This window comes from Pongo pygmaeus, chromosome 3 (assembly GCF_028885625.2).
Source record: "Pongo pygmaeus isolate AG05252 chromosome 3, NHGRI_mPonPyg2-v2.0_pri, whole genome shotgun sequence".
NCBI lineage: Eukaryota > Metazoa > Chordata > Mammalia > Primates > Hominidae > Pongo > Pongo pygmaeus.
In genome coordinates this window covers 141447101-142023816 of record NC_072376.2, presented here as the reverse complement: position 1 = coordinate 142023816, position 576716 = coordinate 141447101, and the positions used below count along the sequence as shown (strand labels likewise).

The 576716-nt window shown below is 37.6% G+C and overlaps 3 protein-coding genes and 2 pseudogenes across 29 annotated transcripts; 2 read left to right on the top strand and 3 right to left on the bottom strand.

The window, feature by feature from the left end:
* Nucleotides 1-235220: 235220 nt before the first annotated feature.
* LOC129034594 (zinc finger SWIM domain-containing protein 5-like) lies at nucleotides 235221-239022 on the top strand (annotated as a pseudogene).
* A 1855-nt stretch (nucleotides 239023-240877) lies between these two features.
* Nucleotides 240878-241814, bottom strand: LOC129034593 (uncharacterized protein C2orf27A-like; annotated as a pseudogene).
* A 964-nt stretch (nucleotides 241815-242778) lies between these two features.
* Nucleotides 242779-289051, bottom strand: C3H4orf33 (chromosome 3 C4orf33 homolog). 13 transcript variants are annotated; one of them, XR_008502352.2, is made up of 7 exons: nucleotides 288251-288698; nucleotides 279541-279730; nucleotides 275679-275739; nucleotides 266905-266956; nucleotides 266591-266790; nucleotides 248390-248747; nucleotides 242779-244031 (listed from the first exon to the last, which is right to left on the bottom strand). XR_008502352.2 is itself a non-coding variant. In XM_054486828.2 (7 exons), the coding sequence occupies exons 2-7, from the start codon at nucleotides 279719-279721 to the stop codon at nucleotides 264473-264475; spliced, it is 735 nt and encodes a 244-aa protein (XP_054342803.1). In that variant the 5' UTR covers nucleotides 279722-279730; nucleotides 288251-289051; the 3' UTR covers nucleotides 263586-264472. The 13 variants fall into 13 exon arrangements, 11 of the variants coding, with proteins under 11 accessions (XP_054342811.1, XP_054342803.1, XP_063520195.1 ...); XR_008502353.2 differs by lacking the exon at nucleotides 288251-288698 and adding an exon at nucleotides 286088-286323; XM_054486828.2 differs by lacking the exons at nucleotides 242779-244031; nucleotides 248390-248747 and adding exons at nucleotides 263586-264578; nucleotides 265738-265872 and having other exon boundaries at nucleotides 288251-289051.
* SCLT1 (sodium channel and clathrin linker 1) lies at nucleotides 288662-503641 on the top strand. Of its 7 annotated transcripts, none has more exons than XM_054486821.2 (21): nucleotides 288662-289217; nucleotides 305861-305928; nucleotides 342556-342614; nucleotides 343353-343425; nucleotides 347622-347677; nucleotides 375287-375422; nucleotides 379383-379505; nucleotides 381221-381286; nucleotides 386920-386990; nucleotides 408658-408748; nucleotides 413801-413892; nucleotides 418994-419171; nucleotides 421657-421755; nucleotides 425941-426012; nucleotides 429608-429682; nucleotides 432000-432145; nucleotides 434963-435155; nucleotides 441265-441461; nucleotides 487063-487141; nucleotides 489412-489507; nucleotides 493641-494179. In XM_054486821.2, exons 1-21 carry the CDS (start codon nucleotides 289184-289186, stop codon nucleotides 493701-493703), a joined length of 2067 nt encoding a protein of 688 aa, XP_054342796.1. In that variant the 5' UTR covers nucleotides 288662-289183; the 3' UTR covers nucleotides 493704-494179. The 7 variants fall into 7 exon arrangements, with proteins under 7 accessions (XP_054342796.1, XP_063520192.1, XP_063520193.1 ...); XM_063664122.1 differs by lacking the exon at nucleotides 493641-494179 and adding an exon at nucleotides 501535-503641 and having other exon boundaries at nucleotides 288666-289217; XM_063664123.1 differs by having other exon boundaries at nucleotides 288666-289217; nucleotides 493836-494179.
* On the bottom strand, nucleotides 502955-568384 carry JADE1 (jade family PHD finger 1). Of its 9 annotated transcripts, none has more exons than XM_054486815.2 (11): nucleotides 568199-568384; nucleotides 546207-546284; nucleotides 535051-535136; nucleotides 531570-531727; nucleotides 528936-529123; nucleotides 525848-526059; nucleotides 522346-522513; nucleotides 520685-520801; nucleotides 515948-516469; nucleotides 510210-510327; nucleotides 502955-506814 (listed from the first exon to the last, which is right to left on the bottom strand). In XM_054486815.2, the coding sequence occupies exons 2-11, from the start codon at nucleotides 546256-546258 to the stop codon at nucleotides 505907-505909; spliced, it is 2529 nt and encodes an 842-aa protein (XP_054342790.1). In that variant the 5' UTR covers nucleotides 546259-546284; nucleotides 568199-568384; the 3' UTR covers nucleotides 502955-505906. The 9 variants fall into 9 exon arrangements, with proteins under 9 accessions (XP_054342790.1, XP_054342794.1, XP_054342793.1 ...); XM_054486819.1 differs by lacking the exon at nucleotides 568199-568384 and adding an exon at nucleotides 567961-568020; XM_054486818.2 differs by lacking the exon at nucleotides 568199-568384 and adding an exon at nucleotides 567780-567873.
* Between the last annotated feature and the right edge of the window lie 8332 nt (nucleotides 568385-576716).

Here is a 576716-nt window from a genome sequence, read left to right as displayed (position 1 = left end):
TGAACTCATCATTTTTTATGGCTGCATAGTATTCCATGGTGTATATGTGCCACATTTTCTTAATCCAGTCTATCATTGTTGGACATTTGGGTTGGTTCCAAGTCTTTGCTATTGTGAATAATGCGGCAATAAACATACGTGTGCATGTGTCTTTATAGCAGCATGATTTATAGTCCTTTGAGTATATACCCAGTAATGGGATGGCTGGGTCGAATGGAATTTGTAGTTCTAGATCCCTGAGGAATCGCCACACTGACTTCCACAAGGGTTGAACTAGTTTACAGTCCCACCAACAGTGTAAAAGTGTTCCTATTTCTCCACATCCTCTCCAGCACCTGTTGTTTCCTGACTTTTTAATGATTGCCATTCTAACTGGTGTGAGATGGTATCTCATTGTGGTTTTGATTTGCATTTCTCTGATGGCCAGTGATGGTGAGCATTTTTTCATGTGTTTTTTGGCTGCATAAATGTCTTCTTTTGAGAAGTGTCTGTTCATGTCCTTCGCCCACTTTTTGATGGGGTTGTTTGTTTTTTTCTTGTAAATTTGTTGGAGTTCATTGTAGATTCTGGATATTAGCCCTTTGTCAGATGAGTAGGTTGCAAAAATTTTCTCCCATTTTGTAGGTTGCCTGTTCACTCTGATGGTAGTTTCTTTTGCTGTGCAGAAGCTCTTGAGTTTAATTAGATCCCATTTGTCAATTTTGGCTTTTGTTGCCATTGCTTTTGGTGGCCTCTGAGAAGTTCTTAACTCCTTGACAGAACGCCCGTGATCTAATGATGAGGGAGATTTTCAGTTGTTTTTATCCAGAGGTCTGTCAAATAATCTAGATTTCCTTCCTGTTAAAAACAGAAGTTCATTTCTGTTGAATCTGAATCTAAATCTAAACATGTGTGTTCCCTAAGACTTGAGGTACTGAATACTCGGCTTGTCATCTGTTGTTTAATGATTTGACTGATCTTCCTAAAGTAAATTTAATAATTCCATTTTCACCCTTTCAATACCAGCTTCTGGCACCAGGTTAAAATCCAGTCACCTTAACCCACTTTACAATATACTTAGGCGTGTAGATCTCTCTACACGCGTCTCTATTATCAGCACCATTGCTTTTACCACTGTCATTCAGTCCTACTGTGTTGCATTCAGTATCTTTGCTTCCTGTGCTCTCTTGAATCTTTTTACATGTTCTTTGCTAGAGCACACTTCTAGCCATTGGTCAAATTTCAGCTAATCTGTCACCTCCTGCAGAAAGCCTTCTGTGAGCTCCAGATCCAGGTTCAGCAGCGCTGAGAGGTGCCCTTCCTTAGTATCCCATGGAGCCTTACATCTAATTCCTCTATCACAGCTTTTATCACTCTGTTTTATCACTGCCTATTAAGATTTCAGTATCCCCAGTACAATAAATATAGACTTTATAAAAACAGGCATATTTGTTCTGTTCAATTATATACTTGGCACTGACCACAATCCCTCACACATAATAAACACTCAATAAATATTTTCATACCAAAAATGAAGTATCTTTCATCCTTTTCTTAATTGTAAACAAAAGTTTCATTGTGCCTGTGTATTTCTATAGAATTGTGTCTTAAATTATTGAGTAATACAGAGATATAGGGATTTGTATTCATTTGAAAGATATTGTTATTTCAGAGCCTTATTTTTATCCTCAAAAAGCAATCTCTCAAAATGTTAACTCAAATCTGAAACGCAGTTAATGCTGTTGCCAAGAGGACAGCAAGTCATAAAAGCTTTGGGGACCCTATTCCTATTGTCTATGAAGAATGATTTAATTTCTTCATTACAATTCCTGCCGCGCTGAAAGAAAACAAGGTAAAAGACTCATCAGAAGCTCTTCCTGACTGAAATCTGGGGAGATTGTGGCAATTTGACATTCATTAAAGCAACAGCTAAAATGATTAGAGACAGCTAGACCCTAACCTGGCACATGTCTGCCTAAAGAGAGGAAAGGTAGTGTGATATGTCTATGAGGTGCATAAATATTACCTTGCTTCCTTCTTTGCTCTCCTCTGATTCTGTAGTTACTTCTTTCACTTTTGTGTTTCTAATTCATCACCTTCAGGATTCATGTGAGGCCCTTTTTTCCATCAAAATTAACCTGAGAATTTGACTTAGCCAATAGTGTACCCACGCTACAAAACTATCTACCAGTTAAATTATTTCAGGCTGAAATTGCCACCATGGTTTTCCTAAATACCAAAGTAATTAGTCATCCAACCATTTGCCTTGATGAAAACAGAGCAAAGTGGCAGGTTATAAACATGATGTAACTCAGCACAGTGGACATAGCTTTTTGTGGCTAATCAAGTATGCCAGATTGTGTATATTATAAACCACACTCACAACAAACTTGACTGAATAAAACTTCACAACAAACTTGACTGAATTTAAAAATAGTGAAATCTAGAGCACAAGAGTATATGTCTGATGTTGAAAGGCTCCAATATTATCAGTGACGTGTGGAGTTCCTGCAAACTCTTGAATCTTTTACTCTTTAACTCTTTAGAAACATTTACAGAGGTAGAAAAAGTAACATAAGTAACTTCTTTGAAGTTTCTGTTCATTAATTAATTATGACCTACAAGAGAATTGATTGAGCACTTGATTCAGATTCAGAATTGTTCTTAGAATATGTCTGTGTCTAAATTAGAGGGCCAGACTTTTTCCAGGATATTAGATCTGGTAGTATTTTATGACAAATGTCTATAAAATCCCTTTTCTAAGGGAGAAATGCAGCTCTTCTTTCTCAGTCTGATGGTAAGCATTAAATCTCTTTCTTCATGGATGATGTTCTCAACACACTATTATGGCATTGATATCCTACAGCAACCTAATGCATTCACTAGTAGTAATGAGGATTTTCGTGTAAAGAGAAAATCAAACAAATAAACATGTAAGTGTCTTCCCTAGGATCACACAGTGGCAAAGACAAATCAGGGAGCTGTCCAGTGTCTAAGTAATCTGTCTCCCATTCCTGATTTTGTTCAATAGTAATACACCCTCCCATTAAAACACAATTTAGGTTTATTTTTTCCCTGGAAGTAATGTGCTATCCTACAACCACAGCTTCCTCAAAGCTCCTTATATCTGCTTTAAAAAGGATCTCTGATTCTAGACACGAGCCTCTTTAATAGGAAGCCTGCTCTCCTTTGAGAGAAGTACCCTGTGAGAAGACACACTGTGAACCATAAGAAACAAGTCGCTGAAGTGGATAATAACCTGGATAGGATATTGAAGCCAAAGGTATCTATTTGTTGAGTGGCAGCATCACCAAATTGAGGGAAGTGACTTGTGGCATGTCATAAGGATCAGCATTAGTATTGATTTTGGTTACTTTGCTGACCTAAAAGAAAGAAAATACAGTAAGGTGATGAAATGTGCTGGTGACACAAAGTGGAAAAATTCAGTCGATACAAGGTAGGAAAATGATAAAACTAACAATGACTTGGACAGGTTTGAATTACGGACTAATAAGTGCCTTGTGCCATTCAGTTTTGGAAAAGTGTAAATAAATTAAAGTTAAATACATGAGAAAAATAAATCGAACTTTCTATGGGACATAGTTACCAAGTCCCTTCCCCCAGAAGTTCAACATGGAGCCATCTTTTACTTTTCCAAATATTTAAGAATAAAACACTTGTAATATATTTTCATGCAAAAGGCCAATGAAAGAAGATATTGTGGTATTGGGGGGTACTATGCACTCATCCTTGAGAGAAATAAAATAAACTCTAAAGAAGTTTGGGTATTGAGTCAAGCAAGCAAGATTAACTCTTCAGAATGACAAAATGGCTCCCCCGGACCCAGTTGATATGCAGTGCCTTGGAAAGTATTCCCAGTGTTGGAAAGTGTAACGGACAAGATGATTCAACCTTTATCACATTTATATTTATAAACAAAAACTAAAAGGTACAAGAGATCTCAAATGAGAAGTAAATGGAAACCTCAAATGTTCTTATATTCACAGAGTGGGATTCAGATAGTTAAAGAATAAAGATGACGAAAGAAATATAAAATTAACAGGAGCAAGTGGGAAAAAAAAAAAAGGATGACTTTATGCCACACGGCCTCTGGTATTGATGTCTAGAAATGGATCGATAGGCAGATCAGCCCCGAACATGCCTCTTGAAGTCACCCCTGTGTTTGAAGAGCTGTTTCTTTAGAACTGCCCCATCGCCAGAGTTATCTTTCAGTCATTCCTCAGGTACTCGGGTATCTAAATCCACACATATTCTTTAGCTACAATAAGAAAGTAAAAATCTCCATTCAAAAATTGTTATTTACATTTTTGTTCAAAATATTTTATTCCGTTTAATAGATAATGGCCCTTTAAGAGAAGTATGATTGAAGCAATTTCAATAGAAGCTATTTTCTAGCGCTTCTTTTAAAGTGTGTGTCGGGGTCTGGCTAAGGGGAACCAAGTGTGAAGTGTCTAATGAGTGAACAATCTACTGCATAAAAAATAATCCACATCAGAAGGAGAAAGAGGAGGGGCAGTTTCACTCCTCCTTTCCAGTGTCAGGAGAAACATTTTATTCTAATTAGAGAAAAAGCAGACATAGGGTCTTCACCTCTTCAAGAGTCCTGTATCATTACTTAGACATCTCTTATCTTCCTGTTTTTGCAGGAAGGAAAAAAGGAAAGAGGGAAGGGGGGGAGGGAAGGAGACAAATTCCAGAGAAATACAGAAGTTTGACCTTGGTTGGATAACAGAAACTTTTAAAATTTCATGACTGCTACTCTGATAATGCATGTGAATACAAAAAATTTGCAAACAATTTCAAGAGTTGACAGACCTCACTCCGAATCTCATTCATAGATTGAACTCTTGCATTGGAATTTATTGTAAAACCATGTCTCTGAATGGAAAATATAACCAAAAGATGACTTTCAAACATGTTTTGACTATAGCCTTTGGCATATAGCAGCTTGATACACAGAGACCGGGATATACAATACACAGGGGGGAAAAAAATATAGACAGAAAGCACAAAAAGGGCAGATTATACAATAGGCCACCAAAAATGCCTGAAGGACACTCTAGGAGTCTGACCCTGAATGGCACCACGTTGGTATATATCGGTTTCTCATGATAGCATTGAGCTCTTCCTTAAAGAGCTGGCCCCAGTCTATTTTCCCTCCACTGCGGGTGGCTTGAGTCATCACTTTGCTGTAAAGAATGTAATCTGCTCTCCAACTGAGAGCAAAGGTGAATTTAGTCGTGCTCTTTCTTCTCTCGTGAATAACATCTCCCTGACTGCTTGCTGTAATGCCAACACTTCTAGCCTCTACCTCTTCATCCTGTCAGCATCCCGTCAATTTGTTGGGGGTTGGTTCAGCCAGCTGGATTTCATCCAAAGCACTACATTCATCTAGAAATGTGACGTCTGGGACAATGCCACTTCTCAAGGAATCAATTGAGAATTGGCACATCTGAAATGTTTCATGCAAAGCTATGTCCAAGTACCTTTTCCTGATGTAATAGTGCATCAGGTTAATGCTAGACCTAATCTGGAAAGGAGCAACTGTGGATAATGATCACTGAATATAAACTACTCAGTCCACTGAGTCTAATAACATAAGCAGAAAAGCAGAGAACTACATCAGCCCACCGAAAGGCTTTCACCATCCTACGGATGAGCGGTTCTCTCTTGGGAAACACCGTCAATGGTTCTCATTATGTACTAAATGAAGGGCAGACTCCTCCGCTGAGCCTTCCAGACCTTGCACAGTCTGTTTCCATTTCTGGTCTCATGACTTGCTGTGGGTCCACGCTCAGCCTGGACTTCAACCAGCTTGCTCATAGGCAAACCCTGCATTTTTCCCTTCTGCTTTCTTTTACTTTGGGTGTTTTATTCCCATTCATTGTCTCAGGATCCCACATCAAAATCCCCCCCCCCCATCCTTTGAAACTCAATTCCACCCTGCCTCTATCAAGAAATCTTCCTCTAAGTGTCCCACCTTTGTCTCAGGGGAAAATGACTCTTACAGTCCTTTGAGTGGGCAGAGCACAGGCTATGGATTCAGACAAATATGAGTTTGAATTAAGTCTGTGTGCCATTAGAAAATTTACTTACCCTTTCTGGGTCTCAGTTTTTTCATCTAGGACAGATGGCGCCTTCCAGGAATATTGTAAGTGTTGTCCAGCCTGTGAGCAGTTGTCAATAAATGGCCACTTCTTTCTTTAAATGATTTTCCCCCCCAGGATTCATCACATACTATCTCATTCTGTGACTGCTTAGATACACGTCTGAGCTCCTCTATTAGATAATACTGCTCAAATATTGACATATTATAGAGGCCACCCATTACTTCATATGTCAGCCACACCATTGTTCTTTTCCTCTTACTTTGCTTTTCTGCTTCATAGCGATGGTCACTGTCTGGCACTGCTCATTTGTTTGTTTGGCATCTAATTTCTCACTATATGAGAGCTCCATATGAGCAGGGGCTTTTACTATGTTGCTTACTAATGTATCACCAGTACCTAGAATAGTGCCCAGCAAATAGTAGGTGTCAATAATATTTGGCAGATTAATGAAGAATAAGCCCCTTGAGATAAGTGATAATTTCTTAACAATTATAAAACTTCAAGCCTGGAAGGGACATTTAAATCCCCTTATTAACTACAGTGCTTCTAGGACAACCATACACACAATAGCGATCCTACCTTCTAACAGAAGGAGTAGCTCATAATTCCCTTGATGTTCCATCTCTTGAGCATCTCCCTCACATTTACGCATCATTCCCAATGCCTAGAATTTCCCTTTCCTGCTGCTTATCTGCCTGATGAATTCCTCTTCTCTCCTGGAGACTCTGTGTGACGTAATGGCAGGAGCAGGAGCTGTGCAGGCATACAGAACTGGGTTTGATGGGCACATTCGCTGGGTAAACTTGCACACTTCATTTGGCTTCTGGGGGCCTCAATTGTCTTATTTATGAAGTGGGGATAGCAGAGGTGTGAGGGTAAAAGATGTCGTCCATGGATTGCCCATTAGGCATCCGCATGGCAGGTTGCCTACAAATGGGATATTTGAAAATGAAACAAAAACAAAACAAAAAGCTTTGCCGTTCCTTTCTCTGTGAAATCTTTCTCTAACTCTGACAAGAAAAATTGATCACATCCTTTCTACATATTTTGATGAATCTTAGAAATTTCTACTCTATCAATAACCATATTACGTTGGTACCACTTGGTTTCAAGTCTGTTTTTCCCACGTGAATTGAGCTTAAGTACAGAAGTTACGACTCGGCTGACCTTGGTAGCCCCAATCTCTAGCGCCGTGCCTGGCACAGAATAGACAGTCAATACATACTTGTTTATTAAATAAATGAATCTATGAGAGTTGTATCTGGACTGTGAGGCTCAATGCCTTTGCTGTTTCCCTAAATTATATTTCCTCATTGAAAACTTACTCTTACACATCACCTCTAAATTTGTGGCCTTTCCCACCTACCTTTCCTTAGGTCAATTAATATAGTCTTGGTGACTCTCCCTATTGAGCTACAAAGTATTGCATGAATTGCCCTCTAATGTCCAGTTTCCTTCTATTAGCTTTCTTTGTCTAATTCAGTTTATGTACTCGTTCACTCATTCATTTATTCATTCATTTATCCACTCAGCATGCATGTATTGAACAAGGTGCAGAACAAGGTCCAAAACTCTTTGCTAGCTGGGTCATCAAACACACCACATAGCTCTGGCTAAGCTGTGATTATCCTTTGTTTTTAAAAAATCAACATTGACAAAAATTCCATAGCACAATGTCCAGCAAGAACGAGTCTGTAATGCCAATTACCTGTACCTTTGCACATGCAGAATGAAGAGTCATTCTTAGTTTCCCTGGACATAGTTAAAAAAAAAACTGTAGTGAATATATTTTCTGATTTCCAATTAATTTTCTAAGATTGGTAAATCTATATTTATATATTGATGAGCAGCACTAGGAAATAAAAGTAAGTTGCATATGGTATTATACTTTTAAACGACACTATCATAGGTATTATAGCCAGTCCTTTTAAATCTAAATCTAAGCTTTTAGTGTATGATAAACTAAGCAGAGTTAAAGCAAAGAAAATGATTCATTTTTGTGCAGATCTTCGTATCTATTAGATTATCATTCCCTCCCAAAAAAAAGAGACAGATGTCACCCTGACCAGGCTTTCTAAAGAACAAAAGAATTTACAGGTTTGATGGTGCAAATGAAACTCGAAACTATCATAAAAGATGAAAATGCCCTCTCCATATAAGAAAGCAAATTGAAAATAACATCGAGCAAAAGGGCACAAGAAGAACATGCTCTCATTATTAGATACTGCAAGTCAGAAAGCCTAAGAGCTTCCCTAGGCACAGCCCGTCACTCAGTCTGTACATCTGTAGAATGGAGATAAACAACGGCTCCTTTTCTTGTCATAGATGTGGTAGGACTAATAAAAACCAAGCTAGGAATGCATTTCAAAATGCACAGATGAAGTATGATAGAAATCGAGGGTAAAGACTGCTATTCAGAAATGCTCTTTCAAATATTCCTCATACTTGGGCAGATTTCTCTAGATTCTCAAGGCTTTGTCCACACGTGTAAGATTTTCAAAGACCTCTGTGGCAAAAAAAAAAAAAAAAAAAAAATTCATTGTTTAAACTGTAAAACAGAATAAGACCTCAAACCTTTGCTGACTGTCCAGAGTGCTGTTTCAGATGCCATACAATAAACAAAACAAAAAGGTAAGAGTCTCTTCAGACTAACATCACAGAAGGAACAAGAGTGCTGGATTAAAATATAGCAATCATAAATTCTATTTTGATTTCCTATTTCTTATTGCTGTCCTTGGAAAATCATTTAGCTCTCCTCTCCCTCTGCAGTGGGTAGAGAACTAGGCTAGGTTTAGGATGCCTGGGTTAACACCTAGATTCAGCCATACAAAGGCTCTGCACCCTCATTTTTAAAATATGCACTGTGATTCCTATACTAGAGACTGTTAAAGAGATGACAAAAATTATCATAAAAATACTGTCAACGGCAAGCATTCAATGTAAGAGACTATTAGCAGAAAGTTGCTCTATCTACTGACTTCTAACTTCATAAAAACTACACAGAAATCATTCTGTTACCATTTAAAGACAAAAGCCCTGGTCTCACAAAATAAATAAGGTAGTCAACTTCCCCACAGAAATCCACAATATGAATTCTTGAGAAATAGTATTACAGGCACAGTTTGTTAGGCAGATGCAATACATGATCCTGGAAGTCTGTAGTTAGAAGAAAGGGATGAAATGGTCATCTTGTCCACTCCATTATGTGGCAAAAGAAAGATATGCAAACAGATGCTGGCCCCATAAATGAGCAGACAAATGACATAGTTAAGGAGTGTAGCAAGGACAGTAGGTCACACAGTCACACATTCACACAGATGGAAACACTGGCAGCTGCAGCAGCAGCAGCAGCAGCCACCTCAGATCTAAAGAACAATGATAAATATAACTAAAGGAATAAATGAAGTTGGAATACTGAGGTGCCACTGGATGATCCTGATATTGTCTGTGAGTACATAACACACTAATCAAATCATCGAGAACGACTGCTCTCTAAACCATAAATATTTTTCTGAAGCTGCAGAAACATAATGCAGCTGTGTGCTTCTGTGATAAGCCCTCTGTATAGAAAGCAGGCCAATAAGCCCACAGAGATAGGATGAAGGGGCTGATGGTGGAGAAGGGAAGAAAGTGGTTCTGCCTTCACTCCACTGTTGGCTCAGCAACAGCCCAATATGATATAATAATCTTTACATGCATAGCACCTTTCTTACAGGGAAGAAAAAGCAATTTCCAGGCATTACCTCATTGCTCTTCATCACACCCCTGGGGAATAGGTGGCAAGTATTATCCAATTTTGCAGGCAGTGAAAGTGAGGTCGTGATTGGCTGAGTGTCTTGGTAAAGGTTAGCGAGCAAGTCTGTGCTGTTGCCAAGATTAGAACCAGTTCTTCTGCTTTCCTTTGCAATACTTATTACTTAAACACACTTTAAAACTCATTAAAATGGCAAGGAAATGTGCTCACAGAATAATGTCAGTTAAAAAAAATTAAAAAGGAAGGAAAATTTCACATTCAATACTATTTTTACTTGTGTAAAATACATATGTTTATAAAATTGAATGTACAGGCAGCCAATATTAGCAGCAGTAACATCTGGATTGTGGGATTAATGGTGACTGGGGTTTTTTTCTTCATGACATTCTGTATTTTCCAAATTCTATGTTATAAGCAATCACATTTTTGATGAGAAAAACAATTCAACGTGTAAAATTCATTAACAGTGCTTTATAGATCACAAAAGTGTGAAAGTATCTATAGGTCAGAAATAAATTTAAGTGTTTCTGTACTAGATATGATAGTTGTTAATAAAATAAAAGAAAACATCTCTACTGTATTCTCTTTTGCTTCCAAACTTGCTCACACTATATACACCCTCCCTACTAACCAAAAATAACATGGTCTCTACTAAATTAAGACCAAACTTCTGAGCCCGACATGTAGCCTAGGATATGACCACAATGAACTTGTCAGCTTGCTCTTTGACTAGATTCTTAACTACTCTATGCACGTTCTTTTCTTCAAAAATTATCTCATTTGTTGCGGAAAAGACAATCTTTCACACAAATGGTGCTGGGAAACCTGCAAAAAAAAAATCAAGTTGTACCCTTACCTTACACGCTGTATAAAGGTTAACTCAAAATGGATCAAAGATCTAAATGTAAGAGCCAAAACTATAAGACTCTTAGAAGAAAACATAGAAGAAAAGCATAATGACATTGGATTTGGCAATGATTTTTAAAATATGACACCCAAAACACAGGGAACAAAAGAAAAAATAAGTCAGATTACAGAAAATTAATTTTTTTTTGCACAAAGGACACTATTAACGAAGTAAAATGGCATCCCACAGAGTGGGAGAAAATATTTGCAAATCTATGTACAATAAATGTTTAATGCGAGAAATATATAAAGAAATCTTACAACTTGACAACAGCAACAAAAAAAAATTTTTTAATGGGCAAAAGACTTGAATGGATGTTTTTCCAAATAAGATATATAATGCCCAATAGGCACAAGAAAAGATGCTCAGGAATTTCATTAGGGAATTTCAAGCCAAAACCACAATGAGATATCACTTCACACCCATTAGGATAAGTGTCATTTAAAAAATAAAACTAAAAACAAATGTTGGTGAGGATGTAAGGATAACTGGAACCCTCATACACTGCTAGTGGGAATGTAAAATAGTGCAGCTGCTATGCAAAAACAACATGGCAGTTCCTCAAAAGTTTATAAATAGAATTACTATATGATCAAGCAATTCCACTTCTGAGTATATATCCCAAAGAATTGGAAGCAGAGACTTGAACAGATATTTGCACATTCATGTTCATAGCAGCATTATTTGCAATAACCAAAAGTTGAAAGCAACCCAAGTGTGCATTGACAGATAAATGAATAAACTGTGAGATACATCTATCCATCTACATATTAATATATAATACTCCACTATATATCACATATATATGGAATAGTGGTGTATATATATATGTGTATATATATATACACACATATATATGAGCATTATTCATTCTTTACAAGGAAGGAAATTCTGACACATAGATGTGTCACTTCTACACAAAAAGCAAGTATTGTATGATTTAACTTAAACGAGGTATCTATTATGGAAGAATCAAATTAATAGAGAAAGAAAGAAAAAATGGTGGATGTCAGTGGCTGGGAGGAAAGAAAATGAGGAGTTGTTATTTAATAGTTATAGAGTTTCAGTTTCAGATTTTAAAAGCTCTGGAGATGTATGGTGACCATGGTTGTACAACAATGTGAATGCCCTAATGCCATTGAACAGTCCACTAAAAAATAGTCAAAATGATAAATGATAAATTTTATGTTACGTATATTTTACCAAAATTTAAAAAGAAATCTAATTCGTTTCTACTTTGTGTATCTTTGCTCCTTTAGGTGAAAATGTCCCCAGCTTTGAAAATTGAACTTTGTATTCAAGACTTCCGATTAAATATTACCCCTTTCTTAATGAAGTCTCTCAATCAGATGCAACGTCATCCTCATCTGAATCCTAATTACAGTCCTATAATTTAACCAAGTGCACTACAATGCCCTTTTTCATATATCATTTGATACTCACAAAAAAATACTAATCTATTTAAATATAAGAAATTTGGCTGGGAAAAGTTAAGCAACCTGCCAAGGTCAAACCACTAGTATGTGGCTAAGCTTCCAGTCTGTGATTTCCAGCTTTAAATGAAACCACCCAAAAACTACTAGATCTAACTTTCTGCACTAAATATACACCACTTTGAATTCATTGTTACTTATAAGCTCCTTTTGTATAATTCTACTGGGCTATAAATTCTTTGAGAACAAGGACCAAGTCCTAAACATTTTTGTAACACCAGCAATTCCAAGCATATGTTCAATCAATCATCATGGAATTGATGAAATAATAATTTGTGGGTGATTTACATAATGACAGAATGTACTCTACTAACCAAACACACATCAATCATCTAGAATTGAAAGACATAAACGCTATAAAAGATACTGTATTCCTGATATCAAACTATAATATTTATCCAGATTGATAAGATATCCAACCACTTAATTCTTGTGAAACAATGTTGTTCAGAAAAACCAAAACTGGCTTTAGCTGAGTAATACCCAATTTCCGCATTTGCTTTAACTCCTCTGCTGTTTACGAACTGTGTTATTTTAAGCAGTCATCCTCAATGTTTTGATAAAGGTTATTACCACATCTTAGTTATTGGTTTCTGTAAAATATTTTATACTGTTTCCATTTAAGCTAAACAAACCAATACTTTGATTTACTTTTTTTTTTTTTTGAGATGGAGTTTCACTCTTGTTGCCCAGGCTGGAGTGCAATGGTGTGATCTCTGCTCACTACAACCTCCATCTTTTGGGTTCAAGCAATTCTCCTGCCTCAGCCTCCTGAGTAGCTGGAATTACAGGCATGCGCCACCACAGCAGGCTAAATATTTGCACCTCAATGATTTGCCCAGATGCTTGTCTAGGTCATGGCTCTAACTCAATACATTGTATAGCAGCTGATCCCTATACTGGACTTAACTTTTTAACATTTATTTGAAGATTAACTGCAAATGTGTAATATTAGCAGCATGCTCTGCTCACTGATGTTATGCCAGAAGCCTATTAGACATATAGACTTTATGTTCAATTATTTTACTAGTCTCCATATATTGCCAGTCCTTATCATTAACTAGGTTCCCCTTTATTCTCTACTTTTGATAATTATACTCTAACTGACCTTATAGTTTTCTGAGAAGAACAGAGTAACGATTGCAGAATATACTACCAAATATATGTTGTTTCAATGACAAGCCATGGTCATGTGCTGCGGTCACGGAACATGGCATTTCCACACACTCTCACGACGTCATGGCCACACCTGCAGCCTAAAAGAGGCAACCTTCCCCTTAGGAACAGGAGCTCTTTGAAGCCTGCCATGTTGATGAGGCACTGAGTATTTTCAGAACACCTGTGGGGTTCATAGCTCGCTGTCAGGGGATGTGTCTGTATGTAAGACTTTCACTGTCTTCTACATGATATAGTAATGCAGTGTGCATCAGAAATAGTGAGCAGGGTTTTAGAACAGGCAGGTTTTCCTCTGGCACTTCTCCTAAAGGTTTTTTTTTTTCTCTTAATTTGACACTCAACTCATCTAACTTTTCCATATTTTCTATGAAATAAGAGAAGGCAACCTCAGCACCTTGGCTGATGCCTCAAGGCACCGTAGAAAACAAGAATGTGAGACGCCACTCTAATGAGCTTGTTCTCAAGCCACAGCCTCAGATGTATGTCTACCAGCAGGTGCACACTCTGCTTTTTGCAAGTGTTTTGTAATCATTCTAAGGTAATTGCTCTCTGGGTCAGATTTAAGCTCATTCCTTCACACGAAGCCAAAGCAGGCACTGCACAATAAGGGAGGCTAATCTTGGCTTGGGAAATAACAAAGGCCTTTTCTGTTTTATAGCCAAAGAAACTGAAACTCAAGAAAGATGGGAGGAATGTACTTTAGGCAATTTGTAGCTATTTTGCTTGATTTTCTCTTGAAGCAATAAATAACTGTGCTCCCTGCTGCTGGTATTTTATCAAGCTGTGTTTGTTATAACAGTGTATTATGTTCCATACAAGACAGCATCATTGAGCTTTCTTTTCATGTTTCTCTACTACAATTTAACTCTGTGAGGAGCAATACCCGTGTACCACCAGGATGAAGAAATAGCAGAACCTGCTGCTGAATGCCACCGCCTGAAGGCAGAGTTCCCCTATTAGGAACGAATGAATGCCAAGTTGGCTTCTTTCATGTAAATTAATGTGATGAAAAAAAAAAATAAGCAGGTGCCTCTGGATTAACAACCCCTGTGGATAATGACCTTTGCCACTAACAATACCAAAACAAGAGAAAGTTGTCTCCAACACAGTCTACCTGACCCCTGACCACAAGCCACGCACTATCTTCTAAACACAGGACAGCAGTAGTAGAAGTGGATCTGTGAAAACGGTCCTATTGATTTGGTTTTTATTGAGGTGTGGTCTAGTTTGTTTCTCTGTAAAAGGCAGAGGAGTCACAGAATATTGCCCAATTGGTGTCATAATGATGTGAGTTGCAACTGACCAGAATCACTGTTCTTCAAATCATGAGACTTATGATATGGAATTTGCCTACACACTCCCTAAGCCTGTACTCACCATCGATAATAATGACAACTATAATTGTTACACATATTCAAAAGCATTTTTTATTTTCTTTTGTTTTATTTGGTCCTTAGAAAACAAACATAGATAAGTAGGTAATTATCATCCTTATTTGTTATCTCGACCACAAGGAGATCACTGATATATAAAACTCCTTTAGTACCTCAGCTTTCCTCTCTTTAATAGAGGGTTTTACAAAGCTTTAACTGTTCACTGGGCCTGTGTGAATCCAAATCACTGAGAATAAATTGCACAACACTTTCAAATGCAGAAGAGCTGTGTCTGTGCTTCATATTCAGCTGCCTTCTCCTTTCCTCTTATGAATTACATTTAAATGAATTATGGCACAACAAGACCTGCCAAGCCTAAACCTAGGAGAGTGTGAATGAGAGCACCCCCCAAGTAATAAGCGATCGGAGCCGCCAGCAGGGCACATGGCACCCAGGGCCCTGCACTCCACACTGTCTTCCCAGTGCTGACGGGAAAATCTTGTGCCAGGAAGAATCCATCTCTTCTGAAGACAAGAAGATCCTAGAACTAGTAGTAGCAAGAGTCTATTGCAATGAGGAATGGGGAAGGCAGAGCACAGACATTTCTCTTTGCTGTGTGCAGCCAGTAAATCTAGTTGTAAAGACAAGTAAACTTGAGTTGTGGGAGAAATGTTCTCCATCTGTAAGTCCTGGGGGCTCAGTAAACGTTTCCTTATTAATAATAGTTTAGAGACGAAGCCTTTTAACTTAGAAATTTTTAGGAGTCATTTAGGGCATAATATATTAAAGAATGCTACGACATTAAAAGTAATATAAATAAAGGAAATGTAGTCTGCGTAAGGATCATTTGGATATTTATTTCATCTCTTTGCAGCCATAATTTTGAAATAAAATATAGTCTTTCCTCACTTCATCTGCAATAAATCATTTACAAAAAGTAAGTGGTTTCACAAATAAATGACTGTATCTATGACTACTCTCCCAAAATCAATAATACATTTATTGATAATTCTGCATTTAAAGGTTCATTTCACCTTAGTATTGACATTCTGTCTCCCCTGCCATTTCATTAGATTTAAAATTTTTCATTCTTGGTAATGAACTGTAAGAAAGTTATATGTTAGAAAGTAGCCCCATTTCAGAGTTGGGCAATGCAACTCAATATATCATTTTCTATTAATTACCACAGTCAGTAAAGTTTCTTGTTTGTGTGCTCAGCAAAATTAAAGTTAGGAGTTTTTGGCTTCATTTTGTAAGCCAAGATTCCCTGACTTGTCCTTAAATACACCACTTCGCTGCTCTGTAAAATGGAGCAATATATTAAAAACATACTTCCTCTGAGCCTTCAGATGAGACTTGAGTTAGTTCAACACATTCTTTTGAGTACCTACAAAGTGACATTTGGGTGAAGGAGTACCAGCGATTCAGACCCAAAATGTAACACTTGCCTTTGAGAAGCTTACAATCGAGTGAGACAGCAGATAAATAAACAGAAAATCTCAAGGTGAAGCAGGAAGCTCTAGTCTCTAGGTTTGTAAATGGGTAAATGCGGCATAGAAGACGGGTGTTAGCTCAGTGGGGTAATTTGCAGAATGCTGCATAGATGAGATGACATTTAAACAAAGTGTTAACTTTTTTAACATTAAGATTTCATGACGGAATGTAAAACATAAATGAACATGTCTAACTGCATCAACTCACTAAGCAATTTAATAAAATCATTCCTACAATAATGTAGCACGTGACCTTTTGTGAAAATCTATTTGGGAGCATAATTATGTGGATGAGCCAAAGTCCAATCGCAACACAAAGTCAATGCACAGCCTCAGAGGAAATGACACAACCAGGGGGAATACATAAGTTTTCATCTCCACCTTATATTAATGCTGTGATCCCACAAAAAAAAAGTTACAATAATTTTAGATGCTAGAGTAGGCTGGATTAGAAAAGCAGAGTTTTACTGCCATCTCCTGGCAGTACTCGATGATGGCTGTCAGTAAAATGACACTGGATTCTACCCGCAGGCTCAGGCAAAACAGTACAGACAGAAGCGGAAATGCTTATCGTTAGCTGTTTTATTAGAAAGTATACATTTAAAACTCATTTCCGATGAAATAAATTTTCTGAAACTTTATTTCATCTTATTCTGATCAGATAAAAAAGTTAGTGGTTTTTTTTTTTTTAGTGAGTTTTAAACTGGTAACCCCAGAACTAAACAAATTATTTACTCACATCTCTTGAATTTGTTATGTATACCTTGTTATTTCCAACACAATTGAATAAGATACACTTTAGGGAAAAGACTGTATTTTCCATCAGATTTTCAATTAGCTGAAACAAGGTATTGTTTGCACTTGAATGAAGTAGGCTACAATATATTTCATATGTTGTCAAACGAAATATTTAAATGTCTTCTCTTTGTCTTGGTTTGAGAGCAGATTTTATGGCACCAAGTCCATGCACTATTTGTGCTTCTCCAACTCTCCCTGAGGCCTTTCCTTAACTACAAAACCATTTATGCAAAAAAAAAAATAAAATTAAGGAAACCAATGGTTCCATTACTTGCTAGCTTTCATTATATACTGAAACATCTATTCAGCATTTGTATCTGCTAATGCAACAGAAACTTATCTGCTCAATGAGATTTATCACTTTTTTTTACATGTTCACAAGATATTGCTGTACATTTTGCAATGGGTCTTTATTATCTAGTAATGATGGCTTGCAAATTAAATTAGTTTTTAATGGCATAGTTAAATTCTAATTTATGTTTTGGAGCTTTGTTTAATTCATTTAGTTATAATGTAATCGTTTTCTTGCTATTTTCTTACATTGCATAGAAAGAACAAAAGAATAGGGGTTCATCTCATCGCATTCAATTGTCTTGGCTTTATTAAATCTTGTCACTAATTGCATTTCCCCCAAGAAAGTTTCAAAACAATTGCAGTCCGATTCTTTGGGGAGAAAAAAACAAAAAAAGAAAGAAAAGAAAAAACCTCTCTGGTTGCTCAGCATTCTGTATAAGGAAGTTGAATCAAACTATTACTGTAACTCCAAGGGTTGGTTAGATATTGCCCTTCCTCATGCTCATTATAACCCTACTGCGCCGTGTAATGTACTGGGCAATTATTCTTTTGCAATAAATTCCTTTCCTGTGAGCTCTTTCTTTCTGAACATTCAGGAAAACTGAAACCAAAAGTGATCATTAGCAGCACAGAAAGTAATCTTTTATAATGTCTACTTGCATTTTCTTCCCTCTCAATCGACAGGTCTTTCACAGACCTGACTGCAATAACCTTTTATAATGCCTTTTCACTAGGGTCCACACTGCAGGAGCAAAAAAGACCTTAGCAAGTTTCACAGTTTTAAGCCACAAACTGCGTTATGGAGTTGCATGGGAATAATTAATATCATTTAAAATTTATTGAGCAGGTTTGACTCTTCATTGGTGTTGGTAGTTTTTTCAGAAGAACTAAAGCACACAGGTGGCATTTTAATGAGGACTATTTGCAACACGGGCTGTTTAAGTTTCCGTCCAAACAAGGACAGTTTTCAGGCCCATTCTTCCTTTTCTTCTAATGAGAAGAGAAATTTCATACTCTGCAGAATTCTCCCATTCCAATTTTAATGTGTCCATATCTTCCTGAATGTCATTTCTCCCGACTTCTGGGTACAACATGCAGATGACCCGGGTAAGAAAGTCACAGTTCGTGGGTTTCTCCTGGTTGCATGGATTCCACTCCTCACCCTGACCACCATCTTTTAAACTCCTGATCTTGATGACCAAAAAGATTAGTAAATCATTTTCTTCTTTTGGGAAAGCAATTTGCCACACCAGTCCTACCAGCTAGGAAGCAGGAGTGACAACTTCAAAATGAAAGCAACACTGAAAGGAATAAATTTTCATATTTCTTACAAGGATAAAACAAGAATATGTGATGTTTGGGTGAGAAGGAGATTGACTGTTCAGCACATACCTTTATTACTCTTTTAAGTTTTTCTCTGTGCATGCTCGACTTTTTCAAAAGCTTGCTAAAATATAACAAGGTGATATAAGCATATGATACTACTCCCGATTTTAATTCTGTTTAATATTGTACCTGTTAAACGATGAGAAAAAGACAAACTAGGACACCAAGATTCCTTTTACATGAAATAATATGTCTCTAAGAAACTAATGAAGAATAAAAGCCACCTTAATATTAATCCCCTATTTCTCTGAGCTTTCTTGTCTAAAATTTACTGTTGACAAAGACTAGCACAATATCCATAGAGTGGATCCAAGATTATAAATTGATCCTTAAGATTCACTTATGAAGGAGACACATCTGCACTGAAGTGAGCTTAGAAATAAAAGAGCATTTGTAGAAAAAGCAATTTGCTTCGAAGCTCAGCCCTGCTCTCAGCCACTCATACACTCCTGTCCATTTCCTAGGAGCAGTGTGCTGAGAGTTGAATTTGGCTCACAGTCAACAGCCTCATTCTTTAGCCTCCCAGGTGTTACATAACACACCTTGCTTTCTGCCTAATTCTCCCCTGAAGTTATCCTCTTCTTTTCCTAATATTGTAGTTCACACTGATGGAGATATTGTTAGAATCTCAGAGGAGGAATGAAAGCTTTTAGGACATGGTTCAAATAAAAACGTTATTGATTGTGAAGGCAATTTTCTTTAAATATAGAATTTTCTTATTTGTTTATTTCCACTCAAAGTAATGGTGACCTGTAAAATAGAAGCATTCATGAATTAGTTGACTTATGAGTAATCCTTATCCCCACATCCAAACAACGGGGGTTCTCTAAGGTCTTGCCAGTAACACAGCAGCCATTGGAGAACCCAGAACTCTATAGATTTCTACCCTCCTGCAGCTTCCCAGTTGCTCATTGTTATGGGTTGAATTGTGTTTCCCAAAAAGATATGTCGAAGTCCTAACCCTCAGTACCCGAGAATGTGACCATATTTGGAAATAAGGTCATTGCAGATATAATTTGTTAAGATTAGATGATACTGTAGTAAGAGAGGTCCTTAACCCAGTATGGCTAGCATCCTTCTAAGATGCAGCACATGGGGGAAAAGGTCAAGTGATGACAGAGGTAGAAGGTGAGTGATGAAGTTGCCAGCCAAAGAATGCCAAGGATTGACAGCCACCACCAGAAGGCAGGAAGAGACAAAGTAGGATTCTACCCAGAGCCTCAGAGGGAGACCACATGGCCCTGCTGACACTTTGATTTTGAACATCTAGTTTCCAGAACCATGAGAAAATACATTTCTGTTGTGTTAAGCCCTCACAGTTTGTGCTATTTGGTATGGCGGCCCTAGGAAACTAATAAACCTACCCACCTACTAGCCTCGCCCTGTCCCCAAATCAACCCTAGTAACAACCACTTCCACTTCCCCAGGGGTCTATGGGGCTCAGAAGTAATTATGAGGGTTATGGATCCAGGCAATGTATTTTATTCATATTTCAGGTACACTGGATTCCAAAGACTTTCATGACAAGCCCACCATCAAATTATAACACTCTTAATGAGGACATGGTTTTAGATTCCAAAGACTTTTCATAAAATGAATTTTTGGAACATAATCTGTGTAAGTAAGATTTACCTATTCAGAGAAGTTGTATTGTTTTTAATACATCTTAAGTTTTGCCATGAAATATTATGAAGCCATAAAAAAGAATGAGATCATGTTCTTTGCAGGGACATGAATGGAGCTAGAGGCTATTATCCTTATCAAACGAAGACAAGAATAGAAAACCAGATACCACATGTTCTCTCTTATACATGGGAGCTGAATGATGAGAACACACGGACACATGGACACGTAGAGGGGAGCAACACACATTGGGGCCTTTCAGAGAGTGGAAGGTGGGAGGAGGGAGAAGACTGAGAAAAACAACTAATGGGAATTAGGCTTAATACCTGGATGATGAAATAATCTGTACAACAATCCCCCATGATGCAAGTTGACCTATGTAACAAACCTTTACTTGTATCCCTGCACTTAAAATAAAAGTTTTAAAAAAAGTTTTGCTATGAAATTGAGGTGTCTAGGAATACTTTATTTTTAACCTAAGAAAAATCATATATTTTCTAAATAATATTACCTTGTCCATGAAAATAAAAGTGCAATTGGGAAAGTTTTGGTTCGCCCTGAAGGAAATCTTATAAGACCAAATACATATTTCTCCACTGGATATAAAAGGATCAATAAACAATTATAGCTTTTATTAATTTTCAAAGGATAGAGAATAGCTTTAAAGGTATTTAGTCTAGTTTTGAAGGAAACATGCAAGTCTAGCACACAGTCTTTTATAAGTGTATGATTGTTTGGTTTGGAGACGCTGGGGTATCAATTTCACTCCACACAGGATGTTGGCTCAGGAACTGGCTGGTTCTTTGCTAGACTGTTCGGAGCACACAGACACCTCCAATAACCTTATCCTCGGCTATGCTTTGTCATGAACCAACCCTACAGTGTTTTGCAAACTTTTTGACCTTGTTCTAAATTAAGAAATATACTTTACACTACGACCCAATGCAAATAGACCTCTACATGAACATAATTTATATAAACATATATAATTGAAACAAACATTTCAAAAAGCAATGCTTGTCCTTATTACTTATAATATATTCTCATATTTTTCATTCTTTCCTATATCATTTAATAATGCTGACCTTGATCTATTAAATCGACTTCACAGCAGTTGAAACGGGTATAGCCCACCATCAGACAATAGACATAAACTCTATCATTGCAATGAACTCCAACTCTTCTGTGGTTTTGATTGAAGAACCCGGAAGCTCCCCAGGACATATAATCTACTGATCCTACCACTTTTCTGTGAACCCATCCCTTTATATGCTCATTACCCTCCATACTAGGTAAACTCCATGATTCCTTATTGTAATCACTTCCTTGCACACCCTCTACTCACTTTACCCCTTTTGCTTTGTCGTACTGTTCTGGAAAAACCCAACCCTGATTATATCCAACTCTGTACCCTGGGCACATACACCAGCAGGTGAACAGGGCTGGAGGAAATCTCCCAGACACGCTATTGGTCTCACTTAAATTCATCAATACCAACTCCCGATGGGCTTTCATGCTGCCTTGTGAATATTATCCAGCCTCACGACTGTAAACACCATTTTCACCAATGACTCCCATTTGTGTCTCTAACCCAGGTCTCTTCCTAAACTCCAGATTTGTTTATCTAACTGCCTATTTGGCACCTATACTTGGAGGTCTAACAGGTATCTCAAACAACATGGCCAAATCCAGGCTCCTAGTCACCACCCTCTACCCCAAATCTGCTTCTCCTGCAGTCTTCCCTATCTCAGGAAATGCACCTCCTTTCTTCCAGTTGCTTTCCATCTGAGTCACAGTAGAAGCTGACGTCCTACAGGAAGCCCTCCACCACTTTGCCCCATAGTCAGCTCACTTCTCCCCACTGACCTCACACTTACACATCACACACCAGCTGCACTGGTCTCTTCTATGTGCCAGGCACTCTCTTCCCTCGGAGCCTTCACCCTGGCTGTTCTGCTGTGCCTTTGACTGGGTTCTTCTTCTCCCCGATAGTTCTATGGCTCACCTTCTTCAGATCTTTGCTCAGGTGCTGCCTGCTCAGTGTAGCCCTCTCTAATCACCCATTTAAAATTGCAGCTCGCCTCCACCATAGCACTATACTCCATCCCTGTTTTTTCTCCTTAGCACTTGTCATTATGTAACATGCTGTATAATTTATTTACTTATCCTGCTCTTTGTCTGTCTCCTTTAAATAAACTATATGCTCCATGAGGACAGGGATTTTTGTCTATTTTGCTCTTGATTGTACTCACAAGTTCTTTGTATACAGTACAATAAATGTCTTCGATTAATAAATGAATGAATAACTAAACAGAGTCAGTGCCATGCAAGGCCACATACTGTACCTGGGCTTCAAATGTGAAACCAAATATTCCCAAAGTGTGGATTTGGATTGTTAGTCTATTTTATATAACCTGAGTAAACGGTATGTATAACTTTTCTCTGCAGTACTGCTATAAATACAGAATCATAGCACTTTCCCTAGTGATTAGGGAAAGTGATTGTTCCTGACTTACCTGGGAATAATACACACAGAGACACACATAGGGAGAGCAAGAAAGGTAAAAATACTTGGATCTTCCTATATCTCAAGACTAAGGTTTAATTCCTAGGCTCTGTGTTTGAGAGATGCAACTTCCTTCTGCAAAGCACCTGTTCTGGACTTGAGATATACCAGTTTACCGTGGCTCAAAACTGGAAACCCACGATGAGGTAGAATTGGACAAACCCCTTCTGTGATGTGAAAAGGGTTACTGGAGTCCTCAAAAACAAAACCCTACAAGCGAAAGATGATGAGCCTACAGACTCCCTAGTATCATCAGCACGCACTTTGAGTTATAACAGATAATTCTAGCACCAAAAAAGAAAAAAAAAATACGAGAACCCGTGGTGCAATGATTCTAAGCAACTTGGGTTAACTTGCAGCAAATCAAGTCACAGCAAATTCTGTATAACTTACTAACAGCATATTACAAAAGAGTATTTCCACTTTGCAATTCAGCATTCATTTCTTTTCCTTTTAAAAATAAAAAATTTAAGCAATTTTTTTGTTTTAATTTTGCCACCTGGAGTCTTAAATTTTGCCCTCAACTTTGTAATTCATGATGCTGCTCTCAGATGGGCACTATTAACAATGCTGAGTCATCTGGTAGCCTCCTGTTTTAACCAAACATTCTTGCTAAGTAGGTATTAAGATCAGTTGTTCCTGCAAGCTGATGGCATGCATATGCTGTAAACATGTAAATGTAGCAATATTTTTTAAACATTATTTTAAATTTGGGTATTCTCTAAATGTTGGTGCCCTCTGTCCTGATTATACCCCTGCCCTTGAAATTTTATTGGCATTTAAATTAAGTATTTATGAAAGGGATTGAGAAGGAGGAATACTTATGAAGCCTTGAGGAAGATAAAGAAAGGATAAATCCAAGTGATGCTAAAGAGATATTTCTGAGATCATCAGCTGTCATCAGTTCACCAATATCCACTAAGGTTCAGCTTTGCCATCAGCTCTTCTACGCACATATAAAGCCATCTGTTGTGAAGAGATCAATATCACACTGCAACATACTGGCCAGAAAGCAATAGCTAGCTAAGTTAGAACACTGTTAAGTTGCTGAACAACTTTCCCAAAAATTTGCTTTTAAAAAAAACAGTATTTCAAAACACAGTGCAAAAATTCTCTCTCATATTTGCATTGGCTATGCAGTGTAGAGATGCAACTCATGTTTGTTGCTGATTATTCCATTAAGATCTCTCCAGCAACTTTCTCTTTTTTTCTATACCCAGCTGGCATTCAACAACGACAACAACAACAAAAGACTTCACAGATTGACCTCCAATAACTTTTAAAACACACAAAGAACGCCTAGACAATGTCAGTGCCTGACTACCACAACAGCAAGACCCAGGAGAGAGTGAGGGGGCAGAAGGGAAGAAAAGAGAAGACACACAACAGCAGGGAGTGGCTTAACTGGAAAGCAGGTAACTGCGGTCTTCAGTCAATGGTAAGAAAAGGACAGAATGCAGAAGAGAGAACTATTGATGGGCCCTGGAGAGAGGAGACGGACCAACTACCTCCTGAATCTCTAAAGGCCTGGCTCTTGTCCAGTAATTTCATCATTTTATTTTACAGAAACAGGAAATCCTCCATGCCCGTCTCATACTATCATTCTCTCTCCCTCTCTCTCTCCCTTTCTCTTTTTAGCAGAGGGAACACATCAAGTGGAATCATCTACCTTCAGCTGGGAGGAGAAAGGCAATAGCTTCCCATTTATTTCAGCTTATATTACAGGGAATACAAGAGAAGGGACATTTTCTACCTGCTGGGCTTCGAATAAAGCTCAGTTTATGTTCCCTTGGAGTTCATGTTCAGAAAAAAAAAAATCATGTAGTGACCCTCAAAACAACCCAAAAAGGGCAATAGGGAGACTTGATAATGGATCAGTTCACTGGGAAAGAGGAAAAGGGCTTAAGTTTCCTACTTACAAAGCAGCCTAAAGAGAAAGCATTATTCCATGCCTAAGCCATGCCATGTGCCCCAGATCATTGCTTTCTTTTCCACACTGAATTGTGTTTTCACATCTATTGTTGCAAATGTTTCAGGGCCACTAGAAGCTGGAGAGTCCTGTTTTTGACACAGCTGGAGAGTAGATTGTTGGGGAATCGGGGGGCACCTTCCCTGAGGAGTGAGCCCTTTTACCCAACACTCCAGTTGTCTCACAATCATTGGAAGCAAAGAATGCAAAGCCCCCGTCATGCTGCCATAATGGACTGTGATTAAACCTTGGCTGAACTTTCCCCCACAAAACAAGGTATCACATAAAGTACCCAAAATCAGGAGTATTTTGGGAAAAACAATCATTCACTTGTTCAACCAAAAAACGGTTTCTAGATCTAATTGTTACCTGCAGTGCATGCCATAAAAAGGTTGCTGGCTACAAGACAGAGTTGTATAAATAGCATGACAAACAGCTGCAGATTTCAATTACTCCATGATCATCAGTGTATAGAATAAAGAGGCAATTTTGCAGAGGAGAAACCACGGGGAATACATCGGACTGACAACTGCCTGGAATTCAATTTGCCCAAGTGATTTTGAAATATGGGGGAGAAGTCGCAGCGCGCTGATTAAGTTTCAAGCTGCTGCATTACTAATACTGTCTCATGAACCTGTATGCTCTGTTATCACCATAGCAACATGATCATCAGAGCAATCCTGAAAACAGGCTACACCACAGACTGTTCATTTACATTTGTGATAAATGCTGGAAAAGTCAGGTACATTAATAAGCCAGGACTCTCAGCGAACCTGACACCCTAGAAAAATTGCAAAGAGTAAAAAATATTGTTTTTCCATACCTTTAGTTATTTGACACCTATAAACAAACAAACAAGAAAGATTTATGAAGAGTAGAGCCAAATGTTCATCCAAGAAGAAATAAATACAGAAAATCTGTTTTACTCTAATCCTGGAGATATTTACATTTATCCAGAGTACCTAATAGGGGGAAAACAAAAAACAAAAAAACAAAAACAAAAAAAAAAAACACGCTTTGAGGTATTTGAGGGAAAGAAAGGTCACACACACACACAAGCTTTAAAAGATCACTTAGTATTAAACTATTGGTTCTCTTTTCACAGATATGCAGAAAAACCTTTACATGGCTAAAGTTTTACCCTACTGATTGTATTTCCTGTCCTTCATGAATGAATGAAAGATGAGGATACAATAAGCATTTCTGACAAACTGAACTCACTAATGTGACTCATTGCACACATTTCTCATTCTCAAAATGTTTATTTATATTTTCTCAACCTTATGACTGCTTGTTACAAAGAAAGGTAAAATATTTTAAAAATGGCTTTTTTTATTTTTATTGAGTAAATTTACATTCCTGATACAGAGTATGGCACAGAAATATTAGACTCTAACTTGGAAAATATTCTATTTTTCCAGAAACTTAATCAGATGGCAAAAAACTTGAAAGAAAAATTTTAAAATGTTTTGCTTTTTCAGAAATGGCAAAAGAATATTTTCTCTGTAGAATTATGAGACGTTTCATACTTTTCACGTATGTATGTCAAGCCAGTGTCCTCTGTTTCCATGGAAAGATACCATCCTCTTTTGGCCCCTGCCTTTCTGAAGGCTACATATCATCCACAGCAACAAGAAAATCTCTCCTCAGGTTTATGTGATACTACAAGTTGGCAGTGAGAAGAGTTTATTCTTGTGTGCTATATCCAAAAAGAAAAAAAAATATATGTTTCCCAAATAGTTTACTCATTGCAGTTGAAACAAAGTTCACTCTTAGCAGGATACCACAATAAAAATCTCCAGAAGCAAAGATGTTTGCAATGTATTGTTATTTTATTAGCATCCTATTTAGAGGGCTGTTATATTGTGTTACTATAATACAGGAATATAGTCATTTTCATTCCAAAAGAAACCCATATCTCATGTAGAGGAGGGGAGTAGTGAAAGTCAATAGCAGATACTTAAGAGGAAAAGTAAAACCCTCAGTGTCTCTCTCTGCCTCATTCTTGGACTGTATTGATGAGGAACATATACCCATGTATACCCCTTTGCATCTCCTACTGCTTTGTCCTATGTCCTAGCACTCCAAATGCCTCCTTATTCTTTGGAAAGCATCATGAAACTGAGAAAAATATAAGGGGCTTGGAATAAGTTAAGCTTGACTTGAAATTCCAATTTCTACATGGTAACACTAGCAAGTCAGCCATTTGATTTTATGAGTTTAATTTTCCTCATGTTGTAATATGGGCATCACAACCATCTCACACAGCTGCTAAAGATTCAATGAGATAATATGTTTTCTACCAATGTTCAGCACATGGTAGGTACCCAGTCAGGGTTAGGTCCTTTCTCCTTCTTTCTTGCAATGTTCCTGATCTATCCATCATGCTCACCTGTTCACTGAAGTGCTCCTCCACCATTTTTCACAAAAACTTTGCTGAGCAAATCTCTCAACCATGCCACTACCTCCTAAACCTAATACTTACCTACACCTCTTCAGCTAGATTCTCTGGTTGTGTCCTACTGAATTCCTTTTACATGCAATCCAATGTCCCCAATCAGCCTTACCCTCATTCTCTCTCTTTCTAGAATTTCCTTGCTTCCTATCACTCAATCCCTCTCCATAGAGTATCCAGGCCCCTTCTCCTTAATAGGGACAGAGAAGATTGGGAAGCTTCCCATGGAGGCAGTGTCCAAGGTGGGAAAGTTGTGATCTTAAAGCATTCCTGGAAAAGCTCTGCAGACTTCTGAAAGCATAATACAATATAAAGATTATGTCAGAATCCAACAGAGATTGGTCCTGACCCAACCCCTGGTGAGAATGAGCAGATAAGTTGGGATTTGATAATGAAATAAAAAGCTCATCAAATATTGGGTACAACTTTCTAAGATAGAAGCTGTTCACAAAACACTCTTACCACACTAGACTGAAAGATTTACTTTCTCAACATGTGTGTGAGAGAGTTTGAGAAGGAGAAGACATTAACAGGGATCCCAACCACCCAACTCAAACCATTCACATCCCACTTGCCCTTGTTACTCGTCCATTTCTACAAGCAGAACTTCTCACTCTCTCCACATCAAATGCACCCTCCTGGTAGCGGTGAGAGACTCTCTCAATCAGAACTTGGAAAATATGGGTCTGGCTTCAGTGCTGACACTAATTAGCCATCCACAAGCTTGGGTCCCACAAGCTCTGTAAGCCTCTCTTTCTAGGGGTAATCACTTGGGGCACAGACCCCTTTGGCAGTCTGGTGAAGCCTGTGAAACCCTTCTCAGAAGAATGATTTTAAATGTATAAAATAAAATAAAAGGATTATAGAAAAAAATAATTACTTTTACGCAGTTTGCACAGTTGTCAAATATTTAAAAAACAAAATTGTAGCATATAGTAATATCTATGCTTCTTTGTTAACACAATCAATAAACTGATCTACTGGCAGTTGTAATAAACACTGTAATTTTGAATTGGAGACTATTATAAATGATACCTCGAGATAACTGCTACAATCATAAATATCTGAAAATATCTGTCATTTCTATAGGTGACCAAATTGCAGGTACTGTTATAATACTGTGATTTGTGGGCTACATTGTTAATTGAAGAAAATGCAAAATTTCAGTTAGAGGTAAAGTGTTTTTGTAAGGTAAGGGAATTCTGCTAAAGAATCTTGTTTTAGACTGTTTGGGCAGCTATAACGAAATACCATAGGCCAGGTGGCTTATAAGCTACAGAAAGTTATTTCTCACAGTTCTGTAGGTTGGGAAGTTCAAGATCAAGACACCGCAGGTATTATGTCTAGTAAGGGCCCACTTCCTGGTACCTCCTCTTCTTCCTGTAACCTCACATGGCAGAAGGGGTGAGGGAGCTCTCTCAGGGCCTCTTTTATAAGGGCGATAATTCCATTCTCTGCCCTCATGAAATTACTCAACTCCCAAAGGCTTCACCTCGTAACACCATCGTATTGAAGATTAGGTTTCAACATGTATATTTGGAGGGGATACAAAGATGTAGTCTATAGCAGATCCCTAAGATCCCTTTGGACTCCGACGTTCTGATTTCATCACTCGCACCAAGTCATTTCATTACTCCCTCTCACTCACTTCTGAATGCTCATCTCCTTATCACACTGGGCTCCTTACCCTGTTGAATTTTAGAGAAAGCTATTTTAATGTCGTCTTCAACCCATATTTGAAATTCTCACCTCTAATATGTCACAATGGCTGTAATTTCCAATCCTGATTCATTTCAACCATCCTTTTTAGCTAAACCTCTCTGTGCTTCAGTTTCTTCCTTGTAAAATGAGAATGATAATGGTGCTCATCATGTAGCTATTATGAGAATTAAATAAGTTAAAACAGAGAAAGCACTTAGAACAGCATGTGGAACACAATGGAGTCATAAAAGACACTGTTTTCCTCTGATCAATAATATTAATCCATTAATTGGCTGCTAAGTATTCCTAGAGAATACTTAGAAGATACAAAATGTGCTACTTTGACCCACTGCAAAGATATACCATCCAGTTTCAGCTGGATCTCACTACTACTTCTTATTCTTTTTTGATCTCATATTCACAATTAATTTCTAAAACAACGAATGTGAGTGCTCAAGTACCCTCTATATACTAAGCACTATTGCAGAAACTGGGAGTTGATTCATTAGTTCATTCATTTACTCAACAAATATTCATTGAGCACTCACAGTGTGATGGGCACTGTTTTGAGCATTGGCGATCTAGCAAAGAACAACTGAGACAAGGTTTAGTGGAGCTTATATTCCAGCAAACGTATTCCTCTTTGAACACGGCAGGCAAGACCCCATTCTTCTGAACCTTGTATTCCAGTTGGAGATGACAGACAATAAACGCTCAATCAACAAGCAAATAAATGAGAAAATATCAGATAGTGGTAAGTATTACTGCAACTCATTATCAGGCCAGCATTTTACTTTTCCCTACTTGTCTTCCATATAAATAATAACAATCTGTAGCCTTGCCTACCTCTTGCCACTATCTTACTTTTTTTCCGCAAGCGTGATATATGTATTCTAGAACTGTTCTTTCTATTTTTCATCATTTCCCCCAGACAGACTCCTATAATTTGAATTTCCATTCTTTCCATTCTACTGAAACTGCTTCTCAAAGGTCATTATTAATTCCCTTCTGATTAAAATTCCCTTTAGAGTCTACATCCTTCTGGGCCTCTCTAAATGGTTTTTGTACAATTCAAGTCTGCTTCTTGAACTCCTCTTCTTTTTGGAGTTACTTCTCTGTCCCCACCCGCTTCTACTGCTATTTTTCCTGTATTCCCTTGGCTGGAGTATCTTCCTACTAATGACCCCTTTAAGGTGAATTCTCTGAAGATTTCATTTATTTGTGCTCTGCTCTTTCCTAGCATCTCTATGCAAATTACTTAAAAATCTGCACCTCAAGCCCTGTCTCTTACCCGTTGTAGATCCACTCACCTACATGGCATCTGCAGTCTGATGACCCGGCAGCCCTTCCAACTCTGTATCTTCAAAAACCAAAGACTCTCCTAGCTCTAATGTTGTCTTCAAGCACACTTCCCCCCCATCATGAGATGCCTGGTTGCTTCTCTTCCTCTTTATTATCATATGAGTAACAATAAGGGCATAATAAGAAATTTCGTGTCACAGATAAGACTGACAAATAAAAAATTAGAAAGTTATAAATGGTCGTAAACCTAACATTCTATGAATTTTTGCTTCTTTGTGTTAAATGGTACAGAAAACCCTAAAAGTGTAATTGTAAGTGAGGAAAGGGAGAGATCTTAGGACATAGGCCTAAAAGCTATGATGAGTATTTATTGAATGTTTACTATTTTACAGGAACAGTGCCAAATTCTTTAGGTGGATTATCTTTTAGATTTCTCTAAAAATCTCCCCATATTTTACAGATGGGGCTCAGAGAAGTTAAGTAACTTGACTAAATTCACACAGGTATTACTCACTGCAGCACTATTCACAATAGCAACGACAGGGAATCAACCCAAATGCCCTTCAATGATAGACTGGAAAAAGAAAATGTGGTACATATACCCCATGGAGTACTATGCAGCCATAAAAAGAGACAAGAAGGGTCTCTATGCCCCTTCTCTCTCTTGCATATTAATATGAGTGGAATCCAATTCCATGATGATAATTGCACCACAATCAATATTTGTGTTGACAAAGCATTACTGGTTCTTATATGTGTGTGTGGCATCTCTCTCTGGCACTTGTCGATACACTGTGCCTCCAAAGCATTAAGCTAAGCCAGGGCCTATACCCTTGGATAAACCTACCCATCTTTTCTTCTCTTCTTGCCACAAGTATTGTTAGGAAATCTGATATTCTTTGTGTCCTGGTGTGGTTTTTTATTTGGAAACAGATGGTAAAACATCCCCATCTGTGGTGGGTCACATGCAAAGCCCTACATTGTTGGTAGATTGGTGCCTCTGTACAGTTTGCCATTATTTCTTGTGCACATCTCTTTCTTGGGACCTCATGAGAAAAGGAGTAGTTGTGGGCCTGAGGAAGAAGCAGGTGTTACTGGATTTCTGGGTCAAATGTCAAGTAATATAATAAAATCCTGACTCAAACTGTTAACAGTATTCATACTACAATGTTCAATTTAAATACTTATTTTAGGGCTGGGCGCAGTAGCTCATGCCTGTAATCCCAGCACTTTGGGAGGCCGAGGCAGGTGGATCACAAGTTTGGGAGATTGAGACCATCCTGACTAACACAGTGAAACCCTGTCTCTACTAAAAATACAAAAAAAAAAAAAAAATTAACTGGCCGTGGTGGTGGGCACCTGTAGTCCCAGCTACTCGGGAGGCTGAGGCAGAAGAATCGTGTGAACCCGGGAGGCGGAGCCTGCAGTGAGCCGAGATGGATGGCGCCACTGCACTCCAGCCTGGGCGACAGAGCGAGACTCCATCTCAAAATAAATAAATAAATAAATAAAATTAAAGAAGAAGAAAGAAAATACTTATTTTGTAGCAATTAATAGCATAAGCTCTACATTAAAAATGCCCTGAGTATGAATCTTAACTCCACTATTTAATGTCTCTGTTAATTTAGTCTAGTTACTTAACTTCTCTGAGCCCCATCTGTAAAAAATTGGAGATTTCTAGAGAAGACCAAAAGATAATCCACCTAAAGTATTTGGCACTCTTCCTGCAAAATAGTAAACATTCAATAAATGCTCATCATAGCTTTTAGGCCTGTGTCCCAAGATCTCTTCCTTTCCTCACTTACAATTACACTTTTAGGCTTTTCTCTACCACTTAACACAAAGAAGCAGAAATATATAGAATGTTAGGTTCACTAACATTTATAACTTTCTAATTTTTATGTGTTGCTCTTATCTCTAACAAGAAATCTTCATCTCCTTGTAGGTAGGTTAAACTTAAAACTTACCCTTCCTATGTGACTTCAAGACTGACCAGCACCACGCCAGTGTACCTCAATATCCTATGATTGGCCAAAATGCTACAGAGTAACATAACCCAGCCATACTTTGATCAGATTGTCAAAAAATCTAAGCTGGCACATGGACAGCCACTTCACCATCAGTCATACTTCCTGGGTTGTAGCAATTCTTCCTGCAGCATAACTCTGCAGAGGATGGATGTGTCAATGCAGTATTTGCCTACCTGATACACAGTAAGCTAAGATAAAGCCGGAAGAAAGCACAGTATTTCTCCTGACCATTATTTCAAATGAAGCCACGTCACTGCAAATGATGAAGGAACAGAAGCAATCTAGGATACAATCCCCAAGTAAGCTGACTCATATTGAGCAAACAGCCATCTGTATTTCAAGACCAAAAAAAAAAAAAATTGAATCACAAATAGCAACAAATAACAAATAGCTTTTGCCTCATTATGTTATGATTTCTGGAGGAAGTATTTTAGATAACTAACATACCTACACAATATCCATCACATGATGTTGTAAAAAGTATTATTTTATGAACATATATTGGCATTCCATTAAATATAATTTAAGTTCAGCAAAATATTTTAGAGAATCTTTTAAGCTGAAATCTGGCCCTTATACATATGCATGAACTCATCTTTGAAGAGCAAAAGGAAGAAGTTTAATAATTTCTCACTTCTGTTTTTTCTCATTTGCCAGCCCCTTCAAACTGAGAAATTGCAACATTTTTTTTTAAAAAAAGGATCTCTTTATCAACATCATGTGCTTCATTCCTTTCATGAAGGGGAATTAGTAAAGTTTAAGCTTACCACTTTACCGTCATTGCACTGCAATTATAGGGTAAAAAAAAAATGAATACTCTGGTCCAAAGAACAAGGTATTATTATTTTTAATGTTGTTATTTGGGCAATTTGGTTTTTTTCTTCAGTCCTTAATCAAACTTTAATCAAGCCAAGAGCCTAAAGCAGAGTCTTTCGAAAAGAAAAATGGCCAAATGCACATGTACAATCACCAGCTCCAGGTGAGTAACTCTTCTCTCTTGTTCAGCAGATTGTGAGCCCTGATAGTACATCGGACCTCAACTTTCTCAGTGTGCTTTGGCAGCAAAGAGAGGCAAGGCAATTTTAGGCTGTGTACACAAATGCATCTGTCACAGAGTAGGGGAAGAACGCCCTGATGTTGCCCTTAGGAAACATCATCTAGCATGAAATATGATGTGCTCTTCCAGCCCTTACAAATCAGGAAAGTTTTGATCAAAGAGGGAAGAGCTCAGAGGGGAATCACAAATGTGGATGGAGGAAGAGCAAAAGTTTTTAAAGACCGTGCCAAACATTCCGTGGCCAGATGATGACTAAGAGGTATGGGAAAGCGTTTATGAGCAGAAGGAAATGGTAAACATGCAGGAGAAAGAGGGATCGTTTGGGGTGCACAAAAGCAGAATAACAGCAGTAATGAGATGAAATTGAGCAAAGGAAAACTTAGGCAGCACATCAAGGAAGAGTTTGCTAACAGCAAAGCCTATTAGACTGCCAAATGGCCTCTCAAGGGAAAAGGCTTGAGCTCCATTGCCTGGGTCATTTAAAACAGGACTGGACAAAAGCACTCAAGGAAGCAGTGTGGTGAACAAGCCTGCCCTGGCAGGGGAGAGTCAAGATGACCTACCAGTTATTGTTCTGTCCCTGTAATTTTTGTGATATATAACATCACATCATTACATTGCCTCCAAATGGGCTGCTCCTTGGGCTGCGGTTATAATGAGAGTGGATTACTTAGCAGGCAATGTACTCCAGAGGAAGCATGCAGTGGCCCAACCTGTAAACCACAGCTCATTAACCAGCAGCTACGCAAATTATTCTGTGCATCTCTGGCCTAATTCGAATTAGAATTGGAGGGTTTTTCCTGACAGGCTAGATGAAAGCTTCAAGTTCTCAGCATATTACAGTCTGCTTTTACTATGAGCTATGAATTCTGCATGTTTTTTAAACTTTGATTTTGTCTCAACAGATACAGAGGGAAAAAAAAGTGCTAGGAAATAATTGGAAAATGTCAACTGACAAAAGCAGATTGCCTTCAGCATGGGATATGATGCAGCAATAGCTGATCACATAAAGCCAGTCACTTAGCAGAACAAGCCCTTTTCATTGGAATAAAGCATCATCTATCAGTATACTTGGAGGACTGCAATATACATGTAAATGGGTAGGGGCCTCCAATAACCCCTCCTAATACTAGTGCATCGTGGCTAAGTGAACACCTCTTGGCTTCTTCATTGCTGGTCTTTATTTTCAGAGTACCTCCTGATCTTCAGATATAGATGTCAGGTATCCAGTGCACCCCAGTTATGCAGACATTATTGAAATCAAGTTTACCTGGGGTCAGCACAACAGCCTACACTGAATGTGGAAAAATTGCACTTTTAAAAATATTTAGAGCAGACTATCTTTTAACTGTTCCTAAAATATCATCATTATGTATACACATATCTTTTTACATTCCATACAATATTTTTATATAAATAAAATCTGCTGACTTCCAGTCATTTCAACAAACATATTTAGTGCACCTGCTAAGTTCCAGACACTACGTTAAGGGGACCAAAGGGGAGGAGAGACAAGTAATTACAAAGATGAATAAAACATGGCCCCTGCCTTCTAAGAACTCATGGTTATGAACTGACCCAGCAACTCCTTTCATTACAGCCAGCCAGAGAGACAATGCCGCAGGTGACCAGAACCCCTAAGCATAGCTCTGGACCTCACAATTCAGTTCCTGGTCAGGGAGTTGTACCCATTCACATTATTTCCACCCTAACACTCACTGTTTCCAGAACTGTTCTAACTGCTGATTCCTTTTCAGCTTTTTTTCCTGTATTAAGACCTTCATTCACCCCTGAGAATAATAGTACCTCTTGCCCTTCCATCTATATTCCTACTCAGACACGACCTGTCCTCACCCATGAATCCTATCCATCTCTGGCCCCTCCTGGTATATCTCAATCCAGTAAAATTCGACCCATGTGAATGGGAATTCTTTCTAATCAGACCCAGAGCCACAAAGCAAGGGATGCACAGTTCATATTCTAACAACAGGCATGTTCAGATGTCCAAAATTAGTAAGAGAGAATGTGTTATAATGTCTCAGGAAAAATAACAAAAATGTCATAGCAGTATATTGGCAGGAAAGATTATTTCTGACTAGGTTGATAGAAGGCAGCTTCATGAAAATGTGATGTATTGAGACCAACCTTAAAGAGGAAGGAAGAATTTATCAGGAGTTAGTTAAGAGCAAACTAAATGAGGGGAAGAGAGTGAATGAAGGAACGGGGTGAGGGGAAAGCCTGGGACACTGTCAGCTTAAGGAAATAGATTGGGGTAGAAGGGAGGTGGTTGGCAAAGGCTCACAAGTTAATTGGAAAGGAGATTTGTGTGGCCTTGAATTCCATGATAAAGATTTTGAACTTTATGCTCTGTGGAATGAGCCATTAAAAGTCTTTCAGTAAGGATATGATACAATCAGCTATGCTCTAAGAATAATACTTTGGCTGCAGTTTAAAAGATAAATGGGAATTGGGGGAGGTAACTATGGAACAAAACATTAGGATGAGATATTTACTCTCCTCAGAAGGTGCGCTGAATATCTTCTGCACGCCCTCAGAGCCGCTTTCCTGTCTCCCATACCTGCTGTCTCTCCTGAAAGACTGACTGCCTCACCAACTCTCCTCCTATAGTTTCCTCTCATGTTCAGCCAAAGGCAAGGACCCACAGGAGATCTGGGAGAAGGAGGAAAGTAAGATCAGGTACATATTTCCTCAGTTCCCTCCCTGCAAGGTTACCTTGGGTAGCTGTGTCCTGTCCCAATAGAAGGTCATGGCTTCTGTCAGCAGGCCCCCTCCAAGCCCGCCCCCTATCTCTCTCTAAAGTCCAGAAGCTGTTCTCTCCCCTCACCCCTTCAGGCCTAAGGGAAGCAGTAGTGTCCACCTCTAATAATACCACATTATCCCTGATGGTTTCTCAATACCCTGCCCATACCTTGGCAAATAAGCTCTTTATCTAAATTTTCTTGACTTCCTCAGTGTCATGTGTCAGGTGCAGGAGGCACTAAAGGCCCTTGAACCACAGTGATGTCCAAGAGCATGGAGAGGCAAGGGTAGTGCTCCTGAGGGCACGAAGCTAAAAGGCTCTTCTTTGCTGAGGAGATAATAGCTATGGTAAGGCAGCCATCATAGCTTAGTTAATTTATCCGTTTCAGATTGATGATACAATCAGAAAACATTTCTGACACTCAATCCATGTCTGCTGGAAAAGGGATTTTAGTTGTGAGGTGGATTCATGATCACACAATTTGCTTTAGAGGTAAGAGAGTACACAGGGTTTTGAAGTCAGGCGAACACAGCTCTCAGGTACAGCAGCCCAAGGCTAGGTAGGTGTGATCACAAAAATGAGGCTTCCTTTAGCACAGGAGACTAGATGTGTGACTGTTTATATAATGTATGCAAAGGCTGGAGCTGGAGAGGAAGGCATTGAGAAAACGGAGTGCGAGATGCTGAAGCTGCAGTTCTTTGAGCAGAATTGTAGAAGAAAATGTTTGGAGTCTTCTATGTGGGTCTATATAGTAGTCTATTCAAACAGATCAGATAATACCTAAAGGGCAGGTGGCTTATTTGTTCTAAATGCAGCAAGAGGTAATGGCATGCTTAAGTCATTTCTGCAGCAGCCTGTAATTTCACAAGTGCTCAGACATTTCCTTTGACAGCTGTGCAGTGCGTTCATTATGTTGTCAATGTGAGCTCTATAAAAGAGAGAGAGTGCCTGGTAGGAGAAGAGCTGGGGAGAGCAAGTGTTCAATGTTTTTTATCTCTCCAATTGGTTTAAAGCAATCAAGTAAGGCAAGAATCCTCTATCCTGAAAATATTCAAATTGCCCATTTCACACACTATTCCATCTTTTATAGAAAGATAAAGTTAATCTTCCACGATTTACTTGAAGTTAGTGATTACAAGTTATCTACTTTTTGACCAGCCTTATCACATTCTCTGGAAATATATTTAAATAGAGTGCAAGAGAAAATTGAACAGCCATAGGGAGGGGGATGCAGAATTTTTTAAAAACTACAACTCAAGTTAGTCATGCAAATAGAGTTAAGAAAATTTGAAAAATAAAAATAAGTAACTTTTCAGAATTGAATTACGAAAGAAAAGGGAAAAGGGGTTGATTTTTCCCCTAATTTCAGAAAGACAACGTGGTAAATACCACATAAGGAAAAATAAAGGCTGGGGAGTTGTTCTCAGATCTTATGAGCTCTTGGCACTGATTAAAGCAGCTGCTATTCTGACAAATGCCACTGTCCTTTTCTTTCTCAATCAGCATTGCTCCCCATGGAGAAATGAAGGTGGGAAGACCACAGAAAACAAGCAAAGCCTCTAGCATTCCTCTTTCCGGCCTCTGATGTGAGTGCTTCCAGCTGGGAATAAGAGTGAGCAGCAGCAAGAAAACTAAAGTAGGTACTGTCTGGATGACATCAACCAATTAGAGAAATGGAAAATTTCCTTCAAATATGGATCAGCTTACTGACCAACCCCCAAGAAAGCACACTTGACTTCAGCTGACTGTCCTACAGATGTCAGCACACCAAGTTAAGGATTTTTGGTTTTGGTGTTCTTTTGCACCCTGGCACCTGTTAAAATAGTTCAATCAATTGACCTAATTTTCATTCACCTCTATCAACTGTATGCTGCGCTATTAGTTCCTAACTCCAACTGATTGAAAGGTATCTACAGCAGCTGGTGACCCTGTGTGATGCTGACGACTCCTTTTTCTATGTTTTGTTTTGTTTGGCCTTGCTTTGAGGGCAAAGCAGTCTCATGGTCCTTGATATTTTAAACGTTTTAATAAGTGGATTTTCAGCAAGTCCCAGCAACCACAGACTTTAAAAAGCCCATAGGTCCAAAGTTGGCTTATTCTGTGTTTGCCTTGCTTACTAATGGTAACTAATTGCCTCAATTAGTGCTAATTAAAAAGGTATGATCTCTGACATTAGCCTGCTCTAGTAGAAACGATGGGGGTTTCTGATGGGACACAACAAACACACTGATTTAAACTAATTGAGGGAAAGACAGCTTGAGTGGAAAGTCAGAATTAGATAATACCTTTAAAGAAAGCCCATTCACAAACACTTACTGAATACTTTTTATGTGATAGGGCATGGTTCCTACTTTCTGGAAATGGATAATTTAATTGAGGAATTAAGATATGAATTCCCATCCCCCAAGATTTCTGGTTCTGTACAATTAAGTAACAATTAGGTCTATAATTTGGGAGGAAAAATGAGAGGTATGGCAAGAAAAACTAAGTTGACATCCAGATATCAGATATAAGCTAACAATTATTAAGTATTTAATCAGTGCCAAACATTCTAAGTTCTTCATATTCTATGTAGTAGGTACTATCATTTACATCATCTTATAAGTGAGAAAACTATAGAAAAGTTTGGGGACTTCTAAGGGTCACATAGCTAGTAAGTGGGATATGCTGGTGTCAGAGCCTGTACGTTTTACCTATTTTGTAGCTAATACCATATATTAAGCCTTAAAGAGAGAAATTTCCATATTGAACACAATGAAAATTGCATTGTGTCTAAACAGAACAAAACATTAAGGAAAATTGTTAATAAATACATGGAAGACGTTTCCACATAATGGAAATTCTTTCCACTATTCCAATAGCTTCCTACCCAACCCCAACTAATAGTCCTAAAATACCGAAAAGAGATGAGAAAAAGGTGAGGAGCTGAGTTAAGGATAGAGAGAACGGTCTGCAGTCAAGTGGCAGTTTAGAGGAGGGAACTCTGAAAGAATTCACCCTGTGTTAGTTCTATAACCTTTGAACTGGCCTGATTGTGTGATCCTATGATTCTCTAATCCTACTGGACAAAGGGTGAATCAGAAATAACACATAGATGCAATAAGACCAGTAAGTACAAAATTGTATTCTTTTGCATTCATTTATTCATTAAGCAAATTTTACTGGGAGGCTAATTTGTGCTTGATATTCCCTTAGATATTGCTGATACATTGGTGAGCAAAACAGACACAGGACCTTGGGTATGGAGCCTACAGCTATGTAGGGAACTTCTTAAACAAATAAATACATGATAAATGCACTAGAAGCTGTAAAGAGATACAGTGTACTCAAATGCATATAATAGGGTTGTTTCAGGGAGTTAAGGAAGATTCATATTTGAGAAACTGAAAGAAGACCCTTTGCCTTGTGCCAGGGTGAAGCAGAGGGTGGCATGATGTGACCCTGGAGTAGTCAGGAAAGACCAGATCATGGAAAGTCCTATAGGCCATGTGGAGTGGTTCACTTTTCATCCTAAAAGCACAAGAAAAATATAGAAATGTTTTCAGGAAAGGTGATAACAAGATGTATCTCTTTAAAAGATGACCCAACAAGACTGTAGAAAAAAATAAGGAGGTAGCCAGGCACAGTGGCTCACATCTGTTAATTCCAGCACTTTGGGAAGCTGAGGTGGGCACACTGCCTGAGCCCAGGGGTTCCAGACCAGCCTGGGCAACACGGCAAAACCCCGTCTCTACAAAAAATACAAAAATTAGCTGGGCGTGGTGGTGCATGCTTGTAGTCCCGGCTACGTGGGAGGCTGAGGTGGGAGGATCCCTTGAGCCCCGGGAGGTAGAGGCTGCAGTGAGCCATGATTGCTCCACTGCACTCCAGCCTGGATAACAAAGTGAGACCCTGTCTCAAAAATAAATAAATAAGCTTTTAAGTACTTCAAGTTGATAGTTTAGATTCATATGATGACAGTGGCAATGAACATGTGTGGTCATATTCCAGAGATAGGAGAGGAAATTAGCAGTACTTGACGACTGGTTATTTACGGAGGTATAGGGAGAGGAATGGATGGATATACCCAGGACATACCAGGAAAATTGGTGGATGATGACATTATTAGTAAGATAAAAAATCCTGCAGGAAGAGCAGGTTAGAGAGAAAAGACTGCATTCTATTTGGGACTTGTTTTTGAGTTGCCAATAAGAGAGATAAATAAAGATAAAGAATAATTTGATAAATATAAGTGCCTGGAGCTCAAAGAAAAAGTCTAGGCTGGAGATACAAATTTTAGAAGTAGTATACAGTGGCAATTAAAGCTGTATGAATAAATGAGATCACCTAAGAGGAATGTATGATATAAGAAGACAAAAAAACACCTATGCCTTTTAAAAGGTGGCTTATCCTAAATGCTAAAACATTCTAATATTTAAGGGAAACTTAAAGAAAGAATAGCCAGAAAATTTACAAGATATTCTGTCATGACAGCCCAGAAAATAGAATGTTTCTAAGGGAAGGAATAGAAATCTACTTGTGGTAATGGTGGCATAAGAAGATTGGGTTTTTCTATTCCACGTGAATCAAGTTCTAAAGTGGGCAACATTATTAAAAATAACAATGTATGGGCACTGGAAAACAACCAAAGGCAAGGAACAACCTCAGAACTGTTTACTCATTACAAAGTGCTACTCAGCTGTGAGTGGGTAGCCTTCTTGCCAGAGGCCATTTCAATCCAATGCAGCTCACACTAAAAAATACCTTTACCTTATTTATCAGGGTGGTAGACCAAGTTCAGGGCAGGCAAGGGAACAACTAAAAATTTAACTGTGAGATGTGGGAAGTGAAAGAGTCACAGAAGTACTGATATAAAAAATTCCCCAAACATCCCTAGATAACTTCTGTACTAAGCATGAATGCAGGACACCTTCAGGGAGCCTGGCAAATATGAAAAGCCTGAGGAGATGTGTAAATATGTTGTGCCTTTGAATGCACGCCTCAGCCCACATGCAGCTTGAATATATAAAGAATGTAAAAGAATTGAAAACCCCTACCAAACAATTTGACATCTATAGAACACTGTACCCAACAACAGAAGACACATTCCTTTCAAGAGCAAATACGATATTCACCAGGATAAATCATGCTGGCAATAAATAAGTTTCAATAATTTTAAGGCATTGAAATCATACAGAGTAAGTTTTCTGACCAAAATAGCATTAGAAATCAGTCACAGAAAGAAATACTGGAAAACCCCAAATGAGTATAAATTAACACACCTCTAAATCACCTATGAGTCAAAGAAAAAAAATAACAGAGAAATTTAGAAAATGTTTTAAACTGAACCAATATAAAAACACAACACACCAAGATTTGTAGGCTATATCTAAAGCAGTGCTTAAAGGAAACTTTATAGTACTAAACACTTATACTAAAAAAGAGGAAAGGCCTCAAGTCAATTATCAAAGCTTCTACCTTAAGTAGAGAAGAAGAAGGAGGAGGAGGAGGAGGAGAAGGACCAGGAGGAGGAGGAGAAGACAACATTAAACATAAATTATGTAGAAGGAGGTTTATAATAAAGATCCAAATGGAAATTAGTGAAATAGAGAGAAGACGAGCAATAGAAAAAAATCAATGAAACTAAAAGTTGAGTCTTTTAAAATATCAATAAAGGGAATAAACATTTACATAGCCTGACAAAGAACAGAAAAAGGAGATTTAAATTAGCAATATCTGGAATGATAAAGGCAACATTACTACTGACATTATGAAAATCAAAATGATTATGAGAATGTTATGGACAATGTTGCATGAATCTATCTGACAATGTAAATAAAATAGACAAACTCTTTGAAAGTCTGATGTTACTGTTAGTAACTAATGTCACATGCTGCTAATGCTCACTTTTTAAAAGTTTTTAAACTCTAAATGGATTTATATAAAGTGAAATAAATTGAATTCATAACTCTTTAAAAATCCTCCTTTAAAGAAAGCATCAGGCCCAAATGACTATATTGATATAATTCTACCAAATATTTAAGAAAGAAATTGTAAGAATCCTACCAAAAAATGCAGGAAATAGACAAGAACAGATAAATTCCAATTCATTTTATTAGGCCAGCATTACTCCAACAAAGACATCATAATGGAAAACTACAACCCATATTCTTGATGAAATCTTCATAAAAATTGATGCAAATATCCTTAGCAACATTTCAGCAAATTGAATCCAGCAACATATTATACATATTCACAATAAAAAGTCTTAGTAAACTAAAAATGAAAGGGAATGTCCTCAACCTAATAAAGAGCATTTATGAAAAACGTGCAGCTAGCATCGTATTTAGCAGCATAGTGGAGTGCTTTTAGCCTAATATGAGAAAAAGAAGATAAGGATACCTCACTTTTTTTAACCTTGTACTAAATATCGAAGCCAATGTAATAAGTCAAGGAAAAGAAATAAAAGACATGCAAATTAGAAAAGAAAAATGTTCTTTTTTTGCCAACATGGTCTTGTATGCAGATAATTCTAAGAAATCTACAACATAGGTGGGGTGCGGTGGCTCACACCTGTAATCCTAGCACTTTGGGAGGCCAAGTGGGGGGGGGGTGGGGCAGATCACAAGGTCAGGAGTTCGAGACCAGCCTGGCCAACATGGTGAAACCCCGTCTCTACTAAAAAAGTACAAAAACTAGCCAGGCATGGTGTCATGTGCCTGTAACCCCAGCTACTTGGGAGGCTGAGGCAGGAGAATTGCTTGAACCCGGGAAGCAGAGGTTGCAGTGAGCTGAGATGCACCACTGCACTCTAGCCTGGGTGACAGAGCAAGGCTCCATCTCACAAGGTCATAATAGATCAATATATAGAAATCAGTTGTATATTTATATATACTAGCAGCAAACAATCTGAATTTGAAATTTTTAAAAATTCCATCTCTAATAGCCTCAATAAAACATTTAGCAAAACAATTTAAAGAAAAAATAAAATGCCTCACAAATGATATGCAAGACCTGTACAATGAAAACTAGAAAGATTGCCAAGAAAAAAATTTAAAACATCTTTAAAAATGGAGATATTCAATGTTCATTAATTAAAAGATTCAATACCGTTAAGATGGCCATTCTCCCCAAGTTGATCAATAGCTCAATTTGCAATTCAATTGCAATCAAAATTCTCATAGGCTTTCAGGAGAAATTGGCAAGTCAATTCTAAAAATATATGACAATGCAAATACCTGGAATAACCAAGACAATTTTATAAAAAAAATAAAGTAGAAAACATATATAAGCTGATTTTAAGACTTAAACCTACATTAATCAAGACAGTATAGTAATGACATAAAAATAGACATTAGAGTACACAAATAGACTCACACTTATATGGTCAATTGATTTTTTACAGCTACCAAATTAATTCTACAGGGAAAAGAGAGTCTTTTAATTCTTACTTTTTATAGTTATGAAATTACTATATATCCATATATTTTTTAAAACCCTTGACTGATTTCTTACACCATATACAAATATTAATTCAAAATGGATTATAGACCTAAGCATAAGAGATAAAACTATAAAATTCTAGGACACCTAAGGGGAAACCATGGAGAAAGTTTTCTGACCTTGGATTAGGCAAATATTTTTATGCAGCACATAACAAACACTAGCCATAAAAAAAAAAAAAAGAAAAATTCGACTTCACCAAAATTAAGCACTTTAGCTCATGGGTTTCTTTTTTTTTTTTTTTTTTTTTTTTTTTTTTTTGAGATAGAGTCTCACTCTGTTGGCCAGGCTAGAGTACAGTGGCATGATCTTGGCTCACTGCAACCTCCGCCTCCTGGGCTCAAGCAATTCTCCTGCCTCAGCCTCCAGAGTAGCTGGGATTACAGGTGTGTGCCAGCACGCCTGGCTAATTTTTGTATTTTTAGTAGAAATGGGGTTTCACCATGTTGGCCAGACTGGTCTTGAACTCCTGACCTCAGGTAATGCATCTGCCTGGGCCTCCCAAAATGCTGGGATTACAGGCGTGAGCCACTGCTCCCAGCCCATGGGTTTCTATTAATAGAATTAAAAGACAAGCCACAGATTAGAAAACTTTATTAGTAAAACACATATATATACTCATATATATATAGAAAGAGTTATATACATATGAGAAGAACTTTCATTCAGAATATTTATACTTCTAAAAAAACCTTTTATAACTCATAAGAATATAACTCAATTCTTTAAATTTGTAAAAGATTTAAACATACATTTTACAAAAGAAAATATATGAATGGCCCCCAAGCACATGACAGGCTAAACATCATTGATCACTAGGAAAAACAAATTTAATCCACAATGAGGTGCTACTACACATCCACTAGAATAATTAAAATGAAAAATGTCACTGATGCTGCCAAGAAACTGAAATCCTCATGCCTTGTTGATAGAAAGGCAAAGTGGCACAGACACTTTTTTTTGTAAACAATACTTTTTCTTCCAAAAAGGGGGGGGGGGGGGAATACATGAATACATGTGCAGAACGTGCAGGTTTGTTATATAGGTAGGTATACCTGTGCCATGGTGGTTTGCTGCACCTATTGACCTGTCCTCTAAGTTTCCTCCCCACAAGAGGCCCTGGTGTGTGATGTTCCCCTCCCTATGTCCTGGTGTTCTCATTGTTAAACTCCTGCTTATGAATGAGAACATGCCGTGTTTGGTTTTCTGTTCCTGCATTAGTTTACTGAGGATGATGGCTTCCAACTTCATCCATGCCCCTGCAAAGGACATGATCTCGTTCCTTTTTATGGCTGCATAGTGTTCCATGGTGTATATGTACCACATTTTCTTTATCCAGTCTATCATTGATGGCCATTTTGGCTAGTTCCATGTCTTTGCTATTGTAAATAGTGTTGCAATAAACATATGTGTGCATGTGTCTTTGTAGTGAAATGATTTATATTCCTTTGGGTATATAACCAGTAATGGGATTGCTGGGTCAAATGGTATTTCTGGTTCTAGATCCTTGAGGAATCACCATACTGTCTTGGACAATGGTTGGACTAATTTACATTCCCACCAACAGTGTAAAAGTGTTCCTATTTCTCCACATCCTCTCCAGCACCTGTTGTTTCCTGACTTTTTAATGATCGCCATTCTAACTGGTGTGAGATGGTATCTCCTTGTGGTTTTGATTTGCATTTCTCTGACGATCAGTGATGTTGAGCTTTTGTTTATATGTTTGTTGGCCACATAAATGTCTTCTTTTGAGAAGTGTCTGTTCATATCCTTTGCTCACTTTTTGATGGGGTTGGGTTTTTTTTTTTTGTAAATTTGTTTAAGTTCCTTGCAAATTCTGGATATTAGACGTTTTTCAGATGGGTAGATTGCAAAAATTTTCTCCCATTCTAAAGGTTGCCTGTTCACTCTGATGATAGTTTCCTTTGCAGTAAAGACACTTTTTAAACCAGTTTGGCAGTTGCTTACAAAATTGAACAAGAATCACATGATTCTTCTAAATATCTACTCAAGAGAAATGAAAACGTATGTTCACACAACTTTTATGTGAATGTTTATAGCAGAGTTATTCAGTATAACCAAAGACTGAAAATAATACAAATGTTCAACAAGTAGATAAACAAAATATGATGTATCCAAACAATGGACCGTTACTCAGCAATAAAAAACAATGAACAGCTGATACATGCAACCATATGAGTGAATTTCAAACTATCATGCTAAGTGAAAGGGACCAGACAAATTTGTACATACTATATGATTCATTATTTATATGAAATTTCTTAATGTCAAAAGTCATGACAGAAAGCAGTACTGATTTTCTGGGGACAGCTGGGTACATAAGGAGCATAAGGGAATATTTGGGGATGATACAGTCAGTCTTAAACTGAATTGCAGTAATGCCTTGGTGGCTGCATACATTTACCAAAACCCAACAATATATACATTTAAAGCACCAAGTGGACCTAACAGACATCTACAGAACTCTCCACCCCAAATCAACAGAATATACATTTTTTTCAGCACCACACCACACCTATTCAAAAATTGACCACATAGTTGGAAGTAAAGCACTCCTCAGCAAATGTAAAAGAACAGAAATTATAACAAACTGCCTCTCAGACCACAGTGCTATCAAACTAGAACTCAGGATTAAGAAACTCACTCAAAACCACTCAACTACATGGAAACTGAACAACCTGCTCTTAAATGACTACTGGGTACACAACGAAATGAAGGCAGAAATAAAGATGTTCTTTGAAACCAACGAGAATAAAGACACAACATACCAGAATCTCTGGGACACATTCAAAGCAGTGTGTAGAGGGAAATGTATAGCACTAAATGCCCACAAGAGAAAGCAGGAAAGATCCAAAACTGACACCCTAACATCACAAGTAAAAGAACTAGAAAAGCAAGAGAAAACACATTCAAAAGCTAGCAGAAGGCAAGAAATAACTAAAATCAGAGCAGAACTGAAGAAAATAGAGACACAAAAAAACCCTTCAAAAAATTAATGAATCCAGGAGCTGATTTTTTGAAAAGATCAACAAAATTGATAGACTGCTAGCAAGACTAATAAAGAAGAAAAGAGAGAAGAATCAAATAGACACAATAAAAAAATGATAAAGGGGATATCACCACCAATCCCACAGAAATACAAACTAACATCAGAGAATACTATAAACACCTCTACGCAAATAAACTAGAAAATCTAGAAGAAATGGATAAATTCCTTGACATATACAACCTCCCAAGACTAAACCAGGAAGAAGTTGAATCTCTGAATAGACCAATAACAGGCTCTGAAATTGTGGCAATAATCAATAGCTTACCAGCCAAAAAAAGTCCAGGACCAGATGGATTCACAGCCGAATTCTACCAGAGGTACAAGGAGGAGCTGGTACCATTCCTTCTGAAACTATTCCAATCAATAGAAAAAGAGGGAATCCTCCCTAACTCATTTTATGAGGCCAGCGTCATCCTGATACCAAAGCCAGGCAGAGACACAACCAAAAAAGAGAATTGTAGACCAATATCCTTGATGAACATTGATGCAAAAATCCTCAATAAAATACTGGCAAACCAAATCCAGCAGCACATCAAAAAGCTTATCCACCATAATCAAGTAGGCTTCATCCCTGGTATGCAAGGCTGGTTCAATATATGCAAATCAATAAATGTAATCCAGCATATAAACAGAACCAAAGACAAAAACCACATGATTATCTCAATAGATGCAGAAAAGGCCTTTGACAAAATTCAACAACACTTCATGCTAAAAACTCTCAATAAATTAGGTATTGATGGGATGTATCTCAAAATAATAAGAGCTATCTATGACAAACCCACAGCCTATATCATACTGAATGGGCAAAAAACTGGAAGCATTCCCTTTGAAAACTGGCACAAGACAGGGATGCCCTCTCTCACCACTCCTATTCAACATAGTGTTGGAAGTTCTGGCCAGGGCAATAAGGCAGGAGAAGGAAATAAAGGGTATTCAATTAGGAAAAGAGGAAGGCAAATTGTCCCTGTTTGCAGATGACATGATTGTATATCTAAAAAACCCCATCATCTCAGCCCAAAATCTCCTTAAGCTGATAGACAACTTCAGCAAAGTCTCAGGATATAAAATCAATGTGCAAAAATCACAAGCATTCTTATACACCAATAACAGACAAACAGAGGGCCAAATCATGAGTGAACTCCCATTCACAATTGCTTCAAAGAGAATAAAATACCTAGGAATCCAACTTACAAGGCATGTGAAGGACCTCTTCAAGGAGAACTACAAACCACTGCTCAATGAAATAAAAGAGGATACAAACAAATGGAAGAACATTCCATGCTCATGGGTAGGAAGAATCAATATTGTGAAAATGGCCATACTGCCCAAGGTAATTTATAGATTCAATGCCATCCCCATCAAGCTACCAATGACTTTCTTCACAGAATTGGAAAAAACTACTTTCAAGTTCATATGGAACTAAAAAAGAGCCCGCATCGCCAAGTCAATCCTAAGCCAAAAGAACAAAGCCGGAGGCATCAAGTCAATCCTAAGCCAAAAGAACAAAGCCAGAGGCATCACGCTACCTGACTTCAAACTATACTACAAGTCTACAGTAACCAAAACAGCATGGTACTGGTACCAAAACAGAGATATAGATCAATGCAACAGAACAGAGCCCTCAGAAATAATGCCACATATCTACAAGTATCTGATCTTTGACAAACCTGACAAAAACAAGAAATGGGGAAAGGATTCCCTATTTAATAAATGGTGCTGGGAAAACTGGCTAGCCATATGTAGAAAGCTGAAACTGGATCCCTTCCTTACACCTTATACAAAAATTAATTCAAGATGGATTAAAGACTTACACATTAGACCTAAAACCATAAAATCCCTAGAAGAAAACCTAGGGAATACCATTCAGGACATAGGCATGGGCAAGGACTTCATGTCTAAAACACCAAAAGCAATGGCAACAAAAGCCAAAATTGACAAATGGGATCTAATTAAACTAAAGAGCTTCTGCACAGCAAGAGAAACTACCATCAGAGTGAACAGGCAACCTACAAAATGGAAGAAAATTTTCGCAACCTACTCATCTGACAAAGGGCTAATATCCAGAATCTACAATGAACTCAAACAAATTTACAAGAAAAAAACAAACAACCTCATCAAAAAGTGGGCGAAGGACATGAACAGACACTTCTCAAAAGAAGACATTTATGCAGCCAAAAAACATATGAAAAAATGCTCATCATCACTGGCCATCAGAGAAATGCAAATCAAAACCACAATGAGATACCATCTCACACCAGTTAGAATGGCAATCATTCAAAAGTCAGGAAACAACAGGTGCTGGAGAGGATGTGGAGAAATAGGAACACTTTGACACTGTTGGTGGGACTGTAAATTAGTTCAACCATTGTGGAAGTCAGTGTGGCAATTCCTCAGGGATCTAGAACTAGAAATACCATTTGACCCAGCCATCCCATTACTGGGTATATACCCAAAGGATTATAAATCATGCTGCTATAAAGACACATGCACACGTATGTTTATTGCGGCACTATTCACAATAGCAAAGACTTGGAACCAACCCAAATGTCCAACAATGATAGACTGGATTAAGAAAATGTGGTACATATACACCATGGAATACTATGCAGCCATAAAAAATGATGAGTTCATGTCTTTGTAAGGACACAGATGAACTGGAAACCATCATTCTTAGCAAACTATCACAAGGACAAAAAACCAAACACCACATGTTCTCACTCATAGGTGGGAATTGAACAATGAGAACACATGGACACAGGAAGGGGAACATCACACTCTGGGGACTGTTGTGGGGTGGGGGGAGGGGGAAGGGATAGCATTTGGAGATATACCTAATGCTAAATGACGAGTTAATGGGTGCAGCACACCAACATGGCACATGTATATATATGTAACAAACCTGCACATTGTGCACATGTACCCTAAAACTTAAAGTATAATAATAATAAAATAAAATAAAAAAATAAAAATAAAATAAAATAGGTGAATTTGCTTTATGAGGCTGTTAAAAATTTAAAAAGCAAAAACAGAAGGGAGAGAGTAACTATACCAATAATTGCTACAAGGTTTAAAACAAAGAGGACAAATAATTTTCCATTGGAAATAATGTTACGAACATCACTTGTGACCTTAATGAAAATAGTATTAATGGTTTTATTGGAAGTAGACACTGCAATGGAGTCAGTTAAAGAGTTTATGAAAAAATGAGGAAATGGAGACATCCCACTATATATGCTAGATCCATCCTTATTAGCTGAAGAGATGAGAAGAATGGCAGTAGCTATACCCAGGGCCTATGCTAGCAGACTGTTCATGAGTAGGTATTTTGATCCAAATGACCTCACCTATCTTCCATCTTAGTAGGAGTGATGCCAAGTCCATCCCACTTGCCTTCACATCATCTCCTAAGGCCTCCTCCCCACAAATATTTACCCCTATGTGGAGAGGACAGCACCAGAGAGGGGTCCCAGAATATAAATTTAGTGTTGGATAAAAGCATGTACACTTAAATGTTACATTAAGAACAATAGAATAGCTGAACTGGGTCACTGAGAAGTGATACTTCTATTGAAATGAATCTTAATAAATCCATCCTTTTCAATGATGACTTCTTGGCCACTGGATCTGACAGTGAAACTGGTATTCATATAACACTCATTGTTCCTAACACCAATCCTCCAATTAAGCCTTGTGATGCCCCTTAGAATTCTAGAATGAAGAAGGGTAGAGAAGGAAAAAATGAAGCAAAGAACAAGACTCGGGGACACAGTCAACATGATGGCCTGCAGAAAAATTTAGCAACTGGAAAATCCCTTTTGGCAAGAAAAGGAACTCTTTTAGAAAGGAACAGGAAGTCTAACATCTAATTTTAACTTAATTCCATGTAATTCTTTTCACCAATTCAAATTCATAAAATTTCTACACACACACACAGACACACGCAATGCATTCCAAGAAAAGTATTTGAGGAAATCAAGGAAAAGGGACTAGGTTCCATGGATGGATTAGCTTAGGATCAATAGAACCACTGCAGAAGATGGCACAAATGAATTTGAGAGTCCTCAGGAACATATGACCATAAGAACATAAGCCTCATTGAATTCACAGATATATTGGTAGAGGCTTCAATTGACCTTTCCACATTATAAGAGTTACAGTATTTATGCTAATTTTATTTAAATCCCAAAGGATGAAGTGATCTTACCAAGAACCTGAGTTATACCTAAACAAAGAAGAAGGAAAAACATCTAAGAGAGAGAAGCCCAATTAGGAGGGCTGATGAAGAACAGGATTCTGGGCAGGAACAGGGTACTATCATGGAAGTCAGCAAATAGGCACGTGGAATAAGCCAGGCCAATATCAAAGCCAAGAAGTCCACAGATAAGAAGCAAATTCAAGTTCCAAGTACAGAGACAGTTGCAGTGCAGTAATTCAAAATATAGCATCTGGACCAGGCAAGATAGCTCATGCCTGTAATCCCAGCATCTTGGGAGGCCAAGGTGGGAAGATCACCTGAAACCAGAAGCTCAAGACCAGCCTGGGTAACATGGTAAGACTCTTTCTACAAAAAAAAAATTATTAAAAAATTAGCCAGGTATGGTGGTGCACACCTGTAATCCCAGCTACTCAGGAGGCTGAGGTAGGAGGATCACTTGAGCCCAGGAGGTCAAGGATACAGTGAACTGTAATGGTGCCAATGCACCCCAGCCTGGGGCACGAAGCAAGACCCTATCTCAAAAAAAAAAAAAAAAAAAAAAAAAGCATCTGACATTAAACCAGAAACTGAATCCCAGTTTTTATATTTACTGGTAGTATTGCTGCAGTTTACTAAGCTGAAAAAATGGTAATCATAATACATACTTACCTCATACATTTGTTTTAAAAATGAAATAATGAATGTAAAGGCATTTAGAATAGTTCTTGGCATATAGTGAGCCATTGATGTGTGTTGTTGATGACTGTTATCATTGCTGTTAATGTTATAGAGGGCAAGCAATAAGGATCTCGATAAGAGAACTGGTAGGAAAACTCTTCGGTGTGCCCAAGCATCTCCAAAATGTTTTTTCAAAAGACAGGTGGACTTTAGCCCCTCAGAAGAATCTGATGCAGTCAGTCCAGGTAGGACACAGAGGTCTGCACTTTTGTTAGTCCCCAGGTGATTCTGGTACAGGTGGTCCATTTAAGAAATACAGTTCTAGAGGGAAGCCCTTGGAGAGAGTGATTTTCCTCAGTAGGCTAACAAAGAAGTTAACATCATTAAAAGGCACCCAAAAATCATCGCCTAGGAGACAGGACCTAGGATCCAGTTGGGAGGATATTACAACAGCTGGGGCCTGAAAAAAATAAGTAACAAACTTTGGCAAGGCCAGAGATAAATAAGGGCATAAAAAGACTTATATGAATTGTCGAATGACCTTTGCAGAGTAAGAAACTACAGGCCATCCAGTAAGCGTGGGGTCAGAGGAGAATCAGTCAGATCAAAGAGAACAACTAGGGCCTGGGATGCAGCAGAGAGGCAGGTCTATGGCGGCAGGGCCAAATGAAGGGAAAAATGGCATCAAGGTGGACAGGAAAGTACATTAATTAGACAGATAAAATAGTAACAGTATTTTTAAATTAGAGATGGAGTCTCACTATGTTCCCCAGGCTGGCTTCAAACTCCTGGGCACAAGTGATCCTTCCACCTCAGCCTCCTGAGTAGCTGGGACTATGGGGTCACACCACCTTCCCTGGTATTTTAAAGTATTATGTGTATAGGACATTATATATTCATTATTTTATACTGTCTTCACATTAGTCCCAATTTCTGGTTTTTTTTTTTTTTTGGTTTTTTTTGTTTTGTTTTTTTCATAATCCTAGTAATTCCCTTTTTCACAAAAGGAAGCAAGGCACATCACTTAGCTTGTCAGGAAAGGAGCCCAGAAGCAAAGCCAGGCCATCAGAGTAGAAATCCAGGCACTGTCAACTCCACCACTTGTTTGCAGAGGAATGGAACTCGTAGGCAGAGAAGTGGAAAGAGGACTAGAGAAGTCCCACCCTCAAGATCAGGGAACACACCTCTCTGGCCAGGAATTTTTTTTTTTTTTTTTTTTTTTTTTTTTTGAGATGGAGTTTTGCTCTTTCGCGTAGGCTGAAGTGAAGTGGCACGATCTCGGCTCACTGCAACCTCTATGCCACCCCCCAACCACCCAGGTTCAAGTGACTTTCCTGCCTCAGCCTCCTGGGTAGCTGGGCCTCCACCTCCTGGGTAGCTGGGACTACAGGCACGTGCCCGCACGCCCAGCTGATTTTTGTATTTTTAGTAGAGGTGGGGTTTCGCCATGTTGGCCAGGCTGGTCTCGAACTCCTGACCTCAGGTGATCTGCCCCCCAACCCCTCGGCCTCCCAAAGTGCTAGGATTACAGGCATGAGCCACCAGGCCCAGCCCAGGATCTCTTTTATCATCGAAAGAAACCATAAGGGCTAGTATGTGCAAATGTCAAAGATCCATTAGATATTTTGGGTGAAAATGGAAGCTCTTGGTGCTTTTTAGGACTTGGCTTAAAGAGGCCGCTCATTCACAGCATTGTTTTGCCTCCCATTAATGCAACATTCTGTACTCACTAAAGTGCTTGATCTGACTATCTTTTAAGATTATAAAAGCTAAGACCATACAGTCTTTCTACAGGCCAGCAGTGTGTTTTCTCTTAACCCTACAGTAACAACCCTACAGTGTCAGCTGCTAAATTTAAGCCACTTGAGATGTCTCACTTAGCAGGCAAGAACAAATTGAGTAAGTATGATTTAGAGCTAGAGTCTTAATTATAGTATTGTATACCTGAGGTAATTATTCACATGATGTAGTGATGCTTGAGACTATTACCTGTGATCAACTCAATTAATGCAATTTGCCCTAGCCCACAAGTGAAGTAAATTACCTGGCAATCACAAAAGTCTCCTGATAGCTTCATGCTGATTATTCCAATAACAGCTTCATAAGATTGTATATTAAGATACACACACTACACACACACACACACACACACACACATATTGCATTTACCCACCCTTTTTAGAAGCAAACATCTCTGTCCAAGTTCCAGAGATATCAAAACACTGTTCTATCCCTTTTCCTGTCAGAAGATTTTTCTTAAATGTTTCTTTCAAACTTGACAAAGTCTGAGATGAACACAAATGCCTCAGCTAAACCTGTTACTTCATGCCAGCCACTGAGTGGTATTGGAAAATGAAGAGGCCACACTCACATTGCACTGGTAATAGGACTTCAACATATCAGCACAGTATAATGAGATGTATGGTAATTTTTCACTTAAATAACAAGATGAGGAACATGATTAAAGTGGAGTTGGTTATCTCGGTTGTTTAAAACCAGCATTTGCCTATATACATATAAGGAAACAATGCTAACCAAATGTCTACATTTTCCTTCTGAATTATGATAACTTGATTAGCTAAAGTGTAATGGTGAAAAATGCCCACTAGAATTAAACTACAGAAATTACCTCTCAATAGGGTGGTTGCAATATGACATCAGTAATGAAATATTCACATTTCAGCTATTCCTGAAAAACTTATGAAGTATTGGCCGGGCACGGTGGCTCATGCCTGTAATCCTAGCACTTTGGGAGGCCGAGACGGGCAGATCATGAGGTCAAGAGATCGAAACCATCCTGGCTAACACAGTGAAACCCCGTCTCTACTAAAAAAAAAGAAAATACAAAAAATTAGCCAGGCGTGGTGGCAGGTGCCTGTAGTCCCAGCTACTCGGGAGGCTGAGGCAGGAGAATGGCGTGAACCCAGGAGGCGGAGCTTGCAGTGAGCTGAGATTATGCCACTGCACTCCAGCCCGGGCAACAGAGTGAGACTCCGTCACAAAAAAAAAAAAAAAAACTTCTGAAGTATCTTTTCTCATTCAGTTTTAAGGTCAATAACACTACATCAAAAGAGATAAAGATCCATGCATATAACTTACTTGGCATAAATTCCCTCAACCAGGCAAAGAACAACAAAAATATTAACTATATATATTCAGCATCTGCTATGTATCAACCACTCTGTTAGCACTTTTCATGCAATATTTCCCTCCAGTGCTTAAACAACCTAATAAAGTAAGTACAGTTATTATCTCAATTTTCTTACGTCAAAGCTAAGGCTAGCTATGCTAAGTAATCCAAGTTCACTTAATTAGTAGTGGCAGAACTTTTATTCCAGCCCAGGCCTGTCTCTGGCTATGAACACTACTTCACGACATCTGTGAAACAGGAGGCACATAGCCTCCCCCGCTGGTGGTCCAATGCCTCTTTATATAGGAAAGAACAATGTGGCCAAGAAGCCTATGTTGTTATTAGATGGAACTAAACCTCAGGCCAATTGATTCTGCTTTTGGCCTTTAAATGATAAAAGACCATTTTAATTTTCTTCTTCCTGTTATTCTCTAACAAAGTTTATATCTTTCAACAAAAATGCTTTGGTTTCTTAATTAAATCAACTGTTTCTCCTTCCTATTATCACTGAAGTAGAACATTTAATAATTAGAGTATTTGTTCACCATAGGTTTAGTGTGAAATTGTAACTCTGTTCCAACTTGCAAAGCTTCACGTTTCATTTTTCTTGGCTTCAGAGCATATACCACATGCAGAAGCCTTTCTTGTATGCAGAGTCCTTTAAAAAAGCAAATCAGCATTCTGTGAGCATGGTCAGCTCACCTGCTTAGCAGGGGCTTAATCACAATCATGGAAGAAAATCACTAAGCACTTGGCAGTACTATTTTGATCAGAACCAATGAAGGAGTCCAAATAAAATTTTTTCTACTATTTAAGGTCAAACCAGTCATCTTGGCAATTACTTATTACTAAGCCTATTGTCTACATTTTTCATCTACTAATCATCCTGAAACAAAAATTCTGCTTTAAAGATTGTAAGCTATATTTTTCTAGTCAAATGCAACATGAAAATAAATGTCATTAAAGAAACTAAGTATCACTCTTCCAAATATACCATAGGCTACATATTTTGGAATCTTTTCCTACTACAATAAAATTAAATCCTGTGTAAATAACATATCTTTATGGCATTGATGGTTTATGATAAAACAAGGAGAATCTAAAACAAAGAACAAAAAGCTGAATAAGAATGATGATGAGATATTAAAATCTGAAAACCAAGTTGCCCAAGAATGTAGATTCCTACTGACATCAGAAAACAGCTTTGGGGTCCTTGCATGAGAGGACAACTGAACTTGATACTCCTACATTAAGCCAGGAAACCTAGAAGGGGATTAAAGAAGTCCCAGGAGACTGAGCCTCAGGACCATTGGCATTACAGGCAAGATGAACCTGAACCCCATAGTAAATTAAGAACTTCGAAATGAAATAAAGTAGTCTCTGACAGGGCCAGAACTAGGGTGAGGCAAGAGAGGTAGTAAGGTGCAAATTTAAGAAGGCATACTTGCATGACCTTGGGAGTGAGTGCCTCCTTAAATTCTGCACCTAGACCACCTCTCCTGCTTAACTGTTGTCCCAGCCCTGGTCTCAGGTTGAGTTGACAGGCTGGTTCTGCTAAAAGCAAATACAAATCTTCTAAGGTAAAAGAATTCCCAAATAGACCTTCAGGATTCCCACAGATGAAGTTCAACCAAATATGAGCTCAAAAATATCACCAAACAGACAAGCAAACAAGCACCAAGATTAAGAATCAGCAGAAACAACAAACGTTTTTCTTGGACACATAAGGACTTCAGATATTGTAATAGCAGATAACTAATATAAACTATTTAAAGATATAAAAGGTATAATATTTAAATATATAAGACAGAATAAAAAGTTATCAAGACAGTGTAGTATTGGCATCGGTATAAACACACAGATCAGTAGAACAGAAGAGAGAGTCCAGAAAAAAGTCTCATATGTATGCTGAATTAATTTTCAACAAAGATGTCAAGTGGTTAAAAGGATAATCTCTTCAACAAATGGCACTGGAACAATTTGATATTTATATGCAAAAAATAAATAAATAAGTTTAGACTCTAACCTCATACACACAAATTAACTCAAAATGGATTACATATCTACATGTAAGAGCTAAAATATGAAACTTCTAGAAGTTTCTAGAAGAATTTTTTCCCTTGTAAGGCAAAGATTTCTCAGATATGATACCAAAAGCATATGTAGACAAGAAAAAAAATGATAAATTGAGCTTCATCAGACCTAAAAGTTTTAGTGATCAAAAGAAACTATTAAGAAAAAGAAAAAACTTGCCACAGACTGTGAGAAAACATGTGCAAAGTATATAATAAAAACATATCTATAATATGAAAAGAACACTTATTACTCAATAATAAAAAGCAAAGAACTCAACTTTTAAGGTGAAAAAGATTTAAACAGACACTTCATAAAAGACGATATAAGAATGATGAATAAAAATGTGAAAATATGTTTATAATTATTTATTAGGGAAATTCTAATTTAAACCACAATAGGAAACCACTGCACAACCACTAGAATAGCTAAAATTAAAAGACTGACAATGCCAAGTGTTGACAAAAAGGTAAAAGAATGAAACCCTTACATACTACTATTATATATTGCCAATAGGAAGTTAAAATAATACCACTTTGGAAAATTGTTTGGCAGTTTCTTTAAAAAGTTCAACATAAACTCACCATATAATCCAGCAATATCACACCTAGCTGTGATATTGCCAAAGAGAAATAAAAACATATACCGACACAAAGGCTTGTACGTGAATGTTCACAGGAACATTATTAATAATAATCAAAAACTAGGAACCGAAATGTCCATCAACTGGTGAATGGATAAGCGAAGTGTAGTGTATCCAAACAGTGGACTATTATTCAGCTATGAAAGGTAACAGAAAGTAGAGCAAGTTGGTAGAATAAAAGCCTACACCCTTCATCCCCCCACAACAGGAACACTATCGACACACAGAAAAGCACTGTCACAAGAATAAAAACTCATATGACCAATCACAATACCTGGTTTTAACTTTGTGTTGCCTCCAAAAGAGGCATTGAGGAGGGCAAGAGGGACAGCCCTGAATCACTGACACCACCCCTTTCCTATCCCCCCGGCAGCGGCCTTGTGGTGCGAAGAGAGAATCTGTGCACTTTGGGGAGGGAGAGCACAGTGACTGAGGACTTTACATTGAACTCAGCACTGCGCTGTCTCAGCAGAGAATAAAGCCGTGGTGGGCTCAGCCAGTGCCCCTGCATGGCGGGAGCATTTGGATCAGCTAGAGGGGAATCCTGATCCCATCTCCTGATCCCATCTCAGGGATCAGAACTTGAGTTTCTCCGCAAGCCTTGCCAACACGGGCTAAAGTGCTCTGGAGTCCTAGGGAAGAGAGTCTAGGACACAAGGACTGTAATTCCTAGGCAATGCCTAGTGCTAGGCTGGGCTTAGAGCCAGTGAACTAGGGTGGCAAATGACCTAGGGAAATGCCAGCTGGTGCATCTAAGGGAGTGCTTGCACCACCCCTCCCCTAACCCCAGGCAGTACAGCTTAACAATGAAAATGAAGAGTAAAGATTTTGATTTTTGAAAGTGAAGAGTAAAGATTTTGTCTTGCATCCTGAATAACAGAGCAGCCACAACAGAATAGGGCACCAGGCAGAGTCACGAGGCCCCCATTCCAGGTCCTAATTCCTGGATGACATTTCTAGACACACTCTGGGCCACAATGGAACCTGCTGCCTTAAAGGGAAGGACCCAGTCCTGGTAGTATTCATCACCTGCTAACTAAAGAGATCTTGGTGCCTTGAATAATCAGCAGTGATACCCTGACAGCATGCTATAGGCTTTGGGTTCTGAGACGTGCTGGCTTCACAGGTGACCCAGCACATTTCCAGCTGTGGTGGATACAGTGAAAGACTCCTGTTTGAGAAAAGCAGAGAGAAAGGTAAAAGGGACTTTGTCTTGCACCCTAGGTACCAGCTTGGCCACAGTGGGGTAGAGCAACAAGCAGGCTCGTGAGGTCCCTGAGTCCAGACCTGGGCTTTTGGACAGCATTTCTGGACCTGCCCTGGGCCAGAGGGGCACTCACTGCCTTGAAAGGTGAATCCTAGTCCTTACCACAAGCTGACAGAAGAGACCTTGGGCACTAAGTGAGCATCAGCAGTGGCCTGGCAGAACCCCTGTAGGCCAGTGGTGATGGTGGCCATAAGGAGAAGCTCCTCTGCCTGTGGAAAGGGGAGAGAAAAGTGGGAAAGATTTTGTATTGTGGTTTGATTGCCCACTTAGCTGCAGCAGAATAGTGTATCAGATAAATTGTTAAGGTTTTTGACTACAATCCCTGGCTCCCAGATAACATCTCTGGACACACCCAGAAACTGAGGGCACTGAAGGGAAGAGCCTTGGGTAAGGCCCAGTGCTGTGCTGGCTTCAGGTCTGACCCAGTGCAGTCCCAATGGTGGTGGCCACAGTGATGCTTGCATCACCACACCTCCAATTCCAGGTGGTACAGCACAGAGATAAAGAAGGTTTGGGAGAAAATATGGGAAAAGAACAAGAGTCTCTGCCCGGTGATACAGAGAATTCTTCCAGATCCTATTCCAGACCACTGAAGTGGTATCACTGTGAGTCCAAAAACCATAGCATTATTGGGTTTGGGGCCCAAGTCCCTTTGAATACCTGGAAAGCCTTCCAGGAAGGACAGACACAAACAAGCCCAGACTGTGAAGACTACAATACCTAACTCTTCCATGCCCAGACACCAATGAACATCTATAAGCATCAACACCATCCAAGGAAACATGACTTCACTAAATGAACTGAGTAAGTCACCAGGGACCAATCCTGGAGAAAGAGAGATATATGACATTTCAGACAGAGAATTCAAAGTAGGTGTTTTGAGGAAACTCAAAGAAATTCAAGATAATACAGAGAAGGAATTCAGAATTCTATTAGATAAATGTAATAAGGACATTGAAATAGTTAAAAGGAATCAAGCAGAAATTCTAGAATTTAAAAATGCAACTGACATGCTGAGGAATGCATCAGAGTATCTTAATAGTAGAATTGATCAAGCAGAAAAAAAGAATTAGCAAGCTTAAAGATGGGTTATTTGAAAATACACAGTCAGAGGTGACAAAAGAAAAAAGAATAAAAAACAATAACACATACATACAAGATCTGGAAAATAGTCTCAAAAGGGAAAATCTAAGAATTATTGGCCTTAAAGAACAGGTATAGAAAGAGATAGGGGTAGAAAGTTTATTCAAAGGAACAATATCAGAGAACTTTCCACACCTAGAGAAAGATATCAACATTCAATTTCAAGAAGGTTATAGAACACTAAGAAGATTTAACCCAAAAAAGACTACCCCCAGGAACTTAATAATCAAACTCCCAAAGGTCAAGGGTAAAGAAAAGTCCTAAAAGCACCAAGGGAAAAGAAATTAATAATAATATACAATGGAGCTTCAATATGTCTGGCAGCAGACTTTTCAGTGGAATCCTACAGGCTGGGAGAGAATGGCATGACATATTTAAAGTGCTGAAGAAGAAAAAACTTTTACCCTGGAATGTTATATCCCATGAAAATACCTATTAAGCATGAAGGAGAAATACAGACTGTCCCAGACAAACAAAACCTGGGGGATTTCATCAACACCAGATCAGATTTCTGTCCTATAAAAAATGCTAAAGAAGAGTTCTTCAATCTGAAAGAAAATAATGCCAATGGACAACAAGAAATTATCTGAAGGTACAAAAATCAGTAGTAATAGCACACAGAAAAACACGGAATACTGTAACACTATAATGGTGGTGTGTAAACCACTCTTTACTTAAGTAGAAAAAATAAATTATAACTACAATAACTTTTCAAGACATAGTATGATAAGACATAAAGAGAAACAATAAAAAGTTAAAATGTTGGGGGACAAAGTTAAAGTGTACAGTTCTTATTAATTTTCTTTTTGCATGTTTGTTTATGCATTCAGTGTTAAGCTTTCATCAGTTTAAAATGATGCATTATAAAATAGTACCTGCAAGCTTCATGGTAATCTCAAATCAAAAAACATACAATAAATATACAAAAAATAAAAAGCAAGAAATTAAAGCATACTACCAGAGAAAATCAACTTTACTAAAAGGAAGACAGGAGGGAAGAGAAGAGCACAAAATAACCAGAAAACAAATAACAAAACAGCAGGAGTAAGTCCCCACCTATCAATAATAACATTGAATGTAAATGGACTAAGATCTCCAATCAAAAGATATAGAGTGGCTGAATGAATCAAAAAACAAGACTCAGGCTCAGTGATCTGTTGCCTGCAAGAAACACAGTTCACCTATAAAGATACACATAGACTGAAAATAAAGGGATAGAAAAAGATATTCCATGTCAATGGAAACCACAAAAAAGCAGGATTAACTATACTTATATTAGACAAAATATACTTCAAGACAAGAACTGTAAGAAGAGAAAAAGAAGGTCGTTATATAATGATAAAGGGGTCAATTCAGCAAGAGGTTATAATGATTATAAATATATATGCATCCAACGCTGGAGCACCTAAATATATAAAGCAAATATTATGAGAGCTAAAGACAGAGATAGACCCCAATACAATAATAGCTGGAGACTTTAAGACCTCTCTTTCAGCATTGGACAGATCTCCCAGATAGAAAATAAACAAAGAAACATCAGATTTAATCTGCACTGTAGAACAAATAAACCTAATAGATATTTACAGAACATTTTATCCAGTGGCCATAGAATACATACTTTTCTCCTCAGCACATGGATGATTCTTACGGACAGACCATATGTAAGGCCACAAAACAAGTCTTAACCCTTTAACTATTTAGAAAAAAAAGTGCAGCTCTCTGCCAGTGCTCATTTAATTTTATATAAGCATGCTCTTTGATGCTGAAGCAAATTTCAATGTGAAAATAAAATATAAAAAAAAGTTCTTGGAGTCATTTCTGAACAGAACTAACATCAGAATTGTCTGGATCATCAGAATAATCTATTTTGGAAAAAAATGGATTCATCAAATGAATCTTTGGCCAACAATTGTCGAAGAATGATGTTAACATCACACATAGGAATGCTAAGTTTTCTAGAATCTGACATTTTCAGTGATTAGTAATTACTATATTTTTAAATGGAAATACCACTACTAAATACCACTGTTATAAATAGAATAACGTCTTTTATCTCCTGAGTCATTATACTATAGCGATGCAAAAATAATGATAAAAGCGGGATTTTTTTGGCTAAGTTATCTCGGGGTAAACACTGAGGCTGCAAGTGCCAGTAACATATATTCTTGGGACAAATAGGAAAAGGGCTAAAACATTCAAAAAAAATTGAAACAATATCAAGCATATTCTCTGATCACAATGGAAAAAACTTGAAATCAGTAACAAGAGGAATTTTGGAAACTATACAGACACATGGAAATTAAACAGTATGCTGCTGAATGACTAGTAGGTCAATGAAGAAATTAACGAGGAAATTCAAACATTTTTTGAAACAAATAAAAATTGAAACATAATATACCAAAACCTATGGGATATAGTAAAAGCAAGTACTATGAGAGAAATTTATAACTATAAGTGCCAACATCAGAAAAGAAGAAAAATTTCAAATAAATAACCTAATGATGTATCTTAACTAGAAAAGCAAGAGCAAAATGAACCCAAAATTAGTAGAAGAAAAGATAATAAAGATCAGAGCAGAAATAAATTAATTTGAAATGAAGAAAATAATACTAAAGGTCAATGAAACAAAAAGTTGTATTTTTTGAAAAGATAACCAAAATTGACAAACATTTAGTCAGACTAAGAAAAAAAGAGACAAGACACAAATAAATAAAATCAGAGATAAAAAAGGACACATTACAAGGGACACTGCAGAAATTCAAAGGATTATTAGTGGCTACTATGAGCAATTATATGCCAATAAATTACAAAATCTGGAAGAAAAGGATAAATTCCTAGACACAACCTACCAAGATTGAACCATGAAGATATCCAAAACCTGAATAGATCAATAATAAGTAATGAGATTGAAACCATAATAAAAAGTCTTCCAGTAAAGAAAAGCCTAGGAACCAACGGCTTCACTGTTGAATTCTACCAAACATTTAAAGAACTAATACCAATCCTACTCAAACTGGTCAAAAGTTTATTGAGTGATACCCTACAAGCATAAGAATGAAACTTGACTGCTACCTCTTCTTTATAAAAAAAATCAAATCAACATAGATTAAAGACTGAAATCCAAGACCTCAAACTATCAGATTACTACAAGAAAATATTGAGGAAATTCTCCAATATATTGGTCTGGGCAAAAATTTCTTGAGTAATACCCCACAAACACAGGCAACCAAAGCAAAACTGGACAAATGGGATCACATCAAGTTGAAAAGCTTCTGCACAGCAAAGGAAACAATCAACAAAGTGAATAGAACACCCACAAAATGGGAGAAAATATATGCAAACTACCCCTCTGACAAGGGATTAATAACTAGAATACAAAAGGAGCTCAAACAACTCTACAGGAAAAAATCTAATCATCCCATTTTTCAAATGGGCAAAATATTTGAATAGACATTTCTCAAGGGAGTCATACATATGGCAGACAGGCATATGAAAAGATGCTCAACATAATTGATCATTAGAGAATTGCAAATCAAAACCACAGTGAAGATATCATCTCACCCCAGTTAAAATGGCTAAAATGGCTTGTATCCATAGACACACAATACCAAATGCTGGTAAAGATGTGGAGAAAAGGGAAAACTGTTAGTGAGAATGTCAATTAGTAAAACCACTATGGGGACAGTTTGGAAGTTCCTCAAAAAACTAAGAATAGAGCTACCATAAAATCCAGAAATCCTACTGCTGAGTAGACACACAAAAGAAAGGAAATCAGTATGTCAAAGAGATATCTGCACTCCAGTGTTTGTTGCAGCACTGTTCACAATAGCCAAGATTTGGAATCAACCTAAGTGTCTAGCAACAGATGATTGGATAAAGAAAATGTGGTATTATACACAATGGAGTACTATTCAGCCATAAAAAAGAATGAGATTCTGTCATTTGCAACAACATGAATGGAACTGGAGGTCATTATGTTAAGTGAAATAAGCCAGGCACAGAAAGACAAACATCACGTGTTCTCACTTGTTTGTGGGACTCTTAAAACCAAAACAATTAAACTCATGGATATAGAGAATAGAAGAATGGTTACCAGAGGCTGGGAAGGGTAATGGGGGGGGGGGGAACTTAATGGGTACTATATATATATATATATATACACACACACAGTTAGAAAGAATTGAACAAAACCTAGTATTTTATAGCACAACAGGGGGACTATAAGTCAATAATAATTTAATTGTACATTTTAAAATAACTAAAAGATATAATTGGATTTTTGTAACACAAAGGATAAATGCTTGAGGGAATAGATAGCCAATTTTCCATGACGTGATTATTATGCACTGCATCCCTGTACCAAAATATCTTATGTACTCCATAAATATATATACCTATTATGTATACCCAAAAATTAAAAATAAAAATTGTTTTAAAGGAACAAACTCCTGATGCATGCAACAACATAGATGAACCTCACAAACATTACACTACAATAAAGAAGCCAGATACGAAAGATTGCACATTATATGATTCTGTGATATGGTTTGGCTGTGTCCCCACCCAAATCTCACCTTGAATTGTAATGATCCCCAAGTGTCAAGGGCAGGGCCAGGTAGAGATAATTGAATCATGGGAGCATTTGCCCCAAACTATTCTTATGGTAGTAAATAAGTCTCACAAGATCTGATGGTTTTATAAATGGAGTTCCCCTACACAAGCTCTCTTGCCCGATACCATGTAAGTCATGACTTTGCTCCTCATTCACCTTCCTCCATGATTGTGAGGCCTCCCCACCCATGTGGAACTGTGAGTCAATTAAACCTCTTTTTTTTATAAATTACCCTGTCTCAGGTATGTCCTTATTAGCAGCATGAGAACAGACTAATACATTCTGCTTTTAAGAAATTTCTAGAAAAGAAAAAACTATAGTGACAAGTTAGAATAGTGGTTGTCACTGTGGGAGCTAGGGGTGAAAGTGGAGATTGACTCCAGATGAGCATGAGGGAACTTTGAGCTGATGGAAATATTCCAAAACTGGATTGTGGTGACTGTTGCATAACAGTATCCATTTCCCCAAAATCATCAAACTTCACACTATCAATGGGTTAATTTTATAATATATAAATTATACCTCTATAAAGCTGTTTTAAAAAGTGAATACTCAACAATCACCAGTTTTGAAAAAGTACAGAATAACAAATAAAAATATAATAGTCAAATATAAAAGTTCTACAGACAGAATGTGACTACAGATGTAAATCAAAGTATTATATTTGATCTCTTGAATTGAATAACTGTAACCGCACTGTGGTCATATAAGAATGCTCTTGTTCCTAGGAAAGCACACTGATATGTTAAGAATTAAGAGGGTATGATACACGCCACCTTTCTTCACATGGTTCAGAAAAAATGAATCATGTGTGTCTATGTAGTGCACGGTGGGGGAGGGAGCAAAAATAACAAAGCAAATATTCCCTGTGTTATTATTGCAACATTTTTGAAAGTCTTTGTTTATTTCAACATACAAAGTTTTTCAAAAATGGATCATTTGAAAAGACTATTAAAATAGACAGATTTCAATGAGATGATTGATAAAAATAGAAAAACAGCATTAGAAATGAAAAGGGGGATTTACCACAGACACAGTAGAAATTTAAAAGGTAACAAGAATATGATAAAAATTGTGTGTCTCAATAAATTTGAAATTAAGATAAAATGACTAAACTCCAAGAATTGACTATGCAGAGTTAACAATGCAATTTTGGGGCAATGCAATTCTAATAAAAATTCCAACACTGTTGTTTAATGAACTTAACAAAATGATTCTAAAATTCATATGAAAATACAGAGACACAAGAATAGTCAAGAAGAATATAGGAAAATTTCACCTGCCATCTATTATAAAGAGTGATAATTAAGACCGTGTGCTTATGGCACAATAACAGATAAATGGACCAAAAGAACAGAAGATCAGAAAGAGATCCACAGGTAAATGAACAACAGAGGCGGCAGTATAGTTTATTGTGGAAAAGATACACTATTTCATTACATTTTCCCAAGAAAATTGGCTATTTATTAGAAGAAAATAATATTGGATCTCAATCTGACACCATACACACAAAAAATCAATTTCAGATAGCTTGAAGACTCAAATGTCAACAATAAAACTTTAAAATTTTTGAGAGAAATTACAAGAGACTATATTCATGACGAAGTCTTGCTCCTTCTAAATGCCTGTCTGCAAACTTCTCTTCATGCAGACATGTTCCTTTCCCTGATAGAAAATTGCCCATCATCAAGAGTCCTGTGACAAAGCTTCTTGTCAGCTTTCAGGGCCGGTTATTCAGAGGATTCTGCAGGACCCTAAAAGGGCCACTGGCATGAGAGAATTCTTTTTCATTACTTCAAAGTTATAAATTACTTCTTAAACAAGACATAGAAAGTAATAATCATAACATAAAAGGGGGTAAAATTGATTACATTACAATTAAGAATGTCTGTTTGGCAAAAGATATTTCACAGTGGAAGATGAGCAAAAACTAGGAACAATCCAAATACCCATCAATCAGAGAAGGATAAATAAGTTATGTTATATTCACACACTCTAATATTATGCGGCAGTGAAAATAAATGAACATTCAACCACTTGGACAAGTCGAAGAAAGAGAATGTAGAAAAAAACACAAGATGTGCAAGACCAGGTACTATATAATATCATCTCTGAAATATTTAAAGGCAAAAATAATGAACAATGTTGGCTAAGGTTGCGTTATCTTTAAAGTAAGGAAATGATAAACACCAATTCAGGATACTGTTTACCTCTGTGTGGAAGGCAGGAGATTAAGCTTAGGAGGAGCCCTCAGTAAGCTTCAGCAGTGTCCAGTTCAGGGGCTGGCGAAGCAGTTAGGAATTGTTTTGTTTTGTTAACTTGCTTCATAGTTTATATGTATATTGCATGTGTTCTTTTGCATATATCAAATATGAAAATGTCAGTTTAAAAAATCAAGGATGACTTAAGAAAAAATCATGCCAAAGATCCAAAGGGGTTTATATGCTGTGTTTTTTTTTATTTCAAATACCTTTTTATCATGTTTTCACAGTAGTTTGTTTTTCTAGGAAAAACATGAGATTTTACTGGACAAGAGTTTATGCTCCTTTAACCTGCTCATATGTAAGACAGCAAGAAGGACATGTGGATTCCAAGGATCAGTGAGAGGTAATTCTAATTAACATAGATTTCAAGCACATTTTGTAGGCTGAAATGAACTCTGGCATTGTGGGGAGATTTGAGGAGTACTAATAAGACTAAACTAAATCATTATCCATGTAAATGAGGTAATTTATCTGAAAACACTGTACAAACGTGAGCGCATGCCCAATTGTAAGGGACTGAACCAAGACAAAGTGAGGTTCAAATCTTGACTTTAACTTGTTTAACTTCTTTGAATAACAGACTCTTCATCTATAAAGTGAAGAAAATAATACCTCCTTAAAGAATGTGCCAACCTGTGGTGATAAACTAACTACAGTGTTATAGATTAAGACACAAGGACCATAAACCTTGTTCTTACATAATTCCCCATGTAAATCACCATCGTCCTCAACAAATGTTAATTATAGCTACTATATTTCATTTCTTTATTAGAACCAGTGAAATTTTAATAACCTTCATAAATAATTGAATTAATGCAGTAATAGTGCTTCTCCTATAGCCCATTGGGAAGGTCCTCGAGAAGACAAAAGATCACTTTTACAATCAGTATAAATGCTTTAAAATTATAATAAAGTTATATAAAAACATGAGTGTAGCTGTTCATGAGGGATTTTCATAAATACATAGAATCCTTTCTTAGCATTCACACCAGTCATCTCTGTCCGCAGAAATCACAAGAAAGCCTCTGAGACCCATCTGATCATACCAGGTATGCACCTTACCCTCCATCAAAACTCTAAGGAAAAGTCTCAGAACTCTACAGGGGCCTGGAAAGAAGCTTCCATCTTCCTCATTCTCCAACAGAGCCTCAAAAATTGCCTCGCCTCCCTCATCTTGAAATCATCGGAACTGACCATTTAATGTCCTTTGTGCACCTTAGGTATCTCTGCACGCCAATCCCTATATGGTCCATTACAGACCTTTTTCTGACCCCATCTTCCTGAGTCCTTAACTCTCACATTGTGTCCTTGAGAATTCAGTCAGCCATTGTCACATTCCTCTATGTGCTTTTCTTTCAAAATTCCCCTGACTTTCTTGATCTAAAGGAAACATGAATCTCCCTTGACAATACTACTTCTTCTGCAGCCCTCTCAAGGGGTGGCTGTATATTTCTCCTTCATAGTGCTGGACATGGGGTAAATGTCTTTCATGCTCCTCATTCTGCTCTCAGACCATTCATCTTCCTTCACTTTAGAAATTGCCAGCTATGGATTCCATAAGCAGAATATACCTGAATCTCCAATCACATTCCTCCTTCCCTTGATATATTTGTTCCTGGCTTGCTGTCACAAGCAACTACATTATGCCTGTAATTCTCATGATGTTAACATCTGTTTAAATGATGCTTCCAATGCCTCAGCCTCTCACTTCCTTAATCTTGTCCTCTGCCTGATCCAAATACTCACTTACATGGTCACATCCTATACCTGTGGTCATTAGCAATAATTACAATCCCTCCCAGATCTCAACTGCAAGCCTCCCACTCTCCAACCACTACCTCTTCCCTTTCTAGCTCACTGTGATCCTTATAGAACAGTCCTTATACAATGCCCGCACCTACAATCAATTCCATTACTTTTCCACAATTCCTTACTTCTGTTGTGTCCTTTCTTCCCTCTTTAACCAGTTTAAATTTTCTTGGTCCATCATTATAACTCCTTTGTATCACCCTCAACTTTCTTGTTTCTCTTTCATTTCAATGTATTCACACTGGTAAACCATAACCCTGGTTAATACTAAATCTCTGCCTTGGCCACTCAGCACCATTGCAGCAGAACTGGCTGCAGAAACACAAAATGTGCTTGCTGGTCTCACTTTGTATGTTCTACCTTTGACCTAAAATGAGCTCTAATGCTTCCCAGCAATCATGCTGCCTTTTCCTGTTATATTCACACCCCCTTTCCACTAAATAGCTATTCACCCCTCCTGCACACACTCACTGATGACCTTACTTTCTGTTTCATGAAAAACATAAAATTAAAAATAAAACAGGCCGGGTGCAGTAGCTCACGCCTGTAATCCCAGCACTTTGGGAGGCCAAGGCAGGTGGATCACTAGGTCAGGAGTTCGAGACCAGCCTGGCCAAGATGGTGAAACCTCGTCTCTACTAAAAATACAAAAATTAGCCAGGCATGGTGGCAGGAACCTATAGTTCCAGCTACTTGGAGGCTGAGGCAAGAGAATCGCTTGAACTCGGGAGGCGGAGGTTCCAGTGAGCCGAGATAGGGCCACTGAACTCTAGCCTGGGCAACACAGCAAGACTCCTTCTAAAAAAAACAAAAAAGAATAAAACAACCTCAGAAAGGACTTTTCTCAAGTTGTGACCACCAAAATAACCACCCTCAAACTGTCCACCTCCAGAATATGGCCGCCTTTGTTGCTTCATTAGTACACCAGGCACACTGTAGCCTCAAGGACTTCAAACACTGCTGTTTTACTGACTACAATGCTCTTTCTCTGCTAGCCACATGCCTACTAATTACCTCCTTCAAACATTGCTTAAACAGTACCTTCTTAATGAGAAATGGCCACCCTATTTAAAATTGAAATCTAGCACTTCATATCCTTCCACACTCCATATATTCTTTCTTGCATTATTGTTCCTTCTAGGACTTGTCACCATTTATCTTAACACACTTTTATTTATTTAATTTGTTTATTGTTTCTCTCTCTCTCACTACAGTGTAAGCTCTATGAAGGCAGAAATTTTTTTTTTTTTTTTTTTTTGAGACAGGTGTTTCACACTGTTGCCCAGGCTGGAGTGTAGTGTTATGATCTCAGCTCACTGCAGCCTCTGTCTCTCATGCTCAAGTGGTCCTCCCACCTAAGCACCCTGAATAGCTGGGATTATAGGCATGTACCACGACACCTGGCTAATTTTTGTATTTTTTTTTGTAGAGACTGGGCCTCAACACGTTTCCCAGGCTGGTCTTGCTCCAGTGATCCTTGATCCTTGCTCAAGTGAGGCCTTCCTCGGCCTCCCACAGTGCTGGGATTACAGGCATGAGCCACAGTGCCCAGCCAGAAATTCTTATTTGTTTTGTTCATTGCTATTAATATATCCTCATAACCTGAATAGTACCTAATATACAGAAGAGATCAGTAAAGATTTATTGGGAAAATGAATGAATGGACATATCTCAAATTGTTTAATAAATACAAGAAATTATAGTAAGATTGTAGACACTTATGACATTATTTTGAAGATAAAATTCTTAATTATATTTAATTATATGTACATAAATATCACAACTGCAGAAGGGAAAAGTGTTTACTTCAAACCTCAGTGAGAAATGTATTCTGCTGAGTAGAGTATAATATGAATCGGAATCCCTTTGTGAGAAAAGAACTATAGTCCTGAGATATATGCACTATAGTTCACCACCAGCATCCTTCTTGTCCAGCCTTAGCAAGTCCCACAACAGTGGGTATTTAGTTTTCTTAAAACCACACACATGTGTGCAGGAAAAAATTAGCATAATTATTTATTTAACAGTAAACACAAAGTGATTTTGAAAATGCTAAACATGTGAAATTGCAACAAGCTTCTAAGTTTCCATTAACTTAACTTCTCTTCTAATGATTTAGGCAAAAGTTATTAGGAATAGGTAACTTAGTTAATGGCTCTGATTTTTTTAAAATAAAGTTTTAAGTTGAGGGTAAAGCATACATATTCACTGCAGAAATTTTAGAGAAATATAGAAAACATGGGAAAAGTCACCCATAATCTTATTAGCATCTTTGGCCTTTTTTAAACATATCTTGGTTTTATTTTTAATAAATATCAAAATTTAGATGACAATGAATGATTTTTCTTCTAAGTAGTTGTCTTGGAGTACAATGTACAATTGCATCACTCCTGATGCAATTTCAGAAAAATGCAAAAAATGGAACTCTCTTTTTCAGAATCATTTTCTAAGTATACATTACATTTTTAAAATAATTTCACTCTTTGTGCAGGACATCTCTGAAAGAAAGGCAGCAGCCCCAGTCAGGGGCTCATAGATAAAACTCCCAACTGCCTGAGACAGAGCACCTGGGGGAAGGGGAAGCTGTGGGAGCAGCTTCAGCAGACTTAAACATTCCTGACTGCCAGCTCTAAAAAGCAGCAGATCTCCCAGCACAGCGCTCAAGCTCTGCTAAGGGACAGATGGCCTCCTCAAGTGAGTCCCTGACCCCTGTGCCTTCTGACTGGGAGACATCTCCCAGCAGCGGTCAACAGAAACCTCATACAGGAGAGATCTTGCTGGCATCTGGCGGGTGCCCCTCTGGGATGAAGCTTCTAGAGGAAGGAACAGGCAGCAATCTTTGTTGTTCTGCAGCCTCAGCTGTTGACACGCAGGCAAACAGGGTCTGGAGTGGACCTCCAGCAAACTCCAGCAGACCTGCAGCAGGGGGGCCTGACCGTAAGAAGGAAAACTAACAAACAGAAAGGGATAGTATCAACATCAGCAAAAAGGACATCCACACCAAAACCCCATCCAAAGGTCACCAACATCAAAGACCAAAGGTAGATAAACCCATGAAGATGGGGAGAAGAAACCAGTGCAAAAAGGCTGAAAATTCCAAAAACCAGAATGCCTCTTCACCTCCAAAGGATCATGACTCCTTGCCAGCAATGGAACAAAATTGGATGGAGATTGAGTTTGACAAATTGACAGAAGTAGGCGTCAGAAGGTGGGTAATAACAAACTCCTCTGAGCTAAAGGAGCATGTTCTAACCCAATGCAAGGAAGCTAAGAACCTTGAAAAAAAGGCTACACAAATTGCTAACTAGAATAACCAGTTTAGAGAACAAAAATAACCTGATGGAGCTGAAAAACACAGCATGAGAACTTTGTAAAGCATATACAAGTATCAATAGGCGAATTGATCAAGCAGAAGAAAGGATATCAGAGATTGAAGATCAACTTAATGAAATAAAGTGTGAAGACAAGATTAGAGAAAAAAGAATGAAAAGAAATGAACAAAGCCCCTAAGAAATATGGGACTATGTGAAAAGGCCAAACCTACGTTTGATTGTTGTACCTGAGAGTGACAGGTAGAATGGAACCAAGTAGGAAAACATTCCAGGATATTATCCAGGAGAACTTCCCCAATCTAGCAAGACAGGCCAACATTCAAATTCAGGAAATACAGAGAACACCACAAAGACACTCCTTGAGAAGAGCAACCCCAAGACACACAATCATCAGATTCACCAAGGTTGAAATGAAGGAAAAAATGTTAAGGGCAACCAGAGAGAAAGGTCGGGTTACCCACAAAGGGAAGCCCATCAGACTAACAGCTGATCTCTCGGCAGAAACTCTACAAGCCAGAAGAGAGTGGGGGCCATTATTCAACATCTTTAAAGAGAAGAATTTTCAACCCAGAATTTCATATTTAGCCAAACTAAGCTTTGTAAGTGAAGGAGAAATAAAATCCTTTACAGATAAGCAAATGCTGAGAGATTTTGTCACCACCACACCTGCCTTACAAGAGTTCCTGAAGGAAGCACTAAACATGGAAAGGAACAACTGGTACTAGCAACTGCAAAAACATACCAAATTGTAAAGATCATTGACACTATGAAGAAACTGCATCAACTAACGGGCAAAATAACCAGCTAGCATCATTATGACAGGATCAAATGCACACAAAACAATATTAACCTTAAATATAAAGGGGCTAAATGGCCCAATTAAAAGACACAGGCTGGCAAATTGGATAAAGTGTGAAGACCTATCAGTGTGCTGTATTCAGGAGACCCATTTCACATCCAAAGACACACATAGGCTAAAAATAAAGGGATGAAGGAATAGTTACCAAGCAAATGGAAAGCAAAAGAAAAGCAGGGGTTGCAATCCTAGTCTCTGATAAAACAGACTTTAAACCAACAAAGATCAAAAGAAACAAGAAGGGCATTACATAATGGTAAAGGGATCAATGCAATAAGAAGAGCTAACTATCCTAAATATATATGCACCCAATACAGGAGCATCCAGATTCATAAAGCAAGTTCTTAAACACCTACAAGAGATTCAGACTCCCACACAATAATAGTGAGAGACTTTAACACCCACTGCCAATATTAGACAGATCAGTGAGACAGAAAATTAACAAGGATTTTCAGGACTTAAACTCAACTCTGAACCAAGTGGACTTAATAGACATCTACAGAACTCTCCACCTCAAATCAACAGAATATACATTTTTCTTAGCACCACATTGCACTTATTCTAAAATTGACCACATAATTGGAAGTAAAACACTCCTCAGCAAATGCAGAAGAACAGAAATCATAACAAACAGTCTCTCAGACCACAGTGCAATCAAATTAGAACTCAGGATTAGGAAACTCACTCAAAACCACACAACTACATGGAAACTGAACAACTTGCTCCTGAATGACTACTGGGTAAATAATGAAATGAAAGCAGAAATAAAGACGTTCTTTGAAACCGATGAGAATGAAGGCACAACATACCAGGATCTCTGGGACACATTTAAAGCAGTGTTTAGAGAGAAATTTACAGCACTAAATGCCCACAAGAGAAAGAAGAAAAATCTAAAATCGACACCCTAACATCACAATTAAAAAAACTAGAGCAAAAAAATTCAAAGGCTAGCAGAAGACAAGAAATAACTAAGATCAGAGAAGAACTGAAGGAGATAGAGACACAAAAAAACCTTTCAAAAAATCAATAAATCCAGGAGTTGGTTTTTTGAAAAGATCAAAATAGATAGACAGCTAGTCAGACTAATAAAGAAGAAAAGAGAGAAGAATCAAATAGACGAAATAACAAATGATAAAGGGATATCACCACTGATCCAACAGAAATAAAACCAGCATCAGAGAATACTATAAACACCTCTATACAAATAAACTAGTAAATCTAGAAAAAATGGATAAATTCCTGGACACATACACCCTCCCAAGGCTAAACCAGGAAGAAGTCGAATCCTTGAATAGACCAAAACAAGTTCTGAAATTGAGGCAGTGATTAATAGCCTACCAACCAAAAAAGTCCAGTACCAGACGGATTCACAGCCAAATTCTACCAGAGGTACAAAGAGAAGCTGGTACCATTCCTCCTGAAAGTACTGCAAACAATAGAAAAAGAGGGAATTCTCCCTAATTCATTTTATGAGGCCAACATCATCCTGACACCAAAACTTGGCAGAGACATAACAAAAAAAAAAAATTTCAGGCCGATATCCCTGATTAACATCGATGCGAAAATCCTCGATGAAATACTGGCAAACCGAATCCAGCAGCACATCAAAAAACTCATCCACCATGATCAAGTCAGCTTCATCCCTGGGATGCAAGGCTGGTTCAACATATACAAATCAATAAATGTAATCCATCACATAAACAGAACCAATGACAAAAACTACACGATTATCTCAATAGACGCAGGAAAAGCCTGACAAAATTCAACAGCCCTTCATGCTAAAAACTCTCAATAAATTAGGTATTGATTGAATATATCTCAAAATATTAAGAGCTATTTATGACAAACCCACAGCCACTATCATACTGAATGGGCAAAAACTGGAAGCATTCCCTTTGAAAACCGGCACAAGACAAGGATGCCCTCTCTCACTACTCCTATTCAACATAATATTAGAAGTTCTGGCCAGGGCAATCATGCAAGAGAAAGAAATAAAGTGTATTCAAATAGGAAGAGAGGAAGTCAAATTGTCTCTGTTTGCAGATGACATGATTGTATATTTAGAAAACCCCATCATCTCACCCCAAAATCTCCTTAAGCTAATAAGCAATTTCAGCAAAGTCTCAGGATACAAAATCAATGTGCAAAAATCACAAGCATTCCTACACACCAATGATAGACAGACAAATCATGAGTGAACTCCCATTCACAATTGCTACAGAGAGAATAAAATACTTAGGCATACAACTACAAGGGATGTGAAGGACGTCTTCAAGGAGAACTACAAATGACTGATCAAGGAAATAAGAGAGGACACAAACAAATGGAAAAACATTCCATGCTCAAAGATAGAATCAATATCGTGAAAATGGCCATACTGCCCAAAGTAATTTATAGATTCAATGCTATCCCCATCAAGCTACCTTTGACTTTCTTCACAGGATTTTTAAAAAACTACTTTAAATTTCATATGGAATCAAAAATAAGCCCGCATAGCCAAGACAATCCTAAGCAAAAAAGAACAAAGCTGGAGGCATCACGCTACCTGACTTCAGACTATAATTAAAGGCTACAGTAACCAAAACAGCATGGTACTGGTACCAAAACAGAGATATAGATCAATGGAACAGAACAGAGGCCTCAGAAATAATGCCACACATCTACAACCATCTGATCTTTGACAAACCTGACAAAAACAAGCAATGGGGAAAGGATTCCCTACTTAATAAATGGTGTTGGGAAAATGGTTAGCCATATGCAGAAAACTGAAACTGGACCCCTTCCTTATAACTTATACAAAAATTACCTCAAGATGGATTAAAGACTTACCATAAGACCTAAAACCATAAAAACCCTAGAAGAAAACCTAGGCAATACCATTCAGGACATAGGCATGGGCAAAGACTTCATGACTAAAACACCAAAAGCAATGGCAACAAAAGCCAGAATTGACAAATGGGATCTAATTAAACTAAAGAGCTTCTGCACAGCAAAAGAAACTATCATTAGACTGAACAGGCAACCTACAGAATGGGAGAACATTTTTGCAATCTATCTCTCTGACAAAGGGCTAATATACAGAATCTACAAAGAACTTAAACAAATTTACAAGAAAAAAAAACAAACAAACCCATCAAAAGGTAGGCGAAGGATATGAACAGACACTTCTCAAAAGAAGACATTTATGCAGCCAACAAACATATGAAACAATGCTCATCATCACTGGTCATTAGAGAAATGCAAATCAAAACCACAATGAGATACCATCTCACACCAGTTAGAATGGTAATCATTAAAAAGTCAGGAAACAACAGATGCTGGAGAGGATATGGAGAAATAGGAACTCTTTTACACTGTTGGTGGGAGTGTAAATTAGTTCAACCATTGAACTAATGGTTGATTCCTCAGGGATTTAGAACCAGAAATACCATTTGACCCAGCAATGCCATTACTTGGTATATACCAAAAAGATTATACAGCATTCTACTGTAAAGACACATACACATGTGTGTTTATTGCAGCACTGTTCACAATAGCAAAGACTTGGAACCAACCCAATTGCCCATCAATGATAGACTGGCTAAAGAAAATGTGGCACATATATACCACAGAATACTATGCAACCATAAAAAAAGGATGAGTTCATGTCCTTTGCGGGGACATGGATGAAGCTGGAAACCATCATTCTCAGCAAACTAACACAAGAGCAGAAAACCAAACACCGAATGTTCTCACTCATAAGTGAGAGTTGAGCAATGAGAACACATGGACACAGGGAAGGGAACATCACACACCAGGGCCTGTTGGAGGGTGGTGTGCTGGGGGAGGGATAGCATTAGAAGAAATACCTAATGTAGGTGACGGATTGATGGGTGCAGCAAACCACCATAGCACATGTATACCTATTTAACAAAACTGCACATTCTGCACATGTATCCCAGAACTTAAAGTATAATAAAAAAAATTTTAATAAAATAATTTCATTGTTTCAAACTTCTTTTTATGAGGAAGAATTTGATATTTAGAAAGGCCAAATACCATTTGTAGGTATGATGAAGATATCCAAGTTAAGTCAGGCTTGAAGCTTTTCCTCAATTAGCTTAAAATCTAGCATAAAAATATGGCATGTATATTATATAAATATAAGCATAGCTAACAACAGTATTGTTTTTATCTGTTAATTTTAACCTGTATTATCTCAGTTTTGCTTATGACAATTCTAAGAATAAAATAAAATTATAAGATCCATGTTTATATACAAAGGAATAAAGATCTGAGATGCTAAAGATTTATTTGCATGATTTCAAACAGTAAAATGGACAAGATTAATCCCATTCTCTCTGTATCTTGTCCTAGTTCTACCATATGATGGGACCCATGCCCCCAACAATCTCAAGGAATAAATCTCATCAGAGAAACTAAGAATAATCATAGATTAGAAAAACAGGAATTACAATCAGGTGAAAGGAGCAGTGGACTCATGGAACAGATTACTTTAAGCTTGGTCTTGAAGATAGGGTAAGATTATGTTTAAATCTTAAACATAATAGAGGATGGAGGATCCTAGGTATAGTGGATTGTATTAAAGAAAAAAGGTATTGAGATTTTAAAGAAGGATATGGTAAATTTAAACCTGTATTTTATCAAAATTGATATGGCAGCACTATGTAAGACACTTTAATGAGAGAAGGCATTTGAGGTCAATAGACAAGTTAGGAGACAATTACATTAACTAGGCAAGGAATTAAAAAAAGTATGAATTCAGTTGATGGCAATGAAGATGAAGATAGGAAATACTAGAGGCATTTTAGAGCTAGAATTGCTCAGATTTGGGGATTTATGGTAGGTGCAGTGGAAACAAAGGAAAGGCTAAAGTTTCAAGGTTGTATGAGTAGAGGATTAGGCACATAACAAAAATAGGGGTACAACAGGTGAGTAGGCTTGAGTGGGGAAATTGTTTTTCCAGCCTATCACTTCCCAGTTCCCCACAGCTAAACCTACAGTTTAGTCAGTCCCAACCCAATCTCCAACCACATTTTTCTTAAAGCAAGATGAAATTACCAAGCTTCATCCCCCAACACTTCACCCCTAATCTCATAGGGTTCAGATTATGTCATTATCCCCTTTTAGGATTATATTTCCAGCTACCACCTGCCTATCTGTCTCCTTGGACTTTTGAGTGTGGCTACTTTACCTATGACTCCATTCTGCCTTCTTTTTGGAGGACTCAATGTTTCCCATTTAGTTTACCTGAATATTTCCTTACTCTTTGTACAGATAACCTAACCACCCTACCGAACCCAGTTTTGTCCTTCTGCCTCCAGAGCCAATGCAGGATGTTTCTACCCTGCCAATTTTTATCCACCAATTTGTCACCAAGATGTGTTATGAATACTAACATTTTTATCAAAATTGTACAGTAAGTTTCAAATAGAAAACATTATCTGGGACAAATTTCACTTTACCACATCTGGTTCTATAACCGGTTTTCTGTATAGCATGCCATAGCATTTCAAATTCTTAGTTTTTAGATGTAACTGAAATATTAAAATTAAATTAAATTATTCAAAATTTTTATCAATAGGATCAGCTTTTATTTAAATTCTATAATAAAAATGGACTTTATTGATCATCATTTTTTTGCACTTCTAATTTGACCAATTATGGCATAACCATCATAATTTTCTTGTATTTTTTTTGTAGTCATGACTTCTTCTAAGTCCAATTTTTCTCAGTCAAAACTGATAGGCCTACATTGTATCAAGTATACTTGATTCACTCATTATTTGTCACAAACAAATGTTAATGTGTGCATTTTCAGCAATAGTTCATTGAAGTTTTATACATTCACGTATTAAGTCAAACATGTTTATTGATTAGCTTTTATGTACCAGGCATTATTTTAGATGCTGATAATTTAAAGGTGTGATTTGTTAATTATTACAGTTCTCTCAGAAAATTCCAAGTTTGTTCCATTTTCCATTTTTGGCCTATTGAGGTCCTGATCTAATTTTTATCATTTTAATCATTTAATTCACTGGGTACTAACTGGCATTGAAGAGATAAAGAAAAGATAAGTTTACTGGGTCAAAACATTGAGGTCAAAATAACAATGTCAAAATGTCCTGGCTCATATATCCCTTGTCCTTACTGGGCAGGTCCAGTTCCAGGTTCACGCAGTGATTATTTCCCCCATGTTGTGTTACAAGCATACTACCATTCTTTATCAGACAACAACAAAGACAATGAACTCAGTCCTCATATCTTGAATTAAAGGTGCCAGAATGGCCCTCAGGTAAAGGCCACTGGAACTTAGGAGACTACACAAAACTACAGATGAAAATTCACAAGACATATGAATAGAAGAGAAAGTTGAAATGATAAGTCTAGATGAGATTTCCAAAGGAGAGCTCACAATCAAAGAAAATTAGAGGAAGATCAAGAACCAGTTTTGCGGTCAGAAGAGGAAAGAAACAAGGAAGGACTTTTTAAAAGTGGAGGTTTTTGAATAATTAGAGAAGATATCATTTTAAAAACAGAGGGAGATAAGACTTCAAGAACTTAAAAAGTTAACATTAAAATTATTTTGTTTATAATAAAATAATTGGGGGGGACATAGTATGTAAAAAAAGATTTTGTAAATAAGTGATAGCACAGGCATAGACTAGAGCACACCAAGGAGCAATTTGCAACAATTAAAATTATGCCAAACAAACCACACACGTATTTCTTCGTTGTTATCAACTGAAACTAGAATGACAGATTCTCTTTATATTTCTGCTAATTCATACCCACTGTGGACAGCTGAGAAGGCTAACTTCAAAGGAAGTTTATATCAGTGCCCAACTTTGTCCCTTGCTCTGGTACTGCAAAGAAATGAAATTGGCTCATGATTATTTTTAGAGACAAAGTATAAAAAGGGAGAGGGGAGAATGATAGAGAAAAAAAAAGGAAGATCTGCATTTGGTAGTCATGCGGTGAAGCACATTATTCTGTCTTATTCTAGCCCTATCCCCTAGTATTTCCTCATGAAGCTGGAGAACCTAGAACCTAATCCCACGAGATGGTAGAGATGTGCAACAAGGTAAAAAGGTGTGGATTTTTGTGGAGCCAGAGTCATCTACTGGAGTTGGATGGAAGCATCAACCAACTGGCCAGCCTCCACCCCAAAACACTATCCAGGAGCTGGAGACTTCAAACAGCACGTGTCTTGGAGCAAACAATTTCCTGTGGTGAGAGGAGGGAAAGTAACCATTGTGATGCTTCTGAAGCCTCATAGGGGTGCAGACAGGTGCCCTTAGATACTGTCATGTGCTCCAGGATTTCAGCAGCTCATCAGTGAAGAAAGAGTCACAGCAGCTGCACAGAGTCAACAAAAGGACAGGATCCATTCCATTTGGAGATCAGTGGAGATCTCCACTTCCCTATGACCTTGGGCTGTGGTTGCACCCCTCATCCACAGTGCCAGGAACCAAACCAGGCAAAGACTGTAGCAACAAGTATCAGCAAAAAGGGAACCTGTGGATGAGATACACATCCTACCCACCATCCATTTCATACTTAACTTCCACAGATCACTTACACTTTCCTGACAGGTAAGCACAAACCCATGAACTACAGGAGAAAGAAGAAAGGATGGAAAAAATCTTCGGAGGGAAAAAAATATGGAGAGCAAACTGAGCAGTATCTAAGACTATAGCATGTGAATTTGACTGCAAAAAAAAGAGTCTGAGTTTCAAACTGGAAGAGACCATAGTAACTTCAAGACTCCTTACTAAGTTTTTCACTGCTGATCCAAAAAAAATCAAAAATCAAGGAGCACTTACATGGCTATTTTTATTTGTGAAACATATTTTCATTTTTTGCACAGATCTGATTTGTAACTGTTCAAGTTATATCCATTACAAATATGTGATATCATGGAAAATGGTATATAACATTGCTAAATGAGAAAAGTAGTTTTAAAACAGTCTGTATAGCATGTTACTTTTTTTTAATGATACATAAGCTTTGAAAGAAAATATTGAGCTAAATACTATGCTATTAAGAATGGCTCTCTCTCTTTGAATGGCAACATTATGGGAGACTTCCTGTCTTATTTTTCTCAGCTGTATTTCCTATTGTTTTTATTAAGTAGCAGGGTATTTTTTCTTTTAACTAAGAGAAATATTTGTTTTAAAAAGGAAAAATGGGCAAGAGTATTGAGAGCATCAAAGAGAATGATTTCAATGAGGATAAGAACTGTAAAAAATAAAAGGCAATTAGATTTGGGTGGTGGAATACTCATCACTGACCCATAGAAGAAGAATTGTACAAAACTGACAGCGGTGGACAGTCATTTGTAAAATTCTAATATCATTCATTTTAAAAATAGTCTTGGTACTATATAGTTACATCTCATATATACACAGAATAGATGATATGATTCATTTCCTCATTGTACGCTTACTGAGAAAGGAGCAGAATCTTAGACATTTGTCTTTGTTCTGATGGAAGCTGCTAACCTGACTAGAAGCAATTTGTTCACAACACCATACTTTGTATGTCAACACAAAGATAAATGTAAGAAAAATTACCCCCTCACTTTTCCATGAAGTTGCCCTGCCTCCAGGCAGTCCTTCCAGGTCAGATGCAGAATTAGGGGCTAATTTAAGACTTCTAGATCACAGTTCACTTAGTTTGCTTTCATTTTTTAAATTTCTGTAAGACTGTCAGTATATATGACAGGTTAATGATGATATATTTACTCCTGGATATTTTTAGATATATTCCAGATTGTAGAATAAAGTTTTACAGAGATGTGCATGACACAGTAGGTGGTTGATATCCAAATTAGTTACAGCTGCCACATTTAAATAACAGGAGAAGAAATATAGAATAAGATAATCATACCTATATTAATAAATACAGTATATCAAATGATGATTAAAAATAATATAAACCTCATCGTGACCCCTCATGTCATTGGATGTTACTATTATTCCAGTTCCAGTTTCTATTTCTAACCTTAAAAGAACTGGATGTTACTGTTATTACACAGTTTGTGTTTCTATTTCTAACCATAAAGGATAATTGCAGAGTCCTTGAGGAAAAACAATGGCCTTAATATGAAGAGTTCCTAATGCATAACACAATATCAGGAAAACAGTGGGTTCTCAATAAATGTTAGTTGATGCTGACAGTAGAGTAAAATTTAGATTATGAAATTTTATGAATTTCAATACATGTATATTTCTTTAAAAATACTAAGGATGCAACTGGTCCAGGAAAAAAAAAGAGACGAAACCTTGTGAGTTTCACATTAAATATTTAGAGTCTTCTGACCCAAGGACACCTGCTAAGCCATAATAAGAATAATGCACTCCAGGCTGTTCAAAATTGTTTGACCCTATGAAACATTAAAGCTGTTTTACTCTCAAAGCATTCTCTTATAAAAGAGTAAAAGTGACCTCATTCTTCTTGCAGAGTAACTGAAAGGAAATTCTCTTAGATCAGCTTTCTAAACTTAAAAGTCTAGTTAGTCTGAAGTAGCAAAATACAATGGCACCTACAGGACACCCACTATCTTTCTTGAGTGTAAGATGAACAGCTCCTATCTCTATAAGAGTAAGAGGTCACTTGGACAGCGTGAATTAAGAGTTTCCTAAAGGTCCTCCTGTCCAGAAACCTCTTTTACTAGCCTACTATATAGTACCAGTTCATGGGGCCCTAGGGTTAGAAGAAACCTCAAAAAGCATTCTGCCCAATGACCTCATTTAATAATTGAGAAGAGATAAAATGACTCACCTTAAGTCACTTTAACAAAAATGAAGTGACAGCACAGGGACTAAAACCCAGACCTTTAATTGCCAGGGAACTGCTCTTCACATCATTTTGGCTATCCTTCTTTCCCTCTGGCATGATGTTCCCACCTTTAAGATTACTATGGGGTAAAAAATAAATTCAACAACACAATATCTGCCCCCAAATCATTTCAGAAGCACATTTACGTGAACAAAATTATATTATTAGCTGTAGCCATTGTGCATCCAAGAGGAAAGCACTCCCGGCTTATTAGCTCTGCTTATGTGTCCTCCCCCATCTCTGCAAAGCCACTCCCCTTCCTCCCTTCTGATAGAAATCTTGCCCAAGTTTTAGCCCCCAACTCAATGCTTACATTTTCTAATTGCTCCATGACAGAACACATTCTCCTACCTCTGGATTCCTATAACATCCACATATAAATATTCACATATTCACTATCCTACTCAACAATATAGAACTTTACTTTGTTATTTGACTGTTTCATGTCTCTATATCTTGTCTCCAGTTAATTTGTGTATTCCCTGATAGCCGGTCCATGTATCTTATTTCTTTTTTTTTTTTTTTTTGAGACGGAGTCTCGCTCTGTCTCCCAGGCTGGAGTGCAGTGGTGTGATCTTGGCTAACTGCAAGCTTCACCTCCCAGGTTCATGCCATTCTCCTGCCTCAGCCTCCGGAGTAGTTGGGACTACAGGCGCCCGCCACCAGGCCTGGCTAAATTTTATGTATTTTTAGTAGAGACGAGGTTTCACTGTGTTAACCAGGATGATCTCGGTCTCCTGACCTTGTGATCCGCCTGCCTCGGCCTCCCAAAGTGCTGGGATTACAGGTGTGAGCCACCTCATCCGGCCGTGTATCTTATTTCATTAGTGTCCTCCATAGAATCTCATGTCTACTTTTATTTTTTTAATTATTTCTTCAGTCATTACCTATTTTTAATAAATTTTATTTTGTATATTTAGAGCATACAATATGATGTTATGAAACACATAGATACATAAGTAAAATGTTTACTTATGTCTACTCTTAAAATAAATTGATACATTTAACATTGTCTCTTTCCAAACAGAATTTAAAGCATTAATAATATCTGTTGAGTTCAGCCAAATGTGAATTCAGGAGACTGCATTTCCGAAGAGGAAGAAAAATATCAAGAGCAGCAGATAAGGCAGACCTACATGACAAGGTGCCCCACATCGGCCCCAGGCCTTCAGCTACTGCACAGCCAAGCTAAGCCTGCTGTCACATCCCACAACAGGCAAGTTTTCCCTGAAACCCTTTCATGTTTTATTTCACATTAAACGACAACATACAATCTCCCGTCATGACATTTCAGAAACCAGTTATTCCAAGGTACTAAAAGCCAACTCATCACAACTCATTTGAACTGTTTGGATACACGAGGTGATGGAGGTTCCGAGGGCAAGCGCTCTATATTTGCATCTTAGAAAAAGCAAGTCACCCTGATCTGTGATTTGATACTTGAAACTCTAATCATGCCTTGGGCTTATTTGCATCACATTGTTTCAGATACATATAGTGTCACTGAGGCATAGTAAACAGGATATATTCAAGAAATTCCAAAATTCCCATTTTTATTAATAGCTATGAAATTATGATACACCTGTATTATTTACTTAATAAACCTGTGTTCCTATTTAAAAGGAAAGTCTTATTCCCATGAAGGCAAACTAAACAGGCATTTATAAAGATACTTATTTTCTTACAAAATAATTACAATTAATTGAAATCACTAAAATATTAAACTATTTGGTTGTCTGCTTATTTACTGTAACTTTTTTCCTTATACACATTAAATTTTTCTTCAAACTTTGAATTCTACCTGGTTAAGTAGCTGATAATTCTGAATGACATTTGCTGACTTTTAATTAGAACCTGTTATGAAATTAGTGTTATTTTTCTCAGAATTTATAAATATACCATATATATTCAGCAAAATGCACAAAATGTTGAATTTTAAAAATAGTATGGCTTGTGATGCAATGTTAATTAAAATCACAGACTATTCTGTGATAAAAGAGACTCTTTTATCCATATTATAGCTCTTTTAGCAGCTTGTAAATTTCAGAAATTATAATACTATTTCCCTATATCATGTCAACATGAAGATATAATTAAGTCCCAATGACAATAACCGAATGGCCACTACTTGAATTTCTGCCCCGCTCAAATTCGTGAAGGTTTGCCAGGATAAATATTCCTTGTCATAATGGTATCCCACATTAATCCAGTCCAAAGTACACTCTGCCTGGAAGCAAGCCACACCATGGAATCTTACCCGAATAAATAAGAGTCTGGCAACTAAAAAACAACTAAAGCAATTTAGATCTTCATTGCAGCCTCTCAGAAATATTCATGAGATACAGAAAACAAAATATGCTTTCTGCATCTCTGCCTCAATTTTCCCAAACATGGCAACTGCCCTATTGTATCTCTCATGGCTCTTTCCACACCAGCTTGCCTCTCCTTTCTCCCCAGCTCTTCCCAGCAAGGCCCTTTATGGTTAGATCAAGTTAGACTCCCTGGCACTCATCTCATCAATATGTTCTCCAGTTCTGTTCAACAAAAGAAGGCCAGAGATCTGACCTAGTTCTGTAATCTTCCTGACAGGCAATAGATAGCAATCACTCTCTCCTCCCCTGCCCATGTACATGTGGCTCCCTGGATCCAAATACTAATTTGAAACTGGATTGGTAATGCTCCTAATTCAATTCATGCACCCACATCTGCTTCGCAGCTCCATGCTTCAACAGTTACTTCACATCACCAATGCAATGAGGCTATAAAGCAGAATCATTTTTGCTCCCGGGATTCTACAAAAATATTTGAAATGCTGGTGTTCATCATCTCACTGCCTTCTTTCCAAAGAGCGCCACCACAAGAGTAAAAAGAATTGGGGGAAACAGTTAAAAAAAAATCTAGGTCAGAAGATGATATTGATCAGCCCACAACCTTCTGTTCTCATATTGACCCTTCAATCCTGGACCAATTCTTTTCTACAAAGCTTCTAAACAAATAGCCAGAAGCATGTATTACAGGACTTTAAGTGTATTTAATTTTTGACCTACTAATTAAACATACTGACTGTGGTTTGTACACAAAGATTTTCATAACATCTTTTTTTTAATAGTAAAATGTTGAAACAGCCAAAATATCATACAATAGGAAAATGTTTAATTATGGCATATACATTCAATGAAATATTATATAGCAATATTCAAAGAGATTGATCAAATAATTAGGGAAATGCTCTTCTCTCAATCAAGTTGGATACACATGATATAAAACAGAAATCCTCTTCTTCAAGTGAATCCATATTTGATTAGTAAATAAAAATAATTGTTAGGGGAAGATTAATAAAAATTAGTGTACATACGTATAATATACAATAATACACATAACATAATCATAATCTAAAATATAAATTATGTTCTTTCACCAAACTTTGAATGTAGAACAAGTCCATTGACAAGAGTTCTGCATTTCTGCAAAAATCATAGCCACAATGCTGAAGAATGTTAAGCAGGGTCCTGTTAACATTTTTAAAACATCCCTCTTATTGCTTTATGGAGAGTTCATGTCAGCAAGGCAAGAGTGAAAGCAGAGAAACAAGATAGGAGAAGATTCTGATAAGTCAAGAAAGACAAGAAGGAGGCTTGGACAGGGGTTTTAGCAGTGTGGGTAGAGACAAATAGCTGAATTGAAACAGATTTTTACAGTAAGTAGATGTCAACAAGATTTTTAAGTTCAGTAAATATGGGGGAGGAGAAGTGACTCCTAGGCCTCAGAAACTGGGGAAGTATAGAAACACTAACTGAAAAGAAACAAACTAGGGAACAAGCAGGAAGGCTAGCAAAGAGTCAAGCTGTTTTGGACATACCACACTAGAGGTATTAAAGTAAAATCATTAAAGACATTAAAGTAAAATCAAATGGACAGTTGACTATACAACTCTGAAACTCAAGGGAGAAACTGAAGCTGGTGTTATAAATTTATGAGTCATCAGCCTATACATTTAATTTAATGACTAGAGATGGAATGAAATTATCCAGAGGGAATGTGTAGACAAAACAAAAAGACAAATAAATTAGAAAATGGAGAAGTCAGTAAAGATGGTAACCAATGAGACAAAGAAACCTGGCTTTTCCAGGGTTCCAGAAGCAGATGAGGAATCACGCTGAGAGGCTGAATCAGATGAAGACAAATAGCTGACACTAATTTTGACAAGCTGAAGGATAGGAGTGGGCATGATTAGAGCAGTTTCAGTGGAGTGTTGGGGAGAAAATACTAATTAAAATACATTTTTTAAAGAAACAATGTGAGGAGAAGAAATGGACACAGCAAATATAGCAACATTTTCAAGGAATTTTACCATGAAGGGTAGCAGAACAATGGAGTGGTAGGAAGCGGGCAAAATAAAGTCAAGGAAGGGTTTTTCCTTAAAGGATGAAAATCCATTACACCGAGGGAGTGATCGGTAGAGAAGAATTTTTCCTTCTCTACCGATCACTCCCTCGGTGTAATGGATTTTCATCATTTTCATTATTCATCTACCAATCGGTAGAGAAGGATGAAGCCGATGAGTGATGGGATATTGCAATGTCAGAGAATCCCAGTGAATAAGTGGGAATGGAAGACCCAGTGCACAGTGAAGTGTTGGCCATGGGGAAAAGCTAGGACAGCTCATCTTCAGAAACCAGAGGGAAAGCAGAGTACAGGAATAAAGATGCAGACAGATTTGGTGATGGGAAGTGGAAGCAGTTCCTATCTGAGTACTCTGACATCAGCTGGAAATAAGGCTGAGATACAAAGTATTGGAAGTTTTTAAAAGAGAAATCATAAAATGGTTGCCTCAGAGAGAAAGAAAATAAATGTACTAGAGAAATATATTTGGACTGCTTAGCAGAGCTAAATGCTCACTTGAGATTTTTGCTAATAAATTTAATCAGACCCATAAATATAGTTGGGTATTTCTTTTCAGCCACATTCAGCTATTTGATTTTAGCCATAAGACAAAGCAGAGTTATATTTAACTAGAATAGAGTTTTGTCAGGTAAGAGAAAAGCTGGGGAGTTAAGGATGTATCCTAGACAGTGACAAAAGGCTATTGACTCTAAGCTAGAAAAGGAGAGAAGTGAGGACACAGGTGGGTGACGGTGGGAAGAAATGAATAGTGAAAATGTGGGGAAGGGAGGGGCAATGGATTGAAAGTCCTGGTAGCATCAAGAACAGTTGAAGTGGGAATACTAGGGAAAGTGAGCTAGAAAGACAGGAAGTGATGGTTTCACATGAATGCTTGAAACTGATATTTTGATGATGAGATCACTGTTACCAAAGACAAGGTTTTTAGGGTTCTTCAGAGAAGCATAATCATTAGAGAGATGATGATGATGATGATTAAGAAGATGGATGGATGGATAGACAGATAGATAGACAGACAGACAGATAGATAGATATAGACAGAGAGATAGATAGAGATGTATCCTGGGAATTAGCTCATGTGATTATGGAGGCTGAGAAGTTTCATTGTCTGGAGAATGAGGAAAACTGGTGGTGTAATTCAGTCCAAGAACCGGGGGAAAGGCCACTGGTGTAAGTCCCAGGATCCAAAAGCTGGAGAACCAGGAACTCCAATGTCTAGGACAGGAGAAAAATGAATGACCTAGCTCAAGAAAGAGAGAGAATTTGTCCTTATTCTGCCTTTTGTTCTAATTGAGCCCTCTAAGGGCTCAATTGCCCTGGTAAGGGCAATTTTCTTTACTCTGTCCACCAAATCAAATACCAATCTCTTCCTGAAACACCCTCCCAGACACACTCACACATATGTTCACCAGCTATCTGGGCATCCCTAGGCCCATCAAGTACAACCCTGCAAGTGGGTGATAAGGAAGACAAGATCATTGGAAATGAGAGAGTCAAGGCACTGACTGGCTAGGATATGGGTGGATTGTCCAAATGGTTATCATTAAATTGATGCAGAAATTACAGTATAGATGAGTATAGCCAAGTACTAACCCCTCAGTAAATGAGACACTTGTCATATTGTATTGAAGTAACTAGTTTACATGATAAACTCTACAACTGAACTATGAGCTTGTCACGAATAGGATCCATACGATTTTATATTTCCCAGGAGAATGTCCAGTACATAATAAGCATTTAATAAATGTTTGCTAAAGCACCCTTGTCCCAAGATCAATTCATGGAGGACTGACATGAAAAAGGGGAAAGTAAACCACAACTTGGAGATAAAAAACCAAGACACATGGATGCCTCAGAAAGGCTCAAAAGTTTGATGTTGTTTTCAACAAAAAGTATTTAAATACTTAACCACATTTTAAGGAGAGGATATTGCAGCCACCATGATTCTCCTTTGCTTTCTTTTGAGAACATGGTCAGCTTCTCCTACTGTTTCTAGTAATTCAACATTGGTTCCAAATTTCCTTATCCCACACAAAAAAATTAAGTCCTTATGTTAAACAAACCCTATTTCTTATAGGATAATTTAGCTTGATTATTCTAATATGCCTTTTACAATCTCACTTCCTACTCTAAACAGCTTTTAAACATATTCCTTCCAACCCAAGAGAGTGCATGTCCTTATATGTACAGTGATGTTTCAGAATCTCTCATAGATCCTGATTCAACTCTGTCCCCTTGTTTGAGACTGGGAGGATTAAGGGGAAAGTTATGTTAATAGCTGCATGAGGAGCCAGTCTATAAAAGTGCCAACACATAACTTGAATAAATGTTTTTAAATTCATCCTCTATTGCAGACATGCAGCACCCTCAGGTAAACAATCCTCTCTGCCGCAGACCTAGCTCTATTGAGTATTCTTAATGAACATTTGCAATGAAGGCAGATGAAAGTCAGTTGCAATCAGTTGAATTTCCAAAACTTGAGTGATGCAGGATTATTGGAGTGCAATTTATTTTACTGCCTAAATTTTGAGTTCATTGCCTCCTAACAAGTTGTCTGGCTTGGCATACACAGAAGAAAGCTAAAGAAAAAACAGCAGTTTATTAATAATATCTAACTTGAAGTTAAATGACTTGCTCTAGGTCACACAGTTAGTAAGTGACAGAGCTGGTATTTAAACCTAGGCAATCTGGCTCAGAGCCTGCATTCTTACTCATTACACTATTTTTGTCTCTTTTAAAAAAAAAATTGACACTGGTTTGGCATGCAAAAGTAAAACACTGAGTAACTCTTTCTTTGCACAATTTGTTCCAATAGATGTTCAATTTCTCTCCACCTCCACTAAATAAATGCGAAACAAGTATTTAAAGAACGTTGGGGTTTTTTTTGTTTGTTTTTTGTTTTTTTGAGATGGAGTCTCACTCTGTTGCCCAGGCTGGAGTACTGTGGCACAATCTCAGCTCATTGCAACCTCCACCTCCCAGGTTCAAGCAATTCTCCTGCCTCAGCCTCCAGAGTAGCTGGGATTACAGGCACACACCACCATACCCAGTGAATTTTTGTATTTTTAGTAGAGACAGGTTTCACCATGTTGGTCAGGCTGGTCTCGAACTCCTGACCTTATGATCCGCCCACCTCAGCCTTCCAAAGTGCTGGGATTACAGGCGTGAGACATCGCGCCTGGCCAAGAACATTGGTTTTAAAAGGTGGCAAATCATTAGCCTCCCTCAATCAGACACACGTTCTCGATCTAGTCCTAGGTGGTAGACTGCATTGTTGTTTTCTATGCTACACTTTTCCTGGAATCTACCCTTTGCTGTATGACTTTGCAGTTTCTCCTGCGAGGCAAAAGGTTTACTTCTCAATCTTTCACTTACAGCTAGGTCTTGTGGCTTGCTTTTAAGCCAATGGGATATTACCAAGCAAAGCTTGAGATGCGGTTATGCAACTGGGTTTGTTCTCTTACGCTCTGCCATGAACGTGCAAAGAACATGCCCTGAGTAACTCACTATTCCCCAGAATGAGAGACACCTGGAGCAAACCTAAACCTCACCTCCAGCCATTTGCTAAGCTCAGCCTCGATCAGCTTGGCTCCAATCAAATCTCAGATACAGGAGAAAAATGGAATTGTTTATTGTTGCGTGTCATTGAGTTTCACAGTAGTTTCTAATCAGCATCAATTCCACCAAAGTTAGCTGTTTTCTGCTTAGGACCCATGCAGTCTTGGTCCCATTCTTCTACTCTGAGACTCCAGCTCAAGCCTGATAAAGTGTCTAGGAAAGATTAACCACAAACATTCTAAAGAGAAAAATCTTTTCATTGTCCTTTGAGAGTAAAAAGAATTCTCTCTTTTACAATTTATACAAAACTCTGCTTTCTTCTTGTGAACAACCAGAAAAGAAAATACAAAGAGGAAAATATAAGAAGGAAGTTGAGGGGGCTTTTATGCATTGTTTTCTCCTGTTTTAAGTATTTGGTATACTTTCTTGTTGGTAGCACAAAGAAGGAAGAAAAAATGAAAGGGAAAAACTCTTGAGAAATAAAATTGTTCCCTTTATTTCAGGAGTGGTAGTTTAAAAATATGTGAAACTACATAGAGGGCCAGAGAAGCAGGAAACCAATTCATAGAACCAGTAGAAGACAAGAAAGGGAGCCATGCATCACTTAAACGAGCTTCCAGGCAGACACACCTACTTGAACCAGAGAAGTTTCTATTCACAAGTGAGGAAAATTGTTAAAGAGCTCTTACTCTAGTGTACTAGTGTGTCTAAGTTTATAGCTGGTATCATTCCGAAGTGGAGCTCTGAAAGCATTTTCTTGTAGGAATAATTGTCTCACATTGTGATTAATTTTACAGTGTGTTACATTTAGTCATTCATTCCACAATTGTTTCTTAGTACTTACTCTGTAACCAGGCATTTTGTTGTGGTAAGTGATAGAGGTAATGACGTGAAGACTGCTAAAGGAACCTCAGCAACAAGTATAGCATTATTTAAGGGAAATTTCAAACAACTGGCTTACAAATCACCTTTCAGAACACAATCTCTCTATAAATTAGTAATGTGTTGTTCTGTACTTTTGTCCACTAAGCACTCAGAGAGGCTCAAGAAACTTGAGGATTAAAAACAGATGTGCTGGCTAATTCTTAAAAGGAAACTGCAATGAGATTACTACATGGAATTAGTAGGTCAAAATTGTAGTCTATATGATTAAGTCGGTCAGGAATGGCTTCATTTCAACTGGCTGGTATTACAACAAATACAGCCAGTAGCTTTAATAGGTGCTTAGCTGAAAAGACGATAATTTACTGCCTGCTGTTTTAGACAACTGATGACAATTCAGGAAAATGCACTTAAACTACAGCTCCGTCTTCAATTAAACACTATCTATATTAAAAACAATTTTCAGAAATACCTCAAGTACATTTTAGATTTTTTTTAAAAGGGCAATTTATACCACAGAAGTGTGGAAAGATAGGCTGAAAAGCCATATAGAGAAAAAGATTTCCAAATGCCTAACAGCTTATTGAACTGGAAGGATTCTACTGGGATAGAGTGAGAGACTTTACTGTCATGCCCATAAATCCCGTCCAAGGATGGAGCCTATCTTATTAGATCAAAGTGTGAATTAATTGACTCTTTCCACATAACAGGATCTATTTCAGAGCTTGAACACCAGTTTATGTGAAAATGAGAGAGAATAGCAGAGGAAGGTATAAAGGACCTAAAAGCAGTAATAGTATTCATACCAACTGAGTTACAGCAAATTAAACACAAGATGGTGCATCTCAGTTTTGAAATTGACAATGCTGAAGAGGTCATAAAGAAGGGGTCTGAAAGACAATAAGTGCAGTTTTGAGAGAGAAGGGAATTATGGCATTTTTGAAATTTAAAAGCAAAGAGCAATAGAAGTGGATTATTTAATGAACAATCGTGACACCTAGCACCAAGATTTTAAGGATCAGGCATGACTGGGAAGGGTAGGGAGAAGGAAAGAACAGAGAGAGGTTGGTCAGTGAACACAAAATTATAGCTAGATAGGAGGAATGAAATCTAATGTTCTATAGCACTGTAGGATGACTACAGTAAACAATAATTTATTGCATATTTTCAAATAGCTAGAAGATTTTTAATGTTCCCAGCACAAAGAAATGATGAATGTTTGAGGTGATGGATATGCTACTTACCTTGATTTGATCATTATACATTGTATAGATGTATCAAAATATCATACTGTAACCCCATAAATAGTTACAATTATGTCAATTAAAATAATTTATAAAAAGAATTAGGCATAATACAAAGTTTGAAAAACATTATGTTCCATTAAAATATTATTGACATCAATACACCTTTAACTATCCATCTCTATTACTGCATGTATAAATGTCCTCATAAAGACACAAACACAAAGATGGATGATTCCACCCTGTTACTTGTATCTGTTCAGCTAGGTTTTATTTAAATAACAAATGATGTATCTATGATGGATATATAGGATTCCCATGCAAATAGACCACTAAAATAAATCTTTCCATTCTTTATAACAAATGTTTGTTAATGACAAAAGGGGCCTATCTAAATCCCAAATGTCATTGGTCTCCTACTGGTGACTTTGCCATATCAGTGTTAGACTATAATTACTTAACAGAAAAAAAAATGCCTTTATAAATTTTTTGAACAAACAAATTTCTGATTACAAATTGGCTTTTTTATATTCTTTATTTGAGAGGCATGTAAAAAGGATGATGCAAAACTACACAAAATTTTAGGTATCAAAAAACTAGCTGGGATTTGGATAACTTTTCACTTTTCCATTTGCAAATAGACACCCCCAAATGTGTAAAAGATATTATTGCCAACTCAAACAGGACTGGTTTCTGTACTTATAAATGGATATGTGTAGCCAAATGGACATTTGAGAAATTATTTACTTGAACCATGGAGAAGACTATGATTGACTCCTTTGTCTCCATGCAGAAGAGGTGAAATTTATAAATTTCATGCAGACAAAAGTAAGTACAATTTATGCAGAAAAATAAATAGGTAGAGATTTATAATACTAAATAAAACAAGTGCACATAAATCATAATTTAATTCAGCATTATTTATTCATTCAATTCTACAAATATTGGATAAAACCTCACCATGTGCCCAACACTGTACTGCAGGTTTAGAATCAGTAAATTTTGAAATTGTTTCTGGGGTTAAAAATAGTCATTCCAACAGTTTGTGATCACATATGATTTTAGGTTGTCTGAATTCTAATTGCCACTCTTTCCATTACCTATCATGTGACCTGAAACAAATAAATAACTTTACCACAGTGGAGAAAAATGGGAGTTTAAAGCACATGATCTCAAAGGTCTTTTTCAGAACAATATCATGTGCATCAATGAATCGAGGACAAATACATTAAAAATCAACTTACAAGAATAATTACAGTGCTAAAGTTCATTTTTGTACATAAAATATAAAAATAAATTTAATAATATGGTAACAAATTTCATAAGTGGTAGAAAATCACGTCCAACACATACCACATCTGAAGACTACATCCCTTTGTATATGAAGTAAAATATCCTTTATATACAAAAGAAAACACATTTGAGAAGATGGTAAGAAACAGCCACCATTGAGCCAGAGACTCCCAAAAGTAGACCCTCTGGAGAAACAGTCCAGAGGCAGCTCTTCTCTCCACAACAGAAGCCACAACAGGATGTTCTTCAAAACCCTAGAAAAATAAGACCGATGGTGCATGTATGTGTGTGTGTGTGTGTGTGTGTGTGTGTGTGTGTGTGTGTGTGTTCTTTTCTCCATGAAGCTGCTTCAATTTCAGAATTTCCTTAGAATTCAGGTGAGATTCTGAACTTAACTCCTTTTCAAGGGCACCAAGCTGTGCCTGAAACAATTCTAGAATTCTGAAGGCAAAAGTTGTCTTCCATGTCAAGTGCAAAGAACCACTTCGCTTCCAATTAGAGCTCTGTTCCATAGTGCTGTGCCAATCATTTGAATGCTTTGCTCTCATTTTTATAATAAATAAAAATTTAATAAAGTATTCTCCCAAAGAGTCTACTGTATCTCCTTTTGTGGAGGTCACACAAATTCCCCAGAAAAATTTAAAAAGTATCTCCACTTTATGTCACTATAAGACTCATAACAATATTCCCATCAAGGCCAAAATACGCTATGAAATAAAGCATTTCAAATGAAATCTCTTTAAAGTCTTGAGTTGCCTGTATTTGTTATTCTAAGAGTAGCTGTAGGAATAGTGACATTAATTATTGAACTGAAAGTAGATGAATACATTCTGCATGGTGTTCAAAAGCACTCTGGGAGCAGAGTCACAATCCGGAATCCCTTCTGAGCACCTGCACCTGCTTTCCAAGGCGCTTTTACTGTCCTTGAAGCACCACCTGACACCAACAAAGTCCCTCTTTTTAAACCAGAGACTTGACTTAAAAGAGAATTGAAAAATCCACATGGTGCCTAACTTTATTTACCAGGGCAGTTATTAAGTCAATAACTTATCCTCACATAACTACTTTTGTGTTTCCAGGTGCCATATGCAGAGAAATCCCAGTTCTTTCTCAAATTCGTTACTGAAAAGTCTCTTTTGTTCTCTTTCCAGCAAATAGGCACTTCTGTATAGTTTTCTCTTGTTTTGTGTGGGAGTCTCTGAAAACACTGCAGTCAGAAATGAAGACAATAATGCTGCCATTTTCTCTGTGGCAGAAGTCGAACTTAAAAACACGTTTTAAGTCTCTCTAAGAAAGAGCAGGGCTTAAAGAAATTAGATGAAGGATGACAGAATTTCAGTAAGTGAAAATAGACTGGTATAAACAGGCTTAAATTTTAATTGAAGTGATTTGGATTGGGGATTAGAATTTCCTGACATAATAGTTATGAAAACTGGGAAAACTTATCAACAAAGTAATTTAATTGTTTTATTTTGGAGAGCTTCTGAGTTGGAATAAAGATGGAACAGAATATTTCAAGGCCTCTCCCAGTGTTATGATTTTGTGCTTTTTCTTCATTGTTTGAATCTCCAGTTAGATTTAATTTGTGTTACAAAATAAACTATCCTAACCCTCTTTGCAGATGAATTTCATTTCTGAATCACTATAAATGACAAAGAGATTCTTAGTATTTACATATGGTGCTTATCGGTTATAAGTAGCAGATTACTACTTGTAATGCTAAAATCAAGTAGCAGATTACCACTTGATCAATTACGAAGTTGGGCTTCCACACCCTCATAGCTTCCTGTTCTGTTTATTTTTCCTCCTTTAGGGATACTCCTTCCAACTTTTTAAATATCCCAAATCTTCATGTTTTCTTTTGCTTCATCTTGATTACAGAATCAATGTAAATTATTGATAGCACCTTAAGACAGCATTGCCCAAAATATGCTGAAGAGAACATTAGGTCCTTGGTATATTAAGGGGACTTATTTGAAAAAAGTCAAATATATTTCAGGAAGTGTGGTAAATGTTATTTTCGGCACTTACAGCTTTAATATGCTAATGTGTATTATGATTCACCAGGAGAGAGCTATAGTAGATCATATTTCCAAAATTATTTGGACATAGAATCTTTTTGGTTTTTTTCTCCATGGAACAACTCAGGTGGACTTCAAATTCTATGAAAGATATTCTGAGAAACCCCAGGGAAAAGAAGGATGTTAGGTTTCTGAGGAGTCTTCCACCCAGGGGTTTTGCCAACTCCTGTGACTATTAAACTAGCACTGTGGCCATGCATCCAGAAGTCCTTAACTCTGGCTCCTAAACTCATTCTGCATACGTGGGTTATACTGACCTATAAGGCTGAAGGAATAGAAAAAATAGATATTTGCATTCAAAACACAACTGTTCTGAATAAGATACGGTCTAGAATAAACAGACTAGCTGGAGCTTAATTTTATATGCATTGCTTGCATTGAGCTCTAAACACACTTTACTGCTTTCTATATTAAAAATTAATTTTATTCAATATAATTTAATGAATTCAAGACTTATTTGTTTAATGCTTACTATATGCCAAGAATTATTCAAGAAACTCAATAAATATTTGATAATATTATTAAGTATAATATTCAATGATATAAACTATTTTACAGGCACAATACAAACATTTTATTAAAATCTAACCAAAGAAGACCTTGTTAAATCAACATTTAAAACAAATCAACTATGGACTATCTTCTTTAAAGAATTGAAATGAGATTTTTATTTTGCTTTTGGCTTAATTCCATGAAAGATGACAACTTTTTGTTAGGTACTAACTTTTTTATGTATATTTGCATTCTTTAATGTTTATTCATATATATTTTTTCTTATCAAATGACCAACATGTTCATCAATACAGTACTTATACAGCCGGACTCTCCTAGACACAGTATCTCCAAAAATATTTCACACTTTAAAAAGTACTCAAGTTCTTTCAGACCAAAACAATCTACTGCATCCTGAAAGCAATATATAGAACATGAACAAAATGGTTCTAGAATATTTTACACTAAGCCTATTCAACAGTGGACAAAGCCCAGCATCATTAGCAAATTACAGCTTCACTATATTAATTAGCCTAAGGAAATTGATATAGCCTCCAGCTGTGCCTAATTTATAGTCAGAAAGATGCTAATAACTTCCCTGTTTGCATACATGATGCTTTGCTAAACATTAAAAAAAAGCCTTAATTTTCAGAGTCTAAAGAAATGCAATCTTCTGTGGTACTTGTGATATAAAGTGTTGAATCAATGCAGAAAACCCAGCAGTTATAAATTAAAAGAGCACAGGTAAGGCACAGAAAGGGTATGTCAAGTTGAAGACTTCGGGCGGTTATTATCATATAGATTGGTCTTAAAGTCAAGTAAAAAAATTGCCAAGGAAGGATGCAATTTCCACCAGGAGGACAGAGTGATATGAGAGGACTAAATTATCCAGAAGATTCAGTTATATTACTATAGTTCTGTTGCTAAATCTACCAAACAGAATTTGAGGTCTTTTATGCCAGGACTGTGATGCAGTACTTGGTAAATTAAATGTTATTAAATTTCAAGTGTATCATTTTCATCCAACTGCATTTGTAAGATTTTAATAAGTTATGTCTATGTTCGATACATAAAAATGTGTGGGTAGCATTCACACTGGAAGCACTGTTCTGGTAAACATATTTGATTCTATTTTTATAACTGAAAAGACTCCACTGGATCACTAATGTTTTGAACCAAAGAAGCATATTTCATCTACAGAACTCTGTATTTTTTAAACATTATCATTAATCCTCAGAACAAACCTGTCACTGCAGGGAGGTCTGGGACTAGGCGTTCTTCTCCCAACGAGGAGGAAATCTTTAGACACAGCGTCTAGAATCAGAGACTTAAATCTCAGAAAATCCTAAAATACCAGCAGCAGCTCTAAAGTTTTAACACACTCAAGACTTTTAAGTCAAAGAAATCCCAGAGTATACCTGAACTTCGAGTGGAAAGAAACTGTGCACCTGAGAGGGGTGTAATATAAATTCTCACACATGAGATTTTGCCCTTCTATTATGTCAAGCCAAGAAATATGGGTTACAATAGTCCCAAGAGATGTCAGAAAGCACGAATTGCGAAGGGACTTCAGATCTGTACACTTGTGTGTTCTTTTAAGTTGGACTTTTTCTTTCACACTAGTGATTCATTTTTACAATAACCTAATCCCCATTAAGTGTGGGAATATATGTAGCAAGTCAAGTGTTCCAGCTGAGAGCTCTTTGATTAACTCTCCTTTTCAGTTTATCCAGTCTGTGAAAGGACCACAATATTTGAATGACAGTCACAGGTGAGAAGGAAGAAAATACACTGCTCAGAAATGTGGGTCAATGTATTTCCTTATTGCTCAGAAGCTACTGGTGTGAAGGCGTTTTTGGAGAAAATATTTCTAAGGCTGTGCTGTGATAATAGTCATATTTCTTCTTTACTTACAGCTAAAGGAGAAAATTCTAGATATGATTGTGTGTCAGGAGCTGGAAGATGGTGGTGGAAAGAGCAAAAGCTTTCTCTGTCCATGAAAATCTCATAGTTAGGGCATGCTGATTTCAAATTTTATATCTTTGACTCAGTGATTTAAGTATTTCTTGCTTTGATTTTATTTTCCAATATGTTAACATATTCATTTTGTGATAAAAAACGTAGTCTTGACTATTGGAGATGTTAAGATTGGAGAATCACTTTTGATTAGTTGATTCATTTATTTATTCATGCATTTGTTCATTCAGCAGATGTGTTTTGAGTAGTTCTATGTGCTGGTCAATGTGTTAGATGTTAGCAATACAGTTAACAAAACAGAGTCCTCATCCTCAGAGATTCCAAGAGGTGGCAACAGTCATTTATATACTCAAGAAAGTAGTTATTAAGGTCCTAATATGTGCCAGGCATTATGCCTAATTTGGGGATACAGTGGTGAGCATGACAAATGAAATCCCTGCTATGATCTGAATGTTTATGCACCCCCAAAATTCATATGTTAAAATCCTAACCTCCAAGGTAATGGTATTAAGTGGTGGGGCCTTTAGATGACAGTGTTGTCATGCATGCTATTAGCACCCTTATAAAATGGGCTCGAAGAAGATATTTTTGCCCCTTCTACCATGTGAAGATACAGTGAAAAGCCACCGTTCTATAAACCAGGAAGTGGAACCTCAGCAGACACTGAATCTGCTGGTGCCTTGATCATAAACTTCTCAGCCTCCAAAGCTGTGAAAATTTCTGTTGTTTATAAGCCACTCAGTCGGTGGCATTTTGTTATAGAAGCCCCAGTGGACTAAGACAATTCCAGACCTGATGAAGTTCACATTAGAGTGCAGAGATAAGTAAATGAGTAATTGAGATGACAAGGTAGAGAGTAACTCAGGATGTGGAGTGGCCAGAGATGTTTTCTGAGCTAAGACTGAATGATTAAAATGAGTTGAATCTGCCACACAAAAAGGAAAGAAAAACTATATTCCAGACATAGAGCAGGGCAAGATCAAAGGCCCTCGTGCAACGTCCAAAAGGCAGTGTGGCTAGAGTCCTGAGCAAGAAGGAATGGGGCATAAAGCATGGGTAAGAGTTGGTCAGGGACTACATAATGCAAAGCCTGCTGGACCACAGGAAAGAGTTTAGGTGTTATTCAAAGTGAAAATGAAAGCCAGTGATAATTTTAAACAGAGGACTGAAGTGATTCAATGTGTTTTAAGAAGGCTACTATAAGAAGAAAAGAAAGAAGTACACAGTGATGTGGGCAACCTGTTATTGCTGAAGTCCAGACAAAAGATGTCAGGACTGAGAAGAGGACAACAATAGAGTGATTCTCTGGGAATAGAAGAGAAACTTGAGCAGCCACAATATTCTAAAGGTAACAACAGTAACAATGACAATAACCACAATAATAAACTATTTTTTGTACCATCAATGTGGTTTGTAGATATTAGACACTAGCTCCTCAGATGAGGTATCAGTATATCTATTTTACATACAATGAAACTGAGTTTTAAAGAGGTTAACCAACTTGCAAAATCACATAGATACTAAGTGGCAAAGGTGGAATTTGAACTAAAGTTTCTGACTCCAGATCAGGGCTTTTAACTCTTAAAAAGCTCTTAACTATTAAAGGAACAATTACACTGGCAAGAATATTTAACACATGTAGTATGTTAGTCTGAATCAACAGTATTGCTGATTATATAGTTATATAATTATATGGTAGTTGTATAATTATATGTAATAATAGATTATAAAATTTTGATAATTAAGTATAATATGCTATATACTTATAATTTGCTAATATAAGTTGTATAATATAACTGGAGTTATCATTTTTTTAATTTTTTTAATTAATTAATTTATTTATTATTATTACACATTAGGTTTTAGGGTACATGTGCGCAACTTGCAGGTTAGTTACATATGTATACATGTGCCATGCTGGTGCGCTGCACCCACTAACTCGTCATCTAGCATTAGGTATATCTCCCAATGCTATCCCTCCCCCCTCCCCCCACCCCACAACAGTCCCCAAAGAGTGATGTTCCCCTTCCTGTGTCCATCTGTTCTCATTGTTCGATTCCCACCTATGAGTGAGAATATGCCGTGTTTGGTTTTTTGTTCTTGAGATAGTATACTGAGAATGATGATTTCCAGTTTCATCCATGTCCCTACAAAGGACATGAACTCATCATTTTTTATGGCTGCATAGTATTCCATGGTGTATATGTGCCACATTTTCTTAATCCAGTCTATCATTGTTGGACATTTGGGTTGGTTCCAAGTCTTTCCTATTGTCAATAATGCCGCAATAAACATACGTGTGCATGTGTCTTTATAGCAGCATGATTTATAGTCCTTTGGGTATATACCCAGTAATGGGATGGCTGGGTCAAATGGTATTTCTAGTTCTAGATCCCTGAGGAATGGCCACACTGACTTCCACAATGGTTGAACTAGTTTACAGTCCCACCAACAGTGTCAAAGTGTTCCTATTTCTCCACATCCTCGCCAGCACCTGTTGTTTCCTGACTTTTTAATGATTGCCATTCTAACTGGTGTGAGATGGTATCTCATTGTGGTTTTGATTTGCATTTCTCTGATGGCCAGTGATGATGAGCATTTTTTCATGTGTTATTTGGCTGCATAAATGTCTTCTTTTGAGAAGTGTCTGTTCATGTCCTTTGCCCACTTTTTGATGGGGTTGTTTTTTTCTTGTAAATTTGTTTGAGTTCATTGTAGATTCTGGATATTAGCCCTTTGTCAGATGAGTAGGTTGTGAAAATTTTCTCCCATTTTGTAGGTTGCCTGTTCACTCTGATGGTAGTTTCTTTTGCTGTGCAGAAGCTCTTGAGTTTAATGAGATCCCATTTGTCAATTTTGGCTTTTGTTGCCATTGCTTTTGGTGTTTTAGACATGAAGTCCTTGCCCATGCCTATGTCCTGAATGGTAATGCCTAGGTTTTCTTCTAGGGATTTTATGGTTTTAGGTCTAACGTTTAAGTCTTTAATCCATCTTGAATTGATTTTTGTATAAGGTGTAAGGAAGGGATCCAGTTTCAGCTTTCTACATATGGCTAGCCAGTTTTCCCAGCACCATTTATTAAATAGGGAATCCTTTCCCCATTTCTTGTTTTTCTCAGGTTTGTCAAAGATCAGATAGTTGTAGATATGCAGCATTATTTCTGAGGCCTCTGTTCTGTTCCATTGATCTATATCTCTGTTTTGGTACCAGTACCATGCTGTTTTGGTTACTGTAGCCTTGCAGTATAGTTTAAAGTCAGGTAGTGTGATGCCTCCAGCTTTGTTCTTTTGGCTTAGGATTGACTTGGCGATGCGGGCTCTTTTTTGGTTTCATATGAACTTTAAAGTAGTTTTTTCCAATTCTGTGAAGAAAGTCATTGGTAGCTTGATGGGGATGGCATTGAATCTGTAAATTACGTTGGGCAGTATGGCCATTTTCATGATATTGATTCTTCCTACCCATGAGCATGGAATGTTCTTCCATTTGTTTGTGTTCTCTTTTATTTCCTTGAGCAGTGGTTTGTAGTTCCCCTTGAAGAGGTCCTTCACGTCCCTTGTAAGTTGGATTCCTAGGTATTTTATTCTCTTTGAAGCAATTGTGAATGGGAGTTCACTCATGATTTGGCTCTCTGTTTGTCTGTTGTTGGTGTATAAGAATGCTTGTGATTTTTGCACATTGATTTTGTATCCTGAGACTTTGCTGAAGTTGCTTATCAGCTTAAGGAGATTTTGGGCTGAGACAATGGGGTTTTCTAGATATACAATCATGCTGTCTGCAAACAGGGACAATTTGACTTCCTCTTTTCCTAATTGAATACCCTTTATTTCCTTCTCCTGCCTAATTGCCCTGGCCAGAATTTCCAACACTATGTTGAATAGGAGTGGTGAGAGAGGGCATCCCTGTCTTGTGCCAGTTTTCAAAGGGAATGCTTCCAGTTTTTGCCCATTCAGTATGATATTGGCTGTGGGTTTGTCATAGATAGCTCTTATTATTTTGAGATACATCCCATCAATACCTAATTTATTGAGAGTTTTTAGCATGAAGGTTTGTTGAATTTTGTCAAAGGCCTTTGCTGCATCTATTGAGATAATCATGTGGTTTTTGTCTTTGGTTCTGTTTATATGCTGGATTACATTTATTGATTTGCGTATATTGAACCAGCCTTGCATCCCAGGGATGAAGCCCACTTGATTATGGTGGATAAGCTTTTTGATGTGCTGCTGGATTTGGTTTGCCAGTATTTTATTGAGGATTTTTGCATCAATGTTCATCAAGGATATTGGTCTAAAATTCTTTTTTTGTTGTGTCTCTGCCCGGCTTTGGTATCAGGATGATGCTGGCCTCATAAAATGAGTTAGGGAGGATTCCCTCTTTTTCTATTGATTGGAATAGTTTCAGAAGGAATGGTACCAGTTCCGCCTTGTACCTCTGGTAGAATTCGGCTGTGAATCCATCTAGTCCTGGACTCTTTTTGGTTGGTAGGCTATTGATTATTGCCACAATTTCAGATCCTGTTATTGGTCTATTCAGAGATTCAACTTCTTCCTGGTTTAGTCTTGGGAGAGTGTATGTGTCGAGGAATTTATCCATTTCTTCTAGATTTTCTAGTTTATTTGCATAGAGGTGTTTGTAGTATTCTCTGATGGTAGTTTGTATTTCTGTGGGATTGGTGGTGATATCCCCTTTATCATTTTTTATTGCATCTATTTGATTCTTCTCTCTTTTTTTCTTTATTAATTTTGCTAGCGGTCTATCAATTTTGTTGATCCTTTCAAAAAACCAGCTCCTGGATTCATTAATTTTTTGAAGGGTTTTTTGTGTCTCTATTTCCTTCAGTTCTGCTCTGATTTTAGTTATTTCTTGCCTTCTGCTAGCTTTTGAATGTGTTTGCTTTTGCTTCTCTAGTTCTTTTAATTGTGATGTTAGGATGTCAGTTTTGGATCTTTCCTGCTTTCTCTTGTGGGCATTTAGTGCTATACATTTCCCTCTACACATGCTTTGAATGCATCCCAGAGATTCTGGTATGTTGTGTCTTGGTTCTCATTGGTTTCAAAGAACATCTTTATTTCTGCCTTCATTTCGTTACGTACCCAGTAGTCATTCAAGAGCAGGTTGTTCAGTTTCCATGTAGTTGAGTGGTTTTGAGTGAGATTCTTAATCCTGAGTTCTAGCTTGATTGCACTGTGATCTGAGAGATAGTTTGTTATAATTTCTGTTTTTGTTAGGAGAGCTTTACTTCCAACTATGTGGTCAATTTTGGAATAGGTGTGGTGTGGTGCTGAAAAGAATGTATATTCTGTTGATTTGGGGTGGAGAATCCTGCAGATGTCTATTAGGTCCGCTTGGTGCAGAGCTGAGTTCAATTCCTGGGTATCCTTGTTGACTTTCTGTCTCATTGATCTGTCTAATGTTGACAGTGGGGTGTTAAAGTCTCCCATTATTAACGTGTGGGAGTCTAAGTCTCTTTGTAGGTCACTCAGGACTTGCTTTATGAATCTGGGTGCTCCTGTATTGGGTGCATATATACTTAGGATAGTTAGCTCTTCTTGTTGAATTGATCCCTTTACCATTATGTAATGGCCTTCTTTGTCTCTTTTGATCTTTGTTGGTTTAAAGTCTGTTTTATCAGAGACTAGGATTGCAACCCCTGCCTTTTTTTGTTTTCCATTTGCTTGGTAGATCTTCCTCCATCCTTTTATTTTGAGCCTATGTGTGTCTCTGCACATGAGATGGATTTCCTGAATACAGCACACTGATGGGTCTTGAGTCTTTATGCAATTTGCCAGTCTGTGTCTTTTAATTGGAACATTTAGTCCATTTACATTTAAAGTTAATATTGTTATGTGTGAATTTGATCCTGTCATTATGATGTTAGCTGGTTGTGTTGCTCGTTAGTTGATGCAGTCTCTTCCTAGTCTCGATGGTCTTTACATTTTGGCATGATTTTGCAGTGGCTGGTACCGGTTGTGCCTTTCCATGTTTAGCACTTCCTTCAGGAGCTCTTTTAGGGCAGGCCTGGTGGTGACAAAATCTCTCAGCATTTGCTTGTCTGTAAAGTATTTTATTTCTCCTTCACTTATGAAGCTTAGTTTGGCTGGATATGAAACACTGGGTTGAAAATTCTTTTCTTTAAGAATGTTGAATATTGGCCCCCACTCTCTTCTGGCTTGTAGAGTTTCTGCTGAGAGATCCGCTGTTATTCTGATGGGCTTCCCTTTGAGTGTAACCCGATCTTTCTCTCTGGCTGCCCTTAACATTTTTTCCTTCATTTCAACTTTGGTGAATCTGACAATTATGTGTCTTGGAGTTGCTCTTCTCGAGGAGTATCTTTGTGGCGTTCTCTGTATTTCCTGAATCTGAATGTTGGCCTGCCTTGCTAGATTGGGGAAGTTCTCCTGGATAATATCCTGCAGAGTGTTTTCCAACTTGGTTCCATTCTCCCTGTCACTTTCAGGTACACCAATCAGACGTAGATTTGGTCTTTTCACATAGTCCCATATTTCTTGGCGGCTTTGCTCGTTTCTTTTTATTCTTTTTTTCTCTAAACTTCCCTTCTCGCTTCATTTCATTCATTTCATCCTCCATGGCTGATACCCTTTCTTCCATTTGATCGCATCGGCTCCTGAGGCTTCTGCGTTCTTCACATAGTTCTCAAGCCTTGGTTTTCAGCTCCATCAGCTCCTTTAAGCACTTCTCTGTATTGGTTATTCTAGTTATACATTCTTCTAAATTTTTTTCAAAGTTTTCAACCTCTTTGCCTTTGGTTTGAATATTCTCCCGTAGCTCGGAGTAATTTGATCGTCTGAAGCCTTCTTCTCTCAGCTCGTCAAAGTCATTCTCCGTCCAGCTTTGATCCGTTGCTGGTGAGGAACTGCGTTCCTTTGGAGGAGGAGAGGCGCTCTGCTTTTTAGAGTTTCCACTTTTTCTGCTCTGTTTTTTCCCCATCTTTGTGGTTTTATCTACTTTTGGTCTTTGATGATGGTGATGTACAGATGGGTTTTTGGTGTGGATGTCCTTTCTGTTAGTTTTCCTTCTAACAGACAGGACCCTCAGCTGCAGGTCTGTTGGAGTACCTGGCCGGCTGTGTGAGGTGTCAGTCTACCCTTGCTGGGGGGTGCCTCCCAGTTAGGCTGCTCGGGGGTCAGGGGTCAGGGACCCACTTGAGGAGGCAGTCTGCCCGTTCTCAGATCTCCAGCTGCGTGCTGGGAGAACCACTGCTCTCTTCAAAGCTGTCAGACAGGGACATTTAAGTCTGCAGAGGTTACTGCTGTCTTTTTGTTTGTCTGTGCCCTGCCCCCAGAGGTGGAGCCTACAGAGGCAGGCAGGCCTCCTTGAGCTGTGGTGGGCTCCACCCAGTTCAAGCTTCCAGGCTGCTTTGTTTACCTAAGCGAGCCTGGGCAATGGCGGGCGCCCCTCCCCCAGCCTCGCTGCCGCCTTACAGTTTGATCTCAGACTGCTGTGCTAGCAATCAGCGAGACTCCGTGGGTGTAGGACCCTCTGAGCCAGGTGCAGGATACAATGTCCTGGTGCGCCGTTTTTTAAGCCCCTCGGAAAAGCACAGTATTCGGGTGGGAGTGACCCGATTTTCCAGGTGCCATCTGTCACCCCTTTCTTTGACTAGGAAAGGGAACTCCCTGACCCCTTGCACTTCCCAAGTGAGGCAATGCCGCGCCCTTCTTCGTCTCATGCACGGTGCGCGCACCCACTGACCTGCACCCACTGTCTGGCACTCCCTAGTGAGATGAACCCGGTACCTCAGATGGAAATGCAGAAATCACCCGTCTTCTGCGTCGCTCATGCTGGGAGCTGTAGACCGGAGCTGTTCCTATTCGGCCATCTTGGCTCCTCCCCCATAACTGGAGTTATTATTCAATTGGCAAAACTGTTCACTCCAATTGTCTTTGATGGCTTCTTTTCCTCACAGCTTTGGAGTTCTACAATGTTCTGTTCTAGGTCCACTTAGCTTCTTTTCCAGTTTGGTCTCCCTAGCTGACCTCTTTCATTCTCAGGGATTCAAAATTCATTTTTGCCAGTGACCTTAAATCAGTAAAGCAGACTAGAATCCATAGAGCCAAATGTCTACTACATATCTCTACTTGATATCTCACCAAGTATGTCAAAAACAACCTGCACAAAAGTTAACCCAATTTTTCCCATAAAACTACTTGGCTTCCTGTCACCACATCTCAGTAAATGATCCTTCTGTTTATCCAGTTTTTCATGCCATAAGTTTGGGAGCTGTCCTTAACTACTCCCTCTTCCTCATCCTCAGCATCTAATTCATCACCAAATCTTGTTAATTCTATCTAAAAATATGTTTCAGATCCATCCACTTGTCCTCTTTCTCCATATTCTCTGTTATTACCTTAGTTGAAGGCACCATTATCTCTTAGTTGGATTATTGCAATATTCTCATAATTAATCTCCTTTTTTCTATTCTTTCCACCTCTAATCCAATCTCCATTTTCAGCAGCAAATATCTTTATAAAACGTAAATTGCATTTTGTCATCCCTTTACCTTAAACCCTTCAATGTCTTCCAGCAGATAATAAAACAGGTTCAAACTCCCTACCACCACATGTAAGGCTCTGCGTGACCTGGCCTTTGCCTGCTTCCCAGCTCCCTCTACTACCACTGTTGCTCTAGCACACACATTACAGCTACATCAGTCCACACAATCCCACAACCAAGAGAAACTTGCCTTTCGTTCTCCCTGGAATGCCCTGTCCTCTATTCTTCCTCTCTATATGCTAGTTCATATATATCATTAAGATCTCATCTTAGATTGTGTTTTTTCAGAGTCCTTTCCTGATCCCTTGATCTAAATTTGGTCTCCCTATTATGTTCCTCTTACAATATTTAACATATTTTATAATTATTTTTTATGCTGTACTTATATAATTTTTAATCTTCCCTAATAGAACAGCCAGTGGTAAAGCTTACTGAAAGATTAAAGCAGCTCAATGTAGGTAGGACCACTAATGGCTCATAGTTTAAAGAGTACACGTTTGAGTCACCCTATGAGCTTAAGCCCCCCAAACAGCTAAAGTGCTTAGTCAAGAAGTTCTGACATATTAATACTACTCTTTAATCATGATCAGCCATCCATTCAATACAATGACAACCTTATTTGCTTGTTAGCTGATTGGCATGAGCATTCCAAGGTGGCTAGAGCAATCTCACATTCCAGGTCAATGGAATCCAATGTTGGGTTCCCTTTTGGAAACATTTCTCCTTTGAGAACTAAGACCACTCAAGTACCAGAGCCCAAATATGTGGAGATAGGAAGACAAATTTTGCATGTGAGTTACAAGGAGTAATAGTAAAATGGAGCCAGTCTCACTTCCACACCTTGATTCTCACATGTATGTGTTCTGGCTATGGAGAAAATGGCACCATATCTTAATCACTGGATCAACATACATGCTCCACCTCCATGCATGATAATATCAAAAATGCTGTAGACAAAAAAGATAATGTTTCAGTTAGAATAAATCACTGATTCTTCAATGACGAAAGAAGTCCAATATAAACAACCTGCCAGTGTAGCTAGCTGATTCCCATGGGGAATAGTAGCACACCTGGGGCTTAACCCTGGTTTCTGCTGTTGGCATGTTGTGCATTTAGCAGTGCAAGTAACCAGATTAGCCTCAGTGGGAAAAAAATATCCTTCTGAGCATGCATAGTCTCCTTCTATGTCATTATATCCACCTTGTTCATGATCCTATAGAGCAAGCACAAGAACTGGTAGGAAAAGAAGCTTACTGTTCCACAAAACAGATCATCGTGCCCTCGTGATTACTGAACCCGCTGCAGTGAGTGTGCTTTGGAGCATTCACATGAGGCACAAATATTCTCACACTCTGGGTCTACAACCACATATTTCTTCTCCACAACTCCTTGTGATTGATTTTCCAGTTCCGTGGTTTCCAGGTCTTTAACCATTTGTCTAAACTGTTAACTGCTTCTCTTTAATCCACGTAGATCTTTTTTACTGTCTGTGGCTTTTGCCAGACAACTAGGATAACTAGATATACTGCTTGATGTTCTACCACTGGCAGGATTTTTCTTCCCCACTGTCCTTCCAAGCCGCTCTTAAGTTAAACGATAATGTTGCAGCATTGAATTCTGGCAGGTGCCTGGATATCATGCAGAATCATTGGTAAACCAGACCTGAATGTTCTTCTTCCTAAATTAGATCATCATAGGGTACTCCCTATGAAGCACAGGTGTAGGTTGGGAAAGAGATGTCAAGGCAGCGGGAGTAAGTGCCATGAGTAGTGTAAGTACCTATTCATGCAACTCATATGTTTTTAGGGCCTTCTTGAGACTGATGTCATATAAATAAATTCTTACTTGATTATAAAATGTTGCTGCATATCTCAGTGTTATTGCTTGGTGGTTCAGGTAACACCCAGTTCATGACAGCAGCTTTGGTCACAGGTCACTTGTTCTATGGTCAGGGTCCAATATCCAACCGAGATTTTTCTCAAAAAGAGAATAATTATTTGTGAAAAGGGCATAGCTTTGTTTCAGACCCTTAAGGATTTGAAATGCAATTATGTTGGGATTGCAGATGATGCCATAGAACATACATAACTGCTGCAGATATTTTAACTGATTGAATCCCACAGGCCACCAGGCTAACATGGCAGAACAGCTTACATAATATCCTGGAGAATCTCTAAAAACTTCTTTTACTATTGGCAGCACTCAAAACTGATATCCTTATCAGTAATTCCAAAATTGGCTACTCAGATATGGTATATATCTCCTCCCTAATCCAAATGAGAGTCTGTTTTTTCTTAGTAGTGAGGGATACAGGACAAAGCAACTTACCTTTCACTTTGAACAGGACATTACAACATTCTCAGACTACTAAAACTCTAGAATTTTGAACCATATGCAGGTCCCTTGAAATTTTATCAGGGGGTCTAAGGCATTTAAGTTTTCCTGCTTCCTGTTTCCCAGGTCTAATAAGCATGATGTCATCAATGTAGCATACCAGCAGAATGTTCTGTGGGATGAGAGGACCAAGGCATCTTTGGATCAGATTACTAAGGAAATCTATTTGGGTTGCCCTGCAATTCCATACAAATTTTAGAATCAGCCTTTCCATTTCTGAAAAAAAAAAGGCCATTGAAATTTTAATAAGGACTGAACTGAATCTGTAGATCACTTTGGGGAGTATTGCAATTTTAACCATAGTAAGTCTTCCGACCCATGAGCAAAGGATGCCCTTCCATTTATTAAAGCTTTATTTATTTCAGTAATTACTTTTTTAGTTTTTGGTGTATAAATCTTGCATCTCCTTGTTTAAATGTATTCTAAAGTGTTCTATTCTTCTCGATGTTATTGAAAATGGAATTTTTCTAAGTTCCTTTTTGTATTGTTTATTGCTAGCCTATAGAAATGCAACTTATTTTTTGTGTTGTGCCCTGCAACTTTGCTGACATTACTTATTAGCTCTAGTGACTAGTTTTTAATGAGATATTTATTTCTTCACATATAATCATGCTATCCATTAACAGAAATATGTTTGCATATTTTCTTTACAGTTTGGTTGCCTTTTCTTTCTCCTACTAATTGCTCTGCAGTTAATGCTCACTACCCAGTACGACAGGCAATGTCTAGTACAATATTGAATAGTCTAGTACAATATTGAAGAGTGGTAAACTGGGCATCCCTGTCCTATAGTTCTCAGTGTACAAGTCTTGCACATATTTTGTTAAAGTTATCCCTAGATATTTCATATTTTGATGTCATTACAGATATTTTTAATCCCCATTTCCAATTTTTTGTTACTTATAAAAGTACAACTGATTTGTATATTGGCTTTATATTCTCAGACCTTATTCATTCTAGCAGCTTTCCAACAGATATCTTTAAAATTTCTAATTCACTATTATGTCATCTGTGAATACAGAAAAAAAAAAATCACTTCTTTCCAATCCGCATGGTTGTGATTACTTTTCCTAACCTTAGTGCTAAGCAATGTCTAGTACAATATTGAATAGCAGTGGTAAACTGGGTATCCTTGTCCTATAGTTCTCACTGTACAAGTCTTGCACATATTTTGTTAAAGTTATCCCTAGATATTTCATATTTTGATGTCATTATAGATGATATTTTTAATCCCCATTTCCAATTTTTGTTACTTATAAAAGTACAACTGATTTGTATATTGGCTTTATATTCTCAGACCTTATTCATTCTAGCAGTTTTCCAACAGATATCTTTAAAATTTCTAATTCACTATTATGTCATCTGTGAATACAGAAAAAAAAAAATCACTTCTTTCCAATCCACATGGTTGTGATTACTTTTCCTAACCTTAGTGCTAAGTTCTAGATCCTCTATTACAATGTTAAAGTGATAGTAAGAGCGAACACCCTTAACATGTTCCTGGTTTTTGGTGGTAATGCATTCAGTCTTTTACTATTAAACATGGTGTTAGCTGTAGATTTTCATAGTTTTCTTTCAATCAATTGAGAAAGTCTCCTTTAGTTCCTGTGTTACTGGGAGCTTGATTAGGTAGGGTGGTTGAAGTGTTTTTCTGCATCTATCAAGATGATCATATGTGTTTTCTCCTATTAATATGATAAATTGCATTGATTTTTAAAAATTGTGAATCCATCTTGCACTACTGGGATAAGCTCCACTTCATCATAATTTATTATCACTTCTCTAAATTTCTGGGTTTGATTTGCATTATTTTGTTGGAAATTTTTTATCTATGTTCACAGGGATAATTAATTTTTATTCAACTTTCCTATAATGTATTTTCTAGTTTTTGTATCACAATAAAACTAGCGTTATCATAAAATGAGCTAGGAGGTGTTTCCTCTTCTAATTTCTAGAAAAGTTAATGTAAGATTGATTTTATTTCCTTGCCAAATATTTAACAGAACTTCCCTTAAAGCAATCTCTCTTGAGTTTTCTTTGGGGAAAAACATTTTCACTATGAATTCCATTTGTTTTGTTGTTGTTACATTGTAATTCTTTTTAAATTTCAGCTTGTATTTTATATTCAGGAGGTTCATATGCAAGTTTGTTACCTGGGTATATTGTATGATGCTGAGGTTTGGGGTACAATTGATCTTGTCACCCCAGTAGTGAGCATAGTACCCAACAGGTAGTTTATCAATCCTTTCACCCCTTTTTTCCCCTCTAGTAGTCCTCACTGTCTATTATTCCCATTTGTATTTCCACATGTATTCAATGTTTAGCTCCCACATATAAGGGAGAACATGCACTATCAGGTTTTCTGTTTCTATGTTAATGAATACAATTTTTAACAGGTATAGGGCAATTTGGATTTTCCACTTCTTCTACTTCTGAGACAGTTTAGTACTTGTATTTTGTTCACAGAATTTGTTAGGTTATTTAATTTATTGGCATAAAGATGTTCATAACATTCTTTATTGGGCTTTATATTCTGTGGGATCTGTAGTAGTATCCACTCATGCAATTTCATTTCTGTTATCAATAATTTGTATTTTCTTTTTTCTTGGTCACTCTAACTAAAGGTTTATTGATTTTATTAATCTTTTCAAAAAAAAAACAATGTCTGGTTTCATTGATTTTGTCTATTTTTTTGTCTCCTTTTATTTTTGCTGTATTATTACTGTATTATTTTCTTCCTTCTACATATTAATACTTGGGGTAAAAATGCTAGATGATTGATTTTAACATTTCTTCTTGTCTAATATAAGCATTTTAAGCTATAAATTTCCACCTCTGATTCAACGCAGTGATTTAGCTGTATCTCTCTAATTTTAACATGTTTTCATTTCATTCAGTTCAAAATATATTCTAATTTTTCTCATGATTTCTATTTTGACCCATGGCTTATTCACAAATGTGTTGTTTAATTTCCAGATATTTTGGAACATTAAAGGTATCTTTCTGTTGTTGGCCACTAATCTGTTCTATTTTGACCAAGTATTATTCTCTATATAGTTCTGAGCCTTTTATATTTATTGACACTTATTTTACTTCCCATCATATTACTATATTACTACACATACTATATTACTACATATACTATATACTACTATATTACTACATATACTATATTACTGAATGTTCCACTTGTGTCTGAAAAGAATGTGTAGTCTGCCATTGTGGGTAATAATTTTCAAAAAATATCAGTTAGGTAAAATTAGTTGGCATTGTTTTTTAACTTTTCTATATTCAAAGTAATTTACTCGTCTATCCATTACTGAGAAGAAATACTAAAATCACCAATTATAATTTGTATGTATCAATTTTTCTTTTCAGTTCTGTCAGTTTTTGCTTCATGTGTTTTGAAGCTCTGTAACTGATAAAAACACATAAAGAATTATGCATCTTGTTTATGCATATGTTATCATTATGAAATATTTTACTTCATCTCTCTATATATTCCTAGCCCTAAAGTCTATTTTTCCTGATATTAATATGTGCACTTCTGCTTTCTAATATTAGTGTTTGCATCATATATCTCTTTCCGTTCATTTACTTTTAAGCTACTTGTGTCTTGCTTTTTCCCCCTACTCTGGAAATCTCTGCTTTTTCACTGCATGTTTAAACTAATTTATGTGAGATATATCTTATTATATTTGGGTATGAATCTACCACCTTGCTATGTGCTTTCTATGTATCCCGTATGATTTTTGAGTTTTTATCTTGCTACTCTTTTTCTTCATTATTTTAGATTGATTAGTTTTTTAATTTTTCAGTTTATCTCCTCGATTGCCAAATAGTTATATCTCTTTTTTTCAGTAGTTACTGTAGATTTTATAATATTGATCTTTAATACATTACAGTCTACCTTCCAATAAGATTACACCATTTCATACATAATATAAGATCCATTCCCTCCTTACCTCATTATTTTTTGGCTATTTTGGTTTTTTCTAAATACCTTATAAATGCTTTATTATTACTACATATTGTCCTTGGGAGTCATTATCTTTTAGAATAAAAATGGAAAATAATAAAAATTTTCCATATACTTTACAAAAAAATTTCATTAACTTTTCCTGTTATTGCTGATCTATTAGAACAAAATTTTTCAACTTGCCTCACTGAAAATGATTTGAAGAACAATTTATCATAGAAAATCCTACATTTACACACTTGTTTTCTTTTACTTTCAACAATTTAAAAATGTCATTTCATAGTTTTCCAGCAAATGTTGCTTCCAATGAGAAATGGCAGGTCTTTTCTATCTTTGTTTTCCTGCAAGTAATAAGTTCTTTATTCTCTAGGTACTTAAGGATTTTCTTGTTTTTTGTTTTTGTTTTGTGTGTGTGTGTGTTTTCTGGTTTTTTTAGACAGAGTCTTGCTCTGTCACCTAGGCTGGAGTACAGTGGTGCAATCTTGGCTCCACAGCCTCCACATCCTGGGCTCAAGTGATTCTCATGCCTCAGCCTCCCAAGTAGCTAGGATTACAGGCACCTGCCACCATGCCAACTAATGTTTGTATTTTTAGTAGAGACAGGGCTTCACCATGTTGGCCAGGCTGGTCTCGAACTCCTGACCTTAAGTGATCTGCCCGCCTTGGCCTCCCAAAGTGCTGGGATTACAGGCATCAGCCACGTGAGCTGCCTAAGATTTTCTTTTATCACTAGTCTCCAGAAATTTAATTATAATGTACTTTAGGATAGTGTTTGTTTTCTTTCTTTCTGGCCCTGCCTTATGTTCATTGAGTTTCTTGGCTATGTGAATGTATAGTTTCACCAAATATAAAACATTTTTTGCTATAATTTCTTTAAATATGCTTTCTGATCCCTTTCTGATATCTGATTCAATATTTCATACTGCTTTATGTTGTCTCAAAGGCCATTAGGGTTTTATTCACTTTTTTCAACTCTATTTCCTATGCCTCTGCCTGGATTGTAATCTCTTCAAATTTACTTCTCTGTTCTTCAGCAGTGTCTACTCTCCTTTTAGGCCCACCAGGAATTATTTTATTTTACTTTTATATTGTATTTTAGCCCTAGAAATTTTACTTGCTTTTTTTATAGCTTCCATTTATTTTTGAATAAAGTTTATGTTTTCCTTTAAATCTTTTCACATATTTATAATAGTTGTTTTAAAATTCCTGTTTGCTCAACAGATACGGGCAAGGCTGTGGAGAAATAGGAACACTTTTACAATGTTGGTGGGAGTGTAAATTAGTTCAACCATTGTGGAAAACAGTGTGGTGATTCCTCAAGGATCTAGAACCAAAAATACCATTTGACCCAGCAATCCCATTACTGGGTATATACCCAAAGGACTATAAATCATTTTACTATAAAGACACATGCACATGTATGTTTATTGCAGCACTATTTACAATAGCAAGGACTTGGAACCAACCCAAATGCCCATCAGTGATAGACTGGATAAAGATAATATGGCACATATAAACCATGGAATACTATGCAGCCATAAAAAATGAGTTAATGTCCTTTGCAGGGACATGGATGAAGCTGGATGAAGCCATCATTCTCAGCAAACCAACACAGGAACAGAAAACCAAACACCACATGTTCTCACTCCTAAGTGGGAGATGAACAATGAGAACACATGGACACAGGCAGGGGAACATCACACACCAGGGCCTGTTGTGGAGTGGGGGGCAAGGGGAAGGAGAGTATTAGGACAAATACCTAATGCATGTGAGGCTTAAAAACTAAATGATGGGTTCATAGGTGCAGCCAACCACCATGGCACATGTATACCTATGCAACAAAACTGCACATTCTGTACATGTATCCCAGAACTTAAAGTAAAATAAATAAATATATAACTAACTAACTAAATCAATAAATAAATAAAATAAAAATTCCTGTTTGGTAATGTCATCATCTCTATTATTTCAGGGTCTGTTTCTAATGACTTGTTTTTCTCTAGTTCCTTGATTCTTCACATATCTAGTGGTTTATACTGGATACCAATATCATGATAAGTATATAGTTCAGAGTCTAGATTGTATAGACTCTCTTTAAAGAATAGGGAGTTTTATTTTGACAGGAGACTAAATTATTATCATATCAGCTTGATCCTTCAAACCACATTTTTAAACAAAACCCTCTGTGTATTCAACAAAGTCCTTTCACTCTCATTTGTCAAAACATAAACTCTTCCAGGCTGTATATGAATTCTGGGAATTATTTAGCTTAGAGCTGCCTACTAGTTTTTCATTGTCCAGCATCACAGAGTCTCACTTTATGAACAAAAAACTTAATATTCCGGCAAAGACTGCAGGAAATCACCACACAAAATTCTGGAGCTTTTTCTGTATATATTTTCCTTCTCTCCAGAACACTGCCTCACATGTTTCAGCTCCCTCTGCCTACTGAACTCCAATCTCTGTCTCCTCAACTCAGTGAAACTGTTATACTCTATTGGAGTTTCCCTTCCCTGCAATGTGGCCAACAATTTTTCTCCAAGCAGAAAATCAGAGAAATCAAAGATCATATTGTTTGTTTTTCTTCTCTCAATGATCTCAGAGATTACAATTCTAGCTTCTGGTTTGTTCCCTGGAGCCTCTTCTTGTACCAAATATTTTCTGTCTCAATCAGTGTTCAGTCAGGAACACAGATACAATCTAGGTATTTCAAATTGGAATATATTTTACACAGGGAAATAGATAACTACTAAACCACTAGAAATGCTGAAAGAATAAACATCAGGAATGGCCACCCACTCATAGATCTAGGCTTTGCTCTTAGCTCTGAGAAAGTTAGAAAGTAGTAGAAACTGTAGGGAAATACAAACAGTAAGGTGATGCACCACCAGCAAAAAGATAGGTGACCTGTAGGAAAAAGCCTGAAAGTCACTGCAAAATTTCATGTCTGCTAAGGCCCAAGCATCTTCCTGCCATTCCAGAGGAACAAATATAATATGGTATCTTTTTCTCATCTACCTTCTATGTATTATAGAAATGCTCCTCACTGAAGATAGAAGAGAGAGCATAGAAAGGGGTGATATTGAGTTTCTAACAGATAACTGAGGAAAAAGAAAAAAAAATTGATTCAGAGCCAAAAGTATCTGTTCAAATCCTGGATCTGCCACAATTATCTGCATGATCAGAGCAAATCACATAACCTCTGGTGTCAAGGATCCCCAAGACCATCCTCAGTTTCAGTAATTTACTGTTAATAGAAGGATTTGCAACAAGGATTTGCTAATATAACAGAAAAACTGTTATACTCACAATATGACTGCATTAGTCTGTTCTTACACTGCTATAAAGAACTACCTGAGACTAGGTAATTTAAAATTAAATAAAAGAGGTTTGACTCACAGTTCCATAGGCTGTACAGAAAGCATAGCTGGGAGTTCTTGGAAAACTTACAATCATGATGGAAGGCAAAGGGGAAGCCAGCACATCTTACCACATTGGTGCAGGAGAGAAAAAGAGTGAAGGGGGAAGTGTCGCACACTTTTGAACCACCAGATCTTCTGAGAACTCACTCACTATCATGAGAACAGCAAGGGGGAAATCTGCCTCCATGATCCAATCACCTCTCACAAAGTGCCTCCCCCAACATTGGGAGTTAAAATTCAACATGAGATTTTGGTGGGGACACAGAGCCAAACCACATCATTTTGGCCCTGGCCCCTCTCAAATCTCATTTTCCTTCTCACATTTCGAAACCAACCATGCATCCCCAACAATCCCCCAAAGTTTTAATTCATTCCAGTATTAACTCCAAGTCCAAGTCCAAAGTCTGATCTGAGACAAGGCAATTCCCTTCCACCTATGAGCCTGTCAAACTAAAAATGAGTTAGTTACTTCCAAGATACAGTGGAAGTACAGGCATTGGGTAAATGCTGCCATTCCAAATGAAAGAAATTGGCCAAAACAAAGAAGCTACATGGCCCACACAAGTCTGAAACCCAGCAGGGCAGTCATTAAATCTTAAAGCTCCTAAATAATTGCCTTTGACTTCATGTCTCACATAAAGGGCATGCTGATGCAAGAAGTGGGCTCCCAAGGCCTTGGGCAGCTGCACCCCTGTGGCTCTGCAGGGTACAGCTCTTGTGGCTGGTTTCATGGCTGGCATGGAGTTCCTGCAGCTTTTCCAGGTGCACAGTGTGAGCTGTCAGTGAATTTACCACTCTGGGGTCTGAAGGATGGTGGCCCTCTTCTCACAGCTCCACTAGGCAGTACCCCAGTGGGGAGTTACTCTGTGTGGAGACTCCAACCCCACATATTCCCCCTACACTGCCCTAGTGGAGGTCCTCCATGAGGGCTCTGCCCCGCAGCAGACTTCTGCCTGGACATCCAGGTGTTTCCATATATCCTCTGAAATCTAGGTATCTACCCAAACCTCAACTCTTGCCTTATGTGTACCTGCAGGCCCAACACCACATGGAAGCTGCCAAGGCTTGGGGTTTGCAACCTCTGAAGCCACAGCCTAAGCTATACCCTTGCCCCTTTTAGCCATTGGAGCAGCTGGGATGCAGGGTGCCATGTCCCAAGGCTGCACAAAGCATCAGAGCCCTAGGCCGGGCACACAAAACCATTTTTCCCTCCTAGACCTAGCCTGTAATGGGAGGGGCTGCTGTGAAGATCTCTGAAATGCCCTGGAGGCATTTTCCCCATTGTCTTGTCTATTAATGTTGAGCTCTTCTTTATTTATGCAAATGTCTGCAACTGGCTTGAGTTCCTCCTGAGAAAATGGGTTTTTCTTTTCTACCACATGGTCAGCCTGCAAATTTTTCAAACTTTCATGCTCTGCTTTCCTTTTAAATATGTCTCTATTTCAGATCATCTCTTTGTTTATGCAGATGAGTATAGGCTTTTAGAAGCAGCCAATCTGCATCTTGAATTCTTTGCTGCTTAGAGATTTCTTCTGCTGGATACCTTAAATTACCTCTCTTAAGTTCAAAGTTCCACAGATCTATAGAGCAGGGGCACAATGCCACCAGTCTCTTCACTAAAGCATAGCAAGAATGACCTTTACTCCAGTTCCCAATAAGTTCCTCATCCCCATCTGAAACCTCCTCAACCTAGACTTCACTGTCCATATCACTATCAGCATCAGAATGGTCACAACCATTCAACAAGTCTCTAAGAAGTTCCAAACTTTTCCTCATCTTCCTGTCTTCTTCTGAGCCCTCCAAACTATTCCAACCTATGCCCATTACCGATTTCCAAAGTCATTTCCACATTTTCAGGTATCTTTATAGCAATGCCCCACCTCTCTGATACCAATTTTCTGTATTATTCCATTTTCACACTGCTATAAAGAACTAACTGAGACTGGGTAATTTATGAAGAAAAGAGGTTTAATTGACTCACAGTTCTGCAGGCTGTACAGGAAGCCCATGGCTAGGAGGCCTCAGGACACTTAGAATTATGGTGAAAGTGAAGGGGAACCAGGCACATTTTATCATGGTGGAGCAGGAGAGAGAGCCAAGGAGGAAGTGTCACACAGTGTTAAATCATCAGATCTCATAAATCACTCACTATCATGAGAACAGCAGGGGAGAAATCCACACCCATGATCAAATCACCTCCCACCAGGTCCTTCCACCAACACTGGGAATTACAATTCAATATGAGATTTGGGTGGGAACACAGAGCCAAACCATATCAATGACATATTACAGTGAAAGACTACAAATTAAAATCAGCAAAGGGAAAAATGCATAGGGAGGAACCTAAAAGAAACCAGGCACAAGCTTCCCTTTGCCCTCTCCCCAGTGGAGTTATAAGAACAGTGCTTAATTCTCTCAGCAGTGATCTGTGACAACATATGTGAACTGTTATAAGAAGGGAAACTCACTCAAGCCTTGGCATCTAGGGATTTTATTGGGAGTCAGTTACATAGGGATGTAATACAGCCTCCCAGGGGTAAATTTGGATACAGAGTGTCCCAAATCTTCAGGCATGCACAAAGAGCTATTCACCAGAAATCACACTGTTGGCATTAACTATCTGGTGACCCAAGGCAGTCATTCAAAGACTGTCTTATCAGGGAGGATAGTCCAAGGACTGAGAGGTCATCTCCCTAGAGGCATGGAAAAGCTAGTCTTTGGTAGCCCTTCCCTTCTTATAACAGTTGAATAGAAGGATTTGAGGAGCCCAGGCCTGCTAGTTAGCCCGGCACACCTCGCTCAACTCAGGCTCCATCATCTATTTACAACAACTTAAGTTTGTTGTAAACAATAAATGGAATTGTATATATGGAAAGTGTCTGTATAACTGATAAAGAGTTAATATTTATTCATTTATTTGGTATAGTTCAAAAAAAAAAGGAAAAAAAACCTGTATACCTTTTCCAAAATCAAAATATCTATATGGTTCTTACATAGCAAATAAACAGATAATTAATTGATCAACATCACATAATATTGTCTGTTCAATGTGGTTATCCAGATGTGTCACCCACTAGAAACTCTTCTAAAGGTATGCCATTTGTTCTTTTTAAGTAGAATCTTATCATTGAGGGCAGATTCCTGTTTGTGTGTGGTTTGTGCCTTGCACAAGGGTATCTCACTGAGGGGGAAAGTCAGGAACTCAAAGGCACTGCAAGTTTTGCTTGCCACCCTGAGTGACACCAGCTCTATCTAACTGGGGGCATTTTATTATTATTATTATTATTATTTCATACATAGGTCTGTAAGAGCTGGTGGTAGCCCCATCACTATTGTTATCTCCATGTTATAGTGACAAAACTAGCAATTTAGTTAATAGTAGCTTAAAATATTATGTGTCAAGATTACAGTCATGGATTTATTTGAGGAGCTATGGGCATTCTAAATGTTTACCATACTAACCCTAATTGCCATGTTACTGAATACAAGACGAAACTTGCCTAATAAAATAATGTGTTTTATGATATATTGAAACACTGGTTTGGAATAAGAATCAGCTGTTGATATTCTTTTAAAAAAACACACACACAAATATTCTGCACACACAAGACCATTTCCAAAAGCTACAGAGCAGAGGTGTTGCTCAGATCCTCTGCTGTTTATTTTAGCATTAAAGCCATTAGCTCTGGTTATTAGATCCTCACAGGAGATGAGAAGGATTACTGTTAATCAGAGGGAGTATAAATTACCATGTATGCTGATGACATTTTAATGTTCATGACAAATCCAGACAAATCTTGGTAGGCATTGTTGGATTCACCGGATTAATTTATGTAACTGTCAGAATATAAAATTAACTGTGAAAATCTAGTCTGACGTCAATGAATGATTTTCATCTAAAGCAACAGATCATTTACCTGCCTTTCCCTTAGAAACTACTTGGGGATATACTACCTTAATATTAAGGACTCTGTAATCTTAGCAAAATCATAAACATTGAAAATAAAGCCAGGCAAAGGTTTACTAACATGAGTTCCTTGGCAGATCATATTTGCCAGCACTTCATGTTGGTTCTCTGTATATTCTCCTTTCTTTTTCTCTGTCATACAGGAGATGTTAGTCTAGGCTTTTCTTACCTGAACACTATCAATCTTCTCAAAATATTTGTCTTCATAGGGCAGGTCATGAGCAATGGAGTAGCAATTTTTATAAGATTCCCCATATCAAGGATAAGGCTAGACTGCATAAAAGCAAAAGACTGATGAAAATAAGCAAGGAGTCATATTTCAGTCACCAGAGGACTTTACTCTCTGCTTCCTTGACTTTTAAGCTAACTGACCTGAGAACTAAAAATATCAATCTGTTCCAGTTTTCCAGCTCTCTCCAACTCTCCCCAGCCCAGCCCCACTCTCCAGGAATATTCAGCCCAGCAAAGTCAATTCTACAACATAGAAATGCAACTGTCAACAAGCATTCAACCATCTCATTTTAAAATAATATTTAAACAGTATGACTTTAATCGACTCTAAATCTCATTATCCATTCTTCATCTGATGCAGAATCAACCTCTGACTTGGTGCAGTATTTCCCCAGATTCCACTGCAGCTAGGAGTATCTAAGTGGTTAACAAGGTATGAAATGAGAATCCTGGAAAGAGATGATTTCTTCATGCAGACACTGATCTTTGCTTCTCCCTTCCTCTTTTCCTGCCTGGGACGCAGACAGGATCCTGGAGGTGCAGCAACCAACTTCCAACCAAAGTTTCTGTAACTCTCTATACTAAGAATGACAAAGTATGTTCAAACACGGTATTAGTGTTGTCTGTTGTTTGCAGCCAAAACCCTTCTTAACTGATGGAAGCAGAATCTGTTTATAAGTCTTGCACCAAAAAGATATTCCACTCAGAGTCTTTAATATGGCAGTGAGACGGTCCATTTCCATGACAGCACTATGTCTCCATAATTGTCAGACAAATTAAAATGTGGTTAATTGTTACATAATGTTCCCAATATAATGCCATTTGATGTTTATGGTAAAAACAAAGCCATCAAGATGATTGAGTGTGAGCACAAAAAAAAACACCCCTAGAAGAGATAAAATCGTTCTCATTAAGCCATCCCTCATCAGAGAAAGGATGTTGCTGGTTTAATCGTCGTTTATAGTTAACATTGCAACGGCAGGGCAAGAGGAGAAGGATGGCAGATTAATAACCGGACTAATTGGTTTAAATCCACTTCAATAAGTCTCCAAATATTGCTTTTATCAATACCCAGTGCAAGCTCAGTGCTGTCACGAAGCAGGCACTGCTGTGGTGTACCAGTGTAGAATCACAGAGCACACGAGAAATTTTGACAAGCAGCAGAAAACATTCTGTGGTAGAAAAGAAAATATTTGTCTAGCTTCTCGCACAGTGGAGCAACATTTCCATACCTTATTTACTTCTTCTCAAAAGGGTAGACAATTTTTACACTGAGTGAGAAAAGGAAATACTAAAAATGGGAATTATGACACTCATCTGCTTCTCACAAATCAATATTTGTTCAAAACCTCCCCACAATCGCACTGCATGTGAATTAGGCAATGCCAAAATTGCTGCAATCTGGCAAAATGTTAGTGTACGGCGATTATGATCCAAGCTCCGATGTTTTTGTTGGTCCCCTCCACAAGGGAACAGCCATTGCACACAGGCCAAGGTGGAGCTGGTGTCTGCAAACTCTATCGGCATAAATGGTTGTGTCGCGAACACTTACTTGCTGCGCACCCATCTGTCTTATGCAAGACAAAATGTTTCAATTACGACAACATTATAAAAGGAAGCGTTGATATACTGAAAGAGACTGCTTACCGAGGGTATCCATCCGCACCAAAATAAACATCATATTGTTAATTGTGGCTGACATGCAATTTGCAAAAACACTTTCAGTTATTTGTATTACTAACAGCCATCTGAGGTCTTATTTTATCTCCTTAAATCTGCTGCAGTTTTCTGAATGAATTTTTATGGTCACATTTAAGGAAACAATTAGAAGTGCAAATAAAGAATTCCCGGTAGTCCCACTTATCTTGTTTGATCTGAACACTCATAAACAAGCCCTTTGAAAAGCTGAGGCGCTTTTCCCCATCTCCTCCTCACCATGACAATAAACCAATCTAGTAAAGAAAACGTGCAACTGACATCTGAATTATCCCCTTCGAGAGACATCCTGTAACATTAAAAATTAATCTTTTCACCTTTTGATGTTCCCCAAACTTTCTTTCTGTGTTTTGTCAGTGAGTTTTCCCCTTTAAGCTAGAAATCACGATTTTCCTTTTTTTTTTTTTTTTTTCAGGAAGACACTATGATCCTTTTTCTCTACAAACCAAACTGCTTTTTTGTATTACATTCTTCATGGCTTGGGTCCTCCTTACAACATTATTATAGATACTTGCATACATTATATGTACACATGACATTTATGTATTTTTAAAAAACTATTGTTGGAGTTGTCAGAAAGCTGGGCCCTGTTTACAAATATGCTCGATAAAAAATGGAAAAATAAGAGCTGAATATACAAGCGCTAGTCCCAACCCTGACAGAGAATCAGTTGCTCACTCTGCCCTCAAGGGAGAAGAGACAGGTCTATAAATAACAATAATATAAACAGAAATTGATATGTCATAAAAGAACTAAAAATGAAGCAATAGAGGAGTGCAGAGGGAGACTCCTCCCGGCTGGGGGATCAGAAAAGGCTTCCTAGGGAGGGTCTACTTGACAGGTCCACCCACAGGGCTTTAAACAACCAGAGAGACAGAGCTTGGCAGAGATCACAGACGGAATGACAAGAAAAAGGTGGAGAAACAAGGGGAGTGAACAAAGCACACTAAAGACCGCAGCTTGTCCTGAAAACCGGGGGCATGAAGTGGTATAGTAAAAGTTAAGTTCCAACTAAATCGATGAATCACATGAAAGCCCCTTCCCTGGAACTGGGGATTCTATACACCTTAGGCAAAATGAAAATCCAACTATAAAAGGGGTTACATTGAAATAAGGCTGGTCTCAGAGGTACTTGAAAGCCAGTCTAAGAAATTGAAGCCTTATTTGGTAGACAATCATGACAAAATCTATGACACCATAATAGTACCATACAAAGGCTATCTGGAAGTGGTTTCTAATGTTAACGTGTAGTGAGTGATTCCCACAGGTTGTCAGATGTCTCCCGTGCACAGCGCTATGCACAGACTGCTCATCTATCTGAAGTTGTGTTCTCAACCAATCCTGCAAGAGCCCTAATATTTACCCTCCTCCAGAAAAGAAATATGCAAATGTATTAAGCAATATAACTCCAAGTCAAGGGGCTCACTGGGTCTACCTCCAATTCACAGCAATTTAGAGATTAGAATTAAGACTTTTCCATACTCTGTGAATCATCAGAGTTCCTGACTTCTTTAAACATCTATACCTACATATAACAACTTTCCCAAACTTCCTCGTGGTGTTCCAGCCAATAGCAAAAATAATGAATAACAGATTTTCACACAAAAAAAGGACACTCACATATATCATTACAATCAGAATACACAGAGTTTTAAAGAATATACATATGTATATGCATATATGTATGTGTGTGTGTATATATATATATTCATTAAACACAATGCCAATTCAATTGCCTCGAACACTTGTCAAGACCTATTTTCTGCGAGATTTCTTGCTAACAGGCCCTCAGTCACACTAAGTGTTCACAAAGTGCATAGAAGTTGTATTTTATTGCACAGCCCTAATTGAGCTGTCGAGGTTAAAGAACCCGAGTGTTACAGAAATGTTTATTATACAAGCACACTTAATCTGAAGCTAGAAAGGAACATTTCTGTAGCTTCGGGTGTAATTTATCCCTGCAAAAGGCAAGAAAAAGGACCTTTTTATCACCCTCTCATTTCAGTGAATTATGTTTATAGAGTCCTTCTACTGCTATGAATCTGGTTTCACTCCAACATGAAGAGGAGTTAAGTCCCAAATCTCCCTCAGTTGAATCTCATTATGTTCCTTGTCCCTTGTTTCCCATCAAGACACATGTCTTCACCATACATACAGTCAGTCACAGTCATTTACACCTGCTCTAACTTACAGCAACCATTTATTTATAGCAAGGAAAACAGAATGTAAATCCAGGTATCCAGAGACATTTATTATTTCATATATTTTTGTTTCGGTCAACTTGCCAGTGGGAACTGGGGTGGGGGGCACATTCTTTTTATTTTCTCTCTTTTTTTTCTTTTTTGGTTCTCTATTTTTTTTCAATTGGTAGAACAAGTAAAGGAGAATCTCCGTTTTGCTAAATTGATAGTTTTCTCATCTTTGAGTCCTTCGAATCTTAGCATCAGGGTGGCAACAGCAGCCAATAAGATTATCCAGATTAAACATGGAAAGCAGAATTTAAAATTGTTTTCTACTTTTTATTTTGTTCTACACTAAAACATCAAAAAATAAGCTCATCAAAATGGACAGTATTGCTTAAACCAAGATATTCATTTGCCTCTTCTTAACAAAGAAGATATTCTGTATGTATAGATTATAACAAAGAAGATATTCTGTATGTATAGATTATAACAAAGAAGATATTCTGTATGTATAGATTATAGTATTGCTTTCACATTCTAAATTTATTTTAAAATTTAATAAACAAAAGGCTATGAAATTTAATTTGAAATACTTAGACTTCATATAACTGTTTTACCATCTAGAAAATAAATTTCCAGTGAACGTTTAAATCCAATGAACAAAAATAATAAAATATGGTGAATAAATCATTCTTCCCAACATGAAAAAAATATAGTTCTCAAATAGCTATGTAATAGTGCTGAGTAATTCATTCATTCATACAACAAGCATTTATTGAGAGCCAACTATGCTCCAAGCTTTCTTCATTGAACTTATATTCCAACCAGCTGAAAACCATTTCATAAAACAAGAAATAAGAAATAAGGAAGAATTACATAACCACTTGAACATGATTAATTTTTTAAAATTTGTGTAAATTTCGATAGGGTATAATCAAACATTCCAAATGAAATTTGTCCATGGCACCAAAGTAATAACTGTTCAACCAGTAGCATCATAGACTTTTCTCAGAGTCATCCCTCCCTGACAATCCTGGAAGAGAGATCATTGTTTCAGTAGAGACCTAGAATAATAGGTCAAGACTCTGCGGAACACAGTAACATTAGAACATGAGCAAAAGTTCATTTCATTTAACAAAAAAAAAATTGTTGAGGTATAATAAAAGAAATTGATATTCAAAAGTTGATGAAAAGTCAGAATGCAAAGCCATAAGTAACTCTCTCCAAAGCTCTTCCCACAGCATCTCGCTGTAGCAAAAAGTAGTAGACTAAGAAAATTGCAATGGAAGTTCAAATACAGCTACTGATACACCAGTTTCTCAAAACACATCAAAATTAAGTAACCATTAATGAAAGTGATCCAACAACAAATAACTGATTTTTCCTATCATGTTCAAATTTGATAAGCAATAATAAAAATACTATGAAAGTGAGAATAACTAGGAAGGGTGCGGTGTCTCACGCCTGTAATTCCAGCACTTTGGGAGGCTGAGGCGGGTGGATCACCTGAGGTCAGGAGTTCGAGACCAGCCTGACCAACACGGAGAAACTGTCTCTACTAAAAATACAAAATTAGCCAGGTGTGATGGCACATGCCTGTAATCCCAGCTACTCGGGAGACTGAGGCAGACGAATTGCTTGAACCCGGGAGGCAGAGGTTGCGGTGAGCCGCAATCATGTCATTGTACTCCAGCCTGGGCAACAAGAACAAAACTCCGTCTCAAAAAAATACACCATTAGAAAATGAGAATAACTAAAAACTTCAAAATGACACAAAAATGTTTATTGTACACTAGTTTTAGATGCTATATAGCCAGCACCAATGGGGGTGGAGAGGATTATTGTTGGAGAATAGATTCCTGGGAAGATTGATTTTCCTCGTGGTTGCAGGAGCATTTTCAGTAGCAATTAAGGCTAAATGCTTCTTTGTTCCCATCCAATAGGAGAAAGAGAGTTGCTTCTTCCTCCCAGAAGCCCCAAGCCACTTTACCCATCTTATCTGTCCAAATTATCATGGGCTTATCCATCTAGGAACCAATCCCTGACAAAGGACATGAAATCACCACGATCGGACAAATCATCTGAGGGAGATACTGGGGAACTAGGCACGGTGTCCCCCACACCATCTCCCAAAGTCCAATTCAGTTAACACTTTTTGCAAAGCTTTCTTCCTCCTTTATCCTTCCTGTCTCCATCCCTAAGCTGGAAGTAAGCTTTCACTACTCAGATCTCTGATAATGTTTACTCTGTACTACTTTTATAATATTTACCAATTCCACACTTTACTATGAATATTGAATAATATTATGAACTATGTTGCATTATAATCCAAATGTGTCCCAGCATCCTTGGGAAGCCTCGACTTGCATTCCACGTTCACCTGAGGCTGGACTCAGTGAATCTAGACTTCTCATATCTACCCTTCCAGCTTCCCCACAAACACCCAACTCCATAAACACTGGTAATGAGTGTCAGTTTCATTTAAAGATTCACAAACAGAAAAAGACGAGTTCACCTCATGCATTTGACACCACAGAGCAGGCCCTTCCAGATCTCTCCAAAGGCCTGCTGGCCTCCATGGCTCTCTGCCAGCCAGCTAGTTAGCACTGTCTCCACAATCGCACGCTCGTGATGCTATGTGACGATATTCTATCCAGTCTTCTCAAGCAGGAGACAGACTCAGCAAGGAGTCTGCTTGGACAAGATTACCCTCAGCGTCACTGCTGGTTGCTTTCCCCCTGTATGTTATCCACCAAAGAAATTGCATGGACTATTTCTTCACTTTGAGTGTCATAACTATATCACTTTCTTGCTTGTCTCTGCCTGGCCCTCCTGTTTCAGTCCTAAATAAACATAAATATAACCAAAAGAGTAATTATAATACTGGCCCCAACATCCTTTGTCTATAGCCTAACAAAATACACCATTAGATTTCTGTATTCCTGGCAAAAGTCTTCTCTTCATGTCCACCATTTGAACTCTAGCCATACTGATGGGTGGAGGGCAGAGGTAATTTTTTTTTATACAGTTGTACGCATCTTCTCTTCCTACAAGGGTATAAGATCCTTGAGGGCAGACTCAATTTCTCACAGACCTGGCATATCACATCCCATTCTCTCAATTAATGCTGAATAAAAGAGAAGGAAATTATAGAAGTGTAGCAGATACTAAAGGAATCTTAAGGTTAATTGTACTTTCTCCTCATTTGCTCTGCAATGCTCAAACCTCATATCTGCCAGGTAGAAATCCTATCTAGGTCCAGAATCAAATGAGCTCAAATATAACAGCTTTTTATCAACTTGAAAAGCCAGAAGCCCCTTATATAATATTCCTACCTTATATGCTCTTTGCTAACATCATTGAGGTTGTAGGCACTAGATGTAATGTAAAAACTTAGAAAGGTTCTCTGAGAAATATTGATAAGGGCACTGTTTACCTCATCTCAGAAAAGTTTTACTTCTAAAGGCCAAAATGCCACCATAAATAATTTTCAATAGAGTGTGAGTGACAAAACCTCATTCCTAAAAGTCATTGTGTGTGGTTTCTTACTTGCCTCTGCATGGCCCTCCAGCTTCAATCATAAATGACAATTAAAATAACGACGACAATAATAATATCTACCATTTATTGAGTATATACATCAATCACTGTCCTAAGTATTTCGCATGCATTACCAAATTTAATCACAATGCTATCAAATTTAACTTCATATGAGATAGGGATGGTTATACCCATTACCATGTGTGAAAATTAAAACACAGAGAAAATACTCGTCCAAGACACTAAATAGAGCAAGACTGAAAACGAGCTCTGAAGAGCTTTGTTCTTGCTGTTCTACCTGCAAACTTCATTCTGCACAGACTTGTAACCAGTCAGCCCTAGTCGAGGATCTTCAGCTCCACCAGGTGAATGTCTGGATAAAGGCTGCTGCCCCATTCCTGGTGAGAAGTCAGCCTGGAAGGAATCTAACCCCCATGCCCCTAGCTGCAGTACTCTATTTCAGGCTCATTATGTGTGGAGTTTAAACAGCTCTGCCTGACTTGACTTCCGCCTTGGCTTCCAGCCAGTTCTCCTCTGGGATCAATAACAGAATGAGTAACTCAGCAACTATAACCCTCTTCCCCCTACCAGGCCTGGCTTCCCAGCTCCCCAAGACTAGACTCTGTTTCCCATATCACCTCAGTCACAGGGTAGCCTCTGGGATTAACTGAATGGCTCTGAAAACCCCTGTGGTTGGAAAATTCATGTATGAGGCAGGGGTGGGAGGGGCCAGGATCCTAAAACAGTAAGTGCAAGAGACAGTGGAAAAGGCCTCCATGAGCTGTGAAAGAAGTCTGAAAACTTCAGCCTTAAAGGAAATCGGGATGAGGGAACTAAACTTATGAGGAAACCCATTAAAATAAAACAACCTTACATTCACTAAAAACAACCCAATACACAAATAGGATGGCAATTGTATTTTACACACCTAAAACAAACAGTAACAGGCAGTATACAATTACTATCCATTTACAACACCTTATTCAAGAGCAGTGATTTTTAAGTTTTCCTTCCTCTGCAGTTTTTATGTCATGTGTATGATTCATTTTGGATGAACTATTTTACTAGAAGGAAATAGTTCTTCTAGTATTATGCAAGTTATACAAAAACAAATTAGCTCAGTCAAGATTTGGCTCATCTCTTTAAAAAAGTAATAATCATGGAGACAGCAAACATAATAATAAAAGCTATTGTTTATGGAGTGCTCAGTACACACTGTCACTATTATTGTTGTTGCCATTGTTATCACTTTATAGATGAAGAAAATAAGGTTCAGAGACGTTAAGTAACATCACAACAAAGAGTATGTGGCATATGAGAAGCAAAAGAAGGTTTTTTGGTTAGCTAGAATGCCTGGATATCTGGAAACTCCATCATATTAAGAAGTTTATAATGTTATGACCAAAATTATCCAGAAACCCAGAGCCCTTAAGGACTTGTGACTTTTAGAAAGGATGAAATGAAAATTGAGGGCAAAGGGCTGGTAAAACCATGATGTATAACTAAAATTTGGGGTTGTACCTCAGGCTACTGAAAAGTGCAGAGGGAATCCAGATTTTTCAGAGATGTTTCTGTGGACACAATGCTCACACACCAGACGCATGAGGCAAATGGATTCAAAAAGAAATGTTTTGACCTGGTACCAAGAGGACATCTCTGGGAGGTTGAAATGCTATCTTAAAAAAATAAGTCATTCTGAAATTTCAGGAAAAACTAGGATAAAAAAAAATTTTAAAGGACAATGCTTTCAAGAATTAAGAAAAAAAAATAATCAAAAGAAACAGAGAAGAGTCATACTAACGCATCTAAAGTCTATGCCTAACTAAAGGAACGACTTGAAGGTACTCCTGTGAACTCGCTCCCTTGTGTGTGATTTGTCCCCACTCCCTTAAAAAGTTCTCATGCCTTAGTAAGGTTGGTAAAGTTGAACTCATATACTCTCCTCTGCAATCAATAAAAGCAAAAGAAGTGGTCTTGCATCCTAGACATTAGTGCTAGAATTATAGACTAAGATAGAAATGCAAACGGTAGGGATGCTGATAATCTGAAACTGGGAGATCCAGGAATTCACCGAAGCTGAAATGTTCGAAGCTCAACAGTGAGTTAGCAATAAAGCAGGCAGGCAGGCAAGAGTCCAAAAGGACTGCACAGTGTGTCAAAGGGCAGGCAGAAGCAGTGAGTTAGGAATCAGGCAGACACATGGAAGGCAGAGCCTCACAGCTCCCAGAGATTCAGGCAAACAGGGTCAGAAATCAAGCAGGAAAGGCAAAGCCAAGAAGGCATAACTATCACAGAGCAAAGGAAAGCAGATGGCCAAAGCCCTGGACAAGCAGCACAGGATGGGGAGTTTCACAGAGAGTGAAAGGAAAGGGCAAAATAGGTGAGCAAGCAGATTTAGAGACATGTACAGATTTATAATATATTTGTGCCTGTATATGCACAAAACTAGCAAAAATGGAATATTGATTCTAACAAAATAACCCATTTAACACTGAATTCTGAAGCTTTCTGTTACTTTGCAATTGAATGTACAATTTAGTGAATGCAAACATTGTACTTTAGTGTCCATTTTCTCCTTCCTCAAATGAGGAAGCGACATAGATGCATAGCTCAAATGACCAATGATTTAAAATATTCGTTTGAACAAGTTTTTTGCTGCTTCCTAAAGGATCACTGATATTTTCCAAAACTGAATGAATTCTTATACACATTGGGGCCTTGGAGCTTATATAATTTTAAACTTATTTTGCCATACATCAGTTATTCATTCTGTGATCATTTATTTTAAGCACTCTTAGAGCAAAAATGAATGTCTAAAATCGTTTTTTGCTGTACCTGCTTTGACTGATACTGAGATTCTTAAGCCTTCCTGCAATTTTCTAAGCAATTTCTTGCTCTCTCTATCTCTCAAAACTTGGTCTTTTTAAGAGATTTTTATATATGTAAAAATAATAATTTTTATATTTAATTATTAACTACATTTATGAGTAACTATTATTATAGGTAATCAATGAACATTGAATTTTCAGACCAAGATAAACAGTTGTGAATCAAGATCTGTAACACGATATACAGATAAAAATTTGAGACTTTTAAAGCTTATAAATCGTATTGATGAAGAGCTTTAAGCACAAACTTTAGGGTAAAAATTGCGATTGGATAGTTGTCTAAAGATGTAAAATACTTGTGGTTTTTCAAACTGGATTTTCAAAGTAAAATCTGTCCCTAAGAGTGGCTCTGATAAAGGGCAAAACTGCATCTATGTAGCGAAATGTCTCCTGTCTTTTCAGGTTTGTCATCAGATGGAAATATTTTCATAATAAATTGAAATTGTGAACTCAAAAAAAAAAAAACCTGAATGATTACAGTCAGATGTGACTAAAAGTTGTCATGATCACACCGTTCTGAAATTCTAAATTTCTACCCCCCCCCACGCTCTTGTTCCTCACACTTATACACAGTTCTCAAATGTATATCTGTACCCATTCATTTAATGTGAAGAAAAAAATGGCTAAATAGAAATTAATATCATGATAGTTTTTATGGACATGCAAAAAATAAAGTATATATAAAGATATAAAACACCGAAGATATAAAACAAGAAGGACGCACTTGTGCTTTGGCCTGAAGAATTTATTTAAATATTTTAAATGTTAGCATAACATAAGAGAAAGCTTCCTAAGCCCAGAATCAGAGACTGGGGGCCTATTTTCTGCTGTGCCAGCAAGTCGCTGTGCCTATTAACCTCTCAAGGTCACTGTTTCCTTATTTTTACTATAACTAAGATTATTTCTTTAGCTTTAACTTCTATGTTTCTAAGAAAGATTCCTCTAAGCATTCTAAAGGCTAAAGATTGAACTGCGTTCACCACAAAGGCCATACATTGTCTTTCTCCTGGAAGTCTTTAGCTATAAATTGAAAAACTCCAGATGGAACAAAGATTTAAATGTAAAATCCTGAAAACATAGAAGGACTAGAAAAAATACATAGTCATATTTTATTATAATCTTGGAGTGAGGAAAACTAAATACTAAGAAACACCATCTTCACTGTATTTGACAAGGAAAATTGACTAGGAAACTTGAAAAGCTATTTAAACAATTTTCTTCTAATGGAGCACTGTACACTGTACAGAATAGGTATTCAAAAATACTTGTTGAATAAATAAATGAATGAATGTAGTGGAATTATACTTAAATTATATAATCAGAGAATTCTATCTAATTATGTAATTTATAATCTGTCTTCATCACCATCTACCTTGTTATTCATAGCAGTTTTAAATTAATACAAACAAGTTATGAAAAGTATAAACAATATAGAAATGGCCTTCTTTTTCTTCACTGCATAGTTTCCCATCGAACTGAAAAAATGTGATTTACACAGTCTGCTTCTTACTGGTGGATATTTGAATTATTTCTTATTTTTAGTCTTCTTAACAAAAATATAATGTTCATTTTTTCATTTTTTTAAACTTGAACAAGTATTTCTATAAGATAAATTCTAGGAGGGGAATTTATAGAAATACTTGAGGTGAGAAAGTGTACACACACTTAAAACTGTAGTTCATATTACCAAGTTACTCTCCAAAATGTTGTACCAATTTATACTCAAACCAGAAGTTTATGAGTATATTTGTTTCTCCACATCCTCACAAAATACTGGTGACACAAGCTTCAAGAATGGTCATTCTGAGAGGTGAAGAATTGTATCTCTTTATTGTTTAGTCTAAATATTTCTAACTATTAGTGAAATTGAAAACCTTTTCACTTTTAGTGACATTATAGTGATGTTATGTTTCTTCCAAGAATTTCTAGCTTATGTCTCTTGCCATTTTTCAGTTGTGGTGCTTGTACCATATTTATTATTGATTTATAAGACTCCTTTGTAGATGAGGTAAACCAGTCTTTTGTCTGTAATCTGTGTTGCAGTTTTGCTAGCTCATGTTCAACTTCATTTATGGCATATTACGTCACATTTTGTTGTATAGAAATTTATAATATTCATGTTGCTGTATTTATTATCTTGTCATGGTTTTTTGTTATGTTTAGAAAAGCTTTCCTCACTCTATGATTATACTAAAATATAACTATAGATTTTTTCTAGTCCTTCTATGTTTTCATGATTTTACATTTAAATCTTTCTTCCATCTGGAGTTTTCTAATTTATGTTTAAAGACTTCCAGCGAAAGACAATCTATGGCCTTTGTGGTGAACACACTTCAATCTTTAGCCCCTAGTATGCTTGGAAGAATCTTTCTCAGAAACAGAATTTAAGAAAGGTTGAGCATATCAAGTGTGTCAATTTACCTTCCCAAATACAATGAATTTCCATTCCCAAACCCAGTGAAGATGATATTTCTTAGCATTTAAGAAAACTGAAGCAGGTAACATATCTAACATAACAGCAGAATTAATATTCAGTCTAAAAACCCAACCAAAAGGAACAACACAGGTAGAACTTCACCAGTTGGTTGTGAAAGATTAGTTACACAGTTGGTTAGGAATGACAGTACTGTTGTTGCAGTACTCATGTTGCATTTTTACTAGGAATGTAGAGTTGGAAGAGAAAAAATATAGCCTCCCCAATGTTTACTGCTCTTAAAATTCTCAATTCTTTCTCCCATTACCTAACTTAAGAAGAAAAGATAAAAGAGAAATTTTCTGCAGCTCTGTATTAGTCTGTTCTCATGCTGCTAATAAAGACATACCAGAGACTGGGTAATTTATTAAGAAAAAGAGGTTTAATGGACTCACAGTTCCACATAGCTGGAGAGGCCTCACAATCATGGAGGAAGGCAAAGGACAAAGGCACGTCTTACATGGTGGCAGGAAAGAGAGCTTGCGCAGAGGAATTGCCCTTTATAAAACCATCAGATTTCATGAGACTTATTTCACTACCACAAGAACAGTATGGGGGAAACCACTCTCATGATTCAATTTTCTCCACCTGGCCCCACCCTTGACATGTGGGGATTAGTAAAATTAAAGGTGAGATTTGGGTGGGGATACAGTGAAACCACAGCAAGCATTATGAATTAACATCAAGAAAAGAGAAATTTGGCAGGACTGACAATCAGCCTGTATGTACTGGTTCATCTGAAGAGGTTGTTAACATACTGAAACTTTCCTCATAGTTGACAGGAAGCCACTGAAACCCTCATGCTTCTCACAGCCCTGACTGCCCTGCCTTCCCCCAGCATGCCCAGACCTCTCCATGCTACAGACACAAAGGGCCTAATTCTGGTCCCAGCAGAGGCATCCAGGACATTGCTGCAGGACTATGGCTAGTGTCCTTCTGAAGGGTCAGCACCTTGCCCTAATCTCTTCCTTTTGAGTAGCCATTGACTTTGAGGACATTCAGAAGTCTCGTAAGTAGTCACCATCTCCACGATATTTGTCACCAGCTACCTCACTTTGGTGTTGGCAAATCTAAGTATCTGCAGCCATGACCGTTCCCACATCTCCCAACTCCCACTGCTCTGTCCTGCCCCTTCACACTTGCCATCCTACAGCTACATGTGCAAGATAAAGATCGCTGATTCCCCCATGGCTTTGGCCAAAGCTTTGGATCTCCATATGTTACCCAATAGAGGGTAAAATGTAGATGAATTGTGTGGGATGAAAAGGATTTGAAAATGAATGAAGATGTTTGTCTTGTCTGTGACATATGCACCGATTACAAGAGAAAATCAAAGTTCTAGTTTCTTGATCTGTTGTATAGAATTAACATTAATTTTTGTTATATTACTTAATCATTTATGTTATTGACTTTTCTGTTCTAGTCCTGCTTTTCTCAGTTTTCAGTATGATTTTGGACGTTTTTCTCTACATATTCACTTTCCTACCTAAGACTCCCTTTAAAACTCTGCTCTGTCCTCTCATTAAAATTCAGAGTCCACACCAAGTTTCTGCTTTGATTGACTGAGTGATTTTTTTCCTGTGCCCGTGTTTGGCAGGCATTTAATAGTAATTAAAGATTTCTCTAATATGTTCATAGGGCTCTCTGATAATCAAGAAGAAGTCACTTTGATTGATAGTCTCTGTCATGAAAATAGGAAGGCAGGACCTCTTAACAAATTTCCATGAAGAAAAATTCAGTAGATGAAATGTTCCAAATGAATGTCCAGACATCTTTAACCTCAAAGCAGAATTATTTGAAAGGCCAATGTGAGCTTTTATGGTCTGGCAGCGATATCAAAGTGAAGCCTGGAATATGGATTCTGAGCATCCTAAGGCCTGAAAAAGCCCCTGGGGTTCCCTTTCTCCTACTCATTAGCTGGAACTCTTTGGTGATGTGAAGGATCAACTGGAAATCTATAGCAATAAAGCTGGTGCTGAGGCTGTCCTGGCAGGTGAGAAATTAAGACAGGAAGTGAATCCTGTGGGCTTTAAAATAATGAGGAGAAATGGCAAAACCAACAGCAGTGGGTAAAGGGCATGAACAACTGAAGAGTCTCCATGGGTCATCATTGGAAAACATATTATTTCAGTATATATTCTCTTGATTTAGTGCCTGCTGCCTGAGGTCTGTGGTACCACTAAAGCTAATAAATCATTGCTCTGGATGACAGCCTGAGCACCTGTGTTTTATCATACAGCAGGAAACCTTGTAAATTACCAGGAGATGCAACTAGTGACCATGCAGCAGAGCTATGAGAATCAGTCAAAGCCTCAGTCCATTAAGCCCATTTCATTTTATTTGCAGGTGCATTAAAAGAAATAGGGAGCACTGCAAAAAGATGAGCCCCAGCCTTTTGATTTGTGTATAATGAGAATGACACAGGGCTGCTAGAGCAGAATCCTAATGGCCTACAGATGGAATATGTCCACAATGGGACCCCACCTGCCTCTGTCTACCCATTGGCTATGTTGCAGTTTAGCCTATAAAAGCAATAGGACAACTTCAAGGGAGTAAGTTTGTAACAGGCACAGAAATCTTGCTTTGTGCTTTTGTGCTTTTGAGCTTTGTTTTGTAGAGAAAGTTGGCTTATGAATTCGCTGGATGTGTCACACTTTTCAAAACTTTTGATTCTGTAACTTCCTCTCAAACAAATTGGCCAGGAAAAAAAAATGTGCTAAAGTGAGATATCTTTTTCTTAGCAAGCTTTTCTAAGTGAATAAGCTCACTCTTTTTTCACCCCTCAATTTTTATTCAAACTTCTTCTATCTGGTTATGATAACCTGTATTCTTGAGTATTCATTAGAGCTGGAAGTAAAAGAAAGCCTAAGACTAAAGGATATGTTTTTACAACTCACTTTAATGGAGTCATCAGCCATAATATACACATCCACAAGGGACAACCTCTAACGGTGCTTTTCTCCAAGAACTTCTTGATTTACGGTCTCCTGTCTGTCATTTCAAGCAAATCCAGTGCTCCTAACTTAGGTCAAGATGACATTTAACTGTGTAGGGCTAAGTTTCAGATTACCTAGAAATCATTTATCTGAATTGAATATATGCAGTGCTATTCTGAGGTCACACTTATTTACATGGAAGAATTCTGAATACACCTGCCAGGCTTCCAAATACAAGACCACAGCCCAAATTTCAGCTTGCCAACTTGTAGAAGAGAGAAGAAAGGGAATTGTGATTATCTCTAATTGTCTGTACTTGTAATAGCCAGATGGCCATAATTCAGCAAAACCAACAGCTCTCTCTTCCCTGTCATTCCTTTGAAAGCTATGAGCTGGACAGGGAGGGAAGATAAACATACATCTTCCCCTCAAACATTCCCTGTCCACTGACTATGGGGAGTAATTCCTGCAAGCACAACTCATAGGAAGATTCCCTCTTTGTGCCTCTCTGTAAGTGACTGTTCAGCCAGTTCTCAATTATTCAGGGAGAAGGCCTGCCATATTCTGGATAATTTTCATTCTGTGTATCCTTCATACTCTATCATCGTCTCTTCACATGCTGTCTGCTATTTCTAGTTGTGCCATTGCTGGGGTGACAGAAAGAAGCATTACCCATCAGCAACCCCCTCCCCACCAGCCGTGCCAGCAGCACATCAAGCAGGGTTGCTAGAGTAAGTACTCCATCAAACTTCCACTTCTCAAGGCTGTCAGCCCAAGATGATGTATCTACAAAGGGATTTCAGAGCTTTATAAGCAAATAATGCCTCCTCCAAAGCACATATTAACTGAGCAAAAAATACGCCTTAATTCAGCATGTGCATTTGCATATTTACACAGAAGCCCCTGCTGCTTATTTGCCTAAGATAATGAAAGAGCATCCAAGGAACCTTCTCCACTGGAGCCTAAGCACATGCAGAAAACATGATGGGTTGATTTAAAGTTTTAATTTCCTTTTTCTGGGGTGAGGAAGAGTCATCATTTGATTAATTTAGATGACTCACAGTATCTGGAAAAAGAGGGAGTAGCCCAGGATAGAAACTCTTATAAATGTTTTTTTTCTTTTGTAGTGCTGCTGATTTATTTCAGTATGTTCTACCAAATTTTCCTCAGTATTAAATGAGGTTAATACCTGTAGAAAGACAGTAAAGCCTAAATGATATGAAAAGCTGTGAAGTTCAACAAAGCTTTGTAGCAACATGAAACCCTAACACTGCAAATCAGATTCATAGGATATCTACTCCCAACTTTCACAGAACAAATCATGTGGTTTCTCATAATCACCCTAGGTTACTACCCCAGAGCAGCATCAAGAAAACTCACCTTTCTAGATTTTTCCATCATTAAGAATTTTTCTTTCAGCAAAATATTCTTGAAGGTGATTTTTGTGGTACATCCTAATCAGGTGTGTCCCCTTAAATCCTTTTTAGATTGATAAGCAATAGAAATAATCAGCTGTTCAACACTTTCTTTTCTCAGGTAAATTAAGCTTAGCTTTTTATAAACATTAGCCACTGAAATTTTAAAACTATGTATTTGTTTAATTGACACAGTATAATTTCACATATTTATAGGATACAATTTGGTGTTTCAATACATATCTCTGTTGTATAGTGATCCAATCAGGGTAGTGTATCCATTACCTCACACATTTATCCTTTCTTTGTGGTAAGAATATTCAAAAGCTTCTCTTCTAGCCATTTTGTAATATACAATATTTTACTGTTGATTATAGTCAACCTCATTAAAACATCAGAATTTTCCTTCTAACTAAAATTTGTACCTTGTACAAAATTTGTACTTTGTACCTAATGGCCAACTTTTCCCATCGTACCTTCCCTGTTTGCCTCCTAAGTCTCTGGTAGCAACTGTTCTACTCTGCTTCTAAGATATCAACTTTGTTGTTTCTTTTAAGAGTCCATACGAATAAGATAACATGGTATCTGTCTTGCAGTGTCTGGTTTATTTCACTGATATGATTGGGCTGTGTCCCCATCCAAAATCTCATCTTGAATTGTAATCTCCATAATCCCCATAATCCTCATGTGTCGAGGTTGGGACCAGGTAGAGATAAGTGGATCATGGGGTCGGTTTTCCCCATGCTGTTCTCATGATAGTGAGTCACATGAGATCTGATGGTTTTATAAGTGTCTGGCATTTCCCCTGCTTGCACTCACTCCATCCTGCTGCCCTGTGAAGAGGGTGCCTGCTTCTCCTTTGCCTTCCACGATAATTGTAAGTTTCCTGAGGCCTCCCCAGCAATGCAGAACTGTGAGTCAATTAAACCTCTTTCCTTTATAAATTACCCAGTCTTGGGTATTTCTTCACAGCAGTTTGAGAATGGGCTAATTCATTCACTCAACATGATGTCCTCCAAGTTCATCCATGTTGTCAAAAATTACAGGATTTTATTCTTTTTATGCCTGAATAGTATGTCATTGTGTATATATACCACATTTTCTTTATCCATTCATCCACTGATGGACACTTAGATTCATTCTATATCTTGGCTATTGTAAATAGTGTTGCAATAAACATTTCTTTTGAATATATACTGAATAGGATTGCTGGATCCTATTTCTGTTTTTAATATTTTGAGGAATCTCCAGACTGTTTTTCCATGATGGCTGTACTAGTTTACAATCCCACCAGCAATTTATAAATATTCCCTTTTCTCCACATCCCTTCCAACACTTGTTTTATTTTGTTTTTTTGATAAAAGCTATTTTAACTGGAGTGAGGTGGTATCTCATTGTAGTTTTGATTTGCATTTCTCTGATGATTAACAATGTTAAGCATTTCTTATATGTCTATTGGCCATTTGGATGTCTTCTTTTGAGAAATATCTGTTAAGGTATTTTGCCATTTTTAAATTGGGTTGTTTATTGCTTTTTACCATTGTGTTGTTTAAGTTCCTTATACATTCTAGATCTTGACACCTTGTCAAAAGTGTAGTTTACAAACATTGTCTTCCATTCTGTAGGTTGCCTCTTACTGTATTAATAGTTTTCTTTGTTGTGCAAAAGCTCTTTTAGTTTGATGTAATCCCATTTGTCTATTTTTGCTTTTATTGCCTGTGCTTTTGAAGGCTCATTTTTAAAAATTCTCGCCCAGCCCAATGACGTGAAGCATTTCCCCTACGTTTTCTTCCAATAGTTTTATGGGTTTGGGTTTTATATTTAAGTCTTTAATTGATTTTGAGGTAATTTTGGTATATGGTGAGAAGTAGAGGGTCTAGTCTCATTTTTCTGTATGTGGCTATCCAACTTTCCCAGTACCATATATTGAAGAGACTGTCTCTTCCCCAATGTGTGTTCTTGGTCCCTTTGTCAAAAATTAGTTGGGTGTCAGTGCTTGGATTTATTTCTGGGCTCTCTATTCTGTTTCATTGGTCTATGTATCTGTTTCTATGCCAGTACCATACTATTTGTATTACTATAGCTTTGTAGTATATTTCGAAATCGGCTAGTGTAATGCCTCCAGTTTTGTTCTTTTTGCTCAGGATTGCTTTGACTATTTGGGGTCTTTGGGGTTCCATATAAATTTTAGGACTGTTTTTTCTATTTCTTTAAAGAATGCCAGGCCAGGCACAGTGGCTCACACCTGTAATCCCAGCACTTCGGGAGGCTGAGGCGGGAGGATCACAAGGTCAGGAGATTGAGACTCTCCTGGCTAACACAGTGAAACCCCGTCTCTACTAAAAAATACAAAAAATCAGCTGGGCATGGTGGCGGGCGCCTGTAGTCCCAGCTACTCAGGAGGCTGAGGCAGGAGAATGGCGTTAACCCGGGAGATGGAGCTTACAGTGAGCCGAGATAGCACCACTGCACTCCAGCCTGGGCGACAGAGTGAGACTCTGTCTCAAAAAAAAAAAAGAATGACGTTACTGTTTTGATAGAGATTGCATTAAATCTATACATTGCTTTGGGTAGCATGGAATATTTTTTCCTTTATGTGTATCCTTTTAAATTTCTTTCACAGTTTTCCTTGCAGCAATTTTTTTACCTCCTTTATTCCTAGTTTTCTTCTTTTTCTTTTGTAATCACTGTAAATGGAATTTTTTTCTTAATGTTTTTCAGATACTTCACTATTAACATGTTGAAATGCTACTGATTTTTGTATGTTGATTTTGTATCCTGCAACTTTACTGAACTTACTAGTTCTAACAGTTTTTTGGTGGAGTCTAGGGTTTTCTATATATAAGTTCCTGTCATCTGCAAACAAGGACAATCTGACTTCCAATCTGGAAGCTTTTTGTTTCTTTATTTTGCCTAATTGCTCTAGCTAGAACTTCAAGTACTATGTTGAATAAAGTGGTGAAAGTGAGGTGATCTTACAGGACAAATTTTCAGCTTTTCCTCACTCAGTATGATGTTAGCTGTAGGTCTGTCATATATAGCCTTTATTGTGTTGAGGTACATACCTACAACACGTTTGTTGAGAGTTTTTATCATGAAGAGATGTTGAATTTTGTCAAATGCTTTTTCCGCATCTATTAAAATTATCACATAGTTTTGTCTTTCTGTTAATGTGGTATATCACATTTACTGATTTGCATTTTAGACTATCCTTGCACCCACAGGATGAATATTACCTGATTAGAGTGAATGATCTTTTTAATGTGCTGTTGAATTCAGTTTGCTAATATCTTGTTGGGAATTTTTGCATCTATGTTCATCAGGGATAGCAAAGAGAAAGGCATCAAGATTAGAAAGAGAGAAATAAAACTGATATTTATTTGCAAAGTAAATAATTATCAGTGTAAAAAATCAAAAAGAATATAAGGAAAACTTCTAGAACTAATAAATAAATTTAGCAAGGTAAGGATATGAGGTCAAAATACAAAAAGTCAACTGTTTTTCTGTATACTAGCACCAGACAATTGAAAAGAGCAATTTAAAAATCAATGCCATTTACAAGAGTTCAAAAATCAAGACATTGTAGTATTAAAATAATGATGAACAAATAGGTGAATGAAACAGAATGGAAGTATTCAGAAATAGACCCACATACATAGCATCAATATATTTTAGACAAAAACCTAAGACAAAACAATTGAGAAAGGAAAGTCCTTTCAATAAGCAGCACTGGAATAGCTGTATAAATGTATTTTAAAAAGAAAAAGAATCCTGACTCCTTCATCGCACCATGCACAAAATTATTTTGAAATAAATTATATAGACCTGAACTTAAAACTAAGTCTAAATATTTTAGGATAAAAAATGGAATATTTATATTAGTTGAGGTAAGGAAAGATTTCTTAGGTGACGAAAAAAGTACTAACCATAAAGGAATAACTTCATCAAAATTTAAAAGTCATCAAGAGACACCCCTGGGAAAATGAAAAAACAAGCCACAGACTGGGCAACAATTTTGCAATGATCTTATCTGACAAAGGACTTATATCCCAAATATGTAAAGAGCTCAATAATAAGAAGACAACCCATTTTTAAAATGGGAAAGTTTTCAATACGCACTTTGCCAGGAAGATAGAGTGGCCAACAAGCACAAAAAAAAAGGATCTTCAACATCATTAGTCATAAGAGAACTGCAAAAATCAGAATAAAGTACCACTTCACACTCACTACAATGTTAACATTTTAAAAGGTTTTCATGAACTGATAGCAGAAATGTAGAATGGTACAACCACATTGGAAAACTGTTTGGCAGTGTCTTAAATTAAACATATACTTAACCTATGGCCTAACAATTCCATTACTAGGTATTTACCACAAAGAAATGAAAACATCTGTGTCCACACAAAGACTTATACAAACATGTTCACAGCAGCTATATTAATGACAGCCAAAAGTGAAAACCATCACATAAGCTACCAACAGGAAAAAATGGATAAGCAAAATGTTGTATATCATACAATGGAATACAAATCAGTAATCTTTTAAAACAAAATACTGACATGTGCAACAACACAAATGAACATCAAAAACATTATGCTTGGACATAGATACAAAAATATATAATTATTACATCATACAAATAAAGTTAAAGAACATTCCAGATGTTCTAATCTACAGTACTAGAAACCAGAGGAGTGGTTGCCTATCAAGGGGTAGAGATTAATTGGAAAGGGCGTCTATAGAGCTTTCTGAGCTGGTGGAGATGTTCTATATCTTATTTGGGTAGTTGGTCATATGAACAAATGTTGGTCACATTTGTGTAAACTCATTCACCTGCAGCTTTAGGATTTGTAATTCTTATCCCAAGAAAAAAGAGAAAAATGAAAGAAAAATAATCACATGGAAAATACTGAATATTAATTCTATATTGTCCATACCTCAAAACATAAAAGTATCATCTAATTGCAAACTAATAATCTACTTAAGTACTCACTGAACAGTTGCTATGTGCTAGGAAACTTGTTGGTGGTATGTGTGTGTGTTTTAAGAGACAGGGTCTTGCTCTGTCACCCAGGCTAGAGTGCAGTAGCATGATCATGGCTCACTGCAATCTCAAACTCCTGGTCTCAAGAAATCTTCCCACCTCAGCATCCCGAGTAGCTAGGACTAAAGGATCATGCCACTGTAGCCAGTTAATCTATTTTTTAAAATTTTTTTGTAAAGACAGGGTCTCAGTATGTTGCTTAGGCTGGTCTTGAACTCCTAGCCTCAAGCAATCCTCCCACCTCAGCCTCCCAAAGTGCTAGGATTACAGGCATGAGCCACCACACCTGGCCACTAGCAACCTTTTTGAATGAGCACAGTTAATGAATTTTTCTCATTTTATCATCGGGATAACCTATGAGCGTACATTTTATTATCATCACCCCACTTTACATATGAGGAAACTGAGGCCTGGAGAGAGTAAATAATTCACTCAAGATCACAGAACTAATAGGTAAAAACCTATACCTGACCGTCTAACAATAGAAGCCAGGCTCTTAAACAATATGGATCATCTGAAAAGTACTTGTTTGGGCTTTGGAAGGCTTCAATACCTATGCTTGAATTGATGAGAAATGTTGGTGGGAAAAAGATATATTGTATCTAAGAGGTGAAGGATTTAAGAGAAATAGAATGTCTTAGGTTAGTGAATTCAAGGTAACATTAGTCGTGATGATAATGATAGCTAAAATTTTTTGAGCACTAACTGTATAACAGACATTTTCCAAGCACTTAATGAATTTTAATCATTAACACCTCACAATGGGCCTATGAAGCAGGTCTGATTATTCTCATTTTTATAGATGAGGAAACGAAGGCAGAGAGTTTTAGTCATTTGATAGAGATACACAGCAAGTAAGTGGTAGAAATCAGAAAGACGTTGGGGAACAGACAAAATACGAAATGGAATCGGCAGGATATTTATATTCCTGCAAACTCAAAGATGATATAATACTTCCCAAGAACACAGTTGAAAGTTAGCTGTAAGAATGTCATAACGAGAAATGCCACAGACAAAGTGGGTAGAGAGTAATCAGAGACAGAGCTACCCACGTTTCAGCTATAGCTACCTTAAGGCCTAAGAAGGTGCCTGAAAGGGGTTTGTGCATTGGATAAAGAAGGCTTCCACAACAGACAGTCTCAAGTTGTACGCTGTGATGTAATTCTCTCTGACAGAACTTCTTGGGTACCATGGACACATCGTAGGTCAGACTGACATGGTCTTAGGCTTTAAAGGAAATAAACTAGACATTTGTGAATTTATATAACTTCACTTGTTCTATGGATGGCTACTGCATAAAGTGAAACCCCAGATTAAGGGAAGAGTGAAAAGCACATTCTCCCCATGTTTCGGCTTGCGGTTTTGGCATACTGCTGCCACGACTCTCTCCCTGGCCTTGCAGCCATCAAAGCAACCTGAGGCCACTCAACGCGGTGAAGATAGGTAGATGGGAACAAATAAGAACATGAGGTTGTCTTTTATTATGAAACTATCAAATAATCCCAATCAAATACAACATTTTGAATCAAAAAAGCAAATGCTATGAAAATCTGCCTTAGGTGGGGATGCAAAACAGGTCATCTTCCCCCATCCAGCTCAGCTCTACCTCCTTCCTTGCTGGAATGAACTGTATTACATCTCTGAGGGCTGATATTCACCAGGAAGCTTGGCAGCAAATGAGCCAAGTCCCAAATGACTCCTAATAGCTGAGCAGGAAGGCAGATGAACTTCAAGCCTTTTCCTTACCCTCTATGTTAGGCTGCAGGCTGAGGAAGAGAGATCAGCTCAGCAGGCAGATGGAAGCAATGCAGCCTTTCTCAGCTTTCCCACTTCAAGAATACTGGGTGAACATAATAATTTTCATGTATACATATATACTAACAGATAAATGAGAAGGTAGAAAATCATATCTAGAGGTAAATATTTAAATTTTAATAGGCTAACTATAAGCATATGCTATAGGAACAGAATTGAAGGAAGATCTGGGGCAGGCATTTTTTATCTTTATTGGGAAATTTGACAGACTGTTTTTTACCAAGTTGGGAAAAAAACCAGTATGAAATGATGGTTTTTAGTATACTAGTTTTTATTTCTGTGTTTCTAAAATGCATAGAAATTCATGTCTTGACAAAGTACTCAATAACAACAGTGATTAAGAAAACACACTGTATTTTGCTTTGATCATTGCAAGGATGAAAAAACACTATCGCAATTATCTTTTAACCACTAGAGATCCCTGATATAACCAGGTACATCTTTAATATAAAACATATGACTGTTTTCTCTGTAAAATGCCAGTACATATATATAATGTGACACTGGAGGTGGCATGGCAATTAAGGGCATAATTGCTGTAATTACTGATGGAATTACTCATATTCCTGTATGCTACTTTTTCTAATTATCTTGGTTTAATGAAAATGTGTATTTTTGCATTGAACAGGATGTGGCCATCATTTGGCTGCCTGCCTGGGATGATGTACAGTGTCTGTCCCTTGAATGAACATAGAGCAGAGAGGTCACCACTTGTTTGCAGGAAGAGGAGGTTTCTGGAACACAACAGGCAATTTAAATGCATGTCATGAACATCCTGCAAAAGCTTACAGATGGGTTTCATTGGAAGAAATATAACAGTAGGGGGGACATTATCCTAGAAGGAGCCCAATAGCTTTACAGTCTTCAGGCTTTAATAAGAATGACTTGTAAAAATAGTACAAAGGTTTCATACTGTTTGTCCATTCTTCTTCTAGTCTCTAACTCAAAAACAGATTCAAACAGTATCATTTTTCCTGCTTTTGTTACACTCCTTATCACAAGAATGAGGCTTAAAAAACTGGTGTTTTAAACTTACTGAAAATTGCAAGACTTCTGGAATCTCTCTCTCTCTTTCTCCCTTTCTATCTCTTTTACTTCGTACATTTTAAATGTCTTGTAACTTAATTGGCTGGCTATACTATTTATTATTTATTTATCAGCCTGCTGGACAGAAGTTAAATAGATAACCATTCAACAAAGACTATAAAATCATTCAAAACATATATCTGATATATGCAAAAAGTACTTTGTAAAGTCAGATAATTATTGGTATCACGGCCACTTGGCATCACTAATTAGAAGGAGTGTAGTATTTACATTGTTATTGTGAAAATCATATGGAAGGAAAAGATAAAGTTGAGGAAATTATCTTGACTCAATCACAGCAAATCTTAAGATCTACTTTCAGGGCCTGTATTAATTTCCTATTGTTGTTTTTAACAAATAACCATAAATTTACTGGCTTAAAACATTAAAAGTTTAATAGCTTACAGTTCCAGGAGTCAGAAGTCTAAAGTAGGTCAGTAGGGCCACGTTCCTTCTAGAGGCATTCTTTCTAGAGTACTTTTCATTGTTTACAATCTCCCAGGAAAGGTTTGAGTCAATCTTAAACTTTCCCTTTTTCTCATTTAATGCAGAGTTAATAATAAGCTAAGCAAAGTTAAGCCAGAAATACAGGCTGCTTGGGGGCATCCGCTGTTATCTTATATATTTTTGTGTCTTAGTGTACCCTTTTATACCCTAAAAGGCATTCGTATATATGTCAGGTATGAAATAAGGAGACAGAGTTCCACAACAGGAAAAGGGTTCCGGAGCAGGAGCATAATGTTTCTTGACAGATCCACACCAACCTGCAGCCCCTTAGCCATTGGTCCAATCTACACAATAACCACGTGGAATTAAATACATCATCCTGGATGACAAAGTAACTGACAAATAATGAGGAATCAAAGGGGTCATCAACTAAGTGGATACTAGTCCAGATAAATTTTAATTAATTAAAAGGAAGGGGAAAATAATAATACACAGAGAGTGCCCCGTGTGCCTTCTCTGTTTTAAGCCAATCTGACAAGATCAAGTGATAAATCATCTTTATTTTTACGTCATGTATTTTAAACACCTTGGAAATTTAATTGTCAAGCTATATTGCTGATTCATTCATTTATCAGCCTGCTGGTAAAGTTAGATAAAAATTTAACTAAGAACTATTATAATCTAAACAGTCTTGCAGTGAGTATGAATTTTGTACACATCCCTAAGATGCAAATTATATCGCATTCTTTTATTTCTCTAAATTTATTCAGAAAGCATTTATTGAGCACCTGCTGTGTGCCAGGCACTGTGCTAAAGATAAAGCATGATTAAAAAGAAAATCCTTGCTCTCATGAAGGGCTAACATTCTGGTGAGAAATATAGACAACACACACACAAGTAAATAAAATGTGTATATACACATATATATAGATAGATCATATATATGATATATATAGATAGATAGATCATATATATGATATATAAGATAGATAGATCATATATATGATATATAAGATAGATAGATCATATATATGATATATATAGATAGATAGATCATATATATGATATATATAGATAGATAGATCATATATATATGATATATATAGATAGATAGATCATATATATATGATATATATAGATAGATAGATCATATATATATGATATATATAGATAGATAGATAGATCATATATATGATTGGGTTGTGCTCCAAGAAGAAACACAAAGCAGGAAAGGGGATGTAAATTATTGGAGGTGTGAGACTAAATTCTGGACAGGGTGGCCAGGGAAGGTCTCAGCTGCAAAGGTGACTTTTAGTTAAGATGGGAAGGAAGTAAGATTAATTAGCCATGCAAATAACTGGAAGAGGAGCATTCCATACTGAAGGGACAGCAAGTTCCAAAGCCCTGGGATTGCAAGCAGAAATAAAAGTACTGGTGTAGTGGGAACTGAAACAAAAAATGGATGATATTAGTAATAATAAAATCAGGGAAAATGAAGAGCCAGTTGCCATAGGGTTTGTAGGTCATGGTTAAGACATTGGCTTTTCCTCTGAATGAAATGGGAAGGCACTGAAGTATTCTGAACAGAAGGGTGACATAATCTACCTGTGCTTAACAGAGCAGTATGGCTGCTACGCTGAGAATAGACTAAAGGAAGGTAAGTGTAGAAGGGGGGCCAGTCCAAAGGATATTGGAATAATTCGGAAATGACGTGACTTGGACCAGGTTGGTGTCCATGGGGATTAGGAGGAATGGTCAAATTCTGACAGAGGAGAGTCAGGAGAATTTGCTGAAAATTCAGATATGGAGTGTGAGAGAAAGAGAGGAGTTGAGGTTCTGGGCTGAACAAGGGGGAAAATGGAGTTGCCATAACTGAAGTGGAAAAGACTATAACAGGAACTGATTTGAGGGAAAAGTCAAGTCCAATTTGGGACATGGTTAGCTTGAAATGCCTATAAGGCAACCAACTAAAGATGTCAAGAAGATAGTTGGATATATGGTTGGGACATATTCGGCTCAGGCTCCCCCCTGGCTGGCTGACCAGTAATCCTATCTCAGTCATTGAATACTAGAATCACAGGTTTACATTATTCCAGAAAACCATGAAGGGACCAAGTCCCTTAGTCCATGATGATTCTAAACATTGAAGTTTGTTTCTTCTCCTTCATGCTGCCATCAAGAACTGGTCCTCCAGCCATCAGAGGCCTCAAACTTGTCCACAGAGAGATACATGTGGTCTTTAGGCCACAATGTTTCCAGTTATTAAGGTGGAATAGGTAAGCTGAGCACAGGCCCAGACCACCATATTGAGGCTCACTCATTTTTTTTACATAAGTTATTTAACTAGTCTGTGGCCTCTTCTGTGTAAAATTATTATGCTATAGCAGTACCAGAATCTACCACAGAGGACTGTTGTGAGCATTAAATGTGTTAATACTCATAAAACACCCAAAATGCAGACTTGGCACCTGTGCAATAAAGAATCACTCTTACCCTCACCGTTATCGTTGCAAGAATCTGTAGCAGGGCCTGAAACACAAGTAGAGTCACAAATCCTCAGCCATGTTCTTAATCTCAGGGACTTTCAACATTTTCCACCCCTGTTACCCCAAAACTTGGCCACTTTTGCCTCCCCATTATAAACTCTCTTCTACCTGCCTCCCTGTCAAAGATTCTGAAGCAAAAAAAAAAAATTCTAGCATGGGAGAAGGCAAATTGGAGCCCTTCAAAATGCTTTGAGACTTTTTTCCATAGGATAAGAATGAGGAAAGAAGATAGTAGTATTAGTTAATGTTTTTTAGTAGCCTATGCTTTATACTATTACTATGTATATCCTTCAATATGCCTTCCATTAGGACTATTCAAGGTCTGTTCAAGTCTGTCAGTTTACTTGATTGTATCACGATCAAGAAACAAAGATCCAGAAAGTTCAGATGGCATGTAGACAAGCCCTTACCCAATGACAAAGTGTCTTTGGGTTAGATGATTGCACAGAAAACACGGCACACAGATTTGAAGCCAAGCCTCCAGGCCTTCCTTTTTGGCCTGCTTTACCCTATCCCAAGCTCTCTCCCTCAAGTAGCTAGATGAAAATTATTTGTATTTAGCTATCACATGTTTGAATGCAAATGAGTGCTTCAGAACTTTACATAGCATATAAATACAGAATAATGCTTTTGGTATATTTCCAGTTAAAAAGCAAGTTCTCATTTGCAACAAAATATATTTTACTAACCAAACAATCTGACCAAAAACCAACAATTTGATCAATGCAGCGTATTTATCTGTTGTCTGAAAAAGCAAATATCCTTCTTTTTCTTTAACTTTATGTTCAAGACCTAGTGTTAGAAATATTTACTCATCATCAAGAATGTTCTTTTTCTCTCATCTTAAAAGTAAAGTTTACTTCAATAATAGCCTTAAAAGATAGTCGTACATTTTAGCTGAAAAACACTGGATCTTTAAATTTAAAAAACCTTTCATTTAGCTTCTTCCCAAACAACATTTCTTGTAGTACTCAACCAACTTGTGAAATATTTCAGTCGTATATAAGCTTTCACTGATTCCAGGCAACAGCATTTTGACAAACAAGTTTAGCATTGAAACCAACAGTTGCAATTCAGTAGAAAGAAGTTCCTCTTTTTCATTTTAATAACATTTCTGCACGAATTCCAAAGCGATAGGGTTCCTGTTATTCTGGATACCATGCTCATTACTCATGTCTGCTGGGGCATTATTGGATGTATACTTTGGAATAAAGAGAGCTTTTACAATGTCTAATATGATGTCCTTTGCAATCTGTTATTAGCCTGTGCATTGCCTTGCCAGTTAATCATCCCATTATAGATTCAGAAAATCTGACAACCCAGAGGGATTGAAATGCAGTGTGCTACAAGATTAGAAATAGCTGTATGAAAATGAAGTAAGGATAACAAATGTTGTAGATTGGTCCATAAAATAAAGGTTTCAAAAGATTTTTGTTCTGGAGATCTCTCAATACTTTTACCAGAAAAGAAACAAGAGCAATGGATAAACAGAAAGACAGGAAAGCCTTGGACTTGACCACAGGTGAGGAATAAAATAAAAGCAGTTTGTTCAAGGTTTGTTGAAACCTACCCAACATAATTAAAAATAAAACTAATACATACATCAGCTCTCTATGTACCTGCCCTGTCATTTGAGAGCAGAAGAGGCTGATGCATTTCGTCAGTCATCCCCAGAACTGCACAGCGCCATTAATCTCATCACTTGTTTATGTGTTACGGTTGGTGCCCTTGCTTCTGCGTACTTTGCTGCCATCTCCAGGAAACTGTGATGACAAGAATAGCCAAACCTGGAGGGTTATTATAGCCCTAGAAAGTCTTGTAGGTGACTTTCTGTATTAGAAAACCCGGTATTAGGGAAGATATTTTGTAAAATCAAAATATTTGCAACTATCAATGGTTATTAGAGCACATATAGAATGTCTATTGGTTATTTATTGAGAAATAAAAGTCACACTAAAATGAGAATTTCATTAGCAAAATGGCAAATTCAGAAGAAAGCCTATGAAAATTGCACTTCTACTTTCCACATTGTTAAAGAGAGTAGAAAAATAGTTTGTCATGAACGTCATTATTGCTATAACAATCCAAAGAATTAATGGTGAATTGGTCTGTAAAGAGTATATTGAATTACTATAAATTCAAATCCTTTTTTAGTGAACAAGTTGTGTAAAGGAGACAGTACACAGTGAAATTCCACCTGCTAGAGACCATAAAAGAGGATAATTAAAACCATAAAGACAGGCAGGAATTAGTTTTCTCTAGAAAACATCCTAAATCGGTGGGAGCTCTGAGACTTTTTAAAATTTACTCAATATGTCTGTATAGTGGTTACTGCTGGAAGAGGTCCCCTTTGACTCTTGTGTAAAGAAAAGGAAAACTGTTCTTATAGCCCTCAGGGAAAACTGAAGGTATTTCTCAGCTGTGAACATGCAGCAAGTGAGCGGAGGTTCAGTGCTATGCATAATAATGTGTAGACTGTTCACAATGTCAGAGTATAGTGAACGCTAAACACATGACTAAATAACAGTGAAGAAAGAATGACAACTTTGGCCTTGATTATTTATGTTTGATCAAAAAATATATGATGTAATAACGGCACAACTCTGTACTCTACAGATAACATTCAATATATGAATAATATGTATCTATACACTTCAGATAAATTAATGGATAGGTGACTAGGAATTTCAACATTTAATAAAAGGCCACAAACCAATCCTTATATACTCTAGTAAAAGGTATATTCTAAATACTCAATAGAAAAGAATAGCTTTTTAAATATATTTTCAAATAATTATTTTAATTTTTAATTTTTATTTTTATCATTTCTTTTTATTTATTTTTTATTTATTTTTGTATTATACTTTAATTTCTAGGGTACACGTACACAACTTGCAGGTTTGTTACATATTTACACATGTGCCATGTTGGTGTGCTGCACCCATTAACTTGTCATTTGCATTAGATATATCTCCTAATGCTATCCCTCCCCGCTCCCCCCACCCCACAACAGGCCCCGGTATAGTCCACACTCAAAATCAGAATTTATATCATCTTTTCCGCCTATTGGACTGCAATGTCTTTACACCAGGGAAATAGTATCTTACTTATTTATAACCCTAGCTCCTAGCAAAATGCACAGCACAATAGACAAACATTAAATGTTTATTGAACTGAACCGCATATAGTAAACATATTCAGTAAATACAGTAAATATCACAAAGGGTTATGTATTGAGGATGGAACATCTTCTAAAGTAATACTTTCTAATCCTTAGGACAATTGCCATCAAATTAAAGCTAAGTGCTACACCTTAGTGGGAGAAAAAGGATAGTTTACAAGTAGGTTTCACTATGGAAATTAAGCCACCGTCAATATGAAAATAAATATTCTTTAGTCATCAAGCCCTCAAATGAGAGTAGTACAAATTAATGCCAGTAATTTTCCTAATTCTGCCTTTTAAAAAATACTGTGAAACATCTAATAATTGGCACAATTTAAGTGAAAATAGTAAGGGATCAAAAAAAGAAACAGTACACACACCAAAAAAACAAAATCAACAGAGAAAATGAGCCAGTCAGCTAAAGATCCCTTTGTAGAATAGAGGCCTTGACTCAGAAGACAAACCAGATAGAAGTAGGTAGGACATCATTACATCACATACAGTATATAATCATAATATACCAATTTAGAGAAGACCTGAAAAAGAGACAAGATGGACTCTTCCAGAAGACTTCAGAACTTTTTCAAACAATAATTGTTAGTGGTTTATAAATTTGAAAAACATACAAACATGGTTTGCCCTAAACACTGAAGTCAAATTAACTTTATGAAGTAAGGGGTCTACAGCACCCAGAGTAGAAAAAAATGAGCCATTCTTAAGGTCCTACTTTTTCTGTTCATTGTCATTAGAGTAGACCAAAGGTACTGATAAGGCAATTAATTCACTTTACTTTAGATTAGTCTAGCATGTAATTAGACTTTTGGCTGATATCTGCCCAGGGACCCGTTCCTTCCACAGCTCTACCGGCTGCACTGGCTTCTGTAAGTGGAACCATGCTGAATGAGTGAAGGAAGGGACCAGTCCTTTTTCAGTCTGATAATTAGCCTCCCCATCCCATTAAGTACAAGGCACAAGAAAGGGAAGAGCCTCACAATCGTAACATGGCAGCTGTTGCATTTATTACAGAAAGAAAATTGATATCCTAATGCTGAGCCATGAGAAACTTATACCTTTTAGTATATAGGTTGCACAATAGAACCTGTTTATTAACACATGTGCATAACTAAACTAAAATTTGTTTCTATAAAATATACATTAGCATGCCCCAAAGCTGTATGCCCAATGAAAGCATGAACAGATTCACTACATAAATAATTCCACAAGATACCAAAATTCCCCCTCTACACCCTCCTCAAAAATCAACATGAAAGTGAAATTCAACCTGGAAAATAATTTTTCATTAATAAAACTCCTTTCTGGCTATTTCTTCCTTCTGTATGCTGTAATATCAGTCTACTTTTTAAAAAATCAAAAATTTCTTGACTTGTTAGGAGTATCAAATAAGATAATGTACGAAGAAAATGCTTATAAATGTAAAAGTTCTACACAAATGTTAATTTTTATTTGTACTGGGTTGGATGTGACTTCTCTGTAGACTTTTTAGGATCTCAAGTTCAAATGTTGCTGCAAATATAATCATATACTGAAGTAAACTACTATACATTTAAACTGTAGGGATTGCAAACTTCAAGACGGAATGAAAATATTATTTCTCAAAATGGGCTGGTTGAAGCTGTAGGAACTTGACATCAGTCTACTCCTCCATAGAACAGACCTAAGGGAACCAGCCCAAGTGTGAGGCAGCTCAGGCTAGTTGGGAAAGCAAAGTGCTTTATTAGAATGGGACACCAGGTGTTCATGGGGTTACCTGTGATTCAGGCAACAATGGGACTCTAGCGGGTGGCACCATGGATAGCATCACTAGCCAGATCAACAGTGAGGCTGACAGATTGCAACCAATTTCTACTAGACCTACTCTCCTCACCACCCTCTTTTCCCACAGCCACTGGAGCAGGTGCATCTTTTCTGCTAAGCAGGTAGAAGGGATCAGCTGGGGTCTAATAAGGGAAGTTTGCACAGACAAAGCAGAAAAAGAGGCAGGAGCAAGCAGTCTACGTAATCTTTTTTTGTGCTATATAGTATTTTGTTTATATATTTATTCTAAAGTTTTTTCTTTTTTTTTTTTTTTACTTTTTAAATTTTTGTTAAAAACTAGTACACAAACACACACATGAACCCAGGCCTGCACAGGGACAGGATCATCACTATCATTGTCTTCAGCCTCCACATCTTGTCCCATTGGGAGGTTTTCAGGGGCAATAACATGCATGAACTTGTCATCTCCTATGATAACAATGCCTCCAACAAACAGAAAGTAAGCTTTGCAGGTCTAAGTAGCCACAGTCTTTTAGAAAATGTTTTCTCTTCAAACTATCCAGAAACGTATTTCCCAACTGTTCCTTTTGGCTTATTTGAACCTCACTCATCTCTGATCACAACCTATAGCTGATTCTCCTGATCCTGTCCTGATTCACAAAATAATTAGTTGGATAACCTTTTTATGTGCCTACTTTTCAATGACTTATCACATTGAATTAAGATAGTCTCTCTATTTGTATCTTTTCCCACTCTTAGTTTTCCATCAAGAGGATCTTTCTCTATATATTTCATTCTGACCTCCAATCAGAACCCTGCCTACTTGAATGTTATATCTAAAGGCCATTAAAATAATAATCAACACCTACTTTGAACCCTATAACCTCTCAAATGTGCTCATACCTTAGGTGGGCACTTCATACTGGGTTACCCAAGTCCTGGAGTTGTTTCTATGCAAAAAGTCTCCTTAGAAACCAGAAAATCCTAGTGAGGATAACATACCAAATGGAACTCAGATGCCATCATGAATATATACTAAATTAAACCTGTTATATAAAGTACAGCATCCTTTCACAATATGGATTACAACAGATCTCAATGTGAAGTTTGGAGGAGAGCTGGCAGTGACAAAGGTCAGTGTGCGTGCTGCAACGTTGTCTCCTACAACATGGCTCCTACAAGATGGCTGGTGCAAGGGAAACTGTGAAAGCAAAACACTTCTGCCAATTTCACAGAAGTTAATTCTTTTCACTTGCTCTCCTGATGACTCAATTTACAATGTTCGTAAACTTGTTTTTACCTACAGTGTAGAAGCATTATACTGGGTGCTGGATGGAGATACACAACAAAAGCTGAAAAGGTTTATAGAGGTCTTTATGCTGCAAGAATAGGATAACAACCTGTTTAAGCTGATGCGGTATCTCTATAAAACTATCCAGACTCACTTGGACTCTGTCCTCAGTAGCAGCCAAGTGCCTGGAGATAAGCACCATCATGCTGCCAATTTCACAGTGATATGATTGGCCTGTGATCCTTCCATTCTTCTCTCCAAGTGCTCAGGGTTTGCTAGTTTGACAGTAGTGGTGATCTTGTACATCTTTTGCATTGTTTTATTTCTTTGGCTTTGTTGTTGCTATTTTGCCTTAGCAATTCTGTTACATAAAATTGAGAATGCTCTGTTTGTTAAATGTTGTAGCACCAAAAATTTCTGTGGAAACTGCATTTTAGGTTTAGAAAACCTCATCCCCGAGGGACTTTTCAGGAACAAGTTATACTCCTAAGACTGAGGAAAGGAACGGAGGGGCAAAACTATACTATAAAAATGGCCATTATCCCTGATAAGCTCAAAAACTTAATGTAATTACCAATGAGTTTAAATATAATTTTGGCATAGGAATACCCGATGCAGCAGTCCCCAGTCTTTTTGGCACCAGGGACAGGTTTTGTGGGAGACATTTTTTTTCATGGGTGATGGGGGTGGTTTCAGGATGAAGCTGTTCCACCTCAGATCATCAGGCATTAGTCAGATTCTCATAGGGAGTGCAACCTAGATCCCTTGCATGGGCAGTTCACAATAAGATCTGAACTCCTATGGGAATATAATGCCGCCACTGATCTGACAGGAGGCAGAGCTCAGGCAGTAATGCTAGCTGGCCTGCAGCTCAACTCCTCCTGTGGGGCCTGGTTCCTAACAGGCCACTGACCAGTACCAGTCCACGGCCCAGGGGTTGGGGACCTCTGACCCAATGTCTAAATGAAATAGACTAAAAAATCCAAAAACATATCTATATAACTATCTATCTATAAATATATGCATGTGTGTGTATATATTGTTTTAAATAGGAGATTGATTATCTATAAAACCTCAAGGTGGGGCACAACTTAAGCAATGAAGGAAACAAAGAAACCATTAAAAATATAACTATAATTGTTTTTCTAATAATAAAACAAAAAGAATTCTCTTTGGCATAAAACACAAAAAAAGCCAAGAAACAAACTATATTATGGAAGAAAGTATGTACAAAACTCATGAATGACAAATGGTTATATTCTTAATACACAAAGTGCTTCTACTAATTAATCAGCAAAATGACAAATTCTGTCATAGAAAAGTGATCAAAGAAAATATAAAGGCAATTTAGAAAAGAAACGGAATTCACTAAGACACAAATGCTCAACCTCACAATAGTAAGAAAAATGCAAAGCACAGCAACAAGATAACATGTTTAACTCATTATTGTTACAAACGTGTAAGACAGGTTGCATCAGTGCTCATAAGGATGTGGCACCCAGGCAGCCTCATGCAATCATGATGAGAGCTTGAATTCCTTTATTTCGGAAAGTATCTGGTAGTTTCTGTTAAAATGTTAAAAGGACATAACCTTAGACTCAGCAACTCTACCTCTAGAAATTTAACCTATGAAAACAAAATCACAAGCCTAAAATGATATATGTAGAAGAGTGTTCACTGCAGCATTGTTTGTAATACCAAAGCAACTGGAGATAGTCCGAATGGCCACCAATAAAGTAATGGTTAAATATATTAAGGTACATCCACAGGACGGACAATTCTGCAGTTATCACTGAGGAGTTGGAGCTTTGTACTGACCTGAAAAATCTAAGATAATATAGTTTAAGTAAAAAAGGTACAAGTTGTAGGGAAATATGTATAATATGATATTATGATATAAAGAAAAAACCTCTATAAATATGTATAGATTCATAAATGTATGCACATATAATTCATGTATCATTCATGTAAATACATATATTAGAAAAATGTGGAAAAATACCTACCAAATATTAATATTGGTTATTTCAGGGAGATATGATTAGAGATAGAATAGGAAACTAATAATTTTTCCTTTAGATACCTCTGTAGTATAAAGCATATTATAAAAGAAGCAGCTAATCCAGCCACTTTACTCCTACTTTAATGTATTTATTTATTCAACAAGTATTTACTGGAGCTTAAACTTAAAACTAAAATTGTGTAATCACTTAAAAGGAAAATTCAAAATAATCCCAACCAACAGGTAAAATCACTTAGCTATTTTGGATATATTCTACGTCAATGAAATCGTTCAGCTGCAGCTACTTAAAAATTTTATTGAAGTAGTTTTATAGTTAGAAAACCAATGGGTAACATGAGTCCAGTAATAAAAAATATTCTTATTATTTATTCTATGCTTCATGACATAAAACCAAATATATTATAGGTGTTTGATGAGATTCAGAACTTTTTCTCTTAATACATGGTCAACCTCAGTTACTCTATGAACCCCATTCTATGAGAAAATGAGAAGACCTACCTCGAGAGAAGAATGTAAATCTAAATTCTCACACCTGATTGTAAATTTGCTTTCTATATTTTTGGTAGGTGTTGCATTAGTCAGAAACCCAGAAGTTCAACTCTTTATGTTCTCCTCAGAGAAGTCACAAATAAATTTAAGACAATCATTGCCAAAAGCTGACTTGAGAGGCTTTCTGACAAATGCATTTTCTAGCCATGCCTCTAGATTTTCTGGGCTCTTTAGTCTCTGTTTGTATTAACTCTTGCATTCCTTTATCCCGTTTTTTGTTTTTGCTTTTTAATTATTTTTTTTCTTTTTTTGGTCCTGGGGGACCTCAGAGCCAAATGTAATACCCAATTGTACTAACCAACTTATCCTAGGTTCCCGAGAGCATTTCTTGATTCTACTTTACTTGATAGTTTATCTACCTTTGTATTCTTGAAGTTTTTCTTTAAACTCTTATTTAAGTGTTACGGTACATTATTATTTTTAAAATAATAACTGTTAAAATATATTTACTATTTTCCATAAATACTAAAAAATCAAATTAAGATAGCTCTCGGACACAAGGAAGCAAATATTGAATATACTATACCAACTTTAATTATGCATAAAGGTGCTTCTATGTTATTTTCTGAAGAGTATTTTTAATTTTCCTCCAACTATGCAAACACAGATATTTTTGACGATGATTCCACAATGGAGAGAAAGACGTATTTACTTGAGTGGTTCCCCAATAAATTATGTTCTCAAATGACTTATCATAAATCATTACTTACTGTTCAAAATATGACAGAATTCAGACTTCTATGGGCCTTGTAAGAGTGCCAGCATATGCATACTGAAAACAATTAATTCATCTCCCCACTCAATTAATCTGAAGGTTTGGCCATTCTTTCAGTAAGGAAAAGGGATCTGTTTGGATTTCTCTGCTGTTAATGACAAAACCACAGTCAAGACTGCACTGGCTCCATTACTTTATTTAAGAAATCTCGTTATTCCCCCCCAAAAAAACTTTAATTGTAGAGAAGCACAGAATTCTGCCACAATTTTACTTTTCTCACCCTCATTTTTATGAGCTATTTAAAATCTATATTGTATTAAGACTAGTTTTGTTATAGAACACTGGATTCTGAGTATTGGCTCATGGGGCTTATGTTCAGCATAAGTGTAAAATTCAACTGATTAAGATTTCAAAGAGGCTGGGTCAGAATCAGAAAGATTTACAATGATTAAAACCTAATATGAGGATTATTATAATTCTTTGTATTTTCATGGTTCTTTGGAGTTTCAGAGGATCATTGGAATAAATTATTCCATTTGGTCCATATAATAATCCTGGGTCATGTATTATTCCCGTTTTGAAAAATTAAAAAACTGGAGTTTATGGAAGATAAATGACTAACCCAGGTTTTTCAAGGTAGGGAATGACAAAGATCATGAGCATAGACCTCTCTCTTCATTCTCCATGGTTCAACTAAAACAAGGTCACTGCCTTTTTAAAGATTGTCTAAAAGCTAGGGGACAGCAGAAAGGTAAATATGACTCCTCCTCCTGTGGTACCATAGAGTACCTCTATGCTGACCACCTCCTTCTATAGCAGGCACCAGCCCAGTCCCACAACCAGAGTGTCTGGAAGTGTGTCTGTCTACCCAGAGTTTAAGTCTAATCAACAGGAAGGGAATCCCCCTTTATTCCAGCCTCATGCTCACTTTGTAAATTCCTATTTTCTTTCTTAGAGCAAGTCCTTTTTTGGAGTGTAAATGTCTACTTTCTCTACTATGATATACCAGTAACTCTATCCAGGAGGACTTGGTCCATCGTTATCAACTGGGAAATTCCTTAAATGTACAGTTGGTTCCTCCAACTCTAGATGTTTGGTGCTATGTCCAATATCTTTAATAAAACCCTAGTGATCTATTCCCACTTGGTCACGTGGAGCCAGCCTAATCCATTCCCTTTTAAAAGGACTCTCTCCAGGCCCAGGGCAGACAACATCTGTGTGATCTTCCTGCAGTTTTCAGACTTTCTGCTTAATCTCCTACAAGCAGTTGCTTGAAGAAGAGCATGTACATGTTGTACCAGGACCAAACAATGATAGCCGTTTGTGGAGTGCTTTGAATCTATATATAATGAAACAATTCTCTCTATCCTCATTCTGCTTCCACCAAAACCAAAACGATCTTCAGAAACTTAACACATCAAATATAAACTCAATGTATATAACTCTATATAGACTTAAATAGAATACTTATCTTTTTAATTTAGAATATCTACATTCAAGTTATTTCATAGTATTTTTCCAAAATGATTGATAGATTATTTACTTCCTAGAACTAAATGAGCTATTATCGTGGTTTTGGCTTATGTATGTGCGATTTTTTTTCTTTTAGTTTTATCTCCTGAACAAATAACCAGCCTTCCCCAAAGAGAAACTTAAGTCCCTGGGGAATATAGAAAACAGCAACTTGGAAACAACAATTTTTCCATCTTCTCACTATCAAGTCCTAGTCTCAGCTCTTTACAGAAATTTTCAGATGCATTCTTTCTCACTTACTATCTGCAGAGCTCTAACTACCTTCAAAAGTGCAACAAAAGCAGAAATGAAAAGAGGTAATATGTCTATCTGGATCCTCTTTGTGCCATCAGCATCTCGCATTTTGAAGACATTCAAGAAATGTGGGGTGGATGGATGGGCAAATAAATAAAAGAGTTAACAAATTCAATATGACTCATTTATTTCAGTTAACTATTGCTCTATGGTTTAAAATAGCAATGATTTTTTTATTTCTTGGGATTCTGTGGGCTGGCTGGGCAGATTTGCTGCTGGATTTGCCTGGGATTATCCACTCAGCTGCATTTAGCTGCAGGATCAGCTGGGATGAAAGTGAAGCCTCACTTGGATGTCTAATAGTTGGTACTGGCTGTGAGCTGGAATGCCTTGGTTCTCCTTCACTTGTCCTCTCATTTTCTAGTGAGTTAGACAGGCTTCCTTACATGGCAAATGCAGGGCAGCATTCAAAGGGTGTGAAGGTAGAAGCTGCATGACCTCTTATTTCCAGACTTCAACATTCACACAGCATTGCTTCTACTGCATATGTCAGTCCAGGAAAGACACAAGGCCAGTCCAGATTCAGGGTTTGGAGAAATGTACTCCACCTGTGGAATGAAGGGACTGCAAATAATTTGTTTCACAGTCTACCCCGTAGCCACCCTCTTGTATAGTCCTTGCACGTGCAAAATGTGCTCACCTCCTCTCAAGCCCCCAAAAAGTCTCATTCATTCAAAGCATCTGGCTCAGATTCCAATATCTAGAATTTGTAGCCACATTTAATTTATCACCCACTCATGCACCATAAAATCAGCACCTGCTACGAGTAAGCTGTAAGAGTTCCTGCCCCATTTATAAATAACCTCCTGGACTCAATCACTTCCCTCCTCCTTTGCACCACTTCCTCCCTAATTAACAAATTTTCCAATACCTGACCTCTTGCTTTGCCTCTCACTTTTATCTCTACATTTTCTCCTCCTATCCGCTGATACAGTTTGTCTAACATAGCCTAGGAATCTTCTCCTCAGAAACGTTTTATTCCCTTTCTGGTTCCATTCTGCTTCTGTGTCTCTTAGTAACTAACCCATCCCAACAACCCCCATATGGCTAGAGTGAGGGTCAGATGGAGTAAAGAGATTAAACTAATGTTTTGAAATATTTATGAAGTTTCTTGGAAAATCAAAGCAGTTGAGTTTTATTTATGACTTCAGTAATGATTTGCAGTTTAACACTTCAGTGATTCACTCACCTGTCTATAAAATAGAATAAATGATCTGACCTGGGGCTATAGCTTGCCTCCTACCTATCTACAATTTGTTACTCAGAGAATTTCCAGAGACATTGCTATATATTCTACTTTTTCATCCCATGGAAAAACTATATTACTTCACAGTGATCACACATTTTAATTGGCAAGTTTAATTATATACTATAATCATCTTCTGAATTATACCTCAGAATGGTTTGATCAAGAAGAACTGCTTTTATTAAATTTGACAGAACTCACTTACAATTAACTTCCTAGAGAATAACTTCTGTTAAAAAAGAAATTGCTATTTGTGTTTCATCTTACACTCTTATTATAACCTTAGCCCTGATTTATTATGATAAAGAGAACTAAAAATGGCTATACTTCTTTCTTTTATAATAGATTTCTTAAGCACTCATTTCACATACCAAAGCAACTTGAATGAAGTAACCAAATCATCACTGTGATTCCTTTTGCTAGAAATAGGGTCAGAGCAGATAAATTAACTTCATTTCTCAGGTATATGTCTTTAGTCTCCATAATCCATGGGCTCTGCCCAAAAGTAAAACACCACACAATATAATTTATAATTGGAGCTATTTGTTTAGAAATAGCATTTGTTATTTTCTGTGCCTATAATTGTTTAAAGCTGTGTAACATCCCATGCTCCTGACTTTTTGTAATTTCACTTGGACATTCCCTACCAAAATAAACTCAGATTTTCATACTTGAATATTATCTTCAGGCATCACTTAAACTCCAGCTATGAATTCTGATAGCAGCTTTTGCAGAATAACTATTAAGAAAATACACTGATTATCCAAAATATACATTTGAGCCACGTTCTAAACATTCTCAATAAGCCAAACATAATTGATTCATTTACTTAACAAATATTTGTCTACCATGTGCAGGAGATACATATAAAACAAAACCCTGGCCTTTGTTCCACTTACATCCTAGTGTGTGAAAAAGTCAGTCAAATAAATAAGTAAGTGTAGAGGGTACTCAACAGAGATTAGTCAAGTAAGGAAATAATAAAACAGAATGAAGAGATAGTGAGTACAAGGTTGGGGCAGGGGGAAAGGAGGTTGCTATTTTATGTAGCAGTATTGCCTATTATTAATAGATATAGATGAGGCCATAATGTCTGACTCATCTATTTCAGTCCAGGTAACTGACCTCCAGAATGTATTTCTAACTCTGGCCAAGCTCTCTCTTCCTCTCTCCAGGATTACATGGCAGATTATGCCTCCTTTGTCTCCTATGTTACTGGTCTTAGCACACTGATATTAGACAATCATGTGGATTTCTTATCTCCTGATACCTTCCTTAATTCCACTGAGTCTGATTAAGACAAAACAACTGATGCAAAGATTGCCTTCCTCTTTAGAGACCTATCTGTGAATCTATGATATTCTTGAAAGTGGGCAAATCAGGCTTCTTGAGGTTGGAGATTAAAGTTCTCAACAGAACTACTACCATTCAACTCAGCAGTACCACTACTGGGTATCTACCCAAAGGAAAAGAAATGATTACATCAAAAAGATACCTGCATTTGTATGTTTACTGCAGCACTATTCACAATAGTAAAGATATGGAATCAACCAGACAGTCCATCAATGGTTGATTGGATAAAGAAAATATGGCATATATATGATGGAATATTATTCAGCCATAAAAAAAGAATGAAATCTTGTGTTTTGCAGTAATTGTGGTTGGAACTGGAGGCCATTATCTTAAGTGAAACAATTGGGAAATAGAAAGTCAAATATTGCATGTTCTCATAAGTGGTAGCTAAAGAAAGTACACACAGACATAGGGTATGGAATAATAGTGGAAACTAGGAAGCGTGGAAGATGGTAAGGGATGAAAAATTATTATACTTAGTGGATACAATGTACACTATTCAGGCAATGGTTATACTAAAAGCCTGCACTTCACCAATACCCAATATATTCATGTAACAAAACTGCATTCATACTCTTTAAATTTATACAAATAAATAAAAACAAAGTTCCTTGCTGAAGTCATCCCTGCTCTGTGTTCTTCCTTTGAAGATTTATCAAGAGTTTTCTCTTTTCTATTCAAAGCCAGAGAAAAGAACTTAAAAAATGCCAGAAGCCAAAAAATAAAAATTTAAAAACCCTGCAACTGCCTTATATGAAAATAATCTGAGTTGACAGAAAAATTAAGTTGCAGATCTTTTACTAGACGTTTCAGTTATATACCAGTTAGCTTTTATGATCATTTACCTTAATGCTTGGCCAAAATTTGTTACCTCACACCAAATTCTCATCCTGTCCATAAAAGTCCATCAGCATGGATTTAGCAGTTTAAATTCCTATCTGTGTTTCTAAAATGTGATCCTTTTCAGACCACTATCTTAATTATTTTTCTGTTGATTGCTTCCTGTGTAGCTGCTTTGAACTTCATGGAGATTTGGTCTTCTGATCTCCACTTCTTACCCACGGAGACTGAAATTGTAATTCTGCTTATCCTTATCACCCACCTTGAGAAGTTATAGTTTCTTCATCTGATTTCCCATTTCTAATCCTAAATCTGGGGACTTTTATGAATATTAATCACTGTGCAATATTGCACTGCAGCAATGCTGAAAACATGAGGACTGTACAGTATGACTTAATCACATTATTTAAATATAAAAGATTCAGTTAGGATCTATGAAGGAGAAATAATCCTAAACTATAGCCATTCAGCTTAATTGAGTACAGTACTATAGCTAAGTATTGTTTCAAGGAGTGGAGAAGATTATGTGAATTGGCTCTGGAAAACCAGTAAGGCTTTTAGCTCCTATGGTTCTGCTTAGTCTACCGCTTGCTCTGTTTCCCACTGTGGTATGCCTGTAGATAAATACTCTGCAAGAAACGTTTACTCCAGGCTTTTGCTGGATCACAACCACGAAAGTGATCAGCTAGAACAGAGAAAATGAAAAAGTTTAAGGATTAAAAAGTTTGTTAATTTCAGGGAGAATGAATATTATGAATAACTAAAAACTTTTCTTAATGGAAATGGCTTTTGAGTTAGAAAAGCATTAGAATGAAAATTGCTATTCCCTCCTACTCTGCTTTCTCATTGTATGATAAATGATAGTCAGGTTTGCTGCACTAGCCAATTTCCATATTTTTGAGATATTTTTCTGGTGACCATTGTTATACAAAGTCAGCTTATCATTTATACTGCCCATTAACTATTTTTCTTGCTTTTTTCTTTCTGTCTTTCTCATGCATTCTCTTTCACTCTTTGTCAGTCAAATACATGCAATCTAGGATTTTTAAAAACCATACTGCAATTTGAAACTTGGATATTATCATATTACTATTACTATATAGACTACCTAGTCAAAAGGCAGCATGGAAATGTGCTGGCCAAATTAGCAAAGAAATATGAAAGATTATCAGTTGCTAGGCAATAAGGTAGTTGCTTAGGTTTTTTTTTTTTTTTTTGGCTAAAAAGAAGAAAACAAAAGGTGGAGAATCAGTAGATTAGGTGGATAGGTATGACAAGAACATTTTCCCCATGCTATCAATAAAGATTTCCTCTACGTAAACTGGTTTTAGTTTGAATCTGTTTAGATTTGTAATCTCCAGGAATGAATTACAAATAAAGATAATGATTTTTACCAATCCTCTAAGTTAACAAAAAAAGCCATTGTGCTGTGGTACAATTTACCTCTTCAATAAAGACATTTCTAAGTGATGAGAAGGATTGCTGATTTTCATTTGACTAAATTATATTATGGTAAACTTTGCTTTCTCAAATTTAATTTACTGTGACACTAAAATGTAATATTGTAATAAATTCTCCATGGGTCTCTGTCTATACTAAAACTTTTCTAAACTGCTAGAAAGATCATTCTTTGGTTGGCTTTTTAATGTTCTGGGACCAACAAAAAGGAGATTATATTATACATTTTTACTTCTATTTCTGGTAAACTTACTGGTTTTGATAAAACCCAAAGCACTTGCTGCTAGGGCATTTATGAAAACAGACACATTGTAAGCTATCAGGGTTTTTCATTCATTCATTTATTCAGCACACTTAAATTGTACGAAACACTACCTAAACACTGATGAGGGGTGAGAAGGAACGCCATGGTATCAGATTGCTCCTTTCCTGTTAAGAGATCAAGATTCAGGAACGTAGACATTGCAGGGTTTATTGAAAACCAAGTCGGCTTCTCCTTCATTTTTCTGTGCTATGAACTACACCAAGTCCCAGGCACATCATATCATCCATTTACCGGCAGCACAGCTACTGAGCACTAAATATGCACCCTGCAGGCCGGGCACGGTCGCTCACGCCTGTAATCCCAGCACTTCGGGAGGCCGAGGTGGGTGGATCACGAGGTCAGGAGATCAAGATCATCCTGGCTAACACGCTGAAACCCCGTCTCTACTAAAAATACAAAAAATTAGCCAGGTGCGGTGGTGGGCGCCTGTAGTCCCAGCTACTCGGGAGGCTGAGGCAGGAGAATGGCGTGAACCCAGGAGGCGGAGCTTACAGTGAGCCGAGATGGTGCCACTGCACTCCAGCCTGGGTGACAGAGCAAGACTCCGTCTCAAAAAAAAAAAAAAAAAGTGCACCCTGTATTCTGGGAGAAAGAAATGCACACCCAATCTGAAACATCAGATGGTTTCAGAATGGCATTGATATATTAATTGTCAAAAATGTAAGCTAATATTTGCCTCATTCTTCTTTTATATATATTCTCTTAGAACCTAGAGTCTTCATGAGGCACCTCTTAAGATTACTAAATGTGTGGTCTTAAAAAGTTAATGCAACTTTCAAAAGTTTTAAATGTAAAACCAGGTGTACCTAAACCACCGGGGAAATCTGGCTCAACTTGAATTATCATTTTTCACCCATTCTACTTTATGCTTGGTTTCTCTTGAAATTTTCTTCTCAAGTACAGGCAAAGTTCCTGTCATTAGGGGGCTACTGTTGTGTGAAGTCAGCAAGTGCATTTCAAACTTTAAAATATGCATTAAGGGAATTATATTTGCAGTCAGTAATTGCAGTATGCTCTAAAACCCTAGCCTAACAGGTCCAAGGACAATGCTGTAATTGTGTTTATAATAAGGACTTGCTATAACAACTTTATGTAAACATGATCTCAGTAAGCGTTCATTTCATAATGACTTCTGCTATCAATACTCAATCTACTTAGTTACCAGAAACTGTCAATATGCCCTTCACCTCACGTTCTTAAGTGACAAGTTCCACTTGTCCAGCTTGTTATTTATTTGTTAGCTTTACTGATTTAAATTCCTTCTCTGCTTCTATTCATATGTCTAGAAGAGAATAATATTAGCACACACTATGTGACAAAGATTCAATAACAAGCTTAAAGTAATCACTATGGGATCAATCTGTAAGGTCAAGGAAAATTGAAGGGATATAAGTATACAACACTGTGTTTACCACTATTCTTAATTTACACCAAACCAACTGCCATGAATGTAATTTTCAAATTCAGACATTTCATTTTCAGCTAATAAGGAACCCATTCCTATCATTTAACAAACAATTTTGAGGACCTACTATGTTCTTGCCACTGGATTGGGTATAGAAAGATGAATATGACATGCTCTTTCTTCATATCCTCGTGAGAGAAAGAGCAATTTTACAAAGAATCACGCTACGATGAAGTGAGTACCAAAGTAAAAATACGAATGTTTTGCATTTTGAATTTTCAGATATATAATTACAACTGCTTCCTAAGGAGAGCTTTAAAAATGAAAGTCCTTGATAGGATTGTGTAGGCAAGTTGAAATAGAGGCTCAAGAGTTAAATTTCTTTGCATCATAGAAGTAGGACAATTTGACAATTCAGGAGAGAGATCTAAGACAACACTGCCCAATAGAAATATAATGTGAATCACATATGTAATTTCGAAATGTGAGTCACATTTAAAAAGAATAAAACAGGCGAAATTAACTTTAATAATACATTTTATTGAAACCAATATATCTAAAACATTGTCATTTTAACATATAATCAATCAATATTTGAAAAATTATTAATGAGATATTTTATGTTCTTTTTCCCAACTGTCTTCAAAATCTGTTGTGTATTTGACACTTGCTGCACATCTGATCTCATACTAGCTACTCTTCAAGTGCTCAAGAGTCACCATAGACCACAGGTGACTAGTGGCTAGAGTACTGGACAGTGTAGATCTAGCAAATGAAAGAGGAGAGGAGAATGGGTAAGATGGCAGAAGCATGTGCACTCTGTCATAGGATCTCTCCCACAAACCCCCACAATCTTCAGTGAAGTCCACCATCCTAATAAATGCTTGATGTGTAGAATTTGTGTTGTGGAAAATGACAAAGCTAAGTTTCACAAAAGCATTGATGTGGTGTGGGACAAATACAACAATACTTTTTTTTTTTTTTTTTTTTTTTTTGAGATGGAGTCTCACTCTGTCACCCAGGCTAGAGTGTGATGGTGCAATCTCAGCTCACTGCAACTTCCGCCTCCCAGGTTCAAGTGATTCTCCTGCCTCAGCCTCCTGTATAGCTGGGATTACAGGCGCACACCACCACGCCCGGCTAATTTTTGTATTTTCAGTAGAGACGGGGTTTCACCATGTTAGTCAGGCTGATCTTGAACTCCTGACCTCGTGATCCACCCACCTTGGCCCCTCAAAGTGCTGGGATTACAGGCGTGAGCCACCATGCCTGACAAATGCAATAATATTTTTAAAGACAAGAAGGCATGAAGGGTGTGAATATGTAGCTGAAGAGGTCTGGGAGTTGTTATTAAGAGATAAACCAGACAGATGGTGTGAGCATAGGAAATACTGTGTATACCATGCACAGGGGTTTGGTTTTATGTCGGATACAAGAGAGAACCATGGAGTAAGCTTATGCCTGAGAATATATAATTAGATTTCTGTTTATCATTTTCATTTGGATGTCTTACAGGCACTTCAAACTCAACATGATGAAAATTTAACTCATTGAACCATTCCTTCAAACCTGTTATTTCTATGTTTCTTAATTCCTCCTGCTCCTTTAGTCTTCCAAGGCTACTTCCTAATATTCTGCAAAGCTAACTACTTTCCTCTTTTTCTACTGCCCAATCCTATTCTGTACCATGACTATCTCCCAACTGGATTACTACAATTGGTCTCCCTCTTCCAACTTGATCTATTTTAATCCATTCTCCACAGAAGTATAGATTTTTCTGAAATGCAAAGTAAATTATAAAGTTTCATGTTAGTCTCCTACTTTTCTTAGAAGAAATTCCCAATCTCCTTAAATTAGTTTAGATGCTGAATGGTCTGAATGCTGATTACCTCTCCGGCTTTATTCCCATTTTCTTTTTTTCCACTCTCCACTGCAGCCATATTAAACTTCTTTTAGTCCATCAATTGTGCCTACCACATCGGGGCCTTTGGCAGGGGCTGCATCCTCTATATTGAACATATTGTCTAATTGTTTTGGTCTCTATATACATGACCTTCTCCTAGGAAGTATTTCCATGTGTCCCCAAGTGTAGATTGAATTACTCTTGTGTATGGCTATCTAGAACTCTGCACTTCCCCTATAACACATAGTAGACTGTTTTATAATTTCTCATGAATGTGATAATTTTCCAGTGAACTATTTTCTCCCTTAACAAAAAGGGTAACCGTGTCTTTTCTCCTGTGATATCTCTAGTGCAAACCACATCTGGTACAGATTAGATACTCAGTAAATGTGTGTTGAATGATCAATTTATATCAATAGATTGCAGTGTTAGAGAGATCAGAGAAAGGTATCAAGTTACGTTACTGCAATACGCTATATAATAATAGGTGTTGAAAACTTGAACTAAGGTAGGAGTACAAATAATGGGTGAGGGATGAATGGATATAGTGAAAGACATATAGAAAGTAAATTTGCCAGAGCCTGGTAACTAACTGGATGTTGGAGGTAAAGAAGAGGGAGTTTAAAATGATTCCCAATTTTAAATCTGAGATGGTTAGTGATGTCAATAAAAGAAGAAACACAAAAAGATCAGCAAGCTTGTATGTAGGGAAGTTACAATAAAGTTGTAAAGAAATAATGAGATCTGTTGGACACATTTAGTTTGAGGGCACAGTAGGAGATTCGACTGCTGATTGAGAGCCTCCAACTAAAAGTAAAGCTCTGAAAATTCAGGAAAGTAGTAGGAAGTGAAAATAGAAAGTTGAAAGTCATTGACCTACAAATGATAGTTGAAGTCACAGGAATGGATAAAATCGAGAAGCAAGAGTATGTAGAATGAAAAGGGAAAGAAAAAATGAGGACAGCACCTCAAGAGCCCCCAATTGTAGGGATTTGGCTGAAGAATCAAAGCCATAGTACTGCTGGTCAAAAACAGAAGGTTGAACACATTTGTCTATGTTCAGTCCATCTATAAGCCACATTAAAATAAAAATACAGGAATTGTATTTAAAAGGATAACTCGTAAGAACAAGCAGAACAGGAGCAAGACAAGAAAAGAAGAAAAGAGTATAAAACTTTGGGAGGGAGTAAACATTTGGACAAATGATAAATAACTTAGCAAGCCTGGGGGGAAAATACCACAATGAAATCTTAATCCAGTATGGAGAATGTTCAAGATCCAAATCAATTTATAAAACCTAACCCCCAAATGGCTCAGTAAGAACTGGCCGTGCTGTATACTTCAGAGCTGGAGTAAAGCTCCACCCACATGCTCAGTGCTTCCATTTAAATTGTTAGTTGCCAACCCTTCGGTTTGAACAGTCAAACCAAGTATTACCAGGCCACAAAAGAGAACTTTTACTATGAAATACAAAAACCAAGGCAGACAGCTAAAACTTGGAGGAGACAGATTTTGCAGTCAGAATAAAATTCCGAAGAAAATTACTGTTAATATTCTTAGAAAATAAAACAAAATACTGCAACCATGAGTAAGAACAGGATATCATTTTTAAAGGGAACATTTCAAGAACCAAATAGGGATGCATTTCTAAAAAGTTATAAATTTGAGAGCAGAAATTAAAAATCCAAAAAAAGAAGTTTGAAGAGAAATTTAGGAAATATTCTAGAAAACTGGGCAAAAAAAGACAAAGAGAATAGATAAAAATAAGGAAATCAAAGTCTGGTCTAGAAATTATAATAAAATAGGAGTTCCACAAAGAGAAAACAGGAAAGAGACAGAGGAGAAAACCACTTGTATTAGTTTCCTATGGCTGCTATAACAAATTCCCACAAACTTGGTGGCTTAGAACAACACAAATTTATTCTTTTACAGTTGAGAGGCAAGAAATCCAAAATCAGCTTCACTAGGCTAAAGTCAAGGTGTTTGGAGGGCTGGTTCCTCCTGGAGGCCCTAGGGGAGAATCCATTTCCTTGACTTTCTCAGCTTATAGAAACTGCTTATATTCCTTGGCTCATGGTTCCTTGCCTTTATCCTCAAAGTGCATTACTTCAACCTATGCTTCTGGTATACATCACCTTCACTGATTCTGACTCCTCTGTTGTCTGCTTACAAGAATTATCAGGCCCACCCAGATAACCCAGGATAAACTTCCTATCTCAAGACACTTAACTCCATCACATCTGCGAAGTCCTTTTTGCCATAGAAGGCAGCATTCCCAGGTTCCAAGGCTTGGGACATGGGCATCTATGGCAGGGAGAGATGGGGCATTATTCAGCCTGCTACACCATTGATGAAATAATTCATGGAAATTTCCCATAACTGAAAGATCTTATTTTGGAGATAAAAAAGACGTCCCACTACCCAGCACAAGTATGAAAACAGAGCCACAACAAGCACTGTACAGTGAACTTTTAGAATATTAGAGATGTATGAAGATCCTATAGGCTACAGGATAAATCATAATGACTTCACTCTTCTCAAGAGCACTGGACATTAGAAGACAGTTAATCAATACTTCAAACAGTTTAAGGAAATTATTTTCAACTTAGTGTTCCATAACCAACTAATCTACTATTCAAGCATCTAATTAGTGTAATCCTGATATCAAAACCTGACAAAGACACTATAAAATATAAAAATCTGCCTGGGCATGGTGGCTCATGCCTGTAATTCCAGTACTTTGGGAGGCCAAGGTGGGTGGATCACCTGAGGTCAGGAGTTCAAGACCGGCCTGGACAACATGGTGAAACCCCGTCTCTACTAAAAATACAAAAAGTAGCTGGCGTGGTGGTGGGTGCCTGTAGTCCCAGCTACTCAGGAGGCTGAGGCAGGAGAATTGCTTGAACCCGGGAGGCAGAGGTTGCAGTGAGCCGAGATTGAGCCACTGCTCTCCAGCCTGGGTGATAGAGCAAGACTCCATCTTCAACAAACATAAATAAAAATAAAAATCTAGGTCAACATCTCTCTTAGATTAAAAAATCCTAAATGAAATATTAGCAAAACAAATCCAGCAATATATTAAAAGCATAAGACATCAACACCAGGTAAAGTTTATTCCCAGAAGGCAAGGTTAGTTTAACATTTGAAATGCAATCAGTGTATATTACCACAATGTATATTACTACATCAACAGAATAAAGGGAAAAAACAACATACCAGTAGACTAAGAAAAAGCAATTGAGAAAATTTAATATCCGTTTATGATTAAAAAAAAAAACTCAAAGCAAGCCAGTAATACAAAAGAACTTTCTTAGTCTGCTGAAGGGCATCAAAGAAAAGCTTACAGAGAATACTAAACTTAATGGCGAAATATTGTACACTTTCCCACTAAGACAAGCAAAGTGAGACAAATAAGAATGGTCATTATCACCACTTCTAGTAAAATGAGGAAAAGATATATAAAAGATATAAATAGTTAAATAGAAGGAGTGAAATAGTCATTATTTGGAGATGATATTTCTATGCATGTAGAAAATCCAAAAACTTCTATAAACTACTTAATAAGCATATTGAGCAAGGTCATTGGACACAAATTTGACATACAAAAATATGTTGTATTTTATATACTACCAACAAAACAATTGAGAAATAAAAAATAAAACTTTTTTAAGTACCATTTCCAGGCCAGATGTGATGGCTCAAATTCCAGTGCTTTGAGAAGTTGAGGCAGGAGGATCACTTGATGCCAGGAGTTTGAGATTAGTCTGGGCAACACTGCAAGACCCCACCTCTACTAAAAAAATAATTACCCAGGTGTGGTGGTGCAAGCTTTTTAAGTCCTAGTTACTTCAGAGGCTGAGGCGAGAGGATCACTTAAGCCTAGGAGTTCAAGACTTCATGAGCTATGATTACACCCCGGCAACAGAGTGAAACCCTGTCTCCAGAAAATAAAGGAAGAAAACCTATTTCCAAAAGCGTAAAAAAATATAGGATGAAAACAACAGGAGAAAATAAAACTCCAAAACAATATGGAAGTAAATTCAACAGAAGTTGTAGAAGACCTCTATCTTGAGAAATATAAATATTGCTGAGAGAAGTTGAAAAACATCTAAATAAATGGGATAACATGTTTATGAATTAGAAGAATCAATATTGCTAAGATGTCAATTCCTGCCCAAAAAGTTATATAGATTTTATTCAATCCCAATTATATTCCCTGGCTGGAAGTTTTTTGTTTTGTTTTGTTTTGTTTTTGGTGAACATTGATGAGCTGATTTTAAAATTTATATGAAACTTCAAAAAACTTGTAACAGCCAAAGACAATCTTGAAGAAGAATCAACTTGGAGAACTTACATTTCCAGATAGCAACATTACTATAAATCTACAACAAATGAGACCACGTTAATGGTCCAAAGATAGAAAAATACATCAACAAACAGAACAGAGTACAGAAAGAGACCTACAGATAAATAGTCATCTAATTTACTCCAAAGATGCTACTGCAATTCAGCAGGGCACATGCTGTTTTTCTCAATAAATGGTGCTGGAAATTGAACATCCATACGGAAAAACAATAAATCTTCACCTACTTTATACCATATACAAAAATTAACTTTGGTAGCTCATAGAGGTGTTCTTCTTCTAGGAGAAAATATAAGATAATTTTTGTAATCTAGTAAAATATTAAGCAGAAATAAAAAAATAAAAATCATTGGTAAATACAATGATATGGATGAATCTCAAAAACATATTGAATGAAAAAATATAAATACAAAAAGGCACAAACAGTATGATTCCATTTATATGAGGTTCAAGAAGGCAAAATTAATCTATGTTACACTAGTCGGAATAGTAATAACCCCTAAAGGGTACATATTAAATGGCATGGGCACTAAGCGTCCTTTTTAGCTGATGGAAATATTCTATATCTTAATTTGGGTGGTGTATACAAGCATATACATATGTAAAAAAATTCATAGGAACTACGTTTAAGCCTTGTGCAACCTACTATATAAAAGTTATACCTCAATACAATTTAAAGGGCTTAATTGAGATTCTAAGTGTCAGGGTAGAATAAAGCACGTTTTTAGACATGTGAAGTCACAAACTATTTGCTTTCTGTGAAAACTACTTGGGGATGGTATTCTATAGAAAGGGAGGGCAAACTAACAATAAGGAAGATCTGAAATAGAAAAAAACAGGAGATCTAATGTAAATGACGAGTTAATGGGTGCAGCACACCAACATGGCACGTGTATACATATGTAACAAACCTGCACGTTGTGCACATGTACCCTAGAACTTAAAATATAATTTAAAAAAAAAAGAAAAAACAGGAGATCTAACAAAGGAGAGGTGACAGACTTCCCAGCAGGACAGTCAATAAATCCCCCAATTACACCCCGGATGTGGAGGGAAAACAGCCCAACCTAGAGCAAGCCCTAGGAGAGATGCCTCCAAAAGTATTAATTTGATAGAATATCAGAAACACCTGAACATCTAAAGAGGCGATTTAGGCAATTGCTGAGAGTTTGAGGTTTAGTTAACAGAAGGTACAAAGAAGAGCAAAAAAATGAATAAATGAGACAATAATTTATTTCCAGGAAAATGAAAACTTGTATAGGAAAAATAATGTAAACATAGTTTACTAACATGGTTCCTTAAACATTATTTATATGGTTACAATCGGGTAACCACTGAATATGTATCTAACCAACTTATAACCATATTGAGAGGCTGGCAAGTTGTACATAATGTACGTATGAAGGAGGGAAAGAAAAGAAGCTAAATAGCTTTGTCCCATTTAGTGGGAAGTTAAGAGATGATGCCTAAAACAGAACAACCAAATGCAGTGTTGTAAGCATTTTTATGTCAGCACATCAAATAAATAGCAAAATAATTGGCTAAGAGGTGAAAGGAGTTACCTCTGGGGTAGGAGGAATGGTGGGAAGCATGGCTGGAAATTGATACTTTGTAGTAAACGTGGCAGAATATTTCAACTCCTTAAATTAATGTGCATGTAAAATCTTGATTGAAATAACGACTTCAAAATTTTTCAAAAAGAGGAAGAGTGATGGAAAAGAATCTGAGAAGAGATGATTAGAGTCAGGAGATGAACTTCAGAAGAACTAATGTTTGGACTGAGTGATAAATGGCTCCTGATCATGGTCTAGATGGAATATCTCAAGGTTTTCAAATTAAGTTTTCAATGCCCTACCCTTGCATTTTAAACCTATCATTTTTCAGAGCAAGACAAACTTTCTTTTTTGAAACTCCCTTTTCTCAATGCAAAATTCTTTGAATAATTTTTGAAGCATTCTGTCAGTATTTTGTGCTTGCTGGGAAAAGAAATTTTCTTCTTTTTATTATTGCTATCTCTCAACACCTTCAGCAGAGAATTTATTACTTATTAAAGCAGATGACATTCCCTGAGAGTTTTCAGGAATTATAAACAATTACAGGAAAGAAAAGTGTTTCCATTACCAAAAGGGCAGTAATGATAGAATCCACTATTGAATATGCCAGCAAGATCATAGAGTTTAGAGAGCAAGCACAGTGTTTTAACCTTTATTCTAGCTGATAGAAGATGATGCAGTATTCTATTATCCACAATGACAAGTGATTTATTGGGATACTTTCTTTCCTTCCAAAGTGTTTTAAACCATTGTTTTTTTCCCCAATTGCACTGATTTTTCATCTTCGTACATGCATGGGGCTGTAAGCATTTGAGTGATCATTTTTTCAAAAATCAACATTCTCACCTCTAGAGATATTCACCTTGTTAATGCTACATCACAAATTGAGGTTTGCCAGTGTTGCATGCCAGAACAGTTTTTATTTACGCAGATTTTGTTAGTATCCTAGTTGAAAATTAACCATGGGCTTTGGAAATTTGTTCCTACAAACATTTCCCTAAAAATCGGCTTTCTGAAATCTTATTTTAAGAAAAACCATGATGTAGGGAGCCAGATATTTTTGCTAAAAAATATTTTAAAATAGGATTCCCAAAAATTGAACAATGCAGGGAGCAGATTAAAGGCTGATAGTGGGACTGTAATGATTATATATCGTGTCATTTTTCAGGCCTGAAATTCTGGTGTAGGCTTTCTTTTCCCTCAAGGGAGGTAAGATTATCAGTCTTGTGGTAATGGATCAGAAAACCATCAGACAAGCGGTTTTGCTGAGCTTCTGAAATGAGAACAAAACATTTAAGGACCTTTCCTCCTAATGTTCTTCTCCAATGGAGAAAAAGACCCATACTTCAGGTCACTTCTAGAGTGGCCAATTATTATTTAGTTTTCAGGTAGGGAGTTGGGGGGATTATTAGAATGCTGAGTCAAATGGCGCTTTGCAATATTGATATCTTTTTGACAAATTGCCCAGATTTCATGGTTAATGAGCCATTGTCATCTGTGCTCTGTAGATGTACAAAATTGAAGTTCTGAAAGACTAAAGACTGCCACTCTAGTGCATTTTCCATTTTCAATTGCCCTTTGTAATTTTGCTATACACTAAAATTTAGAAATATGTATGTATGAAATGGGGAAAAACTGTAAAGGAAGAATGCATTACTAAGATAAAAATCAGTATAGTTTCAGGTTGCTTTTATTTTAAAATTTATAATCTAGCAAGAAGGAAGTCTTAGGTATTGATATATAAATCTTAGATTAAGGAACAAAAGAATTGGATTCTAGCTACCTAGCTGAGTGGGTTTCGGTGGATTAATTTTTGTGCATCTAGGGCTTGAACGTCATCCAAAAATAAAGTGAAAAGATAGAGAGATGAACTCTAAAAATGCTTCTAACTCCAAAAATGTTTGTATTTGTGAAATCCACAAATACTATGAAATATTAATCTGCAATTTTTCCTGTTTAAAATATTCTAAGATTTTATCTATGCCCATTTAATAACTTTTATCTATTTGTTTTTGCTATTAATCTTTTGATTTACATAGACTTTAAAATCACATAAAGAATATTAGAAAAATTTGTTGATAATCAAGTGTATTTCAGATGAATTACAGTGTTGAATGTAAAAATAAATGAATAAAACTACATATAAATGAAGAAAAATCCAGTAAGAACAAATATAAATATAATCTTGTTTTCACTAATATCATTTTAAGCTGATATCAAGGCAGAAATTACAAAGAAAAAGATTGATAGCATTGTCTGAAAAATTAAAAACAAAATTAAAAGGCAAAATATCTGTGCTGAATGTGTAGAAAAAGATAATATCTTCAAAATCAGTAGAAGGTTATAAACATCCTAATATTAACATGAGCAAAGTAAGGGGAAACGTAGTTAACTGTACTTAACATCAGTGAACTGTAAATAAATATGAAAAATTGCATATCAATTGGGTATTTTTCAATATTTTATAATAGCATTCAGTTAGAGGAGGTTCTGGAAATGAGTACTCATATACTGTTAATGGACAGTTAGGTGGAAAAAAATTCTGGAGTGTATTTTGACAATATGACAATATGACTCTGAAGTCTGAGAATTTTGCTTTCCATTGCATTCAACAAGTCAATTTTGGAGACTATGGTCTAAAAGAGTATCATGAGCATACTTTTATCTGAATAGGGTGAAATGCCACTGGAGGGTTTTAGACAGAAGAGTGAAATGATCTGACTGATGTGTTGAGAACAGACAGCAAGTGGCAAGAGGAGGAAGCAATGAGGCAAGTTACAAAGCAAAAAGTAATGGCAGCTTAGAAGGATAATATTAAGATAAAAGAAAAAATGTTCAGTTTAGTGTCAAGCACAAAAAGTAAGTTAGGTTACAAATCACCATGAACAGTCTGCCTCTATTTGTGTTCAAAATATAATTATGTCCATAGATAACAGGTTATCTCTAAGAAGAATTTTTTTTGTTTTTTAATATCTCTATATTTTCAAACATATACATGTAACTTCACATTTTGTAATCAGAAAATATAAAACATATTACAAATATAACTATATATCTTGAGTCAGAAGTTCCCAGGACATGGAGCTATAACATAACTAGCACAAACTGACCCAAGAAAATAAATTTATCTCAACACTTGGGTTGTTCAGTGCCCACTAAGTCACATGGCTAAATTAAAGGAAGAAAAAGTAACAAGAATTTGAGCATGTTGTGATTTGGACCATGTAACCAAAGTATATACAGGATCCTAAAGAGGCCTCTCAGCAAACTCTTGCCATGCAAATAAGTTTAAAGCTCAATGTTGTATTATACTTAAAATTTTGAAATTTGGTATTAGAAAACAAAGTCCAACAAATTATTCAAAAGCAAAGTTTATATAACTAGAAAAAAATGAATGAGTGACAGAGAAAAAGAAACTTTCCAAATGGAGGAAGTATATGTGCAGCCCAGCATGATCATTTTATTTGATGTTAAAATTATGGCATTAATTAAGTTGTTATTAAATTGCTTTAATTAATATTATGAAAGATTTCAGCCATATTAAAAAGTATAGGTTTAATAAACTACCTAGTTTAAGAAAAACTTCCATTCATCTCTCTCCCTACCTCGAAATAGGCATTATCCTAAATTTGGTGTTTATAACTTCCAAGTATGTTTTTATAATTTTACTATATAAACTATGTATGTACATATAAGTGTTGTTGTTCATGTCTCTATTCTTTACAAAATAGTAGCATACTATACTTATGCCATATATATGTATGTGTATATATATATGCAAGATTATATTTTTAGATTATCTGTATTGTAATTTGGCTCTAATTCATAATTTTGTTTTATTTTAATGAATTAATATGACAAAATTTATGTATTCATTCTCCTGTGGATATATATATCTAAGTTTTTTCCAATTTTTCAAACAATGTTTCAACATTCTTATATGTATCTCCTGTATACATATAAAGAAGTGTCCTTAGATTATATACATGGGAATGGAATTTTTGGGTTTTAAGGTTATGCACATCTTTAGGTTTACAATATGTGGCTTCAATTGCCCTCCAAAGTCATTGTACCAATTTATACTCTCACCAACAGTGTTTACAGTGTCTTATGATATATAGAACCTTTTAAATTTAAATTAATCTTTTTGATGCTAAGTCTTAAGAAATCCATCCCTAGTGTGATGTCAAAAATATTTTTTCTATGCTTTCTTCTGAAAGGAATTTAGTTTCTTTTTTTTTATTTATTATTATTATACTTTAAGTTTTAGGGTACATGTGCGCAATGTGCAAGTTAGTTACATATGTATACATGTGCCATGCTGGTGCGCTGCACCCACTAACTCGTCATCTAGCATTAGGTATATCTCCCAATGCTATCCCTCCCCCCTCCCCCCACCCCACAACAGTCCCCAGAGTGTGATGTTCCCCTTCCTGTGTCCATGTGTTCTCATTGTTCAATTCCCACCTATGAGTGAGAATATGCGGTGTTTGGTTTTTTGTTCTTGTGATAGTTTACTAAGAATGATGATTTCCGGGGAGGAGCCAAGATGGCCGAATAGGAACAGCTCCGGTCTACAGCTCCCAGCGCGAGCGACGCAGAAGACGGGTGATTTCTGCATTTCCATCTGAGGTACCGTGTTCATCTCACTAGGGAGTGCCAGACAGTGGGCGCAGGTCAGTGGGTGAGCGCACCGTGCGCCAGCCGAAGCAGGGGCGAGGCATTGCCTCACTCGGGAAGCGCAAGGGGTCAGGGAGTTCCCCTTCCAGAGGTGACAGACGGCACCTGGAAAATCGGGCCACTCCCACGCGAATACTGTGCTTTTCCGACGGGCTTAGGAAACGGTGCCCCAGGAGAGTATAGCCCGCACCTGGCTCAGAGGGTCCTACGCCCACGGAGTCTCGCTGATTGCTAGCACAGCAGTCTGAGATCAAGCAGCAAGTCGGCAGCGAGGCTGGGGGAGGGGCGCCCGCCATTGCCCAGGCTCGCTTAGGTAAACAAAGCAGCCTGGAAGCTTGAACTGGGTGGAGCCCACCACAGCTCAAGGAGGCCTGCCTGCCTCTGTAGGCTCCACCTCTGGGGGCAGGGCACAGACAAACAAAAAGACAGCAGTAACCTCTGCAGACTTAAATGTCCCTGTCTGACAGCTGTGAGGAGAGCAGTGGTTCTCCCAGCACGCAGCTGGAGATCTGAGAACGGGCTGACTGCCTCCTCAAGTGGGTCCCTGACCCCTGACCCCCGAGCAGCCTAACTGGGAGGCACCCCCCAGCAGGGGCAGACTGACACCTCACACGGCCGGCCAGGTACTCCAACAGACCTGCAGCTGAGGGTCCTGTCTGTTAGAAGGAAAACTAACAGAAAGGACATCCACACCAAAAACCCATCTGTACATCACCATCATCAAAGACCAAAAGTAGATAAAACCACAAAGATGGGGAAAAAACAGAGCAGAAAAACTGGAAACTCTAAAAACCAGAGTACCTCTCCTCCTCCAAAGGAACGCAGTTCCTCACCAGCAACGGAACAAAGCTGGACGGAGAATGACTTTGACGAACTGAGAGAAGAAGGCTTCAGACGATCAAATTACTCCGAGCTACGGGAGGATATTCAATCCAAAGGCAAAGAAGTTGAAAACTTTGAAAAAAATTTAGAAGAATGTATAACTAGAATAACCAATACAGAGAAGTGCTTAAAGGAGCTGATGGAGCTGAAAACCAAGGCTCGAGAACTACGTGAAGAATGCAGAAGCCTCAGGAGCCGATGCGATCAAATGGAAGAAAGGGTATCAGCCCTGGAAGATGAAATGAATGAAATGAAGCGAGAAGGGAAGTTTAGAGAAAAAAGAATAAAAAGAAACGAGCAAAGCCTCCAAGAAATGTGGGACTATGTGAAAAGACCAAATCTACGTCTGATTGGTGTACCTGAAAGTGATGGGGAGAATGGAAACAAGTTGGAAAACACTCTGCAGGATATTATCCAGGAGAACTTCCCCAATCTAGCAAGGCAGGCCAACATTCAGATTCAGGAAATACAGAGAACGCCACAAAGATACTCTTCGAGAAGAGCAACTCCAAGACACATAATTGTCAGATTCACCAAAGTTGAAATGAAGGAAAAAATGTTAAGGGCAGCCAGAGAGAAAGGACGGGTTACCATCAAAGGGAAGCCCATCAGACTAACAGCGGATCTCTCGGCAGAAACCCTACAAGCCAGAAGAGAGTGGGGGCCAATATTCAACATTCTTAAAGAAAAGAATTTTCAACCCAGAATTTCATATCCTGCCAAACTAAGCTTCATAAGTGAAGGAGAAATAAAATACTTTACAGACAAGCAAATGCTGAGAGATTTTGTCACCACCAGGCCTGCCCTAAAAGAGCTCTTGAAGGAAGCGCTAAACATGGAAAGGCACAACCGGTACCAGCCACTGCAAAATCATACCGAAATGTAAAGACCATTGAGACTAGGAAGAGACTGCATCAACTAACGAGCAAAACATCGAGCTAACATCATAATGACAGGATCAAATTCACACATAACAATATTAACTTTAAATGTAAATGGACTAAATGGTCCAATTAAAAGACACAGACTGGCAAATTGGATAAAGACTCAAGACCCATCAGTGTGCTGTATTCAGGAAACCCATCTCATGTGCAGAGACACACATAGGCTCAAAATAAAAGGATGGAGGAAGATCTACCAAGCAAATGGAAAACAAAAAAAGGCAGGGGTTGCAATCCTAGTCTCTGATAAAACAGACTTTAAACCAACAAAGATCAAAAGAGACAAAGAAGGCCATTACATAATGGTAAAGGGATTAATTCAACAAGAAGAGCTAACTATCCTAAATATATATGCACCCAATACAGAAGCACCCAGATTCATAAAGCAAGTCCTGAGTGACCTACAAAGAGACTTAGATTCCCACACATTAATAATGGGAGACTTTAACACCCCACTGTCAACATTAGACAGATCAACGAGACAGAAAGTCAGCAAGGATACCCAGGAATTGAACTCAGCTCTGCACCAAGCAGACCTAATAGACATCTACAGAACTCTCCACCCCAAATCAACAGAATATACATTTTTTTCAGCACCACACCACACCTATTCCAAAATTGACCATATCCTTGGAAGTAAAGCTCTCCTCAATAAATGTAAAAGAACAGAAATTGTGACAAACTGTCTCTCAGATCACAGTGCAATCAAGCTAGAACTCAGGATTAAGAATCTCACTCAAAACCGCTCAACTACGTGGAAACTGAACAACCTGCTCCTGAATGACTACTGGGTACATAACGAAATGAAGGCAGAAATAAAGATGTTCTTTGAAACCAACGAGAACCAAGACACAACATACCAGAATCTCTGGGATGCATTCAAAGCAGTGTGTAGAGGGAAATTTATAGCACTAAATGCCCACAAGAGAAAGCAGGAAAGATCCAAAATTGACACCCTAACATCACAATTAAAAGAACTAGAAAAGCAAGAGCAAACACATTCAAAATCTAGCAGAAGGCAAGAAATAACTAAAATCAGAGCAGAACTGAAGGACATAGAGACACAAAAAACCCTTCAAAAAATCAATGAATCCAGGAGCTGGTTTTTTGAAAGGATCAACAAAATTGATAGACCGCTAGCAAGATTAATAAAGAAAAAAAGAGAGAAGAATCAAATAGATGCAATAAAAAATGATAAAGGGGATATCACCACCGATCCCACAGAAATACAAACTACCATCAGAGAATATTACAAACACCTCTATGCAAATAAACTAGAAAATCTAGAAGAAATGGATAAATTCCTCAACACATACACCCTCCCAAGACTAAACCAAGAAGAAGTTCAATCTCTGAATAGACCAATAACAGGAGCTGAAATTATGGCAATAATCAATAGCTTACCAACCAAAAAAAGTCCAGGACCAGATGGGTTCACAGCCGAATTCTACCAGAGGTACAAGGAGGAGCTGGTACCATTCCTTCTGAAACTATTCCAATCAATAGAAAAAGAGGGAATCCTCCCTAACTCATTTTATGAGGCCAGCATCATCCTGATACCAAAGCCTGGCAGAGATACAACAAAAAAAGAGAATTTTAGACCAATATCCTTGATGAACATTGATGCAAAAATCCTCAATAAAATACTGGCAAACAGAATCCAGCAGCACATCAAAAAGCTTATCCACCATGATCAAGTGGGCTTCATCCCTGGGATGCAAGGCTGGTTCAATATACGCAAATCAATAAATGTAATCCAGCATATAAACAGAACCAAAGACAAAAACCACATGATTATCTCAATAGATGCAGAAAAGGCCTTTGACAAAATTCAACAACCCTTCATGCTAAAAACTCTCAATAAATTAGGAATTGATGGGACGTATCTCAAAATAATAAGAGCTATTTATGACAAACCCACAGCCAATATCATATTGAATGGGCAAAAACTGAAAGCATTCCCTTTGAAAACTGGCACAAGACAGGGATGCCCTCTCTCGCCACTTCTATTCAACATAGTGTTGGAAGTTCTGGCCAGGGCAATTAGGCAGGAGAAGGAAATCAAGGGTATTCAATTAGGAAAAGAGGAAGTCAAATTGTCCCTGTTTGCAGATGACATGATAGTATATCTAGAAAACCCCATTGTCTCAGCCCAAAATCTCCTTAAGCTGATAAGCAACTTCAGCAAAGTCTCAGGATACAAAATCAATGTGCAAAAATCACAAGCATTCTTATACATCAATAACAGACAAACAGAGAGCCAAATCATGAGTGAACTCCCATTCACAATTGCTTCAAAGAGAATAAAATACCTAGGAATCCAACTTACAAGGGATGTGAAAGACCTCTTCAAGGAGAACTACAAACCACTGCTCAAGGAAATAAAAGAGGATACAAACAAATGGAAGAACATTCCATGCTCATGGGTAGGAAGAATCAATATCATGAAAATGGCCATCCTTCCCAAGGTAATTTACAGATTCAATGCCATCCCCATCAAGCTACCAATGACTTTCTTCACAGAATTGGAAAAAACTACTTTAAAGTTCATATGGAACCAAAAAAGAGCCCGCATCGCCAAGTCAATCCTAAGCCAAAAGAACAAAGCTGGAGGCATCACGCTACCTGACTTCAAACTATACTACAAGGCTACAGTAACCAAAACAGCATGGTACTGGTACCAAAACAGAGATATAGATCAATGGAACAGAACAGAGCCGTCAGAAATAATGCCACATATCTACAACCATCTGATCTTTGACAAACCTGAGAAAAACAAGAAATGGGGAAAGGATTCCCTATTTAATAAATGGTGCTGGGAAAACTGGCTAGCCATATGTAGAAAGCTGAAACTGGATCCCTTCCTTACACCTTATACAAAAATCAATTCAAGATGGATTAAAGACTTAAATGTTAGACCTAAAACCATAAAAACCCTAGAAGAAAACCTAGGCAATACCATTCAGGACATAGGCATGGGCAAGGACTTCATGTCTAAAACACCAAAAGCAATGGCAACAAAAGCCAAAATTGACAAATGGGATCTAATTAAACTAAAGAGCTTCTGCACAGCAAAGGAAACTACCATCAGAGTGAACAGGCAACCTACAAAATGGGAGAAAATTTTCGCAACCTACTCATCTGACAAAGGGCTAATATCCAGAATCTACAATGAACTCCAACAAATTTACAAGAAAAAAACAAACAACCCCATCAAAAAGTGGGCGAAGGACATGAACAGACACTTCTCAAAAGAAGACATTTATGCAGCCAAAAGACACATGAAAAAATGCTCACCATCACTGGCCATCAGAGAAATGCAAATCAAAACCACAATGAGATACCATCTCACACCAGTTAGAATGGCGATCATTAAAAAGTCAGGAAACAACAGGTGCTGGAGAGGATGTGGAGAAATAGGAACACTTTTACACTGTTGGTGGGACTGTAAACTAGTTCAACCATTGTGGAAGTCAGTGTGGCGATTCCTCAGGGATCTAGAACTAGAAATTCCATTCGACCCAGCCATCCCATTACTGGGTATATACCCAAAGGACTATAAATCATGCTGCTATAAAGACACATGCACACGTATGTTTATTGCGGCTTTATTCACAATAGCAAAGACTTGGAACCAACCCAAATGTCCAACAATGATAGACTGGATTAAGAAAATGTGGCACATCTACACCATGGAATACTATGCAGCCATAAGAAATGATGAGTTCATGTCCTTTGTAGGGACATGGATGAAATTGGAAATCATCATTCTCAGTAAACTATCGCAAGAACAAAAAACCAAACACCGCATATTCTCACTCATAGGTGGGAATTGAACAATGAGAACACATGGACACAGGAAGGGGAACATCACACTTCAGGGACTGTTGTGGGTTGGGGGGAGGGGGGAGGGATAACATTGGGAGATATACCTAATGCTAGATGACGAGTTGGTGGGTGCAGCGCACCAGCATGGCACATGTATACATATGTAACTTACTGCACATTGGGCACATGTACCATAAAACCTAAAGTATAATAATAATAATAATAATAATAATTACAATAAAAGAAAAAAAAAATAAAAAATAAAAAAAAAAAAAAAAGAATGATGATTTCCAGTTTCATCCATGTCCCTACAAAGGACATGAACTCATCATTTTTATGGCTGCATAGTATTCCATGGTGTATATGTGCCACATTTTCTTAATCCAGTCTATCATTGTTGGACATTTGGGTTGGTTCCAAGTCTTTGCTATTGTGAATAGTGCCGCAATGAACATACGTGTGCATGTGTCTTTCCATCAGAGTGAACAGGCAACCTACAAAATGGGAGAAAATTTTCGCAACCTACTCATCTGACAAAGGGCTAATATCCGGAATTTAGTTTCATTTTCATGTTTGAACCTTTAATACACCTGGAATTGGTTTTTGTTTATGTTGTACTCTATAGATTCATTTTTGTTTCCCTATGAATAACCTACTGATTTAACAAAATCTGAAGTTAATCTGCATCTCTACCGTCCTTCAGGAAGAAAAACAACAATCCAACGTACCCTTAAAAAGCTCTAAATTCCATGAAACTTGGCTTCTAAAGTTATTTGTGGCTGCTTCAACCTAGTGTATAAATCACCTACATAGTGTAAAACTGAGCCCCAAATTAATGTGAAGGCAGACCTATATTTCCAAATTATCAGAGGAAAAATTCTGCCAAACCAACTCCCAGTTCAGGCTGAAAGACGTAGGTTGGCTCCCCGTGCCATGAGATAGATATTATTCTGGTTCACCCTTGACCTATTCACTGGTGTTGCAACCTGCTGATCATTTTTCATTTTATTTTCTGTTTCTTTTTCAACTCCCTGGCTCATGTAGATCCACGGCATCATTTTCTGTCCCTAAAGAATGTTAAATTCCAATTCTTGTTACCGAGAGATGGAATCAACCCCGACCCCGAACTTTCAAGGTGGTTGCCACATTACCTTTTGCTCCAGGAATTTTTTCCTCATTGTTTATCTCCCTTGAGATTTTCCAATTCTTTTGGGAGCAATTAAATAGATAGTTGTTATATTTGATTTAGTGTTTTTAGGTATTTAAAAACTGAAGGCCACTTGAGTTATCTAATATCCCCTATCCAGAAAATGAAGCCCTCTAAGTTGTTTTAATATGTCAAGATTGGCTATCATACTTAATATTCAATTCAATGCTGAAGATAGTTTTAGGGTTACTAAAAATGAAATTTAATCTTCCATATATGATTCATTGATAAATCTTTATATTCATGTCACATTCAAAATGGCTCTCGTTCTTTCTTAGATCTTTGTTAGCTTCTTTTTTCAGAGGCCAAAGATAAAGAATTTGGTTACTTTCAAAGCTCTGTTATTTAACTCCATTTATGAAGGTACTTAAATTTATATAAATAAAAATTGATGTAAATGTTTATCTTATTCATCTCATCTTACATTTTCTTGATTTTTATTGGGCTATGATGTATCACAATCTACAAAAATTCAAGAAGTCAGTTCAGTTATTTTGTCATTTTCCCACTATTCCCATGCCTAGCCTATGCCACAGTAAAGCAAACTAGAGTGCATTTTCCATCCAAGTGTAAAATATTTCTCTGCCTCTGAGCCTTTGCTTATGCTTTAGTTTGTCCACATGCCCTTATCCACCACTCCTCAAGTTCAATATTCAACACCCTACACATCCTACAAGGCCTCTTTAAATGCCTATCATCTTTATGAAAGGACTCTTTATTACCCTCAATATGATCTTCAATCTTTTTCTATAGAACTCCTGTGGTTCTTATCATATTTATCTTAAGTTATTGCTTCATTGGGATTTTAAATTTTGTTTTAGTTTAGAAAATAAGAGTCTCTTCTTTTGTATTCTTATATTTCATGAGCACTTTGAGAACTTGTAGAATGTCAACAAATACTGAAATTGAAGGAAAATAGAAATTTCTATGCAAGTCAAAATGATTGTTTTAGATAATTAGAGTATCATTATCTTAAATATAACCCTTAAAGAGAAGATTTAAAAGTGTTAAATGCTATGTAAAAGATATGATAACATGCTGAATAAACTTCTCTGGATTTCTACAAAACGAAGGTAGTAGACTAGATGTCTCCTAAGATGTCTCCCATCTCTAATATGCTAATATTATTCATCGGGATGCATAGGGTTCACACTGTGAGAGCACAGGATTCAAACCTACCCAGTCTAGTTCTAAAGTTCATGATTTTAACTACTATGATATACTGCCCAAGTTGTACAAGAGGTTTTGATAATCAATAAATATAATTTCTTGATTTAATTTATGAACCAATTTATTAAACATAAAACTATTTTACAATAATAATTTAATTAAACTTAAATTACAATGAATTTATGGCATAAAATTAGAATTTAAATTACTTTATGATATAAAATATAATAATTTGTATATTATGTTAATTATATAAATATATTTACCGCATATATAAACCTTCGTATACCTTAAGCAGTATACGATAGCGGTTAAAATAATGGACTTTAGAATCAGACCAAATAGATTTGAAACCTGTCCTTCACACTCATTGTGTGACTTTGAGCAACTTGCTTAAGCCCTCTCTTTCTTATTACAGTTTTATGATCTGTGAAATCTGAATAGAGTACCAGCTTCATAGGGTTTTGTGTGTATTAAATGAGTGTACACAAGTAAAATACTCTTTACCAAGAGCATAATAAGTACTCAATAAAAGTTCATTATTGTTTTTCTTACATCTATATACTTGAAAATAACTATCAAACACTCGATTGATGTTGGTGACTGATTATGTTTTAAGAAAAAACAACTAATGTTTCCTAAAACTCTCTCGCCACATCAGAGAATAGCACTATAAATCTAAAATGAACTCTCTCTCCCTTTACAATTCCAGAACCATTTATCTGTTTTTTCAAAATAGGACCAAATGTGTTTTTGTACCTATCCTAACACTTTGTCAGATAATCATGACTCATTTATCTCTATCACTCAAGTTTTTTATCCATCAACATAAAATATGTACGTATCTTTATATTTATAGATTTCCTCACCCAACAGATGTTCAGAAAAATCTAAAGCCCTGACATAAAATCTCTTAGCCTTCTGATTTTAAACCTTGCTACATTTTCTATTTTAAGTTGTGTATAGGGATGCTAAGGAACTTATTAATAAAAAGTTACTTCTAGGGCTGGTGCAATATAGAATATAAATTTCATTGCACTTTATGTTAACCATGTTTATGGATTGGAAGAATTAATATTATTAAAATGTCCCTACTACCCAAAGCAGTCTACAGATTCAATGCAATCCATTATCAAAATTCCAATGTCATTTTTCATAGAAGCAGGAAAAAAAAAGCCCTAAAATTTATATGGGACCACAGAGAAACCAGAACGAGCCAAGGCAATCATGAGCAAAAAGAACAAACCTGATGGTATCATACCACCTGTTTTCAAACTATACTACAAAGCTACAGTAATTAAAACAGCATCATACTGACAAAAAATAGACACACTGACCACTGAAACAGAATAGTGAGCCCCAAAATTAGCTCACATGTGGACAGTCAACTGCTTTTCAACAAATGTGTCAAGAATATGCAATGGGAAAAGGACAGTTCCTTCAATAAATGGTGCTGGCAAAACTGGATATCCACATGCAGAAAAATGAAATTGAAATCTTGTTACATACCTTATACAAAAATCAACTCAAAATAGATTAAATACTTAAGCATATGACCAGAAACTATAAAACTACTAGAAGAAACATGGGGGAAAACTATACAACATCAGTCTGGGCAATGATTTCTTGGATTTAACCCCAAAAGTACAGGGAACAAAAGCAAAAGTAGACAAATGGGAAAACATCAAATGAAAAAGCTTCTGCACAGCAAAGGAAACAATTAACAGTGTGCAGAGACAACCCACAGATTGGAAGAAAATATTTGTAAACCATATATCCTATAAAGGTTTAATATACAAAATATGTAAGGAGCTCAAACAAGTCAGTATCAAGGAAGCAAAAATTCTCATTTAAAAATGGGCAAGGGGCGTAAAAGATCTCCTGAAGGAAGCACTAAACATGGAAAGGAAAAACCGGTACCAGCCACTGCAAAATCATGCCAAACTGTAAAGACCACCGAGGCTAGGAAGAAATTGCATCAACTAACGAGCAAAATCACCAGCTAACATCATAATGACAGGATCAAATTCACACATAACAATATTAACCTGAAATGTAAATGGGCTAAATGCTCCAATTAAAAGACACAGACTGGCAAATTGGATAAAGACTCAAGACCCATCAGTGTGCTGTATTCAGGAAACCCATCTCACGTGCAGAGACATACATAGGCTCAAAATAAAGGGATGGAGGAAGATCTACCAAGCAAATGGAAAACAAAAAAAGGCAGGGGTTGCAATCCTAGTCTCTGATAAAGCAGACTTTAAACCAACAAAGATCAAAAGAGACAAGGAAGACCATTACATAATGGTAAAGGGATCAATTCAACAAGAAGAGCTAACTATCCTAAATATATATGCACCCAACACAGGAGCACCCAGATTCATAAAGCAAGTTCTTAGAGACCTACAAAGAGACTTAGACTCCCACACAATAATAAGGGGAGACTTTAACAACCCACTGTCAACATTAGACAGATCAACGAGACAGAAAGTCAACAAGGATACCCAGGAATTGAACTCAGCTCTGCACCAAGCGGACCTAATAGACATCTACAGAACTCTCCACCCCAAATCAACAGAATATACATTCTTTTCAGCACCACACCACACTTATTCAAAAATTGACCACATAATTGGAAGTAAAACACTCCTCAGCAAATGTAAAACAACAGAAATTATAATAAACTGTCTCTCAGACCACAGTGCAATCAAACTAGAACTCAGGATTAAGAAACTCACTCAAAACCACTCAACTACATGGAAACTGAACAACCTGCTCCTGAATGACTACTGGGTACATAACAAAATGAAGGCAGAAATAAAGATGTTCTTTGAAACCAACAAGAACAAAGACACAACATACCAGAATCTCTGGGACACATTCAAAGCAGTGTAAGGATGGAAATGTATAGCACTAAATGCCCACAAGAGAAAGCAGGAAAGATCGAAAATTGACATCCTAACATCACAATTAAAAGAACTAGAGAAGCAAGAGCAAACACATTCAAAAGCTAGCAGAAGGCAAGAAATAACTAAGATCAGAGCAGAACTGAAGGAAATAGAGACACAAAAATCCCTTCAAAAAATCAATGAATCCAGGAGCTGGTTTTTTGACAAGATCAACAAAATTGATAGACCACTAGCAAGACTAATAAAGAAGAAAAAAGAGAAGAATCAAATAGACGCAATAAAAAAATGATAAAGGGGATATCACCACCAATCCCACAGAAATACAAACTACCATCAGAGAATACTATAAACACCTCTATGCAAATAAACTAGAAAATCTGGAAGAAATGGATAAATTCCTGGGCACATAAACCCTCCCAAGACTAAACCAGGAAGAAGTTGAATCTCTGAATAGACCAATAACAGGCTCTGAAATTGAGGCACTAATTAATAGCTTACCAACCAAAAAAAGTCCAGGACCAGATGGATTCACAGCCGAATTCTACCAGAGGTACAAGGAGGAACTGGTACCATTCCTTCTGAAACTATTCCAATCAATAGAAAAAGAGGGAATCCTCCCTAACTCGTTTTATGAGGCCAGCATCATCCTGATACCAAAGACTGGCAGAGACAACAAGAAAAGAGAATATTAGACCAATATCCCTGATGAACATCGAGGCAAAAATCCTCAATAAAATACTGGCAAACAGAATCCAGCAGCACATCAAAAAGCTTATCCACCATGATCAAGTGGGCTTCATTCCTGGGATGCCAGGCTGGTTCAACATATGCAAATCAATAAACGTAATCCAGCATATAAACAGAACCAAAGACAAAAACCACATGATTATCTCAATAGATGCAGAAAAGGCCTTTGACAAAATTCAACAACCCTTCATGCTAAAAACTCTCAAAAAATTAGGTATTGATGGGACGTATCTCAAAATAATAAGAGCTATCTATGACAAACCCACAGCCAATATCATACTGAATGGGAAAAAATTGGAAGCACTCCCTTTGAAAGCTGGCACAAGACAGGGATGCCCTCTCTCACCACTCGTATTCAACATAGTGTTGGAAGTTCTGGCCAGGGCAATAAGGCAGGAGAAAGAAATAAAGGGCATTCAATTAGGAAAAGAGGAAGTCAAATTCTCCCTGTTTGCAGATGACATGATTGCATATCTAGAAAACCCCATCATCTCAGCCCAAAATCTCCTTAAGCTGTTAAGCAACTTCAGCAAAGTCTCAGGATACAAAATCAGTGTGCAAAAATCACAAGCATTCTTATACACCAATAACAGACAAACAGAGAGCCAAATCATGAGTGAACTCCCACTCACAATTGCTTCAAAGAGAATAAAATACCTAGGAATCCAACTTACAAGGGATGTGAAGGACCTCTTCAAGGAGAACTACAAACCACTGCTCAAGGAAATAAAAGAGGATACAAACAAATGGAAGAACATTCCATGCTCATGGGTAGGAAGAATCAATATCATGAAAATGGCCATCCTGCCCTAGGTAATTTATAGATTCAATGCCATCCCCATCAAGCTACCAATGACTTTCTTCACAGAATTGGAAAAAACTACTTTAAAGTTCATATGGAACCAAAAAAGAGCCCACATTGCCAAGTCAATCCTAGCCAAAAGAATGAAGCTGGAGGCATCATGCTACCTGACTTCAAACTATACTAGAAGGTTACAGTAACCAAAACAGCATGGTACTGGTACCAAAACAGAGATATAGACCAATGGAACAGAACAGAGCCTTCCGTTCTAATGCCGCATATCTACAACTATCTGATCTTTGACAAACCTGACAAAAACAAGCAATGGGGAAAGGATTCCCTATTTAATAAATGGTGCTGGGAAAACTGGCTAGCCATATGTAGAAAGCTGAAACTGGATCCCTTCCTTACACCTTATACTAAAATTAATTCAAGATGGATTAAAGATTTAAATGTTAGACCTAAAACCATAAAAACTCTAGAAGAAAACCTAGGCAATACCATTCAGGACATAGGCATGGGCAAGGACTTCATGTCTAAAACACCAAAAGCAATGGCAACGAAAGCCAAAATTGACAAATGGGATCTAATTAAACTAAAGAGCTTCTGCACAGCAAAAGAAACTACCATCAGAGTGAACAGGCAACCTACAGAATGGGAGAAAGTTTTTGCAACCTACTCATCTGACAAAGGGCTAATATCCAGAATCTATAATGAACTCAAACAAATTTTCAAGAAAAAAACAAACAACCCCATCAAAAAGTGGGCAAAGGATATAAACAGACACTTCTCAAAAAAAGACATTTATGCAGCCAAAAGACACATGAAAAAATGCTCATCATCACTGGCCATCAGAGAAATGCAAATCAAAACCACAATGAGATACCATCTCACACTAGTTAGAGTGGCGATCATTAAAAAGTCAGGAAACAACAGGTGCTGGAGAGGATGTGGAGAAATAGGAACACTTTTACACTGTTGGTGGGACGGCAAACTAGTTCAACCATTGTGGAAGTCAGTGTGGCGATTCTTCAGGGATCTACAACTAGAAATACCATTTGACCCAGCCATCCTGTTACTGGGTATATAACCAAAGGATTATAAATCATGCTGCTATAAAGACACACACACACGTATGTTTATTGCAGCACTATTCACAATAGCAAAGACTTGGAACCAACCCAAATGTCCAACAATGATAGACTGGATTAAGAAAATGTGGCACATATACACCATGGAATACTATGCAGCCATAAAAAATGATGAGTTCATGTCCTTTGTAGAGACATGGATGAAGCTGGAAACCATCATTCTCAGCAAACTATCGCAAGGACAAAAAACCAAACACCGCATGTTATCATTCATAGGTGGGAATTGAACGAGAACACATGGACACAAGAAGCAGAACATCACACACCGGGGCCTGTTGTGGGGTGGGGAGAGCGGGGAGGGATAGCATTAGGAGATATACCTAATGTTAAATGACGAGTTAATAGGTGCAGCACACTAACATGGCACATGTATACATATGTAACAAACCTGCACGTCGTGCACATGTACCCTAAAACTTGAAGTATAATAAAAATAAATAAATAAATAAATAAAATAAAAATAAAAATGGGCAAGGGGCTATATATGCACAATGGACTATTATTAGTCTTAAAAAAGAATGGAATTCCGTCATTTGTGAGACCACGGGTGGAATTGAAGGATATTATGGAAAATGAAATAAGCCAGGCACAGAAAGACAAATATTATATATTCTCACTTATATGTGGAATCTCAAAAAAAAACCTCATAGAAGCAGAAAGCAGAATGGTGGTGAGAAAGGCTAGAGGGAGGGGAAAAGGGGTAGATGATGGTCAAAGGGTACAAAATCTGTTATACAAGAGGAATTTGAAATTTTTTTCAGTTCTATTGCACAACTTGGTGCTCTACATTTCATAATTGCTAAGAGAGTACATTTCAAATGTTCTTACCACATAAAATGTTAAGTATTTGAGGTGATGGATATGTTAACTAGGTTGATTTAATGATCCCATTATAAATACAGTAGTATTTATAAATCATAACAAAAGTTAAAATTTAAATTTAATTGTAAATTTACAATTTAAACAAAGAATAATCTGGTACTGAGAATTTGCTATGGAGCAGACACATAGAAGAACATTTTTTTTCCCCCTGGAATCCTTCGTATGTTCAAGTAGCCGGTAGTTCAATTCATAATCATTTAATAAAGTGAATATTTGTAGTCTTAAATACTAAGAAAGAAACAGGTTATTAAAAGTTAAAACCCCACTTGCATTTAACAATGTTTAAAAAATATAGTCCCAGGAATATTGTAATGAGTCCTAGGCTTAGGAGTGAGCATTGTGCAAGTTAATGTAAGTAATGAACCTTTCATGTGAAATGATGTTGTGTCACAACTCATTTGCATCCCACTTAAAGTATAATTAAGTTTCCCTGACAGCATGGCTTATGGCTGAAAGAACAGACCTGGATGCTAAATTAATCCAGAGTCCCTCAGTTAATAACACTCAGCAAAGAAAACTTTATACACTCTTTCATTTAAAGTTTCCGAACTCCCATTTACAGAATTGTATGACAAGGCAACCCTACTGAGAAACCTTTGTATGAAATGGACAGCCTCTTGCCAGGCAGATTCAATCACTAAAATACCTGAAAACTGAATTTTGATGAATTGGGACATAAGAATGCACTATTTTCACTGTAGCTAGGAAGGCTGGTGGTCCAGAAGGGATGATTTCACATTTAAATTTCACTGCCCCATGTATTTAATCTATAGTATGTTTTCAAACTTAAATCTGAAGTGTTGGTAGTTTTAAGATGTCTAACAGGACTGGCCTATAACACTAAGTGCTGCGAAATAATATAATTCATTTTTTATTCATTCTTTAAGGGCTTCAGTTCTTCATATAAGTTTCCAAGTGAAGTTATTCAATAAATTCTCTTGAGGTTTTCTGGTATGTCTGTTTGTTTGCAGTTGTCATTACTTATTTGTTTTATTAAGAATCTTCACTTTTTGCCATCTCCAGAACTGATTATGATGCTGCCATAAGATTAGAACTACACTGTGTTGTTTAAACAAGTTTTAGCTAAACAAGGGTTTCATTTATAAATAATGTAAGCCATTTTCACGGAGGTAGACATGAGGACAGCAAATTTCTCAGGATCAGATTCCACTTCTCTGACAGGGCAACATAAGAATTTTTGCCCAACAATAGTTATTGATTGGTGCTATTATCCTGTTCTGTTTCTGGCCACCCCACTTCAAAGGCCAATGTGAAAAGAAACACTCTATCTTGAAATGAATGGCTTCAAAATTGACTCTTGCTACCACCATAAATAAAGTGGTTTTTGGGGAGTCATTTTATGTGTTGGTAGCTGGAGAAAGACAACTCGATACACCTCTAACACACACAACACCCTTGAACTCTATGAGTGCCCAACCTGATTATGCCTAATAGATTTACTCCAGTTCCCTAAACCAATATTGTTCAGGGTCTTTCAGGCTAAGTTAGCATTCATTCTGACAGATGGCCTGCATGCTGTCTCTACCAGGAAAGTTGTCACATTTAGAAATTAGATAATAATAAAAGTGTAGCATTGAATAGAAGCTCTAATATTCTCCTCCAAGTATTTGCATGGTACTGAAATGTCCCCAGGGCAAATTTGCAGCAGCTCATTTTTCTAGATCAGGTCTCAGCATGGTGCAATGTATCTCTGGCATTTTAACAGAAACATCAAATATTCTTTCCTGATTTTTGAAAGAACTGTTTCAGGAAACAGAAAATGTGCCAGGAAGGATGAGTTTATGGGAAAGAAGCACCCAAACAATTATTTTCTCTTTATCATTTGTTAGAAGAATCATTACATAGAAAAACATAAAGAGTAAAATTCATGTAAATGATTTATTTTTGGCATGTTGTTTGATCACTTACAGTGGCAGCAGGCAAAGATTTTACTGCAGTCATCCAAGTGTGGCCAAAAGGTGGTGGTACATGGAGTTCTATTTAAGCGCCTTTCTTTGTGGGTTATAACCCATGTTGTCAGAAGGTAAAGGATCACAACAAAGCTCCCTCCATAGCTCTGAGTCTCGCTGCTGCCAGTCATCTCCCATAATCCACTTCAGATTGAAAGGTTTAAAATACTCAAGGTAATGGCTTAAGATCACACTGAAAACAATTTAACTATAAGCATTAAATACACAGCCATGTTTTTCTGTATTCATTAAATACTAGAAAAACTTAAAAGAAAAAAGTGTGCTTTAGTTTAGTTTATATATAAATCTGTTATTTTAAAACATATATCATTTATATATGTACTATTTTTCTTATGCAAAAGTGTATAGACCTTGCCACAGTATTAAAGAGCAAGAAACCATTCTATGCTAATTATTAATAAATATATACTTAATTTATATATGTATAATATAGATACACATATATTTTTAAATTCAAATCATACCTGAGAAAGGTTATAAAGCAGTTTATTGAATTTACATGTTAAGACATGTCAAGATGGTCCAACTCTAAGGTTCAATATGTAATAATGAAAATATCCTCTCATGTCATATTTACAGTTTTTCTGAGCTCCTCGTTACTATAAAACATGCTGACTCAATTCATATAGTAGTACTATATACTAATTAAATACTTCATTCATACCACACTCTTATAAGATGAGCTTTAACTATAGATTATCAAAGTATATGAACTTTTGCTGCCAGAAGCAATGTTATTAATACTATCCATTAAAGCAAATAGGAATCTTGGAGTCTTGTACAGAGGACCTAAAATAGCTTGAAGGAATTTGATTCAAATTGACTGCTATGTAGATTCATTTCCAATTAGCTGGGAGTTAATCCAAATGATAGAGTTGTTAAAAGATAAAAAGTATAAAAATAGTTCAAATAAACATACTGAAAACAATTCACCTGTGCTGTACAAAAATACTATATGTGTGTATATGCATGTGTATCTATATAATCAGAGATGTATATAGAGAATATATATACTTACATATTATAATTTTATATGTACATGCCTTGAATATTTAGGTACTGTGTAAAATGGTGTATGTTTAAAGCATCTCTCAAAAAATGTGCAATTTTTGAAATGAGCAGGAATCAAACCGAAATATTTCATACTATATTCATAAAATATAATACATGAGGTATGCTTTTTAAAGGTATAGCATGAATTTTTTACATTTGGATTTTCAGCTGAGGTTATGGAGGACTGAGAAAATAATGCAAATGTATAAGAAAGATTACTTGGTATATTTAACCCTACATTTTAAAAAGTTTAAATAGTCTGCAATTGTTCGTTGGCATTTTCAGTTACTATTATTTTATATTGATCATATAATACAAGCAGAAAATGTTTTAGAATAAATTTGGTTAAAATCTCACTTATTTGTGAATAGAACCTCTTATTTCTAACACCAGAAACAAAATAAAGGTCTGTTTTAGATAGTAAAAAAACTTAAGAATTGTTGTTAACGCTCTTATTTCCCTCCCACAACCCAAGGTAGCTAAAAGCTGAAAGTAAATATGTAATCAAATTCTTGTTGCATACTAATGTATTAGGACGTTGTCCACCCTCAATCTCTTCATGCAGTATTGAATAAATGGCTTCATAATACTTCCAATCCCAGATTCATGAATTGCATATGAATTCATCATGTCAATACCAAGTGGAAAATATTCCCAAGTAAGAAATGCAATCCCATTTCACTGGTTCCAAGTAATTTTGACTTCAAATTGTAAGATCAGCTCTTTCTTTCTTAGGGGAAAATAATCAAAAATGTATAACTTAAAGGTAGCAGATAGCATGCATTGAACAAATGGAACCAAGGATTAAATTAAACAAAAATTATATAATTGTTTTGAAAAGCAAGCTTGTAAGTCATGGTTCCTAGGTTGAAGATATATTAATAAAGCCATTGAGAAATAGCTCCATTTGTAAAAATATTAAAAGTATTATGGTCTGGTATAAAACAAAATGTCAGATCTGATTTATGCAAATGACTAATTTTTAAAAGAGTCACAATGATACTGCTGATCTGGGCATCGGTTCTTCATGCTTGGTGTGCTACAGAAAAGCAACTGAAACTGCTTTGTTTGCTCATTGGCCCTAACTTTATTACAGTTGTTAATATCCATACTGATCCCCGCTGGGCAAACCCAGATCCTGGAGTCCTGTTAAACAGCTACCTTAGCTCAAGGAACTTGATCTATGTAGCACTAACTAAGGGGTCTTATATGCCCCTAGCTGCTTGAGTTAATTTTATTCTTTCTCATGCTTTCAGAAGCTAATCATATTTATTATATTCGTCTTATTCACTCATTCATCAAATATTATTTCGCCATTTTATTCAAATTTGAATATTTAACAATTTTTTGCTGATATCAATTTTTACCTTTTGAAGCTGTTCATCTCCATATTAATTTTATAATACAACCTTTTAATGGAAATAAGGAACAAAAGGGATAGGACTTGAAAACCATCTCTGTTCCAAACAGAATATTGAAGGTCTTTATTCAGATTATCTTGCCATAGACTTTCCTCTCCCGTTCCCAAAGCAGATCTTGTCAACCCTAATGAAGAATCTAATCTTAACTGAAGTCAGCTAGAATAATTGACATTCCCATTCTAAAAATTACCCATTTGGAAAACAGTAGTGATTGAGAGCCAAATTACTATCTCTGCTCTTCCAACTTCACTCCCTCAGAGATCAGGACAACTTAATTTTTAAAATTTGTCAGGGAACTTCCATAACAATGTTGTCCACAGTACAACTTACAATTTCTATGAAGAGACCCATAAACTACAATCTATGGTTTCTGATAAACACAGTATGCTGATCACAGTCATTTCTCACTAACAGTGTATTCTGCATCTAGAGAAGGAAGTATGCAAGGAATTTTATCCAGGAAGGGTCTGAAGCTCACTCTGTGTAACTCCACAGAGCTGTTAATAGTTGTCTCCTTTGGATTTTTTTTAAGAAAGATAACTTTTAAAGTAGAAGGTCCATCATCAAACAATTAGAATCCTATATATCATCCTGCTACCAGGACAAACTTGAATAACTAGCTTGGCCTCCTTTCAAAACAGTAATTCAAAAGAATTCTCCATTATGGCTAGAATTTCTTGGTTCATTCTAAGGTGATAAGAGTATCATAAGAACCAAGCATCACTAGGTAGGGAGTTCATTCTTCCAAAAATGGCTTTCAAAAAAAGATCATTTTGTAAAGATCTGAGTCCATCAAGCTCCAACAAGTGTTATGATCTAAATCAGACATTATTGTTCCTCTCATCACTCCACTTGCTTCTGTGCCAAGAAACCTAAATTAATTCCTGACTTTATAAAGCCCCAGGTTGTTATTCAGCAAGTACATTATGTGACTGCCAAATGGAACTAGGTATTTGTGGTCAACAAAAGCAAAATCCTTGCCCTTATAGAGCTTATATCTCAGGCACATTCATAGAAGAGATTCTTGAGTATCAGCAGAACACCTGAAGCAAGCATCTTAAATTCTTTTATTTATTTATTTATTTATTTATTTATTCATTTTTGAGACAGCATCTTGCTCTGTCACCCAGGCTGGAGTGCAGTGGTGTGATCTTGGCTCACTGCAACTTCCACCTCCCAGGCGCAAGTGATTCTCATGCCTCAGCCTCCTTAGTAGCTGGGACTACAGGTACACGCCACCATGCCCGGCTTATTCTTTTATTTTCAGTAGAGTTGGGGTTTCACCATGTTAGCCAGGCTGGTCTCAAACTCCTGGCCTCAAGTAACCTGCCTGCCTCAGCCTCCCACAGTGGCATCTTAAATTATTTTACCCATTTACCAAAAGAAGAACGGGATGCTATTTTTGATTTGCTGAAAGCACTGCAGAAAAACCAACTGATGTCCAGACACAGACTATAACAATAAGTCATCCAGCTGAATAACCTTTTTATTTGTCATGTACTATATTCCCTTCTGCTTGAGAAGAATGTAATTCTAAGGGGTCAGAGATTATGTTTACTTTGTACATCAGCATGTATCCTTTGTCTGGCATGCCCAACTTTGGTTGAATAATGGAATGAGCAACACGCCAAGTAATGAATGAATAAATAAGTATCTTTGAAGCATCTAGTCAAAGGGAATCCTACAATAAGTATGCTTCATTTAATACTCTTAATTTTTCACAGCTTCCTTCTTCCTCCCTAAAGTGACTGTCAAGTACCCTTCCTGTTATATCAGGCAGAAGAACAGGTCATTAAAAAGATTGTAAATGCATAAATCATAGTTTAAGATAGCTATTTCTATGTTCTTTGTCCCCCCATCCCTTCTTCTTCCTCCAAAAATATGGATTTTTGCTGCTAAATTCTTTAAATCTTGCTATGAGTAGTGATGCAAAAGACTACATATAGTAGCTGTAGGAAGGAACCAATGTGTCATTCATGTTATTATGACAAAGGATAGCTCTATTCTTTCCCCGGACTGCAACATCATCAACCCACTGCCTATCCTCTCAAACCCTATTCTAGTCTTATCTACTAGATTGTAGCAATGGCTTAATTTTTTTAATAGGAATAAACTAAACATGGTTCAGGAGCCACATTAGGATCCAACCCTCAAAAACCTTCCAGGCAAATATCTGTAAGGTTTATAGTGAATAATTCTGTAATTTTAAAGTGCTTATTTAAGTATTTGAGTAGAACCAGAGTTGCTTTTTGAGAAAAGCTTTGGCACTACCTGAGTCATTCCTGCAGTTTCTTGGTAAAGTAAGCTGCTTTTCATTTCAGTAAGAATCTAAGAGAGGCTCTTCATTGTTCCCTCTGAAACACCATCTTGGCCGTCAGCTTGTCTAGTTAAGATCACAATAGTTTTCTATCAGTCAACAACAAATAAAGAAAGCCATCATCACAGTGTGCTTCCTGCTCTGAATTTTCTGCTACATCATTCTTATCACAAATCCAGGTAGAATAATTTACAGTCAAAAGAAATTGATTAAAGAGTTAATTTCAAAAAAGTTTTCTGACTGTAAACTCACACGATGTACTTACAAGAAGCAAATTTCTGGAATGCATTTAAGATCTTCTGAATCTGAAGATTAAGGGAAGATCCAATACCTAGAACTGTGTCTTGCACACAGTAGGAGCACACTAAGTATCTGTTGAAAGAGTAAATGTATGAATTATTGAGCCTCATACTACAATGTTTTATTTCCTGAAGGTAGCTCATTTTGTGGGACAGAATCACCGATTTTTCTACCTACACATTTCGTCTAGATTTTCCCTGAAATGTGAGCTCCTTGAAGGCAGGAGCTTTGATTATCTTGTTCACACTTATAACCCCAGACACGAGAACAATATGCTACATATGGTAGGTGCTCACAAAATATTTGTTGAATGAATGAATGAGTCTATAAACCTCTCTATATATCAAGCTTCATATAATGCAAGCGTGCTTACCCAGAGTAGAATTTATAATACAAAACACAGGTGAACCTATGCAAGAAAAGCTGAAAGTTGACATTGATGATTTCAACACATTTCAATGGACTGCCTATTTGCTAAACAATAATATTCACAATTCTCTTGGGAAGAATTGTAATCTCTCTCATTTAGGGAACAAATTCTTCTCATTTACTTGACTATGTATAATATTGCCCTATAGAATTATTACCTAAGCTAAAAATTTGAAATGTATTAGTTTATTAACATTTTGACAGATTTCACAGGCAACATAAGTATATCTATAAACCTCTAAGTCAAAAAGCCACTCTAATAGAAAAGGTACAGCCCTTAACATAGAAGGAAAATATGTTTTTTTCTATCAGAGTGAAGGAAGTGTCCTTATTCTGTAGACTCTCAGTGTACTAGCATGGCTTCATGTTATTTGTTGTTTTGTCTTGCCTTTGTTTTTGTATTACAAAATAGGAGCAGAGGTATTTAAAGTACATATAAAAGAAGAATATATTCAAAAAATTTCGAGAAATATTGTTTGTCATAAATCCAATAAACATTGACTAACTGATATGGTTTGGCTCTGTGTCCCCACACAAATCTTATCAAATTGTAATCCCCACACGTCAAGGGAGGGACCTGCTGGGAGGTGACTGGGTCATGGGGGCGGTTTTCCCCATGCTGTTCTCATGATAGTGAGGGAGTTCTCACAAGATCCGCTGATTTTATAAGGGACTCTTCCCCCTTCAATTTCTCCTCTCCTGTCACCATGTAAGACGTGCCTGCTTCCCCTTCCGCCATGATTGTAAGTTTCCTGAGGCCTCCCCGGCCATGTGGAACTGTGAGTCAATTAAAACTCTTTCCTTTATAAATTACCCTGTCTCTGGTATTTCTTTATAGCAGTGTGAGAATGGACTAATACACTAAATTAATAAAACATTTTGAACAATGAATACATGTTATTAGAGTGAAATCTCCACGACAGCATAGACCACATATTCCATGACTTTGTATCCTCTGCCTCTAACAGAGAGTCAGGCTCATAACAGGTACTCAAAAAATTCTTGATAAATGAATGAATGCAAGAATGAGTGAATGAATACATTTCAATTATTTTGTTTTTATTAATCAAACCCATTTTTCATCTAGAAACCTACCACTTTCAGTAGCAATTTGCTTGATACTCAAGTGCATCTACCTTTTTCCACATATTAAGACAATATTGTGCTCTAATTTTCAGTGTCTAATTTTCAATGTTTATTCTAGCTGTTATAGTACTATGGCACCAAACCATGTTAAGAATTCAGCAATCACTTAACTCCATTTGACACTTAAATAGACAGTAGTGTTAAATCTGTCACTTTGTTTCTGCTACCTCCATTACTGTTCATGGGATGTTAATGTAGTTGGCATCTACTTAACAAACAATATACTCACAGTCTTCAATTTTCTTTATTTCTCCACTTTTACAAAGTAGAAAGTCAAACGGTACAGTTAATAGAGCTGTAAAAAAATATAGTACCAAATTTATTTTAATGACAGTGTGGGTTTCATTGATTTAGGACGGCTGCTCTCTGAATAAATATAGTCAGGACCTAATAACTGTACAGAAAAAGACCAAGGCAGATGTCCATTTCAGATGCCTGAAAACCTGCTGGGAGACCACTGCCCAGTTAGAATTACTGGTCTCAGCTGCAGTTTCTTTATAGTTTAAAAAACGTCCCAAATTCTTTTGTATGCAGAAACCCCCTAGATTGATTTCTTACTGGAATAGATTCTTCACAAACAAGGATAATCCTTTATTTGAGGTTTAGTCACTTGAATTCCTCTGTATTCTTCACTGTCAGGCTTTGCAATTTTTATTTATTCTTGGTAGAATGCACTTACTATTGTAGTTATGGCACTTTTCACTCCAAGCCCTTCTTTTCAGAGCCTTAGAGAAAGAAAGGTCTTTAGCCAGAAATTTCTCATGCTTCTTCACAATTTGGAGACGATTTATTTTAGAAGAGAACAGAGGTGAAGGGAAAGATCATTTGTTCCACCATCTTTGAGAACTTGATTATCAGTTAATCACAGGTTTGTTGTTAAATGAAATGTGATGGCTTTCAACATTTAATTTTATGGCTTTTATCTAAGAATTTACACAAATATTTCAAAGTCTCATGAACAGAGTAAGCCCAATAGGCTAAAAAAATTCTTTATGGCTAATGCATTTTAACTTATTCTCTCCCACATTAATGTAGTAAAATGGATTCTGTAACACCAGATATTGAAAGCATATTTAATCTATATATATTTATAAATACATGTATATTTATTCAAATATGAATCTATATATAAACCAACATTTATGTATTCTGTGGATGTCCTTTCACATCTTTTTTTTGAGACACGTTCTCACTCTGTTCCCCAGGCTAGAGTACAGTGGCACAACCATTGCTCACTGCAGCCTCAACCTCCTGGACTCAGGCAATCCTCCTGCCTCAGCCTCCTGAGTAGCTGGGATCGCAGGTGCATACCACCATGTCTGGCTACTGTTTAATTATTTGTAGAGATAGGGTCTCATTATGTTGCCCAAGCTGGTCTTGAAATCCTTGGCTCAAGCAGTCTTCCCACCTTGGTCTCCCCAAGTGCTGGGATTACAGACATAAGCCACTGCACTCAGTCTCAAATGGTTTTAACACTAGCTTCAACCACACATGGAAGAGTCCATAATAATAAAAACTGTCACTCTTTAAAATCTCTGCTTAATATCTTAGCATTTTAATCCATTGTTTTCCAAAGCTTTTTCTCCATGAGAATTATTGCATATGTGCTTAGGACTAAATTATATAATGGTTACTGAAACAATTATTCAACGGTGTTTCAAAATGCATCAAACTTACTTTAGGGCTCTCTGATTTTGCTACGTAGAAGTAAAATATTTAGACTAACTTCTTTAGAGAATAGTAAGATGCAAGGCAATATATTGCTCTCATCTTTTCTTTCTCTAATAAAATAAATCCTTCAAAGTAAGTTATTGCCAATTACTTACAAGAATATACAGGAAGAGGACTAGAAAAAAAATAGTGAGTGGATTTGCTTAAAAGACTATTTCAACTTCCTAAGTGTGAAGACTTCAATATTATCTATTAAATAGCACAGAGACTATAGTAAATAATATATAGAGAATGAAACTAGATATAACTATTAAGAATTTAAAAGAAACTTCTCATTATCTTCTTAATTAGATGTAAGAACAGGCTGCTTATGAAAGTTAAGCCCCTATACGCTTTTCTGATTTTTCATGCTAAACTCGAAGACTCTACAATAAATAAAACCAATGAAATACAGAATTTAGATTCAGATAATTATTTCTTAAAGTTTATATACCAGAAACAGAAATAAGGAGAAGATCTACATAAAAACATAAAGTTATATGCTGTAATTATTATTATATTTTTATTCTCTAAGACCTCAAAAACTTGATTTTGCCTCAGATTTGCAATTCCAAATGCAAAATTAAAATAAGTACCCTTGTTTTTTTTTTCCCCTAAAAATATTTGACTAGAGGTAAGACTAGGAGTAAGCCATTATTAAATTAAAATTCTCTTTCGTCTTCTTAGGGTAGGACCAATAAGTAAGAAGCAAGCTGGACATGAGTTTTGTATGCCAGGAGGTCCCCGAAAGGAACATACCTATCCAGGACAGAGCCCAAGATGTTGTATAAACAGTGTACTGGAGGCAGCCTCATATGAACTGGAATTGTCTTAGCTATTGCTCCAGAGAGCATAAGTAGGCATCTAAGGAAAGCATAGAAGGAAAGATTCTCTCCTGTCTTCCATATTCAGAACATCACACTGCTATCAACTTTCTGGGTACAAGGGAAAAACATAAGTGACTCTTGCCTAACTTCCCAATATTGAAAACTATTATGCTCATTTGGAAAATCTTTTGCCAACACAAAAGCATTACTTCCCATAAATTCACAAATGGCATATAATTTTATGTTCAATACAACATTACGATTACTGTGTATGAAACACAGTAGGACCATCTGGCAGGCATATTATTTGTGACACAAATCTCAGCCTGTGTTTCAAAAAATTTTTAAATGCATTACATAAAATGCTCAGCTAGATATTTGCCAGGGTTCAAAATGAAAACATACGCATGAGCCACTCAGAACTTATAAATAAATAAAAATGGAAAGGTCAGCAATGGTCTTTCTTCCTCACTGATACTAGGCCTTTCAAATAAGCTCAGGAAATGTATGCAGGTGGTTTTTTGATTAATTTGATAGAGGTACATCCATGGAACCAATTTACAAATGATTTGCAGGCAGGCTGGCATTACTGAAATAAACGGTGCTATTACTATGATTTATGCTACTATTCCTAACACAAATGATAAAGTGAAATTTACAGTCCTTAATTACCACCATGAAAAATTGGAAGGGAGAGAAAAGAGCAAAGATTGGCAATTTACAAACTTGTCAGTAAGGCAAGATGCAAAAATCCATTTTCTTTATTTTTTAAGAAAAATATATTGTATAAATGGGCCTTACTATGTTGTTATCAATCCTTTCGGTAAGTGGGGGGAGTTAAAAATAAAACAAACAAACAAAAAATGACCAGAACCTAACCTTAAGATGCCAGGAAGCGTGGCTTAAGAAAGCAGCTGACAAAATGAAGCCTGTAATTATAAAAAGCAAGAAGGTGACAAAACACAATACTGCACATTATTTGGGCCACTCAGAAGACCTAGTTTGCTCTTCAAATCTTTTCCTTTCTTCTATATTTTAAAAGGTTTATAGCAGAGGAAAAATCAAATTAAAATCTGCAATTTTTAACTTAATTTCTTTATCTTGTCTCATTCATATCTAAGTAGTACCTGCTTGAAGTCTGTTAGAGTATTCAAAAATACTTATAGGGAAGTTGTTATCTATGGACCACTAATAAAGCTATACAGAAAACTTACTTTGAAGACATGACTTACACACTACAGTTGTCAAGAGATTAGGAATAATGTGAATGCCCCCATTGGCTGGGCTCATGGCCCATTCTTGTTTTCATCTTCCATCATTTACTACTTTAAAAATCTAGCCAGGCTTTATTTCCAAAACCTATTTTCTTGCATAACTCTGATACAGGAGCTAGAAAGAAATTATTTAGGAAGATATTAAGGGCAACAGAGTCCTTGGTGGAATTTCTCTTTTAACAAAAAGCAGCCCCAAGTAATTTCTTTCCTAACAAAGAGCAGCCTGAAAAATCTAACTGCAGACATAGATAAGCAAGCTAGAAGCTCACACAGGGGAATGCCAGCAGCTATGCCAATAGAAAAGGGCTACCTGCAAGCCAGTTATGTTCAACATACAGTCTCCATCTTCCCTTTCCTTTGTCACCACGTGTACGGTAAAGAAGCAGGCAACATTGCACCGGCCAAGGTAAAGAACCCATCTGCATAATAAAATATTAGGGTGGGGTGGCCAGTTTTTTCACGAACTATACAAATGGCACACCTAGCCCTAACCAGTTTCTCGTACCTTATGCAAATGACACACCTGGTCCGACCAATCTTTCGTGCCCTATGTAAATCAAACACTGCCTCTTCAAGCTCATCTATAAAACCCAGGGCATTCCACCATGGAAGCGGCAACTCATTTTTCTGGGACCCCTCTCTCTGCAGCAGAGGGAGCTATTCTCTTTCATTCACCTGCTAAACTTCAGCACTAAACCTCACTCTGTGTGTCCGCATCCTAGTTTTCTGTGGCCGTGAGACTGCGAATTTCAGGTATTTACCCCAGACAACAATGCCGCTTCAACTGGCCTACTTTTAGGGAATGGCTAGGGTTCTAATGGACCTTCTAATCACTATTTGCTAAGTTTGGTTCAGTCTATGGTAATTCCACACGGTGGCCATTTGTACTGTTTCACAGACTGTTTTACAGCAAAATTCTGAAAAGTTACAAAACATGACAACTGATTCGATATGAGGGGCAACAGAGATGGAAGAATCAAAGACGGCAGAAGTTCCTTGTCTGCCTGATTTAGGAAATAGTGGTGCGATTTTAGAAACAAGGAAGGCACGACCCAAAACTGGAAATTTATCAATTACTTTCAGGAATGTTAACTTTGAGTTGCAGGGCACCTAGTTGTACACATTCAATAAACATTATTAGAAAGGTAGGGCTAAAATTCTGGAGAGAGCTTAGGCCCAAAGATGTAGGTTTGGGATAAATATGAATAGAAATAAAAGTTGAAAGCATGGGATAGGATCGGATGATCATAGTATAGAATGGAAAGGAAAGAGATCTGAAAGGAAATGCAGAGAAAAGACATATTTAGAGGACCCGGAAAAGAAAAAATGAGTTCCAGAAGGAATAGTCAGTGGAGAAGCAGGAGAATCCTAAAAATAATCTTAGGAAGAGAGAAATGATCATCAATGTCACATACTACATAGAAATCTGGAAGAATGAGAGATTTTATTAAATCTGTTGACAAAAACAACTACAATAAATAAAAACCAAAATACAAATCTGGGTGTGTACTTCTTTCCAAACTCAAATTGTATACATTAAATATGTATAGCATTTTGTATGTGGTACATATTAAGTGTTTTTTAATTTTTTAACTTTTAAAAAACAGACTAAAAAGATTTAAGAAACAAACACATCGAAGAAAACAGAACTGCATGTATAGTTTTCCTGTTACAAATCAAATAGGAAAAGATTCAGGAGAACACGTTGGAGATGGATTACAGGGCTTTTTAAATAGTGGATATCAAACATATATAAGTATCTTAGTGATTTCTAATTGTTTTTCCACTTCTTAAAAACTACTTCTTTTATTACTAAGATATTATAGTATGGGAAAAGCCTTCAGATAAGTCTCTTTTGGAGTTTATCCCTTTTGTATGTAAGATCTCATGATCATGGTGGATTCTTATTTTATCTTTGCCTTGTTCCTAGAAAACCTACGAACACTTGGGCATTCTACAAGCAAGTAGTTTCAGTGTTTCTATTTCCCATAAATTCAGGCTTCATTACTACTCCACAAAACTTAAATTTTTAAAGCAGCTTTTTCTCCACTTCAATTATCTTTCTCCAAGGTTTCAAATTGTAATAAAAGTTTCGCATCTTCTGTAATAATTTCCTCATTTCAAATTCCTAAGTTTCATGCTTTTCTCTCAGACTTTTCCATACCTCCATTCACATATATTTGGGTGGTATCTCCTTCTCATAAGTATTTTCTAGGTTATAATTTCATTAGCATTCTTGAAACAGGCCCATGGAACTTGAAATGCTCTCTTTCTTCTAATTTATTAGTATTTCATCAAAGTTTAATATTAACTACCATTCGAGGACTTAGTCTATTTATTAAACATTATATTAAGTGCATGAAATTCATTTCTCTTTTCATCCTCTCTGCAAACCTATTGAGGGAGTATTTTCATTCTCCATAATTCACAGGTAAGGAAACCAAGCATTAGTAGGGCAGGGTCACTTATCCAAAATCACACAGGAAGAAAGCAACAGAGCTGGGATTTGAACTTGCATCCCTTTGACTCCAGTGCTCATCATCTTCCTTGTGGAAAAAATCTACTTCAACCCTTTTAGTCTTACTTTATAAGGATTTTAATCATTAATTAATACATTTTTAGTTTTGAAACTCTGCTGCACAAAACAAATTCTTTTTAGAGAAAGCAGGTATCAATTTGTCAATTCTGGTTCATCCCAACTCAAAATACTCAAAAGAGGATAAATTTCAAGAATTTTTTTTTCTTCTTTTATCCTTAATTCACACTTTGGTCCAGCAATCCTGTCTCCTAAGAGACCCATTTATTGTTTCAATGGGTCTTTCCCTCTGTCATTCCCTCTGTTCTTTTCTCTATTCTAATTACTCTGATAAATAAGAGTAATTATTGATAGACAGTGATAAACGTGTGTAAGATCACCACAATTTGAAAATACTCATTAATTTTCATTAATATTATGATAACCACATATTCTAGAGTTGACTTTAATACATATATTTTTCTTATCAAATATAATCTGTTATGAATCATAAGTATATATATACTAATGACATTAAAGTCAGCAATATGCCTTTATATTATGTAGTTTAGTGTAAATATGTTAAATTTTAATCATATATGCATACATCTATATACGCATTCACGTATGTGTATTTTAACGATTTTTAAACCAGTGGTATATCTTTATCTTAAGTAGTTCTCAGTCAATACATATATTGATTCCTTACTACATATGCTAGTTGTTTTTCTCTCTTCTCAAACACATTAAAAATCAAAAATCACAATTATATTTCAACATGGTAGCCATTAGACACATCTTGGCTATTTAAATTTAAATTTGAATTAATTAGAATTAAATAAAAGAATCCAGTTTGTCAGTTGCAATAGCCACATTCTAAGTACTCCAAAGCCACATGTGGCCAGTGGCTACCATTTTGGACAGGGCACATACAGAACATTTTCTGTCATTTCCACAGAAATTTCTATTCGGGCAGTGCTGACATAGAAGACCCAATAGCTAAGTCCATTTTCAGGATGTCCTGCCATTTCTCTTAAGATTATTATCTTCTTGGCTACTTTCTTTTTTATGGCAAACCCTCAGGCATTATTTATTTTTCTACTACCACTTTGTAATACTACTGAAAATATTTTACAACATATGATCAATTTTGCAAATGTTCCCCAATTCAAAAAGTCTTCCATAATTTTTTTCTTAAACAAAATAGCCAACAGACCTGAGTTACTTCTGTCATTTCCCCTTCCTCCAAAACTTAAAAAGCAACACAAAAATAAAGGAAGCCTCTGTAATAGAATGTGCAACTCTTTGTAAGTTCCAGCGATGAGACTATCTGTTCTTCCAGGTGGTCCTATGATGAGAATTTCATATCTAGAGTTGGAAAAAAACTCCTTAATAGTTTATTATATTTTATACGGACAGGTAATTATTTTAGCTCCTAAATCCTATATTTCTACCACTGTCAGCAACTTTATGCTGTCAGCTTCTGGTTGTTTCCTTGCTTCCTTATTTTTTGAAAACTGAAACCAATAGAATATACAGGTAAAAAACTGGCAAAAGTTAAGATTGTAATCTATAGTTACGGAACACACAGGGATAACTGGCCAATGCATGGATCAAAACTCCAGTCTTGGCCTTTTTATCACATAAGACTACAACAAAGTTTAAGTCATATGTTGATATGGTTTAGCTCTAAGTCGCCACCCAAATCTCACCTTGAATTGTAGTTCTCATAATCTGCACGTGTTGTGGGAAGGGACCCAGTGGGAGGTAATTTAATCATGGAGGCAGTTACCCTCATGCTATTCTTGTGATAGTGAGTTCTCACGAGATCTGATGGTTTTATAATGGGCTTTTCCCCCTTTTGCTTGGCACTTCTCCTTCCTGTTATTATGTGAAAAAGGACGTGTTTGCTTCCCCTTCCACAACGACTGTAAGTTTCCTGAGGCCTCCCCAGCCCTACGGAACTGTGAGTCAATTAACCCTCTTTCCTCTATATGTTACCCAGTCTCGGGTATGTCTTTATTAGCAGCATGAGAATGGACATATGTATTAGAAAAAAAAAGGAATATATCATTCATTTGTTTCTTCTTTTCTTAATAAGTAAAAAGAGCCACTGAAACATGAACCTAGTCCCTTAAATGTGAAAACCAATTTACCTCAAGGGCAACCTTTTAAAAACTAATCAAAGTTTTTCAGTAAAAAGCATCTGGTTGTTGATTATGAGCAGTTAATAATGTCATAAACCATTAGGTGCTTTTAAATGAATTTCTTTTTAACACAAATTTTCATACACTAACAAAGATACTTATACTATTTTTGTGACACTTTTACTGGTGTATTTGTAGAGGACTGAGAGAAAAATAGAGAGAGTCACAGGTCTCATCACCTTGATTTTCATAGAAGCAACTCTGGCCCTGCCAGAGTTATCATATGTCTATCTCTCTGATACTGGGAGGACTCAGGAGTGAGCAGTGACTTTTTCCCCTTCATAGCAATTCAACATTTCATCTTTGCCACCTCTATACCTGGTGTTGAAACAATGTGAATCTTATCTCAATTGACAACAAAGCCCTACACAATACAAGTGCTCACTAGATACCTCAGATTTCCAATTGCCTGTCATTCCATTTTTTTTGTGTAATACTTTGAGTTGCTGTTTTAATAATGCCTGCCATTCCATTCTGACAGAAGATCAGTTAGAACAATATTGAAATAAGTCAATCTAAAGCCTTTTTACTCAAAGTATTGTCTGCAGGTAAGCATCACATGGGTGCTTATTAGTAACATAAGATCTCCCACCCCAACTCAGATTTACTGAATCAGAATCTGCATTTTAACAAGATCCCATGGTGATTTGTTTGAGAATCACTATGTTAGAGACTTGTGACCCATACTAAGCATGGATTTCGGTTAGATCTTACATATCTAGATTTTGTATTGCCTTAGCTCTCAAGGGCAATATAAAGAATAGTTTTTAAATGTGCCATTTTATATGCATTAACTCATCCAGTCTTCCTGGAAGCCCTGCAGGGTTGGTAATCCCCATTTTACAATGAGGAACCCAAGTCTGAAAAAGCTCCAAGGCCAGTGAATGGTAGTTTCAGTACTGAACCCCTATCTCCTAGACCCAAGGGCCTGAGCTCTAAAGTCACTGGCCTGGGTGAACTCCCCAACAATAAAGCTTTTGCCTTTCAATTTACTTGAGATTAAATCAAGAAAAAATTTATGTAAGTACTTCTCTTTTATAAAATTTAGATTGTAAACACATGGCCCAAATATTGTATTCACAGTATTTTATTTATCTTTGTTTTAGGACAAGGAAAAACTTGGCAGAAGAAGTATGTCAATAAATTTTCAGAAACTAGATGGAAGAAAGGTAATTTATTGATCTAGAACAAACAGAAATCAGGAAACATTGAGTGCATGTAAAGGGAGAGAGCAATAAAAAACAGGTTAATTTGCCCTACAGAATCTCTGAAAGGGGACAATAGACAATTTAAAGATATGAGTAAATCTCATGGCTCAAGCCAGGAGTTTATTTGAAAGAAATAGTCGTTATGCCCATAGAGTTCTTCTTAAACCCAAGCAGCCAGAGGTATCTATTACCCAGGCAGGAAGCCAGAGGTTTGTTCTTCAGAGAATTCAACCAGAGGGGCTCTTGATTTAGTCGTACTAGGCAGAGAGGGTGTTGGAGGTGAAAAAGTAGATGGAATATGGTTGATTAAATAAGTCTATACACTGAATGATAGAAACTCCAGCCCCAATTTTTGTGCTGTTCATAATCCTGAAGGAAAACCACCCAGAAAGTAGGCTGATGAATTCTTCTCTAACTAGAACAGCCCTAGAGAATATACTTACAGCAAATGATTACTGCAGGTCTCCCAATTAAAAAAAAAATCCACTCAGAGCTTCTAATATCAAAATAGACAAGAGCCACCAAGCATTTGAAGAAAACCTCTCATATAAATGGCAAGAACAAGATCAAGCATAGAAACAGAACACAGATAAAACAGAACAACAGAAATAGCAGAAGAAAACTTAAAATTTATTAGCAGTCCTCGCATCTTCTAAAAGATGAGAAGAGGTGTTGCAGACACAGAAAAATTGCTGGATATTGTTGTTTTTAAAGTGCACATTCATGGAATAGATAATAGCTTTGAGAAATTAGTTTTTATTACCAGAAAAAATTTTAAACATGTAAATTTGAAAAATGAAGTCCAGGAAATCTCATGGAAAATGATATAAAGTCACAAAGGGATGGAAAATGATGTAAAGTCACAAAGGGATGGAAAATGAGGTAAATTAAAAGAGAGCGAGAGAGAGAATCATCCACATAGTCCAACATCTTACAGTTAAAGAGTTCTAAACAAACAAAATAGAAAAAAGAAAGTTAATAAAGAAATATTAGAAGAAAAATTTTCCAGAGGTAAAGGACATGAGTCTCTACAGTAAAGAGTTCGTAGCGTAGCCAGTACTATGAATGAAAAGAGACTCATATCAGTTTAAAGTATCTAAAATCCTAGTGCGACAGGGATAAAGAAAACATAGGAAAAGTATTCAAAAGAAGAAACAAAATGACACATTAAAAAAATAAGTAAAAGAATTGAATGCCTCGTCAATAATAAAGGAAACTAGAAGACCATGGAGGACTGTCATTAAGATGGTGAGGAAAGATGACTATCAACTTCAGTGGACATTTTCAGACACAGAATAGTCAGAAACTGGACAACCCACACCTCTTTCCTAAGAAGATTCTGGATTTTATGCTTCAGAAAATCATGGGAGTAAACTAAGAAAGATAATTATCCAACAAACAGGAGCTCCAGCACAGTAAGTGCTGCAGAGAAGCTCCTGAGTGGCCCCTGTTCAGCTCACCGTCAAGGTGGCAAGCAGCCAATCCAAAGCCTAGCAAATGGATTAAGAGCTATAGGAAAAAAATAAAACCAATAGAATATTTGAAACTGGGTTTGAGCATTTGTAAAAAATTAATAGGTTTATGACAAATGTGAGGGAAGATTTGGGGAAAAAAATACAGGCAAATAGGAAAACTAGGCAAATGAAAAAATAATGCAATTATAACCTTTAGAAGAAAGTGTGATAAAGAACATGTTATTAAATACATTTCTCACCTCTGTAGTGGACAAAATTTAAAAATCATAGCATAAACACTGATAATTTAACTAAAATTTGTGATGTAAGTGTTCTGAAAGGATGGAGTAAGGAGGGAAGGTGATGAAAAGAGAGCTAAATCCTCAACCACTGTAACAGGAGGTGAATAGATAAGACTTTCGCTTGATGAATTAGAAAAGGCCACTGTCTGTATATTATTCAGAAATAATTAATAAAGTAAATACCAAAAGAACTCTTGAAAGCAGTTGCCTGTGAGGGAACAAGATTAGAGTGAGGAATAATGGGGCAAACAGTGCTCCATTTACTCATAAGCCCTGCAGTTGATCTTCTAAACCATGTGTGTTTGTAAAATAATTTTTAAAAATAAAATTGCTTTTAAAAACTCTGGAAATAACCTAATTGTCCACCAATTGAGGAACATATGAGTTCTATGTATTGAAACAAAATTCAGCACTTAACATGAGCCATTGCAAAATATATGACTTTGCAAAATATTTGACTTCTGCCATGTTTATATATGTATCTATACCTATATGACTCTCTCTCTATATATATATATATGTGCCTCATATTGTCATTTACAAGAACATTTTAATCGCTTTTTTCAATTAATTAACAAGAATATATCATTTTATAAACTTTCAAAATACATAAAATATGTCTTTTATGAATACACACATTGAAAGGCATGAAAATACTATGGAAATAATACAGACCAACTTTAGAATAGTGAAAGTAGAAAAAAATGAAAAAGTAGGAAGAGAGAAGAAAGGAAGGAAAAGAAAAGGATTAAGAGGTGAGCTTTTGGTGTGTCTATAATGATTTATTTTTTAATATCTGACAAATTCAGGTAGCGAGAGTTAATTCCAGATGGTAAGTGTCATTATTTTCTGTGCTTCTCAGTCATTTTGAAATATTTCACTTTTTTAAAAAATTTATGCTTCTACATTGTTGAAAGTGTCCTCAGTTTATATAAGATTTTCCAACAAAGTACACACTATTCTCTGCTGTTCCTTTTAGGAAGCTGAGTAGAAGAAACTCTGTTCCCAGAAGAGCAGTTATCATTACTAAATCCAGTGTGGAAGAGCACATATAAAGCAATAAGTCTTATAAAGGACCCACTCATAAACCATCCAAACCAGGTGTTCATTAAAAAAATATTAGCCTCACAGACACAACCCTCTCAAGTCCTTGAGCTCTCTTATTTTGTTTCCTTTTCCCAGAACTTTAGAGGAGAAAGTCAAAGTTCTAAACAAAGTACATATGCAATTGAATTCCCAAAAACATTTAAACCTGAATTTCAAGATATAGTAATTGTAGCATAATGATTAAATCGATTTAATATAGATTTGTATTACTCACTGCAAATGCTTCACCATGGCAGAGCAGCAGGAGTAGGTGCTGTCCGTACCTAAGCAAACAAAAGAGAATCATAATGATAAAGATGAGATTAGGCCAATAGCTCAAGTATTTTCAAGTTAAAATGTCATCCAATTTTTATTTTTTATATAATTTCATTCATGATTTTCTAGTAGCCTATTCTTGGAAAATAGTGGCTATTTAAATGACAGAAGTTGACAACCAGTAATGGTGGGACACAGAGCGTGTACATTTACAGATTTCAAAGGAAGGGATTTGTCTTTTCCATTTGCATAGATTATATACATTTTCCCGCTTTTTAAAAAACTTACTATAAAAAGTGTGCTAAACAATGTCCATAAATCCGAACTTCATTTACATTTTTACCTCTTCAAGTAACAGGAAAAGTTAATTATCAGATAAAAGAATATCAATTTCAGGACCAGCTGTTTGGATTCACGTTAATAATGTTCAACACAGTATACATGTTGAATGTATTCTACTCACAAATTGTCAGAGATGTAAATGTACCAGCATCTACCCAATTTACTGCCTTTCACACAAGAGATACATGCATTTCAACCAAAGTCTGCATTAAGTACATACCTGACAGGTGTCATATTTATAAGTTTAGAAGCTAAATTGCCTTATCAAAAAAGTTAAAGAATATCTTAGAAACGTCTCTTAAGAATTAGGATTCCCAATAATGTTTTAAAATTAACATTAAATCAGTAGTGTTCAAAGTTGGTAATATAAGAAAATTAAATTACAGGAATTTAATACCTTTTATCTTTAAATTTAATTATTTTTCATTTATAATAATGGACAATTAATGGACACTCATTGTAGTACTATTTGACCTAAAGTTTTTTACTTCCTACACGGATGTATATGGTCTATATTTTTTACTTTCTGCATATTAGGATGTTTTTGGAATCTTAAAAAAAAGCCTTTCTGGCTGGGAAAGACTGCCTGTCCAGAAACTAGCCAATTATTAGAAATAGCAAAGGGCCCAGCTGGCAGCATGCCTTTGAGATGCAAAGTAACCAATCCAGAGCCATATCTTCTCTATCCATACACCCCAGGAAGCAATATTCCTCTGCTTTAAACTACCCAAGGCCAGGTACCATGCAACGGAGGATAGCCCCTATCTCATAGTTTAGAGGCTGCCAAAATTTTTTAAACTTCCCAATCCTAAACTGTTTACCTACCCTGTCTTTCCTGCACCAGCAAAAGCCACGGCCCAGGCTCTCCCCTGGCTCCTGCCCCTTTTGCATCCTGACTAAAGCTGATGCTTTCCCATATGGCCTTGCTTCCAATTTCTAGGGCCTGTGGGTACAAATGGTCCCCATTTTAGGATGGTTAGACTTAACGGTTTTTCAACATTGTGATGGTGTAAAAGTGACACGTTCAGTGTGAAGATGCACTTTCATTTTCAGCTTACATTATTTTCAACTTAGGATGGATTTGTCAGCCTCCTTATAAGTTGAGACGTATCTGTATAATAAACTTTGTTTCCCTGAGCCTCTCCTGTAGCCACACCTAATCAACTATCATATGAAAGAACACATAAAATAATGTTCATGTTTCACTTGTTTTTCTGTTTTCTGCATGAAGCATTCCTACTGATTGTGCACCAGTATCTGCTCTCCCCTGCTATTTTTTAATTACAGATACCACTGGATTTAGCTGGCCCATGACTGCTAGAGGTGATATTTTCAGCCTCCCTTGCACCTAGATGTGGCCCTGTGATTAGATTTTAGCCAAACTAATTACACAGATGAGAAATAAAACTTGTTTTGTTAATCTAAAGGACAAAACTAGGAACAACACAACAAATATAAAGGAGGGAGTCTCAAATATAAGAAATTACTTTCTAACAATAACATTCTTTAGAAGATATTGCACTTCCAACATGAGATTTTCTTTTCAAACAAAGGCTGAATAATGGGCTCCACCACTGATATGGAAGGAGAGATTTCCAAACCAAATTAAAGTTTTGGATATATGGCCCTTAAAGTCTCTTCCAGCTCTAATATTTTATGGTTCTAAGCTAAGTAGGAAAAGGAAAGTTGGGAGGAAGGCAAGAAAATGGGAGGCAGGATGAAATGACAGGAGGGAGTGAGGCAAAAAGGAGTAAAGAAAAGACAACTTTTAGAGCTAAGTTATTTTATTTTTTATTTTTATTTTTTAAATTTTTCTGAGACAGGTTCTTGCTCTGTCACCCAGGCTGGAGAGCAATGGTGCAATCACAGCTCAATGCAGCCTCATCCTCCTAGGCTCAAGCAATCCTCCCGACTCAGCCTTCCTAGTAGCTGGGACCACAGGCATGTACTACCACACCTGGTTAATTTTTTTAAATTGTTTTTTGAATACACAGGATCTCACTATGTTGCCCAGACTGGCCTCCAACTCCTGGGCTCAAGAGAGTCTCCTGCCTTGGTCTCCCAAAGTGGTGGGATTACAGGCATGAGCCACCACACCCGATCAGAACCAAGTAATTTATAGCCAAGAACTAGATTACTGGGAAACAAGTCTTAATGATTATGAAAAAAAATTGCTTTAAAGATAATTTTTATATAATACCAAGTTTTGTCAGACACGGTGGCTCACACCTGTAATCCCAGCACTTTGGGAGACGGAGGTGGGTGGATCACCTGAGGTCAAGAGTTCGAGACCAGCCTGGCCAACTTGGCAAAACTCTGTCTCTACTAAAAATACCAAAATTAGCTAGGTGTGATGGTGCATGCCTGTAGTCCCAGCTATTCGGGAAGCTGAGGCACAAGGATCCCTTGAACCCAGGAGGTAGAGGTTGCAGTGAGCCAAGATCATGCCACTGCACTCCAGCCTGGGCAACAGAGAGAAACTCCATCTCAAAAAATAAATAATAAAAATAAAATATAATGCCAAGTTTCACATGTTCCTACTCTTTTTAAAAAACAAAATAACCATATCTTACAAACAAAATGTTTGAGAATCTAGAGAACGGACTCCAGATTCAGAATACAAAAGTAGAACTATGGCTTTGAGATTAACGTAACTGGGATCAAAAATCTTTCATTTATCATTTATAATAGCAGTTTTAGACTCCTTGATTGATTCATGTTACAATCATGCAGTAATTTAACATCCTAATTTATAACATGCTGTTGGTTGACTTTTGCCATACTTATATTTATGCCTGCCCTAGATTCTATCACTTTACAAGCACCTTAGTTAATGGCTCCCTCCAGTTTATTTATAAGTTTAATTAAAGCAAATAAGGCAAAGACTATGCTACACTCATCTTTGCACCATCTCTAGTGCCTAACACAATGCCATTGTTTTCAGTGGGGTTCCAAAATACTTTTATTCAACAATCATTTATCGAATCTCTACTGTGCACCTGCCAACGCTCTGGGCACTGAAAGTAACATAGTGTTATAGTTAAGAGTGTGAGCTTCTAAGTGAGACAAGTCTGTATTGGAATCCTTGCTGTGCCATTTAGTATACCTCAGTTTTTTATACCTAAAGTTTCCTCACCTGGAAAATGGATAAAATAATGATACTTTCCTCCCAGGTAAAGACAAAATGTGACAATATGTATAGGATGCTTAAAATGGCCTGGAATATAGTAAATCCTCAATAAATGTTATTTGTAAATCAATCACATAGTATCTATAATATGATGTTAATTATATGACGGTTCATATTATAATTTATGCACTATAAATTCATTGAATAAAAGTACCAGGAGGAAAGGACTTTTACCCAATTTTTTTTCCATTGCTGTATCTCCAGTGCCTAAAATAACACTGGAACAAGGTGTTTTAAATAAATGAATCAGTAATCAAGACTTTTTACATAAAAATGATTTTATTTTCTACAACAAACTTTTATTTTAAGAATTAGAAAGCATGTGAAAGAATGCTCTATTAAAATTAAATGAAGCAGGACTTAAAATATAGCTAGATATTCTATTTCCTTCCAGGATCTTGCCTTGGAAAGATCAGATCACTTGTATCTTTATGGCACTAACTACTTACATTAAAATGCTTACCTTTACAATCTAAGTAACAAAATATTCCAATTAGCCATATATTGTGAGTTAATTAAGCATAACTGTTACCACCTGGAAGTCTTAACACAAGAAATTTAAAAATCAAAAATGATAAACTCTTGAATTTCTTCTCAATCTCTGGGACTACACAGAGAAATGTTTTCAACAGAAGAAATTAAAATGTCAGTAATTTCTAGCTTATCTTCCTAAAACATATTTTAGTAGTTCCTGATGTGTAGGAAAAGTGATTTATCCACACTTACTTATTTTTCTATTCGGTACTCCAAAAGGCAGAGTTCCTCATAGAAAAGAAGAAACAAAACCTGAATAACCCACAAGGATTTATGTTTAAGAATTATATTATGAATGTACTGTATGTAATGAGGTATAACGGACACCAGTCACTTCTCTCTTCTAGCTAATATTTCTCCCCTTTCCTCAGAGCCCTCAGTCCCTTGGAGAACTAACAGCTCCTCTCCCTTCCAACTCTGTGATTCACAGACCCCTTATCTTTACATGCTGAAACAGGAAGAAAAAAAATCTTTCTTTCCTCTAAGGTGGCTTAGCTAGCCCTGGTGCAAATTTTCACCTGCCTGAGTCAGCTCCTTCAACTCTACTACAAAATAAAAGCCTCTTTCTATAAGAGGAAAGAATAAATTCAGACAGATGCACACAGATTTGTAAGAGACAGAGGTGAATGAGGAGTAAGGCATGGGAGTGTGAGAAGGGTAGAGAGCAAGAGAGAAATGCCCGTTTACATTGCCCTGATCTTGGGATTCATTCAGGTCTGAGGCAGGCCACGTAGTTCACCTCTGATCTTCTTAGAAACCTGAGCCAACAAGCCTCTTTTTTATGAGTTGTACTTCTTTCGCTGTTAATGAAAAGAATTCCAATATACACAGGAGATTTTCTATTTTACTTAATTACAAAATATCTAAAGGTACAAAATAAGTTTATAAAACAAAATATTTCAAGTCTTATGAATACTCAAGATTTTCAAATATGGGCACTATTTTTGTTTTCTGTTTTTAATATTTTATACATTTGTATGATTAAAATTGCAGAACGCTTGGGTTTTACTTATTAAAACTTTCTCTTCTATGAGATGTGAATTTCCACACAATTAGAAAGAATAAATACTAAAAATGAAGAATTTATTTTGAGGAAATTATCTTACCAACTCAAGTTAATGTAATTATTAAGTTAGCAACAGAGGCAGTAGTGCATGAGGATTTTAAAAAGCACATATTCTGAAGCCAGACCGCCTTGATTCATATTTAGGCCCTGCCACTTGCTCATTGGGAAGCACATGTTTTCTCATCTATAAAATAGAGTCATTAAAAGATTTAAAATGTGGACAGTGCTCAGAACAGTATTTGACACAGAGTAAGCATTACATCAGTGTCAGTCATATTGTTATCTAAAACAAATGATTTTGCAATAAGCAGACCCTAGGTTTCATGAACATGACTTAGCAATAATAGTACAATGCTTTAAAATGCCTCATTGGTTGGTTCATTTTATCATCTCACACTTTGCTTCAATTAAAGAAATGAGGATCAGATCTACTTGATAGATGCACAAAAGTTCATATGTACACATCCAAATTAATTAAGCATCTCAGCAATGTTAGTAATGACAAAGCCAAGATAGCATGGTAGTTCCCCTTGCTACTTGCCCTTTTTCTCCTTACAGAGGAATGCAATGGAAAGCAAATTATCTGACTAGGAATTTGGGACTTGAGGCTGAAAGAATCTAATGCTGATTGCTTCTGCTTATTTTCTACAATAATATGATAATGTACAGCAAATAAAATGCTATCTATGATCCTAGGGATCTCATGTTCAAAATATGCACAAGACCAAGCATGCATTGTGACTGTAAGAAACACTCTGAGTATAAGCGCTTAAATTCAAAATTGTAAAAGCACATTGTAAGGTTACAAAAAAAAAAATCTGCTGACCATATTCGGCCTTTGAGACACCAACGGAGACACCTGGTTGTACATTCAAAAGTGAATAATGACTTTACCTGAGTAGTAATGTTACATGACTTTTATGTTTGTGTATCTTTTATTATTTTTGAAATGTTTTACCATGTACATTATTTCCTTTCATCATTAAAGAATAAAAAGACACATGCTATTTTTTTCAATTATAGGTTAAGTGACTCAGCTGTACCTAAATGAATTTGTTAATTCATTACGTGTTAGAAAATCACGTAGCAAGCCTTATGAGAAGAGGACAGAATGTATAAGCACTTTAAGGAACGAAAGAAAAATCTGTGGGTGAGGTTAATTTGGGGAGGCAAAGAACATTCTTAGATGATTGTCTGTTATAGAAAAGAAGTCCAGGACAGCATTTTCAACAGGCAGAATTCACAGTGATTCAAATATGCTGAAATGTGGTAAGCACTTTCTAAATGTGGTGAAATTGTATTTAACTATCCAAAATGACTATCTAAAGAATTATTTCTTTCTTTAAAGCTATAACTGTGCAGTGCATCTGCAAATCATACTCCCTGACTGAGAATACATCTTTCATCCATCTTTCCAGGTGTCAATAGCGTTTATTCGTCAAATGCCAGAGGAAATGTTAAAGCACAATGAAGGTCAGAGAGTCATATTATTAACCTTGTATGGATTTTGTATAGAAATGGATGATAGCCAGACAGAGCTGAATAGATCACTTTAAACTTTAAGCTTTTGAAGTTTACAGTAAAGGCTTTGGAGCTCGGAATTTCTCTCATTAGGAAATTATCTGCTAAACTTTGCTTGCTTGTTGACTCATAGGCAGAGATTATAAAGCATAAGGGGTGGGGTGGGGTGGGGTGTGTGTGCATAGAACTTATTTAATGGAGTTAAATCAGGGTCATAAGTATCCTAAAAATCACTGGAAATCGCACCTACACTAAAATCTCCACAGTTTTGAGATCCGTGAGACTAGTTTCATGAAAAGGTATCATGATGAACCTAAATCAGGAAGTGGGTCAGCCTTAAGAAAACATCATAATCTCCACCTTATGTGTGATTTTGCATTTCATAGGAAATGCATAGTCCCTCTAATTCTTCGAACTTTGCACGGTCTAAAATAATAAATACAGATGGGATTCATGCATATTTTGCAAACCAAATAGAACGAGAGTTTACTGATTTTTAAAAACTATTTAGAAAGCTAGTCAAAAGCAGTGAGCAGCTTTAAGTATGCATTACAAGAGAACTTACAGAGTTCTACCTCAAGGTACTGCTTAGTCCTGTGGTTCAAAAAAAATGACCCAACAACTGCAAATAAAAAACTATTATTATAGTAAGACAATTAATTCAGAAAAACTGAAGAAAGTAAACATTTGTAAAGGGTCATACTCTGAAGAAGGGAAGTCTAGTACCTTATAAAAGGAAATTTTTATATTCAACACTACTGCCAATCGTTTCTGGAAAATCCAATGTAACGTCCTCAGGACCTTGTGAATATTAAAAGTAAAAGGGGTCAGGCACGGTGGCACATGCCTGTAATCCTAGCACTTTGGGAGGCCAAGGCAGACAGATAACCTGAGGTCAGAAGCTTCTGACCAGCCTGGCCGACATGGTGAAACCTCGTCTCTACTAAAAATACAAAAATTAGCCAGGCATGGTGGTGGGCACCTGTAATCCCAGCTACTCAGGAGGCTGAAGCAGGAGAATTGCTTGAACCCAGGAGGCGGACGTTGCAATGAGCTGAAATTGCGCCATTGCACTCCAGCCTGGGCGACAGAGCAAGACTCAAAAAAAAAAAAAAAATAGTAAAAGCAACTTATCTGCTGTCTATACAAAATATTGTACTCCAGTTGTTTCTCAAAGTGATTTCCTGGAAACGTTAATTCCACAGAATTTCGACAAATAATGGGCATTAAATATGGGAAGTAGTTTAGAATAGTAGTTATGAGTAAGGGCTCTAGGTGCAAAGAGGGTGAGTTCAAATTATGCCCCCACCACTTATGTGTCCTCGGACATATTTCTTAATTGCTTTATGTCTCAGTTTTCCGATCTATGAAACAGGGATAAAAATGGTATCTATATCACAAGATTCAGCGAGTATTCAAAAAATAGTAGTTGCCATTGGTATTACTATTATGTTAAAAATTACAGTGGTCAAATATGTTTGGGATACATTGGGTTAATAATATGAGACATTTCTCTTCTGAAAGATTTTGGAGTTGTTATTATGCTAATACTCAGTGATCCTCCAAAGAACAAATAGAATTTGCAGTGTTTTCCAAACTTTTTTCACCATGAAAGCTTTGTTTTCTCTGAGCACATTTTTCAAAACTAATGTCAAAGAACTGAGCTGAGGAATATAAATAAATAAGAAGGGGATTTCAAAAAGATTTTTTTTAAAAAGATAATACAGAAGAATCTTTCTACTATTACCACTCTAGTCAGGAGCTTTTTTCATGTCCCAGAGTCTTGCACAGTGGCTAAGAGTTCCAGTGCTAAAATCAGATAATGTGGCTTTGAGTACCAGCTCTATCATTTACCAGTGCGTGATCTTAGGCAAGATAATGAACTTCTCTGAGCCTCTACATCCTCATTTGCAAAATGGTGGTAGTCACCATGTTAGCCGTGGTACTATAGTTATCCATACGAGTCTGCAGCAACCTCAATTATTGCCTACTCACAAGAAAGCATTTGACTGAGGGGCGTAATGCAAAAGGAAAGACCAAGGCAAGTTTCAGAGCAGTAATGAAAGGAAAGAAGGTACCTTTGGAAGAGGACCAAGCAGGCGACTTGAAAGACCAAGTGTGCGGCTTGACCTCTTGACTTGGGGCTTTATACACTGGCGTACTTCTGGAGTCTTGCATTACTTCTCCCCACTCCTGAGATCTTATTGGAAGCTGCTGCTTGCTAGTTTCAGGTGTTTTCTATCTATTAGGAACCAGCCTTTCCCTGGTGCCAGCTGTGACTAATTATTTCCTTAACGAGACAGTTAACAACCTCCTGTCCATCACCTGATGGTTGCCCGACACTCCTGGTGGGTGTGTATGCTCTGCTCATACCTAACTAGCTACCTACAGAAACAACCATGCCTCTCTCACAGGATTGCCATGAGGATTAAAGGAACAATTGTAAAGCACTTGCTAAAATGTTACCAAGCTGGGGACAGAAATCCTGCTCAGGGCATCCTGGGTACTGATGTGTTTCTATTTCCCTATCCCTCCTTAAGCTTCTGACCTTCTGATGCTTCCTTTGACTTGACAGCCAGGAAAATGCAGATGTCTTCAAATATTTCTCCCTGAGGACATATTATTGCTAGTAGAAGATTTTCTTGGATGATAACATAGATCCCAAACATAAAGAGGAGTGACATAACAAAGTATTCAGTTTCTCAAAACCTTCATGACTGAGCCTAGCTGTAACTGTGTCACTACCAAGACTTTGGGACCAAAGGAAGCTGCTCTGAGAAATCCTATATTTTCTCTTGCCTTGTGTGCCTTTGCTTCTGCTGGATTTCTATATTTTTTAATTATAAATTTGGAGATTAACATAATTATACTGGGGCCATGGTAGGGTTGGGGAGGGGTGTTTTTTCTATCTGCAGCCAAAAAGAAATACTGTACTACAGCAAAACCGTCTCAACAGTAAGCACACAATGAACATTGTTAGCCAGCATTGCCATTCAGGGCTGGAGTCAGGGTTTGTGGGGCCAGAAGTTTACACAATTTGGGGGAACTCTGAATAAAAAAGAAATACAGAATTGTGACACAGTTAGACACAGAATCTTAGAAGGGATCTATGCAAGTGAGCCCTGAAGCATAAGCCTCATTAGCTTTACAATAAATCCACTGAGGAGACAGAAAATATGTGTTCTTGCCTTCAAGGATTTTAAAATAAAACAAAGGAAATAAGACAATGCATAAGAGTTTAAGCAGCAATCAAAATATAAGAGAAAATTCAGTATGGTGCTATGTAAATGCCACAAAGCAGTATATAATACATTTCTAAGTGAATGGCACAGGTAGTATATGTTGCAGAAACTCAAAAGATAATCACCATAAACTGAAACTGTTTTAGAAGGATTCACAGAGGAGGTGTCATTTTAATGAGGTTTAAAATGAAGGATTGGAGTAGGCAAAAAGAAAGAAAAATTCTGTGTATTCAGAGGTTCAAATCATTTAAGTTAAAAGGAGGAAACCTGCTTGGTCGGGGCAGAGGCTTTTGGAAGAACAGTAACTGAACACAGGTTCAGGAGCAGCCAATTAAAGGCCTTGAAATGTCGACCTAACAACTTTGAGTTTAACCTTGCAAGCTACTAATCTTCTTGAAAACAATGGAGTGACATAATCAAAGTGGTGTTTCAGGACAGCTAGCCAGGTCATTGAGTGTGGAACAGAGGCACTGGCAGCAGGTACAGCCTCTGAGACCATATTATAATAGTCTAGATGGTCTTCAAGCAGCAATGATGATGATGGAAATAAAGGGACATATTCAAGGGATGTCTGCAAAGAGGAATTAACAAGAATTGATAACTGTTTGTGGACAACGACAACAACAAATGACTAAGAGGTCAATGATAACACCAGACTCTGAAAGCTGGTAACTTGGAGAATAACTTAACTGAACTGGCAAGTTGGAAATGAAGAGATTTTGTAGGAGGACAAGTTCATATTTAGGTATATAAGGTTTAGTGAAAAGAAAGAATACAGGTTTTCATGTTCATGAGGAAATTGTAAATATTATTCAAAAGTGACTCCAAACAAAGACTGTCTACTGATTAAATTCTAGTAGCCTAAGAAATGGATTTTTTCAAAACAGAGTATCATCATATATTGGAAGGTTCTGTGTTTTAAGTCAAGAAACCTCAGCTGTAGACATTATATATATATTATATATATAAATTATATATCATCTAGTAAGATAATATAATATATATTATACCACAAAGCATTTTATTATTTTTATTTTAGATTCAGGGAGAACATGTGCTTATTTGTAACACAGGTATGCTGCCTGATGTTGCAGTTTGGGCGCTTAATAATCCCATTGCCCAAGTAGTGTACATGATACCTGATCAGTAGTTTTTCAATGCTTGTCCCCTGCTTCCTTCTTCCTCCCTTTTGGAATTCTCAATGTTTATTGTTCTCATCTTTGTTTCCACATGCACCCAATGGTTAGCTCCCACTTGTAAGTTAGAACATGTGGTATTTGGTTCTTTTTGTCTATTTTAATTTTCTCAGGATACTGGCCTTCTGCTGCATCCATGTTGCTGCAATGGACATTACTTCATTCTTTTTTATAGCTGTATACTATTGCATGGTGCATAATTACCTCATTTCCTTATCCAATCCAAGATTCACGAGCACCTGCTTTGATTCTGTGTCTTTGCTGTTGTGAATGGTGCTGCAATAAACATATGCTTATAGGTGTATTTTTGGTAGAATAATTTATTTTCATTTGGGTATATATACCAAGTAATGGGGTTGCTGACTCAAATGGTATAAATCTATTATTAGTTCTTTGAGACATCTCCAAACTGCTTTCCACAGGGACTGAGCTAATTTGCGTTCCCACAAACAGTATACAAGGGTTCTCCTTTCTCCACAACTTTGACAACATCTGTCATTTTTTGACTTTTCAGTAATAGCGATTCTGATTGGTGTGAGATAGTATCACATTGCAGTTTTGATTTATATCGCTGATGATTAGATATGATGAACAATTTTTTGTATGTTTGTTGGCTGCTTTTATGTCTTCCTTTGAGCAGTGCCTATTCATATCCTTTGTCTACTTTTTTCATATTAAATTACTTATAGATTCTATACATTAGTCTTTTGTTCTATGCAGTTTGCAAATATTTTACTCCATACTGTGGGGGCAGGTATATTTAAGGGAGCTGACTGACTGGACCCTTCTCAGGCAGAGTTCCAATATATTATGATTCTCTGAAAGAGTCACCTAATTTTCCCTAAATTAGTCAGTGAAGTCTATAAATTTTAAAAACACAAAATATCTAGATTTAAAATCTTTCTTCAAAAGCTATAGATAACTTTTTAGAACTAAGCATCACAATACTGCTGTAACATTTTAAAGGGGCACAGTTTTAACTTGTAATTCCTAGAACTTCAAAGAACACTGTCAATTTAAATTTAGTGCTTTGCAAATACTACTCAATACCTGAAATAAAACAATTATCTGTATTGACTATGTGGACTAACATTTTCACATTAATTACTAATTAATATTGTTTCATGGATAATTTTCTTACATGCTTATCAAATATAGACTGTTCATTCCAAAAATCTCAATTCCAGTTCACACAATCTTTGGCCCAGCTTTCTGAGTCATTAAATTTTTCAGATACTCATGTTGAATAAGCTGAGGTATTTGGAAACTCCGAGATAAATAATAGATACTGTAAGAAAACATGGCCGCATGTCATAATGTGTGTTCTTCATTTTTCTCACTGTTGGCACTCAAAATACAAAATCTCTCACCTTCATACGTCTAGAGTTCATTAAAAGGTTGCCCTGGTGCCCCTGATGGTGCTGGGGGATCGTTGAAAATTGGAGCATTCACTTCCATTAGTAAGCCTCGAGCCCCAGGTTTAAATGTGAGAGTCACAGGCCTGTGCATCACTGGTGTACTGTTCCATGTTGTGGTAATTTTATATTCCAACTACCAAAATGAGACAGAAGATCAAATACCATGATATAAGTAAAGCAATGTGTTTCTTGTTCCCCTGGTCTTGATGTAATTAAGCTCAAATAACACTTTTACCAATATCCTCAAGGCAATGAATACCTCATTACATTTTTTTAAATTCTATTCGTTGCATTAAAATGTTTTTACCCATAGCAAAATTTCTACAAAAAAAAATTTTTGAAAAATTTCTTGTTGTGACTTAATACAGGTACATTACCTATGCAGTATATACAAGGTTTACCAACATAAACTTGTTTTTATTCATTCCACAAACAATTTTTGAGAATAGACTATATGCAGCTGCTCACTAGGTTCTATAAAGGAAATTCAAAGAACTGATGATGTAATCCCTGCCCTTAAAAAAGTTATAATCTTTATTACTAGGGGAAAAAAACAAAATGCACATCTACAAACTAATGAACAGTTCAAAAAAGCATTAAGAACCTGATGGGAATACACAGAAAAGTAATAAAAACATGGAGATGAATATGAGTTGGAGTAGTCAGAAAAGCCTCCTGGTTTGGGAGGCCAAGGTGGGCGGATCAGGAGGTCAGGAGATCGAGACCATCCTGCTTAACACCATGAAACCCCGTCTCTACTAAAAGTAGAAAAAAATTAGCCGGGCGTGGTGGTGGGTGCCTGTAATCCCAGCTACTCAGGAGGCTGAGGCAGGAGAATGACGTGAACCCGGGAGGCAGAGCTTGCAGTGAGCCGAGATCGCGCCACTGCACTCCAGCCTGGGTGACAGAGTGAGACTCCGTCTCAAAAAAAAAAAAAAAAAAAAAAAAAAAGCCTCCTGGAACTTGAGCTGCACAAGAAAGGAAAATACATATATTTAATGTAACTATCTTATGGATGCTTATTTTGCTTACTTTAATTTCCATTTTTTTGAAAGCTGAAAGTAATCGTCTCAGTTAGCATTTATTGCTCACATTCTATGCTAGCTGCTGACTTTTATGTACCCTCCCAAAATGTATTAGAATGTTGTTCCGACCTAGGTTTATATTAAATGCTTAGCAAGTGCTAATCAATAAACATCATGACTTTTTTGTTCTAGATGATGAAATTACAAAAGCAAGACCTGTCCCTTGGACTTAGATGACTCACAATCTAATGGAAAAACTCACAACTGCGAGCAACATGTGAGAAAACAGCATGAAAAGTGCCTTAATAGAAGTAGGGGCACACAGAGCACGGGGCCTCTAGTTCTGATGGTGGGAACTGCAAGAGCCGGAGTGTGGCTGACTGCCAGGGTTACTACCTGAGACCGTCACTACAGCAGTTACTACTGTTACTGCTTGGGACCGTCATTACAAGACTGAACGAAGGGACGAAAGCAGAAATGAAAACTTAATACAAAAGAAACTTTTTTAAAGAAGAAATGAAAACTTAAGACAAAAGTAACTATTTTAAGGAAAGGCCAGCATAGGGAAGAAAAGAGAAGAAGAGAAGAAGAAAAGGCTCCCTGCTTCTAATGAGCAAAGGCAGCCGCCTAAGCATCTACAGCCCTTATTGGGTAACAAGAGCAGGGAGGAGGAGGTAACGACTGGTCAGCTGCTTAATTGATCACAGGTTCATATTGTTACTAACAGGCTTCAATTATGCCTAATGGTAGGAACCACTTGAGCCTGGGTTGTGACTGCCCTCAGCAGTCTTTCCGGGCGGCAGACGCAGTTTGTCAGTTTGCCAACATTCTGCATTTATGAGAACAGTTTGTTGTTTACTCATGTAGCCTCCAGCGCTATACTGAGTTGATCACGACCCTCACTCTTTCCGCCTCCAACACGGGAGTGCCAGCAAAGACCTCACGGGATGTGCAGGAACAGAACAGGAAAGGAAACAATTATGTTACAAATGGAGGAAATAGCATGAACAAAAGCCCAGAACCATGAGAAAGCTGAGGGGAGATAGGAGATAAACGGAGCATAAGGGACATGGTGGATGGGGCGTGGTGAAAGAAGTGATGTTGGCAGAAGGGATGCGGATCACTGGGCTGACATTCGAGTTTATGCTGAAGCCACGTGAACCACTGAAGGTTGTAAGCAGGGAATTTACTGACAAGTTGTATGTTTTAGAAAAATCACTCTGGAAGATGTATAGAAAAACCAAAATACTCTGAGAAATCTGAAGTCTTAATTCACATTTATTTTATTTATTAATTATTTGTTTCTATCCCGATTTCTCCTAACTGCACTGGTAAGGTTTTATTTTCAAAGTTATAGTCTTTATTTCAAATGGTTCTTATGCAATGTTTATAAGACAAAAGGATCTTAAAGAATACAATTGAACTTTATTTTCTCTATACAACATAATACTTCTTGAATTTCCTAGTGCAGAATACATTCATGTCTTTTAAATTATTCATTCCCCATTATGTAGAGAAAATTAACCAAACTGACTCTGACTAAAGAAAAGAAAACAAAATTTAAAGCCAAGAATAAATTATAATAAAACATTGGTCTAAACAGCCATTTAGAAAACTATCCCATCATAAAAGCAGAAGAAATTTATGTGCAAAAAAGTTTAAAACTCCATATAGTCAGTGGTATGATTGTTCTTTTGCTCCTAAACATTCCCAAATTGTGCCTAACTCTGAGCTACTTTTGCTTAGAAATAGAATTAGAATGATTTTTAAAATGTATTATATTTATTTTTTTCCTCTTTTTATAAATAGATTATGTTCTTTCTAACATCCCAACATGGTCAAGGGCGTTCTTCTAGCAACTTGCAAATTTCAGTAAAACTGTCACCTTCGGTAAAAGTTCAAAATGTCAAAATAATTTTAAATTTAGTATGAAATTTCACTTGTTTTGTTATGTAGTTTGGAAATATCAAATGTTAACCAGAAAATGTATGAAACACGATAAAAATGAGTATGTGTGGACAAATAAGACATTTTTAAAATTCTGGTAATCAAATGTTCTCTGGTATGAAACTTCTTAAGCAAGATTCCTATATATATATATATATACACACACACTCACACACAACAGTTTTAGACACACTAATGCTGAACTGCTGATGTATTCTAAAATAGCTTGATGCTTACCAAATTCTCAACTGTTTAGTCAGCTTTCTGTTAAATTTATGAAATTCCCACTTGATGCCAGCACTACATAAAACAGAATTTGACCCGATGAGTTGATTTTTGTTTTTTGTTTTTTAAATTAGGTTTCCACAGAGGAATATCCTACAACCTATAGTAACAAAGAAGTTTTATTTGGCCAAAAATGGTATAATTCCTGAAAGGCAAAATTAAATTTCTCTAAACTGGAAGAAATACACTTCTAAAAGTCAATAAAAGAGCAGATAATGCTCTTTTAATGGACAGGTTTTGTTCAGCTATATAACCTTTTTTTGACAGATTTCATTTTTAAAACTCTCTGCAGGAAAATTACTAATGATTTTCAAATCAGAATAATAGGAAACCAAGCAACATTAAAGTTAGGGCTGAGTTGTATCAGAATTAGAGAATTTTATTTCAAGATGTTCCCCTTTCATTTATAAGGGCAAAGAATTACAAGAGTTGTGCGATTATATTAGGTCAATAGAATCAACGTAAATACACAGTTTGGGTAAGCAGGCTAAAAACTCCTTGCTGTATCATTTCTTCAACTATAGGATTTTACATTTTGCCCACCTTTTTTCAAATAGTTGCCTCTATTCACTACCTTCCCTACATATACAGGGCCCTAAAAGATAAACAATAATTCATGTAGGTTTCTGTAGCCATTTTTTTTTATCCTTCTGACAAATCCATTTGAAATGATATATTTTTATATCTAATACTACTACTGAGTTATGATTTTTTAAAGATTTTAATTGTAGATAGGCAGAAAATATCATAAAATCAAACTGGCATCTTCTCTTAGTACGACAATCATCTTATACTTTATAAAGTATGTGAAGGGTCAGCAAAATAAAATTATTAACTTTAATTAGGTTCAAACATGGATAATGTAGTTATGTTAAAATCACTAGGATATTTACTTTGAATCCAGAAAAATAAGCATATAGAGAGAACTACTGATACAAGTTACTTTTTATAATAAAAAGTGAGGTTTATAATCAAAATTTATTAATTGGAAATGATATATATATAAAAGTATATATATAATTTTTAGGTAATCTAATAATCCTATATAGTATCACACATATATGAAATTTAAGTAAGATTTAATGAACAGCATTTTTACCCATTAAGATGTAAAATAATATTTAAGTTTTAACTACATCTTACTTGTAAGCAAGATATAGAACAAAGTAGGTAAATGAGACTTAAAATTATATAAAGTCTTTACTCCAGAGCCAAAAAAATTATATAGTCTTCTACGTGTAATTTTAGCAATTAAAATGGTGAACTAGATACAAACAATATCATAGGAAAAATGTAAAAATCTGAATTCGGAAAAAGAAAAAGTTACAAGGTCCTCACTGGGTTATACAAAATTATAATACTGTAAAGCTTGTCCCACTATAGAACAAGGTCATCTCTGAAATTACAAGCCAGTGAATTCAGAACTATAAAAAGGAAATATTACTTCATAACCTTTAGTTAACCTGTAGCTACACTTCCACAGAAGGTCATAAAATCACATTCTGTGATTGGATTTAAAAGCTGGATAATTTTATAGCCACTCATAATATCAGGGCTCAAGATCATTGCCTTTAGTGGCTGGAATAGAATTCTTTGATCATCCATATGAATATACTGCTAGGTAAGGAGGTAGATAGTAGAACATGCAGCCTTACGGGTTAAATATTGGTTTCTTGGAGTCAAATGACAATGTTTACCACCTGTGTCTTCTTTCAAGCATGCTTAAGATTAGCGAAGGTGAATAGAAGCCACAGAAAGCTGCCTTTGTAAGTCAAGACCTGTATTTCCCTTATGGAATCTTCCCAACAATTGATAGAACCATGTGTACAGTAAGCCTACATCTGTTAAAACACTGGCATCAAATGGAAGCTAGAATTTCCATTTGCAGGTTCTTTCAACTTGGGTGACCTTCCATTTCCAAGCTGAAACTTCACTTTCCCAGCATCTAAGGTGCTTCTCTTATATGGTACCTTAGTTTGTGAGTATACTTCCTGTGTCTATCATCTGCTTAAAAGTACCACTTACAATGTCCTCTCTATGCAAGCTTTTAAATTATTTTAAAATGTACTATCCTTTCATCTCTAAACATTTTTTAAATTGTCGTTTCCTGCCTCTGTGCCTTTGTTCATTCTGCCTCTATCACTGGAATGCTATTCTTTGTCCCTCCTACTTCAAGGATCCAGTTTCTTCCTGAAGCGATCCCTGATGTTCTCAGATAAAAGTGATATTCCAAACCTCCCTCCCCACCTACCATGTACATCCCAAATATTATATCTGTGATTTTGATATTTATCCATCTCTACCTTATTCTAAGAGTATGTATAAATTCATTTGGCTTACCTCTTGCTTAGCACTCTTCTAGAATGTAAACATTCTATAAATAGGAGCTGTACCCAAGTCATTTCTTGTGTGTTTCACAGCACCTAGTCCACTGTCTTCAACAAGGGCAATACTGTGTGCTTCCTTGGCAATAATGCATGCTAAGAATTACCTTGTGGCATACCTGTTAAGGATGTTTTTATATAATTCTTACCTTTTCTCTTCCAGCTGGCAATTGTTTTCTTTCTTGGTTACTTTTGAAATTTCCAGTAATCAAAATAATAAAAAGAAAATTAATCTCTACACAAATACAGTTCTTAGATCCAGTATTCACGCAAAAAGAATAATGCAGTAAAAATAGATAAATAAAAGCATGCTGAGGTTGTCAGTATTTTAAACACAGTTATGTGGTGTTTCTTGGTAGAGTTGAATGAAGCACCAAAAATATCATTTTGTTAACCTGCTTCTTCCATCTAGTGGCAAAAAGCAGGAAGAAACAATGTCCTAGAAAAACACCATGATCAAATGGTTCTAAATGCCATTTCAGGAAATACTGATGGTAAGAGTTCAACATTCAAGGTTTAAATGATGAGTATATGATAAGTATTTTAAAATAATTTTAGCAAATTGATAGTGCTCAGCTGAGATAACTGTCAAAGTTACTTAAAGTCATACATGTATTTGCATGCTTTCACAAAGACTTCAACTACATATGTAAAGCTATGTATCACCCCACATTAAATTGAGATGGATTTATTTTGGTATAATAATTATGGATCTGGAACAAACTGTTGGATAACTATTTAGAATGCCATTATTTCCTCAGCTGTAAGCACATGGCAACCGTGCTGTTATAAGTTTTAAGAGGTACAATTGAGAACCACTGCAATTGGACTTCACCATTGGAATTGCCAGTGAAAATATTTCTGCAATAATAGGCAGTGAAAAATTTTGTGACCTGAGGCATAGGGTCAATTGGAAGGGGGAGAGAGGGAAAGTTTAAAGGAGGTACAATCAGCTGCTCTGCATTGTTAGAGCTGCTTCAAAGACATTAATGAAAAATAATATGCAATGGACAGCATAATTGTGCATTCTCTGTACTCAAAGGCCACCAGCTTATCCCTAATACATGAGGTTTGACTGCCCTTCTAACACTTTCTGTTTGCCTCACTGCAAATGTAATTAATGTTTTAGAAGTTAAATGTGGGTTATGCAGAAGTGGAAAGAATGTTCTCCAGGACAGCAACTTTTTCCCGTTCTTCTTTTCAAGTGAACAAGTTAACCACGTGTAATGGTGATAAAAATAAAAAGCCGTCAAAGTATTTAAATATATAAAGACTATAAGGGAAAATATAAGTATTCATGAGCATCATAATTATTTTAAACTCAGTTTTTAATAAAAGAAAATATACTTTTTGTTTATTTCCTAATTTTTAAGAAGAGAAAAACTTGTGTCTTCCTGTCTCTGAAACCCTTTTCCAGATGAATAGGGACCAGCTACAAAAGTTCATTGAATATTTAATCACGGCACACCACCACACTGAAGTTCTTCCTACTGCACAGAAACTGGCAGATGAGATTCTATCCTCCAACTCAGAAATCAACCAAGTGAACAGTGCTCCTGACCCCACAGCTGGGGCGAGCATTGACAATGAGAACTATTGGCATTTGGATGAAGAAGAGGTGAAAGAACAAGTGAAGTTTTTCTCTCCCAGGGGGCTTAGTATGGCTCTGGAAAGCAACTCAACTCAGTATTTGCCAAGGTTCGAGAAATGCTGTGGATGAGAGATTCCAATGGAGCAAGGATACTGATGCTAATAACTGAGCAGTTTATGGCTGACCCACGACTCACACTCTGGAGTCAGCAAGGAACAAGCCTGACAGGCAAGTTCAGGCAACTCTGGCATGAGCTAGGGGCTTTATGGGTGTGCATAATTTTAAATCCACACTGCAAACTGGAGGAGAAATCCTGCTGGCTGCAGCAGCTGCAGAAGTGGAGCGACCTGGATGTCTGTCCCCTGGAGGATGGAAACTATGGACGTGAGCTGTCCAACATCACCAGTTCACCTCCCCAGAATGCCATTCACAGCCCAGACTCCTTATCCAGACCAAGACGAACGATATTCACAAGGGCCATTGAGGGCCATGTATTACACTGACAGGATATCCACCTACAGCGAATAATCAGCAGTGATGTTTACACAGCTCCTGCCTGCCAGCAGAAAAGTGAAAGAGTACTCTTTAATTCCCCAAGTCAGCCACTGTGCCTTGAGCATGTGCCTACAGCCTGTGCTCAGGCTGATGCCCTACATTCGCATGGTTATCCAAAAGAGGCCCTCAGACTCACAGTGACCATTATTAATACTCCGAAGCTGCAGCAACAGCGGCAACTGGAAATCTACAAGCATCGGAAGAAAGAATTGTTGCAGAGAGGAACCACAACCATCACAAACCTGGAGGGCCAGGTGGGCCACCCCCGATCCCATTGGCTGCCTGTTTCTCACTTTGACTGAGGCCTGCTGCCTGAATGCTGACGGCTATCTGGAGATGTCAGATATGAATGAAAGCAGACCCCCTGTGTACCGACATGTACCTGTGGCTGCAGGCTCCCCAAACAGTAGTAAGTCCTACCTGTCATTGGCCCTGGAAGTTGCGTTGATGGACCTGGGTCAACAGAGGATAATGCCTGAAGACCTCTACGCACAGGACAAGGTGTCCTATAATGAAGAGCAGCTCCTAAGCCAACTCCAAGAGCTGCAGCTTGACGATGAGCTAGTGCAAACACTGCAAACAGTGTATCTTACTGCTGGAAGGGGGCCCTTTCAGCGGTCTGGGAGAAGTCATCCACTAAAAGAGTGTTCCCATGCATACATACCTTTGCCAAGTATTTGTTCTCAGCTCTGCTGTCTCATGATCCAGACCTGTCCTATAAATTAGCCTTACGTGCCATGAGGTTACCTGTTTTAGAAAACTCAGCTTCTGGCCGGGCACGGTGGCTTCATGCCTATAATCCCAGCACTTTGGGAGGCTGAGGTGGGTGGATCATCTAAGGCCAGGAGTTCAAGACCAGCCTGGCCAACATGGAGGAACCCCACCTCTACTAAAAATACAAAATAAATTAGCCAGGTGTGGTAGCAGATGCCTGTAATCCCAGTTACTCGGGAGGCTGAGGCAGGAGAATCACTTGAACCCAGGAGGTGGAGGCTGCAGTGAGCTGAGATCATACCATTGCACTTCAGCCTGGGCAACAAGAGCGAAACTCCATCTCAAAAAGAAAAAAAAATGAAAGAAAGAAAACTCAGCTTTTGTAGGTGACACATCCCACCCTCACCATACAGTATCACAGCAGTGTGAACTGGCCTCTGCCATGCTGACTGCTGCCAAAAGAGACACTGAGAGTCTGAACAATTCTGGAAGCAATACAGAATCAAAGCACATTCATTCTTCCTTCCTCATCTTCAAATTGGCCCCAATGCATTTAAGATTTCTATTCCCACTGACAGTAGTACTGACAGCACCCTGCTCAACATGGCCCTGGGACTTGGGTTACAGGTGATGCAGATAACCTTATCAATCCTTAACTGGAGATACCAGGAGATGGTACTGTGGTTGGTGACCTGTGCTACAGAAGTGGGTGATTCTCCTACCTCCGTCTACAACCAGGAGAAAGGAATTTCTAGGCCCTACTCTTGGGATGGGACAATGAATCCTTAGAGCTTTCATATTCCTATTCCTAACGGCCTAAGAAAGGATGGAGCTGCTGGTAGGAGAAGATGACCTCTGTTCAGCCAGCCCAAGCCCTGTTCTCACTGCTTGAACCATATCCTGATGTCAGCAGAACTTTGACCCTCTCATCAGAGACATATCTAAGATAGTGAATTTTCAGCTGCCAATACTCAAGTGCTCCCTTGGGAGGTAGTGGGCCAGGTGGTTTGCTCCCCATCCCTGTCCATGCCTGTGAGAAACCCCAGACAACTTGGAGGCTCAGGACCCTTTCTAAAGCCCAAAGCCCCAGCACAAGACTCTACCCTGAGAGGCCTCACTTCAGCTAGAACCCCTGGCAGATCTCCAACCCTGGCCTGGGGGCAAGCAAACCACAGGCTCCACTGCTCCATCCTTGTGAGAGGCTAACAGCACCTGAAGAAACCTTCAACCTTCTGACCGGGGAAGGAAGGGTTAGCAAGAGACCTCAAACAGGGCCTGACCATCTGGGATGCTCCCCTTTCCCTGGTTTGCCTCAGATCATCTCAAAGTTGCTGAGGACGGGGGAGAATTCATCTATGCAGGCCAAGTTCAAACTCCAAATGATAATCTGGGCAGACCTGAATCAGGACCCAGATGGCATGGCTGAGCTCAGGCTCTCCCTGACATGTGTGCGGGCCCTGGTGATCATCTTGCAAAGCTGGTACACACTCTTCACTTCTGTTGAAGCTACTAGTATTGTAGCTACCACAGCTGTATCCTACACCACTATCCTGTGCCTCAGTCTTGACTATCCACAGCGGGAGGAAGTGGCTAGGTGTGCTCACACACTGGCCCTGCAGTGTGCTATGAAGCATCCACAGAACTGTGCCCCTGTTAGCCCTTACATTCTGTGAGGAAGACCACATTGCCTTTGAGGCAGCCTACCAGATTGCCGCTGATGCTGAAGCTGATGGCATGAGCCATTCACAGCTGTTCACCATCACCCGCTACATGGGGCTCCGTGGCTACCCGCTCCATACCTTCAAGCTGGCCTTATTGGCCATGAGCCATCTTAACCTGGCTTACAACCAGGATACCCACACAGCCACACAGCCACACAGCCATCAATGATGTGCTCTGAACTTGTGCCCTCAGCCACTCTCTGGGCAAGAATGAGCTGCCAGCTCTCATCCCCCTGGTGATGAAGAGTGTGCACTGTGCCGTAGTGCTTCCAGACATCCTGTGTGCGACACTGCACAGTGACTGCACCTGGCCTGGCTGGCACCCCAGGCCTCTGTAGCTCTGGAAAGTTCATGTCCATTGACAAATCTCCATTGTGCCAGTTGCCAATGATGCTGATGACACCATCAATACTTTTGTCAACACTACACACTCATGCCTAACACACATCAGCTCTCGCCACTATGGAAAGTTCATTGAATTTCTAAGCAAGGCTCTGGAGACCTTCCTGCTGCCCCAGGATGACCACCTGCAATTTTCCCAGTTCATCGACAACCTCAAATAGATCTACAAAGACAAGAAAAAGCTGATGCTGCTGGTGCGAGAGCGCTTTGCCTGAGGAAGCAGATAGCTCACCGCCAGGGCAGACTGGGTCCCCAGGTAGGATCAGGTCAGGCCAAGGACACTGAAACATTTGTCCATGAATGTGTCCTTTCTTTTTGCCAGATTTCTCTTCCCCATTCCTCTTAAATCTCTCTCACCACCTAAACGTTTTTTCCCCATCTCTGTGCCTCCTCTATTCATTCTCTCACCAAACGAGCTTCTAAGCACCAGTCTCCATCTGCCATCAGATTAGCTGCTTTAGGTGCACAGTTCTCTTCTCACCCTGTACTTACTTTCTTCCCCTGCCTTTCTATCTCAGTCTTCCTCTGCCTGCTTTTGCCACAGTCTCATTGCTCGCTGACTTGGAGGCTAGGGCTGGTCTGCACTTAGCCTCTCCCTTCCTGACTAATTTCTAGCCCCAGTGTGCAGCCCTGTCTTCGCCCTGGCTGACCTCCACAGTGTATCATCATGTTCCTGCTACCTTTCTGACCCCTATGCTCAGTCTGGAATTGTTGTAGGAGGTAACAAGGGCACTCAGAAGAGTCAGTTGGATACCAGTGTCTTGGTGTTTACTGTTTCATGTCTTCGTTCCTGAGTTGGGGGTGGGGTGTGATAAAGAAGGGGTGGTATAGCTAGAACGCAACCTAAGAACTTCTCCATCTGCTTTACTTTTTCTTCTTTGGCAAACTGTCACCTTTTTTACTCCAAAATGACCAAGAAGTTGTGTTAACCGTTTGTGGCTCCTCAAGCCTTACCATCCAGCCAAGGGCCCCTACAATGTCTCAGCCCAATGTGTTGGTTAAAAAAGAGAGAGAGAGAAGCCACTCTCATTTCTGTATCACAATTGCCCTTTTTTGGCAAGTGTGTGAACTCACAGTGCTTTTCTATGAATAAACCATGGATCACATAAAAGATCATTTTTCTAAAAGAAAAAGAAAATCCTAAACCCAGAAGGGACCAGCAAATAATTATAGAAGATTATAGATTTCCTGTGAGTGCATATGGATCAGGATGACCTGATACTATAAACTCAAATTCATGTGTTGAAATCTCATACCCTATACGATAGTATTTGGAGGTGGGGCCTTGGGAGGTGATTAGGTCATGAAGGCAGAGACTTCATGAATGAGATTCATGCCCCTATCAAAGGACCACAGAGAGCTCCTTCATCTCTTCTGTCATGTGAGGACACAGTAGAAACATGACTGTCTATGAACCAGGAAGCCAGCCCACACCAGACACAGAATCTGCTGACCACTTGAGCTTGGGTTTTACCATCTCCAGAACTGTGAGAAACAAATTTGTTTCTATGCTACCTAGTCTATGACATTCTGTTTTGGCCCCCAGATTAGCTAAAGTGCCAACATGTCAACTTGTACACATAATTTGTGGAAACTCTAATGCCAAATCTTTGATGGCAAAAGGTGATTGGTCTGCTGGAGAAATGAACCTACATGATCCCTTTTTTCACAATAAACCAGACAGTCAAAACAGGCAAAAGTAGGTCAAGGTCTTCTAAAAGCCATACCTGAAAGGTTTCCAATAACAGTTGATTCGATAGTAATTCAGTCACACAAACAACCACAACAAAAACACACAACTATCAGAGATTTTCAGGATAGCCTCAAAAATACCATCTGACATGAGTTAAGAAGGCATGAAGTTTCAAAAAGTCAAACTTCATTAAAATGTCATTTTATAAACTTGTAATTCTGATATTATGAATAAATCTTAGGGCAGGTGGCGGCATGGAGACCCCAGGGCACAAGTGCTGAATTTGGAAGCTTCAGTTCCTATACCTTTTGGAGATGCCCCCCTGGCCCCTACATCCCCTGCCCACCTGTCAAGAAGATCCCATCCTTGGCAGCATATCAGGGGCAAACAGCCCAGATGCCCAGTTGAGGACAGACGTCCATGCCTGGAGGAAGAGACCACCTCTGGGAGCAGGAGGAGCTGCTGGAACATCTCTTCGCAGGCTCCTTTTCCTGCTCTGTAGCACTTTTTGCAGGCAGATATACACCCCCAGCAGCAGTAGCCCAAGCAGGTCCTGCAGGAGCACAGCAACAGCTCTGCTTAATGAGATAAGCCTCTCTCCAGCGAGGCAGAGGAGCCCAGGCTGCACACCCTGGCCTCCACCTCCATGACTCCCACTGTACCCAGGACCAGGAGCAGTGTGGGAGCTGCTGGCTGGGGCCATGTTGGCCAGCCACTCTCTGCCACCTCTAGCTCCAGCCACACTTTCAGATCCAGGGCTGAGGCCAGTGGCTACAGTAGGTGCCATGATGTCAGGCAGCTCCTCATTGGGCTGGTCCTTGGCTGTACCAGGGCAGCGGCAAGAGGGCTGTGGAGCTTCCTCTAGCTCCAGCACTGTCCCTGAAGGCGCTCTTCCCCTGGTGCTGGCTCTGGCTTAACAGTGCTAGAAGTTCCTGTATTGCTGGAAGTTCCTGTACTGCTGCATATGGAGCAGGAGCTGAAAAAGGAGAAAGGGTCACAAACATCAGTCACTTTCCAGTGGAATTTCCAAACACAAACACAACCTCATTGAATTTAAAGGAATTCAGCCTGAAAATACCACCCCCAGAAAGTCTTCCAGACTGCAAGCCATCTCACATGTGCCTGTGCCTCGAGGGGATCCAGAGGCTCCAGCCAGATGAGGACAAGGACAATGTGCAGATGAGGCCCTGATGGGATCACTAGTGAGGCCTGCCGTAAGGTACCTGTGGCGCCTTCAGTCAAACGGCCAGAGGTGTCTGGGGTGAGGGATGAGCCTTCATCGGCATCGTCAGAAAAGGCTCTCACTCCTGCCATTCCTGAAGCAGGAGCCTCGAGATGTGGGGATGCGGCATGAGAACAGCTTCCTCTCCTGAGCGACTCCCACCAAGTGAGCTGGCTACAGGGCTGACTCTAAGATATGGGTGACTGGTTACCAGAGTTATCTTCTTCTGTTAGGGTCTGTCATCAAGGAAGTGAGGTCGCTTAAGTTTCCGTCCTCTTGCCCCCTTCCTTCCACAAGACCTGCTCAGGACCCCACTGAGGTGCTGACTCTTCACGCTCCCCCCAGGTCAACTCCTTACCTATACATAGTTATGTCCACCCAGGGCGTGCTTGTACACCTGCACCTGATGTCCACCAAGGGTCAGATGTTCTCCTCAGGCCTGATTTCCACCTGGGGTTTGTGTGTCCACCTGGGGCCTGATGTCTGCCTTGGGCTTATGTCCCACTTGGGACCTTGTGTTCACCTGGAGACTGGTATCCAGCTGGGGCCTGATGGCCTACTGGGTCCTGTTGTTCACCTAAGGCCTGGTGTCCACCTGGGGCCTGGTAATCACCTCGGACCTGGGGATCAACCTGGGGCTTGGGTGTCCACTTAAGGCCTGATATGCACCTAAGGCCCGAGTTTTCACCTGGGTCCTGATGATCACCTGGGGACTGTGTGTCTAATGTCCACCTGGAGCCTATGTATCTACCTAAGGCATGGTAGATGTCTACATAAGTCTGGTATTCAACATGGGCCTGCTGTCCACCAAGGGCCTTGCTGTCTATTTGGGACCTGGTTGTCAGCTCGGCACCTGATGTACACGTTGAGTCCAGTGTCCACCTGGGACCTGATGTCTACCTGGAGGACTGGTGTCTTTCTGAGGCGGGAGGATCCCTGGGCCCCGGGAGGTCGAGGCTGCAGTGAGTTGTGATTGTGCCACTGCACCCCAGTCTGGGTGACAGAATGAGACCCTGTCTCAAACAAATAAACAAACAAAAAACCACACAAATTATATAGCTGTACAAAAATATTTTATTTCTTTATAACCTTATTCTACAAGCTTTTTTCTATTATTTGTTTATTTTACTTTTAAAACTTTTTTATGAAACCAAGACACAAACACAAACAGGGTCAGGATCATCAATATCACTGTCCTCCACCTCCACATCTTGTCCCACTGGAAGGTCTTCAGGGGCAGTAACATGCAGAGTAATGGGGGAACCTGCCCCCAATATTTCAGCATAGGTTCTTTCTATTTTCCATAAGTGTCAGCCGGCTGAGAAATAAAAAGTACAAAGAGAGGAATTTTACAGCTGGGCTGCTGAGGGTGACATCACATATAGGTAGGACCGTGATGCCCACCTGAGCCTCAAACCAGCAAGTTTTTTATTAACGGTTACAAAAGGGGAGGGGGTGTAAGAACAGAGAATAGGTACAAAGATCACATGCTTCAAAGGGCAGAAAGCAGAACTACTGATAAGGGTCTATGTTCAGCGGCGTATGTATTGTCTTGATAAACATCTTGAACAACAGAAAACAGGGTTCGAGAGCAGAGAATTGGTCTGACCACAGATTTACCAGGGCGGAGTTTTTCTCCACGCTAGTAAGCCTGAGGTTGCTGCAGGAGACCCAGGGTGTATCTCAGTCCTTATCTCAACCACATAAGACAGACACTCCCAGGGTGGCCATTTATAGACCTCCCCCCAGGAATGCATTCCTTTCCCAGGGTATTAATATTAATATTCCTTGCTAGGAAAAGAATTTAGTGATATTTCTCCTACTTGTACATCCGTTTATAGGCTCTCTGCAAGTAGAAAAATATGGCTCATTTTGCCCAACCCCACAGGCAGTCAGACTTTATGGTTGTCTTCCCTTGTTCCCTAAAAATCGCTGTTATTCTGTTCTTTTTCAAGGTGCACTGACTTCATATTGTTCAAACACACATGTTTGACAATCAATTTGCACAGTTAACACAATTATCACAGTGGTCCTGAGGCGACGTACATCCTCAGCTTACGAAGATAACACGATTAACAGATAAAAGTAAAGACACACATGAGAAATTATAAAAGTATTATTTGGAAACTGATAAATGTCCATATTAAAATGAAATCTTCACAATTTATGTTCCTCTGCCATGGCTCCAGCCGGTCCCTCCATTCAGGGTCCCTGACGTCCCGCGACAATGGAGTTGTCGTCTCCTATGATAATAATGCCTTCTTCTGGAAACCTCCTGAAGGACCTGCCTGAGGTTGTTTCACAGTTAGCTTAAAAAAAAAATAAGTAGTAAGCATATACTCTAAAATGACAATAAAAACTGTAGAATAGTAAATACATAGAACATTAACATCATCATGTGTTATTTTCATCAAGTATTATGCACCATACATAATTGTATGTTCACACCCACATCACCACAAACATGTAAGTAATGCATAGCACTGTGACATTACAACAGATGTTGTAGTGATGTTGCTATATGTGATAGTTCCATTATAATCTTATGGGACCACTGTCTTATGTGTGGTCTGTTGTTGACCAAAATGTCATTATGCAGTGCAGGACTGTATTTGAAAATGGTACAAATATACTCAGAAATACATGAAAGATGTCTAGGCACAGTGGCTCATGCCTGTAATCCCAGCACTTTTGGAGGCCGAGGCGGGCAGATCACCTGAGGTTGGGAGTTCGAGACCACCCTGACCAACATGGAGAAACCCTGTCTCTACTAAAAATACAAAATTAGCCGGGCGTGGTGGCACATGCCTGTAATCCCAGCTATTCAGGAGGCTGAGGCAGGAGAATCACTTTAACCCGGGAGGCGGAGGTTGCGGTGAGCCGAGATCACACCTTTCACTCCAGCCTGGGCAATGAGAGTGAAACTCTGTCTCAAAAAAAAAAAAAAAAAAGAAAAGAAATACATGAAAGATGGAACATTAGGGCAACAACAAAAGACATGGAAATTTTATTTTATGCCTTATTTTATACCAGGAAGTTGACATCAATGTCATTAAGGTTTGAGGTTCTGATTAGTGGAACTTAGAGAGATTAGGGAGAAATGAAAAAGAATAAAGAAATGTTATTTTTTTCTGTGATCCCTATAAGGTTACTCAATACGGAATCAATGAAATTTCTGCAGCTTTGATTAGACAGATAGATGATAAGTAGATGACAGATCAACAGAGAGAGAAATGGGTAGATAGATAGACAGACAGATAGTGATGTGATAATGATTCTTCACTTAACCAAACTTTAGTCAGGCTCTTAAACCTTTTCCTAAGTCCATCTGTATTTCCTTGTAAAATTCACTTTTAGCAAGAACCCTCTACCCTGGATGCCTCATCACACTGAATGTCTCATCTTGCTGGATATCTGATAGGGCTCCTCATCCCTTGCTATTATATGAACATGATGGAAATTGCTGTTTGGGGATTGCTTCTCATCACATTCCATCCCCTTGCAATTCCTTCAGTGGTTGGAACACAGACTATTGGGGGCAGAGTGCCGACCTGGCTCCCCTGCTCTGAGCCAGGCTATTCTGATTTCTCTACACCTCTTGTGTCTTGACCTGTAACATGGGAACATTAATAATAAATGGCTGTTATTAATGAATACATGTATGCGTTAGAATGCATCATAAGCACTGTGTGAATATTGGCTATTATTGTTTCTTCTGTATTCTCTACAGACTCAATTTCATTCATTAATCCCACTATTGAAGAACCCTAAGTTGGCCCAAGGCTTCCCTACAAGAAAGCACAGTGTGATTAAGATCTTGGCTCCTGTCTTCTGTGGCTCGGTGGTGACACCTGGGGTGCTGTACTCAGTAGTGGGAGTTCTGGGTCAGGGGAAAATATGTATCCTGAACAGGTGTGACAATTTGCTGGCCAGAGGAGCTGGGCTGGATCACAATTTCACCAGCCATATATTAAAGTCCTATTGCTCCACATTCTCACCGGCATTTAACATTATTTGATGTTATACTTTATTCCCTAACAGGAATATATTTTATTTATAGGACAGAATGGTTATTTGTGAGTTAGAACATTTTTCATATGCTTATTTGTCTCTTCAGTTTCCCTATCTATAAAGTGCCTGTTCATTTCATTTGCTAGTTTTCCTGTTGGTTTTCACAGCTGTTTTGTAGGAAGTCTGTATATTGCTTACTGCTTCCAATTGTTGTGTGAGTTCTCTCAATCTAACCTCTTTCTTTCCAGTTTGTCTATCGCTCCTTCCCCTGAACATAGAGCTGCTATTCCACTGTAGTCAAATCTAATAATATTTTTCATTCTGATCAGAACTTTGGGGTCTTAATTAGAGAATCTTTTCCTCTGCCCAATATCACAAAGATGTTTCACCATATTTTCTCATTTAAGTTTTTAAATTTTTTTAAGTTTTATTTTTACATTGAAGCTTGTAAAGCCTTAGTCCGTTCCCATTTTAGAGGGAAAGGTGACTAGGGAGAGGATAGAAACAAACAGATCATCTACTATACTCAAAATTGATTTTGGGGTTAAGAGTTCTAAGGCAAAGGTTCTTTATCTTCTTCTATGGAAGAGAGGGGGACAATGTTATAGAGGAGAGGGTGAAAGATAGAAGAAAGGATCATGGGATGACTCCATCTGGGAAAACAGTGACAGGAGGTGGTTTCCATGTCTCCAGGATTCTTGTGGCCAATCTTTCTGGATCAAGCCCATGAAAGGATGCCAACTAACTGGGCAATTGTTGGAGCCACTGACACTGTTTAGATATGCCAGCAGCCACAAGACCCAAAAGCCTAGCCCCAATAATTAAATTGACACAAACTGTTACCATATGGTGCCAGAAAGAGCCAGGATGGGGACAGAATCTGGTGGCCCAGTAGGGCTGTTGGCACGTGTGGTGAAACCTAGCCAGGTACTTACTGGATATCTCATTTACTTCACAATCATGTGTCCCCACATTTTAGGCAGTTGAAATGTGTGGGTCCCTCTTATGTATTATAATGAAGTTTTACAAAAACTAGAGACCTTGGTATTTAAAATTTTTTTTCACAGTGAACATAGTTCCCAAGAAGTAAATTTCAGACAAATTGTAAACATCATATATAATATTTTATTTATAATTTTTGGACAATCAAGGAAGGAGGGAAGATGTTATAAGTAATAGTCATGAGAATGAACTCTAGTACAGCTTCCTGTGCTAGAGTCTCAGCTGTCATTTATCAGCTCTCTGAACTTTGGCAAGTCACATAACTTCTCTGAGTCTCAGTTTCCTCATTTATAAAATAGGAATAATGAAAATACTCACCTTATAAGGTTGTTCCAAAAAATTAAGTGAGAAAATGCATATAAAGTACTTGGCAATAGTAAGTGCTCAATAGATATAAAATATTATTGTTTACACAGTACCTAGTCTATACCAAGCATTTGTAGTACATTATCTTGCATAAAATATATCTAACATTTATTTGATGCTGTTTTAAAATAAATTTAAGAGTGCTCTTTTTGGTAAATATTTCTTCATCATAGCTTAACTTTGTAAATAGGCATGTGATTTTTATAAGCAATTTTCAAGATTGTTTTCAAGTCTTTTGCTAGCCAATAAATAATTACAATTAATATTCATATTTGTGTCTGGTTTGGGGGGAGTTTTTAGAAAATCTAAACTGAAGAGCTTAAGATTATTTAAAAAACCAAATAAAACAGATGAGTAAATTAAAACATCTGTTAAAGAACAACAAAAAAAGGAAGATGAAGTGATCCCTAAAAACTTTTAGTCCCTAAAAAAAAAGAAGCGATCATGAATTTCTACAAGAATATTTGATATGACATCGTATTTGATATGACACTGTAAACCTAAAGAATGACAGAAAAAAGTCATTCCAAAGCACTCAATCAATTTTCCTATCCCCGTGTAAGTCTGGGTTAGAGTTAGGCTATGATGTGATTTTTGAAAACTTGGTAAAAACATATTTACCTAACAGAGGCATATTTTCATATCTGGATAAAATATGTGCTATCCAAAATATGAAACTTAATTCTCTATAGTTAAAGAGGAATAAAAAAAGGAATTATCATAATGTGCACACAACTGCTTTCAAGTTATAATACCAACTCAGTGTCATTCACTCTACTGAACCCACCTCATCATTATTAAACACCTTCAACATGCAAAATATATCTGAAGTACTCTCAAGAACACAAAAAATATAAGGCAATTTAAAAATATTTTAGGCAAGATGGCCGAATAAGAACAGCTCTAGTCTGCAGCTCCCAGCAAGATCCACGCAGAAGGCGGGTGATTTCTGCATTTCCAACTGAGGTACCCGGCTCATCTCATTGGGACTGGTTAGACAGTGGGTGCAGCCCACAGAGGGCAAGCAGAAGCAGGGTGGGGCATCACCTCACTAGGAAGGACAAGGGGTTGGGGAACTCCCTCCCCTAGCCAAGGGAAGCTGTGAGGGACTGTGCCATGAAGAACAGTGCGTTCCAGCCCAGACACGATGCTTTCCCACGGTCTTCACAACCCACAGACCAAAAGATTCCCTTGGGTGCCTACACCACCAGGGCCCTGGGTTTCAAGCACAAAACTGGGCAGCCGTTTAGGCAGACACTGAGCTAGCCACAGGAATTTGTTTTCATACCTCAGCAACACCTGGAACACAGCGAGAAGGAACCATTCACTCCTCTGGAAAGGAGGCTGAAGCCAGGGAACCAAGTGGTCTAGCTCAGCGGATCCCACTCCCACGGAGCCCAGCAAGCTAAGATCCACTGGCTTGAAATTCTCACTGCCAGCACAGCAGTCTGAAGTCGATCTGGGATGCTCAAGCTTGGTGGAGGGAGAGGGAGTGCGCCATTACTGAGGCTTGAATAGGCGGTTTTCTCCTCCCAGTGTAAACAAAGCCACTGGGATGTTCAAACTGGACAGAGCTCATCGCAGCTTCGCAAAGCTGCTGTAGCCAGACTGCCTCTGTAGATTCCTCCTTTCTGGGTAGGGCATCTCTGAAAGAAAGGCAGAAGCCCCAGTCAGGAACTTATAGATAAAACTCCCATCTCCCTGGGACAGAGCACCTGGAGGAAGGGGCCCTTGTGGGAGCAGCTTCAACAGACTTAAACATTCCTGCCTACTGGCTCTGAAGAGAACAGCGGGTCTCCCAGCACAGCGCTCGAGCTCTGCTAAGGGAAAGACTGCCTTCTCAAGTGGGTCCCTAACCCCCATGCCTCCTGACAGGGAGACATCTCCCAGCAGGGGTTGACAGAAACCTCAAACAAGAGAGCTACAGCTGGCATCTGGCAGGTGCCCCTCTGGGAAAAAGCTTCCAGAGGAAAGAACAGGCAGCAATCTTGGCTGTTCTGCAGCCTCTGCTGGTGATACCCAGACAAACAGAGTCTAGAGTGGACCACCAGCAAACTCCAACAGACCTACAGCAGAGGGGCCTGACTGTTAGAAGGAAAACTAACAAACAGAAAGGAATAACATCAACATCAACAAAAAGGACATCCACACAGAAACCCCATCTCAAGGTCACCAACATCAAAGACCAAAGGTAGATAAATCCATACAGATGAAAAACCAGCACAAAAAGGCTGAAAATTCCAAAAACCAGAACGTCTCTTCTCCTCCAAAGGATCACAACTCCTCACCAGCAAGGGAACAAAACTGGACAGAGAATGAGTTTGATGAATTGACAGAAGTAGGGTTCAGAAGGTGGGTAATAACAAACTCCTCTGAGCTAAAGGAACGTGTTCTAACCCAATGCAAGGAAGCTAAGAACCTTGAAAAGAAGTTAGAGGGATTGCTAACTAGAATAATCACTTTAGAGAAGAACATAAATGACCTGATGGAGCTAAAAAACACAGCACAAGAACTTCGTGAAGCATACACAAGTGACAATAACCAAATTGATCGAGCAGAAGAAAGGCTATCAGAGATTGAATATCAACTTAATGAAATAAAGCGTGAAGAAAATAGTACAGAACAAAGAATGAAAAGGAACAAACAAACCCTCCAAGAAATATGGGACTATGTGAAAAGACCAAACCTACGTTTGATTGGTGTACCTGAAAGTAACGGGGAGAATGGAACCAAGTTGGAAAACACTCTTCAGAACATTATCTTGGAGAACTTCCCCAACCTAGTAAGACAGGCCAACATTCAAATTCAGGAAATACAGAGAAAACCACAAAGATACTCCTTGAGAAAAGCAACCCCAAGATACATAATCATCACTGCCAAGGTTGAAGTGAAGGAAAAAATGTTAAGGACAACCAGAGAGAAAGGTCAGGTTACCCACAAAGGGAAGCCCATCAGACTAACAGCAGATCTCTCTGCAGAATCCCTACAAGCCAGAAAAGAGTGGGGACCAATAGTCAACATACTTAAGTAAAGAGTGTTCAACCCAGAATTTCATATCCAGCCAAACTAAGCTTTATAAGGGAAGGACAAAAAAAAATCTTTTATAGACAAGCAAATGCTGAAAGATTTTGTGACCACCAGGCCTGCCTTACAAGAGCTCCTGAAGGAAGCACTAAATATGCAAGGGAAATACCAGTACCAGCCACTGCAAAAACCTACCAAACTGTAAAGACCATCGACACTATGAAGAAACCGCATCAACTAACGGGTAAAATAACAAGCTAGCATCGTGATGACAGGATCAAATTCACACATAAGAATATTTACCTTAAAGGTAAATGGGCTAAATGCTCCAATTAAAAGACACAGACTAGCAAATTGGATAGAGTCAAGACCCACTGGCGTGCTGTATTCAGGAGACCCATCTCACATGCAAAGACACGCATAGGCTCAAAATTTACCAAGCAAATGGAAAGGAAAACAAAGCAGGGATTGCAATCCTAGTCTCTGATAAAACAGACTTCAAACCAACAAAGATCAAAGGAGACAAAAAAGGGCATTACATAATGGTAAAGGGATCAATTCAACAAGGAGAGCTAACTATCCTAAATATATATGCACCCAATACAGGAGCACCCAGATTCATAAAGCAAGTTCTTAGAGACCTACAAAGAGACTTACACTCTCACACAGTAATAGTGGGAGACTTTAACACCCCACTGTCAATTAGACAGATCAACAAGACAGAAAATTAACAAGGAAAATCAGGATTTGAACTCAGTTCTGGACCAAGCAGACTTAATAGATGTCTACAGAACTCTCCATCCCAAATCAACAGAATATATATTCTTCTCAGCACCACATTGCACTTATTCTAAAATAGACCGCATAATTGGAGTAAAACACTCCTCAGCAAATGCAAAAGAACAGAAATCATAGCAAACAGTCTCTCAGACCACAGTGCAATCAAATTAGAACTCAGGATTAAGAAACTCACTCAAAACCACACAATTACATGGAAACTGAACAACCTGCTCCTGAATGACTACTGGATAAATAACGAAATGAAGGCAGAATAAGTTCTTTGAAACTAATGAGAATGAAGACACAATGTACCAGAATCTCTGGGACACAACTAAAGCAGTGTTTAGAGGGAAATTTATAGCACTAAATGCCCACAAGAGAAAGCAGGAAAGATCTAAAATCGACACTCTATTCAGGACATAGGCATGGGCAAGGACTTCATGTCTAAAACACCAAAAGCAATGGCAACAAAAGCCAAAATTGACAAATGGGATCTAATTAAACTCAAGAGCTTCTGCACAGCAAAAGAAACTACCATCAGAGTGAGCAGGCAACCTACAAAATGGGAGAAAATTTTCGCAACCTACTCATCTGACAAAGGGCTAATATCCAGAATCTACAATGAACTCAAACAAATTTACAAGAAAAAAACAAACAACCCCATCAAAAAGTGGGCAAAGGACATGAAGAGACAATTCTCAAAAGAAGACATTTATGCAGCCAAAAAACACATGAAAAAATGCTCACCATCACTGGCCATCAGAGAAATGCAAATCAAAACCACAATGAGATACCATCTCACACCAGTTAGAATGGCAATCATTAAAAAGTCAGGAAACAACAGGTGCTGGAGAGGATGTGGAGAAATAGGAACACTTTTACACTGTTGGTGGGATTGTAAACTAGTTCAACCCTTGTGGAAGTCAGTGTGGCGATTCCTCAGGGATCTAGAACTAGAAATTCCATTCGACCCAGCCATCCCATTACTGGGTATATACCCAAAGGACTATAAATCATGCTGCTATAAAGACACATGCACACGTATGTTTATTGCGGCATTATTCACAATAGCAAAGACTTGGAACCAACCCAAATGTCCAACAATGATAGACTGGATTAAGAAAATGTGGCACATATACACCATGGAATACTATGCAGCCATAAAAAATGATGAGTTCATGTCCTTTGTAGGGACATGGATGAAATTGGAAATCATCATTCTCAGTAAACTATCGCAAGAACAAAAAACCAAACACCACATATTCTCACTCATAGGTGGGAATTGAACAATGAGAACACATGGACACAGGAAGGGGAACATCACACTTCGGGGACTGTTGTGGGGTGGGGGGAGGGGGGAGGGATAGCATTGAGAGATATACCTAATGCTAGATGACGAGTTGGTGGGTGCAGTGCACTAGCATGGCACATGTATACATATGTAACTTACCTGCACATTGCGCACATGTACCATAAAACCTAAAGTATAATAATAATAATAATAATAAAAGAAAATAAATAAATAAATAAAAGAACTAGAGAAGCTAGAGCAAACAAATTCAAAGGCTAGCAGAAGACAAGAAATAACTAAGATCAGAGCAGAAGTGAAGGAAATAGAGACAAGAAAAGAGAAGAATCAAATAGACACAATAAAAAATGATAAAGGGGACATCATCACCGATCCCACAGAAATACAAACTAACATCGGAGAATACCATAAACACCTCTAAGCAAATAAACTAGAAAATCTAGAAGAAATGAATAAATTCCTGGACACATACACCCTCCCAAGAATAAACCAGGAAGAAGTCAAATCCCTGAATAGATCAATAACAGGTTCTGAAATTGAGGCAGTAATTAACAGCCTACAAACCAAAAAAACTCCAAGACCAGATGAACTCACAGCTAAATTCTACCAGAGGTACAAAGAGGAGCTGGTACCATTCCTTCTGAAACTATTCCAAACAATAGAAAAAGAGGGACTCTTCCCTAACTCATTTTATGAGGCCAGCATCATCCTGATACCAAAACCTGGCAGAGACACAACAAAAAAAGAAAATTTCAGGCAATATCTTTGATGAACATCAATGAGAAAATCCTCAATAAAATACTGGCAAACCAAATCCGGCAGCACATCAAAAAGTTTATCCACCACAATCAAGTCAGCTTGATGCAAGGCTGGTTCAACATATGCAAATCAATAAACGTAATCCATTACATAAAAAGAAACAATGACAAAAACCACATGATTATCTCAATAGATAATAGATGCAGAAAAGGCCTTTGATAAAATTCAAAAACCTTCATGCTAAAAACTCTCAATAAACTAGGTGTTGATGGAACGTATCTCAAAATTATAAGAGCTATTTATGACAAACCCACATCTAATATCATATTGAATGGGCAAAAGCTGGAAGCATTCGCTTTGAAAACCAGCACAAGACGGCTGGACGCAGTGGCTCACGCCTGTAATCCCAGCACTTTGGGAGGCCGAGGAGGGTGGATCATGAGGTCAGGAGTTCAAGACTAGCATGCCCAAGATGGTGAAACCCCGTCTCTACTAAAAAGTACAAAAATTACAGCGTGCCTGTAATCCCAGCTACTTGGGAGGCTGAGGCAGGAGAATTGCTTGAACCTGGGGGGGGCGGAGGTTACAGTGAGCCAAGATCGTGCCACTGCACTCCAGCCTGGGTGACAGAGCAAGACTCCACCTCAAAAAAAAAAAAAAAAGAAAACCAGCACAAGACAAGGATGCCCTCTCTCACCACTCCTATTCAACATAGTATTGGAAGTTCTGGCCAGGGCAATCAGGCAAGAGAAAGAAAGGGTATTCAAATAGGAAGAGAGGAAGTCAAATTGTCTCTGTTTGGAGATGACATGATTATATATTTAGAAAACCCCATCGTCTCAGCCCAAAATCTCCTCAAGCTGATGAGCAACTTCAGCAAAGTCTCAGGATACAAAATTAATGTGCAAAAATCACAAGCATTCCTATTCACCAATAATAGAAAAACAGAGAGCCAAATCATGAGTAAACTCCCATTCACAATTGCTACAAAGAGAATAAAATACCTAGGAATACAACTTACAACCAATGTGAAAGGCCTCTTCGGGGGAACTACAAACCACTGCTCAAAGAAGCAAGAGAGGGCACAAACAAATAGAAAAACATTTCATTCTCATGGACAGGAAGAATCAATATCGTGAAAATGGCCATACTGCCCAAAGTAATTTATAGAGTCAATGCTATCCCCATCAAGCTACCATTGACTTTCTTCACAGAATTAGAAAAAAATACTTTAAATTTCATATGGAACCAAAAAGAGCCTGCATAGCGAAGAAAATCCTAAGCAAAAAGAACAAAGCTGGAGGCATCATGCTAGCTGACTTCAAACTATACTACAAGGCCACAGTAACCAAAACAGCATGGTACTGGTACTAAAACAGATCTATAGACCAATGGAACAGAACAGAGGCCTCAGATGTGTGGACATCTACAACCATCTGATCTTTGACAAACCTGACAAAAACAAGCAAGGGGGAAAGGATTCCCTATTTAATAAATAGTGTTGGGAAAACCGGCTAGCCATATGCAGTAACCTGAAACTGGACCCCTTCCTTACATCTTACACAAAAATTAACTCAAGATGGATTAAAGACTTAAACATAAAACCTAAAACCATAAAAACCCTAGAAGAAAACCTAGGCAATACCATTCAGGACGTAGACATGGGCAAAGACTTCATGACTAAACACCAAAAGTAATGGCAACAAATGCCAAAATTGACAAATGGGGTCTAATTAAACTAATGAGCTTCTGCACAGCAAAATAAACTATGATCAGAGTGAACAGGCAACCTACAGAATGGGAGAAAATTTTTGCAATCTATCCACCTGACAAACGGCTAATATCCAGAATTGACAAGAAACTTAAACAAATTTACAAGAGAAAAGCAAAGCCCTATTAAAAAGTGGGCAAAGGATGTGAACAGACACTTCTCAAAAGAAGACATTTATGCAGCCAACAACATATGAAAAAAAGCTCATCATCACTGGTCATTAGAGAAATGCAAATCAAAACCACAATGAAATACCATCTCATGCCAGTTAGAATGGCGATCATTAAAAAGCCAGGAAACAACATATGCTGGAGAGGATGTGGAGAAATAGGAACACTTTTTTTTTTTCTTTAAGACGGAGTCTTGCTCTGTCGCCCAGGCTGGAGTGCAGTGGTGCGATCTTGGCTCACTAGGAACAATTTTACATTGTTTCTGGGAGTGTAAATTAGTTCAACCATTATGGAAGAAAGTGTGGCAATTCCTCAAGGATCTAGAACTAGAAATACATTTGACCCAGCAATTCCTTTACTATACACCCAAAGAATTGTAAATCATTCTACTCTAAAGACATATACACATGTATTTTTATTGCAGCACTATATATGATAACAAAGACTTGGAACCAACCCAAATGCCCATCAATGATAGACTGGATAAAGAAAATGTAGCACATATACACCATGGAATACCATGCAGCCATAAAAAAGTATGAGCTTGTGTCCTTTGCAGGGACATAGATGAAGCTGGAAACCATCATCCTCAGCAAACTATCACAATAACAGAAAACCACACACCGCATGTTCTCACTCATAAGTGGGAGCTGAACAATGAGAACACATGGACACAGGGAGGGGAACATCAGATACCGAGGCATGTTAGGCGGTGAGGGAAAAGGGGAGGGAGAGCTTTAGGACAAACACCTAATGCATGCAGAGCTTAAAACCTAGGTGACAGGTTGATAGGTGCAGCAAGCCACCATGGCACATGTATACCTATGTAACAAACCTGCACTTTTAGCACATGTATCCCAGAACTTAAAGTAAAATTTAAAATAAATAATAAATAAAACAGCAAAGCAAGAAAATCATATATAGATAGAGCCAGAGACACAATGAGACTGTCATTCTCTAGATCAAACACTGTCACATGTCATACTTGTAATCCAAAGCATCTTAACTTACAGATGAGGAACAGAGCTACATACTGTGAAAAGGGGTCACTTCCAATGAAAAATTTTAAAATCTTAGTATCTCTATATGTAAGTCATCTATCTCTGTCTATCTATCTATCTCAATGTATCCACCTACCTATCTACATTATTTGTTTTATTCTCAATTTATAAATCAAACTAAATTGAAGATTGTTACTCTCCTTAGTTTTTAAGATACATCAGAGACACATTTGGGTGTGAGCTACACCTCCAAATCTTCTCTAGTCACTAATTATTGAGGATCTTTTGGATATAACAAGTTACCCAAAAGATAATACTGTGAACACTCAAGTGTTTAAAGCTTGTTTTCTATAAACAGCATAAATTAATGGATTTTGAACTTTTGTGATTAGATAAAAAAATTATTAAAACAATATATACACTTAATACATGTGATGCATTCTGATATTTTCTATTTACTTCTCTGTTAGATACAATCTACTAAAAGATTCTATAATCCACTCACTAATAGGTTGGTAACCTGGATTTTGAAAAGTCACTGATAAATTACTCTATTGTTTTTGAAAGAAGATAATCTTCTCAAGAAAAAGAAGGGTGACTTGTCACTGTTGCAAAGAGTGTAATATAATGAAAGGAAAACAGATTCATTTACAATCTTTAGATTTTCTGCACAAGTGGACTATGAGATGACCATTCAGAATAAATTTTTACTAAATCCATCATATTTCTCATATATAAAGATAAAAGGTTATTATAGTTATTGCAAGTTATTTAAGGGTATGAAGTTTTGCTTGCCAAAGGTTCCACGTCTTCTGAAGCTTGTCTTTTGATCTTTGATAAAAAACAAGCTAGTAAAAGCATTTAGTACAGATGAGGCCTGGGATTTCTTTCTTTCTAATATTCCAGAACAATATGATACATTCCCTAACAATAATAAATGTTAAGAGAGTTGCATTCAGATTAGCCACTAGTCCACACTACAATAATGATTTTCATGTGTTACACTGCTGAAACAAATAGCACTCTAGAAGGGCTTAGGGGAAAAAATGTGGCTCCCTTAGTGAGTGGCTTATTAATAAGGAGTGGCTTGAATACTCATCTTCCATATTATGTACTACCACATAAAAGTGAAGGGCTTATGAACCTCTTTTCTCTTCTATGCTGTTTTTATTTATAGAATCAGGGAGGAAGAGATCTTGGTTTAATAGTTTTATCTTGTATTATTTTATTAAATATGTTTTTCTCGCCATTTTCATACTCTTCTCCTTCTCGAGTGCCTATAATATGAATATTTGTTCACCTAATGTGGTATTCTATACATTCTGTAGGCTTTCTCCATCCTTTCAAATATGTTTTTCTTTCTTTTGTTCTTTTTTTCCTTTCTTTTTCTTTCTTTCTTTCTTTCTTTTTTTTTTTTTTGGATGTGCCTGTGTTATTTCAAAAGATCTGTCTTCAAGTTCAGAAATTATTTCTTCTGCTTGTTCTAGTCTGCTGGTGAAGCTCTTGATTGTATTTCTTTTTTATTGCATTCATTGAATATTCAGCTCTAGGATTTCTGCATAGTTTTTAATGATATCTCTTTGTTGAATTTCTAATTCAAATTATAAATTGTTTTCCTGATTTTGTTGAATTATCTGTCTGTATTCTCTTGTATCTCACTGAGTTTACTTAAGATTATTATTTTGAATTCTTTTTCTGGCATTTCATATATTTTCTTACGATTGGAGTCTGTTCCTGGAGAATTATTGTTTTCCTTTGGAGGTGACATATTTCCTTGCTTTTTCATAGTTGATATGTCCCTATGTTGATTTCTACACATCTGGTAGAAAAGTCACTTCTTCAATTTTATGGGGTAGGTTTCATAGAAAAAGAGCAATTTGTATTAATGGGTCTTAGAGTGTCAGTTGGGTGGGGTGTGTTGGTCTTCATTTTAGGTGGATGCAGTAGTGTAGCCTCCAGATAGTTTCTTTAACTGAAATCCACACTAGTGGTGTTTGCGAGTTTCTCAGTGGCCTAAGCTGAGAGAATTTGTGGTGACAGTGGTGTGCCTTTGCTGGGATTGGGCTCACCACCCTGTTTCTCTGGTCAGGGGTACATGTATGGACACAGTGGGTCAGCCACCTTGGCGTCTGTCTTGCTATGGCTGAACCCATAGGGCTGTTACACTGGCCAGAAGCACAGACAAGTGGCTGCTTGGTTGGCTCAGGGGCATGTCCACTGGGGACAGCCCATGGGGCTGTTTCTCAGGTCTGGGACATAGGCTCTTGGCTGCTTGGCTAGCCTAGGGATGAGACCACCTATTTTTCAGGTCCTTATTGGGAGCACAGGGCCAGTGGGAAGGCCCAGGGGTGTGTTTGTGGTGGAGTTAGGGGAGGATGTGAGGGTGCAGGGCTGTTTCTCAGATTCTGAGTGTGGGCACATAGCCAACTCCACTGGGTGTATCAGCTGCTCGGATGCTCAGAGACCTCTCCCACTTGGAAGAAGGCATGCAGCAGTTTGGCTGGCTCGAGGGCAGGTTCATCCTGGGAAGGACTGGAGCACTGTTCCTCCTGCCTTAAGCATGGGTGGGGGTTGGTTTCTCTGCCATGCAAGACCAGAGTCACAGCCAGTCCTGAGCCCAGACTCCCCACAGCTGGGTTGTGAGGTTCAATCACCCATGTGGGTTAGGCACAATGAAGATGGAGCCCCAGTGCTGGAAAAGCACAGTGGCTACTGACCTCAGAGCAGGATACACTCCAGAGATGGCTCAGGTCTCAAGATGGCACCATGCTGCAGCATTTTGGCTCACAGTGGGTGAGTAGGGGTGGGGAGTATACACCTTGTACTCCTAATCCAGTGCAACACAGCTGCATAAATTCCCTGCAGCTCTCCAAGATGGACTCGGGGCTTACAGCAACTATGGGATTCTTCTGTTTAAGGACTATAGGTGTTTGTGGTGGCAGTGGGGCTGGGGGACAGTGGGAATCTCCTGCTTATCCTTTCCCCACATGTGAAGTCTCTCCTGACTCCAGGTATATCTGATCCAGGCAGAGAAGATGAAGCTGCAGACAACAGGTACCTCCACCTTACCCTCCTAGACTTCCAATCACTACTCCTCCATCGCACTCCAGCACTCTCCCTTCAACACTGTAGTCAAAATCTTAGCTGTTTATTCATTGCCTTTGTCCTTTATTGTGGTGGGAATGAATGCCAGGTGTCTCTAGTCAGCCATCTTGCTGACATCACTCTCAATAGCTTTATTTTGTAGATGAGTAATGAAGACTAAGAAAGGCAGCAGCATAGTAAATAAGTGCCTTCTCTTGAGAATCAAATTCCCTGGGTTCAAATCTGCTACTTTTTAACTGTATGATCTTGGGCAAGATACTTAACTCTGTAGGTCTTAGTTTCATTAACTTTAAAAATAAGCATTCCAAGAGTATCTGACTTTCTTTGAGATTGCTGTAAAAAGTAAGGGTAAAGTTCTTAATATAGTTTCTGAAAAAATAATAAGTATTCAGTAAGTATTAGATATTTCAATGAGGCAACTTGCACAAGGTCAGGCAGCTAAAAGGAAAGCCCAGTCTATTGTCGGAGTATGAGACATTTGGTGTTTCTGCTGTGTATACCAAAGCATACTAATTATATTTAGTGATATTAATGATATTAATAATATCACTAAGTAATATTATCTTTTTGCCATTTTTCAAAAAACTAATTCAAAAACATATATTTGTATTTAGCATAATTTTTATTTCTCTGAATGCTCAGACTTCAATTTACAGTTTGGTTTTCTATTTCAGCAAAGCTATCTCTTCAAAATATATACTCTAGGTACTGCAGTGCTTTAGGGTATTATTACCAACATGGGTTTTCAGTGTACTATTGAGTCAGAAATGCTGTTTAACGGAAATTACAGGTGATAGGCTGCCAAAAGAAAATAAATTTTTACTAAACCTTGCATTCTCTGCGAATTTTTCAAGAGTGCAAAGTAAAAAATTTACAGAACACCCAAAGCTCTCTCAGGAGCCAGTGATGTAGCTATATATTATTTCATTGTAATTCAAATAAGTAGTAAAGTGAAATGTCATTTGACAGCATTTTCTATTTCTCCTTTATATTACATATTAGATTTATAAATATCAGACAAAAATTTACTCGTGGATCCCATTGTATGGAAAAGAATATGTTAATTACTGGTTATTTATTATGAAATAAAATAAAATATGCACAGACACCCCTCACTTTTCATAGATTCATGATTTCTGGCTTCCTATATTCCTCATACATGTGTCATCTTAGCTTCAGGGGTAACTCTTTTCACTATTCCTTCCATGAAAAATGATAGTTGGTAAAAAATAGAGTTACAATAGTCAATTTTATAAGTTTTGCTCTTTCAGAGCAAAATTAAGATAAGAAATTATCAGAAAATGAGTAGGGCCCAGGAATGGTGATTTAACAAAAAATATGCTACACACATACACAGCACATTTTATACTCTCCCTCTCTTTCTCTCTATATATATTATATAACATATATGATATATATATGTTGATATATAAACATATATGAGATATATATATGTTTAGTTAGAAGATTCATTAGGCACATATTCCTCTTGGACTTAGGTGCCTTAGGCTGGATACCCCTTCTACCCCCGACAAAAGCAGAGGGTTGTTTGCAGTGCATTAATTTTGGAATGTGATTCTAAGGAATGGGATTGGGAACTTTGGAAAAATTAAATAAAGCAAGCCAATCTAAGATTGTATTTTTAAACTGATCAGTACTGTAGGTAACTGAAGACCCTAGTGGAGTCCTACTGGAGACCACTAAGGAACTATATGGAATGCACTTCAGAATTGTCTGCCCAAAGGACAGAAAAGGGGAATATTTATCCACTGAATCCTGTCCCTATTGTCAATTCCCTCAAACTTCCAGGTTTGCATATACGTCAGAGTAGATTAGCAGATTTCCACAGGTGTTTCAAATAACTGAGGTGTCAGAAAAGCACTAATACAGAAATCTAGAGATACATGGGACAAAAGAGGTAAAGTGCTATCAAAGAGTAAAATGGGTGAATTGAAAAATGGCCTAAGAGGATGTGAGGTAGGACACAAGAGATATTAAATACAGTCCACTCCTTGCAGCACTCAGAGGCACACACATTCCACATTGAGTCCAATCTGTCACAGTCTTCAAGGAAGTGGGCAGCCATTACACAAATACTAAATGTGAAAGATTTAGTGGAACAAGTTATGTGGCTCCTGTAACTGATTTCAAGTCTATAATTGATAGTTATCATCTCTCTCTTCCTTCACAAATTCTGTATTTCTCTCACATTTGGCCAAGCTCTTCAGTAGGTTCAAGCAGTTTGAATGGTAAGGTGACCTAGACCTTCATCCTCAAAGGGTCAGAGTCCTTAGTTGCTTTACCTTGTCAGGCTGTGGTTGCTACAGTTGCCCATTTAAGGTTATCACTTGACATTGAAGCACCACAGGCTGCCTCAATGAATCCCCTAGGAAGGACATACTCTATACTGCTTCCATTAATAGTTATAACTCTAGCTCTGCATGGTAGCCTGCTTCTATTTGCCTGCTGAACAGTTGACACGAAGAGTCATTATGACTAGATAGCTTTCATAGCTTCAGGTACCTCAGCTGCACCTCAAGCCAGTCTACCACTCCATGAAAGTTTTAATAACTGTGAAGTTACTTATAGCAGAGCCATTACCACCAACAATGGGGTCCTTGTCACCAAATGCCCTGTGATACAATTCTAGATTCTCATCCTGATGAACGGCTTTCTAGGGCTGCTTTAGGTAATCACTGACTTAGCCTGGGTTCCCCATGAAGCAAACATAGGACAATAACTTCCAAAGAGGTTGACTGTAGTTAAGTAATTCCAGAGAGGAGAGAGGTACCAGGAAGAGCAAAACAGAAAATGATGGAAATGAAGGAAAGATAATGCAAAAGTGTGTTACTAGCTGGCCACTGTTGTGGGTAATCAGGGTGGGATCATTTTAAGAGAACTTCTGAGGAGCTGTGTGGAAGGGACCATACAATTGTTAAACTGAGGGATGTAACAGAGAAGTAGTTATCCATCAGTTCCCACCCTCCTTGGTCAAGAGGTGCCCCATGGGGTGTTTTAGTCCCTTCACACATCCAGGGTAGTTCATGTGTGAGAACGGCTAAATGGGTTCCTGCAAGTGTTCCACACAGCAGAGGAAGCAGAGAAGCCCTAGGGGCAGGAAGTAAGACATACATAGTACAGCTGAGGCAACTGGCCAGTCAGTTCACTGTATGCAACTGATTGCTGGAGTAAAAAGTTAGGCTGAGAGGATAGGAGGTGGGTCAGAAGAGCTATCTAGGACACAGTGAAATAAATGCTCTAACAAAGCAATGTGTAAAGTATTATGGAAATTTACATGGAAAAGAAGAGACAATCCTTAAGCTTTGAGGCATGAGAAAAGGGCTGAGGGCTTACTGTAATTGCTTTATCCACTTGCTACCCTTTCTTTTTCAATATCAGATTAATTATGCTCATTATCTTCTGTCCTCCAAAAGCCTAACATTTAAAAAAGGAGCAAAAGGAGGAGAAGGAGGGGAAATTAAATGTTTTTTTTTTTCCCTGTGGCACAAAACCTTTTTAACGTTTAAAAAAAGAGTTTGGAGCCAAAAATAAAAGGCATATTTTCCTTCAGACTGTGACTTACACTTTCCTGGAGCTGGGAAAAAGCATGAGAACGCACCTGAATAAATATGCACACTGCGTAATCTATTTAGGTGGTGAGAAGAGAGAATCTGCTTGACACTGCAGTGAACAATTCAAATCACAGCAAAGAAATGCATTTATGCATATTTTAAACAAAAGGATGATTATTCTTTCATGGTCCTGAAGTTGAAAAACAAATTTGAAATGGCTACTACAAACACCCACTCTCAAATAAAAGTTTCTTGGATACAGGTTTCTAGGCTATATCATTTGTACCTGACTAATGGACAAGCTTTCCGAAATTCTGTAGTTGATATGCATGTTCCTTTCAAAAGAAAATGTTTACATAATGTATTTTTGCTTGCTTGGTATTGGAAGAAAAGGAAATGTCTTATCTAGATGAAAGAAAGAAGAGATGTTTAAAAAACATCTAAACAAATTTTAAAAAGATACACGTTAGGTTTGAGAAAGCTCACAAGCTGTAACATTCAAATTCAGTATTTTATATTTTTGTGATTGTATCTATCATATTTGTGCTTCATTTTTATCCATATTATAGTTATGATTTATATCTGAAACTGTAATTCATAGTGTTTGATTCACTTCTAAAATCAAGATACTCTAAAATATATCTTGTTTTTATTTTGATAGTTTTATATGCATTTATAAAATTATTCAGGTAATTTATAAATAAATCCTCCTAGGTTATTTAAAATATGCCATTCGTATCCAAAACAGGCAGATCGTTTCTATATCAAATTAATTAGTTGCTATTATCAGTTTTAAGAATAATTTCTCAATTTATCTAAGATGCCTAACACTGCCACCATGATGTGTAGTCAGGATACTTAATAATACCTTTTGTAAAAGTTAGCATTTATCTTACACCAGCTCTCTTTTTAGATAGAGAACATATATAAGAAATGAGTAAGTCGATAAGCACTAGTGATTGATCAATGGAAACATATAAACTCAATGTAAACTTGAAGTTAATTCAATTTAATTTACAGCTTATTTTATAATAGTATTTTATTAAGGAATTAATTTACATATAGTAAAATCACAAATCTAAACATACAGCATAAGGAATGTTGACAAATATATGCAGCTACATAACCATCATCCAGATCAAAATACAAAACATTTCAATCACCCCAGAAAATTTCCTCAGGCCCCTTTTCCATTCAATTTGAATTCTGTGCCCTCACTCTAAGCAGCCACTGTTCTGGTATCTATCATCGAATACTAGTTTTGCCTGGAAGTGGCTTTAATATAAAAGTAATTAGATAGTATGTTATGTCTGGTTTGTTTTGCTCAACTTAATGTTTTTGAGATTCATACAGGTTGTTGCATGTATCAGCAGTCCTTTTTTAAATGAACAGTATTCCACTGACTATATTGCAGTTTGTCTATCCATTTTCCTATGGATGGAAATTTGACTGTTTACAATTTTGTGCTATTAAGAATAAAGCTGCTATGAGCAGTCATTTTTCTGGGGTATATATCTAGGAATGAAACGGTTGAATCACAAGGTAGTGCAAGACAGTGCTCTAGGTAGCCTTGGACAAACTCAATTGTTCCCCCTTTTTCACTTGTAGTTCTCAAGAATAACTGTACTGTGTGCTGGGAATGTAACATCCTGGACTGACTCTGAGAAACACTGTGACTTTACAGATGAAATTATCTACAAAGAATCATATATTTTCTTGTTAATCATATACAATTTGCCACAGATACTATATTTTCAGTGACTTCTATGAAAATATTTGTCGTTGAAATGTATACATGACATCTTAAAAAAATGATATTTATTTTTTGTTTATCTTAAAAGGTATAGAGAAAAAATGATCGGTATGGTTATCTATTACTCCTATATATCATATTTCTCTATTAGCCACAGGTCTGATTCCGGTTGTTTCCATGCTTCTCCAAGCAGTGTATTAAAACTGAAAGACTCGAAGTATTCTAGGCGATGGCTAAAAGCAAAGAAAAAGAAGGTGGGAATTGAAATGAATTATGCATTTGTGAAATAGTTGTCCTGAAGGGCTATTTATTTTGTCACAACTGTAATATGACAACATTCTATTTTAAGCAATACTAAAGGTAAGATATATTTTATATGTACAGTTTTCTCACTCTAGCTATCAAACACTCAGCTCTGAAAACATTCACCTGCATCTCAAAGCACTCTTCTTTCAATTCTGCAAATAACTCCCTCACAGCTGAAAGGAGAAATCAGTTCTCAAAACATGACTCATTCCATCCAGCTTTAAACAAATCATATTATGCTCTTGCATATGTTTTTATATTCAAACTTTGATATAATTTATATCAGTCATATAAGCAATTGTTTTGAAAAGTTTCAGTTCCATTGATAAGATAGACTTCTTAATTCCCTTCTCTGCTGAAGCAAGAGAGGTTAACGTAAAAGAGTATTAATCCCAGTTCTTTTCTTTCGAGGAAACCATTTAACTACATTAAGAAGCTTTCTCTTGTGGCTTAATGAGGAGAGAAAGGCTTAGCTAACATGCTGCAGTGGAGCCCCACTCTGTAGGAAGTCTCTCTGCCTAGGCTCTGTCCTGGCCAATGTATAATCGTACTTCCACCTAAGATCAGCTTCCAAATAATGTATGAATGAAGAGCCTGAATATAGGAAGGTATTAGCTGATGAAGAGCCAGAGAGACATGATGTCTTGATATGAGGACCTTGAGTCAGTTGCAACTACACGTTTGTCTCATTCTGCCCACCTGGCCAGGATAAGTCAGTTTTTGAGTCACAATTGTCAATCCCAGAGTAAGAGATTAAGGAAAAAACAGTGAAGGATAAGAAAAAGGAAGGGGAAAAAAGACTAGGTAAAAGCTATGTCAGGATTGGGGAGAAAGGCAAAGGGAAAAGGGGAAAAAATATCAAGCAAAATAAAGAAATATGCTAGAAGTGACAAAGACAAAGAAGCATAAAGTAAGAGCATGACAGGAAGGAGAAGCAAACAGGGAGAGGAAGGACGATGCAGCACATTCCACAGGTTAAAAGGCAGGAATGTCCATCTACCATAGTGCAATGCTCACTAGGATGTCTCTGTTAGGTTCTTCCAAATGCCCAGACTCATGAGACTACCTTGGCCATAGTGAGTATACCTAGAGAGATACAGAGCAGCAATCACAGCTTGCCCCAGGACAGCATCTGGCTTCCTCCCTAAAGGAGTAGTCCTTGCAGAAGTCCATGAAGCATTCATAAGGCTGGCCAGGAGCTCTAGTCCGCCTATGTGAGAGCTACAGGTGCAAGGAAACAAGACTCAAATTGAGAAAGCATAGCAGATACCTTGGCTCAAATGCCTGCTGCCCCATGAGAGCAATATCTCTTGGAATAACTCCATAGCCATAGCTTCCAGGGTTCCCACAGGGAACATGACTGTTACAAGGGAATCCCAAAGCCATGCTGTCTCCATCATATATTTATAGTTCATCCAAAATTATTCTCAGTCCAGATGTAATTTACCACTTAAGGGTCATTTTTATCATAAGCAGTGTTGCCTAGAAACATAGTTGATATTTTTATCCTTATGAGATTACCGGAAGAGGAGAACTAGAGAGATAACTGAAGATTAGATTTCCTTGTAACAGGGGACCTTTTGTTCACACCAGGAAACTGATGACTCTGGCCCTTTAGCTCTGAAAGAAATTTTAAAGGAATTTGTGACCATACTTCTATATCAGCTATTGCCAACATTTACTTTTCTCACATGCAAACAACACTTTTCTCATACCACTATGGAAAAATAAGTGCTCTACTGACAGTAGTGAGAGAGATTATGTCAGTCCAAAGTTTACCAAGTATTTTCTGAGGACCATCAGTGAACATTGGACTCTACTAGGTACTTGTGCACATATGTCATCTTCTTTGATCAAAAATGTTACTTCTGCTCCACTAAGAATTAATTTCAAAAAAACTCGTATATTTGGAACATATCTTCATTTATTTTCTACTTACAAATCAGGTTTTTGTCCTTGTTGCAGTTCATGCTGAGGTACAGGGTAAAGAGCTTCATAACTTCGTTTATCTTCTGATCCATGAATTGCAAACGAATTGAATTTTGTCACATTTGGTGGAAAATAACTCCAAGGGAGATAAGCTTTGCCTTCCCATTTTGTCTCTCCTCTGGACACTCTGAATGATAAAGGAAGTTCTTGCTACAGAAACAACATGTGAAACACAAAAGATAAAATTGGGCTTACACTTTAAACACAGAAATATGTGTATTACTGTGTACGTAATGATTTTGCCTCCTATTTTTATTTACTTACTTTCCACACATTTCTTCTTCCAGAAAGTAAAAGCACTAAATGCTGTCCGTGGCTGTCAAAATTAAGATTCCTCATGAGTGTTTGAAAAACATAAATGTTATTGTCTTCACTATCCTTTATACATGGAATGTGTGTGCTTGCAACTAAATTTCCAAATAATTAAAAGATGCAGGCTGAGCATGGTGGCTTACGCCTGTAACCCAGCACTTTGGGAGGCCAAGGCGGGCGGATCACGAAGTCAGGAGATCAAGACCATCCTGGCCAACATGGTGAAACTCCGTCTCTACTAAAATATAAAGAAAAAATTAGCCAGGCATGGTGGCGTGTGCCTGTAGTCCCAGCAACTTGGGAGGCTGAGGCAGGGGAATCACTTGAACCCGGGAGGTAGAGGTTGCAGTGAGCCAAGATAGCGCCACTGTACTCCAGCGTGGCAACAGAGCAAGACTCTGTCTCAAAAAAAAAAAAAGATGCAATATTAATATTGGATAATTATAGGGAGAGCCAGTGTGTTCAGTTGCTTAGAAATGACATCTTTGGGTTTACCACTCTCCAGACAACTGCCACCAAATGCATAAAGTTTCATGTTTAGATTGCTTTTTATATTCTTTAAAGAAACAATTATATAAAATACTTCATTTGGTTAGATGATACAAAGTATGAAAAAAGGTCAGAGAGATACCATGTTATTTGGAGTTTTTTATAAAACGAGTTTCAAAAACTAAAGCAAGCAACAATTTCCAAGTCTGAATTCAACAACTTTAATAAAGGTTATTTCTATAAGAAAACTATCTGGTAGCTCATTAGGAAAACAAAAAATGCAAAACACAGACAGTCTACAACTAGTCAACAGGCTAAAGATTTTAATCTTTGTCTATTTTTTTACACACTGTCCTCAACCTGTCTGCCTCTTGTGTTTTCCCGCTTTCTACCATTCATTCAGCATCATGTTTTCAAAAAGGAACACAGTATATTTTCAAAGGGAAATTCTAATAACAGTGTACAATTGGGACTAGCCAGGTCATTAAGAACCAAAGGATTTCATGTATTTACATGAAGCAAATTCACTAACTCTAGAAAAACCTATACATTAAAACATTTCTATACAGGTACTCTTTTGAGAGCTTTTCAGGGAGGATTTCCTTCAGTAAGCTATTCTAACAGAAGCCAAGTATTCTTTTCCATTTAAAAAGTCTTCTGATTATTTTTATGGTTATTATGCAGCCTTAGGAGTACATCCCAGGAGTAAAAATTCTTGCAAATGAAAAAAAATTCTTCCTGTTGCTTTCCTAGAGGTTAATAAACTGTTACAGGAAGTGATTGCCTGAAGCAAAACTATGATTCTTGATTATTAACTATCCTGATACATAAGAAACCAAACTACTCTGTGAATTTTTTTAACCTTTAAAATCTATTAATTTTATACACAATGATTACTGTGTAATTTCTTAACAAGAGACAATCTAATTATTCTATTCATCTAGTGTTGTCATCACTTTATGAAAATGAACCAATATTATCATCTAATAAAATTAAAACTAAGGGCAAAATTTTAGGATATCCAAGTTCTTTACTGTTCTCTAGACAAATTATGAATGTTTGCCTTAGTTTTCTCACCTGTAGGGTAAAAATAAGCACACAATAGTTGAAATTTTCTTACTTCTCATGGCAGTTTATGAGAATTAACCATATTTTTCAATAACAAATTTTGGCATGTTAGTTGAAATGTAACACACAAAGGTATATGATTATTCTTCTTAAAAAACATAATGCAAACAGCTAGCTTTTCTACATTAGATTTAGCTGAATATCAAAATAAAAGAATATTTACAAATCTCATTTAAATCAATTGTTTGGAGCTCTCTGTCCAGCCTACAAAAGGAGAAATGGCTTCTGAATGTTAGACACTGAGAGGCATTTAAATGGCATTTCAGAAGATGGCCGAATAGGAACAGCTCCGGTCTACAGCTCCCAGCGCGAGCGACGCAGAAGACGGGTGATTTCTGCATTTCCATCTGAGGTACCGTGTTCATCTCACTAGGGAGTGCCAGACAGTGGGCGCAGGTCAGTGGGTGAGTGCACCGTGCGCCAGCCGAAGCAGGGGCGAGGCATTGCCTCACTCGGGAAGCGCAAGGGGTCAGGGAGTTCCCTTTCCAGGGGTGACAGACGGCACCTGGAAAGTCGGGCCACTCCCACCCGAATACTATGTTTTTCCGACGGGCTTAGGAAACGGTGCCCCAGGAGAGTATAGCCCGCACCTGGCTCAGAGGGTCCTACGCCCACGGAGTCTCGCTGATTGCTAGCACAGCAGTCAGAGACCAAACAGCAAGTCGGCAGCGAGGCTGGGGGAGGGGCGCCCGCCATTGCCCAGGCTCGCTTAGGTAAACAAAGCAGCCTGGAAGCTTGAACTGGGTGGAGCCCACCACAGCTCAAGGAGGCCTGCCTGCCTCTGTAGGCTCCACCTCTGGGGGCAGGGCACAGACAAACAAAAAGACAGCAGTAACCTCTGCAGACTTAAATGTCCCTGTCTGACAGCTTTGAGGAGAGCAGTGGTTCTCCCAGCACGCAGCTGGAGATCTGAGAACGGGCTGACTGCCTCCTCAAGTGGGTCCCTGACCCCTGACCCCCGAGCAGCCTAACTGGGAGGCACCCCCCAGCAGGGGCAGACTGACACCTCACACGGCCGGCCAGGTACTCCAACAGACCTGCAGCTGAGGGTCCTGTCTGTTAGAAGGAAAACTAACAGAAAGGACATCCACACCAAAAACCCATCTGTACATCACCATCATCAAAGACCAAAAGTAGATAAAACCACAAAGATGGGGAAAAAACAGAGCAGAAAAACTGGAAACTCTAAAATGCAGAGCACCTCTCCTCCTCCAAAGGAACGCAGTTCCTCACCAGCAATGGAACAAAGCTGGACGGAGAATGACTTTGACGAGCTGAGAGAAGAAGGCTTCAGACGATCAAATTACTCCGAGCTACGGGAGGATATTCAAACCAAAGGCAAAGAAGTTGAAAACTTTGAAAAAAATTTAGAAGAATGTATAACTAGAATAACCAATACAGAGAAGTGCTTAAAGGAGCTGATGGAGCTGAAAACCAAGGCTCGAGAACTACGTGAAGAATGCAGAAGCCTCAGGAGCCGATGCGATCAAATGGAAGAAAGGGTATCAGCCCTGGAAGATGAAATGAATGAAATGAAGCGAGAAGGGAAGTTTAGAGAAAAAAGAATAAAAAGAAATGAGCAAAGCCTCCAAGAAATGTGGGACTATGTGAAAAGACCAAATCTACGTCTGATTGGTGTACCTGAAAGTGACGGGGAGAATGGAAACAAGTTGGAAAACACTCTGCAGGATATTATCCAGGAGAACTTCCCCAATCTAGCAAGGCAGGCCAACATTCAGATTCAGGAAATACAGAGAACGCCACAGAGATACTCCTCGAGAAGAGCAACTCCAAGACACATAATTGTCAGATTCACCAAAGTTGAAATGAAGGAAAAAATGTTAAGGGCAGCCAGAGAGAAAGGTCGGGTTACCATCAAAGGGAAGCCCATCAGACTAACAGCGGATCTCTCGGCAGAAACCCTACAAGCCAGAAGAGAGTGGGGGCCCATATTCAACATTCTTAAAGAAAAGAATTTTCAACCCAGAATTTCATATCCTGCCAAACTAAGCTTCATAAGTGAAGGAGAAATAAAATACTTTACAGACAAGCAAATGCTAAGAGATTTTGTCACCACCAGGCCTGCCCTAAAAGAGCTCCTGAAGGAAGCGCTAAACATGGAAAGGCACAACCGGTACCAGCCACTGCAAAATCATACCGAATTGTAAAGACCATCGAGACTAGGAAGGGACTGCATCAACTAACGAGCAAAATAACCAGCTAACGTCATAATGACAGGATCAGATTCACACATAACAATATTAACTTTAAATGTAAATGGACTAAATGCTCCAATTAAAAGACACAGACTGGCAAATTGGATAAAGACTCAAGACCCATCAGTGTGCTGTATTCAGGAAACCCATCTCACGTGCAGAGACACACATAGGCTCAAAATAAAAGGATGGAGGAAGATCTACCAAGCAAATGGAAAACAAAAAAAGGCAGGGGTTGCAATCCTAGTCTCTGATAAAACAGACTTTAAACCAACAAAGATCAAAAGAGACAAAGAAGGCCATTACATAATGGTAAAGGGATTAATTCAACAAGAAGAGCTAACTATCCTAAATATATATGCACCCAATACAGGAGCACCCAAATTCATAAAGCAAGTCCTGAGTGACCTACAAAGAGACTTAAACTCCCAAACATTAATAATGGGAGACTTTAACACCCCACTGTCAACATTAGACAGATCAACGAGACAGAAAATCAACAAGGATACCCAGGAATTGAACTCAGCTCTGCACCAAGCAGACCTAATAGACATCTACAGAACTCTCCACCCCAAATCAACAGAATATACATTTTTTTCAGCACCACACCACACCTATTCCAAAATTGACCATATACTTGGAAGTAAAGCTCTCCTCAATAAATGTAAAAGAACAGAAATTATAACAAACTATCTCTCAGATCACAGTGCAATCAAGCTAGAACTCAGGATTAAGAATCTCACTCAAAACCGCTCAACTACGTGGAAACTGAACAACCTGCTCCTGAATGACTACTGGGTACATAACGAAATGAAGGCAGAAATAAAGATGTTCTTTGAAACCAACGAGAACCAAGACACAACATACCAGAATCTCTGGGATGCATTTAAAGCAGTGTGTAGAGGGAAATTTATAGCACTAAATGCCCACAAGAGAAAGCAGGAAAGATCCAAAATTGACACCCTAACATCACAATTAAAAGAACTAGAAAAGCAAGAGCAAACACATTCAAAAGCTAGCAGAAGGCAAGAAATAACTAAAATCAGAGCAGAACTGAAGGAAATAGAGACACAAAAAACCCTTCAAAAAATTAATGAATCCAGGAGCTGGTTTTTTGAGAGGATCAACAAAATTGATAGACCACTAGCAAGATTAATAAAGAAAAAAAGAGAGAAGAATCAAATAGATGCAATAAAAAATGATAAAGGGGATATCACCACTGATCCCACAGAAATACAAACTACCATCAGAGAATATTACAAACACCTCTACGCAAATAAACTAGAAAATCTAGAAGAAATGGATAAATTCCTCAACACATACACCCTCCCAAGACTAAACCAGGAAGAAGTTGAATCTCTGAATAGACCAATAACAGGAGCTGAAATTGTGGCAATAATCAATAGCTTACCAACCAAAAAAAGTCCAGGACCAGATGGGTTCACAGCCGAATTCTACCAGAGGTACAAGGAGGAGCTGGTACCATTCCTTCTGAAACTATTCCAATCAATAGAAAAAGAGGGAATCCTCCCTAACTCATTTTATGAGGCCAGCATCATCCTGATACCAAAGCCTGGCAGAGACACAACAAAAAAAGAGAATTTTAGACCAATATCCTTGATGAACATTGATGCAAAAATCCTCAATAAAATACTGGCAAACAGAATCCAGCAGCACATCAAAAAGCTTATCCACCATGATCAAGTGGGCTTCATCCCTGGGATGCAAGGCTGGTTCAATATACGCAAATCAATAAATGTAATCCAGCATATAAACAGAACCAAAGTCAAAAACCACATGATTATCTCAATAGATGCAGAAAAGGCCTTTGACAAAATTCAACAACCCTTCATGCTAAAAACTCTCAATAAATTAGGTATTGATGGGACGTATCTCAAAATAATAAGAGCTATTTATGACAAACCCACAGCCAATATCATACTGAATGGGCAAAAACTGGAAGCATTCCCTTTGAAAACTGGCACAAGACAGGGATGCCCTCTCTCACCACTTCTATTCAACATAGTGTTGGAAGTTCTGGCCAGGGCAATTAGGCAAGAGAAGGAAATCAAGGGTATTCAATTAGGAAAAGAGGAAGTCAAATTGTCCCTGTTTGCAGATGACATGATAGTATATCTAGAAAACCCCATTGTCTCAGCCCAAAATCTCCTTGAGCTGATAAGCAACTTCAGCAAAGTCTCAGGATACAAAATCAATGTACAAAAATCACAAGCATTCTTATACATCAATAACAGACAAACAGAGAGCCAAATCATGAGTGAACTCCCATTCACAATTGCTTCAAAGAGAATAAAATACCTAGGAATCCAACTTACAAGGGATGTGAAGGACCTCTTCAAGGAGAACTACAAACCACTGCTCAAGGAAATAAAAGAGGATACAAACAAATGGAAGAACATTCCATGCTCATGGGTAGGAAGAATCAATATCATGAAAATGGCCATCCTTCCCAAGGTAATTTACAGATTCAATGCCATCCCCATCAAGTTACCAATGACTTTCTTCACAGAATTGGAAAAAACTACTTTAAAGTTCATATGGAACCAAAAAAGAGCCCGCATCGCCAAGTCAATCCTAAGCCAAAAGAACAAAGCTGGAGGCATCACGCTACCTGACTTCAAACTATACTACAAGGCTACAGTAACCAAAACAGCATGGTACTGGTACCAAAACAGAGATATAGATCAATGGAACAGAACAGAGCCCTCAGAAATAACGTCACATATCTACAACTATCTGATCTTTGACAAACCTGACAAAAACAAGAAATGGGGAAAGGATTCCCTATTTAATAAATGGTGCTGGGAAAACTGGCTAGCCATATGTAGAAAGCTGAAACTGGATCCCTTCCTTACACCTTATACAAAAATTAATTCAAGATGGATTAAAGACTTAAATGTTAGACCTAAAACCATAAAAACCCTAGAAGAAAACCTAGGCAATACCATTCAGGACATAGGCATGGGCAAGGACTTCATGTCTAAAACTCCAAAAGCAATGGCAACAAAAGCCAAAATTGACAAATGGGATCTAATTAAACTAAAGAGCTTCTGCACAGCAAAGGAAACTACCATCAGAGTGAACAGGCAACCTACAAAATGGGAGAAAATTTTCGCAACCTACTCATCTGACAAAGGGCTAATATCCAGAATCTACAATGAACTCCAACAAATTTACAAGAAAAAAACAAACAACCCCATCAAAAAGTGGGCGAAGGACATGAACAGACACTTCTCAAAAGAAGACATTTATGCAGCCAAAAAACACATGAAAAAATGCTCACCATCACTGGCCATCAGAGAAATGCAAATCAAAACCACAATGAGATACCATCTCACACCAGTTAGAATGGCAATCATTAAAAAGTCAGGAAACAACAGGTGCTGGAGAGGATGTGGAGAAATAGGAACACTTTTACACTGTTGGTGGGACTGTAAACTAGTTCAACCCTTGTGGAAGTCAGTGTGGCGATTCCTCAGGGATCTAGAATTAGAAATTCCATTTGACCCAGCCATCCCATTACTGGGTATATACCCAAAGGACTATAAATCATGCTGCTATAAAGACACATGCACACGTATGTTTATTGCGGCATTATTCACAATAGCAAAGACTTGGAACCAACCCAAATGTCCAACAATGATAGACTGGATTAAGAAAATGTGGCACATATACACCATGGAATACTATGCAGCCATAAAAAATGATGAGTTCACGTCCTTTGTAGGGACATGGATGAAATTGGAAATCATCATTCTCAGTAAACTATCGCAAGAACAAAAAACCAAACACCGCATATTCTCACTCATAGGTGAGAATTGAACAATGAGAACACATGGACACAGGAAGGGGAACATCACACTTCGGGGACTGTTGTGGGGTGGGGGGAGGGGGGAGGGATAGCATTGGGAGATATACCTAATGCTAGATGACGAGTTGGTGGGTGCAGCGCACCAGCATGGCACATGTATACATATGTAACTTACCTGCACGTTGCGCACATGTACCATAGAGCCTAAAGTATAATAATAATAATTATAATAATAATAATAAAAAAAAATGAAAAAAAAAAAAAATAAATGGCATTTCAAATGAATAACTGCAATATAAAGAAATATTTCATTATTAAATACTTTATTAATTTTAAATGTGCTATAATTTAGATAATAGGTGTACATCTACAGGAAAAAAGAAATAGTTTGCCAGCCAGGTAAACAGGATTCCCAAGAGACAGTTAAACCTGAACAAAGACAGTCCAAGGTTAATATTTTTAATGAGTCTAAGAAAATCTATATGTGATTTAGTTTTTAACCCTGGCACTGAATGCAGAAGTGACACAGCATATACTTAATAAATGTATGATGAATAAAGAATGGAATACATGAATACATAATTATGTAATACATAAAATTAAAGTTTCATCTAGTCATTTAAAAATCCCCTAAAAGAAACATTTTTATAAGCTAGCTCAATTAATTATACCCATATCTCTCCTTTTATTTCTGAACAGCTATATATAATAATGCAAATTTATTGAGTAAATAATGAGAAAGAGTTTTTGTTTTATAATGACTTTTCATTTTGAAAAAAATTATTTTGAAATTTATTAGAAAAATCTACATTAATGAACTGAAAATATTGATATAGGATTTTCAAACATTTAGAATATGAGTATATTCTAAACATACATTCTAAATATGTGCTCTGTACTTGAAACTAAGAAATATATAAAAGTATATCATTCAAGCAAATTCAGAGTACCATTCTTACTAGTTAACTGGAATTAATGAGCTTTTACTATATCATTTATAACTAGAAAATAATACGTTCAAATTATGTAGTAACAAGTAAGAAAAAACATTTTATACTTACGGACAAAGTTCAACTTCTAAATATTGCTCAGTTATATCATTCAAGAAAAATGCTTCCACAACTTTTGAAAACAGAGATATAACATATTGAGATATTTAATATTGCTTTTCAACAATAAATAATTTGTTTATTCCTTTAGAATATAAAATGAATTAACTGTTCTTAATTATAATACTATCCCCAATAGGAAAAAGAGCAAAGAAAACAGACATTGCCTGGAAGAAGAAATATATAGGAAATAAATCATCAACAATTTTCTCACATATCAGATTGCCACATATTGAAAAGATTAATTAAAACTAGTCCTGGTCAGGTTGTAAAGAAATTAACATTATCACATAAACTTTGAGCCAGTTATCTTCTTCTAGGAATTTATCCTAAGAAAATAATCTGACAACTGAGAAAAGAATTAAGTATAATGCCATTCATTAGAGTACTGTTGAAAAATTAGAAATGATCTAAATGACTATCTCCTATTACATAAGATTATCTCTTATTCTCTAAATACATCTCCTATTATACAGGAGAACTGTTAAGGAAATTATGGAATTCATGTATTCCATAAACAATGGAATACAATGCAGCTATTAAAATCAAAGATACCATTAAATATTTGTTGATATAGGAAGATATCCATGATATTCGATAAGTCAGCTGCAGAACAGCAACCAAAATGTGCGTGACATTAAAATTGCATGTGTATCTATGTCTAGATGTCTGCAAAATGTGCACAAAAATGTTAACGACTGCATATCTGTGGTTGCAGGAATTTAGGTAGGTGATCTTTCTTTTCTTTTTTATAATTTTCTGGAAATTTCTGAATATTGCTATTTTTAAAATTGTTCAATTTTGAACATATACATCTTTCTTGTAAATAATTAAAACAATATATATATGAAGTAAAAAGTCAAAGCCCTTTTCTTCCCCTTTGGTCTAAAACCTGCCAGACCTTTTCTGTGCTTCTACATACTATTTTAATGACTGAATAGTATTATTTTATAGAATATTATAACTTACTCACTTAATCCTTTATGGATAGACATTTAGGTTGTTTCCAATTTTCCATGTGTTATTTTTATAATAAAATAGCTAAAATATAGACATAATTCTGCCAGCAATTCAGATAATCTTATTGTCCCTTTTTAAATCTTTTATATAGACAAATTAGAATGTCTACTGTGATAGTTAATTGTATCTGTCAACTTAACTAGGCCATGGTATCCAGATATTTTGTAACATATTATTCTAGTTGTTTCTGTGAAGCCATTTTTTAAAGATGAGATTAACATCAAAATCAGTAGACTTTTAGTAGAACAGGTTTCCCTCTATAATGTGGCTGGGGCTTATCCAATCAGTTTAAGGCCTTCATAGAAAAAAAGACTGACCTCCCTCAAGAGAGGAATTCTACCAGCAGACAGCCTTCAGATTTGAACTGCAACATCAGCTCTCCAGCTGGCTGACTGAAGACCCAGGGAAGAGTGGGTTTTCCAGCCAGTTGACTGAAGACCCAGGGAAGAGTGGACTTGCTAGCTGCCACAATTGTGTGAACTAATTTCTTAAAATAGATCTCTCTCTTTCTCTCCATATATATAAAATAGATACATACATACATACATAAGCACACATACTCTCTCTCTCACTATACATACGTGTGTATATATATATCACACACACACACACACTCAGATGCACATATATATCTTCTGCTTTCTACTTTCCATCATCATGTTACAAATACTTTTGCAGCTTCTCTGTATTAAACACTATATCAGATTCTGGAAATACCTTTATTAGCTTACAATCTAATCAGATACTAAAGTGGAAAATTTTAATAAAAGTTCCAAAATGGAAGATGCATGCATTGCTACAGGAAAAAATAGAAAACAGATGTTTAGCTCAAAGAAGTGGTTTAGTGAAGGATTCCTGGAGAAGTTGCTATTTAAGCTCTGTCTTGAAAGATGATTTGGAACTAGGTGAAGAATGATAGAAACAGCATTCTAGGGCAAGACAACAGTAAAATCAAGGGTACACAATTAGGAAATATTGTAGCTTATTTAAAGAACTACGAACAGTTCAGTCTTACCAGGCAAACCTTTCAATGTAGGAGAAGCTGGTGGTGCTACAGAGAATAAGGGGCCAGGTCATAGAAAGTCTTATATAGAGATCATATTAAGAAGGACAAAACTTACCTTGAGAGGAAAAGGATCCTGAGAAGGTTTTTAGGTAGCGGAAGGATGAGTTTAAATTTTCATTTTAGATATAGCACTCTGGCTTCTAAGTGAAGTATGGGCTTAAGGGCTAAAAGACTATTTAGAAGGTTCTGCCCTAACCAAGGTAAAAGATGATGAAAGCCTAACTTGGCAAGGATAGTGGGAATGAAGAGGAGATACTGAGTTAGAGGAATATTTAGGAGGCAAAACTGATGGGACTTAGTAAATAAATCCAAATAATGGAGAGTGTCAAAGAAGGATATCTTAGAAAGATCTCACAATTTTTTAGATTTGGTGATTTAATGCATTGTTAGTACCATTTATTGATATTGGGCAATTAGGTAAAGAACTGGTTTATGAAAGAAGTAGGTGAGTTGAGGTTAGAATTTGTTGAGTTTCATGTCTGTAGTTCCTCTAGCAGGTAAGTCACATTAGTGTGTATTCCATTAGGAAGATAATATATACCAGTTTTGTATCAATAAGACAATATATGTTTAACATACGACAAATTAACACTGACAAAATGTGTGCTTACAAATGGCATAAACTAGACATATTGACTACAAGATTCATCAAAATCTTCTTTGAAGAAATGGGTCATGAATTAGATCTCGAACTATGCATTACAGGCAGGGGGAATAGAATGAGAAGGTACATAGGTTAAGAGCTTTTGGTTGAATATGGTGGCCCAATTCATAAGTATGCTGAAAGCTTAAAGGAAGGGTTTGAACTTTATTCTAGGGATAGTAATGATTTATCATCTGGGAAATGGTATCATGACGAGTATTTCAGAAAGATGAATCTGATAGCTTAATTAGGATACAGTAGAAGGAGATCATAGAGCAAACCTGAAACAGTGTAATTTTATGTCATGTCTTACTTTGATATGTGAGATGAGTTGCCAGGATAAAGTAAAAACTACATTTCGTATTGAGGTTGATAGTGTTTCTACAATAAGTAAAACACTCCAAATCTTCCATAAAGAAGATTTATAAGGTTAGAGTGGTAATTTAAAGATACTTAAATACAAAACAGGAATCCTGAACTCTTCTCAGCATAGGTAACAGAAATAAAGGAAGAAAATAAGGCAGCAATAAAAAAATCTGGATTTGCGGCCAGGTGAGGTGGCTCACACCTGTAATCCCAGCACTTTGGGAGGCTGAGGTGGGCAGATCACGAGGTCAGCAGATCAAGACCATCCTGGCTAACACAGTGAAACCCAGTCTCTACTAAAAATACAAAAAATTAGCCGGGCATGGTGGCAGGCACCTGTAGTCCCAGCTACTAGGGAGGCTGAGGCAGGATAATGGCATGAACCCAGGAGGCGGACCTTGCAATGAGCCGAGATTGCGCCACTGCACTCCAACCTGGGCAACAGAGTGAAGCTCCGTCTCAAAAAAATAAAAATAAAAATAAATAAATAAATAAAAATCTGGATTTGTAATTGCCATTTTTTAACTGTTTTTGCTACATAGTTAAAGTCACATAGGTAATGGAGAAAAAGAATGAGAGATTGGTAGGAAATATCAGAAACTGTACATGTCGATTGCTCAGAAGCACTTACTTCCCAACAGCAAGATAAAATAATAGTTCTGTGAGAGGTTATTATAAGAAGATTTATGTTTGCAATAAAATACAGTACTTCCACTTACCTTCATAATCCCACAGTTCATTGAAAGGTTTTCCTGGTTCTCCAAGAGGGGCTGGAGGATCATTGAAAAATGGAGCACTAATGTCCATCATCACTCCTCTGTCACCTGGATTCAGCCTGATAAATACTGGCTCGTGCTTCACTGGAAAACCATCCCAAGTGTGTTCAATTTTAAAATCCATCTGAAGACTCTAAAAGAAAATATGTTAAAACAAACTGTTCAACAATATACAAATGTTTTCTTTAGTTGGAAATGAAATGAAAATTTCAATGCCAAACAGCAGACAGGAAAGGCAGCAGAGTGGCAAGAGCACAGTCCTGGGAGTCAAAAGGCTATCTTGTGTTGTGCCAAAGCACGGACTCTGAGTTCTAGTCTAAAACAGGTAACTAGTTCCTAGAGGTTTTAAAACTTCTAGATTTAACACTTTTTTATTTAACTTTGTTTTTAATTGCTGCCATAGAAACACTATCAACCTCAACATGAAAAGTGATAAAAGTGTTAAAAGTCTAGATTTGGCTCTAGTGCTGTTGTAAACAGTGCATCAAAATCATTTCTTAATTGTAATGAAGTCTACTGCAAAAATTGTTAATATACTTAACTGTAACTATAAGCACCATGGGTTCTCATGTCTTTTATTTATTGTAAAGTGTGCAGGTGTCTCAGTTACTGGATCCTCTGGGAATCAAGATCTTTATAATAAAATTCAACTTAATTAAAAAAATCTCCATAAATCAGTAGAAGCAGTGCTGTTAACACCTGTTCTTTTGGCCAAAATCCTTTCCTTCATGGGGGTTGGGGATGGGGAGTTCCAATCATTTAAAAGTTAGTAGAGTTGACTTTTGCCTTCCTTTGTCCCAGCATATACACTTTCAGTTTTAATATTTTAACTGTTAAATGACTGCTTGCTTGGTTAATTACCTCTCTTCAACTGAAAAATGGGAACAGAATCTGCAGTCATTTAAACTTTGAAATAGACTAAGTACCTACAAAAAAGCAGTTTTTGCATTTTAAATTAGTGTTCTAAGTATTCAATAGAAGGACATAGTATTGTAATGCATTGATAAAATCACATTTTTGAATACTATGGATAGGGCATTTTCTAAACACCGTCTCATTTAATTGCACTACAAACTTGCAGAGAAACTATTACTGTCCTCATTACAAATGGAACAGATTTGTCCAAGGTCACATGACAAGCATATTTAGAAATTAAACCAATGTCAACAATGTTTTCCCAGATGAAGACATTTCAGAAATCTGCAAGGAGATGAAAATTTTATTTTAGGAGTGGTGGACCCCCCAAATTATACTAGATCCTATGTTTTATCCAAAAGATAATCTCACTTAGTACCTGATAACTTTTCCAAACTGTAACTTCTTTTATCTGAAATCTTTGAATGCATTCCTTTGCTTCATAAGTTATTTACAGTCTTTTACTGTAATTAACGAAGTTACTAAATTTGGAATAAATTTAATTCAGTGAATATGTATTGAAAACCTACTACGAGCTAAGCAGTGGGAGATCCAAATGTACAAGCTCTGTGTAACATAAGAAATCCAAGACCTCTAAAAACCTTTTTCTAAAGCATATAGCTTTTACTAATTTTCACTATATGCTCACAAATTTTACTAGATAATCTCTAAAATTAAACAATTCTGGTATTATAACCCATTTGAAGAAAGCTAATAGCATTTCAGAAGAAATGTTCAGCAACTCATATTCTTCATTACTGATAGAAGCTCAATGAGTGATAAGACTATATAAATTGGTTCTGATTTAAGTGGATTATATGGAATAAAATACCTCAATAATAAATTTATTTTCGTTAGTTGAAACATCAAGGCACATTCTACAAAAAAAATGTATAATCCTCTACCCTAAATTTTGGTAGTAATAAGTATCCTCATGCAGCATATAGGAAGAAATAAGAATAAATGCTGAATGACTGATTCTGACACCAATAGGCTGAGAGAAAATGCTATTCTCCTAATTCAGAGCTTGATAATTCTTGACAATTTTGGCAATATATACCTTAGCTACTAGGAAGTTCTGGTAGATTCACTTATTCTTCATACAACCACCAAATCCACAAAAATTCTGCATACATTAAAGAGATCCCTATCTTAATCAGTGGGTTTCCACTAGGGACTTCTTAATTCCCAGCACATTCAGGCAATCAATTCTATGTCTAAATGGAATAAAACCATATCCAGTGATATCCAGTGATATCCAGTGATATGCTACTAAAAGTGGCCTATCATTTCCATGCACACATGGTGGGTCTCATGGTCAGAGTGAGGTAGACTTTATAGCAGGTGTGTCCAATCTTTTGACTTCCCTGGACCACATTGGAAGAAGAAGAATGTGTGTCTTGGGCCACACATAAAATGCACTAACACTAACAATAGCTGATGAGCCAAAAAAAAAAAAAAATCACAAGACAATCCATAATGTTTATGAATTTGTGTTGGGCTGCATTCTAAGCCGTCCTGGGCCACATGTAGCCCATGGGCCTTGGGTCAGACAAGCTTGCATAGGTTTCAAATTACTTCAAAATGTAATTTTATCTGGAAGATAAGAAGTAAAAGATAAAAGCAAAGTTACCATTGTTAAGAATTAGGTAGTGAGTACCTCAAACCTTTCTACTGGTTCCTTCTGCTTTTCCCCCCTAAGGTTTCTTTGAGCATTATTTGAAAATTACTGCAAAAAATAGTGACTAGACTTCCACAAGTAGGGAATAGTGCATGGCTGATCAGTCCAAAGACAGAATATAATTTTGGCTTTCATTGCATAAACAACTTTCGTTTCTTATTGCAATAACAAATTTGTTTATTTTTTTAAAACTTTATGTCACTTAAAGAACATTGACGTCAATCTAAGTATGCATAATATTTATAAAAATTAACCTAAAAAGTATAGTCCGTCCTGCCCAGTAGTTAACAGTCTAGTTTAAAACTAACATAAACTAGAGACAGATGATTCTCCTTCTGTAATCTTCAGAGATTTAACCCCCACAACCTTTCAATTTCTCTGTATTTGAACATGTGTTCATTAAGTAAAGACAACTTAATTGTCAATGTCCTTCACCTCTTGGGCTAGCGCTCCCCTCCTGGTCATTCTCTATTAACCTGCACACTGCTCTATTTCTATTCTTACATGGCAATTATATGGCATGACATATTTGTTTATTGACTCCCTGAACCCAGCTAGAATGCCTATAAGTGATGGTTACTATTTATTTGTTGAGTGAATAATTTTTCTAGTCCCTGGATCTAACACTCTAGATTTTGTGCAGGAGAAACCTACTGTGTTCATGGTATCGTCATCTCATTTAACACTACATATCAGATCAATACAATGGCTAATAACAAAGATAATAAACCCAGAAAATCCCTTCAATTTAGTTTATCAAGCATTTATTAAGCACTCATCTTATTTCAGGTACCATACCAGGTGCTGGGGAAATAATATATAATAAGTCTACAGGAGTTTGGGATAGTTCTCATGTAACTAATCAATGAGGTCCCCGTTTCCAACATCAGTTGGTTCATTTTGCAGTCCAATTTAATTCAGTGGGATCCTTATACCAAAGTAAGTTTTAGATGAATCAAAGATTTAAACATAAAAATCAAAATCATATAAAAACAGGAAATAAAAAGAGAGTTAAATAAAATCTTATAGTAGTAAGGTAGCAGATGAGCTGGACTTGTTTTCTGAGCACCAAGGTCCCACTGATTGAAACAGAATCTTATCAAAACAAGATGCAGCAAAGAAACTGGCCACAACCAGCTAAAACCAAGATGGCAACAAAAGTGATCTCTAGTTGCCCTCACTGCTCATTACACATTAATTATAATGCAGTAGCATGCAGAAAGAAACTCCCAACAGTGGCATGACAGTTTACAAATGCCATGGCAACTCCTAGAAGTTACCTTATATGGTTTAAAAAAGGGAGGAACTCTCAGTTCTGGGAACCCTTCCTACTTTTCTGGAAAATGCATGAATAACCCACCCCTTATTTAGCATATAACCAGGGAATTGTTGTGTATACAGCTGGCCAACAATTCATGGGAGCTGCTGCTTCTACTCTGTCTATGGAGCAGCCATTTTCCTGTACTTTGTTGCTCTGATAAACTTGCTTTTGCTCGTGAATCCTTTCCTGCATGAAGCCAAGAACCCTCCTGGGCTGAGCCCCAAATCTGGGCTTTCCCTGCATTAGTAGAGAAAACCTTTTAAAATACAAACCAAAACCCAAACATTTTACTACATAACAAAACTAACATGGATGCAGCTGGAGGCTATTATTCTAAGCAAATTAATGAAAGTACAGAAAACCAAATACCACATATTTTCACTTATAAGTGGAAATTAAACATTAGGTACTCGTGGACATAAAGATGGCAACAATAGACACTGGGGACTACTAGAGGGGGAAGGGAAGGAAGGGGCAAGGGTTGAAAAACTAACTACTGGATACTATGCTCACTACCCAGGTGATGGGATCATTCGTACCCCAAATCTCAGCATCATGCAATATAACCATGTGACAAACCTGCACATGTATCCCCTGGATCTAAAATAAAAGTTGAATTTTTTTTAATAATAAATAAATAACAGTAAAAAAGCAAAAACCTCCTTCCCAAGTTCCCTTTACCCCAAAAGCCTATCATTAACAAAATCAAAAGTCTGGGAAAAAGTATATGCAATTCATACTTGATACAAATAACTAATTTCTTTAATGCACAAAGAGCTCCTAGAAATCAATAAGGAAAAGACCAACACTCCAACAGAAAAGTGACCAAAAATTATGAACAGCCAGTTCACAGAAAATGCAAAATGTTCACTTATAATGACAGAAATGCAAATTAAAACCACAATAAATTACCATTTTTCACTTAGACTGGCAAGGATCAGAAAGTCTGATAACATGCTGTGTTAATGAGGGCATTGAGAAAAAAATCATATATTGCTGGTGAGGCATAATTGACATAGCCTCTGTGAAGAGCAATACGTCAATATCTATCAAAATAACAATGCAACTATCCTTTGACAAAAATAATTCTAGTTCTAGGAGTTACTATACCTGCACATATTCAAAATGACACAAGCGTTGAGGATATTTGTGGTAGCATTGTTCATAATAACAAAATGTTGGAAGCAACTTAAATACCCATCAGTAGAGGACTGGTAAGAAAAATTATGCTATACCATACAATGAAACACTGTATAACTGCTAAAATGAATGAGGCAGCTCTAAATTAACATCTATGCTAAAATATGTTGTGAAGTGAAAAAAAGCAAGGTGCATTTATTTAATAAAAAGGAAGCTTATTTGCATATATGCTTGTGAGGCATACACTATCTCAGGAAACATCCAAGAAACGAGTGGTAACAGTGGTTGCTTCCCTGAAGGGAATTATCTGCCTGCAGATATGGGAAGGAGGAAGGCTTCCTTTCAACTTCATCACTTTTTAAAAACCTATCTGCATTTTATACTATGACAGACATGCATTACTATTTTAAGGTAACTGAGTAGTTTAAAATTATTTTTTGGCCGGGCGCGGTGGCTCATGCCTGTAATCCCAGCACTTTGGGAGGCCAAGGCAGGCGGATCACAAGGTCAGGTGATCGAGACCATCCCGGCCAACATGGTGAAACCCCGTCTCTACTAAAAATACAAAAATTAGCTGGGCGTGGTGGCACGCGCCTGTAGTTCCAGCTACTCGGGAGGCTGAGGCAGGAGAATCGCTTGAACCCGGAGGCGGAGGTTGCGGTGAGCCGTGATCGCTCCACTGCACTCCAGCCTGGCAACAGAGCAAGACTCCGTCTCAAAAAAAAAAAAAAATTAAGTCTAATTTAAGGCTGGGTCTCTTAAAAAGAGTATGGTGGCTGCCTCTTCTCCCCTTTATATTATATATGCTGAACGTTTCCGAAAAGTCATAATGCATATTATCAAGATGATTACTGTCCTGCAGTGCAATTTTAAGTTTGGCTGTTTAGACTTTCTTAATACAATATTTATTGTTACTCTGTATGTTTCTACTTTTAACCTCTATTCTTCAAATTGCTCTTAAAACAAGTTAAAAAATAAATTTTCAATTGTTCTGATTGCTTTATCTTTACCTGGAAAGACCTCTAAAAGGAAACGAAGGAAGAGAAAGGAGACGGAACACTGGAGCATTAAGAACCCAGGCAAAGAAAAAATGTCCGCAAAGTTTAAAAGAAATAAGTTATGGTAAAGGTGTTTTCCCAACCAAATGATCTGCAAGGAAAATTTCCAAATTCCTCTGCTCAACAAAAATTTCTTTAGTTTTTCTACAATAATGATTGCTTTTCAGTTTCCATACCTCCCCGAGGCCCCGCCCATTTATCAGAGAAACGGAGAAATGAGGAAGTCAGCCTGAAAGGGGGAGTACGCTCACTTAGCAGGAGACAGCTGAAAAGTAAAATACTTTTCAGTATTTTCCACACATCAAGCGAAAGACAAGACCTGGCGACGACGAAAGGAGTGTCAGAGAGAAGAGGGAATAACTAGAGAACACAGACCACAAAGCTTTTCTCAAACACTAGCTTCCTCTTTTCAGCCGAGGTCACAGGAGAGGGCTCGGCTTTAGGCTCCACCCAGCGGCCTACACGTTCTGGGGGAGGGACTTAGAACACTGAAGCTGAGACGCTTGATTTTTCTAGGAAAGAAAGATGTTGAAGGGCCACACATGAACAACCGAAGACTTCTAATCGTTCCACTAAAGTTTGAGTGGTTTCCTAGAAGAAGGAAGGGTGATTCAGAAATATAAATACTGTGCAATAATGTGAAAATCAACTGTAAATCATTAAGATTACAATATAACATGTACAGAAATATTCCATTTAATACAACTAAAGGCTAACTGGCTATATAAGCAAAAACTATAAATTATATTATACCAGCTATAAACTATATTATACTATATTCCTGGGGAGGCATGTTCATAGCAGTTAACAATTGTGAAATTAGAATAATACTGCCTGGGTTCAAATCTCAACTCAGGCACTTGCCAGCTGTGCGATCTGCTCTGATCCTTGCTTAAACTTCTAACTTTGTATTCTTCCTGGTACTTTGCACATAGTACTGGGTGCTCAATCAACTAAATGAATGTTAGTGAAATGTCACTAATTTTCAATCTATACAACTTTAGGGGTTTTCTTTATTGCAGAAAAGTCATATAAAAACATTAAATGGTAGCTTGACAAGAGTTACACACAAACTACGTACATTTCCGCTTGTCATTCCTTGTATTCAATTTATACTAATAGATACTTTTCATGAACATCCACTGAATTATTTCATTCCTTCCATCAGATATTTAATCAACTCTGTGTTCCAGGTATTATGATGGAGCCTGGAGACAAACTACAAAACATGATAGATAATGCAGGAAGGCGCATGAAGTAAGTACTAAGGTGGCACCTACCTTGGGAGAAGTGGATAGAGAACTCAGGAGATGTGAAAAGGAGAAACATGAGAGGGGATCCTTTAAGGATAAGTGAAATCATCACAATTTTGTTTCCTAATGATGAAACTTATGTTGAAAATACTCCATTAAAATTCAACTACTAGAATCTTGTAACCACAAACACAAATGCAAAAACAAAAAACTATCATGATCATAATTATGATCATGTAAACTAAAAAATTCGAGTGCAGACATAAAAGTTTTCGCCTGAGATATTCACTTTATGTAAATACCATTTATCAATTACAGCCAGAAGGTATTTGCTTCCATCCAGTTTGGGTGTAAGCGTAGAGTTAAGTCTATAATTATTTATTTGATGCCAAGTAGAAATACAATATGACAATATACAAGGTTCAAATGTGGGAGAAGTTACAAGCAAGTCCTTGGAGAGTCAGTGAGATGTTTATGAAGAAAGAGTCATATACTGAACTTCAAAAACGAGTTGGACCTTGCACACTCAATTTTCCCTTTACACAAAAAGTTTTCGTGTAAACGTTATAGCTACTAAAAATCATAACAAGTTCAATTATCACCGACTCAAAGCTGGATTAGACCTTTTCAATGATTATTAAGCTACACATCCATATTTAATAGCTAGTCTTTAGAGGAAGGGACCATCTCATTCTATTAACAGTTGAGTATTGAGTAAGGCCTTCAGATGCCTAACTGCATATATTTGAATACATTTTTAAAATTTCTTAACATATATCGCTAAGGTTACTTTGTTTATATGACATTATGAGCACGGGACAACAAAACTCTTAAGCTGTTAAACAGAAAGCCAAATCAAGCTGCATCTATGACATGCCTGTTTAGTGAAACTTTACTTCAGTCCATAAAAATACAATTTATTAAAAGCACAAAACTAGTGGCTAGCTTCAAGTTAACATTTTTGTTGCTAGTGGTGAGATTTCCTCTAATGTTAAATGATTAAAAAAAATACGTTTTAATTCCAGACAAAATTAATTTTCAAAAATGAAAATTGTAATCTACCCACAAATGTAAGTTTTACCGTTTTGTTTTTTGCAAAAAAAAAAAGTACCTTTTATCTTTCCTTATATTTGAGGAAACAAGCTTATCTTTGAAGAAGTAGCTGCTGAATTTGCAAGATCTTTTGAGTACTTCTAACTACACGCTTTATTACTACACAGTTAAATATTTAAATAACAGTTGTCTCCTTTGTCTAAAGACCCACAAAGACCAAGAAGGTACTTACCTTCTTGGGATGACCAAATCCAAACCCACAACTCTTCCAGAGGTACAGCCTTGGTGGGAGATTCTGAAGACGCCAGTCTGGCTTCTACCCCTAGCCGCAGGAAGCTGCATCCTTTACTTAGTCCAGAAAGGCTTAGTATATTAGTAACCCGAAGATAGTGAGGGCATTTAAACTGTGTATTTCATTCCCTACTCACGTTTGCATTTTGGTTTTTGTTTGTTTGTTTTAAGAGGTTGGGCCTCACCACCTGGAGACACTGTCCCACCTGTTTGGCCGCCGCGCCAAGCCGGTGGCTCAGCCCGCTGTCATCCAGGTTCTCACGACTCCTCCCATTGCTTGACAGCCAGCCAATAGCGTGCTAGGACTCTAGGACGCGCGATGGCGTAAGCTCCAACGCCCGCGTGATGACGCAAGCGGCGTCACCGTCTCCAAGGAGTGGTCCGGGGCACCGGTTTCAAAGTCGCAGGGCGGGCCGAGTGGACTTCCGCTGCTGGCCTGGGGCTTCCCAGCTGTCTTGGCGTCGTCCTCTCCAACCCCCGCCGCTCCGCGTAGAACGCCGCTCTCAGGCTGCCCTGCAGCTCCCGCGGCACTCTCCTAGGTGGCCCGACGAGACCCAGAGTGACCCGCGGGACGCCTGTATCGACCGCGTCCTCTTCCCACCAGGGTGGGATTGGGTTGAATGTGGAGCAGAATTCACTTGGCGCATCCCCAGCAATCTTCAGTCTCTCACCAGGGCCAGGGACTCGTCTGGGGCGCGGGGGAAGGAAGCGTGGCGGGGCTGTAGATGCCGCGTGAGTAGGATGCAGATTGCACCGCTGGAGCGCTTGACAACCAACCGAGCGTTGGCTTAGTTTTGTTTTCCCGCACAGCAAGCTCTCTGTCTTTCAGAGGAAGATAAAGGTGGTGAAAGCTCCAAACTAAAATTGTATCGAAATGGCTACAGAAATCGACTTTCTGAGAGAGCAAAGTAAGCTCCATGTTTTTTTGAGACTTCATATTCATATACAATGTTTAATATCGTCGTCGTTGACCGACAAATCTTTTTTGAATGCTGGTTGGGTACATTTAAATTGGTAAAGAGTTAAAGAAGTTAGTTGCAGGAAAAAAAAAAAGCTTGATGGTATACGTGAGGATGTGTGTATATTTAAGCAGAACCGTGTGGTAGTACTTGTAGCTTACCCAGAATTCTACTAGACGCTAAACATGTTTGTTATGCTCTTCTCGTGCTCTGAAGATTAGAAGGCTAATGGCCAGCAGGAGTTTGCAAGTGTGCATTTAAAATCTAGGGGCACAGCTCTCTGGCCATTTATTAAAAAGATGTTTATTGAACTCCTGTTTCTATTATGTACCAGACACTATAGAAGAACAGCTGCTGCAAAGATAAACAGGACAGTTTTTACCTCCAAGAATTTAATTTGGGGAGGGAAATGTGTTCCAAAATATATTGAAGTGGCAGCAACTGCTGGCTCTTTTGCCACAGTCTCATAGGGTTGTTGGAATGATTAAATGAATATTAAAATATGTAAAGGATTTAGAATAGTATCTGATACATTGTGTTAAACAAATATTAACTATTACACGATTATTATTAAAATATGTTCAAGGAAGGTGCTATTGGGCTGAAACGTGCAGTACCAAAATGAATTTACTATATGAAAAACTCTAGGCATCCCAGATAGAACAATATTTGTGACACTGAGGGGATTAGGAATATGCTTTGTTAAAGACTTGCAATAAGACTGGTTTGAATGTAATATTGATGTAAATTGAATTGGAATATTTATATAGGGAAATGGCAAGTGCACTCGAAGGCGTAGAAAGGGGCTGGATGGTGAAGGGCCCTGTCTTCTCTGTGCTAAGGAGTTTGGACCATTGCATGGGTTATAGGAATTCAATTGAGAGTGGCATGATCAAATTGTAATTTAGAAGGCCCGGTCTGATTTTTATGGGGAATATGCATTATAGCAGAATGCAGTTAGTTGTCTACTGTCATCATTCAGGTAAGAAGTAAACTAAGTTGGGCACAGGGAGACTGGAGATCAGGGGATTTGAGAGAAAGAGATAGAGGGCAACTTAGTTTTTGCTTGAGATTTGGTAGCCTTATAGACCAGTGGTTAAGAACTCAGTCAGCCTCTGGGTTTAGTCTGGCTGGGCTCACAGCCTACCTCTTTCCAAGTCTGTGACCTCGAGCAAGTTTCCTAGCTTTTCTGCACCTCAGTTTTCTCATTTATATAATGAGTATAAGAACACAAGAATCCTCTTGAAGTTGTGAGACTTAAATGAGATGATGAAAAAGCATTGAGCATAGTGTCTGGCACATATTAAGTGCATGGTATATGTTATCTAAAATAATTAATGACACTATAATGACACAATAACATTAGCATTATTTCTTAGGTTTGCAGTGGGAATATCCCCACCCCGTAAGAACAGCTAACTGGCCACCGTAAGAGTGGTGTGGGACAGGAATTGGTTGATGAGGAGTTTGGCTAGAGTCAGGATAGTACTTGAGGCAGTCAGAAACTATTAATTTTATAAGAATATCCAGCCAGAATTCTTAGATAAAACTGAGATCCAAATACCAGGGGAAAACAAATAAGACAACTGAAGCATAGTAACATTTTTTGAAAAATGAGTGGTGTTTAATAGTTCCACAGAAGACAAGTGGAGTGCAAGAAGGAAATCTCAAGCAGAAGGAGCAGAAGAAGGAATGGTTCAAAGGCTTAAAATAACTGATTTTATTCAGGAAATCGGAGCATAGAATGGTAGCATTTGCATGAAGAGATAGGAATGAGAGTTGAGTGTCTGTGTCGCTCTCCTTTTTTCTTTAACTGGGTTTTGCATGCCATTTGAAGGTGGTGGGTTATTCCATTAAGTGACCCACCTAAATACCAGCCCAGATAAAGATAGATGGCTTGCCTTCTTTCCACCTGCCTCTGACTTTTTCTACACTGATTTCTGTTGATCTTGATTGTCTCTTTGTTCCGTTTGGATTTGGGAGCCTAGGTCAAGACCATTTGTTTTGGTACTTCTCAACTGGCAACCCCACATGACATTTCCTCTGATAATTACTATTTCAACTTTACATACCATAACGACAGGCAGCTCCACACTCAACCAGGCTACTAGTAGAGTAAGCTTGTGACATATTTGCTGTGCACCGTTTTTCCACCTTTGTCTGGGAAAGATCAGTTAGTTTTTAGGAACCTGTTCAAAGAGGTACTTGTATTATCAATCTAAGGAACTAAGAATTCATTCAGTGGGGTATGAGACTCACTGGCAGAGTGGTGATGGACTTATTTTTTTCTTTTCATTCTCTTAACAGTGTTGGAGCCAAACATTTTCAATTTTGATGAAATTTAATTCATCAATTTGTTCTTTTATGAATTGTGTTTTTGGTGTCATAAAAGAAATCATTGCCTAACCCAAGGCTGCAAAGATTTCTTCTATGTTTTCTTCTAGGAGTTTTATAGTTTTAGATTTTACATTTAGATCTATGGTTCACACAGTTCAATTTTATACAAGGCATGAGGTAAGGATCCAGGCCACTTTTTTGCATTGGATGCCCAATTGGAAAAACTACCCTTTCTCCATTGAATTACCTTTGCTCCTTTGCAGTTGTTTATATATGTATGGATCTATTAATGAACTCTATTCTTTTCCACTGATTTATTTGTCTGTCTGGACACCAGTACCCCACTGTCTTAATTATTGCAGCTTTATAGTAAGTTTTAAAATAAAATTGGTTCTTGTTTACATCATTGATGTATCTTTTTAAATTTTCTCAGCTATACTTTGTAGTTTTTAATATTTAGGTTTTGCACATCTTTTGTTAGATTTATGCCTATGTATTGAAATTTTTGATACTACTGTAAGTGGTATTATTCTTTTACTTTCAGTTTCTGATTTTTCATTGCTAGTATGTAGAAATAACATTTCTTTTTCATTATTATACTTTAAGTTCTGGGGTACATGTGCAGAACGTGCAGTTTTGTTACATAGGTATACTCCTGCCATAGTGGTTTGCTGCACCCATCAACCCGTCACCTACATTAGGTATTTCTCCTAATGCTATCCCTCCCTTAGTCCCCCACTCCCCAACAGGCCCTGGTGTGTGGTGTTCCCCTCCCTGTGTCCACGTGTTCTTGTTCAGCTCCCACTTATGAGTGAGAACATGCGGTGTTTGGTTTTCTGTTCTTGTGATAGTTTGCTGAGAATGATGGTTTCCAGCTTCATCCATGTCCCAGCAAAGGACATGAACTTATCCTTTTCTATGGCTGCATAATAGTCCATGGTGTATATGTGCCACATTTCCTTTATCCAGTCTATCATTGATGGACATTTGGGTTTGTTCCAAGTCTTTGCTGTTGTGAATAGTGCCGCATTAAACTTACATGTGCATGTGTCTTTATAGTAGAATGATTTCTGATTCTTTGGGTATATACCCAGTAATGGGATTGCTGGGTCAAATGGTATTTCTGGTTCTAGATCCTTGAGGAATCGCCACACTGTCTTCCACAATGGTTGAACTAATTTACACTCCCACCAACAGTGTAAAAGCATTCCTATTTCTCCACATCCTCTCCAGCATCTGTTGTTTCCTGACTTTCGGATGATTGCCATTCTAACTGGTGTGAGATGGTATCTCATTGTGGTTTTGATTTGCATTTCTCTAATAACCAGTGATGATGAGCATTTTTTCATATGTTTGTTGGCTGCATAAATATCTTCTTTTGAGAAGTGTTTGTTTATATCCTTTGCCCACTTTTTGATGGGATTGTTTGCTTTTCTCTTGTAAATTTGTTTAAGTTATTTGTAGATCGTGGGTAGGATCTGACTTTTGTTAGATGGATAGATTGCAAAAATTTTCTTCCATTCTGTAGGTTGTCTGTTCATTCTGATGATAGTTTCTTTTGCTGTGTAGAAGCTCTTCAGTTTAATTAGATCCTATTTGTCAGTTTTGGCTTTTTTGCCATTGCTTTTGGTGTTTTAGACGTTAAGTCTTTGCCCATGCCTGTGTCCTGAATGGTATTGCCTAGGTTTTCTTCTAGGGTTTTTATAGTTTTAGGTCTTACATTTAAGTGTTTAATCCATCTTGAGTTGATTTTTGTATAAGGTGTAAGGAAAGGGTCCAGTTTCAGTTTTCTGCATATGGCTAGCCAGTTTTCCCAACACTATTTATTAAATAAGGAATCTTTTCCCCATTGCTTGTTTATGTCAGGTTTGTCAAAGATCAGATGGCTGTAGATGTGTAGTGAGAAATAACATTCTTTAATATTCTGCTCTGCAGCCTTGCCAAACTCATTCATTAGCTCTAGTAGTTTTGTAGAGTCTATCAGTAGTTTTATGTAGATAATCTTGTAATCCGAAAATAAAAACAGTTTTATTTCTTTTCAATTTGGATGCCTTTCATTTCTTTTTCTTGCCTTATTGCAGTGGCTAGAATCTCTGGTACAGTATTGAACAGAAGTGGTGGGAATACACATCCATATCCTGTTCCTGATCTTATGGGGAAGGCATTTGTCTTTCAGAATTAGGTGTGATACTAGTTGTAGGTTTTTCATAGATGTTCTTATGTTGAGAATGTTCCTTTCTATTCTTAATTTGCTGAGAGTTTTTATCAAAATGGATGCTGGATTTTTAAAAATGCTGTTCTGCATGCATTGAGATTATCAGATATTTTTTCATTTTTTGTTTGTTAACAGAGTAAATTACATTGATTAATTTCAAATGTTAAAACCACCTTGCCTTTCTGGGATAAATTCCACTTGCTCATGATGTATAATCCTTTTTCTATATTGTTGAATTTTATTTTATAAATGTTTGTTTAAAATTTTAGTGTGTTCAGCTTTTTTTTTTTTCTTTTTGGGACAGGATCTTCCTCTGTTGCCCAGGCTGGAGTGCAGTGGCACAATCACGGCTTTTTGCAGCCTCAACCTCCTGGGCTCAAGCGATCCTTCTGCCTCAGCCTCCTGAGTAGCTGGGACTACAGGCACATGCCACCATATCTGGCTAATTTTTTTTCTTTTTGTAGAGATAGGGTCTCCCTATGTTTCCCAGGCTGGTCTTGAACTCCTGGGCTCAAGTGATCCTCTTGCCTCCCAAAGTGCTAGGATTATAGGCGTGAGCTATCATGCCCAACCTATGAAGGTTTTTTGCTTTTCTTTTTTTTCTTCCTTTTTTTTTTTTTTTTTTCAACTTGCGCAAGGGTCTCACTGTCACCCAGGCTGGAGTTAATGGTACACTTGTAGCTCACTACAACCTTGAACTCCTAGGCTGAAGCCCTCCACCTGCCTCAGCCTCATGAGTAGCTAGGACTACAGGCATGTGCTATTGCACCTGGCTAATATTTTTATTTTTTATTTTTTGTAGAAGCCGGGTCTCCCTTTGTCACCCAGGCTGGTCTTGAACTCCTGGCTTTAGGCAGCCCTCCCACCTCAGCCTCTTAAAATGCCTTTTTTTTTTTTTTTCCTTCCCAATATTTTTGTCTGGTTTTAGTATCAGGGAATGCCAGCCTCATAGAATTACTTGGAAAATATTTTGTACTCTTCAACTTTCTGTAAGAGTATGAATAAAATGATATTATTTCTTCCTGGAATATTTGATAGAATTCACCAGTGAAGCCAACTGGACCTAAAGTTTTCTTTGTGGAAAGGTTTTAAAATACAAACTCAATTTCTTTAATAAATAAAGAGCTATTCAGTACTCTGTATTGTACTCAAGAAGAACCTCTGCAGGTCTCACATTCCCTAGGGTTCTTTCTCTGTGCAGTCTTCTATCCTTTGTCCTGCCAATTCTAGTTCACTTAATCTCCACTACTTCTCAGCTCCACCTCTTAATAAGAGTCCAGTGGTCTCCACTTGCATTTCCTCCCCCCGTGTCATGGCCCTGGAAAGTCTCTTAAGTCATTAAGGTGGGGCAATCATAAGGCTTACCTCATTTGTTTCTTGTCTCTGATTATCATTGTCTGATGTCTGGTGTACTGTAAGGTATTGATGATTTTTTTGCTTGCTTTTTCGTGTGTGTCAGGCAGAAAAGTGGTCCATGTTATTTCTTCTTGAGTATAAGCAGAAGTCCTATTCAAGTTGCCCTACTTTTTGATGTCTTAAACTCAAGTATCTTACTCCTACTATAACTGTTCTTTGACCTCCTCAGACCTCTATCCTTTGAGCCCTTCATTTTCTTTACCACCTTGACTGCTTCCCAGTTTGTTTTTACTGGTGTCTTTTACAGGCTGTAACCATTGCCCATTAGTCCTTCTGCTCTTGTCGGTAATCTTAATATGATTATACCCCTGCTTTTCTATAGCTGATGCCCAGTAACACCTCATGCTGTGATTGGTTGGTTTGCCTTTACAGTTCTCATACCGAATGCTGTTTAGTACCTATAGATAGCTGAACCCTCTGCATAAGTGCCTTCACAAAGTCAAGGTTAACAGAGCTAGTAGGTGACTGAGCTGGGATTGAACCCAGGCAGTCTAGTTTCAGTGTCTCTTTTCTTAACTACTACACAAAAAGCATACTTGCAAGAGAGGAAAACTGTAAACCTGTTTCACTTATGCGTGTTGGAACTAAAATCCAAAATAAAATATTAGCAAATTGAAACTAACAATGAATGTGTATGTGTATGTGTATATATATACATATATACACCAGCATCTTCATATATCCAGGAAACTCAAATTAAACAAGTGAGATAAGTACTTGTAGAATGAAGGAAATAATAGCATTTAAGTTACAGTAAAATTTTCTCCAGATTATAGTCAATCTATGAAGATTGAAAGTGTTTCCCTCATTATTAATACATAATTTACTTCTTACCCTATTTTAATTACTGAGGACACAGATCTAGTTTTTTTCTTAATTGAAAACTCTGTCAAGGAAAAAAAAGGTTTGCATTGTGATTAATTTTTTGTTTTAAGTTTTTCTTTTTTTTAAATTTATCTTCAGGGGTGCATGTGCAGGTTTGTTATATAGGTAACTTGTGTCATGGGCATTTGTTGTGCAGATTATTTTGTTACCCAGGTGTTAAGCCTAATACCCATTAGTTACTTGTCCTGATCCTCTCCCTCCTCCGACCCTTCACCCTCCAATAGGCCACAGTGTGTGTTGGTCCCCTCCATGTGTTCTCATCATTTAGCTCCCACTTATAATTGAGAACATGCCGTACTTGGTTTTCTGTTCCTGCATTTGTTTGCTAAGGATAATGGCCTCCAGCTCCATCCATATTCCTGCAAGGGACACGATCTCATTCTTCTTTATGGCTGCATAGTATTCCATGGTATACATGTACCACATTTTCTTTAGCCAGTCCACCACTGATGGGCATTAAGGGTGATTTCATGTCTTTACTCTTGTGAATAGTGTTGCAATGGACGTACATGCTCATGTGTCTTTGTGGTGAATGATTTATATTCCTTTGGGTGTATACTCAGTAATGGGATTAAAGGGTCGAATGGTATTTCTGTCTTTAGGTGTTTGAGGAATCGCCACACTGTCTTCCACAATGGTTGAACTAATTTACACTCCCACCAAAATGTGTAAATGTTCCTTTTTCTCCACAACTTCACCAGCATCTGTTATTTTTTGACTTTTTATAAATAGCCATTCTAACTGGTGTGAGATAGTATCTCACTGTGGTTTTGATTTACGTTTCTCTAATGATCAGTGATTTTGAGCTTTTTTTCATATGCTTGCTGACCGCATATATGTCTTCTTTTAAAAGGTGTCTGTTCATGAGCTTTGCCCACTTTTTAATGGGATTTTTTTTCTTGTCAATTTGTTTAAGTTCCTTATAGATGCTGAATATTAGACCTTTGTCAGATGCACAGTTTGCAGAAATTTTCTCCCACTTCACAGCATGTCTGTTGACTCTGTGGATAGTTTCCTTTGCTGTGCCAAAGCTCCTTATTTTAATTAGTTTCCATTTGTAATTTTTGCTTTTGTTGCAATTGCTTTTGGCATTTTTGTCATGAAACCTTTGCCTACTCCTGTGTCCAGATGGTGTTGCCTAGGTTGTCTTCTGGGGTTTTTATAGTTTGGGGTTTTACATTTAAGTCTTTAATTCGTCTTGAGTTATTATTTATATATTGTGTAAGCAAGGAGTCCAGTTTCAGCCTTTTTTCATATGGCTTGCCAGTTATCCGAAAACAATTTAAAGTAGGGAATTCTTTCCCCATTGCTTGTTTTTGTCAGGTTTGTTGAAGATCAGATATTTGTAGGTATGTAGCCTTAATTCTGGGTTCACTGTTATGTTCCATTGGCCTATGTGTCTGTTTTTTGCACCAGTACCATGCTGTTTTGGTTACTGTGGCCCTGTAGTGTAGTTCTAAGTCAGGAAACATGATGCCTCCAGGTGTGTTCTTTTTGCTTAGTATTGCTTTGGCTATTCAGTCTCTTTTTTGGTTTCATATGAATTTTAAAGTTTTTTCCAGAGAAATGTTTCATAGTTTTCTGTGTAGGGGTCTTCAGCATCTTATGTTGTATTTATTCCTGGGCACTGATTTTTTTTATGGTACTATAAATAGCATCTTTTACTGTTTTCTAACTTTATGTTGCCAGTATCTAGAAATATAATTAATTTTTATATATTGACCTTGTATCCAACAACTTTGTTAATCTTCATGATTGATTTTTAAGAATGTATCTGTGGTTTTTTTGGATTAATCACATATGCATTCATAACTATGAATAATGACAGTTGTTTCATCCTTTCCAGCCTTTATCCCTTTTAGGTCTTTTACTTGCTTTACTGCATTAACTTAGACCTCCAATAGAGTGTTGAGTAAATGTCATAAGAATTTATCCTTATGTGATTCCTAATTCAAGGGAAAGTTTTCAACATTTTCACTCATAAGTATGATGTTTGTTGTGTATTTTATGTAAGCATTCATTATAATAACAATGTTCCCTTCTAGTCTTACTTTGCTAAGGCTTTATTGTGAATATATCTTGAATTTCACCAGATGCTTTTTAAAAATAACTTTTGAGATGATCATATTTTTTATCATTTTTTGTGAGTTTATTTTCAATTTCTTTATTTTCTGGGCTTACCTTTATTTACTCCACTTGGCTTTCTTTGGATTTAATTTGGTGCTGTTTTTCTAACTTTTTGGAATGAATTTGTAACTTCAGACTTTTTCTCTAGTATATGCAATTAAAGCTACAGGTTTCTCTTTAAGCAAGTTTTGAGGTATCACATTTTCACTATTGTTCACTTCAAAATACTTTAAAATTTATTTTGTAAATCCTCCTAAATCTTTCTTCTTTTATTTTTTTTTTGAGATAGAGTCTTGCTCTGTTGCCCAGGCTGGAGCATAGTGCAATCACAGCTCACTGTAGCCTCAAAGTAGCCTCAAACTCCTAGGCTCAAGTGATTCTCCTGCTTTGGCCTCCCAAAGCAGTGAGATTATAGGCATGAGCTACATGCCTGGCCAAAAGTGATTTCTGAACTTCCAAACATATAGAGGATTTTCCTTTTTTTTTTTTTTGGTTCTTGATACTAACTTAATTGTGCTATTGTAAGATAACATACTGTCTTTGGTTTCAGTCCTTTGAACATTATTGAGACTTTCTTTTACCAGTAAATAATCAAAATTAAATGTTCTCTGTGATCTTGAAAAGAATATGTGATTGCAAATTTGTTGGGTACTATGTTGTATGTATGTTACTTTTCTTTTATTTATTTATTTATTTATTTATTTATTATTATACTTTAGGTTTTAGGTTACATGTGCGCAATGTGCAAGTTAGTTACATACGTATACATGTGCCATGCTGGTGCGCTGTACCCACTAACTCGTCATCTAGCATTAGGTATATCTCCCACTGCTATCCCTCCCCACTCCCCCCACCCCACAACAGTCCCCAGAGTGTGATGTTCCCCTTCCTGTGTCCATGTGTTCTCATTCTTCAGTTCCCACCTATGAGTGAGAATATGCGGTGTTTGGTTTTTTGTTCTTGCGATACTTTACTAAGAATGATGATTTCCAGTTTCATCCATGTCCCTACAAAGGACATGAACTCATCATTTTTTATGGCTGCATAGTATTCCATGGTGTATATGTGCCACATTTTCTTAATCCAGTCTATCATTGTTGGACATTTGGGTTGGTTCCAAGTCTTTGCTATTGTGAATAATGCCGCAATAAACATACGTGTGCATGTGTCTTTATAGCAGCATGATTTATAGTCCTTTGGGTATATACCCAGTAATGGGATGGCTGGGTCAAATGGAATTTCTAGTTCTAGATCCCTGAGGAATCGCCACACTGACTTCCACAATGGTTGAACTAGTTTGCCGTCCCACCAACAGTGTCAAAGTGTTCCTATTTCTCCACATCCTCTCCAGCACCTGTTGTTTCCTGACTTTTTAATGATTGCCATTCTAACTGGTGTGAGATGGTATCTCATTGTGGTTTTGATTTGCATTTCTCTGATGGCCAGTGATGGTGAGCATTTTTTCATATGTTTTTTGGCTGCATGAATGTCTTCTTTTGAGAAGTGTCTGTTCATGTCCTTCGCCCACTTTTTGATGGGGTTGTTTGTTTTTTTCTTGTAAATTTGTTTGAGTTCATTGTAGATTCTGGATATTAGCCCTTTGTCAGATGAGTAGGTTGCGAAAATTTTCTCCCATTTTGTAGGTTGCCTGTTCACTCTGATGGTAGTTTCTTTTGCTGTGCAGAAGCTCTTTAGTTTAATGAGATCCCATTTGTCAATTTTGGCTTTTGTTGCCATTGCTTTTGGTGTTTTAGACATGAAAGTCCTTGCCCATGCCTATGTCCTGAATGGTAATGCCTAGGTTTTCTTCTAGAGTTTTTATGGTTTTAGGTCTAACGTTTAAGTCTTTAATCCATCTTGAATTGATTTTTGTATAAGGTGTAAGGAAGGGATCCAGTTTCAGCTTTCTACATATGGCTAGCCAGTTTTCCCAGCACCATTTATTAAATAGGGAATCCTTTCCCCATTGCTTGTTTTTGTCAGGTTTGTCAAAGATCAGATAGTTGTAGATATGCGGCGTTATTTCTGAGGGCTCTGTTCTCTTCCATTGATCTATATCTCTGTTTTGGTACCAGTACCATGCTGTTTTGGTTACTGTAGCCTTGTAGTATAGTTTGAAGTCAGGTAGTGTGATGCCTCCAGCTTTGTTCTTTTGGCTTAGGATTGACTTGGCGATGCGGGCTCTTTTTTGGTTCCGTATGAACTTTGAAGTAGTTTTTTCCAATTCTGTGAAGAAAGTCATTGGTAGCTTGATGGGGATGGCATTCAATCTGTAAATTACCTTGGGCAGTATGGCCATTTTCACGATATTGATTCTTCCTACCCATGAGCATGGAATGTTCTTCCATTTGTTTGTAGCCTCTTTTATTTCCTTGAGCAGTGGTTTGTAGTTCTCCTTGAAGAGGTCCTTCACGTCCCTTGTAAGTTGGATTCCTAGGTATTTTATTCTCTTTGAAGCAATTGTGAATGGGAGTTCACTCATGATTTGGCTCTCTGTTTGTCTGTTGTTGGTGTATGAGAATGCTTGTGATTTTTGCACATTGATTTTGTATCCTGAGACTTTGCTGAAGTTGCTTATCAGCTTAAGGAGATTTTGGGCTGAGACGATGGGGTTTTCTAGATATACAATCATGTCATCTGCAAACAGGGACAATTTGACTTCCTCTTTTCCTAACTGAATACCCTTTATTTCCTTCTCCTGCCTAATTGCCCTGGCCTGAACTTCCAACACTATGTTGAATAGGAGTGGTGAGAGAGGGCATCCCTGTCTTGTGCCAGTTTTCAAAGGGAATGCTTCCAGTTTTTGCCCATTTAGTATGATATTGGCTGTGGGTTTGTCATAGATAGCTCTTATTATTTTGAGATACGTCCTATCAATACCTAACTTATTGAGAGTTTTTAGCATGAAATGTTGTTGAATTTTGTCAAAGGCCTTTTCTGCATCTATTGAGATAATCACGTGGTTTTTGTCTTTGGTTCTGTTTATATGCTAGATTACATTTATTGATTTGCGTATATTGAACCAGCCTTGCATCCCAGGGATGAAGCCCACTTGATCATGGTGGATAAGCTTTTTGATGTGCTGCTGGATTCGGTTTGCTAGTATTTTATTGAGGATTTTTGCATCAATGTTCATCAGGGATATTGGTATAAAATTCTCTTTTTTTGTTGTGTCTCTGCCCGGCTTTGGTATCAGGATGATGCTGGCCTCATAAAATGAGTTAGGGAGGATTCCCTCTTTTTCTGTTGATTGGAATAGTTTCAGAAGGAATGGTACCAGCTCCTCCTTGTACCTCTGGTAGAATTCGGCTGTGAATCCATCTGGTCCTGGACTCTTTTTGGTTGGTAAGCTATTGATTATTGCCACAATTTCAGCTCCTGTTATTGGTCTATTCAGAGATTCAACTTCTTCCTGGTTTAGTCTTGGGAGAGTGTATGTGTTGAGGAATTTATCCATTTCTTCTAGATTTTCTAGTTTATTTGCATAGAGGTGTTTGTAGTATTCTCTGTTGGTAGTTTGTATTTCTGTGGGATTGATGGTGATATCCCCTTTATCAGTTTTTTATTGCATCTATTTGATTCTTCTCTCTTTTTTTCTTTATTAATCTTGCTAGCGGTCTATCAATTTTGTTGATCCTTTCAAAAATCCAGCTCCTGGATTCATTAATTTTTTGAAGGGTTTTTTGTGTCTCTATTTCCTTCAGTTCTGCTCTGATTTTAGTTATTTCTTGCCTTCTGCTAGCTTTTGAATGTGTTTCCTCTTGCTTTTCTAGTTCTTTTAATTGTGATGTTAGGGTGTCCATTTTGGATCTTTCCTGCTTTCTCTTGTGGGCATTTAGTGCTATAAATTTCCCTCTACACACTGCTTTGAATGCATCCCAGAGATTCTGGTATGTTGTGTCTTGGTTCTCGTTGGTTTCAAAGAACATCTTTATTTCTGCCTTCATTTCATTATGTACCCAGTAGTCATTCAGGAGCAGGTTGTTCAGTTTCCATGTAGTTGAGCGGTTTTGAGTGAGATTCTTAATCCTGAGTTCTTGCTTGATTGCACTGTGATCTGAGAGATAGTTTGTTATAATTTCTGTTCTTTTACATTTACTGAGGAGAGCTTTACTTCCAACTATGTGGTCAATTTTGGAATAGGTGTGGTGCTGAAAAGAATGTATATTCTGTTGATTTGGGGTGGAGAGTTCTGTAGATGTCTATTAGGTCTGCTTGGTGCAGAGCTGAGTTCAATTCCTGGGTATCCTTGTTGACTTTCTGTCTCGTTGATCTGTCTAATGTTGACAGTGGGGTGTTAAAGTCTCCCATTATTAATGTGTGGGAGTCTAAGTCTCTTTGTAGGTCACTCAGGACTTGCTTTATGAATCTGGGTGCTCCTGTATTGGGTGCATATATATTTAGGATAGTTAGCTCTTCTTGTTGAATTAATCCCTTTACCATTATGTAATGGCCTTCTTTGTCTCTTTTGATCTTTGTTGGTTTAAAGTCTGTTTTATCAGAGACTAGGATTGCAACCCCTGCCTTTTTTTGTTTTCCATTTGCTTGGTAGATCTTCCTCCATCCTTTTATTTTGAGCCTATGTGTGTGTCTGCACGTGAGATGGGTTTCCTGAATACAGCACACTGATGGGTCTTGAGTCTTTATCCAGTTTGCCAGTCTGTGTCTTTTAATTGGAGCATTTAGTCCATTTACATTTAAAGTTAATATTGTCATGTGTGAATTTGATCCTGTCATTATGATGTTAGCTGGTTATTTTGCTCGTTAGTTGATGCAGTCTCTTCCTAGTCTCGATGGTCTTTACATTTTGGCATGATTTTGCAGCGGCTGGTACCGGTTGTGCCTTTCCATGTTTAGCGCTTCCTTCAGGAGCTCTTTTAGGGCAGGCCTGGTGGTGACAAAATCTCTCAGCATTTGCTTGTCTGTAAAGGATTTTATTTCTCCTTCACTTATGAAGCTTAGTTTGGCTGGATATGAAATTCTGGGTTGAAAATTCTTTTCTTTAAGAATGTTGAATATTGGCCCCCACTCTCTTCTGGCTTGTAGAGTTTCTGCCGAGAGATCCGCTGTTACTCTGATGGGCTTCCCTTTGAGTGTAACTCGACCTTTCTCTCTGGCTGCCCTTAACATTTTTTCCTTCATTTCAACTTTGGTGAATCTGACAATTATGTGTCTTGGAGTTGCTCTTCTCGAGGAGTATCTTTGTGGCGTTCTCTGTATTTCCTGAATCTGAATGTTGGCCTGCCTTGCTAGATTGGGGAAGTTCTCCTGGATAATATCCTGCAGAGTGTTTTCCAACTTGGTTCCATTCTCCCCGTCACTTTCAGGTACACCAATCAGACGTAGATTTGGTCTTTTCACATAGTCCCATATTTCTTGGAGGCTTTGCTCGTTTCTTTTTATTCTTTTTTTCTCTAAACTTCCCTTCTCGCTTCATTTCATTCATTTCATCTTCCATCACTGACACCCTTTCTTCCATTTGATCGTATCGGCTCCTGAGGCTTCTGCATTCTTCACGTAGTTCTCGAGCCTTGGTTTTCAGCTCCATCAGCTCCTTTAAGCACTTCTCTGTATTGGTTATTCTAGTTATACATTCTTCTAAATTTTTTTCAAAGTTTTCAACTTCTTCACCTTTGGTTTGAATATTCCCCTGTAGCTCGGAGTAATTTGATCGTCTGAAGCCTTCTTCTCTCAGCTCGTCAAAGTCGTTCTCCGTCCAGCTTTGATCCGTTGCTGGTGAGGAACTGCGTTCCTTTGGAGGAGGAAAGGCGCTCTGCTTTTTAGAGTTTCCAGTTTTTCTGCTGTGTTTTTTCCCCATCTTTGTGGTTTTATCTACTTTTGGTCTTTGATGATGGTGATGTACAGATGGGTTTTTGATGTGGATGTCCTTTCTGTTTGTTAGTTTTCCTTCTAACAGACAGGACCCTCAGCTGCAGGTCTGTTGGAGTACCCGGCTGGCCGTGTGAGGTGTCAGTCTGCCCATGCTGGGGGGTGCCTCCCAGTTAGGCTGCTCGGGGGTCAGGGGTCAGGGACCCACTTGAGGAGGCAGTCTGCCCGTTCTCAGATCTCCAGCTGCGTGCTGGGAGAACCACTGCTCTCTTCAAAGCTGTCAGACAGGGACATTTAAGTCTGCAGAGGTTACTGCTGTCTTTTTGTTTGTCTGTGCCCTGCCCCCAGAGGTGGAGCCTACAGAGGCAGGCAGGCCTCCTTGAGCTGTGGTGGGCTTCACCCAGTTCGAGCTTCCCAGCTGCTTTGTTTACCTAAGCAAGCCTGGGCAATGGCGGGCGCCCCTCCCCCAGCCTCGCTGCCGCTTTGCAGTTTGATCTCAGACTGCTGTGCTAGCAATCAGCGAGACTCCGTGGGTGTAGGACCCTCTGAGCCAGGTGCAGGATACAATCTCCTGGTGCGCCGTTTTTTAAGCCACTCGGAAAAGCGCAGTATTCGGGTGGGAGTGACCCAATTTTCCAGGTGTCGTCTGTCACCCCTTTGTTTGATTAGGAAAGGGAACTCCCTGACCCCTTGCGCTTCCGGAGTGAGGCAATGCCTCTCCCTTCCTTGGCTCATGCATGGTGCGCGCACCCACTGACCTGCGCCCACTGTCTGGCACTCCCTAGTGAGATGAACCCGGTACCTCAGATGGAAATGCAGAAATCACTGTCTTCTGCGTCACTCACGCTGGGAGCTTTAGACCGGAGCTGTTCCTATTCGGCCATCTTGGCTCCTCCCACTTTTCTTGATGTAAATAAAAATATAGTCTTGTTATTTCTTTTTTTTCTTTTTCTTTTCTTCTTTTTTTTTCCAGAGACTCACTCTGTCACCGAGGCTGGGGTGCAGTGGTGAGATCTTGGCTCACTGCAGCTTCTGCCTCCTGAGTACAAGTGATTCTCCTGCCTCAGCCTCTCAAGTAACTGGGATTACAGGCGCATGCCATTACTCTTGGCTAATTTTGTAGTTTCAGTAGAGATGGGGTTTCGCCATGTTGGCCAGGGTGGTCTCGAACTCCCGACCTCAAGTGATCCACCCGCCTCGGCCTCCCAAAGTGCTAGGATTACAGGCATGAGCCACCAGGCCTGGGCTGGCCTTGTTATTACCAAGACCTCTCACCTTTATTCTGGGTCTTCTTCCCCCATTGTCTCTTACCCACTCCTGTTTAATTTGGATTCTTCATCCTGCAATTTCTCCTTAAGGTGGAGGTTTGTCCTGGAACAGTTTCAGTTGGTTTTAAGAATTCTAAAAAATATGACTATAGCTTATCTTCCCAATGCTTCTCAATTTTAGTAGCAGTAATAAGATGTGGAGAATATATTTTACTTTCATTAACCCAAAGAGCAAGCCAGCAGAGACTGAGATTTCATATTTATGAAATCAGAAATGGTAGTTCTTTGCAGATGTTATTTTTTTCACTTTGGCAGTAATTAGTTGGCTTAGATATATAAAAGGGCCTATTTTCAAGTTTTAAAATGGTGTATTGAAATTGATGATTCATCTTATCTTGAGAAGCAGTGAAGACTAGCCGTTTTGCATTGGATACATCAAATAATTACTGTATTTCTAGTTTTAAAGAATTGACCATTACTCAATGAACTGAAATCTGTGTTCCCCCTTGTTTCAGATCGAAGACTAAATGAAGATTTTAGGCGGTATCAAATGGAAAATTTTTCCAAATATTCATCTGTACAGGTAAGTAAATTATAAATTCTACTTGGGAATATTCTCATGTGAAGTTGCCTACAGCACTTTGAAACTTGTCTTACAACTTTGATTCCTGTAATGGGAAAGCTTGTTTTTGCTTAATGAAAGTAAATCTTTCGACAATAGAAATTGCCCTTTTCCCCCCAACCAGAGTTGGAGCTTATATATTATATATGATATATAAAATGTCTGAGTTCTAAAATGAGAATTCATTCGAGTTTTGAAACATCCTAAAATTGTTTCTCAATATACCTCTAGTTCTGTATTCTAATTCTCTGCATTCTCATAAATTATGACAGAAGCATAAACTAATGCAAATTGTAAATAATATATGGTTTTTTAAAAAATATCTTTTTTCCTTGGTTGTCATATCTTCTTATTTAAATATTGTGTTTAAAAAATTCTTTAGCCAGAAGGGTATAATTATTGGTGGACCTTGCATTACAGAATATTAAAAGGAAGGTAATGGCTCATAGATTAGTGGTGTCTCTCTATAGAAGCAAATAAGAGTGTTTTACTTTTACATAAATGCATTTTATAATTAGAACTTAATCTGGTTTGGATCTGTGTCCCCGCCCAAATCTCATGTGGAATTGTAATCTCCAGTGTTGGAGGAGGGGGCCTGGTTGAAGGTGATTGGATCATGGGTGCAAATTTCCCCCTTGCCCTTCTCGTGATAGTGAGTGAGTTCTCATGAGATCTGGTGGTTTAAAGTGTGTAGCACCTCCCCATTCTCTCTCTTCCTCCTGCTCTGGCCATGTAAGACATTCCTGCTTCCCCTTAATCTTCCACCATGATTGAACATTTCCTGAGGCTTCCCCAGCCATGCTTCCTGTGTACAGCCATGCTTCCTGTGTACAGCCTGTGTTGGGGAAACCAGCCCCACACCACCTGGCAGGTACTCCGAGTCCAGCGGAGACAAAGGAGTTAGAAAGAGACAGAATAAGCATTTAAAAGGTGGGTCCAGGGGACCACAGCGTTAGAGGCTTTCTCATGCCCCAGAGCTCTTCAGCTCCACCTAATTTATTGGTTTACAAGCTCTTTGTTCTTAGGGCAGATGGGAGGGGTAGGAAGGGATGAGGAAAAGGCTCATGAGGGAGAACTTGTGAGTCATTCAATAGAAGTATAGCAGTGGCGGTTTCTGTGAATTTCCTTGAGCAAAGGCGTGTGTCTAAACTACTTAAGATCTTTAACTTATTGGGACTGAAATGGGTAGGAGTGGGTTTCAGGAGGAGCCAAGATGTTTGATTATATTCCACTGCTTCAAGGGAGTGTTACCTCCCTGGGCAACCTGTGGAATGCCACTTATGCTCTCGGGGCATAAACATATAAAGGCAATAAGGAGACTTTTCTCCTCAGAGGCCGCCCATGGCTCCCCATGGGTGTCTCACACAGGGGAGACCAACTCATCTGGCACCCCAGAAATGCTCTCTCCCACAGCCTGCAGAACCATGAGCCAACTAAACCTTTTTTCTTTATAAATTACCCAGTCTCAGATGTTTCTTTATAGGAGTGTGAGAATGGACTGATATAGAAAATTTGTACCAGTGAATGGGCATTGGTATAAAGACACCTGAAAATGTGGAAGCGACTTTGGAACTGCATAATGGGCAGAGGTTGGAACAGTTTGGAGAACCCAGAAGAAGACAGGAAGATGAAGGAAAGTTTGGAACTTCCAAGAGACTCGTTGAATGGTTGTGACCAAAATGCTCATAGTGATACGGATAGTGAAGTCTAGGCTGAGGAGGTCTCAGATGGAGAAGAGGAACTTCCTGGGAACTAGGGTAAAGGTCACTCTTGCCATGTTGTAGAAAGAGACTGGCAGCTTTGTGCCCCTGCTCTAGGGATCTGTGGAACTTTGAACTTGAGAGAGATGATTTAGGGTATTTGGCAGGAAACTTTCCAAGCAACAAAGCACTCAAGATGTAGCCTGGCTGCTTCTAACAGTGTAAGTTCATATGTGTTTGCAAAGAGATGGTCTGAAACTGGAACTTACATTTAGAAGGGAAGTAGAGCATAATAGTTTGGAAAGTTTACAGCCTGACCATGTGATAGAAAAGAAAAACCCATTTTCTAGGGAGAAATTGAAGCTGGCTGCAGAAATTTGCATAAGTAAAGAGGAGCTGAATGCCAAAGACAATAAAGAAGATGCCTCAAAGGCATTTTGGGGATGTTCACCACAGCCCCTACCATCACAGGCCTGGAGACATAGGAGGGAAGAATGGTTTTGTGGGGGCAGGCCCAGGGCCCTACTGCCCTGTACAACCTCAGGACATTGCTACCTGGTCCCAGCTGCTTCAGCTCCAGCTGTGGCTAAAAGGGCCCCAGATAACATCTCAGTCAACTGCTCCAGAGGGTGGAACCCATAAATCTTGGCAGCTTCCACATGGTATTAAGCCTGCGGGTGCGCAGAGGGCAAGAGTTGAGGCCTGGGAGCTTATGCCTGGATTTCAGAGGATATATGGAAATGCCTGGATGTCCACACAGAAGCCTGCTGCAGGGGTGCAGCCCTCATGGAGAACCTCTGCTAGGGCAGTGCAGAGAGGAAATGTAGGGTTGGAGCCCCTACACAGAATCCACACTGGACACTGCCTAGTGGGGCTGTGAGAAGGGAGCTACCATCCTCCAGACCAAAGAATGGTAGGTCCACCAACAGCTTGCACTATGTGCCTGGAAAAGCCTCAGGCACTCAATGCCAGACTGTGAAAGCAGCTGCAGGGAATGTACCCTGCAGAGCAGCAGGGGCAGAGCTCCCCAAGGCTGTGGGAGCCCACTCCTTGCATCAGTGTTGCCTAGATGTGAGACATGGAGTCAAAGGAGATTATTTTGGGTCCCTAAGGTTTAATGACTGCCCTTCTGGGTTTTGGACATGCCCTGCGGCCTGTAGACCCTGTCTTTTGATCAATGTCTCCCTTTTGGAAAGGGAGTATTTACCCAATTCTATACCTTCATTGTATCTGGGAAGTAACTAACTTGTTTTTTATTTCACAGGGTCATAGGCAGAAGGGTCTTGTCTCAGATGAGACTTTGGACTGTGGACTTTTGAGTTAATGCTGAAATGAGTTAAGACTTGGGGGACTGTTGAGGAGGGATGATTGTATTTTCCATTGTGAGGATATGAGATTTGGGAAGGGCTGAGGGTGGAGTGATGCACTTTGGATTTGTGTCCCTGCCCAAATCTCATGTCGAATGGTAATCACCGGTGTTGGAGGAGAGCCCTGGTGGGAGGTGACTGTATCATGGGGGTGAATTTTCTCCTTGCTGTTCTCCTGATAGTGAGTGAGTTCTCATGAAATCTGCTTGTTTATAAATGGGTAGTACCTCCCCATTTTCTCTCTTCCTCCTGCTCCAGTCATGTAAGATGTGCCTGCTTTCCCTTCACCTTCTGAGTTCTGAAAGTTTCCTGAGGCCTCCCCAGCCAGGCTTCCTGTACAGGCTGTGGAACAATTAGCCAATTAAACCTCTTTTCTTTATAAATCATCCAGTCTTATGTATTTCCTTATAGCAGTGCAAGAATGGACTAATGCAGAACTAAAATTATTTTCAAGGTATTAAAAGTGAAGAGCTTGCTTTTAGTATTAAAAAGGAATAGTTTATTTGCTTGGCTTGAGTACTTATTCTTATAGATATTTTTTAATGTATATTCAATATTTAGCTGACTGCTCTATGCTTTTATTTCCAAAGACCAAATTCAGAGTCCACAGAGTCTTGAAGCTATCCATTCACTATTTGCTGTTATAACCATGATATTATTTTTATTATAATATATAATTTTTATGCATACTGAATAACTGTAATAATTTAAGTAATAGAAAATCTTTCATATTCCAACAGCTTTTAAGTTTTGCTCAGAATCTTAAGATTTTTGCTTCTGTTTAGTGTCTTGTGGAATAGGCCTGAACAAAAGAGTAAAAAAAAAATTTTAAAGCCCCAGATGACTCTGGGCATGGTAATGCATCATATCTGTGGAAAGCTATGGTTGACTTGATTATGAAAGATGTTTTTAACAGATAGCATAATGGTGACTCTAGCCTTTCAGATGCACCTGCATTATGCATTGTGATTATACTAATTAAAGCTCAAGAGTAACAGACCTAGTAGGGACAAATCTTCCTTTACAAGAGTGTCCTCTTTGAAAGAATTATAACTGCTTTACTTTTCTGAAGCTAACCATTCTTCTCTTATGTGTATTATTCTTGTTGTCTTGCAACCAAATCTTGATTCCTGTCTCTTTAGTGGTAACATACTGTTACTGCCTAAGAGTCCTCTGCCATCCTCCATATCTTCAGAACATGTTGCTGTTGCCAGACTCCCATCCCCATGGACCTTGCTTTTCACTGCATGTTTTGCAGTAGTAAGAGAGGAGGTGATATGACAGCATGAGAAGGAGATTAATCTGCTTTCTAGCAATAATGCCCATATCCTTGGCCATATGTAGTGCATCCCTAGAGGGTTCTTTACCTCATATATTACTTCGATTTCTGAAAAAATGTTCAAGAGAATTTTTTCTTTTTTTAGTTTGTTTTCGTGTGTTTTGCAGTAAAGGAAGAAGTAGAAGGAAACCATTATCAATGGGTATGTGAGATCCAGGAGTGCTAGCTCATATATCTTATGACTGTAACTTAGTTGTTGCTACTAGCAACAGAAATCCTTTATAAATTTGTGTTTCCCTTTTTTGTTTAGCCATGTTTCCCAAATGCCTAGAACAGTTCTGGTCAGTAGGCATTTGATAAATATTTGCTGAGTGAATGAAACAACTATGTTCTTCCTGTTTTTCCTTCCCTCCTACCCACTTATCTTCCAACATGATTTCAACTCTATGTGTCAAATATAGTGAAAGTCATGGAGATGTGAAAAGTCATGGTCAGCTTGGGAAATACAAGTAGTTCTTACTTTTTAGTTTTATTTTTCAAGATGAAGTCCTAAAGTCCTTACATTGGGTGCCATAAAATTGCCAGGAGTTGTGTTAAATGAACATACTTTATTAAGTCTTTTTATGATATTGGAAAAACAAAGCAACAGGAGTTTGATATTTATTTCTTGTATTTTAAGCTGGAACTTCAAACTTGATTTTCTTTATAAACTTTGTTAGGTGTAATGGTGAAAATTCTTTAGTGCAGTTATTACATAATGATCATTTAGGCTTGCTTTGGATCAAAGTAAGTTTTCTGAATTGCCTTAAGATAACCATTTTGAAGCTTATTGTTCTTAGGGGACTATGTTACCTTTATGGTAGCTAACTATACTTTACATAAATTTTGTGGACATAGGCTGAAATTTGAAGTCTTCCAATGTGTTGAATAGCTTATATATTTAATATATTAAATATTTGGCTCATTATACTTTCATAATTCAATCATCTGTTCTCTTCATTACATTTGTATGTAACTTTTAAAAGATATTTTAAATAGCTGGTTTCTTGATTTTTTTCAGAGTTGTGAAATTCAGTTGTCTTTTATTATTTTGTGTTTTCTGTATAAGTAAAAAGTATTTCAAGTGGCATTGCTCTCTGAAGTACAGTAGTTGGCACTAGGTGACAAATATTCAAGATTAGAAAAAGATTTTGCTTAAGAAGCTTAGTGGGAAATTTCCCTTTTTTCCCAGTCCTTCATTCCATTTTCTTTTCTTGAATACTTGCTTTTTTTTTCATACCCAGGCTAATTGAATCCTCTTTGTTATCTATGCCACACTGGTATGTGTGTCTACGGAGGGGGCTAAGGTTAGTGCTTTGGTCTCTTGGTACTTGCTGAGGGGATGGAATGGAATACTAAAAATAAGTTTATTTTCTCTGAAAGCTCGCCTAAAAATATTTTCTTCTTCTAGCTTGGGAATTCTTTTTCTACTCATTACCCTTTGTACCCAAAATTAAAACAAATAAATATTGAGATAGTCTGCTGGGGGAAAAAAGGAGATATATAAGCTAGAATAAAAAGAAAGGGAGGAATACATATAAAAGCATAGTGCCAAAGAGGTTTGAGTGGCTATGGAGGGGAAAGACATCATAGTCTAAATATATTCACTTATTCAATAAACATTAATATACTCATTCAATGAATTTTGAGTTCATGCCTATGGTAGGTAAGCTCTGGGGACAGGACTATGAATAACATAGACAAAGGATTCTCCTTCTTTAGAAGATGTATGAATGAATGAAAGAGATGTGAAGGAATGAATGAAATAATTAAAATTACAGTATCCTATGAAAGAAGCAGGGTGCTGAGATAGAGATTAATATGTATGTTGTTGTGGAGGTGGTGGTGGTAGAGATCTATTTTTGATAGAAAGGTCATAGAAGACCTTTCTAAGGTAGTAACATTCCAGCTGGGACAGAAAATGAAGAATGAGCCAAAGAATGGACCAAGAAGGGGCCTTGAGGCAGGGAAGAATTTGACATGTCTTGTACAATGTATAGGAGTTTGTGCCAACTGTCATCAAAAAATAGTTATTTGAAAATTATATTAAAGAAATGGCAAGGCTACTCCTATTGCTCATGAGTTAACAAATACAAGACTCAACAGATAAAATATAACAATTCACCTGTACTGTTCGAGTTGAATCAAATTATTAGCTTTCTAGACCAGCACTGTCCAGTAGATCTTTCTCTGACGATGGAAATGTTATGTAATTCTGCACTGTCCAGTATTGTAGCCACTAGTTACATGGGGCTTTTGACCACTTGAAATTAGGCTAATACAACTGAAGAAATGAATGTTTTATATAATTTTCATATTAGATGAATAAAATTTAGATTTAAATAGTTACATATGCTTGAAGCTTTTGTATTGGCCATTGTAATTCTGGACTCTATTGATGAGTTACCCACATAAAACCTTGAAGGGATGATTTTGCATCATCCCATGATGCTAGGAGATTGATGATTTAACACATTACAGGGAGTTGACTGTAAGTTTATCAGTTACTTATGCTGTTCGTCAACATTTATTGATAAATGATGAAAATTAACCTCCTCATGATATAAAACGAAAGGATTAAGAGATTTCCTGCAGTCCTTTAAAATGTACAGGAACATCTTCCCAAAATGCTAGCCAACCTGTACTTTATTTCCTTCCAAAGGATAGAGGAAAAGATGCAATTTACATATTTGGTAGCCAATATTGATTAGAGTGAGAGCCAAAAGTAAACATTCAAAATTGTAATTAGAGTGCTTACAGAGTGTATAATTTTGTTAGAGAAAGAAAAGTATCCAGAGAATTTGCTTACATAACCACAATCCAATATTATTGACATTTTTTTCTGTGATATACCATCAGCATTATTTCAGGGAGTCATCTGGAGAGCAAAGATAATTAGAGACCCAGTGTGGTAGCTGATGCCTGTGAACTCAGCATTTTGGGAGGCTGTGGCAGGAGGATCATTGAGGCCAGGGGTTTGAGACCAGCCTGAGGAACATAGCAAGACCCCATCTCTACAAAAAGTTAAAAAATTAGCGGGGCATGATGGTGTGTGCCTATAGTTCTGGTTACCCAGGAAGCAGAGGTGGAAGGATCTCTTGAGTCCAGAAATTCGAGGCTGCAGTGAGCTATGTTTGCACCATTGCACTCCAGTTTGGGTGATAGAACAAGACCCTGTCTCTAATTTTTAAAAAGATAAATAGAAATTAATTACACAATATCAGTTATTTAAGATTCAAGAAATACACAATTCTTTAAATTATTCCTTTATTTAGTATAGCTTGTTTAAATTTTGTTTTAGAGAAAATGAAAAGAACATTTGTAAATGTTTTTTAGGCAATTTCAGTTTTATTCTCTCAGCATGATTTTTCTATTACTGCTTGAGTTATTAAGTAATGGAGTTTTTTCTTCTAAAAGTTTCACTAGCAAATGGAAAGGGATTGCTAAATCAACATTTTTATTCTTTCAAAGTTTTTTTATCTCTGTTTTGACATATGCTTATTCTCATCTTACAACTTTTATAATTACTTTGGATTATTGGGTCATTTATTCTTAGGTTTGTATTTTCTTAGCAATTGTTATTAGAAAATAGTTTTTGAACAGTGTTTTCACATAATTCAACTTAACTAATATTTTCTATCACTACCTTTATGGAAAGAATTATGCCAAGTGCTTTAGTGATATGAAGTTAAAATAAATTGACCATATTATAGGAACTTAAAGACTAATAAAAATATGGAATGAGACAAATATCAAATAACAAGGTAAACGGCATATTATTTGTATCTTAAGAACGTTAAAAACAAATGTGTGTATTAAGGGTGACAAAAGAAATATAGTTGGAGAGATCAGGAAAAGTTTCTTGAAAGTGTAGCATATCTTATGGACATTGAAGAGTAGGTGAAATTTCAAACTAACTTGATAAAGGCAAAACTAGAGGTGGTTGGGAATGTTTCAGATGGACCCACTGGCATAAGAAGCCAAAGGAGATGAGAAAATGAGAGTTGTATTTAGGGAATAAAATATATTTCAGTTTATATAATGTATTTGGCATATAGGAGAGAATATGAAAAACGTTAGGTTGAGTAAGTTATAGAGAGCTATGAATGATTATGTTGAGGAGTCTGGATTTAATTGAATAAGCATTGGTAGACTGCTAAGTATTTTTAAAAGAATGACTTTCTGAATAATCTGAAAGAAATTCATTTATTCATTGGTCTATAATTTGTTGTGCACCTATAAGTAGTGAGACATTGTGTTAGACTCTGGGAATATGATAGTGAATAAGGCAGGCATTAGTAAATTAAATAAGGTAAATTAAAATGGAGTGAAATGTGATAGGAGTAACAATCAGGAAACCCATATAAATGATGGGTAGATCAATTAGCCCATAAATTACTGTTTTATAAAATGTTATTCATCCCCCACCTTCAGTCATAAGAATTTATAAGATTTTGATTTTATAACAATTCCTAAGAAACTTGAAAAGTAATATTTTAAAAGTTTGAACTGTTTAGTCATCCCAAGTAGCTTTTGTAAGTAACTTTTGAACAATTGAAAGTTAAATACAATGGACAGAGTAGTATGCAGAGGCTCACATTGTGAATTTTTGCTCCAGAACGACTACAGGAATAAGTCAGGAAATCCAAGAGGACCCACAGACCCTCTGAAGGAAGCAGATTGCAGGACCCAGGAGACATCCCAAATACCATGGTATGCATGGCTGAGAGACCCACAGATGGTTCACATCACAGGACTTTGTACAGACAACCCCCAGTACAAGCCCAGAGCCTAGTAGACTTGCTGGGTGGCTAGATCCAGAAGAGAGATAGCAATCACTACAGCTAGACTCTCAGGAAACCACATCCATAGGAAAAGGGGCAGAGTGTTACATCAAGGGAACACCCCAAGGGACAAAAGAATCTGAACAACAGTTTTCAGCCCTAGATCTTTCCTCTGATAGAGCCTACCTAAATGAGAAGGAACCAGAACACCAACCCTGATAATATGACAAAACAAGGCTCTTCAGCCCCCCTCCCGAGAATCACACTAGTTCACCAGCAGTGGCTCCAAACTAAGAATAAATCCCTGATTTACCTGAGTAAGAATTCAGGAGGTTAGTTATAAAGCTAATCAGGGAGGGACAAGAAAAGGTGAAGCCCCATGCAAGGAAATCCAAAAAATGAGACAAGAAGTGAAGGGAGAAATATTCAAGGAAATAGATAGCTCGAAGAAAAAAACAATAAAAAATTCGGGAGACTTTAGACACACTTTTAGAAATGCAAAATGCTCTGGAAAACCTCAGCAATAGAATTGAACAAGTAGAAGAAAGAAATTCAGAGCTCAAAGACAAGGTCTTCGAATTAACCCAATCCAATAAAGACAAAAAAGAATAAGAAAATATGAACAAAGCCTCCAAGAAGTCTGGAATTATGTTAAACAACTAAAGAATAATTGGTGTTTCTGAGGAAGAAGAGAATTCTAAAAGCTTGGAAATATTTGGGGGAATAATTGAGGAAAACTTCCTTGGCCTTGCTAGAGTCCTAGACATCCAAATACAAGAAGCACAAAGAACATCTGGGAAATTCATTGCAAAAAGATCTTTGCCTAGGTACATTGTCATCAGGTTATCCAAAGTTAAGATGAAGCAAAAAATCTTAAGACATGTGAGACAAAATCACCAGGTAACCTATAAAGGAAAACCTATTATATTAACAACAGATTTCTCAGTAGACAAGCTGGAAGGCATTGGGGCACTATCTTCAGCCTCTTCAGACGAAAGAATTATCAGCCAAGATTTTATATCTAGCTAAACTAAGCATCATATCAAGGAAAGATAGCAGTCATTTTCAGGCAAACAAATACTGAGCAAATTCACCATTACCAAGCCACCACTACAAGAACTGCTAAAAAGAGCTCCAAATCTTAGAACCAAAACTTGGAAACACATCAAAACAGAACCTCTTTAAAGCATAAATCACATAGGACCTATAAAACAAAAATATAAGCTAAAAAAGCAAAAACAAAAAAATCAAAGTACACTGGCAACAGAGAGCATGGTGAATGCAACAATACCTCACATTTCAATACTAACATTGAATGTAAATGGCCTAAATGCTCCACTTAAAAGATACAAAACTGCAGAATGGATAACAACTCACCAACCATCTGCTGCCTTCGGGAGAATCACCTAAAACATAAGGACTCACATAAAGTGAAGGGGTGGAATAATAATTTCATGCAAATGGACACCAAAAGCAAGCAGGAGTAGTCATTCTTATATCAGACAAAAAAAAGAAAAAACTTTAAAGCATCAGCAGTTAAAAGAGACAAAGGGGGACATTATATGATGGGTAAAAGGCCTTATCCAACAGGAAGATATCACAATCCTAAACATAAATGCACCTAACACTGGAACTTCCGAATTTATATAACAATTACCAATAGACCTAAGAAGTGAGATAGACAGCAACACATTAATAGTTGGGGACTTCAATACTCCACTGACAGCCCTAGGCAGGTCATCAAGACTGAAAGTCAACAAAGAAACAAGGGATTTAAACTATACCTTGGAACAAATGGACTTAACAGATGTATACAGAACATTCCATCCAACAACCACAGAATACACATTCTGTTCAACAGTGCATAGAACTTTCTCCAAGATGGACCATACGATAGACCATAAAACGGGCCTTAATAAATTGAAGAAAATTGAAATGATGTCAAGCACTCTCAGACCACAGTGGCATAAAACTGGAAATCGACTCCAAAAAGAACCTTCAAAACCATGCAAATACATGGAAATTAAGTAAGCCTGCTGACTGAGCATTGGGTCAAAAACAAAATCAAGATAGAAATTTAAAAATTCTTCTAACTGAATGACAATAATGACACAACCTACCAAATCTCTGGGATACAGCAAAGGCAGTGCTAAGAAGGGAAAGTTCATAGCTCTAAACACCTACATCAAAAAGACTGAAAGAGCACAAACTGACATTCCAAGGTCACACCTCAAGGGACTAGAGAAACAAGAACAAACTAAACCCAAACCCAGCAGAACAAAGGAAATAACCAAGATTAGAGCAGAATTAAGTGAAATTGAAACAAACAAGCAAGCAAACAAACAAAAAAACCCAAAAGATAAATAAAACAAAAGCTGGTTCTTTGAAGGGATAAATAAAATTGATAAACCATTAACAAGATTAACCAAGAAAAGAAGGGAGAAAATCCAATAACCTCACTAAGAAATGAAACACGAGATATTACAACTGTCACCACTGAAATACAAAAGATCATTTAAGTCTACTATGAACACTTTATGCACATAAACTAGAAAACCTAGAAGAGATGGATAAATTCCTGCAAAAATACAACCCTCCTAGCTTAAATCAGGAAGAATTAGATTACCTGAACAGATTGATAACAAGCAACAAGATTGAAGTGGTAATTAGAAAATTACCAACAACAAAAAAAGTCCAGGACCAGATGGATTCACAGCAGAATTCTACCACACATTCAAAGAAGAATTGGTGCCAATACTTTTGATACTATTCCACAAGATAGAGAAAGAATGAACCCTCCCTAATTAATTCTATGAAGCTAGTATCACCCTATTATCAAAACCAAGAAAGGACATATCCAAAAAAGAAAACTACAGACCAATGTCCTTGATAAACATAGATACTAAAATCGTTAACAAAATACTAGCTAACTGTATCCAACAACGTAGCAAGAAGATAATCCACTATGAGTAAGTGGGTTTTAGAGCAGGGCTGCAGGGATGGTTTAACATATGCAAGTCAATACATGTGATACTCCACATAAACAGAATTAAAAACAAGAATCACATGATCATCTCAATGGATACAGAAAAAGCATTCAACAAAGTCTGGCACCCCTTTAGGATTAAAACTCTCAACAAAATTGGCATACAAGGGACATACCTCAACATAATAAAAGCCATCTATGACAAACCCACAGCCAACTAATACCGAATGGGGAAAAGTGGAAAGCATTCTCTCTCACAACTGGAACAAGAAGAGGATGCCCACTCTTACCACTCCTCTTCAACATCATACTGGAAGTCCTAGCCAGAGCAATCAGACAAGAGAAAGAAATAAAGGGCATCCAAATTGGTAAAGAGGAAGTCAAACTGTCACTGTTTGCTGATGATATGATAGTTTACCTTGAAAACCCTAAGGACTCCTCCAGAAAGCTTCTAGAACTGATAAAAGAATTCAGCAAAGTTTCCAGATACAAGATTAATGTGCACAAATCAGTAGCCCTTCTATACAGCAACCAAGCAGAGAATCAAATCAAGAACTTGACCCCTTTTACAATAGCTGCAAAAATAAATAAATAAAATGCTTAGGAATATACCTAACAAAGTAGTCAAAGTACAAGGAAAACTATGAAACACTGCTGAAAGAAATCATAGATGACACAAACAGAAACACATCTCATACTCATGGATGGTAGAATCAACATTGTGAAAATGACCATACTTCCAAAAGCAATCTACAGATTCCATGCAATTCCCATCAAAATACCATTATTCTTCACAGAATTAGAAAAAACAATTCTAAAATTCATATGGAACTAAAAGAGAGCCTGCATAGCCAAAGCAGGACTAAGCAAAAAGAACAAATCTGGAGGCATCACACTACCTGATTTCAAACTATACTATAAGGCCGTAGCCACCAAAACAGCATGGTACTGGTATAAAAATAGGCACATAGACCAATGGAACAGAATAGAGAACCCAGAAATAAACCCAAATACTTACAGCCAACTGATCTTTGACAAAGCAAACAAAAACATAAAGTGGGGAAAGGACACACTTTTCAGCAAACGGTGCTGGGATAATTGGCTAGCCACATGTAGGAGAATGAAACTAGATCCTCATCTCTCCCCTTAAACAAAAATCAACTCCAGATGGATTAAGGACTTAAATCTAAGACCTGAAACTGTAAAAATACTAGAAGATAACATTGGAACAACCTTTCTAGACATTGGCTTAGGCAAGAATTTCATGACCAAGAACCCAAAAGCAAATGCAATTAAAAACAAAGATAAATAGCTGGGATCTAATTAAACTAAAGGGCTTTTGTACTGCAAAGGAACAGTCAGGAGAGTAAACAGACAGTCCACAGAGTGGGAGAAAATCTTCACAATCTATGCATCTGACAAAGGACTAATATCCAGAATCTACAACAAACTCAAACAAATCAGCAAGAAAAGAACAAATAATTCCATCAAAAAGTGGGCCAAGGACCTGAATAGACAATTCTCAATAGAAGATATACAAATGGCCAACAAACATATACATATAGACAAGTTCTCAAAAGAAGATATACAGATGGCCAACAAACATATGAAAAAGTACTCAACATTACTAATGATCATGGAAATGCAAAACAAAACCACAACGTGATACCACCTTACTCCTGCAAGAATGGCCATTATCAAAAAATCAAAAAACAGTAGATGTTGGCATGGATGCAGTGAACAGGGAACACTTCTACACTGCTGGTAGGAATATAAACTAGCACAACCACTATGGGAATCAGTGTGGAGATTCCTTAAAGAACTAAAAGTAGGACTACCATTTGATCCAGCAATCCTACTACTGATATATATACACACACACACATACATATATATGTGATGGAATACTACTTATCCTTGAAAAGGAATGAATTAATGGCATTTGCAGCAACCTGGATGAGATTGGAGACTATTATTCTAAGTGAAGTAATTCAGGAATGGGAAACCAAACATTGTATGTTCTGACTCATAATTGGAAGCTAAGCTATGAAGATGTAAAGCATAAGGATGACACAGTGGACTTTGGGGACTCAGGTGGAAAGGGTGGCAAGGAGGTGAGGGATGAAAGACAAATTGGGTGCAGTGTATACTGCTCGGGTGTTGGGTGCACGAAAATGTCACAAATCATCACTAAAGAACTTACCCATGTAACCAAACACCACCTGTTCCCCAGCAACCTGTAGAAATAACATCAAAAAAAAAAAAAAGTTAAAATATTACTTCTTTGCCAGGCATGGTGGCTCACGCCTGTAATCTCAGCATTTAGGGAGGCCAAGGCAGGTGGATCGCTTGAGGTCAGGAGTTTAAGGTCAGCCTGGCCAACATGGTGAAACCCCATCTCTACTAAAAATAACAAAAATTAGCCAGGCATGGTGGTATGCACCTGTTATCCCAGCTGCTTGGGAGGCTGAGTCAGCAGAATCACTTGAATCAGAGAGGTGGCTGTTGCAGTAAGCTGAGATCATTCCATGGCACTCCAGCCTGGGTGACAGAGCCAGACTCCATCTCAAAAAACAAACAAACAAAACTTCTTAATCTTTTTAAAGTATAAACTATTTTTAGTAGTCTAGGATAAATCAGTTTCTGAAATTATGTAGGCTACTAGATGCATTTATTATTTTGTTCATCAAGATGTACTATGGAAGATTGCCTTTTCATTTTACCTAATTCATATTGCAGTTCTCCTGGAACCATGTGAACGTATCATTTAAAGTTTCGCATTTCAAGAGTTAATCCTTCCCATGTTGGTTAAATGCTTATAATATATACATTGGGTTAGCTAATGATTTGGGGTTTTTTTTTTCTCATGTTTAGAAAAAAAACAAAGATAATGAGCCAAGATTTATTAAGAGTTTTCTATGTCAGGAGTTAGGCTAAACACTTTATATATCTTATTCTTTATTTTGAAAAATTTATATACTTCAAGCATACATCAAAATATAGAAGATAAAACTAATACCTGTGTACCTACCACCCAATTGTGTCAGTTCTTAACTTTTTGCCATATTTGTTTCAGGTTTTGTTATGTTTTATGTTTTATTTTTGTTAAGAAATTAAATATCACAGAAATAAATGAATCTCTGTGTGCACTTCTTTCTTCACCTGTTTCCTTCTGTCCCTTCCCAATGGTAATTACTATCCTGAACTTAGTGTTTTTCAATACTATTCATGGTTTAATACTTTATATGATTATACCTGAAATTACTTTATTGTGCCATTTGTCACATTTTTAAACCAATAAGTGATGATATCATGCTGTATGTATCCTGCAAAAGCTATTATGTGCTCAACATTATTTTTAATATTTGAAATATATTTTACCAGTTTATGTACTGTAACTATTGCTACATTCCATTGTATTACTATACCAAAATGTATCCATTCTCTTGACAAAGAAATTTAGATTTTGTCTAATTCTTTAATTTTGCGATAATGTTTCAGTACAGTCTTGAACATGTCTCCATATATACATGTGATTTTTTTTTAGTATGTCTACCTAAAATTGAAGTTATCTTAAGATTTACTAGAATTGCTGGAGGTGGTTGCAATAATTTTCATTCTAATTCATGGTCTATAAGAGTGTTCATTGTGAAACAACCTTTTAACATTTGGTAGTAATGTCAAATATTTTGTTTTATCAGTTTGACTTGTGTGAAATAACATCTCACTTTTGTTTTTATTTGTATTTCTCTAATTATTAGTGAGATTATTCTTGCTTTTATTTGTTATTGATCTCAGATTTCCTCTGTTATATTTTTTCTAGTAATACCCTTTGGTCATTAAAACTAGTAAACTTTAAACTGTGGGCTTTCATTTATCTGGTTTATATGTTTTCTAATAGAAAAATTTTAACTTTTAATACAGTTAAATGTATGTTTTTCTGTTGTGAATTTTATTACTGTGTCTTAAGAAGTTCCTCACTAGCATATATGAGCTTTTCACATTTAAGTCTTTATTCAGTCTGGAATTTATTATTGTGGATTGTTTAGGACAGGGCTATTTTTTTTCTCTGTATAAATAACCATTGCTTCCAGCATTTATTATTTCATGTTTTCCCTACTGACTTATCTATATCAAGTTTGCATATATGCATAGCTTGTTCTGTGTCTGGGTACTCTCATTTTGTCTGTTGCTATTTTGTGTTTCCCTTCCAGAATAATATGGTTTAATCACTACAACTGGAAAGAAAATAAATTGTCGTGAAATTGCTAATTTAGAATTCACACTTGAAATACTTTGATATTCTATGAGTCAAACTTAAACTCAGTACACTCTTGCAGGATATTGGTGCTTTGAGCCTTTTATTTATTTCCTGATTACGATAAATTACATTATATAAATAAATTACAATACATTTATTTATTGTAATTTAGAGTTTAGCAAACTATAGCCCGCTGGCCAAATCCCACACGCTATGTGTTTCATTAGATAGAGATTTATTGGAACACAGCTATAGTCATTTGTTTATCTGTTGTCTATGACTCCATTTGTGCTACAGCAACAGGCTTGAAAATAGTTGGAACAAAAACCATGTTATTTGCAAAGTCAAATATTTATGGTCAGGCCCTTTACAAAAAAGCTTTGCCAACTCTTGTTCTAAGTCTATTTTATTATGAATATTAATTATGTTAAATGTGAATACATTAAACATTCTAAGTACTTAAAGTGCACACACGTGCACACACACAAAGCCAACTATGTGAACAGCAATACGGTTGAAAATGAAAAGGATAGAAAAAGTTACACCATGAAAATATTAATTAAAAGAAAGCAAACATAGGCCTAGTGATATGAAATGAAATAGATTTAACTAAGAAATATTACTGTAGATAAATAAGTGAAGGAGTTAAATCCGTGGTGAATTTTAATACTTCTATACCCAACTTCAAGCTTCAAAATGTATAAAAGAAAAAAGTGACAAAACTAAAAGTAAAAAAGAAGCAAATATACACTTTTAAGGGAGAATTCTTTCACCATGGAGAATAAGCAAGAATAAGCAAAGAAAAAAATAAAAGGTTCTAAACAGCACAATTGACAAAATTCCCCTAAATGACTTATGTAGAACACTGAACTCAACAAAAATGGAGTACATGTTCTTTTACAGTGCATATGGAGCAGTTGCCAAAATTGACCATATGCTGAGTCATAAATTTCAACAAATTTCAAGGGTTTCAAATTACTTATAATTTGTTTTCTGACCACAGTGGCATTTAGCTGTAAAGTAACAACAAAAAGTTAACCAGAAAATCCTCTGTTGCTTTGAAATTTAACAGTATGCTTCTAATGGCTTACTAGTCAAAGGAAATTTCTAAATTAAGCTAGAAAATAGTTTGAACTTAGAATACTAAAAATTAGACACATAAAAATTGTAGGATGGACATCTAATTTCAGGAATATGGTGTAAATGTACTTTTCCTTATTCCTCTCACTGTGTACATCTAAAAGCATTGAACATTATATGTGAAACAAAAATACAATGCTGAAAGCTAGAAAAAAGGCAAGCAGACTATAATCTCAATGAAAATCTCAAAACTTATACGAAAATGAACTCAAAATGGCTCACAGAATTAAACTGAAGATGTGAATCTATAAAATTTTTGAGGGTCAGTGGCAGATACTCTTCAGAATCTAGAGCTAGAAAAAGAATTTTGATATCACAAGCATGGTCCATAAAAGGAAAAAGCAAGGTCCATAAATTGAAAGTTTGAACTTTACTAATGTTAAAAACTTTGGCTCTGTTACAGGAGGATGAATAAACATACCACAGACTGACAGAAAAATTTGCAAACCATATATATGACTGGTTATTACTATCTTAAATTTATATAGAACTCTTAAAATTCAACAGTTTAACAAACAAGAAGAAACAAAACCAGCTATTCAATTAGAAAACAGGTGAAAGAGAGCTAGATAAAAGAATAAGTGTTATCTACTGTCATCTCCCCACAGTGCACCAATTTTGACAACCACCCTTTCTAGGAGTTTAAAGGCTAGAGAAGTTCCAGAATACCACTGGAAAATAGACACACTGAAGGATGTAAGAACAATTTCAGTTCACCTGCATCACTCCTGCCCCAAGATGGCACACCTCAGTTCCAAGAGAGATTCCCTCAACCTATGATTCTTCCCACAGAGGGAAGTGACAGCATAGTGAGTAAGCTCCTGGCTTTTCTACCTGTGCAGGACAATTGAAAAGACCCACCTCTTTTTGACTCACCCAGAATAATGGGATCAGCCTGGCTAAGTGTCTAGGAGAGACTAGGAGCAGGGAGAACAGGGAGGGACTCACAGTCAGGGCTTGAAACTCAAGAAAGGGCTGTGTATCCTACTAACCACTTTGCAGACTCTATCAGCAGACCCACTCATAAGCTGCTTGGGACGCCTAACCTGTGGTGTACCACCACACCAGCTGGCCCACAGGTGATTCCAACTCTTCATATGCATTACTGCCCTCCTTCCCCATGGTTGGCTGTCATGTGCACCCCCTAGATGGGGAATGCAAGCACAGTCAGCTGGCACAACTCTTTGGGATTTAGAGAATGCACACAAACTTGAGCATTTCAGGGCACTACCCCCCACAAAAAAAACATGGGATATTCTCAACACCCAGCCTAGTTTAATGGGATCCAAAGAAAGCATACAGTCTTAGGAATTCTCCCTAAAAGGTAATGGCTGAAGGTATGGAGTGGGTACATCTATTGAAAATGTCTGAGAGAAGCTTGATGAAGCTGTTTGTTTCCCAAAGCCAGTCAGTAAAGACTACAGGAGGTGACTGCTTCATATGTTAAGATGGCAACATAAGACTGATTCAGATGTTAAGATAGCAATATAATACAGTTAATGAAATGAAAAGTGCAATAGAGAGCTTTAGCATTATACTTGATCAACTAGAAGAAATAATCTGTGAACTTGAAAGCAGGTCATTTGAAATTACCCAGTCAGACAAGAAAAAAAAAAGATTGAAAAGTAATTAAGAAAGCTTAAGGTATTTATGAGACATTGTCAAAGAAGTGATACACAGATTGTGAGAGTCTCAGAAGGAGGAGAGAGAAAAAAAGAAGCACAAAGCTAAAGAAATGATGTCTGAAAAATTCCCAAATCTTGGGAGACATCTGGACATCAGACATAAGACCCAAGGGTTCCCAAACAGATTCACCCAAAGATGACTTTGCTCAGGCACATTATAATCAATTTGTCAAAAATCAAAGACAGTTAATTCTAAAAGCAGCAAGAGAAAAGGACTTATAACATACAAAGGAACTTCCATAGGCAATCAATGGATTTCTCAACAGATACCTTACAGATCAGGAGACAGGGAGATGGTATATTGAAAGTACTGAAAGAAAAAATAAGTCAACCAAGAATACTTTACCCAACAAGACTACCCTTCAGAAGTGAAGGGGAGATAAAGCTTTTCCTAGACAAACAAAAGCTGAGGGAGTTCATCACCACTAGCCTCAATTTACAAAAGATGCTAAAGAGTTCTTGAAGCTGAAGCAAAGTGATACTACTTATTAAAACATTGAAACATGAAAGTATCAATTCATGGATAAAAGTAAGTTTATAGTCAAGAATATTCTGACACTGTAATGGTGGTGTATAAATCACTTTTACCTCCTCTACAAAGGTTAAAAGAGAAAAAGTGACATCTGCAAGATAGCGAAGTAGAAGACTCTAGCAATTACTCCTCTCACAAAGATAGCCAGAACAACAAATAACTTCATTTTAACAAAAATAACGGAGAGTGAGTGCCAGAGTGCATCAGAGGAGTAACAGAAACCCAAGTGGGCACAGAAACTCAAAATGGCCATGTAGAAGATGGAAGGAAATGACAGGCTTCCATTACACCAACCCCCAACTGGGACCAGCTAGGAACAAGGAAGAATTTCTCTCTACTTGGGAAAGGTAAGCAAGAGGATTTCAGCAGCCTGCATTAACTCCTTGGACACCTACAGACCTCACCACTGGGGTCCCCTGCAATCCTCAAAGTCACTAAACTTATCTGAGGGAGCTACCTAGAGTCCACATAACCAGGAACCAACACTGTACCCTGAGCCCTGTGGCTTATGCAATTAGTGTGCTATGCACTGTGGAATTGAAACTGCAATTGGAGTGTGCCTTGCTCTGGGGGCAGGTAGCTCCCCTTCATTACTGAGGCTAAGCAGCTTTTCAGCCACCTCATCTCAGTGGTTCAGCATCTCAAGACTGAGCTGTGAGAAACTGTTACACCCTTCCCTGTGGGCCAGGCAGAGGTGGAACTACCCTACCTTCCCCTCACCCCATCCACGCCCCCACCACCAGACTGGACCCAAAGTGGTACCCTGTCTCCTAGGAAAACAGCACCTTAGCCACTCAGAGCAATCACATCTCCTCAATGCCTCAATTTGAAGCAGCATCCCACATTCTAGCAAAATGGTGTTTAGACCACTCAGAATGCTCATTGTCCCCAGGATTGATCTGAAGTATGCTATCACCTTCTGGGAAATTGCTGCCCTGTCAGAGCTGAGTGCTTATCCCAAGGAAGCATCAGTGACTAAGCTGAAATACCCCACCCTACAGGCCAGACATCTCATACGCTGCTTCCCTGGAGCTGGACTAGCCCCCAGAGTCTGTGCTGCAGAGATACATTTCTTTCTAGGGAGTGGATTCATTGTTGTGCTATTCTCTGATATCCCCAAAAACTGAAAAGACAACTGTGCTTTGCCATTCTGGGAAACTTGCTGCTGCGCACCTGCCCTCACAGAAAGTAAGATACAGATAAGCCTTACCATCCTAGGGTCTATAGTCACCACTACATGGTGTCTTATCCCCTGGTATCTGAGATGCCACTGAATCTATTGGCTCAAGTTCCTTACTTCTAGGTGTACTCTGCTCCTCAGGCACAAATCTCCAGAGTACCTTTTCTTCTCAGGAGTTGGGCCAGTGCTGTGCCCTGCCCCCACCCAGGCATAGAACCACAAGTACAATGCAGCCCTTTGGCCCCAGTGGATAGGGGTGTCTTAGAGTCCAGATCCTGGCTCTGTGGGCACTCTACGTCCAAACCTGCCACAAAGAGTAAACCTGAACCCCCAAACCCAGGTACCACAAAGGATTGATGAAATGCTAAGCCTAAGATCTCACCCCACAGCCATTCCAAGACCCTGCACCAGGAACCCAGTGCCACTGCAGCTACTTGTAGACCATGTCATACCTGGGAACAACAGGGATCCTCTTGATAAGTCTCCCTATTGTGGTGAAATTAAATATAGGAGGACCCCAAGAATACTTGATATTAAGGAAATTAACAATCCATACCACCACTGCCACAAACTTCTACAGCCTAGGCCACTAAGAAACCCACAGTTACTGCTGACATTAATTACAGCTGAAAAAGCTTCATGGACCCTATTCCATTGCACTTATCTGTAAACAAAATTACCATGCCCTTCCCAACTGGTACACTAAAGCCCAACTGCAGGTGAAAGTATTTCTCTATGAAAACTATTCTACAAGATATGGAAGAGGTGATTGTTCCAACAGGCGTATGAATCAATGCAGGGACACAAGAAACATGAAAAAGGAAGGAAATATGTCACCACCAAAGGAACACAAGTCTTTAGTAAAGAACCCAATGAAAAGGAAATCAATGAATTTCCAGAAGAAGAATTCAATGTAATGATACTAAGGTAACCCAATGAAGTAAAAGATAATACAGTAGATAATTCAGTGAAATCAGACAAAGAATTCACAATATGAATAAGAAATTTAACAAAGAGAAATCACTAAAATGAATCAAACAATTTCTTCAACTGAAGAATTTGATGAATTAAATGAAAAGTACAGTCCAGGCCTTCAAGGAGAGACTTGATCAAGCAGAACAAAGAATCTCAGAACTTGAAGACAGGTTGTTTGAAATATTTTCTGCAGAAAAAAATAAATATAACAAAGCCTACAGTACTTATGGAACACCATTAGGCAAACAAATATTCATATTATGAGCTTTCCAGAAGAAGAGAAGGGAAAAGCATAGAAAACCTATTAATGAAATAATAGCTGAAAACTTCCCAAGGCTGTGGAGAGATATGGACATCTGGATTCAGGAAGTTCAAACATCCCCAAAGAGACTTAACCCAAACAGGTCTTCTCTGAGGTATATTACAGACAAATTTTCAAAAGTCAAAGACAAAGAGAAAATTCTAAAGCTAGCCAGAGGTAAGCAGCAAGTCACATATAAAAGAATCTGTAATTAGACCAGCAGCATTTGTCTGCAGAAACCTTACAGGACAGGAGAGAATGGTCAAAGTGCCAAAAGAAGAAAAACAATATCAGCCAAGAATACTATACCCAGCAACACTCTCCTTCAGAAATGAGGGAGAAAGAGTTTTTCCCAAACAAACGCAAACTGAGAAAATTCATGACCACTCTATCAGACCTACAGAAATGCTCAAGAGAGTCCTATATTTGAAAGCAAAATACAATAATTGCTATCATGAAAGCACATAAAAATACAAAACTCACTGGTGGAGCAGATACACGAAGGAGAAATGGAAAAAGCATCAAACCTTATCACTAGAGAAAACTACCAAACCACAATAATAAGAGAAAAACAGGAACAAAAGGATATACAAAACCACCAGAAAACAAATAACAAAGTGACAAGAGTAAGTCCTTAACTGGCAATAATAACCATGAATCTAAATGGATTCCATTTCCCACTTAAAAGATAAAGGCATGCTGAATGGATAAAAAGCTGTCACCCAGTTATATGCTACCTACAACAAACTCACTTCACGTGTAAACATACATATGGATGGAAAGAGAAGGCACGGGAAAAGATACTCTACTCAAAGGAAAACAAAAATCAAACAAAGGTGGCTATTCTTATATGAAACAATACAGACGTTAAATCAAAAACTGGAAACAAACACAAAGTCTTTGTATAATGATGAATTCAATTATATCATGATGAATTCAATTATATCCTCCTTCCTGATCAATTCAGGAAGGAGGATATAATCTTTTTAAATATATATACACCCAACACCAGAGCATACAAATATGTAAAGGAAGATAAAGGGAGTCCTGTGATCAAGAATAAATGTAACAATTGTAAATATTTTATCTAAAGTGATAGATAGACTCTAATACAATAATAGGTGGTGGCATTAACACCCCACTCTCAGCATTGGACTGATCATCTAGACAGAAAAACAATAAACATTAGATTTAAACCATAGATCAAATGGATCTCATATGCATTTATATAAATTTTTATTCAACAACTGAAGAATACATGCTATTTTCATCAACACATGGAACATTCTCCAGGATATATTATATTAGGCCACAAAACAAGTCTCAACAAAATTAAAATGATTAAAATATTTCAAATATTGTTTATGACCACAGTGGAATAAAACTATAATTCAGTAACAAGAGGAACATTAGAAACTGTACATATACATGGAAATTAAACAACGTGCTCTTGAATGACCAATAGGTCAATGAAGAAATTAAGAAGGAAATTTGAAAATTTCTTGAAACAAGTGAAAATGGAAACACAGTATACCAAAAACAATGGAATACAGCAAAAGAGGTAAATTTATAGCAGTAAATGCCTACATCAAAAAAAAAATAGAAAGACTTCAATTAACCTAATGAAACATCTGAAGGAACTAGAAAGGCAAGAACAAGTCAAACACAAAATGGGAAAGAAATAATAAATGTCAGAGTAGAAATGGACAAAATTGGTACTAAAAAGCCAATACAAAAGATCAACAAAATGAAAAATTCATTATTTGAAAAGATAAACAACAAACCATGGCAAAATAACCAAGGAAAAAGTGAAAAGATCCAAATAAAGTCAGAAGTGAAAAAACGAGACATTATGATACCACAGAAACACAAGGGATTGGGCTAGGCATGGTGGCTCATGCCTGTAATCCCAGCACTTTGGTAGGCCAAAGTGGGCAGATCACCTGATGCCAGTTCAAGAGCAGCCTGGCCAACATGGTGAAACCCCGTCTTTACTAAAAATACAAAACATAGCCAGGCATGGTGGTAGGTGCCTGTAATTTCAGTTACTTGGATGGCTGAGACACAAGAATCACTTGAACCTGGGAGGTGGAGGTTGCAGTGAGTCGAGATCATGCCACTGCACTCCAGCCTGGGCGACAGAGCAAGACTCCCTCTCAAAAAAAAAAAAGAAATACAAATACAAAGGATCAATAGAACTATTGTGAACAATTATATGTCAATAAATTAGAAAACCTAGCAATAATGGATAAATTCCCAGAACCCTCCAAGATTAAATGTAGAAGAAATAGAAAACCTGAACAGACCAATTATGAGGAATGAGAATGAGTCTGTAATAAAAAGTCTAAAAAAAAAAAAAAAAAAAACTAACTCCGGACCTGATGGCTTCACTGCTGAATTCTACCAAAACATTTAAAGAATAATATTAATTCTTATTAGCTGGGCATGATGGCATGCGCCTGTAGTCCTAGCTACTTGGGAGGCTGAGGGTCATCAAAAAAAAAAAAAAAAAAAAAAAGAATAATATTAATTCTTCTAAAATTATTCCAGAAAACCAAAGGTGAGGGAATTCTTCCAAATGCATCCCACAAGGCCAGCATTACCTGATACCAAAACCCAACAAAGGCACAATAAAAGAAAACTGTAGGTTAATATCTCAATGAATATAGATTGAAAATCCTTCAACAAAATAATTGGAAAAAGAATCCAGCAGCCTATTAAAAGGATTATTTACCATTATCAAGTGGGATCAAGAGATGTGCGGATAGTTCAATATACACAAATCGGTAAACTTGATACATCACATCTAAGAATGAAGGACAAAAACCATATGATAATCTCAATAGATCCAAAAAAAGCAAGTGATAGAATTAAACATATCTTCTTGATTTAAAAAAACTTTCAACACATTAGGTGTAAAAGTAATGTATCTCAGCCCAATTAAGACCATATATGACAGACCCACAGCCAGCATTATTCTGACTGTGTAGAAGTTGAAAGTTTTTTCTTCCTAAGGTTTGGAACAACACCAGGATGCCCACATGCACCATTTTTATTCAACTTAGTATGGGAGTCCTAGCTAGAGCACTTAGGCAAGAGAAAGAAATTAAAGGGCATCCAAATTGGAAAGGAGGAAGTTGTCCCTGTTTGCAGATGACATCATCTTATATATAGGAACGTGTAAAAGCTCCACCAAAACACTCTTAGAACTGATCAACAAATTAAGTAAAGTTGCAGAATACAAAATCAACATGCAAAAGTTAGTATTGTTTCTATACACTAAACTAGTGAGAGAAAAAATCAAGAAAGCAATCTCATTTACAATAGCTACTAAAAATTAGGAAAATTTCTAAGAATAAATTTACCAAGGTGGTGAAAGATTTGTATAAGTAAATATATAAATGTTGAAAGAAATTGAAAATGATCCAAACAAATATAAATACATACCATGTTCATGGATTTGAAGAACAAAGCTGGAGGCATCACTCCACCTGACTTCAAAATATACTATAAAGCTATAGTAACCAAAACAGCATGGTACTGCCATAAAAATAGACACATAGACCAATGGAACACAACAAAGAATCAAAATTTACAGCCAACTGAATTTCAACAAAGGCGCCAAGAACATTCACTGGGGATTGGACAGTCTCTTTAAGAAATAGTACTGGCAGGTAGACATTGGCAAGATGGCCGAATAGGAACAGCTCCAGTCTGCAGCTCTCAGTGAGACCAGTGCAGAAGGTGGGTGATTTCTGCATTTCCAACTGAGGTAACCTGTTTATCTCATTGGGACTGGTTAGGCAATGGTTGCAGACCATGGAGGGTGAGCAGAAGCAGGGTGGAGCATCACCTCACCCGTGAAGTGCAAGCAGCCGGGGTCCTCCCTCCCACAGCCAAAGGAAGCCATGAGGGACTGTGCTATTCAGCCCAGATACTATGCTTTTCCCACGGTTTCTGCAGTCTGCAGATCAGGAGATTCCCTTGTTGCCTACACCACCAGGACTTTGAATTTCAAGGACAACACTGGGTGGATATTTGGGCAGACACCAAGCTAGCTGCAGGAGTTTTTTTGTTTTGTTTTGTTTTGTTTTTATGCCAGTGGTGCCTGGAACCCCAGCGAGACAGAACTGCTCACTCCCCTGGAAAGGGAGCTGAAGCCATAGAGTCAAGTGGTCTTGCTCAGTGAGTCCCACTCCCATGGAGACCAGCAAGCTAAGAACCACTGGCTTGAAATTCTTGCTGCCAACACAGTAGTCTGAAGTCCACCTGGGATGAACGAGCTTGGTTGGGGGAGGGGCATCCACAATTACTGAGACTTTAGTAGGCAGTTTTCCTGTCACTGCTAAGGAGGCTGGGAAGGTCAGACTGGGCAGAACTCAATATAATGTAGCAAAGAGGCTGTGGCCAGAATGCCTCTCTAGATTCATGCTCATAGGGTATCTCTGAAAGAAAGGCAGCAGCCCCAGTTAGGGGCTTATAGATAAAACTCCTATCTCCCTGGGACAGAGCACCTGAGAGAAGGGGCGAATGTGGTCGCAGCTTCAGCGGAATTACATGATCCTGCCTGCTGGCTCTGAAGAGTGCAGCAGATCCTGACAAGCAGAATCCTCCCAGCACAGCACTAGACCTCTGCTAAGGGACAGATTGCCTCCTCCAGTGAGTCCCTAACCCCCATGCCTCCTGACTGGGAAAGATCTCCCAACAAGGGTTGACTGACTCCTCATACAGGAGAGCTCCAGCTGGCATTAGGCCAGTGCCCCTCTGGGATAAAGCTTCCAGAGGAAGGAGCAGGCAGCCATCTTTGCTGTTCTGCAGCCTCTGCTAGTGACACCCAGGAAAACAAGGTCTGGAGTGGTCCTCCAGCAAACTGCAGCAGACCTGTAGAAGAGGGGCCTGACTGTTAGAAGAAAAACTAAAAAATGGAAACCAGTAACATCCACATCAACAAAAAGGACCCCAACACAAAAACCCCACCCAAAGGTCATCAGCCTCAAAGATCAAATCCACCACGCAGATAAATCCATGGTGATGAGGAAAAACCAGTGCAAAAATGTTGAAAAATCCAAAAACCAGAATGCCTCTTCTCCACATGTTCACAACTCCTCTCCTTTCTGCAAGGGCAGAGAACTGGACAGAGTATGAGTTTGACAAATTGACAGAAGTAGGCTTCAGAGGGTGGGTAATAACAAACTCCTGTGAGCTAAAGGAGCATGTTCTAACCCACTGCAAGGAAGCTCAGAACCTTCATAAAAAGGTTACAAGAGCTGCTAACTGTAATAACCAGTTTAGAGAAGAACATAAATAACCTGACAGAGCTGAAAAACACAACACAAGAACTTTGTAAAGCATACATAACCATCAGTAGCTGAATCGATCAAACGGAAGAAAGGATATCAGAGATTAAAAATCAACTTACTGAAATAAGGCATAAAGACAAGATTAGAGAAAACAGAATGAAAAGCAAGGACCAAAGCCTTCAAGAAATATGGGACTATGTGAAAAGGCCAAATCTGTGTTTGATTGGTGTACCTGAAAGTGACAGAGAAAATGGAACCAACTTGGAAAACACTCTTCAGGATATCATCCAGGAGAACTTCTCCAACCTAGCAAGACAGGCCAACATTCAAATTCAGGAAATACAGAGAACACCACAAAGATACTCCTCGAGAAAAGCAACCCCAAGACATATAATCATCAGATTCATCAAGGTTGAAATGAAGGAAAATATGTTAAGGGCAGCCAGAGAGAAAGGTCAGGTTACCCACAAAGGGAAGCCCATTAGACTAACAGCAAATCTCTTGGCAGAAACCCTAGAAGCCAGAAGAGAGTGGGAGCCAATATCCAACATTCTTAAAGAATTTTCACCCCAGAATTTTATATCCAGCCAAACTAAGCTTCATAAGCGAAGGAGAAATAAAACCCATTACAGACAAGCAAATGCTGAGGGATTTTGTCACCACCAGGCCTGCCTTAGAAGAACTCCTGAAGGAAGCACTAAATATGGAAAGGAAAAACTGGTGACAGCCACTGCAAAAACATACCAAATTGTAAAGATCATTGACACTATGAAGAAACTGCATCAACTAATGGGCGAAATAACCAGCTAGCATCATGATGACAGGATCAAGTTCACACATGACAATATTAACCTTAAACGTAAATGGGCTAAATGCCCCGATTAAAAGACACAGACTGGCAAATTGGGTAAGGAGTCAAGACCCATCAGTCCGCTGTCTTTAGGAGACCCACTCACATGCAAAGACACACACAGGCTCAAAATAAAGGGATGGGGGAATATTTACCAAGCAAATGGAAAGCAAAAAAAATAGCAGGGGTTGCAATCCTAGTCTCTGATAAAACAGACTTTAAACCAACAAAGGTCAAGAGAGATAAAGAAGGGCATTACATAATGTTAAAGGGATCAATGCATTAAGAAGTGCTGACTATCCTAAATATATATACACCCAATACAGGAGGACCCAGATTTATAAAGCAGGTTCTTAGAGACTTACAAAGAGGCTTACACTCCCACACAATAATAGTGGGAGACTTTAACACCCCACTGTCAATATTAGACAGATCGATAAGACAGAAAATTAACAAGAATATCCTGGACTTGAATTCAGCTCTGGACCACGGAGACCTAATAGACATCTACAGAACTCTCCACCCAAAATCAACAGAATATATGTTATTCTCAGCACCACATCACACTCATTCTAAAATTGACCACAAAATTGGAAGTAAAACACTCCTCAGCAAATACAAAACAATGGAAATCATAACAAACAGTCTCTCAGAACACAGTGCAATCGAATTAGAACTCAGGATCAAGAAACTCACTCAAAACCCCACAGCTATATGGAAACTGAACAACCTGCTCTTGAATGACTACTGGGTAAATAACAAAATGAAGGCAGAAATAAAGATGTTCTTTGAAACCAATGAGAACAAAGACACAACGTACCAGAATCTCTGGGACATATTTAAACAGTTTGTAGAGGGAAATTTATAGCACCAAATGCCCACAAGAGTAAGCAAGAAAAATGTAAAATTGACACCCTAACATAGCAATTAAAAGAACTAGAGAAGCAAGAGCAAACAAATGCAAAAGCTAGCAGAAGACAAGAAATAACTAAGATCAGAGCAGAGCTGAAGGAGATAGAGACACCAAAATCCCTTCAAAAAATTAATAAATCTAGGAGCTAATTTTTCTAAAAGATCAATGATATAGATAGACTGCTAGCCAAACTAATAAAGAAGAAAAGAGAAAAGAATCAAATAGATACAATAAAAAATGATAAAGGGGATATCACCACCAATCCCACAGAAACAAAAAACTACCATGAGAGAATACTATAAGCACCTCTATACAAAAAAAAACTAGAAAATCTAGAAAAAATGAATAAATTCCTGAATACATACACCCTCCCAAGAATAATCCAGGAAGAAGTCAAATCCCTGAATAGACCAAAAACAAGTTCTGAAATTGAGGCAGTAATTAATAGCCTACCAACCAAAAAAAGTCCAGGACCAGATGGATTCACAGCCGAATTCTACCAGAGGTACAAAGAGGAGCTGGTACAGTTCCTTCTGAAACTATTTCAAACAATAGAAAAAGAGGGTATCCTCCCTAACTCATTTTATGAGGCCAACATCATCCTGATACCAAAACCTGGCAGAGATACAACAAAAAAAGAAAATTTCAGTCCATTATCCCTGATGAACATCAATGTGAAAATCCTCAGTAAAATATTGGCAAACAGAATTCAGCTGCACATCAAAAAGTTTATCTACCACCATCAAGTCAGCTTCATCCCTGGGATGCAAGGCGGGTTTCACATATGCAAATCAATAAACATAATCCATGACATAAACAGAAGCAGTGACAAAAACCACACGATTATCTCAATAGATGCAAAAAAAGGCCTTCGACAAAATTCAACAGCCCTCCATGCTGAAAACTCTCAATAAGCTAGGTATTGATGGAACATATCTCAAAATAATAGGAGCTATATATGACAAACCCACAGCCAATGTCATACCAAATGGGCAAAAACTGGAAGCATTCTCTTTGAAAACCGGCACATGACAAGGATGCCCTCTCTCACCACTCCTATTCAACATAGTATTGGAAGTTCTGGCCAGGGCAATTGGGCAAGAGAAAGAAAGAAAGGATATTCAATTAGGAAAAGAGGAAGTCATATTGTCTCTGTTTGGAGATGACGTGATTATATATTTAGAAAACCCCATCGTCTCAGCCCAAAATCTCTTTAAGCTGATAAGCAACTTCAGCAAAGTCTCAGGATACAAAATCAATGTGCAAAAATCCAAGCATTCCTCTACACCAATAGCAGACCAATAGAGAGCCAAATCATAAGTGAACTCCCATTCACAATTGTTATAAAGAGAAGAAAATACCTAGGAATACAACTTACAAGGGATGTGAAGAACCTCTTCAAGGAGAACTACAAACCACTGCTCGAGGAAATAAGAGAGGACACAAACAAATGGAAAAACATTCCATGCTCATGGATAGGAAGAATCAATATCGTGAAAATGGCCATACTGTGCAAAGTAGTTTATAGATTCAGTGCTATTCCCCTCAAGCTACCATTGACTTTCTAAACAGAACTAGAAAAAAAAATATTTTAAATTTCATATGGAACCAAAAAAGAGCTTGTATAGCCAAGACAGTCCTAAGCAAAAAGAACAAAGCTGGAGGCATCATGCTACCTGACTTCAAACTATACTACATTGCTACACTAACCAAAACAGCATGGTACTGGTACCAAAACAGATGTATAGACCAATGGAACAGAACAGAGGCCTCAGAAATAACACCACATGTCTACAACCATCTGATCTTCAATAAACCTGACAAAAACAAGTAATGGGGAAAAGATTCCCTATTTAATTAATGGTGCTGGGAATACTGGCTAGCCACAAGCAGAAAACAGAAACTGGACCCCCTCCTTACACCTTATACAAAAATTATCTCACGATGGTTTAAAGGCTTAAAAGCCAAAACCATCAAAAGCCCAGTAGAAAACCTGGACAGCACCATTCAGGACATAGGCATGGGCAAAGACTTCATGACTAAAACACCAAAAGCAATTACAACAAAAGCCAAAATTGACAAATGGGATCCAATTAAACTAAAGAGCTTCTGCATAGCAAAAGCAACTATCATCAGAGTGAACAGGCAACCTACAGAATGGGAGAATATTTTTGCAAGCTACCCATCTGACAGAGGTCTAATATCCACAGTCTACAAGGAACTTAAACAAATTCACAAGAAAAAAATGACCCAATCAAAAAATGGGTGAAGGGTAATAACAGACACTTCTCAAAAAAGACATTTATGCTGCCAACAAACATGAAGAAAAAGCTCCTCATCACTGGTCATTAGAGAAATGCAAATCAGAACCAAATGAGATACCATGTGACGCCAGTTAGAATGGCGATCATTAGAAAGTCAAGAAACAATAGATGCTGGCAAGTTTGTATATAAATAAGAATGCTTTTACACTGCTGGTGGGAGTTTAAATTAGTTCAACCATTATGGAAGACAGTGTGGCAATTTCTCAAGGATCTAGAACCAGAAATTCCATTTGACCCAGCAATCCAATTACTGTGTATATACCTAAAGTATTATAAATTATTCTACTATAAAGACACATGCACACGTATGTTTATTGAAGCACTATTTACAATAGCAAAGACTTGGAACCAACCCAAATGCCCATCAATGATAAACTGGATAAAGAAAATGGGGCACATATACACCATGGAATACTATGCAGCCATAAAAAAAATGAGTTCATGTGCTTTGCAGGGATATGGATTAAGCTGGAAAGCATTGTCCTCAGCAAACTAACACAGGAACAGAAACGCAAATACTGCATGTTTTCACTCATAAGTGGGAGTTGAACAATGACAACACAGGGACACAAGGAGGGGAACATCACACACCAGGGCCTGTCTGTGGGTGGCGTGTAAGGGTAAGGAGAGCATTAGGACAAATACCTAATGCATGCAGGGTTGAGACCTAGATGACGGGTTGATAGGTACAACAAACCACCATGACATGTGTATACCTATGTAACAAACCTGAACGTTCTGCACATGTATCCCAGAACTTAAAATAAAAATTAAAATTAAAAAACTGCCATCTGCAAATAAAAAAAAAGAAATAGTGCTGGAAAAACTGGATATCCATAAGCCAAAAATAAATCACCCCTGTCTCTTACCCTATACAAAAATCAACACAAAATGGACTAAAAAAATGTAACACCCAACACTATGAAACTGGTGGACAAAAACATAAATGTTTCAGTACATTTTCCTGGGTAAAGGTTTTATGGAGAAGACCTCAAAGGCATAAGCAAGAAAGGCAAATATAGACAAATGGGATAATATCAATCTTAAAAGCTTCTGTATTGTAAAGGAAACAATCAACAGAATGAAGAGGAATCCGGCAAAATGGGAGAAAGTATTTGAAAACTATTCTTCTGACAAGAGATAAATGTCCGGAATATATAAGGAACTCAAACAATTCAACAGTTAAAAGAAGAATCCAATTTAAAAAGGAGCAAATGAGCTGAATAGACGTCTCTAAAAGAAGACATACAACTAGCCAAGAAGTATATGAAAAAATGCTAAACATAAGTAATCATTAGAGAAATGCAAATCAAAACCACAGTGAGATCCCATCTCACCCCTGTTTGAATGACTTTTATCCTAAAGACAGGCAATAATGGATGCTGGTGAGGATGTGGAGAAAGGGGAACCCTCCTACACTGTTGGTAGAAATGTACATTAGTTTAGCCACTGTGGAGAACAGTATGGAAGTCCTCAAAAAATTAAAACTAGAACTATTTTGTTTTCAAAATTTATATGGAAAGGGACAAGAAGAGCTAAGACAATCTTGCAGAACAACTACACTTGGAAACAGATACTACCAGGTCTTAATATTTACTGTAAAGCTTTAGTAATTTGGTTAGTATGGTATTGGCCAAGGAAACAAGCCAGTTAAACAGAATAAAGTTTGGAAATAGCTCTACACATACCAGACTTTCATATAGAATAAAGAAAAATGAATTTTGATCTCTACCCAAACTACTCTCATATGTAACTTCTGCATTGATTGCATATCTAAATGTTAAGGTAAAGCTTTTAGAATAAAACTTGAGGGAAGAAGTTATGAGCTTATAGTAGGCAGGATGGCTTAAACAGCACATAAGCACTAATCATAAAGAAATAACTGATAAACTGGGCTACTTCAAAATGAAAGAACTTATGTTTTTAAGACATCATTAAGAAAGTAAAAAGACAAGCTATGGAATGGAGAATATATTTGTAATCTTGCAAAAATCTAGAATATATGAAGAATGTCTTCAAATTAATAACTGAAACAATTACCCATTAGAGAAACAGGTCACTTCACAAAAGAGGGTATTTAAAATGCTTTCTAACTGTAGAAAAGAGTGTTCAACTTCATTATTTATCAGGTAAATGGAAATTGAAACCACAATGAAATACTACTACATCCACTGGCTAGAGTGAAAAGCATAATTCCAAGTGTTGACAAAGATGGGGAATAGCTCTCATATATTGCCTGTGGGAGAGTAAATTGGTAAGATTACTTCAGAAAATTTTTTGACATTTTCTTCTAGATCTGACTGACACAGACCTTATGAGTCATCAATTCTACTTGTAGGTATACCCATCAGAAATGCCTGTACCAATAAGACCTTTTCAAGAATGTTTGTAGCAGCACTATTTATAATAGTCAAATAATGAACAACCTAAATACTTCATTTAATAATAGAAAGCATAAATATATTGTGGCATACTTGTAAAGTGAAATAGTGTATGTCACTAAGAATGAACTAACCGAAATTACTCACAGCAGTAAGAATGAATCTCACAAACCCAGTGATAAGCAAAAGAAGCCAGACATAGCAGAAAATATACTATGTAGTTATATTTTTATAATGTTTTTTAAAATAGGGAAAATGATTTCTTGCTGTTGGAAGACAGGATTTGGGTCCCACATGGAGCCTGGGGGTAGTGACTTAGGGGTTTGGGGGTTGTTGGTCATATACTTAGTTCTCACTTTTTGCAGTACCATGTTAACTGAAACTTGTGTGTATCAGAACTTTGTCCTTACTTGGATTTTATGTTTCCACAGAACTGTGCAAAATGAAGACACATATACCAATATGCAAAGTGAAGAGTACTTGTATTCTGTTGCTTGATTTGAGTTCTGGTTACACGAGTACATTCACTTTGTGAGAATTATTTAGCTGTATACTTATAATTTGTACAGTCTTCTGTATGTATGTAGTACTTGAATAAAAACAGTATTATTATCTTCCTTTCATCTACTCATTCTCACCATTCTATGCCTCTTTCATGGTAAGTCTTTATTATTATTATTTTTCCTTGCTTATTTGCCTGTCCCTTCCTATAACTCTACAATCCATCCAATGGATAAGGACTATGAATTGTTTGTTCATCTTTCTATTATTTACTGTACCTCCCATGGGCCCTTACACATAGTAGGTAAATAAGTATTTACAGAGTAAGATGTTAAAAATTAATTAAGTGAAAGTGTAGAATTCAGAGGCTTCTTTGAGTTATATTTTTAAATTACTCTTTAATATGTATGTGATCATAAATACTTTCTCCCTTCAAAAAGCCAGAACATTACAGATGCTTTTAGTGATCCCTTTGAGCACCTTTCTTCTCTATCCTATTTTCTTCTTTCCATCCCTAGAAATAACTTGTTTTTTATGATATATATATTTTGATACATATGAATTTAATTAATTTCTTGAACTACGTATGGGATTCTATTGTATCATTTTTTATTTATTCTGTTAAAAGACATTTTGTTAGCTATGTTTTATAGTAAAGGCACCACTGAAAAACCTTGTACATCTTGTGTTTAAATGTTTCTCCATATGCCATAGATACAAAATTTATGGTCATGTTACAAATGCTATAGGTCTTTTAACTTTGCTTTTGGTGTCTTTAGCTGTATAAAAGTTTTAAATTTGGATGTTGTAAAATGTGTCAGTCTTTCCATTTATGGGTTTTGCTCCTGGTGTCTTCCAGTTAACAAATGTAATTTGAGCAAAAAAGTATGGCAGGCGCTGCTTGGGATATTTGCAAACAAAACAGACAAAAATTTCTGCATTTGTGACGTTAAGAAAGCATTGTCTAACTCAAGGTCAATAATGCATTTTCTTGCAATAATTGTTAAAATTTTAACAACATTTGGATTTTTATCTATATTTTTCCATTTAGTATGTGCTAGAAGCTAATTTTGTTTTGTTATCCAGTACTATTTGTTGGATAGCAGTACTGTGTCCATTCAATTATAATTCCTCTTCTTTTATATACCACATACCTATAAATGCTTGAATCTATTTCTGGGTTTGTTATACTGTTGTGTTTGTTACTGTACCTGTAGCATACTGTTTAAATTGCTGTAGCATTGTGGTGTTTTGCTATGTAGTAACCAAGTTCTTCCCTTTCTTTTTTCTTTTCCATTTTTTGTTTTTTTGGTGAGATTATCTTGGCTAATTTTTCATACTTATTCATGGAACTTTAGGATTTATTTAAGATCAAGTTTTATAAATTATTCTGTTGGAACTTCATTTTTTAGTGCAATGAAGTTGTAGTGAATTTTAGAGAGCTGACATTCTCAAAATATTGACCATTCCACACATACATAAATGTTATAGTACCATGTTTGTTTAGATTTCCTTTTATATCCTTTAGTAAAGCTAATTTTCTCAATAAGCTCCTGTACAATTTTTTGTTTGCTTTATTCCCAGATATTGTTTGTCATAGTAGTGAATAGGACTTTTTTCGGTTACATTTTCTAATTATTGCTGGTATTTGAAAAAGCTACCGATTTTTTTTTAGGTGTTCATCTTCTGTCTGGTGACTTTTAGTGTATTATCTTACTAGTTCTAATAATTGGTAGATTATACTGAGTTTTTAGGTAAATGGCCAAATTGTTTGTAAATAATAATAGCCTTCCATCTTGCTTTTCAACCTTTAAATTATAATTGATGTAGATTTCTGGCAGATATTTTTATCAAATTAAGAAAAAATCCTCAAATTTCTAATTTGCCAATAGTTTTTATTATGCATGGGTATTAAGTTTACGAAATGCATTTCAGTATAAATTGAAATTATTATTTTTTCTTTTTCTCTCACTTTGAATTACATAGAGTTTCTAAGGTTATGAAAATTTAATTGCATTTAATATTATATCACTATCAATTTTGGCTAGAATGATGTGAGAACACATTTTAAGATGTGCATTCTTTTATAGAAGGCTGTCTGCCAAGGAGAAGGAGACGACACATTTGAAAACCTAGTATTTGACCAAAGGTAAAGTATTACCAGAATAATATCATTTTCTTAGTTATATTTAATTATTATTAGAATAATTCTTTCAGTATCAGGAATGTTTGTTTTATGGTCTGCTGTTATTAAACTTAAATGCTTTGTTCTTGAATTGACAAGAAAAAGCAAGTATTACAGGGTCTACAAAATTAGTTCTCAGACAGGAACGACTTTACCCGTTTCCCCAGGAGATACTTGGCAATGTCTAGAAACATTTTTTTTTCTTTTTTTTTTTTTCCTTTATTATTATTATTATTATTATACTTTAGACTCTATGGTACATGTGCGCAACGTGTAAGTAAGTTACATATGTATACATGTGCCATGCTGGTGCGCTGCACCCACCAACTCGTCATCTAGCATTAGGTATATCTCCCAATGCTATCCCTCCCCCCTCCCCCCACCCCACAACAGTCCCTGAAGTGTGAGCTTGTCACTACTGTGGAAAGTGAGGCTGCTGCTGCCATCTAATGGGTAGAGGCCAAGGATACTGTTAAACATCCTTCAATGCACCGTCTAGCCATCCCACAACAAAGAATTTTTCAGTCCAAAATATTAATTGTGCAAATATTTAAAATTCCTGGTTTTGGAAAAAAGGGAAAAGTTTTGATTGCATGAGTAAACTAAACATAAAATTTTTATGTGTAATTTATTTCACTTGTTATATATTTATTAAACTAGATGGAACAGAATATGCTATATTTTTTATTGTCTTTTTTTTAGCTTTTTAGCTCCTCTTATTACTGAGTATGATAAACACCTAGGAGAACTAAATGGGCAGCTGAAATATTATCAGGTATGAAATCATAGTTATGAGGCTTTTGTAATATTTTATTATGAAAATAAAAAGTAAAATAGACTCCCTCTTTTTAAAAAGACATTGATGAGAAAGAGAATATTTGCTGTAACTAACCAATTGGTGGCCCTCTGTAAATGTGTGTGAATGTATATATATGCATATGTTTAAAGATTCTCTTCTAGCTGGGTGTGGTGGCTCATGCCTATAATCCCAGCACTTTGGGAGGCTGAGACAGGAAGATCATTTGTGCCTAGGAGCTTGAGACCAGCCTGGGTAACGTAGTGAGACCCCATCTCTTTTTTTTTTCTTTTCTTTTTTTTGAGATGGAATCTCACTCTGTCGCCAGGCTGGAATGCAGTAGCGCGATCTCGGCTCTCTGCAACCTCTGACTCCCTGGTTCAAGTGATTCTCCTGCCTCAGCCTCCTGAGTAGCTGGGATTACAGGCATGTGCCACCATGCTCAGCTAATTTTTGTGTTTTTAGTAGAGATGGAGTTTCACCATGTTGGCCAGGATGGTCTCGATCTCCTGACCTCGTGATCCGCCTGCCTCGGCCTCCCAAAGTGTTGGAATAAAGTTAGCTGGGTGTGGTAGTGTGCACCCGTGGTCCTAGCTACTTAGAAGGCTGAAGTGAGAGAATTGCTTGAGCAGCCTGGGAGGTCGAGGCTTTGGTGAGCTGTGGTCAAGCTACTGCACTCTAGCCTAGGCAACAGAACTGGACCTTGTGTCAAAGAAAAAAAATATTCTCTTCAGTTTTGTCTTTTAATTCAGTGTTTCCTTGCTCTTGCAGTCTTGCATGAGATATTTCTTAGGTGCTTAGAAGAATCTCTTAATCTCATTATTGTTTGCTTACATCTTTCTCTCTTTTTAACCTAAAACTGTCTCTCATCCTTTCAGACCTTCCTCCTTACCTCATTCTATCTGCATCTCGCATTACTTGCAGAATGGATTATCATTTTGGGTCCCAGGGCTTATGGAGAACTAGAATAATAGCACAAAATTGTTTAGGGTACAATTTGAGTTTCAGTGAGCTACATGTTTAGAGTATGCCTAATATTTATAATGTGTTTCTTTGATCTGAAAATGTCTTTTAACATTTTCCCCTAAAATTTTGACCTTTCTAATACTGGGATAACCATATAATAAAAGTATTTCTTAAATAGAAGTTATATGTCTCAAGCTAAACCTATCAGGAGGCAATGACCTCTCTTTATTAGATCTTGAATATACTCATGATTGGATTTGGTTTAGATACCAATTCCTGGATAAATACAGTTGTAGCAAGGGTGGCAGGGTTGGCTTTCATTAATGCAATGGAAGAGAGTATAATGACTTTATATTAAAGCAGCCTGGCCAGGTGTGGTAGCTCATGTCTGTAATCCCAGCACTTTGGGAGGACAAGGCGTGCAGATCACTTGAGGTCAGGAGTTGGAGACCAGCCTGGCCAACATAATGAAATCCCATCGCTACTAAAAATACAAAAATTAGCCAGGTGTGGTGGCACACACCTGTAATCCCAGCTACTCGGGAGGCTGAGGCAGGAGAAATCACTGAACTTGGGAGGCAGAGGCTGCAGTGAGCCGAGATCGTGCCACTGCACTCCAGCCTGGGCAGCAGAGTGAGACTCTGTCTCAAAAAAATAAATAAATAAAATATATTAAAGCAATCCCTGAGACTGATTTCCTCAGAATCAGGCTGTGTGTAGCACATAGTAGGCCTTTAAATATTTAATGAATGATTAAATGCCAGGGCTTATGGGAATAAGATGATTAGAGCTAGCTTGACAAGCCCTTATTTATCAATTAATGCATTGATATGTAGCTTTACTAAAAGAACACATAATGCTTCCAGTTTCTAAAAATAAAATTAGGTTCTTTCACTGCATTTGAAATTATGTAGGCTTTCATTTCCAAGGTTATTTCTCAAATACATAAACAAAGTTGTCCTTTAGACCCAAATGTCAAATAAAAGCATTTCATTAAAATTATGGTGTCTGTTTTGTCATAAAGTCTTCCTGGTCTTTACTGTGTATTTTTTAGCCTGTAGTTATTTAAATTTAGGACAAGCACAGTAATGTCTTTTAATCTTCCTAGCTGACAATTAAAGAGCAACAGACAGCTCTCTTTTGCACAAATGATATTTTGCTTTTGTTTTCAGGACTAGTGAATTTAAAGTTGCTGCTGAATTTACTCTCTCTAAATTCCTATAACATATTATGTACTTTGGTTGTTATAACATAGGATAGCTAATTATCTTGAAATTAAATTCTGTTGAATTTTTTATAATCTGATTCATGTATTTCTTTAATCAGCCATTTTACTAAGATGTTTAACTTTGTTTTTCCATTTTGCATTCTTTACCGCCAAAGGTTGATCACTTAATTAATTACAAGAGAGAAATAAACTATGCTAGAAAGCCTGAGTCTTTGATGATAAAAATAACTGCTACTTCTTTTAGAGAAAAAAAAAATGTTGACAGCTAAGAATGGATGCTCAGATAGATGTGATTGATTAGAAGGATTAGTTCTTATGACTTATTGACCTGGTCAAAAAATAGTATATCTCCAAAGCAGGAAAAGTAGCACTGCAATTCTCTATATGGATGATTTTCTGCCAGAAAATATAAATAGTAGGGAAGAATTTGATGATGTGAGAAATACTGTGTGGATTTCACTTCCTTCCAAATGTAAATATTTTGAAATATTTTACAGTAAGGAATTTATAGTGAGAGTGTTACAATCCATCTTTAGTCTTAGCTAATGAATATATGTTACATAATTATTTAAGAGTAATAAATATTCTTTAAGATGCACTGATAGTTTTGCAACTTTTAAAGATCAGTTTATTGGCTGCAGTGGGCTGTGATCGTGCTCTCACACTCCACCTTAGGAGACAGAGTGAGACCCCATCTTAGGGGAAAAAAATTATTTAAAAACTATAAAATTAAGATAATGGCTACAATAAATCCAAACGTCTTGCCGTGGCATTCTTAAAACCCTGTACCTGTCTTTCCAATTTTATCTCTCACTATATCAGTCCATATATGGTTAGTGCTCAATTTTCTGGTAGTGAATTAATCCATGTTGGTTTAATTGTGTTTCAGGCATAACAGGGACCTTGGAAAAGTTCACCTTTCAAACCAAATTTATAGTTAGAATTTGCTCTTCTGATCTCCTAGACCAGGCTGCCTAGATCTTCTCTGGTTGAAAGGGAGAGAAAAAAGCTTGCAGAACTGCCTGTTCCACCTGGCCCTTGCGAAAGTGTACTCCAGGATAAGCTTCTCTCCTTTAGCCTAGGAAGCACAATCAAGACTAATACACAATCATGAATTGGTTACAGTTTTAAGTGAGATTTTGCATGCTTTTACACGTAAATTCAGGGTTTTGTGTGTGTGTGTGCATGCTCTCCCTTTGCTCATTCACACTTAACTGAGATTTGACTACTTATTTTTTGCTGTTTTGCTTTTACTGATATTTTTGCCAACTTTAAATGCTTTCTTTTCTTTTGAAATCCAGCATCTTTTTTCTTCTTCAGAGAGCATTAATCAGACCTTCATTTATTTCCCTTTCTAGTGTGCATTTTATTCTTCCTTGTATTTTAGTTAGGATTTTTTTTAACCATCTTTCGTACTATTTTTCAATGAGCATGTCTGTTTACCTTAGCAGCCTTGTATGGTACAGAGAGTTTAGATAGTTAATGAAGGTGGTGAATCAGAGACTGAATGAATGACTGCTAAAAAAGACCTCCATTTTCTTCTTTACTGTTAGCATTCTACCTTTTGAAATACTAGAAAAATATACATGTTTATATGGGCTTCACCTAAACTGAGGTGAATTAACTAAGATATACATTCAAGATACAGGAACCATCTGGTATTTGTTATAGTGACATACTCCAGAATATCTTTCATCTGTTTTTCATAACTACAAGTCATAGGAATTACATTTATAAACATTTCTCACCATGTTACATAAAATATTTCTATTTTATTTATATTGTATTTAAAATGAATGTTTTATTGTGTTCTGTTTATTAGTAAATTATCCATATTAATTATCCCTTTGTTAGAAATAAAGAATAAGTCTTTCTTATCTGTAGACTAGTGTCAGAATCTGATTGCTTACATGAGTGGTCTACTTAATGGAGATCTGATTGTCTGGAAAATATATTGCCACACCATATTTTATTCTTTCAGAAGCAGGTGGGTGAGATGAAACTACAACTTGAAAATGTCATCAAGGAAAATGAAAGGTAAATCAATTAACTATTGGTTTTATCTTTTATTATTGTCTTAGGTAACTTTTATTTTTGTTATTTGATATTTGATAGCTATAGTATTAATAGTTAAGAATGTGGACCCCGGGGCCTGATTTTCTATTTGACTCCTGGCTTGATTACTTGTTAGCTGTGTGACCCTGGACAGGTTACTTCCCTTTCTGCTTTAGTGTCCTCTTCTGTAAATCGGAGATAATAATAGAACCTATTTCATAGGGCTGACTGTAAGGGATTAAGTAAGTACTTGGAGTAGCCTACAAAATAAGCACCTTACCAATATTAGCAATCAATAAAGTATATATTATATATATACATTATATATATAATATATAATATATTATTATATTATATGTGTATATGTACATATATATGTATGTTAATATATATTATACATACTACATAATATAATATATATGTATGTTATATGTATATAATATATATGTATGTTAGAAAACATATTGATAAAATGAAAACTTTTCAGCCTACCACTCAGCTTGAATGTTAAAATGTTGCCAGTGCTGGTGCATCTATCCATGTTTTTCTTCCATTTCCCATCCTTCTCTTTCTCTCTGCCAGAGATAAACACTATCTTGAATTTTGTGTTTATCATTCCCTTGCTTTTGCAGTTTTTTTAATAGGTATGTGTATCTCCAAGCGATATACTTTTTAGTTTTATATTTTTAAAGACTGTATAAAAATGGTATCATCTAGTGTTCTAGGACTTACTTTTTTTATTCAATAACATACACAAGTGCAAGAGTTTCAAGGAAGGAAGTTGCTGGATTATAGGTTATATGAATATCAATTTTGCAATATAATATCAACTTAATTTCCAAAATAGGTATACCAATTTACATTCTTACCAGTGATATTTATGAGTTTATATTGATCTATATCTTTTAATACCTGTAGCTCTTGTTAAGCTTCTTAATTTTCATCATTTTGATTGTTAAATATTTTTTATTGTGGTTTTAATTTGCACTTTCCTGAATACTAATATTGTTGACTTTTTTTTTTTGAGACAGAGTTTTGCTCTGTCTCCCAGGCTGGAGTGCAGTGGTGCCATCTCGGCTCACTGCAAGCTCCGCCTCCCGGGTTTGTGCCATTCTCCTGCCTCAGCCTCCCCAGTAGCTGGGACTACAGGCGCCCGTCACCACGCCCAGCTAATTTTTTTGTATTTTCAGTAGAGACAGGGTTTCACCGTGTTAGCCAGGATGGTCTCGATCTCCTGACCTCATGATCTGCCCGCCTCAGCGTCCCATTGTTGACCATTTTTATATGTTTATTTACCTATATGGTTTTCTTTTCTCATAAAATGCTTGTTCATATATTTTCCCCATTTCTACTTATCTTGTTCTTAATAAATTGCCAAAGTGCATTATGTGATCTGTATTCTGAAAATTTGTTGATGTGCCAGTCTCAACACAGTAAACAATAACCATTCTAGAAATTCCAAACAAGAAAGGATTTAATTCACTTACATTTAAGTGCTACTAAATCATTGGTTTTACAGTTACACCTCAGAGACTATAATCCTGAGGTTAGGAATTTATGGTGCTACCACCATCCCTATTACTACCACGGCAGCATCATTTCCATAAAACTGGAGACTTGATATTGGAAAAAGGGCCATAGGATATTGACAACAAGAGACATTTTTGTCTATCCAGTTTTACTTACCAGCCACCATATCAACAGAAAAAATGGTCTCAGCTCACTTCTACCTTCTGTATCTCCCTTAAATGCCTCTCACTGGTAAAATTTTAATCTTATCCACAACTTCAGCTGCAAGACATCTGGGCAATGTAATTTTGGACTTTCCGCCCCGGGACAGAGGCCAGAATATGGAAGGGGACAGAAATAAATAATGAGTGCCAGTGGTTCATACAACACATTCGATAATAGGTGTTTCAAATGTATATTCCCAGATTGTGGTGTGTTTGATGAACAGAATTTTTTTTCTTTTTTTTTTTTTTTAACTTAAAGTAAATCTCTCTCTTCTCCCGTGGTTATTGTTCTTCGTATCTCCTGTAAGAAGTCCTTTCTCAGCCTAATGTCATAGAGATCTTCTCTTATATTTGCTACTAAAAAATGTTTAAAGCTTTTCCATACCAAGTTTCTTAACTTTAACCCATAAAATTCATATAACTGGACTGAAATCTGATACATCATTTTTTGTTGACTTAACTAGACTAAAAATCCAAAATTTTTTGAGTTCTAAGTTTATTCAAAACATGGGCTCTTTTAAAGTTTGACATTCTTTTATTTGTATTTTTCTATATTGTATAGTAATTTTATTTTTATTATATTTATTTTTATTTTAGCGTAGCTATATTTAAATTAATACATGCTGTTCCTTAAAATTACATAGCACACCCACGGAATTGTCTTGCTTTTGGCTATTTCATGATTTTCTCTCTTCCTTGTATTTTCCATTAGTTTTCTTTCCTTCTAATTTCCAAAAACTTCATATATTTAAGCTGTCAGTGTTTACTGAAGTGCAAAATAAAGTACATCTTTTAATTGGGCTTTGGGTTTTTCTCATTATTTTTGTTTTTTTCCCATGGGAAATTTTTTTTAATCTTAATATTTTATGATTTACTATTCTTTTCCAAAATACTTATTAAGCAGGAATGTACTCTTCCTAGTAAATAATATTATAAAGATTTCTGAATCACCAATATACTTAGATAAAGCTTGTATTTTAATGTGCTGAGAATAGACAAGGTATTTTATGGTTGAGACAATCATTTAATTGTTTCCTATATTGGACTTTATATTATTCCTTTCATATGCAGGTCTTTTGAAGCCAGTCTTTAAAGTCTGCCTTCACCTATTTAATGGTAATGCAGTCATGTCTCATGAGTGTGTTTATTCCTAGTACAATAGGAAAGTGTAAAAAAATGGATTCTAAGTTTATTAAAGACACTTTTGGTAACTTGAAAGTGTTAATCAGGTTTTAAAGTGAACTCTACTAATTAGGTCATTAAGAAACATACTACTTTTAATTATATATTGCGGCTAAGGACTGCAAAATCAAAAGAATTTATTATTTTTAAAGAAAATACCTTAAATATATATACGTGGACAGGTCTAAATAATGGAAGGTAGCAATGGTGTGGATTATGTAAAAGTATACAATTTCACATTACTGAATTTTGGAAAAATTTTAATACTTACATTTGCATATCAGTATATTATCTGAGAATTTACTACAATAGGAAATAATGAAGTCATTTTATAAAACTCAGACTGAGGAAAATGTAAAAAAAAGACATGTTATTATTATTATCATGCTCCCTTCCATTTTTAAATCCTTGAAATATATTTCATGTTGAGATTATAGAGGTTTTTGTTTTGTTTTGTCTTATTTCTTTCTCAATACTATTTTTTCCTCCTCTCATAGCTTTCCAGAGGAAGGAAATTGAGTAAGATAATTGAATAAATGAATGAATACATGTACAGCATTTTCTGATACTAAGTAAATACAAAGTAAATTTTATTGTTGTCATTTTTTATTTTACTATTGAGGGTATGGAAGACATCATCTGTTGCCAGTACAAGAGCTGTTTTTTTTTTCCTTCATACATAGTCACATAACCCTAATTTTGTTCCAGTGGCAATGTGCTCAGGGAAGATGAGCTTCTTCCATAACCTGATGTAATAAATCATTGACCTAAACCAGTTTTTATGTCTTTTTGCCAGGAATTGGTTTGGAAGTGGACATGCGACCTAGTTTTAGCCAGTGAGATGAAAATCCCTTGTGGAGCTTCTGAGAAAGTTTTTCTCTCTGATAAGAGGAGAGAGGGCAAAAAGAAAGCCTTCCCATTTTCCTGCTCCTTGTCATTTTAGAAAGTGATGTGTGAAGCTGCTATAGCCATTTTTAAACTATGAGTGTAGGTATCAGCAACATGAGAGGATTAGAAGAAGAGAAACATGAGGAAACCTTTGCAAAGTCCTTAAGTGGTATTATTGAGCTACTGAAGCAAATCTGGAACTATATACCTTCCAACTTAATATTAGGTGAAGTAAGAAAATAGTCATTCACAACCATTGAGTGATTACTAAATGTCAGGCACCATTTAAGGCTTTGAGATACATTAGTGAATAAAATAGACAGAAATGACTATTCTCATTTATTTGTTGGGTGTTCTCATTTATTACTTGTAGCCTAAGTGTACTGATAAAGAGATTTAATTACATCTGTCAGGGGTTCACAAACTGTAGCTTGTGGGTCATATCTGGCCTGCCACATCTTTTCATAAATAAAATTTATTGGATCACAGCCGTGCTTAGTCATTTAAACCTTGTCGATGGCTGCTTTGTTTTATGTGACTATGAAGTTGAATAGTCGTGACAGAGATTGAATGGCTCACAAAACCTAAAATATTTATGTATTCTCTGGCCCTTTACATAAAAAGTTTACTAATCCCTAATACATGGAATATTCTTTCACTGCAGAATCTCTTAAACTAGTCTTTAACACTCACTAAAAAGTTTTTTTGAAATTTAAAACTATCTTAAGATATTTATTTAGGCATATATATATATATAGCTTTAGAACACAGAAACATAAAACTTCAACAAGATTATAAAGTTAGTTAGTATATGAATCTAGTATGTAGTGATATTTGGCATCTTGTTATTTTTTATTTTCTGATAGCCTGATATTTATTTTTTTAGATTACAACTAAATATGTTACAGATTTAAATAGCATTATACAATGGAATTATTTTAAACACTTACTTTTATTGATGTGCTTTCATAATTTGACTAATGATAATCAATGGTATGATATTAAATTTGATTTTACTTTCCCTAATTATGCCATTCATTTGTGCTGACAAAATCCTATGAAAACAGTATAGTAAATGTTTATTATCTATTTGAAATTTGGGAAGGAGTTCATGTATATATTTACAAAAACAATAAAGCCATTATTTTTCAGTGCTAGCCCAGAAAATGTTATTCTCCTCCCTTCAAATTGATTTGTTTATGTAATTTCAGAAAATGTGATGTAAATGTTTTATCTATTCTTGAGTGAAAAAGAGAAAAGAAATTTCTGGGATTACATGGTCAGCACCACTGTGCTGGTGCTACTCGAGGTCATTATACTGTGAAGAAGAGCATTCCCCAAAGCCTGCCAGAATCCTATCTGCCTAAGCTTTAACTGTGAAGTTTTAAATATCTATTTTTAATAATCTCATGAAAAGCCAGAACTAACCTGGTTTCCATATGTGTCTTGGTTTATAATTGAGTTTATGTTTTTGTATTTATGTATGTATAGACCTCTCATCAAACTTCATTTTGTTACTAGTCTTAAGTCACTCTGACCTTACATTGGCTTCCTTAAACATGGTAAACTAGTTTCAACCTGAGGACCTTTTACTTGTTTCTTCTGCCTTGAATGTGTTTCTCCAGAGCTGCACAGGAATGGACTTATCCCTTCATCCAGTCTCTTATCAAGGAGGCATTCCTGAGCGCATTATCTAGCCCTGCTCTTTCCAACCCCTCCCCCCTTTCATTTTTATATTATCCAATTTTATTTTATTCATAGTACCTTATTACTATTTGATTTTTTTTTTTTTTTTTTTTTTTTTACTTTAAGTTCTGGGATACATGTGCAGAACATGCAGGTTTGTTACATAGGTGTACATGTGCCATGGTGGTTTGCTGCACCTATCAACCCATCATCCAGGTTTTAAGCCCCACATGCATTAGGTATTTGTCCAATGCTCTCCCTCCCCTTGCCCCCCACCCCCGAATAGGCCCCAGAGTGTGATGTTCCCCTCCCTGTGTCCATGTGTTCTCATTGTTCAACTCCCACCTATGAGTGAGAACATGCAGTGTTTGGTTTTCTGTTCCTGTGTTAGTTTGTTAAGAATGGTGGCTTCCAGCTTCATCCATGTCCCTGCAAAGGACATGAACTCATTCTTTTTTATGGCTGCGTAGTATTCTGTGGTGTATATGTGTTTATGTGCCATATTTTCTTTATCCAGTCTCTCATTGATGGGCATTTGGGTTGGTTCCAAGTCTTTGCTATTGTAAATAGTGCTTCAGTAAACGTACATGTACATGTGTCTTGATGGTAGAATAATTTATAATTTTTTGGGTATATACGCAGTAATGGGATTGCTGGATCAAATGGAATTTCTGGTTCTAGATCCTTGAGGAATTGCCATACTGTCTTCCACAATGGTTGAACTAATTTACACTCCCACCAACAGTGTAAAAGCGTTCCTATTTCTCCAAAGCCTCACCAGCATCTGTTGTTTCCTGGCCTTTTAATGATTGCCATTCTAACTGGTGTGAGATGGTTCTGATTCACATTTCTCTAATGACCAGTGATGAGCTTTTTTTCATGTTTGTTGGCTGTATAAATATCTTCTTTTGAGAAGTGTCTGTTCACATCCTTCACCCACTTTTTGATGGGGTTGTTTTTTTCTTGTAAATTTGTTTAAGTTCGTTGCAGATTGTGGATATTAGACCTTTGTCAGATGGATAGCTTGCAAAAATTTTCTCCCATTCTGTAGGTTGCCTATTCACTCTGATGATAGTTTATTTTGCTGTGCAGAAGCTCTTTCATTTAATTCGATCCCATTTGTCAATTTTGGCTTTTGTTGCAATTGCTTTTGGTGTTTTAGTCATTAAGTCTTTGCCCATGCCTTTGTCCTGAATGGTATTGCCTGGGTTTTCTTCTAGGGTTTTTATGGTTTTGGGTTTTACATTTAAGTCTTTAATTTATTTTGAGTTAATTTTTGTATAAAGTGTAAGGAAGGGGTCCAGTTGCAGTTTACTGCATATGGCTAGCCAGTTTTCCTGGCACCATTAATTAAATAGGGAATCCTTTCCCCATTGCTTGTTTTTGTCAGGTTTATTGAAGATCAGATGGTTGTAGATGTGTGGTGTTATTTCTGAGGTCTCTGTTCTGTTCCATTGGTCTATATATCTGATTTGATACCAGTAACATGCTGTTTTGGTTACTGTAGCCTTGTAGTATAGTTTGAAGTCAGGTAGTGTGATCTTTTTGATTAGCTTTGTTCTTTTTGCTTAGGATTGTCTCCAGCTTTGTTCTTTTTGCTTAGGATTGTCTTGGCTATATGGGCTCTTTTTTGATTCCATATGAAATTTAAAGTGTTTTTCCTAATTCTGTGAAGAAAGTCAATGGTAGCTTGATGGGAATAGCATTGAATCTATAAATTACTTTGGGCATTATGACCAATTTCACGATATTAATTCTTCCTTTCCATGAGCATGGAATGTTTCTCCATTTGTTTGTGTCCTCTCTTATTTCCTTGAGCAGTGGTTTGTAGTTCTCCTTGAAGAGGTCCTTCATATCCCTTGTAAGTTGGATTCCTAGGTATTTTATTCTCTTTGTAGCAATTGTGAATGGGCGTTCACTCATGATTTGGCTCTCTGCTTGTCTATTGTTGTTGTATAGGAATCCTTTGATTTTGCACGTTAATTTGGTATCCTGAGACTTTGCTGAAGTTGCTTATCAGCTTAAGGAGTTTTTGGGCTGAGACGATGGGGTTTTCTAAATATACAATCATGTTGTAGTCAAACAGACACAATTTGACTTCCTCTCTTCCTATTTGAATACGCTTTATTTCTTTCTTTTGCCTGATTGCCCTGGCCAGAGCTTCCAATACTATGTTTAATAGGAGTGGTGAGAGAGGGCATCCTTGTAATGTGCCAGTTTTCTAAGGGAACGCTTTCAGCTTTTGCCCATTTGGTATGATATTGGCTATGGGTTTGTCATAAATACCTCTTACTATTTTGAGAAATGCTCCATTAATACCTAGTTTATTGAGAATTTTTAGCATGAAGGATGTTGAATTTTATCAAAGGCCTTTTCTGCATCTATTGAGATAATCATGTGGTTTTTGTCATTGGTTCTGTTTATGTGATGAATTTCATTTATTGATTTGCATACGTTGAACCAGCCTTGTATCCTAGGGATGAAGGCGACTTGATCTTGGTGGATAAGCTTTTTGATGTGCTGCTGGATTCGGTTTGCTAGTATTTTATTGAGGATTTTCGCATCGATGTTCATCAGGGATATTGGCCTGAAATTTTGTTGTCTCTCTGGTTTTGGTATCAGGATGATGCTGGCCTCATAAAATGAGTTAGGGCGGAGTCCCTCTTTTTCTATTGTTTGGAATAGTTTCAGAAGGAATGGTACCAGCTCCTCTACACCCCACATCAACAGAATATTGATGTAGAATTCGGCTGTGAATCTGTCTGGTCCTGGGCTTGTTTTGGTTGGTAGGCTATTAAGTACTGCCTCAATTTTAGAACTTGTTTTTGGTCTATTCGAGGATTTGACTTCTTCCTGGTTTAGTCTTGGGAGGGTGTATGTGTTCAGGAATTTATCCACTTCTAGATTTTCTATTTTATTGGCGTAGAGATATTTAGAGTATTTTCTAATGGTAGTTTTTATTTCTGTGGGATCAGTGGTGATATCCCCATTATCATTTTTTATTGTGTCTATTTGATTCTTCTCTCTTTTCTTCTGTATTAGTCTAGCTAGAGGTCCGTCTATATTGTTAATATTTTCAAAAAACCAGCTCCTGGATTCATTCATTTTTTGAGCAGGTTTTCATGTCTCTGTCTCCTTCAGTTCTGCTCTGATCTTAGTTATTCCTTGTCTTCTGCTAGCTTTTCCATTTGTTTGCTCTTGCTTCTCTAGTTATTTTAATTGTAATGTTAGGGTGTTGATTTTAGATCTTTCCCACTTTCTGATGTGGGCATTTAGTGCTATAAATTTCCCTCTTAGCACTGCTTTAGCTGTGTCCCAGAGATTATGGTACATTGTGTCTTTGTTCTCATTGGTTTCAAAGAACTTCTTGATTTCTGTCTCAATTTTGTTATTTGCCCAGTAGTCATTCAGGAACAGGTTGTTTAATTTCCATGTAGTTGTGCAGTTTTGAGTGAGTTTCTTAATCCCGAGTTCTAATTTGATTGCACTGTGGTCTGAGAGACTGTTTGTTATGAACTCCATTCTTTTTCATTTGCTGAGGAGTGTTTTACTTCCAATTATGTAGCCTATTTTAGAATACATGGTATGTGGTGCTGAGAATAATGTATATTCTGTTGATGTGGGGTGTAGAGTTCTGTAGATGTCTGTTAGGTTTGCTTGGTCCAGAGCTGAGTTCAAGTCTTGAATTCCGTGTTAATTTTCTGTTTTACTGATCTAATATTGACAGTGGGGTGTTAAAGTCTCCCACTAGTATTGTATGGGAGTCTAAGTCTCTTTGTAAGAACTTGTTTTATGAATCTGGTTGCTCCTGTATTTGGTACACATATATTAGGGTAGTTAGCTCTTCCTGTTGCATTGATCCATTTACCATTATGTAATGCCCTTCTTTGTCTTTTTTGATCTCTGTTGGTTTAAAGTCTGTTTTATCAGAGACTAGGATTACAACTTTTGCTTTTTTTTGCTTTCCATTTGCTTGGTAAATATTCCTCCATCCCTTTATTTTGAGCCCATGTGTGTCTTTACATGTGAGATAGGTCTCCTGAATACAGCACACCAATGGGTCTTGACTCTTTATCCTATTTGCCAGTCTGTGTGTTTTAATTGGGGCATTTAGCCCATTTACATTTAAGGTTAATATTGTTATGTGTGAATTTGATCCTGTCGCCATGATGCTAGCTGGATATTTTGCACATTAGTTGATGCAGTTTCTTCATAGTGTCATTGGTCTTTATATTTTATTGTGTTTCTACAGTGGCTGGTACTGGTTTTTCCTTTCCATATTTAGTGCTTCCTTCAGGAGCTCTTGGAAGACAGATGTGGTGGTGACAAAATCCCTCAGCATTTGCTTGTCTTTAAAGGATTTTATTTCTCCTTCATTTATGAAGCTTAGTTTGGCTGGGTATGAAATTTTTGGTTGAAAATTATTCTCTTTAAGAATGTTGGATATTGGCCCCCACTCTCTTCTGGCCTGTAGGGTTTCTGCAGAGAGATCCGCTGTTAGTCCGATGAGTTTCCCTTTGTAGGTAACCTGATCTTTCTCTCTGGCTGCCCTTAACATTTTTTCCTTCATTTCAACCTTGGAAAATCTGATGATTATGTGACTTGGGGTTGCTCTTCTCAAAGAGTATTTTAGTGATGTTCTCTGCATTTCCTGAATTTGAATGTTGGCCTGTCTTGCTAGGTTGGGGAAGTTCTCCTGGATGATATCCTGAAGAGTGTTTTCCAACTTGGTTCCATTCTCCCTGTCACTTTCAGGTTCCCCAATCAGTTGTAGGTTTGGTCTTTTCACATAGTCCCATATTTCTTGGAGTCCTTGTTTGTTCCTTTTCATGCTTTTTTCTCTAATCTTTCCTTCAGATTTTATTTCAGTAAATTGATCTTCAGTATGTGATATCCTTTCTTCCGTTTGATCGATTTGGCTATTCATACTTTTGTGTGCTTCACTAAGTTCTCGTGCTGTGTTTTTCAGCTCCATGAAGTCATTTATATTCTTCTTTAAACTGGTTATTCTAGTTAGCAGTTCCTGTAAACTTTTATCAAGGTTCCTAGCTTCCTTGCATTGGGTTAGAACATGCTCCTTTAGTGCAGAGGAGTTTTTTTATTACCCACCTTCTGAAGCCTACTTCTGTCAATTCTTTAACCTCATTCTTTGTCCAGTTTTGTGCTCTTGTTGGAGAGGAGTTGCAATCATTTGGAGCAGAAGAGGCATTCTGGTTTTTGGAATTTTCAGCGTTTTTGCACTGATTTTTCCTCATCTTCATGGATTTATCTACCTTTGATTTTTGAGGCTGATGAGCTTTGGATGGGGTTTCTTGTGTGGGGGTCTTTTATGTTGATGTTGTTGCTTTCTGTTTGTTAGTTTTTCTTCTAACAGGCTCCTCTTCTGCAGCTCTGCTGCAGTTTGCTGGAGGTGCACTCCAGACCTGTTTGCCTGGGTATCTCTAGTGGAGGCTGCAGAACAGCAAAAATTGCTACCTGCTCCATCCCAGAGAGTCACCGGCCTGATGCCAGCTGGAGCTCTCCTATATGAGATGTCTGTCAGCCCCTCTTGGGAGGTTTCTCCCTGTCAGGAGGCATGGGAGTCAGGGACCAACCTGAGGAGATAGTCTGTCCCTTAGCAGAGCTGGTGCGCTGTGCTGGGAGAATCCCTCTTGTCAGGATCAGCTGCTTTCTACACAACCGGCAGGCAGGAACGATTAAATCTGCTGAAGCTGTTCCCACAGCCGCCCCTTCTTTAGGGCAATGAGGATTTTGTCTGTAGGGCCCTAACTGGGGCTGTTACCTTTCTTTCAGAGATGTCCTGCCCAGTTAGGAGGAATCTAGAGAAGTGGTCTGGCCACAGCCGCTTTGCCACGCCCAGCCCAGACTTCCCAGCCTCAGCACTGTCAGGGGAAAACTGCCTATTCAAGCCTCACTAATGGCGGATGCCCCTCCCCCAACCAAGCTTGATCATATCAGGTGGACTTCAGACTGCTGTGCTTGCAGCGAAATTTCAAGCCAGTGGTTCTTAGCTTGCTGGGCTCCGTGGGAGTTGGACCCGCCGAGCAAGACCACTTGGCTCCCTGGCTTCAGCCCCCTTTCCAGGGGAGCAAACGGTTCTGTCTCACTCTCATTCCAGGTGCCACTGGGGTATGAAACAGCAGCACAGTTTTGTGCTTGAAACTCAGGGCCCTGGTGGTTTAGGCACATGGGGGAATCTCCTGATCTGCGGATTGCAGAAACCATGGGAAAAGCATAGTAACCAGTCCCTCACAGCTTTCCTTGGCTGTGGGAGGGAGTTCCCCGACTCCTTGCACTTCCTGGGTGAAGTGACACCCCACCCTGCTTCTGCTCATCCTCCGTGGGTTAGACCCACTGCCTAACCAGTCCTGATGAGATGAACTGAGTACCTCAGTTGGAAATGCAGAAATCATCTTCCTTCTGCGTTGGTCTTGCTGGGAGCTGCAGACCGGAGCTGTTCCTATTTGGCTATTTACTACCTGAAATTATTTATCTTCTTGCTTATTATTTGTCTTTTCCACTAGAATGTGTGAGAGCAGGACCCTTGTCTCTTCTACCACTGTATACCTACCACCACTGAACAGTGCTTGGTACACATTAAACTGCTCAATAAATATTGAAGGAATGATTTCATATATTAAAAATATAAACATGTACATATATTCATACCTGGATCTTTTTGCTGTAAAAAACAGAGGCTTGAGTCATTTTAAGTAATAAGGAATATATGATAAGTATATACGTGGAATTTTAACTAGAACTGGTAAACAATTAGGAATGTCTCTACAGGTGTGTTCCTCTTACCAGTTCATATGGCCTTATAGTCTCTGCTATGGTGGTACCCCTCTGTGTAGCTGCTCCTTCTTCTTTTCCAGCCAAAAGACTGATTCTCTCTCTTCTCTAGTCCAGATCCCGAAGAAATCCAGTCTTGTTGGTTTAGCTAATTGCCATCACTTGTATTTGTCAAAGCTCTTTATACCAGTCAGCTGTTGATAGGACTGCCCTCAGAAAATATGCAAAATTATAATCTAATCATTGGCTTCTGTCTGTGCACAGAATAGTGCATGCTATCCCCAGAGCCATGGGCTCTGGGCAAAGGCTACTTAAGTCTGGGCATGGCAGATACCATGACTGTAACATATCCAGTATATATATAAGAATGTATTTATGGAGGACCTTACTTTGGCTTTGGACATCAGAGAAGGCTTAAATGAGTGGGTAAAATTTGAGCTGAGTCAGAAGAAGTAGAATTTCATTCTCAATGATTTTCATAAAGAGTAGGATAAGTAGCAGATAACTGAAGAAAACATTATATGTCTAATACATTCAGGCCATGTAATATGGCTGTGTCTCAACATATGTAAGGGAATTATGCGTGATGAGACCCACATGGCGGGTAGGGACCAGATGATATAAAAGTTTATATTCTCTGCTTAAGGAATTGACCTTTTCCTACAGATCACATAGAGAGTTCTTCAGGGATTTTAAACAGAGGAAGGGGTGCAACTTTAGAAGGATTATTTCTAGTTGCACTTCAGAACTGGAGAATACCAGATAGGAAAAAAAAATGTGTATGATTAATTGGAAGAGCATAAAAAAGGAAACAACATTTCTAGTTTTTAGGATCTTTTGTATTAATCCCAAAAAGAAATGATGCACTGTGGCAGTGGTGTGGATATTTTCACCAAGGAGGCTTGGATTAGTGAAGTCTGTCAGGTGAGGTGAGGCATCTGGAGAGTCATACCAGCCAGTTGTCTAGAATGTTTTTTTTTTTTTTTCATTTATATAAAAAAATACACAAAAATATAGTGGCAGCTGTGGCAGGGTGCAAATGGCTGCTGGGGTGCCTGCCTCCCTATGGGAATTAACCACAGTGGTTATATATGCATATAGTGGCATATATGCCACTATATTTGTCTGACTCTCTCTTCTGTCTTATTTGATTCTAAAATTCACTAACTATCCCCCTTTTCCCACCTTTTAACACCTGCAAAAGTGAGATGCAGCCATATTCAATGGCTTGTCAAAGGTTAATAGGCAGCAATTTTTCTTTTTAATGGTATGTAAAAGAATGGTGCATCTTTTGTTGGAGACAAATTCAATTCAAAGAAATACAGACATTGTGTTTGATTCATCTTTGTCACCTAAAAGATCAAAACTTTTATAAAGATGATCTGCCAAAATTTTATTGTCTGTTTGGGATAATTGGTTATAACTTTATTACTGCAGTCCCTGCCTGGGTAATTTTCTTGGTATTAGTACCTGAATTTATATGGAACTCAGTTTCTTAATATATAAAATTAAAGTCTTGGACTATATGATTTCAGTTTTATTGTTTTATATTCTTATAGTAAGTGCTCCTTAAATCTTTTGAAATCATACTACAAGTGGTAAGCTAGAAAAATAATAAAAACCGTAAAGAGTAACTATAAAAGCATAGCTATTTATGTAAATTTAATGTAAAAGCACTATCTTATAGGACAATATTTATTTTCTTTTTAAAAAATTTAATCAGGAATGTCTTTTCTCCAGCAAAATAGTCAACACTAAGGTTGGGCAACCTGTTTCTTTTTTGTGTTACTCATGTTGTACCTGGCATAACATATAATAGAAGCTCCCTTACCTTCTAACTTAGTAGTTGGTCTGTTGATTGAGAGTTAGTAAAATAAGGAATCATAAAAAATACATACTTTAAAAATATTTGACTTTGACTTAATATAAATGTACATTTATTTTTTAATTATTTGGTATAGTGCCAAGGTCTTTACTTTGAGCAATTCTATTGTGGTTTTTTTGTTATCTTTCATGCATAAACCATATATGTCTAACTCATTCTTTATAATTTCCAGTTTAAATTTCTTTGAAGAAGAATGAGAACTGAGAGATCATTTTGATCTCCTTTCAATCTTCTATGGTTTTATAGTTTTTCTGACTTTTTATAATTACCTTACCTACCTCTAATTAAATAGCAGTGAATTTAACAACACATCTGTGCTGGGCCTTTCACATTCAGTTTAGGTGTTATAGAAAAACTAACTCTTTATACTTTTATCTATCACTTTGGGGCATATGTAATTAAATTGTGCAATTATGATAACAGGTTGTGGCAAATATGATAGATTGGCTTAACATCTGTTGCACCTTTCTTTTAGTATGCCTTCCTGTATTGCAGAGGCTGGAAAACTAAAAACTAGTTCAGGATATGAGTTTGGTTCTGCTAATGATAACCACTTGTACGATACCTAAATTGGGAAATAGTGGGAGAAAAGGCAGTGCCTGAGGCATCTATTTTGTGGCTAAGAATCTAACAAGTGTAGTATGGCTGTAGAGCCAACAATTCTGGCAGTCACTTCCGTCAAAGCTAAGGCAGGGTGTTGCTGCAGGCAGCAGCTCTGGCAATAACATTCTGATCTCAGGATCTCAGCAAAGGGATGTGATTCTAGAACCAGCAGTAGATATAGCTGCTTCCTGATTGTCCAGTTTCCTAATTGTGACCAATGTAGCAAACCATTTCTGCAATTAACTAAATTAGTAAGATTGACTTTTTTTCCAGAACTTACACTGGAACATAGAGATCAGCTAATTGATAGTGATAGCAGAAAAGAAGTTGTACAGAGATATGTGGTGCTATTAGTGTTATTAATAATACAGATAACACTGTTTGCCTCCAAAATGTTTTATTTAATTTCTCTTCTTAATATCAAGCCAACCAAATATAATAGTACTTTCTCTTTTTTATTTTCCCTTGGCTCTTACATTTTGACTTGCTTATGTATTTTAATAAATACAACTGGAACCAAAATTGTCTTACTATCTTGCATATAATGTTTCTTTAGACATTTGTTGAGCTTGAATTGTTGATATTTAATTTTCAAGATGTTTAACCATACATAAAAAATAATGCTTTAAAAAAGATCAATTTCTTAAACCTTTAGGGTACTTAACTGATTTTCTTAATTATACTGCCAATATCACTGGAAAATCAGATAAAATTCATTTAATCTGTATTTATTTACAAATATATTATTACAACTGTTATATTTAAAAGAAAACAAGAAAATAAGTAAAGATATAGATGATATAAGGAGCAAATAACAAGTTTGATTATGTACATGTACATTTCTGTTTATACACACTCATATATTAACCAACAGGAATATACTTTGTTTTTCAAAGACCCATGAAAAACTTACAACATAGATATGTACTGAAAACCCTCCCTACCACATACACACATACAAATTCCCCCCACAAAAAAACACATAAATTACATCTGTAATAAAATAAAAAATGACAAAAGATGAGCACATAAAAATTTTTAAACTATATTTTCAAATAACTCCTGAGATTAAAAAAATGAATTGACTACTAAAATTAAAAACTACTTAAAATGAACAGCATATCAAACTAGTAAGGTGCAGCCAAAATAGTATGCAGAACACTTTGTCATTTTTAATTAATAGAAAAGTAAAATTGAAAATAAATAAATCAATGTTGTTTACATTAATGACAGAGTAGGTACTGTAATCAGGCTTCTTCTGAGAAAAACTAGAAAGTTCAGACAAAACTATAAAATCTTGACAAAATCTTAACAAAAATCAAATCTGTTTAAAGAAATTGGAATCTGTGAAAAAATTATAAGGCAAAGACCACGAATAGAAAGAAATCCAGGGATATAAGCCTGCATTTGGGGCTGCTTTCCCTAATTGCATCTCACTATCCAAGAAGAGATGGAGAGAGGTTTAAAAACTGAGGAGAGCTTGAAACAAATTTACAGAGCTAAAACAATAAAAATTGAAATTCAACGTCCATCACACTTATGGATAGGTGTGTTAGGATCCTTAATGCCACTATACTTTTTAATGTATAATATCTAGCTCATATCTAGCACAAAAAGAATTAGGAACAGGAAGATTGACACTAACATGGTAACATTTTTAAAGAATCATTAGAAATAATAGGCAGTAAAAATAGATCCACAGGGTTGGCCTTTAAAAAACTGCTTTACCAACAGAAAACTAAACACCACATGTTCTCACTCATAAGTGGGAGCTGAACAATGAGAATACATGGATACAGGGAGCAGAACAACACATACTGGGGCCTGAAAGGGGGGATGGGGGAGGAAAGCATCAGGATAAATAGTTAATGCATGTAGGGCTTAATACCTAGGTGATAAGTTGATAGGTGCAGCAAACCACCATGGAACACATTTACCTGTGTAACAAACCTGCACGTCCTGCACATGTATCCCAGATCTTAAAATAAGATAAAACTAAAATAAATAAATAAATAATTTTGCTTAATATGGTCAGTGAAATAAGATACAATATTGAGAATTTTGTAAGAGAACTAGAAACTCTAAAAAAAGAAACAAATTCTAGAACTGAAAAAATACAACAATGGAAATGAGACATAACAAGATAATTAATCAAGTGCAACTTAATTTAGAAGAAATATTTTAACTGAATATCAGTAAGAAGCAGAGAGACAAGAGGATAGAAAATATAAACCTGTGTGATAGCCAACTAGATGCAGCTAGGTGGAGCAGCTGCCACTGATGGATGGAGATGACTGGCATACTTCTAACAGATTCTCAGAAGGAAGGCACTGAGAGTGGATGGAGGGAAGACACAGAAGCTGGAATGAAGTGGGGGAAAACTGGACTCATTCCTGGTCTCTGGTGGCTCCGGGGGAACACGTGAGTTGAATTTTCAAGGAGCATGGGCCTCTAGAACCCTAGCAGGAGGAGACCCTTCAACCACCATAGACACTTGACTTGGCAGGGAGAGGTTCCTAGAGAAGTGGTAGGGGCAGCAAGCCAGCTGATGTGGATCCCAGAAGGTTTGGTGCAGGAGCATATGTAGTGGAGCATGGCCAGGGACAGCCATTTCCTTAGGCAGGCACCCCAGCAGCCACTAGCACCCTGCCACAGCTGCCGCTACTGCTGTTGCTGGCACACGTGAATGAGGACAGATCCCTCTGTCACTGCACTATGAAACACTTTGGCTGACACTACCCATTGGAATGTAGTGACCAGTGGTCCAGAAGCACCTGGTGCCCCCAGCACAGTGGATTTCTAACCTCATGGAATGAAAGAACAATGTCAGGGCCCAATACAAATCCCCAGAGTTAGAGCATACAGTCCAGAAGTCAGGAGCTGAGCATTGGTCCCCTAATGTCTTTCAGAAATGAAGCCAGTCAGCTAAATCTACCCTATATGATAATCAAACCCTCAAGGTCATCAAATAGGATAAAAGAGAACAAAAGCCATTGAAAGGTCAGCAGCCTCAAAGATTGAAGGTGGATAAACCCACAAAGATGACAAAGAATCAGCGCAAGAATCCTGACAACTCAAAAAGCCACAGTGCCTTTTTTCCTCTAATCTACCACATCACCTATACAGAAAGGGTTCAGAACTGGGCTAAGTACAAATGACAGAAATAGAAATCAGAATATGCATGAAAACGAAGATCATTGAGCTACGGGAGTATGTTGAAACCCGTCCAAGGAAGCTAAGAACGATGGTAAAACAATGCAGGAGCTGCCCAGCGAAAATAGCCAGTATAGAAAAAAAACAACTGACCAGATAGAACTGAAAAACACACTACAATAATTTTATAATGCAATCACAAGTATTAAAAGCAGAATAGACCAAGTGGAGGAAAGAATCTCAGAGTTTGAAGACCGGATTTCTGAAACAAGACAATCAGACAAGAATAGAAATAAAAGAATGAAAAGGAATGAACAAAACCTCCAAGATATATGGGATTATGTAAACAGACCAAATCTATGACTCATAGGCATCCCTGAAAGACATAGGGAGAAGGGAAGCAACTTGGAAAACATATTTCAGAATATCATCCATGAGAACTTACCCAACCTAGCTTGAGAGGGTAACATTCAAATTCAGGAAATGTAGAGAACCCTAGTTAGATACGTTACAAGAAGATCATCTGCAAGACACATAATCATCAGATTTTACAAGGTCAAAATGAAAAAAAATTTTAAAGGCATCTAGAGAGAGGTGAGGTCACCTACAAAGGGAAGATCATTAGACTGAGAGCAGACCTCTCAGCAGAAACCCTACAAGCCAGAAGCGATTGGGGGCCAATGGTCAACATTCTTAAAAGAAATTCCAAGCCAGAATTTGATATCCAGCCAAACCAAGCTTCATAAGCAAAGGAGAAATAAGATCATTTTCAGGCAAGCAAATGCTGAGGAATTTCATTACCACCAGATCAGCCTTACAAGAGCTCCTGAAGGTAACACTAAATACGGAAAGGAAAGATCATTATCACCCACTACAAAAACACACTGAAGTACACAGACCAGTGACACTATAAAGCAACCACATAAACAAGTCTGCAAAATAACCAGCTGACATGATGACAGGATCAAATCCATACATATCAATACCAACCTTGAATGTAAATGGGCTAAATGCCTCAATTAAAAGGCACAACCTTAGCAAACTAATGCAGGAACAGAAAACCAAATACTGCATGTTCTCACTTAGAAGTGGGAGCTAAATGGTATGAACTTACGAGCACAAAGAGGGAAACAACAGACACTGGGATCTACTTGAAAGGAGAGGGTGGGAGGAGGGAGAGGAGCAGAAAAGATAACTACTGGATACTGGGCTTAATACCTGGGTAATGAAATAATATGTACAACAAACCCCTGTGACACGCATTTACCTATGTAACAAACCTTCACATGTACCCCAAAACTGAAATAAAAGTTAAAAAACAAAAAAAGACACAGAATGGCAAACTGAATAAAGAACCAAAACCCATTGGTATGCTGTCTTTAAGAGTCCTATCTCACATGCAGTGACACACATGGACTCAAAATAAAAGGGTGGAGGAAGATATACCAAGCAAATGGAAAACAGAAAAAAAGCAGGAGTTACAATCCTAGTTTCTGACAAAAGCAAAAAAGAGCAAAAAAAAAAAAAAAAAAGGCATTACATAATGGTAAAAGGTTCAATTCAATTCAACAAGAAGATCTAACTATCCTAAATATATATGTACCCAACACAGGAGCACGCAGATTCGTAAAGCAAGTTTTTAGAGACCTTCAAAGAGACATAGACTCCCATACAATAATAGTGGAAGTCTTTAACACCACACTGAAAATATTAGACCAATCATCAAGACAGAAAATTAACAAAGATATTCAGGACCTGAACCCAGCACTGGATCAAATGGACCTAATAGACATCTGTATAACTCTCCACCCAAAAACAACAGAATATACATTCTTCTTATCACCACGTGGCACATATTCTAAAATCAATCACGTAATCAGAAGTAAAACACCCCTCAGCAAATGCAAAAGACCTGAAATCATTAACAGTCTCTCAAACCACAGCACAATCAAATTAGAAGCCAAAACAGAAATTTGCTCAAAACCATACAATTACATGGAAGTTGAATAACCTACTCCTGAATGACGTTTGGATAAATAATGAAATTAAGGCAGAAATCAACAAGTTCTTTGAAACTAATGATAACAAAGATACAACATACCAGAATCTCTAGGACACAGCTAAGGCAGTGTTAGGAGGGAATTGATAGCACTAAGTGCTCACATCAAAAAGTTAGAAAGATTGCAAGTTAACAACCTAACATCACAACTAAAAGAACTATAGAACCAAGAGCAAACAAATTCCAAAGCTAGCAAAAGACAAGAAATAACTGAAATCAGAGCTGAACTGAGAGAGATTCAGACACAAAAAAACATCCAGAAGATCAAAGAACCCAGAAGCTGGTTTTTTGGAAAAATTAATAAAATAGACCATTAGCTAGAGTAATAAAGAAGAAAAGAGAGAAGATTCAGATAAAAACAATCAGAAATGACAAGGAGGATGTTACCACTGACCCCACAGAAATACAAATAACCACCAAATAATATTATGAACACCTCTATGCACATAAACTGGAATATCTAGAAGAAATGGATGAATTTCTAGACACATACACCCTCCTAAGACTAAACCAGGAGGAAATTGAATTACTGAACAGACCAGTAATGAGTTCTGAAATTGAGGCAGTAATAAATAGCCTATGAACCAAAAAAGCCCAGGACCAGATAAATTCACAGCCAAATTCTACCAAATATACAAAGAGCTGGTACCACTTCTACTGAAACTATTCCAAAAAAAAAATGCTTAGGTATTCCTAAGCAAAAAGAAGAAAGCTGGGGACATCACACTGCCCAACTTCAAACTATACTTCAGGGCTATAGTAACCAAAACAGCATGGTACTGGTACGAAAACAGGCACATAGACCAATGCAACAGACCATAAAGCTCATTTTATGAGGCCAACATCATCCTGATACCAAAACCTAACAAAGATACAACAAAAAAGAAAATTTCAGGCCAATATCCCTGATGAACATAGAGACAAAAATCCTCAACAAAATACTGGCAAACGAAATCCAGCAGCAGATCAAAAATCTTATCTACCATGATCAAATAGGCTTTAGCCCTGCGATGCAAGGTTGGTTCATCATATGCAAATCAATAAATGTGATTCATCACATAAACAGAACTAAAGACAAAAACTACATGATTATCTGAAATGATGCAGAAAAGGCTTTCATTAAAATTTAACACCCTTCATGTTAAAAAGTCTCAATAAACTAGGTATTGAAGGAACATACTTCAAAATAATAAGAGCCATCTATGAAAAACCCATAGCCAGCATCATACGGAATGCGCAAAAGCTGGAAACATTCTCCCTGAAAACTGGCACAAGACAAGGATGCCCTTTTTCGCCACACCTATTTGATGTAGTATTGGAAGTCCTGGCCAGGGCAATCAGGCAAGAGGAAGAAATGTAATCCAAATAGGATGAGAGGAAGTCAAACTATCCCTATTTGCAGATGACAGGATTCTATATCTATAAAACTCCATAGTCTTGGCATAGAAGCTTCTTAAGCTGACAACTTCAGCAAATTCTCAGGATACAAAATCAGTGTGTAAAAATTACTAGCACTGCTATACACAGTCAAGCCAATAGCCAAATGAGTAACGCAGTCCCATTCCCAGTTGCTATAAATAAATAAATAAACAAACACACAAACTACCTAGGAATACAGCTAACTAGGAAGATGAAAGATCTCTCTACAAGAAGTACAAAATACTGCTCAAAGAAATCAAAGATTACACAAACAAATGGAAAAATGTTCCATGCTCATGGATAGAAAGCATCAATATTGTAAAAATGGTCATACTGCCCAGAGCAATTTATACATCTAATGCTATTCCTATTAAACTACCATTAAGATTCTTCACAGAACTAGAAAAACCATTTTAAAATTCATGTGGAACCAAAAAAGAGTCCAGATAGCCAAGGTAATCCTAAGCAAAAATAAGAAAGCTGGAGACATCATGCTGCCTGACTTCAAACTATACTGCAGGGCTACAGTAACCAAAACAGGATGCTACTGGTACAAAAACAGGCACATAGACCATTGCAACAGAATAGAGAACCCAGAAATAAAGCCACACACCTACAACTATCTGATCCTTGACAAACCTAACTCAAGCAATGGGGAAAGGACTCCTATTCAATAAATGGTGCTGAGATAACTGGCTAGCCATGTGCAGAAGATTAACAAACATTAACTTAAGATGGATTAAAAACTTAAATGTAAAACCCCAAAGTATAAAAACCCTGGAAGACAACCTGGGCAATACCATTCTGGATATAGGAGTGGGCAAAGATTTTATTAAGAAGATACCAAAAGCAATTGCAACAAAAGCAAACATTGACAAATGGGATCTAATTAAACTAAAGAGCTCCTGCACAGCAAAAGAAACTATCAACAGAGTGCACAGACAACATACAAAATGGGAGAACATTTTTGCAAACTGCATCTGACAAAGGTCAAATATCCAGCATCTATAAGGAACTTAAATTTACAAGAAAAATCAAACCTCATTGAAAAATGGGCAAAGCACATGAACACTTTTCAAAAGAAGATATACATGTGGCCAACAAGCATATGAAAAAAAGCTCAACTTAATTAGAGAAATGCAAATCAAAACCACAATGAGATACCATCTCACACCAGTCAGAATGGCTGTTAAAACATCAAAAAATAACAGATGCTCATATGGTTGCAGAGAAAAGGGAATGCTTTTACACTGCTGGTGGGAACGGAAACTAGTTCAGCCACTAGTGGAAAGCAGTTTGGATTCTTTTTTTTTTTTTCTTTTTGAGATAGAGTCTCGCTCTTTCGCCCAGGCTGGAGTGCAGTGGCGCGATCTCAGCTCACTGCAAGCTCCGCCTCCCGGGTTCACGCCATTCTCCTGCCTCAGCCTCCCAAGTAGCTGGGACTACAGGCATCCGCCACCATGCCCGGCTAATTTTTTTTATTTTTTTAGTAGAGATGGGGTTTCACCATGTTAGCCAGGATGGTCTCGATCTCCTGACCTCGTGATCTGCCTGCCTCGGCCTTCCAAAGTGCTGGGATTACAAGCATGAGCCACCGCACCCGGCTTGGATCTCAAAGAACTCAAAACAGAAGTGCAATTTAACCCAGCAATCCCATCACTGGATATATAACGAAGTAATAGAAATCATTCTACCATAAAGACACATGCACTCACAAGTTCATCGGAACACTTATTCGCAATGACAAAGACATAGATCAACCTAGATGCCCATCAACAGTGGACTGGATAAAGAAAATATGGTACATATATACCATGGAATACTATACATCCATAAAAAAGAACAAGATCACGTCCTTTGCAGGAACGTAGACGGAGCCAGAGGTGATTATCCTTAGCAAACTAACAGAGAAACAGAAAAGCAAATACTTCATGTTCTCACTTATAAGTGGGAGCTAAATGATGAGAACACATGGACATGTAGAGGAAAACTACACACACTGGGGCCTATCAATGGGTGGAGGTTGGGAGGAGGGAGAGGATCAGGAAAAATAACTAATGGGTACTAGGCTTAATACTTGGGTTGAAAATAATCTGTACAACAAACCCCAATGACACAAGCTTACCTATATAACAAACCTGTACATGTACCCCTGAACTTAAAAGTTAAGTAAAAAATCAAAAAAAATTTAAAAAGAAAATATGGAACAAAATGTAGTAGTGAAAAGAACTAAAATTCATGTAATTTGAATCCCAGAGAGAACAGGAAAGACAGAAATAATATTTGAAGAGACAATAGCTGAAAAATTTCAAAAGTAGCAAAAGATCTGTGGATTAAAGAAACACCATGCATCACAAGCATGGTAATGCAAAAACATCTACAAAATCAAAATCAAAGAAAAATTCTCACAACAGAGATTATCCTCAAAGGAATAGCAATAACATAACTGACTTTTCAACAGATGTGATAGAAATCGAGAGACATGGAATATCTTCAAAGTGCTGAAAAGAAACCAAAACTGTCAACTAAGAACTGTGTGCTCAGCAAAATGTTCTTCAAGAAGGAGGGTTAAATAAGTACATTTTCAGATGAAAACTGTGAAAATTACCATTGACAGAATTAATCCAAATCCCAAAACAGAAGGAAAAATCATCCTAGAATAAAGTTTGGAACTATGGAAAGGGTAAATATGGGAGAAAATCTAATGAGTATAAACTTTTAAAAATAATAATAATAATCATGGCTTTAAAATGTTTGAAGAGACTTGAAATACGAGCCAGCAATACCATACATTTAGGAAGAGTGTAAATGGAGTTGAAATATTCTCAGGTGCTTACATTATCCATTAGAAATAGGATACTAATTTATAGTAGAGGGTGGCAATTCTCAGAGGCTTGTTACGATGTCTGGGCTGGGCACTACAATAAACTAAAAGATGGTATCACTTCCAAGATAATGGAGTGGGAAAGTGGAATAATAAAATGTAATTAATTCTAGTTAATAAGCAAAGAGAATAGGAACAAAAAGAGACAGGTGTTTTGTTTTGTTTTTTTAAAGGCAAGGCAAATAGGAAATACTAAGGTAGTAGATATAAACCCAGATACCTTAGTAATTGCATTAAATTTTGCTGTACTACATGCTACAATTTTAAGACAGCGATTTACCAGAGATTAACTAAATGAACCCACAGTTACATGCTTTTAACCAAGGAGATTTGTAAAATACAAGAGTACAGAATGGGTGAAAATAAAAGGATAGAAAATATGTATACCATGGAAGTGCTAACTGAAAACATGCTGAAAATATCAGACATAGTAGAATTTAATGTGAAATAGATGATTACAGATTAAAAGGCGTTTTTCTTAATGATACGAAATTATATTTGCCCAAAAGATATGACAATTCTAAATGTGTAAGCACTCAATAACAAAGACTCAGAATATAAAATGTGATAGCACTGAATGGCAGAAAAGACAAATGCACCATTATAATAGGAAATATGAGCAGGTTGCTCTCAGTAAATAAAATAGCAACCAGAAAAAAAAACAGTAAGTTAAGATGCAATATTTGAATAATGCAATTAAGAAATCTCTTAAGGGACATATATAGAATACTAATACCGAAGACCTTCAAAATATGCATTCTTTAAGTACACATGATAGTTTTCTGAAATGGACCAACTCAAAAAAAGCAACTCTCAGATTATAAAAGGATTGAAATTATTCAGATTATGCTCTTTGATGGCAGTGAAAATTATGCTAGAAATCAATAACAAAAAGGTAACCAGAAAATCCCCAGCTTTTTCTAAGTTAAGCAGTATGCCTCTAAATGTTACTCACAGGTCAAAGAACTCACAATGGAAATTAGAAAATATTTTCAACTGATTAATAAAGAAAATAACATAACGTTGGCGTTGCCACTAAGGCGATTCTTAGAGGGAAAGCTGTAATCTTAAGAGTATGCATTAGAAAAGAAAGTCTAAAAATAATGATGTCTTAAAATTTGTTGAGGAGGTTAGAAAAAGGACAGCAATCTAAACCCAAAATCATATAACACCTCGGGACCAGAGCACACTCGGTGAGAGACAGCAAGCATTACAAAAGCAAGATTAGACACCTATTCCCCAAGTATTCCAGATACTGAAGCAAACAAAATTAAACTATGTATAGGTGGTCCTTCCTTCGTATTTAGTGTAAGATTAAAAAAAGACCTTGCAAGCTGAAACTGTACAAAATTTTCTTAATAATCAGTGGGGGACAATTATGATATTTCTGTGACCTTTAAATTTTTTTCTTTTTTTTTGAGACAGAGTCTTGCTCTGTCGCCCAGGCTGGAGTACAGTGCCTTGATCTTGGCTCACTGCAACCTGTGCCTCCTGGGTTCAAGCAATTCTTCTGCCTCAGCCTCCTGAGTAGCTGGGACTACAGGCACGCACCACCATGCCCGGCTAATTTTTGTATTTTTAGTAGAGACGGGGTTTCACCACATTGGCCAGGCTGGTCTCGAACTCCTGACCTCATGATCCGCCCACTTCGGCCTCCCGAAGTGCAGGGATTACAGGCATGAGCCACCGTACCTGGCTAAAAATGTTGTTAAGACCCTAAAAACTGTCTTACTGTCAGTTATAATTATACTGCTTGTTATAACTACATTTTTAACAAAGAAATAAGACACTTTAATTCTCAGTGTTTCTGATATTTTAAAGTACAGTGTACTAAATATTAATTTTACTATTTTTTCATTTCATTTTACAATCAATTTAAAGGATTAGGATAATTGATAGGTTATGATGCAGATAACTATATGATGAAAATGATGGAATATTATGTCATCTTTAAAATATTTGCCGAAAACTTTTTAGAATATGAGAGAATGCATATGTCTCAATACTATAGTTAAAAAGACAGATTATAGTATTAGCAATACAGTATGTCATTGGTCTATTTTTAATGGAAAGCAAAAATTCTGCTAGAAAATATATTACAGAATTAATAATGGTTTTTTCATAGGACTTGGGGTATCTTTTCCAAAACTTGTTATATTTCTATACTGATCATTTCCTCTATTAGGTAAACATTTCATATAGGAAAAATAAAAGTTTTTTAAAACACTGTTAGATATTTAAAAATAAAAACTTCTGTCTTAACCAATACTTGTAAGTTTTTTAATTAGGGAATAATTTTCAAGCTCTGTCCTTTCTTCAGAGTAATTAATTTTTTTGTTTCTGAAGTGTTTACCTCCTCAGTTTTATTGTATTTGATGAATTTTGTTTTCAATAAATATGTTTTGACATCAAGATTTAAGTTTTCTTGTTTCAAAGGAGATTTGTAATATTAGTAAATCATTCATTCACCTCTAAATGTTTTAGGTAGATGGATGTAGTTTATTTTGTTATTTTCACTTTGTAATGTATTTACTATAAATATTTTCTGCTTATGATTATACGAAATAAGAGTGTTTTCTGAAAATGTACTTTTTTCTCTTAAGTATGTTTTATTTTAAATTAAAACAATCATTCTTTTAAGTTGTACCTTCCTTGCTTTTTTTTGTAGTTGTTTTAAAGCATGAAATATCTGTAATTTACCTTAATGTTAAGATTAAAGTCAAATTTAAGCCTTTCAGTATTATTGTTGAGCTTATATAAGGATGTGCTGAAAAATAAAGCTTCTGATGTTTTGGTTTTATAGCCAGCAACCATTTTCTTCTCTTTGCTTGTTAACTGGAATTAGTAAGAAGTCCAGTGAGTTTTGGGAAACACACTGAAGAAAATAACAAATAATTCTACAGGATTTAATATATAATTTTCATTTAATTGACTGGATATACGTAGATATTTTAGAATTTTTCTGAATGGCTTATTTTATCATTTAATGAGAGATAATATCTGAATTTTACTCTTTTGAAAAGTTTTTGAAAATTTTTGAAAAATTAAAACCTCTCTAGGACAAACTGAATCATGCTTCAATTAATTGTGATCGATTTAATGCATTTGAAATTGTTATATAATCTTTTTATTCTTATAGCACAGTATTTAATGGTAATTAAACACTTCTAATTTTTTATTTGAAGTCTACTTAAACATGATTTTGTGTAAAGAGTTATTGTTGACCCAAATGTTTAATTGACCTCAAAACAGTAATTACTATTACTAAAATGACTTGAGACTATCATGTTAACTATTTGTTTCAAAGGTTGCACAGTGAATTAAAAGATGCTGTTGAAAAAAAATTGGAGGCCTTTCCCCTTGGCACAGAGATAGGAACTGATATATATGCAGATGATGAAACAGTCAGAAACCTTCAAGAACAATTGCAGCTAGCCAATCAAGTGAGTGACATGTATTTTTAAAATTTATATTCTGAATTAACATACGTTTTAAAAAATTCCTGTTAATCATTATTTATGGATAACAAAATAATAAAATTGTAACATGATGATTTTCTGCAGTTTATAATCATCATTACAGGTAGCAACACTTGTAATAAATACTCTCACTGTTATAAATGTACTTGCCAAATACCCTCACTGGTTGTTACAAAATGTGTTTAATTAAATCATAAAGCTTTTGACGTGATTTTTTTTCTTATGAGAATTTTTTTTCTTGCTTTTCTTTTTCTTTTTCTTTTTTTTTAATTATACTTTACTAGGGTACATGTGCAGAACGTGCAGGTTTGTTATATAGGTATCACATGCCGTGGTGGTTTGCTGCACCCATCAACCCATCATCTACATTGGGTATTTCTCCTAATGCTATCCCTCCCCAGCCCTCAACCCTGCGACAGGCCCTGGTGTGTGATGTTCCCCTCCCTGTGTCCATGTGTTCTCATTGTTTAACTCCCACTTATGAGTGAGAACATGCAGTGTTTGGTTTTCTGTTCCTGTGTTAGTTTGCTGAGAATGATGGTTTCCAGCTTCATCCATGTCCCTGAAAAGGCATGAACTCATCCTTTTTTATGGCTGCATAGTATTCCATGGTGTATATGTGCCACATTTTCTTTATCCAGTCTATCATTGATGGACATTGGGTTTGTTCCAAGTCTTTGCTATTGTGAATAGTACTGCAATAAACATACATGTGCATGTGTCTTTATAGGAGAATGATTTATAATCCTTTGGGTATATACCCAGTAATGGGATTGCTGGATCAAATGGTATTTCTAGTTCTAGATCCTTGAAGAATTGCCACTCTGTCTTCCGCAATGGTTGAACTAATTTACACTCCCACCAACGGTGTAAAAGTGTTCCTATTTCTCCACATCCTCTCCAGCATTTGTTGTTTCCTGACTTTTTAATGATCACCATTCTAACTGGCGTGAGATGGTATTCCATTGTGGTTTTGATTTGCATTTCTCTAATGACCAGTAATAATGAGCTTTTTTTCATATGTTTATTGGCTGCATAAATATCTTCTTTTGAGAAGTGTCTGTTCATTTCCTTTGCCGACTTTTTGATGGGTTTGTTTTTTTCTTGTAAATTTGTTTAAGTTCTTTGTAGGGAGAATATTTTAATGTCAATGAAAATTTTTAAAGGAAAAAGTCCATTATTTCTCTAAATTTGTATTTTTCAGTGTTCTTTTTTTCTGGTATTGTTTTCTTCCATTTTCAAAGATTATATTAATAGTACTATATTTTTCTAACATTATATTTCTTCTAGAATTATACTTTTTCTTTTTTCTCTCATAGTAATTAGAATCTTTGAGCAGCTATGTTAAATATATCCTGTTTTTCAGCTGTAATTTTTTGTGAATTTTATTCATAAGGGAATTTTATTTTAATTTACAATGTTATATCCCAAATGTTTCATATCTTGTATGGGTTTAAATCCCCATTCTTCTACTTTCCAGCTGTGTGATCATAGAAAAAACTCTTGTGCCTCAGTTTCCTCATTTATAAATGGGGGCTACAAATTCTAAATTACAATTTTGATTTGATAATTATCTGAAAATTCGGTTTTATGTCCTGAAAATTTGGTTTTAAAATTCTATAATTATGAAAGTGATACTTTAGGTAAGTCAGAAAGGCTATATTTAGCTTGATAAGGAACATGTGTTTAACACTAATTTTTTTTTAATGTATGAATGGAGAGAATTTTTAAATGTGATGAAAGAAAAATAATGAAGAAAGCATGCTGTTTGTTCTAGACTAGGAAAGATTTATAATTGATTTCATGGGTGTAAATAGAAATTAATTTAGGCTTATATGTCTAGCACATATGTAAGTTAATAAATTTGCCTATTTGTCATTATTATCATTATTGAACAGCAAGACTCACAAATAAGAATTAAAATTATGTTCACAAGGTGCTGTGTAGTATAAATATATTGCTTTAGGAGCCAATAGCAATAGCACAATACTAAGTACCTAGCTTAATATTTTCAGTTTAAAATATATTTTCTGTTACAGTATGATTTGTAAAAATCTTTCTAGAAGTCAGTTTGGAAGAAGAGCCTTAGAAATGTTTGCATTATTTGATCCATAATTAGATGATGACACCACATAGATTTTATGAATTTGTTCTAAAGAACTGAATATAAAAATTTTTGAATAAATATGTTCATTATAATATTTATTGTAATGAAACATTTGACATAGTTTAAAAATCTTAAATATGGGATCAGTTAAATTATAGTTTGTCCAAATAGTAAATTGTACCATTTTAAAAAATTATATAGCGTACATCATAATCACTTGAGGGCTTTTTGAAACATGGATTTCTGCTGTGCCTCCTGACCCCCCACCACCACCCCAGTTTCTGATTCAAGAAGTCTGGGAAAGAGCTCAATAATTTACATCTCTAACAGTTCTGAGGTGTTGCTGATGATGCTGATCCTTTAAGAACCACTGTTCTAGGAGAATCTGGGTTGTGTAAGTACTAGCCTAGGTGATTTTTGTCGTCAGACAGGTCTGGAGAAACAGTGGGACATTTTGAGGTATGAGGCATTTTTACGACCATTTTACTGAAAAGAAAACTTGAGTCTTAAGGAAATGAAGTGAATTATCCAGGACTATTTAGCCAGGAATTAGAGATCACACCCATATCTTCTGGCTCCAGGTTCTGTGTTTATCTACAAATTTTAAAACCACTTTTAAAATTTTTAATTTGCCTACAGTTTTGTTTTTTTTTTTTTTTTTAAGTTTTAGACAAAACTAATCTATGGTGTTAGGAACACGAGGAAATGGTTATTTAGGAGAAGAGTATAGTAACTGGAAGAGATCACAAGAGGGTCATCCAGCTTCTAGGTGATGGTAATGTTCTTTCTCTTGAACTGGGTGCTGGTTACATAAGCACACTTGCTTTATAAAAATGTACGATTTGTTCATTTTCTGAATGCATGGTATACCTCAGTGTACTCTGAGGTGCCTTATGTTTTTGTGGGTTACATATCTATCAGTATTTATTGTATTACAAATTAAAACTGAGACTTAAAAAAAGTAGGAGCATAAGCATACAGTCCATTAGACCTTAGAGCAAGGATGACATCACATCATATAAACTTTAGAAAACTTCACTGTACATTTGTGAGAGGATGAGAGTAAAAAGGCAAATAATGTTAACATATTATTCTGAAGATAAATTTGACTTCTAGGACCTTTCAAAGTTTAAAAGTTTCTGTACCACACTTAGATAATACTGTATGCAAACAATAGTTAGTGACCTGAGAAAATTATAATTATAAAATCATTATAAAATGGCAAGTAAAAATAGCCCACTATATGGTCCCTAATTTTGTTAAAATAATTACAAAATTCTCCCCCAGAATCACATTTATAAACATGAATGCATCAACATTTAAAAAGATGATTGTATCCAGATGTTAGCAGTATTTATTATCAGGTAGTAAAATTATAGGTGATTCTGATTTTCTCCTGTTTTTCTCTGTATTTTCCTAATTTTCCACAATGAAAATTTATTACTTTTATGATCAGGAAAAAAATATTGTACTTTACCAGGAGGCAGTTTTCTTCTTCATCAGTTTCTAGGGCTTACACTTTCTTGTGGAACAAAGAACATGGTTTAAATCTACATCTCTGTTAAGGATTTTAATTTTAGCTAAATCTGAGTAAAAACACAATTTCAAAATAAGGAACTTTATGTCTTCAGGTTTACTCTCTAAATTATTAATAATATAACTTCGTATCAAAAATATAACTATAATACCATCTTTACACAGTTCTGTTTTATTTTATGACTTTATAAGAACGTATTCTGTAAAAGAAAATGATCCATTTGTACTATACAATAAATAGCCTGCTGATAATTTAATGAGTTATCAAATTTTTTTAATAGGAAAAAACTCAGGCTGTGGAACTCTGGCAGACTGTTTCTCAGGAGTTGGACAGACTACACAAGCTTTACCAGGAACATATGACTGAGGCCCAGATTCATGTATTTGAAAGTCAAAAACAAAAGGTAATCTTAGATTTCATCATTTTCTTGTATATCAATAAGAAATTGCACTCTGAAGAAACTGTTTTAGAGGGGAATGCCTAAGACTCTACCCTATAGCATTTAGAATTTCTAATCACTTTATTATTTATGTTAATAATATATAGATCTTCGCTGGTTACACTCTTGAACAGGTAAGATAATTAGAGAACTGGACAGTGATTATTTGGTTCTATAATGTTGTCAGCAATGAAAGCTGAATTTAGTGCTAAAGAGCAACTTTTAACATTATTTTGTATAAATAAACCTTCAAAGTTTTTATTTGCTTGATTTCCTACCTGTCTTTTAAAACAAAACAAAATGGTTCATTAGTTTATGGCCAGTGAAGAAACCTGCTCAAATACAGTGGGAACACTATGTAAAATCAAATGTTAATACCCTTAAATGTGACCTGTTACTAAAATAGGTGTCATAAGTTAATCAGAACAGAATTTTACAACAGGAAGGGATCTTAATGGTTATTAAAAGACTTTTTTCTACCCAAAGCAAGAATCATTCTACATTCTTTAAAAGTGGACATCTAGCTTTAGCTTTTGCTTTACACGTCTATTGATAAGAACTCATTATCTCACAAGACCATCCATTCCATTGGGAAATATACCTCTTTTATTCTTCTGTTGGTTCTTTTATTGCTAGGTGCATTGAGCACTAGGGAGGAATTCTATTTCTGACCTCTTTTCTATGTATTTTGAGAGGCAGCTCTTTAAATAAGTTGGTTTTGATACCTGTCTTCAGCACTCATTTACAGACTTTTCAAATTCTGGTTAATGAATATTCCTATTATTATAATTATAATTAGAAATGTCTACCTAAAGAAATTGTAAAAATACTTACATGATGCTTTACAGTTTACAAAATGATTTTTCTTTACATGCCCTGGCTTGAAAAAAAGTCCACATGTAATCATTCTGATTTGTTGGACTTTTACCTCTGAGATTTAAAAACCATTTTTCATATTAAGTTCTTTGAGGGCTGTTTCCTCATTTAGGTCAATCAACTAAGCCCACAAGGTTGGGTTTTTGTTTTGTTTTCACCTGAATAATATCATTCTTTTACTATAGCTACATAGTTTGATGGGTCCTTATACAAGACTTTACAAGTAACACTTCATTCTTTTTTCCCTGGTTATCTATTTAATTCTGTCATTCAGTATATTTACAGCCTCTCCCAACTTTGTGTCATCTGTACAAATAATGTTTAATAGAATCATAACAGCTAATCAAACAATTTTTAAAATGTGGTGCCTGAGAATGTTTTTTAAAACGGTGGGTAGTAACTCCTGTGCCATGGTTTGTATTATAGGTTTTGAGTAGGTTTGAAAGTGACGTTCCAATATTGGACAAGGTCTCTCTAGCATTTAGAATTTCTAATCACTTATAATTTTTTATGATCTATTTCTTTGAGTTTTAAAATAATATTTAATAATTGATTTCTAGAAATAATTATTTGACATAAAATAAACAGCTACATTAATTTTAGCATTGCCACTTTAATTTTTTAATCATTTAAAAAATTTCTTAGTTTTTCAACTACTAATTCACACAATAGTAATAAGAAACACTACTAATTTTATCTAAACTTAGGCATAATGATTTTAGACTTGATTTTAGTTTAATTTTAAATATGGGTTATAAACAACAAAATGCTATTTATATACTCCCCTTACCTTCCCACTGTAGGATCAGCTATTTGATTTTCAACAACTGACCAAGCGACTTCATGTTACTAATGAGAACATGGAAGTGGTAAGTATACTTACTTATATAAACTAGAAATTGTCCCTATAGATAATCATATTTATTTATGTTAATATAAATCAACAATAAGAAAGCATGCTGCATGAAATTAGATAATACTCTTTTTTCTTTTGCTTTTGCTTTCTCATTCAATAGCATGACACAGTTTACAGTACCTTTTGGAGATCTAACATCTCTCTGAAGTATATCTTACTCTGGAAATCCTCTTAGGATTCTTAGTAAGGTCTCCTTAGACTAATCTAGACAGTGAGTTCCTTAAGAGTAGAGTACATGCTTAATTTTTTTATTTCACCTGACACACTGCCAGGTGTTTAATAAGAATAGTGTAATTGTTTAATGAGTTAATAGCCCATTTTCTAAAATGTTTTAGGAAACTAAGGACCATGTGTTGGTATGGTACTCCTAAATTTCCCTATAAGTTTTTCCTAAAATAAATAGAATTAGTCTTCCCAGTTCTGCTCTTTTCCTTCTTATTCTCTCACTTTTGTTTTCTTTACTTTCTTGGAATGTTATTTTTACCTCATTGTTGAGTAATAGAATTATGACACTTCAGGTAATTCCTCTCTCTTTCCCTTCTTCATTCTTTCTTAGTTACTCTGCTAATTCTTGTTAGTACCTAATAAAAATGTCTTTGTATAATAATGGATTTGTGCCATCAAAAGTAAGTATCCAATTTTATTCTACTTTAAAAATTTTTCTTTTTTAACCATGTAAAAAATCATTAAACCAATCTGTACCTGTTCTGTTAACATTTGAAATGTCTAATCACATACTGTTTTTGATACTATATTATACTTCTTAGAGTTTTAAAATACTAATACTCCAGAACAAAATGGTTACTGATTTCTATAATTAAGAAAGGCATTTTTTAATTTAATATATTCCTATATGGAATTAGTACTTTAACCTAGCATCATAATTATTCATTACTTCTTCAATATGTCTCCTAGAATTGGAATTATATCATTCTTTGATATATCATATCACAGAGCCCCTATTTTATTATGATTTTGATGAAAGAAAGTCATGGGAAAAGGACGTTGTATATTCCAAGGGAATATGTTAAAAATTTCTAAAGCAGAAGTATTCATGGTTCCAGGTCAGAGCTAAGAATAAACTGAAACAAGAAAACTGGTAAAGAAATGGCATGATGGATAAAAGAGAGTTTTACAAAAATATAGAAAAGACTATATAGGTGGTTAAAAGTAAATGGTTGAAAGAAATTTTAAAATTTAAGTTGTTCTTAATGTATATAATGAATAGCAAACAAGACTGATAAGTGCAAAGGGAGCAAGCAAAGTGATAAGATCTTGTACATTTCAAAGAGCATTCAGAACATAGTTATGGGGGCAAGTATGAGTCAAGATCAAACTTGAAGAAAAGTGCCCTTTAAAAATCAAGCAGTTTCCAACAAAAAATTTTCTGATTACATGAATAAACTCATTAAATGAATAGATTCTTATAGATGTAGAATAAATTAATGAGAATGCAGTGAGTAAATAAACTGTCTTTCAATATAATTTGACTAACATGGCAGAGTAGGACACCCTGGACACTCCTTCTCCCCACAGATATACCAATTCAGCAACAATTCATGTACAAATTTCCTTTGCGATAAATCAGAAATGAATGGAAATGTTCTCACCTCCTGGGGGATTGGAAAACCAGACTCACCAAAGCTAGCATGGAGATTTGAGACCCTTTCTTGCTAGACACCCTGTCCCCAGTGCTGTGTCATGTGATCAAAAAGAGACCCCTTAGCTCCCAGCTTCACCCAGGGGAGGGAAGGCATTAGATATGTGCATTCATCACCCCAAATTTTCTGAGGGTGGTCCCCAGAATACTGGCCTCTATCTTGCCAGTCTCGGAGCTCACAGATCCAGCATAGTCTGGCCAACCAAGGGAGAATGGAGGCATTGGTTTGGACTGATAGATGGCATTGGTCCTGTGCTCTTCTCAGCACAGAGTAAGTAGATGAAAATTCAGTTCTCGGCTTTCCCGTAGGGAGGGGAAAAGTTGATCCAGCACTGCAGCTTCTCTAGGGCAGCCCAGAGAAATAGCATCTGTCTCACGAAGCTCTAATAGGTCCAGCATAGTCTAGCCACCTAGGGAAGAACAGAGATAGCAGATTGGGCTGATACATGCTATAGTTCCCTACCCCCCAGCTCATCACAGAGCAAGCAGACAAAGCCACAGCTGCCAGCATCTCCCTGGGGAGGGAAAGAGTTGGTAGAGGCCTGCTGAATCTCTGGCTGGCTGATTTGTGGGGATCTTCTCTTGTATGACGCTAATCTGTGAAGACTGGGAGAGGTGCCCGCTTTCTCTAATGTACGGATGTGAGCACAAAGTCAAGGAAAAATGAAGAACCAGCTAAAGATGTTCCATACAAAGAAATAAGATAAATCTCCAGAAACCAATCCCAATGAAAAGAAGTTATGAATTACCTGATAGGGAATTAAAAATAACTTTCATGAAGATGCTCACCACAGTTAAAAGAACAATGCATGAACAAAGTGAGAATTGCAACAGAGAAAAAAAATTAAAAAGTAGCACACAAATTATGGACCTAAAGAACACAATAACTGAATTAAAAATGGAGTTGGGAAATCTAGATATTCCTATTCAAAACATGATTTTGGACCCTTACCTTACACAACACACAAATATCAACCCAAAACGGATTAAAGACTTAAATCTAACACCTCTTACCTATAAAGTTCTTAGAAGAAAACCTAGGGGAAAAGCTCCATGGCATCGGTCTTGGCAGCGATTTCATGGATATGACACCAAAAGTACAGACAGCAGGAAAAAAGTAATCAAGTGGGACTACATCAAACCAAAAAGTTTTTGCACAGCAAACGAAACCAACAGAGTGAAAAGGCAACCTATGGAATGGGACAGAATATTTGCATACTGTATATCCAATAAGGGAATAATCTCCAAAGTATTTAAGGAATTTCTATAACTCAGTAGTAAAAAAACAAAAGACACACCAAAAAACCTAACAAGTTGATTTTTAAATGAGCTAAGTACTTAAATAGATATTTTTCCAAGGCAGTGGGTATGTGAAGAAATGCCCAATGCTCGATGTCACTAAACATTAGGGAAACATAAATACTAAAACTACAATGAAGTATCACCTCACACTTGTCAGAGGGATTATTATCAAAACCAAAAAGACAACATGTGTTGAAGAGGATGTGGAAAAATTGGAAACCTTGAACATTTTTGGTGGGATTGCAAAACGGTGCATCTGCCATGGAACACAGTACAGAGTTTCCTCAAAAAAATAAAAATATAACTACCATATGATCCAGAAATCCCACTTCTGAATATGTATCCCAACATATTGAAATTAAGATCTTGAAGAGATATTAGCAGTCCTGTGCTTATTGCAGCATATTCACATTAGCCAAGATATGAAAACAACCTTAAATGTCCATCAAAGAGGAGTGGATTAAAATGTATAAACATACAGTGGAATGCTATTCAGCCTTTAAAAAGAAGAAAATTGTGCAATATGTGATAACATGAATAAACTTTGAGAGCATTAAATGAAATAAGCCAGTCACAGAGAGACTAAACACTGTATGATTTTGCTCATACGAAGTATCTATAGTAGACAGATTTATAGAAACAGATTGGAATGGTGACTTCCAGGGCCTATGGTGAGAAGAAATGGGGACTTACTAATCAACACACGTGAAGTTTCGATCAAACAAGATGAATAACCTCTAGAGATCTGTGCAATATTGTACCTGTAGTCAGCAATAACGTATTGTACACTTACACATGTTTTAAAAGTGTATAACTCATGTAAGTATTCTTACTACGAATTGATACAAATAAATGTCTTTCTTTACCAATGCAAATTAGTAATATGCAACAGATATGCTCTGACATGAATGGTACATAAAAGTATATATTTCTATTTATTATGCTGTAGATATATTATAATTTCACATTTCCCATAGGTTTCCTTTACTGAAATGTTTTTTAAGATTTGCTCATCTCTATAATTTACTCAAAAATATTTAATTGCATACTAACTATCTTGCATGAAAGTATAGGTTCTCTAAGTTGCAAAAATGCATCAACCATAAAATCTCTGTCTCCTTGGTGAAACAGGCTGACATATGAAATAATCAGTGAAAAAGGTGCTAAATAGATGATGGTTGAAAAGGATGCTTCCCTACACCTTCTTGAGTCTCCTAATTCTAAAATATGAATATAGTACATAATTTTCTTTATGGTCATAAATATAGAACAACAATGCCATATTCAGATGCAGTTGTGGAGCTCTTACTAGGCTTGCTAGCAGGTTAAGCACCTTGGTTTCCAGCACTAGATTCTTAAAATGCAGAATTTTAGCTTATACTTCTGTTAATTGCTCTATGTAATCTATCTTTGAGGTGTTCCCAAATGGTTAAAAGCACAAGCATTAATTATGCTAGTGCCAAGACAGTATATATAATAAAACACTAGTTGTGCCTGTGATGTACTCAATCATGTGCCAGGCACTAGGAGTTCTGGGAAAAGCTGATCCTTTAAAAAGGCTCATATTTTAGTCAGGAATACCTACACTTTAATATTTAAATATAATGTGCACTGTAAAGGCATGTATTAAGTTTTATCAAAGTGCAGAAAGGAAACAGTTAATTCTCCCTGAGAATGAGTAAACCACACATGGTATTGAGGAATGAATGCAGACGGAATGAGGATATCCTGGGCAGAGGAAAATACGATAGTATGTTAAAAATATGAAGTCAGTGAGCTCAGAGCATGAGAGAAGCACAATGAAAGCTATCTCAGGGACTTTAGTTGGAGAAATTTAAGCCTGATATGTTGGGACAGGATTAAATCAAAACTATTAAGATCAATGGGGAGCAAACATAATATATAAAGAAAAGGGATAAGGAATTTGTATCATCATGGATAAAACCAGCAGTTATGGAAGAAAATCAATTCCCTTAGGAAAAGTTTTTCTACATTTAGAAGACTACTTCATATCTTACTATGGATTTCTCCAGAAGCCGACCTTCAGGAAAAAGTTCCAAAACCTGTCATTTATTTAGTAGGCAATACCAGGGAGCACCAGTAAGAAGGTGGGGAAGTGGTACCAAAGAGAAGAGAAGACGGCCAATAAAGGGCTTTTTAAAATTAAGCAAGTTAACACTGTGAGTAACTAAAACTTAATGAATTCTGAAAGACAGTGTAGAACACAAGCCTCAGAATTATTTCACCCATGTGAGAAGGGAGTTTGGGTTTTTTATATACCAGTTCCCTTCAGACATGTCAGGCTGCTCAGAACAGGGTGGAACATTAGTTCTATAACACTTACAGCTTTATGCACAGGTGGATAGATGAGCAAAAGAGATTCAGATAGCCAAAGAAAGCCATAAGACTGGAATGCAGGTGTAGGTAGTTTCAAGTGAAGCAGGTATGCAATGAAGTAGTAAAGGCAAGCAAAGAAGGCCAAGGTTACGTTTTACCCTCAAAAAATCTAATCGTTATCATAAATCTCACTAAACTTTTTTTCTACTTGTATGTCTGATGTGTCATCTTTAAAGATACAGTTATTAAATATTCTAATACTGATTCTTTTTTTTTTCTTGTGACAGACTAACCAACAGTTTCTGAAAACAGTAACTGAACAAAGTGTGATAATCGAACAACTCCGAAAAAAACTTAGGTATTTTCAAAAATGAGTTTCTTTATTTCATTGTTAATTATTTTTCTTCAGGGGAGCTGATGATGCTATAATTTTCCCCATGGGTGTTTTTTTTCCTTCCTTTTGTTAAGCTTCTGCCAATATCTTCTTGTGTATATGATCTGTTAGGATGGGAAGAAACTGAAATCAAGATTATTAGGAGATAACTGTGATATACAGTCAGACCTCTAAATACACAGATGTTCAAGTCCCTTATATAAAATGACAAAGTATTTGTATATAGCCTATGCACATCTTCCCATATATTTTAAATAATCTGATAACTTATAATACCTAGTACAATGTAAATGCTGTATAAATAGATTATATACTGTATTGTTTTAAAATTTTTATTTTTTATTGTTTTAAAAAATATTTTCAATCTGCAATTAGTTGAATCCACGAATGGGGAACCCACAAATCATTTGAGCATTTTTTCATATACCTATTGTCCATTTATTTGTATGTCTTCTTTTGCAAAATGACTATTCAGATATTTTGCCCATTATTTGTTCTTTTTCTTCCTCTTGAGTTGTTTTAGCTCCTTATATATTCCAATTATGGTTATTAATCCCTTGTCCAGTGGGTAGTTTGCAAATATTTTCTTCCATTCTGTGGGTTTTTTCATTTACTTATTGTTTCCTTTGCTGTCCAGAAGCTTTTTAGCTTGACATGATCCCATATGTACATTTTTGCTTTGTTTGCCTGTACTTCTGAAGTCCTCCTCAAGAAATATTTACCCAGACAAATGTCTGGAGTGTTTCCCCAACGTTTTCTTCTAGTAGTTTCATAGTTTCAGGTCTTAGATTTAGTCTTTGATACATTTTTATTTGATTTTGGTATATGGCGAGAGATAGGGGTTGAAAATGCATTGGCTGTAAATGCATTGATTTATTTCTGGGTTCTCTGTCTGTTCAGTTCATCTATGTGTCTGTTTTTATGCCAGTACCATTCTGTTTTGGTTACTATACATTTGTAGTATAATTTGAAGTCAGTTAATGTGATGCCTCTAGCTTTGTTCTCTTTGCTTAGGATTGCTTTGGCTATTCTGTGTCTTGTTTGGTTCCCTTTAAATTTTAGGATTTTTTTTCTATTTCTGTAAAGAATGTCATTGGTATTTTGATTGCATTTAATCTATAGATTTGATTGCTTTGGGTACTATGGATATTTTAACAATATTGATTCTTCCGATTCATGAACATGGAATATCTTTCCATTGTTTTGTGTCATCTTCAATTTTTTTCATCAGAGTTTTATAGTTTTCTTTTAGAGTTCTTTTACTTCTTTGGTTATTTGTTCCTGAGTATTTTGTTTTATTTGCAGCTATTGTAAACGGGATTACTTTCTTGTTTTTTTTTTCAGACTGTTCAGTTGGCATATAGAAATAATACTGATTTTTGTTTGTTGATCTTGTATGTGGCAACTTAATTTATCCAATCTAATAGTTTTGTTGGTTGAATCTTTAGGTTTTTCTAAATATAAGATCATGTCATCTGCAAACAAGGATAATTTGACTTCTTCCTTTTCAATTTGGGCACCCTTTATTTCTTTCTCTTGTCTAACTATTTTGGCTAGGACTCCTCATACTGTGTTGAATAACAGTGGTGAAAGTAGGTATCCTTGTCTTGTTCCAGATGTTAGCAGAAAGGCTTTCAGTTTTTCCCCATTCAGTATGATATTACCTGTGGGTTTGTCATACATGACTTTTACTTTGTTGAGATATGTTTCTCCTATACCCAGGTTTTCTTTAGAGTTTTTATCACAAAGGGACGTTGAATTTTATCAAATACTTTTTCAGCATCAGTTGAAATTATCATATGGTTTTTATCTTTTGTTCTGTTGATACATCACATCTATTGATTTTCACATGTTGAACCATCCATGCATTCCTGGGATGAATCCCACTTGATCATGAAGAATGATCTCTTTAATGTGTTGTTGAATTGAGTTTCCTAATATTTTGTTGAGGATTTTTGCATCTGTGTTCATCAGAGATGTTGGCCTATAGCTTTCTGTATTTTGTTGTGTCTTTGTTGGGTTTTGGTATCAGGGTGATACTGACTTCATAGAATAAGTTTGGAAGTATTCCTTTCACAATTTTTTGGAATAGTTAGAGTAGGATTGGTATTAGTTCTTTAAATGTTCAACAGAATCCAACAATGAAGACATCAAGTCCTAGTCTTTTCTTTGATGGGAGATTTTTTGTTGCCGCTTCTATCTCTTTATTTGTTATTGGTCTATTCAAGTTTTGTATTTCTTCATGGTTAAATCTTGGTAGATTGGATGTTTCTAGGAATTTATTCATTTCTTCTAGATTTTCTAATTTATTGGCATATGGTTGCTCATAATAGTTTCTAATGATATTTTGAATTTTTATGGTTTCAGTTGTAATATCTCCTTCATCTCATTTTATTTACCTGAGTCTTCTGTTATTTTTTTTTAGATTGGCTAAAGGTTTATTGATTTTGTTTGTCTTAAAAAAACAACTTTTTTTCATTTATCTTTTGTATTTTTTAGTCTGAATTTTATTTATTTCTGCTCTGCTCTTTATTATTTCTTATACTAATGTTGAGTTTGGTTTTCTCTTGCTTTTCCAGTTCTTTAAGGTATATCCTTAGGTTGTTTATTTGAAGTTTTTCTACTTTTTGATGGAGGTATCTATTGCTATAAACTTCACTTTTAGTACTGCTTTTGCTGTATCTCTAGGTTGTGATATATTGTGTTTCTATTTTTATTTGTTTCAACAAATTTTTAAATTTCCTTCTAAATTGGTTAATTGACCCAATGGTCATTCAGGAGCATATTGTTTAATTTCCTTGTGTTTGTGTGGTTTTCAAGTTCCTCTTGTTACTGAATTTTAGTTTTATTCCTTTGTAGTCAGAAAAGATACTTTATATGATTTCAGTTTGTTTGAATTTTGGGGACCTGTTTTATGGCCTAATATATGTTCTGTCCTTGAGACTGTTTCATATACTGAGAAGAAAAACATATATTTTTCACCTGTTGGATGAAATATTCTGTAAATGTTTATTAGGTCAATGTAGTCTATAGTACAAATTTAATCTGATGTTTCTTTGTTGACATTCTATGTAGATTATCTGTCCAATTCTGAAAGAGGGTTGTTGAAGTTCTCAGCTATTGTTTTATTGGTGTCTAACTTTATCTTTAGTTCTAATATTTGCTTTATATTATCTGGATGTTCCACCATTGAGTACATATATATCTACAATTCTTATATCCTCTTGTGGGATTGACCCCTTTATCATTATATAATAACATTTTTGACTCTCTTTACAATTTTTGTCTTGAAATCTATTTTATCTGGTGTAAGTATAGCTACTCTTGCTCTTTTGGGGTTTCTGTTAGCATGGACTGTCTTTTTCCATTCCTGTATTTTCAGTCTTTGGGTGTCTTTATAGATGAAATGAGTTTCTTGTAGGCAGCATATGATTATTTTTTATCCATTCAGCTACTCTTTTTTTATTGGAGAATTTAGTCCAGTTACATTTAATGTTATTAGTAATAGGTAAGGACTCACTACTGCCATTTTGTTACTTTTTTTCTGGGGTTGTATTGTTGGTCCTTTCTTCCTTCCTTTCTGTCTTCCTTTGTGTAAAAGTGACTTTCTCTTGTAGTATATTTTAATTTCTTGGCTTTTCAGGTTTTTTTGTATCTATTATAGTTTTTTGTTTTTGTGGTTACCATGAGGCTTGCAAATACTATAACCAATTGTTTTAAACCGATGACAACTTAACTCTGATTATAAAGAAAAATAAGCAAAGAGAATTTAAAACTCCAACTTTAACTTCATCTCCCCTGCTTTTTGATTTGTTGTCTCTATTTACATATATTTTATATTGTCTATCTCTTCAAAAGTTGTAGTATTTATAATTTTTGGTAAGTCTGTCTTCTAGTCTTCTGATGAAAGATATTAGTGGTTTATGTACCACCATTACAATTAAAGGAGTCTAACCGGAGTTAGAATATTCTGTATTTGTCTGTGTACTTACTATTGCCCTTGAGTTTTATATCTTCAGATGATTTCTTGTTGCTAATGAACATCCTTTTCTTTTGAATTGAAGAACTCCCTTTAACATTTCTTGTAAGACAGGTTTGGTGTTGACAAAATCCATAAGTTTTTTCATTTTTTTCTGTGAAAGTTTTCATTTCTCCTCTATGTTTGAAAGACAATTTTGCTTTTACATATTATTTGCTTCTCTTCTCTTGCTGCTTTTAAGATCCTTTATCCTTGACCTTTGAGACTTTGATTATTGTATGTCCTGAAGTAGTCTTATTTGTTTTGAATCTGCTTGGTGTTCTTTGACCTTCTTGTACCTGGATATTCATACCTTTCTGTGGGTTTGGAAAGTTCTCTGTTATTATTTCTTTGAATAAACTTTCTACTCTCATCTTTCTTAGTACATCCTCTTTAAGACCAGTAACTCTTAGATTTGCCCCTTTAAGACTGTTTTAAAGATCTTGTAAGCATGTTTCATTCTTTTTTTTCACCTGAGTGTGTATTTTCATATAGCCTTTCTTCAAACTCATGGATTCTTCTAATTGATCAGTTCTGCTTTTGAGAGAGTGATGCATTTGCCAGTTTTTCAACGGAATTTTTCAACTCCAGAATTTCTACATGACTTTTAAAAAATTATTTCAATCTCTGTCAAATTTCTGATGGGATTCTGAATTCCTTCTGTTATCTTGAAACTTGTTGAGCTTCCCCAAAACAGCAATTAATACTTTGAATTCCTTGTGTGAAAGGTCACATATCTCCGTCACTCTAGGATTGGTCACACTGGTGCCTTATTTAGTTCATCTGATAAGTCATGGTTTTCTGGATGTTGTTCATGCTTGTGGATGCTCATTGGTATCTCAGCAATGAAGAGTTAGGTATTACAATTTTTGCAGTCTTAGCTTGTTTGTATTCTTCCTTCTAGAGTGGGCTTTCCACAAATCCAAAAAAGATTGAGTGTTTTGACCTAAGCCTGCAATTATTGCAGCCATTTCAGAACATTGCAGAAGCCATTTCAGAGCCATTCCTAGGCCTAGATTCCTAAGCCTAGGAATGCTGCAGCTCTTAGATCCTCCTACATACACAGACTTGCTGGACTTCAGTAAGATGAGGGATAATTCCCTGGGTAACCAGGCAAAGTCTCTTACTCCTTCCCCAATCGGAAGGAGTCTCTCTGTGCACTGTGCTGTCTGGAGTTGGGGAGAGGTGACGTCGCCACTCTCATGGCTACCGCAGCTAGCACTACACAGAGTCACACCTGAATCCCTGCAGACCAGTACAATGCTGGGGCTAACCCAACGCCTGCAGCCACCACTGCCTGATGTTTATTCAAGGCCCAGGACCACTTCAGTTAGCAGGGGGTGAATTCTGCCAGGATGGGGTCCATCCCATCAGAGGAGTAGATTCTCTTCTAGCACAGAGTGAGTCTAGAAACCCATCCAGGTACAAAAATCTAGAGTCTGGGACTTCAGAAATCTGCTTGGTGCTTTTACTGTGGCTGAGCTCGTACTCAAGTTGCAAGACACAGCCCTCTATACTCGTTTCTTCCCCTTTCCCTGAGCAGAAAGAGTCTTTGGAGCAGTACTGCCTGGAGTTTGGGAAGGGATGACACAGGCAATCCTTTGGCTGCCACTGCTGGTCACACTGTATTGTACCCTAAGTGCACTGCCTCTGAGACCAGTACAGCACCAGGGCTTGCCTTAGGATTGCAGTCCTTGTGGCCTGACTGCTACTTAAATTTATTCCAGGCCCAGGCTACTTTAGTCAGTGGTGGTGAAGGCAGCAGAGACTTGGTTTCCTCCCACTGGGAAGGTGAATTCCTCTCTGGCCTGGGGCTGGTCTAAATGCTCCCTCCATGGGTGCTGGTGGAATTCTAGCCTATGTTGTGTTCCACTGTGACAGGGCAGCACTGAATTCTAATGCAAAGTTCAACACGTACTTCACTCTCCCTCCCCCTAGCACAGAAATTTGCCTGGGGCTGGGAGCAGTTCATATGGGTAATGAAAAACTGTCTTTCCTACACTCATCGATACCTCTTTCCTTGCTATTATGTTCAAACCAGGTATTGTGATCATTCACATGATTTTTTGGTTCTTAAGAATATGCTTTCTTATGTGGGTGGTCATTCAATTCGTTATTTTTGCAGGGGAACGGTTGTTGGAGAGTTCTACTCAGCCATCTTGCTCTGTTTCCTCTCCTTAGAGAAATATTTCTTAATCAAGATTTAGGCTGGGCACAGTGGCTTATGCCTGTAATCCCAGCACTTTGGGAGGCTGAGGTGGACAGATCACCTAAGGTCAGGAGTTCGAGACCAGCCTGGCCAACATGGTGAAACCCCATCTCTACAAAAATTAAAATTAGCCTGTCATGAAACAAACAAAAGATTTAAATACAAGCCAAAAAGGAAAAGATTTCTTTACTTGAATATGTTAAGATATTAGGCTTCTGTTACAAAAACAATATAAGTCAAATGAAAAGACAACTCATAGTCTATGAGAAGACATTTACAGTGCATGTATTGTAACTGACAACAGATTAGTGTTAAGGACACATTAACTGATTAAGTATCAATAAGAATAATTAACTCATTGAAAATTAGGCAAACGATATGAATAAGTATTTCAAAAGTTACAGCAATCAGGAAAATGCAAGTAAAAAACGTGATACTACTTCACACTCAGCAATCAATGTAAAAATGTGGAGTGTAATAACGAGGCCAAAATATTACAGTGTGATACAGTTTAAATCTTTTAAACAGTAGTGTGTATTGATCATCGATATATGTATATGGATATATCAATATATATTCATAATCTATAGTAAAAATTATATATCTGTTACATATATATGTAGTGTATGTGTGTGTGTGTATTACAAGAGAATAAAGTACCATTCCCAGAAATTATATATCCTTACTTCAAGTTAATGATTGTCTCTGTGGAAGGAGGTTATTTGTGGAAGTAGAGAATTGAAGGTAACCTAGGTATTTGTCACTAAGGGAATAAAGAGTAAAATGTGGTAATTACATCCTGTGGAATACTGTGCATCATTTAGAAACACATATTTACATGTAAAGATGTAGTTACAGCAACATGGGTAGAACTAGAAAACAATGTTTATATTTAAAAAGTAAAATATATGGATCTATAGCATAAAATATATGCTTGTAATAACAATATATGTTTTACCAGTAAATGTGTATATCTGAGGATATATCACATTTTAATGTGAACTTATGAAATGGAGGAGAATGAGAAAGGGATTGGGAATGAGCAAAAAAGAAAAACAAATGAGAATATCTTTTACAGCTGATAATGATAATAGGTCATGGAATGAATAGTGTAAAAATTCAACTTTACATTCAAGGTTAAGAAAGGAGTGGAAGGAAAAAAAGAATATAAGATTTTTGGCATATGTAGGATAAATTAGAAGGTAGAGATCCTGGAAGGATGAGTAAGGAAATTGGTTCATAAAGACCTGCAATCATATTATAGTAATGGAAATAGGGAATAAAAATGCATATAAAAAATCTATATAGGAAAAATGGGCAGAACTTCATAATATTGAGCTAAAGGACAGGGGAAGAATCATGAAATTTTATTGCTAGAGGGTATCTTAATGTTCATCTAGTTTAACTTCCTAATTTTATAGAAAACTCAAAGTGAACCAAAGGCTTAGAAACTATTTGTCTTGTCCAGAGTTGCACAACAAATTCATGGAAAAGCCAAATTAGAACTCACATCTTGTAACTGCTAATCTAGTGAGCTTCTAAGCCTGGCTCTCTGACAGTATTCACAGCAGTAGGGAAGTCAAGTAGCAGAGTTGATTGGGGGGGAAAAGTATGATGAGTAGATACTTTGATTTTTGACATCTGCCTGGAAGATTCATTTAGTGTGGACATTAGGACCTAAGGATTATAAATTGAGTTTAGAGACTGATAAAACTAGTTGCAGTTTTCCAAAGCCTAAAATGTCTTAAGTGTTTAATTGTCCATGAACAACTTTGCCATAATATTTACTGACAGTATTCCATAGCTTAACATTAAGCAGTTCAGAGTTGTATACATAAAACTATACTTGCTTTTCCTGCCACAGATTTGAAGGAACATAAGGATAAACAGATGCTTCTTTTACGGAAGAGAGTGTTGCTTTCAAGTATGACAGATTCTGAATGATGGGCATATTGACATTACCAGAATTTAGGTTTTGAGATGCTCTATATAGCCATGCCAAGAATAACTAAATTAGAAACTCCTTAAGCACTAGAGTTGTTTAAGTTTGTACTTACATTGAAACATATTAGTTTCATTTGTTGTCTGATAGTGTGATGCAAAAAAGTTAAAATCATGTGAACTTATAATTAAAGCTTTAATCATATTTCATTTTGAGAGTTTTTGGTGATACCTTGTCATAGTAGATAAAACTCTTCAGCCTATTAAGAACCTTCATTCACCTGATCCTCCTCAAACCTCCAGTTATATAGAAAAGTAGTCATATTGCTGTTTCTTGCAGAAGAACTTTTGGTAACTTCCTTTTTGTCTTAGATCATTCTGTTTCTCAGAAAATTTATAATTTTCTAAACCTAGCTAAAACTTGCCTTCTCCAGAAAGACTTCTCTCATTCATTCTACCAGATTTTTACTCTTTTATTCTTGTGAACCTACTCAGTATTTATTCATTTAAACTGAGATTTATACTGTTTTTCCAGAGGTGCTTTTTTTGTCTTATGTATTTATTTATAATATATATCCAACTGAGTTATGATGATAATTATTTTCCAACTCTCATGTGCTCAGATTTTATGCCTGCCTTGTAAAGTCTTCAAAGGGAAAGATTGTCATTTATTATATCTTTTTAGGAATAACCAATGTTATCTTTTAAAAGGATGTACTGTAAAGACTAAGTAGTGGCCAGGCGTGGTGGCTCACGCCTGTAATCCCAGCACTTTGGGAGGCTGAGGCGGGCGGATCACCTGAGGTCGGGAGTTTGAGACCAGCCTGACCAACATGGAGAAACCCCGTCTCTACTAAAAATACAAAATTAGCCGGACGTGGTGGCACATGCCTATAATCCCAGCTACTAGGGAAGCTGAGGCAGGAGAATCACTTGAACCTGGGAGACAGAGGTTGTGGTGAGCCGAGATCATGCCATTGCACTCCAGCCTGGGCAACAAGAGTGAAAATCCGTCTCAAACAAACAAACAAAAAAGACTAAGTAAAGCATTTGCATGGGGTCCTTATTAACTTCTCATCAAAGTGGCATCATCAGAATATTCGTTAAAAATAATTTTAGCTGGCCAGATGCGGTAGCTCACGCCTGCAATCTCAGCACTTTCGGAGGCCAAGGCGGGTGGATCACCTGAGGTCAGGAGTTTAAGACCAACCTGGCCAACATGGTGAAACCCCGTCTCTACTAAAAATACAAAAATTAGCCGGGCATGGTGATGGGAGCCTATAATCCCAGCTGCTCAGGAGACTGAGACAGGAGAATTGCTTGAACCCAGGAGGCAGAGGTTGCAGTGACCTGAGATTGTGCCATTGTACTCCAGCCTGGGCAACAGAGCAAGACTCCATCTCAAAATAATAATAATAACTTAGCCACTAAGGATTTATCTCATTAACAGACATAGATATTATCTTCATGTAAGGAGCCTATAATTTGTCCAGTCAATTTATTTTATATTCATTGAGAACTTAAAAATGTACGTCTGTGCTCTGAGGGTAGAAACAGTCTTTATAATAAGTTTAAGTATAATGTGATAGCCTCGAAGTTGTTTTAATTTGACCCATTTCATCTCATGCACACTTTTGTAGCTTCAACAATTTCTATGAGGATGAGATCTCATTAAGTTTTTCTAGCTCAGGGTTCTCCTGGTATCTCTACCCACATGGCTCAGAGGCACCTGAAAAGCAGCAGGCTCCAAACTAAGCTTATCATTATCTCTCAGATCTTTTCTCCACATTTGTGAATTGTACCATCCAATTCCTGATTCAGAAAACTAGGAGACATCATAAATTCTTTTCTGTCCCAACTCTACCTTATAAACGTCTCTCTAATCTTTCACTTCATCACTTTCTCATCTGAGCTACAGTAGTAACCTCTAAATTAGCTTACTGCACCCATCTTCCTTTCTCATACTGTTATCAAAGTGATCTTTCTAAAATATGTCTGATCATGTCACTCTCCTTCAATGGCTACTAAATACCTATAGGATATAATCCAAATTATTCAGCTTGACAAAGTATTCAGCTTGAGTCTCCTGTAGTACCAAACATGCCTTCTTCCTGTGTGCCTCAACTGTAGACTGCACATACATCTGTCACAGCATTTTTTTCTTTTTTTTCTTTTTTGAGGGAGACCAGAGTTTTATTATTATTCAAATCAGTCTCCCCGAAAACTCAGGGATCAGAGTTTTTAAGGATAATTTGGAGGGTAGGAGGCCAGTGAGTCAGGAGTGCTGATTGGTTGGCTCGAGGATGAAATCATAGGGACTCGAAGCTTTCCTCTTATGCTGAGTCAGCTCCTGGGTAGGGGCCACAGAAACGGTTGGCAGGTCCAGGTAGGACCATCCAGTTGTGAGAAATGCAAAAACCTGGAAAGACATCTTAAAAGGACAATCTTAGGTCCACAATAGTAATGTTATCTTCACGAGTAATTGGGGAGGTTGTAAACCTTACGACCTCCAGACTAAATGGCTGGTAATATTTAGAATTCCAGCCCCTCTCGTCCTAACTTGGTGGCTAGTGGCCTTTCATTCATTTTACAAGAACAGTCTAGCTTTTGGGAAGGGCTATTTAAACTATAAACTAAATTCCTTCCCAAGGCTAGTTCAGCCTATGCCCAGGAATGGACAAAGAGAATTTGGAGGTTAGAAGCAAGATGCAGTTGGTTAGATCTGATATCTTACCGTGTCACAGCATTTTTAACACTTTATTAAGTGTTTACAAATCCATCTCTCTACACTAGTCTTTGAGCCCCTGGAAGGCATGGATTATGATTTGGTGATGTTTATCTTGCCATCATCTAGCACAGTACTAGAAATATAGCAGGTGCTCAAAAAAATACTTTTTGAGTGAGTGAGTCAGTTAATTAAATAATTAAATTGCACTTTATTGGAGAGACAAGTCTAATTTATTCATGCGGATTTTCTATTTGTGTCCTTTGCTCTTTGACCTCTCAGGGCACAATTATTTTCTTGAACTGTCATTATTTTAAAAAATTATATTTTATCTCCTTCAGCTACACAGAAATGTGTGACCACTTAGAAGTTTGATTTCCAAAACAACACACCTGGAAAAAAAATCATTTTAATATAATTAATAGAAGCTTTGCACAATGAATTAAAAAGATTTTTAGTGTTTCTCATTATAGATCCAGCCTTTAAGCTGTATTGACTTTTATATGTTTTTATTACCAATAATCTCAAAGTTTGACTGCGTGCTAGAGGCTTAAATATTTATGTTTAGTGCTCTCTCTGCATTTAAATATGAAATAAAATCCAGGACATCTTTAAAGTATGCTAGCAAAATTACTTATATGTAAGTGGTTTCATTGAAGAGCATTAGAGTTGATGTGATAGGAATGCAATTCTTAGTATTGCTCTATCATATTAAATCTGAAAATATAAATTATATAAATCACAGTTTGTATATATTCATTGTGTTCATTTTTAATCTTTTTTTACAAATGCGTATTTTTTCTTTAAAAATGTGTGTGCTGATAATTTTTATATACTATCTTATTTTTTAAAAGACATATACTTTTGCCAGGTAATAGTTTTATTTTAGCTAACAGATTTTTCTCAGATGTTTCATGTTCTAATTTAAATAATATTGTGTCTTCTATTATAAAAATGCTGTGGAAATCTGGAATTCATGGATCACTAGTTTTGATTCATAGTGTGTCTTGGAAACAATCCCATGTGAGAAATGGCCCTGAGCAGATGTGCTTAGTCATAGAATTGCCAGACAGTTCCTTATGTGTTGGCAGCTAGTTTTCTGAGCATGGAAAACAGGTTTTAAGATAAGAAATAGGGCTTTGCTGTCAGTTTTCTATTTCTTCACACTGTTTTACTTTAATGTTATTTAAAGGGATTACTGTCACCTTCATTCAATAATGTTTATATATTTTTTCTCTCAATCTTTAAGAGACAGTAAGAAGATTATTAGACTTCTAGAACACACTGATCAAGAGTGGAACCTTAGCCACAGTTAATTAATATTAACATTTCTTGTTTGGGGGTCTGGCAAGAATAAAACAAATACATAACATCATTGTTCAGAACTTTTGCCTCTAAGAGTAGATGACTGTTTTCTGTCAAAATATATTTTAATTGATGTTTATAACTTTCTTTTGCAAATACGCTACATTTGTACACCTGTCTTTAAAAATGTGGTTCTGTGTGGTATGAAATTTAAAAAGCATAGGCTTTGAAGTCAGCTCTAGTTTTTTATTCTGGCTTTGCCATTGTCTTAATCCATTGGGGCTGCTATAACAAAATGCCACATACTGAATAGCTCATAAACAACAGAAATGTATTTATTACAGTCTGGAGGCCAGGAAGTTCAAAATTAAGGAAATGGCAGATTCGGGGTTTGGTGAGGGGCTGTTTCCTGATTACACATGACACCTTCTCTCTTTGTCTTCACTCAGTGAAAAGGACAAACAAGCCTCCCTTGGGCCTCTGTTATGAGGGCATTAATCCCATTTTCGAGGGCACTGCTATCATGACCCAGTCACCTCCCAAAAGGCCCCACCTCGTAATATCATTACATTGAGAGTTATATGAAGGTTGTATTTATATGAGATTTCAACATATGAATTTTGCAGGGACACAGATACTCAGACTAAAACAGCCATTTACTGGTGATTGACTTGGGTAGGTAGGTTGTTTAACTGCATGGACTTCAGTTTCCTCATGGCTATAATGAAAATGAAATTACCTTCCTTGCAGTGTTGCAATGTAATATAACTTACTGTCTTTGCCCACCTCCCTTCTACTTTAGTATCCAACCTCTGTAGGTAGTATATACAGTACTTACAAATTACCTGCTAGTAGATTTGGGAGTTGTATTAACATTGTAATAAATAGTGGATTATTTACCTCCCAGACCTGGGAAATCTGCCTTTTGTTGTTGCTGCTGTAATTTCTAGTAATTTCAGAGTAGCCATTTCTTTCTTTCTCCTCTTTCTATTATATTGTACCCCCATTTCTTGCCAACTGTACAATCCCAAATTCTTTCTATTCCCTCCTGTATGTTTCAGTTATATTCTTTTTGTTTTGAAATCTTAGTTTCTCTTTTGCATGGTTCTTTTAAGACCTCAGATGTATAGACCTCCCTGATGACTCCTCAGATACTTTCTTCTTCCTATTCTTTGATGTTGCTTGGAAGAATCTGTATTATAGTCACTCTTTGAAATTTTCTTCAGTTTGGATTCAGCCTCCCCATCTATTCTTCTCCTCAAGAATTACTGGTACCTTTTATGACTTAAAAATGCCTCCCTCATTCTCGTTGGTTGTTGATTTTCCTTAACTGATGATTTTTTTCTACCTTTCTTGAACATTTCTCTACCAGGACTTTTGTGTTTATGCCATGATTTCTTCTCTGACTTTTGTTGCTTGTTTTTTTTGTTGTTTTTGTTTTTGTTTTTGTTTTGCTTCTTTTGCTTCCCCCATTTCCTTATCCTACCTATGAAAAGTATACATTTCTTAGATTTCTAACCATGTGACTCAGTTTTTCTCCTTCATAGATGATCATATCTACCCTACCCAATTTAAACTTTCAGCCCTAATGTTGCCCAAGTATACACCTCTAACCTTGATCACTTTGTTGAGTTCCATAATTGAGTTGCTAGGTCAGTGGTTTTCAAACTTTTTCTTTTTTGACAGTAAACTCCTTTTTTAAAAAAAGAAATCTTATACATGGAACCTCAGAATTTAAACTTACAAAAGTGGAATGGCTATGATTGAAGGAGTAGAGGGCCTCTCTATCTTACTAGCTAATGCCATCATCAAACCTCAGAATTTTTGCTTGATTGCTCTCTTTTGCTTCATCTCTACATCTGCTCATGTTGGCTCTATGTACAGATGATCACAAATCCAGTCATCACCCATATCATCTCTAGCCCACCGTCTCTTGTTTCCAGTACCCTTTTCTCTGGTCTACCTGCTTTCACTCTTATTCCACTGCAATTCATTCTCCACACAATATATCACATCATTTACGTGCTTCAGACCCTACAGTGAATTTTCATTGCAATTGGAACACATTCCAAAATTCCTACTATATCCAGAAGGCCCTTATGTGATCTGACCTCTACCTTCCTCTCTGAATTTATCTTACACTTTTTTTTCTGTGATACACATTCCAGCTTAATTGTCATTTCTTTGTTTTTCTCATATTCTTTCATTTATTCTTAATTATCTTTGCTTGTAATTCTCCTACCCTAAATCTTCTTCAGTTTGCCTCATCATCCTTTAGGTACGTAGCTCAGATATTTCTGCCATAGATGTCCCTGATGACCCATGTCTTTCCTATTTGCCTGTATCATCTTCTTTATAACATTGTCACTTTCCTTAATTACCTGATTTATTAAAATACTTATTGCCTGTCTCCCTCCATTACAATATGAACTTTATGAGCCAGGGGCTTTATCTTCCTTGTTTACCACTGCATCACCAGTGCTGATGACAGTGCTTGTATGGTGCATGTAGGTGCTCAATAGACAGTGCTTGGTATAGTACATGTAGGTGCTCAGTAAAATAATTCTAGGACTCCTGAAATAGAGATAAAACAAACAAAAAACTGATGAGCCACCAGCACTTAAAGCTCAACATGTCCAAATTATATTCACAGTGTTGGGCATGTTATAAGCATTCAATAAATATTTGTTCAAAGAATGAATGCATGGAATCCCTTAAATTCTCTTTGTAAAATCTACACCATCTCTCTCAGTATTGTTGTCATCACTCTGGTTTAGACTTTCCCTCCCTCTTGCTCATTTATTATAACATATTGGTTACAGAGAGAGAGAGAGAACTATCATTCTAGTCTATTCTTTTTCACAAATGTCAGGTTTAAATTTCTAAACTGTAGCTCTGAGCTCTGATACCATTATTGGTACAGTTCCCCATTTGCCTTTAAATTGATACAGATAACTTAATTGTCAATTAAGGTCATTGACATTGTAGTCCCCATGGCCTTTGCAGTCTTATTTCTCATCTTCCCTAAATAAGCCCTATACTTACCTACCTTTATGCTTGTGCTTATCTTGTTTCTTACTAAAGCTTTCTCTGTCTCTTCTTGTGAGATATATAATCCTCTGCCAATTTTTGCTTTAAATACCTCTCACTTCAATATTCTCCCAGCTAAATGTAAATGTGCTGCATACTCAGAATCATAATGTTTTATTTTAATCTTTTGTGTTGCTTAACATATGCTTGCTTTGTGGCCCTCCTCAAGATTACTATAGCTCCTCAAGATTACATTATTGAGCTTGTGGCCCTCCTGAAGATTACATTATTGAGCTGAAAGTTTAAATTGGGTAGGGTAGATATGATCATCTATGAAGGAGAAAAATCCTTTGTGCGTTTTGTACCACATTATTGCAGCACCTCAAACATTGCAGGCATGAAATAAACATGTTTTAAGCATGTCTGTTGCATAAGAGATTTGAATAGTCTGATCAATAAGAGTATGAATTAATATTTTCTGCACTTTGTCAGTGTTACCCAAAGTTACATGACTCTAAGACTATACTTGTAATCATTGTTTACAAAAGAGTAAATTGTCAATTCTGTAGGTATTTTGTAAAATCTAAGACAGTGAATATACATCAGTATCCCCTGTAGAGATTCTGAAAAATAGAGATGACCAAGTACTGCCTGCAGACGTTGACTGAATATGAATAAGTCTCAGATTCAGACTATCCATATATGATGTGAAAAAGCCTATGCATACTAGTTGCAAAAAGCTTACTTTCATACACACAAAGTATGGACACTACTAGTATCATAGAATATTATATCTAACATAGAAATTAGAATCTTGAATTACCTAAAACTATGTATAATTTTTAATTAACTTCAAGTGTCTATAAATAATACACAAATAACTTATTTAAAAACTGAAGAGCCACTGTTTTGGAAAGTTTTCATAGCTCGATGTATGTTTTCATAGCTCGATCTTTTCATAGCTCGATTGCTTTTAGAATTTCTTCAGAACCCTTCCGTCTTGAATAGGTTTCATTATTAGACTGCCACTAAAGATTGGGAAGAGGAAAAAATTTGAGATAAAACTTTATGCAGTTTTGGTACCTATTCAGTTTCCTAAAAGCAGTAGTGATTTTAAAAGTTTATAACTTTGTCTAAAATTATGTTTCAGGATTTTCTAAAGTTTTTAAGTGTAAATGATTGGCTTTATTATACTGGGTAATTACAAAAGTCCTTATTGAATTACCTAATGTATGCATTTCTTTATTTTAAAGACAAAAAAATTAAGAATATCAAATCAGCAAAAACTAGCTTTTATATCTCAGAATCTTACCATTTTTCATTGTATGCAAAAAAGGTATTATAAACATTTCTAGGATTCTCTTTGTATGAGAATGCAGGAAGAAACATAAAAATTTGTCTTAAAATAGACTCATTGTACTTGATGTTAAGTCTTAAAAAAGTGTATTGATAAAGCATTTTAATTTCCATCCAAATTGATGGTATAATTTAAATCTAGTATTATATCCTATTCTTTATGTTACACTTGATTAAATTTTGCTTAACAAAGTTTTATTTTTAAAAAGTTGTCAGCCGTGTGCGGTGGCTCGCGCCTGTAATCCCAGCACTCTGCAAGGCCGAGGCAGGTAGATCACGAGGTCAGCAGATCGAGACCATCCTGGCTAACACGGTGAAACCCCGTCTCTACTGAAAAATACAAAAAATTAGCCAGGCGTGGTGGCGGGCACCTGTAGTCCCAGCTACTCAGGAGGCTGAGGCAGGAGAATGTCATGAACCCGGGAGGTGGAGCTTGCAGTGAGCTGAGATCGTGCCACTGCACTCCAGCCTGGGCGACAGAGCGAGACTCCATCTCAAAAAAAAAAAAAAAAAAGTTGTCATTCAAATCTGTTTAATATCATAAGAAATGAAAAAAATGCATTAATGAAAAATCCCAGGAATATAAAGTGGATTAACAAGCATACCTGAAAATAAAGTAATATACTTTTTAGAATATTTATTTGAAGCAAAAATAAAATCCTTGGGTAGTTATGACATCAAGATTGTTAATAGTTAACTAGTTGTGTTTTTTTAAATCAAAATTTTTTTGTTAAACTGTTTTTGACTTTTATAAAATTACATACACAGGCAAACATATATCTAAAACATTTGCATGTAAATAGTATAAACATAATTATTGAGTTTCTTCATAAAATAATGTTAGAATTATTTTTGTTAGTTCCTTAAAAAATTTTAAAAGCTTGGATATTTAAAAGAACTCACAAGACTGCACAGAGCATACTTACAGAAGGCTTTTATTTAAAGGCCAAAGGATATTGTGCAGCCAGAAAAAGAACATAGGCAAGCATCTAGCATCCAGGACACATTCAGGAAAGGCGCCCTAGGGCCTTTCTTAATACACAGACATGCTTTGTCTCCACATTGAGCCACCAAGATCTGTGCAATGAATCTTGGCTTCAGGAGCGCTCCAAGCAGGAGTTCCCATCGGGGTCATTTTTTTTTGGCACACTGATCACATAGCCTAGCCTGGCTATCTAGTTATGTCTGGTGAAAATTATCAGTAAACAAATCAACTTGCAGGCTGCAGGGAGAGATTCATACTTTAAACAGCACATCATAAATCCCACTGTTCATATACTGGCTAAGAGTCAAGGCTAGACATTCAGGCATCCCCAGAGCTTTCCCAGTCCAGCTGTAAATTAATACTTTACTACAGAGTTCCTGACAATTTAATCTAATAAAAGGCAAAATGATGATGGTAGCTGCATTGTATAAACTACAGTAAAATTTATAAAATGCTTTAATATGTATTAACTTATTTGAACTTTATAATTCTGTGAGCTATATGGGAAAATTGTTTTTATCTCTATTTTGTAGATACTAAGACTCAGAGAGGTTAAGTGATTGGCCCAGTTCACATACCTTTTGTGTTGGTAGAGTCAGTTCTAGAAGACAGGCCTTCTGGCTTTTATTTTAGAATTTTTTTCAACACTTCATGCCAAAAGTAGATATAAAGAACTATTTACTTACTTTCTAACTGTTCTATGGAACAATGTGGGAATAAACAAATATATTTAAAACTACTACTTATTTCCCCCCCAAAAAATAGTATTTGTGTTTTAGTGAATATAATATGAATGTTTTCAGAATTTTTTTTATAATGACTTCCAAATTAGGTCTAAGTCCAGTGCCTATTTTTTTTCTTTTTACTTATGTAGCAGGAGATTTCATTTCAAAGGAATATGAGATAATATATATTTGGAATAATTGTTCATAAAATTATTTTTCTAGAAGTTTTCACACATGAATATTAAATTGGGTGTGCAAGATCTAGGTAAAATATCAAGATATAGTTGTACTTGTAACATTCTCTGTCTTTCTCTCTCTCCCTCTCTTTCTCTCTCCCTCTCTCCCTCCCTCTCCCTCTCCTCCATCCCACTACTCCTCCCCCTCTCCCTCTCCCTCTCCCCACCTTTTCCTTTTGCCCTCTTATTCATTTATGATTGATTTACTTGTCTCCTATGCCTCAGGTACTGTGCTATCTCCTGAAGGTTTAAAAATTAATAAGATGTGATCCTTGCTTTTAATTATCTTACACTGTATATTTTTTATGAACTCACAGTTCCACAAAGGAGAATCTCTGTAGTATTGATTACAATACAGTGTGGTCAATTAATAATGTATAAAGTATTATATAAGTATTGAGATATAGGGTTTTTGCCAAGGAGAAGTTAGTGAAGACTTGAAGATCGGGAGACTTTTGATCTAGGTCAAAATTAAGGAATTGGTTAGAAAAAGAAGGAGACTTGTCCAACCAAACATGTGAAAAAAGAAACAAGAATGTATTTAGAAAACAGTGAGTGAGTATTTTATTATACTTGGAATATAAATTACATGGGGGTAATTGGCAAGAGATAAGACTCTTTGAGGCTAGATGTTGACTGGCCTTATATGCCATGTAGAGGAGTGTAGACTTTATGCCAAAAAGTGTGGAATCCAGGAATCATTGTTAAATAGGAGTTTTTATTACTAGATAACTTTTTTAACAGATAAGATACATTATAAAGAATGAACTAAAGAGGAGACCATCAGTGAAGAGATGAGTTTGGAATCTATTGGAATAGTCTTATGAGTGATAATGAAGCTAAAGGTTGGGCCAAAGAATGAAAAAGGAATACACAATTGAAAGACAACTTAGAAATAGACTCAGGCCAATTAGATTAAAATAAGGAAAGAATCTGATTATAGAATTTTGGTCTTGGCAAATTGCCTAATCCACCTCTGTTGTTGGACATGAGATCTTTGAGACGTGCAGCATGGTGAAGTGAATTGCATTAAGACGTATTACTAGTTAGTGACAGAATTGGGTCCCTGCCTCTAATGTTCTCCACATTGTACCTTGCTTCCTGTGTCTCCAACACGTTTGTTTTTTTTTTTCCCCTTGATCATGCTATGACCTTATCTTGCTTACAGTTTACAGGACACTCTAATATACATTATCTATTTTTACTTGTTCAGCAATCCCATGAAACAAGTAGAACAAGCAATTATTTTATCCTTTCTGAAGGTAAGAAAACCAAATCAGTGTGGTTGCTATGCTTATTCAGAGTTTTCTCAGTTTTATCCTTACTACTTAAATATATTATTCCTTAAGTTTTTCCTTTAAAAATATATAGGATTTTATAACTGGTAGAATCATTTGTTGATTTAGATTGTAGATACACTCCTGAAATTATCTCTCAGCCTGACGTAGATTTTACATGAATAAGGTGGTTTTTGTTTTGTCCTTTAGTGAATCATTTTGCAAATGAAAAATATCTATTTTTGTTTGATTTTTTTTTTTTCTTTGAGACAGAGTCTTGCTCTCTCACCAGGCTGGAGTGCAGTGGTGCAATCTCGGCTCACTACAACCTCTGCCTCCCGGGTTCAAGCGATTCTCCTGCCTCAGCCTCCCAAGTAGCTGGGACTACAGGCACGTGCGCCATCACACCCACCTAATTTTTGTATTTTTAGTAGAGATGGGGCTTCACCATGTTGGCCAGGATGGTCTCAATCTCTTGACCTCGTGATCCTCCCACCTTGGACTCCCAAAGTACTGGGATTACAGGCATGAGCCACCGCGCCTGGCCTGTTGGATTTTTTTTATAATCTTGGTTAATTTAAAGCAAAACATTTTCTTAAATGCCTCATCATATAAAATGTTATTAGGACCATGTGGGGGTAGGCAGTCTGTCATAGGAGACTCGTTAAATACTAGTTTTATTACTTATTGTGAATCCTAGGGCATATTAGTAAACCTCTATCAACCTTGCTCTCCTCTACTTCAGTTTGATATAATAGTAGTCTTAATTCACAGTTATTATTGAGTGTCAAGTGAGATGACTGCAAAGCATTTACAACAGTCCCTGGCACTAATAACTACCTGAGATATTATCAGCTATTATTAGATTTGTATTTTGTATTGTAGGAAATTTATAACTATATAAGTAATGCAGTTTTAAAGACAAAGAGTCAAAAGGAAATGAATTAACATTTACTTGTGAATTTTGCATCAAATAATTTCTGTAAGTTTAATAGCACAAATATGATTTACATTTAGATACATACATAAAATGTAATTAAGAAATAGGGAATAGTTCCTACGCTAAAGTATTTTTCTTCTTAAAAATATATGTTCTTTAGATAATCAAAGGGTTTTATACTCACTTAATGCTTAATTATGATGATATTAAAAATCATTTTTTCTGTTTAAGAAAGTCTTATATTATTGTTCTAAAATCATTTCCTATGAGGAGTCAAGAAGATATTGAAACTTATTTGATTCTGTTAGAATGTTCAAAAAAATTTGTCTTTTTCATTCGTTGCCAATACAGTCTCTGAAGAAAATAAACATTGTATTATGGTGGGACAAATGTTTTAATTTATGTTAAGTGTTTACATAATACAAACGTCTGGTGTCTATAGAATGATCAAAGTATTGAAGTTTAAGTTCATTTTCATAGAAAGTCCAATCAGCAGCATATCTCCATCTCTATCTAAAAAGATATTATAGACATAAGTATATTCTTCTTAGTGCACTGGAGCTCTTGTTAGATAATGTATCAAGATGATAAAGTGCTTTTTCAAGAAATTTATTGAATTACTTTGGTATATAATATAATTTACCCAAATACAGCATTCATGACGTCTACTTCATACCCTTCACCATTCAGCTATATTTTTTCCCCTTTAATCTCTTCTACATGCATTTCATTAGTAATAAAGGAATCTTCCAAAATTTATTCCATGGATTCATTTTAGATAAACAAGAGTTAGAACTGATTTTACCAAATTTAGATTTCTATTCTAATTTTTTATTCTTAGTGGTCTATGAAAACAGTGTTTATTAATTTACTTTATTTTTTAGGCAAGCCAAATTAGAGCTGAGAGTTGCTGTAGCAAAAGTGGAAGAGTTAACTAATGTGACTGAAGATCTGCAGGGACAGATGAAAAAGAAGGTATTTTCTATTTCTAAGACAAATGGGTACCTGTTGCATAGTTTTCTTTCTATTTTGTTGATTTATTTTGGATTAGGTGTTAAAAAGGGTTGTCAGAAGATGAATTAATTATTTTATTACCCTTAAAATATGAAAGTAGGAAGCTAAACTATATTACTGAAAAAAACTTCATCAAGAATTTTTTATTTCCATTCTCTATAGCCTAATTCAATAAAACGTCATAATCACACCTAAGCACATCATTACTGAAACGCAAATTGATACAAGATCAAGTTTCAGTTAACTGGTTATTTGCAGGTGGAAAACAAGCATTTAATACTACTTTTATGTTATTTACTAAAGTATTTATTGGCATAATAGACTCTGGTTCTTTTTAATATGTAATAGACAAATTTCAGAAGGATGTCAAGGAAAAGTCAGGCTTTAGTTTTAGATAGATATAATTATTGAAAATTCTCACTCTGGGACTTATTAGCTATGTAACTTTCTAAGCCTTATTTCCAATCTGTAAAAAGTTGATTATAGATTTCTAATAATGGTAGATTTTTTTAAGTGTTACAAGAACCCTCCCATAGGGTTTTTAAAACTTGGATAAATTTTTAAAACACCAGAAAGCACTCAAAACAGAAAGAAGTAAAAGAAATAAGAATTGTTAAATTTTGGATTTCTGGCCTGATGGTTCTCCCAACCGCCACAGCTGTGGCTTCAGAAAACACCTTTGTATGGGCTTAAGGTACCCAGGTCAAAGTTTAGGGCTAGAAAAGCATTAGGAAATTTATTTTATTTTATTTTATTTTATTTTTGAGTCAGAGTCTCCCTCTGTCACCCAGGCTGGAGTGCAGTGGCACGATCTCGGCTCATTGCCAGCTCTGCCTCCCAGGTTCATGCCATCCTCCTGCCTCAGCCTCCCAAGTAGTGGGACTACAGGCACACACCGCCACGCCTGGCTAATTTTTTGTATTTTTAGTAGAGACGGGGTTTCACCGTGTTAGCCAGGATGATCTCAGTCTCCTGACCTTGTGATCTGCCCGCCTTGGCCTCCCAAAGTGCTGGGATTACAGGCGTGAGCCACCGCTCCCGGCCAGCAGTAGGAAATTTAAAGAAGAAATACTGGCAACAAGAGAAACACACAGAAAAAGTGAGAGCCAAATTCTGAGTGTAATTTCTTACCAAATTCATGCCTGACAACTAAATTATGCATATGGAAGTAGGGGAGCGACCCCAGAGAGGCCAGTGAAGAAGCAGGCAGAGACCTAAGAGAAATTTCCTTTTGAAAGATAGAGATATATGAAACTAGATATTTGAGTTTGCTACTTTTTGTAATTGAATACGTGTGAGAAATGTGTGCAACTGAAGCATCAGCATACTGAAGACTTCCTTATTGTTTGAAGTATCAGAGGACAAAGCCCAAAGCTGGAAAGGCAGCTGGAAATTACAGGGGAATCTCTAGAAGCAAGGGAACCACAAAGATGATGAACCCTAACTCTGCCCAAATCTTGACTAATCTTCAAATTATGTAGGCACAGAGCCTAATTATAAAAGCAACGGTGGAAAGCAGTAAGAACTAATTACAGATATCAGCTGCTACCTACTGTATGTGGAACAGATTTCAAATTTCAAGGCCAAGCAAGGTAATTGTCTACTTGAACTAAAAAATAAAAATAAAAATTTAATGCTCAAAAGAACAAAACAGAGTAACTGCAATGTATTATCTACACTATTGAGTTTTCAAAAATTACTAGACAGAAAAGTATGACCTATACTTGTGGGGGAGGTGCTGAGGGAGGAAGCTATTAGAAACTGACTTTAAATGGATCTATCTGTTAGATTTAGCAGACAGAGACTTCCAGTCAGCTATTATATATATGTTCAAGGAATTAAAATCTATTTTTAAATTAAAGTCTCTAGGAAGAGATAGATAATTTTAATTGAGAACTGGAACATAATTTTTAAAAAAGAAATTCTAGAGCTTAAAAGTTCAGCAGCTGAAATAAAAATTTCACTAGATGGACTAAAAAATGGATTGGGAAAGACAGAAGAAATAATCAATGAACTTGAAGTCAGATCAATAGAAATTTCCCTGTCCAAAGAACAGAGAGTTTAAAAGATTGAAGAAAAATGAACAAGAGCTCAGAAATCTGTAGAACAATGTGAAGCAATACAACATAAGTGTAATTGGAACTGCCAAAGGGAGGGGGATGGGAGCAGAAAAAAATTAAAGAAATAATGGCTGAAAACTTCCTAAATTTGGTGGAAAACATTAAAATTTAAGAATCTCAATGAGTAAACACAAAATCACTTTGAGATACATCACAGTGGTACTGACAGCCAATTATGAAGAGAATACCTGAAAGTAGCAATAGAAAAATGACCTGAACAGAGAGGCAATGATAAGATTAATGGCTGAGTTCTCATCAAGAAACTGTGGAAACACTTCTGGACATAGGCCCTGGCAAAGATTTTATGTTGAAGACTCCAAAAGCAATTGCAGCAAAAAGCAAAAATTGACAAGTGGGACATAATTAAACTAAAGAGCTTCTGCATACCAAAGGAAACTATCAACAGAGTAAACAGACAACCTATAGAATGGGAAGAAATATTTGCAAACTATGCATCTGACAAAGGTGTAATATCCAGCATCAATAAAGAACTTAAACAAATTTACAAGGAAAAAAAAACATTAAAAAGTAGGCAGCGGACATAAATAGACACTTTTCAAAAGAAGATATACATATGGCCAACAAGCAAATGAAAAAATGCTCAACACTATGAATTAGAAAAATGCAAATCAAAATCGCAATGAGATACCATCTCACACCTGTCAGAATGGCTATCATTACAAAGTCAAAAAATTACACATGCTGGCAAAATTGCTGAGAAAAGAGAATGTTTATCCACTGCTGGTGGGAATGGAAACTAGTTCAGCCACTGTGGAAAGAGGTTTGGAGATTTCTCAAAGAACTCAAACAGAAGTGCCATTCAACTGAGCAATCCCATTACCGGGTATATAACAAAGTAATATAAATCATTCTACCATCAAGACACATGTCCATGTATGTTCATCACAGCACTATTCACAATAACAAAGAGATAGGATCAACCTAGATGCCCATCAGCAGCAGACTGGATAAAGAAAATGTGGTACGTGTACACCATGGAATACTACACAGCCATAAAAAGAATGAAATCATGTCCTTTGCAGTAATATGGATGCAGCTGGAGGCCATTATCCTAAGCAAATTAACTCAGGAACGGAAAACCAAATACTGCATGTCCTCACTTATAAGTGGGAGCTAAACGCTGAGTACAAATGGACACTAAAGAGAATGATATACACTGGCCCTACTGGAGGGTAGGGGATGGAAGAACGGTGAGTATTGAAAAACTACCTATCAGGTACTATGCTTATTACCTAGGTGGCAAAATAATCAGTATACCAAACCCCCTGATACACAATTTACCCATGTAGCAAACATGCCCATGTACCCCTTGAATCAAAAATGAAGGCTGGAAGGGAGGAAAAAAAAAAAACCTGTGGAAACAGAAAGTATTAGAATAATATATTTCAAATGCTGAAGAAAAAAAATACTAAGAATTCTATATTCAGTGAAGTTATACTTCAAAAATGAAGGCAAAATACAGGCATTTTCAAATAAACCAAAAATGAGAGAGTTTGTCCCCAGCAGACCTGCATTCAAAAAATTCTGAAGGAAGTTCTTTAGGCTAAAAGGAAATGACACCAAATGGCGACTCAGATATAAGAAGAAACGAAAAGCAACAGAAATGGCAAATATGAAATAACATGTGTACATACTTTTCTCTTAATATCTTTAAAAGATGGCTGCTTATAGCAGAACTAATAACACCATATTTGATGGATTTGTAAAGTGTGCAGATGTAATATATGACAACAATGGCATTCAGGACTGGGATCGTACATGGATATACAGTGTTGCAAGGTTCCAGTGTTTTCTCTGAACTATTATCTAAATATTAACTCTGAATAAGTTGGGTAAGTTCAAGATGCATATTGTAATCTCTACAGCGACCACTAAAAAATAGTTCAAACAGATATACCTAAAAGCAATAGAGGAATTAAAATGACATTCTTAGGCTGGGCATGGTGGTGTGCATCTGTATTCCCAGCTACTCGAGAGGCTGAGACAGGAGGATCACTTGATCCAAGGAGTTTGAGTGCAGCCTAGGTAACATAATAAGACCCTAAAAAAAAAAAAAAAAAAAAAAAAATGGCCAAGCACGGTGGCTCACGCCTGTAATCCCAGCACTTTGGGAGGCCAAGGCGGGTGGATCACGAGGTCAGGAGTTCAAGACCAGCCTGGCCAATATGGTGAAACCCCATCTCTACTAAAAATAAAAAAATTTGCCGAGCGTGGTAGCAGGCACCTGTAATCCCAGCTACTCGGGAGGCTGAGCTAGGAGAATCACTTGAACCTGGGCGGCAGAGGTTGCAGTGAGCCAAGATCGTACCACTGCACTCCAGCCTGGACGACAGGGTGAGATTCTGTCTCAAAAAAAAAAAAGTTATGGCATCATAAAAAATATTTGTTAACACATGAAGCAAGAAAAGATGAACAAGAAATTTCCTTAGAAAGTTGATACAAGTAAAATTTATTAATATAGGTCAAAGCATCACTATGTCAAAGAAGAAAGACCCTGTGATTACCTTGATAGTTAATGAGACATAGAATAATATAGTTAAGAGAGCATATTCTAAAGGCACATTATCTGCATAGAAATCCCTCTCGTTTTGTTAGACTTGTACTATAGAAATAGTTTGAAATATTGGTACAAATCTAAGTGCAATAACTGTTTTGAGTATTTTTTATTAACACAGGATTGATGATGAAGTTCTCCCCTCCTTTTTATTATACACATGATTTGTTTCCAAAGTCATATTGTTTCTTTTAATGTACGTATTAGAATGCTAATAGCATAATAACTTTATAGCATGAACTGTTTTCTTTATGCTGTATAATGGTGTATTGAATTTTCACATACTCAAAGTAAGCTTCTAGTTTCTTTATTTTCTAGGAGAAGGATGTGGTGTCTGCCCATGGAAGAGAGGAAGCATCAGATAGGCGCTTACAGCACTTACAGTCTAGTATAAAACAATTAGAAATAAGGTAAATTGTTAAATGCACCTAGCTTTGTTGATATGTTTTAAAAGATATTTTACAATAGAGTTTCAGTGTGTGATATTTACTAGAATAAATATTTTATAAACTCTAAATCAAAACTATAATCATAGGTGTAAAATCTGATTTAATCGACATTGTTTATTAAAAATTATATTCAACAGATTGCTATACTTTGAATATATATTCAAAGATAATTTGTTTAATATGATTTTAGAACCTTTACTAAGTACATTAATTTAACTTTGAATGAGAATAATTGTACCAAATTTAGTCCAGTACTTTTTGGGAAACAAGTAAAACCCTTGATATCATGCTTTTGTATCAGTACTGCAGAGCACAAAGCACACCTTTATTTTCATTTCTCCTCAGGTCATCCTGCAGAGTTTGACCCTCAGTCATAGTTGACCCTCAGTAACCTAAAATCTTTCTTTCTTCTAAAGAGCGGTTAAAATTTTAAAATCATAGTTAAGAGGAAATTTGATATTACCTCAACCCCTCTATAATTCTGTACTTCTACAAATAATACAGTTACAGTAGAAATAAACCATTAAAATGGAAGGCCAAGAAAGGAGAGGAATGGTATTTTTAAAAACTATTTTTTAGGAATCATGAACCATAAATCCTACAAAAAGGATTAGCTTCAAGAGCTAAATGTAGATTCTTTTTGCATCTTGGGCGTAATATGTCAGAAAAATCTTGCAAGCTGAAACTTGATCATCAATTCTTTTGGTCCTCCAGAAGGCAAGGTGCTAGTGCATCCTGCTCCCCAGTACTGTTCTCCCTTGTGTTCTTGGGAATTCTAATTTGCAGTGGCCCTTCAGATACCTTTACCCATCACTCATCTCTGCCCTGATAACCATCATCAATTGGTGTCATGTTTTTCAACCGGAGTATTGGCTTTTTGAGTGAGACAATTCTTAGTTGTTTGAGACTGTGCCAATAACTACAGGATGTTTAGCATCCCTGGCACCAAATACTAAATTCTAGTCGCATCTCTTAGCATTGTAACTACCAAATGTCCCCACACATTTCAAACGCCAATACCATCATAGTTGCAAACTGTTGAGTATAGGACACTGGTATATCAGAATGGTCCATGCAGTACTTTTTTAAAAATCTTTTTTCTTTGTACAAGCTGAGCCACATGACTTGATATTAGATTGTGGACTTTATTTTAGGTAGGGAGAATATATATTTGTCTTTTTCTAAAGCTAAGAAGTAATTTTTAACCAGATGCTAAAAGTCATCTTGAAAAGATGACATTTTCCAAGTGCTTTGATGATTTTATTTTGCTATAAATGAATAGTTTATCTGTTTAATAAAATCTTTTCATTTGACACGACTATAATAAAAGTGACAATAAATATATGCCTGCCCCTCCCACATCAACAATGCCTTTTGTGTACTAATATTTAGAATAACTAATATAGGTAGAGGAAAACAAGTATGATCCTTGAAGGAATCAATAATAATTAGATTTGAGAAGAAAAGAAGTGAAATGAAGTTTTAATAATTTTTGTATGTTTGTTTGTTTGTGGTAATTTTGGGCAGTATAAAGGAGACAAACGCAAAGCATACTTGAAACTTCTATTTTTATGCCTATTGAACAGGAGTAGTAGAAAAAGGTCTAAGAGATAGTTGAGATATGCCCCAGTATGACTAGGTATGATTTTCCATACACTGTTAGAAGAAAAGTCTTTAAGACTTCCTCCTAAGAGGGACTTTTGTATTCACAGGTGAAGCATCATGTTTTCAACATGTGTTGAGCACCTACTGTTGTACCAGCCAGTGTTTTAGGTTCTGGAATTCTAGGAGTGGCCAGTATCTGGTGATATCTGATTATCTCCGTAGATGACAGAGGAAAGTCCTTAAACAACATTTATACCTATTTAAACAAATACAAAGGATTATCATCAGTAGGGAAAATTCACCAATGGATACTACTATTAAAAATAGGGTTTTTAAAAAATAAGTAAAAACTTAAATGAAGTCTGATTGAAAGGAATCACTTACTTGTATAATCACCCCCACTACCTTCTGACCTTCATTACTCATATGCTTAAATTGTTAGGGAAAGAAAATTATTCAATAATATAATTGACTCTTGGTTGGCTGCCACTATCCGCCTGAATTGATATTTGAGATTTCACCCATATTTACTAAAGAATGCACCCAGATTTATATCTCATTCATTACTTAATCAGAATCCAAATCACTTTTTTTCTCCTTTCTTCAGCAAGTATTCACTTCCTAGACTGAAAACGTTTTAAAAGCTAAGTTACCATAGGATATATGTAAATGAGAGCTTGAGAAAAGTAATATGAAAGTGATTGAAAAACAGAATTTAGATACAATTGTTTTTCCTCAAGATTTAGTTGGGTACTGTGAAAGACCAAATGTACCAGATAATTCAGAAGATGACTTTATTCAGGCTGTTGCAGTAGGGAGAATGCTCATTAATGAGGAATGTTTCAAAGAAAAGGAAGGGGTCTGAGGTTTTACATAGGCGGATAAACAAGGTGTGCATGAGTCTTATGGGAGTCATGAGGAGGGATGGAGCGAGAGCAGGGTTGTTTTATGCTGTTAGCTCTGTTCTGAAACACAAAATGAGAGAGGGGGTTTAGAGAAAAAGGGTGGGAGGATTTCTTAGCCATCCCTGTTTTCTTGGCTCGGGTAAAGTCTAATATTATCAGTATAAAGGAAGAACAAAAGCCAGATACAGTAGACATAATATACAATTAACATCTATTCTTAATATTTGAGGCAGATATTTGAGTGGACCAATAATTCTGTAACACAGGTTAGAAATGGAGGAAAACAAAGTAATGATTAATAATGATTGTGCAGACTATTCCATTCACATAATATGTCAGACTAAATATTCTGAAAAAAAAAACCCTCTTAATGTAAGCATCTTGATAAATTACAACATGATTTGTTTTCAAAGTTGTTTCTTTAACTTACATATTAGAATGCTAATAGCATAAAAACTTTATAGCATGAACTGTTTAATTACATTTAAATGCTCAACTTATATAGTTGGGAATTCTCAAGTGTACAAACAAAAAAAAACCAAAAACAGGAAGCTAAAACAAGAATGATAAATAAATGACTTCCCTGCCAAGTAAGTCAGGGCTGGATCTGTATAATGTCGCAAGAAGGTAAATGTCCTTAGGCAGGCTGGAACCTCTGAAGGAACTACACTCTCATTAAAAGGCTAGAATAGAAAAAAATCCTGCCTCTTAACAACGATAGCCAACAAATAAAACTATTTCCACCATGTAGCCAAATGGAAAAAAGAAATCATAACAATCATTGTAGTCTTCTCTGAGAATGTGTAACCATAACTCTGCCCTCATATGAGCCTGTTGTTTAATATTATACTATTTGTTCATTTGGAAACCTCAGCCCCAAAAACTAAAGTGGCAACAGATTGGTAGGGAGTCCTGGTGCATGGAAGAAGAAATAGTAAACCTTTGGGGGAAATATTTTTGAACACAGACCCCTCAGGATTCCCACAGATTAAGTTTAGACAGATATGAACTTAATCAAAAATTACCAAATGCGTGAAAAAATAAACCACTTGACTGACAGGAAGAGGGTTTTGATGTGGGTAGTGGGGAGTATAGAGAAGGCTGCTGCTTCTACTATTTAAAAAAAAGAAATGCCTGAAAATAACAAATAACAAAGAAAATTATAAAATAAATCTTACCAAACATGTTATAAAGCCACAATAATCAAATTAAAATGAGTTGAGCATGTAATAAATAAGCAGATCAATGCAACATAATCTACTAGTAAATTATGATATTTGCATATATGAATTTGCATATTTTGGGGATGATAATAGGAGTATTTAAATTCATTAGTTACTAATGGTATTCATACAACTGGCCATTAGTCTGGAACTTAAGTTGGACTCTTCTCTTACATCATATTCAGGAGTAAATTCAAATGAGTCAGGATTAAAAATTTAGGGGTAAAAATTAAAGTCATGGAAATCTTTGGAGGAAATCTAAGAGATTACACTGACAATCTATGGATGAAGGAGACCATCTTTATAAAAACTGAAATCCCAAAAGTTGAAAAAAATAGTCAAATTTAGCTGTATTAAATTTTTAGTGTGGCGAAGATTCCCTAAATAGAGTCAACAGGCAACAGCAACAAAAAAGTAGATTTGGAAAAAAAAATTTGCAGCATAAAGGACAGACTAAGGGTTAATATTTATAATTTAGAGTTCTTATAAAGGGAAGAGCAAAGTAAATAACCCATCGGAAAAAAACATGCAAAGAAGATTAGAAGAAATTCAAAGAACAAAATCCATATGGCTTACAAAAGGAAGAAAATCTGCCTAAACTTTCTAATAGAGAAATGCAAATTAACAGTGAGATGAGGTTACATTCATTAGACTAGGAAAGGAAGGAGCCTTTCTAACTTGATGAGATTTCTATATTATTAGATGAGAAAAGCAAGTACAGAAAAGGGTGTATACTATGATTTTTATTGTTATAACAAAAGTTTAAAAAGCTCCTGTGGTTCGCTGTATGTATAATATGTGTGTATATTTGTGTGTATATGAACATGAGTATATATGTATGTACATATGATCATATGAATATTGAGAAAATTATTTTAAGATATACATTAGTAAGTTAACATAGCTTGTCTGGGTAGAGAGTATGAAAGGGGAGAAAAGAGAAAAGACCATATAAATGTAAAGAACAACTCATTTCTTAAGTGTTTGCTTTATATCATTGTCATGTAACTATATAATACAGTGTGATACCATAACAAGTATAACATAATTAGGATCAGGAAATCCAGGCTCAGTCTCAGCCCCACTGCTCATTAGCCCTATGACCTTAATCAAATGCCTAACCTCTCTGAGTATGTTTGTTGTTCTTTAAAATGAAGATATGGAGATAGTAAAACCTACTTTATAGAAGGGTAATGAGTATCAAATGAGAAAATATTAATACATGTGAAAGTTACTGGCATAATACCTGTCCTATAGTAGATGCTCAGTAAATCTCCCTCCTTCCCTTTAAAAAAGTTTAACTTTCCCAGTGTAATTATTGATTTCTAGATTATGTGTGACAATCCAAGAAGCCAACCAATTAAGAACCGAAAATACACATCTGGAAAAACAGACCAGAGAGCTACAAGCAAAGTGCAATGAATTAGAAAGTGAGAGATACGAGGCTATTGTAAGAGCCAGAAATAGTATGCAACTCTTAGAAGAAGCTAACCTTCAAAAAAGTCAGGTAAGAAAGCTAGTAAATATGTTTAGATATAATAAAATGTTGACTATTCTCCCATGTGACCTCACAGTAAGGGATTCAATAGCTGTTGAATAAATGCATGAAAGTGAAATTGCTACTCTGTTCATTAGTAATCATCCATATTCTTGGATGGTAAAACCAGATATCATAATATGATAAACTGTCAATTCTTTTCTAAAATAATGTATAAATATCAGACTTTCTTATTCTCCCAGATACTGCGTAACTAATCTTCATCCCCTGTAGTCTCATACTTAAAAAAAAAAAAAAACTGTTAACAATGCTTTACTTCAGTATACCCTATATTTTATTCAGTTGAATCTGATAAATCTTACCCGTCTCTATTCCCCTTCATCATATACTCAATTACTTTAATAAAGTGGAAGCTTAATTGGCTTTAAAGATTTATTTACTGAAGTCTTGATGTCACTGTTCTTTTTTAATTCTCTAACAATTGTGATTCCTGTGCTGTCAAATACAGTGTTCCTTGTCATATACTGCTTCTCTATGAATGATACATTTAAGTTTATTGAAGTCACAAAACAAATGTTTTAATGTTTATTTTGCGGCCTCCCTTATGTAGAGTTCATTAAGTCATTAATTTATTTACCAACATTTATTGAATGCCTAGTATATGCAGAATACGGGTACAAAGGAAATGCTTTGTTTTCTTTTTATTTCCCTTTTTACAGAGGATTTTTCAAGAGAGCTCTAAAACAGAACATAGTGTAAGTTGGATATTGAGAAGCTAATAAATAAAAAAGAATTAATTATCTAAATCCTAACTGTGGAAATGCTAAGGTGTTTATCATGCCTTTCAACTAATATTTTCATCTGTGATCTGAATACTGTCTTTTAGAATGGTTAAGAGGCACACAATAGACATAATATGCTTGGGAATTGTGTTGAATACCTAAATCAGCTGGAAAAATTAAGGTCAAGAAAAAATTTTTATCTCTACCCTCTGAAGCCTACTTGTATGAGCACTCTTATACCAAGCCATTAAAAATAAACATCTTGTGTAGAGCACAGTGGACAGAGAAAATAGTAGGAACACTCATTGCCCATCCTCTTCCCAAATCTTCTCACTCAAATCTTAAGTCAACAGACCCTCACAGAGGCTGTCTATGGCTACAATATTAAGCTGCTCCTTGACTCATTGCTTAATTGCTAGAGGGTTCCCATCTTCAGTTGCTTGTTCAAAGTCAAAGGTTCTCCCAACCGATCATACAGACAAGGCAGGAAGTACAGCCTAGCATAGTTCCCCTTCTCCCCCTCAAGGTTATTACATAAGAACAGCTGTTACTTCTCACTATCTTACTTGTTTAAGGTGGAGGGAATTTATCTTAAAAAACAATTTTTAAAAAAACAGAGGTAAGAATGTGTATGGTACCTTTGGAAGATGGTGGGAACAACACAGGGCCACTTACATGTTGATTTAAAATGGATTCAATTTGGCCTCATTGAAGGAGTTCCAAGCCCAGAAAAAAGGTTTGTGTTAGAGATGTAAATATGGGGATTGTCAGCATATAAATGATATTTAAAACCATGAGATTTGATTAGACCACTAAGAGAAGGACAGATAGAGAGGGGGACAAGAAGTGAACCTTGGGTAGTCCAGTATTAAGAGGTTCAGTAGATGAGGAAGAATCAGCAATGCAGACTGAAGAGGAATGATCAGTGAGGTAGGAGGAAAACCAGTACTGTGTGTGATGTGCTGAAAATCACATTCAGAAAGTATAACAAGGAGAGGAAAGTAAATATTTCAAGTGCTGCTGGTAAAGAAGTACTGAAAATGTACTTACAGGTAATCAATATGGAGATCATGGTGGTGAAAGCCTGATTCCAGGGAGTATAAAAGAGATTGAGAGGAAAAGTCTTGGAGATGAACAAGTTACAGAGTTTTGCTTCACAGAGAAGCAAGGAAATGGAGTGTGACTGACAGCAGAGCTAGGATTATGGTAATATTTATTTGGCAGGAGATGGAAATGATTGGAATGATAGAAACACATCAAAGAGACAAACAAGTGGTGTCTGCAATGATCAAGTTATGACTTAATGAGTGACATAATTTGAATAATACTAAATAATGGAAAGAGAGAGAAATTCAGTAGATTCTTATAAGGATACAATACCTAGATTTGATGATTTACTTTATATAGGGACTTGAAAAAATGGAAAATTCAAAAATGGTTTTAAGATTTCTGGCTGTAGAGATTAGAAAGGTGTTGGAAACATTGGCTGAAATAAATACCATAGAGAAAGTATCTTTATTTAAGACAAGGGCAGGTGAGGAGGTTAGGGAAAATAAATATCATTCATGATTTCAACATGATATTCAAGTAGAGATGTCCCAGAAGTTTTGAATAAGGTGTTTATAGAAAGTGACTAGTGGATAGGTTTTTACCCGTTACTATCTTTACTAATAATGATGTTATCTATAACATGAAATGATTATTTTCTGAAGGCTCTACTTGAGGAAAAGCAAAAAGAAGAAGACATAGAGAAAATGAAAGAGACAGTTTCTCGGTTTGTACAAGATGCTACCATAAGAACCAAGAAAGAAGTAAGGATTTTTAATTATATTTAAAATTCAGAATTTAAGTCACAACTAAAAACTAAATTCTACCTAAATATTTGTAAATTAAAATTAAAATACTTGCCTACATAATTATAAAGACTATATGAAATTATTAACATAAGTGTTTAAAAACTAACTAAAGGAACTGAGTAAGGGCTCCTTTAAAATTATCTCCAGTAGGATCGTGGGATATACTGTATAGCCCCTCCACTGGGTAAAATAAAGATGTTCCTTTTTTTTCCTTATCTGTATTTTTTGTGGGCAATATTATTTCTCTCCTAGGTGAACTGTAGTTTTAAACTGGTTTTCAAAACTTCATCAGTGTAGAAAAAATAAAGTTAAAATGTTTGCTTTCTCCCAAGCAACTAAGTGGTAGAATTTTTATTTCCACAAAGCCACTGTATAACATTTCTTCCTGCAGAAGTATTTCTTAGAAATCTATTACTTTTACAGAATCATGGTGTAAAGAGAAAAATCTAGTACTTCGTCTTTATATGACTGAAATTAGATAATTTCCCAAGATAAAATTTTTAATTTAAGGCAGAGTTCAAAGTAAACCGTGGGCTTTTTAATTTCTAATCTTCTGTATCCTTTCTGCAGGAGCTCTGTCTTTCCTATTTGTGAAGTTGAGAGTACTGTAATGTTGGACTATAGCCTAAAATATTCTTGATGACATATTTTTAAAATAAATATTAATAAACTTTATACTTTTAATGATAAAAATATTTTATTAAAGTATTCTTGGTATGAGCATTCCTCTAATTGTATTTCCTTATCCTAAAATAAATTCAAATTGATTTTGAGGTTGATGAAGGTCGTCTTTCGCATGAAGCTTTAAATAATCTAAGTAGAATTTTTCAAAAGCATTGTGATCTCATTCATTCCAAATGTTTTGCAAACAGAAAATACAGATGCTTCCTAAAATCCAATTATTTCCCTATTCAAATATGTAGTCCTACCAGGCATCTGAAGCTCAACATGTCTGAAAGTGAACTTACTCCTGTAGTCAGTCCCAGATTGATCCTTCGTTAGGTGTTCCTGTTGATTTCCTGTAGCCAGCCTTTCCCTGCCATTACAACTATTCACTCGGGAAGTATTTATTGAGCACTTCCTGTGTGCCAGGCGTTTTGCTGGGTCTTTGCCCCCTCTGAGTTCCACACTGTTGCCAAGTTTATTTTTTTAAGTAAACTTTTAAAATTATTATTAAAAGTGACAAATACTCATTGTAAAAAGAAATGGAAAATATGTATAAGAAAATATGTATAAATGAAAAATATGTATAAAAGAAAATTAAAATTACAAGTTTAATACCCAGAGATAGCCACTATTTTTAGTATTGTTCTGTGAATTTCATTTAATCCCAAATTATTCACAGCATGACCTTCAAATATGTAGAATTAATCTGTTAAATTGAGAATAACTTTACATGTATCTCTTCCTATTGACTAAAGTAAATATAATGAATAAATTGTCACATATTTCTGTTCTGGCTATAAAATTGAAAAAAAATATGACAGTGGCTTATTTCTTTAAAATATGAAAATACTTTATTTCTTAGATATCTCTCAAATAAATAAAATTCGTAAAAAAATACATTGTTTACTTTTGATTTTAAATCATGGCTAGTACCATTATTGGATTTTCCTATTTCTTAATAGTTTATCTTACTATTTGGTTTATAATGTCCTTACTATTCATAAAATTATAGAGGGAAATGCTTATATAAAGTGAGGTTAGGACAAGAGAAGGATATTAGTCCCTCTACAGACTTCAAAACCCCAATCACAGTAAACCACCTCACTGAAATGTGTGTTTCCTCACATGACAAAAGTTTACATTTTGTTTCATTAGATGCTAACTCTAGGAAATTCCATATGACCTTTGGAGCATAGTAGTTTACGTATGATATGCCATCAGTGTCAATAGTTCTACACAGTCCTTTTAAAAGGCATGAATAGTTTGATTCGTCTGAATTTGCCAGGATTACTATAAATGTATTTCAAAATATGTACCCTCTTATTGTCATAAACCCTCAAGTTAGCTGTATCATTTCTAGACACTAAAAAGAACATAATTTAGAAATTATGTGAGAGAGCGACAGACATGACAGGGCTTATAAGAACCAAAATTTCTATATTATAGGAACATTTATGACTTAATTTCTCTGCCTCAGTCTTCTTCATCTATAATGGAAATAATAACAACCTCACTGGATTTTTGTGAGAATTAACGAGATAATACATGTAAAGCACTCTGAATAGTACCTAACACACATTAATCCTCAATAAATTCTATCTGTTATTGTTACTGATTTCATAAACAGAATACATTGATTCTTAACATAATTATTCATAGGAAAAGTCTACATCAAATTATAACCTTAAAAAGAGCTCACCGGGTGCGGTGGCTCACCGCCTGTAATCCCAGCACTTTGGGAGGCCAAGGCGGGAGGATCATGAGGTCAGGAGATCGGGAGGATCACGAGGTCAGGAGATCGAGACCATTCTGGCTAACATGGTGAAACCCCATCTCTACTAAAAATACAAAAAATTATCTGGGCGTGGTGGTGGGTGCCTGTAGTCGCAGCTGGAGGCTGAGGCAGGAGAATGGCGTGAACCCAGGAGGCGGAGCTTGCCGTGAGCCGAGATCACGCCGCTGTGCTCCAGCCTGGGCAACAGAGCGAGACTCTGTCTCAAAAAAAAAAAAAAAAGAACTAAAATAGACCCAGAAATAATATGCTTGGCAGGCCTTCAAAAAGATAACTCATATTAATTAACCATATAAAGTACATGGCAGTATTGTAAATGTTCTAAACAAAGTTTACGTCATATTTTCAAAATAGTCCATCTTGTGCTAGAAAATTCTCAAAGACCTTTAGATCATAAAATTTACTGATGATATACTATTGGCATCAGTATTCTTCACAGTCCTTTTAAAAAGCATGAATAGTTATTAGAAAAATTTATTGTCATAGAGAAATCCTGATGAGATGTGACTAATTCTTCAAAATACTCTGTGCACATTAATAGTGTTCTTTCTGAAGATATTTAAATGTTAATTAAATTTATTAAATGTTATTAAATATTAATTTAAATATCTTCAGATGTAAAAGTAATTTAATACTGGGATGTGATGTGTATTATTTAAAAAAGTATTCTGTTTATGAATCAAAAGCACCTTAAAAGTTGTTTTTTTTTTTTTTTTTTTTGAGATAGAGTCTCGCTTTGTTTGTTGCCCAGGCTGGAGTGCAATGGTGCGATCTCGGCTCACTGCAAGCTCTGCCTCCCGGGTTCACGCCATTCTCCTGCCACAGCCTCCCGAGTATCTGGGATTACAGGTGCCCGCCACCATGCCCGGCTAATTTTTTGTATTTTTTTTTTTAATAGAGACGGGGTTTCACTGTGTTAGCCAGAATGGTCTCGATCTCCTGACCTCGTGATCCGCCCACCTCGGCCTCCCAAAACCTTAAAAGTTATTAATTAAATTTTGACTTGCTTTATAGCAGCAGTTCTCAAAAATATTGTTCAGAGAGGCCACAAGGTCACACCTACTTCTGTAATTGTAGTTAAGATGTCATCTGCCTTTTTCACTCATTCTCTCACACGTGTGCAGTGTTGTTTTCCAGAGGCTGTATGGTATGTGACAACACAATAGGTTGAATACAGAAGGAGATATCAGAATCTAGCTTCTATTCAGCCAGACATTAAGGAAATTTGCTAAAGAATTTTTTAAATGCCACTCTTCTCAAAAATTTTTAGTTTTGGAGAATATACTTATTTCTCATAAAAATATTGTTCAGGTTAATCGGTAAAAAATTACTTTTGAAGAGATTAGTAAGTAAATGTCTTTAAATTTTCTGTTTTCATTTCTAATATGGTAGATTTTCATAGAACCCATTATAAGCGAAAGATCTTTTGTTTAATCGTGGGTAAAAGCATCCTATGACCAAAATGTTTGACAACCATGGTCCTTTTGGATATACCATTCTATTCACTCCTTCCACTTTCATGGCAGATTCTTGGCTCTTTAATATATTATGTGCTTATTTGTCTTTTATGCCCTAAAAGTTACAATTTTATTTTTATCAAAATTATTATTCTAAGTGTTTTTATCAGATATTAATCATTTTTATTCTAGACCCAAATAATGAGTAAATGTCTTAATTTACAGGTTGCAAACACCAAAAAACAATGTAATATACAAATTTCTCGATTAACAGAAGAACTTTCAGCCCTTCAAATGGTATGTTTGACTATACTGATATTTTCTTCCAAATATTGCTTATTTTAAAGGCCAAGATATATACTATTGGGGATTCATTCATTCAAAAGATACTTATTAAACCAAGCCCTGGCTAGGTGCTAAGAAAAAAGTGAAAATCCAGATAGACATGTTTGCAGCAGTCTTATGGCTTATGTTCTAGCAGGAAAGATAGGTGGCATTTATCACATTTTACTGTAACTACCTGTCTTTGACAGAGAATGCACAGGATGCTATTGCTAGCTGTAGCTCCTATCATATGCTGAGTTTATCTGGGAAACCAAGGAGAAAGAGAAAGTATATATAACAGTGGGAAGGAAGAAAGACAGAAAGCTTCCTGAAAGAAATGAATACTGAGGAATGAGTAGGCCAAGAGGGGAGAGGAAAAGAATACTTGTGTGGCTAGAGGTGGGATTGGAAATAGAAGTTTAACTTGAAGATCTGATGTAATGAAATTTAATAACCTTGCTTACAAGAGAATAAAAGTATAACAATTTTCAAGAATTTAGAAAATGTTTGTAAATTCACAAACTCTCATCTTTTCTGACTCCCTGTATCACTTTTTATCTCTATTACAAAATTTATCGATGAATCATATCTTGTAATAACTATCATGCATTAGGTGTATGTTGAGCATACACACTCTGTCTCTCTCCATGAAAATCTTATCTCTGCAATTAGATTGTAAGCATCTCAACATAGTAGAGTCTTACGCCTTCCTTTATTTTCCCTATTGCTTGCCTAGTACAGTGTTTTGCAGAGTATATTTTTAAATGTTTATCAACTGAATGGTATATTTAAACACTCTGAAAGAAGGATCACATTTTCTTTCGCCATTCTACAAACTTTGGAGAGCCCATGATGAGACCTTAATCATTGTGTATTGGTCCCAAATGTAATAGAACAAGGAATATTTATTTTGTATTTGTTTGTTTAATGTCACTTATTTTAATAATGTAGGAACATGAAGTAAAATTAGTGGGATGCAATGTGGCCAGTTGGTCACATGTAATTTTTTGTTGTTGCACAGTTTTGCTTCCTTTTCTATCACCCAGTTATTTTGCTTGTTCTCTTTCATGGGCTGATTAACTATCAAGAGATTCATATCTTTGTGGAAAAAGGAGTAGAAGGGTACTACCCCAAGTCCAAGATCATTTAATGGATGGTAAATTCTGCAAGGGCATGAATATTCATTCTTTCTATATTCTCAAGGGAACAAGGACTGGCTAAGACTTCCAGGGATTTTTCAAATCATTGTTAGCTGTGTAACAACCAGAGCTATATTAAACTCACTTTAGAGTAAAAAGAATGACAATTTCAGTTTACTGCAAAAAGTGTTTCTTACAGTAAAACTATTCTATTTCATAGCTAAGTGATTTTTCTGAAGATATGAAACATCTCATAGTCATGTTGATTCTATGGGGAGAACTATACTGTGTAGTTGAAAAGTTTGAAGTATTATGTTAAAAATATGTTCAAAGGAAAACATGTTTGGCTACTTTAAGACAGATTTTCTCAAAAAATCTAAGCTACAGTTTGAAGCATAATAACCTGATGCTTGCTATTGTTTTCTATTATTAACAATTTTACTATCTAGACTAATAGCATTAGTATTAATATGCTATCCATCTATACTATTATTTACACTATGAAGTCCAGGAAGGAAGTTATGCATACTGTTGCTAACCCAAAATTAAGGTATGCTCACAGGAAGGAGAAAAACTTGTATTTTAGATGAGGGTGCAGATTATTTAATAGATTAAGAAAAAGCCGAAGCCATTATATTTCAAACTACATATCTCCCTTTGGAGACCAACACGTACCTAACAGCCTTTGTTTTCTCTGGTAAGGTGTGGTTTATCTTAAGAATATTCAAGGTTTTATTCTGCCATGTAGCAGATTGCTATTAATCTATATCAAATAAGAAAATTAATTATAAAATGTTCAAACTTACAGAAGTAACATAAAATGTTCATTATGATCTTTTCTTTGATGCATGAATTTTTTTGGAAGTCTTTTTTTTTAGTTTCTAAATACATGAGGATTTACACTGTCTTTTATTGTTGATTTCTCATTTGGTTAGGTCGGCAGCATAGATCATGGTCTATATGATTGGTTCTTAATATGTATTGAGACTTCTTTTATAGAGTATTATTTTGGAAATACTCCATGAGTACCTGAAAAAATATCTATTATTTTGTCATATTTTCCCCCACAGGTAGGCATGTCAGTGGTGATAAGCAAATATCTCTAAGAACTTTGTAATAGTAATTTTTAATGTTTGCTTTAGTATTATAGTGCATTTCTAATAAAATTAGTATGGTAATTCTCTCTAAAGGCTTAAACTTTGCTGTCTCATTTTACCTTTTTTACCCCCAGATTAACCAAATATTCTTTAGGCCGTCATCATTTGTCAGTGAAATGGTGGATTGGGTGGAGAGGGCTATGAAGCATACTTACACATGCATTTCTTTATATACCACTTACCAGCCCCAGAAGTGTGAGCCAGACTTTGTTATTAACATATATACTAAAAATCACATGGGAGGAGTTATGAATGTAGGTAAAATCCCAAATTTAGCACTGAAACTACCCTCTCCTAGATAAGCAACTTACTGTATGAATATGTGGAATATTAATGTTGCATTTTGTATACACTTAGGGTTCTATCTTAATAAAAGATATTAAATTTAAATTTGTCAACTGATTTGTAACATAGAGTAAAGATCTTCATTATAATCAATGGTGATTAATTTTGGGTCACAAAATAAGCTTACTTTAAAATTTAAAAACATACTGAAATACACTTCTTCTGTAAAATAATTGAACATCATTAGTAAGTAGTGCACGGTTAGCAAAGCGGTTCCTCCAAAGCATGATTCACAATTAGAAAAAAAAAAAAAAAAAAAAGAGGAAAAAAAGCCATACCCATTACCCATTCTCCAAAATAAATGTATAAATACAAATAATTGTGAAGAACTAATAATTATAATGATTTTTTTGTTTTAGGTTCATTAGCAAAATGTTAAATTTTATTATCTAATTGATATGCTTGCTAAATACAGAGTAAAATCTTTTGAGCAGAAATACTTTATGTTCATGCTAATAAAATATTTTTAGTATTTCTGTTGGCTGTAATTTTTGTAAAGAAAAAAGTTAACTTGTTAGAATTTATACACCCACATATCTGTTAGGCCATAGGTTATCCCTGAGGGTTTTGTGCCACTATCTGGTTCTATGTTCCCTTTTCAAAATACTTGATAAGAGTATATAAAAAGAAAATCTATAGTATGAGAAAGGGGTTCTATTTATTTTTTTCTCCCTGGAATCCCCCAACCTCAGTCTGTTTAATTAGAACTCCTTGGCATCCTACTGCTGGAGGCAATTTCTGAAATCCTGGGTTAGGTTGCTCTTCAAATATTGAGTTTTGTTTTGTTTTTAATCAATATAACCTTAAACTTGTGTTGATAACTATGATATTCCCATTATGAACAAATTATTTTACTTCCTCATTTTTCCCCACTTTTCTTAAGATGTTACCAAATGTATATATTTACAATATGACTTGAATTTATAGGAGTGTGCTGAAAAACAAGGCCAAATTGAACGAATCATTAAGGAAAAAAAAGCAGTGGAAGAAGAACTAGAAAAGGTAAAAAGGAAATATAACTACCTAAAACCCAACTGCAAATATGCAACATTACTGTCTGCTTCCATCATGCCATCTACTAGCAATTCCTTTATTTGTTAGTATTGTCCTGGTAAGTTTTTCTTTTCTTTCTTTTTTTTGCAATGGAGTCTCACTCTGTCACCCAGGCTGGAGTGCAGTGGCGCGATCTCGGCTCACTGCAACCTCCACCTCCTGGGTTCAAGCAATTCTCCTGCCTCAGCCTCCTCAGTAGCTGGGACTACAGGCGCGTGCCACCACGCCTGGCTAATTTTTTTGTATTTTTAGTAGAGACGGGGTTTCACCATGTTAGCCAGGATGGTCTCTATCTCCTGACCTCGTGATCCGCCCGCCTCAGCCTCCCACTTTTCTTAAATATATTCTGAGTCTGCAGTTAAATACTGATGTTGTCTGGATACAATTCTTTTCCAAGAGTGGCTGTATTCTTTGAACTTCGTACTTAAATATATAAATTTTGTGAAGTAGCTATATTTCTTGCTTAAACCTCATCCTACAAATTTTCACTTTGTCTTTCTTTTTGAATTTTATGTTAGCTGTTATGGTGCTTAGGCCATCTATAAATAAAACAAGTATATATAAGCAGAAAATCATAGCATTGCTATGATTTTTACCTTTTGGAAGTACAGATTTTAATTTCACACTTAGGAAGAATATTTAGCCCTGTGATATTTCAGAAAAACTATTGGGAGAAGTCCATAATTTAAAATTTTCATCTCTTTCATATACTTTTTTATTAGCAGTAATATCCTACTCTTTTAAAGTACCTTGGGAAAAGAAAGGGAGGCCAAATTTGATTGAGCACTTACTGTGTTTTAGGTGCTGCATTAAGAACTTTCATACAGAGGTTAAGTAACTTACCCAATGTTAAAAAGTGGTAAATGGTAGAGTCAGAGTTTGATTTTCAAAGAAGAGCTATGTAGCATAAAAATTATGGTCTATATCTATTATGAACATGAAAAAATTATGACATCAGTAAAAGAGTAATACACAAAGCAAAACATAATGTACAATTCCATTTGTGAAAAAAAAAAATACATGTGTTCAAAGTAGGACTTAGGGTTACCACTCTCCTGCAAGGTAGGTCCCTTCTGAGTTTCCATCTGCATATCAGTTCACATTTAGATTGCCACCTGTTATACATCAGGGTTTGGGATGAATGTTTTAACATCACATGGCAAAGGTTAAGGAAAAGGCTTTTGGGGAAATGTAAAATTTACAAGGCAAAAGACAACAGGTAAAGAGAAAGCACAGCGCCTTATTCTCCCACTGTTCCACAGACCAGTGTTCTAAGGTCAAAGTACTGCTGGGTCTGAAGCATAAATCTATATTCCAGTAGTGGAATGTTGACGTGCTGATACTCCATGTTTTTATAGAGAGTGACAAAGCAGTCCTGTCAGTGGGGAAGGCACAGGTTACTTGGCCAGGCAGTCTGGATTTTGAGGGTAGCTGTGTGCAGGATTTGCTTCAACATGTGAACTGCTTAGCACCTGGAGACCTTGGATCTTGTAGGATGTTACAGACCCTGTGCTGTAAGAGGGAGCCCCATTGCATGGAAAGTTGAGGTTGGGTACAACCACCACTGCTGAGGAAGGGGGAAGCCCCATCCAAGCTAGATCATTGTCCAGGTAACCCAGAGTGAGATTCTGGAGTCACTTGCAGAGAGTTCTAGTTATTGCACCATGGCATGTATCTTTATTTTTGAATATTGGAAAAGAGGATTGTATTGAACGGTATTCATCAAAGAATCACCAGTGGTTATCTCTAAGTTGACATTTATTTTTACTTCAGCTGCTTTACATTTTTTTATTATTGCATAGTTTACCATGAGCATGAATAATTCCAAAAAAAAAACTCTATTTTTTAAGAGACAAGGTCTTGCCCTACTGCCCAGACTAGAGTACAATGAACATGATCATGGCTCACTGCAGCCTCCATCTGGGCTCAAGGATCCTCCTACCTGAGCCTCCCTTAATAGCTGGGACTGCAGGTGTGAGCCACCATGCCCAGCTAATTTTTTAATACTTTTTTTAGATGACGGGGTCTTGCTATGTTGCCCAGGCTGGTCTCAAAACAATTACTGTTTTATATATCAGTTTTTAGCATTTTATTTTGTGAATGTGACAGAACCAGATTTAATTATTGATGTGTTTCATATGTTACAGTCGGAACAAATGAACACATGATCATGGCTTTTTGTTTCTTCCATTGATTTCTGTTTCTAAACTGTTTATTAAGACAGTTTCTTCTGTAGTATTATATACCTAATAAGCCTTTTCTGCAGATTTACCGTGAAGGCAGAGGAAATGAGAGTGATTACAGAAAACTGGAAGAAATGCACCAAAGATTCCTGGTTTCAGAGCGTTCAAAAGATGATCTTCAGCTAAGACTTACGAGAGCAGAAAATAGAATAAAACAACTTGAAACTGAGTAAGTTTTTCTTTTGGATTTTCTGTGATAACATCTTCAGGATTCACACAATTTTTGACAGATTCTCTACCTTTTTTTTTTTTTTGGTAGGACTTACAATATATCTTATGTTGAAAAAAAAAATTAGGACCAAATATAATTTTATTCAAGATTATTTCTGAAAACAAATTTCTGCAGGAAGAAAAGATTTAACAGTAGCATACCATTTTCTTTTAAATGTATCCTTTCTGGCAGTTAAATAGGATGTTTATAATATTGTTGTCTTTGTACCAATTGTGCAGCTATTATAGTAGCTTGCTTATATTCTTTTATACTACCTATACTTAGTGTATTTCTTGTTATAGTGAATATTCTATAATGATCCATCTTGTATATTTTATTATCTGTAAAAGTGATAAAGTCATAATTTGACATATCCATTTTATTTTTTACCTCCCCACCCTGACGGTATTACCTAATATAGTAAAATTTTCTTATTTGAATTGCCTGAAATCTCAATCTGTGTATGTGTTCAAAATATATTTTTTAAATAAATGCTAATACCTAAGTTACTTAATAAAGATTTTTTTAATAAGAGATCTTGCAAATTTGTTTAATAAATATATGTGTAATTTTCAATAACCTATTCAGATAATCTGTTCATATGGTTACTTCCAGATCAAACCTGCAGGAGGAGCTGGTTTATTCCAGCATAAATCTTGTATGTACTAAGAGAAGTATCACACATGAAGGCTTTTCCCAATACCATACATTCACGGGATTTCTCTCCAGTGTATATATCCATATGTCTCTTAAGGGAGGAGTATTGAATAAAAGCATTCCTGCATTTGTTTTAATTCACATGGTGTCTCTGCATTATGAGTATTTTGCGTGTGTACAGTAAAAGGAGATATCGAAGTCTTCTTTATGTTCCTTATATTCATAAAGCTATTATCCAGGATGAACTCTCACATACTTCCTAAAGGGTGTAAACATAGAATAAGGTGCGAGGACTGGGTAAAAGACCTTCCCATGTTCCTTACTTTCAAAAAACTTCCCTCCAGGATAAATTTTGAAGGCTGAGTGAAGGATAAGGATTAGCCCATCTTCTTTAGATTTACCGGGCTTCTTTCCAATATGAGTTATTTTCCTTCATTAAGGAAATGAGAAATGACTAAAAGGTTCCCATGCATTCTTTTTATAAGCAGAGTTCTTCTCCTCAGTATCAATTCTTACACGTTCATCAAGACAGGAGGAATTAATGAAGGCTTTCCCACATTCTCCACATACGAAGAGTTTTCCCCTAAGTTTTCATATGTGCTTTAAGGTATATTTGATGAATTTTTTTCTTAGTCACTTCATTTAAAGGGTTTCTCTTGAGTGTGAGTTCTCTTGTCCATTTCTAATTTCAGGAATGCTTGGAGTGCTGTAGTCTTACATCTCCTTTAATCTCTGGGAATCCCCTTTTCTGTATTTTTTTTGTTGTTGTTGCAAATAATTTGTTTTAAAAACTGAGTTCTTAGTAATGTAGAGTTTCCCCCACTACATGCATGTATATTGATGCTATTTGCTCTGTCTCATGTAGTTCCTAAAAACTGGTAATTAGACCCAGAGGCTTGATCTGGTCTAGATTTCTTTTTTTGTTGTTGCTTTTGGAAGAATTCTTCATAGATGATCATATTGTGGACTTCTATTAGGAGGCTCACAATCTGTGGTTGTTTCTGATCTCAGCATCTTCTGATGTTAGCATCCTTTTATTATCATTGCCTAGATATGTCATTTTATTAGGAACTTTATCAGCCTAGGTTTAGACAGAAAAAAGACTATGAGTATTGTGGGAATACAGGATTTAATGTAGGAAACAATTTACAAGAACATGGGAGTTGCTGGGGAAGCAAAGATCTAGAAAGGCAGAGGTAGAGATCAAAGAAAATCAGTCACTAACTGTGTTCACCCAAAGCACTGGCAGATATGGGCAGGTCAGAATGCCAAAATAGGACCATCAAGGAGTGGTTCTTGGTGATAAAACTGCCACCATGTGAAAGTTGCTTCTTTATTTTAAGAATTTTTCTGCTTGCAAAATACTTTTAACTAGTAGTTTTCTTAAACTTTCACAATATTAGTAGCATTTCCATACAATTCCCTGTGAAACCTGTTAACCAGGGAATATTCACAGTGCTTATCTGTTATTGAAAAGATGGAAGTTTTAAAAGATAGGAATAAAAATTAGCAGTATATTGATTTGAAGCAACATTAATGTATAGCGGTTGTCTCACCCGGTGATCAGTGGTCCATTGTTGAGACAGTTCAGGAAATATAATCCGTGTAACCTATGATAAAACAAGAAGTTTACAGAACTAGAAGTTTATAAAAAGTATTTCTAAGACATATAATGGGAAAATATAAAAGTAGATTTTATAATTTAGTAATACAGTCAGCTATTGTGTTAGTCCATGGAGTTTATTGATTAAGTAAAGGAGTTTTGGTTATTATCCGCTTCATCCTTTTTTTGTTGCTTCAGTTCATTCCCTTGAAGTTCTACATACACAGTGATTCTTCATGTTAGTATAAATTTGAAAGAAGTCTCACATTGATTTTCTGGATAAGTGATAACAGTTCAATTCATCTGTTCTTAGTTAAGATTTGAATATATTTAAGTTGAATGTATTTGCCTGGTATAACATAACATTTTGAAACCACGTAGTTTCAGTCTAAAGTGGAAAGAAATGGCTCAGAATAAAGCAAACAAAAGTCCATGTGATAAAATGTAGACAGACTTTTATCTTCTACCATAGATCATGAAGTTTAAGGATTCTTTTCGTTTCATTTTTTAATCAGCTCCTCAGAAGAAATATCACGTTACCAAGAAATGATTCAGAAACTTCAAAATGTATTGGAGTCTGAGAGAGAGAACTGTGGGCTTGTCAGTGAACAAAGGCTAAAACTTCAGCAAGAAAATAAACAGTTACGGAAAGAGACTGAGAGTTTAAGGAAGATTGCCCTGGAGGCTCAAAAAAAAGCCAAAGTAAAGGTATTTTCAAGACTAGAGTTAAATGTGTACTTATGAAAATCAAAGTGTAGAGAATATTTAGAGAGACCTAGCAAAACATCTTTAAGGCCCCCTTTTTTTTTTTTTTTTGCCTTCTCATCAGATAGCACTAAATCATAATTCAGAGTGTTAACCAATCATTTCTGTGTTGTAGAAATTGGCAGGCATACTTGAAAATGATTGCCTTTGCTACACACAAAAAAATTCTTTTCCAACCACGAAATATACTGATATTCCTGCCAAAGCAATTTAAGCAGCACTAGCAAAACCATAGATTAGATAAGTTTACAGACTGCCTTCCTCTCTTCTCACTGTATAGTAGCCTTTGAAAAGTTGAACTTCTCTAAAACTAACTGTATAGAGGGTGTTAAAGCAGTAGGCTCTGAGAACCATTCATAGCTAGTCTGAAAATTCCATGGCAGGAAGAAGGCAAGAGGCAAAAATGTCATCTAAAACAAATTCCCTTTCTTTTCTCTTTTATTTCCTTCTCCTTTGATGCTTATATGGTTTGGTAACAGGAAGATGATCCTCTTTTTAAGGGACTTTCAAGAAACACAAGAATTTTCATCAACATCTTGCTTACCTTTCCCCATGTCATGAGACTTGTAAAAAGTGGCACTAACTTTTTATGATAAATATCTACATCTTCCAATTTCATAGTAAGAATATGAAGAGGTCATGTCACTGTTTTATTTTGGTTTTTATTGCTGCAAGGATTCCTAAGAAGTCATATTCCAACCTAATTCATGTCAACATAAATTTATTGAATGCCTCCTATTGCAGGTATGAAATGCCCTAGTTATTTGTAAAACCTTGAACTCTGAAATGAAAAAGAGAGTCTTATTTACAAAGAAGTTTGTACTTTTAGCTTTAGACAATGGGAGTTCTTTGAAGAACAAGGAGAGGACCCATACCACCAGATATCAAGACTTGATAAAAAGCTAAAATAATTTAGACAATGTGTTGTCAACATAAGAATAATCAACTTGATCAATGGCAAAAAATTGAGTCTAGAAACAAACTCATTTATCATAATCACTTGATTTATAACAAAGGTACCATTGCAGTTCAGTGGGGGGGAAACTGGCTTCACAAATGGTGCTAGATCCGTCAGATCCATATTTTAAAAATAAAACTTAACTCCTATATCACAGCATATATGCAAATTAGTTGGAGCTGCCTTGTAGACCTAAATGTGAAATGATAGTTTCTAGGAGAAAATCTTCATGCCTTTGGGTTGGAAATATTTCTTAAACAGAGCACAAAAAAACACTAATCATAGTGAAAAATCCAAGCTGAATTGGATTTCACTAAAATTAAGATATTTTTAGTCACCAAAAGACACCATTAAGAAAGGGAAAAATGGGAGAAAGTATTTGTAGTGCATATAACCAAAAATAGAACTAACTCATATCCAAAATATAAAAACTCTTACCAATTAATAAGAAAAATATTAATAAGGAAAAAACAGCTAATAGCTAATAAGGAAAAAAATAGATACTCCATTTCCAGAAAAGGGCAAAAGACTTAAGTAGGCACTTCATAAAATAGCATATAGGCAAATATGTTCAACTTCATTATTTTTCAGGAGAATTTAAATTAAAACCACAAGATAACACTACACACCACCAGAATGGCTAAAATTAAAAAGACTAAAAATATGAAGTATTTTTAAGAATATAAAGCAATTAGAACTTTGATAGATACTGCTGGGAACGTAGCAGTATCTTTTGAAGCCAGACATACATACATCCTGATACGGTTTGGCTGTCTTCCTACCCAAATCTCATCTTGAATTGTAGTTCCATAATCCCAACGTGTCATGGGAGGGACCCAGTGGGAGGTAATTGAATCATGGGGGTGGGTTTTCCCATGCTTTTATCTAAGGAGCTTTTAAAAATATAAGAGAAAAATATTTGTAACCCAATAAAAAATCATGTGAGAGTTGAACAGAATCTGCAATCTAAGAAAAAAACAGTAGGCAGTAAGCAGTTTAAACTCACCATTAATTAATTGCTAAGTATCTCTGAGTGAAAGTGCAGCTAAAAGTATTAAATGGTACATATTTAGAGTCTAAAATTCAGTCATAAGAAAGTAATTAAAATATTTCATAAATAAGTTCATTGCAGCATTATTTATAATAAATTAGAAACAACCTAAATATCTAGAAGTAAATAATTATGTTACATCTATATGTATAGTAAAATTATGGAAAATACAAAACATTAAAAAGACAAATATAAAGTCCCTCTACTCTACTCCCAAAACTCAGATAATACTTCTACATAATTGCTTTTATTTATGAATTTTAAAATTGTTACTATAGTGTATAAAGGATTACTACCTGTGCATGTACACATATATATTTTTGACATATAGTGTATATGTTTTTAATAAGATACTGTATTGTCATTAAAAACTGTATTTCCAAATAATTTATAATGCATTTATATTGATACACCCTATGATTAAAAAATATATGTGTATACACACATACAGGTAGTAATCCTTTACATATTGTAATAACAATTTTAGAATTCATAAATAAAAACAATTATGTGGAAGTTAGAAGGGATTATCTGAGTTTTGGGACTAGAAGGACCTTATATTTGTCTTTTTAATGCTTTGTATCTTCCATAATTTTATAATATATATTTGTTTTGTTTTCTTTTTTTTAAATCATGGGTGGGGATGGAATCAATGAATTTTCCCTACTAGTACTCCACTTGATCCATCTTTAACATTTCACTTTAATGTTTTGTTATTTTCCGTAATTTTACAATATATATTTGTTTTCTTTTCTTTTTTTTATAATGAGTGGGGGTGGAATCAATGAATTTTTCCTATCTAGTACTCCACTCAATCCGTCTTTAACATTTCAGGGTAGTAACTGATGGTGTGGACAACAAAAGAGTAATAGAAAGTTTATCTACGCCACATATCTCACCAAATCTGTATCTAGCTTAAGAGAATAGCCATTGATAAAGAGCCGAACCTCTTAACTAACTAGCTATAATTATCTTTTATGGAGGAGGAAGGCTGTCAGATAAATTGCTTTGTAACTGATTCTTTCTTTGACAAAATAGGAACCTGGTGCACCTACACCTTGCTGTTTTTCTCCCCCTTGCAAAAGAGTATGATCTTCAGTAGATAAACTGAAAGAAGCCAAAAAGATAAAGACAGTGAGATATTGGGAGGTCAGTTGGCTACAAACCTTAACAATTTATCATATGAAGTTTTCATTTGATCTTAATGCCACTGCATTGATTTCAGCCCTCGATTTCTCCTTTTCTAACCACTCCTTTTGCCAGGGCTCTCCATTTCTTTATGGTCTAAATTCCCCCTCATAACCATCTAAAATTAAGAAATGGAGTCGTTTCCAGCAATTCAGTTATCTACTTGTGTGGATATTTCTCTGTAAAGGAAGGAAGAAGGAAGAAAGAAGAGAGACCATAAAACCCTTTTTCCCATCCAACATTCTGAATTTTATCATTAATAGAATTTTTGTAATCGGAGATCAGTTGTTGTGGCCCTTAGCCTGTCAGCATTACCACAGACCTGTCCAATTTAGGTAGTAATTTGAATTGTATCTACTAAAGGCTATGGAGCTTGTTAGAGACAGAATTTTGACATCAAAAAGCCACCATTCAATCTGCAAGTATGTTTTGACAACCGCACTATGTTCCAAAAGTTGAAATAGGTAAGCAGAAAGAGATTATTTCAGGCAAAAGAAACAGCATGTGAAAAGAACCAAAGAATAAAAAGGCATTATAGTGGAAATAAAAGAAAGGGAAGGGAATAGTGTGACACAACACAAGCTTGTAAAAGTAAGCAGGGACCAGGTTATCATAAAGGGTCTTAAAGCAAAGCTTGTGAAACTATAAATAGATTTTCCAAGTGAAAATGGGGAGTAAACTAGGCAGCCAAATTCTAAAACTGTACAGATGCATAGATCAGTTTTGTGTGCATATGTGGTTTGTTATTGTTGTTGTTTTTGTTGTTGTTTGTTTGAGAAACTCTGTTGCCCAGGCTAGACTGCAATGATGTGATCTTGGCTCACTGCCACTGCCACCTCCCAGGTTCAAGCGATTCTTCTGCCTCACCCTCCTGAGTAGCTGGGATTACAGGCACCCACCACCTCGCCTGGCTAATTTTTGTGTTTTTAGTAGAGATGGAGTTTCACCATGTTGGCCAGGCTGGTTTCGAACTCCTGACCTCAAGTAATCTGCCTGCCTCAGCTTCCCAAAGTGCTGGGATTACAGGCATGAGCCACCGCACCTGGTCCATAGATCAGTTTTTAACATGTGTTCATAAAAGAGAGAGAGACAGACACTCACAGGGGCTGTACTTTTTGTTTTCCACCTGAGATGTTAGACCAACATGACTTCTCCAGAGGAGATGAAGATTAAGGCAGGGAAGGAGAAAGGACAGGCAGTCTAAATTTGCAGAATCTAGTAATTCAAAAATTATTAAGATAGCAGCAGGGGTCAAGGGGCCTCAGGAGGCTTGCACAGCAGTAATACAACACAAAACTAACACATCCAAGATTGTTTTTCCAGTGTCTGTATTTATAAAGTCTTCAATTTCTGCATGTGTACTATTTGAGAAAGCAAATTGAAGAGTTTTAGGAAGCATTTTGCATTTAGCAGGGGTGGCAAGGACAGGATGTTTGCAGTTTGCTCCAATGAGCCAAGAATTTTGTTGTTGTTGGGCCTTGTTTTGTGTTTTTTGACACACTAAAGTTGATCTCATTGTTTTTTGAGTTTGAAAGTAACCATGTTTAATGAATTACTAGAAGTCTAGCCAGCTGTGGCCGTTTGTAAAGCAATTAAAGTATCACAAGATAGATGTTCTTTATACTTCTTTAGTATAGCAAAATATAGATGGCCTGAGAGTACAATAAGGAAGTCAGATCATCTTGCTGCCTTTTTCCACAAGTGTTTTTCATCTGAACCACAAAACATAGAAAAATATTTCAGTAACTTTTTTCTCAATTTCCCCAAAAATGGTACTTAGGTAGTTACATTCTAGACACATATGAAAGAAGGCAAATCATTATATACATTGGATGCCTTAAAGCATTAGGGCTTAATTCTCTCCCTGAACCCCAGCAGAGAAAGCTTCTAGGGTATCCAAAGAGCATTTACTTATAAGTTCATTCTGCAATTAAAGTGCTTTTACTATAATGACATAAATTCTTAGAAGTGTACTGAAGACATTTTCGTAAGAGATTTTCAAAATCATTATTTATATTGTCTCTTTCTCCTGAAAAATAATTCATTCATTAATCATTCACTAATACTGCAGCTGAAGTGGTAAAGAAATTCCTGTATATAATTATCTTTGACTTTACAAAGCCCTTTGAAAGAGTTTCAAATTTAGTATGTAAATCAAAAGTGGTTTGAGTAAATACTTAACTCAGATACCAACAGCATCAACACTTTCCTTGGATTCTGGCAACAGAAATCAGAGTAAATAAAGAAAGAAGTGTTATGTTATAATAAATAGACTTTTCTTTTACTGGCATTTTAAGGTGTTAGGGAAAGTGTTGCAAAAATATATAGTTCATCATAATTCTAGTTTTACTGACATAACATTATAAGTTTTCATTTGTGATAAAGACCAATTGTAAACTTAATTTCTTTTTTTCTTTTTTTTTTTTGAGACAGAGTTGTACTCTGTCACCCAGGCTGGAGTGCAGTGGTGTGATCTCAGCTCACTGCAACCCCCACCTCCTGGGTTCAAGCAATTCACCTGTCTCAGCCTCCTGAGTAGCTGGGATTACAGGCGCGTGCCACCACGCCCAGCTAATTTTTGTATTTTTAGTAGAGATGGGGTTTCACCATGTTGGTCAGGCTGGTCTCAAAACTCCTGACCTCGTCGTGATCTGCCCACCTTGGCCTCCCAAAGTGCTGGAATTACAGGCATGAGCCACCGCACCTGACCAAACTTGATTTCTTACATAGTTTTCTCATCCAAACATTTTTGTCCCTCAGACAACACAATGAAAGATTCATTTTGTATATATCATTGATCTGTATAGCACCTATAAGAAAAGAAAAAGAAAATACGTTTTCATTTTATTCTTTAGATCAGTACAATGGAACATGAATTTTCAATAAAGGAACGTGGGTTTGAAGTTCAATTGAGAGAGATGGAAGACAGTAATAGAAATTCCATTGTTGAACTGAGGCATCTCCTAGCGACTCAACAGAAGGCAGCCAATAGGTGGAAAGAAGAAACGAAGAAACTTACTGAAAGTGCAGAAAGTAGAATCAGTAATCTAAAGTAAGTCTACTGCTAGTTGTTTGACATGTTTTACAGAAGAAATTCTTTAACCTATAGTTTAATGTCCTTGCCATAATCTTTTTTAAAAAATGTATAATTCTGGAACCTTATCTTTTTATCCAGTAAATATTTATGAAACTACTATAAAAATGTCATAAACCAAAGCAAATATTGTATTTTTTACAAATTTCATGCATGTTTCATAAAATGTAATAGTTTTTGTTGGATATATTAGTTTAGATAGTTGCAACAAAATCTGTTTCGCCTGCAAAGCCTGAAATATTTGTTCTCTGGCCCTTGAAAAAAAATTCTCTGACTCTTCCTCAGATGAACTTGAGATTTTGTGCTGAATGAGATGGGAAGCTCAAGAGCTTCAACATGGGAATGAGAACAGAGGGCTTTGAGCAAAGTGATGTGATCAGACTTAAATGTTCAACAGATGATTGTGATCACTGAATGATCTACTATATCACCATATGATTTACTATAGTAAACCTAAAACTACTCTAAAAAATAAAGTCTATTAAAAAAAAAAGAATAGACTGTAAGGAGGCAAGGGTAAGAAAAGGGAGAAAGAAACTAGTACTATGATAGTCTAAGTATAAAATGGTGGTGGCTTAAACTAGTTTATAAAGGGTTGGAGATAATCACAGGAAGTTTGCTTTGGGCCATTAAGTATGAGCTGCCCAAAAGATATTTAAGTCAGGATATCAACTAGTAAATTAGTATATAAGTTGATATTCAGGGGAGAGATTACAATAAAAGCTGTAAACTTGTGAATCACTAACATACACATGATTTTTAAAGTCATGGAATGAGAATGTGTTGAAAAAGAGGATAGAGAGATGGAAACTGTGTGAGGACTGAGTTTCAAAATGTAAAGTTTAGGAAAATTATTCCACTGAGAGAGACTGAGAAAGCATATCCAGAGAAATAGAAATAAAGACAAATAGTAAAAATCAAAAATAAAAATTCGGAAAAGGAATAAGCAATAATGGGTGATATTTATTGAACACTTAATGTGTGCATTTTTCTAAGCAACTTACATGTACTTAATCTTTACAGCAACCCCACAAAGTGTATAACATTATTAATTATGTTTTACAGATAGCCAAACTGAGGCCAAAGGAGGTTAAGGAACTTGTATAAGATCACATAGATAATGAATACACAGATCTAGGTTTTACATTCAGTTTGGGTAAAGACACTATGCTCTTAACCATTATGTTTTATAAAAATCTGTTATTCATTGGTTGAATAAGGTAAGAGCTGAGAATGGACCTTCTAATTTGGTACCATGTGGTGACTTTGTTAACCATGATAAAAGGAGTTTTGGTGGAAGGTTGGAATGATATATATTTAAAATGAAAGAGTTAGTGGTGAACTAGGCAATTCTAACCAACCCTCCACCACAAGTAAAAAAGTTGAATTATACAAAGCATCTACAAAGAGCACTAAAGAACTAACAACAACAAAAAAATCATTACCAGTTAGGCTCAATGTCAGGGATGCAAAGTTGGTATAACATTAGAAAATCAATATAATTTACAACATTAACTTATTAAAAGAGAAAAATCATAAGGTCTTTTCAATAGATATAGAAAAAGCATTTGATAACATTTAATATTCCTTCATGGTTATTTTTTCAAAAATATTCCTTAAAAAACTAGGAATAGAATTTCCTTAATTTTCTAAAGGCATCTATTCTATAGCAAACATTGTTCTTAATGGCAAAAAATAATGTCAATAACATTCTTTTGAAGACTGAGATGTCAAAGAAGTTCACTATTACCATTTCTATTGATCTTTGTACTGGAGTCCTAATCAGTGCACTAAGGCAAGAAAAAGAAATAAAAGGTTGACAAAATGGAAAGAAAGAAAACAGTCACTCTTAACAGACAACATGGTTGAATATGTAAAAAGCCCAAAATAATTGTTAGACAAATTATTAAGTGAATATAGAAAAACCATTTGTAATCTTCATACCAGTAACAAACATTTCAAAAATAAAACTTGAAAAATAATTTATAATTACATCAAAAAACATCAAATACCTAGCAACAAATCTAACAAACGATATGTAAGGCTTTTGTTTGAAAACTATATATAATATTAAGAGTAATTAAAGAAAGTCTAGGTAAATAAAGGCAGAGACCATGTTTATTAATTAGAATGCTAAATATTATAATTATGTTCATTCTCCCCCACCAATATACCTATAGATTCACTGTAATCCCAGTTAGAATCCTAGCACATGGAGCAATATCTGAAGTATATTAAGTTAAAAAAAAGTAATATAACAGTATGTATAGTATTCATTCTACTTATTATCTAAGAGTAAGGAGTGCATGTGCCTGTGTGTGTTTATATACATGTATGTATATAAACCAACATATGTACACACATTTGTGTTTTTAAAAGTGAAGAGGTGAGCCAAAAAATAATTCAAAGGTAATCTCTGAGAGGAGAGAGGGGGACAGAATGAAGGCTAGACTTCTTTGAATGAACCTTGTTTTGTAGATTTATAAGCTTAATTTTTGAACTATATAAATGTTTATATAATTATTTTTCGAGTTAAATCAAAATTTGAAAAGCAATACCTAAAAATCAAAAGTAAAATTAAACAAATTAACTTAATTATATAGGAAGTTGATGGCTTAATGACATAGATGAATTATTTCAAGTGATATTAAACATAGTAATTAGACTGTGTGGGATAAAGCCTAAGGATTAAAGGAAATGCAAGAAGAAATCATAAACTGTTTCTAGTAGTCATATTGTTAGAAATAATATTCATGGTGGTGTTCTGAAACTTATAATTATAGGATAAGGCAGTTGAGTTATTATAAAAGTCTTTAAGAACCAAATTTTTCATCATAAAAGAGAAGAAACTCAAAGACATTGAATAAACTTGTAGTTCTAAATTGGAATTGGAAATAAGAGTTTATGAACTCAAGATGTATTTTACTCTTTAAAAACGTGTATTCCCTAGTTCAGTCTTTTCAGTAAACAGTAAAAACAAGACCAGTATTCAGTTGCAATGAGGTCTCCTAAAAGAAACTAGGACTCTTTGGAAAAATGATTGATTGCAGATATGGGACAGGAGAGTGCAAGATAAGCCTAGAAAATACTTTTGTCATCACAAAAAGCAAAGAGAAGGTATCAAGATTATACTGGGGTCACATCAAAATGGCCCATGGACCAACTTAAGGTAGCTCCCCCTGGCCCATGTGGGGACTATCTGGATATCAAAAAGAATATGTGCAATAAATTGAAACATATCAAACATATTTTTTAAATCCATGACTTCAAAATGGTTTTAAGTAAAGAAAAAAAAGTCTTTGGTCACCTTTGGAAGATGCTGTAGATTCTACTCATTCTAAAAGAATGAAAATGAATAAAAGGAAAAATCAAGTGTTTATTCTACCTTTCCTTTGTTCACTATATGTTATCAAATGCCATTTGGTCTTTTGTGCCATAATAGCCCTAGTGTGAAGCCTCCAACTTTGTTTTTCTGTCTCAAGATTGTTCTAACTGGGGTCATTTGTGGTTCCATACAAATTTTTGGATCATCTTTTCCATTTCTGTGAAAAATGTCGTTGGAATTTTGATAGGCATTACATTGAATCTGTAGCTCCCTTTGGATAGTATTGACATTTTGACAATATTAATTTCTTCAGTTCATGAATACAAGATATCATTCCAATTATTTGTGACTTCTTAAATTTCTTTTATCAATTTTTGGTAGTTTTCAATATAGAGATTTTTCACCTTCTTGGTTGAATTTATTCCTAGGTATTTTGTTGTTTTAGTAACTATTGTAAATGGAATTGTTTTCTTGATTTCTTTTTCAGATAGATTGCTGTTAATGTATGGAAAATGCTACTGATATTTGTGTTTTGAACATGCAGTTTTACTGCATTTGTTTGAAGCAGTTTTTTGATGAGGTCTTTAGGGTTTTATATATATATATAAGATCATTTCATCTGCAAACAGGGACAATTTAACATCTTCCTTTCCAATTTGATGCCTTTTATTTGTCTTGCCTAATTTCACTGGGTAGGACTTTCAGTACCATATGGAATAGAAGTGGCAAAAATGGGCATCCTTGTCATGTTTTTGACCTTCAGAGGAAATAATTTCAATTTTTCACCATTAAGTATGATGTTAGCTGTGGATTTGTCATATATACCCTTTATTGTGTTGAGGTAGTTCCCTATTTTGGGTAGGAAATATGTTTTTTAGAAAAATCAAAGAATGACCTCAAAAACTATAGATATTTTAGATTTTAACTTAGGTTTTATATATGTATATTTTAATATATAAGGTTAAATATATTTAACCAATAAACACTTTAATTCATGCCATGAATATGTTATAAATTCAATTTTTATTACTAAATCTTATTTTAAATGTTCTGTGGTTTATACTTTTTAAAAAACCTATAATGTAGGTACTCTAGAAAGGAAATTTTGTTTCAGTTTTGTTTTTAATTACAGACAAATCTATTATTGTCATGAGTTATTCCTCCTCAAAAGCATAAACTGAGGCAGAGATCTGGTATGGGCACAAAATGTGGGTGTTCCCACATATGGCAAATGCTAAAGATTAAAACAAAGTAGAGATGAGAAAGAAAAGGACTTGAATCAATTTAGAGGAAGATGGACAACATATAAGTGATATTAAACCAGATGGGCTATAATTGTTAAAAAAAAAGAATAGAAATATAATAGATTTTAGGAATAAATATAATTATCTGGTTTGAGAGTTGAAGGTAAGAAATAAGCTACAGAAGACAAGATTCAAAGCTCAGCAGTGAATAACAATTTTGTAGGAATATATTTACTGGAACATACATTTGTAACCAAAAATTAATCGTAAATGGAATCTTTAATGATTTCTGATTAAAATTCTGTAGGCCGGGTGCGGTGGCTCACGCCTGTAATTCCAGCACTTTGGGAGGCCGAGGCAGGCTGATCACGAGGTCAAGAGATCGAGACCGTCCTGACTAACACAGTGAAACCCTGTCCCTACTAAAAATACAAAAAATTAGCCGGGTGTGGTGGTGGGTGCCTGTAGTCCCAGCTACTCGGGAGGCAGAGGTGGGAGAATGGCGTGAACCCGGGAGGTGGAGCTTGCAGTGAGCCAAGATTGTGCCACTGCACTCCAGCCTGGGTGACAGAGCGAGACTCCCTCTCAAAATAAAATAAAATAAAATTCTGTAATAGCAAATGTTTATGTAATGAAATATATCTGCATTTGTTGGCTTTTAAGAGGCAACAAATCTCGACAATAAAAGATAGTTGAATGCTGAAATCTAAGAAGGAAATACCACAAAAGGCAGTTCCTTTTTAGTCATACTGTGGAATTACTATTCCCACAGAGATTATTCTGATTTGCTCTTTGCTGCTCAGTAATTTTATTATTAGCTTTATTGCTGAATTACTAATCTCTTTTTTCTGAAGCTCTCAATTTTACCCATTTGAGAAAAAATTACAATTTCCAACCCCCCAAAAACCTTCTGCCTGGTTTCTATTTCTCTCTCTCTCCCCCGACCACTCAGTCCTTCCTTCCCTTATTGGCTTTTAGATGCCTATGCCTGTATTTAAAGTGAAAATAGTTTCTCTTTCTCATTTCCGCTTCTTCTCTACATTTTATTACCACGCTTATTTTATCCAGATGTTTGAATAATTTTTCTTTTACTTTCTATTTTTATGTACTCACAAGCTTCAAAGAAACAAGCCCTTCTGATCTTATCAAATTCTTTTTTTAAAGATATTCGTTCCTATACTATTAATTATCTGTTGACTTCTTCACTGCACCCTCCTGCAGCTTTACATCTTACCTGGTATTTGCCCTCATTTTGTAACTGTCAGTAGAACATTTACCATATGTCTTGTTATTATCTTAATTTCTACATTTCAAAACTCAATTTATATTACATTTTCCAAATTGATTTTTTCTTTAACAGTCTTTCTTCATTGATACCACTATTCCCCTAATTCTTGGATATAAAACCGTATAGCCATCTTTGACTCATTCTTTGTATTTATCTTCTTTCAGTAATCAAGTCCTATTGATTCTTCTTTTGAAACGCCTTCTGTCTTTTCATTCCCACTTCCATGACTCTGGAACTGCATTAGTTACCTATTTCTATGTAACAATTACCCCAACATTTAGTTCTTAAGGAAAACATTTATTATTTTATAATTTAATGAGTCAAGCATTTACTCATGAAATAATTGGAAGTGGCTTATCTGGGTGAATCTGTCACAAGGTCTTTCATGAAGTAGCAATCAAAATGTCATCTGAAGACTTAATGGGAGCTGGAGGATCTGCTTCCAAGATTACTTACACCTCTGTGGATAGAAGGCCTGAGTTCCTATTTATGGCCAGACACCTCACTTCCTAGCCGTGTGACCTTTCCACAGAGAAGTTTGGTATCCTCATGACTTGGCAGCTGTCTTCCCTCAGAGCAAATAATTCAAGAGAAAGCAAAAAGACGTAATGCTTTGTGTGACCTAATCTCCTAAGTCACTTTTTTCTATTCATTAGAAGTGAGTTGCTAAATCCAGACCACATTAACAGTAAGGGATTTTAGGGCCTACCTTCTGAAGACAAGAATCTCCAAGAATTTCTGGACATATTTTATAACCACCATAAGACCAAATCTGCATATTTTACTTGTGTAAATATTTGCTTATATTGTCCTTTCAACTCATCTTTGCATGTAAATTCCTTGATCTTGAACTTCTCAACCTCTAAAACAATGAGAAATAGATTTCTCTTTTTAACCATCCAGTTTATGGTATTTTGTTATAGCACCATAAATAGACAAAGACAACAACACAGGATAGATGCAAGTCAACTTCTGTTTTTCCCATGTTATAGCCATTCATCCCTGAAACATTTAATGACAAGTCCCTCTTTTCCTTGCTATTATACTTTGCACTGCCCCTTTTGTCATAATTTGTGTTCATATATGTGTGGATCTGTTTCTGACGTCTCTTTTATGTTCTGTTGGTTTGTTTGCTTATCCTTGTGTCAATACCACACTGTCTTATTTATTATACCTTTGTAAGACACTTTTGAAACAACTACAAGATTTGAAAAGTGACCTGATACCTAATTACAGCCATTTCTCTTACCTTGTTCTTTTTTGTAAAAATATCTTACCTATTCTTGGTTCTGGGCATTTCTGTATTCATATTAGAATTGTATGTCAAATTCCTTAAATAAATTTGATGGAATTTTAATTTGAATTCTATTGACTCTATAAATAAATTTAGAACAAGCAACATAATTAAAATTTTTATAATATTAAGTCTTTCAATCTATGGACATGAAATAACTCCCCATTTGTTTAGGTCTTCTTTAATGTCTCAATAAAGTTAATTTCCTTGTAGAAATCTTACACCTTTGTCAAATTTATTTTAATTTCATTTTCTCATCATTGTTTATACACAGAAATGTAAAAGCTTTTTGTTGCTGACGATACTTTCTTTAACCAGTGACCTTACTTAGGACAAAAGCTGTAGAATCTTTTGGATTTTGATCATATCATCTATCAATATAACAGTTTTATCTCTTTCAAATAACTATATGTTTTGTTTCTCTTTCTTGCTTATTGCACTAGCTAGGACTTCCAATGCAATGCACAGAGTAGGGATAGTCAGGATTCTTATTCTTGTTCCCAATCTTAAAAGGAAAGCTTTCAATTTTCATCATTTCATATAGTATTTTCTGTGTTTGGTGATAACCTCTATCACATTCAGGAAGTTTCCTTTTGTTATTACTTTACTAAGAGCTTTTATCACAAATATTAATTTTTTTTTTTTTTTCCGAGACGGCGTTTCGCTCTTGTTGCCTGGGCTGGAGTGCAGTGGCGTGATCTCAGCTCACTGCAACCTCTGCCACCCGGGTTCAAGTGATTCTCCTGCCTCAGCCTCCCAAGTAGCTGGGATTACAGGCATGTACCACCACGCCTGGTTAGTTTTTGTATTTTTCGTAGAGACGGGGTTTCACCATGTTAGTCAGGCTGGTCTCAAACTCCTGACCACAGGTGATCCACCTGCCTCGGCCTCCCAAAGTGCTGGGAGCCAGCGTGCGAGGCCTACAAATATTAAATTTTATAAAAGCTTTTGCTGCATTGTTTGGGGTGATTATTTGAATTTGTTCTATGTAATCTGTTAATGGGATAAATTTTATGGATTGATTTTGCTAGTGTACCAAATTTTCATTCCTGTGACAAAACCAACATGATTGTAATGCATTCTCCTATATATATTTCTGGATTTGGTTTGTTAGTTTTATTTAATGTATTTTTATCTATGTTCATGAGAGAGATTGACTGAAATCCTTTCTTGAACTCTCAAGTTATATCAGTTATGTTAGCTTCAAAAACAAATTGGAGAGTAGCCCTTCTTTTTCTGTAGTCTGGTATATTTTATGGAGTATTGGAAGTGTTTATTCCTTGAATATTTGATAGAATTCTCCAGTGAAATCTCTTGGCCTGGAATTTTGTTGTTGTTGTTGTTGTTGGGTTTTTGTAGGAGTATTTTTTTATCGTTGATTCAATCAAAATTTCTTGAACAGTGATAGAATTCTTCAGATTTTATATTTCTTCATTGACATAGTTTTGGTAAATTATATTTTTATAGAAATATGTCAATTCTTCTAAATTTTTAGTATTTTGGGATATGTTTTTCATATTATCTTATTGTCCATTTAATGTCTGCAGCATCTGTAATACCTCCTTTTGCACTGCTGATATTATTATACCTTGTCTCTTTTTTCTTTATCCCTCTTATCAGAGTTTCTCAATTGTTTTACTCTTTATAAATAACCTTTGATTTTTAGTCTTTTCTATTTTGTGTTTATTACATAATTTTATTACTTTCTGCTCTTTGTTACCCCTCTCCTTTCTTTCATGTTGCTGTTCTTTTTTCTGACTTCTTGAAATAGAAGCATGGCTCAAATTTTCACCTAATGCATGCATTCTTCAATGTTATAAATTTTTCCCTATGTCTTGACATAGCTTTAATATATGTTTTGATATATATAGTACTATTATTAAGTTCAAATTATTTTCCTTTTTTTTTTTTCTGAGACAGGGTCTCACTCTTTCACACAGGCTGAAATGCAGTGGCACAATCTCGGCTCACTGCAACCTCTGCCTCCCAGGTTCAAGCAGTTTTCCTGCCTCAACCTCCAAAGTAGCTAGGACCACAGATGCCCACCACCACAGCTGGCTAAGTTTTGTGTGTTTTGTAGAGACAGGGTTTCATTATGTTGCCCAGTCTGGTCTTGAACTCCTGGACTTAAGAAACTGATCCTCCTGCCTTGGCCTCCCAAAATGCTGAGATTATAGGAGTAATGTTAGTTACTCCTATTGGGTTCAATAGGAGTAATTGGCCTCAAATTGTTTTCTAATATTTATTATCTTTTTTAATCTATATGTTATATGTAAGTACATTTTCATATAAATTCTAAAGTTCTTAAACATATGCAGTCATTTTAGTTATTTTTTCCTTAATTGTTTCTATGTTTCATAGATTTAGAAACAGTAGATAGCTCGGTTTCAGGCCATTTCATTCACTGATATTTAGTGTAATTCAAAATATATTGGGATTTGTTTTTAGTGTATTATTTAGTACTTTCTATTTCTGACATCTTTGCTTTATTCCTTTTTTTCTTTCTCATCTTTTTAATTCATTTGGTTTTTTTAATCATTCTTTTTTCCCCAATATTTGGAAATTAATTACTTATATTCTTTTGATAACTACCGTACATGTTATACCACACATACTTAGGAAGTCTGAAGTTAATCAAAGCTTTTATTCTCCTCCCAGAAAACTCAAGAACCTTGAAACATATTAGCACCATTAATTTCTCTTACCCAGCTTATATATTGTTGTTGATAGGTTAATTACTATTCATTTAGTAAAAAATATATTACTGTTACAAACTATATATGAACAGTAATAAATGTAAAACAAAGTAATAAATATATATGAACAGTAATATATTTATTGTATATTACTGAATGTATGAGATACTAGAAGCAATGTAGAACAAAGTAATAAATATATATGAATAATACTGTTCTCATACATTCCATCTGGGACTACTTTCCTTGTGTCTGAATTATGTCTTTCAGAAGTTCCTTTGGTAAAGATCTACTGGTGATGAATTCTCAACTGCTGCTCGTAAAATATATTTGCTTTTTGTTTATTCTTGAAAGATATTTTTGCTGGGTATGGAATTCCAAGTTGACAGGTATTTTCTTCTAGAACATTAAAGATAACATCTTTGGGAGCCGTGAACTGACAAAACATCAAGAGTTTATGCAGTGATAAGAGACATGAAAGTTCCAGTCGGCCAGAGTGGAACATCCTTGTTGCACACCCAGAGTATACAATAAAGATTTCAGGATCACTTTATCCTATTGTTAAAACTAAACTAGCCTAGAGTAAAAAGAATTGAAAATCTGTCTTGAAAAAGCTAAAAACAAGCTTCAAAATGAACAAGCTGGTCCTCAAGTAAACTTAACTTCCTGCTAGAACAAATCCAACACTTTTATTACTAGATAAACAAAAGCAGGAAAATGGTACCCATAACCAGAAAAAAAGAAAAACAAAAACTAGTGCATCAAAACACACCGAGAAATGAGAGGGGATACAATTACTATTTTTTAAATTTTTATTAATTAATTAAAATTATTAAAACATGAGAACTTTAAACCAGCCATTGTAAATATTCTTAGTGATTTAAAGGAACACATGAAGATGATAACGAGAAAAGTGGAAGATGCAAAAAAAGAACCAATGGAAACCTGTGGATGAAAAATATTAGAGAATTTTAAAACTCACAAAATGGGATTAACAGCAGATCATACACTGCACAAGAAAAGATCAGAGAACTTTAAGAGAGCGAAAGAAACCATCCAAAAATGAAACATAGCGAGAAAAAAAGACCAAAGAAAAATTATGCACAGAGAGCCTCAGAGACTTTAGGGACGATATCAAGCAGTATAAAATACATACAACTGTAGTCCCAGGAGGGCAGGGATGGGAGTGTGGGAGTGTTTTAAGAAATAATGGGCCAGGCACGTTGGCTGACGCCTGTAATCCTAGCACTTTGGGAGGCCGAGGCAGGTGGATCACTTGAGGTCAGGAGTTCAAGACCAGCCTGGCCAACATGGTGAAACCCCATCTCTACTAAAAATACAAAAATTAGCCGGGCGTGGTGGCACATGCCTGTAATCTCAGCTACTTGGGAGGCTGAGGCAGGAGGCAGAGGTTGCAGTGAGCCAAGATCATGCCACTGCACTCCAGCCTGGATGACAGAGTGAGACTCCAGCTCCAAAAAAAAAAGAACTAATGGCCAAATTTTTTCCAAACTTGATGAAAACCCTTTGTGTAGTTATCTACTACTGCATAACAAATTGCTCCAAAATTTAGTGACTTAAAACAGTAAACATTTATTTTCTCATGGTTTTTGAGGATTAGGAATCTAGACATGTCTGAATCAGAATGCCTCTGACTCAGGGTTTCTCATAAAGTTGCAATCAACATGTTGACTAAAGCTGCATTATCTCAGAGCTTGACCAGGAAAGGATCTGCTCCCAAGCTCACTCTGTAGCTGTTGGCAGGCCTCGGGTCTTAACTGGCATTGGCAGGAGACATCAGTTCCTTGCCTTATTGGTCTCTTCATGGGTCTAAAATGTGGTAGCTTGCTTCCCTCAGAGTGAGGAGAGAGGGGGAGGGAGTGAGGGAGAAAGGGAAGGAAGTTGAAAGAGAGAAAGTAAAACAAAAGTCAAGATCTTTGTTTAAGCTAATCTTGAAAGTGACATCATATCACATTAACCATATTCTATCAATTAGAAGTGAGTCCCTGGGTAGAGCCCACATAGGTGAGACTTCATAAGGACCTCATAAGGTAGGGATCATTGAGGTTCATTTCAGAGCTTATGTGCCATACCATTACATCACATGATACACAAAAATAACCTGAAATGAATCATACACCTAAGCATAAAAAAGGAAAACAATAAAATATCTAAAAGAAAATCTTATGATAAGCAAAAATTTCTTCCAAGACACAATAATAAAGTACAAAAAATTTGATAAAGTGGACTATATTAAATTAAAAACTTCTGGCCAGGAGCAGTGGCTCATGCCTGTAATCCCAACACTTTTGTTGTCAAGGTGGGCAGATCAACTTGAGGCTAGGAGTTCAAAACCACTTCTGGCTAACAAGATGAAACCCCCGTCTCTACTAAAAATACAAAAAATTAGCCAGGTGTAGTGGCACACACTTGTAATCCCAGCTACTCAGGAAGCTGAAGAGCGAGAATTGCTTGAGCCTGGGAGGTGGTGAGCCGAGATTGTGCTACTGCACTCCAGCCTGTGCCACAGAGCAAGACTCTGTCTCAAATATAAATAAATAATAAAAAATAAAAATAAATAAAATTTAAAAACGTCTGCTTTTCAAAAGCCACCATTAAGAAAATGAAAAAAGACTGTGAGAAAAAAAATTGCAATTAGTATATCTGACAAAGTATTTGATTTTTTTTAATTTTACAACTCAGTAATAATAGACAATTTTACTACAAAGTTAAATGTATACTCATCATATAGACATGCAGTTTTACTCACAGATGTTACCCAAGAGAAATGAAAACACATCCACACAGAGACCAACCTGGGCAACATAGTGAGACCTCGTCTCTACAAAATAAAAAATAATAAAATTAACCAGGCACAGCAGTGCATGCGTAAAGTCCCAGACACTTGGGAGGCTGAGGTAGGAGGATCACCTGAGCCCGGAAGTTTGCAGCTGTGAACCCTGATCATGCCACTGCACTCCAGCCTGGGCAACAGACCAAGACTCTTTCCAAAAATAAAACCAAAATATATCAACACAAAAAACCTGTACACAAATGTTTATAGATATTTTATTTATAATGGCTGAAAATGGGAACCCAAATGTACATCACCAGGTGCATGGATAAGCACTTAGAAATAAAAAGGAACAAACCACTGATACACGCAACAACGTGGATGAATCTCAAAAAGAAGATTGAAAAAAAAAAAAACAGACATAGAAGACTACATACTGTATGATCCCATATGTGTGAAATTCTAGAGAAGACAATTCTAATTTATAATGATAAAACAGTTTGGATGCCTAGGATTGGGATTAGAAGGGTGGGGCAGTGACTGCAAAAGGGAAGAGGGAACTTTTTAGGTTGATGGACCTATTCTGTATCTTTTTTTTTTTTATTTGAGATGGAGTCTCACTCTGTCACCCAGGCTGGAGTGCAGTGGCACGATCTTGGTTCACTGCAACCTCTGCCTCATGGGTTCAAGCAATTCTTCTGCCACAGCTTCCCAAGTAGCTGGGATACAGGCATGTGCCACCACGCCCAGCTAAATTTTGTATTTTCACCATATTGGCCAGGCTGGTCTCAAACTCCTGACCTCAAGTGATCCACCCGCCTCGGCCTCCCAAAGTGCTGAGATTACAGGCATGAGGCACCGCATGTGGCTTATTCTGTATCTTAATTGTAGTGGTGGTTACATGAGCGTATGCTTTTGTCAGATCTCACCAAACTCTACACTCAAAATGGCTGCACCTTATTTCCCACAATTATATCCCAATGAGGTTGATTTTAAAACCAAAATAAATATTGCCTTTGCATGATTCACTATGTCTCCTGTCCTCCTGAGATTCTGATCAAAGGTATTTTAAACTTTTATATTGCATTTATTTGTCTCTCACCCTCTTTATTTTTCATCTTTTTTCATTGTGCTGCAGTCACACAGTCTCTTCTGATCTGTTATTTTACAAATTATCTTTTTTAATGTTCAATTTGCTGTTGTATATTCTCAAGGGGTTGGTTGGTTGGTTTGTTAACTATTATTTTAGGTTCATAGGTACATGAGCAGGTTTGTTGTATAGGGAAGTTGCATGTCACAAGGGTTTGGTATACCTATTATTTTGTTACACAGACAATAAGCATAGTACTTGATAGTTTTCTATCCTCTCCCTGCTCCCACCCTCCATCCTCAAGTAGGTGTCTGCCATTTCCTTCTTTGTGTCTATATGTACTCAATATTTAGCTCCCACTTGTAAGTGAGAACATGCAGTATTTGTTTTTCTGTTCCTGCATTAGTTCACTTAGGACTGTGGCCTCCAACTCCATCCGTGTTGCTGCAAAGGACATAATCTCATTTTTTTTATGGCTGCTTTGTATTCCATGGGGTATATACACCATATTTTTTTTATCCAGTCTACCATTGATGGGCATTTAAGTTGATTTCATGATTTTGCTCTTGTGAATAGTGCCACAATGAATCTACACAAGCATGCGTCTTTGTGGTAAAAACAATTTATGTTCCTTGGGGCATATACCTAATAATGGGAATGCTGGGTTGAATGGTATATTTCTGTTTTAAATTCTTTGAGAAATCTCCAAACTGCTTTCCACAGTGGCTGAACTAGTTTCCATTTTCACCAGCAGTGGATAGGCATTCCGTTTTCTCCACAACCTTGCCAGCATCTGTTATTTTTCTGACTAATAATATCAGTTTGATGTGGTTGAGATAGTATCTCATTGTGGTTTTGATTTGCGTTTCTCTAATGATCAGTGATGTTGGGCATTTTTTCATATGCTTGTTGGCCGCGTGTATGTTTTCTTTTGAAAGTGTCTGTTCATGTCCTTTGCCTGCTTTATAATGGGGTTGTTTTTTTCTTATAAATTTGTTTAACTATCTTGTAGATTCTGGATATTAGACTTTTATAGCATGCATAGTTTGCAAATATTCTCTCCCATTCTGTAGATTGTCTATTTACTCTGTTGATATTTTCTTTTGCTGTGCAGAAGCTCTTTAGTTTAATTAGGTCCCACATGTCAACTTTTATTTTTGTTGCAATTGGTCTTGGAGTCTTCATCATAAAATCTTTGCCAGGGCCTATGTCCACATGGTATTCCCTAGGTTATCTTTCTGGGTTTTTGTAGTTTTAGGTTTTACATTTAATTTTCTAATCAACCTTAAGAAGATTTGTGTATATGATATTAGGGGTCCACCTTCAGTCTTCCACATATGGACAGTTATCTCAGCACCATTTATTGAATAGGGAGTTCTTTCCCCATTACTTGTTTTTGTCTGCTTTGTCAAAGATCAAATGATTGTAGGTGTGTAACTTTATTTCTGGGCTGTCTATTCTGTTCCATTGGTCTATGTGTCTTATTTTTTACCAGTACCATGCTGTTTTGGTTGCTGTGGCCTTGTAGTATAGTTTTAAGTTCGTTAACACGTTGCCTCCAGCTTTGTTCTTTTTGCTTAGAACTGCCTTGGCTATTCGATCTCTTTTTTGGTTCCATATGAATTTTTAAGTAGTTTTTTTTTTCTAATTCTGTGAAGAATGTCATTGGTAGTTTGATAGGAATAGCATTGAATCTGTAAATTGCTTTGGGCAATATGACCATTTTAACAATATTGATTCTTCCTATCCATAGCATGGAATGTTTTTTCATTCATTTGTATCATCCCCAATTTCTTTGAGCAGTGTTTTGTTATTCTCATTGTAGAGATCTTTTGCCTCCCTGGTTAGCTATATTCCTATTTTATTCTTTTTGTGGCTCTTGTGAATGGGATTGTTTTCTTGATTTGGGTCTCAGCTTAGATGTCACTGATGTATAGAAATGCAATGGATTTTGGTACATTAATTTTGTATCCTGAAACTGCTGAAGTTATCAGATCTAAGAGCTTGTGAGAAGAGACTAATGGGTTTTCTAGGTCTAGAATTATATCATCCATAAACAGAGATGGTTTGACTTCCTCTCTACCTATTTGGATGCCTTTTACTTCTTTCTTTTGCCTCATTGCTCTGCCTAGGATTCCAGTACTATGTTGAATAGGGGTAATGAGAGTGGGCATCCTTGTCTTGTTCCAGTTATCAGGGAGAATGCTTCCAGCTTTTGCCCATTCATTACAATGTTATCTGTGGGTCTGTCATATATGATTTTTTATCATTTTGAGATATGTTCATTCAATGCCTAGTTTGTTGAGGGTTTTTAACATGAGGGGATATTGAATTTTATCAAAAGCCTTTTCTAGGCTGGGCACAGTGGCTCACGCCCAGCACTTTAGGAGGCCGAGGCAGGCAGATCACTTGAGGCTAGGACTTCAAGACCAGCCTGGCCAACATGGCAAAACCCCATCTCTACTAAAAATACAAAAATTAGCTGGGCGTGGTGGCGTGTGCCTGTAATCCCAGCTATTGGGGAGGCTGATGTATGAGAATCATTTGAACCTGGGAGGCCAAGGTTTCACTTAACCGATATTGTGCCACTGCTCTGCAGCCCAGATGACAGAGGAAAGAGACTTTTCTGCATCTGTTGAGATGGTAATGTGGTTTTTGTTTTTAGTTCTGTTTATGTGGTGAATCACATTTCTTGATTTGTGTATGTTGAACCAACCTTGCATCCCAGGAATAAAGCTTACTTGATTGTGGTGGATTGTCTTTTTGATGTGCTGCTGGATTCAATTTGCTAGTATTTGTTGAGGATTTTTGCATCTATGATCATCAGGAATATTGGCCTGAAGTTTTCTTTTTTTCTTGTGTCTTTGCCAGATTTTGATATCAGGATGATTATGGCCTCATAGAGTGAGTTAAAGAGAAGTCCCTTCTCCTCAATTTTTTGGAGTAGTCTCAATAGGAATGGTATCAGTTCTTCTCTATACATCTGATAGAATTTGGCTGTGAATCCTTCTGACCCTGGGATTTTTCTGGTTGATAGACTTTTTATTATTGATTCAGTTTCTGAACTCACTATTGGTTTGTTCAGGGCTTGAATTTCTTCCTAGTTCAATATTGGAAGGTTGTATGTTTCTAAGAATTTATCCATTTCTAGGTTTTCTGGTTTGTGTGCATAGAGATGTTCATAGTAGTCTCTGAGGTTATTTTTTTTTATTTCTGTGGGGTTAATAGTAATATCCCCTTGTCATTATGATTATTTATTTGGATCTTCTCTTTTTCTTTATTAGTCTAGCTGGTGGTCTATCAATCTTATTTATTCTTTCAAAAACCAACTTCTGGATTTGTTGATCTTTAGTATGGTTTTTTGCATCTCTATTTCCTTCAGTTCAGCTCTGATTTTTGTTATTTATTGTCTTCTGCTAGCTCTAGGGTTGGTTTGCCCTTGTTCCTCTAGGCGTGATGTTAAGTTGTTAATTCGAGGTCTTTCTAACTTTTTGAGGGCGTTTAGCACTATAAACTTCCACTTAACACTGCTTTAGCTGTGTCCCCAAGATTCTGGTATGTTGTATCTTTCTTCTCATTAGTTTCAAATAATTTATTGGTTTCTGCCTTAGTTTTATTGTTTCCCCAAAAGTCATTCAGGAGCAGGTTGTTTAATTTCCATTAATCATATGATTATGAGCAATTTCCTTAGTATTGATTTTTATTTTTATTTTTATTGCACTGTGGTCCAAGAGTGTGTTTAGTATGATTTTTTTTTAATTTGCTGAGAATTGTTTTGCAGCTGATTGTGGTCAATTTTAGAGTATGTGCCATGTGCAGATGAGAAGAATGTATATTCTGTTTGTTTTGGGTGGAGAGGTCTATAAATATCTGTTAGGCCAATTTGGTCAAATGTCCTGTGCAGATCCTGAATATCTTTGCTAGTTTTCTGATTTGATCATCTGCCTAATACTGTCAGTGGCATGTTGAAATCTTCCACTGTTACTGTGTGCTTATCTAAGTCTCTTTGTAGGTCTCTAAGAATTTGCCATGAATCTGGGTGCTCCTGTGCTAGATGCATATATATTTAGGATAGTTAGGTCTTCTTGTTGAATTGAACCTTTTACCATTACGTAATGTTATTCTTTGTCTTTTTTTTATCCTTGTGGGTTTAAAGACTGTTTTGTCTGAAATTAGAATAGCAATCCCTGCTTTGTTCTGTTTTCCATTTGGTTTTTCTCTATTCCTTTATTTTGAGCCTATGGGTATCTTTGCATGTGAGATGGGTTCCTTGTAGATCGCATACAGTTGGGTCTTGCTTCTTCATCCAACTTGCCACTCTGTGCCCTTTAATTTGGAGCATGTAGCCCATTTACATTCAAGGTTAATATTGGTAATGTGGAGGTTTGATCCTAGATCATACATTTGGTCTCTTTACATAATCCTGTATTTCTCAGAAGTTTTATTCATTCTTCTCTGTTGTTTTTTCTTTGTTTTTATCTGAGTTATTTCGGAGAAACCAGTCTTCAAACTCTGAGATTCTTTCCTCAGGTTGGTTGATTGCACTGTTAATACTTGTGATTGGTCGTATTATGAAATTCTTGAAGTGAGTTTTCCAGCTCTATCAGTTCAGTTTGGTTCTTTCTTAGAATGATCATTTTGTGTTTTATGTCCTGTACCATTTTATTGTATTCCTTAGTTTCAAAGTTTGTTTCTGACCACTCCAATATCTGTCATGAGACAGATCTATTTCTTTTGGTTCCTAAGCATCTTATCTGGTTTCTCTATTTATTAGTAATTGCCAGAAAATTTTTGTTATAAAGCTTCCATAGAGAATCTTTGCCTTTGCCTCTTCTGGGTGCCTGAGAGCACTACTGGGTGTGAGAACTTTAACTAAGGGTGGGGTTTCTGGGCTTTGTTAATTTTGAGCTATATCTGTGGTCTGTGGCCACAGAAGAATACATTTTTTCTTCTGCTTTGTTCATAACCAAAGTAGCTTGCCTGTAGTCCTGTGACTTTGAGAGAAGTGGCATGCATTCAGATGTGGTTCACCTTAACCTTGAAGGGATGCTGTTTTGGGATACCAGATCAACAATGGAGAGGATCTCTCCACCACACCCCTTTCTCTCAGTGGTAACAGAGTTAGATCCCAAGTGTGCAGTATTGTAAATGCCATCCAGGAAAGAGGAAGTGTTGGTGCTCCAAGATTCTGTTAGCTTTTCTCATTATAAGTTTTCATTCAGAAATTGTCTTGGAACATTTTCACTATATTTTCCTCTGTTTAATGCTTTTACAGAGTTGTGGAGTTTTTAATGAATTGGTTAATCTGAATAATTTAGTATGCCTTTACTAGATCCAAACATATATTCTTTAAAAGTATCCCACCTCACTTAGCACAGTAATCGAGAACTTGGCTTCCAATAATTTTTGTCCCATACAGAGTTTACATATGTCTGTGGTCAATTACAGCATCCTGGAAATTGAAATGGACTGTGGCTATAAAATAAATTATCAGAACTGTTGCTGGGGATTAGTATCAGGATCATTAAAACCAATGTGGCACTTAAATAATACATAATAATTAAGAATCAGTAGTTGATCTTAATATTATTTCTTGACTAAAATCAATATGTTGTGTACCATTATATTTTAACTATATTACTTTGTATGAGATGGTGAGGCCAGATGCAGATCAAGAGAGAGAAAATGGAAAGAGTTTTACAGTTTGTTATGCTCGTAGTTCCCTGGACAAACACAGCACACCACACAGGACCACTCGGGAAGCACTGGGATCAGTCATGAGGTAGAAGGTGAAGGGGGCAACTGTGAGCACACATTTTATTGTGGTTTTTACAGAAAGGAACAGATGATGCCATGGTGAACAAGTTTTAGATTGGCTGATGTGAACAAGTTCAATGGGCTCCATGGCGTAGTGGCTGTTTCTGGTTTGGTTGGTTGGTTGGTTGTTTTTTTCTGGTTCCTGGCCCTAGAGTGATTACGGCAGATGTAGTGGCCCAGAATGTGAGAGCCCAGTAAGGGAAGTGGTTGGAGTTGTACACTCAGCTTCTCAAAACAGGAACTGACCAGCCTCTTTGCCAGGGTCTCGAAACTAAGTCAAGACATTTAAGTCTTGACAAGTCAGAACTAAGTCAAGACATATAACTATATTATACCTTGAAGCAACTTATAGTATAGGATCCTAAGCCTATGATACAAGGACACATTGCTCTAATGGACCAAAAGTGCCTAACTTTGATTTATTTTTACACTGTGTTGAAACGGTAGATGAAAAAGTAAGGGTCTGTTGCATTGGCTGAAATCTTCAAAACATCTTGAAAAAATGTACCATAATTTTTAACTATGTTTCTTCCTTAATGATGGACTGCCTGTGCTGAGGATGTCCTGTAAAGACTTTAAGTCTTTTAGCTTTTTCGTCTGTCAGTGTGCTTTGGTGATTAGAAACTGTAAATCTACTCAGAGAAAGCTTCTGCCACTTGGCAGATATTTTGGGTCAAGTATAAGAGAAAGGCAGTGCTACTCCTTTGTTGGTTTCATTACATTTGATTTTCTCATTGTTTTCAGAACCAAAAAAAAGTAACAAATCAATTTGGTTTAATGTCATTTCTGTATTAAAAATAACATGTAGACTATTAAAATGATATATATTGACTGCAATAATAGAAGCTCATGAATATTTTATATACTTGCTTTAACATATTCATACACTTACCTGAAAATATCCAAATCTGCTCTGATTCAGAATTTTAGTACCCCTGTAAAAGTGTTCTGCAGTATTACTAGCATCTTGGCTATCCATCTTTTCACTCTATCAAGTTCAGGATTATACCTTGCAATTTAAAATGTCTAATACTTCAGTCTGCAGATGTATACAAATGGATCCAGAAACAAAAGCAGATCCCTTAAAACTCAGTTTAACTATTTATATAACAAACAACTGAGTGACCATTTTTTTCCAAGCATTCTGCTAAATGCTAGAAACACAAGACGAATAAGGCTTTGCCACTAAGAACTTATTCTATCCCATTGCCTATCTTTGTTTCTCCTAGCATTCATCACTGTCAGTAATTATGTTTTATACTTGTTTCTTTGCATGTTTTAAATAGTCTGTCTTTCCTATGGGACTATCAGCTCCATAAAGTTTGTTTTATTCCTCACTGTATCCCTAGCTCTTAAAAGAGTGTCCAGCACTAGTAGATATCCAGAACATATTTGTTGAATGAATGAATGAATGAATGAATGAAAGCTAATGAATTTTATCAATTATTGTTTCTTTTCTAGGCCAAACTCTTCTTCCAGTTTTGATCCTTTCTGGTCAAAGTAGAATTTCAGCTTTTTGAAATGCATTTGAACTTTTAAAACATGATATAATGTGCCCCCAGTATTTAACAGACCTAAGAAACTTGAATTCCCATAATTGTACCACTGCTGTATAATGAAACTTTTTTCTCATCTTACAAACTTGAAAATGCTATTGATTCTAAGAATTATTATGTAGACTGTTGATAATAAAGGAATACATAGTCCTGAACATAAGCACTAGGATTAATTGGGTGAAATAATTTTTAAAAATCAGTACTGCTAATAATTAAGGTCATACTTCCAGAGGAGAAATATTGCACAAAACATTGCAGCTAGGATTATTCAATTTTTTGAACTCCTATTCTGAAATCTAGAAGAGTACACGTTGGCCGTATAACACAGACCTCTGTGAACTGTGCATGTATGTCCACAGGCACCAGTCCACTAGAAATTATTGGCAGAGTATTTGTTGAATGGGTATCTATATATGAATGTAACTATTTGGTTAAGCATAACAGTCCATAGTATAGTGTTGGGCACTTGATAATGATTCTTTAAATGTTTATAGGTAATTTATTTAAGAATTATTGAAATGTGATTTTTAAAGGAGTTTGCTAGCCAGCAGTGCAACACCAAAGAAGAATCCTCTCAACTTGAATTCTAGTATGCCATGCCCCTTTATGAGCAAGCAGAGTAGCCCATATATGACTAACTTAAGGAGTTTACTAGAATGAGTTGTGTCAAAAAACCTCATCAGTCTTGCTACTTGTTATCACACCATCATAGCTTAATTCATTTGAATACTGAAAATTATTTGTTTGTGTGGGCTTTTTGGCATTGATTTTAACTAAAATTCAAATACTGTAGAAGAAACTATAGTTTCCAATAACCATGATCTTGAAAATAACCTAAATGTGGTCCATAGAATGACAGATTGCTCCTCTCTCTGTATCCCCTTTTGTGCACCTCTATAGTCAGCTTTCAGATATGATTGATTCTTTCTCTTCTTTCTCCTTAATGTTTTCAAATCCATTTGCCTTCATCCCCGCTACTCCTATCTTAGATCAGATCACCATCATCTCTTACCTCTCTTACAAACTCTTCATTTATCCCTGGACTGCTGCAACAGCTTTTAGATCTGGCTTTTACAAGTGTGTCCAATCTCATTTCTCATCACTTCCTATTTTTTATTACTCTATTTAAGATTTTAGAGAAACATCTATCACATTAAGGATTTTTTATTACAATAAAAGTTAACATTACTAGTTTTTTTTTTTTTTTTTTTTTTTGAGACGGAGTCTCGCTCTGTTGCCGAGGCTGGAGTGTAGTGGCTGTCTCGGTTCACTGCAAGCTCCACCTCCTGGGTTCATGCCATTCTCTTGCCTCAGCCTCCAGAGTAGCTGAGACTACAGGGGCCGGCCACCATGCCCGGCTAATTTTTTTTGTATTTTTAGTAGAGACGGGGTTTCACCATGTTAGCCAGGATGGTCTCAATCTCCTAACCTCATGATCCACCCGCCTCGGCCTCCCAAAGTGCTGGGATTACAGGCATGAGCCACCGCGCCCGGCAGTATTACTAGTTTTAAAGATCAAAATGATATCCAAATCACCCAGTGCTTTAGAAATAGCTGCTAAGTAGTAAGCCAGCTAGTCACTTCTCTTTGTGGGCAGTGGTGAGGAGCAGGAGGGTACCAGTACTCTGATACCTGCTTTGCTGTTATCCAGCAAGGACTCATACCTTTTAAAAGACAATACCAGTGAACAAAACAGGCAAAAATCCCTGCCCTCATGGAGCTTTCATTCCAATAGGAGAGACAAACATTAAACAAGAGAAATTAAGTATGTGATAGATGGTAAGTGCTAAAGAGAAAAATAAAGCAGAAAAAGGCAATAGGCACTCTGTGTATTTTTGAGAGTGCCCCATTTTAGAAGAGGTCAGCAGAGATAATCATCCTCCACTCTCCTGCCCTTCTTTCTCTTCTTCCTTGGCCAACCACAGCCGTGTTTAAATATAACTCGTTTTCTTCTCTGTACCTTTACTCATTCAGCTCAAGGTGGCTGGAAAAAAACACACACAGCCATTCTGGGTTGTCTCGCTTTAAATTCATGACCACAAAAGGGGCCTTTAGTGCTGCAAGACAATCATTTTATGTATTCTGCTCTCTTTGGTGACTATTTCATACCCTTTTTTTCTCTCCTCAAATCTTTTTGCAACTCCTCCCCCATCATCCCTTTTAGTCAATAACTTCAATTCCTATTTCACTGAGAAAAGAGAAGCAATCAGAAGAGAACTTCCGCAGTTTCCGACACTGCAGTTATATTTTCCCATGCCTCTGTTTCCTGTCAACTTGGCTGTAATGCTCCAGTGTAAGAACAAACTCTTCATTTGTCCCTAGATTTTATTTTTGTTTTGCTGTAGTGCCTCCTTGTTAGATGTTCAGTTAAATACAAAGAATTGCATTAAAAAACAATTTTCCACAACAACAGAATGCCGAACGTAGCAACATGAAATGGTTAACTACCCTGAGAGAAATAAATAGAAATAATTCATGGAATAAGCAATTTGAAGCAAACCAACCAACCTTCTAAAGAAAATTCCTACTTAAGTGAAATCTTGGCTTTTAAATTTATTTGAACTTTCTGCCGGCACTGGCCAGATATGCTCAGCAAGTCACATTTGGTAACAAAGCCCTGCCTAGCCTAAATAGTCAAGATTGCAGTTTATATCTTGACCAGTGGTATATGTGAATCCAGTAAATCCAGTAAATATCACTAGGATTTTTGCCATCTTTTTTTCTTTCTGTTTCAAAGCTTACCTCCTTTTCTACCCAGCCTTAAAAACCAAGTCTTGGTAAAGGACAACACATTGAGACCTTGTCTCTATTTATGTGTATACAAATAAAAAGGAGGAGGAGGGGGAAGAGGAGGAGGGGAAGGAGGAAGAGGAAGAGTAGGAGAGAAAAGCCCATGTACTTACTTTTACTTGCACAAAAAGATTACTAGTTCTAGAAGGCAGTAGATTTTAGGCAAGATTTATATATATGAATTGTATCCCTCCTTTTTGGAGAACATAAATAATACTGAAAATTATGCATGAAATCAATAAAATGTATCTACTGAAGTATTTTCACTGACCTATCTTACCTATTGGTCATAATACAAAATTCTATGACAGTCATAATAGATACATAATTTTTCAAGTTAAAAAAATTTATTTTTAATTTTAATGAAAAAATACATTACAAAGGTGATAATCTACCCTTGACATACAATAGCATCCATACTGAGCATCAGTAAAGTACCAGACTAACTGCTAGATGGTACTTCCATATTTCTGGGGAAGAATTCATTTGTTCTCCTTAGAAGTGGTTTTGTTTTTAGTGATTCAATGCTATAGTCCAAGTCTTGAACCAATTAGGTCTTTTATTAATAATAAATTACAAAATAAACTACAGAGCATTTTAAAAGGAAATGGCTCATTTCATGCATTTGACTCTCCCTGTAATGATTTCTCTATATATACCACAGCTTTATATATTCTAGCATTCATATCAAAAGTGTTATTACTCGCTTTCAAAAGTGAGCCTTTTCAGGTTAGGGCTCAGCATCCTGCTTCTTCATGTGCATTATTGTGACGTATTAAGCATCAAAGCTTTCCCTCTGAAAATACGCCTTTCAAAAAGTGCTAGCATTCCTTGGTCTCTAAATTAGTTGATGCATTGAATTTTGAAAGTACTTGGTTGTTTGCCTCTGTCCTCTCTACTTCATAACAATTGAATTCTTTTAAGTTGCTATTTTCTTGCTTGCTTTTTGTCCACCTATTTGCTACATTTAGGAGAATATTAGAGGCAAAACCAAATATAAGTATAGTCACGATATACATAATCCTCCCTTGACTTGCTTTATTCCCCGTGGAAACTTCTATACCTTTTGGCAACTGACAATTAAATATGATTACCAGTACCTGTGATTTTTAAAATTATCTACCCATAAGTAACTACAGTCAAAACTAAATGTAACACAAAATAATTAAATAAAATAATTTTTTCATAGGAGGTAATTTTTCATCTTAGTATCAGAGAATTTAGGATCAGAAGCTTTTTAAAAATTTGAGTTTCTGTATGGTATCTTTTGGTTTGAAGTTTAATTTGTAATATCTTATTAATTCATCTGTAATTATCCCCTCTTAGCTACTACTACTTTATCTTGCAATGTATGTATCACAAAGAATTCTGAGCTTCAAAGAAGAAGCTGTTTTACTAGTTAACTTATTAGTGTATAGTATCTGTAACTGCAGTTTATATGTACTAATCTTACTTAAATGAGAGATTGTTGTTATTTTATTTATTTATTTATTTATTTATATTTTTTTGAAACGGAGTTTCATTCTTATTGCCCAGGCTAGAGTGCAATGGCACAACCTTGGCTCACTGCAACCTCTGCCTCCCGGATTCAAGCAATTCTCCTGCCTTAGCCTCCCGAGTAGCTGGGATTACAGGCTCCTGCCACCACACCCAGCTAATTTTTTTGTATTTTTACTAGAGATGGAGTTTCACCATGTTTGCCAGGCTGGTCTCGAACTCCTGACCTCAGGTGATCTACCCGCCTTGGCCTCCCAAAGTGCTGGGATTACAGGCATGAGCCACCACACCTGGCCTGTTGTTACTATTTTTATAGATTAAATCAACAAACCTCTGTGGGAAAAAAATGAGATTTTCCCTACCAGATATCAAAATACATAAAACAGTATTGGCACAAGGATAGATAATTTGAACCGAATACAGAAAAAGAAAAAAAAAACATGTAAAATCGGAAATTTTGGTCATGATAATGGTGATATGTCAAATCATTGGTGAAAAGATGATGTTAAAAAGATAAAATATTCTTTATTTCATATATAAAATAAATTCCAGACGTATTAAAGAGCTAAGTGTAAAAAAGAGTGTATTAGAAGAAATGGGATTATTTTTATTCTCTTGGAATAGAGAAGACTTTCTAATCAAAACACAAAACCCAGAATCCAAAAAAGAAAAAGTGATTAATCAATCTAACCGTAAAAATTAAAATCTTTATGAAGAAAGATACTAAACAAAGATAAATGACAAATGGGATACTGGAAAAATTTTAAAAGAGTTAATATGCAAAATTCATCAAGTTCCACATTAAAAGGTTAACAACCTAATAGAAAGATGGACAAAGTATGTGAACTCAGTGGTTCAAACCTCACAAAAGCATCAATGCAAATCTCCTTTAAACATAGCAAAGCAAGTTCAGCCTCACTTTTCATTAAAGAGATGCAAATTTAAGCAATAATTTTACCCAGCAAATTGGCAAAATGTAGAGGATGGTTAACATCCAGCATCTACAAATACACGGGGAAACAGGAGTTGTCATACAATATGGGTGGGAATGTAAACTGGCAAATACTTTTTATAAGGTAATGTAGCAAAATCTAACTAAATTTAAACTGTACAGATCCTTTTGCAGTTCCCGATACAGGAGTCTGTCCTATAGAAATACTTGCATGTGTGTAAGCATGTGGTAACATACGTGTCCCTGCAGTTGGTCAGGGCCCTCACATCTTTAACTATGTCTCCTACAGTGGCCACCTACACTCTGGTTTCTCTGCCATCAAATTTTTCCCCACTCTATTCCATCTTTCATACTGCTGTTACAGTTATTTTACTAAAAAATAAGTATACTGGCCCTGCCTACTTAAAGACTTCTGTTTTATTGTTGCCTACATATTTTTCACAACCTTTTCTCTGCCATATTTTATCTGCAGTCTGCCTCTCTGCCTCCAGCCTTTATGCGCCAGTCACACTGAACAACAACCCCAATAAACCAAAAGTGCTTGGCCAGCCCTCGGACATATTCCTAGTCTACATATTATTCACTTATCACATATTTATTGAGCAGGCACTGTTCTTGAAGTAATGGGAATACAGCAAAGACAAGATTCTTATTTTTTTTGAAGTTTAGATTACTGACAGTGAAGTAGAAATTATTGACTAAATAAACATATGCATGTTAATTATCAGATAATAAGTACCATGCAAAAAATTTAGAGGCTGGGTGCAGTGGCTCACACCTGTTATCCCAGCATTTGAGAGACCGAAGTGGGAGGATCACTTGAAGCCAGGAGTTTGAAACCAGCCTCTGCAACATAGCAAGACCCTGTCCTTACAGAAAATACAAAAGTTTTCTGGGCATGGTGTGTATGCCTGTAGTTCTAGCTACTTGGGAGGCTGGGGTGAGACAACCACTTGAGCCAGGAGGTCAAGACTGCAGTGAGGTATGATCGTGCTACTGCACTCCAGCCTGAGTGACAGAGCGAGACCTCGTCTGTAAAAAAAAGAAAGAAAATTTAAAATAAGCCAGTGTGATAATGAATTGTTGGATATTGGAGGGTGGTAGACCAGGTAGATCCTGTGAAGAAATGAATCTTAAGGTGAGATATAATTATAAAAAGGATATAAAGATCAGGAGAAAGAGCATTTTAAGCAAAGAGAACAGCTAGTTCAAAGACCCCCAAAGCAGTAATACAATTGGTATGTTTGAAGTAAAAGAAATAGTATGCAAAATGAGGCAATAGTGATGTAAGAGTAGATCAGATCTATGCAGTTTATTATGTTAAGCAATGTCAGCCACCACAGCAAACAAACTGAAATCTTAGGGACTAAACAAAACAAAGGTTTATTTATTGCTTACGTTGCATATCTTAGGCAGTTTGGCAGGAAGACTCTATTAGAGTGTCCGCCTTCTTTAACACGTGGTTTCCTGAGATCACCTCTGAGAAAGAGAGGAATGGAAGAGGAACATGGGCACTTAACTAACTCAGCTTTGAAATTATATATATCACTAACTTTTACCTCCATTGGTGAGAACTGCATAGAAGTCTGGGAAATGTATGGTACACATGGAATGTCTGGTGAACACTGTTGTCTCTGCTGCAGACAGGGATCTAAACATTTATGGTTTTATTAACCAGATTAAACAGTTTTAATTGGGAAAGCAATCTAATTATTCAATTAGATTGTATTGAATAAATGAATGAACACATGAATATACAATATGTAATATTCGCTTGTCCAAAACAAACTGTACATATAGAGTGAACTACACAGCATTTGCGCCTAAGGCATTCTCTTCACTTTGTAAAACAATATAATTCCTTGGCTGTATATCTGTAATGTTTGGCTGCTGTAACTGTTTTTTTCTCCTTTTTTTTTTTTTTTAATTAACAGGATGAGAGGCAGCTGCAGGTACCAGCAAATTACAAAATACATAATTACTAAAAGTAACTGAAGCATATTATAGCATAATTCAACAGGAAAAAGAAAAAAACATCTGGCACATGCTATGTTAATTTGTCATAAGAGAGTTCCAAGGAAAGTGCTTGCTGCAGCTGGCAGATCCATCATTTCACTGAAATGAATAGCGCACCTTTTGTTTTTAAATCTCTCATATAATATAGAATAGAACCTTATGCAATTTAATCATCAGTCATCACTAAAGCATTTCATGCATTGAGGGAGTTTTCCTTTGTGCTGTATCAGCCAAAATCTACATGGCTCATCCTTACCTTAAACGGTGCCTCAATCATAACAGAATGGTCCAAGCAATTATAGTAATTAATTAAAGTGTCTAAGATATTAGCCTAAATTTAAATTTCTTATCCCATAATTAAGTAACTTTGTTTTATTTCATATGTCTTTTATTTGTTTTATTTAAAGTATGTATGATGTTTTCAAAGAGATGGATACATTGCAGGGAAAACCTTGCTCATACTCTCATAATCATACCATTTCAGCTAATGGATGTGCCAGTGATAGTCACAATTAAAATACAATTAGTGTGGAAATTCTCTCTTTCAATATGGGTTAGGATATTCATTTCTATGATAGAGACAAACAGAAATGGGCCAATTATTATTATAAAACATCTTCTAATGCAGACCTTTTTGAAATAGTCTGTATTTCCAGCTCTCTACTGAATATTTTCATATGTACCTCAAACTGAGTTTAGTCCAAATTGAACCCATTATTTCACCCCTAGCTGAAGTTTTTATTTTTATTTCATCCTATATTTCCCATTTCTGTGAATGGTAGTATCATCTACCCAGTTGCTCAAGAAAAACTCTGGGTATCATCCTGGACTCCTCCTCATAACCCAAACCCCAGTGTTACTAATTCAATCTCCTAGATATCTCTTCAATCTGTCCATTTCTCTCCAGTTGCTATCATTCAGGCTGTCAACATTGCTCACCTAGATTACTGCAATAACACTCTAATTTGACTACGGATTAATATCCTTACTATTTTTCCTGCTACAGTCAGCAAGATTTCCTGATGTTCAAATCGAATCATGTCACTTCTCTTCTTAAAATACTTCAGTGCCAATTTCCTGTTACGACTTATAAGGCTCTTTGTGATCTGTATTTCCTTGCATTTCCAGCTTGTTCCTCTCTCACTCCCACCCCCACCTCCTAGTAACACTCTGTATCCCATTCATGCTGAACTTCTTTTGTTTCCTAAATTTATTATCCTTTTTTCCTGGTCTTCACACACGGGTTTAATTGTGACACTCTTCTTTTCCTTCTTCTGGCTTTTTCCATCTAACTATTTATCTTTCATATATCAGCTTAAAAGTCTACTTCCTCTGAAGAGACAGCTCTAACCCCCAGTTCTTCCATATGTCTTATCATAGCACCATGAAGTTTTTATAGCATTTGCTACCTATTTTAAGCCTAGTAGCTTTCCAATATTTCTAGTGGTTCATAAGTTTTACTATGGCAGTGACTAGATCTTGTTTCCTCCTTGTCTCCCTAGCACCTAGCACGGTAGTATGTAGCATGTAACAGGCACTCATTTCAGTATTTATTAAATGAGTGAACTTCATAATTTCCCCAAACTCCTTCTAAGATGAGCACTTAACATTAGATGTTGTGAGGAAATTTCAACCATTACTTTGTAACTTTCAGTTCATTCTTCAAATAACTTTAAAATAAGCTTCCTGTGAAGGATCTTTATAAATAAAGCTTTAGAACACATTGATTTTCCTATTAGTAATCTCCCAAATTTATTATACCGCTTGATGGCTACTTTGAAAATATAATCGGCCGGGCGCGGTGGCTCACACCTGTAATCCCAGCACTTTGGGAGGCTGAAGCGGGCAGATCACGAGGTCAGGAGATCAAGACCATCCTGGTTAACACCATGAAACCCTGTCTCTACTAAAAACAGAAAAAAATTAGCCAGGCGCGGTGGCGGGCGCCTGTAATCCCAGCTACTTGGGAGGCTGAGGCAGGAGAATGACATGAACCCGGGAGGCAGAGCTTGCAGTGAGCCGAGATCCTGCTACTGCACTCCAGCCTGGGTGACAGAATGAGACTCGGTTTCAAAAAAAAAAGAAAATATAATCACTGAATTATCTCATTAGTTCTGATATGAGAGCAAGTACTTAGCAAAAACTTTGAAAAAGCAAGATGTAAGATATTAGAAATGTTATTACTGGATGGACTAGGCAACTGATTCTGTGGAATTAATTAAAACATGCATAGACTAGAAAAAAACACCTTTTGATTGCCAGTTACATTCTAAGCCTTGTGAATGTAGCTTCTCAATTAGGAGTTTTCATTCTAGTGGGGAGAGGCTGCTGTAAGAGAAGAACCAACAATATAACAATCAGAACCAACAAATAAACAATTTTAGATGTTTAAAGTGGTATGAAGAAAATAAATGGAGTCACGTGATACATTACTGGAATGGAGGTAGGAGTTAGAAGAGCTAGACTATTTTAGAAAAAAGTCTAAAAAGGTGACATTTAAACTGAGGTCTGAAAAATGAGAAGAAATTATACTAAAAAGTGAGGAAAATATTCCAGGCAGATGGAAGAATAGCAAGTGTAAAGGTCCAGTGTTAGGAAGGAGTAAGCTCACGTGAGTGAGTATAGTGAGTGAGGGGAAAGAATGCTGTAATGTTGAAGAGCTACCTCAGCAGGGATCAGATTGAGTGGGCTATTCTAAATGAATACTTTTACTCATTTTAAGTAGAATGTTTAAGTAGTACTATTTTAAGGTTAAAAAAAGAAAAGTCTAAAGTGCAGCAGTGGGAAATCACTGGAGAATTTGAAACATCCTTAGAGTTTAAAGACCACTTATAACTACTGTGTGGAAAATAGACTGAGAGGGAGCAAAAATGGAATCAGAGAAACCAGATATTAGAGTATTACAGTAGTTTTGGCAATAGATGATAGTGGCTTAGAATAGGGTATCTTCAGTGGAGATGGAGAGAAGTGAGCAGTTTTGAAATACATTTGGGAGGTAGAACAGAACTTACTGATAAATATAGGGCATGAAGGAAAAAGGAGGAATCAGATGATGCCTAAGCTTTTGACTTGAGCAGCTAGGTAGATGGCAATGCTTATTTACTAGGAAGGAGGGAACTTAGGAAGAGGTAGATAAGAAGTAGTTTCCATTTTGGACAGGTTACATTTGAGATGCTCATTAGTTTTTTTCTAGTAAACGTGTCAAGTAGGTCATTGAATACACAAGTGAAGAGCACAGAGAGGTCAGGCTAAAGATAGAAATTTGTAATGTTATGTTTACAGTCATGGACTAGAGAAGATCACTTGGGGGAAAGTGTAAATAGGGAAAGAAAGAACCTAAGACTGTGACCCAAAGTTCTCCAGTATATCTAAAGCTGACCCGCCTGCCTTAACCCATGGTATTTTTAGTTAACTGAATAGAAAAGATTTGAAACTTTGGAATGAATATTCTTTTTTAGCAGTCAGGTCTTTTGAAGCCATACAAAAAGTTGAGATTACAATCTTTGCATTTGCTAACCATTTTGCCACATACTAGGATTAAATATTTTGTTCAGAAAATCTTTATTTTGCCTTTTAGATCTTAATATTATATGATATTGCAGATTTGCTTTACTAACATCTCTCATAATTGATTGGACTTAAGTAGGAAACAATATGATTTAGTTGAGAAAACATTTTGATTAAAAGACTGGTACAATATGGACATAAAGATGGGAACAACAAACAGTGGGCACTCAGGAGAAGAGAGGCAAGGGCTGAAAGATCTTCCAACAATGGTCTAATCTGATGGCATATCAGTGTTGATTACAGTATTTTGTTTATTTAAGCATTTAATTTTTTAATAGATACAACATAAATTGCTTCATATGTAAATTATTTAGTAAACTTTTACTTACACAGAAATTACATTTTGCAAGTATATTTCTAAATTATATTTTGTAAAGATGAGTAGGATTTTCTATCACATAAACATGAATTATATATGTGAACTAAAAACGTATGAGACACTGATGAACTAAGCACTTCCCAGTGATACTATAAGGGATTCCTCATTCTTCTATATGTACTTTAAAATTAGTGGAAGATAGTAATTACACTTTGATCCTTATACCCTATAATAAGCCAGAAATTATAGAGAAATTGGGTACAGTTTTATTTCAATTACTTGGTGCAAAATACTCTTTAAAATGTCATACCGAAATGAAATTTCCTCTATCTCTGTGTCTTCCGGCAGGCTACACTTAAATCATCTCTGATAGGTGTGAATGTTTCTGTTCTTAAAGATTTCCAGGGAAGAGATTATATAGTCTTACTGGGCATGTGTTTCAACTGTAATACCACTGTGAAACTTTCTGCAAAGTCTTATTTAATGTTTATCCTAAATCACTCATGATACAGGGAACTCTCAATTATTTTCTCTAATGAAGGGAAAATGTCTTGTAGATAACAAAGAGTCGAATCATCCTCCCGGGTCTTTCCTTTATCCCTGCAATGAAACATCCTGACAGAGAAATAAGAAGTTACAAAGTACTGACAGGAAGGCTCTAGGAAAGTCTCAGGGGATAGAGTTGGTGAAATCACTTTTCTCTTCACCCTTTAATACCTTCTAAAATTTCATTTGGAAGAAAACGGTAAGGTTGAAAGAAATGCTTGAATGAAAAATAAGCTTTTCTTAGCCACTTCAATTTCTTTGGAGAAAGAAGAATATAAATAAGTCTAAATAAATACCAATAGTCTTTATCTAAAATATGATTTTTCTGATAAATTCCTCAGTAAATCTTGAGCAAATAAGGATTAAAATTTTCTGACTGCTATGTTTTCTATAATTTAGAAAATTAGAAATTTAGCCATAAATCAGCAAATATGGTAATGTACCACATAACATTTTGGTCAATGATGGACCACATATATAATATAAACGATGGATCACATAATAATCTGATAAGATTATAAAGGAGATGAAAAATTCCTGTTGCGTAGTGACATCATAGCTGTTATAGTGTCTTAGTGCAATGCATTACTTAGGTGTTTATGGTGATGCTAAACAAAACGACTGCACTGCCAGTCTTATAAAAGTATAGCATATGCAATTATGTATAGTACATAATACTTGATAATCAACAGCAGTGTTACTGGTTTATGTGTTTACTATACTGTACTTTTTATTGTTATCTTAGAGCATACTCTTACATGTTTTTTTTTTTTAAGTTAACTGTAAAACAGCCTTAGGCAAATCCTTCAGAGATATATTCCAGAGGGAGGCATTGCTATCAAAGGAGATGACAGTGCCATGTGTGTTATTACTCCTGAAGACCTTCCAGTGGGACAAGATGTACAGGTGGAAGACACTGATATTGTAGGCATCGTCTAATGTGTATGTTGGTATCTTTGTTTTTAACAAAAAACTCAAAGAATAAGGATATAGAGAAAAAATATTTTTGTACAGCTGTACATTTGTGTTTTAAAGTCAAAAGTTAAAAAATTAAAAATTTTATAAAGTAAAAAGTTACAGTAGGCTAAGGTTAGTGTTGAAGAAAAAATATATTTTTATAAATTTAGTGTAGCCTCAGTATACGGTGTTTGTAAAGTCTACAGAAGTGTAAAGTAATGTCCTAGGCCTTCCCATTCACTCTCCACTCACTCACTGACTCACCCATAGCAACTTCCAGTCCTGCAAGCTCCATTTATGGCAAGTACCCTATACAGATGTACCATTTTTTATCTTTTATACAGTATTTTTACTGTACCTTTTCTATGTGTAGATACATGAAAACTTACACTGTTAAAATTGTTTACAGTCTTCAATACAGTAACATGCTGTACAGGTTTGTAGCCTAGGAGCAGTAGGCTATACTATTAATATTTTGCCTAGGTGTGTAGTAGACTTTACCATCTAGGTTTGTGTAGCAAACTCTGTGATGTTCATACAACAATAAAATTAATGATAAATTTCTCAGAGTGTATTCCTATTATTAAGTGATGCTTGACTCCATTTGGATGTGTAAAGCAGTCTGGTAGATATTGTGGAAACTAAAAATAATCCTTCTTTTAAAAGTTTCTGCTGGGTACAGTGGCTCACAACTATAACCCCAGCACTTTGGGAAGCCGAGGTGGGAGGCTCTCTTGAGCCCAGGAGTTTGAGGCCAACCTGGACAACATAATGAGACATCATCTCTACAAAACACAAGATTAGCCAGGCAAGATTAGCCAAGCCAGCTGCTTAGGAGGCTGAGGTGGGAGGATCACTTGAGCCCAGAATGTCAAGGCTGCAGTAAGCCGTGATTGTACCACTGCACTCCAGCCTGGACAATAGAGCAAGACCCCCATCTCAAAACAAAAACAAAAAAAGGTTCCTATTCCATTTAGAAGAATGTGTGTATGTATGTGTGTGTACATATATGTGCATATCTATACATATATGTAAAATACTAGCATTATAATACAGGATTGATAAATCTCTTATACATAAAATAAGTATTTAATATCATAAAGATCTGATGTGTAAAGAAAACTGTCTGGATAAAAATGAATGGAAAGAAGACCTGAAAAGAAGGGGGACAAAGGTGCAGTCTTTTTTTTTTTTTTTTTTTTTTTTTTCTTATACTTTAAGTTTTAGGGTACATGTGTACAACATGCAGGTTAGTTACATATGTATACATGTGCCATGTTGGTGTGCTGCACCCAGTAACTCGTTATTTAACATTAGGTATATCTCCAAATGCTATCCCTCCCCCCTCCCCCCACCCAACAATAGGCCCTGGTGTGTGATGTTCCCCTTCCTGTGTCCATGTGTTCTCATTGTTCAATTCCCACCTATGAGTGAGAACATGCGGTGTTTGGTTCTTTGTCCTTGTTATAGTTTGCTGAGAATGTTGGCTTCCAGCTTCATCCATGTCCCTACAAAGGACATGAACTCATCCTTTTTTATGGCTGCATAGTATTCCATGGTGTATATGTGCCACATTTTCTTAATCCAGTCTATCATTGTTGGACATTTGGGTTGGTTCCAAGTCTTTGCTATTGTGAATAGTGCCACAATAAACATACGCGTGCATGTGTCTTTATAGCAGCATGATTTATAATACTTTGGGTATATACCCAGTAATGGGATGGCTGGGTCAAATGGTATTTCTAGTTGTAGATCCCTGAGGAATTGCCACACTGACTTCCACAATGGTTGAACTAGTTTACAGTCCCACCAACAGTGTAAAAGTGTTCCTATTTCTCCACATCCTCTCCAGCACCTGTTGTTTCCTGACTTTTTAATGATCGCCATTCTAACTGGTGTGAGATGGTATCTCATTGTGGTTTTGATTTGCATTTCTCTGATGGCCAGTGATGATGGCATTTTTTCATGTGTCTTTTGGCTGCATAAATGTCTTCTTTTGAGAAGTGTCTGTTCATATCCTTCGCCCACTTTTTGATGGAATTGTTTTTTTCTTGTAAATTTGTTTGAGTTCATTGTAGATTCTGGATATTAGCCCTTTGTCAGATGAGTAGATTGCAACAATTTTCTCCCATTCTATAGGTTGCCTGTTCACTCTGAGGGTAGTTTCTTTTGCTGTGCAGAAGCTCTTTAGTTTAATTAGATCCCATTTGTCAATTTTGGCTTTTGTTGCCATTGCTTTTGGTGTTTTAGACATGAAGTCCTTGCCCATGCCTATGTCCTGAATGGTATTGCCTAGGTTTTCTTCTAGGGTTTTTATGGTTTTAGGTCTAACATTGAAGTCTTTAATCCATCTTGAGTTAATTTTTGTATAAGGTGTAAGGAATGGATCCAGTTTCAGCTTTCTACATATGGCTAGCCAGTTTTCCCAGCACTATTTATTAAATAGGGAATCCTTTCCCCATTTCTTGTTTTTCTCAGGTTTGTCAAAGATCAGATGGTTGTAGATATGCGGCATTATTTCTGAGGGCTCTGTTCTGTTCCATTGGTCTATATCTCTGTTTTGGTACCATACCATGCTGTTTTGGTTACTGTAGCCTTTTAGTATAGTTCGAAGTCAGGTAGCGTGATGCCTCTAGCTTTGTTCTTTTGGCTTAGGATTGACTTGGCAATGCAGGCTCTTTTTTGGTTCCATATGAACTTTAAAGTAGTTTTTTCCAATTCTGTGAAGAAAGTCATTGGTAGCTTGATGGGGATGGCATTGAATCTGTAAATTACCTTGGGCAGTATGGCCATTTTCACGATATTGATTCTTCCTACCCATGCGCATGGAATGTTCTTCCATTTGTTTGTATCCTCTTTTATTTCATTGAGCAGTGGTTTGAAGTTCTCCTTGAAGAGGTCCTTCACGTCCCTTATAAGTTGGATTTCTAGGTATTTTATTCTCTTTGAAGCAATTGTGAATGGGAGTTCACTCATGATTTGGCTCTCTGTTTGTCTGTTATTGGTGTATAAGAATGCTTGTGATTTTTGCACATTGATTTTGTATCCTGAGACTTTGCTGAAGTTGCCTATCAGCTTAAGGAGATTTTGGGCTGAGACGATGGGGTTTTCTAGATATACAATCATATTATCTGCAAACAGGGACAATTTGACTTCCTCTTTTCCTGACTGAATACCCTTTATTTCCTTCTCTTGCCTGATTGTCCTGGCCAGAACTTCCAACACTATGTTGAATAGGAGTGGTGAGAGAGGGCATCCCTGTCTTGTGCCAGTTTTCAAAGGGAATGCTTCCAGTTTTTGCCCATTCAGTATGATATTGGCTGTGGGTTTGTCATAAATAGCTCTTATTATTTTGAGATACGTCCCATCAATACCTAATTTATTGAGAGTTTTTAGCATGAAGGGTTGTTGAATTTTGTCAAGGGCCTTTTCTGCATCTGTTGAGATAATCTTATGGTTTTTGTCATTGGTTCTGTTTATATGCTGGATTATGTTTATTGATTTGCATATGTTGAACCAGCCTGGCATCCCAGGGATGAAGCCCACTTGATCATGGTGAATAAGCTTTTTGATGTGCTGCTGGATTCGGTTTGCCAGTATTTTATTGAGGATTTTTGCATCGATGTTCATCAGGGATATTGGTCTAAAATTCTCTTTTTTTGTTGTGTCTCTGCCTGGCTTTGGTATCAGGATGATGCTGGCCTCATAAAATGAGTTAGGGAGGATTCCCTCTTTTTCTGTTCATTGGAATAGTTTCAGAAGGAATGGTACCAGCTCCTCCTTATACCTCTGGTAGAATTCGGCTGTGAGTCCATCTGGTCCTGGACTTTTTTTGGTTGGTAAGCTATTAATTATTGCCTCAATTTCAGAGCCTGTTATTGGTCTATTCAGGGATTCAACTTCTTCCTGGTTTAGTCTTCAGAGGGTGTATGTGTCAAGGAATTTATCCATTTCTTCTAGATTTTCTAGTTTATTTGCGTAGAGGTGTTTATAGTATTCTCTGATGGTAGTTTGTATTTCTGTGGGATCAGTGGTGATATCCCTTTTATCATTTTTTATTGCATCTATTGGATTCTTCTCTCTTTTCTTCTTTATTAGTCTTGCTAGTGGTCTATCAATTTTGTTATTGCATCTATTTGATTCTTCTCTCTTTTCTTCTTTATTAGTCTTGCTAGTAGTCTATCAATTTTGTTGATCTTTTCAAAAAACCAGCTCCTGGATTCATTGATTTTTTGAAGGGTTTTTTGTGTCTCTATGTCCTTCAGTTCTGCTCTGATCTTAGTTATTTCTTGCCGTCTGCTAGCTTTTGAGTGTGTTTGCTCTTGCTTCTCTAGTTCTTTTAATTGTGATGTTAGGGTGTCAATTTTGGATCTTTCCTGCTTTCTCTTGTGGGCATTTAGTGCTATAAATGTCCCTCTACACACTGCTTTGAATATGTCCCAGAGATTCTGGTATGTTGTGTCTTGGTTCTCATTGGTTTCAAAGAACATCTTTATTTCTGCCTTCATTTCATTATGTACCCAGTAGTCATTCAGGAGCAGGTTGTTCAGTTTCCATGTAGTTCAGCGGTTTTGAGTGAGTTTCTGAATCCTGAGTTCTAGTTTGATTGCACTGTGGTCTGAGAGACAGTTTGTTATAATTTCTGTTCTTTTACATTTGCTGAGGAGTGCTTTACTTCCAACTATGTGGTCAATTTTGGAATAAGTGCAGTGTGGTGCTGAGAAGAATGTATATTCTGTTGATTTGGGGTGGAGAGTTCTATAGATGTCTATTAGGTCCTCATGGTGCAGAGCTGAGTTCAATTCCTGGATATCCTTGTTAACTTTCTGTCTCGTTGATCTGTCTAATGTTGACAGTGGGGTGTTAAAGTCTCCCATTATTAATGTGTGGGAGTCTAAGTCTCTTTGTAGGTCTCTAAGGACTTGCTTTATGAATCTGGGTGCTCCTGTATTGGGTGCATATATATTTAGGATAGTTAGCTCTTCTTGTTGAATTGATCCCTTTACCATTATGTAATGGCCTTCTTTGTCTCTTTTGATCTTTGTTGGTTTAAAGTCCGTTTTATCAGAGACTAGGATTGCAACCCCTGCCTTTTTTTGTTTTCCATTTGCTTGGTAGATCTTCCTCCATCCCTTTATTTTGAGCCTATGTGTGTCTCTGCAGGTGAGATGGGTTTCCTGAATACAGCACACTGATGGGTCTTGACTCTTTATCCAATTTGCCAGCCTGTGTCTTTTAATTGGAGCATTTAGCTCATTTACATTTCAGGTTAATATTGTTATGTGTGAATTTGATCCTGTCATTATGATGTTAGCTGGTTATTTTGCTCCTTTGTTGATGCAGTTTCTTCCTAGCCTCGATGGTCTTTACAATTTGGCGTGTTTTTGCAGTGGCTGGTACCAGTTCTTCATTTCCATGTTTAGTGCTTCCGTCAGGAGTTCTTTTAGGGCAGGCCTGGTGGTGACAAAATCTGTCAGCATTTGCTTGTCTGTAAAGGATTTTATTTCTCATTCACTTATGAAGCTTAGTTTGGCTGGATATGAAATTCTGGGTTGAAAATTCTTTTCTTTAAGAATGTTGAATATTGGCCCCCACTGTCTTCTGGCTTGTAGAGTTTCTGCCGAGAGATCAGCTGTTAGTCTGATGGGCTTCCCTTTGTGCGTAACCCGATCTTTCTTTCTGGCTACCCTTAACATTTTTTCCTTCATTTCAACTTTAGTGAATCTGACAATTATGTGTCTTGGAGTTGCTCTTCTCGAGGAGTATCTTTGTGGCATTCTCTGTATTTCCTGAATGTGAATGTTGGCCTGCCTTGCTAGATTGGGGAAGTTCTCCTGGATAATATCCTGCAGAGTGTTTTCCAACTTGGTTCCATTCTCCCCATCACTTTCAGGTACACCAGTCAGACGTAGATTTGGTCTTTTCACATAGTCCTATATTTCTTGGAGGCTTTGTTCGTTTCTTTTTATTCTTTTTTCTCTAAACTTCTCTTCTCGCTTCATTTCATTCATTTGATCTTCCATCGCTGATACCCTTTCTTCCAGTTGATCGAATCGGCTACTGAGGCTTATGCATTCGTCACGTAGTTCTCGAGCCTTGGCTCTCAGCTCCATCAGGTCCTTTAAGGACTTTTCTGCATTGGTTATTCTAGTTAGCCATTCGTCTAATTTTTTTTCAAGGTTTTTAACTTATTTGCTATGGGTTCGAACTTCCTCCTTTAGCTGGGAATAATTTGATCATCTGAAGCCTTCTTCTCTCAACTCGTCAAAGTCATTCTCCATCCAGCTTTGTTCTGTTGCTGGTGAGGAGCTGCGTTCCTTTGGAGGAGGAGAGGCACTGTGATTTTTAGAGTTTCCAGTTTTTCTGCTCTGCTTTTTCCCCATCTTTGTGGTTTTATCTACCTTTGGTCTTTGATCATGATGACGTACAGATGGGGTTTTGGTGTGGATGTCCTTTCTGTTTGTTAGTTTTCCTTCTAACAGTCAGGACCCTCAGCTGCAGGTCTGTTGGAGTTTGCTGGAGGTCCACTCCAGACCCTGTTTGCCTGGGTATCAGCAGCCAAGACTGCAGAACAGCGGATGTTGGTGAACAGCAAATGTTGCTGCCTGATCATTCCTCTGGAAGTTTTGTCTCAGAGGAATACCTGGTCGTGTGAGGTGTCAGTCTGCCTCTACTGGGGGGTGCCTCCCAGTTAGGCTACTCGGGGGTCAGGGACCCACTTGAGGAGGCAGTCTGTCCGTTCTCAAATCTCCAGCTGCATGCTGGGAGAACCACTACTCTCTTCAAAGCTGTCAGACAGGGACATTTAAGTCTGCAGAGGATTCTGCTGCCTTTTGTTTGGCAATACCCTGCCCCCAGAGGTGGAGCCTGCAGAGCCAGGCAGGCCTCCTTGAGCTGCGGTGGGCTCCACCCAGTTCGAGCTTCCCGGCCACTTTGTTTACCTACTCAAGCCTCGGTAATGGCAGGCGCCCCTCCCCCAGCCTCCCTGCCGCCTTGCAGTTTGATCTCAGACTGCTGTGCTAGCAATGAGCAAGGTTCCGTGGGCGTAGGACCCTCCGAGCCAGGCACAGGATATAATCTCCTGGTGTGCCGTTTGCTAAGACCGTTGGAAAAGTGCGATATTAGGGTGGGAGTGACCCGATTTTCCAGGTGCCGTCTGTCACCCCTTTCTTTGACTAGGAAAGGGAATTCCCTGACCCCTTGCACTTCCCAGGTGAGGCAATGCCTCGCCCTGCTTCGGCTCATGCTCGGTGCACTGCACCCCCTGTCCTGTCCTGCACCCACTTTCTGACACTCCCCAGTGAGATGAACCCGGTACCTCAGTTGGAAATGCAGAAATCACCCATCTTCTGCGTTGCTCATGCTGGGAGCTGTAGACTGGAGCTGTTCCTATTCGGCCATCTTGGCTTCACCCCCCCAAGGGTGCAGTCTTAAAGAATGGGCAGAATTGTAATGGGAAATCTGAAAAACACAATCTAAAAAATAATATAAACCTGATCCTGAGGTAATACATATGTAGTTTCTTTTCGAAACAGTGAGAGCCCAACTGAAGTGTGGAAGGTTCCTGTTGGGGATAAGGTTGGAAAGATAAATTACACAAAATTTTGGAGGATCTTATGACATTCTCAGGAATTTGGACTATTTTGTCCAACAGCTGAGAGCCATTGAAGATTATCACTCAAAGAAGCAAATTATTAAAGTGGTGTTTTAGAAAGAGAAATATGCTAGAGATACATGGTTTAGAGAGGGAAACCCACTATATTAGTTGAGTACATTCATGTGTCCTGTGGTAGAGTGCTTTAAATATATTGTTTCACCTGATATTGAGAAACCCAAGCAGCTCGTTATTACAATAAATCTAAGAATTAAGTTCTAAGAACTTGAATTGGGATGGTAACACTGAATAGGAATGAAAAATAGATGCAAGAGACATATCAAAGAGAGAGTATCTTTCAGGGTAAATGAGATGTTGCACTTAAGACAAAGTGAGAAGCTGGGCACGGTGGCTCATGCCTGTAATCCCAGCACTTTGGGAGGCCAAGGAGGGTGGATCACCTGAGGTCAGGAGTTTGATACCAACCTGGCCAACATGGTGATACCCCATCTCTACTAAAAATACAAAAATTAGTTGGGCATGGTGGTAGGTGCCTGTAATCCCAGCTACTGGGGAGGCTGGGGCAGGAGAATCACTTGAAGCGGGAGGCGGAGGTTGCAGTGAGCCGAGATCACGCCACTGCACTCCAGCCTGGGAGACAGAGCGAGACTCCGTCTCACAAAAGAAAAAAAAAGAAAGACAAAGTGAGAAATAGGAGTTGACTTTAAGCTTTTTAACCTAGACACCTAGGGCTGAGATGTCAGTATAAAAACTGAGCAGCAGGATGAGAAGTAGATTTGTGGGACAATGCAAAAAGCTTAATATTAGGCTTGTTAAGTTTGAATTTAAGACTGGACTTTTAGGGAAGAAGTCTGAAGTAAAAATTTAATTGTTAGGTTTCCAAGTAAGTATATAAATTTTCATATTCCTAGAAGGCCTAATACACATACACACACACATATACTCTGTGTGTGTGTGTGTGTGTGTGTGCGTGTTACTTACTCAACGAACTTTCATTATTTGCCTGCCATGTTGCAGTATAGGGCAGTGGTTAAGAGCACGGACTTTGGAATCAAAGGACCAAGTTTTTTTAATCTTGACTCTACAACTTACAAGCAGCCAGATGCAGTGGCTCACGCCTGTAATCCCAACACTTCGGGAGGCCAAGGTGGGAGGACTGCTTGAGCCCAGGAGTTCTAGATCAACCTGGGCAATATGGCAAAACCCTATCTCTACAAAAAATACAAAAAAACTAGCTGGGCATGATGGCATGCACCTGTAGGCTCAGCTATTCAGGAGGCTGAGGCAAGAGGACCACCTGAACCTGGGAGGTGGAGGCTGCAGTGAGCCGTGATTATGCCACTGCACTGTGGCCTGGGTGACAGAGTGAGACCCTCTCTCAAAAAACAAACAAAAAACAAACAAAAAAACCTGACAAGCTATGTGACCCTAGGCAAGTTACTTATTTTTTTAATTTCTGTTTTTTAATTTTCTCATATGTAAAAATTGGGATTTTGGGGCTGGTCACAGTGGTTCACACCTGTAATCCCAACACTTTGGGAGGCCAAGGAGGGCGGCTCACAAGGTCAGGAGATTGAGACTATCCTGGCTAGTATGGTAAAACCTCATCTCTACTAAAAATACAAAAATTAGCTGGGCGTGGTGGCAGGCGCCTGTAGTCCCAGCTCCTTGGGAGGCTGAGGCAGGAAATGGCATGAGCCCGGGAGGCAGAGCTTGCAGTGAGCCGAGATGGCACCACTGCACTCCAGCCTGGGGGACAGAGCAAGACTCCATCTCAAAAAAAAAAAATGGAGATTTTATATATTAGTCATGCAAACTAAATATTAAATTAATTTATGAAAGCACCTAGAACAGTGCCTGGCACATTGTAAGCAAATACTGTGGAAATGTTTGCTCTTATTATCATCATTACATCATTTTCACTATTATTTGCCAAGCTTTGTTGAGTACAAAGATGAATAACGAAGTTGCTCACCATCCAATGGGGGAGACAGAGCTTGATATATAAAGAGATAAATATTTACATAGATTAAGGGTAACTTAAAGTATATTTTCATTTAATGATTTGTGTCTTTGTGATCTTAAATATTGTGGAAAATCATTACTATCCATCATTCAGATTGTCTTGAGCAAGTAAGTGAAGAATAGTTTAGGCATGAAATTATACAAGTAGGTGTTTTCCTGAAAAGGTTTTGTGTAAACTGAATGTTGGCTAACTTTATAAATGTGATCATCATTTCATCTTAATCTCAATTATACTCACAATTTATTTTTCATCAGCACTAATATGCATAACTTTTACCTGTAATTACATTTGACCTAGAAGACTGACCACTAGTCATTTTGTTTATCATTCTTTAGTTGTTTTTTTTCTTATGTTGTCGGGGTGATGGTTGGGCAGTAATTTTAAGCTGCACAAGATACATTAAAGTAAGCATAATAATTTATTCTATTTTGTCATTATCACTCAAAGCTAAAACAATATATTTTGGTTTGGCTGTCATGGAATTAATGATAGATACTCAAACTCCTCATAGTGAACCTGTATTTATGAAATCACTAAGTTAGAATAACTGATCTCCCTCGTAGTCTGTCCATTCTATGATGACAGCAATTATGTTTGCCACCACGTACCTTGCACCTGGCCTGTAACGAATGTTCAGTAACTATTTGTATAATTGAATAGTGGATGGCATTGCTTTTTGTTTTATATATTTATAACAAATTACTTGTTATTTTTAGCAACTATTCACTCAACTATAGGATACTTGAGAGGCTTACCAAATTTTTAGGCTGTTTGCTGGCTCATTTGAAAAAAATCAAAGCTGAAGTTATTTTGAAAGTGCTAATCTGTTGATTGATTTAAGAAGCACAAGTAAGGTCAAAGGATAAAAGCCAATACTGAATCAAGAATTTCACCTGAGCCAAATCCAAATTAATTCTCTACTTGGAAATAATGATACAGAAATCATCCATAACCATCACAACCCTAAAAGTTCACACACAGTGTGATGTGAAGGAAAGCTTTGAATGTCATTGATTCCTTATATGTAATACTCACAAATTTATCTGATCTTTGTTCAGATTATTTTTAAGGCTACATTGTATGTACCCTTAACCTGAAACTCTTGAAGTGACATTTGGCTAAAAGCAATAGAATACTTATACGTTGAACAACAACAAGAAGACAGTTCTGTGCGTAAGATAATTTCAGCTAATGAAACATAAATGATATGAATGAGTAAAATACAGCACATTTACAACCAAAACATAACTAAGAATTCTAACTATACTGCACTGAAGTGATACTGGAGTAATTAATGTTTTCTTAAATTTCTAAGAGTTGAGCTCCCCTAAAAAGCACTGTATATGAATCTTACAAATGCATACTAAGGCCAGGCATGGTGGCTCATGCCTATAATCCTAGCACTTTGGGAGGCCAAGGAGGGTGGATTGCTTGAGTTCAGGAGTTCAAGACCAACCTTGGCAACATGGTGAAACCCCGTCTCTACTAAAATACAAAAAATTATCCAGGCATGGTGGTACAAGCCTGTAGTCCCAGCTATTCGGGAGGTTGAGGCATGAGAATCACTTGACCCTGGGAGGCAGAGGTTGCAGTGAGCCAAGATCATGCCACTGCACTTCAGTTTGGGCTACAGAGTAAGACTCCGTCTCAAAAAAAAAAAAAAAAAAAAAAAGCATACTATAGCTAAGAAGCACAGTAGCTTACAAGATTTTGTAATAATAAATACTGTATCTTTTTAATATGAGTATGCTTTTATTTTAGTGTCTAATAGTATCTCAAAAAAATGTTGATACTTTTGTACTTTTAAAATATGTATTTTTATTTTGCTTTTTTTAGTTTGGCAAAATATACATAAAATTTACCATTTTAATTGTGATAAAATTTTTTAAATTATGATAAAATACACATAAAACTTGCCACCTTAACTATTTTTAAGTGTACAATTCAATAGTATTACATATATACACATTGTTGTGCAACTAATCTCTAGAATATATGTGTGTTTTATTAAAAAGAAATAAATGAGTCCTTGAGATATGGTCTATTAGTAAGTGACTTTATTTTCCACATCAAGATGATATTTTTGTTCAAATCATGAACATGTATCTTGCTAATAAAGATTCTGTTTTCTATTTGGAACAATTAATGGATTTTTTGGTGCTCTTAATAGGACTGAGCTGAGTCGACAGAAACTTCATACCCAAGAGCTGCTTTCTCAGCTGGAAATGGCAAATGAAAAGGTAGCTGAGGTGAGATAATGACTCCCCTGGGAAGTGTTTTCTGCTGCAGCTTGATACACATGTTATAGAATTTTACCTGAGCCAAATCCAAATTATTTCTCTACTTGGAAATAACAATACAGAAATCTTCCATAACCCTAAAAGCCCACACGCAATATAATGTTAGTAAAAGCTTTGAACATCAGTGATACATCATATGTAAATAATAAAAGGTAGAGCTCTTATTTCTGTTTTACCAATGGAACTTGTGTAGTATTTCAGAGAATGTATTAGGATCCCCTTTATTCTTATGCATCTCTAAAATTATTTTTTAACCCATTCATCTTTTTTCGTTTTAATCCATCCCAAAAGACACATCACATAAAAAATACTTTTGCCTACTGGAATATATTAAAATATATTTAGATTTATGCCTTAGAACTAAATATAGCAAGAGTTCAAGTTTTTTTCCTTGAGGCATTCAAAAAGTAAACAATTTTTGGATTATAATTGGGGCTTTTTAGATCTCTTCATTTGATGTTCTAACTTCAAATGTTTGTTGGAATTTCCCTGAATATATGATCCACTCCATCTTTGTGGTCTGCTATAGGAGCTATAGTGAAATCATTACTCCTAAGCGTCATGGCATTATGAATTGATATGAGCCATTTAGAAGTTAATTGAGGAATAGCCATTAAAATAATCTTTCAGGTAGCTCCCACTTCCAGATATCTATTCTAATGAGTAATTTAAAATACAAAAAAATCTGAAAGAAGATACTCAGTACAGTAATGTTAATAATATAGGAAGATCAAAAGCAACCAAAATGATGAATAGAAAAGGAGCAGTTGCATATATTAGGATTTATCCAATCTGAACTGTTCCTCAACCATTATGGTAGCAGTATAGAAGAAGTTGCATTATATGAAGTCTGCTTATAAATATGAAAATGATTATTACAGATAATGGAATTTTTTCCCCCGTTTCCTCTAGCATATGATGTGCTTCTTAAAATTTAAAGGCTACATATTTAAAAATCTTGGTAAATTGGACCAGCCAATATAGTTCTCTTCATAACATTTAATTTTGCTTTTGGGCATAATAAGAAATATAATAAGCTCATTTTAGCAGGATACTGTTATTTCAATATTTTATATTACTGTAATAGCCATAACATTCATTCTTATCACTTGTATGTTAGGACATGGGAACTATAAGTTTCTGGTTCTTCATAGAAAATGTGTTTTTCTAACTCTTCCTGATTAGGCTTATATTATTATCTCATTCAGATAAGTGCCAGAAAAACTGTTTAAAAATTCTAGTTGTACAAAAATATTTTTTTCAGATGTACTATAACCAGGCTAGTAAGTATGGAGAGAGCTAATCCATTTTTTAATTGATAGATTATTTGCACTTGTCTGCCTGACAGTATGTTGTGACAGCTTTGTATTCATGATGCCTGTATAGTTTTTGCCATAACAAAGTATTAGAAACTGGGTGGCTTAAACAACGGAAAATAATTGTCTCTTAGTTCCAGAGGCTAGAAGCCCAAAATTGAGGTGTTGACATTGTTGGTTCCTTCTGAGAGCTGTGAGGGAGAATCTGTTCCATGCCTTTCTCCCAGCTTCTGGTAGCCTCAGACATTCTTTGGCTTGTAGATTGTGTTCTCTCTGTGTCTTCAACTTGTCTTTCCTTTGTACATGTGTGTCTCTGTGTCCAAATTTCCCCTTTTATGAAGACACCAGTCATATGGATTATGGTCCACCCTAATGATATCATCTCAACTTGATCATCTGCAAGGACTCTCTTTCCAAATAAGGTCACATTCCCAGGTACTGGGAGTTAGGACACAATTCAACCCCTAACAGTGCCTAATAGCTCTTTTGACGCTAATAGACTCTGGAGTATGCAGATGTCTTGGGGAACATATAGAAACAGTTCATCCCACCCCTACTAAAGCTCTGGTTGTAAGGCCCAGGCAGTCTGTGTTTTCACAGTCCAGGTGATTCTGAAGCAGTGACCTTCACAAATTGAAAGTCTTATTCTTCCCAGTCATTTTGCTTTGAGATTTGTTAATTCACTTTCTTTGCTGGCATGTGGGAGAAAGAAAACAATGTATTAAGAATGTAAAACCAAGTTTGTATTTTAAAGCTCATAACTTGAAAAATGTAAATTTGGAGATAATATTCTTTGTATTTTATAAGTGGTAAAGTGATGTCCAGATTTTTCATTGATTATTCCATAAAACATCTCCATGTCACATATGGATTTCTAACTTGTTTTCTATTTCCCCTTAATAGAATGAAAAGCTAATTCTAGAGCATCAAGAAAAAGCCAACAGACTTCAAAGGCGTCTAAGTCAGGCAGAAGAGAGAGCTGCTTCAGCTTCCCAGCAGGTAGGGAGCATCCTCTTATCCCTAGATAATAAACAGTTCAAAGATAAGTTTTTTAGAAGTTCCCAGAGAACTTAATAGTTTATTTTTACTAGATTAACATATTTTAAAAGTAATCCCTTTAATATGTGAGGTTGAAAAAGTAAACATTGGAAACAAAAATAAGCTATGCGTGGTGGTTCGCAACTGTAATGCCAGCAATTTGGGAGGCCTAGGCAGGAAGATCACTTGAGGCCAGGAGTTCAAGACCATCCTGCGAAACATGGCAATACCTTTTCTCTACAAAAAATTTTAAAAATTAGCCAACTATAGTGGCGCATACCTCTGTTTCCAACTACTCGAAAGGCTGAGGGAGGAGGATGGCTTGGGCCCAAGAAGTCGAAGCGGCAGTGAGCCAGTTTGTGCTACTGCACTCCAGTCTGGCGGACAGAGTGAGACCCTGTCTCAACAAAAAAAAAAAAAAAAAGAAAGAAAAGAAATATACTGTCTAACTATCATAGCCTCTAGCCACAGGCCACTATTTATATTTAAATTAATTTAAATTAAATTAAATTTAAAATTGAAATCCTCAGTCATACTAGTCAGATTTCAAGTGCTCAATAGCCATATGTAGCTTGGACTATCACATTGGACAGCGTAGATATAGAACATTTCTGTCATAACAAAAAGTTCTGTTACACAACACTGCTCTAGAATTATGTCCTGTCTAAAACTAGGCAGAGATTCACTAACAGATTTGAAAGTAGATAATATTGCTTTGAATGTAATATTTCAAATTTCACTGCCTTTGTTTTTATTTTACTTATCAGTGGAAAAAAATTCCTTGGCTTACAGGTTGATTTACTTAGTGCATATTTTCATATGACCAAAAAAATCTAAAATACAATATAAAAGTTGTCCAGTGGGAAATAGAGTAGAAAATGCAGAATATCAATGAAATACTAAGGGATAATTTCTCTTAATACACACACATCATATAAATGAAGTGGGCCCTTGATTGTAAAGTAGGAGCAATAGTCCCTCATATGAGGAACAAAATGAGACCAGTTCAGTGACTATAAAGATAGGCTAGACACAGACAGTTGAAATGGATGGATAGATAGGGCAGGTGAGAAAACAAAAACAAATCAGATTACTATATTATTAATTATATTTGCTTATAAATGTATTATTTCAATCAAAATTAATATTATTCTTAACTATTACAGCATTTTATACATAGTAAAGCCACTCTGCTTGCTGAATTCAGTTTATGTTCATGATATTTACAGATTTTTTTGAATCTGCTTCTGTTATGAACATGGCATGCCACTTAAAATTTAATAATAATTTATCCTTCTGTTCCTCTCCCTCTTGAAAGTAATTACAGCCTTTTCAAATAATTTTTATGTCTTATGAAGTTATGAATTAACTAATGGGTTAGCTAATTATTCAAGAATGTATTTAGCTTATAAGGTAACAGAAATTAGGTGCACTGGATGGTATCTGGCGAGTATGTGTTTTGGTGTCAGGCAAATAGCTTAGTGCCATTTAGTGCCATTAAGTAAAAGCTTGTGACTTTGGGCAATTTCAACTTCTCTAAGCCTCAGTTTCTTCATGTTTAATATAGGATAATAATAAATAATACCTCCCTCATATGGTTATTAAAGGATCAAAAGAATTAACATATGTAAAGCATTTCCTATAGTGGTAAGTAGATATTTAGACAGATATGTAAGAAATTAAATTTCTGTGTCATAATCCTTAAAGCTTCACGTTTACCTTTTTTAAGGCAAATGGCAAAGAAAACGTCTACGTAAAATCAACTACCTTGAGTTCTATAATAAAAAGGGAACAATTACAGGACATTAATTATATAACCAGTTAGCATCTAGTTTAGTTTATCCCCTGAAAAAATTAAACCTAAACAGTCTAGTACTGATGTTTCTTCTGTTGTTTAAACTCTCCAATGGCAAAGATTCCACCATTCTTTTGACTAACCTTTTTAAAATGTTTTGTCAGTAACCACTTCACGAATTGTTCTGTAACAAATCTTTCCCTAAGCTTTTCTCCTTCCATTCTGTTCTTATTTGAAGATGGAAGGTAATTATTCAGCACTTTCCCCTTACCCAAAAAGGAATTTCTTCCCTGGAGTTAATATTTTTTCTGTTTTAAATGAGTCCAAGTGATCAACTTTGTTTGTAAGATGTACATTTTATTTTTTTAATTTTTATCTTTGCCCTCTCTGAATCTAATTTTCCTATAAAAACTGAAAAAGTGCTATTAGAAATAATATCCTACTAAATGCATATTAACAAAATGAAGAAAATTTAAAAATTATTATCGTCTCTGGCGCATCACACTTACCATAGTGCAGTGCAGCATCGTGTTACTAGTTCAATACAAGCCCTGAATTGTGCTGATGCACTGTGCTCTAAATGTGCTTTTCTGATTAACTTTCTCTACACGTTATTCATCCATTCTAAGTGTATCACTCTAAATGGTTGAATGCCATACTGTGTTCTGTTAACATATGAGTTTTTTAAATCAGTGTGGTGAAGCCTTTCAATGCAAGAACACAAAACCTAGAAGCTAAGAAAAAAAATTAATAAATATGATCACAGTTTCAAATTTCTGTATCAGAAAAAGTCATAAAGTCAGTGACAAACCAAGAAAAATATTTGTACCATATATAACAAAAGGCTAATGCCCTAAACACATATAAAGGATGCCTAAGTTTTCAAAAAATGCTACAGTCCAGTAGACAAATATATAAAGGAAGTTTATGGAGAAAGAAGGACAGATGGCTTTTAAACATTTAAAAAGATGTTCATCCTCACCTATAAGACAAATACAAATTTAAACTGTAATCACATCATTTTTCACCTATCAGATCATGAAGTTTGGAAATGCATTGTGCTGGCACTTTCACATATTATTGATATAAGCACATGTTGGTACAGTCTCCGGAGCACAGTTTGGCAGGATCTTTCAAAAACTGTAAAAGTATGTAACCTTTAACCCATACTTGTACCTGGAAACATTTTTGCCAGGAAGCAAACATGTAAAAATACTGATTGAAGTATTGTCTCTCCTTTTAAAAGATTAAAAACCATACAAATACCCAACAATAGCAGAGTAGTTATATGGAGTATTCATACAGAGGAATAGTTTACAGCTATTAAGAGGAATAAAGTATAATAGGCCTAATATAGAGCTATTTCTAAGGTAGATTATTTAGAAGAAAAAAAGATGAAAAGTGTTTATAATATTTTCATCATTTTTTAAATTAAAGGAATGAAGAAATACATATATTCTCATTTAAAATATTTATGGAAACATACTTTAAAACTGGAAATAGTGGTTGTATCTGGAGAGGGGTCTATGGAATGAAAGACAGCAATGGGAACGAGACTTTCTTTATGCTGTCTACCGTTTTGTACTGTTAGATCTTTTTTTACCATGTGTATATATTATTAATTCCTACTAACATTTAAAGATTATTTTTCTATTAGACTTTTCTTGTTATAATCTATCATCACTTTATTATCAGCCTTGCATTGTGTTGGCTCACATTAGTTTGTGTTTTAGAAACTTTCCCGATTAACTTTTATCTAGATGTTTTTCATCCATCTGGAATATGTCTTACAATTCTAAGCATATCACCCTGAGCTATAGAATGTCTTATTTGACCTGCATTTCTCTAATTTAATAGACATTTTAAAGTTTCAAGAGTAAAATAGAAATTAATTTTAAAATGATCACTGACTGGGCACAGTAGCTTACACCTATAATCCCAGTACTTTGAGACCAAGGTGGGTGGATTGCTTGAGCCCAAGAGTTCAAGGCTGGTCTGGGCAACATAGTGAGACCCTGTCTCTGAAAAAAATTAAAAATTAAAATTAACCAGGCATAGTGGCTACTGAAGAGGCTGAAGTAGAAGGATCACTTGATCCTGGGAGGTCAAGGCTACATTGAGCTGTGACTGTACCACTGTACTCCAGCCTGGGCAACAGAGCAAGATTGCCTCAAAAAGAAAAACCTTTTCCAATATGACCATTTCAGTGCTTATAGGTTGTGATGCATTCTACTTTGTATGAATCTAAAATTTTCCACAGAAAAAGTAACTACTTACCGAATGTTTATTTTAATTGCAGCTCAGTGTGATTACAGTGCAGAGAAGAAAAGCAGCCTCCCTGATGAATCTGGAAAATATTTAAAAATATTCATAGTTCACTCACAGAACTTTAGAGTTGGGAAAGCAGTTGGACTAGAAGTGTGTTGAAATGGTAAAGCCTGCAAAGTATAATAGTTAAGGCTTGTGTAATTTTGCATTGTTGTTCTGTTTTGAGGGTTATTGGAAAACAGAGCAGTGACCACTTCCTGTAAGTAAAGAAAATATAATCCTCTATTGAGCTTCAGTGGAGAATAAACCAGCTGAGAAGAACTCATTGCCTTCATCAACGTGTCTGTTTTTTAATTCCTCCTTTTTCCCTTGAAAGGACATAATAATTTTCAAACTATGCAAATTTCTCTTTCATAAGAAAGTTTTTAAGAAAATTCTAGAATTTAATATTTCAGTTTCCAAGATTTGAGAATTTTACATCTAATTGTTACTTCTAACTCATTTTTAAAGTTCCTAAGTATCCATTTTATTATGAACTCATAAATGTAATAAATTGTGCACTTTCTAAAATGATGCTGTCATGTATTTTAATGTATGATTGTAGTGCTTCATTTTTAACTTACAGTTTTCAGTATTTATGGAACTTGATATTTAAGAATTTGGAAGGAGTCTTTTACATGTTACTTAAAGCAATACTAATCAAATGGAGATCTTAGCTGCTAAGAGTGCATGGCATTGAACTATTGAAGTCCTATTGATCTTCATAGATACATGTGCCTATACTCTGGTTTCAACTTAGTGCACCCTGGTTTCGGTTGATTAAAGCAGAGGGGTTTCCATCTGGATAACCAGTTAGGAGACTGCTACAGTTGTCCAGATAAAAGATAATGAGTTTGAGTTGAAGGTGACATGAAAACATTCACGTGTAGATATTCAGCCATCAGTCAGAAATTTAGTACTGGTGCTAACAGTTAGGATAGTCATAGGAATTTTTTTTATTATTATTATCATATTTTAAGTTCTAGGGTAAATGCGCAGAACATGCAGGTTTATTACATAGGTATACCTGTGCCATAGTGGTTTGCTGCACCCATGAACCCATTATCTACATTAGGTATTTCTCCTAATGCTGTCCCTCCCCTACCCTTTCACCCCTCGACAGGCCCTAGTGTGTGATAGGAGTCTTTTGCATGGAGCTGAGAACTGAAGCTGTGGAAGTGGAAGAGCTTCCCTCGGGGCCTTCCATGATGTGAATAGCAGTCTCTTCAGCCTCCTCCCACACTATTCTTCCCCTCCATTTCTTATGCTCTGACTTTGATGGCCTTCTTTTACTTCTGTCAATATATAATCCTCCCTCCCAATACAGGGTCTCTGCATGTACTTTTTTTTTTTTTTTTTTTTTTTCTTGAGACAGTCTCACTCCATCACCAGGCTGGAGTACAGAGGCATGATCTCGGCTCACTGCAACCTCTGCCTCCCAGGTTCAAGCGATTCTCCTGCCTCAGCCTCCCAAATAGCTGGGATTACAGGCACCCGCCACCACACCCACTAATTTTTCTATTTTTAATAGAGATGGGGTTTCACCATCTTGGCGAGGCTGGTCTCGAACTTCTGACCTCAGGTGATCTGCCCCCCTCGGCCTCCCAGAGTGCTGGGATTACAGACCTGAGCCACCGTGTCTGGCATCTGCATGGACTTTTTTATTCATACACTTTTCAGATCGCTACTCAAATATCAGTTCCTCAGAGGCCTTCCCTAGCCTCAGTAAGATCCCCTTCTTATATTGCTCTTAATAGTGCACCGTAGTTTTCCTTCATAGCACTTGTCAAAATTTGTAATTAACCCTTTTTGGAATATTTTCTTTAATGTCATCTTCTCCCCAACAGAGTACAAGCTCTCTACGAGTAAGACCACATGTGCTGTCATTCATTTTATCCCTAGCACCCAATATAGTCCCTGGCACATGGAGGGTATTCAATAACTCCTTTTTCAAAAACTGAGTTTTTAAGAACAGGACCTTAAGGAATGTCTTTATTTGTTAAATGAGCTTACGAAGATGAGTCATTAAAGGAGACTAAATAGGAGAAATGAGAGGGTCATAACAAAGAGACTCCAACATGATAAAGCACTCAAGGAAGGCACATGGTTGCTAGTATCAAATGCAATGATGAGACCAAATCATACCTATATGGCAATTAAATGGTAATCAGATTGGAGGCACATAGCTTATTTTCATTTCTTAAAGAATTTTTCATTTGATTCTTTAAATTCCTTCCCAGGTCATTCACAGACTAATTTCCATGTAGTAAGAGTTATGTTCATATTCATATTTATAGAACATAGAATTTATTTTTTAAAAATTTTAGGGATGTTAGAATTTTATGCCTGACAAAAGTATGAGACTGTAGAAGAAAGCACTTCAGAAACTTTAACACTCTAGCAAATGGAATATAAGTATTATTATACTTTTTCAAAAAAATCTAACTTTCCAGACGCATTTTTTCAAGGTAAAATCTCTGAACATAGATACTTTCTCCAAACTTTGGCCACAGGTAACTACTCTTCCCATCCTGATAACCCATCTTCTCTTGCATCTCCTTGCATACTTAGATATTCTCCAAGAGAAGAATAGGCTGCTAATATGCAGATAATATGCCTTTCTGACCTCTGTTGAATTTGAACAGGCTTAAGCTATGTTTAGCAACAGAACTAAACTTGATGGTTTTTTCTTTTCAGAAAAGTTTGTTAATAATTTCCAATGTAAAAATGTAGTGGAGTTTTTAACACTTCTCATATAGGTCAGTCTTCACTTATAAATGATACAAACAGTATCATTCTGTGAACTGTATTTTACTATACAGGAGAAATGAGTAGGAAGGAGAGGTAAGAAATGATAGAGATCTGCAATTGAGGACAACACAGCTAGTTCATTTTATTTATTCATGCTTCTTTATTGTTTCTCCCTGAAGAAGAAAGGGGATATGATTACCTCTTCTTCCCTTTGTATACAAATATGCAAACTAGGGCAGGCAACAATCTTCTATTTTCTTCTCTGGTGTGAGAATTATAACTACCCCAAACATTGGAAAACATTAGCAACAATTCAGTCACTCATTAAGTCTGCAAATATTAAATTTTCATAGTTAAACAGTCTTGCCAAACCAACTCTGAAATCAAGAAAGAGTGAAAAAACACTTTAAACATTTTACTATAAATTCTGTTCTTTAACCATAATGTCTTTTATCATTTTTTAAAAATAAATTTGTAATGAGCTTTTTTGCAGAAATTTTTATCAAAAATAATTAAATTTGTCTAGTTTACCTAAAACATACATATATACACATAAACACATAGACAGAGAGACTGCAGTACCCTGAGGTTACAGATAAAAACCTGTCCCTTACCATCCCTTAAACCTTAGAAAAATATATGGCTTTAGGGACAATGTTAATAATATTTATATAACGAAGAAAAATATGCTTAGATAATAAAAGTCATAGGACAGAAAGGCATCTTAAAAGAAATTTTTTACAACACTGGTACCCTCTAGCTCAAGAATTCACCGCAAAACACTCACATGTGCCCCACGTTCTCATAGGTGCCCCCCATGTGTGATATTTGCCTATGTGTAAGCAGACAACTTATTAGATCTCCAGAGAATAGATATGGCTTCAAACTATGTACCCTTTCTCTTTTCCCCACCCCAAGAAGATTCTGAAACATACTTTCTTAGGAAATCATGCTGCGAGGGTCACTGTAGTTAGTGATTCATTGAAATGTACATATATAATATTTTTCAGGGTTTAGGATGAGGAAAAAATGTGAATTACTATTCTATAGTTTATACTTCCATGAATGCACCTTTAAATTATGTTAGCTTTTTTGGAGGGAAAGTTGAATCACACTGTTGGACAGATATCGAGCGTGTTGTCAACTAAAATCCTAAGTCTTTTTCAAAGGTTTTGTTGCTAAGCCAAATCTTTGCCCAAATGCAGGACTAGTTATTTATCCCTATTAAATTTAATTACATTATTATAATCTGCTGAGGTCATTTTAGCTCCTAATTCTGTTACCTCATTTGACAGTTCTAAAGGTACGATAGGGGCCATGTCTGTCTTTATTTACTGCTATATTTCTTGCACCACAGACAATTTTTGATTTACAATGAATGCTAGCCACACATTGGATAAACATGCTACCCATATTTTCATTCGAACCATGGAAAAAAAGAAGAGGACCAGACAGATTGAAGTATAGACAGTCTCAGAGCATACCAAGCACCAACTCCCTTAATGGATAACTGATTGGCACATGTCAGATGTGGTAATTCAACCTGTTTTTAATCTGGCCCATATTGCTACTTGTACACTATCATAAGAACATCAAGAAAAATCCAGCCTTCTGCCAAGCAAAAATTCATTTATGCCATACTAGTCATATTTTCCAGATGTAATCTAGTAATCCTGTCCAAAATGAAAAGTAAGTTAGCCTTCTTAGTAAATTGATGTAGCATCCTAGTAATCACAGCATGTTCCTTTTATGTTTGTTAAAACTCTTTAATTCCTTTGATAAGGCATTATGGAAGTTTTCATTCAATGTTTCATTCTATGGCAGCACAGTCCTTTTTTCAATGAATGAAAAAGCTATCAGAGCATAATATAAAATATAAGGAAATATTTAATATTTACATCTAGGAAGATTAAAAGTGAGACTAGATCTCCTTTCATTTAAACTACTCTATGGGATAAAAGAGAATAAGAGAAGTTATAAGCATATTTCTTCAAATAACTAAAACAATCCAATGAAGAGTTTCTCTGGATTATGGTAACATGCTTATGTGTATTAACAATGTTTGTGGAGCATCTGTCATGTGCTGTGCATCATGCTAACATTTTGCATTTATTACCTCATATAGTTCGACAGCCCTTCTAGGTAGGTGTTATTTCCTTTCCAAAGATATGAGGTATAGTAAAAGTTAAATCATTTGCCCGGGGTCACATAGCTGGCAGGTGGCACAGCTGGATTTCAGACCAGATCTGGTCAACACCAGAATTGTACTATTGTGCAACACTGTATCTTTAGAGTTTGAGGAATTTATAATTTTGACACCTCTCCCATTTGCTGACAGTGATTCAAAAGTAACCTTTATCGGTTCTCCAAGTGTCATGGGATGTAATTCATCTGGGTCAGGAGGCTTGAACTCACTGTAAACATCTAGATGCTCTCATATAAGTGCTTCACACATTCTAGACTTCAAGTGACCCTCATCATCTTACCAGTGTCCACTCTGTCCTTGCAGTTCAAGGATCAGCGTTCTTGATTGAATATATAGATGCCAAATAGGTTTCAAAAAATTCTACTTCCACTTTTTCATTCATCAACCTTAAAACAAGTCTGAGCTGTGAGCCTCTTTTTTTTTTTTTTTTTTTTTTGTACTTTAAGTTCTAGGGTACATGTGCAACAACGTGCAGTTTGTCACATATGTATACATGTGCCATGTTGGTGTGCTGCACCCGTTAACTCGTCATTTACATTAGGTATATCTCCTGATGCTATCCCTCCCCCCTCCCAAGTGAGCCTCTTTTTTTGTTTTAATTCCCTTTCTGACTAGCACTACCCAAAAAGCTCTTTTGGTTTTCAGATTATGTATATATCCCTAAAAAACTTGCTAGAAAAAAGTATCTTCGTATCTAGTGGGATTTGGTAAATTTTCCAGACCTAGAAAAGAAATTGGCCACAACCTAAATGTAAGTAAAGTAGTAGGAAAAAAATAGATCTAAGCAAAGGAAGTTATAATAATTAGCTTAATACCTCCTTTGAAAGTTTCCAGATTTCTTCAATGAGTGATGACAATTTCACCAATTTTAATCGACAAAAAAAATGTTAAATTGTGTTTAGTTATTGTAAAGTGATATAATGCATAATTTCCTTTCAGAGGGTGATATTTTAAAGTATGGAGTTTGAAAGGTATTTACTTTTAGAGTACTTGAGACTAGTTGAGGCAAAAGATATCATCACAAGCATTTGATATAAAAAAGAGAAGCTCCAAGGATGGAACTGAATTAGAGCCAAAGCTGGTGGGAAAAAGGAGAAAAGCTCTCTTTGAAACTGTTGCATGGAAAGGGAAACACCAGAGAAAAAGATTTGCTTCATAAAGAAATTGTTTTACACTGGTCATAATCCTGAAGTTAGAACTATCACCCCAGATTAGTGAGTAAAATAATCACATTAACCCATAATTATAAATGTAATTTTTAAAACTCAGCCATATATAAGCCAAGTAGTGGTGAGAATATCAGGACACATTGGTGATACATTAGGAATGACAATACACATTATTTTTATCTTTGCTACTTAATTCTGCATTGCTTATTCATTTGTAAAAATAACAGGATTTATTATACTTTATATCACAAAAATGCCGACTTGGAGGTTTTACATAGCTTTAATTTAGTGTTAAGATATTAGTTCTCAACATCAAGAAACTATGATTTTAAATAATTCTGTAACTTTCCAAGCAGTGTTAGGATGTAGAGTTGTTATTCTTTTTATTCTTTGACAGCAATGTTGTTTTCTTTGATCACATATACGTATATTTGATCTGTAAATATGTTTGTATGTATGTGCGTTACACAAATATGCATGTGACAATTAATTCCATTCTCCCTAGAATAAGGCCGGAACTAATTGACCGTAAGCAGACTATCCTGCTCATTATCTATTAGGTTATATTCAAAGTCTTTTAACCAGTGCATTAACATGTTTTAACCAAGTTTATTGGCTTTACCAATAAATTTAACTTTACCAATTCATTTAACTGAAGTTTACACGTGTAGTCCTAAGTATACTCAAAAATATGCTAACTACTTTGTGTGAACTTTTTTTTTTTTTTGAGACCGAGTCTCACTCTGTCACTCAGGCTGGAGGGCAGTGGCGCGATCTCAGCTCACTGCAACCTCCGCCTCCCAGGTTCAAGCAGTTCTCTTGCCTCAGCCTCCTGAGTAGCTAGGATTACAGGCGTGTGCCACCATGCCCGGCTAATTTTTTGTATTTTTAGTAGATACAGGGTTTCACTATATTGGTCAGGCTGGTCTCGAACTCCTGACCTCGTGATCTGCCCACCTCCGCCTCCCAAAGTGCTGGGATTACAGGCGTGAGCCACTGCACCCGGCCATGTGTGAACTATTTTTATATTCTGAGAGGCAGTACAGCCTACGGGTCTCAATCCCAGACAGGCTGGGATTGAATCCCAGATCTACCCCTACTGACCTTGAGCAAATTACTTATTCTGTGCCTCAGTTTCCTCATCTGCAAATTGGAGATAATAGTGCCTACTTCACGTTACAAGGATTAAACTAATTAACATAATACATACCAGTGCCTGCCACTTGATAAACCTTTGTAATTATCTGCAGAAGTCAGGAGGTTCCCCCCAAAGGCTATGTGGAATGACAAAATCAGCTTTTATTTCCGAAGTTATCACTATGGAGATACCATTGGCAAGGCTTCAGCCAAATGCTGGAGAGATTAATTTCAGCAAGACTTGCGTCAAGGAAACCAGTAATCCAGGCAAAAAATGAAGAGACCTGAATTATATAGCAAATGGTGGTGGGATCCAAAGCAAAAGTATTAAGGTAATATTAAATGTAATACACAGGCCTTGATCACTACTTGGCTGTAAGAGTTGAAGAATTCATAAAGGACTCCCAGGTTTCAGTCTAGGAGGACATTCTCTAAAACAGGATATAGAAAGAGTTCCAAAATCTCAAGTACCTGTATACATCTAAGAGGGGATGCCCAATAAGGGGATGCACTCCAGAAAAGCTGGATTGCAGAGATACCAAACTGAATTAGTACAGGGAACAGTTGAAGTGAAGGAAGTAGATAACATTGGATTTGCCTTTATCCTCTTTTTCAATGACCAGGCAATCAAAGCCTACCTCAGACTAGAACACATCATCTAATGCAGTTCTGAGCATTAAAGGGAGATCATATTGAAGATTTCAACCTTGAAGTTAATTGTGAAGTTTGTTGCAGATGGCTAATGCTTCAAAGGTAGAAACTTTTTTCAGTGATTTGGGTGAAAACATGAACATGAGTCCCTGGTGCGACATTTCCCATCACAGATTGCACACACAACTGCCAATGATAGGCCCTTCCTTTGGCTCCTGGGGACTTAATTTCCTTAGGGAACTATTGTGGTTATTCAACTTTAAGACCTTGTAGGAAGAATCAGTTATTTCTCTCAGGGGTCTTACTCAGAGCAAGCAATATGGAAGTAAATAGTCACTAAGGAGAAACGAGAAATAAACAAGCTTTTAGCAAAATGTACGAATAATTGTTTTTTCTTTTAAACTGGCCAAATCCTTACAAAAATTATAAATTAAGATAGCTACCTTGTTTTGGATCCTAATCATTATAATCTACATGAGAATGCATAAGTCACACCAGTTTTGCTGTTCCCAACATAAAGAAAAAGGTGCATTTCACTATATGCTAATTTCTGCATGTAGTGGATGTACAAAAGATTGTTTCAGGCAGGAAACAATCTTTTCAGAAATGAGAATGAGAGTGTAGGCCCAGTTCTGCCAGTACCTACTGCTGTGATCTTGGCCAAGTCTTAAGGTGTATAATGCAGATAATTTTATTTTTGCTCTATTGTCCCAGAGTTCTGTGATCAAAAGAAAGCATTTAATGAAACTGCTCTTTGAAAAATTATTTTTAAAAATTATTTAAAGGTTGTATTATGAATACAACCTTCCCATCATTCAGGAATATTTTTTCACCTCAGAAAGCTCATTAGTTAAAATATTGTAAATATCAGTGTCTTGTTCCTAATAAAAATAATAGCCTACCACTTACTAAATGCCTAATATATGCGCTCTGTAAGGTGCTCAATGGACTTGCTTTAAATAATCACAACTACTTCAATATCTAAGTTACTAAGATGTTATCCTCTTTCTGGGAAAACTGAGGCTTAAAATGGTTAAGTGACTTGGCCAATGTCATGTGCCTGGTAAACTATAGTTTAGCCTTTAAATACAGTTCTCTCTGACCCTGAAGTCTATGTTGTTTCAACGATTCTATGTTTTCAGATCCAAAACTGGATTCTGGAAAGAACTCCAAGTGGGGAAGACTAAAATCAAACCGTTATTTTTCAGTCTCACCATCAGAGTTGAGCCAGAAAGCAGCCCAGTGAATCTGTGCTCTGCACAAACTTGATATGTTCTCTACAGTTCTCATTCCTGATTTAAATTGGAAGACAGTAAACAACTGATTCAGGACTGCTAAGTCATATATACCTTTAAATATTTAGCAAAAGCAGATTTCAAAAGACACTTAAAATGTATTGCAAAATGTACAGCATTTATTCACATACAGACAAAAAGGCACAATTCTACTAAATAGTTCAACAAAAAAATACAGCTGTCCTCAACTAGTTTTATAAATACTTTCAAAAAGGGGGTAGAAATAAATACAGGATTGGGTCATGTAATATAAAATAGTCATCTCTACATATACTTTAATTTGATTTTTAACTCTTCATGCACCTTTTTTTTTCAATTTTAGTTGAATGGACACCAAGCTAGGCACATAGTGAAAAATCCTCTGTACAAGGTTACAAATGTAATGACAAGTTTGTCCATTTCAAAATAATTAAGATTTGTACACAACACATAAAACCCTTCATTTAGATCTTGTGTTTATAACCTAACAAATGACATTCCAGGCAACTTTACAAAAGTTTAACTAGCCTACATTTTGACATAATACATTAATCATAATCAAAGATATTTCTTGGTCAGGATGCACAAGGAAAGATAAAGCTTAAAAAAAACAAATGCAAATGGTTCCATACTAATAGAACGCAAGTGGGTGTTCGGGCTGGTTGCTGCTTATGGCCACCTCATACAGAGTTCCCAGCATGACATGAAACTAACTCACAAAGCTATCATTATACTGTCAGAGAAACCGTGCTCTATCCATTTGCATTTCGAAGCAGGAATAAAAAGTGTGGGCTTTTTATTTTTGTGTTTTGTTTTTGTGTGGGTTTTTTTTTTTTTAATATTTTTTGTTTTGTTTTTGTTTTGTTTTTTGGTTCAGCATAACTTGGAACATTTGAAAGCTTTTCAACCTAAATGTGGGGAAAAAACAGGTAAGGCATTATTTTTGCACAAAACTAGCATTCCTAATAGTGCAAATGAATCTGATACCTCTTAAAATGGTGAGAGGTCATACACTTACTAGATTAATTTAGATTTTCTTTCTTTCTATGGCTTGACAAATTATCCCTCTATAAATTCTACTCTCACCCAGAGCTGTTGCTGTAGTCAAAGGATAACTGTAGATAAAGTCCAACCTTCTCCTGTATCCAGCAAAAGGTTTTTGCTCATATGCAAAAAAATCTAATTTTTAAATTATGCTACAAGTGAATATACAACTTGGATTCATAAGAACCTTCTATTATCTGTAGCAACAAGCTGATCTGGACAGCAGTCTTTCAAAATGAGCCCCATAGCTCAAAAATAGTCAGTCAGTCTAAAAACCTGCATCATTCTTCCCCCTCCCCTGAATTAGCTACTAAAATGTCCTTGAAAAGTTAAGACTTGGTTTGAAAATGTCATACATACAATGGGGATGCATCAGATCTACTATTTGATCATCTGATAAAACTTGCATAGCAAGATGGGATTCAATAAGCCTTTTTTTGTTGTTGACAATCATCTGGAAGACTTGAAAGTTAACTGCAGAACTCAAAGCATTATTCATTAAGTATCATAATGTCCCTGCCATATGGAAACAGATGTATAAATGAATCAGGAATCTGAATACTGGTATTAACAAACTAAGGAGAATTTAGGGGAAGTCGGGCTTGTTCCAAAGGCCCATAATTCTGTATCTCATTGCTATTTAAACGTTCCTTCCTTAAGTTTGATTCACAACCACATTGAATTCCAAAGAAAATTAACAGGACCTAAACACTATCCACTGTCTTAATACATATGCACTACAGTGAGTGCAAAAACAAAACATTGTACTCAAATTTAATGCTAAATTTATTATTGCTGATAACTTAATAGTTATTGCCATTTGCAATTAGAAAGTCCAAGTTACAAATTAGAGTTTAGAACTCTGACTACAGAAAACCTATTCAAGGGTACACTTCAGTCTCTTTCCTGTATAACCTTGGTCAATAGTAAGAGCTTATCGCAACTTATTGCCTTTCTATTGTTTTTAAAATATAACCTATTTCGCTTTTTTCTCTTTTTTTTCTTTTTTTTTTTTTTTTTTTTTTTTCCTTTTTTCTTAAGGAATCCGTTCATGTTGGAAGCCCGGATTCCCTGACATATGCAGTAGTGGCTGGCTCTGGGAAGTAACAGTCACCAGAGTCTGGAAGTTCTTCGCTTGAACTTGAGTGGCCATTATACTATTGGAAGCCAGATGGCCAGGTATTGGCAATGGCCAGGGAAATCCCAAGCTGGCTCAAGAGCCAGTGGGGTTAGGGAAGAAGAAGGTCAAGTGGACTGGTAAAAATTCTACTTCAACTGCCCTTATTCATAGATACAACTTTCCTAACAGTCTCACTCTCCACCAGTCCCATATCCACAACCCACTCACAGGCTTCAAGCAGCAGGACCTTGCTATATTACCCTAAATCTCCACATTGCAGCAGCTCTACCCTGTCCCCTCAGCTCCTTCAATAATGACCTTTCTTAAAATTCTCTTCCCTGACTGCTATATTTACACATAAATTTCTTAGTGTTACTGAAGCTTCAGAGCTGCTGCCTGTATACTATAATGCAACAAAAATAGCCTTGAGGGCCAAATATAAATATGATTTCAAGATCTACCACAGTCCTAGAAAATAAACTTTATGGGCTGTGAATGGTACCATGAGGGTTTCTCAAGAACCATATCTGGTTCCCTATATTCAGGTAACCACGAGTTTGTGCTTTGGGAAGAATGCAAAGGGCTATAAAAATTCATGAGGCTTATTTAAGCCTTGCCTTCTTTAAAACTTATTTCATTCTTATTTTAGTGTTTAGTTCGGGTTCTAGTCTTAGCAGTGTCTTATGGTTACAATCTACTCTTCTGTTTCCTCAACAAGTTGCAAATAACACAAACTTCTCACAAAAATGGTTTAAAAATGACTCTGGAAAAAAATTAATCTGAATTGCAAGTAAATGTGTTTGTGTAGCTCAGGATTAATGGGTTTCTGCTTCTCCCCCACATCAGAGCTCTCCTCTAGCACACCCAATGACGAGCCCAAAGGGCTTCCGCGTCATCCCTGTTGCATCAAGAAGCCAAGATGCTTCTCCTGATAATGTCTGTCCTCCTGCTGATAGTGCTGCTGGTGTGTATACATTTCTTTTCTGATGCCTCACTCTCTGAGTCACTCATTTCCACATCGGGGACATACCCGTCATTCTCATTGTCAGATTTTAATTTGCTTTTTGCCCTTTCCTTGGCTGGTACTCGGCCTAAGCCCAAATATGGGTAGTCTGAGTGCTGGTGGCAGGCCCCGTCGTGGGCCTCTCCCTGCTGCTGCCGTTCCCCCTTCTTTGGAATCCGGAATCCTCCCCAGTTTTTCACTGGGCTGGCAGGTGTTGTAGGCACTTTGACTGCAGTCTGATTATAGTTTACTTTGATTAGGGAGCCATTGCACTTGGGCACTATCTCCTTCCTTGTGCCAGGTGCTGACTGCCCCACTCCAGGGGAGGTGGCAGCTCTTGTGTTGTCCAGATGCCTCTGGGACACATCTGTGGACCTGAGAGGCTTGTGACTCTGTTTAAAAGATTTGTCCTTTAAGTCTCCTTTAATGAGATCACAATGAAAACGATTGTCTCTTCTTTTCCCGTGGTCTGGCATCACCACACCATTTTTCTGTTGTGCTGATATGAGACGTGCTTCTGCAAACGTCTTTTCCAAACCCAAAAAGCTCTCTGGGACCACCATCCCCTCCCTTCTACTACACAGGTCTGGCTGCTTCAGCAGGGTTTTGCCTTCACTTCCAGTGCTATTCTGCAAAGGATCTCGCTTATGGGGCTTTTTCAGCGAATGAACCAAGGAAGTACCCATTTGTTTTCTGAAGAACGCAGAATGCCACTTCAAGTCCTCTATCTTGGGAGCATCAGGGCCAACAGAAGGACTGTTAAACAAAAGCATGTTTTCCAGTGAGGAGGAGGTGCAGGAAGAAGGCACACCTATAAACATAAAACCACAAATAAAGAAAAATTACAGCAGAAGCAAATCCAAAAGAATAAAATTCTACACCCTTAGTGTGGCCCAATTTATGTGAACTCCCCACCCAACAATACAACACTTACACCACCAAGTTTGTACAAATTTGGTTTTTATAGTGAAGAGATGACCTGCCTTGAGAATCTCCATTCAATCTGCAGACTCAATATGCCACATTTTCTAAAACAGCTGAAGCTCACATAATTTTTCATAAAACTGGACCTCCTCAAATACATGTTCCTCCAAGCAAAATAACTAATCTGATTTTCAGAGGGGACTCCATGCAGAACCCATCAGGTGGCTGATGGCTGCCTCTGCTCCCTCTACCTGGTTACAGAGCAGCACCTGCGCCGCGCTCCTCCACGGTCCAGTCTTCTGCCTCCCGTACGAAACTGAGAGTACCCAAAAAGCAGAGCCCGGGGCTTCTAAGTTTCTCTAAGTGTCTATACCCTCACAGGGTTATTATGAGGACAAATACATGTAAACACGTGAATGAATAAAGGAAATGTTTAAAATAATTCTTGACACATAGTGTTCCAGAAATGTTCATTATTATTATGTGCAAAATACATTTGTGGGATTCAACTGAATTGTCATTCAACTTGAAGTTAAATTGATGTTTTTCATATTTTTTTGATGCAAATCACAGTGACTAAATTCCACAGCACGACCTAGTAAGAGTTCACATTTCACAAAATAATAATAACCCTCATCACTTGATAATGTACTCTGACATTTCCTATTATACTTTACTTGTTTTTAATGCTGGTCATGACCCACTGAATTCATCTCACAACCCACTAATGAGTTGTCACCCCTAGTGGGTGAAGCATAACACATTAGAGTTTGTCATAAAGATCATGATTCTACAACAGCCTCAAGATCATCTAGAAAGAGCAGTTCTCATGTTTTCTGTCTCCCATAAGATATGAAACCACCAAGAAAACAAGGTTCAGCCCCCAGGGTATGAGACAGGAGGCCATATGAGAACCTAGTGCTCACCAGACACAGACACTGCAAGCAAATGAAACATAGCTAGCGACTCAGGACACAGAGCTGTCATGACCACAGGAGGAGGTATTTTACAACCTGCTGGTTTGGAAATGCTGCTTTCTCAAGAATCAATCATTAGAATCAACCTTCACATCACACTGAATATATTTCTTTTACTCAATCACCTGCCACAGGAAAAGAGAATGGTAAGAAGAGGCTAACATTTTCTGAACTCTGATTTCTATCTCCTTGACTGTAATCCATGTCTCTAAAGAGCCTCCAACTCATGACCCGCCCCCCCCCCCATAAGCACTGTTGCCACTGAGGACACTCAGCGAATGACCTACCCACTCTCAGAATCACAGAGTTTAAACCATGGACCCTAAATGACACATAAATCATGACCATCTGCTATACTTCAGGCAGGAGACAGCCTTTAGGCATGAATAAGAACACGACTGAAGCCTAGGACTGGAAAAAGAAAAAAAGCACCCTAAAGGGTTTCAACTGCATTACTCAACAGCATCCTATAGGAAGATAAATGTTTTCAACTGATCATACCTATGGTTCTTACATCAGAATGAAAGGAAGATTTGTTTTGCTTTTCTGAAATAGTAGGACTTCTGAATGCAGATCTACATTACAGCCCTGTTACCACAAAACAACTCCCAGACTTATTAAGAATATCATTCGCTCACCCAGTAAAAACCTCAGCCATGAAATGCAAAAACCTGCCTGCAATATCCATGAGAAATAACTCAAATGAAACCAGATGAAAATGCTCTTTATGGCTTATTTTTACAGGGAATCACTCATTACATAATGACTTAAGAGTTGCAGAAAGCCCTCCAATGGCACAACTCCACAGGCACAACTTGCATTAGTGATGCCAGCTCAGCATTTGCTGCTGTAGGCTCGGTGATCTGCACCAGACAGTCTTCCAAGGGAGTTAAACAGATCTCATTTATTTGTATTCAGGTAGGAATCATGAAGAGAAGAGCTCACCTTAGGGAATCTGAATCGAACTACTTTTACATATGACACCCTACTTAGAAAATTTATTTTTAAAATCTTAACAATTAAACTCCAAGTTCCAGCTAATGATATACACTTGATTCACCAAGAAAATACTTAATCTTAGGAAGAAAATATCTACGATATCAACAAGTTATTGCATTCAAACTACGTAACACTTCAAGAACATTATTTAAACCTCCCTAAACCTTTTTTTATTTCTTCAGATGACCGAGCTCCCTCTAGTCGCACATAATTGGTTAGAAAAACCAGAATTTGGATTTCAACGCAACAGGTTATAACAACTTCTTTGTTGTCTCTGTGCACCATAATAATCTAGATGGAGCGACAAAAAGCCACAAATGCACAAAAACAAGAGTGAATCAACTATGATTGTGCAACGCAAACACCAAGAATGGTGCAGCTGGAACTTTAAAGGGCAGTCCAAGGCAGGAGAGAGACGCTGACTATCTTCCAATGAAGTCCAGTCTAAGACCTACGTGTTCCATGGGTCCCTAATTCTGCCTGATCCACACTCAGCAGCTGTCCTTCTCTGAAATCCTTATACTGCCTACTTTTGGGGGCTTATGATCACAGAATGTAGTGCTCAAACGCACTTAAGGGGTCTTGATTCTAAAACAAACTTTAAGATCAACGGAATCTCAGAGAGGTTAAACAACCTGCCCAACTTGATCTTTGCCCTTGATCTCCCAAGTAACTGATGTGTTCTCCAGAGCAGAGGAAGTATATACCCTAGTTTTCTTTTTCTGTTTGCCTAGCCCAGGGCAATATAAAATAGAAGACACTAAATAAATATTTGGTGCTCAATCTCAGAAATATTCAACAATCCATCTACATAAAAAAAGTCTACTGTGAACATTATCTAAAAATGGACTGTGTCTTAAGTACAGTCTTAACATATATTGACCATATTTACCATGTTACAGATAGAGCCCAAGGCTGAATATAAACCTGTTAGGTATCCCCATGATGTGTTTACCAAGTACTGTGTAATGTATAAGTCACTGTTTCATTTTAGTCTCTCAATTCCAAAGGTAGCTTGAGATATCCCCATTTTGCACATGAAGAAATTAGGGAGACTCAAAAGACTTTCATGTGTTTGCTCAGTAAGCAGAGAACACAGGATTCAACCCATATTTATAGAGGGCAAATTCATAGCTTTTTTCCCTTAAACATGATGCCTCAAATTAAAGACTTCGTTTAAATATGAACGTCTATGCTTCTTAAATTCTTCTATAAGAAAATTAAGAAACGATTATTTCTTCCTCAACAGTGTTAAAGCTTACAAACCCCTGCCCTATACTTTGACCTACCAGGGCTTAATGCATACCTGAAACTCTTTCTTGCTCCAAAAGCTTAGTGTAAAGATTGAATATCTGCTCCTGGACTTTGCACACAGAGCGTTTAATCTTTTCCCTGCGGGTCACCATGTAAGTGAGGTTCCGAACCTAGAATGTAGAGAATAAAGATTCTAAGTGAGCAATACAGTATAACAGTACTTTGGTGCTTTTTACATTTCTTTACCTAAGAGAAATTACTCCTACTAGGGCCTTGACAGATACTTGAAATCAATAGGTACTTTAAACATTTTATCCAATCTCTAATCTCCTTTTGGGCATATAAGAAGGATTCCACATATACCCCTCAACATAGGCAGAAGCAACACCGAAGAGGGTTAGGGACCCACAGGAGTGGGAGGGACACCTAGAGAACTCCTACAAAAGTCCTGCCTCCTCCACCACATCTAACCCATCCCGGCACAGAGGCCATTGGTGTCCAAGTCAAAACTGGCAACCTCTTGCCAGTCGACTTTGCTAATTATTGCATCAATATCTTCTATTACTTGGATGGCCAATGGCTTTAAAGCAGTTCAGAAGCCACTTCTGCACTTTATCAACTATCTTCTGAAGGCTGAACTAGGTAAACATGGGGCCAAGGGTCATCAGAGTGGAGCCCCCTGCACCAGGCCCACTGGAAGACCAAATGGTTACCAAGAATCCTAGTAAATGTCTTTGTCAACTGCACACTGAACTCACTGAAAGGCCTGGAGTTAGCAGGTAGCTTATGTGTTGCTATGAGGTGTGCAAATGCCTAGGAAATTTCCAGCTTTGCCAATGATTTGCTGCTTAGACATCTCCAGTCCAGTTCTCTGTATCATCACTTGAAAAACTGGTATTGCCGTCTCCTGATTCGCTTGTAACTGGAAAGACCCAGTGCTAAGAGTTGGCTCTACTTCCTATCTGATGTGCGACTGCTTTGGATCACATAACCCTAACCTATGCTCAGTAATCAACATTTAGATTTGTTCCCCACCTGTCATCACTCAATACACAAAATTTAAAGAATTAGTCTCTCAACTCCCTTAATCCTTCAGTCCTAAAATCTTCTAGTGGTCAACCTGATGAGATTACATGGACCTGCAAACACAGATGTCAGACACAGCACACCAAATACACAATTAAACCCTTCTTCAGGAATATGTGGACAAGACCTCCTAAGTAATCTCAGTGGCAGGAGTGGTAGCATCTTTATCTGACCACATCTTTCCCATTAGCTCCTACAGGCATGCCTTTACTTTCCTAAAAAAATCCCATTATGAGCAAACTCTTCCCCTGACACCTTTATAATTTTTTCCCCATAAACTCAATAAAGTAGTATCACCCTACTTTAAGTGGAAAAAGTCCAAAGGTCACCAACCTTTTCTTTTGGCAGTGAGGACAGCAACAAGCATCAACAAGCCTTGTGAAGACACAAAAGATTTTGCACTCTGGTGTAGAGCATAAGTGTAGACTAAACCCTAACAATTCCAGCTGTGCTGAAAGCAGTCTCATTTGCAAGAGGACATGAAGCATTAAGAGACAGAACACAGGCTTTCACATCTGCGTCATGGTAAAATCTCCTGGCCTAAACAGGAAAATGCCAAGTCAGGCTTCTCCTGCCCCTAATTCACTTTCAGGATCTTCCCATCTTTTTTTCTCTATCAGTCCCTTATGTCACTAACATTTCCTGTCTTATTTTAAAATTAAAGAATTGAGAATAAAAACACTCTCCCTGTCTCATAGTAAATATTACATGGATGTCAATCAGCCTAGTTAAGGTAGTTTCTTCCCTTCTCTGACAGCTGCACACCCTCAATCCAAGAAGCAGGTGTCCTTTATAGAAATTCTCACCAACTTGGGAATGGAAGTGGCTAACAGACTACTCTCTTCGATAATATTGTTCTACCCAGGGGAAATTAAGAGTGAAGCTCAAGAATGAGGGGCCAGACCTAGATCCATAGCAGATTCCAAACTTCTAGGAAACAGAACCGTTTTTACATTAACAAGGAATCTGACTCCTGGAAATAAAAAATGGAAACAAATTCTGACATTTTAGGAGCAGAGAGGTTGCTCTCATATTCAAATCAGATGTGTAATAGAGATACTTACATCTCTCTTACTTGAAATTATCCTTAAAAATGGAAAACAGGGAAGCCAGGGAATTTCAACTTTGTGTATTATTCAAATTTAATTTTGGTAGCTTTGACCACACCATGGCTGCTAAACAGAAAAATCCCACTGCTATTCCTCATGATCTCTGATGGGAAATATCTAAATGTAAACCCAAAAAGCAAAGGGCATGGTTTTCAATCGGAACAAATCAGCCCTGACTAACTCCACTTTGTAGTAGTGAGGACTCTAAACCTGACTTCCCTTACGCATAAAGCTCCCTATAGGACAACGCTCAGCAACCTCCACCTGCAGAGCTGGACTGATGCTCTCCCATCCTCAAAACACATCCAGCTTGTCCCTTCCTGCACCCGTTCCACCAAGCTCCCTCCCCTGCTTTATCTTCTCCCAACTGCCTGCAAGGAGGTATCTGAAAAAAACATTTAAACCATCTCCAGGTGCACTCTCACACCACTTTAAACCTGATCATCACTTTCCCCTAAAGCAGTGTTCCCAAACAGAAACATGGGGTACCCACAAAACAGAACCACCCTTTCGAGGTGGGGCCCATGAATCTGCATTCTTAAGTTTCTGGGTCAGAGACAACACCCTGAGGTACACTGCTCTAAGACATCTAAAAGTGGTTTCAGTGTTTTCTTGAATCCAAAACTGTTTGCAGCACTAAAGTTGAATGTGCCTTTTGTTCAGGGGACACTGTAAGCCACTACCAGATTTTCAAAGGTGACCATTCCACTGAGTGACTATAGGACTGCCCCCAGGACTTGGCCACTTTCCATATCGCTAGCCAGAGTGCAGTGGTAGCATGTCTTTATCTGAATAAATACTCATTTGCTGAACTCACGTTTACTGCATCTTTTAGGGGAAAGGAATGAGAGTGAAGTGGCAGCCTTGGGAATGACATGGCTACCCACCACATCAGCAACTGTGTCTTCTTAAAGTTGTGTGCTCCCAAGCCCTCCTGAAATCTACTCCTGTCACCCTAACTTCCAGATCCAGAACTGGTACCCAGGTGTGCAATGCCCTGAGGTGTGTGTTTGAAGGACGAGCAGTCACCATAATCACTCAGTTGTCTGCATTTCTAATGATGGCTACTCATTTGTCAGTCTGAGAATGATCATATGCCTTGATTGTAGTCACAGTTATTAAATGATTTTTGAGGATCTGCTATAAACTGATATTGTGTGAATTAAACAGAAAACTAACTTACTTGAGAAAACAAGTTGGCAGTAATGATTGGTTTTTTATTGTCACCCCTGCCCTGATACACTTACTGTTTATGACTACAAATAACGGCAACTCTCTGGGCAAGGCAAAGATTTCAATTGTTTAATGCCTTCACCATCACAGGCATCATGGCAAATTTTGGGTAGCGTATTTTTTTTCATTACAATAAGCCCATTTTAAACTGAGTCTAAGGCTGGGTACAGTGGCATAATCCCAACACTGTGGGAGGCCAAGGCGGGTAGATCACTTGAGGTCAGGAGTTCAAGACCAACCTGACCAACATGGTGAAACCCTGTCTCTACTAAAAATATAAAAATTAGCCAGGCATGGTGGCGCATGCCTGTAATCCCAGCTACTCATGAGACTGAGGCAGGAGAATCACTTGAACCCGGGAGGCAGAGGCTGTAGTGAGCCAAGATCACACCACTGCACTCCAGCCTGGGCAACAAAGTGAGACTCTGTCTCGAAAAAATAAAAATAAACTGAATACAAATTCCTTAAAGTTCCTTAGACTTTTTAATAAAGTAAATGTAAGTAATGCCACACACATACACACACAAATCCTGATTTATTCCCTGTTTCTCATACATCGTTGGCATTGTTCTACTTAAACAGCGACAGTGATGACTCCAAAAAATATGTTTAGAATTAGAAGTGCATGTTAATCTGAGTAACTTAAGTACAGAAAAGAGTTAGTACACCACAAGCATTTTCTACACTTTTATTTTGTGGTGATTGTGAGACAAACACAGTCCAAACAATAGACTTCTTGTCCTCCCCCTCCCAACAACTATCTGACTCCATAGCTCATGTACCCCAATTACAGCAGGTGTTGCGCTGGCATAAAGGCTTCTCACCAGGATTCCAGTTTATCCTTCTCAATCCTTTTCTCATCTCTAACAAAAATGCCACACATACATGTAGTTGTGAGAGGCAAAGTCTTCTTTACACTCACCACCAGGGGGCGTATGGGAGCACAAAAGCCTCACAAACCTGCTCCAGGATCCCGCCTCTTCCAGGGCCGGAATCCACGGCCTTCCCAGGAATCCTAACCTGGTCTGGGAAGGGGCATCACAAATAAGCTGGCACTCAGTCGTGTACTAAAAGGATCTCTAGTGCTCCCTTTAAAAGACTTTCACTTCTACGCCATCTCTAACAGGGCCATGCAGGTCTCTATGAGATCAGGCTTTTTTGGTCCAGTGTTTCCCAGGTCTTTCCCTACACTGTTTCAGGCCACTTGGGTACCCTTCAGTGCAGACTGCTTCAGGCCAGAAAACCTCGCTCCCACCTCTTTCACACTAATGAATTTAATCGGTAGTCAGCAGCCAGGGGAGTTGATGTGGAAGATGCTCTAAGAAGCATCCCCAATTAGCAAGCCTCAGCCAGAAACTACCTACAGGGAGCAGGAGGCCCTAGGGGGAGGCAGCCCACTCCTCATTATTCCTGTAGCAGGAAGGGACGTCCAGACAGGACTCCAGAGGTGATGGAAAGTGGGGGAGGCACAAAAGCAGCAAACAGCGGAAGGAAGTGCCAGCAGCTGAGGCTCGGCAGCCAACAGCCACGACATTCAGCAATCTCAGTGTGACAAACAACACATCTGTAGCGTGCTGAGCATGACTGGGGCTCCTCAGACAGATCTGACACCCTGTGCACCAGGAATCCCACCCATACACGCACACAGACACACAACAGAGACATGGATGGATACGGGGACACACACACACACACACAGCCTCAGTGATGACTTAGCACCTCACTGCCAGGAGTATCTTCTATAACAGATATATCCATGTGTACATACAGCTCACGCACACACATCAGCACCCACTGCCTGCTCTGCTCCATGACAGTACTGGGAATTCCCCTGTGAATTACCCAAGAAACAAAGGGGGGGCCAGTGAGCAGCCGTGCTTAGCTTTCTTCATAAGCCCATCACCAGCACCTAGTGTTTCCCCGGACTGAACAAGAAATTTTCCCATCTCTGGCCCCCTCCATTAGAAATGAAATCCGTTCTGGTTTTCTAAATCAGTCTGTAAACAATCCTGAGTCAACTCCTTGGGTCATTTTCTTGGGGCTCATTCACTCTAGCTCTAGAATGAAGGAATGGGGGTGGGGAAGACACACCCCATTTGATCTTACAAAACAGTAAAGATTAATGGGAAAGTGTTTAAAAAAAAAAAAATCACAAAGAAGCTCCCCACTCAGTGGCAGTTTTGCACATATGTACAATGAGTTTACCAGCCCATAAATATTTTTAACCAACACAACCTCATGCTGTGGTGTGTACAAGGGTCTGAAAGTATATGACTGGCTATCATTTCTTGCTCTGGGCGAGCGTTCGCCTCTTTGCATCTTCTTCTCTAAGTCACTATAAGGTGTCAGTGTCAATCATTACCCTCTCCAGGTCCTGCCGCAGGTGCGTGAACAGCTGCAGCCTCCTAAACAAGACATCCTGCTCCCGCTTGGCTAGATTGTCCTCTTCATCTTTCTTTGGGGTGATCAGGGGCTTGTTGAAGTTAACCTTCCTCTTCAACTTCCAGTACTGGTACAGGAAATCCACTACTTCCTCAGGCAGCCGCAGAGCCCTGGCAACATCCAGCAGGTTGACGAAGGTGTAGAACTCATCCTCCAGCTGCTGCAGCTTCTGCTTACGGACACTCACCCGGTGGGCCTCCTCCCGGTTCTGCTCAAGGCTGGCAAAGGGCTCCAGCGGATTCCGGGGGGAACACTCAGGGGCCCCATTCTCCTGTGCAGCCCCCTTGCCAAGACTCTCCTCGGGTTTCCTATGTGAGCTGTGCTTTGGGCAATAGGACTTGAACTTGACTTCATCATTCTCTGCTAAGATGGTCTTCATCTCCAGGCCCCGGTCAAAAGCACAGGTCACATGGAAGGCTGTGCGGCAGTTCTTCACAGAGCACTGGTAAGAACACACAAAGAACATGAGAATAGACCATCATAGAGCAACCATGGCAGAAGGCCCGCAGTGCTAGGCACCCCACGTACACATGCACAGAGAAGAGCCATGCTTCAAGCATGTGCCGTGACAGGGAAGTTGTACGTGGATTAAACCCTGCAAGATCACGTCATGTTTTAGAAGAGATAAGGCTTGGGATTTTTTTTATAGAGATGAGGTCTCCCTATGTTGCCCAAGTTGGTCTCCAACTCTTGGGCAAAAGAGATCCGCCCACCTCGGCCACCCAAAGTGCTGGGATTACAGGCGTGAGCCACTGCGCCCAGCGAAGTCTTGGAATTTAAGGGCCCTCTTCAAATGAAAGGTTTAATCAACCAAACCCTAACTTCCTCGGAAAAGTAACTGCATCCAAATCCCATCTGGGAGCAGACATGACTATACAAATGACATGTGTAGAGGAAGGAGGTGTGGCACTAGGATCATATTCAAAAGAATCTGTACTCAATATGCAAAGTCCACTTTCAGGCATTAACTTGGGTTTTCTTACAGATTTGAGCTCTTTTGGTGTAAACTTGAGTAAGAACCTCCTTGGGAACAATGACTACTACTCACAGCTTGAACATAAATCCTGACTCCCCAACCAGGAAGAGTCCCAACACGAGTGAGAAAATGCAGCACGAAGGAGAAACTGAATAAAACCCCCAAAAAATAGGAGACAAGAGGAATCCAGCACAGGAAAGGTAGGGAAAGGTCTTCACACTTGCGAAGAAGCTTCACCAGATGCATGGAGGGCTCTGAGCCCTGAGATCTGTGCACACCGATCCTGGCCACTGAAGAGGCAGGAGAACCGTGGAAGATCCTTCCCATGGGTCACAGGGAGGTCAACCTAGAGGCCAGCTATCAGCAACCTATGCAGAAGAACACTTCCCCTCTCACTGCCTAAACAGGGCCACAATTTAGTGCCTTCAGACAACAAGCCTCTGGTCTAGCAGGAGCAAAGTGATTAACTCCTCCTCCACTGATCTTGCTGAGCAAATCCCTAGAAGGTGGTTCCTCATGGTGACTGAAGCCAGTCCCTGAAAAGCAGCACTGCACTGTGTGAGGCCAAGTGATCCCCGGGGCATGCCAGGGGCTGCACAGAGCTGTAGAATCCAGTGGCTTCAAGCCAACTGAGAAGTTGAATTCAACTCATTCAACAGATCCTGAATCACATCACCAAGGATGGCAGAGGCTAGAGCTGAGGATTTCCCCCTAATCATTTCAGTATTTAAGAGGAAACTCGCTGCCAGCCAGGCTTTCTTCCATTACTATGAGGTCTCTTTTACCCAGAAGAGGAGAAAATCCAGCTCCCTTCACCATTCCACCCTTACAAACACTTCAACCACAGAGACTGACAGAAATCTGTATTTTCTCTATAAATAACCTCAATTCTAAGAAATGTGTGAAATCAGCTTTGGTGGCAGAACACACACACACAAACACACACACACGCACACACACCTGGCCACTGTCATGAGAAGACAAAGTGTCTTCCCTTGTAGCACACAGCCAAGTGGGAAGTGAAAGTGGGAACAGATGACTGAGACACTATCTGTGTTTGGCTTAAACTACACTTAACCCAAGCGCTCTAACCCTAAAGAGAAATGACCTGCAGCAGAATATTTATACAGGACTTTGTAAAAACGCCAAACGGCCTTCCTCTGGGTTTTCCCATTCAGGTTGACTCAGCAAACAGATGTTACAGAAACGTAAACCAGAGCCTTCACAACTGCAGACATTTCAGAGAGGAATTCTTTTAATAAAATCAATCCATTCTGTGAAGATATGAAAAATCATCAGCCTTCTTTGGCCTCTTCTTTAGATTAATGTTCTGGGAAAAAGAGGTCAATGGCAACCAAAAAGTCATTATATCATCTCTCTTCAAAAGGGAAACAAAGATCCCATTCGCCCACCTCTTTTAAACATTAATTATGGACCAGGATTGGCATACTCAGCCAAGGGCATAAATTCTACGCTCAGAACACCGGGGAATGTGGTCTGCTGCAGCCTGTTTCCTGCCAGTGTACACGTGCATACACATACACACTCATACTCACACATGCACACTCACACACACATACACGCATACTCACACGCATACACATATACACACATGCATACACATGCATACTCACACATGCATACACATACACGCGTACTCACACATGCATACTTACATGCATACTCACGTGCATACTCACGCACTCACACGCATACACGCATACGCATACTCACGCATGCATACTCACACGCATACACTCACACACGCATACTCAAATACGCATACATGCATACTCACAGCATACACATGCACACACATGCATAATCACATGCACACTCACACCCCCACACACGCACTCCCATATGCATGCTCACCCACATACGCATACTCACACACACCCATACTCACACACACCCATACTCACACATGCATACACACACACACTCAAGTACATCAGCTCCCTGCCCTTTTCTCTTCCTGCTCCACTCTTTCCTCCTCCTTTCCCAATCCAACTCGGGCCAGAGGCGTTTGTCATGTATTCACATGCCAAAAATATCTCCACTATTTCAAGGTCCCCAGCCAAATCCCACCAGCTGTCTCATGACCCACCCTCCAAATATTTCTGTTATATTTTGGATTCTTGAACACTAGTCCAAGTGATAAAGAAGAAAAGTAGAACCACTTGGCTTGTTAAAAAAAATTTAAAAATAGCCAGGCACGGTGGCTCAAGCTTGTAATCCCAGCACTTTGGGAGGCCGAGGTGGGTGGATCACGAGGTCAGGAGTTCAAGACCAGCCTGGCCAACATGGTGAAGCCCCATCTCTACTAAAAATACACAAATGAGAATTAGCCAGGCGTGCTGGTGCGTGCCTGTAATCCTAGCTACTTAGGAGGCTGAGGCAGGAGAATCGCTTGAACCCAGGAGGCAGAGGTTGCAGTGAGCCGAGATCATGCCACTGCACTCCAACTTGGGCGACAGAGTGAGACTCTGTCTCAAAAAAAAAAAAAAAAAAAAAAACTTTAAAAACCACCTTCCCGAAAAGTATTTATCAGCCAAAATACAAACTGACTTTGCCAAATGAGATCATTTCTTTAAAACCCATGGCTGACAGGATGACCATGCTCTTGGAGCTTATGTCTGTGCTGAGCTGCTTTGAGAAAGAAGCCATCCCAAAACAGTGCCTCTGTTCCCAGAATTCAATGAGGAAACCAAGGAAGAAGAGCCTGTGGCCTGTGCTAGTACATCCCAGAAGATCCAAACTTAACCTGAAGGGCCCCCATCAGCCACACAGCACTGCAGGCCTCTCTAATCCTGACTGTCTAGATGTCAATAATGTGAGGCCTAAAAACGAACTTCTCGGTAGGGTCTTAGACCACATGAAAAACAGTATGCCATCTATATTCCCTCCTTAATTCCCCTATCTCATGACATCCTATACTTGTCTGTACCTGGATATGCAAAAGCAGGCAGGCAACATGTTTACACACAGGTGTGCACGCACTCTTTTGCTCATGCTCTTTCACACACACACACACAGACACGTGCATGTGCACAAAGTGCCATAAAGAATCAGACATCCAAATGATGCTCCAATCAGAAGAGAGCATACACAGGAGCTCCTCATAGATGCCCCTCTACCCAGGCCGTGTTCAAAGAGTCTCTGTTTTTCCAAATGCAAATGCATCAGCATGTCCCCTTGATTACTAACAGGTGTGTGCACACCATGGAAACCTGAAATCTCAGGAGGCCACCACAGAGGTGGGCCAGGGTCTGCAGCTACACTCGGTGACTGCAGGTGGAAGGGTGGCCAACTCTCAAATGCCGTGTCAAGGAACATCTCACTAAGACTGCTAGGAGGTGTCGGCCTATGGAAAGAAGCTGCGATGCTAGACTTTGGGCAGAAAGCGGGTAGCGACAGACAAACTGCAACCACCTCACAGCTCAGGGGAACTTCTGAACTACGCTGTGACTGTGAAAGCTTGGGTTCTGGTTACACCAGATACAGTTAGCCTATTAAAGGTGTGTGTACTGGGGCTGGAATCACCCCTTGGGAACCTCGTCCTGCTTCCTGGATTCTAGTCCCCTCTCCAAACCCTTGGACAGTTCACAGAGCCTTCCCTCATCCTGCTCCCCACCACACAGGAAAGGAAAATGAAGCCATCCTTAGGAAGCTAATTACCTGTATAGAGGCCCCAAACTTCTCATTGCAGAGGCTGCACACTAGTGCCCACCGGCTGCTGGGAATGTGTGACACCTTGGTGATGGGCTCCATCTTCTCCGGGCTGCCAATGCTCACCTAAAGGTCGGAAAACAGCAAGACAGGGTGGCTCAGGTCGTCAAAGGCGGAACATGAATGTCAGAAACTAAAAGATCCATTACTTTCCTACATCTCTCCTACCAGACAGTGGCAAGGGGCACCCACTCAAAACAAATCCTTACTTTAAAAGCCTCAGAACAGCCCCAGTGACAACTGAGCCCACAGCCCAGTCCCCATCTGACAGACATCCCTGTTTGTCAAAAACACTTGATAACTGAGTTTTCACTTCTCACTGGAGCGTCTAATGACAAAAACTCATGTACCAGGACAATGTGGTCTATAATCTCTAGCCCATAACAAATTTGTGAAGACTAAAAATCCATCTTAAATTGATTCAAATAGGTTGTCAACAACAGGGTAAGTAAATATAACCTGTTTTTAATCTCTCGCCAAAGAAAACCATTTTCTTCAGTCCGAAACATGACTACATTCAAGATGGGGAATTACAAAGATAAATAAGGTATCATCTCTGCATTCAGCCTGGATCACCGAATTGTATCCCATCAATACCAAACCACGAGACCCAATGCTACCAAGACCCAAATCATGAAACCTCAGTCCAAATCATCCTCAAATAATATTCCCCAAGAGGAAAATGTACCAAAATCACACCCAAAAAATGCTGGAATTTGAATAGCAAATTATATTCTCACACTGAGCTATGCAAATTATATTAGTCAAGGTCTGAGACTAGAAATAAATTAGACCAGACCTGAAATTTAAAAGGTTGAGGCACAATAAGAGTTTAAATAAAAATCACCAAAGTATGCCTAAGAGTGGTGGTTTTTAAACCATGGTGGTGCCTCAACTCAAGTACAACTTGCCACACACAGGATGTACAGCTGATCCTTGGGGAATGACACGCCCAGGCCACAGCTGGTTAAGTGCTACAGGTCTGCTCCTGGGAGTGAGAGTCGCGATGGGAAGGCTCACTGCGATGGCTGGGTGACCACCACTAACTTATAGTCCCAAGTGACTGACTGCTGCTTCCAGCTAACATTTCCACAAATTTACATTCCATGACAAGATGAGAGTGTGCTTAAGATTCAGTTTTTCCTCAAGGAAAAAGGTAGCAACTAAAAGGTGTCTTTTTACTCATCAGCTACAATGCTGCCTATTTATGCATGGTTCTCCACCCACCCACTGAATCCCAGTTAAAAGCCAGGACCTTCTGAGCTAAGGTGCTGTTAAAAACCATGCCTGACCAGGCACAGTGGCTCACGCTTGTAATCCCAACACTTTGGAAAGCCAAGGAAAGAGGACTGCTTGATCCCAGGAGTTTGAGACCAGCCAGGTCAACAAAGTGAGATCCCCTCACTACAAAAAATAAAAAATAAGCTGGGCCTGGTAGCACATGCCTATCATCTCAGCTACTCAAAAGGGTGAGGTGGGAGGATCACTTGAGCCCAGCAGGTCAAGGCTGCAGTGAGCCATGATCCAGCTCACTGCACTCCAGACTGGGCGACACAGTTAAACTCTGTCTCAAAAAAAAGTAAAAACAACAAAAAAAGAACCACACGTACCTCAGGGATCCACAGAGCACAGCTAACGTGGACCCACTTGGTTCCGCTACGGGTGGGCTTCATAGCTCCACCCTTCTTCGGACACAGCAGACATTTTGGCTGAACCCCCAGGGCACATGTCCGGCACAGCCAGCTGCCCTCTGGTACCTTGAGGATTCCATAACAGGCCTGTGATGCCACGGCACATCCCAGAGGAATAAAGAGAAAGAGAAAATGTTATTTTTCCCATTATATCTATTCATTTTAAACACTTAGAAAGATTTTAACAGAACTACCACCAAAGCAGAGGCACTCCCACAGCTCCCTGGCTACCACCCTCTCCCCTCGGGAAAATGCCCGGCAGCCTCACAGGAGCATTTAGGAGGTATGTGAGCTCCCCTGACACAATACATATTTATTTAGCAAAGGGTGGTCCTGGAAACTACTTGAGGACAGAAAGGTTTATATGAAATCTGCTTTGCTGTGTTGCTGCAGAAACCCATCCATACCCAGTTTCTAAATATTGAGCAGTAAGTCCTCAGTAAGTCCTCGAAACACTCCACAGGGTTCCATGAGAGAAGCTATTCCTCTACTTTACTGACAGAGGTTGGGTGGAATACAGAGTGTGGAGAAAAAGCACACAGCAGTTGAGAGAATCTCCCAAAGCTGCTGAATGAGATGGCAATGGAACAGGAGAGAAGCACGCACACTCCCCTAGGCTAAGCAAACTCCATACCAACTAGATCCCAGCACTCTCCCAGTGAACACAACAGGGCAGAAAAAGGAGGCCTTCTACAAGGGAAGAATGTCGTCTCCTTAGCTGATATTTAAAACAAATTCAGCCTTTCAGAAATGGAGACAAAAAAAAATTTAAATTAAAAAATAAAGCCTGTTTTGTACAAGATGGCAAAATTACACAAGATGGCATAAACTGCAGAAATCAGGGCTATTACAACTAAAGTAATTAAGACAGTTCAAAGAGAGAAAAGGTTAATGTTAAATAACTGAATAAATAAAAACCACGAGGGTACCAGGAGCATATTCAGAGAGCCCTTTAAAACCCCAACTGTTCAGAACTTTATCCTTAAATGACCTGGAAGTCAGGAAGTCGAGAGTCACAGTAGCATAGCTCTAATTCTTCACACAGAAAAAACACAGCCACTATGCAATCTGAATACCCACGACGATGCAAAGAGGAAACCACAAGGATGAGAGTTGAGCAAAGAAAAGTCACACTTCAGATGGAAGCCTCGGAGCGCTGTGTCGGGGCCATGAATAAGCCACTGTCAACGCAGACTTACTAGAAAAAAATTTTTAATGGAGTTAAGTGACACTATAAAGGTTTCAAAATACTAAAGGTCTGTATCAGACATTCTACAGCCACAAGTGAAGAAAGAAATTTTTTTCCTGGAAAAGCAGGTCTAAATTAATTTAGGAGATTACATAAAGTATGCCTTAAAGATAAACCATGAAGGATTTCTCAAAGGAAAAATGAAGTAAATGTTGAGGAAAAGACAAAAGGTGATACGGCAGAAAGAACAGAAGGTGAGAAGGGGGCATCCAAAAGCCTTAGGTTACAACTCTGCCACACGCCCACCGTGAGAGCTTGCACAACCCTGCCCTGACATCAGTTAACTCATTGATAAAACAGGGGTTGACCAGTTTTCAAGCAGAACGCTTTTACTCAAAAAAATTTTTCATGGGGAAAAAAATAGCAAGTAAAGACAAGAAGAAGACTGAGAAGTCAGCAAAGTAAATACATGAAGCACCAGCAACCAAAAAAGCAACACCGGCCATCAGGATGCTCATGTCACAGAACAAAGCCACTACAGGAATTCTCACTACCATAAGACTTCCCAGACAGTCTGAGATCCAGAGCGACAGACGGCGATGACTGAAGCAGGAGTCGCAGGTCTCCCTGTCAAGGAGCCAGGACTGGGCCACAGCTGGGGAGGTCTTCAGACAGAGGGAAAGCCTAGGAGGTCACAAATTATGAAGCAAAGGGTAATCAAGAACTTCATGGAGCAAACGTGCTTCTTCTTCCCAAGAAGTCACCAAGCACCTATTCCATACAAGTCTTTCTTTTAAGTTTGCTTTAAATCTCAGCATCAACAGGTGAATTTAAAGAAAGTACTTCAGGATAGCCTTTTAAATCCTAAGAATATACGTGGGCACATATCCCCCCCCAAATCCAAATTTCTTCATTACTGCATTAAAAACTAAATAAAAAAGAAAAGAGGCACTGAGATTGTCATAAACTTTTTAAGTTACCTAGCGCCCATCCTCCTGAAATCTAAGGGTTCCCCTTTCTGTGGATGGTAGCAAGCAATCACCAAAACCTACTGTCCTGTTAAGAGAGGAAATCGTCTTCAAGAAAAGGGGCTGCTTTCCTCTAACAGCTCAGCTTATACCCTAATACATGCTCACAAATATGACAGGCAAATTGTGTCCTCTAAAAGACATGTTGAAGTCCTAACTCCAAATATCTCAAAATGTGACCCTCTTTAGTAGTCATTGCAGATGTAATTATTTAAGATGAGCTCACTCTGAAGTAGGGTGGGTCCCTAGTCCAATACGACTGGTGCCCTTCTAAGAAGACCACCATGTGGACCGGGCGCGGTGCCTCACACCTGTAATCCCAGCACTTTGGAAGGCCAAGGTGGGCGGATCACGAGGTCAGGAGTTCGAGACCAGCCTGGCCAACATAGTGAAACCCCATCTCTAGCCGGGTGTGGTGGCACACTCCTGCAGTCCCAGCTACTCGGGAGGCGGAGGCGGAAGAATCACTTGAACCCAGGAGGCGGAGGCTGCAGTGAGCCAAGACCACGCCATTGCACTCCAGCCATCTCAAAAAAAAAAAAAAAAAAGAAGACGACCGCCATGTGAAGACAGAGACACAGGGAGAATACACATGATGATGAAGGCAGCCGCGAGCCAAGGAATGCCCAAGATTGCCCAAATCACCATAAGCTACGAAGAGGCAAGGTAGGGCTCTCCTGCATGTTTCAGAGGAAGCACAGCACTGCCACCACCTCAATTCTGGACTTTTAGTTTCCAGAACCACAAGACAATACATTTTTGTTGTTTTAAGCACACACAGTCTGTAGTAATTTGTCTGTTCCACAGGGCAGCTGTAAGAAACTAATACAGCACACCAACCACCTTTTCAAAGGTTTGTTTTCTCAGTGTTCTTAATACCTAAACTTAGGTGTTACAGTAGGACAGAGAGGGCTCATACATTCTTTTTAAGTAAACTTGACTTTTATGGATAAAAATAAAACACTATGTGAAGAAAGACGATTTCCACAGAGGGTGCTATCCTTCTGGCTGCAAAAGCAGAGGATGTATTTCAATCACTATAAGAACCTACTAGGGAAAAAGAAAGTCTATAGGGCAGATTTCTTTAAATCGTAGAAAAACAGACCCCATTCGGAGGAAGAATCCTGGACTCCAGGCATACACTCCCACAGCACACAGGATCGTGCCCCAGGTTTCTTCTTTCTGGCCTCCCTGCCCCACATACCTGGTGCACACAGATGTTGCATTTGTCACAGAACACCATCTCATTGCCGTCCTCACCATCAGGAGACTGGCAGACATCACAGACAACATCTTCATCATATTCAATCCCCAGGCCTTCCTCAGTCTCTATGGCGTGATTCATATTGTCGTAGCATCGCTGCTCAAATTCCTCTAGGACCCTCTCCATGGTGTATTCATCTAGTTCAGGCATTCCTGAAGTTAAAAATGCCACAAAACCCATTTTAATAAATCCATACTAATAAATATTACAAAATAGTACTGGTTTATTTATACTTAAAAATATGTATAATGAATAGTACAATAAATAAATCCAATCACTGGCCAGGCGTGGTGGCTCACATCTGAGCCCAAGAGCTCAAGATCAGCCTGGGAAACATAGTGGAACCCCATCTCTACAAAAAATATGAAAATTAGCCAGACGTGGTGGCACACACCTGTAGTCCCAACTACTCAAGAGCCTGCGGTGGGAGAACTGCTTGAGCCCAGGAGGTTGGGGCTACAGTGAGCCATGACTGTGCCACTGTGATCCAGGCTGAGTGACATAAGACCCTGTCTCAATCAATCAACCCATCGATGCATCCATCCCTGAGGGCCCCAAAATTTTTTATTAAATGCTTATCAGATCCTTCTAAGAAACAATCTTCAAAGGGGAGAGTCTTCCAGGAAACTGTTATGTTCCTATGGTCAGATAGTGAAGATGCAGTGTAGTAAATGGAAAAGCAAAAGGTAAATTTTAAAAGGATTCAAGGATATTAAATACATACATTGTTGAATAAGTCATTTCATTATACTCATTACACATAACAACTAACACGTAAGTGACTTCAAAACCATGACTTCATATAATGGTTTGGATGTTTTTAAAAATTTGCCTTTCTTGGTAGGTAAAACAGTTCTCTCAAAACATTTCACTTTGGGCACTCAAATATTTTTGAATGGTTTATCCCTCCTCATCCTCTTACTTCTACAAGGTTGAAAAACATAGTTAACCAAATGCAAAAAAGGCTGAAACACCAGGTGCGGTGGCTCACGCCTATAATCCCAGTACTTTGGGAGGCTGAGGCAGGTAGATCATTTGAGGTCAGGAGTTCACGACCAACCTGGCCAATAATGGCGAAATCCTGTCTCTACTAAAAATACAAAAATTAGCCAGGCATGGTGACAGGTGCCAATAATCCCAGCTACTTGGGAGGCTGGAGCAGGAGAATCGCTTGAACTCAGGAGGTAGAGGTTGCAGTCAGCCGAGATTGCACCCCTGCACTCCAGCCTGGGCCACAGAGTGAGACTTCATCTCAAAAAAGAAAGAAAAAAAGACCAATAACAGCTAAGACAAACATATTTAAGCATGTGTTCCATTTATGTTATAAAATTACAAAATTAATCTTGCCAATGTATTCAACAGTATCTTCAAATATGGATTAGCCCAGTTCTTATTATTTAAACCATTCATAAATGCGAAGAGTCTTTGGGCTGAGTCCTCTGACTTAACACAGGACACCTAGATTCCAGTCAAGTGCATTACACTGGTCTTTATAATGTGCTTACAACAAAGCAGAAACTGTATCATCTCTGAAGCTAAAATTTAGTATTCAGTTCCAAAAGATCTCTGAGAACTCCTGAACTCATGCCATAAAACCACCTTGTGGCCTGCTAATGTTTTGGCCATTAATACCTAAAGCAGGACCAAGAAGAAGGAAGTCTATTTTGTCTACAAGAACACCTGAGTAACTGAGCGAGTAGAAAACACCATGCTCAGCTCACTCTACATTATCACTCCCATTCAACAGGTGGTGAGCCTAATGGCAGGACAAGCATCTACTGCAAGCCACGCCCTGTGCTACGTTCCCTGGAAAGATGCAAAAGAAAAGGTCTTGGCCCTTCAAGGCTGTGAAATCCACCACGACAAAAATCTTGTGATTTTTTTTTTTTTTTTTTTTTGAGATGGAGTCTGGCTCTGTTGCCCAGGTGGGAATGCAGTGGCACAATCCCGGCTCAAGGCAACCTCCACCCCGCCGGGCTCAAGTGATTCTTCTGCCTCAGCCTCCTGAGTGGCTGGGACCACAGATGCCCACCACCACGCCTAGCTAATATTTGTATTTTTAGTAGACACGGGGTTTCACCATGTTTGCCAGGCTGGTCTTGAAGTCCTGACCTCAGGTGATCTGCCCACCTCAGCTTCCCAAAGTGCTGGGATTACAGACGTGAGCCAACAAGCCCGGCCGATCTTGTGATTATTTACTATGTCCTAGATCACAATACACAGCCCTTGCCACCACTTCCCCACCATGTACCTACAGCACAAAAGCTAATTAATCCTCATAGTTTTTCAAACTGAGCCCAGACTTGACTCCATTGCCTTGTTCATCAAGACCCTCAAGGCAACCCTTAGCAATCAGGACTGGCATGTGAGATGAGACCTACACACCATCCCAGTCTCAACACCATGAGATGCGCCAACGTCTACATACACTAAAATGAGCTTGCAGGAAAGAGGTGGAGAAGGGCTGGGCACGCAGCTAATGTCAGGCTTCACTGAAGGAAAGCCAGGACAGAGATAAACAGGAAGGAAAAAGAACTCCAGGTTTGCAGCATGACATAAGGAAAATCGCTCAGGTTAAAACACACATGATGTGCTTGGAAATGGGGAGCATGCCTGGAAGAGTGTTCACTTAGAGAAGCGGCAAACCACGGCTAAAGAAGGAATCTGAATGGCATCACAGGAAAAAAACACTAGAGCAGGTAACTGTGGACCATGCCCTTTTGTCACTTCGTTTCCCTGGACTTCAGCTTCCTTAAGGTAAGTGAATGAGGGAGTTAGATCAGAGCGGGGATGGGAATCCCTGGTGCCTGAGCCGAGGAGCCCTGCTTCCACTCTGAATCCATCTCAGTACATCTGACACAGCCAAACAGGCTGAGGTCTAAGGCAGGGCTGCGATTCTCACTGACTGAAGCTATGATGGAGCTGCCTTCAACTGGCAATACGGAGCTTTCTGCTACTCACCTACCTGCCTAAAATATGTCTCTATTCATCATTGGTTAATAAAATAATATAATACATGGTCTCTCACCCATCTCCTTAAATTCTTCATTGGTCACTTCCAGCCATGCAGCATCCATGTCATTGAGGTCATAGCGACACACGCTGTCAGCCAGCGTCCGGATGTCCACATAGCCCAACTCGGGAGGCTCAGAGCCTGATGACACGATGTACTTCTTGGGCCTGATGAACATGAGGGATTTCTCTTCAGACACAACCCTGGATAACAAAAAAAACAAGGCAGCCAGGTTACCCTTTCAGCCACAGACAATGAACTGTGCCACAAGGCCCCAAGTGTCTTCCTCTTCCAACCCTCAGAGCCCCAGGTCATCACCAGAGGCTGAAAACCTGAATGTCACTGCTAATAAAACCTTAACTAGAAGTTGTTAAAGCCCGCTAACAGGCAATAGATACGAATGAAAACACTGTAGAAGCCTTCGAAATCTGCTTCCCGGGACCCTGCTGTGTGCCCTGCCCACCACCTCTGACCACTCTGGCCTGCAGCCAACACCAAAACACACTGACCCATGTATTTCAAGAGTTAGTCATTAAATCACTTTCCCTTAACCAGACCTGCCCATCCCTGCTAGAGGCCATTAGAACCAGGGCACCACACAGGCAGGCAGGCACAGCAGACTCTGAGAACCAGAAGGAGAAACCCGCCAACCCTCACACCTCCCAAAAAAAGAGATGGAGAGAGGGAAAAGAAAATTAGGTCTTGGGCTGGGCAAGGTGGCCCAAGCCTGTAATCCCAGCACTTTAGGAGGCCGAGATAGGCAGATCATTTGAGGTCAGGAGTTTGAGACCAGCCTGGCCAACACAGTGAAACCTCATCTCTACTAAAAACACAGAAATTAGCCAGGTATGGTGGCACACGCCTGTAACCCCAGCTACTCGGGAGGCTGGGGCAGGAGAACCACTTGACCCCAGGAGGCGGAGGTTGTAGTGAGCCAAGATTGCACCACTGCACTCCAGCCTGGGCAACAGAGTGAGACTGTCTCAAAAACAAACAAAAAAAAGGAAATAAGACCCCGGCCATTACCAACAAATCTAAGAAAGAGAGTCCCAGCCAAGAAGGGGACTGACTCTCCCAACATATACCTATGATCCCAGGAACAAAAGCACAAGTTTCTCCTCCTGGTACTGCCACACAATCTCTCCCGACCTTTAACACCTGGAGTGGTGCTTTCCAACTCACCCCACTCAAAATATGACAGCATGTGCAAGAAGAGCAAATCACTCCCGACTTGGAACCAAAAAAAAGCCATCTTCCTATCACAGGCCCCAGGCCTCAACAAAGTCCTTCCACATATGCATTTCCACAGTTTAAATTACTGTCAACAGGCTGCCCAGAGTCTGTCAGAGTACCTTCATCACCCTTATATTACAGGAATGATTTTATCTACATGACGCTGACATGGACAAACTGAAGGGATTTCTCCTACTCAACCAAGAGCAGGGATCCAACCTGCTCAGGGCTCCAACTTTAATACAGCTTGTAAAACTTCCACAAGCTGTATTAATGCTCACTTCTGTCCCGGCTCCCCACTGAAAGTGAAGCATTCAGCAAGTGACTCCTGGACTGGGGCTGCCAGTGCTGAATCAGGTGGTGCTGCATCTCAGACACAGGCTCTGAGGCAGATACCTGGTCTGCCCCGCAGGGCCCCATGACCACTCCATTCCACACGTCCAGACTCTAGCCTGTGGGGGCCATCCCGGCACTCCTGATTGGTCACCTAAACCTGAGTAAGACAGGGGCATTTGTCACCACTGGACAGACTCCCCAGAGATCCCAAAATGACAACTCAAATTTGATAATCTTAAGTGCCCAAAAAAAGAGACACAAAGTGGGTGAGGGCCAGGAAGCAAGTTCAGTCATGACTCAGGGTGGAGAAAGACACTATTTTGCAAAGCAGCAGCCAACTGATGATGGCGGAAAAGCCAGGTGCCGGCTGAGCACAGAGGGCACTCAAGCCTCCCTCCTAACAGGACTCTCCAGGTGGCACAGAGCAGCACAGTGAGGAAATGAGTAAACCAGCTGCAACCTGATTGTGAGGAGAGTCGGCGGGGACTCGACCCTGAGGGATCTTTAAAGATAAGTCAGTAAATCCAGAGAATGCACCCCAAGAACAATGTGACCAGTCAATATAAATCCCTCCAAAACTCCCCTCTCCACAAACCCTAACTGGCAGGTCTCCTTACACCTGTCCTCCTCCAAAGGCAGAGGCAACCGCAGTAGGCGGAGCAGCTGCCTGTGCTAGTTCCCAACAAAGCCAGATGCTTCTCTCCAGGAGAGCCACTCTCCAGAGCGAATACGGAGGGCAGGAAAAGAGGATGCAGACGTGTCAACACCCAAATTTTCCTCCCCCAGCCCATCACTTCCCAGGATGTCTTGGAATTTGCCTTCCTCTCATAAGACAGCAGCACCTCCCCACAGTGGTGGCTGTAATGTTAAGTTTGGAGGCTCATGGCCCTCAAAACCACTACCCTGTATGCCTGAAGTATGTTGCTCCTGCATTTCTATTTCCACTTGAGGCCTCATGATATTTTATTGCTAACTCAGAAATTGTCTCTTCCCACAGAAATTGTCTCTTCTCAGATGCCTGCTGTCAGTGAAGAAGAGCAAGGGTGGGTGGAGAGGCTTCTGTCCTCAGGGCATCTCTACCTGGCCACAGGCTGAGGGATGGTCCCCGGGCTCACAGGCACCTGGACCCCTTTCTCCCATTCCTGTCTCCAGGGATCTGCCAACACATAGTACTCATCCGGGTTCAGCTGGTAGGAGTCATGCAACTTCATGGCAGTGATCAGGTCTGTCCTAAACACCTGGAAAGGAAGAGAAAGGGACACTGACATTTGATATTTACATTCTTATTCAGAGTGCTGGCAGCTGCAATGTAACCATGGAGCTGCCATGTAACAAGGTCACTGTATCAACACAGAACAAGCCTGACCTATTACAGAAAAACTTTGCCTGACACGCCTTTTACCTCACTCAGGCATGGGGGGTGGCAGTGCTGAGAGAACACTGCCCTCTCACTCCCTCAGTCCATAGTGTCCACAACAACGTCAACAAAAACAACAAAAAATCTTGTTGTCCGCCTCTGAATAATGTCTCTCAGTTCACCAAAAGGGCTGCTGAAAACATGTACCTGGAAATCTCTGAAGGGAGATACTGCACTCAAGGGTGCTCTAGAAATATAACTCCACTAACCAGGTAACAACTTCAAGCCAAAACCCAGAACCACTAGGGACTCATCTCCTTTTTTTTTTTCTGAGATGGAATCTTGCTCTGTCGCCCAGGCTGAAGTGCAGAGACACAATCTTGGCTCCCTGCAACCTCTGCCTCCCAGGTTCAAGCTATCCTCCTGCCTCAGCACCCCCGAGTAGCTGAGATTACAGGTGCACGCCACCACGCCCAGCTAATTTTTGTGTTTTTAGTAGAAACAGGGATTCACCATGTTGGCCAGGCTGGTCTCAAACTCCTGACCTCAAATGATCTACCTGCCTCAGCCTCCCAAACTGCTGGGATTACAAGCATGAGCCACTGCCCCTGGCCAGGGACTCATCTTCTATAATGAGACTGCCCCCACCCAGGCCCTACCTCCCAGGGCACCAGGGTTTATGGTATGGTAGCTGGTGAAGTCAAGGTCTGAGCTGGCCTAGAAAAATCTGGAAGAGAAGCAACCACAGGCCACTGGGTTGATGGGCCTGCAAAGAACATGTTTGCACACCTTCACCTGGCAAAACTTCTACCTGGGAAGAGTTATTTGTGGGGAAAGGAAATAGAGAAAGTCACTACCCTCTCCCCACTCTGCCAAAAACAGGCAGATCCAACAGTGCCCCTCTACCAAGAGAGCTCCCCAATTCCTTATCACAGGCCAAATGAAGGAAACCACAGGAAAGGCAGCCATCCCAGTGCCTATGCCACTGCAGACTCCTGGGCCTGTGGCATTCATCCTTGGTCAATGAGGCCTGCCCCTGGGGTGGAGCACAACACCGCCTCCCAGCCAGGGCTGCACAGCTGGCTCCCTCTCAAGCCTCGTCCTTGGCCCACTGGTGTCTAAGGCTGCATAAGAAAGCTCTGACCTTGACATCAGGACCAGCCCAAAGTTGTGTTTGGCGTCGAGCAAGCTTGCATCTGTAAGCTGCCCTGTCTGTTTACACAAGTCACAATGCTGAACTCTCTTTTCTCAGGACAGGGAGTTCTTTCTTGTGCTACTAAGCACAGTTCACATCATACGCCTGCTAATAGGTCCATATTTGTTTTTCCTGGTGGCTTTTCAGGCTGGTAACCACTTTAATAAACTTCACCATAATAAAGTCTGAGGCAGTGTCTGAATAAAGAGGCCATTTCTCCTGCCTGTCATTTTCAATACGGACTATTCCCCAGTATGTCACTCTTCATTTCTAAAGACCTATTAACAAGCAAGAACTAGGCCATGCACCTCCCACAAAAATCACATGTAATACCAGGATCCTTCCCTTCAAGCACAGAGCCGCTGAAGCAGGTGCCCAGCCCAGTGGACACCAACTCCCTGGCCCCCAAGAGAAAAGTACTTTAAAACCTAAGAGATGGGCCTATACCTTCAAGAGCCCAATCAGGTAAAAACATATTCCAACTAAGTGGTATAAATAAAAAACAAAGGAGTTTGCCAAAAAAGAAAGAAAATCAAACTGAAGCAATGAAATGAAAAAAAGGCAGCCTGCTATTCCTTTGCTCAAAGACTCGGTCAAGAACTGAAACAAAGGCCCTCAAATGGACATCAACTCTGGAGTCTCTGGTAGAGTATGTTAGTGCCATACATATAGTTTGGACTCAGGGTTGAGAAAAACATCTGGACCAAAATGTGGGGCTGGGACAAAGCCAGCACAGCAACCCGTGCTGCTGGGCCCCCTCCTCCATGCTTGGTGTCAGTGCTGGAAGTAGGTTTCAAACTACACCACTGGGGACCAGCCCTTGTCACACCAGGTCACAGCTCCTCAGTCCCCCTTGTATTCCTGTGATGAAGTAACAGGAGTTTAGTGTGAACATCAGAAAGGTATTTTGGGGGTTACAGACACAGCACAAGGAATTAAGAAATAAAGAACAGCAGAGACACTCTTTGGCAAAGAAAAGGAAGAAAGCACTAAAGGTTCAAAGGAAAAAAGGCCTGAAATAAAGTAAGGGGAAGAAGTGGCTACCTTCCCAAGCACATTTGATCTCATGCTAAAGTGCCTCCTGGGATGGTTTTCCACAATTCTAAAGGATGTAAACTACTTCCTCATGGAGGAAGCTATTCCACAACCAAATAACTCCTCCACTCCACAACAGGGCAGCCTTCTGATGTTCCCTATTAGAGCCCGCGAAGTTCCTCCAAGGAATATCTGCCTCTGCATTACCATTAACAGGATGAGGCTGTCTGTGAACTCACCCCATAAGAAGCAGGACAAAGCAAAGCATTCAACCAAAGAAACTCTTCCTATAACCTTCTCACTTGAAAACTGTGATAAAATAAAATGCTTTTTCTTCGACGATTTAAAGCCTAGCAAAAGTCTTTAGAATAAACAGACCTCAGGCCTCATAAGGGCCCCTAAACAAAGACCAGCAGAAAGAAATGCACCTAAAAGCAACTTTAGATAGATAGATAACAAAAGTTAGGGAGCAGAGGAAACATAAGATGAGAAACAAATTGAGAAAGAATGGGGAAAGCCTTCAGCATAATCCCCAAAACAAAACTCCCAGAGTTTTGGTTGTTGCCAAATAAGCCACAAATCCATGGCTAAAACTAACTTGAGGCTGGCAGTGACTTGGCAGCAGCTGAACCTGCTGATATCCTGGCCAGAGGAAGAAAAGTTGTTGGGAGCCAGCGAAGATGCAACGGGAAAGGAAAAAAAGAATGTAATTAATAATAATAACTAACATTTACTGAGCACTTATGTGCCAGTAACTATTCACATGCTTTGCATGTATTAGTCTATGTGTATTAACCCACTTAATCCTTACAACAATCCTATGAGGCACTTGTGTTCTCCCCATCTTACACATTTGGAAACTGGAGCACAAGGATTTGAATAATTTGCCCAGGACTGCACAAATAGACACCACTCAACTAGGTATATGGGGTAGCATATATTCATGCATAGTCAGGCAAGCATTCAAGAAGTACCTCCGAAGGCTTTCGATCTTCATGTCTGGAGCAGGAACTTCTCCTGTGCTGGGATCGGGAATTCTGGGACCAAGTAGTTGACAGGCCTAAAGAAACAAATATCCAAATAAGAACCATTAGAAACTGCAGGGGTCACTGAGTGTTCTCAGGGGTTTTCTTACCCAAACTCATCCCAGGCTCACCTCAGCATTGCACCATGAGACCACCTGTGATGCCCTCATGAGCTCATCTCTCATGAGCAGGCCTAATGTGCTCATTCTGTGCAGGGATGCTGTATCAAGGACCACACCCAACAGAAGAGAGGACTTTAAGAACACCATGCAGGTGTAGTCTTCACCCATAAGCCTGCACTGAAGAGGTTCAAAGTCTCATGCTGCTAAATACAAATTGAAAAAATATCAGGCCAGGGGTGGCGGCTCACACCTGTAATCCCAGCACTTTGGGAAGCTAAGGCAGGTGGATCACCTGAGGTCAGGAATTCAAGACCTGCCTGGCCAACTTGGTGAAACCCCAACCTCTACTAAAACTAAAAAAATTAGCTTCGCATGGTGGCAGGTGCCTGTAATCCCACCTACTCGGGAAGCCGAGGCAGGAGAATTGCTTGAACCGAACCTAGGAGGCAGAGGCTGAAGTGAGCCGAGACTGCATCACTGCACTCCAGCCTGGGGGACAGAGCGAGACTCTGTCAAAAAAAAAAAGAAAAAGAAAGAAAAGAAAAGAAAAACATCTTACTGAGTTTTCAGGAAGCTTTCTAAAACACTTTTTTAAAAAAAGGTTTCACTCCACAAGGCATAAAAACTTAGCAATCCCTAGACAGGGAACCTCAGGCCTATGGTGTAGTAAATAGCTAGCATAGTGCCATAAGGGAGGACGGTAGGTAAACAAACTTAGTGAAGACTAAGGGGCCAATTGCCAAATAACCTTTAAAATTTGCTCCACTTTCCCATGAAAATGCCAGTTGGCTCTGTTCTCTGCCTTTCTTCCAAAGGAGGTCTACTCCTATCATCTGGCCTCCCCCAGAACATGGTACCTAACTGCTGCCTAACAGGGTCTCCCAACTGCTGCCAAGTCTGAGCTCTTCTCTGCCCTGACACTTCTCAACACCAACAACTCCATCCTGCCTGAAATACTCCCTCAGCCTCAGTGGCAATTCTCTTTCCACCCTGTGGGTTCCTCCTCTCCATGCACCCCATCAACATGGGTTTCTCCTGAACTCTTTGCTCCTTTCTTGCTCCAAATGTTCTCCCCAGGGGGTGCTCACCCATGTCCACAGTCTTACCCAGCACACCCAGAGGAACCTGCCAGACCTACATTCCCAGACTAACCTCCCTCCCAAGCTCCAGATCCAGTTTCACCTTCACATAAGACATCAACCCTAAGGTATTCCTTAGATCTGTCAACTCAGCATTATAAAAACTGAGCTCAACATTTTACCCAAACCTGTTCTGCCTCTTACATTCCTACTTTGATGACTATTACCACCATTTCTACTTGACGTCAGAAATCTAAGAGTTGTCCTAGACTCTTCTCATTCAGGACACAATCAATGGCTAGGTCAATTCAACTTCCCAATAATTCCAGCTCCTCTTCTCCATCTCTGCCTGTCTCCTGTTAATTTGTTACAAAGACAACTTAAGTGCAAAACCTTCCATTTGTGGGTGCCATACTGCTGCCAGAGATCTGAAACAACCCTAACACCCACATGTAGTATTTGTCCAACTTTCTGATAATTCACCTCCACCTCCTATTTTTAATAATCATCACCCCAATCCTGAACACCTACTGTACCATTTTCCAGAAATTAACAAAATCCAGAAAAATAAAAGCCAAAAAAGCTTAAGGTTAACTGCCATTCTGCCAGTGAAATCATTTGTCACTCAGACAAGAAGCTCTTATCTCTACAGATTCCAGAGACAGCAACAGAGAATCAAAGCACCCTTAAGACCTTGGGGACCTTAAGAAATAGATTCTGCACATAAGCCTATCATCAGATTTGCGATGACCAAGACCAAATGGGATTGCCATGCTTGCCTGACAGGGACAACGTCGGCACTACCCTTGAGCACCAGCTCTGAGGCTCATTACTAGGTCAACTGACTGCTGTTCCGCCAGCACAATCAGCAGAACTGGAGCTCCTGCTGGTGGCCCCATGGCATTTCAGTAAATGTTTTAGAAAATTCTTCTTTAAAAAAATACTAAGTGTGCCTCTTTAGACTCTAAATGAACAAGAATATTTCACTCCCACACTGAAAGAAATATTCTGGGCACACTGGGGTGAGCCCAACCTGCAGAAGTTCTAAATCTGGTCATTACTGGAAAAAAGGAAGACAGACGCCGAGTTAGGAACCTGGAGATGAAGGTGGCTAGGTGGCTCCTAGGGTCTATAAACAGGCCTCTCTTTCTCCCTCTTGTCCTGGAGGCCATCCTCCAGCCGGTCGACAGCCTGAAAGAAGAGACGAGGAAAAGCACACGCAGTGTCTGGATGGAATTATCAGAAGGTTTGGGGAAGGGAAGAAAAGCAGAACAAAAAGGGATGGTCCTCCTCTGCTTTGAATTACTATCAAAAAGGTTATAAATGATAAGGAACAAAGCCAGAAATTTAGAGAATCACTCCATTGCTATACTTTAAAAATTAACATGAAGTGGGGAGAAGAGGGTCTTCAGAGTCAAATACTTTCAGAGTCAAAGCAGAAACAACAAATTCATTCATTCTCAGGTTTTCTGACCCTCTTGTCTCTTCCTAAGGATCTGTCAGGATCCCTCCCAAGTAGTTTCCAAGGTTCCCAGGAAGCTTGCAGCTTTGTTGGCATTGAACACAACCCAAATAATGACACTCATTTGAAAGCTTTTCCTAGGACTGCTTTCATGAATCCTGAAAATTGCTGTCTATGCCACATTTGCTTTTAAAAACAGATATACAAAGATGCTACATACTTGGTATCCAATAGTAATAACCAAGAGAAACTCTAGTCCACCCAAAAATAGTCTGTTCCTTTTCCTCTTAATTTACCTAGTGTTGATACAATACAGAAGAAGGAAAAGCAAAATTAATCCTATTAAACTCACTTTGCAGACAGGGAAAGACTGGTAAAGAAACTAAATTTAAATTATCACTGGCATAAGGAATGTTCTTAGCAGCTTATTTAGAAAAGCCAAAAATCAGAAACAACCTAAATATCCACCAACAGACTGTGAATGAAAAAACTCTGGTATATCCATACAGTGGAACAGCATCACAGTGGAACACCATCCAGCAATAAAAAGGAATGAGCTACTGATACATGCAAACATGAATGAATGCTGAAGTAATTCTCCTGAGTGAAAGAAGCCAGACCAAAAAAAAAGAGTCCATATTGTATTATTCCATTTACATACAACTCTAGAAATGCAAACTAATCTATAGTGACAGAAAGTAGATCAGTGGAAGACTAGAGAAAAGCGAGAGGGAAGGATTATCTTGATTTCAATGATTTCACGGGTATAAACACATGTCAAAATGTATCAAAGTACACAATTTAAATATATGAGGCTCAGAGGCTCACTGTATGTCAATTATTTCTCAATAAAGCTATTAAACATTTATCACTGAGATACTATCCATTAACAGTAAGGGGGAAAAAATTCTATTTTACTTTACACAAGTGGTCTGTATAAAACCTAGACTTTGCTGATGAACCAAGTGAGAATCTGGGAGGGGGTTGTGAACCCAAGGGAACTGCTCGGCCTTCCATGTCCAAGAGCAGGTATTTGCTGGTGATCTATTCCTTCTCATTTTCTTGTTGTATCAAAAAGTTAATCTATCAAGAGCCACTGGTATAAGACGCAGAATTTACAACATAGAGCATAGCTAAGTTAGTCAGTGCTGTGCACAAAGCAGATTCTCAATATTTCTTTGAAAAGCAGAAAATTTTTTTTTAAGTGTCATTGTTGAGGACAGTCAATCATGCTCTAACCATCACTGAAGGTGGCAGGCACTAAGAATTTATTCCTGTTTCACCTAATAGAAGATATGCTTTTGAGCTCAAGGAAAATAAAGCAATAATACATTTAAAGATAGATTTGTGGAGCCACTGTTTCCTGCTTGGAATGCACCTACATCTACAGAAACATTCATGGAAGGCCACAGGCTAGAGACTCAAAGGGAGTGTCTTGACATTGCTATACCAACACCTCTCCCTACAGCCAGGCTCTCCCCAGACACTCCCAGGAGGTCAGGAAGCTACCAGAATATTATTAAAATCCAAATAATTAACACTCCTTTTTAATTAAAACAAAATTTATAAACACTTTCTGGAAAATATTGGGGGTGGGACAGTGAGTTCAAACCAGAAATTAGAATATTTTAAATACTAAAAAGACCAGGAGTCAGTAATTTATACTACAGCAAAATATCACACACTTATTAAAAATGGTGTGCTTGCTATTGTTAAAAACTGCGTGGTAAGATTACGCTGGGTTGGTTTGCATTTTGTTTGTTTCCAGAGTGCTGATATTTAATGACAAACTAAGCATATGACGAGTAAAATTTTGTTTTACTTTCTTTTCGCTTTCAGGAAAGGAGTTAGGAACTCTAAAAATCTGCTAATAATGTCTAAAAGTATTTTACTGCCATTCACAAGGTAAAATTATTACCTAAAGTTAAGTTCACTTTACTGACAAATTTAAATGACTTAAAATTCTTGACATACACTGTTAAAAACAATTCTATATTATATTACCTCATGTTAAACATGGGAAAGACTGAGTGGGGAAAAACATTGTCTTGTTTTTAATATCCCCAACTTCCATTAAAACAGAATCCTTTGGGTTAATATAAAGTTACAAAAGGCTCAGAGTTCGTAGCACCATGAGCATGGACCCTGCCCGGGCACAACGTTCTTTCAGGCCCTATTATACAGACATCTCCAACACTCACTCCCCTTTGAAATATCAAAAATAGTCATGCTGTCTTGCCCTAGATCTAAAATAAGGAAAACCTCAAGAGTAAATCTAACACATACTGCACACACCTTCCACATTTGGTAGCTGGTGTGTGATAAGCTTCTCATGTTGTGCCATGCACAAAAGGTTCAGAAATTAGAATGAATGGCAGTCTTCGTGTTCGCTGCACCACAAAATGCAAACTATGAAAGAACCTTGCCACTGATCAAACGGCGGTCACCCTGTCTCAGTCACTGCTCTGGACACTAAATAATATGCTGGTATCTGTCTTTAGGGGTGTTAAACCAGCTTAACAAAATAAGATGCTTAAAACTGGCAAGTATCGAGTCCAGCAGCCTGGTGACACAGCAAGGGCACACAGACCCGACAAACGCATCTATGAGTTACTTAAAAGCCAAGCTAGCCTTGTACTAGAGTAAAGCAATGCTGTGTTAATTCTCATCTCAAATTAGGGAAATTTAATCTAGTTACTGTTTATTTGTTTTAGCTGCATGATAGAAGACAAGCATCTGATATAACTGTCATTTAGACCAGGGGTTGACCCTATACCTATCATAGTTTTTTACCCCAGCGTAGCCCAGCTCTACAGCCAAACTCACTCCCACTTCCAACAAACACAGGCATCATACATACATTCAAAGAACTGGCCCAGAAATGTTTCAACATACTTAAATACACTTAGGCCTTCAACCAACTGACACACATACATCTGACACTCACCCACCATTTCTGCTGAGGTCCAAGTACAAGTCAGTGGGAAAATTACTAATTTTAAATTTCAGTTGGCTTCCTTTCTGCCCATTCCTTATCACAGGTGATGGGGCAGAACCTGGCTCTGATAGGTGGGGAGACAGACTGCTTCCACCCTAGCTCAGGTGTAGAAACAGGGAGACCAGAGAGGGCCCATATGGAGCCTGGCTCCAGACCTTCTTCCCACAGAAAGTCAACAAATCTCTGAAATTTAAGGAAGTCAGACAAGAATAAGAAGTCCTGCTCTATAACTTTAGGAAAATCTTAACAGTATCAGCACACTTCTATCATTCTTTGTGAAGTAAGGAATGAGACCAATCTCCCTTTGGACCTTTGAGAGACACCAAATTTTAAAAACAACCAAAACCAACAAAAACACCATTTGCTACATATATATAAAGATGCTGATCATACTCAGGGGGCTGATGCAGGAAAATCACTTGAACCTGGGAGGCGGAGGTTGCAGTGAGCTGAGATTATGCCACTGTACTCCAGCCTGGGCAACAGAGCGAGACTCTATCTCAAAAAAAAAAAAAAACAGTGCTGATCAGAGATACTATTGGCCTGAGATAAACAATAATATATAATTGCTGATAAAAACAAGGATACTTGATGTTTAAATTAGCCTCTACAGGTTTACTGAAGATAACATGAAATGTCCTTTAGGTTTTAGAAATATAGTTGCCTCTTGAACAACACGGGTTTTAACTGCCCGGTTCACTTATGTGAGAATTTTCTCTCTGCCACCCCTAAGACAGCAAGATGAATGCCTTCTCTTCCTCCTCCTCTTCTACCTACTCAACATGAAGACAAAGTTGAATACCTTTATGATTATCTACTTTCACTCACTGAATAGTATATTTTATATATACACATATATATTTCCTCTTCTTTATGATGTTCTTAATATTTTCTCTAGCTTACTTTATTATAAAAATACAGTATTAATACATATGACATATAAAATATGTTGATTTACGTTATTAGTAAGGCTTCCGGTTAACAGTAGGCTATTATTAGTTAAATTTTTGGGAGTCAAAAGTTATACAAAGAATTTTGATTTGCAGGGTAGGGGGAGTTGTTCAAGGATCAACTGTACTGAAAATAGTTAGTGGACCCCATTCCCACATGTGCCAAATCCCTAAGGACAGGATCCTGGGCTGGAAAGCAGAAAATTAAGGACTTGTTTCCCTTGGCCACGCTCTGGCGCAATGTGTAACTCCAGAGACTGGCTGAGCCACCCAGTCCCAGAAGCCCAGCAATTGCAGACGCTGCCTGCAAACACCCCAACATTACTCCATCCAACTGCAGGGCTGGGCCTCCAGGGCACCTGGAGAAAGGCTTCAACTATGACTGCAGCTGTATAAGGGCTTGCACCTGGCACAGAAAATGCCTGCCCGTCCCCCAACTGTAAATACCACACTGGTATTCCTCTGGACCAGGCCAGAAAACAAGGCAAAGGGCTCCAGACCAGAGGCCAGCAAGTCCCAGCCACGGCTGTGGCTCGTGCTGCAGCCCCATGCTGACGTCTGCAGCTGCCTCTCCTTCATTTGGACATGGTGTGCACTGGGCTGGGAAGTGCTGCCAAAATTCTGTCAGGCCTGCAGGCTAGAGAGGCTGAGGTGTGGCCACTGCATAGACCCTGTCTTTCTTGTAAGCAGAACTGTCCAAATGCACAGGCCCGGCTGAAGGAAGGCAGAGTATGGGTAGTTAACCCAGGTAGGCCTCATTTTGTGGACCTGAATGCAGGGACAGGAGGCATACCCCACAACACAGGCCACTCAGTTATATACAAAAGGAAGGCTCCAATGCAAATGAGTGAGTTGGTGGCAGAGGCTGTGAACCGGCTGCCTTCAGAGGGCATGGAAAGGGGTGTGTTCCAACGCAATGAGTATGTGCATATTTTTATAAGCGTGGCATTCCAGGGGTTCTTAATGAGAACTCTGCGTTTACCACTACCATCATCCACCTTATCAAATATTGAGCGTGGACGGACAGCATGGCTGTAAGGCATCAACATATACTTTATATTGAACCAGCTGTATGACAAAAGGACAGCCAACCTTCTACTAGCAACTATCATTCCTCTCCTCCACCACCAGATTTCCATGTTTAGCCTGGGCTAACCCTTTGGTAACCTACAAATATTTACCTTAATTCTCCATCCCCAGCTTCTTGATGGAGGCCAGTACAGACTTGTGACTTGACAGACACACTTTTGGTGGGGATTGTGGATACTCTCTTCCTCCTTCCTTTCTAACCAGAGTTCTACGTGGAATTTTTTTTTTTTTTTTTAAATAGAGATGGGTTCTCGCTTTGTTGCCCAGGCTGGTCTCCAATTCCTGGGCTCAAGCAATCCTCCCAGCTCAGCCTCCCTAAGTGTCGGGATTACAGTCATGAGCCACCGTGCCCGTCCTGAACATATGTATTTTAAATGAAATATTTGGCCAGGCGCGGTGGCTCACGCCTGTAATCCCAGCACTTTGGGAGGCAGAAGGCGGGCAGATCACGAGGTCAGGAGATCAAGACCATCCTGGCTAACACAATGAAACCCTGTCTCTACTAAAAAATACAAAAAAGTAGCCGGGCGCAGTGGCAGGCGCCTGTAGTCCTAGCTACTCAGAGGCTGAGGCAGCAGAATGGTGTGAACCCAGGAGGCGGAGCTTGCAGTGAGCCGAGATCATGCCACTGCACTCCAGCCTGGGCGACAGAGCAAAGACTCCATCTCAAAAAAAAAAAAAAAAAAAAGAAATATCTGGTCTTCTAGGGCTTTTATGGGCTGAATTGTACCCCCATCCCCAAATGTGTACTTTGAAGCCCTAACCTCCAATCTCAGAATGTGACTATATTTGGAGACAGGGCCTTGAAAGGGGTGACTGAGTTAAAATGAGGCTATTAGGGTGGGCCATAATCCAATTTCGTCACATCGAGGCACACCAGGGATGCCTGTGCAAAGGAAAGGCCAAGTAAGAACACAGTGAGAAGAAGTCCATCTGCAAACCACGAGAGGCCTCAGAAGAAACCACACCTGCCAGTACCTTGGACTTTCAGTCTCCAGAACTGGGAGAAAACAAATTTCTGTTGCTTTAAACTACCAGGGGCTGTGGTACTTTTTTGTAGCATCCTGAGCTGACTAATATGAGGCCTTCTGGGCTACTAGGAGCCTCTGGACAACTGAAAGCGACTAAACTAAGCCAAGGTCCAGAACTACACTGTCCAACACAGTGGACACTAGCCACATGTGTCTTCAAATTTTTTAATTCATTAAAATTAAGTAAAAGTTTAAAATTCAGCTCCTCAGTTGTACTAGATTAGTACATTCTCATCCTATGGGACGATGCTAGTCCAGAAAAGAGGAGGCTCTAAATCTGAGAGAACATCCAGGAGAAACTTTTCTAACACAGCTCTCCCAAGGAAGAGAGGCAGTGACGAGAGCAGACAGAGTCAGCATACACCTGATGCTCAATGCCAAGAAAAATATTTAAATAGGGCTCTTAAGCTTTTATTGGGCATTATCTTTATACGGAGGTAATTCACCAAGCAGTCTTCTGACTAATTCTCACCCTAAAAGCAAGAATTTTTTTTCAAGACGGAGTCTCGCTCTGTCACCAGGCTGGAGTACAGGGGCTGTGATCTCGGCTCACTGCAACCTCCGCCTCCTGGGTTCAAGTGATTCTACTGCCTCAGCCTCCTGAGTAGCTGGACTACAGGCATGCACCATCATGCCCAGCTAATTTTTAGGAGAGATGGGGTTTCACCATGTTGGCCAGGATGGTCTCAATCTCTTGACCTTGTGATCCGCCCGCCTCGGCCTCCCAAAGTGCTGGGAATACAGGTGTGAGCCACCAGGCCAGGCAAGACTTTTTTTTTTTAAATTAATGTAGGACAAAATTATGTACTCAAGCAAGCAGCATTTATGGAGTACTTATAACTCACAAAGACACTTTGATAGGCACCATACAGGGGCAGAGAAGAAATTCCCAATGATGTTTTTGCCTCAAGGAGTAAAATGCCTAAAACTATAAACATTAGAAAACAGGTAGGCAGGGTTATGAAACAAAAAGCGCCTCAGAAGTTCGGAAGGTGGCATCCCAAAGGCTCGGACAGGTGGCTTTACCTGCCTGCACTTGGAAACAGACCTTTAATACCTTTCTCTGAAATAAGAGGAAAGGTCTTTCCCTCTGGAGCCCCTGCACCCTCTCTCAACTTAGTTCACTTCTCTCCTGCTGCCAACATCAGCAGTCAACCCTAAAACTCTCAATTCCTTAGAGGTCCTCATTGCAAGCCCTTCACACCTGACACTCTCCCATAACGGCCAATTCTCCTCCCCAAAAGCCCTGTGCCTGTGCCAAGCACACCAACCGAAATATCACATTGAGTTCTGTTTTTCATGTTCCTGGTCCCCTCTTCTGAACGGGGTGGTACCTACAGCAGCAAAGCCTTGCTTTGTAATGTGCAGCTTTTAACTTGCTGAAAACTTAGAGCACAGAAAACTGAAAATAACCCTATTTGCCTAAAAAGTATTTCATCCTTAAGGATCTACACAACCTTCATCTCCTCTGCAGGTTTCCCTGCCCTCCCCTCCTCTGAATCTGTATCTGTATCTGTTTCCACAGTGCATCAAAAAGACATCTCTATTACTGCCCTGATGACTTTCACATCAGAGCTCTTCTTACATATGTCTAAAGCAGAGTTCCTTGAAAGCAGGCCCAGCTCCTTTCCCATCACACATTCTTTCAAGGTGTCCTGGGTCTAATTTGTAATGTAAAACATAAGCTAATGGGCTAGAGCTCAGGCACTATGCTAGGTACAAAATTTCCCTCTGTTATCTGAGGGGAGCTCTTCTCTGAGTAGTCTGTTAGCTTCTCAATACACAGACACTGTGTGATATTTATTTTGACTGCCTGGAAGCCAACTAACTTCTGGTTCTCAGCTGCACTGTGAAAATATGAAGTTGCCAGAGAGCTGAGATACAGACAGCAGTAGTATTCAATATAGTCACATTAAAACCAAGTGAAGAGCAGGGACTTTCGACCTATTAAGAACCTGTACTTAATAATTTTCACATCACACTAGGCAGTCTTCAACCTCCCCTTGTATTGAGTTGAACCAGTTAATGATTACCTGGCTTTGATTAAGTTCCCCTATCATAAAGTGCAACTGCGAAGTACCATAAATGATGTTTAGGAAAACCAGACACACCAGTGACTCTTGGAACTGGATTATTCCTCCCAGGATAACAAATAGGAAGCCTCAGGAATGCTTGCCTGCAGTCAACCTTACCCAGTAAGATCTGGTTACAGACCTGCAGTATCACACTCAGGTATGTTTCTCCAGGCTTTGGCTTTCTCTGACCTGCCTGATATGCAAAGGGCCTCAGCTATTTAAAGCATTACATTAAAAAATCATGTTTTTACCCTGACCCAAACCCTGGTAGGCTCCAAGAACAAGAAAGCAGGACTTACTGCCATTGTCGTCAGAATCCTCACTGCTGCTGGGAAGGCGACCTCGTTTCATGATCTCCCCGGGAAACAGCAGGCAGCCTGCAAAGCAATGAGACAGCACTTAACCCAAGATGATAATACACAATCATCAAGTTGTGCTTCAGATGGCAGCCCAGGATTTACAGCAAACAAAAGCAAACAAAACGCTTTAAGTAGCATTTGAATTGTAAACAGTAAAAAGACCAAAGATACATAATTAGGTGCAATCATTAACAGACCAGGTTAAAAAAGGAGGGGGAGGGGTGGAGAAGTCACACATCAGTAGGTCTCCCAAAGATGCCAGGTTTCTTTCTATATTCCTGTGACATTATTACTATAACTACTCCAGGAATCTTTAGCTGACTGGCAGCAGGCACTGCAGAAAAATATCCACAGCAATGAACACTGTACTGTGCTTCCTCACTACAGACAGATTCATATTTTATGCGTACATGTGGGGGGTGGGGTGGGGTTGTGCCTGGATGTGTGAATATTTACACTGCACTGGGCATGATTATGCTTCTCAGGCAAATTTTACTAAAATAACCCTAAAAGCCGAAAGAAACAAAACAAATGGGGTAATGGGAATGCAAATGTCTTCTCCAGCCATCTCCAACCCCACAGATGGAACAGGAAGGAACCACAGACATTATACAATTTTGATCCAGACCCTTCCCTTTCACATTAAGAAACTAAAGCCAAGAAAGGTTAAGCAGCAACTTCCCCAAGGTCACGTTGTGGGAATGGAGCTTCTAATTCCAAATCTAACACTATTTCCACTCCACTTCACCTCAGCTCCCTTCAGGACAAATAGAACCAAATCCAGCCAAAATTAAGCCAATTTGTACAAAGACCCAGCGCACCTGGCCACCTCCTCCCAGGTAGCTGATGATAACAGAATTCTAGCACTACCCTCAAGTATGAGAAAGGCTGCATTTAGGTAAGAAGGCAGTGAACTGAGACGGAATGGGCAGTAATGAACTTATACAGATGATCTCACGGTTATATTCACACAGGGCAGCTCTCTAAACAAATACAAAAACTTTTCCAAATTAAAATTACTGATCAACCTGACATCTTTAGGGCACTGGTCTGTCAGTTCAATGAATCCTAAAGAGGAAAGGGAGGTTTTCCGAGTCAGAAAAAGTATGGTAGTCCATCACCTACCTACCCATCCACCCTCTCAGAAAAGTACATCCCAACCTCCTCCTCATTGGGAATCACAATATGTATGATGTGGTGTTAACAATGCAAATATGGCTAGGCATGGTGGCTCACCCCTATAATCCCAGCACTTTGGGAGACAAAGATGGGAGGATCACTTGAGGTCAGGAGTTCGAGACCAGCCTGGCCAACATGGTGAAACTCCGTCTCTACTAAAAATATAAAAATTAGCCAGGCGTGGTGGCGGACGTCTGTAATCCCAGCTACTTAGGAGGCTGAGGCAGGAGAATCGCTTGAACTCAGGAGGCGGAGGTTGCAGTGAGCCGAGATCACACCACTGCACTCCAGCCTGGGCGACAGAGACCCTGTCTCAACATACACACACACACACACACACACACACACAACAATAGAAGTGTGGCACATAGGAACGGTGTGGAGAAAAAAATGTGGAAAACCGGGCTCGGTGCGGTGGCTCACACCTGTAATCCCTGCACTTTGGGAGGCTGAGGCGGGAGGATCACGAGGTCAGCAGTTCGAGACCAGCCTGACCAACACGGTGAAACCCTGTCTCTACTAAAAATACAAAAATTAGCCGTACGTGGTGGCACACGTCTGTAATCCCAGCTACTCAGGAGGCTCAAGCAGGAGAATCACTTAAACCCGGGAGGCGGAGGTTGTAATGAGTGGAGATCACACCACTGCACTCCAGCCTATGCAACACACTGAGATTCCATCTCGAAAAAAAAAAAGAAAGAAAAATGTGGAGAACCACTGTGATAGAACAAGAAAGCAATTTTAAAAAACCAAAGCTCCACTCTAAAAAGGCCTATAAAAGAGCAGTCAAAAAAGCCTTAACTCCCTTTTCCTTTAACTAGTCACTTCACAATTTATCACCCTCTGTTAAAATTGTATATAAGCCTTCATGTCTAACTCTTTTTGGGTTTTTTCTCTTCGGTGACGTCTCCTTTCCTTTACCCCCATCTGGCACATAAAAATATCAGCATCAGTGAAGTTTGTTTGCCTTTTCTCCTGTAATGTCTTTTGTCATTTAATTCAGACTCGCATGAACTGAACCTAAAAAAGTAGATGAAAAGATTTTCCTATACTACACTTAAAAAATGGATCTACACAACTCATCCAAATATTTAAGTCCCTAATCTATAATTGCAATATTTTATATTTTCTTCCTGAGAAACTCACCCAGTTAAAGTTTTTGTTTACCAATTGATTCTTCAAAAGCCATTAAAATGATGTACCAAGAGAAAGCCTGAACATAAGTCCTGATCAGTATGGCTCATGAGCTATATTATGGACACGCTTTACAAGCTGGGGTTTCATGCTGTAGGCATAGTCAAGTCCTAAAACCCACTCCATCCCTTTTCCAAAAGCCCCACTCACCCATAACCAGGCAATCTGCAACTTGGCCTGGGGCAAGCCCACTCCAGCCCTCAGGTTCCATAACCAAGAAACACCAGTGGCCCACTCCCTATTCAACTGTTTTCTCTGCCCTGTGTGTGCCAAAAACACCAACTGCAGACAGCTAAGCTCTCCAACCTTCTAGAGAACGCACCTCTGGGTCCCCTCAGGATCCAGCAAGAAGTAAAAGGGAAAAGGGAAAGGCAGAAGACCACTCACTCCTAAAAGCTTCAGCTCCCCAAAGCCAACATTACAAAAGAGTGCTAAAAAAAATTGCTACTAGGCTGGTCGCGGTGGCTCACATGTGTAATCCTAGCACTTTGGGATGCCAGGGCAGGAGGACTGCTTGAACCTAGGAGTTGAGACCAGAGTAGGCAACACAGGGAGACCCCTATCTCTATAAAAAAAATTTAAAAATTAGATTTACCTAATAGAGTAGCTTTTAAGAATCTTTTTGAATCAAAATGCTTACTTTCCAGCTTTCAAACACAACTCCCTGAGGAAGCACTTCAACAGTCACTAAATAAAGAACGTAAGCATTGGCCAAAATACAATGATGCACCTAAACACACATAAATACTCTCTTAAGCAAAATTATTCAAGTAAAAGAAGAGTAAAAATAGTATTTTCTTTCTAATGAAATCCATTTTCATCCACCCTGAAGATCTTGAGTAATGAGGGTTTGAGAGTGCTGTATTTGCTTCTCCAGGGAACTTGGCACAGTAATGGGGGTTAGTGCTCAGCAGAATTTCCTCCTCTGTTGCTCTAAAGTACTTAAACCTTGACATCAAGCTGATTTGTCTCACCCAGGATTACTTACTATATCAGAAAATCAAAATACATGTCACTATCTTTAAGCTACACAATACAGTGGTTGTATGCTGCAAACATCTGCCCCACTAAAAGCCAGCATCTGCATCATCACCTTTCCTGACTCTCAGGGCAATGGCTAATTACTAATCTAGACGGTAGTAGGGTAAGTAATAATCAATTAAAATGTTAAAACGGCTACTCACAACACCCCAAAGTAGCAATAAGATATAATGGCACATAAGGCAGCCGACAAACATTTGAATATCTCATATATTAGGAGGTGCTGGATGAAAATTACTATCCCTGACCTCATAGAGCTTTTGGCCTAGTTGAGCAGACAGGAAAACAACGGAAATTCACTACTGTTTGTGCCTGACAGTGGTAAATGCAGAGTTCTACAGGAATACAAAAGGTGGATAAGAGTCAGAGGAGGCTAGTAAGACTGAGCTGAGTCCTGAAGAACAAAGAGGAGGTAGCCAGAAAAAGGAGCATGTTTGGGGCAGAGCACCATACTTACCAACATATGTGTAACACAGCATATTACTCTGGGTAGCATCTTCATACACATCCATTCTCACCTTATAGCCAATTGCCAAGGTTTACTGATTCATAATGTTATGACTCTCTGAAGTCCCCATATGCCCTGTGGGTTTGTCCTTCAACGACTTGTACCTAGAAAGCTTTAAACACCTATCCTCCAAACTATGATTTCTTCCTACTTCCAATTATTACAACAATCAATAAATTACACCCCATGAGGCAACCTCATCAAAATACTATATGCAGATCTCTCCCTCCATTCCACATTACAAATAGGTCTAAGTCCAAACTGTCCAGCCAAAAATGAAGTTTTCTGACTTCTCACAGCTTTACTCAGGCATCTGGTTCTAGCAAGCCCCAAAACCCAGAGCTCACATTGGTTGGGCCAGGCTTCTTCCCTGAACACTCTGCTTTCTTTCAGTTCTCATTCTCTGCTAATGCTGCTCCTGTTGCTCCTTGCTCCCTATTCTAATCCCACCTCTTTTCTGGGGCTCAGCTCAAAGCCACTGACCACTCCAACTCCAAACACTTATATTCTGTACTGCTCAGTTCAACTTTCTTCCTCTTTTAGAACTTTTTCACCTTGCTTTTCAATGCACTGTTACCTTAACAGTATCACTGAAAAATATTACTCATGACACTTGTTAGAAATGGTAAAGCAGATTTTACTCAAGGGGGACCATGGTGGTAGGTACAGGGAACACCGCAATGGGATCTTGCAGAGGGGGATGGAGACTGAACCCAACTCAGATTCCAATAGAGGTGGAGATTTATAACCAAGGAGAAGGGTGGGGCCAGTGGATAGGAGACTACTAAACAGAAATATCAAGGATAAGGGGTTTATGGCTAAACTAATTTGATAGGATTATTCTTGAAGACAGGCCAGGATAAGATAAGACAGAGTGGTCAGATACCCAGGTGAAGAATTTTCCCTAAACTGATTTTAACAGGATTTTTGCTTCAACTGGATTCAACAATAATACAAAGAGAAGCCCAAGGTAGTGCCCATTCACGCAGAGGACCAGAGGAGCGTGACTAAAGTTTTGGTCAAAGGAGTCTTTGTCAGTATTCAATCAACTACTGCCTTGCATCATGACTTAAATGTTGCATGTGTGTGTCTCTAAAGATTACAGTAATTTCTGGAGAACAGATTCTCTCAAGTCAAATATGAAAAAAACATAACAGAGGGCCAGGTGCAGTGGCTCATGCCTGTAATCTCAGCACTTTGGGAGGCCGAGGCAGGCATATTATCTGAAGTCAGGAGTTCGAGACAAGCCTGGCCAACATGGGAAAACCCCATCTCTACTGGGAAAAAAAAAAAAAAACACAAAAATTAGCCAAGCGTGGTGGTGCATGCCTGTAGTCCCTGCTACTCAGGAGGCTGAGGCAGGAAAATCACTTGAACCCAGGAGGTGGAGGTTGCAGTGAGCTGAGCGTGTGCCACTGCACTCCAGCCTGGGCGACAAGAGTGAAACTCTGTTTCAAAAAAAAAAAAAGACATAACAGAGAAGGGGGACCATGATGGTAGGTATAGGGAACACTGCAATGGGACCTTGCAGCAGGATACAGAGATTGAATCCAACTCAGACTGATCAGAAACAAGGCCTCTCAGCGTGGCTACAATAGATGCCCTCAGAACTCTGGATCCAGGTGACACAGCTCACCCTGACATTCTGTCTACATTTCCTCAAAACTGATGCAAAGTTATCCAGCTTTCGGAGCCTGGAGTGTCCACTTGCCACGAGAAACATAATAGCTACAGAGACAAAAGAGCTAGTTAGTGGGCATTTGGGAGTTTGCCCAAAAAGAGGAAGACTACCTAGGAAGTTAAAAACAGAACATGCCTGGAAAGGCCACTGGCCAAAGATCCTGGCTGGACCAGTTACTTGACAATCCTCTGGTGTCTCTACTCCACTCACTGCACGAAGAGATGCACCAAGACAACTGAGCATCTGCGGCAGCTGCCAGAAAACCATCTCCCCAGGAAATGCAAACATATGCTTTACCCACTGGCCCAAACCCCTATTTAGATTATATGCAGATCACTCTCTCCTTGGATCCCTTCTGTCATGTGGGTTAAAATGCAGTAAATTAGCTAACATAATAATTTGAGGAAAATTTTATCAAGGTAGACGTCAGAGATACGGTGAACAAGATATGGAATGTCTGCGCTGCAGGAGCACATGGTCTACTTGGAGGAAACATCAAATAACCAGACAAGTGGCTTCAGTGTGTTAAGTGCTATAAAAGTCACCAGATTACTGCTCACATGCACATGAGATAGCAAGGCACCTGAAAACCTGGAAATTTACATTCCTCTGACTGAAACTGGGAAAAGTCTGCATGCAATAGATTGAGAGGAGCCGCTATGTGAAGGAACCCATCCTTAGGGTGGCTCAGGAAATTGAGTGAACAAGTTCAGTGACCTAGGCGTGGTCATGACTGATGTGATGATTCTAAAAAAGAATGAGAATCTCATGGACAAGGAGAGAAGGACTTTTACAAAAGAATAAGAGGGCTGGGCACAGTGGTTCACACCTGTAATCCAGGCATTTGGGGAGCCGAGGCAGGCATATCACTTGAGGCCAGGAGTTTAAGACCAGCCTAGCAACATGGTGAAACCCCATCTCTACTAAAAACACAAAAAGTTAGCAAAGTTTGGTGGTGTATTCCTGTTGTTCCAGCTACTTGAGAGGCTGAGGCAGGAAAATCGCTTGAACCCAGGAGGCAGAGGTTGCAGTGAGTCAAGATCATACCACTGCACTCCAGCCCAGGCAATATAGCAAGACTCTGTCTCGAAAAAAGAAACAAAAAAAGAGTAAGGTAATTAAGAATTTGAGGATGTTTATTCAATGCTATTCCTGGGAAACAAGGACTGATTTGAGGAAAACAAACTGTCCAGTTACTAGAATTACTTACTCTCTGTGGTGGAACAGGGCCCATTTATCAGGCCATAAACTCTATAGCTATAATAAGGATTACACCCTAGTGATTTTAACTGTCTTATGGCTCATATGCAGAAAGGCTGGTTTCTCTCTCAAAGTATCAGTTTTATTTACTGTTTCCATTTTTATTTATTTCACTCAAGAAGTTCTAGAAGGTACTCAATTAAAGACCTCTACATACATTCATATATCACCCAATGCAATACTATGTATTAAAATAACCTACTGGATGAATGCCTTAGTTCCCGTACTGTTACCTCATGTTCAATCCACTTTACTGAATTTGAGATGCTTTTACTTTAATATCTAATTGACCTTTAACTGGAATAACTTCTACTGTATTCACTTTTAAATTTATTGATGTCCTTCCATTCTGTCAAATAGCTAAAATCTAATACCTAAAGGTACTAAAGAATGTATTTTCAGAAACCAGGTGGTCTTCTATAAAACTAAGTATTTTATGAGCTACTCCTTTCTCTTTTATTTATTTATTTTTTTTTTTTTGAGTTGGAGTCTAGCTCTGTCACCTAGGCTGGAGTGCAATGGCTTACTCAGCTTACTGCAAGCTCCACCTCCCGGGTTCACGCTATTCTCCTGCAGGCACCTGCCACCACGCCCGGCTAATTTTTTTTTTTTTGTAATTTTAGTAGAGACGGGGTTTCACCGTGTTAGCCAGGATGGTCTCGATCTCCTGACCTCATGATCTGCCCGCCTTGGCCTCCCAAAGTGCTGGGATTACAGGTGTGAGCCACCGCGCCCTGCCACTCCTTTCTGTTTAAGTTCACATAGTTCAAATTATTTTTTAAACACTAGATACCTGATAATTTGATTCCTAAATTACTGATCATAGAATACTCCCCCAAAAAGATACATTATATTCTTAATAGGTCACTTTTGTCTTCTATGGAATATACAGTTCTAAATACCCAAATATAATGACCTATAACTTCACAATAAAATCTGTCCACCTGCCCCTAAATGAATGTGAAGGAAACCCAGCTGGTTTCTTACCTCAGTTTTTAAAGTAAACGTTAATCGCTTAAATATGAAGTTTTCCAGTTGGCAACATTATCTAATTCATATGCTCACAGAATCTAAAAATACTACTATGACTATAACTCAAACACAGATTCTCAATTTAACTAAAGGGTTATATCTAGTCAAAAAAAGGCATACATTTAACTGACAAAATAGCTTAAATCTTAAGCGTTAATGTTTTAATCTTGTCTAAATATCTCAAGCGAAAAAATGTGCTCTTTATAACATCATACATCAAAACTTATTTAAGGAAAATGCTGGCCCAAGCTAATACAGAACCTCCGAAAGGAGGTAAAACTTACAAATATTCAGCTGACAAGTTTACATTAGCAATAAATAGCCACCTCCTCCAAAAGAAAAAAATTATGATAACTGACCACATAATAAATAACTATAATATTTACTCTTAGGAGCATTACTCATAAAGCCCATGTACTATAATACATTAGTTCACTTTAAATTCTTTATAAGTTATTTTTGAACTCAGATTTAAAAACCAAGAAAGCATTTTTCAAGACTTTAAGGAATTTTAAATTTGAGTGGTTCTGAATGAACCACAAGCAGCTCTCATTTGCCAATTTATAAATAATCCAATCACTGCTTATGAGCTCTAAGGCAATCTATTAAACCCCTTCCAGGACTCTGTAATTGCTGACTCAATTAAGAGTCAGCAACTGAATAAGAGCAGCTATGACAAAACATTCCAATCATTTGTACTTGGAATGTATTTTTTTAACTTCCCTTGACATGGGAGTAAATGAATTCACGACCAAACAAAAAAGGCAGTCAGTCACCATGGTCTCCAATCTTGAGCTTTTATCCCTATTTCCATCTACTCAGAATTCTTTTCTGTTAGATCTAAATGCTCAGATGTGGAAAGATGCCCAAGACATATTAGGGGAGGAAAACAGGCAAACTGCAGGGAAAAAACCCAAAATATAAGGCCATTTATATATAATAGAAGGAGAGAAAATACCTATAGCAATTGCTTGTATATTCATAGAACATTTCTGAAAGAATATAAATGTTCATAGTGGTTATCTCTGAGAAATGTGACCAAAGGGTTCCAAGACAGACTGAGTTGGGAACTTTTCCTTCTCTTTATGACCTTTAATATGCTGTTAATGTTTTTTTTTTTTTTCTTGAGATGGAGTTTCACTCTTGCTGCCCAGGCTGGAGTGCAATGGTGTGATCTCAGCTCACCGCAACCTCCGCCTCCCAGGTTCAAGCAATTCTCCTGCTTCAGCCTCCCTAGTAACTGGGATTACAGGCATGTGCCACCACACCCGGCTAATTTTGTATTTTTATTTTTTTTTTAGTAGAGACGGGGTTTCTCCATGTTGGTCAGGCTGGTCTCAAACTCTGACCTCAGGTGATCCACCCGCCTCAGCCTCCCAAAGTGCTGGGATTACAGGCATGAGCCACTGCACCCGGCCATGATTTTAACTTTTTACGATGATTGTGTACTATACTTATAATAGTAAAGACAATTTTTTTTGGCCGGCGCAGTGGCTCACGCCTGTAATCCCAGCACTTTGGGAGGCCGAGGTGGGCAGATTACTTGAGGTCAGGAGCTCGAGATCAGCCTGGGCAACATGGTGAAACCCCGTCTCTACTAAAAATACAAAAAAATTAGCCGGGCGTGGTGACACATGCCTGTAATCCCAGCTACTCAGGAGGCTGAGGCAGGAAAATCACTTGAACCTGGGAGGCGGAGGATGCGGTGAGCCGAGATCGTGCCATTGCACTCCAGCCTGGGCAACAAGAGTAAATCTCCGTCTCACCAAAAAAAAAAAAAAAAAAAAAAAGATTTTTTTTTGAGAGACAGAGTCTCGCTCTGTTGCCCAGACTGGAGTGCAGGGGTGTAATCTCTGCTCAGTGCAACCTCTGCCTCCCAGGTTCAAGCGATTCTCCTGCCTCAGCTTCCCAGGTGAGGTAGGAGGGTAGGAGTAGTAGTCTCAGGTGTAGCTGGGACTACAGGCGCACACCACCACACCCGGCCAGTAGTAAAGATTTATTTCTTCCCTGCTCCTCACTATATAAAAGGCCCTGGAAGCACAACTTCTTGCCCCAATGCAAAGCACCAGCCTATAACGAGCAACCATCAATAAACTATGTATATGCCACCTCTTTCCTGAGATGCGGTATCAAAGAATTGTCTTGCTTTAAAAGAATATCTGATGCAAAGGTGCAGAAGAAAAAAAAGAGAAAAGGTAATAATGCCATAAAATGCTATTATTCCCTATTTGCTTGATTAGGTCATCACATACTTCAAAAGCTTAAGTTTTTGAAACAAGTAAAAACAGCCAACATTAGTAGGAGGTCACTTAAAATATATGCAATAATAATAGAAAAAAACTAACCCAGACAAGAAAATTAGGGTTTAAACTACACACAGGCTGGGCATGGTGGCTCATGCCTGTAATCCCAGCACTTTCGGAGGCCGAGGCGGGCCAGATCACCTGAGGTCAGGAGTTCGAGACCAGCCTGGCCAACATGGTGAAACCCAGTCTCTACTAAAAATACAAAAATTAGCCGGGCATGGTGGCAGGCACCTGTAATCAGGTTGGTGGTCTCAAACCTGGCAGCTACTCTACTCAGGAGGCTGAGGCAGGAGAATCGCTTGAACCCAGGAGGTGGAGGTCGCAGTAAGCCGAGATCGTGCCACTGCACTCCAGCCTGGGCAAAAAGAGTGAGACTCCCTCTCAAAAATAAAGAAGAATCCATTTCAACTCCTTATCCATTTCCACAGTAGTACTACTTTGGAAAAAATTTAAAAAGGCTATGTTCAAGAGGTAGCTGGAAAATATGCCATTCCTTCCACCTATGGCAGGCATGGTTGACAAATTAGGTCATTCTTTTCCATACCCCCAGGCACATATCTTCAGAATCCTCCTTACCACAGTGCTACCACGAAGAGAGATAAAGCCCATTTGCCCTATATGTCTTATTCCTCGTCTCACAGTTTTCTGACAATTTATCAGGGAAAGCTAGGGTCAGATTAATCTCTTCAGAATATATAAAAATGAAATGTTTATTTTTTAAAGCATTTCACTGAAATCAGGAGTTTGTGTTCCATTCTGCCTTGGGGGTCTCTGAACCAGGTACTAATTTCTATAATACAAACCTACACACTTCATGTCAAACTCTAAACGCTCATTAGACACTTTAGGAAAACAAAGTGCTTCTGAATGAACGAAGGTAAGAATAAGTATGAGAAAGGATTCTACAACCCATTATTCCATCCATGGTGGAATAAGCCAATAAATGCTAAATGTCTACAGGGTAATTTTAAAAGATTTTTAAATGCTCAAACCAGATGTTCTTATACAGGATATACAAAGCAGCTTCTGCAGAAACCAGACTCAACCAGCTAATGACAATTACACTGTGCACAGATTGAAATGCAGCTGTTTTTCAGGAACTTTGTTCCTTGATTATACCCGGTTGTCAGAAACTATCCGTTACCACTAACAATGTTAAGTCACCAAAAATTTTTAAAGTACTGTTTTTAAAAAAAAAGAGAGAGACTCCCAATGTTGTATATTTGAAAACCTAGATGACACACTTGACAAAAACAACATTTACACAATCATCCAAGTTACATATGAAAACAAACATTTCATCACAATTGTACAAGCCTTGTTATGATCATGGTAACCTAAGGTGGTCTCAAACCTAGCAGCAAGGTCTAGAAAGCACTCTCTGAGGCTGAAGTCTCAGTCTCACAACGCAGACTGTGTCTACAAGTCTCACAACAGATGTGTCTACAAGAAATCTTCCCAAAAGAAACCCATAAAATCATAATTAACTGCAGAGCTAGAGAGGATTTCAAAAACAATTTAAAATAATTTAATCCACCTTTCCTACTTTTAAAGAGGAGTACATGAATTTCTGCATGTTTATCAACTTGCACAAACACACATAAGTAGATCTTGTGCAAAGGCAGTAGCAGAACCAAAGACCAGTTCCCCAGGTGGGTGGGCGGGCACTCTCCTCCCACGCCAGCCACCTCCTCACAGATTCCTGGACTATGGGCTTCTTCCTCTCGGATGTACACTGGGATTTAAAAAGAGGTCATGTGAATGATTAAGGCCATGATATGTTATCAGAGAGCAAAAACTTAAAATGTAATCAATGAACACCAGTCTGTTAACTTGGAAACTGAAACACAGATTCATGGCAAGATGGTCACAAATGCCATTCATTTTGTGTAGTGAAGCACACAAAAGGTAAAGCTGGAAGAATGTGTCAGCAGTTCCTTAAACACTACCACAGGAGTATGAGTTCTCTCGGAGTGGCAGGCATTAACTTCTGATTGCTGTGACACATACACCCTACTTGACATTATCTCCCTCTGTAGTGGAACCCAATCTTATAATACATATCCTCTTACACAGGGCTTCTTAGCTTGACCCCCCTGGAGGGTGTGAGAGATGACCAAGGTATTTGTTCTTACCCATTTTATCCTCAAAAGGGATCTAGGATCAGAATCCCAGCTACTCCAGAAGCTAAGGCAGGAGAACTGCCTGAGACAAGGAGGTTGCTGAGCCGTGATCATGCCACTGCACTACTGCCTGAGCAACAGAGACCCTGCCCCCCAAAAAAAAACCACCATTGCACTCCAGCCTGGGCAAGAAGAGCGAAACAAAAACAATCCACAGCCCTCAGGGTGGCCAACTACCTCCAAACAAACTTCTAATTTCAACTTGTATTTTCAGGTTCCTAGAAGGGAGCTCAGCCACCAGCAGAAACAATCAAGTAGCTGCTGTGTCTTACTATAAATCTGGGGAGGCCAGGGAGTGATGGCCAAAGTAGGCAGAACCTTTGAGCTCAGGAGTTCGAGAATAAAGAAACATAGCAAACCCCATCTCTACAAAAAATACAAAAAACTAGCCAGGCCTGGTGGGGGATGCCTGCAGTCCCAGCTACTGGGAAGGCTGAGATGGGAGGATCAAGTGAGCCCTGGAATTTACACCACTGCACTCCAGCTTGGACAACAGGGTGAGACCCTGTCTCAAATCAATCAATCAACCAACCAATCAGGGGTCAACAGCCTGTTTCTGTATGGTTTTTCAGCTAAGAGTGATTTTCACATATTTAAATGGTTGAGGGCAGAGGGCCAAAGAACATTTCATGACATACGAAGTTTATAAAAATTTTACATTTCTATATCCATAAATATCACGTTCACATTCATTTTGCCCATGGTTGCTCTGGCACAACTGCAGACTTGAGCAGTTGTGACAGACCATATGACCCACAAAACCTAAAATATTGACTACCTGGCTCTTTACAGAGAAAGGCAACTGATCTGTCCTATAAATCAACCGATCAGTAGTATGATGTTTATAAACCACCATTATGTGTGTTTAGTTCAATGTCAATCAATTACCAGGTGCTGGACAAGCACCCGAAAGCTTACAAAATTAAGGATCAGACACAATCACTCCTTAAGAAGTCCCTAACTATGGCCGGCCATGGTGGCTCACATTTCTAATCCCAGCACTTGGGGAGGCTGAGGCGGGTGCATCACCTGAGGTCAAGAGTTTGAGACCAGCCTGGCCAACATGGTGAAACCTCGTCTCTACTAAAAATACAAAAATTAGCTGGGCATGGTGGCACATACCTGTAATCCCAGCTACTCAGGAGGCTGAGGCAGGAGAATTGCTTGAACCCAGGAGACAGAGGTTGCAGTGAGCGTAGATCATGCCACTGCACTCCATCCTGCGTAACAGAGCGAGACTCTATCTCAAAAAAAAAAAAAAAAAAGAAGTCCCTAACTAGAATAGGCAATAATCAAAAGGAGGGCATTGAGGAGACCTCTAAGCAACTTAAATAAAGGCCACAGTAAAACCAGTGGGTTTTTCTCAAAAGAAAACCCCTGAGGCTCCTACTTGGAGCTAGTGTACACAAGTTTTAAAAACTTCTAACAAGCTTCTTATTTGATTTTCAAGTTAATGACCAATAAGCAGAAAAATCACTGTTCTCAACAGGCATTTTAACTACAATACATGGTAACAGTGGCAGTAAAAGGATCACAGAGAAATCATAAAAAGAAGTCACCAGAATTTAAACACTTAAACTAGAATCCAAGGATGTGCTTAAGGAAACACCCAAGTTTTCTGGGGGAGAGCTTCCATGGGTTTCAGTTTCAAGTGTCCCCAACTTAAAAAGTTACAAACCACCAACACTCAGCCTCTATATGTTAACTGCATCATTGCATTTCCACATGGAAATAACTGATGCTCATAAAGACGACAAAGAGTAATCAATAAAAATTTTAAATTGCATTTAGTGTACTTTGTGCTAAATTAAAGCAAGCCATGAAGTTCAACCTCAAGCAACTTGCTAATAACATTGCTATTTCTTGTTCCTTACCCTGGTGTAAGTGGGAAACAAACAAACAAACAAAAAAAAAGATTATTTTATGCCTCAGTGTGGACCCACACCACTGAAATCTTCACTTAAAGTAAGTGCTTATAAACTCTCATGGAAGATGCCATGAATTCTCAAATTAATAAAATCTCCTGCACAAGAGACACTAAATGATCAATAGTTTAAAACATTACTGCCATTTTAAACAATAGTTTAAAACATTACTGCCACCAGCCACACGGGTGCACACTTGTAATCCCAGCTACTCAGGAAGCCAGGGCAGGAGGACTCAGCTCTGGAGTTCAAGACTAGCCTGGGCAACCTGAGCAACATAATGAAACCTCATCTCTCTAACAAAAAACACAGACAGACAGATGCCAATTGTGAGTGCTTTCGAAGTAATAGAAAACTAGCCAGTCACGGTGGCTCACACCTGTAATCTAGCACTTTGGGAGGCCGAGGTAGGTGGATCACTTGAGGTCAGGAGTTTGAGACCAGCCTGGCCAACATGGTGAAACCCCGTCTCTACTAAAAAATACAAAAATTAGCCAGGCACGGTGGCATGCGCCTGTGATCCCAGCTACTCCGGAGGCTGACTCACTTGAACCCATTGCAGCGAGCCGAGATCCCACCACTGCACTCCACCCTGGGTGACAGAGCAAGAACCTGTCTCAAAAAAAAAAAAAAAGAGAGAGAGAGAAAACTGTAGTTTACTTCGCTCAACAAGTAAGCCCAAAAAAATCTAAGGTTTTAAAAATTAACTTTCTTCAACTGCTCTCTATCACATTATGTCTTACCTCTACCTGAAAAACCAAAGGCAAAAAGTAAATACTGAATTCGTTTTAGAGTAACCAAAATTTGGTCACTGAACATTTACTGTGTGCACATCGTATACTATGAGTCTAAGGGATTAAATGTAAAAATATATGGCCCCTTTCCTAGTGATAAAGGCTTTCCATTCCAAGTCTGGTAATCTTTATGTTTGTGCTTTGAGGTGAGGAAAGGATCCTTAATAATCATTCAAGTCCTGCGCTAGGAAAGGCCCCATCATAGCCAAAGTTTCGTCAATTTCTTCCATTCTGTTCCATGACACCCAACCTTAAACTTACAAATTGTCACTTCTATGTGTAATTAAAAAGGCCCTCCAAGGTCATTTTCTTGCATTTATTAGGAGAGCAGAGTAACTTGCTTCATCAGGGCTACGAACTGCAAAAAAAGAAAAAATCAAAATAATGCTTACAACCTCATGCTCACAAACCAAAGTTTTCATATGAGAAATACACTAGGCAAAGGACAATAGACTCAATTAAATCTCAACTTTCTGAGATATTACATTCCACAAACATAAAAAGAACAAACATAGTAATTGTCCAGATTGTAAATACATGGTCATATAAAGTGCTGCAAAGACCTGAAAACGGAGAAAACAGATTTAACTTTAAGACTTTTAAGGAAACAACTTACCTGTCTCAGGAATTAAAATACTTTCCTAATTTAAGATTGCTGATACCTCCTAAGAAACTAGAAACTCCAAGCAAACCCACCCTTCATGTTTAAAAAAAAAAAAGTATTGTTGAATATGGTGCCAATTCTCTAAAGGCTTGTACAAGGGAGGAAATAAGTTTAAACGTGACGTAACTTTCACTGTTTTAACAATCAAGCTAAACCTCTTAATGCCAACCCAAATAAAAAGCAAGGTGTGTTCGCTAATATGTCATATTTCCCTCTACAAGATATCTGTTTTATAAACCTCATAGGAAAACCAGTTTTATAATACAAATTCTGACAGACCATTAACTGTAATGCTGTAACAGGTGCCCCATAATACTAAATGACAGGGAAGAGCTTCACAAACAAGAAAGTAAAGAAGCAAGCAGAACCGTGACAGATTCCTATGCCTCCTCTTCACTCTGACCAAACCCTAAAGAGACAGGATGTAATCCGTGTTTGATATCTTGATGTTTATTGTTCCAACCACCTCAGTACTGAAACACAAACATCTGATAAATCTTTTTCCAACAAGTCTGTGGAAAGTAACATCAAGCAAGCAGATGATCTCCAAATCTAAGATTTCCAAATTATAATAAATACCATTTTGATTTCCTGCTTTTTTAAAATCCAGGCAACTTTATTTCCAAAGGCTTGCCTCTTCAGTGTCAGATATTCTGTCAAAAAGTTACTTAAGATTGCCGGGCGCGGTGGCTCACGCCTGTAACTCCAGAACTTTGGGAGGCCGAGGCGGGCGGATCACGAGGTCAGGAGATCGAGACCATCCTGGCTAACACGGTGAAACCCCGTCTTACTAAAAATACAAAAAAATTAGCCGGGTGTGGTGGCGGGCGCCTGTAGTCCCAGCTACTCAGGAGGCTGAGGCAGGAGAATGGCGTGAACCCGGGAGGCAGAGCTTACAAGGAGGCGGAGCTTGCAGTGAGCCGAGATCGCACCACTGCACTCCAGTCCGGGCGACAGAGAAAGACCCCGTCTCAAAAAAAAAAAAAAAAAAGTTACTTAAGATTAAAATCTACTTAAGGGAAACAACCAAATGCAATAAATGGTCCTTTATTAGGCAGTGGTTTAGACAAAGCTTCTGTATTACATTCTGGGGCTAAATGGGGAAATCTGGACATGTCACAGTAATAGATTATATTAAAACTAACCAAGCTAGCTGACAGAAAAAAAAAGGTCCTTAGAGCTGGGTGCGGTGGCTCACGTGTGCAATCCCAGCACTTTGGGAGGCCGAGGCGGGTGGACCACCTGAGGTCAGGAGTTCAAGACCAGCCTGGCAAACATGGTGAAAACCCGTCTCTACTAAAAATACAAAAAATTAGCTGGGCGTGGTGGCGGGAGCCTGTAATCCCAGCTACTCAGGAGGCTGAGGCAGGAGAATCGCTTGAACCTGGGAGGCATAGGTTGCAGTGAGATCCCACCATTGCACTCCAGCCTGGGCAACAAGAGCAAAACTTTGTCTCAAAAAAAAAAAAAAAACCCTTACAGATGGTATATACATATATCTCATTTTTATTAAAACACACATGTACATGCATAGAAAATTCTCTGAAAAGTAATACAGTAGTCATCTATGGATGGTAGCAATTTGTTTTTATATTTGTTTCCTTGTATTTTCTAATTTTCAAAAACGTACATGTAACACTACTTGTGTAATAACTTTTTAACAGCTCCTTAAAGTCAAAAATCAATATCGATCACGTGCCTACTATACATGTAAGACACAATGGAAATCTGCTTTTACTCTCACCTAGTCCTCCAAGTTTGTTTTTTAAGTCATCTTTCTTCCCCAACCACCCAGGCTAAGCAACAAAACACATTTCCTCAAACTCCAATAGGTTTTCTCCCTCTAGTTTCACTCAGACACACATACTTTTCATCGCTGTCCCTGTATAGCTACTCTTTCAACCTTGATAACCAATGTAAGCAAAGCACTGGTTTACAAGCAGAAAACCAGTCAAGTGAAGCGGGGAGAACTAAGAAGGTGGGGTTTTTTTTTCTTTTAAATGAACACATATCTACCTTTGTTAAAGCTAAAATATATGTGCAACCAACCCAACTTTTACGAGCAAGCAGTCTGTAATCTTAAAGGTAGAATCAAGTTCAAGTTCTACCTCACTTTCAGACACTCCCATTATCTCTGCTAAATAGGAACGAAAGAAAATAGGAGGGAACCTAACACTTAAACAGCTTAAAATTATATTTATTCTACACATTAAAATGACAATGCCAAGTAATAGACACTTATAGAAGTATGCAAACTTTGAAGAAGTCAGCAAAATACCAAGCAGAAAGTCATCTGATTTACAAGTGACTGTAAGCAGGCTGGGCGCGGTGGCTCACGCCTGTAATCCCAGCACTTTGGGAGGCTGAGGCGGGCGGATCACGAGGTCAGGAGTTCGAGACCAGCCTGGCTAATATGGTGAAACCCCGTGTCTACTAAAAATACAAAAAAAAAATTGCCAGCCGTGGTGGCACGCGCCTGTAGTCCCAGCTACTCAGGGGGCTGAGGCAGGAGAATCGCTTGAACCCAGGAGGCGGAGGTTGCAGTGAGCTAAGATCATGCCACTGCACTCCAGCCTGGGTGACAGAGCGAAAGACTCTGTCTCAAGGAAAAAAAAAAAGTGACCGTAATTAAATGAGACTAAGATCTTTGGGATAAAAGGACAATAAAAATTCTGGGTTGCATGTACTTGCTAAGAGTGTTACTCACAAAACACCCCATTCAACTCCCCGCACATATGTTGCCCACCTACAACAAATTATTACATCAAAAGTGTTGACTCAATGCAAGTATGGACATATTGAATGCTTCCTTTCTCCACCTGTAAGTGATTAAATCTTGATCAGTTGTGATTTGATCAAAATGCAACTTACTATAAAATCTGTAACCACTGGGGAGTCACTACCTAAATCAGCTTTCAGGGAAATAATTTCCTTCTATCTTAAAACTAGTTCATTAGCTTTGAAAGGTATTAGCCTTGAGCTACAAGTAGCAAGAGAGCCAGCCTTCATGGCGGGTATTATAAAAAGGAAAAATAGTTCACCTAATCAAAAAACCTTTGGGAAAGAACCCCCTAAGCATTCCCATTAATGGAAACCTCAGATCCTCTCCTACTTTCCTGAAAACGTAGCTGTCTCAGGTCCTTCACTGCAGCTGTCATTTTACAAAAGAAAATTTAAATTGCCTCTTGGCCGGGGCAAATAGAGGGCGACAGCCCCTCGCCCCTGCCGAAGCGAGGCAGGGCGCCAGCCCTCTCGTTACTAGAAGGCAAGCTAAAGCTCCTTTTAAACGGTCTCCGGATGACGACGCATTCCTAACGGGTTTCGAAGGCATATTTAAATCGCCCGCTTTTTTGTTTGCTCTCAGCATTCACCGGCACCGGGACTGCGGCCGCCCCTGCCTGCTTGGGGTGGGAAACCTGGGGCCAGCAGAGCCCGGCGCGGGGGGGAAACCTGGGGCGGGGGGAGACCCGGGACGCGCCGAGCTGGGGTTGAGGACTCGAGAATGAGGAGCTCTCGTGGGAGAGTGGCGGAGTGAGGGGGGGACGTGAGAAGGCTGAGGATCCCAGCAAGGGGGGCACCCCGGGGTTGTGGGGGAGCTGGGCCGACGCCCCGCAGCAGCGAACGCTCCGCGCGGCTCCCGCCGCCCGCCGGGGAATGCGCAGGGCCGCGGCTCCGCGCGGCGCCGCCCCCTCCCTCTCTCCCAATCCTCCTCCTCCTCCTCCTCCTACTCCCGAGGCGACAGAAACAACAGCGCGGGAGGAGGGGAAAGTAACTCCCGGCACCTCCGCCGGAATTAGCCCCGGTGCAGTGATGACACCTTCTCGTGGCGCAACCAAGCCCCGCTCCCTCCGCAGCGGCGTCCCCGCCGCCGCCGCCCTCTCCATTTGAAAGTGGCCACCCCCCGCCGCCGCAGCTCCTCCCGCCCCGCCGCCGCCAGCTGCACCAATCCGCTCGGCCCCAGTTGCAAATCAAACGCTCCCTCGCGTCCAGAAGCCACTTGCGCCGCTGGAAACGGCCGCGCCGTCCCCCTCCCCAAGTCCCTCCGGGGCGGCACCTTCGGGCTGGGGCGGGCGCGCCGGCGAGAAACGGTTTTAAGATGGGAGCGGCAGCGGCGGCGGCGGCGAGGAGCTCCGAGCGGGCTCGGCTCCCGCTCCCGCTCCCGCCCCCAGACAGTTCTGGAAACTGTGTATCACCTCTGTCACAGGAAGCCATCCGGCGAGGAAGGCGGCGCGGAACCAACAAACAAACGCCTGCGGCCGACCGCCGGAACCGGCGCGGGGACCGCGTCGGGCTTCGGGCCGTTCCCGGGGCGGGGGCGCGGCGGCCACCCCCGCGCCGCGGGCTTTGTGCGGGGCGGGCGCGGCGGGCCGGGCGTCCCCGCCCCCGCAACCCCCCACCCCGGCCCGGGCGGCGCAGCTGGGACCGTTAGGTGACGCTCCGGCCGCGGCGGAGAAGCAGCGCCTCGGCCGCCGCCCGCCCCCCATTTCCACACTGGGCCGCCTCTCCTCAAACGCCAGAGGCGGGCTACAAAAGTTGGCCCCAGGGCCACCCAGCACCTGCCCACGTGCCGCGAAGGCTCGCTCCCGAGGCTCCCCCGGTTCCCTCCCCCGCCGCCCTCGGCCGCCAGGTCACCTATTACCGGTGGGAGGGGAGAGAGGCTGCTATTTAAACGCCCGCGGAAGTTGAGGCACCCCCACTGGCGGGTGCCGTGCACCTGCCTCCCGCCGCCGCGCTCCGCCACTTTGAGCAGCAGCCGCGTCCTCAGCCCCGCCTCCTGCCCGAAGGCGGGCGGGGGGGAGCGGGAAGGAGGTGGAAGGGATCGAATTTCTCCAGCAAATGGGACCGTTCCGACAGGATTCGGTTCCCCGGTCAACATTCCACATTCCATCCCTCTCCCGCATTTGCAAGCCAATGCCGAGCAACCCGGAAAGCCTGCTGGCTACCGAACAACAGCCCCCAACTCGCAAACACAGACTCACAGGCACAAGACACGTGCACTGAAGGGCTCTGCAACTTGCAGTCCCGGGGTACACACTACACGTTCATTTAAGGAAGGCAAGGAGACCAAGAGACCCCACCCCCACAATTTGCAGATGGTGCCAAAAGGTTGCAATTTGCAATCCCCTTTAAGTTCATGATTAATCGGTACTTTGCTCTACCAACGCCAACTCCTACCCCATTTCATCGATTAAGGGGTTTTACACTTTACAAGCAGTCGCGCTGTGAGTAAAAGATCTGATCACTGGAAGCCCAATTCGGAAGAATCTAATTGCCAAACTGTCCCTCCACCCCCACCCCCACCCCCTCTCACTGCCCTTGAATTGATGCAATGAATATTTTGCACATGTGGTGACGCGGTGACAAGAGCCAGGGCTGCGGCCACCACACACAGATGTACCTACGCACACCTATGTTTGGACAAATACAGTCCCACCACACACACGGTCTCACACACTCTGGATTCATATATGTACGCGAACCAGCGTTCTGCCATTGCCATCTGTCTACCAAGTTGCTACTATGCTTTCCACTTTCATGCAGCCTAATGCACTTTGGCTTTCTAAAAAAAAAAAAAAAAAAAAAAAACCTATAAACTAAAGCCAACTTAAACTGGGCTTCTGCTCCTAAACGCGTTTAATTGATGATTCGCCTGAAAACCGCATGTTCCTCGCAAATCCAAAAGAAGAAATAGCTCTAAGTCTTCAGCCCCCCAAATTTGAAAAAAAAAAATCATAATAAAACTTACTGATCCAACATAGATCAATTTTCAGGATCCAAAAATCATCCTCTCCTCCTCCTCCTCTGGCCCCCGCCCCGGCAGTGCCCAAGTTACTGGTGGGATAGTAACGCTGCGCTCAGCGGCTGCCTCCCTCCCTCCTCGCTACATATCGAGAACCCAATCTTTTGGCGCCATATTAATGACGTACTATATTATTTCCACTAGGCAGCGACCTTCGGCATTAAATTACTCCCGAGAACTCCCGAGCAAAGCAACAAAACCATCAAATATGGCTGAGCCTCTCGGCTCGTCCTGCAGCCGCCGCCGCCGCCGCCGCCGCCGCCGCCGCCGCCGCCGCCGCGGGACCGGGACGCGCACACGGACCCACACGCGGACACACGCGCGGCGCGCCCACCCCGCGCGCCCCCCGCGGCCCGCGCGCGTACCTGCTGCGGAGGGGTTCGGCCGAGGCGCTGGGCTGGGCGCCGCTCGCTTTCTCGGAGCTGCATGAGTTCGGGCCGCGGCGGGCGGGCGGGGAGCCGGGCGGGCCCCTGCTCTTGCCGGCGCGCACACACCGGGCACTCGCGCACGGAGGCACTCTCGGTCTGGCGTTTGGCTTGTTATGGAGGAAGGACTATGTGAATCAAACTCATTTCTGGGTCACTGCTGCCACAGGGGGGAGCACTTTAATCCCTTGCCAAAACGGAGAGGGTGGGGACGGGAGGGCGGAGGGAGCATGCGGGAAGCCCGCGGCGCTGGGGGCTCGGTCCCTCGTTAACTCTTCGCAGTCCTCGCCGCAGCCGGCTCAGCCTGCGCCAGTAGGGGCTCGCAAAGAACGGCACTGTTCAGCTCTTAGTCTCTTTACTTACTTCACCCACCTTGTGAGCCTAGAAATTCTTGAGGTGTCTCCAAGCAGGGAAGTGGGTTTTTAAATTAGCGCCTTCAAACTGCTGTCCCAGTTTCAACTCTTGTCTGACATCTAGAAATGGATTCTTTCAGAATAGTTCAAAATTACGTAGATTAAAATACGGCTATTAAGATATGTCATTTGGGTGAAAGGTTTTATTTTTAGGCTGAGTGGCAAAATAGTTGTTTGTAGTAACAGTTTTAGGGAATTGCACATTAGGATGACATTTTTAAATATAGGTAATCCAATTCTGAATAACATCTTTACCTAAATTTGTATGGAAGTGATCATTGCAAATGAGCATTAATCCATTAGAAGATATTATTTATAAATTGACACCACTTTATGTTACACATTACTACAGAATCGGACATCTCCCAAATACGAGGAGTGAGCCTAACGCTAAAACTAGAATTGCAGACTAGTATCAGATCAGTCATCAGAGATTCATTTGGGGGGTATGTATGTGTAAAAATGAGTGGTTACTGATTTTCTGCAGAAGACAAGCTTGCTTTTTCATATAGAGGGGGCAACATACTTCTTTCATGGATTCGCCTAGGGAAATAGAGGGGTATATGACATTCAACTTCAATGAGAAAAAAGTATGGATTAAAAACTCCCATTCAGGGCGGGCGCGGTGGCTCACGCCTGTAATCCCAGCACTTTGGGAGGCCTGGGTGGGCGGCACCTGAGGTCGGCAGTTTGAGACCAGCCTGACCAACATGGAGAAACCCTGTCTCTACTAAAAAATACAAAATTAGCCGGGCATGGTGGTACGTGCCTGTAACCCCAGCTACTGGGGAGGCTGAGGCAGGAGAATCGCTTGAACCTGGGAGGTGGAGGTTGTGATGAGCTGATAATGCGCCATTGCACTCCAGCCTGGGCAACAAGAGCGAAACTCCGTCTCAAAAAAAAAAAAAAAAAAAATAGGAACAGTGATCACTAATTACAAAATTGAATATCGAACCCAAAAGCCATATGTATCCACAGGTAGAATCTTTCTGAATATATCAGGTTTGATTTCATGTAATCCCACACCAGCCCAACCACCCACATCCAGACCCACATCCAGAACATTATAAACTGATAAATGCGACAAAACAAAACTAATTGAGCCTTTCAGTTATTTTTCAGAAAACAAAATAAGCCAATGGAAATCCTAACTACTGTATGTGTCCTCTCCTGTTTCACTAATGAAGAGTAGAAAGACTCCCTGCCAGTCCTATTCATGTGTTCACTTAATCCTGTTCAAAGCGACCACACATGTAAAGCACTGTGTTAACTATCATTATTACTATTCTTAGTATTGCACTTCAGTTATTGTTATTTTTATTGGTTCACCTTGCACATACTCACTGTAGAAGTTAAAGTACACAGGCTTTGTAGCCAGACATGGCTGGATCTGGCTCTATCAGTTACCAGTTTGTGTGCCTGTGGGATAAAAGAACTTTATCTGAGCCTCAGTTTCTTCCCTGGTAATAAAATTAAGTTAACAGCTGGCCCCTAACCTGAAGGGTTGTTAAGAGTAATCAGGCAACCTCATAACAGTTCAGGAGTAGAGGCCCTGGCAGTAGGAGGTTGTCCACTCCCTCGGCCATCACTCAACTCTTTCTTGGTTTTCTCTCCATCAAAAATTGCAATTTTTCTAAATTCCAAACAGCCTTACTTCACGCATTCATGTTAAGAAAATTTTTGCCGACTGGGCGCGGTGGCTCATGCCTGTAATCCCAGCACTTTGGGAGGCAGAGGCGGGCGGATCACGAGGTCAGGAGATCCAGACCACCCTGGCTAACACGGTGAAACCCCGTCTCTACTAAAAATACAAAAAATTAGCCGGGCGTGGTGGCAGGCGCCTGTAGTCCCAGCTGCTGGGGAGGCTGAGGCAGGAGAATGGCGTGAACCCGGCAGGCGGAGCTTGCAGTGAGCCGAGATCACGCCACTGCACTCTAGCCTGAGCGACAGAGCGAGACTCTGTCTCAAAAAAAAAAAAATTTTAAGTCACATTTGCTGCTTACTCTTGTACTTGCTTTTTCTATCAAAAACATCAGGCACCAACGAAAGTATTGAATAAAATGGATGACAAAAATAAAGGGATAAAATGGCACAGAAATTCCCCACACTGACACATTGAACAGGACTGAAGGTGCCGTGTATAGAGTCTCAATTATGCCATGGCTTCAGAATACTCATCAACTGAAACAGTGCTATGTGCTATAAATAGCCCTGGACAAGAAGTCAGGAGACTCCCACCAACTCCCAATATGACTCTTTGGGCTTTAGTTTCCCCACTCAGATGATAGGAAAAATAATGTCTAAGGCCCCTTTCTCTTTAACATTCAGTCATTTCTGATTTTCTTACCAAACTTAGAAACGTGATGATTATTTGAAGAAATGGCGGACAACTTGAATCCATAAGGAACATGTAAAAATATTTTGTCATCAATGATCAGCAGTTGGCATTTCTTAAATAATAGGTGTCTCTTGCCATCAGACCACAAAGGAAACTCCTATACAACCTATTTCTAAAATGGGAAAGGCAATGATATGGTTTGCCTTGCGGCAGCACAGATAATACAGCCTAGAATAAGAAGTACTAAGCTGGCAATTAGGAAAGCGAGTTTCTGATTCCACTTTGTCACTTACTGTCTTACCTTGCCAAATCATTCCGGATCGTCATTTCCTAGTCTCTGGAATAGTTCTTTTTAATTCACACCTTATTATCAGAGATGAAAAGACATTCAACAAAATAGCTACAAGGTACTCAGTGTAATCGAAATATCAAGATTCTAGTCTTTCCTGTTCGTAGTGATAATTACAATTCTATATATCCTGTACATTCTGCTGTAGTCATAAACAGTTTAATTATTTTCTTCCATAATAATGGGGTTTTATGAAATAGAAATTTGGATATTTATATTCATATTCCTGACTTTGAAACCAGACTTGATTAAACCTCTGAATGTTTACTTAGTCATTTCATTTCATCTACTTCTCTGTAGGTAAAGAATTATAAGGCCTTGATAAGAGATTCAGAATTGTTCATATTTGAAATGAAGGGATGCATACACTAAAGTCCTGTATTATCTAATTCCTTTAGGGAAATGAGCAAGAAATTCTTACTGGCAAATACCACTGTCAGTTGGTATACATTCCGACGAGATAATTTTTTTTTTTTTTCAAGATCGGGGTCTCACTCTGCCACCCAGGCTGGAGTTCAGTGGTCCCAACATGGCTCAGTGCAGCCTCCACCTCCAGGGCTCAAGCAATCCCCCCACCTCAGCCTCCAAAGTAGCTGGGAACACAGGCGTGAACCACCACACCTGACTAATTTTTCATATTTTTTGTAGAGACAGGATTTCACCATGTTTCCCAGACTGGTCTCAAACTCCTGAGCTCAAGCGATCCGCCCTCCTTGCTCTCCCAAAGTGCTGGGATAATAGGCGTGAGCCACTGCGCCTGGACCCAGAGAGAAGAATTTTTTTTTTTTTTTATTGTAAAAGGGTAATCTTGGATAAAATGGGTTGTATCCTAAAAGTTTATTTGCATGTACTTTAATTTTTTGGAATTTTGTGCCAAAAATGTCTTCTTACTAAAGAAGGCTTAGATTGTTATTTCTAAAAATAATTCTAATAACTAAATGATAAAAAATAACTTTTTATTTTTCAACCGGGCATGGTGGTTCACGCCTGTAATCCCAGCACTTTGGGAGGCTGAGGCGGGTGGATCACTTGAGGTCAGGAGTTTGAGACCAGCCTGACCAACATGGTGAAAACCCATCTCTACTAAATATAAAAATTGGCCAGGCACGGTGGCTCACGCCTGTAATCCCAGCACTTTGGGAGGCCAAGGCAGGCGGATCACAAGGTCAGGCGTTCAAGACCAGCCTGGCCGACATGGTGAAACCCTGTCTCTACTAAAAATACAAAAATTAGCTGGGCGTGGTGGCGCGTACCTGTCATCCCAGCTACTTGGTAAGCTGAGGCAGAAGAATTGCTTGAACCTGGGAGGCGGAGTTTGCAGTGAGCTGAGATCTCGCCACTATACTCCAGCCTGGGTGACAGACCGAGACTCCGTCTCAAAAAAAAAAAAGAAAAAAAAAGAAATTACCCAGGCGTGGTGGCGCATGCCTATAATCCCATCTACTTGGGAAGCTGAAGCAGGAGAATCGCTTGAACCCAGGAGGCGGAGGTTGCAGTGAGCCGAGATTGCACCATTGTACTGCAGCCTGGGCAACGAGAGCGAAACTCCGTCTCAAAAAAATAATAATAATAACTTTTTATTAATTTTTTTGAGTAATATTGTATGAGGGAGGGATGTAGTTCAAAGAGGAATAAGTACATATAATTCTTTTTTTTTTTAACACCCCTTGTCCTAATGTATGGTACATATAATTCTGAACAAGAAAAGTTGAGAGACACAGTCAACACCTGTCTGAACTCTGTGACACAGGAGATGAAGGGTAAGAGATTAGGACTAGAATTCCCTGTCTGACCTGCTGATGAAGTCACCAGTCCTGGACAACATTTTAGCTCCTCAGGCTTGTCATTACAACCTCCAAATATATGGAATATTTGTTTCTTGTTGCTGTCAGTACCAACTAAATTTTTTTTTTCTTGAGATTCTTTCTTCCCCTTCTTTTTGTTATCCTTTGCTTGCTTTTCATTTTGGTTGTTTTAATTTTGTTGATTTCCATAATTTTAGTGAAAGTAAAAATGTCAAAGAGAAATAAGTATGAAATGGGATAAGAGGAGATAATTCCACCAGATGGAAATGACCAAAGCTGAGGAGGTTCAAAATAAGTAAAGCTCTTCCCTAACCATGAAACGAATACATGATAATGAAATTTTGAAAATTTAGAAAAATGAAGTAATAAAACACAACCATATGGATAACTATTATAAACATTGTCCATTTTTTGGTCTTTTTTTCTATGCATTTTTCATAAAATTGGAATGATGCCACACATTCCCTTTTACATTCTTCCTTTTCGCTTACATCTTTCAATTTTTCCATTTGGGTATTAAATACTTTTATGCAATGTTTGTGCATTTCAGGTCTTTGACCCCCTCTATGTTATTATACCTTCCTCCACAGGTTACTTTGGCTATGCATTCTCATAGCTACTCTCCCTGGACCTTGTCAACTACTGGAAATTTCTGCCGTCTTTATTATCAAACTCAAGTATCTCCCATTTTGACCACTACCTTTCAGATTTCCAAAGTCTATACATCCCACCTTACCCTTCTTTTTATCTGAAAGTCCTCTGATCTACCCCTCCAGCCTTTTCTTACCAACAACAGAACGGATGTAACTCATAAAGCTCTAATCATCAGCAGCAGCACCTGAGAACTTGTCAGAAATGCATTATTTCCAGCCCCACCCCAGACCTACTGAAACAGAAAGTGGGATCCGGCAATCTGTGTTTTAACAACCCTTCCTGGTAGTTCTGATCCACACTCAATCAGAAAAACACTTATGTAGGTCTCACTCCCACCTACCACCTCTAACCAACTGTTTTCTGAACTTTCTTGTCTAATGTTTCTTCATTCTTCAGACAAATGTGTTAAGCAATTAGTATGTCCCAGGCACAGGGCTGGCTAGGCACTGGAGACAAGGTAAAACAGGCAAGTAGTCCTATTCTCTGTCCACAGGCCAGTAGAAAATATTAAAAAGTGATTACAATAAACTCCAGGGTTTGGGGGAGGCATATAGCATACACCTGATCTGCCTGGTGGAAAGAGGGTGGCCAAAGAAGACGTCGGTCTAAAAATAAGTGACACTAAAGCTGAAACCCGAAGCCATCAGCCAAGTGAGGAGGAGGATGGGGGCCAAATGCTGACTTTTTACGAGCCCTTTGGCTTCAGGGTAGAAAACTGGATGGCTTGGGAGGGCGGTGGGTTTGTAGACTGGAGAGAGTAAGGCTAGTTAGGAGGCTAGGTGACAGTTGAAGGCAGGCTGAACTGTCGTCGTTGATTGTGGAGTGCAGAGAGGCAAACAAACCACCCTGTGATGAGGGCATCATTAACATTGTCTCAGCTCTTCAGAGGCCTCCAGCTCTCCCAGTTCTGGAGCTGCTGCTCTAAGGGTACCTGGGGGATGTCTCTGGGGTTTACAGAGTCCCTGGGGCATGTCAGGAGGGTGTCCACAAGGCAGAGGCAGTGTTTTGGGCAGAAAGCAACATGTGGGGGAAACAAGCAAAACTCCTGATGGGCAGTGAGTAGGTGGAAGTCCTGGTACAGGGGGATCCAAGTCCTCTCCCAGCACCCAGAGCCGAGGTTCAAGCAGCACGGCTGAGCAGAGGAGGCCTCCCCGACGGTGCCTGGGGAGGACTCGGACCCCTCATGGGGGTCCTGCTCCAACCCTTCTTCTTCCAAAAGGCCTGGATCAGATCCCAGGCCTCCCTAGCATCCTGGGGTCACCACCCCATAGTTTCTTTATCCCTCCATCTGAAAGCTTCATTTTTCCCCACTTTCTTCCACAATTCACCTTAATGGCCCATTATAACCTGAGCCCAAATCATTAGCAAATGAAAAACCGGGTTCACTTTTCTCTAAGGCAGAGCTGGCTTGGTGGGGAGGCAGGAGAGGAAGCAGGGAGGGAGGTACTCTCCCACTGGTTTAGTTCTAATGTTAATGAAGCAAAAAAAAGGAGGTAAAGCAGCTAAGTTTCTGTGTTAAAGCTGCTTGAAAATTCACTTTGTGTGTGTGTGCATGTCGGAGGGAGTGTGTGTGTTTCTGCCACGAAACATATTTAAATGTAGACAAGACTCGATGGGTTAGATGTCAGAGATGAAGGAGAAGTTGGAGTAAAAGATGACTCCAAAGTCTGTGGCTTAGAGAATTGAGTGGATTTCTTTTTTTACTCAACCAACAGTTGCTCATTGAGCACTGAGTTCAGGATCTATAATGGTAGAGACAAGTAAACCCCTGTCTTTCTAGTGTTTACTTTTATTCTCGGAGACAGTGGGAATATGATGAGTTCAATTTGAGGTGCCCAGGAGACATCCAGTTGAAGATGCCCCAGAAGGCAGATGGGAACCAGAAGAAATCTGGTACTGGAGAGAAAGGCTGGGTTGCAAATATTGCATTAGGAGCCATCAGCATAGAGAGATTAACTGAGGCCACCACAGTGGATGAGATCAATAGGAAGTTTCTATAAAGTGAGAAGAAAACAGAGCCTAGGCTAGAAACTAAAAAGAAGCATTTAAAGAATGGGCAAAGGAAGCTGCAAAGCTGCAATGGTTTCCTTGAAGACAGTCCTAGAATATTTCAAACATATTAGCCTTCTTCATTCCTGAATTTGGACTTCTAAGCTACTGGAGAAAGTCACAGATCTGTGCTGATTGGTTCCAGAATATACTCATTATCCCCTACCTCCACAATGCCCTGAAATCACTCTGTTTTCCTAGTCAGTTCAGTCTGCATTCTCCTGCCACCTGCCTCAGCACTTTCACTAGAGCTTCTAACCTGCGTCACTATCACGGAGGTAACAAGCCAATGGACAAGAATGCCTTCAGCCTTCCGGCACCAAACTTGTAGACAGTCTTCCTTACAGGCCCGTCCTTGCTCTTCTTTCCTGTGGGAAGCTGACCTTCCCTCCACTTGTGCCCGGATTCCCCTCACAAGTCCCTGAGACACCCTAACTCAAGATGCTGGTCTCAAACTCAAGATTAGCCCTTCTCTCTCAGGTCCCTTCTTCTTTTCCTACTCACTCCTTCTCAAACACATTTAAATATACTTATGTTCCCCACTAAAAAAGCCCCCTTCCACTTTACAGCCACACTTTTTAAAAGAATGGTCTACGCTCACACTTGAATGGACTGAAATCTGACTTAGGCTCTCTGTCACCCCACTCAGCTCTTGCCAAGATCACCATTGATGTTCTTATTGCTAAACCTCATGGCAATTTCTCATCCTTGTTTTATTTGAACTCTCACCAGCATTTCACACTGTTGTCCATTCATGCCCTGTTTTCTTATTTTCACGTGGTTTCCATAACACCAACATTCTGATGATTTCTCACCTACCTCTCTGTCTTCTGCTCATTCCTTTGCAGAT

Coding starts and splice junctions, on each gene's coding strand:
- C3H4orf33 (XM_054486828.2), bottom strand. CDS start 279,721: ATGGATTTTAAAATTGAACACACTTGGGATGGTTTTCCAGTGAAGCAC. Junction 275,740..279,540: donor TGAACTGTGGGATTATGAAG/GTAAGTGGAAGT, acceptor TGTTTTCAAAAG/TTGTGGAAGCATTTTTCTTG. Junction 266,957..275,678: donor TTAGAAGTTGAACTTTGTCC/GTAAGTATAAAA, acceptor TAATTTTGACAG/CCACGGACAGCATTTAGTGC.
- SCLT1 (XM_054486821.2), top strand. CDS start 289,184: ATGGCTACAGAAATCGACTTTCTGAGAGAGCAAA. Junction 305,929..342,555: donor CCAAATATTCATCTGTACAG/GTAAGTAAATTA, acceptor ATTCTTTTATAG/AAGGCTGTCTGCCAAGGAGA. Junction 381,287..386,919: donor CTAATGAGAACATGGAAGTG/GTAAGTATACTT, acceptor TTCTTGTGACAG/ACTAACCAACAGTTTCTGAA.
- JADE1 (XM_054486817.2), bottom strand. CDS start 566,921: ATGGAATGTGGAATGTTGACCGGGGAACCGAATCCTGTCGGAACGGTC. Junction 529,124..531,569: donor ATCCCTCAGCCTGTGGCCAG/GTAGAGATGCCC, acceptor TTTGTTATCCAG/GGTTGTGTCTGAAGAGAAAT. Junction 520,802..522,345: donor GTGCTCTGTGGATCCCTGAG/GTACGTGTGGTT, acceptor TCCGACCTTTAG/GTGAGCATTGGCAGCCCGGA.